At 40.0% G+C, this 427,173-nt stretch overlaps 3 protein-coding genes and 3 long non-coding RNA genes across 20 annotated transcripts; 3 read left to right on the top strand and 3 right to left on the bottom strand.

Annotated features, from left to right (window-relative positions):
* Window positions 1-64,182: 64,182 nt before the first annotated feature.
* Window positions 64,183-65,526, bottom strand: LOC109262605 (uncharacterized). The gene is made up of 2 exons (XR_002077831.2): window positions 65,225-65,526; window positions 64,183-65,129 (listed from the first exon to the last, which is right to left on the bottom strand). It is a non-coding gene; the product is annotated as an uncharacterized LOC109262605 (long non-coding RNA).
* A 2,547-nt stretch (window positions 65,527-68,073) lies between these two features.
* On the top strand, window positions 68,074-174,525 carry USP3 (ubiquitin specific peptidase 3). 7 transcript variants are annotated; one of them, XM_019441856.2, is made up of 18 exons: window positions 68,074-68,719; window positions 69,048-69,259; window positions 89,057-89,122; window positions 98,880-98,940; window positions 102,562-102,693; window positions 120,260-120,343; window positions 122,266-122,347; window positions 123,572-123,654; window positions 125,944-126,057; window positions 128,769-128,882; window positions 138,965-139,111; window positions 139,784-139,828; window positions 142,480-142,586; window positions 142,729-142,809; window positions 166,866-166,984; window positions 168,224-168,337; window positions 168,479-168,546; window positions 170,788-174,525. In XM_019441856.2, the coding sequence occupies exons 2-18, from the start codon at window positions 69,169-69,171 to the stop codon at window positions 170,951-170,953; spliced, it is 1,674 nt and encodes a 557-aa protein (XP_019297401.1). In that variant the 5' UTR covers window positions 68,074-68,719; window positions 69,048-69,168; the 3' UTR covers window positions 170,954-174,525. The 7 variants fall into 7 exon arrangements, with proteins under 7 accessions (XP_019297401.1, XP_019297400.1, XP_019297405.1 ...); XM_019441855.2 differs by having other exon boundaries at window positions 69,034-69,259; XM_019441860.2 differs by lacking the exons at window positions 68,074-68,719; window positions 89,057-89,122 and having other exon boundaries at window positions 68,949-69,259.
* On the bottom strand, window positions 130,559-152,034 carry LOC109262879 (uncharacterized). Its single transcript, XR_008417067.1, has 3 exons — window positions 151,421-152,034; window positions 146,678-146,842; window positions 130,559-131,844 (listed from the first exon to the last, which is right to left on the bottom strand). It is a non-coding gene; the product is annotated as an uncharacterized LOC109262879 (long non-coding RNA).
* Window positions 174,526-176,977: 2,452 nt separating the features above from the next.
* Window positions 176,978-181,869, top strand: FBXL22 (F-box and leucine rich repeat protein 22). The gene is made up of 2 exons (XM_019441863.2): window positions 176,978-177,678; window positions 180,764-181,869. The coding sequence occupies exons 1-2, from the start codon at window positions 177,344-177,346 to the stop codon at window positions 181,098-181,100; spliced, it is 672 nt and encodes a 223-aa protein (XP_019297408.1). The 5' UTR covers window positions 176,978-177,343; the 3' UTR covers window positions 181,101-181,869.
* Window positions 181,870-187,543: 5,674 nt separating this feature from the next.
* On the bottom strand, window positions 187,544-374,450 carry HERC1 (HECT and RLD domain containing E3 ubiquitin protein ligase family member 1). Of its 9 annotated transcripts, XM_053888985.1 has the most exons (78): window positions 374,282-374,448; window positions 329,699-330,654; window positions 325,178-325,273; window positions 318,063-318,257; window positions 316,955-317,266; window positions 314,696-314,792; window positions 313,957-314,100; window positions 312,607-312,734; window positions 310,015-310,159; window positions 309,741-309,912; window positions 308,425-308,559; window positions 307,888-308,053; window positions 303,025-303,150; window positions 301,711-301,932; window positions 297,782-297,934; window positions 297,524-297,656; window positions 295,536-295,727; window positions 292,564-292,785; window positions 290,318-290,491; window positions 287,016-287,130; window positions 286,807-286,927; window positions 284,743-284,914; window positions 282,135-282,447; window positions 281,547-281,667; window positions 275,044-275,095; window positions 268,060-268,328; window positions 266,101-266,316; window positions 265,340-265,460; window positions 264,873-265,110; window positions 264,529-264,722; window positions 261,168-261,323; window positions 258,966-259,072; window positions 258,324-258,434; window positions 255,335-255,511; window positions 251,051-251,290; window positions 250,599-250,682; window positions 248,319-248,839; window positions 245,768-246,543; window positions 243,504-243,702; window positions 241,102-241,262; window positions 235,152-235,268; window positions 234,718-234,949; window positions 233,693-233,817; window positions 232,522-232,742; window positions 231,311-231,579; window positions 230,508-230,560; window positions 229,615-229,815; window positions 228,823-228,997; window positions 226,317-226,587; window positions 225,971-226,184; window positions 224,953-225,158; window positions 223,686-223,813; window positions 221,954-222,081; window positions 220,529-220,729; window positions 219,203-219,333; window positions 218,199-218,398; window positions 217,705-217,810; window positions 215,384-215,530; window positions 213,318-213,419; window positions 212,084-212,257; window positions 210,289-210,582; window positions 208,961-209,026; window positions 208,677-208,802; window positions 207,760-207,898; window positions 206,523-206,704; window positions 205,664-205,819; window positions 204,826-204,948; window positions 203,709-203,811; window positions 201,982-202,151; window positions 200,480-200,618; window positions 198,358-198,527; window positions 196,966-197,135; window positions 196,520-196,685; window positions 195,650-195,726; window positions 194,602-194,854; window positions 193,947-194,099; window positions 190,823-191,128; window positions 187,544-188,188 (listed from the first exon to the last, which is right to left on the bottom strand). In XM_053888985.1, exons 2-78 carry the CDS (start codon window positions 330,626-330,628, stop codon window positions 188,003-188,005), a joined length of 14,586 nt encoding a protein of 4,861 aa, XP_053744960.1. In that variant the 5' UTR covers window positions 330,629-330,654; window positions 374,282-374,448; the 3' UTR covers window positions 187,544-188,002. The 9 variants fall into 9 exon arrangements, with proteins under 9 accessions (XP_053744960.1, XP_053744952.1, XP_053744959.1 ...); XM_053888977.1 differs by lacking the exons at window positions 187,544-188,188; window positions 190,823-191,128; window positions 193,947-194,099; ... (7 more) ...; window positions 203,709-203,811; window positions 204,826-204,948 and having other exon boundaries at window positions 205,586-205,819; window positions 224,953-225,209; window positions 282,135-282,474; window positions 374,282-374,450; XM_053888984.1 differs by lacking the exons at window positions 187,544-188,188; window positions 190,823-191,128; window positions 193,947-194,099; ... (7 more) ...; window positions 203,709-203,811; window positions 204,826-204,948 and having other exon boundaries at window positions 205,586-205,819; window positions 282,135-282,474; window positions 374,282-374,450.
* Window positions 374,451-381,211: 6,761 nt separating this feature from the next.
* Window positions 381,212-402,533, top strand: LOC128772765 (uncharacterized). The gene is made up of 2 exons (XR_008416920.1): window positions 381,212-381,393; window positions 402,338-402,533. It is a non-coding gene; the product is annotated as an uncharacterized LOC128772765 (long non-coding RNA).
* The last annotated feature ends 24,640 nt before the right edge of the window (window positions 402,534-427,173 follow it).

Below are 427,173 nucleotides of genomic sequence, written 5' to 3'. Positions count from 1 at the left end.
CTTGGGACATCCATGTTCCCAACAGCCAGGTGACTCAGGCACGGATGCCTGACAATGGCAGCAGGGAGGCATCATTCTGGGCTCTTCTGATGAGAGGTTGTAGGTGTAACCAGCTGTATGTGGTAGGGGAGGACCCAAGAGGCAGCTCTAGGGTGCCTTGTTTCTAAGAAGCCAAGAAAAAACAGGGTCTAATGGTGCTTTGAAATTAAATGCATGACATCCAGGTGGGCCAAATATAGAAACAAAATAATAGACGTGCTTTGGGAAATCACCATCCTTGCCACGTCTGAGGACACTGGCCCAGATTAAAAGGGAAGGAGGGAGGGAAGGGGCAAACCACGGAGGCCAAGCTGCGGCTTTGAGCCAAGTTTGCCCCTTGAAGAGAGGTGCCAGGGACACTGTTCCTGGCTACAGCTAACTGTGACCACTGGGCGAGCCATAAGTAACTCAAGAGGTGGCCCTAAGAGTCAGAGCTTGATAAATACACGTGGGATGAAAGAATGACTGCATGGACAGACTGACGGATGGATAGAGGAACAGAATGAGTAATCAGTGCCTTGCTATCAAAGTTTCCGTGGGCACAGGGTTCAGGTTACATTTACTGCTCTGTATTTCTGGAGCTGTTTTTCAGGTTGGAATATTGGATTCTGCCTTTAACCAAATTTTTCAATTTTCAGAGTGACTTGGCCACTCCACAAAGCTGCAGACATTGGAGTGGGGAACCCATCACTCAAAAGTCACATCTAAAACTTGGCTTGATTTTGTCTAGCCCTTGACAAGAATTTCTAAAAACATTGACCTATGACTTGACTCTAATGGGCTTTTGTTGTTTAGTTTTAAGAATACTTTTGGGGGCGCCTGGGTGGCTCAGTCAATTGATCGGCCTACTTCAGCTCAGGTCATGATCTCGTGGTTCATGAGCTCAAGCTCTGCATCGGGCTCTCTGCTGACAGCTCAGAGCCTGGAACCTGCTTCATATTCTGGGTCTCCCTCTCTCTCTGTCCCTCCCCAGCTCATGCTCTCTCTCTCTCTCTCTCTCTCTCAAAAATGAATCAACACTAAAAAAAAAAAAAAAAAAAACGAGTACTTTTGTCCATGTGGCAGAAAACAATAGAAAGAGCACTGGTGTTGGAGTCAGAAAACTGGCCTCTGTCCTCAGATGAGATGTGTCATCATGTGAATCTGAGTTTCCTTATTTGTAAATGGATAGGATTCTCTGCCCCTCACAGGATGTTGTAGGAATCAAACGCAAATGAGATGATGCCTCTGAACATTCTCCACACATGGAAACTGCTAGTTATAATAGTTATCAAGTGCGTTCTTGATGCGAGGCATTAGTTCTAAGTTCTAAGAACTTCACATGAATCAACTCATTTCATCTTTATCACAACACTGTGAGATACTGTGAGATACCTGTGGCACTGTTAGTACCCTCACTTCTAAATGAGGCAACCAAGATACCAGCCCAAGACCACTCAGCCAGGAACCGGAAGCCCTCAGATACAAGCCAAATAGTCTGGCTATTGCCGAGCCTACACTGCAGCGACCGCCCATGTGCTCCCAAGCGTCGCTGTCATACCACTAAATGCAACGTACTCAAGCCTGTCAGTGTTGGGGTGGACGGTGGAGTGCTATTGGCATTGACGTCAGACCAAAGGCTGATTTCAAAACTTGTACCAGGCCCACGATTATTGCTGATGTTTGTCTGAAGCCATTGGTAGAAATGTTTCTTCAGATTTGTGACCCATGACGCTGTCACAGAAGGGGAAACTAAGGCTGAGAGGTGAAGAGCCTTAGACCGTGGTCACCTAGCTAGGAAGTAAAGTAGCATGGGTGGGATTTGAACCAAGTCCCCAGAACCCACGTATTTGCCCTCACAGCAGGCCACCTCTTCTTGTCTGTGCATCCTGCTTAGATCCTGGGACGGGGCAGGCTGGACACTGGGACAACGTGAAGAACATATTTTTCTCTTGCCACTCGAGGTTCCACATGAAGAAAAAGCAATCATTTTTGTTTTGTTTTTATTTACTCCGAGAGAGAGATAGAGAGTAAGTGGGGGAAGGGCAGAGAGAGAGGAAGAGACAGAATTCCAAACACCAGTGCTGACAGCACAGAGCCTGATGTGGCACTCGAACTCACAAACCGCGAGATCACGACCTGAGCCGAAATCGAGAGTCAGACGTTCAACCGACTGAGCCCCCCAGGCACCCCAAAAGTAGTGGTTGAATGATATGGCTACGGCAAGGCAAACAGACCATTTTGGAGGACAGGTTACTGTCCTGGAAAGGAAGACACAGACAGGACTCAACAGTGGGGGCCGGGTCAAGGGGGCGTGCAGTGACCAGAGGGCATCAGAGGACACGGGAGGTGAACTTGGCCTATTCCTCAGGCCAGCCTGGTGTTGAGAAGAGGTTTGAAATGAGTGTGTTTACCTTGCCACGGCCCTTCCTGCAAGGCAGCGTGGCCCTGGTGAACATAGCAGTGTGGCTCCTCAGATGGGATCTGGTCTCCGGGCTCACCTCGGTATGTCTACAAGTCCCATACGCTGTGGCTCAGAGGGATGGAAACACGTTTGTCTTTGAATGGACAGGTCCACATCCCACCCATGCTATTTAAAATCAGAGTGGGCCAAAACAGCAAGCTGGGATCCCAAACACCAGTGGTTTTCATTCTGGCCCCCGAATCCAGGGGAATGATTTCCAAAACCTCTTTCAGTTGCCCAAACATGGCGTCCACCTTAAACCATCTAAAGATGTTCAGAATAGCCCCAGACGGGAGCCCAGAGCATTTTGGGCAACTTGGGAGCTCAACTGAGTCACAGCTTTGACTTCTTTTAGGTCAAGACTATTCATCTAAATAAGGCACAAGAGAAGCTGGTGTTTTAAGCTGTCAGGACAGATGAAAATAGCTCCCCAGCCTCCCTGGAGTCTGCTTTTCCACCTCAGCACCTGACACAGAAGTCACCAGGCCTGCGGCCAGAGATCTGTAATCCAAACTGTGGTGAAGGGGAATAACCGCCAAGGAGGCTCCTCTGTTAGCTTTGGATCACCAAGTGAGGACGGGCCTCTGGCCGCCGGACTCTGGCTTGGCCCACAGACCTCAAATGTCTGAGACGGGAACGATGACATGTGTGGGGCTCTGATCACCAGCCTCGGAGGGCACTCGCTGACCAAACGGGATGGCGTGCCATGAGCCGTGGGCGTGGGGGAGGCCTGGGTCTGGCTGGTGAACAACAGTAGCTGCCTTTTCTGGAGCACCTGCCTGGTAGAGATTTACATTAGAGACTCCTTGCTAAGGTCAGGTTGGACAGAGGAACCATCCTGAGCAGAGGAACAAATTGGAGACCGAGTGACTCTCCTGATTCAGCTCTGTGAGGACAGCACTAAGTCTGTCCCCTTCACTATCCTTCCCGACACTCAAACAGTGCCCAGCCCAGGGTAGAAATAGCAAATCGTTACTGAGTGGACTCGACCTCTCCTCATGGGGCTATTGGCATCAGAGTACTTTCTTGGAAATACCGGACATGTCAGCCCCCGTTCTGTGGAGAAACGTTAGTTCTTTAGTTTCTCTATCTGTAAAATGGGCGTAAGGCTCCCCTGCCTTTTTCCCATGGTTGCTGCAATGAATGCGGGAAATATTTGAAGTCTGAAAGCATCTTATAAGCATAAGGGGTTAGGACCGTTGCCGATGAGGGAATCTCTGCTCAGATCTGTTGTCCCCGACTTTGAAAGCAGTCAGAACCTGAAAGCATGTCAGAGATTTGAGATGCCCTTCCGATTGTGAAAGATGGTATACTAAAGGACTTTCTCACCTTCGGGTTTCCATTATAGCACTGCACTGTGGCCACCCCTGTGATGATAATGTTGGATTCACATCCACCAGAGGGACAACCAACCACCATCGTAAGTGGCTGTGAACTCAGCATTCACATCTGAGCGGTGAAGAGTAAAGAAGTGGGAATTCTTCACCTTTCTTAGGCACATTAAAATAGACCTGACCAACATAGTATCCTCTTTAAAAATCAGTTCTCTGGAGGGGCAGCTGGGTGGTTCAGTCAGCTGAGCGTCTGACTTCGGCTCAGATCATGATTTTGTGGTTTGTGAGTTTGAGCCTCGCATCAGGCGCTCTGCTGTCACTGCAGAGCCTACTTCGGATCCTCTGTCTCCCTCTCCCTCCCTCCCTCCCTCCCTCCCTCTCTCTCTCAAAAATAATAAATAAAAATTTAAAAAATAGATAAATAAATAAACTCTTTGGGTGTTTTGTATTAGAATGAAGATCCGGGCAACTCAGTGAATATAAACATTAGCTACTATTCAGTGAGTGCCTTCACCTGGGCCAGGTGTTTAACCAACACAATTTCCTTTTACTCCTTCCTTCGATGCTCTGAGGCCAGTATTATTCCCATTTTATAGATGAAGAAATCCGAGCCCAGAGACTTCAAGTAACTTTCCCAAGATCACCAGCAGACACCGGGGATTTCTCCAGCAGCAAAGAGGAAGAAGCAAAGAGAGTAACAGTTTTGGACCAACCAGTGGAGTGACAAATGACAGCAAGATCCTTCCGGTTTGTTACAGACCATTTTTTCCTTTTCCACTTCAAAGTGTGTAACAGGCTGGAGGCATCTATAAGCTGCCGTCCGGGACATCCGGCTGCACCTGAAGTAAATGAGATCAATGAAACGAACCGAGATGTGCCCACTGCCAGGGATAAACTGGAATGACCAAGTGGTTAAGGTTAGTTTGCAGCAATCACACGGGAGCTAAGCCCTCCAAACCACTGCTGTTCTTTTCAAAGGAAGCACCTTGGAGGACTCCACTTCCTGCACTGGGCGTCGCAACCTGGCACATCGGAATCACTGGGAAGCTTTAATACACTGATGCCAGGCCCGACCTGCCAAGATTCAATTGAGTTGGGCAGGCAGGGCCGAGGCATGGGGATTTTTCACATCTCACCGGCGGTTCTAACATGCAGAGGGTTGAGAATCACCGCCCTGGGCTGAGCCTTTTGGGAACTCTTCCTGTAGAAATGCCTTCAAAGTCTGTGGCACTTTCCTTTGAATCTTATCAATAGTAACCAATCTTCTTCCTTTAAAGATAGATTGGGGTTCTTGAAAAACAGGCGAAGTCATTCAGAGCTGAACCTGTGGGATAAGAATGAGATACTCTTCTTTGTCCCAAATAAGATGAGAAACCTCAGAAATGCACTGGATCCCATGTGTGGCTCCGCAGGGGGTTTCAAAGGCAATAATGCACTAAGCACCTGCCATACGCCAGGGGCGGGGCTGGGGCCAAAGCTGTCAAGATCAGAGCTGGTCCTCTGGGAGAGTGGGAACCAGGACCCAGGCCTTGGATTCCCTGTCACCAGGGCTTGCTCACACTGGCCTCCCTTTGAGGGACTTGCCAAATGCCCCATCCCTCTCCTGCCACATGGAGTTGTGGCATCTAAACGCTCCTGGTTTCTGGGGCAAAGATGCTCTGCAACCAACATCTCACCAAGCTACATTTGATCCTGAGCTGTGGCCTGAGGTTGAGAGTGGGTGACTTCCCATCCCTTCCTCTGTGCCCACCCATAGATGCCACAGGTCCTGCCCATCTTGCCTCATCCCTTGATGGAGTTTTCCCAGAAGTAGGTTCCAGAACGGGAGTCAAAGTGTTGGGAATAAAACTCTGGGACACAATGACAAGGGGAAAGGGAGGACCTGACTCAGCCTTTCTTAGTAATGCCGTGGTCTTTTTTTTTTTTTTTTTAAGAATTGTGCGTTTTGTTTGTTTGTTTTAATGTTTATTTATTTTTGAGAGAGAGAGAGCACAAGCAGGGGAGGGGCATAGAGGGGGGGGGGAATACAGAATCCAAAGCAGGCTCCAGGCTCCGAGTTGTCAGCATAGAGCACGACGCAGGGCTTGAACCCACAAACCATGAGATCATGACCTGAGCCGAAGTCAGATGCTTAACTGACTGAGCCACCCAGGTACCCCAGTAATGCCGTATTCTGGACAGTAATTTCACAGTGTAACCTCAGCAGCGTCTACACAGCTTGAGATCCCAGTTTCCCCAACTGTACATAAAGGAGATTTATTTATTTTTGTTGTTTGTTCTTTTTTATTTATTTATTTATTTATTTATTTATTTATTTATTTTTATTTTTTATTTTTTCAATATATGAAATTTATTGTCAAATTGGTTTCCATACAACACCCAGTGCTCATCCCAACATAAAGGAGATTTAAATCATTAATCTTTAAGATCCTTTCCAGCTCTAAAATGCTGTGAATCTAAAACTCTATGGGCCTGATTTTTGTTTTAAGTTTACTTATTTATTTTGAGAGAGACACACACACAGAAGCCCAATCAGGCTCCGGGCTGTCATCAAGAAACCTGGTGAGGGGCTCAAACTCACTAACTCTGAGATCATGACCCAAGCCAAGATCATGAGTCAGACACTCAACCTACTGAGCCACCCAGATGCCCCTATGGACCTGAATTTTTAAAATCAAGACTGGATTTTAAGACAAATTCATTACAACTCTGCTTTGCTACCCAGAGGGACTAGGAGAGGATGGGCACAAAAGCAGAGTGGACACCTTGGGCTTGAATTCCGGAGACAAGTCTTGATGGCTTGTGGTGTATTCTAGATGTGTCCATACAATGAGCTTTCCAAATAAGGTTGCGAACAGTCCCCTGGTGCCAGAGTGAGAGAAATGCCTTTCCTTGCTGCCTCTTAACACAATTATTGTCACGTCTGCATGGTGGTGGTCATAGAGGCAAGACAAAATCATTCTGGAAGGAGAGCAGGACTTCTGCAAGTACTGCTTGTTGGCTTGATTATTTTGTGGAGGGGCAAGCCTTGCTTATGAACTCTCGTGTTTCTGTAAACCAGAGGAGCTGGTGGAGCTGGATCATTTGGGCTTCGTGGACTCAAGTAGCTGAACATTGAAAGGGGAGTCTGCCAATCACCCTTGTAGGTTAAGGCCCGTTTATCCCTGGCCGCTTTCAGAATTCTCTCTTTATCCTTGTATTTTGCCAGTTTCACTATGATACGTCGTGCAGAAGATCGATTCAAGTTACGTCTGAAGGGAGTTCTCTCTGTGCCTCCTGGATTTCAATGTCTGTTTCCTTCTCCAAATTGAGGAAGTTCTCAGCTCTGATTTGTTCAAGCATAACCTTCAGCCCCTTTCTCTCTCTTCTTCTTCTTCTGGAACTCCTATGATACAGATATTGTTCTGTTTCATTGAGTCACTTAGTTCTCTAATTCTCCCCTCGTGATCCAGAATTTTTTTATCTCTCTTTTTCTCAGCTTCATCTTTTTCCATAATTTTATCTTCTAATTCACCTATTCTCCCCTCTGCCTCTTCAATTCTGGCTGTCACTGCCTCTAGTTTATTTTGCGCCTCATTTACAACATTTTTTAATTCCTCATGACTATTTTTTAGTTCTTTGATCTCTGCAGCAATAGATTCTCTGCTGTCTTCTGTGCTTTTTTCAAGTCCAGCAATTAATCTTATGACTATTATTCTAAATTCTTGTCTAGTTGTATTGTTTATAACTGTTTTGAGCAATTCTTTAGCTGTCATTTCTTCCTGGAATTTCTTTTGAGGTGAATTCTTCCATTTCATCATTTTGGTTAGTTTTCTGTCCCATATGTGTTTTAAAAGCTTGTTATGTGTCCTGCACCTGTGAGCACTACTATATTAAAGAGGGGTCATGCACTGTCCAGGGCCTGGCCCTTCAGGAGGTGTTTTTTGGAGAGTGTTACTTGCTCTCTGTTGTTGTGAGTTTGGTTACTTTCTCTCCCTACTCGTGGTGATGTTTTGAACCCTCCACTAGGTGTGCTTTGATTTGTTCCTTGAAGTAGTCCTGTGGCTCGTCAGGTTGTCCCGGTGGGTCCCTGGAAGCGCGACTGTCTCTTTTCCTCCCGGACTCTCAGAGTTCAAAGTCCTTTAGCTTCGACACTGCTTTGTTTGTGAGACTGGGAAACTTCGGATCCCCTTATTTCTCTGCCATGTTGGCTCCTCCCCCCTGCAGTCTGCCAATCAGACTTGGTTTCCAAGCTTGGTCTTGCCACTTACTAGCTGTGTGACTTTGGACAACTTTGTCACCTCTCTGAGCATTGGTTTTTATCACTGGAAAATATGTAGGGATATATCCAGCTTGCAGGGTATAGGTCCGATTAGACACAATAATGCACATGAAGCAACTGGCAATAGAAGGTCAATGCTCAGTAGCTGAAACCTCCCCGTAACCTCTGGGTGTTTACCACCTAAACAGTTTGAGAACCACCTGCACTATTTATTGCAAGATCTGCGCAGTAAGGGAAAGATCTCAAGGAAGCAAAGACCTCTGCTCGAGGGAGGAAGGTTGGACCTTAGCAGCCAGGACTCCTGGGTATTTCCCTTTCTCTTCTGTCACCCCTCTGACAGTGCAAGGGGACACCGCCCTCCATCTTTGGCAGTAGAGGCACTAAATTATAGCAGCTCGAAAGCCGTGCTAGCAAAACCATAATATAAACACAAAGCTTCATTGTAATTCCCAAGCCAAAATTATTCAAACCTGGGCCAGGGACCAGCCCGACATTGAAGGGTCTGGCTGGAGGGCACCCACGTGGTTTCCTGGAAACCTCTCCCCGACAGCACAACATATGGTCAAGATGACAAGCCTCTGTGTAACCCCAGGTTAAATGCATAATGTGCTTATTACACATTTAAGTATGTTGTTGATGTTTTGAACAGGCAGCTTCAACATTTCAGTATATACCTATCATTAAGGAGAGTTTTAAAAATAAGATCCTATGTACCTGGGGTGGGGGTGATGAGAGATAGAGGCATCAGCATGATGTCACTTAACTTCAACCTCAGGGAGCCTGGGTGGCTCAGTTGGTTAAGCGTCTAACTCTTGATACTGGCTCAGGTCAGGTTCTCACAGTAGTGAGATCGAACCTGGGTAGGGCTCTGTGCTGACAGCCCAGAGCCTGCCTGAAATTCTCTTTCTCCCCCTCTCTCTGCTCCTCCCCTGCTGACATTCCTTCTCTCTCTCTCAAAATAAATAAATAAACTTTAAAAAAAAAAAACAAAAAACCTTCGACCTAAATACACTCAGGAAAGAGGCAGTCTCTGAAAGGCTTGCCCATATAGAAGTGCCCTCCTCATCACCTTGCCCCCAGGCCTAAGGTGCCACCATTAGTCTGGGTCTTTGTCCCAAAGGGAGAGAGGAGAAAGGTCAACAGGAAGTTGGGTTTATTAACTCACTTAACATTGGAGTCACCTGGAGAGTTTACAGTAGTGATGTCACCCCAACCCTCAAGCCCCTCCTCCCCTCCCCTTCCCACTCCAGTCCTGGTCAGTCTAGAAAGCCTGGGGCTCAGCAGACACCCAGTAACAAACTACAGGTAGGTATTGTGTTCCCATTTTATAGATGAAGAAATTGAGGCCCAGAGAGTTTAAGTGATTTTTTCCCCAAGGGCACCCAAGTAATTAATGGCAGACTGGATTTCTCTAGCTTCAAAGAGATTCCCGGCTCATCAGGCTGCCTTGATAACCCAGAAGCATTAACTCCTTAAGCTATTAATACATCAGAAGATTTAATTTATAGTAATAATGACCTCTTACATTTTTATGGAGGTGTTATGGTTCACAAAGCACTTTCACGGTGGGGCGCCTGGGTGGCGCAGTCGGTTAAGCGTCCGACTTCAGCCAGGTCACGATCTCGCGGTCTGTGAGTTCGAGCCCCGCGTCAGGCTCTGGGCTGATGGCTCGGAGCCTGGAGCCTGTTTCCGATTCTGTGTCTCCCTCTCTCTCTGCCCCTCTCCCGTTCATGCTCTGTCTCTCTCTGTCCCAAAAATAAATAAAAAACGTTGAAAAAAATTAATTAAAAAAAACGGCATCCCTCTCCCCCCACTTCAACTATGTAGCTTCCTTACCGTGCTTTAAAAAAAAAAAAAAAAAAAAAAGCACTTTCACGGTAATTTGTTTTTTGATAGTAAGAATAAGAAAGATAAGAAAGTTTAAAGATAAGAAAACTGAGGCCCAGGAACATTAATACATAGTTACACAGGTAGAGGAACCACAATTTGAGTGCAAATCTTCATATTCCTATTTCCAAAGCCTGGAACACTTGGGAGAAGGGGGTGGGGGAGGTTCCTTTTTGGATCTAGGGAACTGGAAAGTTTCAGAGCAGGACAAGCTCTTGGGTTCACTAAAGGCAGGAACCTGAGGGACTTCAATACCCAGGAGGCAGCAAAAGAGGGCAGGAGGCCATAAAGAAGGCTCCATCCTTTCTGCAGTTGGGTTTCTGGCAGCCAGCCCAGCTCAGAGAAGCACGTGTTGCTAAGTGTAAGGCCACTAATGCCCAAGTGCCCTCCCAGGAAAGACAAGAAAGGAGAAGGCCTTTTGTCTGGTTCCCTGTGCAACTGCCCCTGCATAACGTGCTGAGTTCTGTTTTATTTTTCTAAATTCTATATCACATTCAGCACCCAAATATTGGTTTCCAAACACCATTGTCCAGTAAAAGCACCAGGGGCTCCTTAGAGAAATAGTTGATTCCAGGACTTGGGCAGGGAAGTAGAAGGTGAGTCTGGAACATCTTGCAGGACCAGAAAATGGGGGAGTTTTGAAATTTTTTAGTAGATGGGAAATACCCCAATTAATTTTAAAAGGTGATAGGGACATTAAATAAAAAAAAAACAGCGGGAAAAGGTTACCTACTGGACAAACCAGAGACAATTTGGGCATCAAAATAAATAATAACTGTAAAAGATTATAAGATGTTATCCATCCAAAGACTCTATTAGCCCATATTGATACTTATAAACACAGATATACAAATAGATAAATAATTAATTAAGAGATAGGAAACAGTAAGGTGAAAGAAAGCTCTTCCTGTCAAATAATAAATGTAGAAGAAATGATGAGTAAGAAAATCATCATTTTCTAACTATTATACTAATAAATGATTGTGTATTTAAAACAATTTTTTTAATATTTTGTTTTTAAGTAATCTCTACACCTGGGCTGGACCTCACCACCCTGAGATCAAGAGTCGCACGCTCAAAAAAAAAAAAAAAAAAAAAAAATCACATGCTCTAATGACCCTAGCCAGCCAGGCACCCCAATGATTTGTGTATTTTTTTATTATTGTGTACTTATTTATTATTTTTTAACGTTTATTTATTTTTGAGAGAGAGACAGAGAGACAGAGCATGAGTGGGTGAGGGGCAGAGAGAGGAGACATGGGATCTGAAGCAGGCTCCAGGCTCCAAGCCATCAGCACAGAGCCCAACACGGGACTCGAACTCACAGACCATGAGATCATGACCTGAGCTGAAGTTGGTCACTCAACCTACTGAGCCACCCAGGCACCCCTGGTTTGTGTATTTTTAATTACAAAGTGAAAAGAGTCCCTTTACAGTTGAAAGATCTAGAAACACAACCTTAACAAACTGATCAAAGTTAACATCACCATTAACGAGACAACCAACATCATGTGCCTCCTGGTATGATGCACTGAGGAGGACACACTGTTTCTGCCAAAAACTCGTAAGCTGGACCTAATCATGACAAAACAGCCAGACAAATCCAAATTAAGGGACATGCTACAAAACCTGTGCCCATGATCTTCCAAAATGTCAATATATAGAATATATATAATGCACTAAAATGTTAAAGCTAGCGGATCTCATTGAAGAGTAAGCAAGTGTTGTATTATTTGCCACTCTTCCATAGATTTAATTTTTTTTAAATAAGAACAGGAAGTACAGGTAGCTTTAGAAATAGCCACACAATATTCAAAGTGAGTTGTGAAGAACCAGGGAAAATACTTTTATTCTGAAACTCGGTTACTCTTTCTAACAGCAAAAAAATACTGAATCATTTACCTATGTCACTGCAAGGTGGGAAAATCCTGTATGCCGTATAAGCACAGCTCTGTGTCAGTAGTTTCTAGGTGAAGCTCTTCAAAACAAAGTTATTTTTTTAATTGAAAATGAAATTTTAAAAAATGTTTTTCTAGGGGCGCCTGGGTGGCTCAGTCGGTTAAGTGTCCACCTCTTGATTTCGGCTCAGGTCATGATCTCATGGTTCATGAGTTTGTGAGTTCGAGCCTTACATAGGGCTCTGTGCGGACAATGCAGAGCCTGCTTGGGATTCTCTCTCTCCCTCTCTCTCTGCCTCTCCCTCACTCACACTGTCTTCTCTCTCCGAATAAATAAATAAACTTTAAAAAAATAAAATAAAAAATGGTTTTCTATAGAATTTTATTTTTTTATAGACTTGGCAGTTTTGCTCAGACTTTATAGTTATTTAGCAGGGCTTATAATTCAGTAGAAATGAAAATATATACTATGTTGCTATATTAAAATAGCTACACAAAGAATGTATTTACTTTTAATTTAGTTATAAATAAATAATAGTTTTATATAAATTAAATAAATTTTATATAAATAAAATCCTATGGGAATTTTCATTCTGGGATATTGATGTATATCCTATGACTTTAGAAACATGTTAGAAGTAGAAACTTTATAAATATATAGTTCGTTGTAATAGTCTTTATCATAAGGAGACAGTACACAAAAAAATACCATGGTGTTACTCTCCTACTTGAAGATTCTTGGAGTGTCCCATTAAGTCAACAGAAGCCCATGCTCCTTATGTGGACCCCCATATCCTTCATAACTGGCTGCAACCCACTTGCTAAAATCATCTCTCTTCCCTGCCCAGGCACTCCCAGGCTCTTTCCTGAAAAGGCCCTATCCTTTCAAGACAGAGTCTTAGCAAACATTCTTCCCTGGCTGGAAGGCTCCTTCCTGCTCCCCAGCAGGTGTCTCCTTCAAATAGCAGCCCTACCTCAGCCCCATCCCTAACCCCTGCCCCTCTTTCTGCTCATAAATGTCCCCGGGGTAGCACTGCCTCACTATATTTGAACAACATATCATGACGGTGGGATCTTTCCTCTTTTCCAGAATTGCCTGTGAGAGCCCATAGCTGGAAACCTCACATTTTTAGAACAACTCCACCAGCTACCCCTGTACAAATTTTCTAACATGCAAAACATCATTTCTAGAGAACCAGCACCCCATTTCTCCCACCCGAGCCCCATGATTCCACCCTGGGTCCCTGCAAGATGCACTGGGGGAGGGGGATTGATGCTTAACTTTGAGGGGTGAGCACGTTTGTAAATTGAGATGACTTTTTTGCCATCTCCTGCCATTGTGAGAGGGTCCCCTGATTGGTCCCATGCATAAAGGCCAACAGTAGAAGTACCAAGATAATGACCCTGAGACAATCTTTTGTAGGGCCTCAGAGCTTGCTGGCCTGAGCAGAGCTGGGGGAGGTGAAGAGGAGGCTCACTAGGGTGAGTTAGCTAGAAGGGACCAGGGCCACTTCCTCTGCTGGGGAATATCATCGCAAAGACATGACCTCAGATTGATTTATAAGCCAGACCTGGGCACTGGGAGGCTCCTCACTCCTCCCCTGTCCTGGGAAAGTGAGTTCTGCTGGCTTTTCCTGCTCCCAGAGGCAGCACCAAGGACCTGGCCTTGAGACAGTGATGTGTTGAGAACATCTACTTTGTAGGCGTGACTAAACCCAATTAAATCCTCTTTGTAAACTTTTAAGGGTTTGGAGGGCAGCTGCAGGGACCTATTGGTCTTGCTGCAGCCAGACGAGCCTCATATGTAAGTTCCCTTTGCTTATTAAAATTGCCAGGACCAACCTGGAGTGGCTGCCTCTTTCTTCAGTCTCTCTGAACTCTCTGTGCACCGACCCTTCTCAGGTTACACCAGGGGAGTTCCTAAGAGGGTTTCAAACCAACATCCTCTAATCCCATTTCTGGAAAAGTACGGCTGGGGGGTCCAGAGCTGGAAAGTAAAGAGACAGGGAGAGCAAGCTGCAGCATGGTACCGCCAGTGGGGGATGCACATGAGGTGGGGGCGGAGTGAGGCAGCCGGAAGTTGGGAGCCTGATCATTTCTGCACCGACCGATGTCAAAGGGATTGCGTGAGCTTGAGTCCTGTCACACTGGGGCTGGATGGAGCTTCTACCCATCCACACGGAACCTCTTGACAATGAGGTAGCTCAGGGACCAAGGTCCCCTGGCCATCCCAAAGATCAGCAATTAGAGCAACCAGGGGGACCTCCTCCCCATCACAGTCAGTCAGTTGTGGGAGAAGACTGGTTTCCCTCTCAGGTTTCCAAGCCTGGAAGGGCAGGAACAGGGAGAGAAGAGGGGCTGGAAAAGGACATTCCCCCAGGGATACACTGCGGGAGCTGTGAAGCTGGGGAGGGGACCCAGAACCCTATGAAAGAGAAAATGGGAGTTTGCTGCAAGAAGTGCATATTTGTAGATGTTGGCACTGATTTTTTTTAATGTTTATTTATTTTTGAGAGAGACAGAGCACGAGCTGGGGAGGAGCAGCGAGAGAAGGAGACACAGAATCTGAAGCAGGCTCCGGGCTCTGACCTGTCAGCACAGAGCCCGACGTGGGGCTTGAACCCACAGACTGTGAGATCATGACCTGAGCCGAAGTCAGACGCTCAACCGACTGAGCCACCCAGGCACCCCTGCACTGAAAAATTTTAAAACAATTTAAAGGCCATGTATTAAGTGTATTCCCATTTTAAAGTACGCATTTGGGGGAGCCTCGGTGGCTCAGTCCGTTGAGTGTCAGACTCTTGATATCGGCTCAGGTCATGATCCAGGGTCTTGGGATCAAGCCCCAACTCAGACTCTGTGCTGAGTGTGGAGCCTGCTTAAGAGTTTCTCTCTCTCAAAATTTAAAAAAAAAAAATTTTTTTTCTCTCTCTCTACTCCTCTCCCACTCACATGTTCTCTCTCTCTCTCTCTCAAAAAATAATAAATAAATAAAGTATACACTTGAATGGCTTCCTTGTGTAAAAATGTGAAGCACATAACTGTAATACACAAACTCCTTACTTGTGAGGAGCCCAGGCGCTTTATCATTGGGTAGCGAAACCGCTGTATGCTAAACTTCAATTGTATTAAAGTGGTGGCATTTCTTTAGTTATTTCAAAGTTGTGTTTATTTTGTATGATGGGATTTTCTCCTGATGGCATGGCATAATACTTACTTTAGATTGTCCAAATTTCCCCTCTTTGTGTGTCTATATGTGTCCTATGTTATTTTAAGAGCATGTAAAATGCTAACAACTTTTCTGAAAGTTTCAAATGATATAAAAATAGGGGCGCCTGGGTGGCTCCGACTGACTTGGGCTCAGGTCATGATCTTACGGCTCACAAGTTCGAGCCCCACGTTGGGCTCTGTGCTGACAGCTCAGAGCCTGGAGCCTGCTTCCGATTCTGTGTCTCCCTCTCTCTCTGCCCCTCCCCTGCTTGTGAGGTCTCTCTCTCTCTCTCTGTCTCTCAAAAATAAACAACCATTAAAAAATTAAAAATAAACAAATAAACAAAATAAATAAAACATTACCCCAAAGAAGTTATTATAAAGGTTGTGATAACTACCACTGATGTTTATACATGGGTGATCACACATGGGTCCCTTTTATTAACGAAGTTGAAATGATTTAGACATCAGGTCACTTTTTAAGAAACGTAAATGCCAATGGAAAACAACATTTTCTTAATGGAAATAATAGCCCTTTCTACTTTTTTTAACAGCTTTATTGAAATATAATTCACTTACTGCACAATTCACCATTTAAAGTATATAACTTAAGGCTTTTGATATATCATTAAATTTTAAATCGAGGTAAAAAATATATAACATAAAATGTGCCATTGTAACCATTTTTAAGTGTATAATTCAGCGGCATTAATTATATTCACAATCCCTGATATCACACTATTTTTCTTACTAGGAAAAAAAAAAAGTTGATTTTTCACGTGAAGTGCTTTTAATTCTCTGCAGGGAGGATGAAATCTTTATGTTCTGATACCACTTGTGAAAGATGAAGAATAAATTGGAAGGGAGACCTGAAAGCAAATTTAAAGCCCTCACATCTGCTGACCAGGCCTGTGCCTTGTGACTTTAAAAAAAAAAAAAATGATTATTTGTAATTCCTACATACTACGAAAATACATGCTTTTAAAATGTTTCATCCTTGGGGCACCTGGGTGGCTCGGTCGGATAAGTGTCCGACTTGGGCTCAGGTCATGATCTCACGGTCTGTGAGTTTGAGCCCCGCGTCGGGCTCTGTGCTGACAGCTCAGAGCCTGGAGCCTGTTTCGGATTCTATGTCTCTCTCTCTCTGACCCTCCCCCGTTCATGCTCTGTCTCTCTCTGTCTCAAAAATAAATAAACGTTTAAAAAAATTTTTTTTAATAAAAAAAATAAAATAAAATGTTTCATCCTTCTGGGGAAAATGTGTTTTCAAAAGGAGAAAAATCCCTCTTTGGGCTACAAGAAAAGTCACCTGTGTGAGCAAGTGTATCCACATGGTAACCTGGGATGAGCACTGGGCGTTGTGTGTAAGCGATGAACCACGGGAATCTACCCCCAAAACCAAGAGCACACTGTATACACTGTATGTTAGCCTGTTTGACAAGAAATTAGATTTAAAAAAAAAAAAAGATAATCTGCTGATATAATAAAGTGGATTAATTGTTACTTCTCAGGGGAGAAAAGAACAATCCGTCACAGTGCACAGACATACACGTTCAGGAGTGAAATACAAATGTAGTTGCGTTTTTATAAAGGTCCTCAATATCTTACTCAACCCAAAGAGACAGCTGAACAGTGGGAATCTGAGTTAAGGTGGCAAACCCCAAGGAGGGAACGATGGTGAGCGAGGGGCACGAGGCATAGTGGAGGCAGCCTTGGACCTGAACTCAGGTACAGCTGGGACTGGGACCCTTTTCTGCGGTTTACCAGCTACTCGGCCCGGGCAAGTCATTTCCCTTCTGATGCCTCAATTTGTTCTCACCCATGAGAAGGAGCGTGTCGAGCGGAATGCTTTCAGGTGCAAAGAACAGAAAACCCAACTCAAAACAGCTGAGACAATCAAGAGTCTCGCAGGGAGAAGTGGGAGGGAGGAGGGTCAGGGTGGGCTCTCAGCTCCAGGCTGTTCTTCAGCCCCCAGGTTCCTTCCGTCTCCCTGCTCTGCTGGTGTCTGCTCAGGATAACTGCTCCTTCTCCAGGCCTCAAGCTCAGACGCAACACCATCCAGCAGCCAAGGAGCAGAATAGCAGCTCTTTGAAGAGCAAGGAGAATCATTCCTCGAAGCCCTTCACCAGACTTTCCTGCATCCCTCTAGAACTGTGCCAGGTGCCTAACTGGCGACTAGCAAAGGGAGTGCCCCCCACCCTGCCCTGTGCTGCTCCGTGATCTGGGAATCGGGGAGCAGCGCCCACCCCCTCTGAGGCCCAGGAAGAAGGAACAAAGCCGAGGCCCAATATTCACAAAAGGAGACAGATGGGGACCCCCGGAATAACTGGTAAGTGGGTAACCAACTCTGCTGCCTGCGGTTAAAAATAAGACCTATTCTAAAGTCTTGATATGAAGGGGCACCTGGGTGGCTCAGTCGGTTAAGTGTCAGACTCTTGATTTCAGCTCAGGTCATGATATCGTGGTTCGTGGGTTCAAGCCTTGTGTCGGGCTCTGCACTGACAGTGTGGGGTGTGGGGCCTGCTTGGGATTCACTCTTCCTTTCTCTTTGCCCCTCCCCTGCTCCTGCATTCTCTCTCTCTCAAAAATAAATAAACATTGAAAAAACCAGAGGCGCCTGAGAAGCTCAGTTGGTTAAGCGTCTGACTTCAGCTCAGGTCATGATCTCGAGGTTTGTGGGTTCGAGCCCCGTGTTGGGCTCTGTGCTGACAGCTCAGAGCCTGGAGCCTGCCTGGGATTCTGGGTTTCTCTCTTTCTCTGCCCCTTCCCTGCTCGTGCTGTCTCTCTCTCTCTGAAAAATAAATAAATATTAGAAAAAAGCCTTAATATGAAGATTAAATAAGATAAACATGTGTAATCTATTTGTAAATGTTAAAACACTGGGCATGTGTTAATTACTGAAATTACAAAGTGTTAAGCACAAAGGAGGGAGTAATTTTCGCCTCTCCATTTTCATATGCTAAATCAGATGAGTGGACAACCAAACTTTCCTTCCTTCCTTGTTTCCTTTTCTTTCTCCTTCGCTCCCTCACTTCCTTCCTTCCTTCCTTCCTTCCTATCTTCCTCAAACAGTCCTGGGAGCTATGCTGAGTGATAGAAACAGAGATAGGAATTAGTGTCGTCTTCCAGGTGCTCTCAGTCTGCCAGGGAGCCCTTAAAACTTATCTTACACTGTAAATGCCGTAAGGCGGGCAGAAAAAGCCCCAGCGAGCAAAGAGCCCAACTCTGCCTGAGCGGTGAAGGGCAGGTGGTGGCGTGGCCAAATAACACTACGCCTGATCTGATTTATTTCCAGTTTAAACTTGAACATAGCATGGACATACTGATGCTAAAATAATTGCTCCGTGATGATCTAAACTGGGCGCCCTGCGTGTTTGTGGTCATTGAATCTGACAATTCTGGGAGTCGGGGGATATTAGAAGAATTGAACTGAGTGAAATTAAGTTGCTGTGGCCAGTTCGGAAAGCTGCAGGAGTTGGGGGGTGGAGAGGAGGGATGGAATTGGGTTGTTGACCTGAGTTAAATAGAAAGGAATGGAATTTCACTTGTTGGGGTGGAATAAAACACAATGGAATCGGCTGAGTTGAGAGGCACGTAGTAGACCCACCTCTTGGCTCCTGCTCACCATTTATTGAGAGCTTGGCTTACATCTGACACGATGCTAAGCACTGAGCATGCGCTATCTCCTTGCACCCACTCAGAGCAAGGACCGAGGTGAGGCAAGTGAGGTGCCTAGGATGCAAACCTTACAGGGACCCCCATGCTCAGGGCCAGACAAGTATGCCCTCTTCCCAGCCCTGCATCCCTTCTACAAAACACAGCCCCATGTCACAGATAAGAAAGCTGAGGCTTGGGAAGGACTTAGCAGTGTGTTGAATTCATCAGCAGTGGAGTTGGGAGGCAAACCCAAAGGTCTATGCCCATAACACACTCATGGGCTGTCTGAGAGGGGCAAGTGGTAGAACCACGAAATGAACCAGTCTCCCTTCCAGCCTGCACTTCCTACACACAACTTAATTTGTGTGGAATGAAATTCATGTAACATGTTTAATCTAGGGTGAGCAAAGTCTCTCTACGTGGGACAGAATGGAGAGAAGTAACCTGTCTTTGGGGTTGGGGGATCCACAAATCCTTGCCACTCTGGCTACCCATTAGCATGCCTGGAAAACTTGAAGAAATGCGAGCCCCACCACAGATCTCCAGGGGTGGAGCCCCAGCATGGAAATTAAAACATTAAGGTTGAAAATCACACCTACCCCTAAGACTTGAGAATGCCCGGCTGATGAATTATCAGACATAAACTCCAACTCTGAAGAGAGATTGTTTCTGCCTTCCCACGGGGCCCCTCGCCAAAGGCCTGAGAGGTTTCAGGGGCCAAGTTGGATAGGCCATGGTAGGCTGTGTGAAAGGGAGTCTGGGGACACGCTGAAGGCTGGGGACCTTTGGCCTTCCTGTGTCCTATAAACAATGAGAGCAAGAAGATAGCAACGTGGGTGTTTTGATCCCAAACAGGCTTGTTTTAGTGTAGGCAAGACTGTGACATTTTTTAGTTCTGATAGGGGTCGGGGGGCAAAGAGAAGGGTAGGACTATTACTAGCTCTATTATCTTAGACCTCTGCCGATACTCTTTGCTAGAGGTTCTCTCTCTTGCCTCTTTATCCCTGAAGGTGCCTAGTTTGTCCACCCACCAGAGGGAAGATGTGGAGTTGCACAGAATCCTGTGTCATGTCCTCAGAAGGGGAGGGGAGGGGACTCAGGTGCTGGGAGGAGGGGCCTTCCATATGCCTGGCTCAGCCACTGACCGTCCAGGTGCCCTTCACAGGCCCCTTAACCTGCTTGAACTTCAGCTTTGTCATCTACAAAATAAGGACAATTGTTCCTCTTCTACCTACTTCCTAGACTTGGTCTAAGCAGATTGAAGGGGATGCTAGTTTAAAGCTGTGCTTGGGGGGCGCCTGGGTGGCGCAGTCGGTTAAGCGTCCGACTTCAGCCAGGTCACGATCTCGCGGTCTGTGAGTTCGAGCCCCGCGTCAGGCTCTGGGCTGATGGCTCGGAGCCTGGAGCCTGTTTCCGATTCTGTGTCTCCCTCTCTCTCTGCCCCTCCCCCGTTCATGCTCTGTCTCTCTCTGTCCCAAAAATAAAAAAAAAAAATAAAAAAGAATCAATTTTAAAGCTGTGCTTGGAAAGTGTGGACACTTCATGCAACTCTGAATATTTATCGTTCTAATTAGAACTTCGTATGTCGTCTCTGGGCTCTCGTGGAAGGCTCTAGATATTTCTGTGAATACCTGAAAGGACTTTCAAAAAATCTTGATAGTATTTCTGACGCTATCTCTGCAAGCTTCTTATAGAACCCATATTAATTTATTTTATCTCTATGGACCTTATACTGACACTCAAAGTTTGCTACATGCTCAAGGGTCCATCAGCTATTCTAACTTAACATTTCCAGGGACTTCATACCATACTTCGCAGGTGTTTGCAAGGATGAGAAACAATAGCACAACCTGGGAGATGTTTAGAAATGCAGACTCTCGGGTTCCACCCCAGACTTGTGACTCAGAAATTCAGAATCTACATTTTAAGATCCCCAAGCGATTCAGTGTACATTTTGGTGTGAGAAGCCTTGTTCTAGTCACCAACTACAGAGTTAGAGAAAAGCTATGGGAAAGAAATGATGCCTGTGCCTGTGATACTTGAGAAGCCCTCACTCAGAAAAGCTTCCAGACCCCTGTGCCAGGAGGTCGTCTTGCACCTGCTAAGGAGGGCAAACACCCCCAATATTGCACAGCTCCTGAGACAGGAGAAGAGGTGAGAAAGGGAAGCCAAAGGCAACCAAGTGATGAGTGTGAGGCTCTGTACGTGCAACTACCTGCTAGACAGACTTCATTGCCCCATTTCACAGATGAAGAAACAGAGGTTGATCAAGAGTGAGCAACTTGACGAAGGCCTTGCATCTGGCTAGTGGAGGAACTAGGATTCTAATTAGTATCTCATTAGCTACCTCATAAGGCAGAATGCATTCCACCACTCCACTTGGAGCAGAAGACCTGCATATAAACGCTGTGTTAGGCTCATGCATCTAGCTTCTAAATGTAGATCGTTGTATTACAAAACTCTCGTTGTGGTTTTCCTCCACTATCTCCTTCCAGAACATTTTTATCATTCGATAAAGAAATGCCATATCCGTTAGCAGTTACTACCATGCATCTTCCCCCAGCCTCTGGAAACCACGAATCTATGCTGTCTCTATGGATATGCCCATTCTGGAAATTGCATACAAATGGAACCATACAACATGTCTTTGGTGACTGGCTTCTTTCACTTAGCAAACGTTCTCAAGGTGCATCCATGCTTGAGCATGTATCAGCACTTCATTCCTTCTTAATTGCCATATAAGGTGCCATTGTATGGTTATAGGATGGTTTGCTTATCCATTCATCAGTTGGTGGGCATGGAGGTTTCCACTTTTTGGCTATCATGGATAATGCTGCTGTGAACATGGGTGTGTGATTTTAAGTGGACGTGTGCTTACAGTCTCTTGGGTATATATGTAGGAATGGCTTTTGCTCGGTCTTACAGTAACTCTGTGTTTACAAACATTTTTCAGAAACTGCCAAACTGTTTTCAGAGAATCTTTTCACTATTTTGGTACTATATTGGAATTAAACAAGATCAGCGTGCAGTTAAAGAGACTTGGGGAGCCACAAAACTGAATAGACAAGAAATAGAAACGATTCAGTGAACTTCAACCCACACTACATCTGAAAAGTGGGCAAAAAAAAAAAAATGAATTTGACCAGGACCTAGAAAAGCCAGTTGTCTACAGGCCTGTGACTCATTTGTTTTGTTTAAAAAATTTTTTTTAATTGTTTTTTAATGTTTATTTACTTTTGAGAGAGACAGATCTTGAGCAGGGGAGGGGCAGAGAGAGAGAGAGGAGGACACACAGAACCCAAAGCAGGCTCCAGGCTCCGAGCTGTCAGCACAGAGCCCAACAAGGGGCTTGAACCCAGAAACCACCATATCATGGCCTGAGCCAAAGTCAGACGCTTAACCAATCTAGGCATCCAAGTGCCCCTACAGGCCTGTGACTGTTAATGACAGCACAGGATGCTGGAGACCTGGGCCCAAGTCCCCACTTGCCACTAGCTGACTGTGTAATCTTGAGCAGGAGCCTTCCTCTTGCTGGCCTCATTTTTGTCATCTACACATTGAGAAGTTCTGTCTGAATGTGATCTCACTCCCTGTAGTTCTATGTCCATCTTCCGCCTTCCCACATCTCGGAGCTCCTACTCCCAGTGATCAGGTGCTTTCCTGATATAGATATTCACCCTGGAGTTCCAGAAGCCTCAGGAAATGGCTAAAATTACAGGTGCCCTGGAAGACCTTTCAAGAATGATGACAAGTCAGGAGGGTTTTCCAGTCATATGCACAGTGGCAAGCGAAGTCTAATACCACAGGCACAGATGGCACTCAGCCACTGTGAACTGAACGATGTGGGTGAACAGATCCTGCATGCTGTGGATATGAAGATAGGATCCATCTGCACTGAAAGAATAAAACAGAAACAGCAACCACCTGACCAAACTCCACGTGTTTAAGCTTTGCATTTGAAAAAGAATATTTATTACATGTTAGTCACTCTAAAAATTCTATGTACTCATTACAGAAAGTTAAAACACAAAAAATTATGAAAAGAAAAATCAAGCATCCCACTACTATCAAAAATAACCATAATTTACAGTTTAATGTTTATTCTTAATATCTTTATAGTTTTAATTATTGGTATTCTAGTTGATAGTTTCCTATTTTTTTCTTATTCCATGTCATCAATGAGTCATCAGGAACTTGATTTTCAATGATTACAGGCTATTCCATTGTATAGATAGACTATTGTTTTTTTAACCATTCATTCATTATTAGATGTTTATTGGTGGGGGGGGGGGTCCTAAGTTTTGTCTCTGAAAATAAACGATGTTCATCTTTGGGAATCCCAAGCACCTGGGCATTTAAAGCCCTTCACAATTTGTGGTGCCTTGGTGGCTCAGTTGGTTAAGCATCTGATTTCAGCTCAGGTTGTGGTCTCACGGTTCCTGAGTTCAAGTCCGTCATTGGGCTCTGTGCTGACAGCTCAGAGCCTGGAGCCTGCTTTGGATTCTGTGTCTCCCTCTCTCTGCCCCTCCCCTGCTCATGCTCTCTGTCTCTCAAAAACTGAATAAACGTTAAAAAAAAATTTTTTTGGTGGGGGGGGGCACCTGGGTGGCTCAGTCGGTTGAGCGTCCAACTTCTGTTCCACTCATGATCTCGCAGTCTGTGAGTTTGAGCCCCGCGTCCAGCTCTGTGCTGACAGCTTGGAGCCTGGAGCCTGCTTTGGATTCTGTGTCTCCGTCTCTCTCTGCCCCTCCCCCATTTGCTCTCTCTCCTTCAAAAATAAATAAAAACATTAAAAATTAAAAAAAATTTTTAAAGTTTGTTTCTCTCTCTCCCCCTCCCCTTCCTCCTCCCCCTCCCCCTCTCCCCCCACTGCCCCTTTCCCCTGATTGTGCTTTCTCTCTCTCTCTCTCTCTCTCTCTCTCTCAAATAAATAAAATGAAAAAAAATGTTAAAGCCCTTCACAACTTAACTCCAACGTGACTTTACAGCCTCAGCTGCCATTAGTCTCCAATGCAGGGCAGATGTTTAGCCAGCAGGCACTGATAGAGCCATCCTGGGTGTTCAAAGACGAATAACATCCTTCAGCAGGTGGTTAAATCGATCAGAAGTCATCTCTAACTGCTGTCCTGAGCTCCCACACGCACACACACACCTCGGGGCCCCGGCCCTAGGAACGTCTCCCAGACCCAACAACTGAGACTCACCTGGCCAGTAATCATCAGGACTGGTTAGCACGTGCACTTTACCAAGTGTTAACTCAGGACTTTGCCACCTTCTCTAGGGTGACCCTTTTGTTGGTGCTGCTTCCCCCTTCCTCTGCCTCTGGCTACATTTCACCAGTCCTTCAAGACCTAATTCAAGTCGCCTTCTCCATGAAACTTTATCCAACTACTCCAGATCAGTTCGATCTCTTGGTTCTGTGAACTCTTACAGTCTTTTGTTATCGTATAGTTACTGATATAGTCAGCAACTATACTGCGAATGCTATGCTTGACACGGTGTTTGCAATTGTACTGTTACTCACATTTTCATACATGCTCACTTTTCTCCCCAGCCAGATCCTGGGCTCCTCTGACACAGGCACGTGTCTTAAAGTCCTCTTGACTCTCTGCCACAGACAGTGCTATAATTTATTTATCAAGCTGTTGCCTCTTCCTAGACATACTGGAAAGTGATTTCCTCATATCCCTTGCGGTTCTGTTGGGACTGTTTGAATTCTAACCAAGAACATGTGTGCAGAAGTAATGTGCCTCTTCAAAGGTCTCATGCAAGCCTTCAACCCTCTTTTCTTCTTTCGCAGGATGGCAGAGACGGTGGCCTCACATGATGGAGGTGGCCTGGGTCCCTGAAGTACCACACGGAGCCTAGCTGCTCAGGAGATCACTGAGGCTGCCTGGGACAGTAAGTGAGCAAGTCTAAACCTTCAATGTGCTAAGCCACTTAGGTCGGGAGATTGTTAGTGCCCCCAGTCTGTTTTTATTGGGAATACAAGCTAAGAAAGGTGTTTGCATTTTCAAAGGGATATAAACAGAATGCAAGAGCTGTATGAGGCCTGCCAAGCCTGAACTATTTGCTCTCTAGCCTTCTACAGAAAATTCTTGCTGAGCCCTGGAATAACCGATGATGCTAACATAACTCTGCATAGCATTCAGTGGCCGTACAAAGTTCACTCCTCTGGTCCTTCCCCAATAGACTATCTGCACAGTGCATGAAGTCATGTGCTTGATGCGTGCTTCATTCATCTCTGCACCCTTATGGGTACTGTGCAAATAAATGTCGAATGAGTTAAGGAATATGGACATACCTACATCCATGTGGATGCGCCGTTCTAGGAAGCAGAGGTCACATAAATCTAAGAGTGAAAGATGTACCAGATCCAGTTTATATGCTCCCTATTATGTCTCCTTGGCCCTCAAACATTCCTTGTCCCAGGCCTTGACCCCTCTCCTTAATTCTTGGCCCAAGTGGTCCTGGCAGAGCTCATACTATTTGTGAGCTCATAAGGTCTAGCAGCTACCACCATCACCCCCTCTCCCAATGCCACTGGTTGCCTCCACCTCCTCTAAGGACAAGGGCCAGAGTACTAGGTGCTTCCCTCTTGCCCACCACAGCAAGAATCACAGCAGCTCAGACCCCCAGACCTGAGCTCACCTGACTCATAGAGGCCTTGGCTTCTCCAGAGGTTGCCCGAAGTCTCAGGGGGGTGGGCTTGTAGGGGCGTGCAGAAATGCAAGGACTAAGTACCCCGTAGGGCAAACTTTGATTAGCCAGAGACAGGAAATAGGAAGGTGCTGGAAAGTAAGGTGTTCTTCTCTCCTCCAAGGCTCCAGATGGTCTCTTCAGAGAAATCCCGCATGACCCCATAACCGGCCATGCCAGCTCAGTACCACCATCCAGTATTTGCTCTTCCTTCCTCCCTCTCTTCTCTTTCCCCCCTCACTCTTGTTGCCCTGGGTGAAGCCAGCCAATAAAGCATCAGTGCATAAGACCGGCTGCAGGCTCTGTTTTCTGGGGAACTCAAGCTAAGACAACAGGAAACAAATACTTATGGATTCCTATTAAGTGCCAAGCACAGTGAGCCTTCCCTGTGTTGTCTCATTTCATCTGTAATACTACGATTATTTTTTTATTTAAAAAAAATTTTTATTACATTTATTTATTTTTGAGAGACAGAGTGAGACAGAGCACGAGATGGGGAGGGGCAGAAAGAGAAGGAGACACAGAATCCGAAGCAGACTCCAGGCGCTGAGCAAGAGTTCAGCACAGAGCCCAACGCGGGGCTTGAACCCACGAATGGTGAGATTATGATCTGAGCCAAAGTCGGACACTTAACCGGCTAAGCCACCCAGGCACCCCTATAATACTGTGATTATTAACTGGGTCTTCCAGATAAGAAAACTGAGGTAAGAGGAAATAGGCAGCTATTAACTGGTGATAATGAAATGGAGTATTCAGACAGGCAAAGGGCACCATGCCTCACCCTCAGTATGTTACACTTTTTGTGATCTCCTAAGAGTTTTGGTCCTTTGAGGAGCCTTTAGTTCATTCAGTTACATGCCAAAGAGGTTTGGGGCAGAATTAAACCATAGATAGCAGCATCTGACCTAATAACAAACTGTTGTGAGGGGTCCTCCAAATGACCATACAGAATCAGGAGGAATTCCAGGAAAGGAGACAGAGCAAGAGGGAGGAGGATGGGTTTGAAAGACTGGCGAGGAAGCTTTCATGTGGTTCTTTCCAAACCAAGGAGAAGCCTGAGCCCCAGAGGCTCAGGCCCAGTGTGAAGCTGGGTGACGGCAGGAGTATGTTAGCTGATGCAGAGGTGCTACCCTTGCGGGCTGCTGGGATGTGAGAGCATGGGGGCAGGAGCTGGGCACAGCTGAGCAGGGCCGAGGGACGGGCTTCACCACCTCTGAGCCGAGCAGATTGTAGGGTAGGGAGCTCCATATCTGGTGTGGAGGCGCCTCCTAGGGGTTTTGGAGCAGCTGAAGGATGCAGGACACACGGCCTTTGAGAGCCAAGCCTGCAGCCCCCAATGAAGTCTTTCTCTTGGCACCTGTCAGAACTGAAAGCCCTCTGTGCTGAGAGGAGACATACTAGAATAGAAATAACCTCTGGCTTACATTTTATGGAAAGATGCAGGAGCTCAGAAGACAGAACAGTCCTAAGAAAGGCATTTGGAATTTTGTAACTCACAGCAGGAAATGTGGGAGATTATCTGTGTGATCTCAGGTGAAAAATAATTTCCTAAACAAGATGCCAAAAGTGAAGGAAATGATGAAGGGAAAGATGGACTGTGCATTAAAATAAGAACTTCTATTCATTGGGGGAAAAAAATCACAGAACGTGACAAGACAAGCCAGAGACTGGGAGAAGATCACTATCACACATACAACTGGCAAAGAATTCGTGTCCAGAATCTATAAAAGGCAGCTACACCTCAATAGGAAAAAACTTAATTTTTAAATGGGCAAAAGACATGAACAGGCATTTCAGACATGAAGACCAAAAGGCCACAAGTACATGAAAAGATGCTCAACGTCCTTATTAATAAAGAAATGCAAACTAAAACCAAAATGAGCAAATACTGGATGGTGCTATGGAGCTGGCTGTAGCTAGTCACAGGATCAGGTGGGATTTCTCCTCTGGTGAGTTAGTCTCGAGCCCTGGCTGACAGACAAGTGCCTTCCTACTTCCTATCTGTTGTTAATCAAGATTTGTCTTGTCCACAGTAACCAGAAATTTAGAAGCAATCAAGCATGAACAGGAATGCAGAACAGTGCAAATTCTCATATACTGTTGGTGTGTTAAGTTGTATAACCTGTTGGAAGAGTTTGGCCTTATCTTAAAAATTAAAGACCTACATGCTAAATGACCCAGCACTTCCACTTGTAGATACATACAAGCTGTTACCCATACGCTACAGGAGACCTAGAAAAGTATTGTTTATAATATTCTCAAACTGGAAACAACCCAATGTCCATTTGCTGTAGAACAGGTAAGTGAATGATAGCACATCCCCATCATGGAATACTATATACCAGTGAAAAATGAACGAGCTGCAGCTGTATCTATCACCACAGGGACATCACAGATGCAAGAAGTAAGTTACAGAAACATACTTATAGTACAATCCTCTTTATAAAAGTTCAGAGACATGGGGTGCCTGGGTGGTTCAGTCAGTTAAGCATCCAACTCTTGATTTCAGCTCAGGTCCTAATCCTGGTTTGTGAGTTCAAGCCTTGCATTGGGCTCTACACTGACACTGCAGAGTCTGCTTGGGATATATTCTCTCTCTCTCTCTCTCTCTCTCTCTCTCTCTCAAATTAACTTTAAAAGTTCAGATACAGGCGCCTGGGTAGCTTAGTCTTTTAAGCATCTGACTTCGGCTCAGGTCATGAATTCACGGTTCATAGGTTTGAGCCCCACATCGGGCTCTGTGCTAACTGCTCAGAGCCTGGAGCCTGCTTCAGAGTCTATGCCTCCCTTTCTCTCTGCCCCTCCCCTGCTTGTGTTCTGTCTCTGTCTCTCAAAGTTAAGTAAACATTAGGGGTGCCTGAGTGGCTCAGTCAGTTAAGCATCAGACTTCAGCTCAGGTCATGATCTCATGGTTCGTGGGTTGGAACCCTGTGTTGGGCTCTGTGCTGACAACTCAGAGCCTGGAGCGTGTTTAGGATTCTGTGTCTGCCTCTCTCTCTGCCCCTCCCCCATTCACACTCTGTCTCTCTCTCCCTCTCTCCCTTTATTTTATTCTCAAAAATAAAAATAAACGTTTAAAAAATTAAAACTTTGAAAAAAGAAGTTCAGAAACAAAAAAACTAATACAATGCTTAGGGATATCAAATATGTAATGAAGCTATTTTTCAAAAGGACAAGAAAGATCCACACAGAGTGAGGCTAGCAGAGTGAAGGGGCAGCATCTGGGAAGGACAAGTAAGGGCTTCACAGGAGATTTGGGGGATATTTTTTTCTTAAGGTCAGTATGTGTTTTGTTGTATGAATGAACTTTTCACTAAAAACTCTTTAAAGATCAAGAGCTGTTTTTTTTAAATTTTACGTCTGTATGTATGTATGTATGTATTTTACATCCAAGTTAGTTAGCATATAGTGCTATAATGATGTCAGGAGTAGATTCCAGTGACTCATCCCCTATGTATAACACCCAGTGCTCCTCTCAACAAGTGTCTCCCTTAATGCCCCTTACCCATTTAGCCCATTCCCCCCATCCATAACCCCTCCAGCAACCCTCAGTGTGTTCTCTGTCTTTAAGAGTCTCTTATGTTTTGTTCCCTTCCTTGTTTTTATATTAGTTTTGCTTCCCTTCCCTTATGTTCATCTGTTTTGTATCTTAAATCCCTCATGTGAGTGAAGTCATATGACATTTGTCTTTCTCTGGATAATTTCACTTAGCATAATACCCTCTATCCTCTAGTTCCATCCACATAGTTGCAAATGGCAAGATTTCATTATTTTTGATTGTCAATTAATATTCCATTGTTTGTATGTATGTATGTATGTATATGTATATATATGTATACATATATATGTGTGTGTATATACACACATATGTGTGTGTGTATACACACCCACCACATCTTCTTTATCCATTTATCTGTCAATGGACATGTGAGCTCTTTCCATACTTTGGCTGTTGTCTATAGTGCTGCTATAAACACTGGGGTGCATGTGTCCCTTTGAAACAGCACACCTGTATTCCTTGGATAAATACCTAGTAGTACAATTCCTGGATTGTAGGGTACTTCTATTTTTAACTTTTTAAGGAACCTCCACACTGATTTCCAGAGTGGCTGCATCAGCTTGCATTCCCACCAACAGTGCAAAAGAGATCCTCTCTCTCCGCATCCTCGCCAACATCTGTTGTTGCCTAAGTTGTTCATGTTAGCCATTCTGACAGGTGTGAGGAGGTATCTCATTCTGGTTTTGATTTGTATTTCCCTGATGATGGGTGATGTTCAAGGTGCTGGATTTTTTTTAAAGGTCAGTCAGATAAGGGGTGCCTGGGTGGCTCAGTCGGTTAGGCGTCCGACTTCAGCTCAGGTCACAATCTCGCGGTCCCTGAGTTTGAGCCCCGCGTCGGGCTCTGGGCTGATGGCTTGGAGCCTGGAGCCTGCTTCCAATTCTGTGTCTCCCTCTCTCTCTGCCCCTCCCCCATTCATGCTCTATCTCTCTCTGTCTCAAAAATAAATAAACGTTAAAAAAAAATAATAAAAAAAAAAAGTCAGTCAGATAAGTTTCAGAGGGTACTTTCTATGTAGCTGATCCATCTGGATGGGCTCAGGACAGAACATCAGGGCTGGGGGAAGGGAGGGCATTCACACTAACGGGGGGCTTACCCTACGCCAGGGTCTAGTAGGCATGCACACTCTCAATGGGCATCAAATGCTACCTTGCCAATAATGCAAACCACAAACAAACTGAGGGGCTGAAATTCTGAATGACAGCGAATTAGAACTTACTGCTGTACCCAGTAGTCCATGTGGAACATTTGCACAGTGTTTCACAATTTACAAAACCCTTTCATATGAGTTAACCCGGTTGGTTCCCATGATCTCTCTGAGAAGTAGCCAGAGAAGGTTATTTTTAGGCCTCTTGTAAAGGAGAAGTCAAGTCCAAGAGAGGTGATGTGACTTGATTGAGGCCACACAGCCAGCACTAGGTCTTAGAACCTCTGGTCAAGTGCTCTATGGTAATAGCTGCTGCCTCTCTGTTCTGAGTGTGGTAGAGAGAGATTCTACCACAAATCTGCCACCCACCCACCCCTGCCAAGCCTGCACCATGCCCCTCTTCCCTCCAGCCACATCCTTCCTGGGAATGGGTCAGCCTGCCCCCCCCCACCCCGCACCCTCTCACCCACTGGGACTACTTCTCTTCTCTGGTCTTGAGTTATATTTCCCTGTGTCCCAATCCTTAGGAGTCTTCTATTTCTTTTTCCCTAAGGAATTTCTTCAGATGCTTCTTTTCCTTACTGTCATTATAGCCCCTCTACATAGATTTCAATCTGCCTCTTACTATATACATCACCAGTTTATTGACACCTGTCCAGACTAGAATATCCCGGGGGTGGCACCCTGGCACACAAATCTTATAGATGGCTCTGTACAGTGCAGTCATTGTCAATGGAAAACATAGCAAGATGGTTTGGAAAAGCTCCCCGGAGACTCTGATTGGCCATTCCAGGTCCCCACCATACCCCCATTTGAGGATCAGTGAGTAACACATCTTAGCTGTGGGAGCTGATGGAGTTACCTGACCTCTCTGAGCCTCCATTTCCAAATCTGTTACTCTACAGGTGTTTTTAAGAAACTAAATGAGGCGGTGCCTAATGCATAGTATGTGTTAATCAAACATTGGTTCCTTCTTCATCCAATCATCCCAGAAAATAGTAGTGGGGTGGGTTATTAAACCCAAAGCCTTTCTGACAGAGTCAAAATCGCTCACCCTCACACAGGCCCAGTTTCTAACATTTCCAGTCTTCTTTCAGGAAAAGAACTTGTGCTTAAGCCAAGTATTTGAGCTCCTGCTTGGATCCCTGGGTGGTGGGGCACTTGGAGTTCCCAGAGAGGAAAGGCCCAGAGTTCTTGTTGGAGGCTAGGTAGGAAAAGGAAACCAACTCCCACAACACAGAAAGTGTTCCCAGAACCGTGTTCTGGAAGTCATCCAGGCAGGCAAGAGGTGGACAATTGAGGGCAGGGGCCTGGAAGGAGAGAATCACAGGTTCATTTAGATTCAAATCTAGGACAGATGAGAACCAGGAGCTAGAGGTTCTAGCTCTCTCTGTAAGCTTGGGCAAGTCACTTGACTGCTCTGGGCCAGGGCTCTGGGCCATAGCAGAAAGACCTTTCCAACAGAGACATTCAACGATGCTTTGTATCCTTCAGAGTCACTAGGAAACGAATTAACTCTCCAATCACATAATTTTCATTTGCGTTATTGTAACCTGGGCTGATGTCCAACTCTTTAACAAACAGTGGGCAATTATGTCCCTTCCATTAGTGAGTCAAGCCCAGCCAAGGGTGTCACAGAATCCCTTTCCTCACTTAGTAGTTCTGGGCAGCAGAACAGAGTTGCACTCTAGATTCTGAAACAGCTGAGCTTTCTCAGGAAGATTCCAGAAGGACTTATTAACCCAGTGAATAATGCAGTAAGTGCCATTCTGACTCCCTGGGCTGCAATACTGCAGTCTTCTGGTGCTTTTCTGTCTTCACAGGAAAGACTCAAATGCTTAACTGCAGTAAGAACAGCTGTTTCACAAAGGAGCAATTATACAGGCAAAAAAAGAACCTGTGCACTGATATCCAAAGAAATGCAGATTAAAGCAAATTTGGGACCCTCTTTTAAAATATTAATTCTCAAAAATGTGTTAAAGTCACAACATTCAACATACCCGATGTTGCAGCAAAATTGGCTCACTTATATAATATAAACTATGCCATTATAAATAGTAATAGCTCTTTGAGGAAACAATATGGCAACACATGGGATCCTAGAACCATATTCATGATTACTAAAAAGTAATGCAATAAAAAGTCCGCATGAAGAAGTCAACATCAGCAACTTCTCTTATAGAAAAAGAAAAGGGAAAAAATGTGTCTAAGCTTAAGGGAATTGCTACATGGATTTTGATAGGCCACACATTTACCTCCTACGTAGCTATAAGGATAATTATGCAGATTAGCAACATAGAGAGGAGTGTTCATTATGATTGAACTATAACAAACTTCAGGGTAACATGCATTTTGATTATAGTTTTTTAAAATGTGCATACACGTGTAAAACAGCTGGAAGGTGTTGAAATACAAGTCGCTGTAGCGTTCGGTTTTTCTGTTCAGATGACATCTTGTCTTCAGTTAAGGTATATCAGTTAAAAAAGAATTCATCTTATCACCAAACTTGCCCACTAGACAATGAGACCAGGAACTTGGCTTGTTTTGTTCAAACTTATTTACCAAAGCACTTGTCTGGTACGTATGAAGTGCTCTGTAAATATTTGTGGACGGACTGACCACTGCTGTCTCTAAACAGGGTCTAATAAATCCCCGACAAAGACCTCCTGTCTGTGCAAAGACGCCCTTGCCAGCACCTTCCCAGTCTCTAAAAACAAGAGCACTGTCACTTAGAAACAGCTTTTCAAAACTCAGTATCTTCTCTTTCTCAGAGTTTCACTGGCAGAAGGAGGACATCACCCTAAAGCCACCACCGGCCCCGGGGTCACCTCGGCTTCCTCCTGCATCTTCACCCGAAGGGCAGATCTTGACAGGGACACAAGGGGGAGCACTGGATCTGGATACTAATTCTTTACACCAGAAGGTGGCAGTCTATACACTTTGTTAGGGCACAGAAGCAACACCTTCCAGGACCTTTTTGATCATCAGATTAGTCAGTGGTGGACCATAGTGAGCATGTGACAAGGGTCACCAGGGCCTCCGGCCAAAGTCAGGAGCAGATGGAGGCAATCGATGCCTACTGTGCCTGGTACTAGGAGAGATGGCATCTCCTTCGTTTTACAGTTGGGGAAACCAAACTTCATAGAGGCCAAGAGACTGCCAAGTCCCCAGTCTCTAGTAGATGAGTATTGGCCAGACCTGAGCTCAGCTCTCCTTACTCCCATCCCTACCCTCCTCTACCACATCCTGTGACTCCCAGCTCCCCAGCAGCAGCAGCAGTCTGTGAAAAAGTGGGCAAGGATATTTCTAAACCATGATTTAAATGCTTTTTACACAACTTAGATCATACCCTTTGATCATACTCTTAATATTACAGTTAAAACTGGAGGCAGCCTGAATGCCGACCCTGGTAGGAGCTGGGGATACTGTACTATGGTCACTATACTGACACTGGGAAGATCAGAGCTGATGTCCAGCTTGTCACGTGGATACTGTCATACTGGTTGTTCCATTACTGAAATAAATATTCACATGCCAGTCGGTAAATAGTATGACCTGAGTGTCCCCCACCCCCACTTGCCAACCTCCCTGGCTCCTCCTGTAGGATCCTCCTGGAACTCCCCATCCAGCCACTAAATGGTGAATGCCTGGCCCAGGAGGATGCTCCAGGACCCTACCCTGTCAGTGGTCAATGCGTATCCTAGGAACAGTTCTTAAATATTTTCTAAACCTCCTCTGGCTAAGATTCCCTACAGTCATGTAAAGGGGACCTTGTTTTAGAAGGAGACCAGAGATACGGAGATTGATAAAGGCAGAGACGTCATATGACTTAGTAAAAAGAGGTAGATCTTGATGTAATGAATATAAGGAATAGCAATGAGGCAAATTTTTATTTAAATAAAGAAGAGTTTCTAAGAAGCCACAGAGTTTGTAAATATTTGGTAATTTCATGAATGGGAAAAGTGGCAAATATTGTCAGTTGCCTACTCAATAGCCTTTCCCCCTCATTCCTTCTTAAAAGAAAATTGCAATTTTGTTCATTTTCCTCCTACTCTTCTGACAACCAAGTGCTTTGGGGAAGGTTGAGCCTGGAGGTCTGGAAAAGGGGGGGGGAGGGTTGGTACAAATCTAAATTGCCCAAGGCCCACGTGGCAGCCCATTTCTCTTGCCAAGAGGTTAATTTAGACGTGGGCTGGTCATGCCATTCTGGCCAGTGAGGTAGAAGGGAAGGTAGCTGGGAGATTCTAGCAAGACTTTCTTTGCCCGTATAAAGGGTTCATGGCAGGCATGCCCCCTTTGTTTCCTTTGAGGATGTCTTGTTTAAAACTAAGGCAAATATCTTGTATCCCTAAAGGGAGAGCTAAGAGAACGGAGTCTTAGTCATGACGTCTTTGAGCTGCTAAATTAATCAACCCTGGAACTGCTCTACAGCTAACCTTCTTGTTATTGTTCAAGCCACTTTAGTTGGATTTGTTGGTATTTGCAGAGTCCCACTAGAACGTAAGCTATTTGTTCACTGCTATATCTCCATTATCTATAATACTGTCTGGTACACAGTAGACCCACCATCAATATTTGTTGAAAGGATAAATGATAGAAAGCACCCTCATTGATGTAGGAGGGTGTTAAGTTTTTTGATAGTCTTGGTGTTAGACTTTTCCATTTAATGAATGTCATTGACCGTCTATTGTGTCTAAGGCATTCGTGTTATAGAAAGTGGCAGACAGAACCAGATTTGAATCTGGCCCTGGTACTTACCACTCAAGTACCCTTAGGCAAATTGCTCATCTTCATTCAGCACACATGCAAAAGGAGCACAAACGACTAAATTATAGGGGGGTTATGAGGCTTAGATGAAAAACAGCCATAGAATCAGACACACGGGAGGGGCTCAGCTGGTGTTTGTTCCTCACTTCTCTGGATTTCCACATCCTCAGGTACCAGGACACCAGGATGAATCAGGCCAATTCCCTCCTTAACCTTGCAAAGGGCCTCACTGGCCAGGGGAAGAATCAGACACATCAACAAATCAAGTGATCAATGTTAACATGACCAGAAATGAGACAGTGACCTCATGGACATCTTGATAGTGACACCTCAGGGTGAACACAGGTGAACACAGCATAGCCCATGGGATACTCCAGCCAAATCTGTACACCATGAACCCATCACGAGGAAACAACCGGCCAACCTACAATGAGATGCTTTGTATAAAATAACTGGCCTAGACACTTCAAAAATGTCATGAAAGACCAAAAAAAAAAAAAAAAGGTAACTCTTCTAGATTAAAGAATACAAAAGAGACATAACTAAACACAATGTATGAATCATGATCTGGACTTTCCTTTGTGATAAAGGACTGCATTGGGGTACTTTGTGAAATCTGAGGAAAGTCTGTATGTTAGATAATAATATCAAAGTTAATTGCCTAATTTTGATAATTGTTCTATGATTAGCTAAGAGGATGAGAAAACATACACGTTGAAGGAATAGAGGGGTATAAAGTCTGCAAGCAACTCACCAACAGTTGGGAAAGAATAAAATTATACCTCCAGATAAATAGACGGATAGATCTAGAGAGATGAAGGCAAATGTGGCAAAACATTAACATTTAGGGAATCTGGGTGAACAATGTACATGAATTCTTTGTATACTATTCCTGCAATCTCCCTTTAAGTCTTAAATTATGTCAAATAACATTTTAAGAAAACATTTTTAAGCAATAGCAGAGCCACATCTGGAAGGAAACTAGGAATTCTGAGGTTGGGAAGGAGGAAAAGGGAACCCCGGGCCAAGTAAAGACTGAGGAAAGCATTCAAGAACCCACTGGATGCTGGTGGGCCCATTTCACAGAAAGCTACATTTGAGCAGGTTCTGGAAAGAGGAGTCAGGGCGCTCCAACCAGACAACAGGAGGAAGGGCCTTTTAGTAAGTGGCCAGGAAGTATGAAAGAATAGGGCACTGGCAGGCAGGAGTCACATGTGGGCAGGCACTGGCTGTGGGCAGGAAAGCCAGACTGTAGGTTGGGGTTGAACTCTAAAGGAATGAACGCCCTGCACAGGTGACAGGACTTTATCCTGTAAGCAGGGAGTGGGCAGGGAATAAGATATATGTCATACACGGTGAGGGGATGAACGTAGAAGAGCAGGACAGGAGCTACGGAGACCCAGGACTACTGCAGCATTTGGAGGCTAAAGACGTTGAGGGCTTGAATGTTGGTTTCCCCGGCTACCCAAAAGTAGAGTGTTATATGAAAACTTTTGTAAGCCACAATAGTATAAAGTGAAGCAGGAATCCCCGTTAATTTATGTGGAAAAAATTTTTGAGCATTCCCAGAGCCAAAAAAAATTGCCTCTCTTAGGCCTTTCTTAGGACACATCTTGCTAACAGAAGCACAACATAAACCAAGAAAAGGCTGGGATGCTCACAGACACTTTTCAGGGCTGTGAGGACTGGATGCTGCCACGCTGAGTGTAGTTCATGCGGAAGGAGCTTGGTGGCGCCACTGTTGCGGCTGGGGTGTGTGCTTGATAGTGGCTGACTGTAAAACAAACACTAAATGCTATTCTCAGTTTTCACATTTAAAAAAAAAATCTTTTTTAATGTTTATTTTTGAGAGACCGAGCATGAGCGGGGGAGGGGCAGAGACACACACACACACACACACACACACACACACACACACACAGAATCCGAAGCAGGCTCCAGATTCTGAGCTGTCAGCACAAAGCCCGATGCCAAGCTTGAACCCACCAACCACGAGATCATGACCTGAGCGGAAGTCAGCCGCCTAACTAACTGAACCACCCAGGGGCCCCAATTTTTGCATTGTTTTTTCAATCATAAAAGTGAAAATCCTCTTTAGATCTCTTTTGGCTAGTGAAAATAGATACTAATGTAGGGTTGTTTTGTTTTGTTTTGGTTTTTTTTTTTTTTTTACTTTTTTTTATGTTTATAGTTTTTTGAGAGAGAGACAGGCAGAGTGAGAGTGGGGGAGGGGCACAAAGCGAGAGGGAGACACAGAATCCAAAGCAGGTTCCAGGCTCTGAGCTGTCAGCACAGAGCCCTATGTGGGGCTCAAACTCACAAACCACGAGATCATGACCTGAGCTGAAGTTGGACGTTCAACTGAGCTACCCAGGCGCCCCTGTAGGCCTTTCTGAAAAGCAAAGTGATGTAACATGAACTTTTGATAATTAGGGGATACCTGTAATGTCTTTCAGCCAGAACTAGAATGGTAATATTTACATTTATGTCTCCAGGGGGAAAACTGGAATCCCATTTTGGTGCTCTAATTTGCAGAGGCCACGGGACAACTGCTTTGCTGGCAAGGGCGAGTTCCTCTCCAGGCTTAGAGGGTGGAGCAGACATGGACACGTACGTGGACAGCCAGGGATAGAGGGCCACTAGCCATCGCATCATAAAACGCCTTTGCAAAAAAAAAAAAAACAAAACAAAAACAAAAAAAGCCTTTGCTAAATGCAGAAAACCACCTACATTCCCTGTCCTAGTCAGCTCAGTCTCTGATAAACCCCACAGTGCCTGCCTGATTTGCCAAGATTTCAATGTGCTCCCCACGTGGGTACTATGGCCACTCCTGCCACATTTCCACCCAGGATCCTAAAGACCTGGCCACAGACTTGACTCCTTTTATTGCACAACAGTTGGGCATTTTCAAATCAAATAGAGTCAATCCATTCACTTAACACTCAGCAAATATTTGCCCAGTGCTACTGTTTGCTCAAGGGACTTAACTAAAAGGAAAAGGGAAAGCAGGCAGGGTGAGAAAATGACTAGGTTATATTAGGATAAGAGTGGTTTTTCCTGTCGGGTTTTCACTTGGTATACCCAAGTTAGATAGGGATTTGGAATTTGGATTTCAAACTTGAAAGGAATTGTCGTTGCTGGCTGAATGAGAAGTGGCATTCTGAGCAGCATGTTAAACGCTCATGGAACAAGATGATCCATATTCAACCTGAAGATTTTCCTTAGATGCATCTAGAATTCTTACTCGACCAGGGAGTTGTTCGTAGTCATGGTGGGTAGGATGATGATGATGAGCACCTTCTCTGTGCCAGGCACTCTGCTAAATGCTTTCTGCATATTCTCTCCACACCTAACCACCTAATCCTACAAACCAGGTATTGTACACTTGAGGAGGTCAGGATTCAGAGAGGCTGATGCGCTTGTCCAAGGCCACGTAGGGGCATGTAGGGGCAGAGCCAGGATCTGAATTGAGGTCTTCTTGTCTCCAAAAATTACGACCATTCACCCTCATGCCATGTCCCACCACTTCAGAATGGGAGGGGACTTTCAGGTAAATTAACAAAAGTGTGTGCTAAGTCAGGGGTCCTCAAACTTTCGCAGGCACCAGAGTCACTGGGAGGGCTTATTACAATCAGGTAGTTGGGGGGGAGGGGGGCGCCTGGGTGGCTCAGTCGGTTAAGTGTCTGACTTCGGCTCAGGTCCTGATCTCACCATTTGGTGTGTGAGTTCAAGCCCCCACACCAGGCTCCCTGCTCTCAGCACAAAGCCTGCCTTGGATGTTCTGTTCCTGTAGCTCTCTGCCCCTCCCCTGCTCTCATTCTGTGTCTCCCAAATAAATTAACATTATATATGTAGATATATAGTACAGATAGTTGGGGGCCACCCCTAGAGCTTCCGATTCAGTAGGTCTGGAGTGGGGCCTGACAAACCCAGGTGCTCCTGGTGCTGCTACTCAGAACCACCGCTCTAAGGGACAGACTCCATTAACTTTCCCACCTCCAGGTCAGTTTGGCCCCTCCAAAGTCTACCCACTTTACCTGCCTGAAGAGAAGAGAGGGGGCAAGTGCTGCCCCAGATCTTCCCCTCTGTTTTCATGGGAGCCCGTGTTAGAGACCGCAGGCTCCGTGCCGACAGAGCGGGGCCGCCCTCCCCCTGCACCCCGGTGTCAATCCCAGGCCCCCCTGGACTTCCGCTCACTTGCTGCTGCCTGGTGGACCGAATCCGCTTTCACCTACTCTGTCGAGTATGGTTTGAGAACTCTGCCTGCCTGCAATACCCTCTTTCTTCCCATCCGCGGGACTTTAGACTGGGAGTAAGAGATCTGATTCAGGGTGACATGGGCCATAGGTTATCTGCTACCTGAGATCCTTGTTCCTCTGGAAAGATAAACTTTCTGGCAGCTGGGTGACCTTCCCGACTTACAGGTTAATATGGGAATATGTGTTTCAAAGGCTCATGAACTTTTAGACTTGGAAGAGATCTTAGCCGAAGAGGAAAGGAAGGAAACTCATACTTAGAATATGCCACGTATCAGGCACAAGGCCAGAGGCTTAGTATGTGTCATCGTATTTACTCTTCAGAGCGACTCTATGCGTTAGGGTGTGTGTGTCTTTTGATCCCATGTACAGATGAGAAAACTCAGATTCTAAGAAGTTCAGCAGCCGGCCACTCTGACACAGCTAGTAAAGAACTCCTCCACGATCTGCCCCCAGGTCTGCCCCTGCTCTCTCCACTAATGCTGGCCCGTCATTTCACAACACTGATATCCTCTCCACTTTCAACATAAAGTTACTGAGCTTTGGGCCACCCACGAGGTCCAAAGCCTGCCTTAATAAGACAAAACCTGAGTCAGTCACGTAGTAGTCAGTGCTAGGGAAGCAATAACAGGTCCAGTTTGAGATGCAGCCGTGGTGGGCAGGAAAGAGGCCATGGTCAAGTGCTGGGGGAGCAAGTGGGAGGTCCTAGGATTCTAGAAGAGTGGGTTGCAAGAGCTGCTCGGGGCAGGCAAAGACAAACAGGGTCACACGGGTCTCAGAGGAAGATGTGACAGCCAGTCTGGGGCCTTAAGTTAGAACTAACTGCTGTGCTCCTCCAAAGAGTCAGGTGCCAGCCTTCCTGGCCAGGCTGCGGGCCTTTGTGAAGGCAGCTCCCATGCCCAGAGGCATGTCTGTCAAGTGCCTACCTTTGTGCCCCAGCATTGTGCAAAATGATGAGGCTACACGTTTAAAAAAAAAAAAAAAAGTCATCAAAGAGTACCTGTTTAGGAACAGGTACAAGCAACTAACTAAACCCAGGCAGATAAATTAATTTGAATATAGTGCCTTATAGTTTGGAAAGGCTGTTCACATACACACACGGTGTCCAGTGACCCTCACGAGGACCCTACCACAGGGGCGAAGAGGAAGGTTGCTGTGCTAGGCATTCTGTCCTTCCACACCTGATGTCTCACGGACACTTGGCACACCCTAGGAGACTCACAGCGGAGGGGTGGGTGAGCCTTCCTGGAAGTGTAGCAGTTGAGTTGGGCTTGGAAGGACAGGTTAGGAGTTCTATGTGCAGAAAAGAGGAAAAGGAGGTTCCTGCAGGTGGAGGGAACGCTGCCATTTGTTTCACTGTGACTTCGGGGTTGTAGGCACTGTAGCCTTAGCTGAGGGGAGGGAAGCTTGAGACAGCCTCTGGGCCTCTTCCCTTCCCAGTTGAAAGGCTGTAGCTTTTTTACATCTGCCCTCTTGTGACAGCTCCCTCTGGAAGAGCCAGTATGTCTCAAATGCTGGCAAATAGGCATCTCAGGGGCTGGGGACATGTGCTTTCAGCTGACAAGGGCTGGCTTGGGGATAAAAGTTAAGATTGATTATTTTCTCTCTCTGCCATCCATTTTTCCTCCATGACTGTTTTCCTAGAGTCCATCATGTAGTGATGGTGACAGACCAGGAACAAATGAGGGAGGAGCCATCAACCATGGGTGTCATCTGTCCTTGTTGAGTCACTGAAAGAAAATGTTAGCCCAGGGGTGCCTGGATGGCTCAGTTGGTGAAGCACCTGACTTCGGCTCAGATCATGATCTCACAGCTTGTGAGTTCGAGCCCCGTGTTGGGCTCTGTTCTGACAGGTCAGAGTCCGGAGCCTGCTTCAGATCTGTGTCTCCCTTTCTCTCCGCCCTTCCCCGCTCATGCTCGCATGCGCATGCTCTCTCTCTCTCTTTCTCAAAAATAAGTAAACATTAAAAAATCAGAAAAAAAAAATGTCAGCCTGGAATCAATGAAAAGTTGAGCATGAAGCCAGAAGGGGAGGAGATTTAAATGTGTCTCTGAACCAGGGCAAGTAAGAAAGCAAGTCTTGGACTGGAATTTAGCAGAATGGCTTCACCTTAGCATCTGGGGAACCAGGGGGCGGGAGGACCTGGGAAAGGACTCTCACAAGGAAGCACAGACATTAGTGAGATTGAGGGAGGAACGGGGAGAACCGTCAGGCAGCCTGAGTGGTCGCCCAGCCCAGCTAGCACCAAGAGGAAAGACCATTCCTCCACCCCAAACAGATGTGGCCACCCCTCTGGGGTGCTCTTTGGTGGGGCCAGACTGAATACTGCCCAAGGGAACCTTGTACAGCACTCACACTGAGACTGTCTCTTCAGTGGACCCTGGACTGAGCAGGTGGAGAACCTGGCCCTGCCAACCCCAGCAGCACCTGGATGAGGCCGTGGCCAGGAGCCAGATAGTATGACTCAGGCAAGGGGAGTCCCAGGAAAATCACTGTGAATCACTGTGAACTCCTACTGCCATCAACAGGCCCTCATTTGTTTCCTCTCAACACTACCCCCTTCCTCAGGACCAGGAGGAGGAAGGATATTGAAATCGTAAACTGCACAGTGACTGAGATTTTAATAACCAGTTGGAACTACAAGCCTGTAAAACCTTAGAGGGACCTAAATAAATTGCTTGCTCTAAGCCTATGGAGGGATCCAGGCCAAGAAGGGTTAATGCCATTATGGGAATAAAGCTAGTTTCATGTTTGCCCATGTAAAAGTGATGATAAAAACAAATCCACCAGACTCAATCCCCCCACAACAACCCTTGGGGATATTTTGTTTGTGTTTTTGTTTTGTTTTGTTTTATTTTGAGTGTTTATTTAGTTGTTTTTGACAGAAGTGAGCAAGTGGGGGAGGGACAGAGAGAGAGGGAGACACAGACTCCAAAGCAGGCTCCAGGCTCTGAGCTGTCAGCACAGAGCCCAGTGTGGGGCTTAAACTCATGAGCCATGAGATCATGACCTGAGCTGAAATCGGATGCTCAACTGGCTAAGCCACCCAGGTGCCTGTTTGTTTTCTGATTGAGGTGAAATTCACATAACATAAAATTAACTATTATAATGTATATGATTCAACTGGCATTAGTAGATTCACAATGTTGTGCGACCACCACCTTTAGCAAGTTCCAAAGCATTTTCATCACTCCTTGGGGTTGTTTTTATGCCCTTTTTATGGGTGAGATATTAAGGCTCAGGAAAGAAAAGTGACTGATTCAAGTTCATCAGTGGTAGAGGCCACACTTGAACCCAGATCCTCTCGTTCCCCTGAAAGGAGGGAATGTTTGTCTTCAGACTTCAGTAACAGCCTCTGAACCCACTTCCTGTCCTCTTGTTTGCCCTCCCTCCAGTTCTCTTAGACACAATTAGTAGATTGATCTCCTACAGCAAGGCTCCAACAGCGTCATTCCCCTCCTCAGCCTTCCAAAGAGTCTTCTTAGCATCGAAATAATGTCTGAGCTCCTCTACATCGAAATAATGTCTGAGCTCCTTTATGGTTTTAACCTGTATGTGATGGAATCACCCCGCACCTTGCAAATGCTCACTCATTGTTGGTGGGAACTCTGGGACTGGAGGCTGATCCCGGCCCTGCCCCTTCCTTTATCCTGTCCATCAGCTGCCAGCCAGCCTGCATTTGCCCTTTAGATTTCTTAGTTTTGGACACCAACGTTGGCTCTGAGAACAATAAGAAACCCTTATTAAGTTCTTTGAGTGTTCCCATCAGAGCCCCTTGCCTTGACTTGAGGGGAAGGACAGGAACCTCCTCTCCCTCCACTTTGGCTGGCTAAATTATTTTAAGGTCAAATAATGGATGCAAGGTAGATATTAAATATGTTGATGGCAGCATATATGTGTTAGTTGAAAAGATGTTCTTGGTGTATTGTAAGATGCCAAAGGGTAAAATCATATATATATAATTGTTCCAAAAAATATCAATCTATAGAAAGAGTGCATATATATGTCTTGAACTGATGCACATATTTGCATGAGAAAAAAGTGTGAAAAGATATACTCCAAAATATGAATGATGCTTCTCTCTGGGTGGTGTAATATGGAGTGATTTTAATTTTTTCCTTTTGCTTATTTTCACATTTAGTAAGATTTTTTCCTAGAAAAACATGGCTTGCGTAAGAAAAAGAATACCGAAGGGGAAAAGCGTTCCTGTAATACTTTGCTTGCCCACCTCAGTGTGGTTTATCTCACAGCTCATTCATATATGCGCCTGCTTTCCCTTTACCTTGGGGACATGGATCTCCTCTTATTCATTTTATCTTCTCCATGACAACCCCATGACCTGCTCAAGAATGAATTAGCTGGCTAATGAGTGGACTCAGGCTCTCCTCTCTCTAACCCCTCTGATCCTAGCCCCTCGGGCAGGCCACCAGGAGATAAAGCTCCTGACACTTCCCAGTCTTGAGTACCTGAAGTTTCCTGCCAGGCAGGGGTGCCCATGAGCAAAAGGGGCAAGGGGGCAGCCACAGGCATACACACTACCTCATCTGTGTCCTGTATTCACTAGACGAACATCAGAGGGAGAAACAGCAAGACTGTAGACCCAGCAAACTCTTGTGCATGTGGGTTTCTTATCCATATGCTTTCATTACTGTAAGGCAGATGTTCCATTGCCAGGGCAACCAGACCGGGGAGTATGCACAGAACAGCCTCCACCTTAACCTTAATTCTATTTTGTTAAACTCCCACTGGGTTTTGAGCTCACTTCACATTTGTGGTTGCAATAATGTAAACATTCTTCAGTTCTCCTGGTTGGGTGGTAGTTGCGGGGGGGGGGGCAGTCTTCATCTTGTCTTGTCTCTCTTTATAAGGTCTGCCTGACATGTATTATTTCTTCGACAAATGACCTACGAAACTCATTTTATTTTTACCAGCTCACTTTGATATCTTTCACTCCTCCCCTACTGTGTTGTGATCAGTATTGCTCACTCAAAATAGATGACTATATATATATATATATATTTTCAATATATTAAAAACTAACAAGAATATCAGAATTGGAAACTTCCAGTGGAGAGAATGCTAGAGAAAACAGCTTTTAACTATGTTTTCCCCCCTTGATTTGCATCCCCGCCCCCCCCCCCCCCCCCCGTTTGGTTTTCCTTCTCCAGCTCCATAGTAGCACAAACATGCATGTTTCTAAACTACATTGGAGAAGCAGCTCTCTGTGGCATGGCCTGATTAGGGTGAGCCATGATTCTGCCTCTCTTTGGTAAAATCAGAGGTCTCAGCATGACAGGCTGAGAACTAGACTCCTCAGTAATAATGAAACTCATGTGCCCTCCATTTCCCTCTCATTCCATCTCTTGTCCCAGTTAAATTATTTGTGAAGTAGACTCCATTCCTGGAATTGTGTCCCAAACAAAGTGGTTTTCTGGAGAGTTGAGCTTCAGTCATCGAAACACACTAGGCTTGCCCACCACCTGAAGTTTAATTGTTAAAAGGAGTTAAACCTAATTAAATAGAATCAAACCAGATTGAACTGATAGGCCAAAACCTAGCCTTGCCCGTAAGGGCCACTGGCCCTTTAAATGTAGCCCAGCTGAAACCACAGTGTCTAAGAGGAGGCACGCACACTCCTAGCACCCATTCTGGTAGTTTGGGAAGGTTCTCTTCTTACTTAGCTCATTGCTCTGTGGTTCAACTCTGGTTTCTCAGTTACTGCCTGTGGTAAACGACTGGCTTTGAATCAAGTCAAGAGCGTGAAGTCTCTGAGAGAATCCGGGTATGAGCTCAGCCGGGGTGTGAATGAGCATAAACGGGGTGGGGGAGGAAGAGAGGCCCCACCTACAGTCAGTGAGGGGAAAATGTAACTCAGAAACATAAGAGAATTATGAGGTGAAATGGTCCCGCCCTCTCTGGATAGGTCCCAGCCATGAAGGTATCCGAGAACAGCCAAGGCTAGAGAGGTACACACAGGCAACTTCAGGCTACAGCCTGATCCTGCACCCGGAACTTGAAGGGAAAGAAGAAAGGTCAACCAATGTGCTAGGTTAAGCAGTTAGTTTTCCATGACAAATCTGGGACGTAGATCTTATTCCCATTTTACAGAAGGGGAATCTAGCCCAGAAGGCTTAAGCTGTATAATGGGCAGGCCATCACCTTTAGAGACGAACTGGGTATCTAATATCACTGCTTCACCTCCCTGACCCTCAAACTCCTCATCTGTGAATGGGAGATATTAATGCCCGCCTCCCAGAGTTGTGAGGATTCCGTCCAATTAAGGACAATAATGCACAGAAAACAAGGCCCTGACACACAGGAGGTAGGTTTTCAGGGAACGTGGCTCCTCTTGCTCCTTGCCCAAAGTCAAGGTCACCCATCCCCCTGGGGGGTAAGTCGGGGACCTCACTTTAGGGCAGGATCTCCATGCCTCCTCTGGTCTCCCTGTGTGTGCTCAGGAATCGGCAGCTGAAAGGAGAGAAAGGGGGGTTCTCCAAGCACCCAGTCAGCTCTTCCTCACACTTGTCCCTCCTCCAGCCCACTTCATTGCCCAACCTGTTGCTGGACTTGCTTGCTTTCAAGTGACATCCCTTAATGTCCACAGAAGAGCCAGTTCTGCCATGTGGAGCTCATAGTAGCCCCAACTCAGACCTCGACCCACTGACCATTCTGGCCCCTTCAACCTCTGTATTAATACCTCCTATTTCCCCCCTTTCCCCCTCAGGGCCCACCATCTTTCTTTCACGTGGAGGCACAATGTTTGTGGCCTCCGCTGGGAAGCCTCCCATCACACTCTTAGCTGCAGATAACTCTGTCTTGCTCTGCTCACTTACTCTTGACCAAACAATTGTCACCTACTGCTCTCCGTCCCAGTAGTTAGCTTGAGACTCATCCGGGGAACTACAACTCCACTCCCCAGGAAGGAGGGCCCCTGTCTCTTTTTCCCTTCAGTGGTTTCTGTCCTGCCTCCTCCCCCAGGGAGGCCCTGCCACTTGAGGAGAGGTCAGCAGGGGAACTTCCAGTTTGCACTGACCAGCTGAATCAGGTGAGAAAGAGGAAACCATGTGCCATCCACTTTCTCTAATCCAGTTTTGCCAACCATTAAGACCCTTAGCCCTGGGTCAGTTTCTCAGCTGGTTGAAACCCACATGGAAAGAGGAGCAGGATTTCTGCTCAGACCTCAGCGGCAGACTGGGACCCCTGTGGGGTCAGAAACTCTTTCTTGTTTTCAGTAAATTTAAAAAAAAAAAAAAAAAACACCCTACTACATATAAAAGAAAAATACAGCGTATCTGTAAATTATAAAGCACAATAATAAACACTCCACTTAAAAACTAATCCAAACGGTCTCCTCCCATATATCCTGTCTCTTCTCAAAAGGTAACCACTGTCCTGTATTTTGAGCTTAAAATTGCCTTCTATTTTTTTGTTTTCAGTTTTAGCAAATATGTATGCACTTCTGAGCTCTATATACTTTACCTGTGCTGGGTTTTGAGGATGCGGTTCTCTATAAACAATCTCAAGCTGAATTTAAACTCCAGTGGTCATGAGATTTACCATTTAAGGATGGATATGTACCTACCCTGTCACTCAACAATTCCACTCCTCAGTATGTACCCTAATGCAGAGCTTCTTAAACTTTTTGGTTTTAGGATTCTTCTGTGCTCTTAACAATTATTAAAAGATCCCATCCCAAAGAATTTTTGTTTTTGTGGGGTTGTGTTTATTGATATTTACTATATGAGAAATTAAAACTGGGACGCCTGGGTGGCTCAGTTGGTTAAGCATTCAACGTGGGCTCAGGTCATGATCTCCTAGTTCGTGAATTTGAGCCCCATATCAGGCTCTGATCTCAGCATAGAGCCTGCTTCGGATCCTGTTTCCCTCCCTCAGCCCCTCCCTTGCTTGCATGCACACACTCTCTCTCTCTCTCAAAAATAAATAGATATTTAAAAAATTAAAACTGAAAATTAAATTAATTAATTTTATTTTTTTAATGTTTATTATTATTGAGAGAGAGACAGAGTGTGAGCAGGGGAGGGGCAGAGAGAGAGGGAGACACAGAATCTGAAGCAGGGCTCAAACTCACGAACTGCGAGATTATGACCTGAGCCCAGGTTGGACACTTAACCGACTGAGCCACCCAGGCACCCTTAAATTAATTTATTAATTTTAAAATAAACTCATTACATGTTAACACAACATATTTTATGAGAAAGAATTATATATACTTTAAAATTTGGGGAGATGAGTGGCATATTTTTACATTTTACCAATCTCTTTATTGTCTGGCTTAATAAAAGACAACCTCACACAGATACATGGTTGGAAAAGACAGGAGTATTTTAATTTTTTTTTTAATGTTTATTTATTTTTGAGACAGAGAGAGACAGAGCATGAACGGGGGAGGGTCAGAGAGAGAGAGGGAGACACAGAATCTGAAGCAGGCTCCAGGCTCTGAGCTGTCAGCACAGAGCCCGACACGGGGCTCGAACTCACGGACCACGAGATCATGACCTGAGCCGAAGTCAGACGCCTAACCGACTAGGCCACCCAGGCACCCCAACACAGGAGTATTTTAAATAGCCTTTTCTGATTACGATGCATATATCCTACAACCTCTGGAAAACTGCACTGCATATGCCTGACAGAAAAGAGGGAAAAATTATTGTGAAAATAGTTTTGACCTCATGGTCCCCCAAAAAGGACATAGGGACCCCTAGGGTCCTTGGATCACACTTTGAGAAATGTGGTCTCAGTGAAACTTAAACATGTGTGCTGGGAGGAATGTGCTAGATTGTCCATTGCAGTATTGTTTGTAATAGAAAACACTGGAAACATTCCAAGTATCACCCATCAGCAGGAGAATGAATAAATGAATTGTAGTTCATTCACACAATGGAATATTTTATAACAGTAAAAATAAAGCCTCTTTCCCCCATCTTTGTATATGGGAAGTCTATGTATTAGCAGAGTTCTTGCATTTTGATTGAGTAGCTCAATTGATAGGTAGACTAGAGTGTTAAATGAGGCCTTGCACAGAGTAGGTATTTAAGAAATGGACAAATGAAAGAACGTGCCCAAAGGCTGTGACTGAAGAAGCAAAGCCAGAGTCACCTAACTTCCTGCCGTGACTTTTGTCATGTTAAATTCTCAGGCTGAAGCCTTCCTATTTTCTGAAGCACTTGATTTCAGACAGATGATTAAAAGCTAACTTCCTGTTTTAAAATGATGTTTATGTCGCTGTAAAATACTTTGCAAACAGCGGGACTTGATAAACTGTGAGCTCACAGAGAATTCAGCACATTTATAAAAGATCTTCCCTCTGGAAGTTGGAGAGCCCAGAGCTAAAACAAGTACATTCTGTGTTTAAAACTGAGTCTTCTTGCTGGAATAAAAACATTTCAAAGCAAAATCTTCCCACACATCTGATCCCCAGTTAAAAGGGAAGAAGGAACAATTGAGCTTTATAGAGGCCAAACAGGCCACTGAAATAATCCTCATCAGCACAAACTCCTAAAGGTTGTAGGGAAGTAGACCCAAGATTCCTATGAATGGAATTGTTTCCCAAAGGGCTCCCTTCTCCACCATCCCCATCACTCCTGCTCCTCCCCACCCCCCCCCCCCCCATGGGCAGTGTATGGTACATTCTTTCAACTACAGGTGCAGGCGGTAGCATTACAGGGGCCACAGACTAAGGAAGTAGTAAAGGATACGTGTTACATCTGTCCTTCAAACGCACTTATATTAGCAGTTATGAATACGGTGACACTTCATGTATCCAGAGGCTCTTACCCAGCAAACTTACTGGTTTCCAACATAGATTCTCCACATATTAGTATTTTAATATTGTTTTGAGATATCAAATATCAAATTTTTTCCCAAAAGATTTTTCCATTCTGTACTGTCCCTATGTTGCCAATGCCACCTCCCCCACACCCCCTAACACACACACACACACACACACACACACACACACACTTCCCTAGCTTAACTCCCAAAGAGCAGGCAGCCAGATATACACCCACTAAGCAGGAGACTGGAGGCCCCAAGGGAAAAAGGCTTAAGAGATTGACAGTTGAAGGTCACCTAAATAAACAGTGGGCTCTCTGCCTAGTTGTCCTGCCTGAAGCCTTTTTATCAAACAACCTTATTCTCCCTCTTAGACACACACACACACACATACATTTTCCAGTCAGTTTTTCTGATGCTCCGCTCTTAAATAAGGATAAATAAGCAAAAATCATATAATTAAGGCAAAGTCTCTAATTTAAAAGCAGCTAAAACAAAACAATGAACTCAGAGAAAAGAGAGATATACAGAAAAGAGGAGGGAAAAAATTCTATATTTAATCTTCAGGAAGGGAAGAGAAAATAATGTATCCATGAAACAAAAAAGGAGCACTTGGAAAACAATAAAACACTCTTGGACTTAAAAATATGATAGCAGAGTGGGGTCTGGGTGGCTCAGTCAGTTAAGCTTCTGACTTGGTTTCGGCTCAGGTCATGATCTCCTGGTTCATAGGATGGAGCCCTGCGTCCCACTCTGTGCTGATAGTGCAGAGCCTGCTTGGGAGTCTCTCTCTGCTTTCTCTCTTCCCCTCTTCTCTCTCTTTTTCTCACTCTCTCTGTCTCTTGAAATAAACATTAAAAAAATTTTTTTTTAAATATGATAGCAGAAATGACAGCTCAGTAAAAGAGTCACAAGATAGAATTTAAAAAATCTCCCAGACCAGAAAGTAAACAAAAAAACCCTGCATAACTTTTTGTTGAAATCAGAAACTTAAGATGCATTTGCTTTATCAACCAAAAAGTATTCAAGAAGCCTTGGTTTAGGAAATCAACTTTTCTATATTTCCTGTTGCATCAACATCTGGCTTCTTAGACATGATTGGATCCCACCCTCTTTATCTTGTGTTTTGATGTCCAAGAGTTACTTACTTCAAATGTAGAGGTATTTGTATGGATGATTCCATAAAATCAAATGCTGATTTCTGGTTAACAAATAAAGTGTTACCGACTGAGAAATAGACAAACCAATAAAAAAAAAACTGTCCAGAAATAGACCCAAGTATATATATGAACATAACACTTAATAAAACTAGCATTTTAAAGGAGAAAGGAAGTACTATTCAAGTGTGTGGGTATTGAGACAATTGACTAAACACCATTTTCCATTTGGGAAAACTGTTTAAATTATATTGCTACTTCACTCCTTACTCCAAAATAAATTCCAGATGAATAAAAAACTCAGTGTAAACCATGAAGCCATAAAAGTATAAGAAGAAAGGGGCACCTGGCTGACTTAGTGGGTAAAGCATGCAACTCTTGATTTTGAGGCTGAGTTCAAGCCCCACATTGAGTGTAGAGATTACTTAAAAAATAAAATCATAAAAAAAAAGGAATATGTTTATAATCTTGAAATTAAGAAAGCATGCCATGAAATATAGAAGCTCTAAAGGCAAACGTTGATAAATTTGATTATATAAAGTTTTTAAATTTCTGAACAAGAATAAACAGAAACAAAGGCAAAAACAAACTAATAAAATCATTACATATATGATAATTGGCTAATTTCCTTATACAAAGAGTTCTTACAAATGAATAAGGAAAAAATCACCCAAGTGTATCAGTCAAGATCCAGTCAGGAAGACAGAAACCATGCTAGGTAATTCCAGCAGGGATAATTAATGCATCTGATTACACAGATGCTGGAGAGTTAAAAGACAACGGAGTAACACATTTAGAATGCATATCATACATAGAGAGCTAATAGTGTTAATTTAAAAAAGTGCCTGAGACCAAAAAGAAAAACCAACTCCACATCAGGCAAAATACATGAAAATTCACATAAAATAAAAATGGGTCTTTTAAAAAAAAATGTTTGGGGGCGCCTGGGTGGCGCAGTCGGTTAAGCGTCCGACTTCAGCCAGGTCACGATCTCGCGGTCTGTGAGTTCGAGCCCCGCGTCAGGCTCTGGGCTGATGGCTCGGAGCCTGGAGCCTGTTTCCGATTCTGTGTCTCCCTCTCTCTCTGCCCCTCCCCCGTTCATGCTCTGTCTCTCTCTGTCCCAAAAATAAATAAAAAACGTTGAAAAAAAATTAAAAAAAAAAAAATGTTTGTTTATTTATTTATTTATTTTGAGAGAGAGAGTGCACAAGCAGGAGGGGGCAGAGAGAGAATCCCAAGCAGTCTCCAAGCTGATGGCACAGAGCCGGATGTGGGGTTTGATGCCACGACTGTGAGATCATGACCCCAGCCAAAATCAAGTCGGACACTTCACTGACTGAGCCACCCAGACACTCCTAAAAATGAGTCTGAAATGCATGAAAAGATGCTCAATCTCATTCATAAGAAAATAAATAAAAATTATAAATGAGATAATATTTTTCATTTATCATTTTAGAAAGATCAAAAGCCATTTAAAAAAAAAAGTACAGACTTAGAACCATCCAAAACAATTTAAGCAGAAAAACAATGCTGCAGAATGGTATGACCATTTGCTGTTCAAAAAATGAGAAAAATAATATATATATAAGCATATACAGTAATATTAATATTATATAAATATATATCCACATTCACATACATACAATAATAATTTCTGGAAAGAGAAGAGTTCTAACAGTTGTTTTTGTCTTCAGGAATGGAACCTAAATAAACCTTGTGTATTTGTATTATGGTAAAATAAAGTCATCACTTTATTTTAAAGTGTACAATTCAGTGGCATTTAGTGCACTCACGATGTTGTGCAACCATCACCACTATCTAGTTCCAGAACCTTTTCATTGCCCAAAAAGAGACCCCATACCATTAGGAGTCACTTGCCATTCCAACGTTCCCCCAGACCCTGGCATCCACTAATTTGCAGAGAAGAAAATCTCTATGGATTTGCCCCTTCTGGATATTTCATATAAATGGAATGATATAATATATGGCCATTTGTATCTGGCTTCTTTCAGTTAGCATAATGTTTTCAAGGTCATCCAAGCAGTGGCATGCATCAGTACTTCATTTCCTTTTATGGCTGAATAATATTCCATTGTACAGATACACCATGTTGTGTTTATCTTTTGTCAGTTGACGACATTTGGGTTGTTTACACTTTTTGGCTATTGTAAATAGTGCTGCTCTAAACATTAGCATGCAAGTTTTTGTTTGAACACCTGTTTTCCATTTAGGTGAATATATACCCAGGAGTGGAATTGCTAGGTCATAGGATAATTACTGAAAACTCTGTAGTGACTTTGGAATGTTATCCCATGTGCATATATTACCGAACCAAAAATGGACTAGTGTAATAAAAATAACGAGAGACAGATATTTTGTTTTACAATCACTGTTGGGCAGCGCTGCAAAATCAGCATTGGATCAATAACTGGCCTTGTGAAAGAAAGAAACTAAAAGAAACTGAGGTGTAGGAAGTAAAATATCCAATTTTAAAACATGACTCATAGAACCAGTAGGTCTTCAGGCTACAAATGCTCCCCATCATTAAATGTTCCAGTAGCATTGCCCTGGTGAGCGTGGGAAGGGCTGTGAGAATGTTTTCTAAATCCATTTTTTAAAAAAAGTTAAAGCGGTAATTAAAGTTGACTTGGGCCGCGTGATTACGTTGGTTTGTCAGTTGCGTGTACTCTCAGCGGGAGCCCTGGCTCCCTCAACACCACGGATGTCCTCTAGGGGGCGATCCCAGGGGACACGCAAGAGCCCCTGAGTTGCTCTGCACAGGCGGCCAGGGAGAATTCGTCCAGCGGAGCTTTTACAAAGGCGAGAAGAAGAAACATTGTACAAAGAATCCAGTGTGGGAAGGACACTTCGAAAACATATTTCTCAAGTCCTTTATTTTTATAAAGGAGGATGAAACCCGGAGTGGTTGCTGATGGTCACACAGACTTTAAACATCAAATCTGGAAAATGCCGCCTTGCTGCAGTGCGAGGTGTGTGGAGAGTGACTTTTCAAGCCCCATCTAGCTGAGTTCGGATCCCTCTTTCTTCCCCCTTGCGTCCCCCTCGCGTCCCCCTCGGCCCCCTGCCACCCAGTTTTCACCACTTACTTAAATGTGTGACCTTGAGCCAGTTACTTAAGCTTCCTGAGCCCTTTTCATTATCTGTTTAATGAACGGAAGAAACGCTATCATGTACCTTCAGGACCTTCCTCACGTCTCGTGCATTGTTGGTTCTCAGTAAGTTTCTGTAGCCTGAATGAATAGGTCCTTCCTCTAGCCCTCTAAAAGGCAATGGTTGCGCTGCCGGAATAAGTCTTTACTGATGACATTTTAGGCAGTATCTTAAGGGCTTTCTCATACTGGGAAGGCAGACTGTGGGAGGGGAAGGAAAGGAGAGTTTGGGGTGGTAGCCCCACTCCAGTTGGAGTGAAAAGCTCCTCTGTGCAGCAGGAGCAGCCCCGGTGACCACCTTGCTCCCCTGCCAACATCTGGGCGCCTGCGTATCTATCAGCCAGAGGTCTTCAGAGCTCCCAGGTCCAGACATTCTTTGCCGGAAAAGCGGGGGCCCTCGTGAGGGAGAGTCCCATTCCTCTTGGCCCAGTTCCTGCCTCCTCTCCCCCGGTGCTCTGACAAATGGCCCTGTCTGGTTGTTTCAAGTAATACTGATCAAAGCATTTTATGAGAAGTGCTGTTTATGCCCAGCTACACAATGATTATGCATATCATCAAACACACCAGAGTAACATGGTGATAAAGCTTATTTTGGTTGCATTATGAAACTGAGGTCGTGTTTTCTCAGTCTTTATAATGTATATGGCACAAATTTGTTTAAAAAATTAGGTAGTAGGTTATTCTCACAATTCTTTCCTTGGGGGAGAAGCAAGGCAGGGATGGGGTTAAAATATGCTTTTTTCATTAAAAAATATTGCTACAATACACAAAATATGGAAAATAAAGAAAACTCCCATACTTACATCATTCAGTTGCTATTAATATGTTTCAGTGGGTTTTTAAAACACTTTTAAAATGAGCTTTTTAAAAATTTTTTCTTTAATTTTTTCAATGTTTATTTATTTTTGAGAGAGAGAGAGTGAGAGACAGAGCGCAAGCCGGGGAGGGGCAGTGACAGGGAGACACAGAATTCGAAGCAGGCTCTAGGCTCTGAGCTGTTAGCACAGAGCCCTACGCTGGGGCTCGAACTCAAGAACCATGAGGTCATGACCTGAGCCAAAGTTGGATGCCTAACTGACTGAGCCACTCAGGAACCCCTCAATGTACTTTTTACAACGTTGTAGTCATGGTAACATTTCTGATTTTAAAAATTTGGCCTCCTCCAGAAAAAAAAAGGGGGTGCCTGAGTGGCTCAGTCAGTTAAGCTGCCAACTCTTGATCTCGGCTCTGGTCATGATCTCATGGCTTGTGGGTTCAAGTCCTGCGTCTCTCTCAAAATAAATAAAAATTTGGCCTCCTCAGTGCCTAGCAGTGATATTCACTCATCAAACATTTCCCAAATGCCTACTCTGTGCCTGGCAGTGGGGCACAAAAATGAATTACACAGGGTCCTTGCTAGGATACTGTTCCATCTCCTCTCACAGTATCTTCAGCTTGTTTATGTATCTGCTAAATGGTCCTATTCATAGAGGGTGGGGACTCTGGGAAGGAGAGCACAGTGATGGATTAAAGGCAGGTAGGGGAATGTATGTGGTAATAGCAAGGAACAGCAAAGAGCCTGGTGTGGCCAGAGAAATAGGTGCTCCGGTCAGCACTTGCTAAGTGAAGGACTTATCCCAGCATGCAGTGCACACACTTAAGTTTAGTCCTTGGAGTTCAAAGTGGCTCTCAAATCACAACTCCTTCTGCCTCCTTTATTCCAGGTTTTAAAAAATGTTATCTGTGCAGATGTTATCCTCTTCAAAATAAAACCAGTTTTTTAAGAACTCATTCCTCCCACCGTCCTCTATCCTTGCTTTCCATTTCACTGAGAACCTGTCTATGACCTTGAGTTTTCCTCTTCTGGGTCACTTACATGGGTCTCTTCTTGGTCTCATTTCCCCAGTGCCTAGAATTGTACCTGGTTTAATTCAGTGTTCAATCAAAATCTCTTGAATGAGTGAATGAATGTCCCTTTGTGAGTTTCATCAATCCTTTTGACATCCGCCCCCCTTCCTTTAGCTTTTCCATCTGTCATACCCATGCCAGTTTTATTTACTTGTTTTTTAAAATTTTATTTATTTTTGAGAGAGACAGAGACAGACAGAATGTGAGCGGGGGAGGGGCAGAGAGAAAGGAGAGAGAAAATCCCAAGCAGACTCCCTGCTGTTAGCGCAGAGCCTGATGTGGGGCTGGAGCAGGTGAACCCGTGAGCTCATGACCTGAGCTGAAACCAAGAGTCAGACGCTTAACTGACTGAGCCACCCAGGCACCCCCAGTTTCATTTACTTGTGTGTGTGTGTGTGTGTGTGTTAACCCACATGAGTTACTGTCACTTTTTCATTTACTCTGTTCCTTTCCCTGGGAGAGGTGCCAGGTGCTACCTCCCAGGGGTGTCTCATTACACACCAGCCTCCTTTGGACTTTAAGAGGCTGGAGATCTTTTAGGGAAGGAGGGAGAGAATGCCTGCCTGCCTACCTACCACTCAAAAAAGCAAGCTGATCCAGCCAAAACTCTCATGCCTTGGACCTTCCCCAACTTCACCCCAAGATTCCATCTGAGGATGAATCTAGATACCATTTGCACGTCACCAATAGGAATGAGAAGCTGCAAGTCAAGCAAGAAGTAAATAAGGGTTCCAATTTGAGAATAGAACAAGCAAGATTCGTGCTTTCTAGTCAAATCCAGATTTCCAACCACGTGGTGACACCTTCATCATACCACACCAAAATGCCTTTATGAGGCTATTATAGAGAAACAGGATAAAAACCCTGAACTAGGGGTGAGGAGACCTGGGCTCTCCTTCTGATGATTTGATATCCTACACATTGTACACACTCTTGGACTCTTTTTTTTTTTTTTAATTTTTTAACATTTATTTATTTTTGAGACAGAGAGAGAGCATGAACAGGGGAGGGGCAGAGAGAGAGGGAGACACAGAATCGGAAGCAGGCTCCAGGCTCTGGGCCATCAGCCCAGAGCCTGACGCGGGGCTCGAACTCACCGACCGCAAGATCGTGACCTGAGCTGAAGTCGGACGCTCAACCGATTGAGCCACCCAGGCGCCCCAACACACTCTTGGACTCTTTAGGTCTCATTTCCTCATCTGTAAAAGGGTGGGTTGGATTAGATGATCTCCAAAAGTCATTCAGATGCCAAATCCCAGTCCAAGATTGTAACTCCAAGGGAAAGGCTGCCACATGACATTCAATTCCTCCAACAATGAGTGTTTTGCAAACTAGTGTCACCACCACCCCACCCCCCCCAATCCCACAACACTGCCCTGTCACAGGGACCTACATTTTATACAGGCTGGTGGAGGTGGTGTCTGGAAGGAAACAGATCACTTCATTCAAGGGAGCTCAGCCCTGGGAAAAGCTGATGGCCCTGCCCAAATTCTCAGAAGACTGAAATGCATCAGAACGCCCACTTAATGTGTACTGAGAACCACAGCTGCCAAGCAGAGAATATTGCTCTGTTCCCACTCTACCCTTTCCACCCTACACTATACCCTGTCCCCCCATCACCCTTTCCAGGATGCTGCTCTTAGAAACCAGGGTAAGATCAGAAGGCTGTTGGGCAAGGTGAATGTCTCCATGATAGCATAGGCTGTCTGGTACTCTAGAGTCTTGCCCTCCTGGGCCTCTGTTCCCCACACCCCAGTGCCAGGGACACACTGGCCAAGATCCTTTGAAAATGCTCTTTCTCCATGCTCCAAGCTGTCATTCCTATTCTCCAGTTACCCAGGCTCACATGAAGGTATGGAGATGGCTTTGGGAAGGGTCTCTTGTAGGTGCTCATGTATCATAAATGAGACTGGAGGGGCTGATTTCCTGGGCAGTGTATGACCTCTTGGGTTGGGAAGGGAGTGGCACACCTCCTCCAGGGCCTGGAGTCAGCTTCAGGCCACAGGCCTTTCTTTAGAATCATTTGGTCTTTGCCATCCCCTCTGTAACCAGACCTAGTTTGCAACCAACTTATCTTTATCTGCCAGTGCAAATATTCTAGTAGCCTTCTTCCCAGATATCCACTCCAGGGAGTCCTTGGCAAAAGTTAGGGCTTGAAAAATGTGCAGAGGATGAAGTTGGTGACTCATGTCAAAGCCAAGGCTCTATCCATCAAGTCGCTGTACTCAAGGGCTAAACATTTATTGAGAACCTACTATATGCAACCCCCCGGGGCCATGATAAATGTGCAGATGAATGAGGAAGGGGTAGTTCTTGCATCCCAGGAATGCAGTTTCTAATTGTGATCTGGGGTGAACGTAAAGGATTCTATTCCAAAGCAGACTGAAATAAGTGAGATCTCCAAAGTACAAGCAGTGTCCATGGGAACTGGATGGAGAGAGATCAATTCACACTGTGTGTATGAGAGAGGGAGGGGTGGAGGAGGGGAAAAGGGAGAAAGGAAGAAGAGAAGGGACGAGAGAAAGAGAAAAAATATGACTAAGATGGGTACTGGGAAGAATTTTTCTAGAAGATGGGCTTTGTGTTGGGTCTTAGATCTCCCACAGGCTGCAGTAACATGGGCAGAGGAGGCAGCTTGAGTGAGAAGCCAGGGCGAGAGTGCTCAGAATCTCAATAGCAATCAGGCCAGTGTGGGGGTGTAGAGAGAAGCCAGGCAGGTGAATCAGGACCTTGATGCCAGGGGAGGGTCTAGCTTGCTTCTGGGAGCAGTGGGGGAGCTGCTGGAAGCTTCTGACAGAGCACAGGCAGGAAGAGATGACCAAAGTTTGCAGTGAGAACTGGCCGTGGGAGGTAGAGATGAGGCCATTGTGGTTCCTCCCTTCTTTGGCCACCGCCTGCTGCTAGGCCGGGCACTCAGTGCGGGATAGAAAGAGGAGGATTGCTTCCAGCAGTGGGAGCTCCCTATCTTAGCACAGGCTGAGCATAAGGCCCCTAAAGGCCTGTGGGAGAGATTCAGAGGAGGAAATGGCCTGATTTGGGGGCGTGGGGTGGCTGTAGGAAACTCAGAAGGTCCCGAGGCAGGAGGAGATGGTGGACATGGGCAGGGGGAATGGAAAGGAAACACATTCTGGAACATGGTGAAGAAGTCTTTTCAACTCAGGCAAAGCAAAATAATAGCCTTCACCCCCTACAAAATCAGGCTCATTTCTGGCTTTGAAAATCTTGCTTTTTTTAAAAGTTTATTTATTTATTCTGAGAGAGAGAGAACAATCACAAGTGGGGGAGGGGCAGAGAGAGGAGAAGGAGAGAATCTCAAGCAGGATCCGCACTGTCAGCAAAGAACCTGACATGGGGCTGGAACCCTCGAACCTCGAGATTATGACCTGTGCTGAAGTCAGATGTTCAACAGACTGAGCCACCCAGGCGACCCTGAAAATCTTTTTTAAGGAAGTGCAGATGAATTTTTCTTCTAAGTGCAATAAAAACTCAGTGAAATTAAGAACACAATTGCCTGGGTGTTCAATCCACTGAGAGAGAATTATTATTTGATTGAATTATAAGAAAAAGAGGTAAATGACCACAGACAAGTTAATATCAGAATATTAGTCATAAAAACACCTACTATGGATACCGCAAGCAGATGACTCAGCCTGGGGCCCATTTGAAGGGTGTGGGAGAAGCAACCCCACCTAAAAGTTTGCTCCACCCTATTAATGTTTTTAGAGTCCTTAAGTTCTGAAGAACTTCTGGTGTCCTCCTCTATAATGTATAAAAGAGAAAAATTACACATATGCTACAATTTAACTTCATTCTCTGATTGCAAATTTTTTACTTCATTGGAACCGATTTTGTGTGTGTACGTGTGTGTGCATGCATGCACTTTTCTTTTTACCTGCTTTGCTGATTCCTTAACCAGGACCGCCCTTACTAGCCTGTCACCATATCCAACAGCCTACCATTATAAAGACATTTGGGGGGGCTCTTGAAAATGTTTATATTTTAAGGGTTCCCTATTGAAAAGGAGAAGATGGAACATTACAAGGCAGCAGAGTGGAGGTGGGAAGAGCCAGGCTGGGGAGGTAGCCTGCCTGGCTGTGAGACTCTGAACAATTTTCTCAGTCCCTCTGGGCCTCAGTTTCTTCATCTATAAGATAAGGATGGGGGTGCCTGGGTGGCTCAGTTGGTTAAGCGTCCGACTTCGGCTCAGCTCATGATCTCACGGTCTGTGAGTTCGAGCCCCATGTCAGGCTCTGTGCTGACAGCTCAGAGCCTGGAGCCTGCTTCAGAGTGTCTCCCTCTCTCTCTCTGCCCCTCCCCCGCTCATCCTCTGTCTTTCTCTGTCTCTCAAAATTGAATAAATGTTAAAAAAAATTTAAAAAAATATATAAGGAGGAACCAAAGAATAGTAGTATCCCTCAGGGTTGTTCTGAGGGTGAAATGAATCGATACACAGAGATTAGCTTCAGAAGGGTATCTGGTCCGTGGTGAGGCTCTAGAAGTGTTGATAGGTTATCTCATTTACCTTCACAACAGTCCAGTCAAGGATCATTGTCCTCGTTGTGGTTAGATGAGGCCCAGAGTGAGGCTCAGAGAGGGTAGATAACCTGCTTTAGGATACACAGCTTGGAAGTAGCAGGATTAGCTGACAGTCAAAGCCAAGGTGATTTGACTCCAAAGACCCAGCTCTCCCTCTTAATGTGGTGCATGGTTCTCTTAGTGGGGAATTGCCTTAGCCTTACGTTTTTTTTCTTTAAATGTAACTTACCTTTTTGATAACCAGTAGTACACAACTCAAAAGAAATAAAAGGGTGTACAGTGAAAAAGAAATTTCCCTTTCTCCCTCCTCTTCACTCAGCCTTCCTCTCCAGAGCCAACAGCTGTTACCAATTTCTTGTATGTCTTTCCAGAGTGAGCCTTAGACTGAGCCGCTCACTGCTTAACACACACTTATTTACCAGAGTAATGTAATTCCCTGAGTGCCTCATATGCACTGGGGACTTTTTTCTGGGCTACTGCTGCCTTCAGAGGGCTCACTGGCTTGAGTCTAGAAGTTATTTATGGAGGAACTTGCTGTACTGAGTGCTGCACCCAGTATTTTTCCCTCTCTGGCCATCTTTTTCCCCAGTACAACCAACATCCTGAGCACAGGAAAAGGCCGAAAGAAGTGCACAAAAAAACTCTTCTCTAACTTGGCTTTGCACAGACTCTGGCAAGCGAGGAGCACTCTGGTGTCAGAAGCCAACCAGAGGACTCTGGGGGGTGCTGGACAAATGTGACATCTCTCTGGGACCAGCTTCCTCCTCTGTGAAACTCCTGACCCTTCCAGCTCGTTAATCGTTTTGCCCGAAGGACTCTTGAGAAGGGTCATTTTCTGTGAAGCCTTGTTGCTTCTGGTCTCACTTCCAGCCCAAAAGGGCCAGCTACTCCACGGGTGACTGAGAATGGCCAAGAGGGCTGGAATGCCTTTTCCCTACTTTCCCACCATTGTTCTGTAGATGATAATAATGTCAAATACCTTTTTTCCTCATGCTTCTGCCAGTTTATAACTGGATCAGCCACAGCACTGCTTTCTATAATGTAATTATAAAATATGTTTATAGATGCACCTGGATGGCTCAGTCATTTAAGCGTCTGACTTGGGCTCAGATCATGATCTTGCCATTTGTGATTTCCAGCCCCGCGTCGGGCTCTGTGCTGACAGCTCGGAGCCTGGAACCTGCTTCGGATTCTGTGTGTGTGTCTCTTTCTGCCCCTCCCCTGCTCACACTCTGACTCTCTCTGTCTTTCAATAATAAAATAAACGTTAAAAATAAATTTAAAAATTAAAAAATATATATGCTTGTAACCTTTGAGGTATAATTACATAAATGCAGAAGTTATGGGTGTTGGTGACTTCAGAAAATGGTTCCAATCATGACATGTGAATCCCTGTTCTCTCTTTCCAAATAGTAAGTATATGGCTAAGGGAGAGTGAGCATTAAGTAGGGAAGTCACCATTTTGGAAGCAACTATTATTATTCCCATTTCATAGACAGAGGCTCAGAGAGGTCAGGATGCTGGCCTAAGGTCACACAGCAGGCCAGTGGCAGAAGCAGGATCCTAGTCTGATTGGCACCAAAGCTCCACTTCTTTCCAATGCACCAGGCACCTCACAAAAAGGCCTGGGACTATGTTCTGCATTTTGAGAAATTCATTTTCTGGTGAGCTGAATATTCCAGATAGCTGAATTGTCAGGTCAGGTTAAGGTTAGGAAAGGAAAGGGGAAGGTAGAGATGGAGGTTCTCCAAGCCTAGGATTCTTTCCCCATCAAAATTCCATGAGCCTCTCCTTTTCAGTGGGTTGTAAGCTCCTCCCATCATGACACAGTCAGGACACAGTCTCCCATCACGATTAGGGGTAAAGGGGAGTCACATCTGCATTCTAATCCCTGCCTCTTTGTTTCTAGGTAGGTATACACTGTGGTTTTAGTTTGCATTTTCCAGGTGGCTAATGCAATTCAACATCATATAGGTGTTTAATAATTGTTAGTGCCTTTCTTTACTCTGTCATATCTCTTATTCTTCTGTATCTTTGCACCCTTATCCCCTTTTCCAGGACCTGGCAAAGTGCAACCCCGAAAGATGCCAGAGTCTTGGGGCCCCAGATTTCTCTGTGTTGGCAGTTCTCTGCTTTGGGGAGTCAGTAGTCCTACGTTGTCTGTCTTCTGCCTACCTCCCAGCTCATCTTTCAGCTTTCCATCTCCTTCTACATGACTCTCCAGCCAGACTGGCAGGTTCAGATCCTCTCCAAGCCTCTGAGCATTTGCAGATACAATTCCCTCTGCCTTGGACACTATGTTCCCTTCCCACCACCATACTTTACCTGGCTAACTCTTAGGTATCAATCAAGTCCCACATCATATCTCACTTCCTCCAGGAAGCCCTGCATGATGCTTTCCCTCACCCCCACCCACCAGTTTGGGTTAGTTGCCCCTTATTTGTGGCTAAGCAACATCCTGTACTTCCCCTCCTAGCACTTATCACACTGTGTTGCAATTGCCTGCTTCTCTTGCCCCTTCCTCATCCCTTTGAGATGAGACTTTTTGTATCCCATGAGCCTTGAGCATCTGTGATATTTATTGAATGGTCTGGCCCAGATGCCTTTAAACGAACAAAAATCTAACCTTCTGGGCCAGCTATACTAGAATCAAGGATTTCGAGCCATCATCCTCCATTTCCCACACCAATCCTCCTGTTTGACAAGGTATTGAGAAAACGAACACTTCTTGAGGATCTACTGTATGCCAAGCACCAAGACAGGCCCTTTACATGTAAAGCCATTTTCACAATTAGAAGGCTGGAAGCTCCACGTCTAGATAGCACTTTGAAACTCAAAGGCTCTGATGTGCAGTCATGCAACGAACAAGGAGAAAGGAGTGATACCACAACACTTTCCATCTTGTTAGTGGCAAAGAGATGTTAGTAGAGGGGGACCCCCACATGGCACCAGGCTCTGAGTCCCTGAATCTTCAGTGCCTCGCATATGGCAGCAGCACAGACAAGATTTGTCAAACAAATGAATGAACGGTTGAAGAGAGAACGCAGAAAGAGCAGATTGGAAGCCTAGGAAACCCATCTTTCTTTCCAGATCTGACCTAAAATATTCCCCCCACTTCCTCCATGTGTTGATACACAAAACTGGACGCTGAAGTATTTTTGTCTTGGGCAGCTGTCCACAGTGCCGGCCAAGGCTGATCCTTGCGATTTCTGCTCAGTCTCTATTGACTAAAAATGGCTACACCTAGTCACAAGGGAAGCTGAGAGATTGCTGGTTGTGAACCCAGGAGGGAAAGAGACAGATTTGGGGTAAACAGCTAGCAGTCTCTGCCACAGGACAGAAGGATCATCCTGGCTCTGCCAGTGTCACTGGCTGGCCATGAGTTATCACAGGATCACTAGATGCTCACTCTGGAAAGGCCCTCGGGGATAATTTAATTCCACCCCCTAATTTTACAAATGGGACACTAAGGCCTAGTGAGAGAAGTATTTCCTTCACTGTCAGAGTTGTTTGGTGCTAGGGTCATGCTGTTTTGCTTAATCAGTCAGTGCTTTATCTGCAAAGGGGATCTTTTTAAATTTTAGTTTAGTTTTAGTTTAAGTTTATTTAGTTTGAGAGAGAGGGCACGAGCAGGGGAGGGGCAGGGAGAGAGGGAGAGAGAATCCCAAGCAGGCTCTGCACTGTTAGCTAGGAGCCTGATGTGTGGCTCGAACTTAGGAACTGCAAGATCATTACCTGAGCCAAAACCAAGAGTCAGACGTTTAACCTACTGAGCTACTCAGGTGCCCCATTATTATTATTATCATTATTATTGTTTATTTATTTATTTTGAGAGAGAGAGAGACAGAGAGCGTAAGCAGGGGAGGGACAGAGAGAGACACACAGAATCCGAAGCAGGCTCCAGGCTCTGAGCTGACAGCACAGAGCCTGATGAGGGATTTGAACCCACCAAATGGAAGATCATAACCTGAGCCAAAGTTGGACGCTCAACAGACTGAGCCACCCAGGCACTCCTATTATTTTTTTTAAGTAGTTTTTACTCCCAGCGAGGAACGTGGAGCCCAACGCAGGGATTGAACTTATGACCCTGAGATCAAGACATGAGCTGAGATCAAGAATTGGAAAGTTGGATGCTTAAATAACTGAACCACCCAAGCGCCCTTGAAAAGTGGGTCTTTAAACAAGAGAACCTTCTCATCTCCTTCCTGAAAGCACTGTGAAGTTTACATTTCAACGATAAAGAAAAAAGCATTAAAAGCAATACAAATTAAGATGTTGATGAAATAATGATTATTACAATGGGAGTAAATGATTCTTTAGTTACTTAGAAGGCTCTTATGTGTCCTGTGGTCCTTAAGAGTCTTCATTATTAGGAACATCAGCTACCCCCCCACACACACACACATAATACTGCAAAATCCTTTAGCTGACCATGTGTATGAGGGGTGAAACTACCACACTGGATAAAATACCAAGTACTAATTGTGTAAATTTGTGCAATTATTTCACCTTTGAGCTTTAGTTCTTTCACCAATAAAATGGAAATGATAATATCTACCTCTCAGGTTTGTTGTGGGGATTAAACAAGAAATGAAAACCACTTGATGTAATATTTGGCACCTAGTTGGGACCCAATAAATGTTAAGTTTCTGTTGTTATATAACTGCAATTCTTTCTGTGAACACCTAGGGGACCATTACATAATGATTGATATAATCACTCTCAAAAGGGGCACTTTCAACATTTAATCAACTAATACGATGTTTTCTTAATATCTGCAATCGCTGAACTAGGTACCTAATATCCATTGAGAAAAAGATAAGCAACTCTACCCAAGGGAGACTGAACCCTAAACAGAAAGTAACAGCACTATATGACAAGCTTAGGGGACAGAATGGGTGGGGGGGGGCAGGGGGGGCTAGGAATTCTGCTTACCTGAGTGTTGGAGGACTTTCTTGAGGAGATTATATGCTTCATGGGGAAGGAGCAGGAGCTGTCAGATAGAAGCGAAACAGGTAGGGGAGGACACAGACGTGTAAGGAAGCACATTTTCTAAAATGAGGGAGCTATTTCAGTACTGCTGGAACAGTAAAATAAATAAAAAGCTTTAGCAAAAGAGAAGGGACAGGTGATTGACAGCAGTGGGTTTCTGATTGATTTTATCTTGCCGGAGATGGGGAGCCACTGGAGAATTGGGGGCAGGGAGATAATGCGAATGGGGTAAATGGAAGAAGTGGGAAAATTACACCGCAGGTAACTATTCGTGACTACGAAAGAGAACGCTGGCTGGCTCAAGGCCACACCCACCTTCCTTCGGTTTTTCAAATAGTTACCCAGGATCTGCAGAGAACCAGGCTCAATTCCAGGAGTTGGAAATCAGGCAGTGAACAGGACTGGAAAGGTCTCTGTTCTCATGGAAGAGACTGATACTAGATAAACAAGTAAACAAGCAAGGAAGTATCAGATAAGAGCCTCTTGGAAAATCAAACCAGGTGATAAAAGAGTCCCGAGGGGCTGTTCCTACCTGCCCCCTCACTTCTGAATCTTCGCCAAGCCTTCTCTAGATCTAAGTTTGGTTTCCCAAGGAGGCTTTGCTCTTAGAAAAAAAAAATCTCTACGGTAAATAATTAACTCAGCTCTCTGTGCGCTTCCAATAAGCCTGCGTGGAGATAGCTAGTCTTCTCCAGGGCCTGGTCAGTTTGTAATCCTTGCTTCGGGACCACCCACTTCTGGTACAAATCTCAAGTGTAAGGCTAGGGGAAGGTCACAGCAACCTTGTGACCTTTCCTGATCATTGTTCCCATGGCAACGTATGACGTCCCCTCTCAGCAGGCCCCCTCCTTTATATATATATATGTGTGTGTGTGTGTGTGTGTGTATATATATATATATATATATATATATATATATATCCTTTATAAGAGAAACCGTTTGATAGCATGGTTGAAATTGTGTATTCCTGTCCTCTGAAAAGTGCAAACTTTTAAAATACTCCCGCTGCTCCTGGCAGGAGCTCCCCCCACGTCCCTGCCCCGCCCCAGTTCCCCTCTCTAGAGAGCTGGTCGGGGAATCCCCATCGCTGCCTTCCCTACTGCCCGAGCTGGAGGTTGGCTTGTCACCACCAGGGCTCTATGTATGTCAGGGCTCCCAGGAGCCAAAGGGATGTGGGCTAAGAACAAAAAAGCAAACATTGTTATAGGTAGCCGGGAGAGATCAGGAACTGAGAAAGTTGATTTCTCAGTGTGCATGGCCATGGTCTTCCCCCTTTTGACACATTTACTCACCGTGAAGGTTCCCCCCCCAAAAAAATGTGTGTATGTGTATGTGTGTATACACATGCATATGTATGTATGTACATGTATACATATGTATGTATATATGTGCATATATGTGTGTGTGTGTGTGTGTATATATATATATATATATATATATAAAATGAAAGCTGAGACACAGGAATGTTCTCTGTGTTTTAGGGAAATTTAGTGAAAGCCCCAGGAGGGCCTTTCTGATTTTGCCCAGCTTCTCTGGACTGTTTGACTGTTGGAAAGTCATAGTTTGCCCTTTGGGAACTTTAGCAGTCAGTGATGACTAAATTAGGGCCCCTACTCACAGGAGTTTTTAATTCTACTTGGGAGGAAGAAGACGCTAATAAAAACCTTCTTTTCCTTTTCTTTCTTCTTCTTCTTCTTCTTCTTCTTCTTCTTCTTCTTCTTCTTCTTCTTCTTCTTCTTCTTTTTTTTAGCAGTTTACACTTTAGGTGCTTGCACATTCCTAATGTCATTAAAATGATAAACTCAGAGCCCAAAGGAAATTTAGAGATCAACTGGGAGGGGCAGGGGAGTGGCAAATACCTGGCCTAATACCAGCCACTTCCTCAGCTCCTGCCCCTGGTAGACATTGCTAATTGATCACTCATTCATTCATTCATTCATTATTGAACACTTACTTATTGGACATCGTCCATGTTCCATATGTTAGGAATACAGAAGGAAATCAGACAGACTTGCTTGCTACTCTCATGGACCTCCAAGGGGGAGACAGACATTAAATAAATAATTACACACGTGAAGAGTGTTTCGAATAGGCAGAGTATGGGGGCAGACAAGGGCATCACATAGGCATCACCTGGAAATAACCTAGGGGTGGAGAGGGGTCAGGAAAGGCCTTTCTGAGGAAGTAATGTTTAAGCTGAGGTCTAGAGGATGAGGAAACTGAGTCTCTTGGAGGGTGAAAAAAGCAGTACATACTGGAATGAAGAGGACATGGGTCAGCGCCTGCTCCATGGCTAAATGAGAGGGTATGGATACTAAATGGGGGGTAGTTGTTTAGAGAGAAACAGAGGTTGCTCTAGCCAGGCATTGGAAGAAGGACTGGAGAGGACTGGAAGGTCAGATTGAGCAAAGGTCCGATTTATTGTTTATCCACCCCCTTCCTGGGGAATTATGTCCTCACAGGCTATTAAAAAAAAAAAGCTATAAATTATGGGCTATCTACTAAGTAGTAGCAATTCTTATGAAGTCTTCCATCTTCCTTGTGAGATAAGTATTATTTTTCCAGTTTTACAGATTAGAAAAAAAAGGGTTGGGAGGACTAGAGAGACATTTGCTTGCTAAAGTTGGCCATCAAGTAGACAACAGAGCTAGTATTTGAGCGGCTACACTTTCCACACTCCTCACTGCCATAAAATCCCCAGACCGGGGCATGCTCTAAAAGCAGTCAAATAAAACTTGGAAAGCAACAGAAGAACTTTAATTCCAAAATATTGCTGGGAGAAAAGGGTCGGCAGAGATGCTCCAGGTGACTGACTAAACATCATGAGGCAGAAGAATGCGAGGAAGAAACCGAGTCCTGGTGGAGGGTGTGGGGGGGGGGGGGGCGAGAAGGGGGGAGTGGGGCGTAGGAGGGGTAGGAATGGGAAGGCGTGACAAGTGACCGGGAGGGCGTCCTGGGCTGCTTCAGGACTGCGCTGCTGCGGGGAGTTGCCCAGCTCTAACCACTACCCGGCCCTGCCCGGTTAATCATTTCCTGACCTTCCTTCCCCCTTTCGCCCTGCCCGCAGGATTGCCACATCAGCCCCCACCCCCACCCCGCCCCCGCTCGCCTCCTGGCCCTGCAGCTCCTTCGCCGGGTTTTACAAGAAGCTCCAACTTTGAGGCAATATTTGTAATAGCCCCGGACGTCCTCAAATCAAGGCCATTCCCCAGAGAGATCGCAGGCTAGCTCGGGTGTAATGACTGCCCAAGCGGCCGGTTGAGGATTGCCCTGGCCCCTTTTTCTACAGAGCGGTCTGAGAGCTAGGGATCCAGTCCTCGCAAGGATTAACCAATTCCCCCAGGCCAAAAAGGGTATGGTAACGGCAGCTAGCAGAGCGGTGCGAGGTTTAAATGAGATATTGTGTGTCAAGTGCCTGGCTAGTAGGTGTCTAACGAAAAAAGTAGTAGGATCTAACCAATGTTAGATCCCTTCCCTTTTTATCACATAGTAATTGAGACCTCGCATGCAGCAAACCCAGGTTACATCTCGCTTAAACCCACACTGGGGGGTTAGGGATGAAAGTCCAACCACGTGTTCCAGGCAAAGCAGATGGTGAGTCACAGTGACAAGATCTGAAGCCAGGTTCGTGGGCGCCCCCGCGGTCCCAGCCACACAGCACCCAGGTGACTGGCTAAAGGCCACGTGTTCAGAACCTGGAACCAGGTCAATATCGAACCTGTCGCAGGGAGCATAACACTAAATCGGGACTGTTCTGGGATGTATGCAGCCCGCTGGGCCACCGAGAGCCAGTACCTAAACCTCTCTGCGCTTGTGTCTTCGTGTGTAAAATGGGAGCTCCAGTCCCCGTCTGCCCAGGTGGTTTTTATTTTCTTCACACTTTTCTGAGTGGCCAGATGTTCTACCACAGAGTAGTCAGACCACCACACAACACGCCGGATCAGTCTTCTCTGTGAGCACTCGCTCCTCCGCGGTAAACGCAGCGGACCTGCCCGGCGTGTGGGGGCTTGGCGTCCCACCCTTACCGGTAAGAAGGGGAAGCCACAGCCGCTCCGCGCTGCAAAGTTGGGAAGTCACTCGCGAACGCAGCGGGATTCTCAGCGCCACCAGCCCGCGCGCTTTGGAACCCCACCCGGAGCGAGAGGACGGGGGCGGGGCCGGGTCTGGGGGCGGGGCCTGACTAGGGGCGGGGCGGGGCCGGCCTGGGAAGACGGAAGCCCTGAGCCTATGGGTGGCGGTAGAACCCGGATCGCGGAATTCCACGTTCTTAGGAGCGGGGCTTCTGGAGACGGCGGGTGGGAAAACCCGGCGCCCGGAAGCCTTTGCTTTCTTTGACGCAAGGGCTCGGGACGCAGCCGCCGTCGGCCGAGCGCCCGGCGAGGAGCGACCCCAGACGGAGCCTTCGCAGCCGCGCCGCCCCCCGCCCCGTCTCCCAGTCTCCGAGCCTTAGTCTTCCTCGCCGCCCTCCTCGTGGCAATGGAGTGTCCACACCTCAGCTCAAGCGTCTGCATCACTCCGGACTCAGCCAAGTTCCCCAACGGCTCCCCGTCGTCTTGGTGTTGCAGCGGTGAGTGCGGCCCCGGGGCGGCCCTGCCGCGCACCCGAGGCCCCGGTCTCGCCCGGCCTGCCGTCTAGGGGCCGCGGGCGGCCGGCGCGCGGACCCAGGGTGGGGTGAGGGCGAGCCGGGCCCGGCGGCTGGGGAGGGGTACTCGGTGAGGCGGGCTCGGGCGGGCGCCGCGGGTGGAGCGGCGGCGGCTCCTTTGTTTCCCGCGGCCCGACGGCCCGGCCCGCTGAGGAGAGGCCCGAGAGGGGCGGGAGCCCGCGGGGGCCACGAGCGCGTGGGGGCAGCGGCGGGCGGGGGCCCGGGCCCGCGCGGCTCGCCCCCCGCCCCGCCCTGCCGGGGGGCTGTACTCACCCGTGTCGCCGGGTCCGGGGCTGTGGGGGCGGGTGTCCGGCCCCCACGCGGCGGCCGCACGTGTGGTGGGGCCCGGGTTGCGTCCCTCCTCAACCGCACGAGAAAAGCGCCGCTCGCCGGGCGCAGCTTTGTCTGGGCTGCGGGGCGCGCAGGGGCCCTTCGCCGCTTCCTCCGCCCGGCTTCCTTTCGCTTCCCGGCAGGCTCGGGCAAATCGATCCACGCCAGGTGGGAGCCCTCAGCCCCGAGAGGCGCTCGGAACTCGGGCGGCGGAGGTTGGAGTCTTTCATCAAACGTGAAGGGTGAAGTTTGAAGACAGGCTGCGGGCTAAAACGCTCCGGAGGCTGAGCCAGCAGCTGGTTTGGAAGGGCGGTTCGAGTTGCCTTTCATATCTTTTGGGTTGTCTGAAATTGCGTTAGGATTCCCGAATTCATGTGCTGTAGGACCGTTATTAGGTTTATGTACTGCTTCTGCGTTACTTAAGCATCTTAACTCCTTCTGTTGGGCTCTTTGGAAGCCCCAGTGCCCTCTTATTGTCTGCTCTAGCGACTTAGGATCGCACCAGCCACACTGCTTTGATTACTTCCTGGTAGGGCCCTGGTGCCGCCGCTAGAGTCTTTGTTTATTAGCTTTGAGATGATCAATGGTAGCTTGAGGTGTAGTGTAAAATTTGAATTGTGCATTTCAAAACCCTTAAGTTCATTTGAAGAAATATAGGAAAATGGCAATGGTACAGTTTGGATGTGTGACATTTGTCATTGTGGTTTGGAGCTGGGAAGGTAGTTGAGAGAACGCTTTAACACTTTTGACAGGTTACTTCTTAAATGGTGATTACGTCCTTGGAGAAAAACATAGGCAACGCCACAAAGAAAAAGGTACTCTAGGGTAAGGACTAGAAATAACTGCGGTTTCTTGGAGCTTTCAGAGGTTTGATGCTTTTTCGTGCCTTTGTAAAGTCAGATGATCTTTTTCTGCATGATGCCTTTAAAGATTAACTGGTTAAATTGGTTTTACAGTGCAGTATTGCAGTTTTTTTATGAAGGTGCAGAAACTTGTACAAATTAGCTTTCACCTACAAATTTCTCTTCCACAGTGAATGTTGAGTATGGAAAAATAAATACGGTGTAGCAAATCGTTTTACAAATTGGTTGGGGGTGCATTAGCTATAATTGTAGCTATAGCTGTCGTGCTATAACCTAACTTTTAATCCTCCCCCCCCCCACCTGCCCCAGAGATTTGAAAAACAAAGGACCAAAGTAAACACTAGGAAAAGCTTATCACTTGAGGAATGGGGCTCTTGCTCATCTGTAGTAAACTTCAGGGGTACAAAGTGGACAGCACACTTCTGGTTTTTTTCTAGGTAAAATCACATCAGATTTAAAGATGGCCTCGCTGGGCATATGCATCTAAAAAAGAGGGACGCCTGGGTGGCTCAGTTGTTGAAGTGTCTGACTCTTGGTTCCAGCTCAGGTCATGAACGGTTCATGGGATCAAGCCCTGTGTTGGCCTCTGTGCTGACAGCACGAAGCCTGCTTGGGATTCTCACTCTCACTCTCTCACTCTCACTCTCTCTCACTCTCTCACTCTCTCTGCTCCAGTCACCCATCCCTGCCCCACCCCCGGGCTTGTGGGCGTGCTCTCTATATCTCAAAATAAATAAACATTAAAAAAATTATAAAGGGGAAAGAGCTTATGCAAGTGGCAGATAGCCTGTTGTGAGTCGGTCTTGGCCTTTGTCAGTCAGGGAGTCCACTTGACTGTGGAAATAAGTGCAGAAAAATGAGTATCTCTTGAGGAACTGAAGTTAAAATGGAGCATAACTAACAGACTTGTGCTGATAACAAAAACAAAGTATTATGTGTAGCCTTAAAGATGGGGTGATTTCTCTCCCGGGAGGAGGATGGCGGTCTTTGCATCTTGAAACAAAATTTGTCTCTGACATTGCTTCACAAGGGTGGTTCTAGTCACATGCTTGGATTTCTAGAATCAGTAAAGCTAGATTCACAACTTTATGTTTTTTTTCCTTCTGTTCATGTTTTGTGAATTGAACCCGTTTCGTATGGGCCTCCCATTTTAACCTGTTGTCATCCATTTGTTGATATAATCTTCTGTTACTGTATTGAGCTTGATCTTGTTCTTGCCTGCCTGTTTCAGTGATTAAATGATTAGTAAATCTGTGAGTCCTTAACTAATTCATCATCTTGGAGTGTTATGTATTCTGGTATTTATTCTCTAACTCTTGAATTTATTTTCTTTCTTTCTTTTTTTTTTTTGGTAGGGGACCAAAAGGGTAGCCAGTGTGTTGAATAATGCTGTGACTGAGTATTGAGTCCGATTACATTCTTATTAAGGAGGGAAAAAAAAATCCCTGTTTTGGCACTGGGACAATAAAAGTAATGCCCTCGCCTTGTTTTCTTTGGGAGCTTGCAATTACACCACAGTGAAACAGCCTTAAGGCAGCCAAGCAAATTGCAAAAGGCCAACATCCTAGGCTCTGTTAGCTAGCAGTACATCCTTGGACAAGTAGTTCTTTTTCTTTTGAGCATCACTTTGATTATTTCATCTGTAAAAAAAAAAGGGGGGGGAGGTAATACTTCACATCTACTTCACAGGTTGCTGCTAGGATGAACAAGATAATTTTTCGTGAAAGTGTTGGGAAACTCCTGTACACTAGGCAAGTAATAGGTGGTATTACAGCCAGAACATCTTTATAAATAGGACTCTGCATACTTAAATATCTAAAGCCCCTTAAATAGGGCCTAGGACAGACTGGCTTTATGCTGAATTACCCTTTGCAAGGAGATATCTTACCCAACAAGATTAGGGTGTGTAAGAAGTAATTATATTTCAGCATTAACTTGAGCTTCTTATTTATGGAATAAGGCACTGTATGTTAGGTTATATAATTGTATACTACAGTGGTTCTCAAACTTTTTCTTCTTGGGACCCCTATATACTTAAAAACTACTGAAACCTCAGCTTTTGTATGGCTTGTATCTATTGACATTTGCTGTACTAGATATTAAAACAAAATTTAAATATATTTTAGTAAGTCATTTACAAATAACAGTAATAAACCCATTACCTGTTAATAGAAACAATAGTTTACATAAAATAACTGTACTTTTCAAAACAAAGATTTAATAAGGAGAGTGGCATTATTTTACATTTCTGCAGCTCTTATTATTGTCTAGCTTAATAGGAGACAGCTGCATTTTCGTATCTGCTTCTGCATTCAGTCTCTTGAGATACCACACATCATGTAGCCTCTGGAAAACTCACTGTATGCTTGTGAGAGAATGAGGGTAAACAATAAAAGTAACATCTTATTATTATTTATGAAAATGGTTTGACTTCACTATACCCCTGACAGGGTTTTGGAAACTCTCAGGGGTCCAGGACCACACTTTGAGAATGCACTAGTAATATAACTTTACTAACTGTGAAGGACAATTGCTCTAATAAAAAGCTTTAAAATATTAGATAAATCCTTAAGGCTAGCCACATTTATGTCTTTGTGGAGACTTACAGGGTTTTTCAAATATATTTGCTGGGAACGGATCCAGTTCTGTTGGGGTCCAGTTGTCCTGTCCTCTCAAAAAAGTTACAGTCTAATCTAGTTGGTGAGAGACAGGAAGCTAACAGGTTAGAAGATAAATCCATGTTGTGGTTTAAGGTAAATGTTGAAAATAGCAATTTCCTAATAAGGTAAAGGCTGATTTATGTCTAATCTTTGCTAAGGGCATTTCATTTTAAGTGAAAAAGTTTTAAATAAAAACTAGGACATTCTCTCAAGATCTTTGTTACGTGCACATACCAGATGTTATTTTCAGAAGCTGGAGGCTTGGGCATTTCTTACTTTTGTGGGTAAAATGACTGAACCAGTGGTAAAATACAGGAGAGAAAACACAAATTGTTTAAAAAGGTGCCCTAAACACAACTGTTTTAATAACTAAAGCCAAAGAATAAGCATTTGGGCCTCAGGCGTTTGGATTAAATAAAATAGCCAGTTAAATTGGAGATATTTTAATAGCGTAGTCATGAGAATTTTCCCTGATTAATTCTTCAAAGAGCTGAGAATACCTGTTTAAGTTTCCAGTACACAGTTGCCCTCACATTATTCTACCCAAGAAAACTAAGTGTAAATGAAGTAAGTGTTCTCCAGTTGGGGGTGGACATTAGAGATACCCCCACCTGTTTTGAAGGTCCGTTTAGTAAGAATAGGCACTAATTATTGAGTCCTTGACAGTGGTAATAAATTTGTGATTTTTAGTAAAGCTTGTGATAAATGTGAGAAATTACCTTGATCTGGTGATGGGTTATCTTGTGTCATATTTCTCTTACAACCTTCATCTAAAGAAGACTCTTGGATGCCCAGTAGACTAAATTTTCTAGATAGGATCAGTCATTTGTTCATCCTTGAGTCGAATGTATTTTCTGCTTTTGGTAACACTGTTTGAAGTACTTATTAGGTGCTTAGCATGTATATAAGACACTCAGTAAATATTTGCTTAATGAATGAAGGAATTTCTTCAACTTAAGATCATGGCTGGAATGGCCTTAAACTTTATGTTGAAAATAAATGCAGAGTGAACTTCTCCCCAGAATGCTTTCACCAGACCTCACTCCCAATATTTTAGTTTGTAAGGTATACTTTGTCTGAATTAGAGCAAATGGCCTTCTGCAATGTTGTTGGCACAATGAATTTGTATTCTTTTGGCATTCTGTGTTTATAGATGGGCATGTGTACATTTTAGTGTCAGTGTGGTTGGGGCAGTTAAAAATCAGTGGACAGGTGATGCTTTTCACATTAATTCTAGAGGCTAACATTTGAATTTTATATACTTCTCTGGAGAACTTAAACTTTGTTGGTAATATTTGTAAGCTTAAGTCAAATGTAATTGTCTTTCTAGTTTTTCTAGCAGGATTGCCCCTCACCCCCAGAACCTTAAACCAGCCTTAGCAAAGTCTCTAAATAATTGGTAGTAGATGTGAAATACCTAGAATCTAGAGTGTGCTTTGTGTATTTGCTTGGAGAGGCTGCAGTCTGGGCATTGAGCCTAACGTTTTGCTGTTGTGAAGTTTTGACACATTGATCAGAAGTTATTTTCTAAATAGTATTCTTAGTAGTATACAAAGAATATCCTTCATGTCCAAAGCAGAAGAAAGGATAGGGTTAAGAGGAGAATGTGAACTCTTTGTTTCGGTTTCCCGTTATTCATTTATTCTCAAAATAATTCCTTCTCATCATTATTTGCTTTTACAGCATTAGCCTTAGGCCTTTATAACATCCTACTTTTTAAATCATTTTAATATATGCAATTTCCTTCTTTACTGGAATTTAATAGATTCATTTTTGGATTGTTGAAACTAGATTTAGAAATACTTACGTTTGTAGTATTTGTAGCTCAGTAAGCAGGAGAGTAAGTAGTTTAGTTTGAGCTCAGTGAGTAATTTAAATTCCTGTTTTAAAAATTTAATTGAGTCTCTCTTCTATCAGGGAGTAATTTACATGTACATTTCCCCCAACTTTGTTTTTTTCTTTCTTTTAGAGTTTTTCTCTCTTTCTTGAGCTATTTTATATATTTTTTCTTTTTTTTAAATATTTTTGAGAGACAGGGACAGAGCGTGAGCAGGGGAGGCGCAGAGAGAGAGAGAGAGAGAGAGAGAGAGAGAGAGAGACCCATAATCTGAAGCAGGCTCCAGGCTCCAAGTTCTCAGCACAGAACCCCACATGGTGGCTTGACCCCACAAATGACGAGATTATGACCTGAGCTGAAGTCTGATGCTTAACTGACTGAGCCACCCAGGCACCCTTATTTTTCTCCTTCTTTAAAAAAAAAATATTATCCTTCGATTAACTGCAGTTTCCCACCTCCCTCCTTATGGGTTTGGTGTTCAGCCTAGGCATTGGAATAGAGTTGGGTAGGTAGTTTATCAGTGCTTGAAGTGGAAAATATATACGGTTTAATATATTTTAGTGTTTCATGTTTATTCATAGCTCCTTTAGACATGAGAGCAATTGCATTCTAGGTGTTTTAATAGAGCTTTCCTGGACAGATGGCTTAGAAGGAAGTACTTAGATTCTCAGCAGGGGCTAGTACTTTTTGGATGGTATATTTGTGATGAAGCTTACCTTGATTGGCAGTTTAGAATGGTGAGAATAGCATTGATATTAGTAACAGCTTGTTCATCTTACCTAGAATTATTTTGTGCCAAGACCTCTCAAGATGCTCTGTGATTCATAGTAAGTCTAAATTGAGAATGTAGGTAAGAGTAGGTGTCTTTTAGATTGAAAGAAAATTTACCTAAAACTTGTTCATTGCAGTTGTATCCTGGAATCTTTTGGGGTTTGAATGCTTTTTAATATAGAAACTTGTATGTAGAGATCATCTTTTAGCTGCTGTGAGTCTGCAGATGTTAGTATCTATAGTAATTCCAGATGTTTTCTCATCTATTAGTTTTACTGAGTAGGAGGAGAATGGAGAACAACATAAAGTAACTTCAAAGAAGATTGCTAGCGTTTAATCCTGACTAATTTAATTAACTGCCCATCCTTGTAGTTTTTCCTGTTTTATGGATTGTGAAACTGAGACAAAGATTAAGAGAGTTGCTTAAGATGCTTGGGGGTATTAGAGATAGCCCAAAGCTTAGATTCAAATACCATTCAAACCATACTTTCAGCTTGCCTTTTAAAAAGCAGGGTCTTTATTTTGTCATCCAGTAACTTAGTGCTTAATAATTTAAAGGATTTAAAGTGTTTGGAAACATACTGGAAATAATTCCTTTGAAGATTTTTGGCAGAAATATGTTTTAAATTCCACATTTTGAAAATAATTGATTTTAAAATTCTGTATTTGATTAGCCTTTCCTCTCCCTGCTTATTGATTAAAGTGCAGACAAGTTGGAACAAGATTGGTAATGTGGTTGGAAGAAACTGCTGTTTTTGAATGTCATAACTTCATTACAGTTCAGATCTAATTTTTTTTTGTTGTCTGAAATTCATATTACTTTAGTTCAGATATAACAAATCAGCCTTCTCAACATAGCAGTGGATAAAATGCAGTTAGCCTTTGGTTATTTTTAAAATGCACTTCTGTTCTTCCAGCACCTAGGTGGCTGGGTGAGCATCTGACTTCAGCTCAGATCATGATCTCACATTGTGTTCGTGAATTTGAGCCCCACATTGGGCTCATTGGCTCACTGCTGTCAGCTCAGAGCCCACTTCAAATCCTGGTCTCTCTTTCTTTGCCCCTCCTCTGCTTGTGCTGTCTCAAAAATAAAAATAAAACATTAAGAAAAAATAAATGTGCTTCTGCTCTTGAAGTTGTCCTTCTCATTTTTAATTTTTTTTTAATGTTTATTTTTAAGAGACAGAGAGAGCACAAGTGGGGAAGGAGCGGAGAGAGAGGGAGACAGAATCCACAGCAGGCTCCAGGCTCTGAGCTGTCAGTGCAGAGCCTGACATGGGGCTCGAACTCATGAACTGCAAGATCATGACCTGAGCTGAAGTCGGCGGTTAACCACCTGAGCCACCCAGGTGCTCCAAGTCCCTTCTCATTTTTAAATTTTGTTTCTGGTAGAGGAGATTCTTCTTGGAGGTGGTTTTCATATGGGGTAGGGGAGATAGGGAATTCTTAAGATATGAAATTTTGCTTTTGCTTTTGGTAGCTCAGAGGTTTTTTGAATTTTTGCTTTTAGGCCAGTGTACTTTGTAGATTCCACTTAGTTATAGTCTAAGATTTTCCAGTTGTATTTCTTATAAAGGTTAATTATAGTTTTTAGACCACAAAGATTAAAACAGATTTCCCTCTCTTAAGTATTGAAAAGTATGTATGTGTGTTATTTACAGATGTATAAAATGCAGATGAACTTAGGCCATTTCAGATTTTGAAAACTATTGTTGAAATTAAACTTAGACATTGAAGTTTATAGTTGCCTTAGTGTTTGTGTTAGCTAAATGCTTCATGATTAATAAATACAAGGTGGGAATTCAAAGTTTATTTTTACAATATGAACTAGCTTGTATCTTTGGAAAGATATAACCAGCTGGTTTTTATGTGAAGACTTTGTACTGTGCTTTAGGATTGAATAGTTCTATCAGTGGGCCGTTTTCCATCTTGAGTAGACATTCAGTCCTGATATTTTTTCTAGTTAGGTTTAAGACAGCCTTGTAAACATCTGTTTGCCTGTTTATCCTTGACCTACCCTGAAGACTCGTCATTTTATAGACTGTTCTTGTACTATCTCATCATCAGAAAGAGCAGGCTGGTGATTAACTGTCATATTCCTACAGGTTTAATTTAACTGCTTGTAAGATAGTACACTTATTGTATAATAATAGATTATTGTTCATTCCTTTGTTTTGAACATTTGTTGCACAATATTAGGATGGTAATGTTTTGATCAAAGTTTTTGAAGATCATACTGTAATTTCAAGGAAACAGTTTTTGCTCTAGAATGTTTTGGAAAAATTGGTAGATAACATGTTAGAGAAATGCTTTAATGTAATATTTCTTAAAAAAAGAACTTCTATTTAAAACTTAGAGTTAGTTGCTGGCGTGGCTGGGTGGCTCAGTCGGTTAAGTGTCTGACTGGCTCAGGTCATGATCTCACAGTTCATGGGTTTGAGCCCTGCATCAGGCTCTGTGCTAACAGCTCAGAGCCTGGAGCCTGCTTTGGATTCTGTGTTTCCTATTCTCTGCCCCTACCCCCCTCACAGTCTGTCTGTTTCTCTCTCAAAAATAAATAAACATCCATCAATCAATCTGTCAATCATTCTTAGAGTTCTTGGGTCCAGTACTTAGGTTATTGATTGATGATCTTTTAATTTTAATGCCACACTGTTAAACATCCTTTGATTTATTTGAGATTAAATCTAGCTTCCACTTAAATTATTTTGAATGTTAGGGGAGCCTGGGTGGCTCAGTTGGTTGAGCCTCCAACTTCTGCTCAGGTCATGATCTCATGGTTTGAGAGTTTGAGCCCCGTGTTGGGCTCTGTGCTGACAGCTCAGAGCCTGGAGCCTGCTTCAGACTCTGTGCCTCCCTCTCTCTCTTCCCCCTCCAGCTTGTGCTCTGTCTCAAAAATAATAAATAAATATTAAAAAATTTTAAAAAAAGTTATTTTGAATGTTAATTGTGAGATGCATTAACATTGGAGAAATTGCTCTGCCCCGACTAAGGACTCAAGTTTTACCTTATGGGTATGCAGTAGTTGCCAGACGTCAGCATTCATGACATGAGAGTTTAACTTGAGAGCTTTACTACATCAGTTACATTCAGTTAAGTGTTTTGTTTGTTTGTAGTCTTTTTAGAGCCTCATTTAAAAACATTTTTTAGGCTTTTGTGGGTTTTTCTTCTTTGAACAACTAATAGATATTTTGGGGAAATGTGGGTCAGATTTTAGATTTGTGTCTACTATTTTTTATAAAATTCCAACACTTGGTTTTTGTTAAACAATTAGAACAGCTGTTGGAGTTTGCAGGTGCCTATTTTCTGTAATATTTGGTATCTAGCCCCTTAGGCAGAATATAACCATGTGCCCATTTTATAGTTTTTCTTTCCATTTTTTCCATAAATAGTCACACTGATTTTTGGAGAATGAAGAGATTCCCAGCATACCAGTAAATACAGGTGTGGTGTTCCCCACCCCCACCTCTTTGTGCTTTACTGTTTTCCTTTATTATGTAACCACAGAAAACTAGGAAGAGAATTATACAATGCAGATATTAAACCTGTTCTCTCAGTAAAGTCTTTGACAATGGGAGGTTCTTGAACTTCTTACTTATTTTATTTATTTATAAATATAAATTATAAATATTCATATATGTACACACATATATATATGAGTCTGGTATTGCATATACTTGCTGTTTTGAAATAATAGTTGTGTGGTGTTTATATTTATGACCTGATTTTTTTCTTTTGAAGATCTCACTACCATTGGATTTGCTTACTCAGTTTATTGGCAAAAGCATGGAATAGATTAGATCTTGCTATGTGAAATAAATGGAAAAATTGGATGTCAGAATTATTCTTTTTTTTTTTTTTTTAATGTTTATTTATTTTTGAGAGAGAGAGACAGAGCACAAGCGGGGGAGGGCAGAGAGAGAGGGAGACATGGAATCTGAAGCACACTCCAGGCTCTGAGCTGTCAGCACAGAGCCTGACGCGGGGCTCGAACTCACAAACTGTGAGATCATGACCTGAGCCGAAGTCAGACACTTAACCGACTGAGCCACCCAGGTGCCCCATCAGAATTATTCTTAAGTGATGCATGGCTTTTGTTTTCATTCTGCATAATCTGCTTCATAGGGGAAGTTATTTTTGAAACGATATAAATATAAACTCTTGGTAATTTTTCTGTAGTTATTTGTGTCTGGTCTTCCAAAGGCAAAAGTGGCCCATTTTGACTCTAGATTTGGTAATCTGCTTTGGCTTTAGTAGTTTTAATCCTCCTCCCCACTACCCTTTCCCCTCATTTGGAGGTAGGGGCACAGTTCCAGCAGTTAGCTGAAGGCTGGTAGGGTAGATATAGCATACATAATAGCTTCATTAGGTTTTTCACCAAAATAGGTCTGAAGAAGTCAGAGTTTGTGATAGAATGACTAATAACAATTTTATTTAATGCATTACTGTTTGGGGCTTATATAGTTTCACATACATTGTTTCCATATGCTGTTTGCATTTGATGTTGAAAACTGATTACAGAAATTTCCAAATAGATTAAAATGCTTGAGCATTTAATCTCAGGTGAGGGGACCAGCCTTATGGATCAAAATTTGCCTCTATGTGGGAAGTCAGCAAGACCAGATGCCCTCTCTTTTCTAGCTCTGTAGGTAACTGGATCTGCTAACCTATAGATGACACGTTTTGGCCAGTTTTGAAATTATATTCTCTAATAAAGAACACATACAATTAGCTCTGCAAATTCCACCTGTAGTATATAGGGAATTCACTGTGTGCCTAACACACCTCATATGATAAGTTGCTATTGTAAATTTTATGTCATGTAAGAGATTTTTAAAAAATTTTAATTCCAGTATAGTTAACATACAGTTTTATATTAGTTTCAAGTGTACGGTATAGTGATTCAGCAATTCCATACATCACTAAGTGCCGTGTAATAATGAAAAAATGGTTTGGGCAGTTACATGAATTGATAGGACTTTATCAATTTACCTTTTAAAGATTAATTCATGTTTTCAAAAAGTAATACATGTACATAATTAAGTCATAGTAGCCAAAGGTTTAAAACACAGCAGCAATTTCCCTCCCCTCTGCCCTCAATTTTACTGCCATAGACAACCACTTTAAGGCCCATTTAGTTTTCTCTCTCATGCAGGTAAATACCTGTATACTTCTAAGTAATACATTGTTATTTCTTAATTTATTGCTTTTAGGCTTTATCTCTTGACATCTTGCTCTGGTAAATGGGGACACTAGTGTTTCTTCCACCCTCCTTTCTGCCCATTTTTGCATTTCTCAATATAGTTAGAGTACAAGTTTTGGTTAATATGGAGATTACTTTTTCTTTCTTGTCCAGAATTTTATTTTTCCTTGAGTTAATAATTGCCTTTCTTAAAAAATTTGCCTTCTACAAAATTTCTCCCAGATTTACTTCTAAATTTGTCAAATGTCTATGAATATTGTTTTTCAAGCACTTAAGCAGACAATCTCTTAGTATTATTATTATTTTTTTTTTCTGAAGACCTCTTTTCCAGGGCCTTCTTGCTCCTATTTGAACAGATTGTTCTCTAGGCCTACTGTGCACTTTTTATCCTATTTTATCCTATTATTCCCTTGCTGTTCTCTTGTCACTGAGATCTCCCATTTCCTGGATCCCATTTCTTTTTCTTTCTTGGTTTATTAGACTTTTGTTGGAGTACGTCATACAGCCCCCTCCTCATGGAAGGCAGATTTTTGACCCCATGCAAGCCTGACACTTTTATTCCACCTTCATACTCGACTGCTTGACTGACTATAGAATATTAGTTAGAAAAGATTTTTCTCTGAGAAATAGAAAAGTGTTGTTTCTTTGTTTTTAGGCTTCCAGTGTTGCTGTTGAGAAACCTGATGCCTTTCTGATTATTAAGACTTCACATAGTGTATATCCTTTTATTCTTTTTTCTGGATGCTTTTAGGATATTCTTTTTATCCTTAGTGTTCTGAAATCTCAAAGTGTGATATGTGTTGGTATGGGTAGTTTTTCTTTTATTGTGATGGGTACTGAAGGGGCCTTTCAGTTTCCATGTGTGATAGCATACTTATCTTCCCATACTCACATCTCTCAATTTGTTCTTTTTTCTTTCTGGAACTCCTGTTAATTGAATGTTGGTTGTCCTGGATAGAACTTGCAATTTTCTTATCTTTTTATTTCTTTGCCCTTTGGCTCCAGTTCCTGAAATATTTCCCTAATTTTTTCTTCTATCCTTTTTATTGAATTTTGATAATCATATTTTTAATTTTCAAGAGCTTTTTCTTGTTTTTCTGACCATTGCCTCTTCATATATCCTATTGCTTTTTTGCAGTATCTTCTATTACTCCAGAGTTTTAGAATTTGTTTTAAAGTTCTTCTGTGCTTCTGTGCTACAACATTATTTGTTTCCTCTGGATTCCTCTTGTTCGTTTGTTCTTCCTTCCTTCTTTTCTTCCTTTCTTCCTTCCTTCTTTTCTTTTCTTTTCTTTTCTTTTCTTTTCTTTTCTTTTCTTTTCTTTTCTTTTCTTTTCTTTTCTTTTCTTTTCTAAGTAATTTCTGTGCCTAACATGGGGCTTGAACTCATGACCCTGAGGTCCAGAGTTGCATGCTCTACCGCCTGAGCCAGCCAGGTGTTCCTTTCTTTTAAAAGGATTCAGACTAGGGGTTTTTTCAAGGATTTGTTTAATCTTTGTCTGTCTGTCTTCATACAAGAGTGAGGCACTAAAAAGCTTAATGAGTTGATGGGGCTTGTTTATATTTGGCTTTGCTATGAGGTAAGGGGAACTTTTTTCATTGAAGGTGACACTGAAGATGTCTGTATGAGAACTTTTTTTTTTAGCTCTATTCAGTTTTTCAGTTTTCCAGTTTTCCCAGGCTATACACCTGGCCACGAATGTTCTGACATCAGGGTGTAGGAAGTTTCATGATTCAGTTGTTCCTTACAGCCCTTAGATCCATTGTTCTCAATCCTGTCCTTCTCCTGCTGTCTGCTGTGCCTAGTGTCCCTGAGCCCAGGGCCACCTCCTGTCTGCATTCTTTTCTGCTGGCAGTTAGGTTGTAGCTTCCTTTGCACTACTAAGATTCTTAAAGCTCCTCTAACTTCTTCCTGACTTCCAAAAACATGTTGAAATCTTTTGTGTGCTTTGGTTGCCTCACATGTTCTCTTTATCCTTGTAAATTATTATCAATTTAATTCCTTTATTGTCATTTTAGTGGGATGTTAGGAACAGGAGATTAGAGAGAAGTTGGTCTGCCATGTTTAATTTGGTGTCTATTTTTAAATGAAATATTTTAAATCCGTTTTTAGGGCAAGATCTTTGTCCTATCAAAAATGGATCTTACTAATTATCATTCAGATAGTTAAATCACTGAGACTGAACTTTTGCCTTACTCTATTTGAGTAAAAATTCAAACTCAGATTTACCTTCTCTGATGGACAGAGCAAGATATTGTTTCTATTAGAGTCAGCAGAAAAACTAGGTATACCAGAGGGGTTTTTTGACTCTGCTTAGGAAACCAAATCACAAGCCAGACTTTGAATATGTAAAAGAAAGTTGTAAGGTCCTTTGGACTACTACATTTAATATGTTGGAATATTTTTACTGGATTAGTTCATCATCAATATAGTGGAGTTAATGCTGGGTTCATAAAACTCTTTGGCTCTGTGCATTGGTAATTTAGCCTTGTTCCTTGTGTTTTGGTATTTTAAAAAAAGTGTGTTCTTTTTAAATTAATTTTTTAAAAGTTTATTTATTTATTTATTTTGGAGCAGCGGAGAGAGAGGGGGGAGGACAGAGGATCTGAAGCCAGCGGACTCCTTGCTGACAGCAGAGAGCACAATGTGGGGGGCTCGAACCCACAAACCACGAGATCATGACCTGAGCTGAAGTCAGATGCTTAACTGACTGAACCATCTAGGTGCCCCAAAAAGTGTGTCCTGAATTGGAAGTAAAGAATAAAATTTTTTTTAATCTCCAAAAACTTGTATTTTGATATAATTCCACAGTTAAAGACACATTGCTAAGAATGGTACAGAGAACTCCCATGTACTTTTTTTTCCCCCAAGGTTTTATTTAAATTCCAGTTAGTTAATATACAGTGTAATACTGGTTTCAGGTTTAGAATTTAATGATTCCACACTTTTGAACAACACCCAGTGCTCATTACAACAAGCGCCCTCCTTAATCCCCATCACTTATTTAACCCATTCCCTCCCCTCTTTGGTAACCATCAGTTGTCTATGGTTAAGAGTGTTTGCCTAGACTCACCAATCATTAACATTTTACCCCATTTGTGTTATTTATGTATGCACCCTCTGTTTGTATATTTCCCCCCTGAGTAATTTGCAGATAAAATGCTTCTTTGTCAATAAATACTTTAGTTTGTGTTTTTTCTAAGAACAAGGAGTTTCTTTTCAGTAAGTGTAGGATATTGGTGAAAACAGGACATTAATACTGATAGAATATTAATGGTATGCACATTCCATATTCAGATTTCTCCAGTTGTCCCAGTAATGTCCCTTATGTATGTCCTTTACAGCACTTTTCCTTTGTGTTACACCTACCTAGCTACCTCAGATCTAATCCAGGATCATGCATTTCATTTTGTTGTCATAACTCTTTAGTTTTCTTTAATCTGGAACCGTTTGTTGGCTTTTATCTTTCAGATCATGGTATTTTTAAAGAATACAGGCCAATTATTTTATAAAATGTACTTCAATTTGAGTTTTTCTGATATTTTCTCATGATTAGATTCAGGTCATGCACTTTTTTCATAGGACTACTACAAAAGTAATGTGTCTTCTCAGGACATCCTATCAAGAGGTATATGATGTTGGTTTGTCTCATTTTTGGTAATGTTAAATTCCAGTATTAAGGTAATATTTACAACGTTATTCCACTGTAAAGTTACTATTTTTCCTTTTGCTATTAGTACCTTTTTTGGAGGTCCTTTAGAATTTGTGTGTATATACTGTTCCAAGCTTTCACCCAATAATTTAGCATCCATTGATGATTCTTGACTGAATCACTTATTAGTAGGATGGTTGCGAGATGTTGAATTTTTTTTTTATTATGTTGAATTTTTAATTTGTATTTCTTCTAAATATATTAGTATTCTGTAAAGAAGAGCTTTTCTTTCTCTCCCACCTATTTATTTATTCATTTATTGTATTAGCATGGACTCATAGATTTTTTTAATTTTATTCTGTGATACTGTTATAATTTGAGGCTCATATTAGCATATATTTGACTAGTGGGGGCAACTTAAGCTATAGTTTTGACATGTCCCTATTGTTCTTTGAGCTCTTTCTTACTTTCTGACACAGCAGGATACTCCAGTCTCGTCTTATACTCAGCTTTCCCCAGCCTTGGAGTCAGCCATTTTTCCAAGTATTCCTTATTCTGTTTAGTGGGAGTGATGTTTGTAAACTAGGACATCTCAGCAGATAAGAGCTAAGAAATATAAATAAATGCACGTCTATATGTGTGTGTGTGTGTGTGTGTGTGAGTTCATATTAATCCTTATAATTCCAATTCAACAACACAGGTCTGGTCTTGCCCAGTATTTCCCTTCAACAGCCTTTTCATATTTGCAATTCTCTTCTCTGACATTGAAAATCTGGTTCTTATTTTCCTCAGTATATGTACTTATTTGTTCTGTGTGCCATAATCAGAGAAAGTAGTTCCAGAACTGCTAACCCATACCATTATAAAGAAAACCCCCCCTTTTAACTAGAGTTCAATATTTGTTTATAGTTATGTTTGTCTGTATACTGACAATATATAAAGTATTATGCTCAAAAGCCACTTAGGTTACTTTCTGTCTTTTAATAAACTTATTTATTTGATTTACATTTGGGTTCATTTGCATTTGATTCCCATTTTGGATTTTTTTCACTTTCTGTTTAAAAGCTGATTTTTATTTTACTTTTTGAGTGTATAAAACATTAGCATGGTTCCAAAAGTTAAAGCTATACTGGTTGGGGGGGGGGGGCGTGCCTGGGTAGCTCAGTTGGGTAAGTGGTTGACTCTTGGTTTTGGCTCAGGTCATGATCTCGCGGTTCATGGGTTCAAGCCCCATGTAGGGCTCTGCACTGGCAGCACAGACTGCGCTGGACTTTGCTTCTTTTATTTAACAGTATACCCTGTATATCATTTTATGTTTGTAAGAATTTTGTTTAATGTTTGCTTATTTTTGATAGAGTGAGCGAGCACAAGCTGGGAAGGGCAGAGAGAGAGAAGGAGACACAGAATCTGAAGCAGGCTTCAGGCTCTGAGCTGTCAATACAGAGCCTGATATGGCGCTCAGACTCATGAGCTATGAGATCATGACCTGAGCTGAAGTCGGATGCTCAACAGACTGAGCCACCCAGGAGCCCCTCCGTATTTTTTTTTAACAGCTTCATAGTACTCCATCTTTGGATGGGTCACAGTGAATTCAACCATTCTCCTGTGTTTTGGCTCCTATATTTAGGTTGTTTCCAATGTTTTACAATTACAAATAATGTTTCAATTAATAACCTTGTACAGATATGCTTTTGTATCAAGCGTATTGGAAGTTTTAACTTTTTAGTTGTGTGAGCAATAATGTGTAAGTCATTTTATAATTATGCCTCAACCTATTTGCCTGCCTGCTCATGTCTTCCCATCTGCTTTGGCCTTACAAATGTATTTAAGGCTGTTGAAGGGAAATACTGTGTTGTAATTATTTTTCTGTTTGAGAAACCTTGAAATCAGAGAGCTCTAAGTGGCCTTGGAAACATTTTTAGTCAGTACATAATAGCTAATCATATGTGTTCTGGGCCCAGTTTCATTTTAAGCAGTTGACTGCTCCTTGTGCATGCTAATCAATGCTATTTTACCACCTGAGTATGCAGACTGAACTGTTTCTGGGACTTCTTTCTTTCTTTTAATTAGTGTTAGGTTCCTTCAAGTTGTACTGCTGACTGGCTGCTCCCTGGGGTTATAGAATTGCATTGGATGAGACAGAAGTGGATATTTGGGCATCTGTTTTCTCTGATGGTCTCAGAGCATTAGTCAATATTATAAACTGCAGATTTTCAAAGGAATGGCTTCTTGGATTCCCAGATAATGCTGCTGGCCCTCTCAGGTGGCTGAGGACTTCCAGTCTTTTGTTCCAATACGTGGGCATTGCAGCAGAAGGAAGACTTCTTCCTACATTAGTAGATAACCATGTAAAACATTGGCTAGTACAGTTTCCCATCACAGGGACCATGAATGAATTATACATGTGTTGAGGTAATGATTCCCTCAGCCTAAGGGTAGCTGTAGCCTCCCAATAGATCACTTTTGGTTAAGAGAAGCCTTTTGAGTTTATGTGCATGTGCCATACAGATGTTGATCATTTTCTGTGCATGTCCTGACATGGAAAAGGTTGGAAAAGTAGGTTAGAGCACAGTCTCAAAATTAGCGTCAAAGAGCCAAAGACTTGGCTTTTTTTTTTTTTTTTTTTAATGTTTGTTTAGTTTTGAGACAGAGAGCGAGGGAGAGAGAACTTGAGCTGGGGAAGGGCAAAGAGAGGGGGACAGAGGATCCGAAGTGGGCTCTGTGTTGACAGCAGAGAGCCTGATGCAGGGCTCAAACTCATGAACCGTGAGATCATGAACTGAACTGAAACCAAGAGTTGGATGCTTAACTGACTGAGCCACCCAGGCGCCCCAAGGACACTGCTTCTTAAAGAGAATCTGGTAATAAGGTGGATAAAGAGGAATTAAATTTCAGCCTACTGGTTCATAAAAATAGGCTGAACACCATATATTTAATTTGGTGTGATTTAAAATCATTCCTATTTTCTTCTTTGCTAAAAAGAAATTTGCTAAAAAAGAATTGGAAACTTAAAAAATATTTATGTTTACCCAAAGAAAATGAAAACACTAATTCAAAAAAGATATATATACCCCCGTGTTTATTGCAGTGTTATTTAGAGTAGCCAAAATAAGGAAGCAACTCAAGTGTGGACTGATAGATGAATGGATAAAAAAGATGTTTTATACACACACACACACAGGAATATTACTCAGCCATCAAAAATAATGAGATCTTGGCATTTGCAGCAACATGATGGACCTAGAAGGTATAATGCTAAGTGAAATAAGTCAGAAAGACAAGTACCATATGATTTCACTTCTATGTGGAATCTAAAAAGCAAAACAAACAAGCAAAGCAGAAACAGACCCCATAAACAGAGAACAGATTAGTGGTTGCCAGAGGGGAGGGGTGGAGAGACAGGGAAATGGGTGAAAGGGAGTGGGAGGTACAGGTTTCTAGTTACGGAATGTTTAAGTCATGGGGATGAAAGGTAAAGCATAGCGCATGTACAATGGTATTGTAATAGTGTTGTATGATGACAGATGGTAGCTATACTTGTGATATAGAGTTGTCGAATCACTGTTGTATACCTTAAACTAATGTAACATTGTGTGTCAACTATACTTCATTAAAAACAAATAAATTAAAAAAAATTTTTAATGACTTGGCTTAGTGCATTGTATTGGATATTGGAATACGCAAGGTATATTTTGCTTGATTAGATTGGCGAGCCATCATATAATCTCTGTTCTAAATACCTTTGAGTTGAGTGTATTTCAGTGTGGTTTTGACACTTAAGTTGTTTCTGTACTTAAATATTTTATCTGTGTCATTTTATTAAGTTATTTAAACCTCTTTGCACATCTCTCAAAATGTACATCTAAAATGTATTTGCTTTCTAAATACAGTATATTTCTTTTACATTGGATATATAAAATTTAATGATTCTGACATTAAGGTGGTTATCGTACTTCAATCAATTTTGAAATAAACTTCTTAAAATTGACTATTTTACCTCTTTCATTTGATGTTTTGAATATTATAATTTTAGGTCAGATATAGGAGGGGTTTCTGAGGGATTTTTGCTGACTTTAATGTGACTTATGTATTTGAATTTTTTTATGAAAAAGAATTGTCAGCTGCAATTCCTTTTAGTGAGTGTAAACTAAGGTAAAAAATTCTGAGAATTGGTACTCATGGTATATGTGGACATATGTTAACTGTATTATATATAATAGCAGCCACCAGAATTAACCCCTGGCAGCCATTTTATTCTTTTTAATACATTTTTGAGGGAAATAAACTGACAGTCACTGGTGCTGTCTCTTTGTTAGGTCCTTTGCTGTGCACTTTGTATCTTTTGTCTTAGGAAATCTTTACCGTAGCCATGTGAGGTTGAGGTGGTGTTTGTCTTTTATTCCAGATGAAGAAGCTAGCTCTGGAACCAGCCTCTTAAGGTCACAGAATAAAACAATGGTAAAGCTAGAAGGTAAACGTAAAACTGTTGGTTATGAAGCCCATGCTTGCTTCATTATGTCACATGACCTCTTAACATGTTTATTTTGAGTCTGTAGAGTAACAGCTACCTTCCTATAAGGGTTAACCTAATCATTTGGTGTATTTTTTGTGTTAAAGAAGGAAGATTTCTTTTGGCAGCGTTGAGTCAAGGGCAGATGATCAAGGCCTCTGCCTAGTTCAACCAAAATGATATAGAAAAGAGTTCTGGCCATTGTGCCCGTCCTTTTCCTGTTCCTTCTTCTAGGCTGGCCATCCAGCAATTTTCTCAGAAATCCAAGAGAAAAGTGTGAGTACTTCCTCAGAAATCTTGGCATTCTAGATAGGATGGGGGGACTCTTGATCCCAGCTAGAAAGGCCTGGGATCAGACATTGCTGAGTAAGATAGGGATCAAGTCAGGCTGGCTGAGGAGTATGTTAGAATTCTTAGAGCAAAGATAGAATTGGAAGCAGAGATAGAGTATTCATTCATAACTATACAGTTTTTCCAATCGAACCTTCTGTAAAATCTGAGGTTACCCAGAATGCTTATTAAAGAGCATATTCCTGGGGATGCCCGGCTGGCTCAGTTGGTTAAGCTTCCCATCTTGGCTTCAGCTCAGGTCATGATCTCATGGTTCGTGAGTTTGAGCTCCGCTTTGGTCCCAGCACAGAACCTGTTTGGGACCTTCTCTTTCCCTCTCTGTCTGCCCTCCCCTGCTTGCTTGCTCACTCTCTCTCTCAAAATAAATAGATAAACTTAAAAAAAAAAAATCCAGAGAGACCAAAAAAAAAAAAAAAAAAAAAGAAGAAGAAGGATAAGCTCGTGGGGCACCTGGGCGGCTCAATCAGCTAAGCCTCCAACTTCGGCTCGGGTCATGATCTCACAGTTCGTGGCTTCGAGCCCTGCGTTGGGTTCTGTGCTGGCAGCTGGAGCCTGTGCCCTGGTTCAGATTCTGTATCTGCCTCTCTCTCTGCCCCACCCCTGCTCATGCTCTGTCTCGCTCTCTCTCAAAAATAAGTAAACATTTAAAAAGAACAAAAAAAAAAAAAGAAAAAAAAGAAAGTTGGATCCTTAACTGACCAAGCTACCCAGGTGCCCCGAGGCTTTGTAGTTTTAAAGGAGCGAAAAGGAATTCTTGAAAGTGCCCATAACACTTCCATAAGAATCTTTATTCAGAATTTGGGGTTGCTATGGGAATAGTGTTTTTGACATTTGAAGTTTGTTTTTATAATATAGGGCAACATTAGAAGTGATTTTTGTGTTCAGATAAGAGTTAGGTTGTCATATGGTAGTGACAGCACATCTGGATTTGAGTTATTAAAATATTGAGAGGATATAGAAAGAGCCAGTCCCAGAGATGATGGCAGTTTAGTTGATGATAGACCACCATGTCTTTACTCTCTTACTACCTCTATTGCAGAGAGGATAGTCTAGCCCTTATATAATTTTGATTCGTATGGGTAGAACCTTTTGAAGGTTCCCATCCTCGCTTCTCTTAAACAATGTCAATCATTTCAGTGAGTTTGGTAGGTGTGAGTGATGGATGCTATATCACTGATAGCTCTCTTTCTAGATGTGGTTTTCTGGTTGTCTACTGCTGCATATCAAAGCTACATGTTAATAGCTTAAAGCAACCATTTTATGTTGCTTATGATTTTGTGTGAATCAGGAATTCAGGAGGAACTTGGCTTGTGTTGCATCTTATGGAGTACCTAGGGCTGGAGCCGTCTTCTTCCAAGATGGCTTCTTAATTCACATGTCTGGTGCTTCTGTGCTCCATAGTCTCTCTTCCTTTCCCAACCCCTGATCCCATGGTATCATATTCTCCAATGTCTCTCGATGTGGCATGGGTTTCTCATAGTATGTTGGTCTCAGGATGATCAGGCTCCTTAGATGGTGGCTGGCTTTTCCAAGAGTAAGCATTCCAAGTAATATCAAGAGTAAGCTGTCAGTTTCTTAAGGTCTGGACTTGTAAATGGATACAGAGTCTCTTCTCTTATATTCAGTTGATCAGGGCAGTTACAGAGCCTGCCAAATTCAAAGAATGAGGACATAGACCTACCTCTCGATGGAAGGAATGTGAAAGTATTTGTGGCTATCTTTAATCTATCACAGGGCCATTAAACAGGAGAGAAGGATTATGAGAAATACTGAACCGTGACTTTACCAGAAAACAATTTACTTATTTAATGATTCAGGAGAGATTAATGGATTGCTAGCCTTGAATAAGAATGGGAGTGAGCAGGAGAGAGCTGCCAGAAGGAGGAAGGTAGAAAAGGTTCTTATGGGGCAAAGTGGAAAGGCGACCAAGGTACGCTTTGCTTCATAATTGCTTTTCCTGCCTTGGCCCTGAACTCTTTGTTCTGTGATCTTGGCCTTGAGTCCCTCCCTGCCACTTCTTTCCCCTTTGGATTTGGTGCTCATGCTTGGTGGTCATCGTTGTCACCATCATCATCTTCTCCTCCTCCTCTGCACCCTCCTTACTCCCTCCTCCTCCCCTCCCTCTAGTATTTGGACCTCTGCCTAGTCTCCCAGACTCTGCATTGACTTACTTCTTTGGCCCTTGGCACCTCCCGTTGCTTTTTAAGAGAACTCTCCTATTTCTCTGTTCCTTGGGAACCCGATGCCCACTCCCAGAATGAACAGCATTGGGTGATGGGGTGTGACAGACAATGATTTTGGCTGTGTTCAAACTGCTCTGGCACCTTTGGCGTTTGATTAGTATAGCTGGATTTCTTCTTTTCTGGACTACATTGTGGCCCAGTTCCTGCTGTCTTTATGTGACTTTACCAACTCTTTTCCCCCAGTGATTTCAGAGGATTCGAGTTGAAGATAGAGACTTCAGAATTTGTAGCATAGAATAGGCTTGTGAACATATGGTTCAAATAATATTTATGGTATAAAGAAGATTATATGCCTTGCTCTTAAATATCTAAAAATACATTAGTTAGAGGGTAAGCTGGTTTAGTCCTAGAATATTGTTCTACTTATATTTACTGGAATAGTCATAGAATTTTTATGATAATACTGTTCTTCAGTTTCACAGGGAATAACACTTTTACTATTGACACTTTTGTGTAATGTGTATGTGTGTGTGTTTTGAATAACACCTGCAAAAATTTTGTTTTCACTGATTATATTTTTACAAACCCATAAGTTGTAGTCTTGGATTTTGATATAATTTACCACTCATGCTTAATAATTTAGAATTAAGTCTGTTTCATTAGGACAACTTCATATTATCAGCATCTTTAAATTTAAGCCATTTAAAAATTTTACTATACAAGTAGTAATGGTTTCTGAAAAAAATTCAAACACTGTAGTAGAAAATAGGCCCATGTGGCTCCAATCCTCCATCCCATTTGTTTTACATAACCACTAACAGTTATATACTATATATCTTTTCAGACTTTAAAAATTCCGTAAACAGGTATATAATATACACACAGAAACACATAGTATAAAATCTTTCTAAAAATATGACAACCTTCTGGACTTACTGCTTTATAGCCATCCGTGCCTTCAAACAGAGTTTGATTTCCAGTTCTGTCACTTACTAACTTAGCAAGTTACATAACTTGTCTATGCCTTAGTTTGCTTATCTGTACAAAGAATAATATATTCCTTATTGGATTTTAGAGGATTAGATTAAGTAATATTCATAAAGTGGTTGCCATGGTGCCTGATACATAGTATGTCCTAGATAAATATGAATTAGATAAAAGTGAACTTGCTTTTTTTTTTATTTTTATTTTTTAACATTTATTTATTTTTGAGACAGAGAGAGAGCATGAACAGGGGAGGGTCAGAGAAAGAGGGAGACACAGAATCTGAAACAGGCTCCAGGCTCTGAGCTGTCAGCACAGAGCCCGACGCGGGGCTCGAACCCACGGACCGTGAGATCATGACCTGAGCCGAAGTCGGATGCCTAACCGACTGAGCCACACAGGCGCCCCTGAACTTGCTTTTTAAAAAACCCGTATTGTGGATGTTTTCTTATGGCCTGGTAATATTTTTAGAGTGCTACACTTAAAAAATTTTGTGTGTGTTTGGGGGGAGTAGTGTTCTGAGTTTTACTGTCATAGCAGCGTGTTTGTCTATAACAGTTTTATACAGTGATTCCATACACTTACACTTCCTACCCCTCACTGTTGAAGTGAGTTGCTGTTACTGATGGGCGATGTGGTGGGAATGTGTTTGCCTCTCAAGTGGTGGGAGGCAGGAAAAAAAGCTGAAAACCATTGGTTTAGAATTTTATACTACATTAGCAATTAATCCTTGTGTTAGGCCTTCAGATTAGGTGGAGAGTAGAGTTGGGAGACTTCTGCCTATATGGGAAGATGACATTATTGTTTCATTTTTTTCCTTATATTCTTTGACTAATTTTATGATTAGAGAGGACATGCCTATCGCCTAGTCTTCATTTTACAATGAAGAAATAGACCCAGAATAGTAGTGATGGTCTCAAAATTTTTTTTTTTAAGTAGGCTCCATTCCCAGCACTGAGCCCAATGAGGGTCTTGAATTTATGACCCTGAGATCAAGAGTCAGACACATAACTGATTGAGCCACCCAGACACTCCTGATATTCTCAGTTCTGGTTCTAGTAATGGTAGAACCAGGACTGGAATCTTGGTCATTGGATCCTCACCTTTCTGAATTCTTAAGAAGGTAAAGAGCCTCACTTTGAGTTGAAGCAACTAGTGAGTAATGGATGCACTATAGGTGGCTTGCCTGTCAGTGCTGTATGCTTGAACTATTTTGTGGGTAGAAACAGTGACTAAGTTGTATCATAAGCATTGGTGCATGATGTTTTATTAAAAACATTTTTAGAATTTCATGAGAGTTGTTGATAGGCTTTGAATATCAAATGTCCTGTATATTATTAGGTTCTAGGTAGTGACTACTAAGGATATTGGATATCAGTGGTTATGTGGAAAGAACGTTGTATTCAATGTGGATGCCATCTTGTCTTGTGAACGAACTCCTTGTCTTCGGAACACAAGCTGAAAACATTTGTGTGTAAATGACCCTTTAAGCACAAAATGGGCCCCTAGTTTTCTGCCTTTCTTTATCTCTTGATAAAGGAGCACACTACCATTCCTTTTGCAAAAGTAGTTAAGAAATAAAATCATTTTGGTCATAGATCACTTGGATGCCTTCCCTCTGCCTGTGTGCCCTATTAGTTCTCACCTCCTGGTTTCCAGGAGAGTTAAAACTTTGGGGCTTTTAGGAAGAAGATCTGGCATGAGCATGTTTTAGAGGCTGGTGCTCCTTCACCCCTCTCAGCATATGTGTTACAGCTTCTACCTTCTGGAGACTGGCTCTAGCCAGGAGAAGATCAAGACTCTCTACCTCCAAAAAGGCCCTTTTGCCAAACTGTAGAGTTTGTGGCTGAGGTGAGAACAGGGCCAGAGGAAGGTTGTGATGCCATAGTTGAAGGAGGAGAGTAGAGGGAGCCTAGTTAGTACCAACCTCTGAGCTGAGATGCCCAAGCTTAGCTTACAGTTGGAAGAATCCAAATAAATTGGAGAGATTGGTGAAAGAAAGAGTAACTTTGAGGACATTTTATAATCTGAGTAAAGGCAAAACTCCATTTATGAGATCCAGTGACTCTGTCGGGGCCAAGTGTAACTGAGAAATACACCACCTGACTTCCTTGCCTTGATATCACCTTTAAGTATAATTAGGTGTAATAAAAAGAGCTCTAATAAGTTCTTAGATTTATCTTTTTAAACTTCTACAAGTTTCTATCCTTATAACTGTTTCTGTCAAGTTCTAGCATTTAAGATTTAAAAAAAATAAAACCTCTTCAGTTTAATATTTTTATTTTTCACTGAATAGATAGTATGAATATTCATAGCTTAAAAACATTTTTATTGACTCTGTGTGGTTGTGTTTTTAAAAAAAACATATATATATATGTATATATATGGTCTACCCTTGATCAACACAGGTTTGAACTATGTGGGTCTACTTATATGTGGATTTTTTCAGTAAATATAGTGTAGTACTGTAAATGTGCTTTCTCTTATGATTTTCTTAATATTTTCTTTAGCATACTCTTATATAGCATACAAAATATATGTTAATGGACTGTTTATGTTATCACTAACACTTACAGTCAACTTATAGGCTATTAGTAGTTAAGTTTTTGGGGAGTCAAAAGTTATATATGGATTTTTGACTGTGTAGGGTTGGGACACTAAACCCTCCCTGCGTTGTTCAAGGGTCAACTATATATTATTTCAGTTACATTATGGTTCATCTAGCATTTTATAGAAGAGCCTGGGAAACTTCTAATACTGTTTCCATGGACAATATGTTCATCCTACAGATAAACTTTTGAAACTCATCTGCCTATAAACTGAGACTACCTTTTATAAGATAGTGCCCCTTAAGGTGATAAAATAAATAATTTTAAAATTATTTGTAGTGTTCTTTTATTCATGCTACGTCTTGTTCTCAACAACAATTGAAAGTTGGTTTAATGTACCCCTACAGTGGGGTACATTAAAGGTTCCTTGTTTGGGAGTGCCTGGGTGACTCAGTCAGTTAAATGTCCGACTTCGGCTCACGCTATGATCTCATGGCTTGTGAGTTTGAACCCCCTGTTGAGCTCTGCTGACAGCTCAGAGCCTGGAGCCTGCTTTGGATTCTGTGTCTCCTCTCTCTGCTCCTCCCCTGCTCATGCTCTCTCTCTCTTTCTCTTTGTCTTTGTCTCTCTCAAAAAGAAAAGAATATAAAATTTTTTTTAAAAAAGGTTTTTAATTTGGATAAGGTATGTATAAACGGTGACTGTTCCCCAACACAGTGCAATAAGTGGCTTCAGAATGTCTCATCATACCCTATTCTCTATAGTTTTTTAGCTTTCAAATGTTTTTTTGCTGTTAAAGTATTAAGCCCTCAGAAAGCACTGTCATTTAAATAGCCAAGACCAACCTTCTTACTGTAAATATTCATGTTAGAAGAAGTCAGGTTTCTTAACTTAGGAAGTGAAGTCTTTTTTGAGTTTTATTCAAAGGCACAGTCACTTTTTGCAGTATTTCTGAAAGTCAATACTGTATTTTCTTTTATTCTCTTTCTTCATCCCTGTGTAACATACCTGTTTACCTACTTATTTATTTTATTGAGGTACAATTCACATAACAAAATGAACCATTTTAAAGTGAAAAATTCAGTGGCATTTAGTACATCTACAGCCATGACCTCTATCTAGTTCTGAGACATTTTCATCATCTCAAAATAAACTCTATACCCATTAAGTAGTTACTCCCATTTCTTTCTGCCCTAGCCTCAGGGTACTATTTTAAAATTTGATATTGAGAAATTAAAAAGCTAATAAAACTTTTTGAGTTAATTGAGATGCTATAACACAAGATGTAGAATATGTTGTTCTAAATTCAACAGCATGCAGAAATGCATTTAATATGCTGACAGTGGAGAAATTAGTTTATAAAGTTGTATGTGCTGTGTGTATAGTTCCAACTATAAGGAGGAAAAAGGAATACTTCATAGAAAACACACCAAAGTGATAGTGATATTACTCTAGATTTTTTTCTCATTTAAAAGAGGAAAAAAAGTTTCCATAATTAAAATGAAAACAAACTCTAGATAGTTAAAAACTTGGGCCTAAACTTACTGTTGTAATATAATTACTTGTTTCAGGTTAATACTAAACTTCAACAGCTCCCCCCACTCCCGATTGAGTTATATGTTTCTTAGTATTTAATAAGAGAAAAAGATTTGCTGGAGGAACAAAGTTATAGTATTCATGGTTTTTCAGTCCTCCAGTTATATCTCAAACCATGAATACCTGTTTTGAGTAAGCTGTGTTCTAATTTATTTTCCTTTAAAAAATAAATACTTTAGAACTTTCTTTTCAAACTATAAAAACATCATATTCCTGTTGATATAAATCAAATACCATGGGGGTGTACAAATGAAAAGCTAACACTCTCCCCTCAAATATAGTCTTCTCATGTACCTGCCTATAATAATTGCTGTTAGTAGTTTGGCTAGAATTCTTCATGGCCTTTTGGTCATGTGGCTTACATGCCACGTATAATAAAATTGGACCCAATCAAGTAAAAACCTCAAATGCCTTCAGGATGGCCCTGGCAGTTACTGTAAAGGTGTGAATGCATTAAGGAAAGGTAGGAACCTTGCCTGCTGGAAGGAAATTTTACCACACAAAGCTTTCATATTCAAGAAGGGTTAGAGCCCTGTGCTGGCCAGACAAGCAGAATCCCTTGGGCAGTGTATCACTGTGCTTTCCTATTCCTTGCCCACCTCTTCCCTCCCATACAAATATAGAATGAATGTATATCAGAGATTTATTTAACTCATTAATGAAGGAAATAGCAGTATGATAAAGCTGATTCTAAGAGCATTTGAGGAATTGAGTGCATGTAGATATTGAAGAAAGAACATTGAAATAAATTGCTAAGCTTGATGTAAAATTGGTTAATGTTCTATATAGTAGTAAAACCATTACTTTTGGAGTGTGCTGGACAGATACATCTCAAAAATCTACCTGTTTACCTCTAACTTCATAGAATTTGGGTCCTAATCAACAATAAACAGTAGTCAAACAGTAGTGCTATAATTAAATATCTTTGGGAGGACCTCTTAATGCTTCATTACATGTTGAAAGGGCCAGTGGTTCTTGATTAACCTCATTTCAAGTTTTGGTCAGTTTTTCTTACCAGCCAGAAAGGCCTGTTGTAATGTGTAAGGCAAGAATAGTACAGTAAGGACCAGGATTTGGAAGAGCTTAAACTAGGAAATTTGAACTTTCAGCAGATGTTTATTGAGTACACACTGTGTGCCAGGCAATGGATTTATTATACTCCTGAGTGTGGTTGTGCCATGGTGCCCCTCTCATACCCCTAGGAGGTGGACTTATGGTTCTCAAGGGGTTGTATTACGGGGTCACCTGAGAAGCTACTTTTCTCAAAATACACATGTTCTTTGTCCTCTTTCCCCACCCCAATGTAGATATCTTTGCCTGAGTAAAACATAGGAGTTTTGAATAGCTTTCCACGTGATTTTTGTGTCTCTTCTTTTTGAAAATCATTGTTATGTTTATTGGGCTTTTTTTAAAAAAATTGAATAGGTAAACAGTAGGCAAAATTATAAGCAGTATTTTAAAAGTTTTCATGCTTTTCTTGCCTGTCCCATCCTTATAATACTTAAACTAAAATAATGTCCTGATTTACCCTCAGCAAGAATTATATGCAGTTGTCCTATTTAGAATTGAATTTCATGCAACCAAGACATTCATCTGGGAAGAGCTGGGTTTAGTCTTCCTAATTGTATCTTTAGGCTTTGTCTCTAAGTAAACTGAAAGAATTGTCATTTATATTAGTATATAATCTGCCTGGCAAAGACATGTGATTAAAAAATTAGACTTAAAAAATGTTTTTAAGAGAAAATAGACTGTCATTAGCTTGTTGGAGACTGGTAAAAGTAAATGTATATGTTCTTAACTTGTGATTGAACTGTTTGAGTCAACAATTAAAGTGAGCAGCTGCTGTGGACATGCATTTCAGTTCTTTTCAGTGTAACTTTAATTAGGCAGCCATTCTGTGTACATGCACTCACAAAGCAAGGATTTAGGATTTCAGTACACCTAAGCAGCCATGGAATTTATAACTTAATCACAGGATATGATATTACAGATTAGGGGAGAAACTGGGAAATAACATGATACAATTGGTATATTGTGTATTTTTCTTTTTATTAGTGTGCCGGTCCAACAAAAGCCCCTGGGTCTGTTTGACTTGTTCAAGTGTCCACTGTGGAAGGTAGGTGACATACTTATTACCTCACTACCCTACTTGATTTTTTCAATTTGCCTTTAAGCTTTATGTCAAAGTTTTATTGATTTGGATTATCAACACCATTGCTTAATCATAGTCTGTAATTTCTCTGTATGGCTTCCCTCTCCTAATACAGTCTATTTGCTCAGTGATAAAACTGAGGAAAATCTAGGGGGAAAAACCTTTGTATTGATACTCAGAAGAATTAATTTGATGATCAGATAATCTAGTAATATTTGATTAAAAAGATGAAATGAGAGAACTTTGAAATCTTTAAATAAAAGTTTACCTTATGGTTGTTTCTTAAACCTTTTAATAGGGTAAATTCAAGCATACACAAAAGTAGAGAGATAATATAATTGAACCCCATTACTTTCATCACCCAATTTCAACAGCTGTCAATACGTTGCCTGTCTTATTTCTTCTATTCCCTATACCATGCCCGGCTTTACTAACTTTTGAATCAAATTCCAGTTATCACATCATTCTTCTGAAAATAAAATAACAAAATGTTTACAGATAAAGAGTTCCCTTTATTACAGATAAAGGATCCCCTTGAAAATGATCTCACTGTGGAGTTCATTATTAATTGGTGTCTAAGATGTACCAACTGTTTCATTGTTCCATTAATACATTTTTTGTTTTACAAAAAACTCCCACCCCCACCTCCCCAATTCTGGTTCAAGCCTAGCTTTTCCTCCCCATTCTTGGCTTCAAAATGATGTTACTTAAATACTTTGATAACTCTTTTCTTCAAACTCAAATAAATACCAACCTTTGTGTTCTTTTACCTTGGCAGTAGCACATTTATTCCTATTGCTCTTTTAACTTAGAAAATCCACTTTGAATTTACTTAGAATGGGAAATCATACTGTCACACAGGTGGAAATATACTTTGTATTTATTAGGACTATTTCCCCATTGTTATTTTTAAATCTTCATTGCATGAAGAAAGCATCTATGTTCAGTTCACTTTTGATTTTTTACATTTTGACTCGTGGAATTGAGTATTTTTTCCATGTACACTTAAAAGTACGTTTGGAAAATGTTAACTGCATATCTTAATTGTGGCTGTTGTGGTTTTGAAATCTCTAGGATTTGGGGAACCTGAAAATACTTTGTACAGATAACATTTTTTTTAAAAAAAGAAGAAAAGTACAAGCACTTAAATTCTGCACTTGAAGAGACAGATTCCTCTCCTAGATTTTGAGAGGTGAGAATTATAATGCACTAAAATTTATGTAGTTCTGTTCTCCAGTTGTCTCATAGTGCTCTACGACCTAAATCTTGAAGGTCATATGCCAGCAAAAAGACCTAGCAAACTCGCAAAAATTGGAGAGATTAATATTCTTAATAGCAAGCAACAAACAATTCTCTTAAGTAGGTTTTGGAAAAACAAAATGAAAAATTTCTAGACTCTGCAGGTAGTCTGTTTCTAATTGCAAGCAGTCTTAAATTTAGAAATTTTACATAGTTTCAGAGAAATATGATTAAATAGATTAAACAGATAATGACAGTAGCTTGTGTTTGGTTCTTCATTTTACATAGCTGATTGGTTAATTTTCTTTCATGTAATCCTGGGTATTGATTGCCAAGGGTTCTGATTTTCAGTAATTTTAGGCCAGTTGTCTGCAGAAAGTCTTAAATTGAATATTCCTTCAACTAGAAAACATAGTTTGTCAGTAGCATATTTGATTTATGTAATTTAGTTGGCCTTCACGACATCATCCTGTTTCTTTTTCAAATTTTTGTGATTGTTAGAAGTCTGTGATATATACATTGATGCTTTTCCTTCTTAGACCAAATTGTCCAGTTAAAATCTAATCTAAATGAGGGAAATACTTGTTTTTATGTTATTCATCTTATACGTAACTGTTAACTTCTGAGTGATATATTTGAATATTACCCAAAACATTGCTAATCTTAATGTCAGCAGTAATACACTTCCTACTTTTCAGTGATGTTTTACAGTAACCATTGAAACCTCTAGTACATTGAAAGACTATAGTGTGGTGGCTAAGTGAAGTATACGTACTATGTACAGATGACCAGTTTTCAAAGACTTAAAGTAATGCCTTATTATTATCATCATTCAGTACTGCTTTTTCTTTGATTTGGAAGGTGCTCATTATAAATAGTAGTTGTGTTTCTCATAGGACAGTATAAATTATATAAGCATAGGAAATTGAGGTAATTAGATGTTGAACCTATATGATGCCTTGGAATTTAAATATTGGGTGTTTCTTGACCTATGCAACGTATGTGCGTAATATGACCACTTTCTAAGCACAGAGGTTAAGTAACTCGTCTAAGTTCACGATGTCTAGCATGTGACAAGGTTACTTTTGAAGCCAGGAAGTCTAGTTTTTGAGCTTATACTCTTAATCTATATTTTATTTTAAAATTGCTTTATACCTTTGTGGACAAAGGACTCATATACACACAAGTTTTGGTTTTGTTTACTATGATGAAAAAAACAGGGGAAAAATACATCACAGTTTAAGGTGAGGTTGTAGTGCCTCTGATGCTTCCAGCTTTCCTAGGGTAGAGGCTGGACCTGAAGTTCATCCTCCCTATTTACCCCAACTGTCCTACTTTCCCCAAGGTGAGTGTTGCTCCTAGTATAATTGAGATGCCTCATGACAAAATGTTACTTTAATTCTCTGAGTATGTTTATTTTGGTACCATTTAAACAACATTTGTTTTGACTGAGTTTTCAATTAGGCCTTGCCTCCTATAAATCGACTACTGTCTAGGGACTGGGAAATTTTGTTTTATAAGGTCTTCACAGTACTGGTCAGTTACAACATAGTACAGTATTTAGGTGGAGGTTGAGAGGAATTTGGGTGTACACCATACGCATTATTTCAGTTTCATTCTGCCTTCTGTAATACATTGATTTATTAAATCTGAGTTGGAAAGTATTAGGAGATTTTTATGAATATAGTTGACCTTTGATTGTCCATGTAAAGAAATAAGTTTAGGTTTAAGATGATTTGTACTTTCTGTTGTTTCCAAACAAACGTGTTTCCATATGAGTGGAACTAATTATTTAGGCATTCGAATACAAGATCTGAAGCCATATTGATGAGAAAGAGACAGAAGATGATCTTGTTTCCATATCTGACTTTCACCTTTTATATTAAGCAGCAGTCCAGGCATAACCTATGGTCCTTTGGGAAGTGGTTGAGTGATTTAGTTTACAGAGTTCACCTTTGAGAACAACCTGAGTTGGGGGTTAGCAGTCTGAGAAAAGCTTAAAAAAAGAAAAAAGCTACAGCAAAAGCCTTAGCAGAGGGGTTGATAAGTGATAATGTCAATGGTATTGAAACTGATTTGCATAGATGATGCTTTTCCTTGCCTCACCCTAATCTGTGTATAATTAAAAGTTGACTGTCATGTTTGATTGTAAAAAAGCATATTTTAAGCACTCAGCTTAATAAATCACTATCCAATTGAATGCTTTTATAGGGCTGAGTACTCTTAAAAGGAGGAATTCTTTCTCATTCTAGTTTGATTATCATCTGATTTTATTGTCATCTGCTACTATTTTAACTTCCAAAGTAATATTTGGATTAAAATAAATTTTTATTTGGTTTTTATAAGGTATGTGAATGGCCATGCAAAAAAACATTATGAAGATGCACAAGTACCCTTAGCTAATCATAAGAAATCAGAAAAGCAAGATAAACCTCAGCACACAGTGTGTATGGATTGCAGTAGCTACAGTACATACTGGTAAGTATCAGTATTTTCTGGAAATGATATTCCTTAGTGTGCAAACGTTGTCTCATTTTCCTTGCTCTCACCTCTTCCCCGTCAATCTCTAAACCAGTGCTGCTGCCATTACCTCCTTTTTGTTCTGTTAGGACTCATAGGGGATTGGAGCCATTGGGAATGCCTGGCCTTATTCATTCAGTTTTTACTCTGCATTGTTCCCTTCAACTTCTGGGCCTCCTTCTCTTTCCCACTCCCTCTGTTCCTTGTTCATCTCAGTAAACTGCAGGGCAATGAAAAGCATTTGTTTGTGGTTCTTTATAATTCTTTTTCTTGTTTTGTTTTTTATTGAAGAATATTATGATACAAACTTCTGTTAAAAACAAACAAACCAAAAAAAAAAAAAAAAAAACCAAAAAAAAACCAAGCGTATGCTTTTACTGTCTGGGTAACATTTTGTTATGTAATCTTAAAAATGTAACTTCTTTTTAAAAAAACTGTTCTCACACTCTGTCTTCTTCCAGCACAGATCCATTCTCTTCTCCTCCTCTGTAGATAAATGTTAAGGATTTCATGTGTAGCCTTTCAGGCTGTTTTTTTTGTTTTGTTTTGTTTTGTTTTGTTTTGTTTTGTAAATATCACATCCTTTAAAATATTAGAGTCCCTGTTCTCTCTTTGTAATATAGTATACATATATATTTCATATAAATGGCAATGAAAGAAGTATCAATTTTTGTGACTACTTAAAACTAGGTTATTTAGTTTACAGTAACTTTTAACAATTCATATCCATTTGTTATACTCAGAAGGTCACTGTTTTTGCAGTTTTAACTTCAGTGTTAAGCAAATGTTTTTCGTTGACTAGTAAATTATGATGATGAATTCTTTACTTGTTTTAATCAGTTTACTCTCAATTCAAAAGGTTTTTGACATTGAAGGGGGGAAAAAAGCCATTTGAAGGATCCCTTTGGAGATTTTTTTTTTGGCCATACAGCCCTTGAATGTCACATGAAAGCAGTACTGGGCGCGGATGGGGATTTAAAGTCTAAATACCACTTTTGATTCACACTCTACTGAAGTTTTGTGCTAATCTTTTCTATATCATCCTTAGTTGGTTATTGTATTGTAGAAAAATGTCCATTAAAAGGAGGAAAGAATGGCTTCCCGTCTTTAAAATTTTTACAGGTTGAACATTATTAAATTGTGGCTATTGAATAAATACCTTAAGATTTAGTCATTTAGACTACTACTGTTTCGGTGGAAGATGTCCAGACCTGGAAGAGAGAGAAGCTGGAGGTAGATAAAAATAAAAAGTTTCAATAAAAATGAAAATCTTGCCGAGATTTTGACACATGGTCTAGTGCTCAGTTTATTGTTATTTGCTGTTGTAAAACACTGCTTCCTATGAAAGTTAAGCATTAGCCAGGCTTTAGCCAGGTGTTCTCATTAGTTTTTCCTCTTTTCCTTCAGGACACTTAGATACTAGAATGAGGTAGCTACCTAATTGACAGAACCATGTTTCTTTAAGACTATTTCTTTTAGTGAGTGGAAATTAAGATCATTCTTTAGGTATAATCTCACAATCATTGTTGTGAGTCAGATCACTCTATACATACCAGATATTGAAAACACACATTTTTCTTCATTTTCATTTAGCAGTGTGCATGAAATGTTAAATTGGGAAGTTTGGAAATACAATTCGATCTCTGTGTGCTATGTAAAAAGTTTGCAGTGGGTTTTCTTGCAGCTGGTAAGATTATGAGGAAACAGTAACTCTGAGGAAATTTAAAAAATTATCATAATGGAGTGGAATTAATATTCATAGGTCTATTTAAAAATATGTTGTATACTTCAGTGTCTTTATTTGTAAAAATACATTTGAGACTTTATGAATTTTGAAGGAATGCCTTTATTAACCAGAATTGCAATTTGATTTGTTTTATGTTGGTATAATATGCTAAAGTACGTGTGGTTTCATGGCTGAATTGGAATTAAATGGCAGATGTTTAAAAAAAAAATTTTTTTTAATGTTTTTTACTTTTGAGAGAGAGAGAGAGACACGAGTGTGAGTTGAGGAGGGGCAGAGAGAGAGAGGGAGACACAGAATCTGAAGCAGGCTCCAGGCTCTGTACTGTCAGCACAGAGCCCAACACAGGGCTTGAACTCACGAACCATGAGATCATGACCTGAGCTGAAGTCGGACACTTAACTGACTGAGCCACCCAGCTGCCCCTTAAATGGCAGATCTTGGGGAATATACACCATGGCAGAGCCTTCTTGGCCAATTGCCAGTCTTTTGTGTGAAGTTATACAGAGCTGCAAGTGTATGGACACTCAGAGCTTCTGCAACGTAGGACGGGAACTGCATCTGGTCACATTACTGTATCATTTGGGGGTTTAAAAACAAAATGCCAGGGACTCACCCTGTAGCAGGATTACACTGATGCCTTAAAAGAAATCTGTGATAGTTGCAAGCTGAGAAAGCTGTACTCTAAATTAAGTTTCCTCATACCTCAGTGTGATTAAGAAAGAAATGAAAAAGGATTTCTTCTTTCTGTATGAATGTGTGTGTGTTATTTTCTAGTACACTTCAGTAATTTCACTTCAGTTTATAAATTTTCCTTGCCCATAAGTTTCTTGTGGTTAGACTCAATGATTTGCTTCGTTGGTAAAATATTGGTGCATTAGTTTTAACTTTATTGTTCTTACCGTGGTCAAAATCTTTTTACTTTAGTTAATGTTAAAGCTCCTTTTCCATGTGCTCTGTACTCTAAAGAAGTTGAAACATGCTCTTGAGAAACATGCCATATCTTTATTTCCCCTTTCCAAGAGTCCCTGCCCTGTCTTATCTTTGCATATCCTTCAGTGAAGTTAACCACTGAACTCTCCCCAGTCCCTCCTCCCAGCTTCTATTGTAGCTAGATGTAATCGCTCCTAAACTCATAGTTCTTGGGATACTTGTAATTTCCTGCTGTGCATTAGGTTATTTGTAAATGTCCTTGGTGACTGCAGGAACCGTATGTCAGATCATCTCTTCCGCGCTACTCAGTGTCCGGTGCAGAGAGGGCAGTATATGTTTGGAGGTTTGTATTTTGTTACATATCTTCCAAAAATGGGGAAGGTTACATCACATCTATAATATCGTGTCCTTTGGTCATTTTGGAGGACTGAATAGCCATGGAAAATCTTTCTCCAAGAAGACCTAAATCATGGCAAGTGTGAGCTATTTTATTTACCTCCCAAGAAGGACACCTTGCTATAGCTCCCTTCACTTCTCACATAAACAGGACATCTGGAAGAAGTTCATATCATCCAAACAGAACAACATAAAATGGGTCACTGTTTCTAAAGAGGGAAAGCGACACCAAAAGGAGTAATTTTGATTTGACACAGACCTACTCATTTAGGAGATCAGTCAGCTAAACTGAGCTTTGAAGTCAAGTGAAGATTTCTATAAAAATGAAAATCTCCCCAAAAATGAAAATCACTCCCACAAGGGCTAGTGTTCACTTTTATTATTTAAGTAATTTATTTTTTCCTCACACCCCATCTTCTCTCTCCAGTCAGTAAAAATGGAATTGTATGTGGTATATGTTCTTTTATCACAAAGAAACTAAGATTAAAATTAGGAACTTTGATTTCTTATGTAGATATTTGGAGTTAATAGTTTTTAAATACTGAACAAATAGCTTTTGACATCTGACATAGTCTTGCCGATTCCGATCCTTATCAACAGTAACTGAATTTCTGAGGATACAAAAATATAAAAGGAATATTAAAACTAAATTACTAGAATTTTTCTTTTCTGGCAGGTAATGTTTTAAGGCACTCTTTCACACAAGGAAATAATTATGAAATGTTAAGCAATTCATTTGTTTAGAAAAAAGACTTGTATTTCAGATTTTAAACACCTGTAACAAATAGTTTTAACTAAAACTAGTAAAAATAAAGCTCTTATTTGTGGACTTAAATTGATACCGAATTGTTCTCAAAGAAAATTGTGATTGACTATTAAAAAGGGGAACATCTTTTGACTATCTTTATAAATAATTTTAGTACAAATTTTCAGTGATGTAAAGATTAGAGAATAGGAAGAGTTTTGTTTATTTAAAAACAGCATTTTGAAGTTTATTTATTTATTTTAATATGAAATACATTGTCAAATTGGTTTCTATACAACACCCAGTGCTCATCCTGACAGGTGCCCTCCTCAGTACCCCTCACTCACCCTCCCCTCCCTCCCACCCCCCATCAACCCTCAGATTGTTCTCAGGTTTTAAGAGCCTCTGATGGTTTGGCTCCCTCCCTCTCTAACCTTTTTTTTTTTTTCCCTTCCCCTCCCCCATGGTCTTCTGTTAAGTTTCTCAGGATCCACGTAGGAGTGAAAACATACGGTATCTGTCTTTCTCTTTATGGCTTATTTCAGTTAGCATAACACTCTCCAATTCCATCCATGTTGCTACAAAAGGCCGTATTTCATTCTTTCTCATTGCTGTGTAGTATTCCATTGTGTATATAATCATTTTGAAGTTTAAAAAGAACTTTTTTAATAGAGGTGTTCTGAAAACATAAAGGGCTCTTTCCTAATAAGCTAGTACTTGTTTGCTTTTAACAAAGGATATAGATTTTCTCTGCAGGTATTGTTCTAATTTTCCAAAATTGGCCTATTCGATGGCAATACATTAGAATTTAATAAAAGAATTTAAAAATAAGCTTGCTATGTAAATGAGTTCTTTTGAGTTTTAACTTTTCTTGGTTTGAAAAGATGAAGTCACTGGATTACAAGCTTTTTTTTTTTTTTTCTTTCCTGTATCCATATCTAGTACTTATAATAAAACCAGAGATCAAATTTGCCTCCAAATATAACAATACTATACAAGGGAATGAAAAGGAATTTAAAATTTATTGCTGGATCCCCTACTGCCCTTTTTGAGGGGTACTTTTTGCATAGAAGTTTTTGTTTTATTTTGAGGGGATTTTTTGGTATTAGTATTATACTCAACTTACCGTTTAAAGATCACTTTGTAGGGGCACTTGGGTGGCTCAGTCGATTAACCATCCAACTCTTGATTTCAGCTCAGTTCATGATCTCACACTTCATGAGTATGAGCTCCTTAGCAGGCTCTGCGTTGACAGTTGCCTGCTTGAGATTCTCTCTCCCTCTCTCTCTCTGCCCCCTCCGCTGCTCGTACATGCGCGCTCTCTTTCTCTAAAAATAAATAGCATTAAAAAAGATCACTTTGTAGCTGTAGGTTAAAAGATTGTTTCTTTACTGTCGCATAAAAAATCAGGTTCATTTGTATGATGGTTGCTTCTTGTTTCCGATTGGTGGAGAGTCGTTTGGCTTGGGAGTATTTTCTTAGTTCTTCAAGGATGCGATACGGATCTTTGTAACTTTAATAGCACTTAATAGGAATGGAAAAACAACCTTAGAGTTTTAAAGTTAAGAAAGAGAAATTTTTCTCTGTTTTGGGTGTGATATGTGTGCCATAAAATATGGTAGCATTTGAGCAATTAAAAGTGGCTAGTACAGGGGCACCTGGATGGCTCAGTACGTTAAGTGTCCAACTTCAGCTCAGGTCGCGATCTCATGGCTCATGAGTTTGAGCCCCGCATTGGGCTCTGTGCGGACAGCTCAGAGCCTGGAGCCTGCTTCAGATTCTGTGTCTCCCTCTCTCTCTGCCCCTCTCCTGCTCTGCCTCTCTGTCTCTGTGTCTCTGTCTCAAGAATAAACATTAAAAAATATATAAAAATTAAAAGTGACTAGTACAGGGCACCTGGGTGGCTCAGTGGGTTAAGTGTCCAACTTTTGATTTTGACTCAGGTCTTGATCTCACATTTTGTGAGATAGAGCCCCACATCAAGCTTTATGCTGACAGTACAGAGCCTGCTTAGGATTCTCTCGCTTTCCTTCTGCTCCTCCCCTGCTCTCACGCATGTGTGCATTCTCTCTCTCAAAAATAAATAAACTTGGGGCGCCTGGGTGGCTCAGTCGGTTAAGCGGCCGACTTCAGCTCAGGTCGTGATCTCGCGTTCCGTGAGTTTGAGCCCCGCGTCAGGCTCTGTGCTGACCGCTCAGAGCCTGGAGCCTGTTTCAGATTCTGTGTCTCCCTCTCTCTGACCCTTCCCCGTTCATGCTCTGTCTCTCTCTGTCTCAAAAATAAATAAACGTTAAAAAAAAAATTTTTTTTTTTAAATAAATAAACTTAAAAAAAAGTAGCCAGTGGGACTGAGGAATGTTTTGTTTTGTTTTATTTTAATTAATATAATTTTAAATCACCACATGTGGCTGGCAGCTATTATCTTGGACAGTTCAGCCTCAAACTATTACAATTTAACATTGATATATTTTAATGTTATAAATCTTTCAAAGCATTTAGACAAAAATCTGACAGAAACTCCAAAAAGAAAATAAGTCAGTTTCACAAATTAAAATAGTTGCAGATAATTAAAACTTAAAGCAAATATAACCCAGCAAGATGTACCAAAAAGAAAAATTATATAATTAATTTCATGTGAAGTCTGCAGACATATTTATTATTTGTATCAACGTATTTCATAAAGAACCCCCAGTTATTATATCATTACAAGCAAAAATACATTTATAAATAGCCATTTCTGAATTTAAAAATCCTAATAACATTGAAACAAAAGGAAATTATTAAAATGTCACAGTCTTCTAAAAACTAAAAAAAAGGAAGCATCATGTACTAAAGCCATTTCCATTAAATCAGAAACAAGACAGAAATACCTTTTATAATCATTTACATGCGGGGTGCCGGGGTAGCTCAGTCCTTTGAACATCCGAGTTCAGCTCAGGTCATGATCTCGCAGTTCTGTGAGTTCAAACCCCACTTGGACTCACCTGCTGTCACCTCAGAGCTCTGTCCTTGTCTCTCTCTGCCCCTCCCCCTCTCATTCTCATTCTCTCTCTCTCTCTCTCTCTCACTCTCTCTCTCTCTCTCTCTCTCTCTCTCACACACACACACACACACACACAAATTTTAAAAACCGTTAAAAAATGAAAAAAAAAAAAAAAGATCAGGGTACCTGAGTGCCTCAGTCGGTTTATCATCCAACTTCAGCTCAGGTCATGATCTTAAGATTCCTGAGTTCAAGCCCCATGTTGGACTCTGTGCTGATGGCTCAGAGCCTGGAGCCTGCTTCGGATTCTGTGTCTCCCTCTCTCTCTGCACTGTACCCCCCCTCCCCCACTGCCTGTGTGCGCGTGCTCTTTCTCTCTCTCTCAAAAATAAATAAATATTTAAAAATCACTTACATGATTGTCAGTATTATTTAGCATTGTTTTGGCAGTTCTAGCCTTTGAAGTAAGATAGTAAGTAAATGAGATAATTAGTATTAATATTGGAAAACGGGAAAAATTTGTTTTCAAATTACATAATAGAATGCCCAGAAAATTCACAGAAACTTTAGTAGAAAACAACTAGAATTAGTTAAGAAATTTTGAAATGGTGATATATCATATACAAATAATAATAGCTTCATTAGCAGTTATCAATCAAAAATGGAAATACCCAGGGACAGCTGGGTGACTCAGTTAGTTTTGGCTCAGGTCATGATCTCATGGTTCGTAGGTTCAAGCCCCGCAGCCAGCTCTGCACTGGCAGTGTGGAGCCTTCTTGTCTCTCCTTCTCTCTCTGTCCCTCCCCCATTTGTGCTGTCTCTGTCTCTCTCAAAATAAATAAACTTTAAAAAAAAAAAAAGGAAATAATCAAAGAAACAAAAAAAACCCCAGCATAATGGCAAAAACTATAAACTATATGTAGGAATAAACGTATTAAAGACACAAAGCAAAGACATAGATCCTTTGTGAATAAAATTCCGTGTTATAAGCAGTCCTTTCCTCCCCAAATTTTTACCTTCAAAATTTTTACTTGAGAGTCTAATTTGCATAATGATTTTCAAACATAATGTGAACAGGAGTGTCTGGGTGCCTCAGTTGTTTGAGTGTCTGACTTTGGCTCAGGTCATGATCTCACGTGAGTTTGAGCCCTGCATTGGGCTCTGTGCTGACAGCTGAGAGCCTGGAGCCTGCTTCAGATCTCAGATCCTCTGTCTCCACACCCCCACACCCCCTCCCCCCCCCTTCCCTTGCGCTCTCTCTCTCTCTCTCTCTTTCTCAAAAATAAATAAACATTAAAAAATAAAAACATAATGTGAACAGCATCCAGAAAAAATCACAAGAGCAGATGTGTTGCTCTTATTCAGTAAATATCCATTGAGAACCTACTCTGTGCTAGGAACCTAGTTTTTTTAGTGCCAGCAGTCACCAAAATAATGCCCTTGAGGGGATGAAAGAAAATATAGGACTTCTATTAAATGTTTTTATTGGGGTTCCTGGGTGGCTCAGTTGATCATCAGACTCTTGATTTTGGCTCAGGTCATGATCTCACAGTTTGTGGATTTGAGCCCTGAGTTGAGCTCCGTGTTGATGGGCTCTCTCCCTCTCTCTCTGCCGCTTCCTCATTCATTTGCATGTTCTCTCTTTCTCTCTCAAAAATAAATAAACTTTTTAAAAAAAGTTTATTAAAAAAAAAAGCTCTGGCCAGCATTTCATATACCTGCTGCTGGTAGTCTTTAGATTAAGTGGTCATGTGTCATGAACTGTACACATAATGTCTTGAATCAGAGCTTCGTGTGTGGAGTCCTCACCCTTGTTCACCTTTAGCATTTTGCAGTTTATTGCAGTCTGCTTAGTTACATGGATTTACTTAGTTTTTCCAAGTCAACCCTCATCACATGATACACTATTTAAATGATTTTTACCAAATGGGGCACCTGGCTGGCTCAGTTGGTAGAGCATGCAACTCTTGATCTCAGGATTGTGAGTTCGAGCCCCACATTGTGTGTGGAGGCTACTTACAATAAAAAAATAATACAAGAGATTTTTACCAAATGAGCCCTGCAAGATAATAATGCAAATACTAGTGAACAAGAAAAGGGAAAGCTAACAGACTTTCCCACTCTGAGCTCATCAAACACAAGAGAAGATAAAAATATTGGCTATCTAATAAAAACACAGACTAATCAGATCCGATAAGTTTGGACAGAAAGCTTAAGCTATAAGAAGTATGAATTTGTATCTATTATCATTAATGTCAAATCTCACCCTGTGTATATTATGCTTTGAGATATTAGTTTAATCATAGTGTGAAGATATCATGAATAACAGGACATTTTCAAATAGTTTATTTGACCTCCAGCTTATTTTAAGATGTTTCTTTTTTATATTATGCACATTAATTTAGATTTACTTACATATATGTGATTTCTTAATACAAACGTATAAATATATTGGGGGTAGTTTTGTGGTTTACTTTTTAACTTGATTAGGTGCCTGATGAAACTAATTTGGAGATTTCTTCTTAATAGATGAGGGTTTTGCCTTTTAGAATTAGAGGGGGCATGTAGTGCAGAAGTGAAAATAGGGAAGAAAGAAGTGTTTCTAAAGTTAGAATTGGGGCGCCTGGGTGGCTCAGTCGGTTAAGCGTCCGACTTCGGCTCAGGTCATGATCTCGTGGTTCGTGAGTTCAAGCCCCGCGTCGGGCTCTGTGCTGACAGCTCAGACCCTGGAGCCTGTTTCAGATTCTGTGTCTCCCTCTCTCTCTCTCTCTGACCCTCTCCCGTTCATGGCTCTGTCTCTCTCTGTCTCAAAAATAAATAAACGTTAAAATAAGAAAAGAATTTTTTTTTAAGTTAGAATTAAAAAAAAAAAAAAAGCCAGGGAAAGAAAGCACATACGGAGATGACCAAAAGTGAGGAATATTTTTGTCATTAAACAAGTGAATGGTCCTACATGGAAGATATTAAAGAAAGGTAAGGGAGTTGATATATATGGGATGAAAGCTTAAATCTAAATGCAAAGCATGTAATACTGAAGTGAAAGGGAAGATTGGGAGGGAAAGGTGAGAGAGAAGAGAATGAAGGTAAGGCTAACATTGTGGGACCATCAAATACTATAGCTTAATTTGGCTGTAGTTATCTGTAGATTTGAAAGTCACTGTATAAGGGGGTGGGTGGGGTGGGAAAGATCATACCAGAGGAAATAACCAAAGTAGAGAATAGAATGTTAGTTGAAATAGAGGAGAAAAAAGATCGATCTGGGGGAGATTTTATAAACAGAAAAGTAGAAAGGATTAGATATGATTAGATGTTAGAAATTAGAAATAAATGAAAATCTTAAAAGTATACACATAAGGAATCAATGTAATCAAGAAATTGGGCAGTTTTATTTTGCTCTTTATTAGAGTAAGCAGAATGTGAAATAAACCTCTGATTTTATCCATTTTTTACCTCCCTAATTATATAGTAGTATAAATAACATATTTTTTATGAAAATTTAGCTGCTACTTGTATATTCTTTCAGTGCAAGGTAGTAAAGTTAATTATTATCTTAACATCAGTGTACATGTAATTCCATACTATATGCTTAATTTCTTTATTAACTATTGGCTTAAAGTAATTTGAAACTATTTAGAGATCATTTTTGGCTGAGGGAATTTGGATTTGAGAAGAGTCTTTACGTAGCCAAGATGATAGTGTGGTTTGTCTCAAGGTGTTAGAAATAAAGATACCAATCCCCTTCCTGCCTTGTTTTTTTATATCCTATTTCTTTATCTAACATCACTAATATGTTGCCTGATATGATTTCTAAGTGTTATTTTTTATCTTTAATGCTCAAGTTACTTACATTTTCTTAAAAAGTTCCTTTTTCTAAATACAAAAGTGGACCTTTTCCTTATCTGACAAATAGTCTATTAGAAGTAGAACTCATAGCCATCTTTGTACTTTCTTGGAAGTTCTTCTCTAAGCCTGAAATAGTCATGTGATGCTTTGATGAATTAAAAAAAAAAAAAAAAAAAAGAAGTAGAGCTTATCTTTACTTGAAAAATCACCTAAAATCACTAAATAAGAACTTTCTTAATTGTAAATTTAATAACCTAAAAATTGGTCGTGTAATATTGGTGGTTCTTGACTTGTGTTGTTACATACTTGAAGTCCTATGTGTATGAGGAGATGCTGAACCCTGGCCCTCTTCGAGAGAAGTACTAATCAAGTTAGTTACCTGAACTCTGACCAGCTTCCTCCTTTCACAGTTTCTCAGTGACAGCAGTATAGAAAGAAGAAAAAGAAGAATACAACTCTTTATAGTATTATTTCAACTACATTTTGTGAGCCAGGTGTATGTTCACCTTATGACATTTAACCATATTTTATAACATTTATTTCAAAATGGGAAAAGCTTCCGAGTTTCAGAGGACCAATCTACAAGCTTTTGAAACCCATCCTACAAGTTAAGTACTTTTTTGTACTTCTTTTTCTGACATAATCTTCTTGAAGGGAAAACCAAGGAGAGTGGCTGGTTTTTTTTTGTTTTTGTTTTTGTTTTTTTTTAGGTGTTTGAGGTAAGTATAATTCTGACCGATTGGCTTCAACACAGTTGTAAACCAGAAGAGATGTTTAAATTTTATTTTTTTTAATATATTTTTTCATGTGTATTTATTTTTGAGAGAGAGAGAGAGCACACAGGCAGGGAAGGAGCAGGGGTGGGGGATGGCAGAGAGAGGATCCAAAGTGGGCTCTGCGCTGACACTGTAGAGCCTGATGCAGGGCTTGAACCCACAAACTTTGAGATCATGACCTGACTGCTTAACAGACTGAGCTGCCCAGGCGCCTCCAGAAGAGATGTTTAGAACTTGTTTACTTTTTTTTGTTTTAAGCTTATTTATTTGGGGGGAGAGGAGTAGAGAGAGGGAGAGAAGAATCCGAAGCAGGCTCCGCACTGTCAGTGCAGAGCCTAACACAGGGCTGGAACTCACAAACCATGAGATCATGACCTGAACCAAGATCAAGAGTTGGATGCTTAACTGACTGAGCCACCCAGGCACCCCAGAACTTGTTTACTTTAAATCCTTCTGTTTGCCTTGGGACTTTTTAATACCAATATTAGTGGGATAGTTTCCAGTTTGAAAGCAGTGTCTTCAGCTAGGACTAAGGCAACCAGACAACATTTAAATTCTCATTTATATCCTACTTTTGCTACTTGTTATCTTTTGACCTCTGGGTCAGGGAGGAAGAAGAAATCAAAAGGAGTTGGGGCAGGTAGAGAAGACTGTGCTGTGAGGCAGCTCTTGGTTACACAGAGGAAGGAAACTAACAATTATTGATCTCTGCCACATGCCAGGCACTCTTAGAAGTTTTGACCTATAGAAGTAGGTGCTTTCCTTTCAAAATGTCGTCGTCGTCATCATCATCATCATCATCATCATCAAATAATAGTGGTAAATTATTTCAGTTATCAAACCATGTGGTAAATTCAGAGAGTATAAAAATTATAATCTTAAAGATAAGTGTCCTTAGTGACTGTAAGAAAACCTAAAATTGGCTCTTGAGAAATAGGGGCAGTTGTGAAAACATTAAAAAAAGTTTCAAACCAGTGAAAACAACACCAGACAAAACAAAAATGATTTCTTATAGTTCAATAAAGTTAAATTTGTTACCCCTTTATGATATTGGGTAGTAATATGGAGTATTAGAGTGGGTAATGTCCTAGATACCCTTTAGATTAGCAGTGCTACCACCAGAAATAATACAAGTCATACATGTAATTTAAACTTTCCTAATAATCACATTAAAGTAGAAGAAATAGGTGAATTGATTTTAATTGTATATTTTATGTAACCCACTTGTTCAAATAATGTGTCAACATGTAATCACCATAAAATTAGAGATCGTTTGTATTCTTATTTTTACATGAAACCTTCCAAATCCAGTGTATATCTTACACTTACAGCACATCTCCATTCAGATGCTAAATTTTCATTAGAAATGCTTTGCTTGACTTCTATAAAAATTGCAGTTAAAAAAAGTAGATTCTAGGGGTGCCTGTGGCTCCGTTGGTTGAGTGTCCATCTTCAGCTCAGGTTATAATCTCACAGTTCATGAGTCCGAGCCTGCATCCGACTCTGTGCAGACAGCTCAGAACCTGGAGCCTGCTTCAGATTCTGTCTCCCTCTCTCTCTGCCCCTCCCCCACTTGTGCTCTGTCTCTTTCTCTCTCAAAAATAAACATTAAAAAATTTTTTTGAAAACCAATTTCATAAATTGGTGATGATGCATAGCATTTGCACATATATACTGAACAATTTTAATAACCACATCCATGATACAGTCTCCTTCAGAACACAAATATTTTCAATATGTATCATACAGTGGAATAAATACAAGGGAATTTTAGTAAATTTTTTATAGTAAAAAAAATTTTTTTAAGTTTACTGTTTTGAGAGAGACCGAGTGTGAGTGGGGTAGGGGCAGATAGAGAGGGGAGAGAGAATCCCAAGCAGGCTCTGCACCATCACTGCAGAACCTGATGCGAGGCTCAAACCCACGAACCATGAGATCATGACCTGAGCCAAGATCAAGAAAAGGATGCTTAACCAACTGAGCCACCCAGGTGCCCCATAAATTCAGATTTTTGATCTCACATAGCTGGCCCGTTGTCTGTCTTGATAGAAACTTTTTCCTATCTACAGTCGTTTGAGACAAAACATACCCACAGTATTAATTGGTCAGTATCTCTTGTGAAACTCATGTAAAGCTAAAAATAAAAGTACTTGCAATTTTTCAGATGTTGAATTGATTGACTTTAATTGTTAGAAAAGTCCTTTATTCACTGACGCTTGGTGGGTCAATTTAAGATCTTTTACATTTTGGGGGTGCCTGGGTGGCTCAATTGGTTAAGTGTCCAACTCTTGATTTTGGCTCAGGTCATGATCCCAGGATTGTGGAATTGAGCCCTACATCAGGTTCTGTGCCACGCGTGGAGGATGCTTAAGATTATTTCTCTCTTAGAAAAAAAAAAAAACTTTCACATTTTGTAAAATCTCTTTTTAATCTTTTCCTCGAATTTTAAATCCTAATTCCCTTAATGAAATGACAATTTTTTTTTTATCTCTTCTTCTAAAAATGGTTTTCTTTCTTGAGCAAGAATCTAGGCCATTTTATAGTTGGCCAAAATTATAAGCTCAGATCCTTTACTAATCATTGAGACATTTTTTTGTTGTATAATTCTATTTCATGAACTGCTTTAAGTTTTGTCTGTTGAGAGGCAACTTCTTATTAAATGAATATGCATTTGCTGAAGGTGACTCTTAATATTGTCTACTCCATTATCTTGAAACCTTTTTTAATATAACATTCATTTTGCTCTGCTGTAACAAATTGTAATTGCCATCCTTTGTAAAATTTGTGACATAACTTCTCTACTTGATACTGCCTCATTAGTGTGCCTTCATGTGAAAGTTAAAATTTTTTTCATAATTTTTAAGCTAGAAAAAAAATTTTATTATAGTTAAAATAAGTATTTCAACTTAACTATCAATTACTGTTTACATAACAGTAACTCTGCTGTCTGTATAAAATATTCACATAAACATTGCAGTGCTGCATTGTTGCATAGAAAAATAACGAACTCAACCATTCTGTTGACATAAACCAGATTGGTAATATGCTAATGCATAATACTAGAAATGACACATGCACCCATCATGTGATGTAATAATAAAAATGAAACATAGTTTTACCAAAACCATAAAATTGTGTTTAGTGGAAAAGTATTTTGTAAAAATACTTTAAATTTTTTTTTTCAACGTTTTTTATTTATTTTTGGGACAGAGAGAGACAGAGCATGAATGGGGGAGGGGCAGAGAGAGAGGGGGACACAGAATCGGAAACAGGCTCCAGGCTCCGAGCCATCAGCCCAGAGCCTGACGCGGGGCTCGAACCCACGGACTGCGAGATCGTGACCTGGCTGAAGTCGGATGCCCAACCGACTGCGCCACCCAGGTGCCCCTGTAAAAATACTTTAGATGTTAAGTGAAATTTTGTATCAGTTAGAATTTTTTAAAAATTAAAATTCAGTTATTCAGTTGCATCAGTCACATTAGCACAGCTGTAGAGTCTTGAGCAACTTATTTAATTTTTTTTAATGTTTATTTTTGAGAGAAAGAGAGACAGTACGAGCAGGGGGGAGGCAGAAAAGGGGAGACAAAATCTGAAGAAGGCTCCAGGTTCTGAGCCATCAGCATAGAACCCGACACGGGGCTCGAACTCACCAACTGGGAGATCATGACCTGAGCTGAAGTCGGATGCTTAACGGACTGAGCCACCCAGGCACCCGGCACCTTACTTACTTTAATGATGAAAGTTCAGAGAGATGAAGCAACTATATCCAGTTAAGCCAGATTTATTTAGAATGGAGCAAAAGCATAAGTAAATCTATATTTCAGTATATGAAAGTGTTACTTTAACAAATGTTATTTTATATTCTAGGCTAAAGCCATATTACACCAAAAAGAATTACTTTAATAAGAAAAAAAACCCAGTTATTTAGTTTAACTGGACATAGTTTGTTTAAACAGAACAACAACTTTTTTGTAGAGGTTAGAGTTTCCAGTTAGATATTATTAGATATTATGGCTTAGGGTAAATATATGAAAAGTGATCTAAATTTACTCTTAGACGTTGCTCCCCAGTTGAACACTAGCATTTAACATTGTTTTTGTTTTTAATACTGAGTATTTTATTTGTAATACATGCATAAATTTATGTAAACATAAAATGAAAATGTAAGGAAGAATGTAGCAGTGCAATTTGATTCTTCAGTCAATGCTTAAGCTTCATGGAGGAACCAAGTGATTTAAGCCCAGATTCACAGAGTAGACCTTAACCCTCTTAACCTTTATGCTGAGAAGAAGCAAGGAAGTAAACCTTTTCGCTAATTTAACTTTTTATGTTTTTATCATAAAACTGATAAAGAATTATTCTCCTGCCATTGCTGGTTCTTTGGTCATAGAAAAACACTCCAGGATGTAAAAGGTAGCTTTTGCTGTTTGTGTACATGTTAGGAAACTTGGAGAATACATTAGAGACTCATGATTGACAGCATAGGTAGTCAGTTAATGGGGGAAGGGGTGTTAAATAGTTACATATATATTATTATTTTAGAGTTTTCAAAAGCATCACTTGAAATTTTAACTTCTGTAAATAAGAGACACAAGCCATGCTTTTGTGTGTGTAATCTTTTTTTTTCATTACTCTCCCCCTTTTCTTCTCATTTTATTATAGACTGATTACAGACATGTAAGAAATATTTTTTGGATTCTGCTGAAATGACCTAATTTTTACTAGTTGCTATGCATTCAAAGTTTAATTTGCTCAGAATGGCAGCATTATTGTCATTATTCTTTGGTAGTTAAAATAGTGGTTTTATACAAAGCTGCTATTCAAAAGAACATATTGGTACTAGCTTGTAAGGTTTTTTGTTGTTGTTGTTAAAATTGGCTTTATTCCAGGAAAAAAATTAAATGCTAATGTACAAGGTAATGTCTATTACATATGAGTCCTTGTAATTGCTTACTGACTTGCTACAAACACACACAATGTCTGTTTTGTTTCTTAATTTTTAACAGTGTTGATTTTTTTTTTGAGAGAGAAAGTGCATGTGGGGGAGGGGCAGAAGAGAGGGAGGGAGAAAATCCCAAGCAGGTTCCATACTCAGTATGGAGCCGAACGTGGGGCTCGAACTCATGACTATGAGATCATGACCTGAGCTGAAATAGAGAGTTGGATGTTCAACTAGCTAAGCCACCCAGGTGCCCCTCACAGTATCAGTTTTAAAGAACACCTTAACATCTTTCTTCAAAGCAGTTATCAGTTTCCTAAAAGGTGTAGCTGCTGTTTATTTTTGTTTTCTAGCACCTCAGAATGAAGATTCTTCTCAACCATCTGAATTCAGTTTATTTTAGTTAAATTGTTTTAAATGTATATCTTTTAGTTTAGTTTTTTTGTTTTTAATTTATCCCTACCTTTTCCCTATTCTTCACTTAAATCTTTCCTCCCTGCAAATTCCCATTATTTTGAGTTGGGAAATATCACCTGAAAGCTTTAGGCTTGAGGCTATGTGAATCGACTTGGTGCTTTTTATTTTCTGTGTATTATGCACCACTAAAAAGAATGTAACACCTGTAGCAGCTTATTTTGTTTTTGAAGGAGAAATTGAAGAGCTTTTGAGTAAAAATGTGAAAAGAAGCTAGTGATCATTGCCTGCATGGCTTTTTTTTAAAAGGTTTTTAAAAACATTCCATTGTGGGGGCGCCTGGGTGGCGCAGTCGGTTAAGCGTCCGACTTCAGCCAGGTCACGATCTCGCGGTCCGTGAGTTCGAGCCCCGCGTCAGGCTCTGGGCTGATGGCTCGGAGCCTGGAGCCTGTTTCCGATTCTGTGTCTCCCTCTCTCTCTGCCCCTCCCCCGTTCATGCTCTGTCTCTCTCTGTCCCAAAAATAAATAAAAAACGTTGAAAAAAAAAAAAATTAAAAAAAAAAAAAAAACAAAAAAAAAAAAAAAAAAAAAACATTCCATTGTGGATTCCAAGTTCTCTTTAAACTTACCACTGACAGTAACTGCCTGCAGAGCCATGTGATCATCTTGGCAGCAGCCAGGCCTTTTAGTGATTTCATTGCTGTGGTTTCCTCAAGCTCTTTACACACATTGATTAATATTTTTCTTGCAGTTATCGCTGTGATGATTTTGTGGTTAATGACACCAAGCTGGGACTGGTACAGAAAGTCAGAGAACACTTACAGAACTTGGAAAAGTAAGTAATAGGCTTTGGGAAAGGAAGGGAGATAGAATGGGGTTGAGGGGTTGTTTAGAATTTTTGAGTGGGATTTGTCTTAATGAGTTCCATAACTTCCATCATGTTTTTAGTGTGATTGAAATGTTAGTGAAGTAAACTTTGGGTTTACTTTGGATATCTGAGACTGTGCCCATAGTTAATGGTCATAAATGAGCATTTATTTCATTTAATATTTATCATAAGTTATAGCCAAGAGTCCATGAGCCTTTTTTTAAGTTATTACCCATCAGTGTACGTATGTATGTCCACACACACATATATACATATATACATATATGCATATATACATATATACATATATACATATATACATACACACAATGGAGTATTACTCGGCAGTCAAAAAGAATGAAATCTTGCCATTTGCAACTACGTGGATGGAACTGGAGGGTATTATGCTAAGCAAAATTAGTCAGAGAAAGGCAAATATCATATGACTTCACTCATATGAGGACTTTAAGACACAGAACAGTTGAACATAAGGGAAGGGAAGCAAAAATAATATAAAAACAGGGAGGGGGACAAAACAGAAGAGACTCATAAATATGGAGAACAAACAGGGTTACTGGAGGGGTTGTGGGAGGGGGGATGGGCTAAATGGGTAAGGGGCATCAAGGACTCTACTCCTGAAATCATTGTTGCACTATATGCTAACTAATTTGGATGTAAATTTTAAAAAATAAAATTAAAAAAAAAAAGTTATTACCCATCAATTTATAAGCTACTCAATTTATTTGCAAGGGGAATTTTGGAGGTGTAAGGAAAGGACATAAAATGATAGAAAATCATTATAGAGTTACCTTTGATATTCGAAAATCCTTGTCAAATGTTTTATGAGGTCTTCTTAGAAGCACTAAAATTTATGCATTATTTTTAAGGGAAATTAGGTTTGTTATATTATTGTCCCTTTGCACCTGTATGATAGCACAAGATCTTATTTTCTTCTTTTCCTCTTTTTTTTTTATTTTTTTTAATGTTTATTTATTTTTGAGAGACAAAGAGAGGGACAGAGCACGAGCAGGTGAAGGACAGAGAGAGAGGGAGACACAGAATCCAAAGCAAGCTCCAGGCTCTGAGCTGTCAGCACAGAGCCTGATGCGGGGCTCGAACTCACGGACAGTGAGACCATGACCTGAGCCGAAGTCGGATGCTCAACCAGCTGAGCCACCCAGGCGCCCCTCTTCTTTTCCTCTTTTGTGAGGGGCTGTGTCACTTGAAATTACAGTAACTTGTGAAATGCTTTACCATCATAAAGAAATTACAGTACTTATGTGAATAGAATTTTTTAGCTCTAGCAAGATAGGTTGTTATTCAGATAAAATTCCCTGAATCCAAAATTGAAGCAATAAACAGAAATTAAACAGTGATGGCTTTGAAGCTGTACGAATAGAAATGGCTCTGGAATGGCTGCTGATGCTAGTGAAATTTGTACAAATCACCCCTAGTCATCAGGTACCATTTATTTTATTTTGACAGTTGATATTAAAAGCTGTTGTATGAACATACCAAAACTAGGTGTCCCTTAGGAAACTTAAATGTAAAGGCAATACAATATTTTTAAATCATATAATGAGAGAAAATAGCCTGAGGTCTTTGAGTAAAACACGGTATAGTTTTCATTAACTGAAGTCTTTATGCATGTCTTACTGACTAAATAGATTATAAAGCTGATAAGGGAAGAATTGATTTCTTTAAAATCTCAACTAGTTAAAATACTTGGAGTTTAAGTACTCCTTGGCCCCTCTCATTTCAAGGGCTTCCTCCCTTCTTGTAATCTGAAGAGAGCAACAGAAGCCCCATCTAGGATTAGAGGCGGAAGTACAGGCTGTGTAGTATGTGTGTGTCAGTGTCTTTTTTACTATCTGTTTTTGTTTTAACAGCTCCGCTTTCACGGCTGACAGGCACAGGAAAAGAAAACTTTTGGAAAATTCGTCACTAAACACCAAGTTATTAAAAGTAAATGTAAGTAATTAAAATTTATGCAAATGTAGGAATTGGTTTAGACCTAGTCACTGTTTTTGTTACATCTCTAACACTAATGTTGGTCCTTATGAACTTTCATAAATGTATGCCTTGGATTTGGAATATTTTACGAAATGTTTGCCACTTGTACTAATGATTCTTGATGTGACTGAATACCCCAGTGAGTCCATCTGTCAGTGCCTTCCTTCCATCAGGATTACTACTGTGTTCCTCTCCCTTAGCAAGTGTTCATTCTGGAAGCCTAGTCATGTATTTTATTACTCTTTTCCTGAAGATCCCAAAGTTCTTTGCTTCCTTCTGTTAAAGGTCCTAAGTGCAAATTCTATGGGTCTGAGGTTTTGGTAAGTTTTGTTTCTTAGGACTTCATTAATAAAAGTCTGTCATGAAAGAATATGCTTCCTCATTCTGGTAACCATCTGTTACCAGATGTATGAGCCATGAATACATTAAAAAAATTTAACGGTCGCTAAATACTTACAAATACATCAGTAATTTTGCCCTACACCTGCCTCTCTGCTGTCATGCTAGTTATGTTTAGACGTGCACTTAATTGAAGTGTTATGATTTTGTGCGATAAAGAGCTTCAAGTGTTCCCTGGCCATCTGAGTTATGGGCAGAGAGATTTTGTGTTGGATTGGTAGATTCACTTCTCAGGTGTAATATTTAGATGTCACGGTGCATTTGTAGAGTTAATCAGAAAACACAGCCTTGGTCTTTAAGGGAAATTCAGGTAGCGTTTTAAAGACTGATATCCTGTTGCTAGGAATACATGTATTGGTCTTTTATGCATGGCTTAAAGTTAAAAGTTTGGGGACAGATTTATTTGAGGTGTATATGTTTATATTTTTCAATTTGTAGTAGTTTTAATAAAATCTTGTAAAAGCATTCAGTCTTAAAACTTTATTTCATTTAAGGATCTTCCTGGTTTTTATATCATGTACTCCATGGTATTTATTAATGCTGATTTCCATATAAGCTTCCACGGGGTACTTCCATTGAGAACAATCCCAGGATCAAAAGTAGGCTTTTAAAAATATCTGGATACTTAGAGAGTAGAACGAGAGTTTGAAATATTCATTGGACAAAAAAGGACCAATTCCAAATTGGTTTGATGCTAGAGTTTCAAATATAGGCCTTTGCTTTGATGTCTGACACAGCCTTCTCTTGGTATTGCTGATGGCCTTTTCTTATCCCATTTTACAGGGAAGCACCACTGGCATTTGTGCCACAGGCCTTCGGAATTTGGGGAACACCTGTTTCATGAATGCCATCCTTCAGTCACTCAGGTAATGTTCAGATCAGAGTTAGTTTCTAGCAAAACGGTTAGGAGCAAAGGCTCAGGCTTCAGATTTTATCTCTGCCACTAACTCTAGTCATGTGGCATGTTATCTCATTTCCCTGTGCCTTAGTTTCCTCATCAGTAAAATTGAGGTTAATAGTTCTGCCTCATAGGATGGTTGGGAAGATTAAATAATATAATTTATATAAAGTGTTTAGAACAGTGTCTAGCAGTAAGTAACTGTTAGTTGTCATTATTTATATACTGTTGCTTCTTGAATGAACTAGAGCAGAGGTCAGAAAACTTTTTCAGTAAATGGCCAGATAGTAAATACTTCAGTCTTTGCATCCCACACACAGTGTCTCATATCTTCTTCTCTTCCCCCTCTCTTCTACCCCAACCCTTTATAAACATCTCTTTAAAAATGTAAAAGCTTGGTGGGGAGCCTGGATCGTTCAGTCTGTTAACCATCAGACTTCAGCTGAAGTCATGATCTCACATTTCATGAGTTTGAGCCCTGCATCAGGCTCTATGCTGACGGCTCAGAGCCTGGAGCCTGTTTCAGATTTGTGTCTCCCTCTCTCTCTGCTCCTCCCCGCCCTTCCTCCCTTCCTCCCTGGCTGCCTCCTTTTCCCTCTCTCCCTCCCTCCCCCTTCCTCCCTCCCTCCCTCCCTCCCTCCCTCTCTCTCTCTCTCTCTCTCTCTCTCTCTCTCAAAAATAAATAAACATTAAATAAAATTTTTTTAAATGTAAAAGGTCACTGGCCCAGGATCAGATTTGGCCTGTGGGCTGTAGTATGCAGACCCCAGGATTATAGGGAACCTTGTTCAGAGTTGAATCTGATTATAGTTGAGTCTTTTTTTTTTTTTTTTTTTTTTAAGAGAGAGTGCATGAGCAGGAGAGAGGGGCAGAGGGAAAGAGACAGAATCCTAAGCTCAATCCCATGACCCTGGGATCATGACCCGAACTGAAATCAAGAGTTGGAGGCTCAACCAGCTGAGCCACCTAGGGGAGTCTTATGTTATTTATTTATTTAATTAATTATTTAACTTTTTTTTTTTTTTTTTACATTTATTCATTTTTTGAGAGACAGTGTGAGCGGAGGAGGGGCAGAGAGAGAGAGAGACAGACAGACAGAATCGGTAGCAGGCTCCAGGCTCTGAGCTTGTTAGCACAGAGTTGGACGTGGGGCTTGAACTCACCAGCTGTGTGATCATGATCTGAGCTGAAGTTGGACGCTTAACCAACTGAGCCACCCAGATGCCCCTATTTATTTATTTATTTTTGAGAGAAAAGGAGACCAAGCACGAGCGGGGGAGGGGCAGAGAGAGAAGGAGACAGAATCTGAAACAGGCTCTGAGCTGTCAGCACAGAGCCCAACGCAGGGCTTGAACTCACGGACCGCAAGATCATGCCCTGAGCCAAAGTCAGATGCCTAACCGACTGAGCCATCCAGGTACCCTGCCCCCCCATTAGTTGAGTCTTAAATATGATCATAAGATCAGATGTTTAGAAGATCTTTAAAGTGTAAGATAAGTAGTAAAAATAAAATACCCAACAAGGTTGACCTCAGTTATATAGAAGAAATTATTTTGAAAGCCATATACTTGTAGATTTTAATGTGCCATCAAAGGCCAGAATAAATTATCTTCCTAAGGCCACCTTGCTAATAATAAGGAACAGAAATCATACTTGGTCCCACCTTAAAGATACTTTCTCTTGACTTCTCTAGTTTTTTTCAAACAAGAAACTCAAATCACTGCAGAATTCTCCTTATTACTCTGTACTGTATATCTAAACAATATGGTTGGTTTCATGGTTTGTTTTTATTTGAGGAAATTATTGAATACCTGGAAACAGGCCCCCCCCCCCCAAAAAAATGGTGACAACCTTTGGGGGAGGGGAATTGAGGATATAATGAAACATTTTTTAAAGTTTTATTTATATGAGTAATGTCTGCACCCAATGTGGGCTTGAACTCACAGCCCTGAGATTAAGAGTCACATGCTGTTCCAACTGAGCCAGCCAGGCACCCCAGAAGTGAGGAATTTTTTTTTAAAGAGATTTTGCTTTAAGCTCTTTGTTCATTTCTACAAAGTCATCTGTTAATACTGTTTTCTTAGAGTAAATGAAGAAACTTAATGAGGAAACTCAAAGCAATTTCTTGAGAAAGTGAAATCACAGTTTCAAAATTCACATGTGGGTTTTATACAACTTTCTTTACAGTCCTAGTAAATTCTTTTTTTTCTTTTCTTTTTTTTTTTTAAATAATTTTCTTCCCTTCCTTTTAAAATAGTAACATTGAGCAGTTTTGCTGTTATTTCAAAGAACTGCCCGCTGTGGAGTTAAGGAATGGGAAAACAGCAGGAAGGCGAACATACCACACCAGGAGCCAAGGGGATAACAATGTGTGAGTTCTAAGAATATGTCCTTTCTGGCTTTGAGCTACAAAACAAGTGACTCTTACCGGTGATTTCCATTTCATTATGTGAGTTAATAGGCACATACATTTTAAAACACTCTTCTAAAAATTGTGTTTAAGTATGTAGCTGGTAATCTTAATAATTGTTGGAATTCTTTTATTTCTGTTTACCTAATGGGAGGATAAATTTAGCTCTCTACTTATTAAGTCTTTGTGGATTTGAGCTCTCAAATTGATATCTATATATGAAACACAGTTCTAGGTTTAGACCAGCATGAATATCATTAGCCTTTGTGAGTTGATTTGTCTTATAATAGTAGATAAACCTCTTTTGGCTAATAAAATTAATTTGTAGTCCTCACATTAATTATGGGGCAATGCAATCAATTTTTAGTTGACACGGAGAAGGGAAAATTGACAAATGATTATTGAGAACCGATATGTATGCAAATTCAGTGCAGCTGTGCTCTATTTGGGGTTCAGATAATCTCTATTATCTATTATCAGTGGGCACATTTTTTCATATTTTAACATTACTGAAATAAGGCTATGATTTATAATTGGTATATATTTTAACGTAATATTCTTTCTGCCTGCCCATTCCTGCTCCCACACACCCCATCCCCACACATTCTGAAAAACCATTTTACGATCTGACATTATTCTGCTTAAGAGGCTCAGGGAAATTACGATAGAACATGTTAGAATAGTGTACAGTTTGCATAGAGCCAAAATACCAGGGAACTTTAGAGCCAGGCATTGGAGTAGGGAGTAGTCATACCACTATAAGTGATGTCTTTAAGAGTTTACTTTGCTAGCAGCATATAGAATGAACTGGAAAAATGCCTGCATTCAAGGAGACTTCACACTTTATAGTATTTGGGTTGGAGGGGATAGCAGTGAAATAAGGAGGAAAAAATACATTTTCAGAAAAATTAAGGACGTATGAGTAGTACTTGATGCATTAGTGTCATTTAGGGTTTAGTTATAAATTGCAGAAATTATCTCTGGCCATCTTAGGCAGAAAAAGAATTTATTCAAAGTCTGTTGGTAAGCTATTACTGGATGGGTGGAAAATCAGGTCTGGCATCTAGACATCCAGAACCATAGCCACGATCACCCCATGGAACTATCCCATAAGGATATTACTGTCCTCTAACACACTTCCCATTGTGACACCAGAGTTCCTGTTGCCAGCACTGCTGGAGTTGAGTGCTGGGTGAATGCTGCGGTTTCTGCTATTATTGCTGCCTCTGTACTCCAGGTGATGTTCTTTGTCACCAGAAGGAATTTGCCACTGCCCCAGCTTCTTCGCCTCACTAACTTCTGCTTCAAATAGGCAGGACCCAGGCCATGTACCTGAGTGCTGGCTGCAAGGTGGTTTGAGAAAGCAAGTATCTGGGCTTTCCAACTTCCATAGTGGGAAGCAGGCTCTGACTCTTACCCAGACTCTTAACGTGGGGAATTCCTCAAATACAGGAAGAAGGTTCAGGTACTAGGAAGCAAAAAATATGGTTTGTGAGCACACTACTGGATGACAAAGGTTGAGCTATTAGTGAGATACTCTGAGAAACCAGTCAGGTATCTGTGAGGATGGTAGGTGTATTGACAGACACAGGTATTGAAGTTGTTTGGTGATGTTTCAGTTTAACTGGTTATTGGAGGTGTTTCATTCTAGCTACCTGCATAGGAAAACAAAATTAATAGTGACTTAAACAACCGTTGTTTATTTTCTCGTGTAAAAGTTAGAGATTATCCCTCTAGGGCTGTTTGACACCATCATCGTGCTCCTTGTAGCTTTCTGTTCCACCAACCCTAGGGTAGGGCTGTCATCCACATAGTTCAGAGTGGTGCTGGATCGCCACCATTTTGTCCTTCCAGCTAGAAGGAAGAAGGAAGGGATTAATGACGACTACTCTTTCTCTTTAAGGAAATTTCTCAGAAGTTGAACACACTCAAAGTTTTTTATTCCAGGAGTTCTTACACCAAGCAAAAATTGGAAGTTCTGTTCCTATGAGAGAAGAGAATGGTTATTGGGCGGTAGTAGGGAGAGTATAGAGAGCAGCTTTAGTGTACATTGGGTTTGAAGTGACAAAGGACATTCAGAAGAAAATTCCCCTTGGAAACTGGAAAAACCTGACTGAAATGTGGTCATGAGAGAATCTGGCTTTTAGATTTGGATTTGGGAGTCATGGTGTAGAGCTGAGTGTTGAAGCTTCGTGATCAGATGAATTGTCTCAGACAGAAATGAGCCGATTCTCACACACTGAGGTCTGGGAAGTGCTCCTTGTAAGTGGTAAGAAGGAAAACTACAGGAAATGGAGAAAGAGATTCTGTTACTTAAAAACTTAAAAAGTTTTTTAAAAATGTACATTTTGAAGTAATTTGTAACTTCTCTATTGCTTTATTGTACAAGTATGCCATTACTCTGGCACACTCCATGTTCGCTGTGGGGTTCAAAAAACCTGGTTTTGTCTATAATTGCTGCTCTTTATGTGGGTTTTTGAGATGCTCTTACTTAACTGTCAGAATTAGGTTAGAAGAAACCAAACCCTTTTTATGTTTTCATTTTTTTTAATATATTTATTTTTTTTAATTTACATCCAAGTTAAGCATATATGTTTTCACTTTTATTATGAGTTGTAGCCAGTTGGACATTATGCATTGAAATAGTAGCCTCTCACTTTCTTCTTTTCCAGGTCTTTGGTCGAAGAGTTTAGAAAGACACTCTGTGCTTTATGGCAAGGTAGCCAGACTGCATTTAGCCCAGAGTCCTTATTTTACGTTGTTTGGAAGATCATGCCAAATTTTAGGTAAGTATTACTTAATGAAGCATATTTTAAAAATCAATATTAGTCTTCATACTATTCCTGGAACAATTTCCTATGAAGCGGTGGTATTCTAAATAATAAAGACTGGCTTTATTTTGTTTTGTTATTAAAATGAGAAGAACAAGAGTTGGATCATTTGACTAGACAAATGTGTATGTTTAAATAATATATAGACATTAAAAATGACTTTAACAAAGGGTAAAGGGTAAGGGCAGTGCCTGGGTGGCTAATTCCGTTAAGTGTCTGACTCTTGGTTTTGGCTCAAGTCATGATCTCACGGTTCACGAGATCAAGCCCTGGGTCGGGCTCTGCACTAACATGACATTGACACCTTGACACCACAGAGCCTGCTTGGGATTCTCTTTCTCCCTCTCTCTTTCTGCCCCTCCCCTGCTGGTGCACACATGTTCTCATGCACTCTTTTTCACACACACACACACACACACACACACACACACACACACACACAGGGAGTAGGATATTTTGTTCTGAAAACAAAGCCCTTATAAATAACTTAGGTGCTCTAGGAAAACATACTGGACAAAATTTCCTTGATTCTTTCAAAAAAAAAAATTTTTTTTTAATTTAAATTTTTGTTAACCAACATACAGTGAAGTATTGGCTTTGGAGTAGAAGTCAGTGATTCATCACTTACATACAGCACTCAGTATTCCTCACAGCAGGTGCCCTCCTTAGTACCCATCACCCATCTAGCCTGTCTCCCACCCTCCTCCATCAACCCATAGTTTGTTCGCTATCATTAAGAGTCTTTTGTGGTTTGTTTCCCTCTCTTCTCTTACTGCCTCCCTCCCATATGTTCATCTGCTTTGTTTCTTAAATTCTAAATATGAGTGAAATCATATGGTATTTGTCCTTCTCTGATTAATTTATTTCACTTAGCATAACACATTCTAGCTCCATCCACATCATTGCAAATGGTAAGATTTCATTCTTTTTGGTGGCTGAATCCATTGTATATATTGTATACATACAATACATTGTGTGTGTGTGTGTGTGTGTGTATATATATATATTATATATATATTATAATATATATATACCACATTTTTTAAGAAAATTTTTAAATGTTTATTTGTTTTTGAGAGAGAGAGAGAAAGAGAGAGCGAGAGTGCTCAAGTAGGGGAGGGGCAGAGAGAGGGAGACACAGAATCCGAAGCAGGCTCCAGGCTCCAAGCTGACAGCACAGAGCCTGATGCGGGGCTCAGATTTAGTAACCGTGAGATTATGACCTGAGCTGAAGCTGGGCCATTAACTAACTGAGCCACCCAGACGCCCCATAGCACATCTTCTTTATCCATTCATCAGTCAGTGGACATTTGGGCTCTCTCCATAATTTGACTATTATTGATAATGCTGTATAAACATTGGGGTGCACGTACCCCTTTGAATCTGTGTTTTTGTATCCTTTGAGTAAATACCTAATAATGCAATTACTGAATCACATGGAAGTTCTATTTTTAGTTTCTTTTTTTTAATGTTATTTATTTATTTATTTATTTATTTAATTGTATTTTTTATTTTTTTAAATTTACATCCAAATTAGTTAGCATATAGTGCAACAGTGATTTCAGGAGTAGATTCCTCAGTGCCCCTTACTCATTTAGCCCCTCCCCCTTCCCACAACCCCTCCAGTAATCCTCAGTGTGTTCTCCATATTTATGAGTCTCTTCTGTTTTGCCCTCCTCCCTGTTTTTATATTATTTTTGTTTCCCTTCTCTTATGTTCATCTGTTTTGTTTCTTAAAGTCCTCATATGAGTGAAGTCATATGATTTTTGTCTTTCTCTGACTAATTTCACTTAGCCTAATACCCTCCAGTTCCATCCACGAACTTGCAAATGGCAAGATTTCATTCTTTTTCATTGCCAAGTAATACTCCATTTTATATATATATATATATATATATATATATATATATACACACACACACACACACACACACACACACACACACACACACCACATCTTCTTTATCCATTCATCTATCGATGGACATTTAGGCTCTTTCCATACTTCGGCTATTGTTGATAGTGCTGCTATAAACATGGGGGTTCATGTGTCCCTTTGAAACAGCACATCTGTATCCTGTGGATAAATGCCTAGTAGTGCGATTGCTAGGTTGTAGGGTTCTGTTTTTAGTTTGTTGAGGAGCCTTCATACTGTTTTCTAGAGTGGCTGCACCAGTTTGCATTCCCACTAACAGTGCAAGACTGTTCCCCTTTCTCTGCATCCTTGCTAGTAGCTTTTGTTTCTTGTGTTAATTTTAGCCATTCTGACAGGTGTGAGGTGGTATCTTATTGTGGTTTTGATTTATATTTCCCTGATGATGAGTGATGTTGAGCATCTTTTCATGTGTCTGTTAGTCATGTGGATGTCTTCTTTGGAAAAGTGTTCGTTTCTTCTCTCCGTTTCTTAACTAAGTTATTTGTTTTTTGGGTGTTGAGTTTGATAAGTTCTTTATAGCTTTTAGATATTAGATACTTTCAAACTTTTATGAAGAATAATTACCATATACACCATCTTGTTATTTCAACTAAAAAAAAAATTCAAATGCAACTGCAGAAATATGTGTCTTACATTTCACTGTTTGGGCTGGGTTCTAAAGGTGTTAGAAGACTAGTCAAGGCTAGTCCATCGGGATTCAGTTTTCAGAAGGTAACTGGGCCACATCCTAATGTGCCTGTGGAGTCACTGTGTTTTCCTTGCTGTCTCTGGCCTCACTTGAGAAGGGAAATAGCCTTGCTGTCAGAGGAATCTGCCTCTTCTCCTTGGTTAGTCATCTCTGTAGGGATTCAGGCAGTAGCAGATTTGAGGCACTGCAGGTGTTTGACAACAGTCTTTGCTACCTTCTGCTGATTTCATCCTTCTGAAACGTGTCCGTGCTCTTGCTAGTCAGGATGTGGGCATCTAATGTATATTCCTCTCCTTTAAAAACAAACAAACAAAAAACACAACAGCCTGCTTTAGTAAAAGTTAGCTCTTTTTCTTGCTCTATTGCCTAATAGTAGTTTAGATATATTAGTAATATAAAGAAATGTTTAAAAGGTAATAAACAGAACTGTCATTTGTTACCTTAACTTGAAAAGTCTAGCCTTGAGGACCTGAGGTGATCGACTGTTGTTCCCCCTGGTCTTTGTTTTGAAGGAAATTTCTTTTATATATCATGCCATTTAAATCCGCTTCCAGAGGAGATAAATTTTGTAAGGATTTTAAAGTTTCTTTTGTTTTTTTTTAATTTTAAAAAATCTTTAATGTTTATTTTTTGAGAGAGCATAAGTGGGGGAGGGGGAGAGTGACGGGGGACAGAGGATCCGAAGCAGGCTCCACACTAATAGAAGTGAGACCAATATGGGTCTCACAAACTGCGAGATCATGACCTGAGCTGAAGTCGGATGCTCAACCAACTGAGCCACCCAGGTGCCCCAGGATTTTAAAGTTTCTTGACTCTAAGTAGGAAAGGTGGAAATGACGGTTTCATTTACCACTAACCAAGTTTGGACTTAATATTAACATTTCTAACACAGTCTCCTAGTTAGACTCTTGGTAGGGACTTAGTCTTTGTGTTTTGTAAACTATATATTTATAAATACATACATATTTTTATATGTTTTTATATAGCTTATATGTTTTATAAACTATATTAAAATAGTTTCTATTTATTGAATGCTATGTGCCCAGTACTTTACGTCTTTTATGTCTGACTTTAATTAAAAAACCCAACAGTAAAATTTGTCAAGGTAGGAAGGGTTAGCCCCATTTTAAAAAAGATAAAACTGAGACAGAGGAGGTAAACTTGTTCAGTCTTAAGCATCTAGTAAGTGTAGGACCAGAATTAGAACCCAGGTCTTTGTGGAGTTGGTAAATGATAGATGTGTGAGCAGTAATTTGTCTACATGCCTGAATAAAGCTCACCAACTAACTTTATACTATTCTGCTTGGTCCCCGTGGTGACTCAGGTCCTTTATTTTTCTTTCTTTTTTTTTTTTTTTTAAGTTTATTTTTTTATTTTGGGAGAGAAAGAGAGCATGAGTAGGGGAGGAGCCAAAATCAAGGGTTGGATGCTTAACCGACTGAGCCACCCAGGTGCCCCTCAGGTCCTTTATTCTTAATCAGTTTAGAAACAGTATGAAACTTGTATTCAATAGAATTGTACTTTTCTTCTAAGTCTGCCCACATCTCTGCCCTTTGTATAAAGTTTCTGTAGCCTGTGAGCATGATTTTATTTTTAGCTGCTTAATTTTGTACATCCTGTTCCCTTACCGATGAAAGGAAAGGACTCTTGGAAAAGGTAACCACGTTTCTGTTTATTTAAGGATGGACGGCACCCTAGATCTGAGAGGGGTGGCCCCATTCCCTAGAGAATAAATTGGATTATTTTCTAAAAAAAAAAAAAAAAAATTGAGAAATGGAGTGATTCCTACACATGAACTCTTAGATTTCCTTACTGACTGATGAGAGTAGAATGACTGTGTGTTGTTCGCAGGGCTTTCATTTAGTTCTGCAGTAATTGAGATTGTTCCCCATTGTCTTTTAATCAAAGAATAATTTTTTCTTGGTTAGATCTAGATCTTGAGATTATATCAAGGATAAAGCTTAAGTGTAATGTTACTGTACAACACCCAGGTGTGAGTCAGGGAGGTGTGGGGCTTTCTTCTTAAAGCTGTTACTCCTATTAGGTGTGCAGGGTAAAGTTCCTATAGTGTGCCTATGTAGAAGTGTAGGGAGTCTTGAACTATGTTTTTGTTATATTTATGATCCCCAAATAAATGTTTTAAAAATGTTAGTAAGTGGGGTGCCTGGGTGGCTCAGTCTGTTAAGTGTCTGACTTCGGCTCAGGTCATGATCTCATGGTTCCTGAGTTTGAGCCCTGCATCAGGTTCTCTGCTGTCAGCACAGAGTCTGTTTCAGATCCTCTGTCTTCCTCTTCCCCTGCCCCTCCGTCACTTGTGTGTGCTCACTCAAAAATAAATAATAAAACATTAAAAAAAAATGTTAGGAAGCCCATTTTCCTGATTAAAACCTATGACAGTGTCTCGGGAATTTGATCCCTTGGAATGAAATAAAAACATGCATCTGGAAGTAGGAACAGCTTTCATTCATTAAATAAATGCAGAAAAGAATACACTGTAAATGTAATCAGCACCTTTGGGTATAGAAACCACCTAAGCTATTCTTTCTTTTTCCCTACTCAGACCAAAAGCCAGCAGGTAAACAATTGCCAAAGTTTGACCTTCTCAACATGCGTATCTACTTACCACACTTCTTACTGCTACCTAGTATGTCCTGCTTTTCCTGTCCTTTTCCTTTTCATAAAAGTACCTTTACGTTTATGTTTTTTAAATAGATAAAATACAAATGGCTCCAAATTTCCAAAGATGAAAAAAGGAATATACAATGAAATTTTTTTCTTTTACTGTATTTACCAGCCATTCATTTTGTTTTCTGGAAGCAGTCATAGTTACTAGATTTTTTTGTATCCTTTTGGTGATACTCTGTGTATGTACAAGTGTGGGGGGTGTGTGTATAATTTTTAACAAATGGTAACAAAATTTTTTTCCTACTTTGAAGTGATTCATATTAGTATCAATAACTTTCTTTCTCTGTTCATTTTATGGCCACATAGTGTTCTACTTTATGGTCGTATCATAATTTATATACAGTCCCCTACCAGTGGTTATATAGACCATTTCTTTTGCTGTTGGAGACAGTGCTGCAGTGGATAGTCTCATACGTGTATGTGCAAGGTTCTAAGAGAGCAGTTGCTGGTTCAAGAGACAATTGCTGGGTCAAAAGATAATGGCTTTGGGGTGCTTGGCTGGCTCAGTTGGTAGAGCATGTGACTCTTGATCTGACTCTTGATCTCAGGCTTGTGAGTTTGAGCCCCACATTGGGCATAGAAATTACTTAAAAGAAAGATACTTGCTTTTAATTTTGATAGGCCTTTTTTTTTTTAACTCCTTGCTTTCCTTAACATGATGTTTGTTGTCTCATTGCCTCTGTATCTTTGTTATGTTTGTCCTATGGGATTTGCTTTATGATGCCCAGTTTCTTCTTTAAGGTCAAGTTTAATGCTACCTCTCCAGGAGAGCCTCTTGATAATTCAGATCAGGTCCTGGTATTTATTCCCTTGCTTCTTATATCATTTTTGTGCTGTCTCTGATTTCAGATAAACTTGACTTAATATGTATTGGCCTTGACTTCTCAAAATCGAGTTTTCTGTAGTTTTGTTTTTATCAGTTCTTGTTGTAATTAATGTTTAAAAATGGTGGGTGAATAAAGTACCGAAACATTATTTTTATATTTGCTAGCTAACTTGGCTTTGTAGAGAATATAAAAAATATCTTTGTGGATAACAAATAAGTCTTTGCATGTGAGATCTTAATTTAATGGTAATCTTATAGGTATGCTGTTAGCAATTTATAATTAAGTAGTACTATTTCTTCTGAGTAGGAGTTTTGCTTTTGTATGTTTTTGTGTGTTTTGTAAATAAAAACAATCATGTTTGTTATTTTCACTTTTTGGTATTTTTATCTCCGAGAAACTCAGCCATGGTTGATTCCACAAAATGGATAGGAATAGATAATTGTAATTGATTTTGGTATTTCAGATAATTTAGAAAAAATAGTAACAATTATTTTATGAATGTTAAAGTTATTTAAAAAATAAGAACACGACCTAAAATTAGAGTATGTCCTAGGTATTTTAGAAGAAGTTTTCTCTGGAATGATAAAATTTGATTCTGTATAGGCATATTCTGTTCCCTATTGGACTTTGCATTTTATGCATTACGTACTGGTACTGCCAAAACAGAGCATAGTCAGTAATGTACAGGTGTATGTCACGACTGTGTGTGTGTTGGCTTCATACAGGAAGTACTTGCATCTGTTTGTATTCTGTGGTATCTGTTTCATTACTTGGAATGTCTGCTTTTCACACTTAAGCCCAGGTACAAAGTAGCATTTTCTTTTACTATTCTTTATTGGAACACTTCTTTATTTGTACGATGTGAGTAAATATAGCTTGTCTTGGGGCACCTGGATGGCTCAGTCAGTTGAGCTCCTGACTCTTGATTTTGGTCTCAAGGTTCGTGGGTTCGAGCCCCACGTTGGGCTCCATGTTGACAGTGCGTTGCTTGCTTAGGATTCTCTCTCTCTCCCTCTCTCTCTGCCCCTTGCTTGCACTCTCTCTCAAAATAAACTTTTAAAAAAATTTTAAAAAACATAGCTTGTCTTATCGTGCCAAAAATTGTTGTGAAGAAACAGTTCCCCCTGTATTCTTATACGTGGTGCTTCAGCAGTGCCCCTCTTTCTCGTCTCCTTCACTCAGAAGGGATGCTTCATGATCTTTTGGGCTTTTTATATTTGCATTGTGGTCGCCAACCATTATTTCTCACAGCATCTTTATGACACAGATTTTCTGTAAGCATTAAGGAGGTAATCTTTATCTAAGGTTACAAACAAATGGAGGTAAGGAACAGTATTAAAACTGGAGCCACTGTTTTTTCCCCCTCCGTCTTTACTTTCTTAATTCTGGTCTGTCAGAGAGATACCAGTTGGCTTTTTTTTTTTTTTTTTTTAATGTTTATTTATTTTTGAGATAGAGAGAGACAGAGAATGAGCCGGGGAGGGGCACAGAGAGAGGGAGACACAGAATCTGAAGCAGGCTCCAGGCTCTGAGCTGTCAGCACAGTTGACAGCGGGGCTCGAACTCATGAACTTTGGGATCCTGACCTGAGCTGAAGTCAGACACTTAACTGACTGAGCCACCCAGTTTTTTTATAAATCTATTTCCTCACTAATTCACAAGTACTTGCTCGGGTGACGTCACTGAAATGATTTGTATCCAAAACAAACATTGCATCCAATGTGAGGAGTGTTTCCTTTAAACATGATTACCAACCAAGAGAGACCTAAGTTGAATGCAAAGGAAATTTTGAAGCTCCAGATTGTATAATTGGGAAATAATTGAAAAGCTAACTGAAGTTTGTTGGTTGTAACTTACTAAATAGTATTTTTTTAAGACTTTCAGATAAGTCAGTGAAAGTGTTTAAAAATGGAGTTGTAAATGTCTGTTTAGTCAATCAGAAAAATTTCCTAGTCTTAATTTTTTTTTTAATGTTTATTTTTGAGAGAGAGAGGGAGAGAGAGACATGGTGTGAGCCAGGGAGGGGCAGAGAGAGAGGGACACAGAATCCGAAGCAGGCTCCAGGCTCCAAGCTTCCAGCGCAGAGCCCGATGCGGGGCTCGAACTCACAAACTGCGAGATCATGACCTGAGCCAAAGTCGGACACTCAACCGACTGAGCCACCCAGGGGCCCCAAAATTTCCTAGTCTTAGAAGAAAAGAAGCAGAGCCAGTGGTTTTTTTTTTTGTTTTGTTTTGTTTTTTTTTTGTAAAGATCACAAATTGGAACAAAAATATAAGTTATACCTTTATAGAACAGCTGAGTGTTCCATGATCACATGAAGGTTAAAAAAAATGTTCCTGACGGTAAGGGAAGTGTTCGAAAATAATGTGCTTTTATATAAGAAAAGAGAATCGTGGTGTGTTGGGAAGCATTCATGAATGTACATTAGGAAGATTGTTTTTTAAAAAGGAATGGATATGTGTTTGATGAAAGTACAAATCAACATAACTACAAAGTACTGGTTTTCATGACCCATTTCAGAAAAATGATTAGAGATTAGTTTATTTCGGTGAGAGAATAAAACTGTTTTATATGTGATAGAATTTCACATATGATCTGAGATACTAATCTTAACTTTGAGTCATAAAAAAATTGGATGTTATGATGAAAAAGTTTAAAGCACCTCCATAGATATGTAAAAGAACTACCAACTTGGAATACTTTTGACTGAATTTTAACATTTTTGTTTATAGAAGTCTTAGAAGAAATCCTTGAACATATATTGATACTTAGTTGCTAAAGAGATCAGTTAAAGCTATAGTGGTCAAGTGACTTCTGACTTACGTTGCATTGGTTGGGTAGATGTTTTCAATAATTTATGATTTCCAGGAGAAATTTTAGGGAAAGGAGGAAAATATATATTGAGGGAAACTCTGCTTGAAAGAAATTTGTTTGTGGAACCACTGCCTAGAAGAGTGGTGGAAGTTTTGACTCAAGACCAAGCCAGAAAAACTCGTGATTTAAAAGATAAAAAGAACCTTCATGCTAGCAAACTGTAGTCAGAAATGTTTTCTACCCATAGTGTTTTAAAGTACTTTATACGTGTATCATTGCTTGATTATTTTATGTACGTTAACCTCTATAATCTTCAACTGTACCAGCTTCATTTTCTGTCTGCCTTCATTACTGTTCACTTGTCATGGTCTATATTAGTATCAGAATTCCATACAATTTCCTGTCTGAATATAGTACAAGAAGTAAGTTAAGAATATGTTGCTGCTTATATTCAAGTTTTAGGCTAGAGCATAATTGTATATGAGTCAATGCATTTTTTAAAGTATTTATTTAAAAAATGTCTTTTGAATCAGAGATTAGCAACCAAGTATAGACTCTTTAGAAAGTTAAAAAATTAGTATCTTTCAATCTAAAAAAATAGTTTTAAATTCCTTATCTCTTATAACAGTAGTTTAGACCTAGTTTTCTGGTGAGGGCAACATGTGACACTTTTAACATTTGAGCATCTTCTAGAGAGGCCATGTGTGATAGTGGGAAAGCTCGGAGTCCATCTAGGAGAAATGGGTTAGAGTTTGTCCCATCTCTGTAAGTCCTTTGTTATAGAACTTAGGCACATCATACACCCCTTTTCTTGCCCCCTCAGTTTTTATCTCTAAAGTGAGTTCAGTTGAGATCACTGCAAGCCCAGTTAGCTCTAATGTTCTGTGTTTTCACACTTGTTTTAGGAGAATTGTTCCTCATGGAGAAATTTTAGAAATTCTCCCTGAAGAGAAGTAAAACCTGGGGCAAGCGGGGGGACTGTGCTCTGAGGTGGGACTGCAGCCCTTCGCAGTGCTTTGCCTTCCTGAATGTTTGGCTGGACAGGTGGAGCCTCCCCAGTGACCGTTGTTTCTTTTTGCTTTAGGGGCTATCAGCAACAGGATGCCCATGAATTCATGCGATACCTTTTGGACCACCTGCACCTGGAACTCCAGGGCGGTTTCAATGGCGTTTCCCGCTCAGCAATTCTGCAGGAGAATTCTGCTCTGTCTGGAAGTAACAAATGTTGCATGTAAGATGTAGTTTTCTTCTTTTGTTTTTAGGAGGAGCGCAGACATTTCTGTTGGTGTTACTATTTATTAGCTTTGTAATGGAAGGTGGAGAGTTTTCCTGGATCTTTGGTGAAATTTTTGTGCACTTGAATTTAGTAACAAGTGGGTGAGCATGTGCCTCCTGCTTCCATACCAGAGGCATCCTGTACTTGCTTCTTGGTGTAGTACCGATTGTTTTTGGTATATTTTAAAATATGAAAAAGAACAGAAAATATTTTGTACAATTTAGCATTTAAAAATTCCTTGCCAAATGTATTGAATAATGTTTGGGACACTTAATTTTCTTTACTAAAATAATTATATTTATTCAGTAGAAACAAAGGCTTAAAATATTTTGAATGTAAATTTTCCTTACATTTGTTCTTGAATGAAATTGAGGCCTTTGTAAGTTCTCAGAATTTTTCTTGCCTCTCAGTAGGAATAAAACAAACCTTTTAGATTGTTTTCCCGGGTACTAAAACCCCAAAATATACATTGAGATTAGAAAGTTTATTTTGCTTGAGGTTGGGATGATTTGCTGTTATTTCAGGCTGATTTTGTTTAAGTGTAGTCTCCTTTTGTTCAAATTTTTTTGAATTGACCTGTGTCAGAAAGGGATTTACAAGACAAATTTTTTGTATTGACCTGTGCAGGAAAGGGATTTACAAGACAAACTCCCTAGAGACAGAAGGAAAAGAGTAAGTAATATATGGGGGTCACTATAGTATTGCCTTGCAGTTCACAAATCTGATTTAATTTGGAATTAGGGTCCTTATAATGACAGAGCAGCCTCATAGCTAATCTGGCTGTATCAGAGAAGGGCAACCATTTGAATTGCCATGCTTTTCAAAATGTTTGGCTCTCTGGGTCCTACTGGCTATGATTCCAGTTAGAATCCAGTACAGAAAGGGAGGGATCTGTGACCTGGTAGAACTCTTCTTGATGCTAGCACCAAGTTGACGGTAGTATTAAGTGAAAACTTCTGCTTTGTATTTTATGATGGAATTTCATACACTAAGAATATTGAACTGGGCCTTTATCAAGGATAGTCTGTGTGAGGTGAGAGGGTATATGTTTTATTTTATTTGATGCCCAAGGCACCCTCATGGGAGTCACAATGTGTAATAGTCCTAGGATGATCTTCTAGTAACTGATGAGTTTTCAGCATTAGCTCAATCTTTTCTTGATATTTTAAAGAGTAGTAATTGTAAGTTCCATTAGTGAGTTAGGAACAAAAAGAAGAAAATTATCATTTCAGGATCTAAGCATCCTATTTGCTAAAACTGCAAAAAAGGTCTCCTCTGCACTGTTTACTTGTGTAAACACATCCAGCCCTGCTGAAGGTGGGGATGGTAGAAATAAATGACAGACGTGTTCTTTTTAGTACACAGAAAATCATTACTGCCAATATAAAAGACCCTAGCGGCGTGAGGCTGTCCAAGGAACTAATATTTAAACACTCTTATAACACAGTTATAATAAATGGGAAAGCAGTGTTGAAATTATTTATGAATCTCGTTTTAAATCATTTAATGCCATACACATCACATAGTCAAGACTTGATTAGTATCCTTTTCTCAGTGGAAGAAATAAAGCAGTTTCCATTTTAACTAAGGGTGTCATTGTATGAGAACATCAGTATGAAAAGATCATAGTCCCTTTATTTCAGTAGTTTTTTTGGTGTGTCCTTTATTTATGACATAGATATTCCACCTGAAACCTGAAGTGGCTTTATGTCACATAGTTCCAATGTATCTTCCCTTTTTTAATTTACTAAATCTAGATATCTTATGAAAAACTTAAAAAAAGATGAAGCAACAGTGTATTTCTTTGCCAGTAAGGAACAGAAGCCTTTCTGTGGAAAAGGAAGCAAACGTTTAAAATAATATAATTGCTCAAGTAGGTTTTGTCTGTCTCATCATTGCAGTGGGTTTAATTTTGGAGCAAATCAGAAAGTACGGTTACGTATGTTAGAAGTATTACTGCTTGCAAGTGACAGAAACCACCTAAAATTGCTATAAGCAGAAAAGGAGCATTTACTGACTTAACTGCATACGTAAGTGCACAAAGGTTAATAATACACAAGTGTTTGTGGTAGGTACTATCAATGATAGCAAATAGTTGAAACCACCTGAAAAGCCATTACATTATATTGGTTAAATTAAGAAAAGGAGCATAGTGTTAAGAGCATCTGCTCACACCAGATCAGCTGTGTGACCCTGGGCCAAGTTGGACCTCAGCTTCCTGGTCTCTGAAGTGGGAATAATTGTATCTACTTCATAGAGTTGTTTTGCAGATGAATTGATTTAATACATGGAAAGTACTTTGAATGTAGTTCAGCATCGATTCAGTGCTCTCTAAGTGTTTGCTAATCCTGCTTTCATGGTGTACTTTCTTGGTGGTTCTTGAGTCTATTACGTGTTCGTACTGTGGCATGCCATACTGCTGTCAAAGAGAGTGAGGTACGTGTTCAAGACATATATTTTGAAAAAAAAAAAAAAAAGCAAAATGCAGGTATGAGCCTAATTATTATGCTAGTAGAAAAGCCTTGAAATAATTTGAAGGCTTTCTTTTTGGTAAGCACTTGTCTGAAAGCACTGAATGTGTAGACTCCATTTCATCTTCACACCAGGCCTCTGAGGTAGGTAGATGTTATTCCTGTGGGACATGTGATGAAGCTGAAGCACAAAAAGTTAAGTACTTTAGGGCTATTGGTTTTGGTTTTTTGTTTAATCATTCTCAACGTATACTCTTGATCTCAGCAAGGAAATTACAGTATTATTTTAAGTGAGCTTTTTAAAAGACTTGTTGACGGTAACATCTAGCCTTCAACTGTGAAGTCATACCTCCATCAGTAATTAGTATGTATTACATTTCTTTACCTTTTTTTCCTCAGCCTGACAGTTGACCATGTAAAAAATCTAAAACTATCCCTGAGTGAAGTTATTCAAAGTAATTGAGAGAGCTCCATATGAGAGACTTTGCAGAAATTTGAATATAAGGTTGTTTCCCTTTTTTCTGAGGGATATATTTGTGGGTAAAGGGGTCCTCTTGTCCTGAGTATAGGCATGTGCGTGATCTGTTAGTAATGACAAATGTCCAGGGTTAGTGGCTTTTGGAGAAATCAGTGGAATTGGAAGTGGTAGTGGGGGGGAGGGGGGGCAGTGGCTTAAACCTTTTATTTGGTAGATATCTCTATAGCGTTAAAGTTTTTGTATTTCATAATTTAAATAAAATATTTAATAAGATACCTGTTAAATAAATGACATACATATTTCCCCAAAGGGGAGCTTTGTACATATTTTCCATTTTTTACTGAGGTATTTTCCTCTGTGGTGATTTTCTTTAGAAATGGAGCATCTACGGTTGTCACAGCTATATTCGGAGGTATTCTCCAGAATGAAGTTAACTGCCTCATATGTGGGACAGAATCTAGAAAGTTTGATCCATTCCTAGGTAAGACATACTTGGCATGTGGAGATAAAATAATGTATTAAAATGACCGTAAAGAGATAAATGTACAAATATGCCAGTTTTTGAAATTCTTTTTTGAGTGTGGTATATGCCTTTAACAGCTGTTTTCCTATTTCCTTTTAAGACCTTTCATTAGATATTCCAAGTCAGTTCAGAAATAAGCGCTCTAAGAATCAAGAAAATGGACCAGTTTGTTCATTACGAGGTAAAGATACTTTAATGTTGTAGTTTCCACCTGAATAGACTCATAAACTCCATCTACATGTGCTATGATGTTAATTGCTTTAATGAACTTGTGTTATAACAAAAGTCAAACCTGAATGTCTTTTTCTATCAAACAAAAGAATGTGTGCCAGAGATACTAAATCAGACATAAGGTATTTCTCACCTTTTTCTTTAATACTGATTTAAAATTGAGAGTCTGTGACAGTTTCTGACCTAATGAAATAGAATTCATTTTGTGGATATACCACTAGTATCCATAGAAGGAAAGAACACTCAGCTAAATTTTTTTAAGTTAGGGTGTTATTCTTTTCTGTGACTAAGTTTTAGAAATCTATTGATGCTACATCTGTTGGTTAAGCCTGAGGCCTTGATTTTAAAAGCAGGACTATGAGATTTGGAACAGATTTTTTCTTTGATGAGTGTTAACTACTTCAGTCAAGGCGAAAGACTGATTTCTGACCAGTTACTAAAGTGACTGGTTGTTCTCACTGATCATAAAAAGAAACTAAGATAGGAGAAAGAGGGCCTAGTGTGTGTTCTTTGATTAAGTAACTCTACACTGAAGGCAAATAAGAATTTATACCTGAATTGTCTGTTCACTGAAAGTAATTCTTTTTTCTTTCAGCTGTTCTAGGGAGCATTGTCATAAGGATTTTTATATGTTTAGTATTTTATATATTATATATATCCATTTATATATATACACATACATACACACAAAGTCTTTTCCTACAGAAAATTCTAATTGGTCTATAACTACAATGTCCACTGTGGTGAAGTCATACCACATAGGTGGTTGGTAAAATTTAAAATTCATTTGCTTAGCTGATCAATAACCACATGTGACTAGTGGCTACTGTATTCGCACAGATGGAGAACATTTCCATTATTGCGGGAAGTTCTGGGCAGTACTGCTCTAGAATCAAATTATCCAAGTAGAAAAGAGTAAAACCACCACCACCATCACCTAGTAAAAATAACTGTTGGGGGAGGGGCAGGCTTGTCTGTGTCAGGTACATTGGGCAGCATCTAGTTTTGTTAAAAAAGGAGCAGCATAGGTGCTTGTAGCGCTGTTCCTCAGGTAGTATGTTGAAATCTCTCGGGGTGGCTGTCCAAGACACTCGACTCCTGTAAGACAGGAAAGAAACTGGGTATGAAAACATTTTCTAGATGCTTTCAGTGCCTCACCTTTGCAACAGTATTGATGGTCTCTTTTGAACAGAAGAAATTTAAGCAAATCCTATCTGCTCCTCTTCCCTGTAAAAGACATGGTTACAGGTTTCAAAAATACCACAATGTACTTGGTATCAAATGTCAGATTATTTTCTCTTTATGTTGATGGCATGTGAGCACAAGCTAACTTAATCATAAGACAAACATTTGATCATTTAGCGAGGAAAGCAGTGAGAAATTATTAGTTATTGTCGAAGTCTGGTTATCTAAACTGGACATGGCTTCATTTTATAACTCCTTCAATGAGAACAGTAATAATGCTGACATTAGTTAAGAAAAACCCACAAATGTTCTTTAGTACAGATATGTGAATATATATTTGAACAGTATTTCCTAATGTTTAACAAAACCCAGTAAGTCCAGATGATCTTGGAAGACCCAGAGACCCTGGTTTGTTCAGGCTTCTTACCTTCCTTCTGCACTGTGTGCCCCTATCCTGAATTGGTTGTGTACATGGTTATTATAGTCCCCTCTGGCATTTCACTTACTACCTATTCCAGAATGCTGTAATACTCAAAGACCTTACTCTCTGGAGACTGTCCAGCAGGGGAGAGTGTATGACATAGCTTAAGTGGTTGATTGGTAGTATAAACAAGTGGCAAATGGCATCTGCCTTGCTTCCCAAGTGGTATTTTTCTTGGCATAGACTCCCTGAAACCTGATTTGATTGGGATTTAGCTTCAGGGGGCCCAGACCATCCTGAGGGGTTTAGGGTTTGGCTGGAAACAGGTTTCCTGTATTCTCAGCTGGTTTTCCTTTGAATTTTCAGACTTGATTTTTATTTTATTAAAGAGCTTACTGTTGGCTTAAAAAACTAGACGGTAGAGTTGGGTATCTCCTCATTCTTTCTGTTTACCACTGTTATCAATTAAAGGTACTACTTTTCTTGGGACATCCAGAATGTGATGAATTTTAGTCGATATGCATTTCTTTATTAAACAGATGGAGATGTGATTACCTTTCACACGCTTTTACATGCTTTATGCAAGGATTCCTTGTGTGGTTTCTGGAATGTTAATTGATAAGATTAGTTTTCATAGAAAGGAAAAATATGGTGAGAAAGATCCCTGGAATTTGAAATTATGTAACTGAAAGCATGCATATCATGAGAAGCTAAAATAACCCCAGTTCTAAAATCTCACAAAGATGGCATCAAAAAGGAAGATATTATTATAGACCAAAGAATCCTACATAAAATATTAGCTAATAGAATTTAGTACTGTAGTACAATAACATAAAGAGATCAAGTAGGATTTTTTCCAGCAGTGCAGGACTGATATATTGGGAAGGAAGCATTTCTTCTGGCCATCAAAGTCCTAGGTGGACTAAAAACCAAGTTGACATGAGACAGATTAGCAGGAGAAAACCAAATTTAATATCTTATATATGGGGAATGCACACAGCCATGAAATTCTGAAGATAAGCAACATGAGGTAAGGAGAGGGGTAGGAGGGCAAGGAGTATTAGCAGGAAGGTGAGAGGAAATGTTTGGAAAATAAAGGTGGTCCTGTTACATAGGGAAGTTTCTTCAGTAAAGATGTATCTCTTGTTCATGGTACAGGCTCGCCTTTCCAATGTAAATTTAGGCAGTTGAGGGAAAGGTTAAGAGCTTTTCCTGAATTTTAACTTAACAGAATGTTCATGCCAAAGTGGCCTGTCTTTGGGGCTGCCTGCCCTGGGCCCCTGCAGTTTCCTCCTCTGAAACTTCCCTCAAGTTTCACACATTAAAATTAAGCCGGTTGATTGTTCTGTCTGGTTGAACCAGTCCTGGTCAGTAGATCAGTTCAGTTAAACTCATTTTGGGGGGCATGATGCAAGTGTGTTCTCAGAGTTAGGCCTTGAACCAATCAGGTATTAAATAAGAGGCATTTCTGTGGAAACACAAAGAGCAGTTAGTGATTAGATCAAATTTTAAGCTGGTGTCTGAGTTTTGAGGGTAGCCAGTTGAGAAGATTTCTAGATGTCAAGCTTAAAGCGTTTTCAGTGCAGTGGCAGTCTGACAGATTTTCTCTGGTTTGTAGTTTGAATGTCTCTGGTGATCTTTTTGAATGGCCCACAGAGCAAAAGGCATGAAGAGTGCCTGTATATGCTGATGTGTTTATTTCTCTGAGGTTTACATAAATTTATTCATATTTAATTTGGAGAGCTTCAGGGGAAAGGGCAGTTTTAGTTCTCAGATGAACTCAATGTAGAAGGTTGGGACAAAAATTAAAAATGTGGAGAGTTATAGCTAGGCATCGTAGGAAACTAGAAGAAATCAGCATCTAGTCTGGATTATAATGAACAGTATTAGAATCTAATAGGTATGTTACTGAAACCTGTTTAATCACCTTTCGTAGAGAGCCAAATTAATAACTCATTTGTTTGTAAAATCTAGTTTCAAAAAAACGTGGCCTGATCATTTATATAAGTGCAGCAGGAATAGCAATAAAACCTGCTTTGCCTGGAGCTTTTTCTAGGTTGAAGCTTTAACAGCCTCTTGAGACCACATCCCCAACAAAACATCATCACAACTTCTGCAATACCTATAGATTTGGGTGAATTCCTCTCTTCCCGAGGTCCCCAAAATATCCTGAGGTTCCTGTACTTGTCAGGAATTAACAACATTTACTCACCTGGTAAGGCTGCTGAGAATTCTGTAAGCAAGGTACTAAATTGATATCTCTGAGGGGCTTTATTGGCTCCTTAAAGCTGTCTGGTCATATCTGAATTTATGCATGTATTAAATGTGACATTCCAGTCAAAGCCTTGGTTATATAACCAGTGTTTCCAATTGTGTCCTGTTACAAGGAGAACAGAATTGAACTTGTGCAAATAGTTATAAGAATACTTACTGAGAGTTTCTGAATTCTGGAGGGTTCAGGTAGAGAAAAAGATGCAAGTTTCAATTTGTTCCAGTGGTAGTATTCTATCAAATTGCTCTAAGTCATTTAGCTTAAGAGAAAAAGTGTTGTTTTTTTTTTAATCTAGAAAAACAAAGCATTTTAGAAAGTCAGCAATGTGGTAAATAAAAAGTCATAAAATTTCAAATTACCCTTTTCAGTTCTTTCATTTCCATGTCATTAATTCTTGTTTTGGGTTGAATCCAGTTTTTCTCGTAGTTCAGAAATTCTTACCAGTTTCATGGTAAGAATTCAGTTTTATGATCTTAAGCTTATCAGAAACCTATACTTAGAGTTCTTTATGTGAGTCTCACTGAAGATAAGGCACATCTGCAGTACCATCAGAGTAAAACAGTGACTGCATCAGAGTTCATTACACTGTAGAGGACAAGGAAATTTGGTTATTTCTGTGACACACAACACATAATAACATACTAGGACATCAGAGTGCTAGGGGTTTTATGTAAGATATTTGACAACATTTCCCACATAATTTAACATACCTAATTAGTTTAATTTCTCACAAAAACTTTGAAGTATTCTAGGACCACTCTCAAACACCTTACATTGTGGTCAAAAGACTTCATATTAGAATCACAGATCATTATGAAACAATAATTATCTATTTAACCAAAGTGACAGTAAAAGATTTCAAAGGCAAATATAGAACCTTACATAGTTGTGAGCAAAATTTAGCTTTTTTAACACTGATTATTTAAGAAAACTGGAGTCTAGTTAAAGACTTGATAAATAAGCATTCAGTGATCATTTCCTCATTTCTAGGCAGATTACCTTTAAAGATTAAAAACAACAACATTTGTTTATAGTTTATGTTTAAGAAAACCTTGGTCTTTTAGCAAAGAGAAAAACTTAAGTTTATCCTAATCTTAGCCAGTACCGATCATATATAAAATTCCTTTCCCATAAACCTTCTGAAACCTCCTTTATATTCACTTCTTGTTTTAAGTTTTCCCCTCTTTAAAAAACCAGTCTCCCTTCACGACAAAATTTTCTTTTCCCTAAACAAAAAAATGTATTCCTATCCCTCATACTTTTTTCTACCAAAACCACATATCTTTCTTTCCTCCCATATGGAATCGTTTCTCTTATTGTTTCTAGTAGTCTTAATTACATTTATTAGTTTCTAGTGAAAACTAAGTGGTAAGCAACTATGAAGTTATACAGTATTCTTTAGAATGGCGAATTTGTGAATACATTTCATAATTTCTGAAAACACAGTTTTTCAGTAAAAAACTAGTTTCTCTATAAGAAGACAAAAATAAATTAACCTATGTTCAGTACTTACGGTTTTATTTTACTTTATTTGGAAATGACCTAGATATTCAATAAATTTCACTTAACCGATCATTTAACTTAGTTTCAGGGATTTGGGAAACTAAAAGTTTACCTACGAATCTTTTTATCTTATTTACATCTGTTTGCTTGTTCTTAACAATTCCCAGAAAACTTCATGAAGCGTTAGACAAAAATCAATATTTTTTTTTTCCTGATAAATTTTCAGAGGTGAACTTACTTGACTTTCAGTAAACACAGGTAGGATGACAGTCTTAACATTTCATGCTAACTCTAAAGACATGTTTTTTAGTTAAACCAACTTTAAATTAGCTTTTGTACTGAAAATTTCCCAGATCATGCGAATTTGGAAAACATTTGGGTTAGTTTCTGTCTTTCTGAGTTTTGGAATTCCCAGTACTTACAAGTGCTTGGCTTCAAACCAACTAAAAAGAACTCTTTTACAAATTAATTTTGGTGATACCTTCTGGAGATAGAGAAAATATCTTACATTTATAACATATACGAACATACACAGTCAAGAGACAAAATATTATAGCTTTTGTTTTTACTAATAATTTGTGGAGAGGACATTTAAGGCCCAGTTGCCCTTTATTTACAAACTTCCCTAAAGTTTGTATTTCAAAGGAATGGCTTTTAGGTCCTAGAGAAGATGCGGACAGAAAACTTAGATCACAAAGAATCCCAAGTTTTCTCCAAAATGGAAATCTGGAGCATATCTGCCTATTACCAGAGGTGCTGGAATCTGGGCACAAGACATTTTAGCAGTATGCATTTTAAAAAGGTCTTTTATTTTTTCTTCAGTCTCAGGTGACTGTGAACTGTGTTTAAAGACATGATGAAATTTATAATTTTAGGGGTGCCTGGGTAGTTGGCTAAGTGTCCAACTCTTGATTTTGGCTCAGGTCATGATCTCACAGTTTGTGAGATAGAGCCCTGCACTGGGCTCTGTGCTGACAGCGAGGAGCCTGCTTGGGTTTCTCTCTCCCCCTCTCCTGCTCACGTTCTCTCAAAGTAAATAAATAAACATTAAAAAAAATAATATAAAGAAAAAAATTTGTTTAGAGTTTCAGGGCAATTGAGATTTAAAACTTACTATTATTTTTTTTAAGTATAGGACAATTTTGTTCCAGTATCCTGATCTTTTATCATAAATAGCTACTAACATTTTGAGGGGAATAGGCGAGCTTTAGGGATTGGTAAAAATAGCTGGGATTTGACTTGATACTAGAGTTGCATTTCTGGTTTTGGAGAGGTTTGTAAGCCAACTGTTTCTAATTCCCAAAGGACTGGATTACAGTCAGAATATCAAGGGATTGGCTTGCCTTTTTAAATTAACCCCCCTCTCTCCCTTTTTTTTTTTTTATTTTTTTAACTAAAATGGGAATCAACAGATGTAGTAAAGTCCATATCAAGCAATTTAACAAAAGCCTTCTTGCAGCATACATAATTCAGTCTTGGCTTCTGTTAGCCCCTGAATGCTGGTCTTGCGCAGATCGTTTGTGTGAGGGTCTGGGAGAAAGTTTGGTCTTCTTTTCTTTGTGAAGGGGGTCTAGGTTACATCTGCAAAGTATATTGCAAAGGAATGTCTCAAGCTAGCAGAGGGTACTTACAGAGCCCTGGAAGGTAGGAGCAAAGCAAGCCTTATTGCCAGTCTCAAGTGCTTTTGTCAAATTTATTACCTGGCTTTCAGCCTCTACATTAGCAACATGTATTCTTTGAACCCAGAGATTTAGCTGCCTGTAATTCTTGGTAGGAAAAGGGAGGTTAAAACAAGTAGATGAGGCCAGATTTTAAGGGGATTTTACATTGGATGTGGACATTTATTTTTAAGTCTTAGGCCTGATTTCTGTTCAGCTTGTCAAGGGAGTCCCTAAGCCTCACTGTTCTCTAATAAGACCATTGAGATCTCTCTATACAGAGTGTCTTTCCTTTAAATATAACCAATTTAAAGACCATCTATGAGTAGGATCTATTAACAGTGACTCCAATTAACCTTTTAATGGCTGAACCAAAGAAGCAAGAAGCATCCAAAAAGGGCATAGATGATACACCCCCCATGATCTAAAAATCTGCTCCCAAAATTAGTCTAAGAAAGCAAAGACATTCATTTCACAGTGTGGTAAGGATGGTAAAAACAGGTTCTCTGGTCTCCCAGGAAAACACAAGATTCCTCCAGTCACAGCCTGCTAATCTGTGACACTGGGCAGGTGCTGATGGACTGGGACTTGCCAGCATGAACAGGCAATGGTGACTGAGATGGCAATCACTTTTTTTTTTTTTTTGAGAAAGAGAGAGAATCCCAGGAGGGGCAGAGAGAGAGAGAGAAGTTGGGCTCACCAGAAGCAGAGCAGGAGCTTACCCGAAGCACGACTCAAAGTCATGAACTGTGAGATCATAACCTGAGCCAAAGTCAGATGCTTAACGACTGAGCCACCCAGGTGCCCAAGATGACAAAGATTACAAGGGTGTGGGACCTCCCATAACAAACACCCCTGAGAGCTGCCTTGGCCAGAGGGAGAGTCCAAGCCCAGTCTATTCCACTGGCCATGAGGCTACCCTTTTAGGATATAGAATGAGATGAAAGAAAAAATATCTTCTATACATGTTAACAGCTTTGGCTAAACCTTGGGTTTCTTGGAGCCACATGAATACCTAGAAGGAATGTGCTGTAGGTTTGGGGACTGTGTGTTATATTGCAATGTACCTTGTTGCAAGGAAGTTTGTTTGAGGCTAGTGGGTAAACCTAGTGTCAATCTAACCTGTTCTGTGATCAACTTACCTATCACAAGAGTCTTCTTGAGACAGCACTCTAATAGCTTTTAAGTGCTTGATCTGTGCCCACCAGTTTTGGGGCTTTAGCTTCCAAGATGTCCCTTAGCAACAGTCTTTACCTTATGTGCATATTCAAAGTTCATATGACAAATGACTTAAAACACAAACAGAAAATCCCAACAACTTTTTTTGGGAGGAAATGGATCAGTAACCAAAAGGGGACTCTACCAAATTCAACCAGAGTTGCTTAGCCTAAGGAACTAGGTTCCACCAATATTTTCTACTACTAATTTAACTTAGCAAGAGAGAGGAGGACTCTCACCACTCTTGGTGTACTGGACTCTGCAGATAGAGATTTTGGGAGGTTGACAGGGTAAGAAATCTTACCTTCTGCCGGGTGTATGTCAGATGTCCCAAGGATCTCCGTTGCAGTGGTGTCTGGTGAGTTAAAGTATCCTACTGACTATGTCAGCTGTTGAAGAAGAATTTCCTCTGCCCTTCAAGGTCCTTCTCTCTGGGCAAAGAACCAAAGTGACTCAAGATAGATTAACTGGGTAAAATCAAATTTAGGTATGTACAGGGAATCCACACAGACTTGAAATCCTGAGGACCAACATGAGGCTTTCACAAGCTAAGGAGAGGGGTGGGGGTCTGAGGATCAAAGGGGAGAAGAGACGTTTGTAAAACAAAGATTGTCCTGTTATTTAGGCACATAAGTTTCTTAGTTAAAGAGGAATCTCTTCCTGGTGAGCTGGCAGTTGAGGGGGAGGTAAAGAGCTTTTCCCGAGCCTGCTGAACCTGCTGGGTTTTGTTTGCTTTAACTCAAAATAATGTTCATGTTAAAGTGGCCCATCTTAAAAAAAAAAAAAAAAAAAAAATTGGGGCACCTGGGTGGCTCAGTCGGTTGTGTCAGACTCTTGATTTTGGCTCAGGTCATGATCCCAGGGTCATGGGATCAAGCCCCATGTTGGACTCTGCACTGAGTGTGGAGCCTGCTTAAGATTCTCTCCCTCCCTCTCTCTCTTCCCCTCTGCCCTTCCCCTCCACTTGCACTCTCAAAAAAAAAAAAAAAAAAAAAAAAAAAATTCAAAGTGGCCTATCTTGGGGCAGCCTGCTCTGGCCAGCTGCCTTACGCCCCTGCAGATGAAATATTGGAAAATATAATTTAATGGGGGAAGATAAAAACACCCAAATAGGTTTTGATACAATTCCAAAGAAATCGCTGATTAAAGAAGGAAAAAAACCTTTTACTGACTCTTAGTAAGCTAGGAATAAAAATGTTAATTTGATGGAGATTATCAAAAGCTGTCAGTGATCTTCATAGTTAACAGTGAAGCAATAAGGATTTTCCATTACAGTGTGGAAGCAGCCAGGAGTCCTGCCACTGAGGTACAAGGCATTAGACAAGGAAAATAAAAATAAGGACGAGGAAAGACCAAATTGTCAACATTTGCAGATGAACTGGTTAGACGCTGCGAACATTTCAAGAAAATTAGTTGGAAATTATGAGAGAATGTTTAATAGCTATCCCTGAAGAGCAGCCCTGGGTAGGAGACTTGCTTTTCTAAAACTGTCAATTTTTTAAAAAACAGGTATTATTTTGATAAGTTCTAAGCATGGAGCTAAAAAGTTTAATAAGGCAGCCAAATAATAAATAGGCAAGGGGTCCCTGGGTGTTTCAGTTGGATTTCGGCTGAAATCATGTTCTCACGATTCAGATAATGGAGATTGAGCTCCGCCCATGCCAGGCACAGAGACTATTTGGGATTCTCTCTCTCCCATTCCCCCACTCAAGAATGAGTTTGTGCTCTCTCAAATATTTAAAAAGTAGGCAAAAAACCAATTGCTTTACTATACATAGCAGAAGATCCTATTCACAGTAGCAGTAAAATCTTTATTGAAAAATATTTAAGACCTAGATGAAGAACATTATAAAACTTTATACAAGAACAGATTAAAAGTCTTAATAAACAGAGCCATGTCCTATTCTTGGATGGGAAGACCCAATATGAAATGGTAGAGATGTCAGTTATCCCCCAAATTATTCCCTAAGTTTATTCTAATTTGCTCAAAAGTTCTCCTGTAAGCAGAAAAATTCTTAAGAGGTGCTTAAAAAGTTTTTTAAGTGAAGATGAGGAAACAGGTTAGAGATGAGGTAGAAAATGTCCTAGATGTACTAATTTAGCAGGTACTAGTGCAGAAATGCTTATATATGGGAATTTATATAGCAAAGAAAAAAATTTTTTTTTAATTTTTTAACATTTATTTATTTTTGAGACAGAGAGAGACAGAGCATGAACGGGGGAGGGTCAGAGAGAGGGAGACACAGATTCTGAAACAGGCTCCAGGCTCTGAGCTGAGCTGTCAGCACAGAGCCCGATGCAGGGCTCGAACCCACGGACCGCGAGATCACGACCTGAGCCGAAGTCGACCGCTCAACCGACTGAGCCACCCAGGTGCCCCGCAAAGAAAAAATTTCAAATCAGTGCAGAAAAGAATTTAGTCAATAGATAGTGTGAGTGAAAATTAAAACATTAATTTCATCCCTAATTCCTGTGTTTTCTCAAATTAATACAAGGTTTCAAGATTTAGTATGAGGGGCACCTGGGTGGCTCTGTTGGTTAAGTGTCCAACACATGATTTCAGTTCAGGTCATGATTTCATGGTTGAGTTTGAATCCATTCGGCTCTGTACTGACACCGCGAAGCATGCTTGGGCTTTCTTTCTCTCCCTCTCTCTGCCCCTCCCCTGGTCTCTCTCTCAAAATAAATAATAAAAAAACCTTAAAAATTTAATATGAAAAATAAAACCACAGAACTCTATAGGCAAGCTTTTTTTTGGATCTTGTTGTAAGGGAGAGCTTTCACCAAGGCCAGAACCCATAAAGGAAAATATTCATAAATTTAACTGCGTAATGGTGAAAGACACCATAAACAAAGTGGAAAAGGAGATGACCTGTGAGAAAGAGTACTTGAGTAAAGTATACGAATAGGAAGAGAATTGCAAACAGTTGATTTAACATATGAAAATGCATTGTCTCACATATTCAAGAAAGTGCACATAAAGCAGAATTGTTCAAAATGACAAAGATAGGTAATATTCATTGTTAGTAAAGGTTTTGGAGAGTGGACACTCTCACATATTGGGGTCAATGTAAATTGCTGGTTTGGGAGGACAGTGATCATTTTCAGTGAGCATTTCCTTAAAAAGTAATTTTACTTGTGAATGTGGACAATGAAACCTGTAAAAAGATGTCCTTGAAGCATTCTTTGTTATTGCAGCGATCAGAAACAGTTTTATGTGCCCTCTAGTTTAATAAATTGTGAATTTAATAAATAATGCTATGTAGTAATTAAGAAAGATGTAAAGTTGATCAGTAGCCAGGCCACAGAAAGATAGCTACAGAGTACTATGGAATACTATCTATGGAAGTATGTTTATAGAATGATTCCATTTGTATAAAACAAAAAACATTCAGATGTACATTAAAATTCTTGAGCAGCATATCCCTCTGTTCACAGTGATTTCTTAGGGACAGGCATTCCAGAAGAAAGTGAACTAGGACTTCCTTTTTCATGCTCTTTTATGTTGTTTGGATTTTTTTAACCTATTCTATCACCTTCATAATTATATATTTGCTTTGGGGGAGTAAAAAAAAATGTGGATTAATTTAAACATACTTCCCAATTACTGTTTTGCTAAATTAAATTTATATAGTGCATAAAGGGGATCTAATAACGTCAACAAATCAGTTTTATTCCCTGCTCTCCATAGGGATGTATTTAACAGTTTAAATAATGTGGAAGACTGACACTTGTGAAATATATGCCCTGAAACCTTTGAGAATCTTAGGAGTTTCAAAAACCACCATGGCATATATTTTTTTTTGCTCATGAAATGCAGTAATGTACAAATGAAAAAAGTTTAAGCAGCTTCCTCAGATGGGAGGTGTGAAGGTAAGTAGAGAACAAAGCTTTGCTGAGATGTGAATGCTGGGTAGCTAGTAGACTGTTCACTGGCCATGTGATTCACTTCCACATACAAGCTTTGAGAAGTGAAATTTGTATTCATGCTGCTGCAAAATAGTAAACTGTAGTCATTTCAGGGTCATTCAGACTTTCCAGATAATTAAAACGGCAGGCATCAAATCTGTGAATGTCAGGGGTAGGCTGTGCCTAAGCAGTCTTTTTCTGTGAGAAATAATGACTGTATGCATGTATGTTTCAATAATAAAAGTTGAAGGACATTAAGAAAAGTGTGTATATTCATTGTAGAATTTAGCAAAGATTCAAAAGAATACAAAGGGGAAAATAAGTGACCCTTATAATTCGGTCCAGCAGTACCATGGTTAAGAGAATTTTTATTTAAAGACTGATATAAAAGCTGTTTTATAAAAAGGCAGCAGTTGGAAATTTAGAATTATTGTGGATTGTTACTGTTTTAACCCATAGAAGCCATTACAAATAGGCATTAGTTTTAAGGAGAGCTAAAAAGAAGCTTTTAAAACCCATATGGAGAGGACTATGTGGGTAGGTCTTTACTAATCCAACGAGGGTTTATAATGTTCCTTCTTTATTAAAACTAGAGGCTGCCCACGGACACGACAGTCTTCTGACTTTCTGATGCAGCTGTGACAATAAAGCTGCCTCAATGTCTGAGGGGTATAGCAGCAGGTGTGGGCTGTTGAGCTTGTAGCAAGAAAGAGGTGTGAGAACACAAGATGGCTTTGAGAGACAGTTGGGGCTACCATTTTAAAAACCGAATGTTTGAAAAACCAGATTCAGCTTGTATGGCTTACTAATGAATTGTTTAACGAGCCTTTTCTGTCTTCTGTTGTATTTTGGTTTATCATATATCAGTTATGCATAAATCAGTTATGGGACCACCTACTTAGGTCACCCTTTAAGTTTAAGCCTTTCAAAAGCAATGGAGCAAAACCTGGTCTTCTGTGCCCCTGTAGCTGTGGCACAGAGGCTAATTGCAAGCAGCTAGGCTGAATGTGGACTTCACCCAACAACGAGCCCAACCAAGGTGGCCTGAGGCATATAAAGGGCATGGGACCAAACTGTGCAGCATACCCACAGCAGGCAAAGTAGGTCATTGCAGCTCCCGGTGCTGAAGGCATATGCGGCTTACCCACAATAGTAGGTCACATGTAACCCACACAAAGGGCACCCCTGGAGGACCTGGTTTTGGTGACCTGAGGGGGGTGTTCTCTCCTACACAAGGCCACCACTTTAAAGACCAGGAGATGTAGCTGACCTACCTAATACATAGAAGCAAAAACACAGAGTTATAAAACATGAGTAGAGAGAGGAATATGTCCCAAATGAAAGAGCAAGACAAAATCACAGCTAAATGAAATGGTAATAGGCAATATGCCTGATAAAGAATTGAAAGTAGTGGCATAAATATACTCACTGGACTTAAGAGTGGATGAACTCAGAACTTAAAAATATAAAAACCAGTCAGAGGTAAAGAATTCAATAACTGAAATAAAAAATACATTAGAGGCCATCAGCAGCAGATTAGAGGATTCAAAAGAATATAGTCATCTGGAAGAGAGGGTAATCAAAAGCAACCAATCTAAATGGGGAAGAAAAAAGAAAAAAAAATGAGAATAGGTTAAGGGACCTCAGTGACATCATCAAGCATAGTGACATTCACTTTATAGAGATCTCAGAGGGAGCAAAGAGAGAAGGAAGCAGAAAACTTACTCTAGGGCAGAAGGAAATGACAAGATGTATTCAAAGTACTGAAAGGAAAGAACCCTGCAAACCAAGAATACTCAATCCAGCAAGGTAGTCATTCAGAATAGGAGGAGAGATAAAGAGTTTCCCAGACAAAAGTTAAAGGAATTCATCACCATGAAACAAGACTTTTAAGAAATGTTTAAGGAATTTTTTAAGTGGAAAGAAGAAGCCATAACTAAAAGGAAATTACAAATGGAAAAAATTTCACAGGTAAAAACAAATATATAGTAAATGTAGTAGATTAATCACTTAATGGAGGTTAACACACAAAAGTAGCAAAATAGATTATATCTACAAAAATCAGTCTAGGGATCAATAAAAAAAAGATGCAAAATCTATCATGTACATAATATGGAGGGGGAGTAAAAATGTAGTCCTTTTAGAACTTAAGGGACCATCAACTTAATATAGACTGCTAAACACATAAGATGTTATATATGAACCCAAGTGTTACCATAAATAAAAAACCTACAGTAGATACAGATACACAAAAAATAAAGGAATCCAAGCATAACACTAAATAAAGCCATCAAACTACCAGGGAAGAGAGCAAGAGAACAAGAAAGGAACAGAAAAACTACAAAACAACCAGAAAACAGTTCAAAGAATGATGCTTACTTTAAATGTAAATGGACTAAATGCTCCAATCAAAAGATATAGGGTGATGAAATGGATTTTAAAAAATCCAACTGTATGCTTCCAAGAGACTCACTTCAGACCTAAAGAAACATACAGACTGAAACTGAAGGAATGCAAACACATATACCATGCAAACAGAAGCAAACAAAACACAACACACACACACACACCCGAGGTAGCCACAGTTATATCAGACAAAATAGACTTTAAAACAAAGACTGTAGCATGAGACAAAGAAGGGGACTACATAAAGGGATCGATCCTACATGATCCTACATGAAAATACAATTGTAAATATCTGTGTGCCCCAAATAGCATCTCAACACATAAAGCAAATATTAACAGACCTAAAGGGAGTAATTGACAATAGTAATATCAGGGGACTTTAATACCCTACTTACATCAATGAATGGATAGGTTATCTAGACAGCAAATTAATAAAGAAACAATGCTTTTGAATGATACATTGGACCAGATTGGCCTAAAAGGTATATTCAGAGCATTATACTCAAAAACCAGTAAAATACGCATTATTTTCAAGTGCACATGGAACATTCTCCAGGATAGATGATGGTAGGCCACAAAACAAGTATATTAAAGTCATATTAAGTATCTTTTCCAAACATAATGAAACTACAAATTCATTACAAAAAAAAATCTTGAAAAAACACAGAACAGATGGAGAAACAACATACAACTAAACAACCATTGGGTCAGTGAAGGAATCAAAGCAGAAATAAAAAAATACATAGACACAAGTGAAAATGACATTAAGGTCCAAAATCTTCAGGACATAGCAAAAGCAGCTTTAAGAGGGAAGGTAATAGTGATGAGGCATACCTCAAGAAACAAAATTCTCAACCTAACTTACACCTAAAGGAGCCCGAAAAGAATAAATGAAGCCCAAAACTAGAACGAAGGAAATAAAAAAAAAAAGTAGATCGCTCAAACTAAGAGCAGGTTCTTTGAAAAGGTAATTGATAAACCTTTAGCCAGACTTATCAAGAAGAAGAGAGGACTCCCAGTAAATAAAATCAGAAATGAAGGAGACACAACAAATACAAAGGATATAAGAGAATATTATGCAAAGTTATATGCAACAAATTGAAAAACCTAGAAGAAAGGGGTAAATTCCTGGAAACTTAGAATCTTTCAAAACTGAACCAGGAAGAAATAGAAAATTTGAACAGATCAGTTACTAGTAATATAATTGAATCAACAATTAAAAAGAAAAACTAACACAAGTCCATGACTAGATGACTTAACATATGAATTCTATCAAGCATTTAAAGAAGAGTTAATACCTGTTTTTCTCAAACTATCCCCAAAAATAGAATAGGGAGGAAAACTTCCAAATTCATTCTACAAGGCCAGCATTAACCTGATAACAAAACCAGACAAAGATACAAAAACAAAGATACAAAAAACAAAAACAAAACACCAACTATAGGCCAGTATCTCTGATGAACATAGAACCAAAAATAATAAAGTAGTAGCAAACCAAATTCAACAATACATTAAAAAAAAAAAAAAAACACTCACCATAATTAAGTAGGATTTATTCCAGGGATGCAAGGGTGGTTTACTACTCGCAAGTCAATCAGTGTGATAGATCACATTAACAAGAAAAAGGACAAAAACCATATGATTATCTCAAAAGATGCAGAAAACGCATTTAACAAAATACAACATCCATTCATGATAAAAACTTTCAACTAAGTAGGTTTAGAGGGAATATACCTCAACATAATAAAGGTCACATATACAAACCCACAGCTAACATAGTACTCAATAGTGAAAAAGTGAGTACCTTTTCTCTAATATCATGAACAGGACAAGGATATCCACTCACCATTTTTATTCAATATAGTACTTGAAGTCCTAACTGTAGCAGTTGGACAAGAAAAAGAAAAGGCATTCAAATTGGTAAGGAAGAAGTAAAATTGTCATTATTTGTAGATGACATGATAGCATATATAGAAAACCCTAAAGACTCCACCAAAAAACTCGTAATGAAGAAGCAGAAAGAAAATCCTGCAGCAAAAAGATACATACCTAGGAATAAATTTAACCAAGTGAAAAATATATACACTGAAAACTGTAAGACATTGATGAAAGAGATGAAACATGATACAAAGAAATGGAATGATATACCATGCTCATGGGTTGGAAGAGTATTGTTAAAATGTCCATACCACCCAAAGCAATCTACAGGTTGAATGTAAATCCTATCAAAATACCACTGGTATTTTTTATAGAAGTAGAACAATCCTAAAATTTGTATGAAAGTACAAAAGATTGCCAAAGCCATCATGATAAAGAATAAAACTGGAGGTATCACAATCCCACACTTCAAAATATACTACGAAGCTATACTAATCAAAATAGTGTGGAACTAGCACAAATAGACTTGGAGATAATGGAAGAGACTCAAGAGCCCAGAAATAAATTCACAACTATATAGTCAGGTAATCAGCAACAAAGGAGGCAAGAATATACACTGAGGAAAAGACAGTCTTTTCCATAAATAGTGTTGGGAAAATTGGACAGCTACTTGCAAAAAAGCGAAACTGGACCGCTTTCTTACACTATACACAAAAATAAACTCTAAATGGATTAAAGACCTAAATGTAAGACCTGAAACCATAAAACTCCTGAAAGAAAATACAGGCAGTTATCTCTTAGACATCACCCTTAGCAACATATTTATGGATAGGTCTCCTCAGGCAAGGGAAACTAAAGCAAAAATATAGTAATAGGACTACACCAAAATAAAAAGGTTCTGTACAGCAAAGGAACCAACAGAACAAGAAGGCAGCCTACTGAATGGGAGGAGATATTTGCAAATGATAAATCCCATAAGCGGTTAATAGCCAATACACATACACACACACACACACACACACACACACACACACACAACTTGACACCAAAAAAAATCCAAGTAAAAAATCAAGATGAATAGACATTTTTTTCAAAGAAGACATACAGATGGCTAGACATGAAAAGATGCTCAACGTCACTAATCAAGGAAATGCTAATCAAAACCACAATGCGGTATTACTTCATACCTGTCAGAATGGCTAGTAGCAAACAGAAAAGAAATATCAAATGTTGGCAAAGATGTGGAGAAAAGGGAATCCTAGTGCACTGTAGGCAGGAATGTAAATTGGTGCAACCTACTGGGGTAAACAGCATGGAAATTCCTCAAAAAAAAATTAAAAATAGAAATACCATATGATCCAGTAGTTCCACTGCTGGGTATTTATCCAAAGAAAATGAAAACACTAATTCCAAAAGATATATCCACCCCTGTGTTTACTGCAGCATTATTTACAGTAGCCAAGATGTAGAAGCAACCCAAGTATCCATCAGTAGATGAATGGATAAAGAACGTGGGATAGATATATATACATGATGTATATTAGTCATAAAAAAGAATGAGATCTTGCCATTTGGGACAACATAGATGGACTCAATAAGGAAACATTGGCCTTAAATGACACATTAGACCAGATGGACTTAACAGATATGTACAGAACATTTCATCCAAAAGCAAAAGGATGTACATTCTTCTCAAGTGCACATGGAACATTCTCCAAGATAGATCATCTGTTAGGCCACAAAAGAAGTCTTAATAAATTTAAGAGGATTAAAATCATATCAAACATCTTTTCTCACCATAGGAGTATGAAACTGGACATCAATTATGAGAAGAAAACTGGAAAATCCACAAATATTTGGAGATTAAATGACATGCTACTGAACAACCCAATAGGTCAAAGAAGAAATTAAAAGAGAAATTTAAAAAATGCCTTATGACAAATGAAGCTGGAAACAAAACATACTAAAACTTAAGGGCAAAAGCAGTTCTAGGAGGGAAGTTCATAGTGATAAATACCTACCTTGAGAAACAAGAAAAATCTCGAGTAAACAAAATAACTTTACACTTTAAGGAATGAGAAAAAGAACAAAGCCCCAAGTTAGTAGGAGGAAGGAAATAACAGAGATTGGAGTGGAAATAGATGAGACTTTAGACAACAGAAAAAAATCAATGAAATAGCTGGTTCTTTGAAAATATAAAATTGACCGACCTTTTGCCAGAGTCATGGAGACAAAGACAGGGCTCAAAATCTGAAAGGAAAGAGGAGACATTACAACTGATATCACAGAAATGCAAAGGATCCTAAGAGACTATTACGAACAGTTACACACACTGGACAACCTAGAAGAACTGGAAAAATTCCTAGAAACCCACAACCTACCAAGACTGAACTATGAAGAAACAGAAAATGTGAACAGACATTACTAGTAAGGAGATTGAATCAGTAATTGAGAAACTCCCAACAGACAGAAGCCAGGGACTATATACAACTTCAGTGATGAATTCTTTTGAACATTCAGAGAATTCATACCAATCCTTCTCCAACTTTTCCAAACAATAGAAAATGAAAGAACACTTTTTTTTAACGTTTATTTGTTTTTGAGACAGAGCAATAGAGCAAGCAGGAGAGGAGCAGAGAGAGGGAGACAGAATCCTAAGCAGTCTCCATGCCTTCAGCACAGAGCCCAATGTGGGGCTTGAACATTCGAACCATGAGATCATGACCTGAGCTGAAACCCAAAGTCAGATGCTTAAGTGATTGAGCTGCCCTGTCGCCCCAAGGAGAGAACACTTTCAAATTCATTTTACAAGGCCATGTTACAATGGCCTTGATACCAAAGACAAGGGCACCATAAGAAAAGCTGATGTTCCTGATTAACATAGGTGCAGAAATCTTCAACAAATCATTAAAAAAGTGAATTCAACAATACTGTTGACCCTGGAATAACATGGGTTTGAACTACACAGGTCCGCTTATATGCGAATTGTTTAAATTAGTACAGTATAGTACTATAAACGTATTTTGTCTTCCTTGTGATTATTTTTAAAGCTTATTTATTTTGAGAGACCCAGCATGTGCGTCCAAGTGGGGGAGGGGCAGAGAGAGGGAGAGAGAGAATTCCAAGCAGGCTCCTTCCTGTTAGCACAGAGCCCATCATGGGGCTTGATCCCACAAACCCTAAGATCATGACCTGAGCTGAAATCAAAAGTTGGACACTTAACAGGCCCAGGAGCCCCTTCCTTGTGATTTTTTATAATAACATTTTCCTTTTTCTTACTTTACTGTAAGAGTATAGTATATAATATATATAAAATACAAAATATGTGTCAATTGTGTTATTAGGATTCTGGTTAACAATAGCCTATCAGTAGTTAAGTTTTAAGGGAGTCAAAAGCCATATATGGATTTTTTTTTAATACATGGATTTTCAGCTGCACAGGGGATCAATGCCCTGAATCTCCGTGTTGTTCAAGGGTCAACTGTACACTAAAGGTTCATATACCATAATCAGGTAGGATTTGTTCCAGGGATGCCGGGAAGGTTTAACATCTGCAAGGCAGTCAGTGTTATACAACACATTACAAAATGAAGGATAACAATTCTATGGTTATCTCAGTAGATGCATAAAAAGCATTTGGCAAAATTCAACGTCCATTTATGATAAAAACTCTTAAAGTGGGTATAGAGGGTACTTTCCTCAACATAGTAAAGGCCATATAGGACAAGCCCACAGCCTAACATAATACTGAATGGTGAAAGCTGCAAGCCTTTCCCCAGAGCAATGAATAAAACAGGGATGTCCACTTTCACCACTTCTATTCAATATAGTATTGAAAATCCTCACCAGAGCAATTAGGCAAGGGAAAAAAAAGGCATCCTATTTCAAAGATGACACAGAATTATATATAGAAAAACCCTTAAGATTCCACCAAAAAGCATATTCAAGTTTTAGCATCAAAATCATCATAGCAAAAATCTATTGCACTTTATACACTAATAATGAACTGTCAGAAAGATAGAATAGTCCCTTTACAGTTGCATCAGAAAGAATACCTAAGAATAAATTTAACTGAGGTAAAAGACCTGTACAATGAAAACTGTAAGAATGAAGAAAGAAATTAAAGGACACAAATAAATGGAAAGATATACCATGCCCACGGATTGGGATAATTAATGTTGTTAAAGTGTTCATATTACCCTAAGCAATCCCCAGATTCACTGCAACCCCCATAAAAATTCCAATGGTATTTTTCACAGAAGTAGAACAAATAATCGTAAGATTTGTGTGGAACCACAAAAGACCCCAGATAGCCAAAGAAATCCTGAGAAAGAAGAAGAAGGCAGGAGGCATCACACTCCTTGATTTTTTTTTTTTTTTTTTTTTTTTTTTAGGTTTAGTTATTTGTTTTGAGAGACAGAGAGTGGGAGAGCAGGAGAATCCCAAGCAGGCTCCACAGTGCCATCATGGAGCCTGATGCGGGGCTCAAACTCACAAACTATGATATCATGACTTGAGCTGAAACCAAGAGTCATATGCTCAACCAACTGAGCCACCCAGGTGCCCCACACTCCTTGCTTTTAAACTAAATTACAAAACTATAGCAGATCAAAACAGTATGGTTTTGGCATAGAAACAGACATATTTATCAGTGGTACAGAATAGAGAATCCAGAAATAAGTCCATACATACATGGTCAGTTTACAACAAAGGAGCCAAGAATATACAAGGGAAAGGATGGTCTCTTCAATAAACGATGTTGGGAAAACTGGACAGTCACATGCAAAAGAGTGAAAGTGGACTACTTTTTTTAACTCAAAATGGTTTGAAGACTGGAGCCTAGGACCTGAAACCATGAAGATCCTAGAAGAAAACATAGGAGGTAAGTTCCTTGACATAGGTCTTGGCAGTGACTTTTTGAATCTGTCTCCATAAGCAAAGGCAACAAAAGGAAAAATAAGAAAGAGGGATTACTTCAGAGGTGCCCGGGTGGCTCAGATGGTAAAGCATTTGAGTCTCCGTCTTATCTTAGGTCTTCACCTCAGGGTCATGAGTTCAAGCCCTGCATTGGGCTCCACACTGGGCTTGAAGCCTACTTAGAAGAAGAGGAATAACTTCAAACCAAAAAGCTTCTGGACAGTAAAGGAAGTAAGATAAGAAGGCAACCTACTGAATGGGAAAAAATGTTTGCAAATAATATTTGCTAAGGGGTTACTATCCAGAATATATAAAGAACTGATATAATTCAATAGCAAAACAACAACAAAACAACAACCAGTTCCATTTAAAAAATGGGCAGAAGATCCTAATAGACATTTTTCCAAAGATAACATACAGATGGCCAACAGGTATATGAAAAGACGCTCTACGTCACTAATTATCAGAGAAATGCAGATGAAAACCACAATGAAGTATCACCTCACAACTGTCAGAATGGCTGTTATCAAAAATATAAGAAATAACGTGTCGGCAGAGATGTGGAGTACACTCTGGTCAACATGTGTATTGGTGTAGCCACTATGGAAAACACTATGGAGGTTCCTCAAAAAATTAAAGTAGAACTACCAGATGACGCAGCAATTCCACTTCTGGGTATTTTCCCAAAGAAAATGAATATACTAACTTGAAAAGATATAAATGATCCCCATGTTCATTGCAGCATTATTTACAATAATCAAGATATATAAGCAACTGTTACATGAATGGATAAAGACAACATATTTATACAATGGAATATTTCAGCCATAAAGAATGAAATCTTGCTTGCCATTTACAACAACATGGATGGAACTCAAGGGCATTGTGCTGAGTTAAACAAGTTAGAGAAAGACAAATACCTTATGATCTCACTTCTATGTGAAATCTAAAAAAAAAAAAACAAAAAACAAAAAACCAACAACAAAAAATCCAAGCTCATAGATAACAGAAAAGAAATTGGTAGTTACCAGAGGTGAGGGATGGGGGGTGGGCAAAATGGGTGAAGGGGAGCAAAAAGTAGAAACTTGCAGTTAGTAAGTCATTGGGATACAATTTGAGCATGTTGACTACAGTTAATAATACTGTATTGTATGTTTAAAAGTTGCTAAGAGAAATCAGAAGTTCTCACCACAGGAAAAAAAAATTAAACTATGTTACGTATGGTGATGGATATTAATTAGACTTACTGTGGTGATCATTTCACAGTACAAATATTGAATTATGTTGTGCAGCTGAAAATAATATGTGCCAGCTATACCTCAAAAAAATCCCACAAAGAATGCATGGTCCCCTTTTCCACACATTGGCCTGTGCACTCCCAGGCTCTTCCTTATACTGTCTCATGGAAGCCAGCATGGACTATGACCTGAAAACTCTTGAGTACAGAGACCAGTGTCCCTTTTCCTTATATAGCTAGGTTTGTGCTTGCTACCCAGCTTTTCAAACATTATATTGTTTAAAGATGCATATATGCATATATGTGATCTAGAGAGGGAAGCAAAAAGACAGTACAGAATTCAGGATAATGGCTATTTCTAGGGGGAAATACGGGGTTTGTGAGTGGGAAGATACAGGAAACTCCTAGCAGGGCTCCCACACATGGCTTTTTAGGTCGTTCACTGCAGAACTCTAGGGGAAGCCGTATATATACATAAAGTCTGGCTCCTCCAGTACTAGAGAGAATCCATTTTTTTACCTGAGGGCTGGGTACAGGCATTCATATTCTTCTCTAAAAAGAATATTATTTCTCTACAGAACAATACATACCTTTCTGATTACAATAGGAGTTGGCAAACTTTTCCTATAAAAGGCCAGAAAGTAAATATGTTAGGCATTATTGCACAGAAGTTCTGCATCCCAACTACTTAACTCTGCTGTTAAGTGTACAAGCAGCTACAGATGATATATAAATGAGTGGGTGTGTCTGTGTTCCAAGAAAACTTTATTTACAAAACCAACTAGCTGGATTTGGCGTGGGGCTGCAGTATGCCAAACCCCAGATTACACAGTTAAACCTTTAAAAGAAAAAAAAACAACTATCTGTGGTTTGTCTAGTGGATTCAGAGTAGAGCCTGGAACAAAGGATTCACTGGAGGTATAGTAGGAAGGTCAGTAATGTAGTTTCCTGCAATCCATGTTTTTAAGTAAGTTATGACTGAAAATGTTGGATCTGACTTTGTCCAACTATAATGTAAGACATTGAGAGAAAGTTGCTGCTCAAACTTGGATTTAAGGAAACCATTTTTATCAAAATGATCCAGACTAATTCTTCATTAAAAACATCAAACCCAATAACCGTATCACCTGTCGTTAACTGATCACTACCAGATGTCAGACATGATGGCCAGGAACTTCACACATTATTTTCCTCACAACAGTTCTTCAAAGTGGGTTTGTTTGGGGTTTTTTGGTATCCATTTTGCAACCAAGAAAGGCTGACTTTTCCAAGGTCACAAAGCTAATAAAGCTGAGATTTGAGCCATAGTTGTCCAGCTTCAAAGTTCAGTCTGTTTTCTACAGCACACTGTCTCTGTAGAAGGCTTTCTGTTTTAATGTCGCCAAAATCAATTTGGTTTTAGATTGTCTTCGCAGTTTTACTGACTTAGAAGAACTTGATGAGACAGAGTTATATATGTGCCACAAATGCAAAAAGAAACAAAAATCCACTAAAAAGTTTTGGATTCAGAAACTACCCAAGGTAAGCATGGAGTTTCAAATTATGCAATTTTGAGGGGAAAAATGTTTATGATTGATGAGAAGACAAATTATTTTTGTAACTTCAGCCTATGTGATCTATTCTATATTGGTCTCTAGAGTTTTCAGCAAGAGGTAAATAAACCCTTTGAGAATGTATAATTAATGTGTCCTGATCACAATTTCCAGTATGTGGAGAGGATGGTTTCCTATCACACCACTGCTAAGCAGCCAGCTGGGTGTCCTACAATTCAGTGCAACTCTGACACTGTCAAAGCCGGTGATAGTGATCAGATTCCACAGGTTCAGGGCTCAGTCCCCTAAGACTACCTCTGCTTCAGAAGCCCAGCAAATGCAGCTTGTTACTTTATGCTTCTGCCCAACAGGCTAGACATGTATGTGAGGAGATGTATAGGGCAGGGTCCTGAACAGAGGAGCTTCTGCCCTTGTGGAGTTTGGGCCTGGCACAGTAGCACTTTGAAGTGTTCTGGTTCCCCATCTGGAAGCTGTCCAAACTTCTCCTTTAGGGTTTTTATGGAGCCTTCATTACATAGGCATGGCTGATTAAGTCATTGGCTATTGGCAGTTGTTCAACTTTCAGCCCCTCCGCCCTACCTGAAGAGTTGGGTTGGGGAGACTGAAAGTTCCAATTCTGTAATCACATGGTTGGACCCCTGGCAACCACGCCCGATCCTTTGAGGCAGTCAAAAAGTTACCTTATTGGCATAACAAAGACACCTATATGGCCATCCCTTTGGAAATTCTAACAGCTTAGGAGCTGTGTGGAAATACATATATAATATATATACTATATAAGTCTAATTAAAAATATAACATTATATAAAGTATATATAATTATTTTAGAAAATACATAGTGTATATATATAACATATATATGTATATTATATATATATATGTGTGTGTATATTAGGTCTTAACCCCCTTTCCATACAGCTCCTAAACCCTTAGCATATATATTTTCTATATATTTTCTAGTTTATTTCCAGTCAGTTAACTACAGTGTTGTATTAATTTCAGGTGTTATATTTATTATAAATCACAATATCATAATAAGGTATGTGGAAGAAAGTACTATCAAGGTTCAAAAAAAAAAAAAAAAGAACTGATAGGCCACCTAAAATATTACTGAGAGGTATTAGTACCAAGTAGTTAATTTTACTGAAAGGGAAATTAGATGTTTTTGGTTTTTTTTTTACAGTCTTCGTCCTTATCTCTCATCCAGGTACTATGCTTACATCTGAAACGATTTCACTGGACTGCATATTTAAGAAACAAAGTTGATACCTATGTAGAATTTCCATTGAGAGGCCTAGACATGAAATGCTACTTACTAGAGGTATGGTAAATTAATTACCTTTGCTAGGAGGGTGCTAAGATGGCTTTTCAGTAAAATTAAGTCCTCACATTGATAGGAGCTAGGGTGTCATTGACCTCTGCTCCTAACTCAGTCCTGGATGTCTTCTCCCTTGTTCTATAGCCTGAGAACAGTGGCCCGGAGAGCTGCCTGTATGACCTTGCTGCTGTGGTGGTGCACCATGGTTCTGGGTAAGTGTGTCAGTGGCTTTTCTTATGGTTGGTTTTCGAAAAGCACAGCAAAGGGGCACCTTGGTGGCTCAGTCAGTTAAGCTTCCAACCTCAGCTCAGGTCATGATCTCACAGTTTGTGGGTTCGAGCCCTGCGTCAGGGTGTATGCTGACAGCTCAGAGCCTGGAGACTGCTTCTGATTCTGTGTCTCCCTTTCTTTCTGCCCCTTCCCCACTCACACTCTGTCTCTGTCTCTGTCTCAAAAATAAGTAAACGCTAAAAAAAATAAATAAAAAGCACAGCGAAGACCTGCAATTTTGCACCACTCTTGATCATTCTCTGTCAACTCCTTAAAAATGGTTTCAGATACATAACACAGGTGAGGTAGAACTTTCTTTCAGTCGTGGTGTGAAAGAATGTTCTGGAGAGGATGTTGTGAAGGAAGAAGAAAAGGCACATGAAAGCAAAATGGAGAAGGGTTCATTTGAGCTCAGCATTGAGAACCTATTTATCCACAAAATCCTCAGTAGGCTTTACTCCAAAGTTGTTTATTTCCTTTGCCATTTGACTTTTAAATTGGGAGAAAATGGGAAATTATTTAGAGTAACTTCATATCATCTGTTTAAAGATTTGTTTTTTTATTTTATTGAATAATCTTTTTCTGGTAATTTTGTTATTAGTTTATACTTTCTGATTCCTTGAGAATGGCTATTTTACTTTTAAACATGGACAAACCCCTATCCATGTTGAGAACCCTTTTCCCTCAGAACTTTGTAGACATTGCTCCCTTGACTTCATCATTCCAGGGCCAAGTCCACTACAGGTCTGATTCTCATCTCTTTATAGGCAACCTTTTTTTACTTACTGGAAGGTTGTAGGATCCTCTCTCTTCGGATTTAAGAAATTATAGTAGATGTATTCCTGGCTTAGTAGTTGATAGGGACACTCTTTGGTGTCCTCAGCTCATGGAAATATTGTTTGTTCCACCCCATTCTCTCCCTGTTACATGTGTGGCAACTCCTCCGTATCTGCAGAGATACGTTCCAAGACTCCCAAGTGGATGCTTACAGTCATAGTAACAAATCCTATATATACACTATATTTTTTCATGTACATACAAACATACCTATGATAGCTTAATTTATAAACAATTATAATATTAATTATAATTGTGACAGTGTTAGGCTTCTCTTGACCTTTGGACAATATATTAGAAAGCATCACCTCTTGGACCGCAGCTGACTGTGGTAAACTGAACCGTGGAAAGGGAAACTGAGGACAAGGGGTGACTATTATATAGTGAATTTTCTGGTTCTTTTCCACATTTTAACCGTTGTTTAATGATTTCCATCTCTGTTTCTGAAGACTGCCATGGCCTATTTTTCCAAATCACCAATTTGGATTTCATCTGTACCCAAATTGAAGATGACATTTTTAATACCATGGCAATCCCATTTTTCTGGTAACTCCTTTTCCTAACATACATTTTTGTTTTATGGTTGCGCTTTTTTAAACCATTGGTATTAATTAGAATTTTTAAAGCTCCTAGGTTTTCTGCATTAAATTTGTTAGTGGTTAATTGCTTGTTCTTCCCAGTACTTTTCTTTCATACTATGTCCCCACCACTGCCCCCCAAGGGTTTGATGATTTGGGGCTGTTTAGAATCCTAATAGATGATGAGATTGATCATTATCGATAAATGGTAAGGGTTTCTCTAGCATTTACGAAAAGTGTTCTACCTGAGGCTTTTCTCTCACCTGGGAGGGCTGACTATAGGGCTGACTGTATGGTTGAGTGGGTGGGTCATGCTGAAAGAGAAAAGCCCTTTCCTGGAGGCAGATTACTTTCTTAAGCTCAGGTTTTTTCCAAGGCTGTGATGGAAATCTGTTCCTCACTTTTCCATGTGTCCATAAGCCTTGAACCATGCTTGTTAGGTTGAGCTCCTTGGCCCCTTTGGTATTTCCATTAACCCAGTGCTATGTGAACACTGCTTTTAGGTGATGTAGAACATCCTCAGTTCCTGCTCATTCAATGGCCCTCTTCCCTGTATTTCCAATGCCTGCACATTCATTGTTACTTCCTTGAGTTTTGAGGAACATAAACACATGAGTTTAGTCCGCCATCTTAAACCACAAGTCCCTAGGGCTTATTCTTTATTACAGTATTTATAATTTATTGCATATCTAACAGATTATATGATTGCGCAGATTCTTCTGTTATTTCTGTAGTCCTTTTCTTTCATTTTTTTACGTTTCCTTATAGGGTCGGTTCTGGACATTACACAGCATATGCAACTCATGAAGGTCGCTGGTTCCATTTCAATGACAGTACTGTAACGCTGACTGATGAAGACACCGTTGTGAAGGCAAAGGCCTACATCCTTTTTTATGTGGAACGCCAGGCCAAAGCTGGATCAGATAAACTTTAATACCTCCTTTAAATCATTATTTGTCAACTATACCGGACAAACATTTCCAGTTTTCCGTAAATACTTGATCCGAGATTTAATTTCATTATGCACTTTTCAATTTCCTATTTTTGGTTTAGTTTTGTCAATGGTAGTGACATATTAAACATGGGCACCAACTAATTTTTTTTTTTAGTTCTACCAGAAAACCTCAGCAGATACTTTGATTTGCTGCTTTAGTTGTAATAATTGTTTTTATATGTAGTTTCAAGAACTTAGTTCTATTTGACTTTTTTTATATTAATGTTTTCAATTCTCACTTTGAGGCACATTTACATCAATGCTTTGTTACTGTCACATGCTGAAAGCAAGATATGTTCCTGATTGCGAAGAGCAGAACTGCCTGCTGCCTTTCACAGCTGTAATGGGAGATCAGGTGGACTCGAAATCCAGGATCACGTGCGCACATCATTTGTGGCCCACAAGATTTCAGTGACTGTCAGTAATCGTTCTTTTCGATTGTAAGAGGTAACTGGGAGAGCATCATTTAGTAGACCAGGTGATTGCCGCTCTTGGTATCTCTCAAGGCTGCTGCTTATCAGCACTGATTAAATAAATTTGTTGGATCACTTGTACCTGTACTGCAAATTCAAGAATTAGTCCTTTGAAGTTTTATTTTGTTTCGGGGTTATTTTTTGCTTGCATGTGTTTTCATGGAGAGAAGAGTACAGAAAAGTCCAGATAAGACCAGATACATTTAGTGTTTAAAAATGTCTGTGACTCAGCTACACGGTATAGATACTGTCAGGTGAGGAGACCACAGCTTGTTTGCCTTTAGAACCAGCATCTAGTTCCCCCACTGTCTGTGGTGCTGGATGGAAGGAACTACCTGTCCACTTTTGCCTTATTTCTTGCTTGGCCATCTCAAGTTGAGATGCTGACCTCCAGAGCTGATTTGACCATCACCTCCACTTCCCAGAAGGAAATTTGAGTCTTTGCTACTTTGGGTTTTAACAACTCCCACTGGCCTATCCTGATAGCAGAGCAAGCTGAAAATATTCTCACTGTGAACAGAGTTTCTATTCTTGAGTTTGGCAGTCTTGGTTTTAAAACTGTGTTCAAGAAACATAGGTACAGGCTCCATTAAGATTTAACTCAAATTGAAATTTGGAACCAGAATTCCATCTAAGAAAGGTAATTGTGATTTCTGCAAGTGTTCCAGGTTAGTTTGTTGATTTGGGGGTGGGGTGGGGGGCAGTGGCAGCACTGATGAAGGAATCAGAGAAAGGGACTCCCAGAGAGGGTTGCACCTTAGGACTAGGCACTGTTTTCAGGTTCATCTCTCATTCCAGCCTTTATTTTCTTCTCAAGTGTCTACAAGTTACAAGGGGCAGAATGTATTTCATATTAAGCCAACCTACCAGACTTTTTGGTAATCTTGTTTTTTTCTATTAAAAGAAAAAACTGTCAAGTTTTAAGTGCATGAATGTAAAATAAAGTCTAACAGCTGTCCTCAGGGTGGATATTTGAAGTTGCAAGAGAAGATGTGGCTCCATTTCAGTATTAGCTAGGTATATCTCCTGTTCTCTCAGAGCAAAAATCAGCTGCTCAACACTTTAACATGGCCAGGAGAAAACTGCAATTGTGTCTAAACTTGTACTATCCACTATGGTGGTCACCAGTTATATGTGGTTAAAGTTTAATTAAAATTAAATTTAGGGGCGCCTGGGTGGCTCAGAAAGTTAAATGTTCAACTTTGGCTCAGGTCATGATCTCTTGGTTCCTGAGTTCGAGCCCCACATTAGAGTCTGTGCTGACAGCTCAGAGCCTGGAGCCTGCTTTGGATTCTGTATCTCCTCTCTCTCTGCCCCTCCCATTCCCCCCCCCCTCAAAAATAAACATATTTTTTTTTTCAATTAAATTTCAAACTCAGTTCTTCGGTCACACAAACCACATTCCAAGTGCTCAGCAGCCACATGTGGCATAGGACTGCTGAGGTCTAGGGCAGTTCTCTTAGATAGCAGTGGTCTAAATTTTCACTCCAGAGAAAAAAGCTTTGCCTTTATGTTTAGGTCTGACACCTTAGAAGATAATTAAGAGGGCAACATATATTTTAAATAGTTTACACTTCTAAATTACATTAGGTTGAACCATAGGAAATTTGTGGTATTTGCCTTTTTGATCTACAAAAGTGAAAGTTTCACATAATTTGACCTAATATATTAATATATTAACACCACATGTAATTGAACTTGGAATGTGCATCTTCTTTGATTTTTGTTCAGTGTCTCCTATGAATTCAGGCTCTTTTACTGAGACGGTATATAGCTGTGACTTCTAACATTTGCACTTAGATTATTCCCTCTTAATGGGCAGCTGCTATGACTTCAACAATAAAGCCTTGGGCAGTGTTGATGTTGGTGGAGAAAAACTGTCTTTTCGTACCAAAAGGAACTTAGTGACAGCCAGACTGCTTTGCTGGGGGAAAGTGGTCCTTAGACAGGTAACATCATTGGCTTAAGAGATGGGCACATCTCCTCTTTGAATTTTTGGAGTATTTTTAGTGTTTGATTTTACTTAAGCAGAATGTTTGGTGTTATGAAGGAAGGCTGTTTGGAAAAGTGATTGGATCCATTTGAACTGTGCATTTGAACACCAGTGATGTAAATGTGCCTATTCGTATTTACAAAATTTAACTGTGTAGCCTTATCACACCTATTTTAAAAGCTGATCTTTGTGTGCTCTTCAGGGCTTTCCCCTTGTGCCATGTCATCTGTGTGTGTGTGTGGCTTCTCGCGCAGAGAGCTTATGCTGAGGCAGTGCCTCATGCTGTCACACCTCTCCTCTGGAACAAGAAAACTTCCTCAGAAGTCCTCCCACACAGGTGGGTGATAGAAACCGTTTGTGGCAACACAAATCTCTCTCCATGGTGGAGAAACCTTTGCTTATCCACTGTATTCTACTCAGTGTCTAGTGATGACAAATGTAATAGAATTAAACCAGTGAAGTGTACAGGCCCTGGTCAAGTGCTAAATGTGTATCTCACCTGGGGAACCTACTCAGCAGCTTGGTTCTGCAGTTGGGGACATCTTTATTTCTTAACAGCCAAACCTCTTTCATGGGTTTAGTGTACATAAGTCTATTTAGATACGCTTCTCCCACTTCGGCCCCCAGCATCCCCTCAACTCCCTCATGTACCCTGTGGCTCAAGTGGCCTCTTCACTCCGGCCCTGAAAAGGCTCGTGAGCAGTCGGTTTCTGCGGCCAGGGCACCGGTCCCAGGGGACTGGGGTGTAGCCCACAGGAACGGGCTGCGGTGCAGGAAGAGGCAGCCACGGGGTGGGTTGTGCTGGAGGCCAAGGTCTCCGCATCGCCTCGCGGGTCTGAGCATGATGGACTCCAGAGCGCCCTGCCCTCCGCCGGTGCTGGTTGTGTCTGATGTGACCGTTTGCCGCGAAAGCCTCGTTTGTGTGATGCGAGAGGATTAACTGTGCAAGTGACTAATTTCATTTATGTTGTAATCACATCCCTTTTCCGCTTCACCAACCTGAACTGTTTTATGGATGAACGTATCATTAAATTTCTGGTCTCTTTCCTCTTGGCTATTATTTCTGAGCTCCTTTCATGGGAGCCAAGGAAGTAATGGTGCACTTGCTCCAGCCATGGGCCTTGTCAGTCAGTCAGCAGTTTGCTTCTCAACCCTCCCTATCTGGGGCCGCCAGAGTACAGAGGCCGGGATGGAGTGACTTGCAGGGACAGGTAGTGGCGGGAAGGGACACCCTGGCACCCGCAGTCAGGTGCTGGAGGAGCAGCCCGTGTGCACCAGAGCCAAGTGAGATCACCCTGCCTCTCCTGGCACAGCTCGTCTTATCAAGTGCCGTCTGCTTGCCTCCTTCAGAGCTAGACGCCACCCTGAGGAACTGGCTTTTGGGCTCTGAGCAAAGGATGTTTCTTGGTCACCTTTTAAATAAAGTAAGACAGGCAAATAAAGTGCCACTGTTAAGAAATAAACATTCTGGTTTTCAGTAAGCTCCTATATATATATACACACACACACACACACACACACGACCCCTCTGCCCCCATGGTCCCTGGAGAATGAAAACACAAGAACCATCCCCCTCTCCCCTGTCCACATCCCTCCTTTTTCCCTCTTACTTATTGGCCTGCTCCTGTCAGTCTTCCACCTTTGGAGACAGAGGTGCCGGAAGCGCACATGGTTTTGCCTCCAGCTCCCATAGGCAGCTGTGCTGGTCAGAGGCTTACAGGCCAACTGGGAGCAGCAGTTGTCAACAGCACCCTGGCGGTCCAGACCCTCCCTGCAGGCGCGCCTGCCTCCTTGGGCCCACCCCCTGCTCCGGGATATTCCTCCCCTCCCCCAGGCTCTGAACGTTGGCCGTGCCAGCCTGGAACTGTTCCAGCAGGGCCCCAGGACTCTGTGGACGCCACAATAGACCACAAGGACTTGCCAGTGGCCAACCTTTTAAGAAGTTCAAAGAACCACCTATTTCTAAGAGGTCAGCCCTCTGAAAAGTACTGGTTTGGAAAGGAACTGGGAGGGAAAGTGGAGATCGTAAGGCTTTCTATTAAAACCCAGCCGAGCATACCTTTAGACTGGCTAAGTGCAACCAGAGCCAGAGGGGCCGTGGCTGTCAGCTGTACTTGTGAACCATTAAAATGGTTAGTCCGGAATATTAGCTGTGACTAGTGGCCCTTTCCTTGAGAAATGCTTCTTTTAGCTGTCTCTTGGTCTATGTTTTTAAGAAAAGTCACCCCTTCCACTTCGCCTTGGCAGTGCTGGGGTAACCAAGCACACGGGACCGCTAAGTCTGGTGTCTCAGAGGTTTCTTTAGCTGAATTATGGTTGTTTTGTTTGGGGTTTATTTCCCAGAGAGAGTGGTGGGCTCCGGGGGGGCAGAGAGAAGGGGACAGAGGATCCGAAGTGGGCTCTGTGCCAACAGCAGCGAGCCCAGTGCAGGGCTCGAACCCATAAACTGCGAGATCATGACCTGAGCCGAAGTCAGTCAGCCGACTGAGCCGCCCAGGCGCCCCTGCATCATGCTTATTTCAAAGGCAAAGCTGCACCAGGAATGACTAAGCCTTAGTCTGCATTCATCTGCATTATAGCCACACAACTGGACACCTAGTATCCCCTTATGTCCAATTCCAATCAAATGGGAGAATGAACAAAGCTAACTTACTTAGATGGTGTTCCCTGGAGCAGAGAAAAATATGGTCCATGCCTCATGAGGCAGCATGCGGCCTTTGGCCTCTTCCCCCAAACAAACTAACAGAGGGGCATATAATGCCGGTAATTCACAATAGCAGAATACATACGGTAGGATCCGGGATGGTAGAATCCGGGATGGGAGTGGGAGTGGAGTATTAGAAAATAGATCCACGTACTGAGAAACCTAAATTACGTCAGGAAAGGAGAACTTAAGGGATGATGCCTCCAGGCAGCCTGCCTAGGCTCAGGGGCCCGGTTATGAAGGCATTCACAAAGAGGATGGTGTGTGGCCGGCTTAAAGGGCAAGCTTAGGCTAAAATACTTCGAATTGTTTCAGGCAGTTTTGTGCTAAGAGCTACCTCATCCATCCTGACATTTTGGGAAATACAGACGAGATACAGCAGGGCTCTTAGCCGGAAAAATAGTAAGATGTAAAGCCAAGTAAACTGAAGCCTAAAAGGTTCCACAAATACACACAGAAGAACCTTGACAGCTAAGCTACTTGAGGGGAAGCTTTGCGAAACAACTCAAGGTAAAAACAGCCAGCTGGGAGGCCAAGGCAGTCCAGTCGCCTGGTGGAGGGTAGCAGGATTTGAAGGTGGTCCAGCCTGGCCTGCAAAACTCACAGGAAAGGGGGCATTACCCATGGCTTCACCTTCCCCCTCTGCACACAGAACTGTCACCCTTAGCTCTCTAGACAACAGGCTGCTTCCTACTAAGTGAAACAGAAGACTCCTATTGATACACTAGAAAATGAAAACATACAATTTATAATTAGGGTCTCTCCCAGTGAGCAGAGACTGCAGGCCTAGACAGGTGGTCTGGCCATCCACCCTCCAATGAAAGTGCCTTGGGAAGAGCCAAGAGAGCTCTCTGCTAAGCACCACTGTCAGCTAAAAGGGAAAGAAATCCCTTTTAAGGAAGCTATTTAACTTCAATAGCCTGCTTTTCTGCCAGGATTTTCAATTCCTCTGAACATAAGCCGAACCACAGACGGCTACACGTATGTCTGGATCTTGGCTTTCCCCCCCGCCCCGTTCTCAGAGCTTCAGCACCAGTTGTTAGCCAAAAATAAACACCATTCCTCAACCATATATGTCCACCAGCCCAGAGCGGGGGAGGAGGAGCAGGAGGTAGGGCAGGTCCCCGGGCTCCGGCCACACACTGTGGCTGCTGCACGCCATGCATCTCACCCAGCTCAACCGGGAGTGCCTGCTGCACCTCTTCTCCTTCCTGGACAAGGACAGCAGGAAGAACCTTGCCAGGACCTGCCCCCAGCTCCAGGACGTGTTTGAGGACCCCACACTCTGGCCCCTGCTGCACTTTCACTCCCTCGTAGAACTCAAGAAGGACAACTTCCTGCTGAGCCCAGCCCTCAGGAGCCTCTCCATCTGCTGGTACTCTAGTCGCGTGCAGGTGTGCAGTATTGAGGACTGGCTCAAGAGCGCCTTCCAGAGGACCATCTGCAGCCGGCATGAGAGTCTGGTCAATGATTTCCTCTTCCAGGTGTGCGACAGGTAGGCCACCTTCTGAGCAGAGCTGGCTTTGGTGGGGTGTGGATTCTAGAGCTCTAGGAGACTTCTGGGGGACAGGGAAGAACAAACCACAAGACCAAGATAGCTCCATTTTGGGGACAATCTAACTAGGCCCAAGGCAGACTGTCCCGGCCTGTCCACAGCACAGTCCCCAGAGGATGATGAGTACAGTCGTGGGGATTCTCCTCCTCTTAGCCTCACAGGTCCTGGAGCTGCTTCTGCCACAAGGAAGAAGCATTCGGGCAGCTGTCTGCCCTGGCAGCCATTAAGACCTCAGGGGCTCTGGCTGGGCCTATTTTCAAGGTCAGGCCCTGGGAAAGGTTCTTAAGACTCAGCTATTAGCTTCCGCCTCCACTCTTCCCCTAGCAAACAAACTCCAAGGTTTGTGACATGCAACTAAGGAAGGAGAGCAAGGGTGCTCTGGGTTAGTCCAACCAAGCCAGACTGCGGGGGGAGGAGGGGTGGTGGTATTGAAGAATGGTTTCCTCATTAGAAATTTACTAATCTCACTGTACCCCTAGGGAAGGGTGTTTTGGCCTATTTTTACAAATGAGCAAATCAAAGCTCTGAGAGATCATGTGATTTGCCCATAGCCTGGGATTACTGGATTTTAGGGAAAAAAAAAAAAAATGCAAGACATCCAGTTAAATTTGAATTTTAGACGAAATTAATTTGTTTAAATGTTTATTCATTTTTTGAGAGAGCAAGCTAGCGAGCATGAATGGGGGAGGGGCAGAGAGAGAAGGAGACACAGAATCCGAAGCAGGATCCAGGCTCTGAGCTGTGAGCACAGAGCCCGAGGTGGGGCTGGAACTCAGGAACCACGAGATCATGACCTGAGCCAGTCGGAAGCTCAGCTGACTGAGCCACCCAGGCTGCCCCTAATTTTCTGATGTAAGTATGTCCCAAATACATCCTGTACTCATCCTTCAAGCCTACCATGGGTAGAGGCTGAGCCACAGGCAACCCTCCGTGGTCTCACCCTCCTGCCTAAGGTAGCCCACACAAGCAGACTTCTGCTGCCAGCCTGTCTCTCAGCCTGTATTTACCAGTCCTGTCCTGACTTTGAGGAAGAGCACTCTTGGTTGGTAACACACTAGGCTCCGCCAGTTTGCTGCCACCCAGGTTTAAAAGCTGCTGTTTACTGGCAGCATGACAGGAATGAAGGCAAACAGTGTGGTGGCCCCGCCCTGCCTTTTTTTTAAGGCAGCAGGAAGAAAAGCCCGTCTTGGCTAGGCCCTGCCAGGATGAGGCCATCTCGATGGGTTTAACAAGGCCCAAAATCAGACTGGAGTGACATATACGGGAGGGTCACGCCTACTCTCAAGTTGTTCCATTCTTGCTGTAAGAGAGCTGGCAAGGTATGGATGAGGCCCCTCATGGCACCATGTGGGTGCAGCAAGGGGCCCCAGTGACACAAAAAGAACAAAGAGCTTGGTGGTCAGGGTTCCGTGCGGAGTCTCCCAGCTCTGCTCCTGTCCAACCATGGGAGCCCAGCCCAAACATTTACACTCTTTCAACCTACTTTCTTGGTCTTTAAAATGGGATAAGTCACCTTTCTCACAGGCTAAGAAGATGAAATGACACAATAGCACTGGCACACAGTGGATACTAATATCCACCAAATCTGGTTCTTTAGCAATTGGCTCTTGGCAGGGAGAGACGGGAGAACAGGGAAGGATGGCAGGGAAGGAGTCCACTTTCTCTGTTTTGTTCCTACAAGCAAGATTATTCTAAAGGTTCTTACAACAAGAGGGACCACTCACCATCTTTGTGGCTTAAACACCTAATCATCATAACCACCCTGAAGGTAATAATTTCTCCCACTTGACAGATAAGGAGGACTAGCACAGCTCAGGCATTTGTCCTTGGTCAGAGCGCAAATAAGTTACAGGCAAGTTACCTGAGCCCTCATTCACACAACAGGGTGTAGACAGAGGATTGGATATGAAGACTAAAGAAGCCATGTGAACTTGGGGAGGTGATATGGGCTCAGCGCCTGAAATGAGGCGGTGCCCAGTCTGCTACAGTCAGGGGGTTAAGGGAGAAGCTTATTGGGAAAGGGAAAGCCCCAGTCTAGACGCCAGCAACTTCTGGCTACAGGGAGCCAAGGCCCCTGCCCACAAGACCGGTCCTTCTTGACTGCAAAGCTGTCTGGTTCTGTGTGCTCCCAGAAAAAGTGAGTTACAATTGCCTACAAAAGGCCCTGTCTAAGGCTCTTTACACTCCCCATCTCAATCTTCACTACAACCCCACCGGTAGGCATTATTCCCTCCCTGCTGTGCCTGCCCCACTTCCCCCAAGAAACTAAAGCTCAGTGAGTGGTTTAGCAAATAAGCCAAATCTAACTTCTGCTCGAGATTCTTCTCAGCAGCAGGTGCTGGTTAGGTTGGGGCAGAGGAGCCTCCAAACTGTGTAGAAGTGGCCCTGACTATACCCACTTCACTCTGGTTCCTGACCTTTTCTAGGCTGGCATCCCAGTGGGCATGCAATAACTGTCTCAGTTAACTGAGCTGAAACCCGGGCTCTAGAACCCAGAGACAGGCATACTGGGAGAAATGTCCCGACCCCAGATTCACGGGTTGAACGTGCCCGTCTCTAAGCCACCCTACAGGAAACCCTTGTTCCCACCCGACCATCCTCCCAGGAGCATCAAGGCCTAAGTTTGAAGCCAGACTCGATTGGTCACCCAGCATCTCTTCTCTCACCCCAAAGCAAACGAGTCCGGAGAGAACCCAAGAACATCCAGAGTTGTCCACCTACAGCAGGACCAGGGGCGGCTCACGAGGCTGAAAGCCACACAGAGTAAAGTTTGGTGGAATGGAGAGGCAGAAAGTAGGGGAAATGGGACAGAAGCCTTGGTTTTGATCCTGGCCGCGGCATCGCAGGCCAAGTTCCTTAAACTTGCTGAGTCCCTTTCCCTGTTTCCGTGCCCACAATATGCAGAGAGTCCCAGGGTTGTTAGGGGACAACCTGGCCTGGGAGCTCCAGGACCGGGCGGGGCCCAGGGCAGACGCAAATCGCGACCCCGCGGGCCCCTCCCGGGGTCACTACGATCTCTCCGCAGGTGCCCCAACCTCGAGTCCGTCACGCTTTCAGGATGCGGCCATGTCACCGACGACTGCCTCGTGCGCCTACTGCGCTGCTGCCAGCACTTGCGTGCGCTGCGCCTGGAGAACTGCGCGCGCGTCACCAACCGCACGCTTGCTGCTGTGGCGACGCACGGGCGCGCGCTGCAGACCCTGCACGTGGACTTTTGCCGCAACGTGAGCGCGGCCGGCCTGCGCCGCCTGAGCGCCGCGTGCCCGCGCCTGGCGCTGCGAGCCGAGCACAGCGCGACGATGATCCCCGACCAGCTCCCCAGGGCGCCCGGCACTGCCCTTCGTAAGCTACTGCCGCGCTAGGCAGACGGCGCCGAGGCACGACACGCGCGCGGCCAAGGGCCGCCGGGCGGAAGGAGCAACCTGGTTTCCAACCACAGCCCCTCCACCTCCCAGAGCGTTGTCACACCTCTGAAGCTCAGTTTCCCTGTCTGCAAAATTGGGACACTAATGCCTACCTCACATTAATGACGGTTTTACGCACAGGAGTGCAAGATTAACCGGATGCTGGGAAAACACTCGGATAGTTCTCACTAAACACCAGCACATTTCCCGACGCCCTTCTGCCCCAGGTCCTCAACCACACACTGCCTGCAGCAGCGGGACAGGCCTGCACCACGCCTGGACTGCAATCCCCGGCGGGGGCCGAAATACCCGCACGGGGAGGCGTGGCCACCGGGAGCTCTCCGGCATCGCGCAAGCGCCCTGGGAACGGGGGTGGGGCGACCTCCGCAGCCGGCCTCTCGTCCCGCACTACGTCTGCGGCTCCGGCTTCCCAGGAGCGTGGCCTCCGTGCAGCGCGAGCGGGCGGGACAAGCGGGGGACCCGGGACTCACAGTCGGAGAGAGCCACCGAACCCGCCACCGCGGCCCTGTCGCCCGCACCTTTGCTCGGTGGCCGGGAGAGCCCGCTTGCCTTTCCCCAGCAGAGACCGCACACATAATTCTAGAAAATGCGCTGGTAGATGTGATTCTTTCATAAATAGCATATCCTTATTTTCTATGGTTATCTTATCACAAAGGCAGAAGAAATCGTTTGAAAAACCCTAAGTAAAGATTTGAAAACAAGAGCAGCAGCCCCGCTTAAGTCTCTTGATAATGAAACCAATTAGAAGCTGATACAAAGTTAGATTTTTACATGCTGGACTTGCTCAACATGGGCACACGCCTTGACTTAACAATTTCAGGGCTTTAGTCACTGATGTCTCACCTTTAGCCACAAAGTATAGGCTCTCGTCCAGGCAGCAGCCTCCGGGTCCCAGGTACACGGTGAAAACTTGGGTTAAGAGCGGAAGGCAGGGAGCCATGGGCCGGCAGGCAGGCGACGCTCACGCTCTGGCTCCGCCCACCACCAGCGGTTACCTAGGGCCTTTAGGCACTTGAGGCCAGGTGTTTCTTTTCTGGGAAAGAGGATCTCCATCCCTACTCACGGTTGCCCAATATTGGGGAACCAGCGAGGAAATTCCATTCTCACGGAGCTTACCTTCTAGTAGAAGGGACAGTAATTGGTATATAAAAAGACAATAAAGCTACGGTGGCGGAAGGTGGGGAGGAAGCACCAGGGAAGGGGATATCTGGCAACTGCTGGCGAAGGTTTGGGGAGAGGGAAGCTACTTAAAAGGGGTTGATCAATATAAGCCTGAGTGGCAGCATCTGAAACAAGAAGTGAGGGAGGGGGCCAAGCAGCATCTGGCAGGAAAATATTCCAGGTGGAGGGAATAGCCGGTGCAAGGCTCCAGACCAAGGGCAGAGCCCGTGAGTTAGGGGAGGCCTGGTGATTAGCGTGGCCGGAGCAGAGTGAGTGAGGAGGAAAGGTGAGCAGAAAAGGAGATCAGAGAAATAGGGATGTGGGCGGCCGTTGGGGCCTCAGAGGTTATTGTGAGCACGAAATGAGAGCTGGAGGTCCCCCACCCAACCTACCCGCAGGAGCCAGGGCCCCAAGCAGAGATGATATACATGTAGGTGACTCCCAGGAGCTGAAATTTCTCCAGGCAGAACCTGTGGGCAGGCAAGCAGCAACCCAGCCCATCCCAACCCCTCCAGGGACTGCCAAAAAGGCCTCAGCTTCCCCCAGGCCCCCTTGTCTCGCCAGCGCTTAGCCCAGAAACAGGTGGGTAATTGCACTGAGGCCACGCCTGGCATAGTTCCTTCACACCCTTGTGTAGGGAGAGCCCGCTGCCTCAGGCCGCCAGCTACTCTGGAATGGGAGGGCCCCACTCCTCCGGGTGGGTAATTTTCCAGTTTACCCACCATAGCTCCGGACTCTAGAAGGAGGCCTTGCTGGCCTTTCCCCCACTCCTGCAAACAATGTTTAAAGAAAGCTCAGGCTTCCATGGGGTTAAATGTTTGTTTAAAATAGCACCACTTAAGCCCTGGGCTTTGCTTTTATTATCTCTGATAAGCCTGAATTCTCAGCAGGTTCTGTTTGCCCTGAGTTGGGGGGTTTAGTCTGGGGAACAACAGAATCCTAGTTTCTGGCTCTCCTCTGACTGAGAGCAGTCAGCCTTCTCCAGACCTCACCTTTTTTTTTTTTTTTTTTTTAAAGTTTATTTATTTTGAGAGAGAGAGAGAGAGAGCTTGCATGAGCGAGGGAGGGGCGGGGGGGGGGGGGTGGAGGGGAGAGACAGAGAGACAATCCCAAGCAGGCTCTGAGATGTTGGCACAGAGTCCTACTCGGGCTCGATCTCATGAACTGTGAGACCATGACCTGAGCCGAAATCAAGAGTTGGACGCTTAACTGACTGAGCCAGGCGGGTGCCCCTGGCCCTCAGCTTTTTAATCTGTGGATTGGGATTGCTAGAGAATCTTGCTTGCAGGGCTCTTCTAAGGATTAAGACATTATGTGTGTAAAGCGGAAGTCACTGCAAGTTCAGCTGGAATAGGGTAACCCGAGGCCCCCTTTCCCTCTCCCTATGGAAGCTCTTTTACAAATGAGGGTTAAATCCCCTGGCTAAGCTTCTGGTGCCCAGTAATCCCCCACATACTGAGGCTGTAGTGACCACAGAACTGAAGCCGTGCTGACAGCTGCATCCAACACAGTTTCTCCAGCTTGAATCGGGCCCCGCCCCCTCCCCGGGGCGTGAGGGCCACCTGAGGTACAGCCAGAAGGCAGGCACTGATGAGATGGCTCTCCGATCTGCCTTCTAACAGGTGCTGTTCACATCAGTGGGCACTGAGCAAAAAGCCCTTGACAGAACAGTCAGTCCCCTGCTTGATCAGTAACAATGTTCCAGGTCTTCTCTCAGATCTGCATAGAACAAGGGACATCACATGCCTAATTAATCCACGGACTCAATCATCTGGGGTTGCGGGGAGTGTTGAGTGATCTGCAGCTCTGCCATCCATCACTTCTGACAAGTTATGACCTCTCTGAGCCTGTTTATCTCTACAATAGGACCAGTACCCTCTCTGTGACGCTCTGATGAGATCAGGTCTAAATGTGCAGTTGCCTGGAGGGCTGGGGTAGGGAGAGGCGTCCTCACATCCACATCTGTGGGGGCCTGGAAAAGCCAAGTGCCTGGCAGAACCCACAAGGCCTGGGCACCAGGAAGATGCAAGCAGGGTCTATATGGGGGTGATCCAGGAACACTGGATGGAGGACATCACTTGATTTGAGCCACGCTGGAAGACTGACCCCCGCTCCCACGGGGTCTGTGTTCCATCAGCAGGTACAGTTCAGCAAGGGTGCAGCCAGAAAGCCCAAGGCATCCCCACAGATGCCAGGGGAGACGGGAGCCTGTGTTCCAAAGCCACTTGAAAATGGCTCGGAGGTTACGAGTGTCCTCACGGCTTCCATTAGAGCAGACTACAAACTCTCCAGCTCCTGAACGCACTCTTCACTCAGTTTTGGCCAAGGCAGCCAATGGCTACACAGAGGAAAAGCTAGGGGGAGGGCACACAGCCTTGGCACGGGCACCCGGGCAGGAGAGTGCTCCCCGGTGGAAGGCTGATGCCAGTCACCACACGGTGCCAGCTGGTCTGCACGGGAACCTCAGTACTAGCAGAGACTGGAGCCGCACGCTCTTAGGTCAGGGGCTCCAGGATGCTCCTTGGCAGGTGGAGGCTCCTGGGGTGGGGGAGGTGCCATGAGGTTTGTGTTACAGGGACACACGGGCCCATTTCTGCACAGGTGGGATGACTGGCGGGAACTAAGCTCTCTGGGTTCTACCATCATCGGTGGGCGTGCTCACAGGAAGCCAGGGCTCCCAGCTCTAGCCTGTACACACTTGTGATCTGGCACTTTCCCTCTCCAGACCTCAGGTTATGGTCTGTAAAAGGAGAGGTCACCTGACCCCTTAGCTCTAGGATTCCTCCAGCTGTAGGATACAATGCCCAAGACTTGTTTTTTTCTGCTAAAAACCAAGTTCAACACATCTGACTGGCAGGGCTGGGCAAGGGCCACAGAGCTGGGAGGCCCAGAACAAAGCTGCACTTTGAAAGGCCTCTGGGGAAATCTTAAATTTTAAAACTTTTTTTTTTTTTTTTAATGTTGTTTATTCTTGAGAGGGAGACAGAGTGTGAGCAAGGGAGGGGCAGAGACAGCGAGAGACACAGAATCCGAAGCAGGCTCCAGGCTCCGAGCTGTCAGCGCAGAGCCCGGCACGGGGCTCGAACCCACAAACCGTGAGATCATGACCTGAGCCTAAGTCGGTTGCTTAAACGACTGAGCCACCCAGGCACCCCAAGGGGAAATCTTAAATTTTAAAAGCTGGGGGTCCAAATTCTCTGGAGACTATGTCAGGGTCAAAAAAACTGCAAGTATTTAACTGAATGAATCCAGCAAATAAAAAACTGCCCAAGCCTCTACAGAGGCTGAAAGTGAACTAGGGGATAAACACCTGTGCTGGGCCCACTTCAGCCCCTCAGACCAGGGACTTCAACCTTCCTCTCTCAGGGCTTCTAAAAATCAGCAAATTACAAAAGAAAAAAAAAAAGACAGGTTTCCAGCAAAGAAATGGCATCTGTTATAAAATCAAGGTGTCTATGCAGATTTTCCTTGCAGGGTCAGACCTCCTGAAAAGCCGTCCAGGAAGCCTGACAGGTGGCGCCTGGAACCATGAGCATCAGCCTGCTGAGGGCACCTTTGCCCTACAATCAAGAATCAAATGTGGCAGCAAAGGACAGAGCCTTTCAAAGGTTGAGGCATTATTTTTATTTAAAATAAACCCTGAGGGGCGCCTAGGTGGCTCAGTCGGTTAAGTGTCCAACTTCAGTTCAGGTCATGATCTCACAGTCTGTGAGTTCGAGCCCCACATCAGGCTCTGTGCTGACGGCTCAGAGCCTGGGGCCTGCTTCAGATTCTGTGTCTCCCTCTCTGCCCTTCCCCTGCTCATGCTCTATCTCTCTCTGTCTCAAAAATAACATTTAAAAAAAATTAAAATAAAATAAAATAAAATAAAATAAAATAAAATAAAATAAAATAAACCCCGAGACTGCAGATGTAGCCTTCAGCTGGGCACACTCCCAGCCCAGCTCAGAAAGAGGGAAGAGCCACTTGTTACCAGGAACCAGCCCAGGAGGCTCTGAGAGACCCATCTTCTGGCATTGCCCAGGACCTCAGGAGCACACAGAGGCCTCTCTCCTCTCACTTCCCTCCTGGCCCAGAGGCCTGGGCAGTGCGTTTCCACCCCAGGCTGAGTGCTTTAGGCCCAGAGCCCTTCACCACTTCTGTTCCTGCCGACTGAGCTCTGACATCAAGTATTAAAGGTTCGTCTTTGCCCAGAACCCCTGTGGCTTCCCAGAAGCTGTAGTTTCTCCCTCTGAGACCCAATTCCAATTGAAGGCTTCTCTTCGACAAAACTAACATGTGATCGTGACACGTATTATTAGGCACAGTCACTGGGAAATATCTATATAACACAAAACCGTATCTTTGTTCCAATTTCTCTTTGAAAACACTTATTTTCTACCTTCCTTGTGGAAAACAAGTGCCTGCAAAGCTCTCCATCTGACACCTCATTTGACTGAACTGTCCTCGGTCCATGAAGTACTGCAGCAACGAACTGGCTGTAGATGAAGACAAACCACCCAAAGGCCTTGCCCTCTTCCTGTTCCCACTCCCCGCAGCCAGAACCTTCATAGCTGCTCTCGAGATGGCCCCCTCTCCCAGAACCACCCGCTCATTCTGACATGCCCAGGAGTGTAACCCCTTCCCCAGCCCATGCACAACTTCCCACCATCCACCATTCAAGGATACGAAAGCCACTCACTGGTTCTCATATTATTCGCACATTCACCCGCTCATTCTCGTGGTCACTCATTCGTGCGTGCAGAGTGCCTACTAGCAATGGCGGTCCGTCTGCACGACCATAAACCGCCCGGCTCTCTAAGCCCCCACGTACTCCTCACAGGCAAGGTTAAATCGTGTTACTCTCATTAGCTTCCTCCTTGCTTAGGAGAGCCACTCCCCACTGGGGCTATTCCGGAAAGGCTCTTGTTAGCATGTTACACTCAAACCAGCATCAGAGGAGGAGGAAGGGGGTTGCTGAGAGGACAGGCCAACGGGCTGACCCAAGGGCCCCGGGTGATGGGTGAGGGGACGAAGTAAGGCAGCCAGGATGATAGAATAAATGAAAGTAGGGGCTGCCCACTCCCAGGGGCTGCTCTGTCATCTCCAAGCCAAGCTCACTCGGTGTGAAGGAGTGTTTCTGACGGGTCAAAACGCCGTCACAGTGAGACTAGCCCCAGAGCTTGTCCTTTCTCAGTCAGAGGCTCCACTGGAGGTAACAAAAGCAGCCCACGCTCTGGTTCCTGCATCGGCTTTATTTCTCTGCATAAGGAACCCTGCACAGGCAATTCAAATTAAAACAAAATAAATATATGAATATTCATGTAAAACTGTCCTTTCTAATGAACAATTATACACAATGTACAATTTCATGTTCACTGGGTGGGTTTACAAAAATGTACCATTCCCAACTAAAAATGCACCAAAATGGTTCCATGCAAACTTATCAAAAGTGACCAAAAATGTGGAGGGAAAAACCTGACTGAGAGCACTTTGTCTTTTTTTTTTTTTTTTTGTACAATCACAGAAAAATAAAAACATCTAATTTCTTTGTTACATTTAGAGTAACTAAATGTGGCCACTGTTTGTAATGTCGGTTTATGTTCCTAAAACATCTATGTAGTTACCATAAAAGTGTATCCACATGAAACTGGAAGTGAGCATCACTGAGAAAAGGGGCTGGTGGCCCCCCCGCGCGGTCAGTAGTCGGTGTCGGAGCCCTCGGCGTTGTCCACGTTCCGCGAGAGCATGTAGTTGTCCATGTCGATGGAGCGGCAGTTGTTGATGGCATAGCGCAGGCGCTCGGCCATGACCAGCTGGCTGGAGTAGGGGGGCAGCCGCAGCTGGAAGAAGCAGGTCTGTGAGGTAGGCAGACTGTCATAAGGCTGTGGAGAGAGAGACCCGGAGCCGTGACTGCAGCATCGGGGTGTCACGGGGTACCTGTGACTGCTGCCCCCCCAAAATCAGGAAAGCACTTCTCCCGGCCTTTAAGATGGGCTCCACAGACAGGACTGCAGGGCCGACTAGAGGGGAAGGACAGACTGTGCTGTGTTGGAAGGAAGGCGGGCTCTGGTGTCCCACGGCCACCAAAGTTTTTGGTGAAGAGGGTTCCTTCCTGTCCTCACTCCCCCAGTGGCCCCGTGTGGAAGGTGAGAGCAAGCCCTGACCGGCAGGATCATGTGAGAGAACACACTTCTCACGGTGCCTGCCACGGAGTGTCGGTGCAGCAGAGCTCGTTCCCTATTGCCTGAGGCACCTGAAGCGGCTGCAGGGATCCCCTGCCAGCCGATGAAATGGAAGGAACTGGGAGGGAGTCACCACCCTCCTCCACGCCCACCCCACCCCCGCCCATCCCTCCCAGTGTGCATTCTGTGTCCCTCGTCTGCGATGGCTGCCAGCACACAGCTCGCACGAGGAGGGAGCAGTGAATTAAATCCCAGTCCATCCATCTAACTGACAGTGACACAGACATTTAAGATGATCATTACGATGACCAGCAGCAAAGCCGAAAAGTGCCTGGGGCAGACTGCGCTAAATACAGCACACAGAACCACATATGCTGGAGGCTGACTGGGAGGCGCGCCACATACGTGAAAGGTGGAAAAGGCCGCTACTGGGGAGGCGACAAACGCTCTCTGGCCCTCCCTGCAAACACAACTGGCTGCCCAACTGTCTGTACTGATGGTAATGATTCTACTTTTTTATAACATTAAAAAAAAAGTTTTTAAAAAAGCATTTGGCCTCTCTTTCTCGCTCACCTCCTTGAAACTGGCTCTCCTCCTCCTCCCCGGAGCCCTACACCTGGTGAATACACCTCAAAGACGTGGGAGATGGAGGGCCTACAAGCCTAACTGGGCCTGAGTCAGTGAGGACACAGAAACCTCGATCGCAGAAAAACAACAACCAGCAAAGACACTGAAGGGGAATGTCAACAGGTGCGTCTGATCAGGAAGGTGGAGTGATGGTCTGAAAGTCACAAAGGAAGGACCTGTAGTGGTCGGTTTTCTGAGGCTGAAAAGTCTCAGGCAGGGGATTAGTGATGGATTAACTCCCAGGATGGCAGGGGTAGCTTGGGACGGACACACAAGGCAAGGGTTTTTTCCAGAGCTGAATAGAAGCAAACCATTTCTTCCACCCACCTCTCTCTGAAGCAACAAAACAGATTTACAACTTATAGTTTCTGGCAAGTCATGTAGAAAATTTATGGAAAGGTTCTTTTCATAGCCCTTCCTGTGCACGGCCTCTCCAGCAAGCCTAGCCTAGGCCGGCAGCTTCAGGAGGCAGTGGGGGAGGGACAGCTTTGGCTACAGCAACCTCCAGGAATAGTTGCTGGAAAAACACCAGAAAGGCAGACGCTGAAACTGGCAGGAAGGGTCCTTGTGTGAAGAGGCCCTACTTTCCTTACTGTTTCCAGAATAAACATGATGGGCCCTGCTCGGAAGACTGCCCAGCTCTTGAGGAGTTGGGAGGTAAAGAGATAGAGGAAACACATTCTAATTTAATGCTGGGTTCAAGGGATGTACCAGGTGTCCAGGAAGTAGATAAAGGGAGATCCAAGTCTGGCCTCAGGAAGGGTCAGGGGCAGCAGGAAAGCATCCAAGAGGGCTTCCTGGAGGAGATGACATTGGTGTCCGGACTAAAGGATAAGTAAGTGCTTGCCAGGCATAGATGGAAAGGGGTGTGAAGAACTTCCTAAAGCAGAGGGAAGAGCCTACACAAAGGCACATGAGTGTAGAAACAGCGTGGTCTGTCAGGAAAAAAGATAAGCAGTCTGTTACGGTCAGAAGGCACTATGTGTTAAGAGGTGATATCAGAAGGCAGGGACAGAGGCCATACTGTGGAGGTATTTAAGGCCACTAAGGCAGCTGGCATTTATCCTCGAGTCAGGGGGCTCCTGAATGGTCTGAAAGGAGGAGAGTGACAAGGTCAGATGGGTGTGAGAAAGATGACTCTGGCAGCAGCGTGCATTTAAGGCTCTGAGCCCTTTTATTTCTAAGCCATCTGTCAAAATGGCAGCTGGGCTGGGGCTGTGCCGCAGAGAAGCCACACCACCTGCTCCACGGCACGCACCACACAGCAGCCACAGGGCACGTATTGCTGTTCCCGTCTTCATGTTCCTTCTGCAGTACGTGCGCCAGTTACTGGTTAGTATTTTGTGAAAACAGACAAGACCACGTCTGAGCGCACAAGTCACACGATGAAAAGGCACAGGAAATAAGGGCAGAGGCAACACGATGGCCCCAGTGGCAAGCTTAGCTTTTACTCGGGAAGATACTGGAGGATTTAGCAAATGTTGCTGGCTGTAGTGTGATTTCTATATCCATTTAGGGCTGTTTTCAGTCAAGTTATGTTTCTTAACAAGTTTTTCTGCTGGATTTTTTTTTAAATCTGGAAATTCCAAACATTAAGCCTGAATTGGCAGGCCTACTTGAGGGTCACCAGTTCAGTTTTCCCAAAATGCAAGCAACAAGGAGGCGGCGGGGCGGACATTAGCCAGGAAGGCAGGCGTGCTTACTTACCCTATCAACCTTCATGATTTGAAATCTCTGAGAAATGTCAGCAGTGTTGGCTGGTAGTCGAGATCTTCCAGACACAAACCTCATGAAAAGCACCCGCTCCTCGTTCGAGAACTCCTCCAGCGTGTGCCAGAACCACTGCACCAGCTGGTGCTGCTCGTCCACCTCCCGGTACCGCACCACTTTCTTCAGAACTTCCACAGAGATCTCGGGCATCCCACACACCATCTGCTCCAGCTGCTTTGCCGTGAGGAGGGACAGCAGCGGCACAGGGACGATCCAGGACATCCCTTCTCGGACTGCAGCCACCTGCTCCCAGGACAAGTTGCTTGTTACACGTGTGCACGGAGACCGGGAAACTCCCGCTTGCTCATTCCCCAGACCCCCACTTTTCCCCAGAACTCAGGTGCACATGGCCCACCTGCCCCTGCCCCTTTGTTACAGCTTCTCCCTGCCTGTGGGACTTGTACACCCCTTCTGGTCCCAGATCAAGTCCATTTAGGAGCCTGCCTTCCGCCTCCACAAAACTCAGCCCGCTGGGCCCCCCAGTGCCATCCCCGCTCATACCCCTAATCACGTGTGGCCGCGCACTGTTACACTGGGCTCTGTGGGCTACTTGGTCTCCTCATTAGGGTAAGAAGCTCCTGGAGGATGTGTCTAGCTTCTACTGTTTTTGTCATTCATATTTTTCTTTTGAAAATAATTCTATCCTTTCGTAAAATTTATTTGTGCTCATTGTAAAAAAAAAAAAAAAAAAAAAAGAAACGTACAAAGAAGAAAGTAAAACTGGCAAGTCTTTCTGTGGGAAGGGGGTAGAAAGGACAGAAGATTTAATCAGGAGACTTGGGGTCTGAATCCAAGCTCCACCTCTTCAATTTTTTCATCTGAGAAGCAAGGCAAATGATTGCTGCTCACGTGACTATGACGAGAATTTTTAATGCAAGTCTGTGTGACCAGACAGTTACATTGCTTCTTTTCTCCTAGTGGGGTGCTCACAACAGGTCAGCTGGGAAATGTGGAGCGGGAGCTGCCAGGGGCTGCCCGAGTCTGTTTAAAAAAATCCCCCCCAAGGAGGGCGCCTGGGTGGCTCAGTCAGTTATTGTCTGGCTTCAGCTCTGATCATGATCTTGTAGTTCTTGAGTTCGTGAGCCCTGCGTCGGGCTCCGTGCTGGTGGTGTGGAGCCTGCTTGGGATTCTCTCTCCTCTCTCTGCCCCTTTCCCATTTGTACCCTCTCTCTCTCTCAAAATAAATAAACTTAAAAAGAAAAAAAAAAAACCCAAGGTTGCACAGCAATGCACACACCCTACGCACAGACTCATCACCATTCAAGACTTGTTCACAAATACTTCTTCACTCTTGGCCAATTCAGAAGCAACAATGATAAAAAGCAAAACAAAATCTGAGGACCTCAACAGGAGCCACACCTTGGGGAAGGCCCTGGGGTTGTGACTGGTATAAGGCTGTCCTGCCCAGGGCTAAGAAACAGGAGTGGCAGTGAGGGCAGTTTGCACTGTTATGAAAGGGAATACCCTAGCCAAAGTTTGTCCCAACACAAGCTGTCATGCCTGGCAGAATACAAACCAAAAGCTGTCTGGAAAAAAATGAGGCTGGGGTTTGGGGCTGGCTGCTTGGCAGGGAACAAACGGGGACAGCTGTGGGAAAAACACTGGGTTCTAAGAGACATGGAGGAAGTGAGAGCGGAAGAAGGCCTCATTTCTGAGAAAGGAACAAAGCCAGGGCAGAGAAGAGCTCAGCTGAGAGTGGAGGGTCAATCCGACCCTCAAAGGAAGGGCCAGGAGAAGAGCCTAGACCCCACTGTTAAACCTGGTTTGGGATCCTGGCTTTGCCTTGGGCACATCACTTCATTTCTCTGGACTCTGTGCTTTCATCTGTGAAAAGGCGACAGTAACCCTTATGTTACAGGGTAACTATAGGAAAAACTGCACCTGAGGGTGCCTGGTCCCAACCTGGCCTGCAGGGGTGACCAATACATTTTTAGTCAATTATGTACTCTAAGGACTAAAATTCTGAAGAACTGGAGACAAACCCTAGGCCCTGGCTGTTGTTAACAGCGTCACTCACAGGATTTGCTTTCACTAAGCTAAGGGATATAACAGTTTTCTGACCGGACTTGGCCCAAAGCCAGAGTCAAAGAAGGAAGCAGGAGTGAAGAGTGCAGAATATATATACACTTCAAATTACTACATAGCCTTAGAGTCTCAGTATAGCTCTCAAGAAGACCCTAACATATTCTGCAAATAAAGTATTACTAAAATGGCTATTAAGGACTGTGCACCCAAAAAAACCCATTTTTGGACAAAATATTCATTTCTCTGGTCACTCATCACATTCTCATTATTTATTAAATGCTTACTACATGTCAGCACAGAACAAGAATATTGAGGATACACCATATATATATGATGTGTGTGTGTGTATGGATATGTGTATGTATGTATGTGTGTATTTATACATGTATATATACATATACACACTTACACACACACATACATACATACGCACACACTTCACTCAAAGTCTGACAGGCTAATTAAAGAAACAAAATCTAAACTTTGTGGCCTAGTTCTTAGACCACAATATAGAAATACTGTGATATCTTGAGAAATTTCTAAGTAACAAAAAAGAATTCTACAGGCTATGGACCTGGAGGAAAGCTGGTCGGTAGAGATGAATTTTCAACTGGAGCTTGAAGGACTGCAGCAGGAGGGAGAAAGAGGGATTCGTGTGGGATTGCAAGACCAGTGTTTAGGGGTTCACTTGCATGGGCCCTGACTGACCCAGCTGAGTGGGGACACTGGGCTGGGGACAGTAAGAGATACAGACAAACAAGACAGGGGAAGAGTAAGATGTTGGGGTCTAAAAGCCTGGGTGAGAGCTTGGTCCTTCAATCCAACCAGTGACCAATTCAGAGCTGTCCTAAGGCCCTGACTAAGATGACAGGAAATTCATAGATAAGGCCTGTAAAGTCTCTGAAGAGCAGGTGAAATTCTGATACAAGTTAACGGACATGGTTAAGTTCATACATTAAAATTCAGTAGTAACCAGTTATCTTTTCTTTGAAGACAACTGCAAACACTCACAAGCACGTCCCAAATGTCATCTCACCTGTCGGTCCATCTCATGAAGTCGATATTCAATGGCCCTCTCCACATACTCCTTCCTGTTGGAAAATGTCAGTGGGATACTATTTCCACCAGGGATTATGGGAACCATTTTGCCATCAGCACTTTGGCCAACAAAAGAATCAAGAGGAATCATCTAAAAAGAGAAAAAAAATTTTTACAAAAAGAACCCGCTTTTTTTTTTTATGTAACAAATAAAAGTAGATTACACACAAATATAGCAAAAACAGTAATAACATCAAAAATATTTTAAGGATAAAAACAAGGAATCCAGGTAGCTAATCATGCCACTTGATCAGAAGGGAATGTGCTGACTTATGAGGCTGTAGTTAAAAATTCCTCTGTTCTCAAATGAGGCTTGATGAACTCTGGTCACCCCAGGCCTCCCTCTCTCCAACTGGGCCCCCCCGCTCGCCCATCCTGGAGGCAGAGAGTTGACTGAGGAGGAAGGAGCAGAAGCTGGGGTGCTGGTGTCAACTCCACCCATCGGCAGCTATGTCAGTTGCTGGGGCTGAGCTGCTCAGGCAGCAACGGGATATGGCGTGAGTTAATCAGACAGCAAGTGGAAGACTGTATCTGAGTTTTACACAGAAAAATTCTAGTCAAAACCAGCAGAAGGCAGACTGGCCAAGATTCACCTCATGGAAACTTTCCTCGGTAATCCCACTGTCTTCAATGTGAAGAATGCTGTTGAGGGTCTGCACGTAGAGCAGATCCACCTCCTCCAGGTCTTCTAGGGTGAGTGGGACACAGCACAGCTGCTTCCACACCAAAGGGGCCAAGTGGAGGTCCAGAGGCTTCTTTGTGCGAATGGCAACCCCCATCAAGATCCCTAAGAACTTAAACTGCATTAAGTGTTCGTCAAGGCAGGCAGAGGGGTTAAAAAGGAACCTGCAAAATTAAAGGAAATATTTCAAATAAACTGCCTTCATTTCTATTAGAAATAAGTTATCCGACAGCTACAGCATAATCCAGACCTGTGCTGTTCAATATGGTTGGTAGTCATCTGCCACATGTGGCTATTCAAATTAATTAAATAAAATGTAAAATGCAGTTCTTCAGTGACTCTAACCACATTTCGAGTGCCCGACAGCCACATGTGCCATGGGGCTAGTGTTCTGGATAGCCCAGGGACCATATTTTGAATTATTTTTAGAAGAACCATAAAATAGCAACTGAATGGTCTGTTAGCCCCTAAGCTACCTGCTCCAGGATGCTCTGTTTCCTAAAATCATTTATCATTTATGAGTCCATGCAGCAGGATTCAAAATTCAAAATTTGGCAATACAGATAATTGCTAAGACTAAGTGCTATGACTTAATAGCGTAGCTAATCTTTCTGATGAATTATGATGCAGCAAATTCCTTGAGTGGAGGCCATATGGGCCTTCAGAAACACAAAATAAGTCAGGTTTCATTATCAAGTCTGAGTTTCCTCTCCCCTCTGTATGATATTTGAATTGGTCCTATAACAAAGTCATGACGGAAGTGCCCCAGTTTCCTGACCTGTAAAATGGTAATAATAACAGTTCCTACTCCTTTGGGTTCTAATGAGGATTCAGTGGGATAACATATGTAAAGCACTGAGAACAGTGCCTGGCACACAGTCAGCACTCAATAAATGAACTATCATTATTATTATCATTATTACTGTAGATAGTCAACAAACACTTGCTGACTGCCTTACCTATCCCTATTGTAGCCCACTTCTGCAGTAGCATTGGGAGAGGGTATAAGAAGGTCAACAATACCAGTTTCAAGTTCCTGTAAAAGAAAAAACAGGTTTTTGAAAAATGACAATCAAATGCATCAAGAGAACAAACTAAAGATCATACTGAAAAGAGAATATTTTGAGGAATTTATAGTTATGTGACAACCAGGCAACTCTATAATTTTTGTGGCTTTAATTTAAAATGAAACTAGAAACCTTCCCCATGTAGAAAATATCCTGTAGTATGCGGAAGTAACAAAGTCAATCCAGGGCAGGAGTTGGGGTATCTGTGAGCAGGGTATAGGTCTATTCGAATATACCCAACAAAGGAGAGCCGGAAGTTATTTCAGTCATAGGACTGATTAGAAAAATCCTGCTACTAAGCAAAGCAGGAAGGGTCGAGTGGATCTGGAAGCAAAGTGGTCACTGCAGATCTCAAAATAAGAACCAGTCCAAACTCTTAGTATTTGTTTTTCTAATTCCGCTAGAACCTGGCAGTTCACTTCCTTCTAAAAGCACCAGAATTAATCGGAGCACATGGGTGGTCCTGGATTTGTCTATTACATAAATGTAAGTATGTGTCATCATTGTTTCCTCTGCCAGTATTAGAGCACCACAGACTGTGAGTCATCGGTAGATGGTTAAGCACTGACAGGTACCTTCACACATTATTTCACAAACCCTAGCTATAATTCACCTATACATCATTAACAGCGTGATTTTTATAAGGCTCACAAATGCATCCTTGCTACATTTACAAAAACATGTCAGAGCAGTCACTGGAAACAGTAAAAAACAGCCACCACTTGAGCACATGACTCAGCAAGGGACACTGCATGAATATACCTGGCACATCTCTGTGATCGTGTCATCAAACACTCCCCCAGCATCATCCGCCCCTTCACCAACCAGCTTAACCTTCCACGCTCGTGAGGGCAGACGGAGGTCTGATGCATTCAGCTTAACTACTTGTCTTGCTATCTGGACAAAGATGGGCTTACACTTCCGTCCTCTTTAAAAGAAAGGGAAAACAGAATGAAAAACAACTCTCACTAATTTTCCCAAACCACCACAAAGGTCCCTTGAAGGTATCTTCCCATCAGTGAATGAACAATCCAGCCTAACAACAGTCAAACAGTGTGCTAGGCCCACTATAACCACACTGGGCACTAAGGGAAGCACTGCCACTATCCTAGTTTACAAGTGAAGAAGCTGAAGGTCACAGAGATTAGTTAGTAGTAAGATTCATCTAAAAAAATGCTAGACAGTGAAACATACACACATATGCTAACCTGGTTGATATCCTCTTCACAGTAATTTGAGGTCCATAGTTTTTGCCTTGAACCATGGTTTTCCCTATGGAGCGCACCATTGGCAGGGTGTAGACCCTTGGAGCTAACAAAGGCCGAAGCTGTCCCTGTACAATGCCCCATGTTCCAGCATTATAATGAGATGTACTGTTCTGTAACAGAAAGTAAGCTACTCAGAAATGGAACACTCTAAGGCTCAAAAGAAATAACACCTCTCACTTTTAGAACATAATTCTTCATGAATTAAAAGCATAAACCTGGGGGCATCTGGGTGGCTCGGTCAGCTAAGCATCCGACTTCTGCTCAGGTCACGATCTCATGGTTTGTGAGTTCAAGCCCCAAATCAGGCTTACTGCTGTCAGCGCAGAGCCCACTTCGGATCCTCTGTCCCCACTCTCTCTGCCCCTCCCCGGCTTGAGCACACACACACACACACACGCACGCGCTCTCTCTCAAAAAAAACAAACATTAAAAAAAAGTATAAACCTGGATAGTAGTATTAACTTTTTACAAATACTTTTTTCTGATAAAATACATGATTATCATTTTTTAAAACTTGGAAAATACAGAAAAGGACACACACACACACGCACACAAATGAGTCATCCATAATCTACATTATCACTCTCATCTATTTCCTTCCAGTTTCCTTCTGTGTGTGCATTTTTTGCATTGTTGAGAACATACTGTTTATACAATTTTTTGTTTTTCTCACTTAACTTTTTATCATCAACATTTCTCCCATGAATTACAAACAGTTTTCTAACATTTTCTTTAGTGCTGCCCAGTATTCTGTTGCCTGGCTGATCACCTATTTCTAACAGTGATCTGTCAAATCTCTCATATGCCCCATGACTAGCTACCCAAAGATTTCTGACTAACAGTTTTACAAACTGTGACACATTTTGGCAGGCATGTCTATACATTACGCAAACAAACAATCATAACCAGCTTGCTTTCTTCCTAAATTACTGACTATCCTACACAGGCAGTCAAACCAGCCAAATTTACTTTATCTCCCCCACAGGACCCAGAATGCTCATTTGTAAGGAGATAAGGAAGTCTCCCCAGTGTCTCAGATTCATTACAGAACCACTTAGACTGTGGTGCTAACATCTGTGTGTGCTTAAGTTTTAAAAATCACATCACATATTGGACTTTACAGAAAATACATACTTAGCATTCATACTTCCTTGAGCTATGGACAAACCAAAGCATTGTGTCTAGCAACACAGTTATCAGTATCTGGACTATCGCTAAACCAGCAACAAAATGGAAACAGAACTATTGCCTTTTCTACATCTTTTGGGAGCTGAGAGTAAAAAGTATTTTCCTGGGACCTGGAGAGCAGTGCTTCCCAAGCCAATATGTTACCTGGTTGTTGGGGCTGAGGTTCAGTAGCCTCCAGGATGAGTACATGAGGTCAGAGAAATGGTAGAGCAGCCGGAGCCTGGCCCTCGCAGTGTGAATGCTCACCTCCCTCAACGCCCCATACTGGGGGGGGACCGCATCGGGCAGGCCCAGCTGCAGAGGTACCGACACACCTGCCCAGAGAGCAAATGGACACTTACAAAGGAAAATGCACTGCTTTCATTTTGAGTATTTGGAAAATTTTCAAACACACAGAGAAGGTGAGATAAGTGTACAATGAACACCCATTCCTACCACCTAAGTTCCCTAATTATTGTCTATATTTGCCATATCACATATTTATCAGTTCCTCTCTCCATCAATTCACCTTTATTTCTTGAGGCATGCGTGTTGGTTTTTAAAGCATCTTTTTTATTTATCATTATGGAAACTTTTAATTTAATTTAGTTTTCCATTTAACTATGGGGCCTAAACAGTTCCTTCACAAGAAAACAAAAACACCCCAAACTCTTCCTTTCATATTCAATAACTGCCATCTTCATAAAACACAAGATGTAAGCCAGGACTAGGTAGGCAATTCTGGAAAACGGAAATGGGCAACTCAGCAGTCACTTCCCACACTCACTAGGGATCTGAGAGAAAGTGACCATGACAGAAGGAAAGCTATGGGTGCATGGTTTATGAAGGCTTTGTACTGAGGAATAAGAGCTCTGCAGAAGCAAGGACTGTAAGGACCACATTCATGGTGAACCTCTTATTAAAAATGCATAAAAGAGTAAACATACAACACCCTACTTATTTGAGTTTTGTGTAAATAAAGATTTGTACAGCTCAGTTCCCAGCTTATTTTTATTCTAGTTAATTTTATGAATATTATTAGTAAAAGCTAACATTGAGTACTTCTATGTGCTGGGCACTATTCTAAGAGTTTCACACAAATTGTTTAATCCTATAGCCCTTTACAATAGGGGCTATTTTTATCCTCACTTTACAGACAAGGAAACTGGGTCTGAAGATCATTCATTCAGCTTGTAAGTGGAGAAGCTAGGATTCAACCCAGGCAATGTGGCTCCAGAGTCTGGACTTTTAACCACCACACTGCATAGCCTCTCTCCTGAAGTGCAAGTGAAATCTCTCTGGAAGATGAAGAGGACCCTGAATACGTGGAATTGTCAGTGTGTGCATGGCACTGCTCATTCTGGATTCTGTTAATCAGAAACCATCTCCTGCTTGTTTGGCCTCTACTTGGCAGTCCTCATTTGCTCTCTAAGGATACCTATCTAGAAGAAAAAATTCTCTATGGTGAGTCTTCCCCAGGGACCTATGGCTTAGAAGTAGAGGTCAGCAAATAGGGAAGAGGATACTGAGTTCCCAGGTACAAGGTTGCTTTAGGGAAATTCTAGTCTCTTAGAAACCAGAGAATGGTAGAAATAACAGGCTTAAGGGCCTGGAAGAGAAACAGCCCCAATATCAAAAAAATGCTTAAGAATGATAAATGCCCCACATTTGCAGGGAATGGAAGATGGACCCAATCTGGACAGTACTTGCTAGGATGTTAAGTACACAAATACACATTTTCTTAATATGTTTTTGTAGCTCTATAAGGATTTAATAATAAAGAAAAAGGTAGAAAACTGCCTATCGGTCCTACTACATGCTGGAGTAAAATGGCAACATTTTTTTTTTTTTTCTGTGTCAGTGCACAGACATCATGTTTCAAATGGTTAACTTGGGGGGTGGGGGTGTGAAGAATTTGACAGACGGTCTCAGACCTTTTAATCTTTATTCCTAACAGCAAGCCTTAGAAAGCTGTGATTCATCACTTCTTTCATATAAATATGAAAAAACACTTAGTTGCTGCTCTAAAATTGTACATTTTTGCCTAAGTGACAGGTTTTTTTCTTTGGCGGGGTGCAGAGAGGGAGTGCTTTGTGTGAGGTCTGCAGGAGAATCACCTGCTATCAAAGCATTTACAGTGCTGGCAGCACAAAGACTGCTTTGGCTGGGTGGGGAGGCCTGGCGGTTTCAGAATGATGCCTCGATGCAGTCTGAAAATGGCAAGCAGACAGAGCAGGTGGGCACTGCTGAAAGAGAAGCTGCAGGAGAAGGGTAGTTCATCCCTCACCGGGTGCTCTTGGCGGGACAGGTGGCGCTGTCCATGCAGCACTGTGGCAGCGGCCAGCTGAGATCTGCCGGACATTTTTCCCTTGCAGGACTGTTACCAGGGTTGGTTCTCGAACATGGTTGGTGTGGCCTAAGCCAAGCTGGAAATAAATTACAAAAATACAGAGCCAATTACAAAGAGGAAGAAAGGAAGTCAAGATGATGAGATCTGCCTTAGGTGGTAGCAGATACAAATAAATATCTGTACTAACCAACATCAAAAAAATGAAGTTAATTCTGATTTTCTCGATCAGAATAGTCCTCACAGCTCAGACTGTCTCCTAAAAACCAAGCTGCAACAAGGCTATTCCAAATCTAGCAGTGAGTCTTAATGACTGAACACATCCTTGGATTCCACTTCTAGAGAGGAAATTAATTCATGAAAAGTTTAAAAAAATAACAGAATGATCTACACAGCTTTTATTTAAAACACACTGATTTCCTTTTAAGATGGGATGCCTGGGTAACAATAAATAAACAGCTATAAAAACGTACACAGAAGCAGATTCTCATCTCCAGGTCTCTGTTCCTAGGGTGTGACTGGACACCCAGTGTTTCAGCAGCTAAGTACCTTGACATCATTAGAGAGAATCATGTCAAGACCCTGCCAGTGACCTAAGATGTCTTCAGCATCAACTCTCTTCTCATTAAGACACTGTGCATGCAAACCACAATGATGAGCAGCTTCCTCATCTGCTAACATAGTGATGAGGTGACCACAGAGTCACCCATGAACAATGGAGACCTTGAACTTGAGGGCCTCTGGCTCTACGGGCAGACAGACCCAGAGAGGATTTACAGAGGAAGGGAATGTGGCTCTGCACGCAGGGTTGAAAGCCACTGTAGCAGCAGGCATCCTAGACATCTCCCACCCAAATCTGTGTCTCCTCCATATATAAGGTAGGCTGAATACATCAACTTCTTGAATCTTTTCTCAAGCTCTTAGAGGCTCAGTTTATTCCTCTGTAGAACAAGAATGACAAGACTTCCTGCAGAAACACAAATATACTATGGATACCATACTATGTACAGTACTATGTCATATTATTAAACATAAAAGTATGGGTTCATTCTTTCCATTTTCCAGATTAACTGATGCTCCTAGGACCTAATCTCACCCATTACCATAGTAAAAATGATGATGATGCCAATAGCAAATACCCCTAAAGTGCTGCTTACTATGTGCCAGGTACTTAATGAGTGTAGATACACACACATACTCAGTTAATTCCCTTAACTGCTTTGCTATACCATCAGATTTTTTTTTAAAACCATGGTGTAATGCCTACTTGGCCACAATCAAGAGAGACACACACAACTGGACTCACAAATAATTCAGTCCGTGTCAAAGTGATATGTGTGAGGCATTGTGGTAGATCTTATGAGTTTCCTAGCTTATCCCTTTACCAAACGAGGAACACTGTCAGATTTCTAGAATATGAGGCAAGCAAGATAAATATTTACCTGCCCTTCTGAATTGCTGCCCCAGGCATACACATCTCCAGTTGATGCCAAAGCAAGAGTGTGCTCAGCTCCAACCGCCACATCTTCGATGACCACTCCAGCCAGCACAGGGATCTGCTGTGGTCGGTTATGATTGCGAGCACGCCCCTCTGGCAAGCCTATCAAGCGATCTGAAGAAATAGAGGAAATTTATGGATGGCACACAACAGTCCTTTATGTTTTCTAATGAGTTCTCTAACTTTTCTGGTGGAATGGCGATGACATATAGAACTCTTTAGAGCCAAAGCTGCTATTCTGGTAAGGTATACTGGATTCTGAGCGGATGAAGTTTGAAACTGTTTCTTTGCAAAATGTCACAGACTCCTTATTCATAAAATAAATAAATCTAAAATTAGCAGCTTATTTCAAACCAAGAGGCACCTCCAGTATCCTCCTATTTGAGAGGATTGGCAGGTAGTTAAGAAAGGCCCTACAGTTCTTGTACTCTAAGAAAAGACGTTGCTCAACTTGCCTTGTCCTCAAACTTCCAGCCAACTTCTCGCTTTCCCTCTGCTGCCAAACTTCTAGAAGGTGCAGGCCAGCCCCTGTTACCCCATGGCCTCTAGAACTGTTTGGTTTGGCCACCTCTTGCAGCCTACCTTCCACTCTCACCACTACACTGAGACTGTACTGTCAAAAGCCATGAGCAGCTCCTAACTGCCTCTTCTCAGCAGCCTCTTCTCAGGCTCCAGCCCCTGGAGCTCCACATAACCTTCTGATGACCTGGCCTCAGCCCCCTCCCACCCTGCAGAGACTTCTCACTACCCTGGCTCACTGGCAACCTCTCTTTCACCCCTTTCAAAGCCAACTCTCCCCAGTCCTCTTTCTGCACTCACCTGCCCTAGACTTCTATCCAAGTCTTTTTATTGTATACTCTCCGTGGGCTTCCTGAGCCTGTTAACATGGTTCTAAGTACTATTATTGTGCATTATGCAAACCTACATCTCCATATCCAATTTCTCTGTGGAGTTCCAGATCCAAATCCCCAATAACTTGCTAGACATCTCCATACATATACCTAGAGTATATGTCTCCAATTCAGTATGACCTTAACTAAGTTCTTACCTACTTCCAAACCAGCTTCCTGTCCTCAGTTAGTGGCATTAGAGTTCTTCCAAGACTAGAAACCTCATTCACGACTTACTCCTTCCTCTTCCTCTTCCTCACATTTGCCTTACACCTTCCTCAGTCACTACAACTTGCTAAGAAGTTCGATTTAAGAAGGTGAATATACTGCCAGGGAATCCCACAGTGGATGACTCGACTACAAACCACTCAAGATCTGAACCCTGAATGCCTGTGAATTCCTAAGACCTGAATCCCCAGTCCCTGAGAGGGCTGGGGAATCAGACAGGATCCAGAGGAGCTCTGTTGGTCAAGAAGTGTTTATGGCAGAACAGTGGAGGGAGAAGAAAGGAGGATGGGAAGGGCTTTGGCAGGAACTCTTCTAGCAGGATCAAAGGCTCTGGTATGACAGACTATCAATGGGGAGAAGAGTTTGTCCTTATGACAAATTTCATGAAAAAGGAGCAGAAATGTAGCTAGTGAGTGAAGGTCACAGTGGCCATTCATCACCCAGAACAAAACACAACTCAATTTAGAGCACTTTCTGTAAAACTGGAAGGCAAATGTTTCTGTAATACATGTGTACACAAGACAAGTAAAGTATTGCCTGGAAAATGCCTCACCTTGACCAAAGGTATACACATGACCATCTTTGGTTAATGCAACAGAAAACTGAGTTCCACAAGCAACCTTTTTTATTCCAATTCCACAAAGGACATCAACTTTCTGAAAAACATAAGCGTAAAGCACATACTTTAAAAAGAAAATAAGAACACTTTTGAATTTGCCTACTGGCCTGTATAAACAAGCATTGTCTACTAATAAAAATACTAATTGTCACCTACCTGTCTCCACCCAAATTCACACTCCTAAATCGAATCTGTGGGAGGGAGTGTTGGGGACAGGGGCATTTGACTAAAATCCCTAGGACCCCAGGTGAGTGAAAGCATTTCTCTAGGCAACAGAGACCAAAGAGAATCCTGTGGCCTTTTAAATAATACTGCAAGACCATGTCCACGGGCTGCTCCCAGTTAGGCTTTTTCTACTTTCAGAGGTGACAATAACTGCTTTATATGCACCCCAGAGATGGTTTCCTGGCTTTCCACATCCCTAGCGGAATATTCAGCAGTCTAGATATCAAGATGTTACAGACTATATATGATAGGGCATCTGGAGTTGAAGATACATATTAAATATTCGTAAATCATGCTGCTTGTTAAACGTGTTAGGAAAACCCACTAGAAGAATTGCACAGAAGGTCTTCTGCAGAGCCAAGAAACCTGTAACATATTAGCTTCTAATTTATTATTTTCTGCATTTCCTTTTTATTATTATTTATTTTTATTATTTATTATTATTATTATTATTTAAAAGGAGGCATATACCTCTATAATTCAGTGATAATAATAAGCTAAAATGGCAGCTGCAAGCATAAGGTTACAAAAGATTGTTCATGGTTCCCTCCATAAGACACCTTGGAGACATGTTTATAACTATTTCTTCTCTACATGGGAGATAGTCCTATATTGTTTGGCCTGTGTATGGAGACACAGGCTTCTCCATGCAGAATTTTTACATTCATTTTAGCAATTAATGGCTTATTTAAAACCAAGATCCAAAATGCTGGACATTTAAGAGTAAGTAATAGAAGTTTCCAAATTTCATTATGAATTTACTAAAATGTTAAAGGTAAATGATTTTCCAAGTAAAAAGAGGCACTGACACAAAGACAATACTGACCTGAGGGGAAGATTTTGCAGTGGAATTTCCTAAGCCTAGTTTTCCATAGTCCCCGTCTCCAAAAGCCCACACCATGGAGCCATCTGCTGATACTGCCAAAGTGTGGTTTAAACCACAAGCCACCTGGAGAAATAACAGGGTACTCAGTAAGATAAACGCATAGCACCTAAACCACATACCCGCTTCTGAGACTTCGGCTATATATATTTGTATTTTTATTAATTTCAGGACTTTCTGCATATGTTAACCAAAATGTGTAAGAAAAAATTCCTAATGTCCACAAAGAAAAAAATAACTTTTTCTTTCAAGGAAAAATCCTTTAAATACCTGTGGCTAACTCAGAATCAGAGAGCATAAAAGAGGAAAAAGTACATATGACTAAAAACATTTATACGTCTGAGGAATGATACAGGAAAAGATAAAAATATCTCCTTGTTCAGAGATAGTCTCAATGTATACAGGACCGGGACAATATTGCTTAAGAGCAGTAGCTACCCATGATGCTGCACTTCAGCCATCTACTTCAAAACTAGCAGACAGCAATGACAAAAATCTGTATTGTTTAAAGGTTTTATATCAAGTTGTACTACAGAGGGGTTTTTAAAACATTCATATCCTGAATTAAGGCTTCTATATGTTGGTCACATTGTTTGCCTTAAAATGTTAATTTTCACATTGGGAAAAAAAATCATGACAAATGATCAAGTACGCCAAACAAAATGTACATGAGGTTAAGTAGAACTGGCGATTCTAGTCTTCCTGAAAGAACAGAGTCTCAGTGCACACAGAGGAAATACGAATCTACGACCATGAAACATATTATGGATTTATTCCTTGCCTGTCCAATCTGATATCCCTCCAGTGCAGTCACTCTCTCTGGTAGTTTTTTGTTAGAGGTGTTTCCAAGACCCAGACGACCATAGTCACCATTCCCAAAAGTGAACAGTTTGCCGTCTGAAGTTACCACTGCTGAGTGCTTGAAGCCACAAGACATCTACAGACAGAACCAAGAAGAAAAAAAAAAAATTAAGAAGAGAGTATACTAAGAAATAAAGAACTCCGTCATTTTCGGGTAATAATATAGTAATAAACTTCACTGACAACTCTGGGTCTTCAAGACCAGTATGTCCGACCTGCCCAAGTGGCCCTCCTGCTCCTTCAAATCTTATCGCCTCATCATCCTCAGGAAGACCAAGCTGAAGAGACTACGTTGGAAGAACTGTTGCTATCCTATAGCTGTGTACAGATGACCTAGACCACGTGTAATAGTAAATGTGGAAATGCTTTGTGAACGCTAAAGTGCTAGGCAATTTTACATTAATCACTAACTGACTTTCCAGAATATGTGTACAACTCAGCCTTGGTAACAATAAGGATAAATGGAAAGCTTTTCATTCAAACTAATACTGTGTCCAGAACTATGCGGCAGAAGCTAAACCCCACTGTTTTTCTTCCAAGGACCTGGAGTACCCCAGCCTGGGCCAACCAGCTGGTTCAGGAGAAAGGACTCCATTCTAACACCAAAGCCCATTCAAACTTCTGACAAAGTCAAGAATGAACAACCAGAAACAGTGGATCTCTTGTAATGATTGTATAATGTATTTTTACCATTATCTCCTGTTACATGAATTTGAGAACCCTATTCAACAACTAGTATATTTTCATTCAAAGGCAAACTTATCCATGTCCTGCCTGACCTGCACCACTTCTTCTCCTTGTAAGGCCTCGATCTGCCTGGGGCGCCGCTGCCTGTCGCTGTTCCCGTGGCCGAGTTTGCCATAATCGCCATCTCCCCAGCTAAAGACCTCACCACTTTCAGTCAGGGCCATTGAGTGACCATCAGAACCACAAGATGTCACCAGCTGGGTCACCACAAATCCTGAACAGAGCAGAAAGAAACCCAACAAGAATCACTGGATGTTAAAATTCTTTAGTTGCAGCTGCTACAGAATACTCTTAGAATGGAAAAACACCAAAACTGCACTACAGTAATAAAAACAATGTCTTTAATTTTAAATCACATTTGTAGCCATAACTTAGTAAATTGAGAGCAGTCCCATAAAGTAATGATGACCAGGAAGGAAAGGAGGGTGACGGAAACAGTCATTAAGGACTATGTTCTAGCCACTCCTATAAATGCTTTACCTGGATTATCTCTTCTCTATTTTCACATAAAACCTACAAGGCAGATATTATCATCACCACTTTTACAAATGGGTAAACCAAGTCACAAAGAGGTCTAGTATAGCTTGTGCAAGGTCCTAGAGGCAGGACGTGGTAGTTCTGGCCAGGAGTCCCACCTTCCCGTCCCCACTGCTGTGCTCTTCACACTTAGATCTCAAGGAAGAAAACTTAGAACTGTTTCGGAATTGGTTCTCAACTCATTATTACTTGTATGCTTTTAATACAAAAACCCTCTTTGCTCTCTTGTAGGCTTTGGAGTCAGTAAAAGTTGACTTAAGGAACAAGCCAGGGGCTCCTGCAGTGGTTTCTCCAGGGATATACTTTTTCCAAGTCAGAGAACTCTGACAGTCTTTGACAGCACTCTGAGAACTCTATAAAAGTCTTTCGTACATTTGCACATATCCATAGAAACTGGTTTTTACTCTAAAGGAAACACATGCATGATTATTGCTATTAATAGTTGCCTAATTTCAGTTTTGTAATTTTACAAGAATTTGTTTACAACAATCTTTATGGGTTTTAAAATAGTTATTTATATCATTGAATTCTAGCACTGCCATGAAAAATAGCTTGCAAAATAACAGCTTAAAATATGGAAATCAGGCTGTACATCCTAAATGAGAATCTAAATAAGTGAAAATCCTATTATGACTTTATCCAGCAAAGGTTTGAGATGAGTTCCAACATAAGCAAACATTCCTATGGTTAGTCCATATTTTCTGACCAGCTTTTAATTGAGAATAATTTTACCTTGTAAGGCTGAAATAACTGTCAGCACATGAAGGTCATCTGAATTTCCTTGCCCCAATCTGCCATAACTTCCTTCCCCACAAGCCAACACTGTGCCATTGGCCTGGATGACAAAGGTACAATTCTGACCACATATGACCTAGTAAAGAAACACGGAACTATATTATCCTTCATTATACAGCCTTAACACTTAAAATGATTGTACATATACTTAGGAAGCCTTTATTAATTATTTTATCCTTTCACTAAAGGGGATGACTTGAAATAAGTATGGGGTTCCTACAAGCCCTTGATTGTTATAAAACTGCTTACTTAAAGAGATGTAGGAGGCTCATCGGACTATTTAAAATCATTTAGAACTATGTGATCTACAGGAATTTCAGCCAGCTGTGCGGTGTTAAAATAATAATGTTAACAAAACAGACAGCGGAAAGGATGATGGGGAAATATTAAAGACTGGCTAGAGATCATCAAGAAGCAGAAGCCTGAGGAGATATACACAAGAAAGAGTAACGCATCCTGGGACTCACTAAGGTAGAGAAGAATGGGTAAGAAAGCAGTGGCTTGAGAAAGGGTTTGGGAATATAGTACCACAATTATTAGAAGAGGGGAGGGGTGTTAAAGAAATCTAGCTAAAAATCCCTGTAAGCTAACGGCCCTCAAACAGAATCAATAATTAGGAGCATGTTAACTTCTGTAAATATGTACTAGGCAGGTCTAATGCTGATGCACTTGAAAGCAAGAAAAACTTAGAAAATGAACAAAAACCCTAGAAATCTTCTATTTGGAGGCTATACATGACTTTGTTCAGTTATTCCTCACCACAGATTACACAATGGTAAAATTTTTTTTAACGGCAAGGGAATCAGAATTGTTAGTTCCCAAGTTTCTTCTCCATTTCTTTACCCAGTAGTTACCTGTTGGGCCTGTGAGAATGAGGGAGCTGCTGCAGGTACCATAACATTTCTTCCAGCTTCGGCGAGCTGTCCATGCCTGCCAGCACCCCACAGGTAGACATCACATTTACCTCCCAAGTGCCAGTCCTGGAAAACCACAATCATCTCAAAATTAGATTCATTCATTCATTCATTCATTCATTCATTCAAATATGTGCCAGCCTCTAAGAGAGACATCAGGTGACAAACACACACTTAAAATCAGAAGATTTACTGAGAACCACCATTTAGTTATCTTTACTGACCTCAGGTCTGGATGTTGCCCAAGACATAATTTGTTCATCCATGCCATTAATCCATTTACTGTTATCCTGTAAGACACAATAAACACCAAGATGAATCTTGCTTAATCAAAATGTATCTTTGCTTAACTACGTCTTCTTTCCCTAAAAGAACTTAGTAATACTGTAAGAAATTAAGAGCAGTTTTACAATCACACCAAATTTGACTATGCATGTTAATATTCTCCTTTATCATAAACAATTTTGCTATCTACTATCACTATCACTAATACAATGGTGATTCGAAGTTAACCATTTATGTTTTCTGAGCACCAACAGGTACAAGAGTCACCACCCCCACGAACTAGCTGTACAGCAGTAGCAGGTCACTTCATCTTTCCAGGCTTCAATTTCCTCATCTACAAAATGACAAATTTGGGGCAAATGGGCTCAGGACTCTTCTTAAATTAAAATTATATTTTATATCTATAAATAAATGACCTATACTTCGATAATTTCCCTCAATTCGTATTTCTGTTTTATACTGTATATTTATGTATTCAAATGTTTGTATGTACAAATATATATACATTTTTTAACATTTATTTATTTTTGAGCGACAGAGAGAAACAGAGCATGAGCAGGGGAGGGGCAGAGAGAGAGAGGGAGACACAGAATCCGAAGCAGGCTCCAGGCTGTGAGCTATCAGCACAGAGCCTGATGCAGGGCTCAAACTCACAAACCACGAGTTCATGACCTGAGCCAAAGTCAGATGCTTAACTGACTTAACTGACCCAGGTGCCCCCTGTATGTACAAATCTTAATTAAGCAAATATATTGTTAGATCAAGTGCTGGCCTGCACTATCTACATAGGCATTTTATCTACATCACAGTTTCTATATCTAGACACTCTCAATTAGAATAAGAAATAACAACTGGAATGCTCTTCTATATTCTTACTTTATAGAGATTAAAACATGATTAGAGTGTCAAATAATTCAGAGTCTTTATGTGGAATAAATCTCACAAGATGACCCAGGAAAAGATGCTAAAATATGTATAAATGAGGTACTAAACGTGGCACCTATGGAGAAAAAGTGAGAAAATATGGGACTATGTCGTTGAAAGCCAACAAGTTTACAGGTGCTTCACAGTTCTCCTATAAACAATCTTTGTCACCATAGAGGGCTGCCATAAGACTGAAAATGACTATCTGAAAGCAAAACATTTTAAGTTTATCTAAGGGCATGCTTCTAGCTATCCAAGCTAGGAAATCCTGAAGGTCTGCTACTTGCTAAACATCCATGATACAATCTCAGCTGCATATAACAGCAGCTAATTTTAGGCTTACCATTAGGAATGTAAGCTCATCCTCTGGAACAGGCTCTAGATCAGGAACGGTAAAAGATTCTGGAAATTGTGCTCCGTTGGTCAGGGCTTCAGCAGCTTTTATGGTGGTTGAGAAACATTCTAACCAGGCCCACTCATTTGGATTCCAGGATGCTGGGTCAGGGAGGCAGTTCTGGTGGTGTGGTGGCACTGGAGGGTTACATAACAGCTGATCCAAATGCAGTCCCACAGCGAGGGAAGCCAGACATTGCATATAGGGGCTATGAACAAGCTGATCGCCACAAACCACATGAGGCTAAGAGGAAATACAAGAATGTTAAGTTGAAGAGTCTGTACCAAATATTATAAATTAACCTACCAGGCACCTGGATGGCTCAGCCCGTTCGTTAAGTGTCTGATTCTTGATTTTGGCTCAGGTGATGATCTCATGGTCGTGAGATTGAGCCCAGCATTAGGCTCCACACTGGCCGTGGAGCCTGTTTAAGATTTTTCTCTCTCCCTCTGCCCCTCCCCGGCTCACACATGTCCTCTTTCAAAAGAATTAACCTGCTGTATTCTGAAAATCTGTAATTGTATTTTTTAAGTTTACTATTCTTTTACACCTGAAACTAATATTACTCTGTATATTCAACTATACATAAAACTTTAAAAAATAAAAACAAAACAAGAAAAAGTTCAGTTCTTCAAGATTTTTACTCTGAAATAATTTTAGATATACAGAGAGTTACAAGAGATAGTACAAGAATCCTTGTAAATCCTTCACTTAACTTCCCCTAATGTTAACACATAAGCATGGTGCATTTATCAAAACTAAGAAATTAATATTGGCTACAATATTAACTAAACCACAGAACTTTATTTGGTTTTTCTACTAATGCCCTTTTCTGCTTCAGGATCTAATCCAGCAGATCACACTGCATTTAGCAGTATATTTTCACTATATAGTTTTTCATGAATAATAATGATAATGATAATAAAGGTAAAAAATCAAGTAACTAAACCAAGGCAACCTCCTCCCTTCTCACATTTCCTCCTTTACAAGAGAATCCTGGTAGCCATCAAAGGAGATCGCTCTTCTGTGGCCCTCCCTAACCGTGGCAGAGCAATTCTGTGAGACTCTGAGTAATTCAGAAAAGAGAACCTAGGCAAATGCATCAGTGAAGTTAACCGGGCACAGTAACAATTGACTGTATTAATACAGCTTGGCTGAAAAAGAAGGAAATAACACCAAACAGCTCTGCCTAGGGGCAGCACACAGTGACTACTGAGGTCTGGAGGACAGACTACACAGTATCACAGCCTGGGCTACAGCTCCAAATTCCATTATTCCTCATTCTAGTATTTTAAGGCCCCTACTCACTTCAGCCTTAGCTCTTCTACTTAACTTTCCACATGGATTCATCTGATACACAGAACGTTTACTCCAACATCCATATCCACCCCCATCTCTCAACTTCAGGATGGCAAAACCACACAAAAATAGATTTATGGGTCACAAAAGATGATACTCTGAGGGTACAGGTATTTTAAGAAGTTTTGGAGTGAATAAGTAATCTGAAAAGAAATTATACCAACACTATACAAATTTGAGGGTTATTTTAAAGTTCTACTCCCACTAAAAGTAAAAGCAGGCTGAGGATTACTCAACAACTGTTCTAGACATGACTTAACTTTATTTGATTCTACCAAACAGCCCCACTTATTTTCCTTAGACCTTATGCTCTTAATTGCTATGCAATTCAAATGCTGGAGCAGCAGTCATGTGCAGATCTGCAGCAGTGAGTGTAATCGGTTACCTTTTCATAGGCATACTGCTCCTGAAGCATCATGGGTAGCCGCTCCAGAAATGCTCTCATGCAGGGAGCCATATTTAATCCCAGAACACCCTGCTGTTTCAGTGCTGTCCTACAGGTTGCTAAAACATGATTGGCGGCAGCCCATTCTGCTGTACAATTCACGACCAAAACATCCTGTTGGAAAACAAATCATGCCACACAGTTATTTAAATAAAAGATAAAAGAGAGATCATTCTATTACCATTCATATCTGAAATCCTTCCAGTTATTCCATTAAACACATTTGCTTTTTGGACATTTTATGCTGTACCTTTAATGCTTATCGACTTCAAAACATCCTAAATTTTGCTAAGTAAAAACCAGTGAATAAGAACCATAAAATTTGTGAGCTACCTTGGCTTTGCTGATGCTCCTTAAAGAGACAACATTAATTCTTGGCTGTTTCATAGGACTTGCAGGAAAAGGTACCATGACCACAGGGGTACTATAGGAAGGAGTACTCTGTCTGCTGAGGGACACATCTACAGGACAAGCAGCTCGGCTCTAACTGTGGCTCTATGATTTATCTATAAAGGCCACTACTGCCTTGGCTCTGAGTCTGTATTTTACTGTTTATACAGGTTTAGAGCTCAATTTTAGTATCTTTTACCTACATAAAATATAAACCAAAGCAGCACATTGGCTCTATTCATTAAGGGTATGAAGAGCAAGACTGCAGGAGATAATGTCATCTCTGACTTACTTCACAGCAGGGGGCTAGTATGTATACACATATACATATTTGTGTGTGTGCGTGTGTGTATGCAGTAAGTATTTTTTTAACTAGAATATTAAATTGAAAGTCAAGATACATTTTGTATATTCGAGTTAAAGGTCTTTGGGGTGGTCCTGTGGTCCTACTTTTTAAAGAAAATTCTTTTGAGACAATTTACTGTTATCTCAAAAGTCATGGCAGAAAGTAAAAATCCACTTTATAACTTCCAATGGAACTTAAGTCGTTTGATGATTAGGCATTTAGCCAAAATCTAGGGTATGGTAAGAAGAGTACTAGATTATAAATCAGGAGGCCTGGGTTCTAGTTTTCCTTCTGTCACAAAATAGTTGTATTATCTTAGGCAAATAATAATCCCTCTGGATATGAGTTTTCTCCCCTGTAAAGTAGGCTACTTAGACTATGATTTCTAAGGTACCTTATAGACTTATCCCTTACGATTTTAGAGAATTGTAAAAGTACCTTCGATCTATTTGAGCAAGCAGCTACCCCAACATCTGGAATCCATACTGTGGTCTGAATAGCTCCAGAGCCTATCACTACAGTTTGCAAGACAGAGCCATCCTAAAATGAGAAGTAGTTATATCAGTACACATTACTTAACCTTAGTCATTATTTACATTTTTTTTCCATTTTATTTTATTTTTTAAATTTACATCCAAGTTAGCATGTAGTGCAACAATGATTTCAGGAGTTCAGGATTCCTTAATGGCCCTTACCCATTTAGCCCATCCCCCCTCCAACAACCCCTCTAGTAACCCTCTGTATGTTCTCCATATTTAAGAGTCTCTTATGTTTTCTCCCCCTCCCTGTTTTTATGTTATTTTTGCTTCTCTTCCATTGTGTTCATTTGTTCTGTGTCTTAAAGTCCTCATATGAGTGAAGTCATATGATATTTGTCTTTCTCTAATTTCACTTAGCGTAATACCCTCTAAGTTGTATCCACATAGTTGCAAATGGCAAGATTTCACTTTTTTTGATTGCCGAGTAATACTCCATTGTATATATATACACCACATCCTCTTTATCCATTCATCCATCGATGGACATTTGGGCTCTTTCCATACTTTGGCTATTGTTGATAGTGCTGCTATAAACACGGGGGTGCATGTGTCCCTTCGAAACAGCACACCTGTATCCCTTAGATAAATACCTAGTAGTGCAATTGCTGGGTTGTAGGGAAGTTCTATTTTTAATTTTTTGAGGAACCTCCATACTGTTTTCCAAAATGGCTGCACCAGTTTGCATTCCCACTAGCAATACAAAAGAGATCCTCTTTCTCCACATCCTTGCCAACATCTGTTATTGCCTGAGTTGTTAATGTTAGCCATTCTGACAGGTGTGAGGTGGTATCTCCTTGTGGTTTTGATTTGTATTTCCCTGATGATGACTGATGTGGAACATTTTTTCATATGTTGGTTGGCCATCTGGATGTCTTCTTTGAATTCTTTTTTTTTAACGTTTATTTATTATTGAGAGACAGAGAGACAGAGAGACACAGAGAATGAACAGGAGAGGGGCAGAGAGAGGGGGAGACACAGAATCTGAAATAGGCTCCAGGCTCTGAGCTGTTGGCACAGAGCCCAATGCAGGGCTCGAACTCACAAACTGTGAGATCATGATCTGAGCCAAAGTCGATCCCCCAACCGAGCTACCTAGGCGCCCCTGGATGTCTTCTTTGGAGAAGTGATTATTCATGACTTTTGCCTATTTATTCACTGGAATATTTGTTTCTTGGGTGTTGAGTTTGGTAAGTTCTTTAAAGATTTTGGATACCAACCCTTTATCTGATACGTCATATGCAAATATCTTCTCCCATTCCGTCGGTTGCCTTTTAGTTTTGCTGATTGTTTCCTTTGCTGTCCAGCAGCTTTTTATTTTGATGAGGTCCCAAAAAGTTCATTTTTGCTTTTGTTTCCCTTGCCTCTGGAGATGTGTTGAGTAAGAAGTTGCTGCAGCTGAGGTCAAAGACGTTTTTGCCTACTTTCTCCTTGAAGATTTTGATGGCTTCCCATCTTACATTTAGGTCTTTCATCCATTTTGAGTTTATTTTCGTGTATGGTATAAGAAAGTGGTCCAGTTTTCCCAGCACCACTTGCTGAAGAGACTGTCTTTATTCCATTGGATATTCTTTCCCGCTTTGTCAAAGATGAGTTGGCCATACATTTGTGGGTCCATTTCTGGGTTCTCTATTCTGTTCCAATGATCTGTCTGTTTTTGTGCCAGACATTTTAAATTTACACACTTCACATTCACAAAAACATTTTAGAGAAAAATCTATATACTCCAGTGAAATTTAGCAACGTCTAATTACATAGGTACTACCCAATTTTCTGGGGCCTTTTCTAGATGACTTTAAAAATATATCAATAAGAAAAATTAAAGAGTGGAGAATTCTGAAAGGAGTTTCTTCAGTACCCAAAGTATTAGTACACAAAATATTCCTAGGGATGGTTGGGTTAATTTTTACCATATCTAAGTTAATGCATAAACATTTCTTAAGATAAAAATAACATCTGTACTCTTACCCTTAAAGACCAAATGTTCATGAGCCCACCTAGTCCACCAGACACGAGGGCCAACCCATCAGAACTAAAGGCAACAGTCCGGACAGGGGTGATGTGTCCCCGCAGCTGATAAACACATTTGGCTCCGGCTGATTTCCTATATCCATCCTGCAATTCATTTTTATTTTTAGCATATATTGAAATTAAAACAACCTTATAGATTCAAGATTTATAATTCATTCCTGGAAATTTTATATTTCAGTAAAAAACTGGGCAAGAGGGAAGGACAACTCTCTCATAGGTTTAGCTTGAGAAAATAATAAAATAACAACGTGGTTCTCCTTGGCTCCTCTGAAACTGAGTTCATATTTTTTGACACCCTTCTAAGTGAATTTCCTATTCTCCAAACCGGCAGAAATTACAATTGTAAGTTCCAATTATCCCTCAGAGATAGAAAAATCCTAACTTCTGCTTTTTAATGAGTGTTCTAATTTTTAAATTTAGCTTTATGTAATTTTCATTTTTAGCTCCTAAAACTCATGAATTGCACATGTTGGGTCTATATAAACAGGCTCTTCTTTTTGATGGCCAATGGTTCTGTCTGTTACGTGGTGTCTAATTTCATGTTTGCATTGTTGCATCTTGCACGTTTTAATTTTTTTAAGTTAATTTATTTGGTGAGGGAGGGAGAGAGAAAGAGACAGAGAACACGAGAGGTGGAGGGGCACAGAAAGAGGATCCCAAGCACGCTCTGCACTGTCAGCATAGAGCCCAAAGCAGGGCTTGAACCCACAAACCATGAGATTATCACCTGAGCTGAAATCAAGAGTTGGAAGCTTAACCAAATGAATCACCCAGGTGCCCCTGCCTTGCACGTTTTAGAAGTGAGATAGGTCCAAAGGGCTACTCTCTAGTACAAACAGAAAATCAGATTTATCTTTAGTGCCTCGACTTCCACTTCTTTTTCATTAAGAAAAAAATTTTTTAATGTTTATTATTATTTTTGAGAGCAGGGGAAGGGCAGAGAGAGAGGGAGACACAGAATGAAGCAGGCTCCAGGCAGTGAGCTGTGAGCACCTGTCAGCACAGAGCCCAGTGTGGGGCTCGAACTTACCAACTGCAAGATCATGACCTGAGCTGAAGTCAGATGCTTAACTGAGCCACCCAGATGTCCCTCCCAATTCTACTTCTATATTTTCCTCTCATTAGTGAGCTATTTACCTCTCCCTCTTAACCTCTTTCTTCCTGTCCTTAAGCTCCCTCTTCCTTCTAGTTATGACAGTGTATATTACCAGATGTACTTATTTATCCAGATATAACATAAGGTATATTTCTTCCAGGGGTATTTGTATCATGAGCAAAAAGAAAGAGCAATAGAAGGTGCAAACCGTTAGCTCAGGGATGCCATATGACTGGCCACCAAGTATTTTAAAGAATTTTAAGTCAGGTGCCAATGTTTAATATTGGGAGATTTTACTTAAAACGCTGGGTTTCTGGCTTCTATCAGGAAAAAAAGAGACAATCTGGTAACAATAGCCTCATTTCTGGATGGCGGCAATCAGCTCTCTGGCAGCCGTGTCCTTTATAGAAAGCATGTGTGTTTCTAGGTTTTTTGTTTTTACCCTCTCCACACCAACTCCCAGCTTTTTGAGTTTATGTTGCTTGTTTAGATGGCCTTATAAGCATCTATCTGAATCTGTAAACTCTTTTTTTAAATCATTTTTTAAAAAATGTTTATTTATTTTTGAGAGAGAGAGAGAGAGAGAGAATGCGATCAGGGGAGGGGCAGAAAGAAAGGAAGACAGAGAATCCTAAGCAGGCTCTGTGCTGTCTGCACAGAGCCCAGTGCAGGGCTTGAACTCACAAACTGTGAAATCATGACCTAAGCCGAAATCAAGAGTGGGACACTTAACAAACTGAGCCACCCAGGCACCCCCTGTAACCTCCTTTGAAGTTAAAGGAATTGTTCTTCATAGGTGGAATGCGGTATCAGCAGCAGATACTTTGGACAGGGGTGTTCCTGTGGTGTTCCCATTTCACTGTACCAAAGATTTAGGGCTTCTCTATCTGTAGTACCAAATAATATCCATTACTATAAATGATCACCACTCAGTGTATCTTGAATGTCTCACTTTAACAAGCAATCATGCCGTCCTGACTTATAAAAAATAAGGCCAATTCAGAAAACACACAAAGTATGACAATTATTCATGTTTCCCTAATGGATCTTGCCCTTTAAGATACTGAGTAGTGAGTATCTCAGTAATCAAAGGAGGATTACTTTGATAACACAAACCATCTTTGGTTTCAGATAAGGTCTTCAAAAGCACCAGAACATTTACCTGGCAATTTGACTCCTGGTCCCACCATCCTTCTGAACTAGTCACACTGGTCTGTGTGGTATCTTGTGGAATACGCCAAACACATACCAAGCCACTCTGACAGCCACTTAAAATTAATCATGTAAAACCAAAACATGTCAATATGCAGAAGTAAATATACTTTCAAAGAGCAATCAATTAAAGACCTGATAAAACTATTACAGTATTATTTTAAAAATTATTTGCAATAGGTATATGCTATAATCTTTTACAAGAATTACAAGAAGAATCGATATTCTAGCAACATCACACCCAGATAAGGAGACTGCATTCCAACTTCCACATTTTGCCTTATTTCTCTAAGGTAATCTTATGGAATTAGACATTATAAGAATAGTAACAGGCAAACTGTTTAAGACCACTGAAAAGCCATATTTAACGCAAGTAACAGTCCATAATAATATAAAAATTAAGACACACACACACACACACACACACACAAATTTGTAACATACGTAGCCATCAGTAAATGCAATTTGGATCCTTTCCCTGGGAGGCTGCACCAAGCAATGCCATTTACAATAGATGGATGGCAGAGTGAATGTAGACAGCGCCAGCATCCTGAAATAGGCCCCCAGAGTTTCACATTTTCTTCTTTGGCACATGTCATAAGAATATGACCTGTTGGGTCCCACTTCATACTAACAAGAGTATCCTTAAAATGACAGGGAGAGAAAAAAAAATCATAGTAACCTTCCTTCACAGATATGTAAACTCAGTAATTTATGACCTATACTTCCATTACTCAATTATTTTGAAATCAATATTTTATGCAAATAAGATACTGTCATATCATTCCCAATCACAAGACAACTCACCCTTTAATATAATCTGCATTATATACACTTGCTACAGTCAAAGCTCAGTAAATGTTAGTTGAATGAATGAATTAGGAAATTCTGATTCAGAAGGAATATTTATCTTTCATTAGCATTTTTAAGAATTATTCACTTGTAATCATTAGAATAATGAAAAAGAAACTTAAAAAAAAGCATCCTTCATACCAAAATAGCAAACATTATGAGAATCTAAGACATATTGTACGTTTACATGGTTGACGTCGTGTTCTTCTGACATTTTTTTATTTTTACCCTCCTCACACTTTCAACCCCTGCCTTCGTGCACTTATGTTTTGCCTAGATGGCCCTGTAAGCATTAGAACCAGCAACTCTTTTTAAGGTAAAGGAATCATTCTTCATAGATGGAATTTCTAGCATGACAGGGGGTGTTCCAAGGGTGCTCCTATTTTACTGTTTTGGTTTTACTTCTTTCTTGGCTTTCTTGATGGCTTTCTTACACAGACCTTTCCATGTATATACATGGTCGAAAGATTTTGTGTAACAATAGAATAAGAAATCATAAGTGAACTATGTTAAGAAAGTTTAAAGAAAACTAGTATCAAGCAATACTATAGTAAAAAAAACAAGAAAAAGTAACCATCTGGGAAAGACGTTTTTACCTTATGTGCATCAATTAGAACAATGCCTCCTTTCTCAAGTGGTTCCTTCGTTCCCAGTAACAATTTTCCATCAAAAAATCCTACTGCAAATGGTCTGTCTTCACTGAACCAAGCAATGCAAGTTACAGACACTAACATGATTAAAAAAAAAATTTTTTTGAGAAAAAAATATGACACTCATATGTCATTGTCTAACTTAAAAGACATATTTTTGCAACAAACATATGCTACCACAACCACTCCAAGTAAATTTCCAAACATCTCTTTGATGCATTTATTAGATAAAAGGTAGGCTGAGAGCAGGGATTCTGTGTAACTTACTTTAAAAGTATTATAATAAGTGACAAGGACTACCTCATTTTTAACCTTTTATTCTTTTCAGATGATTACTGAAAAGTTAAATTCCTTGCTGATTCCAAGTCCATGTACCAGGTTCCTTCCTTTTGGACCAGAATCTACCATGAAACTGAGAAATGAAATAATCCATCATAGAAAGAAAATTATCTGTCCCTTCTTTTGCTTAATATTCCTTACTCTGTGTGTTTCCATATTTTACCAAACATGTTCTAACAATCTACATTCATATTTGCTTCTTCAAGTACACATTAACTCTGGAAAACTACAAGTATGAAGTAAGAAACAGTATTTATCTGTGGGAGTAGAATGGGGACATGTGGAATGAGTAGATGGGAAAAAGACTTTTCACTGCCTATCTTTTTAAACTTTAAGATTTTTGAACCCCATCAAGGTATTACCTATTTAAAAAAAAACCCTAAATTTAAAAAACACTTGTTCTATTCTGTGCCATGTAAGCTGGGACCGTGATCTGTGAAATACTCCACTCCCCCAAAACAATGAACAAAACCATGTAGTAAGATGTCTATGCATCCAAAGGGAACACAGAAAATAAATGAAAGGAGACTTCCTACTATCTCTTGTCATACCAGGAACATCCCTCCTCCTCCTTCCATTTCCTCAATTTCATTTGTTAACAATTTCATCTCTACCAATGATTATAATTCTTTTCTCTTGGACATTCCTAACTTTCAAGGGAAATTGGCAGCCCCACTTAAGTTTCAGACACTTACACAAAGGATGAATGACTAATACAATACTATTAGATCTCATTTTGGCAGAGGTATGTGGTAGATGTTGGGAGGGAATTATCTTTCAACGTAGTAACTAACTAAAACGAAATACCAACTGGAAAATTTAGAAAACAAAGCCAAAAGTAATATTAACTCTGCATTTTTAAAAGCAAGTGCCAAAAAAAATAAGTTTTTTGATTGGGGGAAATACTTTCTTAATGAGACGGAAGTCATTTACCATCTTTTCGATAGCAATGTTCCAATTCTCGACGGTGCATAGTGGATACATCAACAACTTCTATCAGTCCTAGAGAGCCATCCATCCGTCCCACCAACAATAATTCTGGAGACTCTCCTGACCAGGCTGTAGCTGGACCCTCTTCTGGCCAAGCCAGGGCAGATACCCAATGAGGCTGAATATCTACTAATCCTTTACCTCCTAAAGAGGGAGAAAATGTTAACTAGTTACTTAATCCTTAAAAACAATAATACAAAAATATTAATTCTAATATTCACTCAAGGCAGTCCTCAATTTCATAATAGTCTATTAATAAATACAATTATAAGGCAGGATCCTTCATTTATATACTATATATGATTATCAAATTCACAGGCTTTCCTATAACTACTAATGGGACAAAAAATGATAGCTTTACTTAAAGTTTATTTATTTTTGAAAGAGAGAATTGTGACAGAGTGTGAGTGGAGGAGGGGCAGAGAAACAGGGAGACACAGAATCCAAAGTAGGCTCCAGACTCTGAGCTGTCAGCACAGAGCCCAATATGAGGCTCAAACCACAAACTGTGTGATCATGACCTGAGATGAAGTCAGATGCTTAACCGACTGAGCCACTCAGATGCTTCAAAGTGACAGCTTTATTAAAGAAGGAGTAAAGGAGGGGCGCCTGGGTAGCTCAGTCGGTTGAGCATCGGACTTTGGCTTAGGTCATGATGTCATGGTTCATGAGCTCCACATCAGGCTCACTGCTGTCAGTGCGGAGCCTGCTTCTGATCCTCTGTTCCCTTCCCCTGCTCACGTTCTCTCTCTCAAAAATAAATACAAACTTTTAAAAAAATAAAAAGGAGTAAAGGAAAATATTCAGTGTAGAAATGTCAAACACTTACATCCTTTCCTAATAATTACTGAAAATCAAATTAATGTAAGAAGTTTCCCTAGAGTTAAGGCTAGCTTTTCCTTCAAATCTGTGAAACATAGAAAAGCCTTTCTTCAAATATGCAAAAACAAACGAAATTATGCAATAACCCTAAGATTATAATAATTTTTACTTTCCAGAGACATATCATTAAAAATTGAAATGAGTTTGTACCTGTGAATTAGACAAAATTAGTAGAAATATTTCAAGTGATTCAAAAGAATGCATCACTGAAAACTCATAGCTCAAAACCTATTCTGAACACTTATAGTTGTATGTGAAAAGAATTTTTAGCTTACAACTACCAGGTTAGTCAAAACTCTTAGAAAGAGAAGTCAGGAAATGATCATTTCCTCTTTAATTTAAACTATAATATGCACACATCTACACAGCTGAAGAACAGACTGTGAGTTTCAAGGTGAAAGGAAGCCACTGTTTGGACTCAGAAAGCTAAAAAAAAAGGCTTAAAAAGTACCTTCAGTAATTTGCTAGTATTGGCATGACTCTTACCATTAACTTGCCAAATATTCACCATCTTTTCCAAGGCCCCAGCTAGATATTTGCCACTGATACTCCAGGAAACAGGTGAGAAACTTGGATCACTGGGTGACCCCAGGCTCTCCTCAGCATCTCCTTCTCTAAAATATAAAAGACACATATGGGATTCTAATCCTCATCATCCAAAAATATATAAAACCTCAAATCTTAAAATAAAGGTTTCATATGGACTGAAGTAAATAATAATAGAGACTCTTCATTTCAGAAGCTTGGCTAGCAGTATTTGACAATCACATATTTGCTAGCATTTGTCATGGTGTGAAAAATGTAGAATTAAAGAAGAGTGATGCTTAGATTACCCAATTACCATAGTAGATAATTTCTCAACAAAGACATTCTGATTCTTTACGGGTTGTAAACCTGGTTATTATTCAGAGCACAATGATTCTTGTTTGCCTAATCTCTAGGGAAGCTCTCAGAAAGGAAATACCTATGCCAGCTATAAAACTATAAAGGCTGTTAACATTCTGTAAGAAATATCATTAATTCCTAAATAATCCTTAAAGAATGATGGAATATTAGCCTACTGTTTTACAGAATTTAACATTTATAATGCTAGCATAGTAGACCTTGATTTAATTCTAAGACACTGATTGTTAAAATTTTTATTTTCTTAATTACTATCCCGGAAATTTAAAAACACACACCAGAGATATAGTAAGACTATTCTAAAAGAAAAACTGTAGGGGGCCTGGGTGGCTCAGATGGTTGAGCATCCAACTCTTGATTTCAGCTCAGGTCATGATCCCATGGTTGTGGGATTGAACCCCGCACTGGGCTCCATGCTAAGTGTGGAGTCTGCTTAAGATCCTCTCTCTCAGAGCACCTGGTGGGCTCAAACAGTTATGCATCTGACTCTTGATTTCAGCTCAGGTCATGATCTCACAGTTTGTGGGAATGAGCCCCATGTTGGGCTCTGCGCTGATAGTGCAAAGCTTACTTGGGATTCTCTCTCATTCTCTCTCTCTCTCTCTCTGCCTCTCCCCTGCTCTCAAAATAAATAAACTTAATCAGGGCACCTGGATGGCTCAGTTGGTTGAGCATCTGACTTCGGCTCAGATCATGATCTCCCAGTTTGTGGGTTCAAGCCCCACATCAGGCTCTGTGCTGACAGCTCAGAGCCTGGAGTTTGTTTCGGATTCTGTGTCTTCCCCCCCGACCACCCCTCCCTCACCTGTTCTCTGTCTCCCTCTCTTTCTCAAATATAAACATTAAAAAAATTTTTTTTTAATTTTCCCTTTCTCTCCCTCTGCCCCCTCCCTGGCTCTTGCTCTCTAAAAAATAAAACAAATTAGGGGCGCCTGGGTGGCGCAGTCGGTTAAGCATCCGACTTCAGCCAGGTCACGATCTCACGGTCCGTGAGTTCGAGCCCCGCGTCAGGCTCTGGGCTGATGGCTCAGAGCCTGGAGCCTGTTTCCGATTCTGTGTCTCCCTCTCTCTCTGTCCCTCCCCCGTTCATGCTCTGTCTCTCTCTGTCCCAAAAATAAATAAACGTTGAAAAAAAAAAATAATTAAAAAAAATAAAAAATAAAAAAATAAAAAAAATTAAAATTAAGAAAAAAATAAAAGAAAAATTGTAATAACTTTTAATGACATTGTGATTACATTAACACAACCAAGATGAAGCATGTTTAGGATTCTCTTATTTTAAATGTTACACATGAGAGCTGATGTTAGCACTCACAATCTGTTGAACACACAGGTTTGTTGCAGTGAATATTGCTTCTTAGTAACATTCCATACCCGGATGGTACCATCATTGCCACTTGTAGCCAAAAGTCCTTTTTTATTACACCAAACACAAGTCATCACCTAGAAAGGTTGAAAAAGTCCAATGATTTTTAATTAAGTTTTTTATTTTAATTCTAGTATAGTTAATATACCGTGTTATATTAATTGCAGGTGCACAATGTAGTGATTCAACAATCCTATACATTACTCAGTGCTCATCATGATTAGTGTACTTTTAACCCCTTCACCTATTTCACTCACACTCCCACCCACCTCCCTTCTGGTAACCTTCTCTACAGAGTTCTGTTAGAGTTAAGAGTCCACTCTTTGGCTTGTCTCTTTTTTATTCCTTTATTCGTTTGTTTTGTTTCTTAAATTCCACATATGAGTGTAATCATGGTATTATCTTTCTCTGATTAATTTATTTTGTTTAGCATTATACTCTCCAGCTCCAGCCATGTTGTTGCAAATGGCAAGATTTCATTCTGACAAAGTCCAACATTTTTGAGCAAGTTTTGATTCAAATGATTTTGTCATTCTATATCTATCAAATTAAAAAATAATCTACCAGAAAATTGTAAAAGAAAAATATTCATGTTATAGCATAATATACATGGTTTCACTCTTTCCTAATTGGCTTGTAAACATACATCTATTTGTATGGCTTTAAAGTACTATGCCTAAACTCATTTGAGTTATTGCAGACCTATGAGAATCTTTACTAAACATGTTTATTTAATTCAATAAAGTATAAATATTTCAACATATGTTGTACAAAATAAACAACACAGACTAAGAAGTGACTTTTAAAGTGGTAATAACGGAAGTCAGTCTTCATTTCCTAAACTGCCCTTGTCAATGCTCAAGGGTCTGGTAAGTTAGATTAACACAGCGGTTAACAATTTCTTCTCCTCTTGCACATATAAGCCCTCATCTTTTGTGAGATAATTCCCTTGGTTTTCTTCTCATCCCCCATCTGATTTTTCTATTTGTACACTACTATGTCAACCCAACATACAGAGAAAAGAAAGCTGGTAACTACTAGACAAATATTGGTAATTGTGCATGTGTGTGCACGAGGCAGAGAGAGAGAGAGAGAGAGAGAGAGAGAGAGAGAGAGAGAGAGAGAGAGACACTTAAGATCTAAGCTCTCAGAGAAGGGCAGAAACTATTTCATCTTACATAAGGTGATTAACATACTTAGGGCTCAAAATACATACTCTGTTTTGATGAGCCTCCAACTTGATAAAGGAGCATTTCCTGAGATCTCCTCCCATATCAGCGAGTGTTTGGGGAGTAGTTTGGTTGTCGCGGTCATGTGCAGCAAGAGTGCGCACAAGCTGTTGAGCAGCCCATTGCCTATGCTGTGAGGACAGCCTGGAGGAGAGGCAGCAGGCTGCCAGGGCATTAGCCAGCTCCAGAGGGCCTACAGCAGAAGGATCATAGGAAGGATGGGCATACAATTGGGCAGTTAAACCTGCTTAAACAAAACAATGAAATGATGCCCAGGTAAGAGCTGGTGGTGGTAAACAAAAAAAATGGGTTAACCCATATCTTTTAAAAATTAGCACTTTTGCAAGCAATCAATTCACTAAGATATGCATACAAGGTATAAAGCATTTATCTCCTATCACATTCTCTAATAAATCTGATTCATTGCAAATATACATTTAGATACACCAAGACTCTTTGCTCTAAGTGCACACAGATTCAGAATGCATCAGAAATAATTTCAAAGCCAGGGCAGAGACAGCATGCCCTAAAAAGTAAGAGTTTGGCTTTTGCTGCTCAAAAGTGATCATAACAGCCAGTCAAGAGGCCGGGCTGATAGATCCCAAAGCCCATCTATCTTGGCCGAATGGTCCTGATGAAGAGAAGGGTAGAGACAATAGTGATTAAGGAGTCCCTTCAAACTGTTATCATCTTATGACAAAGAGAAAAATAACCGTATCTTTACATAAATTTTATTAAGGACACCTAACCAAGATTATTATCTATTGTGATTCAAACCATAATCTAATAGAATAATCAAACCAAGATTAATTTGGTACATTTTCTAATATCTGTTTCCATGCACCATGAGAAAGGATCCATGTAGTTTTTTATGATCTGAACTTAAGAAGTATACATGACGCTATGTAATTTATCACTTACAACAACTCTAAAACACGTTTTAAAAAGCACACATCATTGATTACAAGACTGTATATTTAAAATGGTAAATGGTATGAAACTTACCTTTCTTTTCAACTTCAGATTTATCATAGTTAGGTCTCAGTTTGGCCCCCTTGTCTGCTAGTAATGCCACAAGGGCCTGAGTTACAACAAAGTTTGGGGAGGTTACAAGCTTATTCTCTTCAGCAATTCCTCGGAGAAAGCTGGGTAGAAACTTTCGCTGAATTGGATCATCGACCGTGGTTAGATTTACACCTGTTGCAGCAGAAATCAAGTTCTGAAGAGGCAATTGGAACAAACAGGTTTAATTTTTACATATAACTTTGGAACAAAAAGATTTCACCTCAAAAGGCTCTTTAAGAATTGGTCAGAAATAACGCAACACGAAAAACACTGAAAACCAGCTTACCTGTGTACACAACTGCACCAGGAGTTTGGCAGCACTAGGAGTGTTTGATGCCAGACATCCCACTGCTGTGCTCAGATAGGCCAGGCAAGAGATGGGCTTACTGGCCTTGCTGTGCCCGCCTCGTGAGCGTTCTGAGGTGCTTGCCATGGCAGAAGGGCTGGTAGAAAGGCCAGCTCTCCCTGCTGCGGCCAAGCACATTAACCGAACCAGTGTTCGGATATCTGTAAGCCCCAGAGATTCCAGGCCAGCAGCCAGGCTACAGCTGGAACCACTGCCAAGAAAGAAAAAACACTTCAGATGGATAAAGAAAACAGATTTCTGAAGGGACCACTGGGAGCCCCACCTATCAGCCAAAGTACCAATAACTAAAATAAAAGTCAAGCTGCAATATTACTAGCCATATGTATCTTAAGATAAGTCAAAAAATATTAAGCTGGACACTGTTAAGATTTTAATTATTTTATTTTAATTTCATGAACTTGGAAGTATAACTAAGTATAATACACAAGAAAGTTCACAAACTGTGAGTTTTCACAAACAGGACCAACATAACCAACACCTCAGAAGCCTGCTTGGGTTCTTCTCAGTCACTAGACCCCTAAAAGTAACGAATACCACTGACTTTTTAAGTCATGTATCAGTTTTGCCTGTTTTGAACTTTATATAAATAAGATAAAGTCTGTAATCTTTTGTGTCTGGCTTCTTTTAAGACTCATCCACGTTGTTGCATTATAGCAGTAGATACTCTTTTTCACTGACATATTAATAAAATCTACCATAATTCATTTCTCCATACAGATGACAATTAGGTGGTTTCTAGCATGGGGCTATTATAAATAGCAGTGCCATGAAGTTCTTGCTTATGTCTTCTGGTGCACATATAGAAGCATTTCTGCCGAAAATATACCCAGGAGTAGCTTTCTAGGTGATAGAGTATGTTCATATTCACCTTTGGTTGGTACTATTGAACGGTTTTCCAAAGTAGCTGTACCAATTCACTTCCTTACTGGCAGTGTGTTCTGGGTGTTCCACATTTTCTAGGTGCTCACATTTTCCCACCAGTCTTTTCGATTTTAGCCTTTCTAATAGGTGTATTTATATCTCACTGGTTTTCCATTTTCATTTCTCTGAAGACTAATGAGGCTGAAGACCTTATTTTCCATGTTTACTGGCCATTTGGAGATCCTCTTGTATTATTTTGCATTTTGCCCACTTCTATGGGTTGTCTCTTCTTCTCATGGATTTGTAGAAATTCTTTACATGTTCTGTTGGTTATATGCATTGTTCATGTGTTCTCCCATTAAGTGGCTCATTTTTTTTACTTTCTGACTTTTTATTTTCTTAATGACTTTTGCTGAAGAGAAGTTCTTTTTTAATGTAGTTCAATTTATCAATCTTTTTCTTGATGATGAATGGTTTTTGTGACTCACTTAAGAAAACTGTACCTATCCCAAGACTGAGAATAAATTCTTCCTATCTTAGAGAAACATTATTGATTTATCTTTCACATTTAGATCTAAGAGCCACTTGGAAATATTTGTCTTATATAGTGTGAGGTTGGGGCCAAGACTCACTTTTTCCTGTTGAATAAACCATGTGACCTAAGCCCAAGTTAGTGAGGAGACATGCTTTCCTCATTGTTCTGCCATATAAACATTATCATAAATCAAACCATACACCAAGTGTTTATCTATATGTGTGGGTCAGTTTCTAAATTCTGTTCTCCACTATCCAATACCAGAGTCTCATCTATTTTTGAATTTTTATTTCAGGGTCCTTCTGTCTTCACTGATTTACTTTTATATACCTCTACTCAACAATTCTTTTTTTTTTTAAAGTTTATTTATTTATTTTTGAGAGATACAGAGATAGTGCAAGTGGGGGAGGGGCACAGAGAGGGAGACAGAGAATCCCAAGCAGGCTCTGCACTGTCAGCATGGAGCCCAACGTGGGGCTCGAACTCACACGAAACCGTGAGATCATGACCTGAGGCGAAACCAACAGTCAGACGCTTAAGTGACTGAGCCACCCAGGCGCCCCTGCTTAACCATTTCTTAAATGGATGTCTTTTAGGTATTCTTGGCTCTCTTCCTTTTTTAATATTACATTCTACAGTATGAACATGGCAGGAGTCTCCATGATGGAATCTGCAGGTTGAAATAGCTACACAGTTGGGTCAATTTTGCAGAAAATTCATTCAACCTTTTGATTTCATCCTGCATCAAATGGATTGAAAGCTTTAGTTTCTCATTTCAGATAATAAAATTTAAAATGTTTGCAGTTTACTCAGCTACTATAATACTCTTATTTTCTACCTAAAAAGAGCTAAGTATTTACCAACTGGATGAATGAATAACAATGATGACTATCTCCAACTTCTTTCATTTGACAGCCTAGATACTCAAGGCTCTAAAAATTCTATCTCATCCTCCCAAACAATACTAAACTCCTGTCTAATACATACTAGGAACTAACTTAGCATCACCTGACACAAGATAATTCTTACCTGACCGAGAGAAGAGACAGAGCTCTCATTACCATGGTTCTTGCCAGAAGAACCTGAGCAGCAGCAGTCACTCTCCTTAAAGCCACCACCCGGTCATGAGGGTTTGCTAAGGCAGCGGCCTGCTCACCTAGTGTTATTCTTCCAGAGGAACTCTTTTCTACAGAGCCATGGCAACCTGAAAAACATATCCAGAGCACTGAAAAATTTTCCCATTCTATCTATGTTCTGGGCTGCAAGGAAACACAGCAAACCAATGTGTTTTGTTCATTTGGACTTTGTTACACAGAAAATTCCTTGGGAGAAAGAGACAGTTCTAAGGCAATAACCTGTTATATATGTTCCTTAAATTTTTTTGGTTTTATTTTGTTCATATATCATATTATATATAACAGACACAGAAAAGATACAGTTTTTAAAATATGCTTTAAGTATACAGAAAGGGCTGAGTCACCAATACTAATTCTTTATTTTGTATTCCCGAGAGCAAAAGTTACCCATACCCTTTCATGCACATAAAAAAAAAAGACTGCAAAATTGGTTTCAGTCAGTTCCAGGATTTCCCTGTTTTCTTTAAAAAAAATCATACTCATATTTTATAAATTTTCTTTTTATTACTTCAGCATTTCATAAAAGCAAAAAACGAAAAATATTACCTTATACCTTGAAAATGTTCAAACAACTAGCTAAGGATACTTGACGGGGTGGAACAATGTTGTATTACTATTTATCCAGTCTAAGAAACAAATTAATACAGACTCTAAAAAATCAATACCAATTATCATTTCAGTTTACCTATTTGCATTAGAGTCTCTTCCATACTGTTGGTAGCTGTTACCATTGCTACTGATGCTCCCAAGGGATCACTGTCAGGGAACTGAACTGGTTCTGGTACAATGCGTCGGTCGTTTAAACCAAGTGGTCCAGCAAGTAATTCAAATTCTTCTTCACCTGTTAGCTTTTCATCTTCATCAACATCTAACATGTCCCAGTCTTCTGGAATTTAAATAAATAAATTTATGGTATGTGAATATAAACATGAAGTAACTCTGCTGGCAACGGTTACTGTGAGATATGTCTAAAATGCAGATGGACTGAAAGCCCAGTGCCCACAAAATATGCTATGGCACCATCTCCTGGTGACCCAACCAAACTGCACTCCCTGAAACATAGTGAGAGTCTAAGGGAAAGGGAGTCTGAGTCAAACCCACCTAAAGCAACAGCAAATGTTACAGCTGGTAATGAAGGTTTCAGCTAATAAAAGCTATTGTTACGGGGCCAACAAAGAGTTCTTAATGCTATCCACAATCATTAGAGAATCAGTTATTTGAAGTAAATGAATGCTCCGTATAAATTCACGCTGTCATCAGTTTTGTACTTTTTACTTTCCTCAATCAGGATGGAAATTCAAAATGTACTCCATACTTTCCCTACTTCGAAAAAAATATATGCCACACAGAAATTAACATTCTGTGGTAAAGCTAGTATTTGAACCCAGGTCCTTTCCCTTTGATTTTTAAAACTAGGGCTGTTGCTTTCAAACTACCTTTAACTTTTCAGAGAAAGTTTTAAGTTAATATGTACTTAAATACCAACACATACACATAAAGTAAATTTTAGTAACAGATGTTAAGCAGAAGGTATATACAAAAATACATGTAAAATAAAGAAGCTCTCAAAACAACTACCTTCATACACACTGTCCTGCTTGCCAATTAGATCTGGAGCTTGTCCCTTGTACCTGCACCAAACATGAAGAACATTGTATTTTTATACAAAACAGTTAGTACCCAAAAATGCAAATTAAGTCATTAGAACATTTTAAAAGGTCATTAATAAAGCAACACAAAATAAAGTGTTTCAGGTTATGGGCTAAGAAAAACTACTGGTATGTAGGTACACACATGCTTACAAAATCAATGATCATTTTACCAAGTTACTGGGGGGGTTTCTAGGTCACCTACAACACTCATCCAGACCACCTTAAAGATTTTAATAGTTGACAGTAAGGGCAAAAGCCCTGCTCACTACAGATTAATTGCTATTCAAGGATATAAAGAAGTAATATTTTCACGGAAGCTCAATTTAATCTAAACAGTCTATTTTTTTTTTTTAATCACCAAAAAGATCTTAAGATGTCAAACAAAAACAGAGTGAAAAACACAATGAAAAAATTGACCATAAGCCTCCTGAAGGTTAAGGCAAGGGTCCTGCCTTAAGGCAACTTGCCTGCCAACAAGTTGAAGGTTCATAGAGTCAAACTCCAGTCAAAAACCTGCTGCCATGGACTGCAGGATCCCAGCTCTGGCAAAACATGAATTCCTCAACCACCTTCATCCTTCCTGCCCCCAATTCAGCAGTCATCGGACTTAGGGAAAGGTTAAGTGTAACTCTTCACGTTAAAATAAGCTTTAATTCCCACGTCTTGATGAGAGATACTTTATACTCTTCATTCAGAGGGGGTCTGGATATCTAAGCAATTTCAAGGTACCTTTCAGAACTTGTTGTCTTGGATTTGGTCTTCAGGGCTAAGTACTTTTCCCTGCAGCTGCCGCAGAGCAGGTAGTATGGATTTCCACTCCCACATTCACCACCGAACCAGCCATCCACATAGGAGCCGTTGCTGCGATAGCCCTGGCGGTTTGCACTGCGCCCACAGCCTGGGTGATTTCTCTTCATGTGCTGGTTGAAGCTGACGACACTGCACTCACACAGTTCACACACCACCACTTCTTCCCTGTCTTCAGACTCACAAACATGCTGCACAAAATTTTATATCAAATCATTAGTCAATTTAACATAAAATTAAGAAGAGGTAGATATTTATACGTTAAATTAATAACTTTACGCATGTTGGAACATTTGCAGGATTTTCATTAATGTTACATAACAAATTTCTTTCAAATCAGAATTTAGATCACATGATCTCAAGGTGTTCCTTGCTCTTTCTCAATCTAATAAGTTATAATAAAATTAACTCACTCTCCTACTGAGAAGAGTTAATAAAAATGACAATTAGCGCTATCTCAAATGGCTTTTTAAAAATCCCTCTAATAAACCTACTTTACATCTGGTCATAACATGCATATCTATTATCTGAATTTCTAAGAAGTCATTAGGATTCATTTATCTTATTAACTTAATATAGTAGATGCTCTTTTCTATAGGATTCAGACCTGTGAAATTTTCACACTCCCCGCTACAAAAGCATAATGCTAAACAATGAAAACATACAAACCCACCATGTACCCTGCCCCTGGATGGAGGTAGTTACAAGACCTAGGTGGCACTGGTTCTTAGAATGAGGCACTACAGTGATTAAATGGAACCTATGAAGGAGAAGAGCATGCATTCAGATAGAAAGGTGAGCACAGCAGCCATGTTATACACCCAGAAGAGCTAAGAATTGATGCCAGTTTTGTAATCTATCTTTGACATTACAATCAAATATTAACAAAATATGGCTCTATTCATCTAGTCTGGGGAGGGAAACGATAAAATCATACAGAGAAAGCAAGAGACGCTTTTTCTTTTTAGTTTGTAGGTATCAAAGTAACCTTAAGCATTAGAGCCCCAAACTTTAGGATGAGATCTAAGACTTTTCAGAGTGTTACAACTCTAGGCAAGGCTGTTATTAGTAAGCTCTATGAACAGGAGGGCAGGAAAATAAGTCAGAGCAGCCCCCGCTGCAATCACACACACCCAGGTAGGCCAATCCAGTACCTCTGGGATCCACATTCCCAGAATATCATTGTCACTGGTCAGGTCTTGTCCAAACATAGCTTCCATTGCTTCATCATCAAGATCAATTTCCAATTCCTCATCTAAATTAAAGTCATACAACGCCCCTGGGTCTTGTTGCAAAGATATTCCTTCTCTCCGACTTTGATTCCTGTGGGCCTGCACAGAGCGGTATAACCCCGCTCAGAACAAAACAAAAAAGGCATTTTATTTACATGCATAAAGTAATTCTGAATATTTCACCAGTTCTTAACTGCCTGGATTCCAGACCATAAACATAAAATCTGACCTATCATGTGTGATTCTTCTTCTATAAAATGGGGTAATAGCACTCATACTTCACAGGGCTGTTAACAGGTTTAAGTAAGATAATCCATGTAAAATACTTCAAAATGTAATATGGAAAACACTCAGTAAATGTGAGCTGTTATTATTCTTTTAGGGTTACTTAAAAAAATCAGTCATTATATATTAAGTACACATCCTGTATTTTCTAGTTCAGTCTTAACTTCTCACTATTACTATAAATTACTGAAAAATTATGTTTTAATAGTTCAAAAATCAAACACCATTTTGACAAGTCACACATCCTAGTTTTTAGTTTAGAAAATATGTTCCCTATAAATTACACTTCACATGTCTAGAGCATAATCCCAGAAGTATTTACTAATGTAACAATGAAACTTACTTTTGCTTTTCTGGGGCCCTACCTAGTAGTTTTGTCCTAAGGTCCACAGAGTACATCAGAAAAGCCAGTGACCACTTTAGCACAGTGCTCTTTTTAGCTCCTTCTTAATATTAATGTGACATTTTAAACATTCATCTTCACTTCTTAAAGTATAAACAGCTTGAGGGCAGAGACAGCATTTATGAAATACCTCAGTATCTACAAGTAACCAGTATAGACTTCTGTACCCAGAGGGAGCTTAAAAATAAATTTATGAAAGTATGCTGTGATTTCAATGCAAAATTATGTAAACAGGAAGAAAAATGCAAATAGCTGCTCTGTTAATGTGGAGGAACTGAGTACTTAGTATCATTAGTTCATCTTCTTTAATGCTGCTTTCACACTGACTTTAAAATATAAACTATACGACTTTCACCAATAGAAGGATGTGAAACATATAATTACCTGCTCTTGCTAGCAATGTGCGAGCAGCTAAATCAAACTTGTGCCTTCTTGTTACTGCTGAGCGACCCCTAGCTGGTGGTCCACTTCCAGAAGCTGCATTCTCTGCATGGTCCAGATTATCAGCGCTACAAGTGCAAATTTAAAAGCAACACAGATTTTTAAGAACCATCATAAATGGAAAGCACAGGCACAAGCCTACTTATGGTCTTGCTTTTTCCTACAAATATTACCAAGAATAAAATATATTTATGATAAAACTGAAACATAGCTTGTCTTTGGTAAAGCTCCTAAATTATAAATATGTCATATTGCCCTAAGCAGTAATTTTACCCATTTTTTTTTTTTTTACTTTTATTTATTTTTTTAAGTAGGCTCTACACCTAACATAGAACCTGAACTCATGGTCCTGAGATCAAGAGTCACACACTCTACCAACTAAGCTAGTCAAGTGCCCTTACCTGATTTTGAATTATGCCAACAAGGGAATGATGCTTAATACATGTTCAGATCCAAAAGAGATCAATGGTCTTAACTAAATTCTAAATGATTCAACACTTAAAATTTGAAATGAAATGACAATCCCTGCCTACGAGAAACGTATTTCAAAGTTATGAAAATATCCACTGAGATTGTCAGAAACAAGTCTGCATATAAGACACAAGCCTTGGTAACCAAATCCATTAAATCAATTTCTAATATTAAAATTAACATTCTATATCATTTATAAAGGAGAGTTATTTTATCAGAATGTTTATTTCAGAATAAACTTGTTTTAATTGTTTCTTTTCAGTTTAATTTCATGTAAAAATTATTACCTATTTTCTACAAAAACATCCATTCAAGACTTGTCATATCATTTTTACGCTTCACAGAAACATAAACTTGTAAGCGAAACGTCCATCTTTTCATATACCTCTAGTTAACAGCTTTACAAACCATTAAAAGCATCTATGAAGGGAAATAAATGGGACACTTGGAAGCACCATTTATAACGCATAAAACAAGTACGGAAACTGGACTCTCACCTTTCACTAAAGCCTTCTTCCATTTCAGCAGCATCAGCTGATGGTATGTCTCCTGGTGACTGCAAATAACAGGGATCATTTGATTTCCCACCACTGCCTAGGACAGCTGCTCCGTGTCTTGAGTCAGCTGTGCTGCCTGGCTGGGGTTCCTCCTCATCCTCATGCCCAGGGTGCTCTATCATCCACATGGCAAGGACAGTGATGTTCTGGGCATCAGCCTCTCCTCGAGCACCTGAACAGGTGAAAAAAAAGTATGATACTGATTTTGGGCAACATAATTATTCATGGCATCAATTTAAGAGTGTCTGCTATGACACCATTATAACTAAATCTGCTATTAAAAAGTTTTATGGTCTCTTAAAACAATGTGTCACCCTCTATAATATCGGGCTTCTCCTATATGTATATACCGATATATTAAAAACTTATCCTACCTGTGGCTTCCATGGCTTTGGCAATCTGCCGGAGAGAGAACCCCATCTCCAGCAAGGGTACTGCAATTGCTGGAGGAGGAGGAGAAGTTGAAAGTCTGCTGCTTGGGTCTGACAAGGCTGAAACAAAAGAAAGAGAGTATAAAGTCCTAAATATCAGTACATACTATGAGTAAAAAGTGTCCTTATAGTAACTGTTAAGTCCCCAATTTCCTAATACTGTCTACATTTATTGAAATTTTATTCTATTCAGAATTCACTAAATGTGGAACTAAATTGGGATTTTGTTACAGCTTTTTAAGGTTTTTCATAAAGCTAACATAAAACAAAGCTGCTGAAAAAAATATTAAATGTTTTCTTACTTTGAAATAGTTTCTAACTTACAAAAAATTTCAGACTTAAGAGAAATTTGCAAGCATAGTACAAAAGAATTCTTTCACCCATGAACCACTGGAGAGTAAGTAGCAGACATGATGCTTCAACTCCCTTGAATACTCTAACAGTTAATTAACTCCTACAAATAAGGACACTGTCTTGCATAACACAGTCTCAAAGTCCGGAAATTAACAATGTTAATATCTATCTAATCCAGATCTCATTCTAGTTTCACCAGAACTCCTGACAATGTTCTTTACAGCAGGGTCCAATCCAGGATTATCACCCTTCCATTTAGTTTTCAGATCTCTTCAGTCTCCTTCAATCACTTTGATACTTTTAAGATTACAGGCCAGCTATATGATAGGAAGACCCTCAATTTGGGTTTGTCTGATGTTTCTTCACGTGCTTTTTGGCAGGAATACAAAACTGATTCTGCCTTCTTCTCATTACATTCTACTAGATGGTACATAATTTCAACTTGTCCCATTGCTGGTGATGCTAACTTTGATCACCTGAGTTAAGCTGGTATCTGCTAGTTTATCTCCTGATTAACTAAAAAAGGTACTCTTTTTTTTTTCCTCCCTTTGTAATAAATATTTGTTGGGAGGAATTATATGTAAATAGCCCATTCCTCATCAAGGTGAGACTCACTAACATCCATTAATGTTTATTGGCTGAATTATTTATTATTATGATGATGATGATGGTTGACAAATGAAGATTTTCTAATTCCATCATTGCTTTCAGATTTATCAGTCTCCTTTCTCCATCAGTAGAGATTTTCATTGTATTTGTGGGTTATTAGATGTTATTATAACAATGATTATTTATTTTGATGCCCCAAACATTCCAGATTTGGCTAGATGTCCCTTCAATCTAGTTTCTATATCCTTGAGGCATGTGCCCATAATTCTCTGAGCAGTTTATCACTTTCTGGCACAAGATATTCTAGGCTCATCTCATACTTAACCCTGAAATCAGCCATTTCTACCAGGAGATAGGGTTCTCTTTTAGTAGAGAATGGTATCTAGAAGACAGGATCTTGGCACTAGGTGTGTTTATTGCTACTAAGGCATCACCGTTCCTAGGTCCTTTCAGTGGACAGTGCTGATAGAAGCCCTGTGCCTCATTTAATGGTTTTTGAATTCAATTAAGAAGGAAAAAAGAAGGAAGCAGGGAGAATGACAACTTTCATTTTTGCTTAAAAAATGTCACTACTCCTACAGTGGTAATAGTCCTGACACTTTTGTTGGACTTCTGCTTCTAGCCATGATAGAATAACAGAGACTGGATTTACCCTCACCTTAACAACTAAAAGAACAGATGGAATATATCAAATGATGGTCTGTAGACACTGGATGGCAGGCAACGTAGGACAGTGACCTCTGAGAGAAGGAAATCAAATGAGGCGAGGTATACAATTGCCTCAGCATATTTGCTGGAGAGAATTTCCAAGCTGCAGTTCAGGGAGGGCAAATTCAAGCTAAACTCAGTGGCCTCTCTGAACTGAGGACAAAAAAGTAAAGAATTCAAGATGGCTAGCATTCACAGGGTAGAACACCAGAAAGGAGAAAGCTGTATGGAAAGAAGAGAGTTGCACAAAAAGCAAAATTCAGAAATGTACAGAAGGTCCTTCTTTTTCCCTCAAGTCTTCAGCTGATGCTAATGCAGCAACTACCCAGAACTAGGGAAGGAATTACCAAAAAGTAGCAGGCAGAACAATCCTCGAGGCTCATACAGGGTTGGGAAGAATTTGTGTTACCAGAAGGAAAGAACTACGATACACAAGGCACTGGATAGAATACTAAGAAAGGTATTAGTTCAGTGGTGGGGAAAAGTTCAGCCAAGCTAAAGGCTGTTCTGGTCCCTCCTAAGAAAGCTTAAGAGGAAGGCTTGAAAGAATCAAATTATTTCCAAGTAATTTAACTGTATCCTATAACAAAGTTAAAGTATATTTAAATAAATACAAACTATCAAGCACCCAAAAAGGTAAAATTCACAATGTCTAGTAACCAATATAAAATCACCAAACATCCCCCCCCCAAAAAAAAAACCCCGAGAAAATATAATTCAAAATAAGTAGAAAAATTAGTCAACAGAGGGGCGCCTGGGTGGCACAGTCGGTTAAGCGTCCGACTTCAGCCAGGTCACGATCTCGCGGTCCGTGAGTTCGAGCCCCGCGTCAGGCTCTGGGCTGATGGCTCGGAGCCTGGAGCCTGTTTCCGACTCTGTGTCTCCCTCTCTCTCTGCCCCTCCCCCGTTCATGCTCTGTCTCTCTCTGTCCCAAAAATAAATAAAAAACGTTGAAAAAAAAAAAAAAAGAAAAAAAGAAAAATTAGTCAACAGAAACAGACCTAGAAATTAGATACGTGCTAAGAAGAGAATGATATTTAAACAGGTATAAAGTTGATGTTCATTATTTGTGCATTCCATATTTGCAAATTCATCTACTCATTAAAGTTAATTTGTAACTCCCAAATCAATACTTGTGGTGCTTTCATAGTAATTTACATGCACACAGTGACAAAAACATTTCAATCTCCTGACACACTGGTTCCTAGCTGAGGTATAACAGGTGATGCTTACACTCTTGTTTGAGCTCCGAGACTGTAAACAAGTCTCCTTTTCATGGTCTATTTAGTGTTATGTGTTTTGCAGTTTTGTGCTTTTTGTTGGTGGCTTCACTATTTAAAATGGCCATGAAGCATAGTGCTGAAATGCTGCTAGTTTATTTTTTTTTTAAGTTTATTTATTTATTTTGAGAGAGAGACAGAGTGTGTGCGTACAAGCTGGGAAGAGGCAGAGAGAGGGGGAGAGAATCCACAAGCAGGCTCCACAGTGTCAGTGCAGAGCCCAATGCTGGGGGCTCAATCTCACGAACTGTGAGATTATGACCTGAGCCGAAATCAAGAGTCAGACGCTTAACCAACTGAGACACCAGGAGCCCCTGTCTAGTGTTTCTAAGTCCAAGAAGGCTACGATATGCCTTATGGAGAAAATGTATGTGTCACATAAATTTCATTCAGGCATGAGTTATTGTGCTCTTGGCCATGAGTTCAATGCTAATGAATCAATAATATATATTAAATATAATGTATTTAAATAGAAACATACATAAAACAAGGTTATATACTTGACAAAATGTGACCAGAAGTTCACAAAAACCTACCCTTATATCTCCCTTAGGAGTAATGGTTCAGTTTTCACTAATTCAGTGTTCACAGTGACTTTATAGAACATAACTATCCTAATAGTGAGAACTGACCGTTATTCCATGTATTTGATAAGGCAGAGAAAAGATTAATAAGCATGTTAAAGACATGGAAGACTGTCTTTACAATGTATGAATGGAAAAGTACTAGATGGGACTAAGAGCAAATCTGATTCTGCAGGAGAAAAGATTAATGACCAGAAGACACAACAATAAAAACTATACAAAATGGAAACAGACATTAGATAAACAATAAAAAATAAATAAAAAGATATTAAAAAAAAATCAAACCATTAGTGATCTCTGGGACAACTTCAAGTGGCCTTGTATACACATAACCATAGACACTGAAATGGAGTTATACAACAGAAATACATCTGAAAAATAATGAATTAAAAATGTCCAAATTTAAAGACAACTAAAAATCCACAGATCCAACAAGCTCAAAAATCCCAAGCACAAGAAAACTAAATCAGGGCAGATGATAATAAAATTGCTTAAACCTAGTGATAAAACAGAAAAATCTTAAAAGCAGCCAGAGAAAAAGGCATATTATATCAAGATTAGAATGACAGAAAACTTATCATGCAAGCCAGAAGACAGCAGAGGATCTTAAAGCACTGAAAGAAAAAAAATCGTGAATCTAGAATTCTATACCCAGAGAAAATATTTTTCAAAAATGAAGGTGAAATACACTCTTTTAGATATACAAGAGCCAAAAGAACTCATCACTAGCAGATCATTACAAGACACGTTAAAGGGAAAGCAGAAGGAAATTATACCATATGGAAATTGGGAACTACATAAAGAAATAAAGAATCTAAGACCTGATAAATATGTGTGTAAATATAAAATACATACTTTAGATTTCAAATTTCTTGCAAAGACAACTGGCTGTTTACAACAAAAATAATAACAATGTGTTATGGGCTTTATAACCTATGTATATATTAAACGTATGATAAAAGTACAAAGACTAAGAAAGGGGAAATAAAAGTATACCATTGTTAGAATTTTTAATATATATGAAGTGGTACTTGAAAGGAGCCTGTAATAATTAAAAATGTATACTATAGACCTGAAAATAATCTCTAAAAATACACATATAGCTGATAAGCCAACAAAGGAGGTAAAATGAAATAATATAAAATATGAATTTAACAAAAAGACAGAAACAGAAGGAAAAGAGAAGGAACAGACGACGTGAACAGAAAGATGGTAAATTTAAACACAACCCTACCAATTATCACATTAAATGTAAACAGTCTACACACACCAATTAAAAGATAGAGAATACCAGGTTGGATTAAAAAAGCAAGACCCAATGATAGGTTGCCTTTACAAAGCCCCTTTTAAATATAAAGACACAAAAAAGTAAAAGGCAAAAATGATGGGAGACAACATACCATCCTAACACTAATATATTTATATCAGATAAAGCAGATTTAAGGACAAAGAATATTACCAGGAGTAAAGAGAGTCACTTGGTAATGACAAAGAGGTCAATTCACTATGAAAACATAAGAATCTTAAATATTTATGTACCCAAAGAGAGTTTTAAAAGACATGAAACAAAAACTGATAAATGAAAGGAGAAATAAACAAATCCACAATTACAGGCAGAGATTTCAACACTACTCTATCAATAATTGATACAGTAAGTAGACCAAATACTGATATTTACTGATACTTCTTTATCAGTAGAAATAAAGAAGACTTGAAAAAACAATCAACTACCTTGACTGACCAAACATTTACAGAACACTCCACTCAACAATAGCATAATACACATTTTTTCCAAGTCACATGGAATATTTACCAAAACAGACCATATTCTGGGCCATAAAATAAGTCTCAATAAATTTAAAAGAATTCATATTATACAAGATACATTCTCTGATAACAATGAAATTAGAAATTAGTAAGAGAAAGACATCTGAAAAATTCCTAAAGATCTGGAAACAAAGTAACATACTTCTAAATGACCAAAATTGTCAAAGAAGATATCCATGGTAAATTAGTACTTTAAACTGAATGAAAATGGAAACACAGCATTTCACAATGTGGAGGTTACAGCAAAAGCAATGGTGAAGGGAAATTCATAACACTAAAAATGCCTATAACAGAAAATAAGAAGGGTCTAGTATGACTGATGTATAGCATACTCTTTCTCTCCCAACTAGCCATAAATGAACCTACAGCTTCAAAATAGAGAAGACAATTTAGTTTGATAGGGCAGATCACCCTTAATCAAAATCACTGTTTTACCTTCAATGAGAAAAAACAGAATGCCCATGTTATGAAGTCCCACACATCAGGAATACTAAGAGGTCTGGGTGTCATAGTGCATGACAGCACACGCACCTGTGCGGTTAGCTGGCCTTGCTGACTGGGAATCAGGAGAAGTTAAGCTTTGCCTTCTTCCTACTTCATCAGAAGGAGAGGTTGGTAATGATGATATTGGAGGAGTCTGTGCACGACGTGTGGGAAGTACAGTGGTAGTTGGGTAACTAGAGAACATTTGCCTTTAAGAAAACAATAATGGTTAGCATAAAAATCCAATTAGAAAATAATACATATATCACAGTCTTCTTATAGAAAAATATTCAACCTGGAAAACTTTAAGTTAGCTATGGTTTAATGAAGGAGGGGAGAAAGACTCCTAACAATTTTAATAATCATTATCACATAGAATACATTTACTATAAAAGTAATGTTACCATTTGTTTGGCAAAATGCCAGCAACATAGCAGGTGAGGGGAAGGCAGCAATTAATAAAATAGATTTTTAAAATATCCCTGCTTTCATGGAGCTTTCCTTCTACTGTAAGAAGATGACAGTGTTATTTTGATAGGTATACAGTAGTTAAAGAATAAGGGCTTTTAAAGATAGCTAAATTACAGTTACTTCAAATATAAATTTACTAGCTAGCCATGAAATTATTCACATGTATTCAAAGTAATAGACTATAGGTAAGTTATGGAAAGAAAAGAGAACTGCCCAGTCACTTAACACAACTGAAAAACAGCATATGAATGGTATGCCAGCCATGTAGAGGGGGAAAGGTACAAGAGAGGCAGCCCCCTCAGGCTGAGAAGGCACACACTGGCTTAAGAATAAAATCCAGGAAGGTCCTCATTGACTGTCTACTCTTCAGATTTGTCCAACAAAATAACCTTTTAAGCATCAAAAAATACTGTCTACCCAGTCAAATAACTGATACATGATATTCACACAGGCAGCAGTTGTTCCCTGATCTTTCTAGTGTTAAATGATGCTTAGTCAGGCAGAGACAACAGCAGCTCTAATATAGTCCCAGCCAACAACAGGCAAACAAAGACTGAGAAGAAAGGAGGAGTCACAAGGTCTATGAATGCCTGTGAGAGCAAGGGAATATTATTCTACCAGTGAATGCCATGTCTACACTGCACAGCTTGGAAGGCAACAAGGATTAAAAACCATATTAGAATATCCTATCATTCTTCTTTTCCTCCTTTCTTGAACAGAAGCACCCGTGGAACTGTTATCAAGTGAGAGAGTTAGGATGTGTGAGGACTGGGCAATGGTAGCTGCTAGGATTATTACTCTTCCTGCCCAAGACCAGAGCAGTAACTCAGTTGTGTGAGCTAAAGACTACTGCATTAAGGGTCCGGTCAGGTCCCTTATGACTCAGGTCATAATCTCTCAGTTCGTGAGTTCAAGGCCCGCATCAGGCTCTCTGCTTTCAGCGCAGAGCCCACCCTCGGATCAGATCGTCTGTGACAACCCTCTCTCTTGGCTCCCCTCTGGCTTATGCGCACATGCGCACTCTCTCTCAAAAACAAACATTTAAAAAAAAAAAAAAATCACTGGGGAACCTTAATTAGAATGTAAACTGTGCCCCACCAGACCTACTGAATGAGACAGGGGGATACTTTACAGTCCCAGAGCCTTAAAAAGCCTCCCAGGTGGCTCCTGTGGACACCAAAAATTGACAAGCATTACAGTAATAGCCCCTCTCCTACTCTCTAAGATGTCAGCCTACACAATGGGAATGATAATAACCTGTCAATTATGGGAAGGGGGGAAAGAAAGAAGAAAAAGGGAGACTACCCATTCTACTGCTCTTTATTTCACTTAGGGCCTACTTAAGGGAGCTCACAAAATAGTCCCTCCCTAATGATTTTCTCTTAGAAGTTTTCATTTTGTGTATATAACTGGTAAAGTGAAACAAAAAGAAAACTCAGACGTTATTTGGAATTTACAAACCTACTAAAATAGGGTTGGCTGAAGAAGTATCTATTGTAAGACAGGCTCTTTCATTTGAAAAGTAGACTTGTTTGATCTTACAGTAAGAATGAAAGTATAATTAAGAAATTATGCTTAAAAGGGAAATAACTAGAGAAAATTATTTTCATGGAAGTGACCTCCATCTTGAAGCTCTAATATTCAATACAAGCATTTACTTTTTGAGGAAAAAAATATCCAAAAGCCTAGCTGAAAGAAAAGAAAAGATCATTATAAGGAGATAGACTCCTACCCTATCTGACTGTCAGCAGCATGGGTGATAAATCCAGACCACCCCTCGACTGGCTATGAGACTTGTGCAAGTTATTTAACTTGAGGGGCATTCCCAACTTTAGCAAAATGGGTTTGACTTTATGATCTCTTAGGTTCCTCCTAGCTCTAGAATGCCTTTAGTTGGGCACATTCTTCACTGACAGAACAATCACGTGTTCAGAATCATAGGCATCAATACGGCAGATGTTAAAGGTCAACTTCCCTACCTGAGAAGACTAAGTGGCATCACTCCTGGGGATTCAGATGCAGGTACTGTTTCTGTGTCAGTGACTGGAGTGGTGGCAGTTGTGGTGTCTTCCAGCGAGCTGCTCATAAAGGAAGTTGTGCTCGAGGCTGATGGGCTAGTGGTAACTGGTGTTTGTGCCTGCTGGGCTTGGTCACTTTCTTCAGCTTGTTGATCAATCTCTATAAACCAAGGTAAATATTAAGAAAGTAGTAAGGATTTGTTTTTTTCACAAGTGACATATAAATGAAAAAGTTACAATATGAAAAGTTTCTAAATATATTTCCTAAGTGCCAATTTCTACGACATATTTTTTTAATGTTCTTGCATATATACACCCTGTATTCACTACTGTCGAGCCTTACTACAGACTCTACTAATAAATACACTTTTGTAATTAATTTTCTTTTTTAGAGAAGAAGGTTCTCTTAAAAACAAAAAAGAAGCCACCTGGGTGGCTCAGTCAGTCAAGAGACTGCCTCCTGATTTCTGTTCAAGTCATGATCTCACAATTCCTGAGACCAAGACATGCATTGGGCTCTGCGCTCATTGCTCGGAGCTTGCTTGGGATTTCCTCTCTCCCTCCCTCCCTCCCTCCCTCTCTCCCTCTCCCTCTCTCTCTCTCTCCACCCCCCCCCCCCCGCCCCCGGCTTGCACGTGCGTGCTCTCTCAAAATAAACTTAAGAAAAATAAAAATAAAAACAAAAATAGTCTCACTTTTGTTTATATGATTTGACTAGAGGTTCTCTAAAGGTTATCTATCTAATCATTAAAATTCTATTTCCTGGTTGCACCTGAGTGGCTCAGTTAAAGGATCTACTCTTGATTTCGGCTCAGGACAGGATCTCACAGTTCAGGGAATTGAGCCCTGCAATCAGGCTCCATGCTGCCAGCACAGAGCCTGCTTGGGATTCTCTCTCCCCGCCCCTCCCCGACTTTCTCTTTCTCTCTCTCTCTCTCTCTCTCTCTCTCTCTCTCTCTCCAAACAAACAAACAAACAAACTAACTAACTAACTAACTAACTAACTAACTAAAAAAACGGCTGTGTTTCCTGGGTGTCTGGGTGGCAAAGTCAGTTGAGCATCCGACTCTTGATTTCAGCTCAGGTCACAATCACAGAGTTGTGGGATCGAGCCCCACATCAGGCTCTGCACTGAGTATGGAGCCTGCCTGAGTTTCTCTCTCTCTCTATCCCTATGTGCTCTCTCTTGCTCTCAAGTAAAAAAACAATACATTTTTTAAAAAACTGTATTTTCTTAGCACTTTGATTTTGATGTGCCTATCTTTAAACTTTAAATAGGCAAAGATGAAGACATGTTAATACAAGTAATACATGTAAATATAATACAAATCTAGATAGAAACCCCATGCTCTAAAAAGGACAATGTCTCACAAAATAAACTACTCCCAAGAACTAAAAAATTAAAATGTCTAAGAGCTTACAAAGTATTTATAATTTTTTTTCTTATCTGGTGAGGGAGCTTACAAATAAAGAGAATATCAAGATAGCATTTACCACAAAGACAGCTACTTCTATTGGGGTTGCTAAATGGCCACATACCTACATAATCATGATCTTAATACTATTTATATGCAACATGTACTTCCCTCTGCCTATCTACCATTTAATCTATGAAAGGAAGAAAGGGAGTGAGGAAAAAGGGAAGGTAGGAGGAAGAGGAAGGGAAAAAAGAAAAAAGGAAAAGAAGTTCCATGAAGGCAAGGGACTCTGTTCACTGCTGACTTTCCAAGAATCAAGAAGAGTACCTGGCATATAACAGGGACTCAGTAAATATTTACTGAAATAACTTCATTTTTATCTCAGAATTCATATTCCAAAAGGTGAAGATAAAGATAAAATAAGGGCTTTTTTCCCCTTCCATACAGAATCTATAAAAGTAATACTTTAAATGTCTCTGGGGAGAGATCAGTATATATACTATATATGTTTTGAATCAGATCAATAAATTATCGAGTATCTTTTGTGGCATGAGTTAAGTTTTACAAAATGTAGTAATAATTATTAAGTTCTGTGCTTGTATACGTTTTAAATAGAAAATTATAGGTAAACAGATAATTATTAATATAAAAGAAACAAACAAAAAAACCTGTTTACCTTGCAAAGGAAAAACAACGTGAAAACTGCTGTGGCCAAAAAAATTTTTGATGAATAACTTATGGAATATATCACATCTGACATGAATAATTTCAACAACACATAAGGAAAAGAAAAAGCAGATAATATACCTTGCTTAATTTTGCCCCCAAACTGGTCTTCCAGGAGCCCATGGACCACTAATTTGTAGATCATGGCTTGAGCTCGTTCCAGATCAGCTAATCCCAACGCTCTCTTTATGGGTGACCGCATGACGGCTCGCTTCACCATGTGTCGCATCAGGAACTGCAAGGCTGCTCGCATCTCCACATCTTCATGAACAACTGGAGAGCTTGCACAGTCTGAGTTATGGCCATTTTCAGCCAGAACTTTTGGTATCAGCAACAGCTCAGCATATTTACTACAGCCAAGAAGAGCACTAAGTGATTTCATAGCACCGAGGTAGAGATAGGACAGTTGGACTGCTCTGATTTCTGATTGGGCTATGTCATGGTTTTTGGATATGTGTTCGTGATTTCTTCTTTTTCCTTCTGTTATCTGATGTTGGGATTCCACACTTGGCAGTGTTGGGTCTAAAGAAAATGAAGCTATTTCGTTTTCGGATTTGGAGGCTGTGGTACCCTGAGTTTTGATATCATCAGATGTTAAGCCTGTTCGCGTATCTAAAGCAGATTCATTCTCGGTTTTCTGCTCAACATCTCCTTTCTCCTCAGACTCATGTCGGTGTTTCTTTTCATGTCGCTTGGTGCTCTGTTTGCCCATGTCTTCATGAATACCAGTCAGATATGTGAGGTCCAGCAACACAGAAGCCGTCAGGCCTCGGAATCGCGCCACATCAAAAGGCAATGGTTCACAGGGCTCCAGATTATACAATGGAGTATCACTAGGCGACCAAAAAGTTGGGAAGCTTTAATAAAGATCAGAATGACACAGGAAGAAGCAAGTGAGGGATAGACGGGAGGAAGGTACAGAAAATAATGTAAACAAATAAGATGTATCATGTACACAGTACAAAACATAATTTACACAAACTAGAGAAATCATTACAAAGAGAAAAATAAATCTATTATGAGAAAATGGGGAGATGTGATGCTAAATGCAAAAGCAATGAGATGTGCATGTACTTTCAAATCAGAATATTGTTACTACAACGCAAGCCAGGAATTAGCAAAATTTCTATAAGAGAGCCGAATAGTAAATATAGCTTTCAACCCTGCCATCATAGTATGAAAGCAGTCACTGAATACCTAAATGAATGTGTATGGCTGTGTAACATTATTTACAAACATAAGAGGTGGGCCAGATGTAGTCTGTCTATCCCTGATATAAGCTATGTGGAAAGTTTGTATAATAAATTTTACTTATTATGTGGGTAATGACTATAACCTATTTCAGAGAAGACTTTATTTCCATTTAAAACATAACTTTGTAGTCTTCAATTAATGCCTCTAATTTGTAGTTTAAGCAAAAATAGGATCACACACTTCCTGATATTTGGCAAAAATTTACTGAAGTTTAAAAATGTTGTAAGTACACAAAAAATGTAACAGCTTTAGCAAGCATCTAAAGTTTGGTGGCATAAATTTGTTATATTAACCTAAATCTTAATTTTAGCTTGACCTTCTTAATCTTTATTTTCCCTTTGTCTTATTTCCTTATTTGTTTTGATTATTCTGGTATGTTACATTTGCATTTTAATAAGGAATCATAAATCCTTTCTGAAACAAGGCAAAGAATAAAAGAAAAGGTAAATACTTTCATGTAACACTCTAAAATTTTCATTGGTTTCTTAGCTTGGTGGAATGGGGTAAAGTAGGGTCCATTAACTCCTAAAATTGTATATAAAGGTTACACATGTGTTATTTTCAGCTGAGAGAATCTATAGCTATTGTTACATTCTAAAACAGCACTGCCTTGAAAGAAATCTTATGAACCGCTGTTTTAGATATTGTCCCATGTCATATTAACACTATTAAGCAATCACTTTAGGCAGTATAATGAACAGTTACATATTATAATTAATAAATCTACATTTTCAAAGAAGATACATGACGTATTTCCTTTGAAACGTACGAAGTTTCTTTTTCGCACAAATCCTGACTGCAAACATGTCTAAATGTGTTTAAGTATATCATTTGTGTTAAATAAACGTAATTTCCATATCTATCCAAAATATTGCACACTGAAGGGACAGAAGTATGTGCTTAAAAAACAAAAAAAGTAAGAGTACTTATATCACAGTTAATCCCAAACTTAATTTTAGTCACTCAAATGTTTCTGCCTACACTCAAAGCCCACCTACACAAAATGTAACTGACAAACCTGCTGGCTGGCTTTTTTCTATCCTGGTATGTAATGGAAATGATCAAAAAGCAAGTAGCCAAATGAAAAATAAAGACAGATCCCAGTTAAACCTGAATTAGTGAGCTTACCATTTCTTCACAAAACAAAACAAACAAAACAAAACAAAACACCATATATTTTATTAACTACTAGTATTCCAGGGAACATGGGTTTGAGATATATTCCTTTATGAAATCAAATTACTCATACCCAACTGTATAAAAAAAACTTATTTTAAAAACTGGCTCACCTAAAACACAGTTACTCACTGTCCATAGGCAATGGCCCATTTCACCATTAAATACTCGTTTGCTAAAAGTGTAACTCAACAGATCATACCTGATGGTAATTTCTGCTTCATCCCATTGGACCTTAGCAGACGTGCTGCCCTCTTTGACCACTCCCAGCAGCGTGGCATGGCGCCCAGTTTGCTTGTGAACACACCGACCTCCAACTCTAAGACCAGCATCAACTCCTCCTATCACTGCCAGCACAGGCCACACCTCTATGCAAAGGGTCCTCAGCTGCGGCTCTGAGAGGTCAGCAAGGCCATGTCTATTATGTTTACCTTTCTCTTCCTCTTTGCTTTCCTTCTCCTCTCTCATTTCATTTTCCTCTCGGCTTTGAACCGAGCGGCTTTTCTTTAGCTTCTGACCTGACTCTTTAATACATATCTTAATTTTATGCAGCCTTTCCATCATTTTTTTGTTAATGCAGTAAGTCCAACGGTCTGTTCGGTGAAGGATACGGATAAGCTGAATAGTGGCCTCCGCCAGCACTGCTGCTACTGGACTACAAATAGGGTCTCCTGGAAGTAAGTCTCGTGGCGTGCCACGCATTTGCATATCACAAATTTTCACCTATAAGAAAAAAAGAAGGCAGCAAATGTGTGATTAATAGTTCTTATAAACCATTAGTCACTATACATTCTAGTACATGTAATCCCATGTTGAACTAGTGTTTGGTCTCCTAATATACGCGTATTTATACCACTGGCTGCTGGTAAAGAGTGAGCAAATATTACAAATTTACTAAAGTTAGGAGCAGTATGGTCCTCTGAAACAAGGTGCCCCATTATTTAAACTTCCTCCTGCAGCCTGTATTAGAGCTGTTGCAGGCACCCAAAAGGTGGATATAGACTAAGGTGTATGGGACTGGCTCAATTTACTCCCTACCCCCCCCCACCGCCCCACCCCCCCGCCAACAACAACAAAAAAGCCTTGAGAATCTAGTCATTCTTATCCTCAAGACAAGTCCTCAGAGCATCTTACACTGTTCGATGGTTACAAAGATAAAATTGTTAAGTCTAGATAACTGGGATATTCCCAACCTACACACATTTCAAATAAGACACTGAGGTTAAATTAAAAGAAGAGCAAGATTTGGATCCAGATCTTAATTCTGCACAATCTTAGGAAATTATTTAATCACAATAAACCTCAGTTTTTTCATCTGAAAAAAATTGCACTAATAATAGTAACTGTCTCTTATGGTTAAAGATTGAGACTATGTACTTAAATTGCTTATTACTACAGTGCCAGATACATAGTAAATGTTCAAAAAGAGGTTAACTACCATTAATATTGTTTTCATCAGAGACTGTGAAACTTATCAGAAAAGGCTTCTGGACAGAATAAATTGATTGCGACACAGTGTACAAGTGAATTAATTCCTTCAAAGTTCATAGATGTTGGGGAGCAATAGGCCATCACTCTAACCAGGTGATAGCAGACTATTTTGGGCTGCAAGAATATCATCAAGGAAAGAACTGACTGCAGGTACTGGGCTGTCTCTGAACTTCATCCCCAGTTGTGCTGACTACCTACTCAGGAGGCAGCTCCCTTCACTTATAAAATGCTAGCTTAAAATTACATGACCTTGAAAATTTTAAAAACACATTTAAAAGCACAGAATAAAAGGTAACTTTCATAGGTAGGACTGATCAAGTTCAGCACTTCCACTATAGATATATGACAGTGTGAAAACTTTCTACTACAAAAGAACTAGAAATTCTGGAGACGAGAGCTAGGCCACACTTCATCCTCAAGTGAAAGGATGTGGTAGAAAAAAAAGCAACAGGGAGACCACAAAGGCGTTTGTCTCTTCTTGGCTTTTAGATGAAGAAAAAAAAAGTTTTTAGCGAGAGTATAGCCCTTTAATACTGTCCCCTCCTGAAGGTTTGGGGTTCAAATTAACACCATCTATAAGGTGTAAGAACCCCCTCAGCTGAATGAACCTCAGGTTCCATATCACAACTGGATCTGCCATTATTCAGCTAAGGGTATCTGATTACATTTAAGATTATTTCTAGATCTCTTTCTCAAATGAACAACTGCCAATGAACCAGATTACTCCTAAACTATCGCCTATGATTCCTATAATTGAAAGTTGACTCATTACATTCAAATTGCCAGAATATCAAATAGTGCCTTAATGAAGAGTAAAGGCAATTTCTAAAAGTAATCTAACTTTCTAGGAGAATAAATTACCTGAACAGGTAGTTTTAATGGTAGAAATAGTTTATTCCATTTATAAACTCTATCTGATCCTAACAAATATTAATTTAAAAGAAGACAAATATCCTTTACACTTAAGTATAAAAGTTTGAAGTTTCATTACCTTCTCCCCTGGGTTGCTACTATAGAACATTACACACGGGTATAACTCTGCCGCGTCCACATCTTCAAAAGCCAATTTGGGTTCCTATAGTGTGGCAGAGGAGACGAAAACACATTTTTAAAAAAAATATGGAATATCTAATTACATTAAGACTCAAAGCTCTTATGAGACAGAACACAATTTATAAGATCAAATCTCAACCCTGCTAACCAAGAAACTTCCACATATAACTAATGATCCTGATTTGTTCATCTGCTTCAAAAATCTTACTGGGAATTTACTATCTTTCTGTTGTTTGTGTGGTCCTGGTAAATACTAAAAGAACCAAAAGGTATTAGATAAAAAGCAAAGGGTGGATAACATATTAATTGAGTAATCAGCACTTAAATAACTCAGTTGAGTGTAAATAAAAAACAAGAAAACATGCAATGCTTGTCAATGAGTTTCAGTACCTCTCCATTTTTCCCAAAGGAAATGGTTCTGGCTTCCATGTCTAACACACAGGTAATGAAATCTCCTTGAGTAAAACTGGACAACGTCAGAGTCTGTTCTCCATTGTGATAGAGGTTACCACTGTAGGCCCGGTACAGCCACATATCGGAGGTAGTACGGTGGTTAAAGTCATGTACTGGCCAGCGAGAAACTCCAACACACGTGCCTTCATTACCTCTGTTTTCCTTCACAATGTAAAACTAAAATGAAAATGGTAATGTTCACTAATATCCAAAAAACTTGTTTATGTATAATTAACTGTATAAACCAATACTGGGGAATATGCTCACAAGTAACATTGATGCATTTATGGGAATACGATAAGTTCATTTTCAGCCCAAGTGAAAATAACATATAAATGAAACAATTTCATCATTTTATAAAATAAATGAAAATTCACTAGACTAGAACAATTCTAACTCATTAAAACATAGTTACAGTATTATTTGGAGAAAAGAGAGAGAGACAAGTGGGAAAAGATGGTGCTCTGGTGCCTGGCGGGCTACAGAGTTACAGGTGTTATGAAACAGCAGGTAAAGTGCTATCTGTTGAGAGAGATAAAAGTTACCTATGGAATTCAAAAGTAATAGATCCAACCATAGGAGAGTTAGTTCACTGACTCCAGTGACTGCTTTAGGCCTTGTTAGCTAAAGTGAGTCAAAAAGAGGATAAAGTGTAGTGTGCTCTCTTGTAGGCAGGAAGAGAAAGGGGCCCAAACATCCTTATAAAAAGGCTTTGGATGGGCCAAATAATAAAAATTAACTTGCAGTTGCCTCTCCTCTGGGCAGGAGGGGGAAGAGTTCAAATTTCCCTGAAGGAGAGTTCTGGGTAGATCAAAAATATTAGAAGTTTGTGTTGCTTTTTCCTCCAAGAGGGAAAAAAGATCAATCAGTTCCCAGAGCTGGAGCAAAGCTTTAAATAAACAAAAAAGAAAAAAGAAATGAAAATACAAACACCTCTCTAGATATTTTCTTTAGCCTAGATGATTCCACTGCTGTAGCAGTGGCCCTGACCCAATGAATTACCCTAAATTTACTGCTAGGGCTTTGAGTAAACCTGAAATCTGAGGGTAAAAGTAAATTTTTAAAAAAAGCATTTGCAAGTGTTCTGTGGCTACTGCATCTGGATGTATGATAAAAATTGATGTAAAATTAATAAATCCTAAGGGATCATCCTGATCAGTGAAAGCTGCAAAAGAAAAATTGTTAGGGAGATCCAACTTCCATGTTTTCTACCACTAGTGGGTAAATTTAAACTCTTTTGAGTATTGGAAACAAAAATAAGTTTCCATAACTGATGATTTTTGCCTCTGGAAAAAGAGAGACCAAATAAAAAGAGTGGTAATCTCCAGAGAGAGATACACAGATATACTTTCAGAGTTTTAAAAAGCAGTTTTACTTGCCATTGAGTTCTTGTAAAATCTGATATCTGACTCTTAGAGGCTAATGATTTTCCAACCTAAATTTTGACTGGCGAAATTTGGACTCTAAAGACTGACAAGGCAAAAAAACAAAAACAAAACAAACAAAACCACCTACAAAAGTATTACTTGTCACTTTGACTTAAGACACAGCAGTTTGGTCTTACAAGCATCTATGCTTCATTGCTGCCAAAAAAGTTGCTTAGCTTTTTAGAATCCTGAATTTATAGATCCTAATTACCTGGACCTGACTCTAATCTAAAACCTGAAATTATCTGCCTTGGGCTGTTTCAACCTAACATGAGCTATGCGCAACTTAAAAGCAGAAACTGGCCCAATGAACAAAACCTAAATTCTGGGACTGTTGTAGATTTAGGACTCCTCTGTGGGGCCAAAAACTATGAAAATATCATCGATTCTGCTGGACTGTCCAGGTCACTTGCAGATACCCCTGGGTAAGGGCTTTTTCTTTTATGGAGCCATCTAAATTTGAACTAATTGGCTCCATATTTCTGAAAAAAGAAAATGATTATACTCCTAACTTGCAATTCCTGCTCAAAATAGAAAGTTGGAGGAAGGCATACCCCAGGGAGTATAACCCTGCCATCCACTCTTAATTAACTGGACTGTCAACCTCTTCTTGGGGACATCCCACTGCTGTTGACTTATGTTCAGGTTTTTGGATTAGTTGCAGTTTGCAACAACAGACTGATAGCTTGACTACATGTCACATCTTTCTTCTGATACACTTATTTTAGTAAGGCCTTTTATTAAAAGAAGCTCTCGCAGAAAGAGATTTATCTTTCTAGGCTGCTAACTAGATAAATGATTAGGATAAAAGAGGAGGTTTTTAAACTTTCTATTTTGAAATAAAAAATTTTTTTAACTGGGCTTTTGTCCTGACCAATCTCCTAACTAACTCTTCTGGTTAAGTTGTATGAAAAACTTTTTGTGTGAAAATTCTTTTGTCCTTGCACCCAACCCTTCTGGACAAAAGGTCTAAATGAAGATAAAAAAAAATGATCGAAAAAATCTGAAGTTATAATTACTAAATGAGACATACTGATTTTAGAATAAGGGGGAAAAAAAACAAAAACCCAGACCCTTGGGAAGTGTGGAGGAGTGGGGAAGGCATTAATGATCTTTGTTTTTGAGAACTGCTTCTCTTTAGAGGAGAAAAAAATCCACATTGTCTTGAAGGCTACTGTGAGTACTTCATATTCAACCTGACTGCTGAGCCTCCCATTACAAATGACAGGCTGTAAGAAACAGGGGGTGGCTGGCCCCAGCACCTGCACATTTCCAGCACACCTCTAGATGTCATCATGCTCTTCAGGCAGATAAAGTGAAGTCAGAGAAAAACAAAACCATTTAAATGACTGCCTAATTTAGGCAGTATCTGAGTCCCACTGACTCTAGGTTATTCAAACTGCACTGGGAATAGAGAGTGGGGGGCCCTCTGGTGGAATGTCACATTGGGGCCCTGTTAACATGTTCTGCTTAACCTGATTAGGGGTATCCTAACAATTATAAACTCTTTGTTTCCAGGGATAGCATGTATGCCTTCTAGAATTGTATTCTTGTGTGTACACCCTATCATGACACTACCTGAGCCCTGGACTGGCCAGAGGTGTGCTGTGCTGAACTGATGCCTAAGTGAGTTAATATAAAAACTTAAAGACAAATCTACATGGCTTTCTATGATAGACATTTATGGTTAATGAGATTTGTTTTTAACTAGCTAAGTCTAAAACCACCAAGGAAGCATAACTGAAGTCAATAGTACAGGCTGGTCTCACCCTGTTGCCTGGCGTCCTACTGATAATAATATACTATATATATTATATATAGTATATACTATATACTATAAATAAATATATAAATATAAATATATATAAATAGAAAAATATAAAAAAATATATATAAATATATAAATATAAATATATATAAATAATATATATAGTATATACTATATACTATAAATAATATAGTATATACTATATATATAATATATATATGTGTATATATGTATATATATATATACACACACACACACACTATATAATTTTACTATAAAGAGACTATGGCCAAGAGCCAACGGGGTCAACCGTGACAAAAAGGAATTAATATAGCAGAGACTGCCATCCATAGAAAGGCCTGCTTGCAATGTTGGTCCTTGGCTGGCATCTGGAACTAGAATGATAACCAGTTCCCTTCAATGATAAAAACTTTACAAGAAGGGTAGCTCATTGTGCCTAGACTGTTTTGTACAACGTTATAGTTTAACATAAACACCTGCTTTCCTTCTGGGAATCTAAAATTTTAGTGTATGTCAGAGGGTGACCAGCACCCAATAAAAATCTTGGGCATGGAATCTCTAATGGGCTTTCCCAGGCAGAAACATCACATCATTATTGTATTTTCATGGCTGAGTATGATCTCTGTGATCCCTCATGAGAGGGATTATCATAATTTTTTAACTGTTCATTTAAAAAAAAAATTCAGGTAACTTTAGAAGACATTATAGAAGTTACAAAAATAATAGAGTTCCTGTATACCTTCATTCAGTTTCCATTTATGTTAACATCTTACATAATGATAAAACATTTACATATGATTCTTTTTTTTTTAAGTAGGCTCCATGCCCAACATAGGGCTTGAACTCACAACCCTGAGATCAGGAGTTGCATGCTCTACTGACTGAGCCAGCCAGGCGTCCCTACATATGATTTTTAAAAACTTTTTGATACATATTTTTGGCAAGAACATTTTTTGGTAAGGACTAAAACACAAAATGCTAAAAACTACTTGGAATTCTACATACCTTCCACTGATAGCATCCAGAAGTTACTCCAGTTGATGCCAATCCATATCCTTTTCCTCCACTGCCATGAGTTAAAATCTGTCCATTCTCCACTAGACAACACTGAGCTTTCTCTGGATCAAAGGATACTTCTTGTATAGGAAGATTCTCATCTTCTTCCTCTAACTCTCCCTGCTTCTACCAAAAAGGAAGCTCGATCAGTATTTTGGAATAATTCAGATCTCAGTTAATATATATTCTAAGACTCTTTGGTTTGATTTCACAAATATTTATTAAGTATCTACCATGTACCAGGTACAATGTAAGCAAGGAAACTCAATGATAAATACAGCGGGGTCCGTGCATAAAGCTTACGGTCCAATTAGGGGTCAAAGAAATAACTACCACCAGTACTGTGGAGAATAACAAGAGTAACATGCAAGTATTGCAGAAACAAAAAGGTTTAAGTGTCTAAACATGCTTGGGAAAGAGAAGGAAAGCATTCAAAAGAGGAGGACTTCTGAGGTGAGTCCTAAATGATGAGGCATTCAGCAGATGGTCAAAGAAGAGGAAGACATTTAGGCAGTATATACACCATGGTGCCAAGGCATGGAGGTACAAAAGAGTTCAGTGATCTATGATAATTGTAAGCAGTGTGGAATGTCTAGAGGATGAGACAGCAAAAAAGGAGGCTAGAAAGAGAAAAGAGAACATCATGGAATGCCTTGAACGCCATTTTAAGTTTGAACCTAACAGATAACAGGGAGTGCCTACACAAATTTATATAGAGAATCTCTAATCAGATGTGTGTTTTAGAAACATTGTTCTACCAGGTGTATATAGGATGAAGGCAGAGAGATCAATCAGAAGATTATCACAAGAGTTCAAGTAAAAAATACTGAGAACTTGAACTTATTAATTCATTCAATGAGTATTAAGTATCTACTACTATACCAGGTCCTATATATTCAGCAGTATATTAGATAGATAGAGATAAGATCTCTGCTCTCACAGAACTTATATTATATATGTTACATATTATATATTAATTATAAAAATATGATATATATTATATTTATTAACCAAAATATATTATATTATATATATATTAGAACTTACATTTTAGAAGGTAGAGATAGAAGATGAATAAAAAATATCAGGTAATAAGTGCTAGGTCAAAATTAAAGCAAATCATGTAACAGAGTATGTGACAACTAACTCTAGATTGAGGATAAGGAAAGGACTCTCTGAAGTGGTAATTGAGACCTGAATAGTAAGAAGAACTTGACATCTGAAAAACCTATGGGGGAAGTACTCTAGGTAGAAAGAATAGCCATGCAAAGCATAAACGAAGGAACAAACTTAGTGTGTTCAAGAAACAGGAAGAAGGCAAGTTGTTCTGAGTGTAGTGAGCCAAGGGGGGAGAACAAATAGTTCTAGATTTTATCCCAAGAATGATGAGAAACCAATGGAAGGTTTTAAGCACAGGACCAACATGCTATGACTTACAATTTAAAAGATCATTCTAAATCCCATGCAGAGAAAGGACTATAGGGAATTAAAAATGAAAACAAAAAGGCCATTTAGGAGACTACTGCATAGTCCAAGTCAGAGATGATAGTGGCTTGGAACAGGGTGATGGCAGAGAAATGAGGAGGTGGGCAAATTCAAGTTATATTTTACAAAGGAAACAATAGGACTTGGAGATTGTATGGAGGGAGAAAATGGGGGGCGGGAGGGTAGTGGTGACAGAAAGAGGATAACATCTAGGTTTTTTTAGTCAAGTCACTAACTAGGAAGATAGGAAAGCTGAGGAAGGAACAGGATCTGATAGAACTAAAAATGCTATGAAGTATGAGATGCCTACTAGACTATTATTCAAGTGGTAAGGCAAGTAGAAGATGGATATGGTAGCCCAGAATTCAGGGGAAATGTCAGAACTGGAATTAAAAATTTGGGAAGCAACAGCATATGTGTCTGAATAAGGTTTTGTTGGGTGCAGGAAAGGGAATGGGGATAATGGTGAGAAAAAGAAGGGGTCTTGGGAGGCCTGGGATAATCTAACACTTAAACAGAAGAGGGAAGAACCAATAAAAAAGAATGAGAAGAGGTCACTGTACTGAGATAGAAGGAAAACCAGAAAAAGTGTGGACTCAAAAAACCAAGAGAAAGATTAAGGTAGCTAAATGAATGGATTTAAGAGCTATATAGGAAGTAAAATCAATGGGGCCCAATGACTATGTGGATGGGGAGACATCAGGAAAATCCAGAATTCCCAAGAATTCAGGTTTGAAATGCTATGTGAATGATGGTGCCATCAATTAGAAAATGGGACAGGGAGAAAAGTATAAAGATTTGATGGGGAGACACCTGGGCTAGCATTTAAGTTTGGAAGGCACTGCATACAGGTGAAAATGGTCTTGGATATACTGAGGCTGTTGGAAAAGCTAAGACTGGAACTCTGAGGGACAGCAGTGTTTGGGATGGAGGCTAGGAGAACGTGGCACCAAAGAAGAGATGCTTCTAGAGGGAACCAAGGATTGGCAGAGGACTAGAGATGTAGAATAAGGTAGTTTTGAAAACAATAGAAGGCTAGAGTTTCCAGAGATGGAGTAAGATGTGGACAAAAAAGTGTATCCTATATTTAGCAATTGGCACTTACCTTTGTCATTTAATTTCGGTGTTCTGATGGAAGATCAACAATTGAGTTGAAGAGAAAATGAGAACTAAGGAGTGGCCCCAACATGTATAAAATTGCTTTTCTGAGAAGCTTAGCAATGAAAGAAAAGACGGGAACACGGGAGGCTTCTTGGTAAAAAGGAGTTTGGGAGGGTGGGAATTAGAGATGTTTATAAGCTGAGAAGAAAGAACCAGAGGAGAAAAAGAAAGCACAGAGAGAATATGGAGTAACTGGTAGAACCAAGTCCCTCAGAGAAGAAGGGATCCAGAGACAGGAGACAGGGTATTTACTTGTGTGGTCTAAAAATACCTTTTTGGAAGAATCGCTTACCTGTAACTTTATTTCTTGTTCTTTTTCCTTTATCTGAATAGCATGTTTGGCCTGAGCAATGGGTGTCTCCCACATACAGTCCGACAGAAGGGAAAAGAGGCGTTCAACAACCTATTTATTGAAGGAAAAAGAATGATGAAATTTGTAAAGGTGATTTTAAGTAATATTAGAAAAGATAAATCATGTAAGTAATACTAAGTCACATGTAAAATTTCATCATACCAAAGTCAACAACTACTTTCAGTGGTTGGCTGTAATTTAAATATCTTGTTTCTAGAAAGATCGCTAATCCACTAGAAAGTGGGTCCCACTACCCTCATGTTTCTTCGCTACATGGACCTCTGATGAAGACACACAACCTCACACACTTCTCTCTCTAAAGGCCCAAACCTAGGAAGAAATTCCACAGATCTTCCTTTCCTTCTGACCTTTTAAGTATTCACTATCTCCTTACTCCTCACACCCATAACTTAATTTCTCTTTCTCCTTGCTTGGAAATTAAATAATAAAGCAATTTCAGAAGGAGAAGTCTAGCTATCAAATAAATGATACATTTACAACTGAAGAGACTATAATTTAGATTTTGGAAAAATAATGTTACAGATGTGAAAAGTATCTTCTAACAGCTTTAAAAATAGAAACCTGAGCCATTTGATCATCTTCTACGCCAGATTCACAAGCTGGTAGCACAGCCTCAAGGACATGAAGTGCAAGGAGCCTTGTTCTTAGGTTACCAACGAGAGGAATACCTGGGGAGGGAAAAGACATTTTCTTATTATCAGTGTGACTTAAATTCAAAGTGTAAATGAGGGGCGCCTGGGTGACTTAGTTGGTTAAGTGTCTGACTTTGACTCAGGTCATGATCTCACGGTTCGTGAGTTCGAACCCCATGTAGGGCTCTGTACTCCAGCTTGGAGCCTGGAACCTGCTTCGGATTCTGTGTCTCCCTCATTCTCTGCCCCTCCCCTACTTGTGCTAGGTCTCTCTCTCTCTCTCTCTTTCTCTCTCTCTCTCTCTCATTCTTTCTCAAAAATAAACAAACATTTTTTAAAAAGTGTAAATGGGGCACCTAGGTGGCTCATTCGGTTAAGCGTCTGACTTTGGCTCAAGTTGTGACCTTTTTGAGTTGGAGCCCTGCATCAGGCTCTGTGCTGACAGCTCAGAGCCTGGAGCCTGCTTTGGATTCTGTCTCCCTTTCTCTCTGTCCTTCCCCCACTCTCACTTTCTCTCTCAAAAATAAACATTAAGAAATTTTTTTAAAAAGTGTAAATGAACTTCTTGAATAAACATATTTGAGGCTCCTAAGCATTTATGGGTGGAATGGACAACACTTCAACCTATTATCACAAGAATTCTGGACTTAGCCCAGACCCACTAATGTACATGAATATTCATGTTTACGTCTCAGTTTTTCTGTATATAAAAGGGAACAGCACTATAATAACTACCTGTGCCAGGTACTATGCTATGCATTTCACACACATTAACTCTATTGATCTTTATAAATCCTACATCACATCCCTGTTTTACTGATGAGGAAAGTGAGGCTGAGAGAAGTTAAGTAATGTGACCATAGCTCAGCAGAGGCAGAAGGAGAATTTTAAACAGGTCTGTTAACCTCTAAAGCTCAGGTTTTCATATCCTTTCATTGCTTCTCCATCCATGGCCTGACTGCCTCACAGAGACTGTTCGGATTAATGGGGAGTAAGCAGTTTGTACTTTTCTGAAGTAAGCAAAAGCAGAGTCAGAATAATGATGCTCTTTTTTATACCTACTACTACAACAAAACCAGTTAAAAATAAATGAACATCTGGTTTTTTCTTTATGCTCCAAGACTTTAATATTATATAAGCTTCACCTTATTAAATGAGAAAAAAGCCTGTTATAAATTATACGAGTTAAGAAAAACTAGCAAAGTATATTGAGAACGTATACATATAAAACAACACGTACCATGGAAAATTAAATTTGTTTTAGCCTATTTAAGAAAGACTAGGGATGATAAAAAAGTTCCAGAATGAAGAGTAGTAATGGTTGAGCAACACTGTGAATATAGTGAATGTCACTGAATTATACACTTAAATAATTAAAAGCTGTACATTTTACACCACTGCAAGTTTTATATATATTTTACCACAATTAAAAAAAAAACTGGAGGGTGGGGCACCTAGGTGGCTCAGTCATTTAAGTGTCCGACTTGGGCTCAGGTCATGATCTCATGGTTCATGAATTTGAGCTCCACATGCCTCTCTCTCTCTCTCTCTCTCAGTTCTCTGCCCCTCCTCCGCTTGTGCTCTCTCTCTCTCAAAATAAATGAATAAACTTAAAAAAAAAAAAAAAAAAAAAAAAAAGAGTAGGAAAGGACTGACAGTAATCTATGAAGGCTGACCAGACTTTTAGACTAAGAACCTGGAGTTAAGCTTATTACAAAGAGCTCACATAGACAGCATACAATCAGAAGTTACAATCAAGACAACAGAAATCATATTATGATTAGAGAGAATGGACAATCAGATCTGCATTTTGATAATCCAACAAGTGACATCAAAATCTGCGCCAATTATTAAACAGGATGTTCTCTGCTTATTTTTATTATGGTAATCCAAACAAATAGAGCCAAGTTCTCTTTAGATTAAATCCATAATCTAGCCTGGTGCTACTTTCTATTAATTCCTATCAATTTTTACTCCTGAAATTGGACTTTTCTTTTGACCAAGTAAGTACTCAGAAAACAAGAGTCTTGAAATCAAGGTCAAATATTCAATGTTGTTAAAGTGCGGTATTATCTGAATAAAATACACGTAATGTATAAAAACACTCTAAAATAAGGCAAAAGTCATATACCTGAAGAACACTTCTGAGATGCTATGTTTAGAAGCACCTCTGTCCATTTTGGGGAAGCCATTTTTGATTGAATTGCTTTTGAAGATACAACTCTGCGAAGAAAAACTAAAAAATCCCCCAGATGCAGTTCTGCTGCATGTTGTTTCCTAAGAGCAGCTAAAGAGTAAAGAGAAAAGTTTACATTACAACCAAAAATCAACAGGAAAAAGTCATACCAAGTAACTTGCATTTAGATTGTAGTTAGCCCAAACCTAATTCAAAATCTAAGTTGTCAGTTGGCTGCTGAATTTTTAAAACTTAAAGAACAGCATGGGGAAAGGTCAGAAAACAAAGCCGAACTTAAAAACATTTTTTACATCTGTGTACAATAATAGTGAGGTTGCTAGAACAAAGTATGTGTACTTGGTTTTGTGCATTTTTTTTTTTTACTGCTATTTTAAAATGCAACAGTTCTCTATCCAAGTCTAGAGTTCTATGAGGTAGAATCTGAGAGAAATGGTCTGTGAACCCCCTAAAGTTGTATGAAAATTGTGTGTACATTTGACTAGGAAAAGAGTTCACAACTTGATTCACATTTTCAAAACGTCTGTGACCTCCCCCAGCCCCATCAAATTAAGAATCACATCCCTAAAGAAGACTTTGTGTTTTCAGATTCTACAAAGAAACACATTTCTAAGGCTGTGTCTGGTTTGCCTGAGCACCAACTCCATGTATATCTCTTATATAAACTTGCTCTAAGCAATCTTCTCCGTTTTTCCACCAGTATCAGTACCGGCTTCTCTCCTGTCGCCCCTCTCATAGTTTCCCTCCACCCTGTGCATTTTTAGACCAGAGGACTGTCTGCTCTTCCTATAACACACCACGTTCTATCATCATCCATCACCCTTCTTACCCTCTCAGCCTGGCAAATCCTACTCAAAGCCAAGAGGAAGAAGTATGCCAGTGAGGCAGTTGCCCAGAATATCAATCTCTACAGGGCACTAAAACATACAAAATCATAATGATTTGGAGGCAAGTATTATACACAGCATTCCTTTCAGGGAGATCCTGGCATGTCAAATTAAGGAATACACAGACGAGTCACTTAGAAGGAGACCCCCGCACCAAGGGCACCACACTTAAATGGCCAGCAATCTACTTTCACAGACATCTTGTCATAACTAGGGGACATCTGTTCTGCTGAGATGGGTGTGCATGTCTATGACAGAATTAGAACGCTGGTGACAATGAGAGACAATTGTACTCCTCTGCTACAATTCCTCTACATGGTCCTCTACCTCTTCTTTACTTAAATGCTAATAAGCAAATATTTTTATAATATCAGTATGAAGAATATAAAGTTATTAGCCTGAGCTGGATACCCACATACTACTCCAACCCTGTTCCTACACATTCTTCAAAATCCAGTTCAAGAGCTACCTCTTCTATGAAGCCTTCTCTCTTGGTAGAGATCCTTGGGAAAATCTGTTATGAGGGCTCTATCCTACTCCCCATCCTCACTCCCAGCAAGTATCTCTGTAACATGATACTAAATTAGTTAATTAGTTAAATTAATTAAGTTTGGAGACCTTAAATAGAAAGATGGTTAATACAACTTGGAGATGGTATGTGTTTCAGTACCAATACCAGTTTGAAATCAAAGGTATACCTTACTTTCAGTTAAGTATTTTAGAGTGTCTGTGGGGTTATTAATAGCTGGCCACTGTTGATTTGCATCAGTCTCACTCCCAGCCATCCCCATGAATAGAGATGGTGCAACAGCCCTCTCTCTAGGACGACCTGAGAGGAGTGGATGTGAATCCCATCTGCTCTTACACCTGCTGAGATGCACTTACGGAAGAAGTGCTTCTTTCTTTACTAGATATGGAAGGGCCCAGTTTTCCTAGGGGCCTATAAGTTGAGAAGTAACTCTATTAGGTCTTCCCTGCTGTCCATATGTGCAGTACTCAGCACTGAGTGGTGAGAAACTATTACCTTAATCACCCTGTATCCCTCACTGCATCTCAGAAAAACAGGAGGAGGCATTAAAAGCTTGTTTATTTTACCATGCCTTGTGAGTCTGGCATGGTCTTTGTAGAAGTACCACACTCTTTATATAAACAGGAAGAAGGAATGTGACACAGGGGTAGCCCCTCAAACCAAAAGCTAGTCCTTAATTAGACTCCTATATCCTCCTAGATTCTGACTTAAGAGATTTAGCTATTTCTTCTGAGCTTCTTGTATTACAGTGTAATTATTTGTTGACATGTCTGCCTCTCTGGTTACCTTAGAAGGTCTCTAAGGGTACAGACCATGTTTTATCATTTTTGTATCCACAGGTATTTCCTCTATCCACCCACCTATCTACACAATATTATTTAAATATTACTTTATTTAATTTTAATATTATTTAGTACAGTATTCCAGTATTAATATTAACATCCACATTCATAGCTCTCACTATGTGCCAGACACTGCTCTAAGTGCTTTACATGCATTTAATTAGTCTTCAAACACTCTAAGGAGGTTGGTTCTATTATCCTTATTTACAGATGAGGGAATTGGGGGCACAGAAAGGTTAAGTAACTTGCTCTCTTCTCCATCCATTCATTCATCTGGCTGGCTAGCTAGCTAGCCAGCCAGCCAGCCAGCCATCTTGGTCCAGAGAGGATTTAAGGTCTCCCAGAGTTTATTACAGTAATAAGACATGGTAGTTTCATAAAAATCTCTTTAAGAAATGGCCAGTCTTAAACCTTTATTCCTTAATTATGTAGCAGATATAGGAAGTACTTCTACTGTTCAGGGTTTAAATTCTAACAAAAATACAATGTTCACTATGGTTTTATAGTTTTTTAAAGCTATGAGCAGATGGTCATAGTATAGCAACCAAATAACTGACAACTAAGTATAATAAGAATTTTTTTTTAGTGACCAGGAAACATAACAGCCTAGCAAGAAGTTCAGCTCCTTTAATTTTAACCTAGTTTCCACATATGAAAACCTGTGTTCCTGAGGGAACACTTAAGTCAAGACTATGGTTAAAGATGGGTTGTCAGGATCAAATGCTAAGAAAACAGAACCTGGGGGAATCAGTCACCTAGAACCTCTAGATTCTAGAACCAGGACAGCCAAGGAGAAGCTGAACTTAGGGAACAGTATGGTTGCTGTATCAGGGTTAACAGACTTTAGAGAAGAGGTTCAGTCAGGAGCTCATCGAAATCACACTTATTTGGAGAGCAAAAGAGTTTGTAAATGAGTAAATGAAAATTCTTTCTAAAAAAATTCTTTCACGCCTCACAACAGAAAGAAGTCTACATTCTAATATCCACATGAGGACTCAATAAATGCTTGTAAATAATGACAAAAAAAGGGTTTATGCTACCTCTGAAATCTCTCTTCTCAGTTTCTCCACTGGAGTCAACTTTTCTTTCTTCTTCTTCACCCTCTTCTCCTTCCCCTTCTCCAAAAGAGGCCATAAGTAGTACACCAGCTTGGGACAACAAATTCTTCAACTGACTACAGAGTAGATCCAACAAGGACTGAACTACTTTGGGGCTCAGTTTATCAGCGTAAGTCCTACATGAAGTAACAGGGAAAAAAAAGGGTAATAACATAGTAGGGTAAATGTACTTAAACACATAAAGGACACGAGGGGGAAGTGGAAATTACTCAAATGAGAAAAGACCAGGTCCCATACAGTTCCATCAAGACATCTATAATGCTCACCCTGTAGTGATAGCTAGAATTTGGAGCAATCTTGTACTAGCCACTTTTAAAGCTGTACTAAGCTGAGAAACACCCGTCTTTGGCAGTAACTGCAGAGGCTGTCCCAGCATGGTGTCTGTACCACATAACTGCGACAATACGTTTAGCAGACCAGTGGAAATTGCCAAAGAAACATCCACTGGTTGATAGTGAACGCTCAGAGCAAAAACTGTAACCAAAAGGAGACGTTGCTGGGCTTCTAGAAAAAAAAGAAAGAAAAACAATTGGGAATTTTCTTTGAAGTAAACAACACACTAAAACAAAGCATATTCAAAAATATAAATAGTAATGTGGAACACCACTACATTTTCAAATATGTATTCTTTTACATGTAAATTGACCTATTAATGTTAAAACAAGATATAGAACATTAAGTATCTAGCATAAAATGTAATCTGCATCTTATATTTGTGGGGGCAGTTACTCACCAATGTGATGCTTATTTGCCTGTAGAGCTCTCTCTAGGGTAGCAGACAACTGTTGATAAATCTTATGCACAGCCACCTGGATTTCAATCTGAATATTTCTTTTAGCTGCTCTGATCCCATCCTGAATAAAGATTTACTTTTTCTATTAGTAACAATGACACCTCCTACCCAAATAAAAGTAATAGCATTTTATCCTACTCTATGCTAGAGCCCTATGGCAGTTTTTAATTATTCAGTATGGTTCAATATATAAAAGCTTTATAATAAATTTATATTTAAATGCTTGACAATTCCTGATTCTATATATTCTTTCTCCTTTCCCACAAAGCAATTTTTCTTCTCTAAATATGGAAGACATAAAGATAACACTCAAAAAAATTTTTTTCAAGTCATCAGAGAAACTGGGTAAAATGATAAAAGTATAAATGTAAATTCTGGAAACCCATCCTCCCAAACACCAATCCCTATCCCAAATTAGATCTATCTCTATCCAATTTGGCTAAGGGTTATGACAACTGAGCCAGCAGAGGATCTAAAAAAACAACAGTACCATAGTTCACCTAATCTCCACTATACTACTATTACTCAGGAAACTAAACGACTTAGATAGCTTTAAGAGTCATTTAAAAGTCTTTATATTTTTAAATCTCAATGTTAAACACCAGAAACCTTAGCATTATTAAACTGATGTTTAAAAAAAAAATGGCCAGAATCTGAATATACTGCAAGGTGCATCCTCACACGCCAGATCTGTCACCTACCTGATAGTGATGCAATCGGCCACTCTCTCCTTTGGCTCCTGCATGTCCCACAGTGCCTAAACCAAAACACCCTGCTAGAAACTGCAGCCTCACAGACGTGAGCAGTGTGGATGACTGGAAGCCCAAGTTTGATCTGCTTCCTGTCAGAGAGATGCTTCCTTTTTCCTCCATCCCAGACAACAGAACGAGGATCTGGTGAAGTGCTTCTAAACGTAGCTTGAGAAAAGCAAAATAAATATATTTTAGAGTTCTTCACTGAACTGAGACACAAAGGAATTCCAACACAGATAATATACTTAGCACAGAAAATCCTGACGTTTCTTAGGGCTCTATTCTATTAAAGTAAACATTTATTTTATCATTAAAATCAAAATATTTCTAAAAACTCTACTAGCATACTTCAGTAATTAAGAGGCTACACAGGACAATGAGGAAAGCAGATCTGGATGTATGAGACCTAATTTCAAGGCCAGACTCTTCCATGTACTTTGTGGCCTTGGGAAACTCACTTAACTTTCTGAATCGCAGTTTCTTCATGTGTCAAATAAGGCTAATCCTATAGTACTTTTCTAACCTAGTCACATAGCTACTGTGATGCTCATGAGGAGATATATATATATAGAGAGAGAGGGTTCAAAACCATAAAGTGTTATGATTATTGCTTCCTTCACTTACAGGGAAGTTAAATAGAATGAATAGTGTTTAGTTCAAGAATTAGAAAAAGAATTTCTGGAAGGTTTCTCTGTGGGTCTCTTGAACATCTGGCTCTCTCTTCCCTAGGAGGGCAAAACCTACCACTGTAGTCCATCAGCCTATCCCTCTTTTTTTTTTTTTTTTCCAATAACTTTTTATTTTGAAATAACTGTACATTTAATAGTACAGATGGGTTGAAAACATGGTATAGATTATTCCTGTATGCCTTCCTCCTACTTTCCACTAATGTTACCATCTTAGGTGACTATAGTACATTTATCAAAACTAAGAAATGAACACTGGTACATCACTATAACTAAACTACAGACTTTATTTGGATTTTACCAGTTTTCCCAAAATGTTCCTTTTCTGTTCCAGGATCCAATCCCAGATACCATTTTGCATTCAGTTGTCATGTCTCCTTAGTCTCTTTTAGTCTGTCCCAGTTGCCATCTTTCCTTCGAAAGAGCTGTTCATGTATTTTACAGAATGTCCCACAATTTGGGCTTGCCTGATATTTTTTCATGACTGGACTAGAGTTATGGATTTAGGGGAAAATACTATAAAAGTCCTCTTCTCAACACATTATTTTCAGGGATGTATGATGTCACTATAACTTATTGTTGATAATGTTAATCTTGATCATTTGGCTAAGGTGATGTGTGTCAGGTTTCTGCAATGTAAAATTATTCATTTTTTTCCCTTTTCATACTCTGCTAGCTCCGAGACACTAAGTCCTGCTTACTTTAAAAGAACGGGAATTAACCTCCACATCCTAAAGGAAGAATATTAAAGAATTTGTGTACATGTTAAAACCAGAATAATAAATATTGTGAGGGAAATACTATGAGGCTACACAGGCATCTTAGGTCCCTTTAAAGTTCTGTTCACTAACTTCAGCATTCATCATTACTACTGTGGTGTCCTAATCTAGCCTTTTCTAAGTGGAGACAAATGGGTCAAAACCGGAGGCTCTAAGAAGCAGATGTATATGCTCACCAGCCAGTCTCATTTTAGTTTCTAGGAGACAAGGCAAGACTTAAGATTACAGTATCTTGCTCTAAGAGATGGCAATTAAAAATGCACTTTGTCCATTTCAAACAATATATTATGCCATTATATGATAGTGACATCAAAAAGTTCAGGTGCAGGAGAGGGAGAGGCAAAGAGTAGATGAAAAGGAAAAATTTTTTCTACTATTGTACAGTCAGTGATTACATTTAAGTTTCCACAGTGCCTCTTAAGGAGTAAGTATCAAAGACTTACTTCTGCCCTTAACTGCTGCTGTTCCATTGCAATGATAGAGGCCTGGGGACTCGTAGACATACTTTCTTCTGGCTCTTTAAAACCTGGAGCATTCCCCACATCTCCACTCACAAAGCTTACAACATTTTCGATCAAAGTGTGAACTCCCAAAGACTTGGTAAGATCAAAATCAGACTCAAAGGAGTAAGAGGAGTTGCATAACCAGTCTCTGCTATGTTTCAGGCGAGCCCAAGAGTCACTCAAGGATTCCAATTGACTGTGCATAGGACCTACATACAAACAGAACAAACATGTATCAATAACAACCAAGTAGAGCATACATTCTGAAACTAGGGGAGGGCTGAGTGCTGCTACCATACCAACTGGTGAGAAATGGACACTCAACGTTTGAATTACATGCATGCATTAAGTGAATCTGAGCAAAATGCTTTGGTAAAAACAAAAAACAAACAAAAACCAGAGCAATGTAAGAAAATAAAGGGAAAGCCCTGTTTGATGTATCAGTGTCTCTGAAAGCGCTTTAGCAACACACTGCCACAAGAAAAAGAAAGGCAGAAGCTGCTCTCAAAATGCTTAGCTTAAAATGCTCTGCGATATTAAACTAGACCATCATTTACGAACACAAAAGAACTAAGCACTTGGAACACTGCTCGTAAGACCTACAAGTACTAGAATTTCATCCAATTTAACATTATCATTGCAAAGAGTAAGTTAAGACTGAGCAAAGTGTCTACATATCTGCAATGAAACATTACCAAAAAATGGATATAGAAGGGCAAGTAAACTTATACAAAAAGGAGACACAAACATCACCCTTTGGGTTTCATTAATATAAGGAACACTTTCACTGTGTCATATGCATATTTACTGCATGTTGTGAAACTCCTATATAGAGGAAGCAAAGTTTCACAGACAAGAATATATGAGATTTGATGTAAAATGATATCTATTTAAAATTACCAAGTGATGTCACAATAGTTGCTAAATATAATATCATTAGTTTTGCCAGTGGACATTTTCTAGACTAAACAGACTAAAACATTAGACAACAAATACGTTAGTATGTTTGAACACAACAAGTCATATGCCAATATGAGCTTTAAATAAATATATAAATGTCCAATTCTTACAAGCTTTGTCTTTTTTAATTTAATTGATATCAGGTACATGAATTAGATTAACCATAATCCTTGGCTCATGATAATCTCTTATCACTGGTCCACACATGGCCTGCTTTTGTATTCATATTTATTTATAATAAATGTGAACACAAGAACTAGAAAACTGATAGTAACTTGTATCTACCTATCTGTTCCTCCTCTAATCCATCTCTCCATATCTCTTCCTACCTAAGGCTATATTATCCCCAAGCCTGGGTTTATCATTCCTTTGCTTTTATTAATGTTAAATATTGTTTTATCTTATATGTATTGCCAAGACAAATAATGTTTAGTTTTAGTGAGTTTTTACTTTATAAAGAAGTATCATTTTATGTAATCTTTGTGGGCATACTCTCTTCCATCAGTATATTGCCAATATTCATTCACATTATTACATGTAGCCATAATTCATTTGTGTGAGTACTGTATAATGTCCTATCACATGAATATATCAACTTTCTCTATTAGGAATGCATCTTAACGTAGTCAATAAAATATGCATTCCAAAAATTGTTTTGTTGTATAACTAGATGGAAAAGATATGGAAAGAGAACTATTTAAACACTAATGCCCACAGAGAAAAAAAAATTAATAAATAATGATTGCCTGACTTATTTCTGAATTACTACACTGGTGTCAATAAAACCCCAGGACTTCAAAATCAGATGTAGAAATTTAGCTAATATTATAAAGTAACCGAATTAATTTATATGCATTCTACTAGAATAATTTAGAATAGCAAAGAAGACATGGTTACTCTGCCTTCCATGTTTTAGCAAGAATTCTTAAGATTAAAAAATGCTGAATTTTCAGTTTTACTGAGCATGAAAAATAACCAATCTGAAAAATTCTCCAAACTGCATAGCTGATTATTTTTTTCACGTAAAACAGAAAAGAGTAAAACAACCCAAAGAATAACGCCAAGTATGCATAATGGATTAAATTAAAAATTATAAAGAATAAAGCAGAAGCTAATTAAAAAAAAAAAAGAAATAATCATTTTCCATTTCTGTAAGCACCCCAAATCCAGAATGTGGATTTAGCCTTAACTTACAAATAATAGTTTTTGGCTCTTTGCACTGAGCTTGTTTGTTCAATAATAAAATTTCAGAATAAAATGTTGTTTTCCAATACTTACAAATTACTTTTCAAAATGAAAATAAAATGTGCAATGAGCTAGTGTTAGAACCACAGATGTAAAAGAGACCTTGAAGATTATCCAGTCCTCAAATTCCAATTGAGGAAATGGAGGTCAAAAATTTGATCTATAAAATTAATAATGCTAATTTCTTAATTTTATGGGAGGGAGGTGATCTTACAAATTCCTGTTATTAATCAACTTCATGAGTCACCAATACACGGAAATGTCAAGTGCCTGCCTACACAAAGGTTCAACTATGAAGAATATACAAAGAGTGAATTGCTTTGATATAACCCAAAATGTTCTAGAAATGGGTGGCCAACCCATTAAAATCCTCTTGGCAAATTAAAGCAAGGGTCAAACTTTTTGTATAAAGAGTCAGACAGGAAATATTTCAGGTTTTTGTGGGTCTTAAAGGTCTGTGCTGCAACCACTCAACTCTGCTGTTGTAATAGGAAGGCTGTCACAGACAATATATAAACAAATGAGTGTGGCTGCATTTCAAGGAAGCCTTATTTACAAAAAGAGGTAGCAGGCCAGACTTGGTTCACCAGGCATACTTTGCTGACCCCAATGTAAAACATGCAACTTATTAGGTATATGACCCAAACAAAATTCTGTATGACTAAAACAAAGAACAGGAAAAGCAGCATATGAAAACATTAGGATAAATAAATAAAATAACTGTAAGCCAAATATTTAGGCTGACATCAAAAATACTTTAAAACAAAAACTTATATTATGGAAATGAGAGATGAAAGAATTCTTAAGTCTTTAAAAAAAAATTGTAACAACCTGATTAACTTTGGTTTGTTCAATATTGTTTCACTGGAATATAGGAAATACTGTGTCTGAAAAGTACAATAAAAGCTTCTACAGAGTAATTGTGACTAAGTCCAGTTCTTACTTAGTATTATTTCAGAGTCATCTACTATAAAAAGGAAATACAAAGTTCAACAAGACTTTTTTTGAGATGGTTTACTTGTCCTTACAATTTTGGTTCTTAAATGGAATTTTCAAAATGAACATGGCAGAGCTGCAATACATACTTTATAAACCATAAAATATGTAGGCAAGCTAAAAGGGGAAAAAAATTAAACATGCCATCATGTACTTGCTTGAAGCTCTTCTTTTTTCTGGGGCTCAACTGGCCAAAAAGGAGTAAATACACTACCACACAAAAATCAGAAGACAAAAGGAGAAATTTGATACAGGAGACAACATTTACATTTGCTCTTCTTTATATAATCTAATTTGAAATGCACAGATAAAAACAGCATTTCACCCATACATGTTATACCATGAAACACACATGCTGATAAATGTTTCCAGTATTATTTTTAGCTGTAAAACCCTAACACTTTATTTATAAGGCCTAAGGAGTAAAAAAAAATCAAGTCATATAGTATTTTAACTAATAAGATTCCTGATGTTGCTTCTTAAATTGCTGCTTTGGTATCCCTACCATTTTTCACTGCACCAGGTTCAGCTTAAGTATGAAAACTAAAGTTAAGTATCTGCAAAGTTAGGTATCGTCTTTCAGCGATGGATGAGCTCAGTTCTACACAACTACAGCAAATCTTTTAAGTATTTATCAAAGTACCAAAATACCAACACATTTAACAGGTTTTGTATAAAATGTTGATGAGCTGTTGTAAGAATTAAATGAGTTAATATGTTTTAAGCATCAGAACAATGACTGGCATATGTAAGTAGTTTACAGGTGTTTAATGAATACAAAATGTCCTATTATCTCTGAGGCACTAAGCAGAAATGTTTCACCTATCTCTTTTTAAAGTAATTTAAGACTTTTGGTTTTAGAATTTAGCTTTAATGCCTCTGAACAGGTGAGCAAACAGCTACATTTATGTGCTCTATTTGCTCTACCCATTCCTACCATATTTGCTTGCTTGGACCAATTGTGAAAGATTAACTTGAATGAAGGAAGAAGCAGCAATCATGGTTCAAAAGCATGAATCCTAGTATCCCCAACGCCAAACACTGAAATTATAGGCACTAGTATTCCCAAGGAGGAGCCTTTGGAAGGAAAAGAAGAACAGCTGAAACGAGTATACAAACATTAATTGTTATTGATACATCTATTTAATTTCAGTGAATGTGACATAGTAACTTATCTCTAATTTCTGTTACTAGGTTTTTAATAACTCAGGGCCACTGAGACTAGTAAGTACAAAAGCTATGCAAGGGAAAAAATTGTCATTTCCTCTTCAAAATACTGGAAAGGGGTAAACAAGAGCATAGGAGAATTGTCACTTGGCAGGGCATCTGTTTGTCCTTCACAGCTCAAGTTATAATCAGAACACCTAAATGGCCCCAAACGGTTCTGACTTGGTTCGTTTGCCCAAATGAAGATAGGCATCTAGTCCAAACTGGCAATAAATAAGGAAAAAATAGGATTGTTTATTCTACCATTTAAGAACAAAACAAAACAAAACAAACCACTGCGGTCCGAAGGTAGTCACTAAATACAAATAATTTTTAAAAATTCCTTTCAAAATATATTCCCCTTAATGTATTTTCAATGTTCTTTTATTTTAAAGAAGGAAATCTATAAGAAAACTACTAAGTGTACATTTTCATTGTTTAATCTGTAAGCTCTAGTATTCATTAGATTGAAAACTATTTTTGCTGCCTTCCTAAAAGAGTAATTCTACTTTCTAGTCACCTATTCCTAAGAACAAAGCCATCAGCAGATTTTTCTCTGGGAACATTAAAATGCAATGATTATTAGGATAAACTGGTACCATATTAAGTGATATCATGAAGATTTATATAACTAGTTTCCCTCCCTATTATAATTTCCTAAGTGAATAATTAAAAAAAAAAACAAAAAACTTTTCCCATGAGGTCCTGTATTTGCTTTTCTGTTTTCAACAAAGTAAAGTTAAATTCCAAAAAGTTAATAGGTTTCGGTACTGCCTTGAGCTTTTTGGAGAAGGTGGTTTATCCACAAACAATATTTGGATTAATGGCTTCATTCATTTGTATCTCCTTATACCTACAACTATAGAAACTCCACATCTACTCATAGGATAACAGTTTAAAAACTTGAGCAGAAACCAACTCTAGGATAGTAACTTTGAAGTGTTCTAGCTATTTTTCCTAAGTAATTTACAATGAAATTCTAAGTCATTTGTAATTCAGAGAAAAGATACCACTTTCTGTTTTATTCTAAACATTACTTTGCACATACTGACATGGCTAATATAGACTAAATCTCACAGGATAAAGGTTTACGAGAAAATAATTTTAGCTAATGGACTATCATGCATAAATATAATCAGTACAGCAGGAAGCTCTTACTAAAGACTGGATCCCTTATGCTACTCATTAAATTTGGAGCCATTGTCTCTCTAGCACCAAATGATACACATATAACAGAAATTTTACCAACAGTGCTCACCTGAGCTAACCAAAATTTTAATTTCTACGTCAAGTGGTTATGCAAAAAGGATTTTCTGGATAATTATGACACATGAACTCCCAATTTTCAAAGAATTAGAAAATAATAAAATACATATCGCACATTACACTAAACATCATTTAATTATTTTTATATCACAAATAACCTTATGATTTTTTTTAAAAAACCCAACAGCTATGTTATAGCTTCCAAAGACTTTTCAAATAAACAAAGTACCAGTTCTAGTCATTATTCTTAGTATTTCAGAAAAATCATTCTCTGTATTCTAATTAAAGGACAAAGTATCATATTTTATTTGACAGAATGCCAACATTTCTTCCTCTAAGTTATAAACACACAAATGAAAAAACTGTGCATGCATTTCTTCCCTTCATTCCTCAGTTTTCCCTCATCTCTCAGTTTGCTTCCTGTGGGGAACTGAACATTCTGCCAAGGAAGCTATCAAGAGAAGGGTTTGGTTTTGAAGTACAGAAGACTTACTATCACAGAAAATAATTTTTCCCACAGGCTCTTAAAAATTGCCACCAGCACCAATGTTGAACATTTCACATTTTCACAACCACAGTATAAATGGGTTTAATAAAAGTGCCAGTTAATAGAGAGCAATACTTGGGGAGTTTTTAGGTATCCTTGAATTTAGAGTCTCTGAAACAGCTGTCCTTTCCATACATTTTTATATATAACCAAGAGTTAACTGTATTATTTACTAAGAAAGAGCTTCTAACAAACAAGCTAAACTCTTGATAACACTCGTAAAATTGTTCCTCATGGGAAAATTTGTCTAGAAATCATAAGCTTATGTCTTACATGCTGTATCTTAAGAGGCAAATAGTAAAAAAAAAAAGTGGAAACTTTCTGAAAGTGTGCATGCAGAGACAGGAGGTAAGTGGAGAAGAGTTCTCATGTAATACCATTAAACTATGGCAACTGTACCAGTGAACTAAAACATAGCAAATAATGTACATAACCCCCCATAATGTAAAGCATTACTTTTGGAGTTCCACACTTTTTAAAAAGTCAAAACACATGACAAATGAGAAACAGACTGGTTATTAACTCCTAGACATTTCTGTTTTAAAAGAGTGTATGTTAAAGAAAATGATTTCCTTTTAACTCTTCCAATAAAATGTTTCTAAATTTGTTTTTGCAATAATGTTTCAAAGACAATCATATCTAAATACATCAGATATAAAAACAGCTACATCATTTAACCAGATTTTTAATTTCTTAACACTTACCTCTCTTTCTATGAGATGATGCCAAATCCAAATCAACATTTCGTCTTCCACTCTATTAAGTTAAAAATGAAAAATTTAGTTGTGAAAAGTGTTTTAAGATTAGATTTAATACAACATTAGAATAAAAATACATAAAATTATAACAATGTGCTACCTGTATACCAGTCCAGTCAGACTAAAAAGTCTAATAAAACGTCTCAAAAAAACCCACTGAAAACAGCTTTAAGAAAGCCCAGGTACATAACTCTGAGATACTAAAACACAAAGTCAAGGTGTATGCTAATTAACATTGTAGAGTAGCATAAGTTTTTCTTTGTTGTCACCTTTTCTTTTTTGGAATTATTGCCTTTTTTTTTTTAAGTTCATCTATGTATTTTGAGAGAGAGAGCAAGCACATGCACAAGTGGGGGAAGGGCAGGGAGAGAGGGAAAGAGAGAATCCCAAGCAGGCTGTACACAGTCGGCACAGGGCCCAATGCTGGGCTCTGAACTCACAAACTGTGAAATCATGACCTGAGCCAAAATCAAGAGTCGGACGTTCAACCAACTAAGCCACCCAGGTGCCCCAGGTATCTTTGTCTTTTATCTTCCAAATACACTATAATCTTATTAATACCTTCCATAGGTCTAAAGCCTCCTGTAGCAAAGTCTCATTTTCAAAAATTGCTTTCTCTATTCTTATTTTACATTCTTTTCAAAAGCCCCACTAGTCTTGGCTAGGCATTTTAGAGGAAGAGAATCTGATGAATCCACCCTAACAGAAAAGTAACATAGTCCTAAGACTACTGGCAGTATTTTAAAGGATTTTTAAATGTTTTTAAGGGGTGCCTGGGTTAAGTGTCCAATTCTTGACTTCAGCTCAGGTTATGATCTCAGTGTCATAGAATCAAGCCCCACATTGGTCTCTGCACTGGGCATGAAGCCTGCTTAAGATTCTCTCTCCCTCCCTCTGCCTCTCAAACGGGCATGTGCTCTCTCGCTCTCTCTCTCAAAAAAAAAAAAAAAGCCTATTAAATCTAGAAATCTCAAATTGCTGAAACTGCAGACAGCTCAATAAAATAGTGAAGGTTTTCAGGAAGAACAGAAGTATATTTCTGTTGGGGAGGGGTGCAGACAACTATCTGCTCTGCTCATATGTACAGCCAACCAAGTACAAACCATAGGTGACTGACTCATTTATGCAAAGACTTGACATTATGGTCTTACTAGGCATTTCATTTTTACTCTATCACATAATTTTTAAAAATGGTGGCAAAGAAGAAAGGTTGTAGAAGTGATAAAACAGATTCATTTAGGAACTGCCATTGTAGAAAATCATTACCTGGTTACACACAGACACATGTACCTACATTGTAGATAAACACATTTCGTCTTACACACACACACACACCAAAAATAAGTATGTTGTCAGGCCATTTGGTGCTAGACAAAATATGAAATGTTACAACCGCTCCTGAAGATATCAATGGATCATGCAAGAAAACATTTTTATCACACAGTACCTTGGTCATGAGGGGTCACAGAATAATTTTATCTCAGGCCTCAGAACTAGAATTATCTGTTTCCCTTGAACAACTGGTTTGTTATATCTTTTAGACACTGAATCTTGTAAATCATTATGCTGTTCCTCTTTGGTGGCCCACCTTTAGCCAAACATCACAGGATATGGTCTGAGGTGTACAAAATCTCACCCAGGGCTTTATCTTTCAGTTTCTTTCAGTCCTAATTCATTCACCTAATTCATCCTTTTATAAAGTATTTATTTTTATACACTAAATCAACTCCTTTGTGGAATAAGGAAGAGAGGGAATAGATTAAGAAAGTGTAGTATGGGGGCGCCTGGGTGGCGCAGTCGGTTGGGCGTCCGACTTCAGCCAGGTCACGATCTCGCGGTCCGTGGGTTCGAGCCCCGCGTCAGGCTCTGGGCTGATGGCTCAGAGCCTGGAGCCTGTTTCCGATTCTGTGTCTCCCTCTCTCTCTGCCCCTCCCCCGTTCATGCTCTGTCTCTCTCTGTCCCAAAAATAAATAAATGTTGAAAAAAAAATTTAAAAAAAAAAAAAAAAAAAGAAAGTGTAGTATGAAATGCTGGATAGGTATGACAACTGTCAATCACACAGTTGAACTTACGCTTAATTAACTGTTGAGGTTTACTAAGACAGAAGTAGATAATACATCATGTAACACTCTTTATAAAAAAAGGATAAAGCAAAGATTGAGCATTAAACTGATTAACTTCAGTTACGTTAAGAAAGCATTTCATTCATTCACAAATCAGAAATGAAGTACCACTAGATATTAAGGATATGAATGGAAATCCTAAATAACCTGACAGAAGGATAATGTATTTTAGCTGGAAAAACCCAAACTGCCCCCACTGTTTGCCCCTCTTCATCTATACCAGGCTGAAGGCTCAGCCCACATCTCCCTTGATCTGCAAAAGAATCTGATCTGGTTCTAGACTTTCCTATCTCTTACAAGACTCTCCCTTCATCTGCAAAAGAATCTGCTCTGGTTCCAGACTTTCCTATCTCTTACAAGACTATCTTTCTAAACATTCTGTAAAGAAAGATGATCAAGAGCAAATCTTTTTCAAAAATGTGTTTATTAATCTTTTATAAACTGTAGGAAACTCAATGTTAATCTTGGCAACTAAATCTAGGCTCAATCTACTTCCACTGATCTCTCTTTCCATTCTGTTCTGAAAATATATTTTTCAACACGTTTTAAATATTACCAAACTTGTTCTTTACAACAACCCAGTTGAAGCAAGTATAACAGGTAGTTTTCTTTTCTTTTTTTTTTTTTAAGTTTATTTATTTTGAGAAAGAGAGAGAGTATACACATACGCAAGCAGGGGAGGGGCAGAGAGAGGGAGAGAGAATCCCAAGAAGGCTCTGTGCTGTAAGCAGGAAGCCCAATGCAGGGGTTGAACTCAAAAACCGTGAGATCATGACCTGAGCCAAAATCAAGAGTCAGATGCTTAACTGACTGAGCCACCAAGGTGCCCTGCATGACAGGCAGTTTTATTCCCCATTTCAAAATAAAGAAGCTGGGGTTCAGAAAGGTAAAAATCTTGCCCCAGGTAAAAATCAATAGTAAATCTTAAGCCTACTATGACTAAGTGAGATTTCACTATTTGTTTTCTCAAAGTATGTTGCTTTAACTACATCTATCCTCATTTTTTATCTTTTCATTTCAGTGGAAATGAATTATCAATCTACAAAGCATACTGTAAAAGACATGAGGGGCATTACAATAAACCTGCCTTCTAAGAGGTCTGCTGGAAAGAAATACTAATAATACATAAATAAGTATGATGTGAGACAAGACATTAGTGGTTCATTAGAGATACTACCAAAATGTCACAGAAATAACATGAAGACTCCTGGGAGTAACGTGATCTTGGAAAGCTTTCTGGAAGAGATGACACTTTAGCCAGTTCTTAAGAAAAGATAAGACCCCCATCAATAAAATCCAGGAGAAAGACATTTAAGGCAAAGAGTGCTTGAGCAGAGGCTCAAGAGGTATGTTTGGGGTCTGGCAGGTGGACTATCATGCCAAAAATACAGATTACTGCAGGGGATAACTGGTTCCAAAGGCAGGCAGGAAACATCTTCCAGAATCTTGATTTCTTGGTAGGTAGTGCAGAATCACAAAGTTTTCTAAGTAGGAAGGGAGCGTGACCAGCTGGTATTATTTTTGTTGTGTTTTCTTTTTAATTTTTTTTAATGCTTATTAATTTTTTAGAAAAAGAGAGAGAGACAGAGCACAAGGAGGGAAGAGGCAGAGAAAGACGGAAACACACAAGCCAAAGTAGGCTCCAGGCTCTGAGCTGTCAAAAAAATAAAGAAGCATTAAAAAAAAAAAAAAAAAAAAAAAGGCTCTAACTTTGGGAACAGGATCTAAGGAAAGGAACTGAAAAAAGTAGGGAGATCAGTTTAAAACTACCAGTCCAGGCAAAGGTAACAAAGGCCTGAATTAAAGAGTAGAAACACTAAAAAATAAAAAAAGGGCACCTGGGTGGCTCAGTCAGTTGAGCGTCTGACTCAGCTCAGGTCATGATCTCACAGCTCGTTCAGTTCAAGCCTCACATAGACTCTGTACTGACAGCTCTGAGCCTGGAGCTTGCTTCAGATTCTGTCTCCATCTCTCTCTCTGCCCCTCCCCTGCCTGTGCACTCTCTCTCTCTCCAATATGAATAAACATTAAAAAAAAATGTTTTAAGAGTAGAAAGGACAGAATGGGCACAAATATTTTACCAAAACAGGTAACACAATAATTCATCCATTCCAAAAACTTAGTGATTGCCTCCTACTACATACCAGGCACTATACTGCAGGCACTTGCAATACAGCAGTAAACGAAACAGCAAAAACTCCTGTCCTCAAGGAGCTTATATCTTATCTTAAGAAAAGATAAGACCCCCATCAATAAAATCCAAGGCCAACAGAAAGTGATAAACAAAATTATGTTTGGTGCTGGGGGATGGGGGGGTGGGGGGGCGGGGAGACCTAGCAAGGCAAGGTAGACAGGGACTGAATATGTGGAAAGGAGGGCAAACTACAATTTTAGACAGAGGGGTCAGACTAGGCCTCACTGAAAAAGTAAAAACAGAAGGAAACACTGAAGTGAGGGAATTAGCCAGGCAGACAACAGTATTCTAGTGGGGGTGGGGGAGGGAAATAGGTAAAAGCCCTAAAAGGAGGTTGTGTGGTATGTTCATGGAAAAGGCAAGAGGCTAGTGTGATAGAAGGAGAGTCCTCAATTAAGGAGGCCAGTAAGAGATCAGAGTGACAGTGGAGCCAGCATATGTAGGGTCTTGTAGGCCCCTGTAAGGACTTATGCTTCTAAAAAGCAGTCACTGGAGGTTTTGAGTAGAGAAGTAACATGATCTATGTAATAAAAACTATCACAGGGTTAGGAGACTAGATAATGAGACTGATCAGACTGAGAGGAATCTCAGAGACTATAAGAGAGGAAACATGAACTGGGAGCACAGAGATACTAATGGTAATGACTAAAAGAAGGGAAGAACAAACAAAACACCATGGTACAATAAAATCTGCTTAGGGACACTGCTGAACTTTCCTTAGAGGAGGAATCTTCTTTGCTTAGAAGTTTCTCTGAAACAATACCTTTCTGTTTATGTAGTACTTTATACTTTTCAAAAGTATTTTCATATCCATCATCTCAATTTACACAATAGAGGAATTTCAGAGCTAAAAATGGAGCTTATAAACCACGCACTCAGTCCAAAAAACCAGCGTTTCTGTTTGGGCTGCCATGTGACATGACCAAAGTCTCACACATTGTCATAAACACAAGAGGCACTAATGTCCTCCTATCACAGCGGGACACTAAGGCCCAGATAAGTCAAGTAACACGTATAGATTATTCACATACAAGACAGAGGGAGAGCCAAAATGCAAATCCAGCTATGAACTCCAAGTCCAAAACTACTCAAAACTAGTAATCTCTTAGACAATTTGCACACCATAATTTACCTATCACACTACAGCATACTTTGTTCCCTGCTTCTTAGGTAAATCAGCATCTCATCTGTTTGATTTTGAGTGTAAATGCCTGCAGCCCAGGTCCTGAGGCTTTTTTGGTAGGTAACTGAGAATTACTGACAGATTTTAAGTAGAGGAAATATAAACAGACTTGTGAAATGTGGAAGATGGGCACAAAACAAGCAGTAGGTCAACAAGTTTGGAGGCTTCTGGACTAGTCCGAGCAAAAGAGAAGGAAAGTTTGAACAGAACAGTGGCAAAAGGGATGGAAAGGACATATCAGAAACATACCAAGGTTAAAATTTGCAAGACTTGACTAACTAGATGGTAGGGAGTGTGGGGGTTTGCAAAGACAAGAAAATAAGGAAAAGAAAAGGATGAATCCTGAGTAGTTAATAATACCACCTACTAAGATAGTGAATATAAGAAAAGAAAGTTTGAGAGAAAGATGAATTTATTTTTGGATAGGTTAAGATTGGGGTAACCTCACTTGTTCAGGAGGACTGTCCACCAGTGAGTCAGATATATGAATTTGAAGTTTAGGAAGAAGTCAGAGCTAAAGACAGAAATCTGAGGGGCATCTGGGGGGATCAGTTGGTTGACTGCCTGACTTCTGCTCAGGTCATAATCTCACGGTTTGTGGGTTTGAGCCCTATGTCAAGCTCTGCACTGACAGCTCAGACCCTTGAGCCTGCTTCAGATCCTGTCTCTCTCTCTCTCCACCTTGCCCCACCCCCATTTGTGTGCTCTCTCTCAAATGTAAAGAAATAAAATAAAACTTAAAAAAAAATAAAGATAGAAATCTGAGAATCACATTAACATATAGGTGGTAAATATCTATGCAATATAGTTATCCCATTTTTCTTAAAAGTTCTTTTTAAAAAGTTTTTATATGTCTAAAACAAACATATAGTACTTACTGTAACCAAACTCTTATATATCTATATGCTGAAAACAAAAATCCCTCTTTACTCAATCTAGGTATACCTACCAGCGCGTAACCCTCTTCATCTGATTCAGGCTGAGACAAATCAGATTCACTCCTCGATTTGATCAGTCTATAATTTGGACTTGCATGGACTAGCCGGCTCTCTGCAGTAAGACTTTCACTCCTGTCTCACATGCACAAAGAAAAGTTTTTCAATTTGGGATTGTTAGTAAACATAAAATTGAATGGAACTAGCAGCACAGACCTAATACATACACAGTGAGGAGTAATTATATCTGTCAAAGGGAAATCCTGACTCTTGTGTAAGCACAAAGCCCTTTACGATGACAGCAAACCAACTTACATGCCACTACATTACAGAGAGATGCAACAAACTTCGTATGTTTGTCAACTACTGTTGTTTATATGTATGAAAAATTGTGCCTCCTCATCTAATCAGAAATTTCTATTCCAGGCTGAATCAGTATCACTCTTTACATTACTTTAATACATTAATATATTACTTCACCCTAGTCAATTTGGATTTCCTCCTCCACATGTGTGTTCATTTCAGAAGACCACTATAACTTCGAGAACAAAGTGTTGCACTGCATAAAGTCACAAATGTTTCAAGTTTCTAGTCAGTCCCACCTGGTCATAAGTCCACCCCCTTCAGAGGCACTTGTTGAAGGCTGCTGCAACTGTCCTTCTTCCTTCCGCTTCTGAAGCTCCTCAATCACAGGACTTACTCCTAATATTAACAGGGCACACCGATGGATCACAGAGTTGCAGGCAGCGGTGTACACATCCTGGCCCTCAGGAAGGTCTGTGCTGACCCTTCGCTCTTGCTGAGACTGGGGAGGTGGATCATCAGCTCGAGCCCCAGACCCTGCCCCACTGTTCATTCTATCTCGATCTCGGCTACGAGCTACTTCACGGGCTGAGAGGAAACACTGAAAGATTTCTGTAACATGCAACACAAAAACAAGGTCTTAACACATGGGGAGAGAAGAGCAAAGAAAATAACAATAAAAATAGTCATAAAGTTTGGATCAAAAACTTACTGAAAGAGGGAAAAGTTATTTTTTAGACATTAAATACAGCATAGTAACTAAGTTAAGATTATATTAAATACATGTAAAACATTAAACTTTTCACAAAAATTAAAATAGGAAATAATTATGCCGTTATAGAATTCAGATTTGGTTTATTCTATTTCTACTCTTACTCATGACTTAGATAAATGCTTTCCAAGTGGCCCCAGACCAGGGCATCAACATTTTCTGGGAACTTGTTACAGATGCAAATTATCAGGCCAATCCCAGACCTTCTGAATCAGAAATTCTAGGCATGGGGCCAGCAATATGTGTTTTAACAAGCCATCCAGCTGATTTTGAGCTCTGCTGAAGTTTCAAAATGACTGAGTTAGATTAAAATAACTATTTCTGAAATGTTTATGACCTTCGTATGAAAAATGTCAGGTTACAAAAGAAACAAAATTTAAGTTGCATGAGTTAAGAATAGCCCCCCTTCCCTCTCTAAAGTCTATGTAATTCCTGACATCTATACTCCATTGTATCTCAAACACATTAAAAAAGTAAAACCACTAAAGGTCTTTGCTGAAACTGAATATGATAACAATATACAGCCAAGACTGCTTCAGAAAATCAAGTGGCATCACCAAGAATGTCCATCTAATACCAGCCCTTCCCAATTCACAAGTGTAAAAAAACAATGAGTTTAGTGAGATTCTGATGCAGTGGCAGATACTTCACAACAGGAAAATAATTTTTTGTTCAAATTTGGAGTGAAGACAGTATTCTTTATGGGGCACCCAAGCAGAAAATTTGGATAAATACTAGATTCATCTGTTCATACAGAAGTATAAACTTTAAAAATGGCTTTCATATGTGTATTTTATAGAATTATTACATAATATTTTCATTATGCTGTTTGAAGTCTCATTTCTGTAAAAACCAAAGCAACAAACTCAGTACAAAGCTTGAAATCAGTTAAAGTAATTAAGAGAAGGGTCACTGGAACTTTGGGCAGATCTCATTCGATTTCCAGCTGCTACTAATCTGGCCCTAGGCATAAATTTTGCCTCCTTAAATCTCAGTTTGCCCATCTTTAAGATAAATACCAGAATTCATCTCATTAGACTATTGTAAGGATTATCCATCTATGTGAGGCATATGACCCAGTGCCCAGCACATAACACAGGTGCTCAAAAACCGTAGCTGATTTAAAATTATTACTCCCCAGTGACTATTATGCTTTCTTTTACTATAATTGAAGGTTACAGTTCGTTACCATGTTTTCCCCTTTGGCCTTTGTTTTCCAGAATTTTTAAACTAAGTTTTAAGTTCAACTGCAAAAGTCCCTTCAGCCTAGGTTTTTAAAATATAATTATTCTCCCTCCCCATCTCCAATCCCTTTTCTCCTCGTTTTTTAAAGTAGTTTCTGGTTTTGAGCCACCTCCATATATCATTTTTACAACTATGCAAAACACAAATTGATAATAAAATGTCAAATTGATTAATACACAGAGATAATCCCAATACCAAATGCATAGCTAGCCATAATGTTTCAGTCTATAAAGTGAATATACATTTTAACTTGAAATAGCCAAATCACTCAAAAGATACTAACACATGTTTAAAAGCTTTGGTATTTCCTTTTAAACATCTAAATGATTACAATAGTTTTCTATTGTAGCCTTGAAATATACAAGTATGGAAAGTGTTATAATCACCCAGCCAACAGAATTCTCATGCATATTCTTGCTCTCTACTGACAATGGCAGTGTAGTCAGTGGGTGAAATTTATAATTTTAAAAGTGTGACATATAAAAAATAACTAGGCTCTCCTAGTAAGTGCTGGAAGAGGCTCTCTTCCTCACCACACAGAGGGGCCAGGCCAATGGACAAATTGGTACCCTCCAAAACAAACTCTGTATGACCTTATCCAATCACTCATGGGCATTATTGCATGCATAAGACTCAGTGGAACAGTTACTGGTTCTAAAAGCCTGCTTTCAGAGCTTTTCAGCCCCAAACATGCAATCCAATAGCTTCAAAATGGAAGCACAGTTTTTAAGAGCTGAAACATTAGCTAATGTAAATTCAGATCACCAGGAGAATATCAGATCCTTACAGAAAAACTACAGAGAAATGTTTGCCCTTCTCTTCTCCAGTCAGTTCCCCTACCATGAAGAATGCCACGATGTGGATCTGTTAATTAAGAAGGGTGTACTCACTGCCAGCTGTCATCACTTCATGTTCCCGTTCTTCTTCTTCATCCTCCGGCTCGGGATGCCCCTCTTCCCGGTCTCGCTCAGCCTGTTCTTCCATTTCAGCTTCTTCATCAATGGTCCGGGTAAACGAATGCTCCTGAGGATCAACATCTGCAGAGTCCTGGTTTTCCGAGATCTGAAAGAAACCATCAAAGCTACACTGAATATAGTTTTCAAAACTCTGAAAAACTTCATCAAAACTTTGACTTTTTGATCATGGAAAATATTGCTAAAACCAACAACACATGAATTTTACTACAAAAATCCAAAAGATACACTGAATAAATCTGAAAAGATCAGAAACAATGTATGTACACAAAATATGTACAGAGACACCTATATGCTCTTTCCCTCAGTATTTTGATTAGAATGTCATGCTATAAGTGAATTTGAATTTATACTGCTACTCAGCTATAAACTCTTACAGAACTGCAACTTAAAATGAGCTGAGTATAAAACCAAGCATAAAAGGTAATTTAAGAACAGAATTTATATACCATTCAGTCTCCTTCAAGCTGTGTATGCTATTACTACTCTGTATAAATGTTTAATAATTCTAATTTAAAATTGTATTTTCCAGACTTTTTTCAGAGAAGGACACCTATGCTCTACTCTTAGCAAATTTCAATTTATAAACAGTACTGTTTTTAATTTTTTTAAATTTCTTTACTTTCCCCTGAAGAAACCACAAATTAGAAATCTGATAAGAACAATGTTAATTTTATTTCCCAGTGGTTAAGCTAACTAGCAGTCATCTAGAGGACAGAGTCCTTACAACAAAAGTTAAGAGTGTCACAAATGCCATAACAGTGTGCAACATTTCTCCCACAGACTTTAGTATAAAGTGCAAGTGAAAAAATTTAATGATCTTCTCAGATGCATAATAAAAGTTTTTTTGTGATTGATAGCCAGTAAATAATTCAAGAATTTCACAGAGATGGGGATACTGAGCAGTCAGTCAGACTCATATAATACATTAAAAAGTCATTTATTGCCATAATATGTAAGTTTCAAATCTGAGCCTCAACAAAACAGCACATTAATACATTTCCTGGACTTTCCAGGTCACTAATAGATTCACAAATGTTAAATCAGTGCATGCCAAAATTCTATAGAATTCTATTATATATTATAATAGAAATTATACAGAATTCTATAATACAAATGCAGAGACAGAGTTTGGTTTTTAAAATCTAAGATCTCAGTAACAGGATGCAATTCATCTAATGTATAAAGTTTCAAAGTAAGCATTTCTGAAGCTGAAGTACTATCCAGGCTTATAATTTATAGGAGGATCATGTTATCAGGATTACCCAGCACTTTAAAAATCACCTATTTTTGCTGCAAGAATAACTTCTGGAGTAATCTTTAAGAAAAGGTTTCAATCTTTACCACCAGTGGTGGACAACTGTAATCATGATAAGGCTTTCTTCCTTATGTTCAGCTAACAGTGATTTTCCATTCAGTTGTTACCTTTTGGTGCTGCCTATGCCTTCTAGTAAAAGAAACACCCTTACTTCCTCTTCTACATGGAAGCTTTTTAAGTATTGTTAAGGCAGCTATCATGTGACTCTCTTCTGTTTTCATTTCCCTAGGCTAAATGTTTTTGACACTTTCAGTTTTTATATAAGATGACTTTCAGACCTTTCACCAATCCAAGGTAGCTTTTGTTAATGTCCCTCATAAACTACGGCACCCCAAATTAAAAGGATAATTCAAATGTGGTCTGATCAGCACAAAATAAAGGAATAATATTTCATATGATTTGGACACCTCAATTTATTCTTACTTATACAGCCTATGAATATACAAACTTTCTTAGCAGCCATATTACTTGATAAATGTGGTGTTAAATAAACCCCAAATTTTTTACTCATCCAATTTCTTCACTATAAAAAGAAGTATGTACTTGATATTTACTGAATATCTGCAATGATCAAGGCACATTTTTTCCCCTCACATAAACCAATAAGGAGCTATCTCTCATAGCTTGCAGAAAAACAGAAATTGACTGATTTCCAACTTTACCCATCTGTCTCGTGATGATGACCTGGTCTGAATAAGTTCAAGGTTCTTGCAAGCAAGTAAACGACTTCGAACTTTGTACACACAACGGTACACTTCTGACAAGCTTTTACCAGGCTGATATCTAAATAAAGAACCAAAATAGAAAAGTTACCTAATTTCTAACATCATGAGAGCAAATATTTGTCTGAGGATAGTTTTAAGTTACTTGCCGGCTTTCTCCACATGCTTGGCTAAGTAAATTTGTATGTTTCAGAAGGGCTGCAAGAACAAATCTAGACACAGTGTCCAAGAGTGACTCGTTGCTTAAAGTTGCACTGTCCCAATCTGAAAGCAAAAATGATTCATTAACATTTAAAAGGGCTCAGAAAACAGTTCAGAGATAATTTTAATAGCTTTAGTAATCCAACAGGAGAATGTTATCATTTCCTAAACGTTAATAAATGCACCTACTAGGTCCTATATACTGTTCTGTGTGCTAGGGATATAGCAGTCAACAAAACTAAGTCCCTGATCTCACAGAATTTATATTCTAGTTGGGGGGTGGGAGACACCAATAAATATAAACATTAATATGACAGGAAAGTGCTATGGAGAAAAATAAAGCAGGGCAAAGAGAACAGGGAGTACCATACTATTTCATACAGGCTAGTTTGCAAAGATCTCTGATAAGGTACAGGTGAGTAGAGATGTAGACAAAATCGGGAAAGGTACCACAGAGAAATAGTGTCCCCTCAGAAAAAAACCAGTGTAGAGGCCCTGAGGTGGGTTCAAGGAGGCCAGTGTGGCCAGAACAAAGTGTGCACACATAAGTTGTAGGAGACGTTAGAAAGTTGGCTGGAGACTAGATCACAAAGGGCCTGCAGGCCACTGCAAGTCCTTTAGATTTTACTATAAGGGAAACAGGAAGCACCATTAGAAGGCTTTGAGTGGAAATACAATATGATCTGATTTGTGTTTTAAAAGGCCAACTATAACTGCAGAGTGGTGAACCAGATATGGACTGCAACAGCAGTACTGCAGTAACTCAAGTGAGGAATGATGGTGACTCAGACCAGAGCAGTAGCAGTGGAGGTAGAAAGAAGTGGTCAGATTCCAAAAGCGTTTTGAAGGCAGAGTTGACAGGATTTGTTGATGGATCAGATGTGCGAATACAAGAAGTCAAAGTTGACTAGAAATGTACTTAGACTGTGGCTGATTTACTCAGACAGCCAGACTACAGAAAGAACGCTTTGGGGAAATAAGGAGCTGAAATCAGTAGTATGGTTTTGAATACTGTCTATTAAGCATCCTAGTAGAGATATTGTGTAAACTAGTCAAGTGTGAATATATGTGGTATTTGAAGCCATTAAGTAGATACTGTGAATACAAAAATGAAATGAAATGAAGTGGGTAAGAAACGAAACAACAATGGACACAGATGAGTACGTGCAATAGAAAACCAAAATCACAGCATCAGATGATGAGAACTAGGCAGATGCTTTCTTTAATTCCACGTTAGCATACTAATGCTGTACTTTAAAAATGTAGTACATGCAGTAGATTCCAAATAGGGGTGGGAGCTTTACTGTCCACTAGACTTTTAATTTGACAGATTTACCAAGCTACTTAAAAATAAAACCAAACAAAAAACACCCATGGAAAATATCATGCCCCAAGTCAACATTATTTGTTCTTAATCCCTTCTTAAAACTCCTATCTCAAGAGATAAAATTTTTTATCTTGGTTTTGTAGTCATTTCTGTAGGCTTCGGTAAAAACTAAGTTCAGACTTACCTATTTCACAGGTAAAAAAAAAAAAACAAAACCCTGACAATATAAACATGCATGATTTTAAAAAAATCTTATAGGCCAAAGCAAATCTTAAATGATAGACTCTATTACATAAAAAATTTTCCACATTAAGTTCTTGAGAAATCGTCTGTTCCAAGGGAATGCTTGCTATTCTGACAGCTGCTACGACTTAAAATCAAACAATGACCCATATCAAGGACTCTAATGCTCAACTTAAAATGCAAACTATAGACCCTCTGCTGTGTTTCCAATTTAGCAAGAGATTATCCTCCTATAACAATTTGTAAAGTAATGGGTTCTTTTCTTCATTAAAGTTATGGTCATTTCATATCAAACACTACAGAACGTTTCCACTATTCAGGTATAAAGTCTAAGCTACAGTGTACAAGCAGTTCCACAAAGGGAGCCATACAATGAGTTTTTATTCATCTTATGTTTATATCTTGTTTTTAAAAGTTCTAGCTGCAGGGGTGCCTGGGTGGCTCAGCTGGTTGAGCGTCTGACTTCAGCCCAGGTCATGATCTCGCAGTTTGTGAGTTCAAGCCTCCCATCAGGCTCTGTGCTGACAGCTCAGAGCCTGGAGCCTGCTTCCGATTCTGTGTCTCCCTCTCTCTCTCTGCCCCTCCCCTGCTCACGCTCTGTCTCTCTCTGTCTCTCAATAATAAACATTAAAAAAAAAAAAAAAAAAATTCTAACTGCAATTAACAAGTGATATGATAAAAAAAAAAAAACAAACCCTAACTGGACATTCCAAGCAAATGATGCAAATATGAGAGAATATCAGAAAATACAACTTAGAAAGTAAATTTTTTTCCTCCTCCATTACCATACTTTTCCACTTCTGCTTGGAGTCAACACAATACAGAATGAATAAGTAAAATGAATAAACTGGATGAAATTAAACTTTCAAAGGTATCATATCTAATGGTGTTTTAAAGATGTAAACAATATGCACCTCATTTCATGTTTATTACACAAAATGAAAGGCAATAAAAGGTAAAAAATGTATTTACTTTTACCATTTTTATCACAGAAGGAAGACAATTCAAAGAATAGGGGGAAACTAAAGATATGATAAGAAAAAACACCCAGAGAAAGACAACTTATGGACATGGGATTCTGAACAATCAAGGTCATTATTAAAAAGGAAAGCATGGGAACTAAAAAGAAATCAGGTATACCTTTTGAAAACTTGTATATAAGGTTAATTTTATTTATCAAATAATATTAGAAATTGAAGTAACACTACATACTTGCATGGCACTTTACTACTGTACTCAATAGTCCATCTTATTTCAAATCGGTATCTTCACTAGCACTCTGTAGTGGGCAAATGTTTTACAGAGAAGGAAAATGACCAGGCTTAGACTTCTACATATACCGCTTTTTAGTTCTTACCCTAGGGCTTACAAAGGGAAGAGATTCATTAACAGGCTCTTAAACTAGGTCTATTTACACTGCAGGGATCCTGCAGTAAAATGTTTGCCTCTGTATTTATCTTTTATATAAATCTCAATTTTCCCATAGTAGGTTTGCTAAAATGCATGCCTAGAATATTTTCCACAAAGAAGAAAAAGAAACTTATGTTTAATGTTATTTGTAAAATACTTTTTTCTATAAAAAATAAGGTGATTCCTGTGATTTTCTATTGATACGTATCACACAAATTTTAGTATCACAAGCTATCTCCATATTTACCAACTTCATCCCCTTCATCTTACCTTTACTAACAGCATAATCCTGCATGCTGATCCAAAGACTTCGAGCAGGCTCTTTTGAACAACCCAATGCCAAGTCTACATAGACAGCAATTTCAGGCCGCAGTTTATAATCAAAAGGCTTCTGTTCTTCATTTCCCGAAAGAGCTACTTCTAGCAGGCAACTCATACATTTATCTAAAAAGAATTATTCAAATTATCAATTTTAAACCTGAATAATTATGGTGCTACAAATAAAATCTCAGCACTTTTATTTAATCCATATGAAATCATACCTTTCAAACCATTTTAAGCAGATGCTACAAAGGTAAAGTCCTTCAACATTTCTCAATGGGAGGTAGTATCACCTTCTAATCACAGCCAGAAGGATGTGTGACCACAACATCCAGGGAGGAGTTGTGGCATTTTGGTAGGCAGGGGTCAGGGAGGCTAAATGTCCTACATGTGCAGGTCCTGTAGAACTCTTTTGTTCAAAATGGAAGGATATCCTCACTGAGAAATATGGGAACACAGGGAAAGGGACTAGACAATAACTTAATCTTTTTTTCTAGAATTAAGGGAAAATAATCAGTTAAGTACCATTCAAGAGAGGGCAAAGATACCATGAACAATTTCTCTACTGATATTTACATTTGCTCAAGTGGTTCCTAACCTTTTAATGGGACATTTTGGCATTCAGAATTCATTTCCCATTTAAAAAAATAGCTAAAATGATAGGTTTGGGACTAATACCAAAAGTCAATGTAACCCACAATAGAACTGAATTACCATATATTTACAATTTTACAAAGGACAGTAACCTTTTCCTAATACATGGAATTTTTTTTTTAAAGTGTATTTAGAGAGAAAGTGTAAATGGGGGAGGGGCAGAGAGAAAGAGAGAGAGAGAGAGAGAGAGAGAGAGAGAGAGAGAGAGAGAGAATATGAATGAATCCCAAGTAGGCTCCGCACTGTCAACATAGAGCTCAATGCAGGCCTTGAGTTCACAAACTGTGAGATCACGACCTGAGCCAAAGTCAAATGCTTAACTGAGGGAGCCACCCAGTCATCCCTGCAAGTATTTAAACATAAAATGTAACTAACTGACTAAAGTAAATGTAACAGAAATATGAGGAAGGTAGAGATAAAGATATTTTTGTCCTCAGGAGGACATTTGCAACTACCATAGAATTAAACACTAACAGCACTGGAAACATATTTACAATGTTAAACATCCCTTGAAAAACCATGATTTTACTTTTCTTGGTACAACTGTATCCTAAGTACCCGTCTAGCATCATCAGCCATGGCTAGAATCACTATCTGGTTCATAATTGACATGATGAATAGATACTCTATTTGGAAAAGGGAGAAAATCTTAAACTGCTCTTCTCAATTCCACTCCCCAACCCTCCAAAATCCAAAGCAGAATATGGGAATTTTGACTTGATTTCTATCTATTGTTTTCCCTCTCGGTTGAGATCCTCTTAGATGGAGATTTCTCTTAGACTTTCCTTCTTGGACACTGAGTCTCTTTCTCTCATCAGAGGAACAATGAATTTGAGGTCAGTAAGACCACATAAGCTGTCTAATCAACTCCTTTTATGGATCAAAGTTAGAGACCCAGAGAGACTAAAGGATCAATCCTAAATAAAACAACTAGATCATCTGTTCAGGAACTGGAGAGGTCATCATGTTCTGATAGTCTGAGAGCTACCCTACCAGCAAAGTAGACAAATGGGAGATGAGGCAGGAAATAGAAACCCCAAAAGGTCCATAAATGGGGAGGAAAAAATGAGGAATTACACAAGGTAGCATCAGCATCAAAGTAGACAGGTTGCAGTGGGGGGGAGGTGGAGAGAAGGGACTGCCATTCACATCTGAGAGGTGTTTGAAAACTGAGTCATGGAAACTTTACAGAGCTTTACATTCTGTGAAACAGTTTCATAACCTCCAACCCCCAGAACACAATAATCAAAGCATTTTCCCATTTTTATGAATTAAATGACTTTGCTCAAAATGAGTGATAAGTAATAACAGAGTGGAACCAGACCTACATTGTCCTAGTTTGGAGGCCCTTTTCACTATACAATGCTGCAGGACTTTACTTTTTCTGAAGGCTCTAAATTACAAATCTCAGATCCCCCACCCAGCTAATGTTTCATTTGTTTGCTATCAGTTCTTTATTCAGCAAACCCAGAATAAGAGAAAGCTCCAATGGAGGTACAAACACAAGCATGTATTTTAAACGTTATAGAGAAATACATTACCTAGCTGAGGGGTGTCCATTTCTACACCATCACTAAAAAGTGGTGTTTTCATCCAATATGCGGTGTCCTGTTCCTCTGGAGACACAGGGGAGCCCTGAAGCATACCACCAAGACACCGCCCAATAAGGAGAGCAATCGTTCTTTCCAGATCCACAAGCCACACCCAGGACTGAGCTGGCTGAGGTAACGGCATGCCGGCAGGATCAATCAGTTCTGGTCCTCCTGAAGACAAAATCATTAATAACTGTGTCTTATCTGGTATTCAAGAGTCTCAATCTTTCTCATTTCTATTGCACTGCAGTAAGATATTGAAGCAAATTAATTTTATATTGAAAATATAAATTATAACACTTTCTGTATTTATTCTCTTCACTAGACTAATTTAAATATATTCTAATAAGTTTGCCATCAAATAAAAACTTCCTTCGTAAAGTTACTAATTTTAAGATAAATATTAAAACAGTATAAGACAAAAATATCCCAAGGGATTGTTTTCCTACTTTTAATTATCCATATCAAATTTCACCATACAAGTGAGTACCTGAGGCAGCTCATCCCTCCAAAATTGATACAAGAGTTGTTTTAGTAAAATGACAATTAATAAATTTTTTTTTGAGAGAGAGAGAGAGAGAGAGTGTATGCACACAACCAGGGAAAGGGAAGAAGGAGAAGGAGGGAGAGACTCCTAAGTTTTAATGGCCCGAATTGAGAACTGTCTGGTACTGAAATCCACCCATGCTTTCTTACTATCATCTGTTTTTAAAAGCTCTTCACTTAAAAAAGAAAAACTGCACTTAGCCATTAAGAACAGATGTCAATGAAATCCTTAAAGAAAAACAAAAAAGATCAACAAATCCAAAAGCTTGTTATTTGAAAAGACTGATAAAATGGACAAACCTCTAACATAATTAATCCAGAAATAAAAGATGGCATAAATTTAAAAATTAGAAATAAAAAATAGGATGTAACCACAGACACAATAGAGATTTTTTAAAAACCATCAATGAGCGGGGTACATGGGTGGCTTGGTCAGTTAAGTGTCTGACTCTTGACTTTGGCTCAGGTCATGATCTCACAAGTTTGAGTTTGAGCCCTGCATCAGGCTCTGTGCTGACAGTACGGAGCCTGATTGGGATTCCGTTCCCCTCTCTCTGCCCCTCCCCCGCTTGCTCGCTCTCTCGCTCTCTCTCTCTCTCAAAATAAATTTAAAATACTTTAAAGAAACCATTAATTTCCACTACTGTAAATCTGTTATTTGGCATTATTTAGCAGATTATTTGTCAAAGCCACAATATATCTAAATGTGGGGAATAATAAAGAAACAAACAAACAAAGAAAGCAAGCAAGAAAGAAGCCATTAATGAGTATTATGAACAATTTTATGCCAATATATCTGAAACACAACAAAATTATATTTTCTAGAAAAATATCAACTCCCAATTTTAGAAGAAACAAAAAGCTAGATGACAACAATAACCACTAAGGAAAGAAAATTAATAGTCAAAGTCTATCCATATGCCAGAGCCAGGTAGTTTTATAGATAAAGTCTTCTAAAGCTTCAAAAAGAGAGAACCTCTATTTTATACTAATTATCTCAGAGAAAAGAGAAAAAAGGGAAGACTCCAAACAGATGCTATGAGATTAGTATAACTGTGGTAGTAAATGACACAAAGAATGGGAAATCATAGAAAAATATCAGTTATGAGAATACAGATGCAGAAATCTAAAATAAATGACACCTAACTCACCTAATACAAACAGATGAATCTTAACAAGTTCTGATATGCTTTAGGAAAACAAGAGTAAAACCTGGAATAGTTCCATATAAAGCCTAATCAACACTGTGCTACAGTTGTAACCTTGATACTCAACTTCACCTAACTCTAGTTGGTACAGAACCGTACAATGCTAAAGTAAGATAGGCCTTCAGTGTCATCTTGTCCAATCCCAATCCTTCCAGAAGAAACCAAGGTTTAAGAAATTATAAGCAACTTGCCCAAGATCATACAACCAAGTCACTAGTTTTATGCCTTAGTCCAGGATTCTTTCTAATAAAACATGTGGCCTCACTTAAACTTGAAAGGTTTTTAAGACTTCAATAATCAAACTCCTTTGATGACCTTATGATAGACTTCAATGGAAAAATGGCGTTAATGTTTTCTAGACATGGTACTTTAAGCTATATCCAACTGAATGAAATCATCAATATTTTATAAATTGGAGTGAATTCACGTGCCATGCCTAAAATCAGAATGCTGTATGTATGTATGTGTATATATACATAGGCATGCACACACGCACTATATGTGTATATATATATGTATATATATATATATATATACACGTGTAAATATATATATGTATATGTATATATATGTATGTATATATGTATATGTATGTATGTACGTATGTATATATACGTATATATATATTCTATCAGGTGCCTTAAAAAAAAACCCATGCACAATAAAGATAGATTCTCATTTTTTACATTCAGTTATCTATATATCCAACCAAAATATAAAATATTTTACTGTCAAATAGAGATTTAAAACTAAAGATTCTCTTCATTTAAGAAATAAAATTTTCTAATCAAATCAATCCATTGATTTTAAAATGTGTCATCACGCTGCTGACTGAACTATGAAAGAATGCTTTCTTATTATCCGATGTAAAATATGTCCTAATTTCAACCATGTCAAAATTTGAAAAAAACGTGTCTCAGAATCAATGAAATATACTACTGAAACCTGATGACTATATAAAGACCCTATTTATGCACTGTTACATATGAGCACCTTTCTTAAATTTTCCCATTTCAGCTGCCCTTTAGACTGCAAGTTCCTACACCATAACAACCTTACCCTTTGATTACATAAAACACCCAAGTGACAGATATGATTTACCTGATGCGTGCAAGAAGAAGAACTTTTCTCAAAAGCATTATTTATTGTTTTACTCTCCTTACTTACCATGAAGAGGCCACTGTAACTCTTGGTCTTCTAAAAGAGCGGCAGCTGGCAGGAGTCTGTTAAGGCAATCAAGAGGTGGCAACAAGTCGAGGAGGTAACTCAAGAGAGGCCGTGCCACCGACACAGGGAGCAACAGTAGGGAGTTAACAATCTGGCAGAGCATACTCCCTGCAGCTGAGACGTATATCACATCTATGAAAGGTAAGAAATTCAACATGGATCAATTGTTTCAAACAAACTTTAAAAAGAAAAAACCTAAGAAATACTATTTTAGCTTAAAACAGGGGCACACTAATTCAGTAATTCTTTGTCAAACATCTATGTGGCAGCTGATGTGGTATTAGTATTTGCTCACTTTCAGAAAGTACCACCAGCAGAAACTTTGTGGGAAAACACACATATCCTTGTGCCAACACATTCAAAAGATTAAAGCTGCTTCCCTTAAAATGCATTATGAATTTCTCATTCACAAGTTTATCCTCATTTTCAGATTTACTCAAGAAATATTCATTGACTACAACACACAAGGCACTGTTCTAGGTGAAAAAGAGACAGCCGTGAACAAAGAACTAAAAACTCCTACCCTCATGATACTTACATTCTATGTGTTTTATTTTTTATTTTATTTATGTTATGTTTTGAGAGAGAGAAAGAGAGAGGGCTTGTGCAAGAGTGGGGGAGGGGAAGAGAGAGCGAGACAGAATCTTAAGCAGTGCAGAACCTGATGTGGGGCTCGATCCCACAACCCTGGGATCATGACCTAAGCCAAAATTAAGAGTTGGAGACGCTCAACCGACTGAGCCACCCAGGTGCCCCTCTATGTTTTTTAAAACGAATTTACTTTTCTTAAAAAAATCAAGGTCACTTCAAAGCATCTGTCTTTTCATCTGTATTGGTTTTAAATTAATTTTATTTCAATATTTCATCGTATTTGGGGGCAGGGAGGATCATCAGAGATGAGCTCTGTTTGAACAAATTTTAAATACCTATGGAACAACAAAATGGAGGTGTCCAGAAAACAATGGTTTTAGTTTCTTTCTTTCTTTTGTCAGTTGGGGAAATTCAGAAATAAGGTGGTTGTGAAGAGACATACTGAATTTTAGTTGCCTTTGAGACAACCAAGAAGAGACACCCAGTAGATAACTACAAAAGGCTTTAATAGTGTGAAAAAGGAATTCTCAGCCAGATGCAGACACAGGAATCAACATATAGTCAAAGAAAATGGGACCAGATAAGATCAGTTAGGGAGAAAAGAGGGTTGAAGGCAAAATTCAGAGAGTCTTAAACATTAAAGGGCATGTCCAAGAGAGAGGAACTTATAGGAACCAAGTGGAAAAAAGCAAACAGAGTGACAGAGTAAAAAGATGATTGTGACTACAAAGAAACCAAGAAAAAAGAAAGCATTGCCAGGAGGAAAGTGGAACACTTGGCATATGCTGAAGAAAGGTAAAGAAACAGCAAATAAAAATTCACTTTATGCCATTTAAAATTAATCTTTTTGAGTATGTATAATCCAACGCCTTTAAATTAGGGCTCTTCCGGGGGTGCCTGGGTGGCTCAGTGGGTTAAGTGTCTGACGCTTGATTTTGGTTCAGGTCATGATCTCATAGTTTTGAGATCAATCCCCAAGTCAGCCACCACGCTGGGCATGGAGCCTGCTTAAGATTTTCTCTCTCTCTTTCCTTCTGCTTCTCCCCCACTTGCTCTTGCATGCTCTCATTCACATGCACTCTTTCTCAAAAAAATTAAAAAATTTAAAAACAATAAATTAGGGCTCTTTCATGCCAATTAACATCTTTTAAGATCAGTCATATCAATCACTATCACCATCACCCCCAAACCAAAATCAAAAGGATCTTCAATAGGAAGGAGATTCAAGATCATTCCTATTCCATTCAGAGGTTTCAGGCTCCCTTAAGGCTTTGGAAAGGCTAAGAATTCTTGCTTTACAATCACTGATTAAATGTCAAATCTAGTACCAAACACACCTCTTAATTTTTCTCCAACACTGCCATTCCAAGGACTTTCTTTGAGCAAATTTGCCGAACGTGAATAAATATCTGTGGCATGAGGCAACAAGAGCTGAAGGTGTTTATGAAGCAATGCCACGCTGCTTGAGTTCTAGGGGAGAAAAGTTCCTATATTACTACTGTAAAACATTCAAGGTACAGAAATATCATAGTTACCCAAATATCTGAGTTTCAAGGTCCCTGAGAGATCATCATAAAAGGCAAAGAATCACATACCTCACTAATGTTATTGATATGACAAAATGCCAGCAGTTGTTTTTGCAGTGAACACAGGAGTTCATGAAGATGAGCAGGCTGACTGTTTTCCGAAGATGATGTTCCAAGTAGAAATTTATCACTATTCTTTTCTAGCTCTCCAAATGCTTGATCCTAAGATGATACATAAAAGAAGATTAAATACGAAGTACTTAAAAATAAAAGTAATGTCCTACCATAAATGACTGACTTAAGAAGCCACTGTCTCCTTTCTCCCGTTATCAATCTTTAAATCTTTGCGCTATTGTTCTTAGCTATTAGATAGCAAGATTTGTCAAGCAATTTCAATTTGTTTTACTGTTTAAACAAAAGTAATGCACGTTTCACCACAGAAACTTTGAAAATTGAGAAAACCATGTAAGATCCACAGACAACATATTTCAACATTTTAATGCTGTTGCTTTCCATACCTCTTGTGTAAAAAGTTTTGTTTCCACATACCGTGAAACGACACAAATGAACACTTGAACACAATTATTCAAAATTAAATTAGGTTATGATTATAAAAGAAATAAATGATTTCAATTATACTTAAAAAATAGGCAGGAAAAAAAAGAAGTGGACTAAAGAGACATAACAACTAAATATAGTGTGATCCTGGATTGGGAGAAGGGGTTGCTATAAAGCACATTATTGCGACACTTATACAAATCTGAATATGGATTGTATATTAGATAATAGTTCTGTATCAATGTTAAATTTTATGAATTCAGTAATTGTTCTGCTGTTATGCAAAAGAATACCCTTCTTAAGAAATACATGCTTACGTGCTTAAGAAGAGCCAGGAGGGCATTTATAACTTACTCTCAAACTATTTAGAAAGATAGAGAGATAGATAGATAGATAGATAGATAGATAGATAGATAGATAGATAGATGAAGCTAATTTAGCTAAAGGGTAGAAAGGATTCTTTGATTCTTGAAAGTCTTATGTAAGTTTTAAATTAGTTTAAGCTAAAAATATTTTTTTTAAAATTGTTCCTGTAGAGGTGCGTGGGTGGCTCAGTCAGTTAAGCATCTAACTTTGGCTCATGGTCCATGGGTTCAAACCCCACATCAGGCTCTGCGCTGACAGCTCAGAGCCTAGAGCCTGCTTCGGATTCTATGTCTCCCTCTCTCTGCCCCTCCCCTGCTCACACTGTCTCCGTCTCTCTCTCAAAAATAAACATTAAAAAATAAATAAATAAATAGATAAATAAATAAATAACTGTTCTTGTAAAAAATTTAGAAAATACCAAAACTGTATTTTAAAAAATAAGTTATAATTACCATTTAGCCAACCCAAAGAAAACTCACTATTAATATTTTTTAGTGTATTTCTTTCCTGATTTTTGTGACCGTTTCATTTTTTTCACAATACTGCATATTCTATGTTTAGACTTCTCTTTTCCAGCAGATTCACAAATATTTTGTTTTCAGAAGCCATGGTTATATAAATTTTAAAAGTCATAATATTCCCTTGAGCATATATACCGTAATTTACCTACCCATTTTAGATATTTAAGTTGTTTCCAGGTTTTATTTTTTATAATCATGTGATGAACATCTTTATGCATGAAGTATGGTTGATGTTTACAATATCCAAGACAGAGTCGCAGAACATTTTAAGGCTCTTGCTATATAAGCACCATTATAAGCTGCCAAATAAGCACTGCTATAGACTGAATGTTTGTGTCCCCTCAAAATTCATACACTGAAACCCAATCCTCAATGTGGTGGTATTTGGAGACGGGGCCTTTGGGAAGGGATTAGTGCCCGTATGAAAAAGACCCCAGAGAGCTCCATTGTGTGAGGACACAGCAAGAAGATGGCTATCTATGAACCAAGAAGCTAGTCGCATCAAATTTGCCAGCACCTCTGTAACAGTGAGAAATAAATATGTTGTTTAAAAATCACCCAGTCTATGGATGACTACGGTATTCTGTTACAGCAGCCCAAAGAGACAAGCACCACCATTTTAAAATCTTGGGAACATGACAAATTTGGACAAATAATTTAGGACTGTAGCCCAAAATCACTTAATATTTTATTTCCATTTCCATATAACATACATATCAACCCCACCCCTAATGAAATTAGAAAGGCACTACTTAATTTATTTTCACTTGTTAATTTTATTTTTAATTATAGTAAAATACATACAACATCAAATTTATCATCTTAACCATTTTTGAATGTGCAGTTCAGTAGTGTCCAATGCGTTCACATCATTGTGGCATGTGCCACGTTTAATTATATAAATGCAAGATTGTATTTTCCTTTGTAAAAAGACCAAATAAGGGACACCTGGGTGGCTCAGTTGGTTAAGCATCCAACTCTTGATTTCAGCTCGGGTCATGATCTCACAGTTCTTTACTTTGAGAGAGAGAGAGAGAGAGAGAGAGAGACCGACCCAAGTAGGCTCCATGCACTGCCAAGGACTCTGTCTCTCTCTCTCCTCCTGTCTCTTCCCCTCTCTCTCTCTGCCCCTCCCCCACATGCTCTCTCTCATAAATAAATAAACATTAAAAAAAAGAACAAATAAAAGCATTAAGAAATCTCTAGTCAAAGAGGGTAGATTCTGGCCTAAAGTACATGTAACAGCTATACAGGAACTGCCCTAAGGATATAAAACTAATTACCTGGCAGCAGCTTCTACAGCTGAAGGCAAAACTATTAAATCACAGTAACTGGAGGGTGTTTTCTTCCAAAGGACAAGCACACCAAACTATATTTCTGGTGTTAAGAATCCCATGGGCTTCACACTTGACAGTGACAGCCAGTTGACTTAAGAGAAAGGCACTACTTTAATGCAGCATAAATATCCCTTACAACTTTGGAAAAAATGTTCTGTCAATAACAAATGGATATACCATGACACTGTTCCCATTCCACGTGCAGCCAAACATCAGATCAAATTTACATTCTTAAATCTGAAAGAAAATTATATAAGCTCAATTGTCACTCTGACTTAGCCACCTTTTAATGTGGACAGAATAGAACACTAAGACTTGCACAGAAGAATATACAGACCCGACACTTCAGGGGCATAGGAGACAATATGAAACAATATATGAACTATTCAAAGTTAAGTCATACAGTACACGTAACTCTGAGATCTAAGGATATGCAGTTATAATTACATGGTTAAATAGGGTTATTTGGTAAGGCTTCCTTGAAGAAATCACAGATTAGTAGAGGAAGCTGGAGACAGACATGTCTCCATGTCATGTCCATGAGCTCAGAGGAGCGGTGTGTAAGCCAAATGATGAAGTGCCTGAAGGGGTTTTAATTTAATACAATGAGGTTATTTAATACGACTAGGTTATTCCAGCAGTAAGATGCAGAGACCAGCAACAGTGACAATAACTACAACACTGGTATTAGCATTAGGTCATGATAGTGTGGGTCAGAACCAACAGAAATGGCGGGGGGCAGGGGGAGATGGATCTAAGAAATACTTAAGAATTAACTGCATCCTAACACAGGGAAAACTATAGCATCTACTGTCTTCTACTGACCAGCTATTCTTAGTAAGTACCAACCACATTGTAACTATAGGAGTATATATTATTCCCGTCCTATTTTTCTTTTGCAAAATGCTTTTGACTATTTTTATGTTTATTCTTGTACACTAATATCAGAAAAAATTGGTAAAATTCTAAAATAAATCTTTTTGGAATTCTCAATTACAAGTCATTTGGCTTCTACAGTATTTCAGAAGATCTGACACATGTTTTTCCCCTTTGGGGGAGTGAAGTCCAGAGTTTTATTCATTTCATACATATTTAAACGTCAAAATACCTTAACCTGAAGCCATCCCTATCGCCTCCAAAAAAACAACAAACAATAAACAACCAAAAAACCCCAAGCTTTATTCTTTTTTTACTACAAAGAAAAAGAGCAACTTACTGTATAAAATCCTAAATTTCTTAAGAGAGTTTTCATCAAAATTTCAGCCAGATGAGTGTCTGGATGGCAGCTCTGAGTGCCATAAGGTTGATCTGACAGGTTTCCATAGCCAGTACAAACAGAAGAGAGGTCAGCAGCATCAGAAGGTGAGCTATAGCCAAGTAAGGAAGCTACATGGGTATGATCTTGTAAACTTGTCAGAATGATATCCAGTTGCATTCTCTAAAGAAAAATATTTTCATCCATGAAATAGGTACAAATAGTTTAAAATGCATTTAAAAAGAAAAAAAATTCCATTTAATATCCTGATATTTTAGGAAGCATGTATTTGAAAGAAAAGCTATCCCGGTGCCCAGATGACTCAGTCAGTTAAGTGTCCGACTCTTGATTTCAGCTCAGGTCATGATCCACTGTTCGGGTTCTGTTCTGGCAGTATTGAGCATACTTGGGATCCCCTCTCTTTCTCCCTGCCCCTTCCCTACTCATACTCTCTTATTCAAAAATAAAATAAAACTTAAAAAAATTTTAAAAAAGAAAAGCTATCCCATTAATTTTAATAATGTAACTAATAATATTTTATTCCTTTTTACAATAATACATAATACCCAAACTCTAAGCAAAATGATATTCTCTGCATAATGATTTTAGTTAGCACTTTAAGAATAGGAAATGTTACCAGATAAATTATACTACACATTGTTCTACAGAATTATCAATGTAACTATTTATTCTAATATTTCAAATGAATCAACTGAAATCTAAACTAGTAAAAAATACTCACTGGAGTCATCGATGGATTATATTGCCAGTAAGAACCACTTTTTCCCTGAAATCTACAACTCTACAATTGATTGTTCTACTTGAGTTGAGCAAAATGTACTTATTTTAATGTATATAATATTAATAATGTAATATTAAAAATGGAAATAAGCATATTTATATCCTCAAATATATTTTCACAGTCATCTTTTAGTTTTTATATAAGAAATTTCACATAACATTCTGGGCATGGAACCAACAGTAGCACATGACCTTGATTTCAACTCAACACATTATAAAATGTCTCTGGCTTGACAATATAAGTAACAAATTTTGAAATTTTAATAACTAGCCCCAAATCATTTAATAAATTATCATTTGCTTCACCTTCATTAGAATTCTGGGAACTCTTCCAGCAGAAAACATTAAATATTAGGATTTACTAGACCCATCAAGAATTATTCCATGAACACATGGCAATTGATTAGCTTTATTTCCCTCTATTTTTGTGTGTGTGATATTACTGGTTTACTCAGATACAGTGTAAAGGCTCACCTGTCCTTTAGATAAGCTTTCCCATCTATCAGGTCCTTGGGGCAAAAGAGAATGAAGTAACTCCATACGTTCTCGTAATGGTGGTAATAGCATGGTTGCTCCCACTGACAGAGTTTCAATTACCACCTAGTATCAAAAAAGAAAAGTGTATTTATTGACCTAGTCCTTATCTTTTTAAAAGAAATACATGAAAAATAAAATGCACTGATTATTAGGATCACAAAAGTCTAAAGAAAGTAGATCACAGAAGTCTGAAAAAGTGACATGAAAAAAGAAAGCATGCAAGTCCTTTAGAGGTCTTTAAGTAAACTAGGATACATATTTTGAATTTGCCACTAAGAGCTAATCATCATCCAACAAATATTTAGTATTGACTTTTTAGTTCAGGTCCTGGTAAGGCTCTTTGCAAAGTGCTGTAGACACAAGTGAACAAGACAGACAAAAGCCTTGCTTTCATAAGCATACAGTTAATGGGAAAGAGATCCTGAGCAAGTTTTTACAAGTGTGAAAGGAGTCACATAGGGAAAGTACAAACTTGAATCACACACACATGTAATTAACATGGCCTATGGGCTCATGGAAGGTCTCCCTGAGGATTAGCCATTTAGGTTAAGAATTATTTTTTAATTTTTTCTTAATGTTTGTTTATTTTGAGAGAGAGAGAGAGAGAGAGAGAGAGAAGGAAAACACATGCACATGTGAGTGGGAGAGAGGCAGAGAGAGGGAGACAGAATCCAAAGTAGGCTCCAGGCTCTGAGCTGTCAGCACAGAGCCTGACTCAAGGCTCGAACCCGTGAGCTGTGAGATCATAACTTGAGCTAAAGTTGGACGCTTAATTGACTGAGCCACCCAGGCGCCCTGAGGTTAAGAATTTTAAAATGAGAAGAACTTAACCCAACAAATGTTCAGGTAGCTATAAGGACTAGCTACAGGGGCGCCTGGGTGGTTCAGTCGGTTAAGCGTCCAACTTCAGCTCAGGTCGTGATCTCGTGGTCCATGAGTTCGAGCCCCACGTCGGGCTCTGTGCTGACAGCTCAGAGCCTGGAGCCTGTTTCAGATTCTGTGTCTCCCTCTCTCTGACCCTCCCCCGTTCATGCTCTGTCTCTCTCTGTCTCAAAAATAAAGGTTAAAAAAAAATTCTTTTTTTTTAAAAAAAGAACAGCTACATTATCTTAGGCCTCATAATTTCTCAGGGCTATAGCTTCTTTATCAGTAAAATGAGGGTGTTGGACAAGAAAAAATAAACACTTGAAGATTAAGGGCTCTTATAAATTTAAAATACAAAAGAAGAAATTTAAAAAACCTGACTAGAAGAGTTAGAATATAAAATTAAATTCCTCATAAAGTAGAGGGGAAAAAATGGAAAACAGGAAAGAAAACCAAAGAAAAATTATGAGGACTTGTCCAGGATGTCTAGTAACCTAAATAATAAGGGGTTCCAGAGAGACAGAAAACAATGAAGAGGAAATCAATACACAATATACTTCAAGATAATTTCTTAAAACTGAAGGCGATGAGTTTCAAAATTAAAAAGGTCCACCCAAGTATAAACTGATCCACATCAACTGAAACATGAGAACACAAAGGACAAACAGAATTTGCTATAAAACCCATAGAGAAAACAGATTTCTATACAAAGGATAAAAATTTGAATGCATTTTTTTCTGAACAATAACACTGAAAACTAGAAGACAATGACTTCTACAAGAGAATGAATTCTTACAGGAAAATGATTTAGATCAGAATACTACACTCTCAACTATTCGTGAAAATATTCAACTCACAAACTACTTCATTTTGAGGACATTTTCAAAGAATATTTTTCCTGTCTACCCTCTCTCAGAAGCTACTGACGGATATAGAAACCCAGCAGACAACGCCCTAACCAACTGACCAAGGTCAAAATCTCCAGTAGTAAGATATATCAGTACCATGAACCCCATGATGCGATGTACTAAGGACACATCATCATTTCTGTGGCATTCTTGTCAAAAATGTATAACCTCAGTCCAATCATAAGAAAACATAAGAGATAGATATTCAATAAAATAACTGACCAATATTCAAAAATTGTCTAGGTCATGAAAGACAAGGAAAAAATGAGGAAAAAACAGTGCAGAAGACTAAGGAGAAACATCAACTCTAATATGGGATACTGAATGTGATTCCTGCAAAAGAATAAGGTCATTGGTGGGAAAATGATAAAATTTCTAATAAGCTGTTTAAGGTAATGAATAGTATTAAACCAATGTTATTTTCTTGGTTTTGATAATTGTATTGTGGTTATGTATGGTATTAGCATGAAGCTAAGTGAGAAAACCATATTTTATGCAACTTTTCCTGAAGTCAACAAATGGCTCAAAATAAAGCATTTAAAAAGAAACAAAAAAGAGCAGCAACAGTGATTATTGCTACAAATGGATTAAGTTACTAGCAGTTTCAGAGATAAGGAACAGAAACAGGCCCATACACATTCTGAGAGAATTCATCTCCTAAGGACTCTCCTAACAGAGTAGATATCAAGGACATTCAAGGAATAAATAAACAATTCTAAAGATAATTTTTTAACGTTCACTTTCCTTATTTTATTCCAGTGATTTTTGACCTTTTAAAAATACTACACTACCTCATTTCTGATAAATATTAAAAACTCAAAGTTCCCATTCACCACCAGGTTAGTATTTCTTCTACCTGCATGTCAGGGATATGTCTCTCAAGTTGAAAAATCGGTTATCTTTTTTGCTTTTTTTTTTTAAATTGACATCTAATTCACATGTCATAAAATTCACCTTTTTTCAGTATAAAATTCAGTGGTTTTTAGTATATTCACAGAGTTGTACAACCATCACCCCTCTTCTAATTTTAGGACATTTTCATCACCCCCAAAAGAAATTCTGTGTCTGTTAGCAGTCACTCCCCATCTCTCCCTCCCCCAAACCCCTAACAACCAACTGATTTACTTTCTTTCTCTACGGATTTGGCTACTCTGTACATTTCATATTTATGGAATCATGTAATATGTGGCCTTTTGTGACTGGCTTCTTTCACTTAGCACAATGTTCACAAAGTTCAGTCATGTTGTAGCATGTATCAGTACCTCTTTCTTTTTTATGGCTGAATAATATTATCCTCCATGGACATACCACATTTAGCTCATCCATTCATGAGTTGACAGACATTTGTTTATTCCCACTTTTTGGTTATTATGAGTAATATTGCTATGAACATTCCTGTAAAAGATTTGAGTGAAAATTCTTTTGGGTATAGACCTAGATGTGGAAATGCTACATTATATGGTAATTTAATGTTTATTTAAGGAACTATCTTCCGAAAGCAGCTGTCCCAATTTACATTTCCACCAGCAATTAAGAGAGTTTCAATTTCTCCACATCCTCACCAATACTTACTTGCTATTGTCAGTCTTTCTGATTGTAGCCACTGAGTGGGTTTGAAGCAGTATTTCATTGTGATTTTGATTTGCATTCCCCTAATCACTAACACTGGTGAGCATTTTTTTTTCATGTGCTTATTGGCTATATGCATATTTTCTCTGAAAGTGTGTCTACTCAAGATTCTTTGCTCATTTTTAAAGTTGGGTTACTAACAAAATTTTTTTTAAAAAGTTGTGTTATTCATCCTTTTTATTGTTGAGTTGTAAGGATCCTTTATATGTTCTGGAAACTAGAGTATTATCAGACATATGATTTACAAATATTTCCTCCCATTCTATGAGTTGTATGTCTGTTTTCTTGATAATATTCCTTTGAGGCATAAATGTTTTTCATTTTGATGAAGTCCAACTTCTCTCTTTTTTTTTTTTTTTTTTGGTTGCTTGTACTTTCAGTGTCATATCTAGGAAACTATTGGCTAATCCAAGGTCATAAAGATGATGGATGAGTTGATAAGCAAAATATGATATTTACGTACAAAAGATTATTAAGCCTTAGAAAGGAAGGAAATTCTGACACAGGCTACAACATGGATGAACTCTGAGGACATTACACTAAGTGAAATAAGCAGTCACAAAAAGACAAAGAGTAAATGATTCCACTTACATGATATATTTAGAGTGTCAAAAATCAAAGAGAAAGAAAGTAGAATGGTGGTTGCCAGAAGCTGGAGAGAGGGTGGAATGAAGATTTATTGTTTGGTGGGTGTAGAATTTCAATTTTATAAGATGAAAAGAATTACAAAAATGAATGATGATGATGGTTGTATATTACGAATGTATTTAACACCACTGAACTATATACTGAAAAATGGCTTATGAGCACTAGGGTGGCTAAGTAGGTTAAGCATCTGACTCTTGATTGGGCTCAGGTCATGTTTCTCAGGGTCATGGGATCAAGCTCCACATTGGACTCAGCTGAGCGGAGAACCTACTTAGGATTCAATCTCTCTCACTCTCCCTTTCTCCCCCTCCCCTACCTCCGCCCCTTTCCCCCACTCACATGCTCCTTCTCTCTCAAATAAAAAAATAAATGGTTAAGATAGTAAAGTTTAAGTTGTATGTATTCTACCATAATAAAAAAATAAAACTGGGTCCTTGCCCTCAGAAATTCATCCTCTGATAGAAAAGGAGCTGTATGTGAACAGACAATTCCAAAACATTGTGATGCAATGAAAACATATACAGGAGAAACCTAACCTGGCAGGAGAGCAGGGAATGAAAGGTTTCCCAAAGATAACATCTGACTTTTGTCTAAAGGATGAGTTAACCAAAAACATTTACTCCCACCAAGAAAATAGGAGTAAGGGAAAGAACATCCAGTTGAATTTTTCCAATATATGACTGAATTTATGAGCAACAAGTTCAGGGAAAGATGTGTCTGGAGAGACAGATTCCAAGTCCTATATGCTTACCTCTTGAATTTCATCTGGGACAGTTGAATCCATCAGTCTGAAGAGCAAATTTCGAAGTGGACCTGCCTGTCTCCCAAGAATGCTGGTAGCCACCCCTCCCGCAAGCGCAAGAGCAAGGTGATTTGAAAGCAGCTTCAGGCACAGCTTGAGGAAACTGTGGTGTTCCCTGAAACCAAACAAACTACTATGAACTTCTGATCTACAAAAGAACATGTTCTACCCAGTTTGGGTAACATTTTTTTTCTCTTTAAAAATTTTGTCAAATTATGAGCAATAGTGATTTTTAAAACATGATTCGTGCAATTATGGGTAATTTTTCTTTAAGGTTATTATCAGTAAGTACCTGAAGGTTAGCTCTTTTTTAGATTTTAAAGGAGTTTAATATAAATGAGGGCAGAATAGGACAAAAAGAACAGTAAGTCAAAACTCAAAATGAGTAATAGGTGTAGGCGTGCGCATGCGCATGGGCACACACACACACACACACACACACACACACACACACACACACCCCTTATATACACATATATAACATACCTTGATGAAGGGAAAGGGAGTGGGGGAATCTCACTGTTTATTTTATCACAGTATCTCTCAAGAAAAGAACGCAGGTGTGAGAAGGTACTCTCTTCAAGATCTACACAATAAGGTCGGTGCCACGCAACAACTTGTCTAGAAGAAGAAAATCATGTAACAGACTTGACAGGGGAATTTTCACACATGATCAAAAACAAAATTTAAACCATTACTAAAGCTGAAAGATTTCAATAAGATATACAGAAGATCTTCTTGATTATGAAAGTTAAAACCCTTCATTTTAGCAACCAAGGAAAACCAAGCACTTGCCATCCCTAGAGTTCTTCAAGAAGAAAACATATAACCACAAACTGCTTTGGAAGGTTGGATATTCACTCACTTAAAGGCAGAGGGCTGAGTTACATAACCTACTATAGGCTTCTAGTTCTAAGGGTCTATACAATGTATATTTCATATTAAGAAAAACAGCCTGACTCTATATAATGATAAACTGAAATCTATTAAAACAACAACACCTAATGACTCTTGTGAACATTGTCAGGATCTTGAGAACCAATTATCTACATATGAAGTGGAAAGTTGCAAATTTAATGTTAATAGAAAATTATTTATAATCAATTTATTATATCTTTAGCTTTTGTTTTGGAAGGTAAATATCTATAAATGTTTTTAATTGGTTAGAATGTCCTAATAAACCCATCTGAATCAAAGGTCTAGAATGAAAATATAATACATGTCAAGTTTAAATTAGCCCACATGCATAAGAAAATATGTATCTCAAACAACCCTAAAATTCCTTAAAATTCACACTAATACTGTCTAAAACTCACCTACCTGATTATCTAATAAGATACTGTTACCACTTCAGGAAAAAGCTAAATTCCTACAAAAGTAACTTCTTTTATTTAGAAGTACAGCCAATTTCTTTTCAAAAACCAACCACATAAAGGCCACTGAGGCTAATCAACTGTTGAATAAAGCCTAGTTCTAATTTAAATTATTTTAATGTAACTTCCTCTTAATACGCATTTAATTTTTAAAATCCTTATCTAGAGACAGAGAAGGAATTCAAAATGTTTAGAAGACACTTAAATTAAGAAAATATCTTAAATACAGGGTATAAACTTCTTGCTTACATATCTAACCTCAACATTCAAATCAAAAGAACTCTAGATGTCATTGCTTTGATAGTAAAAATACCAATACTAGAAATGTTCAGAAGGTCATTTTTATGAACAGAGTATAATTATTTTTGCTTTTATTGGTGTTTCTGTCGTTATTAGAACACAAGCATTTTTAAACGTGGGCATTCTTACCTATCCCTAGGAAGAGCAGTCCATGCCAGACTATGTGATGTTCCAGCAGAAATCTGCTGAATAGCTATGCCATCTAAGCCACTCACTTTCTTTGGTTTAGTAATAGGACCTGTGGAATTTCCTTGGCCACACTGCCCCATCGAATTATTGCCCCAGGCATAAACTTCATTATCTAAAAACAAAATGGAGAACACAAGAAAAGCCAAATTTAAATGTAATACATTTATAGAAGGTAATAGTTAATACTATTTCTTTTAAAAACAAGTAACATTACCGTGAGAAAGAGCCAAACAATGACTGTCTCCAATAGAAATATCAACTATTCTTGTGGCAGCCAGTTCTTCAATAAGCTTGGGTCTCAAAGCAGTAGCTTCTGAAGAACCACAACCCAGACAAGCTCCACAGCCCCAAGCATAGACCTGAAACAAACAGAACAGCACTACATGTTACATCCTGTGTTACTAGGTCAAAGACTTACACTGTTTAAAAATAAATATCATCTATTAAACAAGAGTGTGGTTTGATACTAAATAATAACTTTCTGTTGTTAAAAATAATATTTACTGACTTGTTAAGGATTTTCAGTTACTTGTTGTGCTGTTTTTAAGTGTTTACTATATACGCAGACAAGCAGCCAAACTGAAAAGAAAAATAACTGGTCACAGAAAAAATGGAAGGATCTTAGAAGAATCTTAGCTTAGAAGTACTGTTGCTATCTTAACTTCTTCATGTTTCTCACTCTGCAGGTCTCAACAAATATTTCTTGGTTGACTAGACCAAGGTATAAACATATAAAATGAATGATATAAATCACAAGACTGATGTTTATAATTTAGTTAAAAATCACCACACCTCATTGTTACAAGAATTTTAATGATCACTTACAAAGATGGCCATATGAAGCAGGAGTCCACACAGTTCTCTTTGAACATCTGCATTTTTTTTTTTTTTTTTTTTGGCTAATTACTACAACAACAACTGACTGATTTAAGAAGCTTGGGGGAAAGGTGAGGTGACAAGGAAGATAAAAGGGTGAATGACTGCCAGTTTGGCAACCCCAAATCAAAACAATTAGCAAACTAAATGACCTTCTTTTCCCTTCGGTGGGTTGTGGTAATGTCATAGAGACTTTAACCCTTACGCCACCAGGTTTGGGACTTTTTTTGTCTTGCAATTCTTTTAGTAAAGACTACTGAGAGATTAAACCTCTTAAACAAAAAATGAGCAGCAAATACTTGTACCAGTTGCTAGAAAACTACTTAAGACAAAGATAGAAAGAACAAAATTCCTGTACAATTAAAGGTATATCTTCGGAGGGGTTAAGAACTAAACACAAGTAAGATGAAAAAATATGTAGTCAAAGTCATTCTAAATCTCCTAAATCACTCAAGTACAATACAGTACTGTCAATAAGACACATATAGCTAGAGTTTGCTCTTGCCAAGTTACTTTGGCTGAACACCAGATAAAGAAACACTTGGCCTGTATTTAGGGACTCTGTTGTCTAAAAAATACATACTGTATTTTTCAACATAAGAATCACACTTAATACGATGGGAAGTCAGCAGTGAAGTGGCCTAAGAGGACTGAGGGAAAAGCAGATATCACCTTATGCTTAGCAACTGTAACAGTAAACAGAAGTATCCTTGCCATTTAAAAGTATTTCTCTCTTATTTTATTTTTTCCTAAGTATATATATTTGATTTCACATAACTTCGTGTATTCATGATACAACTATTCTATCTCACAACTAACTTACAAGTTCCTTTGGATTTCAAGGTAGTAAAATGTATTATCAACTAATAGCTGAATAGTACTTGATAATTTATACAAACTTTCAATAAACATAATTACCTTATCTGATCATTTGTAAGCAAAATGGAAATCATTAATCGTTTCATACAAAAGAACCACATGATGATCCAGGGAGGTCTGTGATTTGACTATGGCTATACATCAAACAAGTGAGCATCTGCTGTCTTCAATTCACAGATTCTTACCACAAAACCCGTAGTGACAAAGATGTGCAAGAGAAATTTCAGATTTTAAGGCAGCATCCAGCATTGTAACAAATGACTAATGTAATGAAATACAGGGTAATGAATAGTTCAATTTTTTAGGACACAGGCATTCTAGACCCTCAAAAAATAATTAAACTATATGCTAATTTCAACTTTGCTATTCATCTGTCTTGTGAATTAGTCACAAAACATTTTTATACCACTACCTGGCACATAATGGATTCTGACATGAGAGAAAATGAGTGGTCAGCTCACTTTTTCACTGTCACTGCTGATGGAATAAGAAGGAAATTATCATCAATCTATCACCATACCTGGACCCTCTCTAACACCAACAAAAACAGAAATCAAAATATGCATACAGAAGTTCAAAAGTTTATATAAAGGTATTCTAAAGCTCTGACCACCTTAAGCCTGACACACCCTTTCTTACAAATACCTATCCCCTCAGATTATTTTCCACTTGGAAATTTCTCCTTGCCCTCTCTATTTGATCACCTTCTTGCCTTCTTAGTTCCTATCACTGGTTCCAACAAGATCTATTTGCACTTTCTCCCATTAACCATAATTTTTAGGAAAACGTTTAAGGGGTGCTGAGTGCTAAAAAGGTTTTATACAAAGAACAGGAGGCTGAGGGCAGGTTTATCTGGATCATACAGGACAGGTGAGAAAATCTGATTCCTTTGCAAATATTCCACCTCTTCAAACAGGAGAAAATATTTCATTTCAGTAGACTGCCTTTAAAATATATTTTTTAACTTTAAAGTTTAATTATGATTATTACTTTTTAGTTACTTACTCCTCTGAAATAATTTAAGCTTTTTATGCTCATCCCTTAGTCCTACCTGCCCTGTTGATGTTAAAGCAAGTGAAGACTGGCTCCCAGCACAAACTTTGCGAATGAACATTCCTTGTAAAGCTTCAACAACTTTAGGCTTATACACTCTGTTAGTATCGCCATGGCCGAGTTTGCCTATTTAAAAAAAAAACACACACACATTCAAATTAAAAAATTTACTTGTTTTAAAGAACCTCTATTCTTTACCTAAGTATTTATTTTGGCAAATATTGCTCATCTTTCCATCATGTACCTGACAGATGTGCAAAACTCTTAAGTTTCTGACAGCAGAATATGTGAACAAATGAATGTTTTTGTTACAAGATAGAAACCAACAACCAACAGGCTTCTGAATCTTAATTTCAAGTAATTAAAACAACTTTGAGAGACATGGAAAACTGTTTTTCTTTCTCCACTATGATGGTCATATTTCTAACTTCAAATTTGCCGATGTAATAAATACATTCTACACAAGATTGTGTATGTATCTATTATTAATTTTTGAACAGATCCAATAATTACTGAAATATAAGACTTGGCAAATTACTAAAGAAGAAAAACAAATGGCCAACAACAAATTCAACCTAAGAATCAAGGAAATACTAATTAAATGATACCATTTTCACTACTGAAATTATTTTTTTAAATAATCTTAATGCCCCATGGTTGTTGTTGAAAGATATGGGGAAATAAGCAATCTCACACTGCTGGTAGTTGTGAAAAAGTAGACAAAGATTTAGTTATTGTTGTGTAGTTTTGATCCAGGAAAATATTTGGAAACCACCCAGATACTCAACAATAATAAACTGATTTTTTTTTTTAAGTTGTGTTACAATCACATAAAAGAATACATTGAGCTATTTTGGGGCACCTGGGTGGCTTAGTCGGTTAAGCATCTGACTTCAGCTCAGGTCATGATCTCACGGTTTGTGAATTCAAGCCCTGCATCAGACTCTCTGCTGACAGCTTCAGATTCTGTGTCCCTCTCTCTGCCCCTCCTCCGCTTACACCCTGTCTCTCTCTCAAAAATAAATAAACATTTTTAAAAAATACTGTTAGATAAAAACCAACAGGTTATAAAATAGCTAAGGTATATATGAGTCTGCTTTGGTTTTCAAAAAAGACATCCATATGGAAATATATGTACATATTTAAATATATATCATTTAGAGGTCCATCTATGAAAGTTTTAACAACAGCTATAGCAACATTTCTTGAAACAGTTCATTTAAATTTAAATTTCTGCTCACCTTAATATTGAGTTTTTCTACAATAGGCATGTACAACAGAAAAGTAAATTTTTTTGAAATCTCAAGAAAACAAGCCCAAAGTTATCAATAAATAAATTTTTACATACCATTGTCTCCTCCTCCAAAAGACCATACAGTTCTCCCATCTTTAGACAAAGCAATAGTATGTGAACTGCCACAAGAAACCTCTCCTACGTTGCTAATGTCTTTCACTAATGTTGGAATGTTACGGCTATTACTGTCACCATGACCTTGGATAAAACATATACAACAAAGAAATAATGTTGTTAACTCTTTTTCTTTAGGCCATTACTTCACAGGTAGAATAAACATTTTAAGTTAATGACAGAAATGAGGTATTTTCAAAGTAAAATTAAATAAGAAAGAATCATTTCTAGTATCTTCTCATCTCATCTTCTAGGCTGCTCTCACACTGAGAGACCCAGTCCCTTCAGTGAATAATTAGAATATGCTATATGTGCTCCTCTCCCAACACTTGTCTAACGTTATCTAGGATCATGCTCATGTCAACTAGTTTTCACTACTAACTAGATTACACACTTCAGGATCATGATGGTATCTTTCTTACCCCTGAAAGTGTCTTACCCCTTAATCCTTCAGTGTCTGCTCATTATAGGTACGCAGTAAATGCCTGGTGGATTTAATTACAGCTTAAATTTCAGCACTAGAATCCAGGTATTCACTATATAAAAACTATCTTCCTCTGAGCTAAAACTAACAAAATAAATAACAATTTTTTTGCCTATTAAATCTAGTCTCACTACTTCTTAGGAACCATCATTTCTATTTTTCTGTGAGAGTAACTGCAATTTAAAAAAATCTTACCTAATCTTCCAAAGTCTCCTTCACCCCATGTGTATAATTCACCATCCTCTGTGACAGCAGCACTATGTCTGTATCCAGCAGACACACAAACAACTACCTACACAGCACACAAAGCACGCCAAGATGAAGAACATGAATATGCTAAAATATATAGTTCATATTTGATCTTATGCACAGAGACTTCAGAGATACTGATATTCACAACTTATCCAGAAGTTGCCATGTACAGCTGTAGAGGCTGTGCTCAGGACAAAAGTACCTGGGGTCAAGAAAGTGGTGAAATATAGCCTCTGCTCTGTTTCCCAGCCCATGAAACGTGGCTTCCACTCAGAGAAGGTAACTTTCCTTAATTCATGCAAAGGCACTGTAAAGGCTAGCAGGAGCCCTGAATATATTAATCTAATCACTTGCAAGGATATGGTATCACACCAACCAAGTTTTTACTCAAAGAGTTGGCTGGGGCTGAATGCTCATGTACAATGAAAAAATTTTAAATATAATGTTAACATAAAACCTCCAATCCTGGCTAATCAAGAAAAATTCATTACATAATAGGGATAACTCAAAAACACAGTGACTATTACCAATGCAGAAAGATCTAAGCAGTATATAAGCTTACATTAATTAAACTCCTAACACTATCTCTTTACCCTCAATTAGCTATATAGTTGATGAGTAGAATCAGGGGAATAAGATTATAAGCAACATAATTGGGGGATCACTATCATACCTTTTAACACTAATCAAATAGTAATTTAACAGAAAAAATATACTAATTATTCTGCATCTTTTCAATATTCAAAAATTTGAACTCACTTTAGAAAATTTAAAGTTTAGATTCAATTAAAAATACTGAGCACCTAATATATTCTAGACAATATGCTAAAACTTTTGAAATTTTTATCTGTAAAAGTAATTTACTTTTTGGAACATTTTTCCTTTATGATGTCCATACTAAGTTATATTTAATTGGCAATGTTTCCACTGCAAAATGGGACATTAAAAGGAATAGAAGTAAAAAAATTTTTACAGCATTAGAATTAAGGAAGAAAGAAGGTGCTGGAAAGACCAGAAAAAAGCAACTTCAAGTAGTATCTGTCTGAAAATCTTAGAGCTCCACATTCAATATCTTATCAAGTATCCCATTATGTTGTCAAGTAGAACATTCCAAGGCTCATTGCTTTGGGGCTGATGTCTAAGTTAAAATACTGAAAGTTATAATAAAGTAAAATTCATTTGATAGCCAACCTTGTCAGACAATCTCCTATGAAGTAAAAGTGCCCACTTGTAATTCTGGTATAAAATAAAAATTGAAACTTTAAAAGGATTTTATATAAAAAAAACTTTTGTGGAAAGAATGCAATCTTAAAATGGAGGAATCCATATAATTGCATATAAGTTTAGGAAAATACCTTTAAGGAATACCTTGAAGGAAAATACCTTTAAGGAAAGGTAAAACAGAAATAAGAAGACGAGGTCTAGGGGTGCCTGGGCGGCTCAGTCAGTTAAACATCTGACCTCGGCTCAGGTCATGACCTCACAGTCTGTGCTGATAGCACAGATTCTTTGTCTCCCCTCTCTCTACCCCTCTCCCACTAGCTTGCTCCCACGCTATCTCAAAAGTAAGTAAACATTAAAAAAAAAAAAAAAAAAGAAGAAGAGGAGATCTAAGTTCAGTTTGTAATGGTGCTAATTATTCATGTGTGACCTTAGGCAAGTTAGTTAACCACTCTAAAAGCCTCATTTAGGTTTCTATTAAAACACCACCTCCTTTAACCTTACGACCTCATTATCTAATATCACACCCCACCCAAGTTAGTATCTACTACATTACTCATTTTTTTCCCTACTATTATTTGAAATTATTTTATGTGCTTACTTATTTTTTATCTCTATCCACAGATTAAAGCTCCATGAGAGCAAGGATCTTGTCTGTTTTGTTCACTGCTGTTATGTCAACTACCTAAAACACTGCCTGGCTCTTGGAAGGTACTAAACAAATATTTGCTGAATGGAGGATTCTCAGTTTCCTCATGTGAAATGAGAATAATAACTACCTTAACAAAGTTGTTGTGAGAATTAAAATTAAATACTGCATGTGAAAGTGTTTTGTAAACCATAAAGCAAACATACAAAAGATAAGCCAAAGGATTTGCGGGTAGAGTGCCACTTCGGAAAGAATACATCAAAATCTGAAAGATACCATCCTTATAGCACAGTGCATCTAATTATTTTTAAATACAAAAAGAAAGCACATACCTTTCCCTGCAGAGGGCCCTGAATAAGCTTGGGATATTTCTGTGTTGAACTATTTCCATGTCCCAGTTTCCCATAATCACCATCTCCCCAACTGAAGACTTCTCCTTCTGTTGTAAAAGCTAAAGTGTGACCATCAGATCCTTTAGAAGATGAAACCTTTTTAATGGACCTGTGAGGTTCAAATGTTAACTTCTTTAAAGTGGACTGATTATTAGAATCTCCAAGGCCCAGTCTTCCATAGCTGCCTTTACCACAAGCTCTGACAGAGCCATCCGTAGAAATAACAAAAGTGCAGTATTGCCCAGCTTCAATCTATAAGCAAACAAAGAGAATAATAAATTAAAATGTGAGAATCAAAGTATAATATTTGACGTTAGTTTTACCAAAGAAGTTCAAAGGAAGTCTTTAAAATCAGAACTTGACATGAATCTCCAGAGAGATTAAACAGAAAATTAAGAAAACTATTAATGGCCTTTTTATGTTGACTTTATTGTTGAGCTCAAATTAATGTATATGTTATCTTTTCAGGGTATCTACCCAGTCATGGTTCACTAAAACAACACAGTAAAATGTTTTAGCCTCATCTTATAAAGGCTGGGTAAAGGGCAAGAAATAAAATTATCCTATAAATCCCTTAGAGTCCATTATGGTGAAAGACCATACACAGTATTTTACACTCATTCAAAAAAAAAAAACACATAAATTTTAATGAAAATAATAATAAAATGGAAGGTTCTAGCTTAGCTTAAAGGTAGCTACAAATGAAAAAAAGTGATAATAAGAAAATAAAATGCTGATTTGGCAAAGGGAAAATTCCAGTTTTTATTTAGTCCTATTTATTATTTGCATTGAATATAATGGTAAGTCTGTTGTCATTCATAATTCTTTTTAAAAATCCAGCTCCCAATTTAATTTTTTGAAACTTAGAAACAAAGTTAGGGAAATGGACTAAAAGTTTTTTTCTAGTAAAATGAAAAAAGTGATGCAATACAGTGTAGAAATGATATAGATAAGAAACAAGAATCTTCATCCACTTAAAAAAAGCCCTGGACACTATTTAAAGAGAACCCTGTCATCTACCAATCTGTAAAGCATGCAGAGAACTCACAGTTTGAGCATCAGAGAAACTGGGAGCCAGTTTGGGCTGTAATATTTTCTCCTGTGTGCCTTCCACCAACTGATGGCTGCTATTGCTCCCCCAAACATAGACCTCACAGGTTTCTGAGACAATGGGAGTGTCACCAGTCTGAATGCTATCTGGGCTAGCACACGTTCTTGAGTAATCAGAAGCCATTCTGCAAACCTATTAAAATTAAAAACATGCAATAAATAGGCAAGATATTTTTAATGGAAACATTTTTATAACTGTCACCTAAAATTACTGTTTACTTTCTTCTAAAACTCTCAACTGCTCAAATAACTTAAGAACACATCCAATTTTAAATACAGATGGCTAGACTACTCACTCCTGGAAAAGATACTAATAAAGGTGGCAAAAGTGGAGGAAGAGACACACAATCAAGACTTTTTTAGCTAAAAATTATATTATTGTACACACATTACAGAAAATCAAAGCTTAAAAAACAAAGAAGTGGCTGGCTCAGTTGGTAGAGCATGCAACTCTTGATCTCAGGGTTGTGAGTTCAAACCCCATGTTGAACACAGAGCTTACTTAAGAAAGAAAGAAAGAAAGAAAGAAAGAAAGAAAGAAAGAAAGAAAGAAAGAAAGAAAGGAAGAAAGAAAGAAAAAGAAAGAAGGAAAGAAAGAAAGAAAACACAATTGATAATCTTATCACCTTAAAACAATGAATGCTATCTATTTTAGGTATGTTTTCCCAGATTTTTGCATATACGTGTTCTTTAACATTTTTATCACAGTGCATATATAAAAGTAATGATACAAAAGTCATGCAAAATTTTCCATGTCTACCTAATCTTCATGATTGAACTGATAATTTCCCACCTAACATAAAAACACAATTTACTTAACCCTTTCTTTAAAAAAATTTTTTTTAACGTTTATTTATTTTTGAGACAGAGAGAGACAGAGCATGAATGGGGAGGGTCAGAGAGAGAGGGAGACACAGAATCTGAAACAGGCTCCAGGCTCTGAGCAGTCAGCACAGAGTCCAACGCAGGGCTCAAACACACGGACCGTGAGATCATGACCTGAGCCGAATTCGAACGTGCAACCGATTGAGCCACCCAGGCGCCCCTTAACCCTTTCTTTTAAACAGGACATTTAGATTCTTTTTGTTATATAGAACATTTTAGGGAATGTAGTTTTTACTACATTTTTTTTATTACTTCTTAAATAGAGAACCTCAGAAATGGGGCTACTATATCCCAAACGGATAACAACCTTACAAATCTTGAAATATACTAGGTAACAAATTGCTTTCCAAAATGGTGCTACTCTATTATTTTATCACCAGCAATATATTCTATGTATAATAAAAATCATCGCTTATTTACAATCTGTGTTGAATACAATGGTAAAGTCTGCTGTCATTCATAATGCTTTTTAAAAATCTAGACTTCTTCACCTGCCGCCCCCCACAACCCACCAAAAGGATTGGACCCAGTGTGGCCATTTCAGTTGCCCTAACCACGGAATACATCTTTATGACAGTACCAGTCTCACTGAATCGATACCAATATATGTATGATTCTAATTTTTTGTTAAACTTAAGTGGGATAAAGAAGGATGCCTTATTTTAACTACACATTTCATTATTATCAATAGAACTAAAGTTTTTTTCATCTATTTGTTTACCACTAACTTCTGCCCATTTATTTGTTAGAGCTTAACGGACTTTTAATCGGCTTATATGAATTCTATACAATAAAAATACTAACTCTGGGGGCAGCTGGCTAGCTCAGTCTTTAGAGCATGCGACTCTGGATCTCGGGGTCATGAGTTAGAAACTCACATCGGGCAAAGAAATTACTTTTAAAAGGTATATTAATTCTGACTGTAGCTGTTGCCAATTGTTCTGTCTAGTAGTTTTTTGCTCTAACAAAATAAGAGAAGGAAAACCTTCAAAAGTCAATCTTCAGAAGCCCATTAAATGGAAGGGGATAGAATAATTTTAGTCAGAATCATTAAATAGTATCCAAAACAAGAGAATGATATGTGCGTTAAATAAACATTTTCCAATGAACAAAAGGACAGTTTTGAGGACATACAAAATATGGGTAAGTGAAGGCTGCCAGTCCCTAATAAAAATCTGAAATTTTGCTGGAGACAAATGGAGAATGGTGGGGTCAAGAGTGTTAGAATTTTTTTTTTAAGTTTATTTATTTAATTTTTTTTTGGGGGGGGGGGGGGAGAAAGCACAAGTGAGGAAGGGGCAGGGAGAGAGGGAGAGAGAAAATCCCAAGCAGGCTCTACACTGTCAGTGAATCTGTGAGATCATGACCTGAGCTGAAATCAAGAGTCAGATGCTTAACTGACTAAGCCACCCAGGCACCCCATGTGTTAGAATTTTTAATATAAAAATCTATTGCTATTAATAGGTTTTATAAAAAAGTCACAGCTCTCCTCCCCCCACAACCCCCAAAAAGAGCGAGATAGAAAAAAATTTACTTATAGGGCTTAGAAATGTGTGTTTAAAAACAACTGAGGGGTGGCTGGGTGGCTCAGTCATTTAAGTGTCCAGCTTTGGGTCAGGCCATGATCTCGCGGTCCGTGGGTTCGAGCCCCACATCAGGCTCTGTGCTCCCTCTCTCTCAGCCCCTCCCCCACTTATGCTGTCTCTCTCTCTCTCAAAAATAAACATTAAAAAAAAAAAAAAAAAAAAAAAAAAACAGAGACAGGGGCGGGATAGGAACCTAGGAAGATGACAGCAGCAGCAACACAGTTTTCTAAACTCCCTGAACAGAACAGCTACAAGGCCAAACTTCAAGTTCACACTTAACATTCACAATAAAACTAGGTGATAAGGGTACCTCCAGTAACTCCTTTCAAAAATATAAGCAGATGCAGACAAACCACCACCCAGCACAAAAACTACATGGTAATGACATTTGCGCAAGAGGAAGCGATAAAGTATCCGACAGACCTCAGAACAGGAAAAACCTCAAACAACCAATTAGGTACTCAATGGACAGAACAGTAAGCCAATCTAAGAACAGCAGTTGCAAGTAGGAAGGATTTTACCTGGTCTCACAGCAGGTAAATACAAAGAGTCCATGAGAAGTTTGAAAGAAGCTACAGTAATCTACTTCTTGTGAACTCTTCAAGTTGACAAGCAAGAATTCCCTGCCAGGACACAGTCACCACACTAAAGAGAAACTACTGGGAGAGGAATATAAATTGAGCAGGATAGGGACAATAAGGAGGAAAGACAGAGAATGTCAAAATAAAAGTGGTGGAGGGGACCATGCTGCGAAACCATCTTGTTTTGTTTTGTTTTTTTTACAAAAAAATAATAGGAGTCTTTGGTGTTTGAAAAGCTATCCTGAATCCCATCTCCATTTTAAAAGTTCAGAAAACCAAACTGTCCACAAAAATCAGCAACAAAAATATCCAGGTCAAATTCCACATGAAGTTATTACTAGAAAAAAAAAAGGGAAAAGAGGCAGAATAACATTCCTACAATAAAAGCATGCCAGAAGGGAACTTTTGACAAAACAGATCAAACTGTAACCTATTTCGAAACAAGCTAAAGGGATTAAGAAAATGAAACAAGACATGAAAGAAAAACAAAAATCTGAAATAGAAACACTCAAAAGTGAGATGACAGAACTCAAGAAAAAATCAGAAATAAAAGAAAAAAAAATTTCAGAAATGAAGACTAAACTAGAAGGAATCCAAGTGTAAATATATACAGTCGACAATACCTTAAGAGCAACAAACAATAAAAAAGGAAAAAATGTTTAGAAATAAGTAAATGAAAAAGATATAAAAAGTATTCAAGAAAAAGTGACAAATACTAAAGTTAGGCAAAGATCCAACATACAGATAATGGTGGTCCTTAAAGAAGAAAACCAAATTAAAAAAATTTTTTAAATACTAAAAACCAGAATTTAGGGAAATTTTTCTGAAATAAAAAAGATTTTAAACAACATACTGAAATTCTCATATCTCTGATAATATCAATCCAGAATGTATGACATCTACATGTATTCAAGTGAAATACTGATCTTTAAAGATCACCTAACTCATGGGAAAGAAAATCAGATTATCTTCAGACTTTGACAGCAAAGGTTCATGCCAGAAGAAAACAGATGAACATAACTGAGGTGCAGAAGAAAAGAAAATGTGAGCCAAAGATTTTATATTCTCAAAACTGACTTTGAAGTACAAAGTGGACAGCAATTATTAACACATAAGAAGACAATATTGTTCTAATGGACTTTACTGAGGAATGTACTAGAGAATGAGATTCAGATAACCCAAAAGAAGAAAAAGACATTAACAGAGAAGCTGACTGTGAGCATCAAATATATAGTTACTTATAAAACTAAAACTAAAACTAAATGAGGGTTAAAAGGAAGAGAAGATGATGCTCTATGTACATTTAATGTTAACTATAAAAAAAAAAACAGAACATATATAAAAATGTAATGTTTTCAGAGGATCTCTTTTGCATTGTTGGTGGGAATGCAAGCTGGTGCAGCCACTCTGGAAAACAGTATGGAGGTTCCTCAAAAAACTAAAAATAGAACTACCCTACGACCCAGCAATTGCACTACTAGGCATTTATCCAAGGGATACAGGTGTGCTGTTTTAAAGGGACACATGCACCCCCATGTTTATAGCAGCACTATCGACAATAGTCAAAGTATGGAAAGAGTCCAAATGTCCATCGATGCATGAATGGATAAAGAAGATGTGGTGTATATATACACACACACACACACACACACACACACACACACACACACACACACATGGAGTATTACTCAGCAATCAAAAAGAATGAAATCTTGCCATTTGCAACTACATGGATGGAACTAGAGAGTATTATGCTAAGCGAAATTAGTCAAAGAAAGACAAATATCATATGACTTCACTCATATGAGGACTTTAAGAGACAAAACAGATGAACATAAGGGAAGGGAAACAAAAATAATACAAAAACAGGGAGGGAGACAAAACATAAGAGACTCATAAATATGGAGACCAAACAGGATTACTGGAGGAGATGTGGGAGGGGGGATGGGCTAAATGGGTAAGGGGCACTAAGGAATCTACTCCTGAAATCACTGTTGCACTATATGCTAACTAATTTGGATGTAAATTTTAAAAAGAAAATTAAAATTAAAATTAAAAAAATGTAATGTTTTCAGTAGTCATATGGTGGTAGTATTTGTCTTATTTTAGGACGGCTGTTTGTGACTGTGTGCAATAAGTGATTAAAACAAGTAAGTAATTTTGGGGTATTCTAATTCTACCAACCCTATACCCTTGAGAATGAGTATTCTTAGTTTAGAAGAAAGGAGATATAAATGTAATATAGAAAAGATTAAGTAAAAATTCTTTGGCTCTGAATTTGAAAGTATCAGCATCAAATCATGAGGTATATTAGCTTTAAATACACACACTCTAGCTCTGTCCACTATAAAACCCTAGAAACAAAATACTCAGTAGTGATGAACATTTTTAACACTCTGATTGTGGTTCTGAAATACTATTTTCCACTAAAAGAAACTAGGGCTTTTTGAAGAAATAGCTATCTGATTCTAGATCTGGGGCAAGAAATGTACAAGATGAATCTAGAGTAATTTAATGTGTCAGACAGCAAGAAAGCTATCAAAGATTATTAGGTCTATGTCAAAAGAATTTAGGAACCACACTGAAGAGACTACTACCCCAAAAGACTATTGGCCCACTACTATGGGTTCATAATAGTATTTTTCAAAAGAAATCAACTGGTCAAGTTTGGAGGATAACAGACTAATTCAATAAACTGAACACTAGTAAATAAAAATCAGTGTCAAAATTTTAAAAAATTGGATAAACAGAATCAAGCATTTCTTCTGCCTTTCTTAAATGAACTGAAGCAGAGTAACCAAATAATTGATAAGGGAATCACCTTTATAAAAACATTCCAAAGAATAAATGGAAGAGGAATGATACAGTTAAAATATCACCGTTTTGCACTCAACCACCAATGAATTAATAAATGTAGCCATATAAATGTAGCATCAACAGTTGCTAATACCACAAAAAGAGAGACAATTAGAAGGAAGCTGATGGACGATCACAACGCCATATAGTCTTGCCAAAGGGATCAAACCTAAGATCAAACCTTGCCAAAAGGATCAATCCTCAGGTCAAGCCTCTGGATCCACCTGGCAATTTGCAGGAAATAAATAGAACATGGTGAACCACATTATGAGCAATCAATCAGCAAAAAGCCCAGGTTCCTGAGCAAAAACATTGAAGGAAAAGAAATAAATGGAGGGGACCCCATAGATTGATTTAAAAGACATTGTGTGTGTGTGTGTGTGTGTGTGTGTGTGTGTGTGTGTGTGTGTTTAGAGAGGGGGGGAGGGGGAGAGGGAGAGGGAGGAAGGAACAAAGGGAAGGAGAAGAAGAATCGTAAGCAACCTCCACACACAGAGCAGAGCCTGATCTCATGACACAGTGAGATCATGACCTAAGCCGAAATCAACAGTCAGACGTTTAACCAAATGAGCCACCCAGGCACCCCAAAGACATCTTTGTTTTTTTTTAAATAGGCAAGACAGTGTCTTTAATAGGCAAGACAGTGTCTACAGTGTCTAGAGATACACACCTGGGTGACACAACAACAAAGAAATGCCAAGGAAGTGATTACTCTGAAAGTCAGCTTAGTGGTTACATAGGAGAGGAGGACAGGGGTTATGACCAAAACATGAAAGGGCCATTCTGAGTGGCTGGTAGTTTTACTTCTTTACCTGGGTAAGATGAGAAGAAAATTTATTTTATAATAATTCATTAAGCCTGACATTTGTTTATATGTGTTTCTGTATCTATTTAATAATAAATGTTTTAAAGTTACCTGCACATGACACAAAGTTCAAAACGAATAAAAGGGTATATATAAATTGAAAAGTATGTCTCCTTCCCAGAGGCCAGACACCCTAGCTCTACTTTCTAGAGGCAACTACTGATGCTACTTTCTTTTGCATCCTTTCCAAAGATTGAATAATTATTTTTAAGGGATAAACACATGCTACAGCATTTTAAGACAAAGTAGTTTTAATGTAAATAATATGATTATTACATACCTCTTCAAAGAGACATAAAGCTGCCTCATAGAGTGAGCACAAGCCATCAGATGTTCTGGTTGGTTCCCTCCACTGACTTCGATCAGCAGATGAACCCTACAGTTTCAGGAGACATATGTGTTAAAATCACTTAAATATTCCACAAAAATATCTGAGGAATTGTTTATATGATTATGCATATTAAGATCAAATCCTAACACTAGGTCATGAAACCAACTTTTATATAGAAGTGTTATAAAAGAAAGAGCTATAGAGTGAAACACTAAATTAAGTGCCAATTCCTCAATGATTACCCTATTCAATAATCATAGGGCTTGACCCAGAAAATAGTCAAGGAGGCAGAATTTTACTAATCACATATTCTTTGAGTGGCCAATATCCAGTAAATGAGGCCCCAGGAAATATTCTACTCTCCTGGGGCTGCCTTGCCCACCTGTCTCCAAGGATACAGCAAGTAGAACATAGCGAGCTTGAGTGATGACCTTGACCAGAGCAGCAGAAAGTCTGTTCCTCCCTTCTTAGTTTCAGCAAAACTAAAGTCTCACAAATCAGTTCATCAGTCTCACAAATCAGTGCTGACTACACTAGCAACAAAGCATCTTTCTCCTATCACAGCTGAGGAATCGTAGACCTCTCTGGGACTCTACAGAAGGGCCCAATGGCTGTGACAAGAAATCATTCCATCATTAAAAAACGACAAACCAGAAAGTGAACTTGATCTCACTGCTCCCTCAAATTCTCAAATGCTTAAATCTTTAGACCACAAATGTCAAGTTCTTTCTCTGGTTTAACAATTCTTTAATCATGAAATTTTCATAAGTAGCTTTATTTCAAAGGATTCTGTAGTGTAAAAATATTTATATAATATTTATATTCTAGATGATAAACTGGCAGATATATGATAGGGAAGTATATCTTTTATTATGGAAGGGAGGCTGGCCCTATGAGATCCCATTTATCAATATCAATTTTATTAATTCAAACTATTTTAATCAACATGATTCCTAAGTAATTAAACAAATGAATATGTTGGCTATTTAAGTTATGGCTAGTTTATTAGGTACTAACCTGTTGTCACCAAATCAATTTTTATCTATTTAAGATGGTGCTTCTCAAATTTTAATATGGACATGAATTATCTGGAGATTGTGTTAAAGCACAGATTCCAATTCAGTAACTATAGATAGGGTCTAAGGTTCTGCATTTCTAACAAGCACCCGGGTTATGCCAATGCTGCTACCTGAGGCTTACTCTTTGAGTAGTAAAGCTAAAGAGAGCCAGCCACTTGTAGGTCTGGAATCATACCAGAAAGTGAGTGTTCAAAATTAACTAGCACCTAGATATACAAGGTGTTGCGATCTCAGCAAATACTTTGGGGCACAGATTCAATGAATTCCATCATTAGCTGTGCAGAACTTCTGAGGAAAACACAAGTGTAATCTATGGTTCCACTATTTAAAGGCCATCTCAAGTGATCATCAAATCAAAAGCAGATGAAGAAGTAGACTGCTGCACCTTCCTAGGAGCTAGTACCAGAGCCATCATAATCCTCTTTTTTATGCCTTTCTACAATATGGAGGAAAATGTTGAAAACCACATGAAGTTTTCAGTAACAGATCTGGGTTTAAATCCAGGCTCCATCACCTATTGGATGTGTTAATGAAGGATAAGTTTCCCTATCCTTAGACAAGAATAATGCAGATATTATTTAGGTTTGTTGGGAAGATTAAATAGAGTTATGTATAAAACATGCTTAGCACAGCTCCTAGTATGTAATAACAACCCAAAACTGGTAGCAGTAATTAATTTGCATCATGTACACTGAGAAAGAAAATACAAGAAATCTTTAATAAATTCTTTCTAAATTTGAAAATACCAAACCAACAAAACATCCTTCAAATACTGTCACTGATTTCTGTCCTTCCCAATACAGTCAATACAGTACTCTCCCCTCTCCCCAATCCACAGTTTCACTTTCTGCAGTTTCAGTTACCCAAGGTCAATAGCAGTCCAGAAGCAGATGCTCCTCTTTCTGACATAGTCAGAAGGTCAACAGTAGCTTAATGCTAGGTCACAATGCCTGCTCATTCCCCTCACTTTATCTCATCGGCATTGTATCATCTCACATCATCACAAGAAGGGTGTGTGCAGTACATTAAGATATTTTGAAAGAGAAACCAGATTCATGTAACTTTTATTACAGTATATTGTTATGATAGCACTATTATTGTTGTTAGTCTCTTACTGTGCCTAATTTATAAATTATATCATATGTATGTATGTACAGGAAAAACCACAGTACACATAAGGTTCGGTCAGCACTATCTGCAGCTTCAGGCTTTTACTGGGGGGGGGGGGGGGTCTTGGAACATAGCCCCCAGGGATAAGGGGGGGATAATGTAGTTAAGACTGAGACTACTCCAGCTCCAGTCAGTCAGTAAGGATTAAAGACATCTCTAAAACCCATTCTGTACAGAATTCTTAATGTAAATAAGAAAACAATACTATCCCTAAGTATTTTTTAAACAACTAAATTTTGGAAAATATAGCACATGAAATGTGTAACTTTATACACTGTTAACATATCACAGGAATTTCAATGGTATAAAGATAAGTGGAAATTAAAATAACATAAATTCATGATTTCACAGGTCTTCATTTAATTACCTACCTCTTAAGCACCTACTATCAAAAATAATGTTATACCTTTTTTTTTCCACATTTGTCTTTTTAAGATATTCTGACAAGAACATAATATCCAGGTACTGGATAGAGTACCTTTCCACATATTCTTGCTATCTGGTTTGACTCCACTTAAAATTGCTTCAATGACTCCCCACTGCCTATAGGACAAATTTTCATTGCATAGCATGAGATACAAGGCCCTGCCTACTTAGCAGCTTTATCTCATCCCATTCCACCCCATACAAGCAGGGGCTTGCTCTCCTACACCTTGGTCACTTTGTGAATTCTGGTCCTTTCATCTGAAAACTTCTCCAGCTACCTCCACTTACACATTTCACGTTTGCAGGCAAACTCTACTTTCCAACTAAGCTCAGGGATCCTTCCTCCACAAGGCATTTTCCGCCCCTTCCCTCCAGCTCTCCTCCTGTGTCTCATCACCTCCTCTCTGTGCAGACTTCTACTACAGCTCATTATCTTTAATTTGAAATGTTTGTGCATCTCTCTTTCCTTAAACTGTGAGTTGGCTGAGGGCATGGACGCTACAAAGCTCATTTATCTTTCTAACTCAGTGCCTGACAGCATCTGGCACACAGTGTTAAATAAACACGAAGTGGCATCAAAGGCCAATGGTGTTTTAACTGTTGTTTATTCTTCTAGAATCCAGAGATATACAATGACATTTTTTCCCTACTCTCTATTTAAATATAAGGTCATGAATATCTTGTGGACTCCCATTCAAACAATTACTACACATGTGTTATCACTGAAGGTTAAGAATCACACAACTAAATAAAATTTATGGATTGAACTTATTTTTGTTAGGCCTTACATCAGATAGTCAGTTAATGGTTATGTGTCTCTCTCTTTCACTTCTAACTTGGGTGGTGACTTTTGTCCCAGTTGTTCAGGGGTAGAGAAACTTAAGGCAGGGAGGATCAGGTCAAGTTGGGGTCCACTGTACAAGGAGTGGATATACCAATTTTCCAAATTCTCAGACAACACTGTAAAGTGTAAGAAACGTGAGTTCTGAAGACCAAGAGCATCAGACTCTATCACTTACTGTGCAGGAAGGAATAATAAACATAAAATTCAACTAAATAACCCTTCCTTCCCTCTAAAGCCAATCTGAAATTAAATTAAATTCAATCTAATATAGGCCTCTGGTGATGTTAGGAGAGCCAAACTAAATCAAATATACAAGATTCTTCCCAAGAACAGATCCAGATTTCTGTCAAAAGCAATCTAGTTTTCTGAGGTGCCCTCATTACAATAAGGAGCTATATCATAGGGTATAAACTTGGAAGTTATGGAGGGAGGCCCCTTCTGACTAGGTGTATTTGACATTTTATCCAGGAATGAAAGAGGTAAAGTGAAGAGAAAACTGGAAATCCAACAATAATGTAAACTTATTATGTTTTATATCTACTTTAAGGTAGGCCTTCACAGGAAAAAAAATGAATAAACTTAACATAAATACAATACACGGTCTGCAAAGACAGACTTGAGGTAAGAAATAAATAACGAAGTGTCTGCCCCATAAGTACTTAATCAGTATATGTTTCACTTCTACTTCTTTTTGCCAAACGTGTAAATTTAGGTAACTGTCACAGTTTCTTCTTCCTTAAAATAAGGATAAATTATATCTACCTCATGGATTATCATGATAATTGAATCACAGGATGCATCCAAAGCACCTTGTTGGTAGCAGGTACTCAACAAAGGCTAACTCTCTTCTTCCTTAATTGCTGGTATTGGGGAGCAGTAAATAAAAGAAGTCAAAAAAGGAATGAGATGGTTTATTACAGATTAAATTGAAGGCAGATTTATAGTACATACCAAAGAACGCCTCATCTGCATTAATATAGTCATAAAGCAGTCAAAGCTGATCATTCCTTCCTGGCTTGATAGTAGTTTGCTTTTCTCCATGGAATTTACAACCGCTGAAGCCCCCAAAGCCATTTCTATCCATTCAAGAAGGTACCGCAAAGAGCCTCGCTGAGCTGCTAAACCAAGCAGCAACTCAGAAGCTAATCTGCGACCTAAAGTGTCTGCCCCAGAATTGGGAATAGTTACTCCTTTAAGAAATGTTGTCACTTGTGATAAGCAGTCCAAACCCATTGGAGGAATCTTGCTTTCATTTGCTAAAGATAATGGTGGCAAAGAGCTGACAACTTCAATTGCAGTATGAATAACGTCGTTGCAAAGACTAAGACCAGGTCCTGACACAGGCATCATCCAACTTTGTCTTAGAAGTGCAAATAATAAACTTAGACCAGTTCGAACACCCATTTCTATAAGTGCATCAGTGCTTGACCGGGGACGTTCACTAACAGAATGGACATCTGCTGAACCAGAGCTGCTCTCCGGAGAATGCTGCTGCTGTTTCACTTTGCCTTTGTCATGGTATTTATTCGAAAGTGCATAAAAGACACGCTGGAGTACAAGCAGTCGTTTTCGAAGTGCCCCAGCAAATGGGGAATCTGAACATACCATCTTCGCTAGTGCTAGCTGGCTGCTAAGAAGGGCATCCAAATAGTGGTCCTGCTCATCACTTGAAAGAGACTCACGTTCAAAGTCTGGCAACTGTGGTCCTTTGAGGCACAAAACTTGTTGGGGCAAAGGTACTACTTCTTTATTGCTGACCAGTTTAGAATACAGAACAGCAACTCCCTCTCTTGTAGCAATAGATTCACTATCTTCTGTAATCCAGGAGCTGTTCAGGTGTTCAAGCCATTTCAGTTTCACTGGTGGAACCATAGTTGCCATGTTGGTTTACTCTTCAGCCATTAGTTCTATAAAGGGAGATGAAAAAGCAGTCAAAAACTTACACAATTGATTCATAAAACGTTTCTGAACTTCCATCTTACATTACAATTAGTGATTTCAAACTGGTGAGACAAAGTCTGAACTGGAATTAATAGCAATGTACCAATGTTAGTATTTTAGCTTTGATAAGTGTACTATAGTTATTTAAGATGCTAATATTAAGGGAAAATGGGTAAAGGGCATAGGAGAACCCTGCACAATCTTTGCAACTTTTGTGTAAACCTAAAATTACCCCAAAATCAAGTTTATTATTAAAAATTAGTGATTTGTGTGCCTCTTCTCTTCAAGTTCTGGCCCCACTGTCAGTATAACAGTGGGTTCTACATGCTCATGACCCCCAAATTCCTATCTCCAACCCAGAACTCTTCCCTGAACTCCAAATTCATATATACAATTCCTCACATCATCACTCCACATAGATATCTATAGGCATCTCAACATATTTAAAACTGAATTCCTAATCCACCACTACTGTCATGCCCACCCAAACCCATTCCTCCTATAAACTTCCTTATCTCATAAATGGCAACTCTATCCTTCTGCTCCTTTGGCCAAAAATCTTGGGAGTCACCACTGATTCCTCCCTCTCTTACACAACAAATCAGTCAGCACTACTTACAAGTACCTCCACGAATCCAAACAGTTCTCACCCACTTCCTTACTAAAACCTGCCCCAAGCTATCATCTCTTGGATCATTGAAGGAGCCTTCTTACCAGTCTCTCTCACTGTACAGAGGAACCACAGTGACTCCAAAAGGGTAAAAATGTTTTTTGTGTATCTTGTTTACTACCATATTCCAACACATAGTAAGTGCTCCGTAAGTATTTGTAGGGGAAAAAAGTACTTAAAAACTAAGTGCTATGAGATAAAATATTCACAAAACATATATCCCACAAAGGACGGGCATCCAAGATACATAAAGAACTCCTACAACTCAAAAATAAAAAGACAATTTAATTTTTAAAAAGGCCCAAAGACTGAACACAACTTCATAGAAGATTTATGAATGGCTGATAAGCATGAGAGAAGTGCTCAAAATCATTATTTATCAGAAAAATGCAAGTTAAAAACACATCCATAAGAGATACTATTACACATCCTTAAGCGTGGCTGAAATTCATTAAGACTAACAATACCAAACATTAGCATGGATGTAGAGTAACCAAAACTCTCACAAATCGTTTGCAGGAGTGTAAAATGGAACAACCACTTCAGACAACCACTGATAGTTTCTTATAAAACTAAAAATATCCCTACTCGATGACCCAATTTCTTTCCTAGGGATTTACCTAAAAGAAAACATATGTCCGTAAAACAGACTTAAATAAAAATATGGTTACCCCTAGAAGGTAAAAACATGAATAAACTGGGAAGGAGCATGAAGGAGCTTCCTGAGGTGAATATTGGATTACCCAAGCATATCCATTTATCAAAGCTCAGTAAACATACATTTAAGATTTTTACATTTCACTGAATGTGAATTTTATCTCAATAAACAATGAATTCTAGTTGATATGCATACTGAAGTATATTTAGGGGGCAAGTATACTGATGTAATTTATTTTGAAATGCATCAAAAATTGAGATGCACTGATGTATATCTTTATACATATCTATATATATATGATAGGTATGTGATAAAACAAAAATAGTAAATTAGTAATGGTAGAATCTCAGTGGAAAGTATATGTCTGTTCATTTCAAAATCTTTCAACTGTGGGGAGCACCTGGCTGGCTCAGTTGGTACAGCATGCGACTCTCAGGGTTGTAAATTCACATTCTACATTGGGTTTAGAGATTACTTTAAAAAATCTTTAGGGACACTGGCTGGCTCAGTCGGTGGAACACAGGACTCTCATTCTTAGGGTTGTGGGTTCTAATCCCACATTGCGTGTAGAGATTACTTATGTTTGCAATTTTCATCATAAATTACTGCAGGGGAGGTGGAGACTAAGTCTGCAAAAAGGAAGTCATTACAGTTGGTAGTAGAAGAACATCCTCAAATACTGAAGGGCAAGTTGGTAGAACATCCTCAAATACTGAAGGGCATTTCATTTTCACGATATAGGTAAATCTTCAAGAAAAAGCTCATGTTATAGAGATCCTAGGCCATCTAAAGGAGTTTCTTATTTCTCAGTATGCCCTGTTAAATTCTAAATATAAAATCTGATGACACTTCCCTTCTCAAGCTTATGATTACTATGCTTAATTATCTTCATTATATACTCAAAGTATGTACTTAGGAAGGGGGGAAAACATAAGCCTCCTCCCACTTCATTTGGTAATTATTTATTAAACATTGTGCAGAGGATATAAAAGCACCTTATTTACCTCCATCCCTGCAACCCATAGGTTATTTTGTTCTTTTTAATTTTGCTAGTTTGATAGCTATAAAGGGATATGTTGTTGCTCTAACTTCAATTTCCCTGATTACTAATAAATCTGAACAGCTTATGTTTATTGATCATTTCACTACACTCTTCTGGGAAATGTTTGTTCGTGTCCTTCTAGTCATGTATTTTTTATCAGGTTATCTTGTCAACTTGTAAAAGGTTTCTGTATTCTATCAATGTCCTCAAAATACAAATATTTCTTCTAAATCTTTTTACATACACATACATCTCTTTTATAGCTCTTGCTTTCCATCTTCAGTTAAAAGAGTACCCACACACACTCATACCCAGATTACACATGAATTCTGGATTATGTATTCACCTGGACTTTCTTGAGGTATTTTTGTTGTTTTTACACCGGTTTTTAATCCACATGGAATTTAAATAAACTCTACATTCATTTGGAACTGTAACAAGCTCTACATGTAAAAGTGGTTCCAAGTCTACTGTTTCCAGGTGTATGGCCAGTTATACCACCACAATTTAAGTAATCCAGGACTTCCAAGATGTCTGAGGCCAATGCAAGCTGAATGAATATTTCCCCAAATTTCTTTCCATAACAATAAGAAGGAAAAATTCTATTCTACACAAAACCACACACACAGCATAATTTGAAGATACAGAATTTGAAGAAGCAAACTGCAAAGTAACTGTGAATAAAACAGAAAAATCACCAATCTCAGTGTACACACTGTTACTTTTAGGTTTTGTGGAAGCAAAAGCAGACTAAGAAAAACTGTACAAAAGACAAAAAAGGAAGTACAGTGAAAGGGCCCACAGGTGATTTGGAATGACTGCCAAAGAAGTTATATCCACACTAAATCTGAAAACACTACAAATGTGTCCAGACAAATCACAGACTACAGGAACTGATTTAAAGAGTCAGACGGGATTTAAATGAGCAGGTACAATTTTGAAAAGACTGGTAATTTAAACGAGCATTCCTGGAAAAGCAGAGGGGAGGGGAAAAAAAGACAAACAGGAAGAGAGAATCATCTTTTTGGCAACTGGGTGAAGGGTAAAAGAAAAAAGGAGGAAATGTTTACGGTTCTGAGAGAGAGGACAACCATAAAATTGTCAACATAACAAAACTTCACTCAAACAAACCAACCAAAAAACCCCTCTAAAGTACTTGGACTTTGCTATATTAACCGAAGAGGGTGACATTAAATTAAGAATATTATAAAATACCCAATACCATAAAAATGAACAAGAGAAAAGTCCATACAAAGCTACTGTAGAAAATCAAGAAAGAAAATTTCACATATAACTGATAGAAATCTTTCAGACAACAAAAAAACAAAAAAAAAAATACAAGTTAATAATCTAAACAAAATTAAACACACTGAAACATACGAAGGTACAAAAAAAACCTGAATTGGAAATTTAAAAACAAAGCAAGAACGGACTAACAAAAAAAGGTTTTAAAAAAAGGAAAGGAAAGAGAACACAAGGGAAAGAAGGGAAAGAAAGGAAATCATAAAAGAGGGGCACCTGGGTGGCTCAACTGGTTGAGCATCTAACTCTTGATTTCATCTCAGGTCATGATCTCAAGTTTGTGAGTTCAAGCCCTGCATTAGGCTCTGCACTGACAGCCTGAAGCCTGCTAGGGATTCTCTCTTTCCCTCTCTCTCTGCCCCTCCCCGACTTGTGCTCTCTCAAAATAAACAAATAAATAAATAAAATGACATAAAAGAAAATAAAGAGTCAGAGAGAAATTAGCAGAAACAGAAGACAGGCAAAGGAGGACAGCTGTACTATTAACTACCTGAAGAAGTTTAAAAAAGAGAGTGTGTGCAAGCTGGTTTTAAAGCTACAAGCCAAGAAATCTCACCAGAAACAAAGAATTTCAATCAACACAGTAAGGGCTCACAATTACCTGGGAAAATTATCCCAGAACAATCAGTTTTAGGACATTAACCTAGTTAAACTATTAGATTTCAAAGATAAAGATAAATAATCCTCAAGACCTCCAGGCAAAAAGATTCAATAACTTTAAAAGGCAAAAGAATTAGGGGTGCCTGGCTGACTCAGGCGGTAGAGCATGTGACTCTTGATGTCAGGGTGAGCCCCATGTTGGATGTAGAGATTACTTAAAAAAGTAAATAAAGTAAAAGGCAGAAGAATTAGACTGACATCACATATGTTAAAACCAACCAAATACCACAGCAACAGCTTTTGTAAAGCAAAAACAAAAACAGGAGATGCAATGAAACAGAACCACACTAATGATGGGAGACTTTAATATACCGCTCTCAGTACAGATGGATCAAGTGGACAAAAATAAAGAAACAGAAGATCTAAACAACAAAATAATTCACTCTTTTCCCATTAATACAATCTATTTCTGGATTCTCTACTCTGGTCCACTTATTCATTCTTAGGCCAACAGCGACTTTATTACAGTGGCTTTGTAACTGTTCTGACGGATGGTAAGACAAGTCCCTAATCTTTAAAATATATTCAGTCACATGCTACCTCCCTCAACATATTACTAATGTTCTCATTTGAATTACACTGAATTTATATATTAATTTTCAGAAAATAGACATTTTGGGAGCACCTGAGTGGCTCAATCAGTTAAGCATCAACTCTTGATTTCAGCTCAGGTCACGACCTCAGTTTGTGAGTTCAAGCCCTGCATCATGTTCTGCACTGACAGCACGAAGCCTGCTTGGGATTCTCTCTGTCACTCCCCGCTCCCCTCCTTGCTCACGTTCTCTCTCTCAAAATAAACCAACATTAAAAATAAATTAATTAAAAAATTATAATGCTAGAATAACCAAATGTGGTTCTTACACATGAACAGACATATTACATTAGAAAATATCAAAAGAAAAGAACTGAGAGTCCAGGAGATCCAAGTATATACAAAAAATTAGTACATGATAAATGTTGGCATATGATAAAGGTTTTAATCCTAATGAATGCATATACACTACATCCCAATGTGTACAAGGCCCCATGTTTAAGGATTTTCAATATACTCTCATTATAATAGGGAAAAACCAAAACACTCATCAATAGGGAAGAGATAACTAAAATGTTGTATATTCAAATGATGCCAAAGTATAAACTTTATACTATAAAAAAGTTAACACATGCAATTCAACAAAAATAACATAATTTTCTAATTATCAAAACAAGACTTAGTGTTTAAGGAACACAAAAAACAACACTAGAGGAGCTGTACTGCATAAGTTAACAGTAAAGCATCAGGGGCACTGGCTGCTCAGCATGTAGAATGTGCGACTCTTAAACTCGGGGTTGTTAAATTCAAGCCCCATGTCAGGTGTAGAGATTACTTACAAAATAAAATGAATTAATTAAAAACGGGGGCACCTGGGTGGCTCAGTTGGTTAAGCGTCTGACTCTTGATATTGGCTCAGGTCATGATCTCATGGTTTGGTTCGTGAAATCGAGCCCTGCACTGGGCTTGTGCTGATAGCATGGAACCTGTTTGAGATTCTCTCTCTCCCTCTGTCTCTGCCCCTTCCCTGCTCACTCACACATGCTCTCGCTCTCTCCCAAAATAAGTAAGTAAACATTAAAAAAAAATTGGAAAGTAAAAGCATCAAAGTCAGCCAGGCTGGCTAAGTTTGAATCTAGTCTACATTACTTACTGGCTATTAACCAAGCCCAAGTTCTAGGTTTGAATCTAGGCTGTTATCATTTACTGGCTATTGACCAAGGCCAAGTTCCTTAATTTCTCCAAAGCTCCAAGTGCTTTCTGTAAATTATAGGATAATAAAGAGAACCCTCTATGGTTATCATGCATACAGAGTTCTTAGAATCACTGCCTGAAATATAGTATACAGTCAATAAATATAAACTGCTATTATAATCATTATTATTTTGTTCCTTATTGCTATCTCTACCAAATATTGGTTATAGATATATGTGGAGATGTATATAAAAGTTTTTTTTTTTAAAGATTAGAAGGACAGACCCCCCCCCCCAAACTCATGACAGCGATTGCCTAGGGGGGACAGCAGGTATTCAACAGGACATTAACTTTATTTATGTTTCCATTCTCTTATTTTTAAATTGATCACATAAACATGACAAAATTTTAACATTGTTAAATGATGGCAGAAAACAAAGAAGAGTCCTTTTTTATTCTTGTACTTCTCTTCAGTCTTAAATTTTTCTCAAAAAAAGGAAAAACAAAAAAGCTTGTATGATCATACTGTTTTCAATTATAATATAATCAAAATTTATCATCACTGTCCCATTACTGTCTTAATTTTTAATAGGCTTGTTTTCACAAAAAGCATTTTAACAAAAAAAAATCCTAAAAATTTCTTTTTTTTTTAAGGATTGATTTTATCTATCTTGTTCTAACAGTAACACAGGTTTGGAAAACAAAAATCAAATAACATAGGTTTAATAGTGTTTATCCTTTCTCATGCATACAGAAATCTGCAGTTATAGGACAAATACCGTAAAGCTGATATATTCATCAGCATGCTACCTCAGACACTGTGATAGTTTTACTTACAATTTTTCTGCATATGTATTACACATAAATAAGAGAAACATAACTTCTGGGTATATTCTGATGATGTATTCTGTAAAACAGAAAAATGAATCATCAGAGCAAGATTTGCCAAAGACAAGGGAATGATGCTTTATGAACAATTCTGATCAATGGAGAAAGGTTTAAACAACAAAACACTGCAGCAGACTAAACACTTTCAATAAAACTTTTGAAGTACTGGATAAATTCTACCTAGTTCTTTTTTTAATACATTATGTTGTAGGCAAATAAAAAGATAAAAAAACAATTCATCAAGGGTGTTCAAATTACAAATTCTGGTTCCTTCAGTGCTAAACCACTAATAATAAACTAATATCCACTGGGATGTCTCCATTTTTCAAGCTATTCAAGCCATTCACATCAGCTACAACCCAAAGATCCTCTCTAAACGTGAAAAATTAGAATACATTAAATTTCTCCTTCACTTACACAAAATATAAAATTAGTATTTCTTCAAATACTGTATAAAAGCTAGTTTCCAATCATCTGTACTTAGCTATAGAATCTCCAGTGTTGATGTCCTACAACTGTTCAAAAACAAAGCAAAACTGTTTATTTAATCAACTTTTTGATGTAGTTTTATTCCAAAAAACTGTCCAATTGGGGCAAGGTGCAGTAAGTGATAACTGATTTAATTTTTTCATTTTCCCTGAAACTCCAAAAAAGTATATAGTAGGTTCACAAAGTTTATATCTTTGTATTCAATCAACCAACATTTTCAAATCTTAGAAAGTCACAAGCCAGTTTATCAACCTCCTACCTTAGCTACAAACAAGACACGCATGATTCAATATATATTAGAATGGAATTAGGAAATTAAGATGCTACTACCCAAGAAATGACCTTTGGCAAAAATGCTTACTCCCCAGAGCGCATATGAAAAAATAAGAGAATCGAATGAAATAATCTCCAAAGTTCCTTCCAGTTTTAAAATACTATGGACCTTTATATTTAAAATAATCCCCTCAAAATAAAATAAAACCCAAATGTTTAATAACATTCAAATTTGGATCCTACTACATTCTACCCACTTCCGGAAAGAATACAAAAACACTGCACTAGGTTACAGTATACACCAAATTATTTAATTTTTTAAAAGTTTCATTTATTTAAGTAATCTCTACACCCCATATGGGGCTTGAACTCACAACCACAACATCAAGAGTCGCAGGCTCTTCCTACTGAGCCAGCCAGGTGTTCCCCAAATCATTTAATTTTTAAAAATTTAAAAATTTGTTCCATATTGCTCCTGTCTTATGGTTTTTTATGATAATTAAAATACCTGAAATCTAATAAATGCTTAAACTCTAAAGACTTGTTAATTTTAAATTTTAATCAAATTTTTTAAATTAAAAAAATTTACATTAGAAACTACTGGCTTTAGTCATATTTCAGTGCCCTTATCCACATGTTAATGTCAATTAGATCTTGAAAAGCAGGGTGGGGGGGAGGGACTTACATAATTTGATAAGATCACATAAAAGGTAAATGTCAGAATAAGGATTTAAACACAAGTCCCCAGAGTCTGAAGCTGAATGCAATTTCCACAGTCCCATAGTATCATTCCCTGGAAAAATTAATTCTAAATGCAGGCTAGCTTTAAGAATCAAGAGTGAGAGCTTGACAAAATACACATGTGCAGCTCCCCAACCATAACCTACCCCACCAAAGAATTTCTTTTGAAGAAGTGTGATACTGCAAACCCCCCATCTTCACCTTTGACATCAGTGCCTAAGGATGATAGCTGTGACATTGTGATTTACAATAAGAAATATATTTATACTTGGTTTTTGTCCCGATTTTGTCCCCAATCCTAGCAGAAAGCTCCTAAAACCCTTGGAATTTGCTGTGATGTCTTTTGTTACATTAATGAAGTGACTTGGGTGCCTGAGTGGCTCAGTCAGTTGAGCATCCCACTCTTGATTTCCGCTCAGGTCATAATCTCATGGTTCGTGGGTTTGAGCCCCTCACTGAGCTCTGTGTTGACTGTGCAGAGCCTGCTTGCTTGAGATTCTCTTTCTCTCTCTCTCTCTCTGCCCCTCCCTCGCTTATGCTCCCGCTCTCTCTCAAAATAAATAAACTGAAAAAAAGTTTTTAAAAATAGAGAAGTAACTTTTGGAAAGTACCTGAGGATAGGGGCTAGTTGCCAGTGGAGCCAACCATGAGACTAGAGGGTAGGAACTTTCAGTCCCACACTCTAACCTCTGGGGAGGGGAGAGTTAACTAAAGATCGACTTCAATCATCACTGGACAAATATTTAATCAATCATGTCTCTGTAATCAAACCTCTCAAAAAGGGGGAGGCACTTGGCTGGCTTGGTCAGTAAAGTGTACAACTCTTGATCCTGGGATTGTGAGTTTGAGCCCCATGCTGGGTATATAGGGATTACTTACAAATAAAACCTTAAAAAGCAGGGGCGGGGCGGGAGGAGGTATAGAGAGCTTCCAGGTTGGTGAACACATGGAGAGTCAGGGAGAGTGTCATGCTCCAAGAGGGCATGGAAGCTCTGCACTCTCCTTCCCCATACCTTGCCCCATGCATCTCTTCCATCTGGCTGTTCCTAAGTTATATCCTTTTATGAATAAACTGGTAATCTAGTAGGTAAAATGTTTCTGAGTTCAGTAAGTCACCCTAGCAAATTAATCAAACCCAAAGAGGGGTCGTTGGAACCTCCAAGCTATAGCCAATTGGCCAGAAATACAGGTGACAACATGTACTTGTGATTGGCATGAGGGGGGTGGTGGCAGCCTTGAAGGACTGAACCCTTAACCTATAGGACCTGACACCATCTCCAGGTAGATAGTGTCACAGTGAGTTGAATTGCAGGGCGACCAGCTGGTGTCCAAAAACTGCTTGGTTTTGTGGATAAAACCCACACATCAAAAGTGTAACTGGGATCAGAACTATACATCTAACTGAAAATTCTCTCTGTGCTGACCCATTACGGTAGCATACTTACTCCGCTCCCTGGTAACAGATTCTCCCTCACTCTGTTCATCCTCCATCTTTCTACAACTCTTATGCTCTTGTTTCAAGCCTCAAACAGCCATTGGTTTACCAGGTAAAGGCCAACTGCTTTACCTCCTTACAATTAGGAATTTAGGTACTTCCTCAGTTTATCTTCTTCTACCCTCTCCCATGCAAGACGTTTCAGAACTTGAAAACTAGGCTAATTCTCTCACAGGATACCTCTCACTTTGAACTGTAATTAGTCAGTTTTTTCACTCTAACCCTAATAGATAATACACTCCCTTGGATGGGGACTCCATCTTACTCAATTTTAATTCCCTAGTATGCAACCTAAAAAACTACAGTGTTTGTTAAATTAACAGATTAATTACAACTAATGTCTACATTTAAATAACATTAGCTACCCAAAGAGTAACTTTCAGACAAGTTAACTTTAAATCAGTCAGTTAATGATTGACTAAAGGCCAATTTAGGAGTTGTACAACTAAATTACAAACTGTAATTCAACAGAGACAACCTCTTTTACCTACCTTTTTCCTCAGTTCAGGGCTGATACATGACAAGTCTTCAAGAAATGGTTGCTATTATCATTATCATCCCCAATCATAGTTATAGTTACTATTCATATATTATCTATACCCAACCCCTAACCTCAAGTGTAAAAGTCTAAAACAACTCAAGTCTAGAAGTATTGAACTTTTAAAAATGTAGAAGAATTCAAGTGTGTCTGAATTATAAGTATAATATCGTTCCTTGCCCCAAGTATCCAAAGGAGGCAATGATCAGAAAGCCCCCGGAAGTTATTACATATCCTCGGGGAGCAGTGGAGGTCAGAGTTATGAGAAACTGGGGACTTTGAAAGCAAAGAAAATAGAATTTGAGCAAAGACAAGATGGAAGGTAATGAAACAGTAAAATACTACAAAATGACAGTATTTAATTAACAAAGATAGCTGCAAGCAAGACTAAAAATGCAGAGAAGCAAGATCAGAGAATTTCTGTGAGCAAATTTCAGGAGCTATTCCTAAGTCTGGCTCAAGATTCTGTGAAACCAAATGAAGGGAAAACAAACCAGAGGCTCATTTCAATTGACTCAGAAAACGCATTTCATGGGAAAAACAATCAAACTAAGAACAGAAGGAAACTACCTCAACATAATAAAAGCATTATATGAAAACCCATGGCAAACATCATACTCAATGATAAAAGCTTTAAAGCAAGGATGTCTACTTTCACCACTTCCATTCAACATAGTACAAATTCTAATGAGAGCAATTAGGCAAGAAAAATAAATAAAAGGAATCCAAACCAGAAGTAAAATGAGCTCTGTTCACAGATATCTTACATGTAGAAAACCCTACTAAGTCCACACACACACACACACACACACACACACACACACACACAGAAACTGTTAGAACTCATAAAGGAATTCAGCAAAGTAGCAGGACACAAAGCCAACACACACACACAAAATCAGTTGCATTTCTGTAAACTAATGATGAACAATCTAAAAACAAAATTATGAAAACAATTCCAATTATAATAGCATCAAAGAGAATACTGAGGAACTAACTTAACCAAGAAGGTGAAAAACTTATACAATGCAAACTATAAAACACTGCTGAAAAAAATAGATGTTGAGAAATATTCTCTCCACTAAAGTATATGTTTTATTTATTTATTTATTTATTAGTTTATTTATTTATTTTGAGAGAGACAGAAACAACATGGAGGGGACTTGGGAAGGCAGATGCAGAGAAAGAGAATGAGAATCTCAAGCTGGCTCCACAGCACTGTCAGCACAGAGCCTGACCTGAGGCTCAAACCCACAATACCAGGAGATCATGACCTGAGCTGATACCAACATTTGGAACCTTAACCGAATGAGCCATCCAGGTGCCCCTGTTTGTTTTTTTAAATAAAAAGTTAATCAATTTAAAAGGGGGAAAAAAAACATTAAAATTTTCTCAGAAGCTTTTCAATAGTTTTACTCTAAAAAACAAAATCTGTCCATAGTTGTTAAAAAAGCCAAGAAATGACCTCTCTCCCCTGCTCTCCCTTCTACAAGTTATCTTGGAAATATTTAATTCCTGGAAGGAGTCATGCTCCTCCCTTTCTACCGCAGGACACTTGCACATGAAGTTCTCCCTACTTACAGCCTGCCTTCTCCATCCCACACTCTTTCACCCAGTTACTGTCTAGTCATAAGATATCAGTTTAAATAGTACAGGGACATACTGGGTACTCCATAATTGCTAGTTGAATTAAATGTCACTTCCTCAGGGAAGCTACCCCTGACTACACCCATAAGAGATCAAGTCCTTCTTTTAAAATGCTCACATAGTACCTAGTACTTACCTTCTCAGAATTTTCAATTTGCAATTATGTACTATTTGTGTGAGTATGTGTTTAGTGTTCTCTCATACTAGTCTACAAAGTCATGAGGGCAAACATGCTTATATCTCCAGTGCTTAGCAAAGGTAAAGCACATAAAGGGACCTCAGTAAATATTTGCTGAACTGTGCTGAGCAATATGTGCCTATGTAATTCATTATTTACAATCTAATTTAAACGCAGATATTATTTTACTCTGAGCTGATATATAACAGAAGAACTTTAAAAGAACGGATTCCAGGGGCTCCTGGGTAGCCCACTCAGTTGAGCATCCTACTCTTAATTTCAGCTCAGATCATGATCCCAGGGTCATGGGATCAAGCCCCAAGTGGGGCTCTGCCCTAAGTGAGGAGTCTACTTAAGATTCTCTCTCCCTTTGCCCCCTCCCGTTTGTGCACTCTCTCTCAAATAAAAAAAAAAAAAATTTATAAACAAACAAACAAACAAACTGATTCCAAGGATGGAGGTACCACATGCACAGACCACATGAATTCTGTCTTCAGTCCATTTCTGTCTCCTCTTCTCACTGTACATAATTTTTGGAATAATTCCAGCTACTCCCAAGGCTTTCACGTGCCTCTCATATGCTAATGAAATCTAGTCCAAATTTTTCTCTCCTGAGCTCCAGACCTGAATATCCACTACTAACATAATATACCCTAAAATGTCCCAAACGAATCTTAAATTCAACATGTTGAAAACTGAACTTGTCATTCACCACCACCCCCTGCCACACTCACACTCACCAATAAATTTATGAAACTCTAAATTTATGAATTTAGAGATTCATAAAAGAAAAACATCAATGAGAATACTTATTAACGGCATTATCAAGGAAGTGCAGAAGGGACAGCCCATCTGCAAAGTTCTGCAACTGAAAATTAAGTGCACATTGTGATCCAGCTCTACCTACCCCTGCCCCAAGTAGTTCCCTTCTAGAGGGTTTTACTAGGCTGACTTATTTTGGCTCTCATTAAACCATACAAATTTTCAGTGTTTAGCTACACAGGATTAAACAGCTGATAAAAAGGAAAAAACTTCTTTTTTTGTTATTATCCCTATTTAGAAAGTGAGTACACTTAGAAAAGGAAGAGACTTGCTGAGTTCGCTGGCAAATTGTTTTGCTACATCAATAATGAGAACTAGTCAAATAAACCAGGAAGCAGACCTGCTTATGCAGCGAGTAAAGAACTATAGGCAAAATCAAATCAAACTAATGGGTTTTCGCTTGTATTCAAAAACCACCAATTCACAATCCTGATGAACCAGCTAAATGCTGGCAAAGAAAAAAACTGCTGTTGTCTTGTTTTATTTTGTTTAATTTACAGTAATGATTTATACCACTGAAAGACAATTGTTCTTTTTTCTATTCATGGTCCAATGCACAAATCCAAATTTAATTATGTACATAAATTACCAAATTCACCAGTGAAAAGTGGGGCTGGAAAAACTACCAAAGGACTGGAAAATAAACCAAATAGCACTACTACTATCTTTGTAAAACTGAAATAAATGAAACAAACTGAAGGATTTGAGCACACAGGTAGACTAAATAGTTCTTATAAGTGAATTTATCAAATAGTGAAGCTTTTTTTTTTTTAGTTTGTTTATTTATTTATTTATTTATCGAGAGAGAGAGCATGCATGCACACACAAGCGGGGAGGAGAAGGGAGAGAGAAAGAATCCCAAGCAGCCTCCTCACCGTCCGTGCAGAGCCCAACGAGGGCAAGATCCCACGGAACTGTTAGACCATGACCTGAGCCGAGATCAAGAGTCCGACACTTACCCAAATGAGCCACCCAGGCTCCCCAAATTGTGAAGCTTTCTAACGCTCTACTCTCTAGGTGAACAGAGCAGTAACAGTAGCTAACATTCACTGAGCACTTACTATGTGACAGGCACGGTGCTAAACCCTTTACATGTATTATCTTATTTAATCTCAGAACAACTCTATAAAATACTCTTGTTATTCCCATTTGCCAAGAAAGGAAATGGAGGCACAGAGAGGCTAAATACAGTTTGCCCAACGTCACAGTGCCAGTAAATGATAGAGTAAGGATGCAAACCAGAGCGGTCTGACACTCAACCACTAAACCACTAAATCATGCTGCTTCTTATCACTATCATGGTGGTTTCACATGTCCTATATCACTTTAAATTTAAAAAATTAAAAACCTCAGAAGGTTTCAATGAATCAACAGCTCATTCTCAGAGTCCTATTGCTATGATAATACCTGTTCTTCCTAGCACTCTTTCAAGATCATTAAATCATCCCAATCAGGTAACAATAACAACAAAATAATTTTCAGTCCTTATCAGAAATTTGCAGGATAGAAATGCAAAGGACTACCACACTGAGATATCATCTCACGCCAGTCAGCGTGGCTAAAATGAACAAATGAGACTATTAGATGCTGGAGAGGATGTGGAGAAACGGGAACCCTCTCTTACTGTTGGTGGGAATGCAAACTGAGGCAGCCACTCTGGAAAACAGTGTGGAGGTTCCTCAAAAAAATTAAAAATAGATCTATCCTATGACCCAGCAATAGCACTGCTAGGAATTTACCCAAGGGATAAGAGGTGCTGATGCAGAGGGGCACTTGTACCCCAATGTATATAGCAGCACTTTCAACAATAGCCAAATTATGGAAAGAGCCTAAATGTCCATCAACTAATGAATGAATAATGAAATTGTGGTTTATATACACAATGGAATACTACTTGGCAATGAGAAAGAATGAAATATGGCCTTTTGTAGCAACGTGGATGGAATTGGAGAGTGTTATGCTAACTGAAATAAGTCACACAGAGAAAGACAGATACCATATGTTTTCACTCTTATGTGGATCCTGAGAAACTTAACAGAAGACCATGGGGGAAGGGAAGGGAGAAAAAAAAAAAAAAAAAACAAGGTTAGAGAGGAAGGGAGCCAAACCAGAAGAGATTCTTAAAAACTGAGAATAAACTGAGGGTTGATGGGGGGTGGGAGGGAGGGGAAAGTGGGTGATGGGCACTGAGGAGAGCACCTGTTGGGATGAGCAATGGGTGTTGTATGGAAACCAATTTCACAATAAATTTCATATTTAAAAAAAAATGCAAAGGACTGAAAATAGCAAAACAATTTTGACAGAAAACAAAATTGAGGAATTTCCATTATGTGTCTTTAAGGCTTATTTTAATACAGTAATCCAGACATGTGTATTGGCATCAAGATAGATCAACAGAACAGAACTGCAAGTCCAGAAACAGACCCACACATACATGGCCAATTAATATTTAACTAAAGTGCCAAGGCAGTTTAATGGGAAAGAAAAATCTTCAACAAAGGGTGCTGGAACAACTGGATATACATACGGGAAAAAAATGAACTTCAACCCTAATTTCACACCATCTACGAAAATCAACTCAAACTGGTTCATAGACCTAAATGTAAGAGCTAAAACTATAAAAATTTCTAGAGGAAAACATAGGAAAAATTCTTAGCAACTCTGGGTTAGGCAAATATTTCTTAAATAGGACTCAAAAAATTGATACATTAGACTCCATCAAAATTAAAAAGTTTTTCTCTTCAAAAAGCACTGTTAAGAAAATCAAAAGGCATGCCCCAAACTGAGAGAAACTATTTGCAAAACATATACCTAACAAAGGACTTGTAGCAAGGATACATAAAATGAATGCTTGCAATTCAATAGTATGACAATTTTTAAGTAGACAAAATATTTGAACAGACATTTCACCAAAGATCTATAAACGGCCAAATAAGCATAAAGAAGATGCTCAACATTACCATTAGAGAAATGCAAATTATATGATGATTCTATTACAAACCCACTAAAATGGCTAAATTTATTCAAACAGATAATACCAACTATGGGTGAGGATGTGGAACAACTAAAAATCTCATAAACTGCTGGTGGTATGCAAAAGGGAAAAGTGTTTGGCAATTTATTATAAAACTAAACATATACTGTACTTACCATATATGCAGCAATTCTACTCCTTAAGGATTTGCCCAGAAAAATTAAAACACATGACTACATAAAAACCTACACCTAAAAGTCCAAAGCAGCTTAATTCAAGTGTTCATCAACTGACAGAAAATTAATAGTCTACCAATACAACAGCATACTACTCAAAAATAAAAAGTAATGTACTGATACAAGCAAGAACATGGATGAATCTCAAAACCACTATGCTAAATGAAAGAAGCCAGATACCAAAGACTACATAACTATGCCACCATATGTGTAAAATTCTAGAAGAAGTAAAAGTATAATGATAAAAAGCAGATCAGTGGTTGTCAGTGACTAAAGGAATAAGAGCAGATTGACTGCTACGAGGTACAGGGGATGATTGGAAATGGACTTTCTGGGGATGATGAAAATGGACTATATTGTGATTATGGCAGCAACAAAATGACATACATTTGTCAAAATGTATCAAACTATTCACTGAAAATGGTGAGTTTTATTGTATACTAATTAAGCCTCATTTTAAAGCAGACCTAAAACACACAAACAACAACAAAGAAAAAACCAGTAATTTACATGCCTCTTACCACCTTTTGTCCGCTTAATGCCCTAAAGTCCTCTTTTTCTTTGCAATATTCGTTTCCTTTCCTCTTTTTTTTTTTTTAACATCAACCATTTCTGTTCATTACTAAAGCTTAACTCATCTTCACTATACAGATACCTCCCAAATCCATGCCTCTGGCTAGCACCTCTGCAGAACTCCAGTCTTTTGTTTCCAAATGTCTGGTGCACATTAAAACGTCAATGCTTCCCACCCTCAATTCATCATATCCAAAATTAACTTCACCGCCTCTTCCCGCTTCCCCATCTCCTCATGCTCCCTTTCCCCTCCCCTATAAAACTTTACAGAACCAGCTCCTTCTGATACATCACTCAGATATCACAGTCAAAAACTGTAGTGTAATCTTTGACCCCACTCTGTCTTTTATGCTCTAGCCTAACTTTCCCTTCTCCCCACACCCCTCCCACTGCCACCTTTATAACCTGCCCTTTATAACTGCAATGAGCTCCTAAGGAATCCCTGCATTCCACTGCATCTACCTACTTCTGCTAGATTAAAGCTCAGTTCTAACCAATTAATCACTGCACATGAAGAGGTCAATGGCTCTACCATTTCCTATGAAATTGAATACAAACCATCTAGAGGGAGCCAAGTCTGCCTTCCAATTTCATCTTCCACAACTCCCCTATACACATCCTAATCTTGAAAAAGCCAAACACTCCCCACCTCTGTGCTTTTGTTCATGCTATTTCTTGTAACCGACTGTCCTCACCTATCTAACCTTTACCTGTCATGATCCAGTTCTCTTTCAAAGGCCAATCTCAAAGGTCACCTCCTCCATGAAGACTTTCATGTTTTATTCACTCTATTTAACAATACAGAACTCATCACTTCCTCTTCTAGACTCTTGTAACACTTTGCTTACACATATTATAACACTCGTCACACTCTGCCTGATGTATTATTATTTGTATATTTGTCTTCATTACCACTAACCCATTCACTCTAGAACCAACCAGACTTAAGCCTTTCAAAGCTGGTACTCTGTACTGCACCCTTTGTCCCTTTAAGCCAGTGGCATCCTACCTTTCTTGTTGCAGAGGCTCAGAACTCTCTGTAGTAGAAGAATTTATTGTGAGCTAATGAGTCTACAAAGAAATTTAAAAAGTATATAGCCCATGAGGGGCTACAGAGAGAAATCAAGTAAGAGATTGCATTCTGCCTTTTTTGTTGTAAGTGGAAACTCTGCCTGGAGAGAGATTTTTTTTTTAATGTTTATTTTTGAGAGAGAGAGAGAAGAGAGAGAGAGAGAGAGAGAGAGAGAGAGAGAGACGGACAGAGTGTGAGCAGGGGAGGAGCAGAGAGAGAGGAAGACACAGAATCCGAAGCAGGCTCCAAGCTCTGAGATGTCAGCACAGAGCCCAACGCAGGGCTTGAACCCACCAAACACAAGATCATAACCTGACCCAAAGTTGGAGGCTCAACTGACTGAGCGCTACCCAGGTGCCCCTGGAAAGAGATTTTTTTTAAGGAGGCCCTCAAAATCCACCAAACCAGATCTTCCTGCATAACATTCCTCTGCTTACACATATACCGTAATTTAAAATGGGTCCTGGACTAGGCATTCTCTGTTTGACCTCAGTCTCCCAAAACAAACTTAATCTCTATTCTTCCATGATCTGCTTTGTACCTTTTGAGGCTGACCTCTAGGATTATACTGTCCAAGCTCCCCTGGCTTCCAGGTGGGTTAAGCCAATGAGAGGCACTAGAAGGAAATCAGAAAATGAGAAGAAAAAGAAATGGCAGTCCTTATTTCCCTGGCTCTTTCCCCACCTCAGAACCCTTTCCTCTATGGCCACAGGTGCTATCCACTAGCTTGGCGTTCACTGTTTGAACTCTCATCAGGGCTTCAGTCTTCCTCCTCTTCTTGACCTCTGGCTTAAAAGTATCAACAACCTTCAGATATTATTGAGCCTTGAGAACTTCACAATCCCTTGTTGCTTTCCTTAAACTTACCCACCCAAACCTCTATAACTAGTCTATTTATTTCCTGCCAGGGCCCTGAGTGATATAGCTCCCTGGACTTAAAATTCCTCACTCTGCCTTTCAAGGTTTACAATCCACTGTTCCCTCCAACCTATCAAATCTTAACCATCGCATGCTCCTTAGCAGTCTCCTGTTCTAGTCAGGCAGGCATCCCTCCCAATCCTTACCATCTGGAATGTATTGACCCCTACCTCCATACCCTCAGTCATGCTGTTGCCTGATAGAATGCCCACCTGTCCTCTCTACTTAACAAATCCTGTACTTCTTCAGGTAATTCAGATCCTACCATCCCCTCCACCTCCCGCCGCCCCCACCCAACACACACACAATTAAACCTATTCTTTTCTTTAAGTTTATTTATTTTTAGAGAAAGAGAGAGTGCATAGGGAAGGGGCAGAGAGAAAGGGAGAGAATCTCAAGCAGGCTCTGCTCAGCACAGAGCCTGACTCGGGGCTTAGTCCTATGACAGAGAGATCACAACCTAAGCCGATATCAAGAGTCGTGTGCTAAACCGACTGAACCACCCAGGTGCCCCATAATTAAACCTGTTCTAACAACCTTAACCCAAGATTACCTTTTGCATGTTGGAATTTCCATGTCTCTTACATAGAAGAGCTTTGAAAACTAAAAACAAATGCTAGATATTGCACTGTATAGTCTCTAATTGTTAACCACATATCCTTCAAAGGGAAATAATTTGAGCTATTTTAAGTCCTTCTTTTATATTCCACCATGGAAATTAGAATAACATTAGAAATACAGTAACTCTTGTTGATGAAATGTAATAAACAAAAATACATTCACCATAACATTCTAGTATAAAAAGTTTGTGATACCAAGCCAGAAACAAATTAACTATGTTTTTAATGATTCTATTTTCAAACTATGGCTGCTATCAACCTCGGGGTTTTTAGAAGATCAACACACTATCTAATGAAAGAATCTTTGAGAACAAAAGAGTAAAGCAAGTTATGAATTTGTCAAGTTCAACAACCTGTTATGCAAACAGATACAATTAGTCCAGAAATACGAAGAGAAATGCACGTGCAGGATACCTTAATTTGTAGTTGGCCAGTGAACCAGACAATACCCTTCAATAATAATAGATTTTCAAGACACATGAAGAGACTAGTGGTCTTCATCATATACTGTTTGTAGAAAAAATCTCCTCCCCCGTCTTTGGACCATCAATTTGCTGGCATCTAAAGCCAAGTCACATCAATCATAATATCTTTTGGTAAATTTATCCTGACTGAACTCCCAGTGACATATCCAATTTACACTTCAAGAACTTATTCTTATGAGGTTCCCTAAAATAAAAAATAGAGACATGGCTAAAATGCAAGAAAAAGGTACTATGGCTAGTTCCTCACACAATCTCAGAATATATGAATGTGATTTTGAGGAGAAAAAAAATTTTGAAGATTATATGAAAGTTCTACTGGTATCAAAAGACATTGAAGGGGGTGGCCTTAATAGTACCAAATGCTAACTGGCTTCAAAGTAACTTTTTTTTTTTTTTAAGAGAGAGAGTGCACACCAGCAGGGGAGAGGGGCAGAGAAGAAAGAGAATCCCAACAGGCTCCAGGCTCAGTACAGAACCCGATGGAGGGCTCAATCCCAAGACCCTGGGACCATGACCTGAGTTGAAACCAAGACTCGGACACTCAACAGAGTGAGCCACCTAGGGGTCCCAAAGTAACTTATTTATCTCTTCATCCAAAAAAGAAAACAAACAGAGGATGTACTCCTAGCACATTCACTAATGAACTAAAGTCAGTCCTATATGCACACTTTTTTAAAAATCTCTGTAACTATGTTAATTTTAACAAAGGCATTCCAATTTATTACTACTAAGAACTTGAAAAGAATGTGCAGATTTATACACAGTGGGAAGGTCTACTACATACACAGCCCAGGGCTCCTGCAGAACTCAGAACCCAGAAGAGAATAAGTATATGTAAAGAACTACAATACAACATGCTAACCCTGAATAACAACGTTACCCAACAGGAGCTATGGAGAATACTAAGGGAATGAAGAGAAGGGCAGAATAGTGAGGACACAACAAACACCCCAGAAGTTGAAATATGAGGGCCTAAAATAAAAGATCAGTAAGGTATTTGGCTTGTGAGAAGATGAATTTTAAGCATATTGAGAAGGTATGCTTAATGAGACTAGGTTCAATCAACATTTTCACATTGCAGTTTTAATTTTAAAAAAGGCACTGCTTAAAATAAGAAGTATCCTATTCATTGCAGCCTTGTTTAAAATAGCAAAAGAAAAAAACGGTAAAAAATGAAAAGGGATACAATTTAAAGTCCACCAATAAGTAAGAATCTAGTTAAATGAATTATATACATACAATGGGATTCAAGGTAACCATAAAAATGAATGAGGAAGATCTACAATTACCTGGAATATATTAAATTGGAATGATAAACCATGACATACTAAGTTTAAAAATACATTAAGATGTAGACCAAGCAATTCCACTCCTAGGTATTTATCCAAAGAAACTGAAAGCAGGGACTCAAACAGATATTTGTATATCCAAGTTCACAGCAGCATTATTCACAACAGCCCAAAGGCAAAAACAATCTCAGTGTCCATCAACAGATGAATGGATAAACAAAATGTGTTACATATATGCAACGGAGTATTACCCAGCCATAAAAAAAATGAAATTCTGATATATGTTACCACATGAACGGACCTTGAAAGTATTATGTTTAGTGAAATAAGCTAGACATAGAAGGACAAATATGATTCCCCTTTTATGAGGCACCAAGAATAGGAAAATTCACAGAGAAAGTACCACAAAAGTTACAGAGGCTGTGGGGGAGAGAAAGAAGGAATTATTACTTAATGGGTACACAGTTTTTGTTGGGGATGATGAAAAAGTTTTCGATATAGACAGCAGTGATGGTTACGTAACATTGTAAACACATTTAAGGCCACTTAATTGTATACTTCACAAATGGTTTAAATGATAAATATGCTACATATACCACAATAAAAAAGATGTAGAACAGTCTGCAATGCCTGTCATTTTTGTAAAAAGAAATAAAAATGAGAAGATATATATGAATGCATGACTGGAGGGGTTTAGAATTTCTGACAAGATACATAAAGAAACTGGCAACAGTTAATTCTGGAAAAAACTGGAAAGTGTAAATAGAGAATGAATGGTAGACATGCATTCTCCTGTGATCTCCTCTGTACCACGTGAAGTTTCTTACTATGTGTATATATTAAGAATTTTTTTATTAAAAAAAATTATTATCCATGCAAGGATAATCTTCCCACGGATGTTAAATCCATTGGGAAACATTATGGGAGAAATGATTTTCACACAATATCAAAATACTACTGCCTAGATTGTTTACTAGTTGCATAAGGGAAAAAAATGTTCATTTATAAGTGATCTAGTAGTAGTCACCATCTTAAACAAGTGATCAAACTCAGCATCACTTATAATGGAAAAAGGGGGCATTAAGTGCCTCCTGAGGTGATGTAAGAAGTACACAGCACCTATGTAGTGTTCATGCAATTAATGTTTAACCTGAATATATAATAATAAAGAAACAATCAGCAAATTCAGATTGTAGGACATTATATAAGACAAATGGCCTAGATTCTTCAATAAAGTTAACACCGTTTTTAAAAAAGGCAGAGGACTGTTCTAAATTAAAAGAGACTAAAGAGAGGTAAAACTCAAAAGCAATAGGTCAATGTGACTGGATCCAAGATCAGGAAAAAAAAAAAAAAAAAGATATGAGGGAAACTAGAAAAATTTAAATACAGACACTGCGTATTAGATGATAATGAGCTCGTGTTATTTTCCTTAGGTGTGACAAAGGTATGCAGTTATGAAGAATGTCCTTCTATTTAGGAGACATATACTCAAAGCATGCAGGGGAAGTATCTCGGTGACTACAACTTACTTTCACTTAAAGCAAAGTGTGTAGAGTGTGTGTGTGTGTGTGTGTGTGTGTGTGTGTGTGTGTGTGTGTTTACAGAAAAGGAAAAAAGCAACTTCAGCAAAACAATACAATTTTTGAAACTCGGTGAAAAGTGGTATATGGATGTTTTCGTATAATATTCCTCAACTTTTCAACAGATTTAAGAAATTTTCAAAATAAAAGTTTGGGGAGGAGGAAAGGAACAGCTGAACAGGAACAGTGATATAAAGAGAAAAAGAGGGGCGCCTGGGTGGCTCAGTCAGTTGGGCGTCTGACTTTGGCTCAGGTCACGATCTCACGATTGGTGAGTTCAAGCCCCGCGTTGGGCTCTGTGCTGACAGCTCACAGCCTGGAGCCTGCTTCAGATTCTGTGTCTCCTTCTCTCTCTGCCCCTCTCCCACTTGTGCTCTGTCTCTGTCTCTCAAAAATAAATAAATGTAAAAAAAAAAAAAAAAAAAAAGAGAGAGAGAGAGAGAGAGAAAAAGACTATCTTTTACAATAAAAGTGTTCATAAGAGGGGTGCCTGGGTGGCTCAGTCAGTTGAGCATCTGACTCTTGATTTAGTCCATTCAGGTCATGATTACTGGGTCATGGGAGTGAGCCCCACATCAGGCTCCATGTTGAGCATGGAGCCTGCTTGAGATTTTCCCTCTCTCTCTCTTCCTCTGCCCCTCTCCCCTACTCACACGTGCTCTAAAAAAAAAAAAAAAAAAAAAACAAACCTGTTTAATATTTTTAGAAGTATACATAAGAGTTAAATAATAAGCATTAATATTCCATAATTAACCATGTCCCAGGTTCCTGATGGAGCATATGTGATAAACTCATTTATTCCCAGGAATATCTGTTCTAAGCAAATCTCATGTTTAGTTTCCTTGCTACATAATCATTTTCCTTTAAGTAATTACAGTGATATTATCTCTTTAAATACAAGAGTTCGATTTATAAGTCTTACTCAAAAAGGAGCAGACAGAAAGTTCCCATAAATATCAACACTAAGTTGCCTATTTTTCCTAGAAGGAAGATAAAAGCCAAGCAGCAAGATGGCAAGTTTACTTCAGCGTCTGCTTTATACAAACTGCATAGAAGGAAGCTAAAAGGCAGAGAATAGCTTGGGTTCAAGAAAAAAGAGAAGGCAGAGCTTTCCATCACTTAAATCTTCAACTCACATCTTCACTGTTTTAAAACAGTATGAATTCCTGTATCAGAAAACATCCAGGCAAATCTCTATTATAACATGATTGGATGCAAATTACAGCAGGGAAAATCCAAATAAAACTGATTTGGAAATGAGCTTAGCTATCCGAATATGTGTTCAGTCTTGAGAATTCACTTATAAATAAAACAATGAAGTCATACTATGAAGACCTGACTCAGAAGGGAATGGAAAGCTTTTCTTGTTCCCTCCTTGACTACCTCCCTCCTGCAAATCTCTCAGGTTAATGGAAAACTGAATTTGAAAATAAGTCCATCCCTGTGGAACTAATCAAGTTGTACACTTACTATATGTATATATCTATGAATTTATATTATAGTTTGATTAAAAGTTTTTAAAACATTTTTTAATGAAATGCCTAGGCTCAAGTCTACAAAAACATGTAAAGGACCTATATGCTGAAAATTTCAAGGGACAAATTAAGGAAACCAAAGGAGATCTAAATAAATGGAGAGACATGCCATCTTCCTAGATTTGAAGACTAAATATAAAAATATCAATTCTCCTCCAAAGTGATCTATAGATTTAATGTAATACTATAGACAAGTTTATTTTTTTAAGATTTTATTTTTTAATTTTTTTATGTAAACTCTACTCCCAACGTGGGGCTTGAACTCAGAACCCAGGATCAAGAGTCACATGCCCTACCAACGGAGTCACCCAGCCACCCTTAAACAAGCTTATTTTAAAATTTATACAGAAAGGAGAAGGCAAACCATAAGAGACTCTTAACTATAGAGAACAAACTGAGGGTTGATGAAGGGAGGTGGGTGGAGGGATGGGCTAAATGGGTGATGGGCTTTAAAGAGGGCACTTGTGATGAGCACTGGGTATCATATATGTAAGTGATAAATCACTAAATTCTACTACTGAAACCAATACTATATGTTAACTAGATTTTAATAAAATCTTGGAAGAAAAAAATTTACATAGAAAGCTAAAATTGTAAGCCTTACCATCAACTTAGTACCAACAAGAAAATACTGAAAGATATAAATAAAATATAACCCAATCCTCACAAAGAAAAAATTTTTTAAAATTAAGACCATCCCAAAAATCTGCTTGGGCAAACAGACTGATTAACAAGGGAAATTACTAGATGCAGTCAATAAGCAAGATTTGCTAAAGCCCTGACTTCAAGTACAAAAATCTATCCGCAACACAACAGGCTTCTTTCCTCTCCTCACCACTCCAAAAGTACTGATAATCAGGGGCACCTGGGTTGCTCAGTTGGTTAACCATCGGACTCTTGACTACGGCACAGGTCATGATCTCACGGTTCATGAGTTCAAGACCCACACCGGACTCTGCGCTGAGGGCACAGAGCCTGCTTGGGATTCAGTCTCTTCTTCTCTGTCCCTCCCATGTTTGCTCTCTATCTCTCTCAAAATAAATAAAAATATTTAAACTTAAAAGAAAAAAAAGAGCCATGCTTTACTCTTAATGTTTACCTAAACATTAAGGTCTGAGTTACTTACCTTTTGATCCAGTATATTGTGAAAACACATTTTTTCCCCCAAATTCTATAATAAAATGAAGCTTTGTCCTACGCATTGCCTCCCTAAATTAACATAATCCCAAACAGGTTTTTTTTTTACCTATTCACCCAGCCTTTACTAACAGGTCAGCTATTAAAGTATGTGTGGGGTGTGACTATACATCCCAGTTTGCCCAAGATATTACCATTTTATGCCAATAGTCCTGCATATACCCTTTTATGATGGTAGAGGCAAAAGACCAACTACCGATGGATATTCTCTTTTAAGAATACAGTATTTCAGGTTATAAAACAATATGTATAGAATTTTGAAAAAAGTTTCATATAAATGATCTAGAAAAAAAAATCTGGAGAACTACACATTAGAATTTAATAGTGGTTACTCTGCGGAGTTGAACAGTTTTTGCCTTTTGCTTTGTATTTCCCTATACTGTCTAAAAAAAGTATTTTTTACAATAGCATGTATTATCTTTCACACTTTGAAGGGAATTATTTCCATTTGTTAAAATGTAGCTTTCTTTCTGACCAAAATCCTCATCTCATTTCAAAAGCACACACTATTCATTAATATATTTTATTCATCAAGAACAGAGGCAATGTGAGATAGATACATAAAGAGACAGAGAGTAGAAAACTTTAGCTTTTAAGATGCAGAAAATCTAAATTCAAGAACCAGTCTTGCTGTGGAAAATATAGGACCTACCTACCTTTCAGAGTTGTTCAAAGCATCAAAGGAGAATCCATGTGAAAGTATTTTAATACAATACACTAATATAAGCTATGATTACTACTACAAGCACATGAACAAACTATGGAAACTCAGACTTCATGTATAAAATGAAGGCGCCTATTAAGTGAGCTCCAATTCCCTTCTGGTATTAACAGTGTCCTCTTAACTCAGCCTTCTACCTGCATCTAAGCTCTCTCTTCAGAAGGTATACCTTTTCTACAAGTAATAGTCCCCAGGTCTCCATGTTTTCTACCTTCACTAGGTCAGAGCCAGATCTCTACATTCTTCTCTTATGGCCCTGTCTGAAAGTGAAAGAAAATATGTCTGCTTCCTCCAAACAGACGTTAAAATCTCCTTTAATCTGATTTATATTTTATGATCTCCATCTGCTATACCCCGCAATGTGGAATAGTGGCTAATAAGCAGACGGACTTTGGAGCCAGGCTGCCAAGGTTCAGAACCTGGCTCTGCTATGTCACCAACTCTGCAATTTAACCATTAACAATTTACTTAATCTCTCTGTAAAACTGAGATAAAAACAGTACACCTACTGCATAAAGTTGTTAAACAATTATAAAAACAGTGCCTGACATACAGTAAATGTTATATGTGATTAAGTCCTTTTTAAAACTCCTTCTCTCTAAAAGTATAATGTTTATAGGTTAAGATAAAACAAGCAACAACCTTTCTTGTTTATTTTTCTCACTGAAAAATGTATTCTCATTTACCTATCAAAATTTCTCCACTAACTGTAGTGAAGTCATACACACTCATCATCAGATGTTCTTCTTTATTCTTTTTTCAAATCCTCTAAGCCAACATTTCCCAAAATCTGTTTCCTTTAGAAAATTTGTTTCACTAGTTCTTCAAGATGTTATGAGAGGGGGAAAAAAGGTTCAGTGATCAAATAAATTTGGAAAAGGCTGTTTTAATGTTAAACAGACTTCTTTTACATATTAAATGCACCATTACATTCCAAGAAACCATAAACTGCACAATGTTCACGAAGCATTAGGAAAATGCTGCTGCTCCAGTTCTTTACAACCTTTAATACAAAATATTCTATGTTAGGGGCACCTGGATGTTTCGGTCTGTTAAGTGTCCCACTCTTGATTTCAGCTGAGGTCATGATCTCACAGTTCCTCAGTTCGAACCCCGGAGTCCTGCATGGGGCTCTGCACTGACAGTGCCTATTTGGGATTCTCTCTCTCCTCTCTGCCCCTCCCCTGCTCATGCTCACTAGTACTTTCTCCCTCAAAAACAAATAAACATTTAAAAAAAAAAAAAAAGAAAGAAAGAAATGAGGTACTAAAAAAACAACAAAACCAAAATATTCTATGTTATGTAAACTCAACATTTTAAAAACCTGATTCAAACACAAGGCCTGTTCTCAAAATCATGCTGAGAAATCTGCTCAAGAAATCAGTAACTGCTGCCCTGCACAAATCACTTCTTAAATTTCTGAATATGAACACTGACCTCTAAAAAAGAACCACCACCAATAGCCAGCTAGCTAAACATGCTAGGTCACAGCTGTTATCTCATGATGGCATGTTAACCTATTTATTGGCCAAACATCCTTTAAACAAAGTCTAATTATTCAATATTTTTAAGTATTCTCTGAATATTCAAATAATAAGTACTTGTACTCTTCCCTTAAAGGAATTCCACCACAGAACCTTGTCAATCATCCCAGAACCAGTTCGGGCATAAATACAATGCCCTAAATATACAATCTACGGGGCGCCTGGGTGGCTCAGTCGGTTAAGCGTCTGACTTCAGCTCAGGTCACGATCTCACGGTCCGTGAGTTCGAGCCCCGCGTCGGGCTCTGGGCTGATGGCTCAGAGCCTGGAGCCTGCTTCTGATTCTGTGTCTCCCTCTCTCTCTGCCCCTCCCCTGTTCATGCTCTGTCTCTGTCTCAAAAATAAATAAAAAAAACGTTAAAAAAAAAAATTTTTTTTTAAATATACAATCTACATTGCTAAAGAGGTATCCAAAAGAACACCACTTAATAAATGAAGAACAGAATTGCACTATTTTGCAATTCTTGATGAATTAATAAATCTAAACAATGATTGTCAATAACTGCTAACATCCCAAGCCATAACAAGACCTTATGTACCTCCTATGTAAACAAACCACTCCCATGAAGTACTCTTACAACAACAAAATTCTGACAAATTATCAATTTATAGGAAATTTAGGAGACAGAATATGTTAAATGACATCACAGAAATGCATTCAGCAAAATGAGACCATGTGAAATTTCTGAGAGCAAACAACCTAGTTTCTTTCTAAGGAAGTAAAAAAAGAGATGGAGGGAGAGTCTAAAAGATTAAAATTGATTTAATAAACATGCCAATAAACTGTAAAGTATGGACTTTACTTTGACCCCATTTCAGGCAAAAAATTATATATGTATACATATGCAAAAAAATTATATATGTATACATATACACATATATACATACATACATGTAAGTAAAACAATCAGAAAAATATGAAACCTGATTATATACTTGGTGATATTAAGAACTTGCTATAAATTTATTTTGGTATGATAATGCTGTTTTGCCTACTGTATAAAAAGAGAGACTCTTTTAGAAATCTAAACTGAAATATGTGAAATTTACAAATTAAATATGCCTGGGATTTGGTTCAAAAGAGTCCAAGGATTTGGTGGTGTGGTAGTTGATAGAACTATAGAAAAAACAAGACTGCCCATAATTCTTCAAGCTCAATTATGAGTACATGGGAGCTCTTTACACTATTCTATTTTATATTAACATATGTTTAAAATATTTTGTAATAAAATTTTTTTAACGTTTATTTGAGAGAAAGACAGAGAACAGGGGAGGGGCAGAGAGAGAGAGAGAATCCGAAGCAGGCTCCACACTCAGCACAGAGCCAGACAGGGGGTTTGATCTCACAACCATGAGATCATGACCTGAGTCAAAATCAAGAGACCCAGCACTTAACTGACTGTGCCAAGCAGACACCCCTAAAAAGATTTTTTTTTAAATGTTGTCTGGGAATTGAATTACTTCCCTAGGACTACAAATAGTCTCTACATGAATTCCCACAATAGATTAATGCACAGTCAGGCATAAGAGAATGTAAATTTACCATGATCAAATTATATTTATAAAGTACTATCGGAAACAATTTGACATGAATTTCACTAACACCCAACATGCTAAACTCTCACATAATTACTGTTATTTGCAAGCCTACTACAATCTAACCAATTTATGGCTTTCTATGAAAAAACTACAGTGTTTCAGTATAATTTTTTAATTTTTATTTATTAAATAAAGCAACAATCACAGAAAAAACTTGCAGACAATACTGCAGAGTCATCACTATCTTTCTAGTCCTATGGGCCTATCCTACTTCTGGAATTCACCATTAGCAGACTCATTGCATAAGTGCTCCAGCGCACTGAGCTCCAAAAGAATTAGCTTTATCTTGTATATGAAAACCCTTTCCTGCCTTCCTACTCTGAAATAAAGAGCCAAACCAACAGATGGCAGACCAAGAGGGAGGGGGTGGTGATAAGGAGCCAGTTACAAGAGAGAACCAGGGAAAAAGAAAATAACACTGAGAACTGAAAGATGTAAGAATTTAAGAATACAAAATATTCAGCAATTCTGTAGATTTTTGCAAAGCAAAGTCACATTTTGTCAATCATCAACTACTTTAAAGTGAAGGGACTCTATGAATTTACATCTTACTTTACTCTCTTATGCAGTGTACCTTTAAGACTTTTGAGAAGTCCCTCTTAATATCTCAAACCAATTTAAATTAACCAAAGCAATTCAAACTATTTCCAAAATGAACAAGGGGAACAGGGGACTTACTAAGCTTTTATCAGTATTTCACTATGGCTTTACATTCACATCAGCCTTTTCGGAAGCTACCAATTTTTTTTTTTTACTTCAAAAAAGTAAAGCTATCCTCCTCTTCTATCCCAATCTCCAATATAATAATAATAATAATAATAATAATAATAATAATAATAATTTAAAAAAAGCATCAATATTAATGCAGCCTAACTGGTAGAAGGTTTTAATTAAAATATTAGTTTAAGAAACATTACAACAGTGTTGCTATTAGAAGTATAGTTTTAATCTAAATTATATTTCTTAAAAATGGCTAGGCTTTCAGTATAACATTGAGAACATGCCAATTACAGCAGGCCATCTTTGTCCATTCATCATGCCAAGTTACCTCCTGCTTCCAGATTAAGCAATTTATAATCACCTAATCAAGCCCATAATACCACATAATACAGAAGTCCACCACTCACGCTCTTGCAGTTTTACAAAGAAAGAGCAACTTCCTTTATGATCAGAACCTATTAAAAGAGGGTCCAGAGGCACCTGAGTGGCTCAGTCGGTTAAGCGTCCAACTTCAGCTCAGGTTCATGGGTTCAAGGCCCACATCAGGCTCTACACTGACAGCTCAGAGCCTGAAGCCTGCTTCAGATTCTGTGTCTCCCTCTCTGTCTGCCCCTCCCCTGCTAACACTCTGTCTCTCACTTTCAAAAATAAATAAACATTAAAAAAATTAAAAAAAAAAAAAAAAAAGAGGGTCTAGCAACTAGAGGTTATCCAAGGGCTCATTCCTCAAAGCTACCTCTCTCCTCTATGGAAGCTTGTCAAATACCAGAGTCTCTATCCTGTCTATCTCACAGAGGTGTTAAGAAGATCAACTGAGAATATGGTTACCAAAGTACTTTACAAACTAGAAGCCATATACACTATACAAATATGTATGTGTGTGCATATGTATGTAAATGCACACACACAAATGTAAGTCATTATTATTTCACTACTTGATTGTGCTCTAGACAGTTTGCAGGCTAAACTTGCTCCCTACTATCATTAGGTTTCAACATCTACCAAGAAGAATTTCATCTTTCTATATGAAAATTTAACCTTTCTGTAGTGATATCCAATCCATATACTAATTGCTGTTCTCTTCTCACATCTATTCCCCCATTTGGGAGAACAGAACTAGAAACATTCTTTAAGAATTCAAAGCAACATGTGGCACCAAAAATTTTGTCTCACTGTCACTATGAGTTCATAAACATGTATGTAGAATGGTCTTGCTCAAACATTAGTTGGATAGGATTTTAGATCAGCCAAAACCATCACACTGAGGCTGGCCATTTCCAAACTCTGCCCCCAAGAGTTTCTGCCAACAGCCCCCTTTGTTACAGAATTCTAATCCACACTCCCACCACTTAATAGCTGTGTGAGCCTGAACAAGTTACTTAACCTCTCTGTGCTTCAATTTCCTTATCTACAAAATAAACAAGTTGAATGTTGTATTCAATCAGATTTAACCATGGTTTAAACAATAGATAAAAGCACTTAAAATAATGCCTGGTGCACAGTAAATGCTCAGTAAGTGTTACCCAGCATTATTCCTTTAAATGTGCATCTGTCTACTCTACCACACCACCTTCAGTGAATTACACAAATCTCTCCATCATTCTCTTTTTATTTTTTTTAAAGTGTATTTATCTGTTTTGAGAGAAAGTGCGAGCAAGGAAGGGGCAGAGAGAGAGGGAGAGAGAATCCCAGGCAGGCTCTGCTGTCGACACAGGGCTCAAACCCACAAACTATGAGAGCATGGCCTGAGCCAAGGTCAAGAATCGAAGACTTAACCAACTGAGCCACAAAGGCACCCCATCATTCCTTCTTTTTAAAAGAATGAGCAATTTTGAGAAAACAGAATCTGGCCATATTACTGACAAAATTCATTATATGTAAATGAATACTTGGTTGTATAAGAAAGATCAATGATATCTTCTATAAAAGATACTTTTGCTTTTTTAAATATTAACACATAGATAATATAATCTTTCTAGTTCTAGAATAGATTATCCTATATTTCTAATACTATCAAGTTAGCAAAGCTACTTACTTGAATTGTATAACATAAAACTGCCCACTGCCCATGACCTGTATTAAGTTAAAAAAAAAAAAAAATGCTTGAACAATATGTACCCCCCAAAATGAAAATCAACAGACTTTAAATTAAGAGTTTAGAATGAGGACAAATAGCTTGCCAGAGCAAGAGGAAATATTACCATTTCATTAACATCACTACCATTATAATGAGAATAACCAAACACTGCAATAAGCAAAGAGCTGAATGGCAAGCTTATTTTTTTGCATATTACTTAGCATAACCTATGCACAATTATATGCTCTTGATAATGGTATAAATTCTAAATCTTTTACTGTTTATTTATTTTTGAGAGAGAGAAACAGAACATGAGCAGGGGAAGGGCAGAGAGAGAGGCAGACAGGGAATCCAAAGCCGGCTCCAGGCTCTGAGCTGCCAGCACAGAGCCCAACGCCAGGCTCAAACTCACAATCCGTGAGATCATGACCTGAGCCAGAGTTGGACAGTCAACCGACTGAGCCACCCAGGTGCCCCATAAATTCTAAATCTTAACGTTTCACATGTGATAACACAATGCAAAAAAAATTCACACTGTGTAACTGATTTAATAGTTCCCCTTCGTCATAAAACATTAAAGACGTACAATTATTGAATCCAATTTAGAGACAATTTTACTCCACACTCAAGTTCCTAGAGCTGTATTCCTGGCTTTCTATGTACCAGGGACTTTAGAGGCACCAGAATGAGTAAAATATATAGGTTTATGGCGTCATGAAGTTTACATTCTAGTGAGGAAGACAAATAAACAAGTAGACAAGTCACTAAATTTCAGGAAGCACAAGTGCTATAAAAAAAAACAAAAGAGAAAAGGAGAGTGGAGGAAAGATGATTACTATTTTCTACAGTGTGATGGCTAACAATTTCTCGAAAGAGGTAAAAACCTCTGAGAACTCCTTTTTAAACAAACACTTGAATGATGTGAGGGAGGAAACAAAGATCTGAGGAAAGAACACTCCAAACAGAGCAAGAACAAATAAATATTAAGCCCTGGAAATGTACCTGTCACAATCAAAGAATATAAAGAGTTCAGTATAGCACAGGTGGAATGAACAGAGAGACAGGCAGGGATGAACTATACCATGTGGTACCTTGTAAGTCAACACAAGGAATTGGGCTGTTACTTTAATTGTAAAAGGAAGTCATTGTAAAGTATTAAGTAGAGGAATGGCCTATCTGACCATTAAAAAGGTCATTCTAGCTACAAGTAGAAATAGACGGTCAGAAATCAAGTGAGAAAGCAGGGTTAAGAGACTACTGCGATTATTTAAGCAGGAGTTAATGGTGGTTTAGACCAAAGTAATAAGGCAGACATGATGACATGTGATCAGATTAGAAATATATTTAAAAAATAGAGTCAAGAGGTTTTGTTGATGGGCTTATTATAGGGTTTGAAGAAAAGAGAAAAATCACAGATGACACCTAGGCTTTTGGCCCAAGTGACTACTTGATTAGTTCTGCCATTTACTAAGAGCTGATTCAGAGAAAATGAAGAGGACAGAAATCATACCTTCTTTATTGTATAAATTTAATTTGAGATGCCTCTTAGTCAAATGAAATGGTGAAATGAGCAGATGAACTCTAACCTGGACCTCAGGGAAAGGGTCTGCACTACAAGACATAAATGTGGAAGTCAATCAGCACAGAGTTTTTAAAGCTATAGAAATGGATAAATGTAACTGGAAAGACTTCATTGTTTAATCCTCACATCACCCTTATGACGTAGCAATTACCACTACCCTCACTTTTATAGACCAGGAAACTGACACTAAGAGACTAAGACTTGTCCAACATCACTCAGCTAGCAAGTGGCAGAGTTCAAAAAAAAAAAGAAAAAAACAGATCTGGATTACAATGACCCTGACCTTTTTCAACTGAAGTTAGTCATCTGAACCAGAGAACCTGAACTGAATACTGGAGTAAATATTTTCTCAATTCTCCCAAGAATGGTAGATACCTAGTGGCATTCTAGATGCACCAGCGAGAAAGACTTAATTCTTTACATACAGTGCATGTCCAAATGTCCTAAAACATTAGTGTTTAGTTCTCTCCTGGAATCCCAGCTGAGGGAAAAAAACTCACCTATACTATTATTCAATTATTATCATTCTATTACTACTACCTCTACTGGCACCACTAGTACTTGGAATCCTTTAAGTTAAGAGAGAAAGAGATTGGTGAATAATGTTACCATACTATGACTTTTCATGGCCTTCTCCTTGTAACTAGTAAAATCAAGTGTCATTTGGGGTTTTTATAGGACCAAAGGTAATTTTACTAAAAGACTACGCAGACCTCTATTGGTTCCATTCACAATCAGCACTCAGCATCTCTTTTCCTGAGAACACCAGTTCATCTGAAAACTACTAGAATGTAAGCTCCTCCAGTGCAAGATTTTTTGTTTTTTTGTATGGACTTGTCAAATCACTATGCTGTACACCCAAAACTAATGTAACATTGTGTGCCAATTAGAGTTAAAATTTTTTTTAAAAAGAATCATCTTTTTTTTTTTTTTTTCATTAATGTGTCCCAAGCACTTGGAAAAGTGTTCTTTCTGGGAAAGAACCTAAATTTCCAGCTGGGCAGAACTTGTTACCTTATAAGATGGGGATGTTTCTCATGTTGTCTTAGTACCTTGGTCGCACTAACATCTGGTATTATCCTAATCTAGAACTGTAAACTCTCGATTGCATCCTCCTTAAGATTAACCTTCTTTCTCATGGAAATATAATAGCTTCCAGATATGGCCATTACCGGTCAAATAACTACCATACCATGATTTCACTATGTACTGTGTACAGTGTTCAAAATAACGAGCACACAGTGTGAACCAAAACTACTAAATCATACATACTATGGAAGAAAGAATATTCTTCTTACAATCTCAGCTATCTTTTGTTAAACTCCAGAAGTATTTCAGAGTACAGGTATTATGAATCAATGCAGCAACTCCATTAAATGCAGAAAGTTTCAATGAGCAAACCCAGCTAGACCAGAAATTGCATTCAAATTGATTTCACCTGCACAAAATAACATACATGTATCAGCACTATATTAGTGGACAATGTATTTCATTTTCAAACTATAAGAACCTACCAACCACAGGCATTAAGTGCCCCTACACAATAGGTTCAGGTCACCGAAATTACTACAGAGCATTTTTAAAAATCAGTCATCTCTTGGGGCGCCTGGGTGGCGCAGTCGGTTAAGCGTCCGACTTCAGCCAGGTCACGATCTCGCGGTCCGTGAGTTCGAGCCCCACGTCAGGCTCTGGGCTGATGGCTCGGAGCCTGGAGCCTGTTTCAGATTCTGTGTCTCCCTCTCTCTCTGCCCCTCCCCCGTTCATGCTCTGTCTCTCTCTGTCCCAAAAATAAATAAAAAACGTTGAAAAAAAAATTAAAAAAAAAAAATCAGTCATCTCTGGAAAAAAAATAGCACAACACATTCTCTGTTGGTAAGGTTATAAGGAAAATAGGCGTTCTCATACATTACTGGTGGGAATGCAAACAAGTACAACACTTCTGTAATATCTAACAAAACTACATACAGTCATCTACTCTTACCCAAAGGGGGAGACCCCCAGCGGATACCTGAAACAGCAGTTTAAGACCCCCCAGTGGATACTTGAAATCGCAGATAGTACCAAACCCTATATCTGGTATGTTTTTTCCTACACATACATACCCATGATAAAGTTTAATTTATAAATTAAGTAAAGTAAGAGATTAACAACAATAATAAAATAGGACAATTATAACAATACAGCTAATCCTTGAACAACACAGGGGCTGGGGGCACCGACACCCCATGCAGTTGAAAATCCGCATACAACTTTTGACTCTGAAAACTTAACTACTAATAGCCTATTGCTGACTGGAAGCCTTACCAATAACAATCAATTAACACATATTTTGGACATTATATGTATTATATACTGTATTCTTACAATAAAGTAAGCTAGAGAAAAGAAAATATTACTAAGTAAATCATAAGAGAAAATATATTTATAGTACTGTGTGCACCCAGGTAGTTCAAACCCAAATTGTTCAAAGGTCAACTGCATACTATAATAAAAGTTATGAGGGGTGCCTGGGTGGCTCAGTTGGTAGAGCATGCGACTCTTGATCTCAAGGTCATAAGTTCAAACCCCACTTTGGGTGTGGAACTTACTTTTTTTTTTTTTTTCAACGTTTTTTATTTATTTTTGGGACAGAGAGAGACAGAGCATGAACAGGGGAGGGGCAGAGAGAGAGGGAGACACAGAATCGGAAACAGGCTCCAGGTTCCGAGCCATCAGCCCAGAGCCCGACGCGGGGCTTGAAATCACGGACCGCAAGATCGTGACCTGGCTGAAGTCAGACGCTTAACCGACTGCGCCACCCAGGCGCCCCTGGAACTTACTTTTAAAAAAAAAAAAAAAGTTATGTGAATGTGGTCTCTCCCAAAATATTTTATTGTACCATACTCAATCTTATGATGATGTGAAATGATAAAATGCCTACATGTAGTGAGGTACATATGATGAAGTGAGGTAAATGACAGGCATTGTGATATAGTGCTAGGCTACTACTAACCTTCTTTCTGACTATACATCAGGAGAAGGATCATCTGCTTCTCAACCACTGGTGACCACCGGTAAGTGAAATCATGGAAAGATAAACTGTAGATATGGGGGAGGACTACCATATGTACTTAACTTTTGACCCAGCAATCCTACTCATAGAAATCTTCCTTGAAGATACACCTCTAACAGTACAAAACTGCATATGCACAGGTCAGTTAACTGCGATACTGTTTATAACTGCAAAATATAGGAAACAACTCAAATGTACATAAAATGGCTGAATAAATTAGATAAATCTACTGACCGGAGTGCTATACAGCTGTAAAAAAAGAATGAAGACTAGTTATTAAAAAGAATGAAGTAATTTGGGGCCCTTGGGTGGCTGAGTCAGTTAAGTGTCTGACCCTTGATTTCGGCTCAAGTCACGATCTCACGGTTTGTGGACTCAAGCCCCACATCGGGCTCTGCGCTAAAAGCGCGGAGCCTGCTTGGGATTCTATCTTCCTCTCTCTTTGCCCTTCCCCTGCTCCCTCCCTCTCTCTTAAAAATAAATAAATAGACATTAAAAAAAGAGACAGAATGAATTAATTTGGAGAGATTTCCAGGATATCCGGCGATTTCCAAGAAGTAAAAAAAATAAACTCCAAAAGAGTATCTATAACATGTTACTCTTCATATAAGAAAGAAGGGAAAAGAAAACAGTTGGGCAGTTAGTCAGAAAGTTAAACATAGAGTTATCATACAACCCAGTAATTCCACTTCTAGGTATATACCCAAAGGAACTGAAAATATATGTCCACACAAAAACTTGTACATGAATGCTCATTTGCAGTATTATTCACAATAGCCAAAAAATAGAAAACCAATGTCCATCACTGGATGCACAGATGTGATATATCCATATAATGGAGTATTATTCAGCCATAAAAAGGAATGGAGTACTAATACATGCTACATGGTAGAACCCTGAAAAAAATCATGCTAAGTAAAGGAAGCCAGGCACAAAAGTCCACATACTATATGATTCCATTTACATGAAACGTCCAGAATAGACAAATTTATACAAACAGAAACCAAATTAGTGTTAACTGGGGCTAAGGAAGATGGTAGGGGAAATGACTGCTAATGGATACAGGGTTTCTTTTTGGAGTGGTGAAAATATTCCTGAATTAGATAGTTGTAACGGCTGCACAACCTTTGAATACACAAAACACCACTAAATTGTACACTTTAAAAAGGTAAGTTCTGTGTTGGGTGAAATGTGTCTCAATTAAAACTATATGAGAAAGGGGCGCCTGGGTGGCTCAGTCGGTTGAGCATCTGACTTCAGCTCAGGTCATGATCTCGTCATTTGTGGGTTCAAGCCCCGCATCGGACTCTGTGCTGACAGCTCAGAGCCTGGAGCCTCCTTCAGATTCTGTGTCTCCTCCTCTCTCTGCCCTCCCATGCTCATGCTCTGCCTCTCAATAATAAATAAATGTTAAAAAAAAAATTTTTTTTTAAACTGTATGAGAAAGAAAGAAGAAAGGAATATAAAAAAAAAACAAAACACAGGCTGTTCATTTCTGTAAAAGAAGTAACAGAAGAATAAACAAAAAAACTGAAGAGACTGGTTACCTACAAGGCAAGGAAAACAGATGGGCAAAAGGAGGTGGAAGTGGAGGTGGAAATGGGGTAGTAGGAATAAGAAGTGATATTTCTCTGTATCTTTTTATGTAGTAATGTTTAGTAACTACAATGTTTCATATACCAAAATAAATAAATCAATAATCAAAATCAACCAGGATTGAGGGGTAATCCAAAATGGAATACAAAGAAAAGAATCTAACTGCATTACAGATGAAAAACAGAACCACCCTAAAGGGAGTGGGGAAGTAAAGAACTAACCTAAACAACTTTGGAAAAAAAAAATATTTTGACTAGATACTGTAAGGCTAAAGACAAGACAAAAAAAAAAAAAAAAAAAAAAAACACTGGACACAAACACTGAACTCTAATTAGCAAATAGGCATCTCAAAAGGGTACTGTTAGCAATCAGTAACTACTTGATATGCATTATAAAAGTCAGCAAGTGGGGCGCCTGGGTGGCTCAGTTGGTTAAGCATCCGACTTCGGCTCAGGTCATGATCTCACAGTCTGTGAGTTCGAGCCCCACGTCGGGCTCTGTGCTGACAGCTAGGAGCCTGGACCCTGCTTCAGATTCTGTGTCTCCCTCTCTCTCTGACCCTTCCCCGTTCATGCTCTGTCTCTCTCTGTCTCAAAAATAAATAAACGGTAAAAAAATAAATAAATAAAAGTCAGCAAGTAATTTGGATATGATTATCTCATTTTCTGTAGAAAACAAAAGCCAGATTTTTCACTATCAGAAAAAAGTTACAAATAAGAAACAATCAAAGATTGGGGGCCGAGGTGGGTCAGTCGATTAAGCGGCCAACTCCTGGTTTTGGCTCAGGTCATGACTTCACAGTTTGTGGGTTCAAGCCCAGCATCAGGCTCCACGCTGAAGGTGCGGGGCCCGATTGGGATTCTCTCTCTCCCCCTCTCTACCCCTCCCCTGCTTGCACTATCTGAGTCTCTCAAAAAAAAATAAACTTAAAAAAAAAAGAAAGAAACGAGTAAAGGTTAAAATGAACCTGTGGTGTTGGAGTAGAGTAGAAGCTATCAATACAAACTCATGGTTTTTAATATATATAGAAAGATAAATATAGAAATAAACAAGCATGCGCGTGTGTGCGCGCGTGACTCATTTGTACGTTAATGTATATACATGTATTTCCAAACCCTGCCCTCTGAGGGCCTAGGATTAGTGACACTCCCGTTAACTACACCTAGCATCCAGGTCTTAATTTAAATTCTATTCTCTGATCAAAGGAAACAGATTTCCTTAGACAAGTTCTTGATTCCAGGACTGATAAAAGGAAAGGTACAAGATGAGCAAGAAATAGCCTATGGTGCCAGAATATAAGGAAGTTCTTGAATAAGGATGAAGGCCAACATGAAAAGGCTCCTAATGGCCAAAACTGGGGAAATTTGAGTAACAAAAAAAATAGTATTGGGCTATAACATGTAGAATAAAACAAATAACCAATGACAGTATACTTATATAAATAAATAACCAAATAAATGAGGAAGAGATACCACTTCCTAATAGAAGAATTCTAATAGTATGTATTTTTAAAATGAAGAAAATACAAAATCACCATTAGGTAGGAACCACAATAACTGTTGAGGACAAGATCTACCAAGGCATGGTAAAAGCAGTGGCAGAAAGTTTGAGGAGAAACAGTTTATCTGCATAGTCCCCCTCCCCCCTCCCAAGACATGTACCAAAAGGATGAATAGTAACTTTATAAGGGAAACACAGCAGAGGCCACCTTAACAAAGTAATCAAGGTGAAAATATCACTAGCGATAAGATCTGTCAACATGTATCCTCTAAAATGATGCACCTAGGACACATCATTTCTGTGGTTTTCTTGTAAACATACATAATTTCAATCAAATCATAGAAAACATCAGACAAATCCAAAATGGGAAAAATTCTACAAATTAACTAACAGTACTCCTCAAAAGTGTCAAGATCATGAAAGACAAGGAAAAATTGAGGAACTGTCACAGACTGGAAGAGACAAGAAAGATATAACAACTAAATGCAATTAATTAAATCCTGCAACAGAAAAAAAGGCATTAGGGGGAAAACTAGTGAAATTCAAATAAAGTCTGTAGTTTAGTTAACAGTATTATACCAAAACTAATTTCCTGGCTTTGATCATTGTACTTTGGTTATATAAAGTGTCAACATCAGGAGATGATGTATGAAGAGTATTATATAGGAACTCTCTGTACTATCTTTGCGACATTTCTGTAAGTCTAACATTATTTCAAAATAAACGGTTAAAAATAAATAAAATCCATCAATTGATCATCTTATGCAAGTGTCATATTTCCTTGCTCAGGGATCTCATCTGTAATTTAATATTCTGATTAATTTAGAGGGCCCAGTAAGTGACAACAGAAAAAACTAAAACCATAAAAATGAGATCTGGTATCTAAAAATTAATTATCTACTTTATGTTCCCTTAGACCTTAGTGAAAAAAAAAAAAAATTGCTAGCTGTTGTGACTTCACTGGCTTTGCAAACTTATTTTTAAATGATGTGGCCAATTGGTTGTTTTCAACATCATGATAATCTGCAGTATGTGCCTGTAGCAACGCATTTGTCTATTAAGCCAAAGTTTTACTTACATTAAAAAAAGTCAATAGGTTATAGTAAGTTTTTTACTTATTATTACATAGTTGTCCAACTATAAAATTCAAAATGTTTCACAAGTCAATATGCTTTTATCTTAACACAAACTTCTCTCCACACCCCAAACCACAAAGTCTTCATTACTATTATTTTACTGAAAATCTAAATTTTAACAGTGCAACTGTTCAATATATCGAGTCATTCTTTTTAATTTAAATACTAAGGAGTATTTGGGGGAAAAAATGTCTTTTAGGAAAAAAAATGCTTGAAACATTAGAATTCTACTGCTATTTATTATTTACATCTTCTACTAACCAATCCAGACCAACCAACAACAAAGTCTTTGAAATTCCTTTAATCAAATAGGATTTGCAGACGATGTTTATATATATATATATATATATATATATATTTTTTTTTTTTTTTTAAATGTTTATTTATTTTTGAGAGACAGCACAGGCAAAGACAGAGGAGAGGAGACACAGAATCTGAAGCAGGCTCCAGGCTCTGAGCAATCAGTGCAGAGCCCCACACAAGGTTGGAACCCACAAACCGTGAGATCATGACCCAAGCCAAAGTCAGACGCTCAACCAACCAAGCCACCCAGGCGCCCCAGAAGATGTTTATATTAATAAACAGACTAAGTGACACATTTGCTTTCTCCTCCATGCGCCACCAGGACGCCTGCATAGGGAGTGGAATACATGACCAGCAAATGAATGGCTAAGTGTCACATGCAAAACAGCATGACTAGAAATTTAAGAAGCAAAGTGATAAGAGAACCTCAGGAAAAACAAAATTCATATAAGTTTAGAATTACAAAAGGCCTTAATAGGCCATTTAATCCATTCCAATAACAACTGCGGACAAATGACAATCTATCACGTTTTTTAAAACCACTAGATTTTCAACCTCCCTAGATATTTCATTCTGCTATATAATACTGTCATATAATTTGAAAGAAATATTACAAGACTATTATTTTCCCTACTTAATGCTTTCTTTTCTCAAATAATACATTTTAACTCACTTCCAAGATATGCCCATGTGTAGATGCATTATACGTGTGTGTACATGCATACAGACACCTAGGACACTCAATTTTGCTTGTATAAACTCACACCATAGAAACCTGCATAATCAAAGGCAGGTATCCATCCTATCCCAATCACAAAGGCACTATGACAAACAATGTCACATAATGATTTGGGTCTAAAAATAACCAATGAAAATCAATGTTATAAAACCTTGAGGAAAAGAGGTTTCTCCCCACCGTGAATAATCATAGTTTGCTTCCCCCAAACACTGCTCCTTTTCAGCACCCACCAAAGAAAGAACTGTAAAAACATGTATGTACTAGATCCAAGCAGTTAACACTTGTTTAACTTTCGATTTTTAAAACCATTTAACTAACAATCATTTTGGAAGAGGGTCCAATGAAAGAGACAGTGATGACAGAGTACAACCAGTGATAATGAACAAGTAACCAGTCTTAATCAAGTGGACCCAAGTGACTCAAATAAAACAAATCATTTTGAAACATATACAGAATGGGGAAGTCCCAATCAATGATGAGCCAAGTATTATTCGAAAAAATTAAGCGTCTGTTAGGAAATACACCAAAATGCTAACCATGAAATGCTATCTCTGGAAATGGAATTACAAAGACGAGTTAGTTAAGACTGGGTATTCCTATAACTCTGATTATCCATATTTTCTACAGTACTATAGACATTATTTTAAAATTAAGGCAAATTCTGTCCCTGCACACAGCTCTCTGGGCCGGAGAGCAGGTCTTTTACATAATCTCTTGGGAAAGGTGGTACCAGTTCCTGTCCTCGTGTCTCCCAAGAACCTGCCACTCATCACAGAAAAGGTTTCAACATGTTCCCTGGGACAACTCTTTTCCTCATCATCCTCATCTCACCCAGAGACTAAACAATGCATCTCGTCTCCTCTTTTGGTAGCACAGGCATTATAAATTGTTATTTTACAGAGGCAGGAGATTTGGAGAAAGGTGTACCAGATGAGCTGCCCCCACCCAAAGGCAGAGCAAAGGAGAAAGACACGTCGTCCCAATCTCCACCTCAAAAGGCGGCCGGTGACTGGGGGCACTGGGGTCGAGGCTTTCCCGAAACAGGGTCGGGCCGCTGCCCCACGACCCCAGCCCCGGCCGGGGAAAGGCCCTCGTCAGAGGATACAGGGGTGAAGGAGAAGGTCAGAGACGCGACCCCCGAGGGCCCAGGGACAGGTACAAAAAGCCGCTGGAGGGGCGGGTCCCTGTGCGAGCGGCTGGGTTTCTAAGACGGCTCTGTAGGCGCCCAGGCGGCGGGAGGCCTCTGAAGCCGGGGGCGCGCACAACGCCGGGAGGGTTCCCCCAGGCCTCCGCCTGCCGCCCACCCAGGACCCCGGCGGCCCCGCTCGGCCGCGGCCCGGGAACGGCCCCGGCCGGCCTTGCCGGGCCGGCGGGGCGCACGCACAGGCAGCCAGGAGGGCAGAAGAGGCGTTACCGTACGCGGCTTCGGAGCTGGCTGGCGTGGGGCGCGGCTCCGGCGACCCGAGCTCGGCTCGGCAGCGGCTGCGGCGGCCGCGTCCTTTATTTTTGCTGCAGCAGCGGCGACTTGTCAAAGGGAAAGACGTAAGAGGCGGCGGCAGCGACGCCGGCGGCGGCGGCGGCGGCGGCGGCGGCGGCGGCGGCGCAGCAGGCAAGTATCGCGGAATTTGGGCGGTACTCTCGCGCAGTCTTGACCGCTCGTCCCGCCCCCCCCCCCCCCCCCCCCCCCGCCAAGGCCCAGCGCGGGAGGCTAGAGGGGTTGGAGGAGGAGCATCACCGTGGGATTGCGGGAGGAGGGGAAAAGGGAAGGAGACTTAATGGCGGGGGCGGGGGTTTGGCTTATGTTCTGGGGACTTCGGCACCGCCCTGACCTCCCTTTTCAGCCTTCGCGGAGTCTAGACAACCCCGTCCACCCGCGGGGGCTGGACTCTGCTTATGAGGCACAATTGGAGACGTTTCACAAGGGCGGGTGAGGAGTTGGGGGCCATCCAGCAGTCCCCGTTTTCCCCGTGGTGGGCGGAGAAGACCTCACCGCCCAGAGTCCTGGGCGAAAGAAGCGACGCTTGGGGAAGCTGGCAGCAGGGGCGGGGCGACCACACCCCTTTATCTCGGAAGCGCGCCTGGTTCTCTGCGCTCTTTATCTCCCCTCACACATGGCCCTAAACCTCTGGCCGGTCAAGTTCAATCATATAAAAGTGTTTCACTTGGCATACTTCTATCTTATTTATGTCTTTGCGCTGCAGGACTGCTAGAACCCTGCAGATGCTGGGGCCTGCCACTCCTTAGTTTTCTTTTCTGCTGAGGAACACCGAGTTAAATTGTCCCTTGGGTGACTTACATCCTTGATCATGACCCAGACCTTCACAAAGAAGTCCCGTGAAGGGTGGGAACGCTAACAGGCTTTGGTCATCACCGTACACCCAGCACCTAACAGCAGTCCAGGTGCTCATTAAATTATTGAAAGAATATATTCCTGTCTCCTCCCTTCTGTTATCTTTTCTTACTACTAGACTTCCACATTTCTAGCCATCTTCCTGGTGTCCTTTGTTAAACATATTCTACTTAGTTACTGCTTAACTGAGTGAGGATCTGAAGCCTTTCTCTTCCCTCCAGAAGCTCACAATCTAATTGGGGACATAAGAGGAGTTCATAACATACAAGCCATGTATGTGTTACTCATGTAAAAAATTATGATACAGGCAGAAGACAGAGTGCTTGCCAGTGGTTAAATTGGATATATATGAGGCAGTGTGGCCCAAGTCCACTATCAGACGTAGGTGAGAATTCTGGAGTTCTACTTACCTGGTATATGACCTTGGGCAAGTTGTTTGACCTCCCTAAATCTCGGTTCCTTATCTATCAACCTATAATGTTGGTTCTTATTATCACAGGGTTCCTGTGAGGAGTAAATGTATGTAAAGCTCCTGGCACATATTAATTACTCTTTAAATGGTAAGCCTCATTATGTGTATAACTTTTAAGTTTCTCTATATAAAATATGCTGTGTATTTCTGGTAAACTAGATGTGAGGGAGTGGGTATACATGGAGTGATATTGCTAGTGCTTTATGATGGGGATATTGCATGTGAAACTGAGATAAGGCCAACAAGTCCCTTATCATTCTCATTTTAACTTGCTGATGATGTAGGCATCTGTGCCACTCAAGTATCCCAGGACATTTCATTTTTCCTGGATTGTAAAACTATTGCTTTTACTCATTCTTTTTCAAGAAAAAGCACCTGGGTGGCTCAGTTGGTTGGGTGTCCGACTTTGGCTCAGGTCATGATCTTGCGGTTTGTGAGTTTGAGCCCCGCATCGGGCTCTGTGCAGACAGCTCAGAGCCTGGAGCCTGCTTCAGATTCTGTGTCTCCTCCTCTCTGCCCCTCACCTGCTCATGCTCTGTCTCTGTCTCTCATGCTCTGTCTCTGTCTCTCAATAATAAATAAATGTTAAAAATTTAAAAAGAAAAGAAAAGGACTCTGCTTATTTTAAAGGCCATTTAAGAGAGTCCCTCCTTCCCTCTCCTTAGCTTCCACCCTCAGAGCTATGTGCAAAGGAGAATTGAACAATTAGACAATTGAGTTCAACTGCAGACAATTATCAAATATAGTTAATGTCAGCAAGTAAACCCTGGCTTTCCACCCTCACCTTGACCACTCCACTTCTTTTCTAAACACTCTTTAATATTTATATCAACATCTTCTGGAGTCTTATTGTATCATTCTCCCAACTCTACCAGTTCAATTTATCCAGATTTCCACTAGAGAAAAATGTTGGAGATGGGAGGGGCTGTTAGAGGGAACTCAAAGCCAAGGCCTCAGCATTGCTGGCCCTTGCCCTGAAAGTCCTCTGAGCAGTGCACTGCTCAGTGCCACACCAGTCGGCTACATTTTTCCCCACAAATACACATCATACCCATCTCATGCCACATATTCCACAATCCTACACCTCAACCAAGAGGTCCCAGGCAGAGGAACTGGAGAATCAACAGAAGAGTATATATTTTTTCATTTTTCAACTGCACATAGGAAATACGTGGCTCCTAAATAAAAAGTAGTGATGGACTGAGGACCCACAGGGGGTTTCACAGGAGCAGCCAAGATGGTCCCTGGCTATTCACAAGATAGAAATCAAATAGGAGTCAGCAGGAGATGAATGCAGTTTATTGAAGGCGTAGAGTACAGAAAGGGAAGGAGAGAGAGTCTCATCTTTGCTCAGAATCTGGGGTTTTTATTAAGGATTATGGTCCAGTGTACATGTCCTCTCAGGCATCCAGGAACCCACTGGAACAAAGACAAGGGCCTACGTCTTATTTCTTGGAGCTAGGGGTTCTTGACACCGAGATGTCTAGCGCTGGTGGTCTGGAATACACAGATGATGGCTTCCTCTGGTCTTTCTCACCTGGTCCTTCCTTAGATGTAATATATTCTAAAGAAATTAACTCCTCATCCCTTACAAGGAGAACATACACTATTTGCTTTATGAGGCATGTATGAAGTGGGGGTGCAGGTCCCAGCAAGAATAGAAGTACGAAACGGAACAAAAAGTAGATTTTTATGGAATCTTTCAACTTCCCTATAAGGAAGGCTAAGTCAGAAGTAAAAAAGACCCAAGAGAGGAGCAAAGCGTGGAGGCAGAAAGTTAAAAGCATTCAAGGAATAAGTCTGCTTTGCCTTTGCCACATGGCTCAGAAAACGAACAGCTCCAATGTTCAGAAAAGGACTCTAGAGCTGGAATCCATAGTCATTAGTTCTGGTGTCTCCTGAAATTGCAGCCTATTTTCCCTTACGTGACACAGCCTCTCTGAACTTCTCAGATCTGTAAAAATGGATGATAATGGGTTTTTTGCCTGCCTCAGAATATCATGGAAGTTAAATAACATAGGAAACTGCTTTCTAGGTCTAAAGTGCTGTATAAATGTGAGGCACTGTTATCATTCATTCTTTTAAGAGATCAGACACTTTTGCAAGGCACCAAATGTACTAAGTTGAGCAAGCTTTAATACCTGCCCTCAAGGAGTTTCTGGTCTAATAGAAGGTGATAGGGAAGAAAATAGATCATTATAATATTATGTGAGGAGAGTGCAAGGTGAGAAGAGTGTGGAGGGGAAGGACTTAGCAAGAGGAAGTGCAAAGAGCTGAAGCAATCTTGGAGAAGGAGGTTTAGAAGCACAGCACACACAATGAAGAATGATTTGTAAATCAACTCCAAAATAACTTTGACAAGTTGCTCTGTTGTGGCTTGTGAATTCTGCTTTGTTCTAATAAAACTCACATCTCTTAAACCATTAGAAAAGAGTCTTTGATGTGGAGTCATTATATACACCCATTAGCTTGGAAGAAAAATGGAATTAATGGAGGGAAAAATCAGTGGTATCTTAATTAGAAACATTTTGTTCTTACAGCTTGTGTTTAAATACCAGAAAAAGAGAATGAATTCTACCTCACATTCTTGGTCCCCAATTGTTCCCTCAGCCAGTCTTTCTGATCCAGGTAATATTGCAGATCAGAGGCCAAGAGGCTTTTCCAAAATGTGATAATAATACCTTATTCTTATTTATGTGCTTATTTATACTCCACTTCCTTACAAAAAAGACTTTCAGATGACTAATAGCACTTTATTCTTAGTCATGTTATCCTGCAAAGAAACTGTAAGAGAATGTATGTATCATTCAATCATTTCTCACATTTATCGGTGCCTCCCGTGTATAAGACATCACGCTAGAACTATAGGCTATACAAAGTAGGTCCATGCCCTCTACGGTTCTGAAAATGAAAGATGGAGATACACACAGTTCGTGGGTTCAAGCCCCATGTCAGGCTCTGTGCTGACAGCTCAGAGCCTGGAGCCTGCTTCAGATTCTGTGTGTCTCTCTCTCTGCCCTTCCCCTGCTCGCTCTCTCTCTCTCTCTCTCTCTCAAAAATAAACATTAAAAAATAAAACAAAAAGAAAGATGGAGATACATATCCATAAAAAGATAGCTAAATAACCAACAATGTGGATTCTATTCCTATATATTTTTCATTGGTTGAATGAGCAAAACTGTAAAGTCAGGTGCCCAACTTCTGAAACTTGTGTATCCCATTGCTCCTCCAAAGAGGCAGGATACAAAGGACAAGATGTTTATTGTAACTTGATATTTGTAGATGTGTGATAGGTATTTTAATAGGTCCCCTGGAATACATCATCCTTTAACCAGTGTGTAAGCATTATAATTTTCTCTGGGTACAGGTAAGATTTGAAATAGGCCAAACCCAAAAACCAGTTAAAGTTATTTAAAGACTTGCACACACACACACACACACACACACACACACACACACCAGCCATTACTAAAAAGCAGTGTGATGCAAGCTAAAAGAAAGTGCAGAGAAATAAATATTCTGAGAACTCAGAAAAGAGAATATAGATTGCAGAAGAGAGAAAACTTCATCCAGGTGGTAGAATCTGAGAGGGAAGCTGAGAGCTAAATATAAAAAGTTATGTATTTTGATAATAATGTATTCTCAAAACACCAACCTCCAAGCCTCAAAAGTTGCCTGGAATTTTTTTAACATATCTGCGTATGAGAACACCTTCATTACCTCTTTCCTCACTAACACTAACAAATACTTGATCTGGCAAAGAGATTTGAAAGGAAGCAGAGATACTAAAAACAGGTAGTCCTTTGGGAAATGGAGTCCCTTCTTGCTGAATACAAGCCTTCTAGGGTTCCCACTCGAAATCCACATTCTAGATGAAATATCACATATACCAGAGCAACCCACCATCTAAGCGGCACTAACCAATTCTCTCACTAGTTCCTTAAGCCTACAATGCAATAACCATTTTCAGATAAATTAAATTCTTTTCACAACAGTTTGTTAGTGTTATTTCATCAACACACAACTGCCTGGGGCAGACACAGATGAACGTTTTCTCACTCAGCAGCAGGCAATGGAATGTTGATGCCAGGGAAAGATAATGAAGCTACAGGAAAGCAGTGTGCCTACCACGAGAAGGGGAAGAAGAAAAGAACTAACATTTATACAGTGGTATCCATGCCAGACATTGTGGTAGCACAGTGGGAACAAGATGAACAAGGCAAATCTTTGTTCTGGAAAGAAAATAGTAGAGAGGGTGTATATATAAATAATTATAACACAAGTTAGAGAGTTCTGAGTATAATAAGATAACTTTTTTCCGCTTTTAAAGGACTGGGAGCTTAGAGGAGGGATAGTTTAATATTTGCAGTTGGATCAGAGATAGTGCATGAGGGATGAGGCCTTGAAGACTGAGTGGTTAGTTTAGACATGTGGGAATAGGAAACATTCTAGGCACAAAGAACAGCATAAGCAAAAGTGTGCTCAGGATCAGCAGGCAGTCCAGTTTAGTTGTGACTATATGATATTTATGTTATCCAGATTTGTTGGTTCCAAGTGACAGAAACCCAACCTGAACTTGCTTGGGCAAAAATAAAGGAGAAGAATTAGTTCAAGGAATCAAGAAAAATGGCTAAATAATCAAACTGAAAGTGGGAGATGGGGGGAGCAAGGAACTGAGGCTTCAGGAAATTTTGGAACCAGTAACTTCAGCATTACCAGATCTCTCTTGATCTCTCCTTGCTTCCCTTGCTGCATTGGCTTCAGTTTCGCTCAAGACTGGCTTTATTTTTAAATTTTTTTTAACATTTATTCATTTTTGAGAGACAGAGAGAGACAGAGCATGAGTGGGGAAGGGGCAGAGAGAGAGGGAGACACAGAATCTGAAACAGGCTCCAGGCTCTGAGCTGTCAGCACAGAGCCCAACGCGGGGCTTGAACTCACAGACTGTGAGATCATGACCTGAGCCGAAGTCAGACGCTCAACCGACTGAGCCACCCAGGCACCCCTAGACTGGCTTTTTTTCTTTAATTTAATTTAATTTAATTTATTTTTTAAAATAATCTCTACACCCAACATGGTGCTCAAACTCACAACCCCAAGATCAGGAGTCACATGCTCTTCCAACTAAATCAGCCAGGTTCCCAAGACTGGCTTTCTCTGTATATCTGGAAATACGGCATTCCCAAGTTTTGCATCTGGCTATTTCTACCATTAGAAAAGAACTAATACCCTTAATTCAAGTTTGAGAAATCCTGGGGGAAAAAAGTGCTGATCGTCCAGGCTTGGATCAGTGCTCATCCCTAGAACAATCCCAGGACCAAGAGAAAAGTTAGGGTACACCATAGATGTACACCATAGTACTCACTAATCATATGAGAAAAAGTGAGAGATGGATCTGGAAAGGCAGTTGAGAATTTTAAGGCTGTGCTCTGGAAGTTGGTAAGGACTGAACCTGGCATCTGTAAAACGAGTTTTTTAACCAAGGGGTTGTGGGAGAGTGGTGGGAATGTGTTGGCCCAAAATCACGGTTAACATTTTCTAGACTATGAGTTTAGATAGGGTTGAAACTTTTGTTATTATTCAAATTGATTAATGTTTTGTCATTTCAGTCAGGATGTTATGAAACATGGTGGATCTCTCACATTGACTTTAAGGACAGCAAGACCTGGGATCCTTCTTCAACCTTCTAGCTGGTTGACTTTAGGTGGGTATTGTAACTAATTGGACCCTCAATTTCCTCACTGAAAAGTAATAGTAATGATGACAGCTAACTTCTATTGAATCTAGATGTTCTAAGCACTTTTCCAACATGATTTCATTTAATCTTCAAAACAACCCTACAGGGCTCTATAAATCTGAGATAATAATCCCCACTCACCTGGTTGTTGTAAACATTAAAGAAACATTAAAGAAACATGTAAGATGCAGAGCCCAATTGCCTGGTTCATAGCCAACCTTCAATAAATCATTATTTTTAATTACTTGTTGCCAAAAAAAGGAAATTCCTCTCATTTCCTGATTGTCTCAGGCACCCGAAGGTGATACTTTGAGAAAACAAAAACAATGAATGGGAAGAACTCTATGACCCCTTGTCTCTGATATAGAGGGGATTAGTTAGGGTCTGACTTAGGGGCTAACATAGGCCAGGAAGAGAAATACTACAAAATAAATAGAAAGATTCTAGAATATTGAGAAATGTGATTGTGGAATGTCAACTGAATGAGATTGGGCTAGGTCAGTCTTTCTTTCTCTTTCTCTTTCTTCCCCCTCCCCAACCCCATCTGTAGAGCTGATCTAAAGAGCCATTTGAAATTTCTTGTCTTTTTGAGCTAAACACCATTAAATGAATAAGATTATTCAACCAAGAAGGGAAACTAACATTCACTGAGAAAAACCAATGCTCTTGGGCTGTGGGCTGAGCTCTTTATATACATTAATATCTTTTACTACCCCCCACCATCCAGCAAGGTGAATATTTTCTCTGTATTATACAGATAAGGAAACTGAGGCTGAGTTTAGAAGTAATTTGGTGCTTTCTAGTAAGTAGCAAGGCTGGGATTCAAACACAGATCTGTCTGACCTCAAAGCCTAGAATACAAAATAAGTCCACTTCCTTACCAGGAAGATATTCAAAGAGATATTCAAGGATATTCAAGGAAGATATTCCTTACCAGGGAGAGATATTCAAGGCATGGGTATCACCTAAACCCAAGAAAGATGGTGAAATAGTAGGCATTTCTCAACCACTCCTTTTCCCTACCCCCCCCCCCCTTACCTTAGACAATACCATCTGGCTGCCCAGGGCTGTAGATTCTTTCCAGAGACTGTCTTCTCATCAAAATGCATCCATCCTGGGTGGAGCATCCAACTCTTGATCTTGGGGAGGGAAGTTTAAACCCCATGTTGGGTGTGGGCCTTATTGAAAAAAATTAAAAAGTATCTGTCCTCTCCTACTCTTCACCATAGTGATATTGTGTCCTAAAGTGTGCTCACTCGTCTAGTTAACACATTTTAAATACATTTTTGCATTCTAAATGGGACCTCCTGGGAGTATTACAACAACATTAAGAAATAATTCATATGATGGAAATTTCAGAAGTTAAAACAGAAAACGAATCATACCAGAGACAAATAAGCCTCCAGGAGTTCCCCAGGTTGTACCACATAGCTCTTCACCCCACCCTGCCAACCCCGGCTATGAGTTTCCTGAAAGCTGAGCCTGGGACTGTCATGTTTAGTGCCTGGAAATAAATAAATATGCGATGAACGAATGAATGAATGATACCTGAAACACATGACTGCTCACTACTTCCCCGAGGCCTCAGATTATCCCACCAATGTGTCAACCGTTCCAGCTGATGGGATTTTTATTCCCTTTAAAAAAATTTTTTTTTAATGTTTATTTATTTTTGAGAGAGAGGCAGAGTATGAGTGGGAGAGGGGGAGAGAGAGACAGAGAGACAGAGAGAGAGAGAGAGAGAGAGAGCGATACACAGAATCGGAAGCAGGATCCAGGCTCTGAGCTGTCTGCACAGAACCGACGTGGGGCTCGAACCCACAAACCGTGAGATCATGACCTGAGCCGAAGTCAGACGCTTATGCAACTGAGCCACCCAGGCACCCCATTCCCTTTTTTAAAAAAATGTTTATATATTTATTTTGAGAGAGAGAGAGAATCGCAAACAGCCTCCACTTTCAGCGCAGAGCCCAACAAGGGGCTCAATCCCGTGACCATGAGATCATAACCTGAGCCACAATCAAGAGTAAGACGCTTAACCCACTGAGGCACCCAGGCACCTATTCTCTTTTGATAGAACATTCCTTCCCATCCTGTCCTTCAGTGAGCTCTCCCAACTTTCAAACAAGGTCAGAATGAACCATACCTTAGTGAATGACAATGGACCCCATTATTATGAAATATGGAATAAAGCTTTCAAGACTGTCAGGAGAATGAAGAACAGATTTGCCTGTGTGTGGCAGAGAATGTGAGTTACCACAGATAGTTAAAGCAATCACCAAAAATCCAACAAAACCAGCAGTTTCTTGAGGAACATTTACCAGCCTTTTGAGGATCTACAGATACGTGGATTAACTCCTTTGGTTACAAACCAAACCAGTATAAATAAAAAGGGACTTTCTTGGTTCATATAAATGAAAATTCCATGGATACATCAAGCTTCAGAAATGCCTGGATGCAGGTAATCAAACAAGATTATCATGGACTTTGTTTTTTTTTGTTTTGTTTTGTTTTGTTTTTTTAAAAGACTCTGCACTGACAGCTCAGAGCCCAGAACCTGCTTCAGATTCTGTCTCCCCCCTCTCTCTCTGCCCCTCCCCTGCTCACACTCTTTCTGTCTCTCAAAAATAAAATAAAAGCATAAAAAAATTTTTTTAAGCCCAAAATGGAGTCATTTGTCCACCCATTACAGCAAACGAAGATTTAATGACAGTCCCAGGAATGTGATCCTTTAAAGGCCGGTCTGAAATTTCCTGATCAGCACTAGTGAAGTGACCAGCATGATAAATAAACAAAACCTGCCATCCCCTCCCCCCACCAAATGTTCAGGCCTGAATCAATCATTTCTTTTACTAATACCTTCTTGTCCCACCCTACTGCCTATGAAAACCTTCCATTTGTACAATTCCATGGAGCATATCTCTACTTATTAGATGCGATGCCGCCCAAATCATAATATCTGAATAAAGCCAATTAGATCTTCAAATTTATTCAGTTGAAATTTGCTTTTTAACAACTTAATGTCTCACATTCTGTCTCTAGACCCTGTGTTACTCTGGGCAGGACTTCGTTCCCAAAGCAGCTTTCTGCATACAGGAGCGATGGCACCTAGCAGCTCCAGATTTAAGTCGTCCTTAGAACTCATTTTGGGGGGAGACAAAGCAAAGAGACTCTTTAAATTTTTTTTTAATGTTTATTTATTTTTGAGAGAGAAAGAGACAGAGCACAAGTTGGGGAGGGGCAGAGGGAGAGAATCCAAAGCAGGCTCCTAGCTCTGAGCTGTTAGCATAGAGCCTGATGTGGGGCTTGAACTCAGGAACCGTGAGATCAGGACCTGAGCCGAAGTCAGAACTTAACCCCCTGAGTCACCCAGGTGTCCTGAGATTCTTTAACTGTAGTGAACAAACTGAGGGTAGATGGAGAGAGGTGAGTGGAGGGATGGGCTAAATGGGTGATGGTCTTTAAGGAGGGCACTTGTTGGGATGAGCACTGGGCATTATATGTAAGTGATGAATCACTGTGTTCTGCTCCTGAAACCAATACTACACTGTATGTTAACTAACTTAAATTTAAATAAATAAATTTAAATAAGTAAATAAATAAATAAGAAATATTTTTTTAATTACAAAATAAAACATAAATACAACAAACAAAACCCAAAGCAAATGCATAGCTCAATTTAGGGTGAACATTCTTGTCAACACCACCAGATCAAGAAATAGAATCTTGCCACCCACCCCAAAAGCACCATCCAGGGGCCCCTTTCCAATCACAAACCTCTCCAGGGCAGATTTTTATAACGCTCACCCCATAGTACATACATCCCTAAACTGGAGTTTAGTCCTGCCCATCCTTCTCCAAAACAATACAACCCTAAATCTCTTTCAACTTGTATCTCCTCATCCCTCTATCCTTTTACTTTATCCAATCTGTCCAACAATCCTTTTGACTTGTGCAGTTTCCCACAGTCCAGATTTTGCTGGTTGCATACTCTTCGTGCATTTCAACATATTTCTCTGTGTCCTATATTTCCTGCGTATATGTAGATGCATCCAGAGACTGAATTAGACTCTGGTTGTGTCCTTTGGCAAGACCATAGAAGGCACACAATGCCTGGTCATCTCACTTTTTAAAAATGATGTTGACATCCACTGATGCATGAGGCCCATATCTTTTAATGCACTGAGGGTTGTGAAATGAACATATTCTGATTCAAGGATCAGCAAACTATGTTCTATGGGCTAAGTCTGCCCAAACTTCTGTTTTTATAAGTAAAGTTTTATGGTCAGGAAGTGACAGTCAGACGCAGAAAACCAGGATCCAATCTCTCTTGATGCACCAGGCTTCTGGTCCCCTCTAGGGTCCTGGAATCTCCCTGGGACTAGCCAGGTTAGGTTACAAGTTCCCCAAAGTCACCGAATCTACAGACTTTTATCCCTCTCTTATCTCAAGGATTCTCCCTTCACTGTCACTGCTTCTACCTCCCCCACCTAGAATCTCTCTCCCTTCCTCCAGGATGGTCTCCCATGGAAACTCAAGCTTTTGGAAACAAAACCTAGGACAGCAGGCTGTCTTAGGTAACATCTTCTCACGGCCCTATCGCTTGAAGTTCCTCTGAGGCAGGAAACTCAAAGCCTGTCTACCTTCTCAGAACGGGGAGGGAAAATCCCAAGAATAAATAAACAAATGACTGCTAGTCTTTCTAATTTTTCTACAACAGCAAAAGCAAAATATATCATTTCAATAAGTTTTCCTTACTGGTTATCATATGCCAAAGAAAGGGTTATTCTGGAGGGCTCTATCTATGTGAAGTCCCCCCCCCTTTTTTTTTGCAAGTAACAGAAAAATTATTCAAATTAGGTGAAGGAAAATGGGGGATCTATTAAAAGGACCCAAGCAAAGGAGTGGTGTGGCCTCATTCGTGAGGAATGAGAGCCAGGGCTGGGACAGTGGCTCTGAACCCCCTCACACCTCACCATACCCCCATCCTGCCTCCTGTTTTGCATTTACTCCATTCTCCTTTCTTGGCAAACTGCTTCTCCTTGTTTCTCTGTTCTCATGGCAGAAAGCAGCCACCCTGTGGCTCCCAATTCTCTTTCTTCTCAGTTCAAGAGACCAGCAAATATTCAATGATATCTCTCAGAGGCCAGAGTCTCCAGACAAACAAACTCTTCCACCTTTGGAGTTTGCAGACATCACTTCCAATCATCGCCTCTTGGCCAGATCTTATGGGCCACACCTAGCTGTAAGGGAGGCAGGGTTATGTGGTCTCTCACTGGATGGTCATAGGCTCTGTGGGATCTATTACTGAAAGGAGGAAGGGGAAATAGCCACTGGAGATAGTTAGCTGCCTCTGCCACAGTCCACATCAAATGCTTAGTTGTTTAAGACCAAGATGGGTATGGCACCTCCTAAGGCCAGAGGCACATGATAGATCTAGCTCATGCAGGGAGCCATAACCTGTGAAGAAAAAGGAAGTGACACCACCAGGAAACAGACCCGGTACTTTGTTTTTGTTGAATAGATTCACAAACCTGAGGGAAGCCTGGGTGGCTCCTTTGGTCGAGCATCCAACCCCTGATTTCAGCTCAAGTCATGATCCCAGAGTCGTGGGATCAAGCCCCATGTTGGGCTCCATGCTGAGCGTAGATATTCTCCCTCTCTCTCTCTCTCCCTTTGCTCCTCTCCCCTACTTGCAAGCACTCTCTCTCTAAATCAATCAATTAATTAATTAAAGATTCACAAACATGAGACTCTCAAATCAATTTTTTTAGCTTTATTGAAATATAATTGACATGTAATGTTGTATAAGTTTAAGGTGTACAATATGTTGATCTGATATATTTAAATATTATAATACTATTCAGCTATGAGAAACAAGAAAATGCTGCCATTTGCAATGATGTTAGATGCACTTGATGGCATTATGCTAAGTGAAATAAGTCAAACATAGAAAGACAAATACTGGGGGCGCTTGGTTGGCTCAGTCAGTAGAGCATGAGATTCTTTATCTCAAGGTTGTGAGTTCAAGCCCCATGTTGTGTGTAGAGCTTACTTAAAAAGAGAAAGAAAAAAAAAGAAAGGAAGGAAAGAAGGAAGGAAGGAAGACAAATATTGTATATCACTTAATATGTGGAATCTAAAAAAGCCTCTTAGAAACAAAGTGAAATGGTTACCAGGGGGTGGGGGGGGGGGGGAATATGGAGAAATGTTGGGCAAAGAGTACAAATTTACAGTTAGAAAATAGATAAGTTCTGGAAATATAATGGACAGTGTGGTGACTGTGGTTAATAATATTGTACTATATTCTTGAAAGTTGCTGAGAGAGTAGATCTTAAATGTTCTTGCCACAAAAGAAATGGTAATTATGTGATACAATGGAGGTATTCTCAAATCAGTTTTAATCCATGTGGCCAGATTACTTTCCCAAAAGACTGTCCTAATTGCCATCTCTATCGGCTGATTTTGAGGGTGCCTCTTCCCCCAGTCTCACAAGCACTGTATGTTATCAGTGTCTTCAAGTTTCACCAACCTAATGGATGAGAGATAGTTCTAATATGCATTTCCCTAACCACAAGTGAGTTTGCATTTTTTTCTTGGTTTTAGGCAGGGTAAGTAGACTTCCTGTTTGTTGCTTTGGTCATGGCCTCAGGGCACAGCAATCTGTGGTATCCTTTCAACCCACCCCAGTTTGCAAGACCTGGGAGAGGGCCCTGCTCTACCACTTACTCAAAGCAGCTGCACTATTTCCTGTACATTTGTGCAACCTTCCTGGAAACCAATTTGCCACCTGTAACCCAGTAAACCCTCTTTTGGGAATCTGTCTTCAGAAATAATCTAGCGGCATCTGAGTGGCTCAGTCAGCTGAGTGTCCGACTTTGGCTCAGGTCATGATCTCATGGTTTGTGAGTTTGAGCCCCATGTCTGGATTTGCCTGTTATGGCGGGGCCTGCTTCAGATTCACTGTCTCCTTCTCTCTCAGCTCCTCCCTCCCATGCGTGTGCACTCTTTTTCCTCTCTCTCTCTCTCTCTCTCTCTCAAAAATAAACATCAAAAAAAAAGAAATAATCTAAACTTCGGAGAAAACTATTGCACAAAAATGTTCATTGCAGTGTTATTTATAGCGGAAGAATTTTTATAACAATCCAAGTAGCCAACAATATTTAATGAGGGTTAGGCAAAATATGTAGGTTGCAAACCAAAATTCATTAAAATGATAGTTTTAAAGGGGGCACCTGGGTGTCTCAGTTGGTTAAGCATTCAACTTTGGCTCAGGTCATGATCTCGAGGTTCCTGATTTCGAGCCCCACGTCGGTCTCCGTGCTGATAGCTCAGAGCCTGAAGCCTGCTTCAGATTCTGTCTCTCTCTCTCTCTCTGCCCCTCCCCTGCTCACATTCTGTCTCTCTCTCTCTCTCTCTCTCTCAAAAATAAACATTTTTTTAAAAAACGTTTTTTAATTAAAAAAATTTAATGATAGTTCTAAAGACTTTGGAATGAAACAACAAATAACTCATGTTATAAAATATGGATAGAGGACAGCTCCTGTTTTTGCATGCCCAACACCTTCTGGAACTGCCTTTCCCCCTCGTTGTATGGCAATCACCTTGTTCCTTCCAATCCCTGCCTTCGGGAGTGGGCAAGTGACGCAGGCTCAGACAATCATGACACCCCTTTCCATTACCTACACTAGTTTGTCCAAGAGTTGGGCATAAGACCCATGGCAGGCCAATCAGAGTCTCAGCATGATATTTGGTATGTGGATACTTTATCTTCCTCTGGGGTCAAGAGCTGTAAGGACCACAGAAGCCTCCTCATGCTATTGACCATTCTTCCCCATCACACAAAGAGAGCCCCCAGAATTATTAAAGGTACACAGAAAATAGGAGAGCCAGTGCATGGAGAGACACAGGACCTTAACATCATTTTGGCACATGAATCTAGCTATCCCAAAAGCTATCCCAGTTATCGAACCAATGAATTTCCTTTTTTAACTTAGGCGACTTTGAGTTGGGTTTTGGTTACTTGAAAGTGAGTCTTGACTAACACGATGTATCTATGAAGAAAATGCATGGAAAAATTATGGTGTTAAGGTAAAGGAATTATAGGAGTTTTTCCTCTATATTTTCAATTTTGTTTGTGATCTTATATTATTTTTATAATTTCAAAAAAATGATTAAAGAAAAGCAGTCTACCCTCTCAGGGCCCACTGCAGTTGAAAATGATCATATTTCAGGGTCCACACATATGTAGGTTAGGAGATGAGAGAAGTTTTCTGGGAACTTATGACTCAAGGTCACACAGCTGAGGGACTGAGATGCAAACTCTGGTCTGCATGCTCCAAATCAATCCTCTTCCTTATTCAAAGGAATGTCATAAGTGTAAAGAAAATATATAATTACTCCACTGTATTTGATGACAAAATATAATAACTTACAGTTTAGGAAATTAATTTTATTATATATATTAGTCATTTTAATTTTATTGTATATATTGTATTCATTTCCTGTTACCACAAATATGGTGGCCTAAAACAAGAGACTCATTATCTCATAATTCTGGGGGTCAGAAGTCCAAAATAGGTCTCACTGGGTTAAAATTAAGGTGTTGGCAGGGCTCTGTTCCTTCTAGAGGTTCTCCCCCAGAACCCAGAGGGGGTGTTTATTGTACTTACCATGACAAGTTGTATCACTACAAAATTTAAAACCTGGAGGATGTACCAAAAAGCCACCCACAATTCTTCCATCATCTTAATATCATCACCAATAATATTTCTTTTTTTTTTTAATTTTTTAAATGTTTATTTATTATTGAGAGACAGAGAGAGACAGAGCATGAGCAGGGGAGGGGCAGAGAGAGAGGGAGACACAGAATCCGAAGCAGGCATAAGGCTCCGAGCCGTCAGCACAGAGCCCCATGCGGGGCTCGAATTCACAAACCGCGAGATCATGACCTGAGCCAAAGTCAGACGCTTAACCGACTAAGCCACTCAGGCACCCCATCACCAATAATATTTCTGTAACTCTTTCCCATCTACTTTTCCATTTAGTCCTCCATACAGTTTTGTGTGTGACTTTTTGTGTCTGACTTTTTCACTTGATGTATACCATAAACTTTTTCCTGTACAGTGGCATTGGTCTTTATGATACTCATTAGTAATGGCCGTATAACATTCCACTGAATGGATATGCTGTGGTTTATTTAACCAACTCTCTCCTGTTAGACCATTAGGTTGATATTCAGGATGTTTCCATCTCTTGACTCTTATATGCAAAGAGGCAATGAACAGACTCATGCATACAGCTCTTTTTAAGTTTGTGGATGATTTGTTTAGGATAGATCCTCAGAGATAGCTTTTCCAAGCCTAAGGAAACAAACACTTTGACACCAACAGCCAAATGACGTTCCCAAAGGTCATAGTGATTGCACTAGCACCAGTGACGAAGGAGATTGTTTGTCTCACTGAATCCCATCAATTGTTGTCACTCCGGGAGTATGAGTTCAAAGCTGTTGCCAAATGTCATTTGACTCATTCTCTATATCCAGGTTGTACCCTGGGGAAATATGCTCCTGCTCACCATGTTGGAGATAAACCTGAGGTGTCATGGTTTCTCAGGTGTATTCTCATCAGTCATGACTGAATTAGCCTGTCCACCAATTCAATCCTTTTGTCCAGAGACACATGAACTTAAAAACCAGTTTCCCAGCAACAATTTTTTTTTTTTTTATGGTTTAGTAGGAGAGACAGCACCAATCGCCACTACAACAGCTGTGAAACATATCTGGAACATGTCAACATCTCTTCTTGGTCTCTTAGAGCTGTGCCTAGCTGAACCCACCAGGGAGATCTACAGGCTGCCTGAGCTCCCGGACCTTGCCAAGCATGTGGTCTCAGGCTGCTGTGACAAAATGGAGACATAAAGCCAAGTTGGCATCTAGACGTGTGGCTGCCTCTGGTCCTGAGCTGAAGCTTTTTCCATAAATGATAATAACATGACAGTGATACTATCAACAACAGTCACCAGTATCGTATTTCCTCAGTAATTGCTAAAGTCCAGGCAGTATGCTGAGTACCATATATGGACAATCTCATTTCTCCTTACAAGAACTCTAGAAGGTATCTGCTATTACAACAATTATTAAGATAAGGAAATTGAGGCTTGGAGAAGTTATGGAACTTGTCCAAGACCAAACAGTTAAAAAGTGACAAGGCCAGAGTGTGAGGCTAGATTTTATCTGACTCCAGAGGAAGGTTCTTAACCACTACATTAGGTGGTAAAGCATGCTAAAAATATCTACAACATACTATCTTAGTCAGTTGCTCATCAAACCCAGTGTCTTCAGGAGAAGCCCCCTGGTGCCTCTGTGTACATTCAAAGAAAAGCAGGGAGAGCCCCACGATAGGGCCTTGGGAAAGAATTACAGAGATAATGAGGAGGCTTTCGTACCTTGCCCGTGCATTCTTTTTCTATCTGACCTGTTCTCTCCGCTGGAAAACACCAGGAGGAAATGAATGTGTACTTGGGTTCAGGATCCTGGTTTGTCTTCCAAAGCAGAGGACCAGGCCTTGAATTCAGGCTCTTTCATGTTTCTGCATTTCTCTGGTGTTCCCCTTGCTCCAGGCCTGGACAGAGGGTACTGGGCCAGACAGAAGCACACACGGAAGGCCTTGGCGGGTGATTCTGAGTCAAGGTCTCTGAGCCAGGAGGCCGCACCCCCAGAAACATCTAGCACACATCTGGGGCAGGCTGGTGCAGATGTTATGCTCCTCAGCCTCAAGAGCTCTCAGGCCAAAGTCAATGTCACACAGCTGTTTGAAGTTGTGACTTCCACCCTTTGACCCTTCCTAATCCCACCCTCCCTGCTGCTGCTCCCTGATCCCTTCCTTCCCGCTGCTGTCTCTAGTCATCCTTTTCGTGACACCTGCACTGCTCTTCAGCCAATGACTGCTCTTGTTGTTGCTGGCAGTGGTAGTTGTAGCAACGGCAGTAGCAATAATAGCCGTGGTAGTAGTAATAATAACAGTGTTGGTGGCGGAAATGGTAGTAAGAATAACTTCTGCTGTTGTGTATCCAGGACTTCCTATGTCCCAGGCACTATGCTGAGTACCTTACTTGCATTATTTTATTTCATCTTCTCAACCCCCCTGGGCAAAGTAGGTATTAGTACTTCCATTTCATGGATGAGGAAGTAGAGCTCTGAGATATCACGTAATGTAGCAGAGCTGGTGTTCAAATCCAGGTCTATCTGCCTCTAAGGCCCAGGCTCTTAAATGCCATGTTCACTCTCTTTTGATGAGAGAGGAGTTTTCCACCGACTACCAGGCTGTGACCAAGAGCAGGACTTGGTCACAAATACTCTGTGTTAGTTTTCTATTTAGATAAATTACCACAAATTGAATGGCCTAAAACAAGAATTTATCATCTTAAGAGTTTTGGAGGTCAGAAGCCTAACTTGTCTCATGGAGCTGACATTGAGGGTGTCCGCCGTGCTCCATTCTTCCTGAAAGCTTTGAGGAGAATCCTTTGCCTTTCCAGATTCCAGAGGCACCTGCACATAAGCGATGTAGGATTGTTTTCCTGTTTCAAGATCCTTAACTTAATCACACCTGCAAGGTCCCTTTTGCTGCATAAGGTAACCTATTCACAGGTTCAGGGATTAGAGCACCATTATTCTGTCTACCACACCCACTGAGGGCCAGTTTGCACAACCCAAAGCCAGGCAGGAAGAGAAAGGCCCATTGAGTGAGTGGCACACACCAGCCCTTCCCTCAGATGCTCCCTCACCAGGGTCATGGAATTTGAACTTGGCCTTGGTTTGCAGAAGGATGTGTTGAGAACAGGATCAGAATGAGAGGAGAGGGCTGGTCACCCACAGAATTCAGAGCTGGGCAGAGTTAGAGACAATGGAGAATGCATTCCCTTCAGTTTACCAGAGCAGGCTTCCCCTCCACAACATTTTGGACAGACCTTTCCTAGAATGCCTCCTGGAACAGGAACCTTACTCCTTTACAAGACACCCAGAAGTTAAAACTTCTTCCCTAACTTAAGCCTTCCTCCCCAGAAATGTGCCCCCCTTGGTCCTGGCTCTACTGAGACTGAACAAACCCTCTCTCCCTTGTGGAGGTGAGGCCTCTAAGAGCAGTAAAGAGTTTGAAGGGTGCTTCTGCTAAATTGAAGGCACCAGTTGTACCTGGGGTGTGTTCTGCCATCTTCCACTACCACAGTAACAGTGGATGCTCTGGGAGCCATCAGAGTCCCATGGGCCCACGGACAATACCAGTCTGGTGCCTGCCATGTAATAAAGGACTCTTAAAGGCAGTGCTCTAGATGGGTGTAGAATAACAACAATAGGTCAACCTTGCAAGAGAAGGGCAGAAGCAGGTTTGGAAGCCCAGCCAGGAGCCCCAGATTCCTCTCTTTAAAGCGACTGCCAGAAGTGAGAGACTAGAAGCAAGTGATAAAAATTATATATGGTAGTGCGGGGCAGCACCTCCCACAGCTTTAGTCCAAACTCAAAGTATAATTCAGGTCTGATTTTTCCCTTCTGCTCACTCATGGGCTCTGCTGCTGCCTCTGCCTCCCTCCCCGTGTCTCTCTCTCTCCTCTTCTACCTTTTGAAGTGCCTCTGTCCCTCTCCTGGGCCTGGGCCATTTGCCCTCCACACCGGTCCTTCTTTCTCCCTGCTCTGGTCTGTATTATAGGAGGCGACCCCTGCAGGCTGCATTTCCCAGCTTCTGGCATATTTGACCAATGGGAGGCACTGGGAGGGAGATACACTGGGGAAAGGCCAGACTATTTCTCCCCAACACACACCTCTGACTGCATCTCTGCTTTTGTTTTGTAGTTCCAGCTTCTGTTGGTGTCCCTGGATCCTGCGCCCTAGCAACCTCCTCCCAGGGACCTTCCATCCTAAGGGTAGAACTGGCTTCTTGCTGCTGCTAACCTCTGAGTTGCATTATGTTCCCCAGTGGTTTCTCGTCCTTCCATCCCTTTTGTAGCCAGTTCTCTTTATGAACATCTCTGTTTTATATACTCAAAGTTATTATTGTTTCCAGACTAGACATTACCAATATCTGTTCTGTAACCCTTTTAGCTGTTATGCTTCAAGCATCCCATGTGGGGAAATAGGTTCTACTTACATAAATGGTTTAGAAAAAAGCTTAGGGCGGAAAGGGGCCACCATGGAGCAAAAACCCCAAGGTTAGTTAGCGAGATATTGTAACGGGATCATGAGAAACTTGTTATATCACCTGCATGAAATTACTTTCCATCTGGCACCAATGTACCTTGAAGACAAACTCTACTTGCCCCCCCAGACTCTTTGCTTCTTACTCACACAAGTTAATGATTACTGTATGATTGTTTTCTCCACGTTCACACGTGTAAGATCTTGTTTTCTTCATGTTTCACCATGAGGGTAATATCTTGTGAGCTCAATGAATACGGAGGCAACACCCCTGTTTGGGCTCTTGTCTCCTTCTGGACATTAGCCTCTCTCATATTCAATTCTGTGTCAGCTCTCTTGTTGGACAAGAGAGCACTCCAGACTCATAGTCTGCGACAATCCCATACTGTTCTACAAGTCCTAAACACCTTCCCTTTAGTCTAAGTATTGATTTTCCCGTGTAACAATCTTGGTAACTGATTTAGAAAATTCCTTTTTGTTTCCTAAAGTCTCTGAAAATGAAGATAGAGGTCTGTGAGACCAACAAAGTTTCATTCATTCCAATAAATATTTACTTGGTTCCCAGCATTCATTCATTCATTCATTCATCAAATAGTTATTGAGAACCTACTATTTTCCAGGTACTGTTGTAGGACCTAGGGATACAGCAGTGAACAAGACAAAATCTTCGCTTTCCTGGAGTCTATATTCTAGTGAAGGGAGACAATGAACAAATAAGCATATCAGATGCTGATAAGAGCTACAGAGAAAATAAAAAGCTGAGAAAAGGGGTGGGGAGTGGCTAAGAGAACATTGCCTTTTTACACAGGTAAAAAGAGGATCCCTCTGGTGAGGTGACATTTGAGGAGAGACCTGACAGCACTGGCGGGTGGGCTGTGTGATTATCTGAGAGAGGAGAATCACAGGTACAGGGAAAAGCAAGTACAAAAGTAAATCCTGGGGCAGCTGACTTAATCAGAAGAGTATGTGACTCTTGATCTCAGGATCATGAGTTTGAGCCTATGTTGGGGGTAGAGATTACTTAAATAAAAACCTTTAAAACAGTGGCGCCTGGGTGGCTCAATTGTTAAAACATCCAACTTCGGCTCCAGTCATGATCTCATGGTTAGTGGGTTCGAGCCCCACATCAGGCTCTGTGCTGACCGCTTGGAGCTTGGAGCCTGCTTCAGATTCTGTGTCTCCCTCTCTCTCTGTTCCCCTCCCCTCCCATTCTGTCTCTCTCTCTCTCAAAAATAAAGACTAAAAAAAAAAAATTAAAAAAACTTTAAAACTAAAAAAATAAAAAAATCAAGATAGAGTAGCCTTGACATGTCCTAATAACAGCAGCAAAACAGGGATGACTGGAGTGGAGTGAATGTAAGAAAGGGTGATAGGAATGAAGGAAGAGGGAGAGGAGTGGGGAAGAAGAATACCGTAAAACAATAGAAGTCAAGGTAAGAATGTTGGCTTTTACTCTGAGATGGAGACCACTGGCAGGTTGTAAAGAAATGAGTGGTGTGCTCTAGCTTACTTTTTTTTTTTTGTTTATTTTATTTATTTTGACAGAGAGAGAGAGAGAGAGAGAGAGAATATCCCAAGCAGGCTCCATGCTGTCAGCACAAATCCTGATGCTGGGTTCGATCTCACAAACCATGAGATCATGACCTGAGCTGAAATCAAGAGTCAGACGCTTAACCAACTGAGCCACACAGGTACCCCTCTGGCTTACATTCTTGAAAGACTGCAGCATTGCAGATAGACTAGAGGAGGGCAGGGATTGAGGCAAGGAGACTATGTAGAAAACTGGGAGGCTAGGGAGAGTTGCTGATGGCTTGAACCAGAGTGGATGTGGTGGAGATGGTCATATGAGGTTAGATTCTGAATATATTTTACAGGTAGTGTCAACAGGATTTGCTGATACAGAATATGAAAGACAGGATCCCAGATGACTGTGTTTTTAGACATGGAAAACTGAGAGAATGCAGTTGCCATTTATTAAGATGGGGAAGACTGTGGGAGGAAGAAGTATGGGAGGGAAGGTCAGAAGTAAGTCTGTCTGTTTTGGGACATGTTGAGTTTGAGATGTCTGTCAGCCAACCATGTGGATGTGTCAAGCAGACAGTTGGATATGAATGAGTCTGGCATTGACGGAGAGGTCTAGGTTGGAGATGAAAAATGGAGAGTCAACAGAGAATAGATGGTGTGTAATGTCACTAGACTGGGTGGGATCCCTGGGGAGTAAGAGCTAATAAGATGAGGAGAGGTCTGAGGACTGAGGGCTGAGCACTCCTGTGTTTAGAGGTCAGGAAAATGTGGAAGAACCAGAAGAAGGGTCTGGGAAGGTGGTGTGAAATGTGTGTGTGTGTGTGTGTGTGTGTGTGTGTGTGTGTGTATACTTGAGAGAGAGAGACTGAATAACCCTGTGGGTGACTTCATTCTGTGTCCTGCCTGTCTGTAGGTTGGGTAACTCTGGGTTTGTGTGGCAAAGGGAAGCTGCATGGACTTTGAATCTGTAAGCAAAGTTCCAGACTTGCAGTGTGAGTTCAGTAAACTTCCCAAGAAGCGTTCATAAACTCAGTTCATTGATCTCTCCAAGAAGCCCCCATAACTTGAGTTTTATGTAGTCTCCCAAAGCGACCTATTGGCCCTGAGTCCAGTAGCCTTTCCTGGGCATCCTCACAGCCAGGGTCAGCACATTTTCCAAGAAGCCTCCTGCCTAAATCTGTGAGTCCCCAGACGGCCTTTACAGTCTAAATGTAGTACATTTCCCAAAAAGGTCCCACAACCTCAGTTGAGCCACTTCAATAGGATGTCCTCTGAGCCTGGATACTCAGAATTTCTCAAGTGTTCCTGCAGCCTGAGTCCAAAGCATTCCAGAAGTTCCTTACAGCCTGAATCCCTCTATGTCCTATGCCCAGCAACACCCCACTCCCTGGCCTGATTCCAGAGTTCACTGTACCCCCAATCTCCATTACTCCAGGCTCTAAGTTACCAAGACCCAAGCCCATTAAGGCAGCTGAAGCCAGAAATCCTTTTTTTCAATGGAGGTAGCTGGGTCTGTCTCCCTTCTGCTTACCCTGACAAAGGCCTCTGCCCCTTGATGGCAGGCTAGGGTCCCCACTAGATCTTCAGGGGTGGCTGCAGGCAGATCAGGATGTAGACGCATGATGGCAGGAAAGGGGGATCCGAGGCAAGGAGAGAGATGAATCACCCTGGCAGCTCTGCCTCTGTCCCTCTCTCTTCTTTCCCCCACTCTGCAGAATGACTGGGCACAACTTCCAAGTCATGCCCCCTGCATGGACTCGAGAGTGGGGAGGACAAACAGGGAAGAGGATGTGGAGCAGGAGCCCGACATGGCCCTAACCCAGGCCAGCACTTTTGCTGGGAGCTACCAGAGGTCTCTGATGCTAGAGAGATCTACAACACTACTCCCCTAGGAACAGAGTTTTGAGTTGAAGGCCAAAGACTCTCTGGCCTTAAATCTGCTACAGAGAGGACAGAAATACTTATTCAAAACCCCCTTAATGCCAGGTAATTTATCCTGATCACAGCAGGATAAAAGATTTGTTAGCAGGTAAGGGCAAGAACACATTTGGGTTTTTGTGAGAATTTGCTGGCTGGTGACCTGGGGAATGGTCTTGAGTGGGAAGATCAGAAGTAGAGAGCACAAGTAACAGCGAAGAGGTTGTTGTACTTGCCCAGGCAGGTGTTGAGGGAGGATTAGGTAGAGTAGCAGTAGAGCCCCTGGATGAAGCAGAGGTATATGGAAGGATGTATTAGGAGGCAGAATAGACAGGTCCTGGGGATAGTTTGTGTATGTAGGAAGAGGAAAAAAGTTTATTCAACAAATACTTATTAGGTACCTCCTATAGCCAACCACAGTCCCAGGTGCTTAAAGTATAGGGTTAAAAAAAAAAGTAAGGGAACAAGGTCTCTGTCCTGGTAGAGTTCACATTCAAGGGAATGACTCCAGGTTCTGCCCTTGGTGCCTGGGTGGATGATGGGGCTGTGACTTACTGAGTTTGGGACAAGGGGAGAGGAGCTGGTTTGGAGCTGGAGAGGATGCTGAGTTCCATGTTAGACATGGTTCATGTAAGGTCCTGGTGGGATGACCAGCGAGGACGGCCAGGGAGGGATTGAGGCTGGAGCTCAGATGAGAGGTCTGGCCTGGTGGGGCTTGTAGGTTTGTCTGGTGGGACTTGTAGGCTTGTCTGTGGTCACACAGAAGGCTGTCCAGGGCAAGCAGGAACAGTGAGCAGAGGACTGGGGACTGAGGCGACCTAGCATCTAAGGGCAGACTGAGGGAAGTAGAGGAGTGGTTAGAGCTGGGAGGATCATGAGAGCAGGAAGGATGCCATGGGAGCCATGGGAAAAGCCCTCATAGCTTCCAAGAGAGTCAGCCATTGCAGGCCACTCAGTGACACCAATGAGGTGAGGGTCACATCAGAGGAGCCATGGGACTGTATCTCGGCAGGTTGAGAAATAATAAGGAATGAGGAAGCAGAGACAGTTGTGGGTCCTTCTTTTGCAAAGCTTGGCCAGAAGGGTGGCCTATTCAAGTCCTCAGATGAGAACGAGTGACAGGCACAAAGGAGAGCACAAGTAATTGGTTCAAAGTTGAATGGGGAGGGTGGGCCAGGAGGCACAGGGAAGCAGAACATACTCCACAGTTGCCCCTGCCTAGCTCCTTTAGGCACCTACAAGCCCACCTCCTGGCCACTCTGGACTGCTTACCTCCAAGAAACCTTTCTGCCTCAGTAGAAGGCAACACGACACACTGGGAAGAGCTCAGCTTTCAGGGTTGGCAGGGCTTGCAACTCTACCTTGTCACTTCCTCACCGAGTAACTCTGGGTAAATTTGTTAACTTCACTCAGACCCAGTTTTCCCATCTATAAAATGGTGCCTTCACAGGTATGAAATGAAACAATGAAACACCTGAGAATGTAATGAATGCTGTTGAATTTCACACTTAAAAATGGTTAGAGAGTGCCTGGGTAGCTCAGTTGGTTACATATCCAACTCTTGATTTTTTTGTGGTTGTTCTCAAGCCTAATAGTTCTTTATTTTCTTTAACATGTTTGCTATGGGTTGATAATTTGCAATAGGTGTCATCATGGGAATAACCAAAATTAGATTAAATGTGACAAAAGACTGACCATGTGTTTCAGACCCTTGAGTGATGATACTAAGTCAAGAATGGGAGAAAAGCATAGCAAAAGGAGACTACTGAAATGCTACTTATACATTCATGCAGTAAAACCAGCAATGCATGTCCAACACTTGATTTTGGCTCAAGTCATGATCTCATGGCTCATGAGATTGAGCCCCTCTGCATTGGGCTCCATGCAGACATCAGTGCAGAGCCTCTTTGGGATTCTCTCTGTCCCTCTCCTGCTGGCATGCACGCATGCTCTCTCTCAAAACAAACTTTTAAAAAAATGTTATGTTATATATATATTACCTAGAATTAAAAAAAATTAATAATGTAATATACCAAAAAGCATTAATGTTTGCACTATAAATGGGTTTATTGTATGGTATGTGAATTACATCTCAATAATGATGTTAAAAACGGCTAATGGGCAGATTAGGTTAGTACCTGTGAAGTGCAATTTAGAAATTGTGCCAACTTACCGCCAAAGTTAATATTTACTTATTGGTATATACTGACCTTTATGCACAGAGTTTATCATTAGATTTTTGCTCTAAGTTTTATAATTAAAGGGGCTAAGACCTCAAGGAAGGAGGAACTTCAAAGAACACTTTGACGGGTCCCTCACAGATCCTGGGTTTTGTCCTGGTTTTAGAGGTTGTCAAACTCCATCTGCAAAGTTCACGTGAGGAAACCAACCTCTCAAGAATCCAGGCTTTGGCACCAAATTCCTGGGAGACTGATTAATAAACAGGAAAGCCAACTGATTCATTTACCAATGGGCTCACACCCAGGGTCCTGGGACAGGGCCTTCCCCTCTCAGGGTGCCTAGTAAGCAGAGTGGAAGAACTCAGGGTGCTCAGTGTTCGTCAGATACCTCTTTCTGACAATAACACCCAGGTTTCATTGGCCTAGTTCATTTTATTATGTAATGAAGGTCAGTAACAGAACAGATAGTAAATGAGAAGCATTTAAAAAAGTAATGAATTAGAAACATTTGGTATTTTTTCTGATTTGGCTCCCAATAATGCCTAAGTTATGTTTATTTCTGTGAAACATGTATATGCACAATTTATTATTTTATTATTCTTTTAAAGATTTTATTTTTTAAGTAATCATCCCCACATGGGGCTCGAACTCACAACCCTGAGATCCAGAGCTGCATGCTCCACCAACTGAACCTGCCAGGCATCCCTATATCTGCACAGTTTAGAGTCCAATTGTTCTACAAAGTGTATTAGGAAAAACAGCAGTCCCCCACTCCTGTTTTTGATTTTTCAGAGGAAGCCCTACTTTCAACTCTTAGTGGGTGCTATTTCTTTTTCATATCTACATCTTCCTGATATTGTAGAGATGAGAAAACAGCTGTGAAAGTTCTAGGCTGGGCCGCAATTTTGATGGTTGCTCTAACAGAAATGTAAATGCTACATTCTAACCTCTTTACCACAGCCAATTGGTTCCTATAGCTCTACAGAGAGCAAAGCACTTTCTTCTACATTATGCCATTTCTTTAAAAAAATTATCGTGTTTTAATTGTGGTAAAATATACATAATGTAAACTTAATCATTTTAGGCATTTTAGAAAGCACAGTTCGTTGGCATTAAGTACATTCATATTGTGCAACGATCCCTGCCATTTACCTTCAAATCTTATCACTTCATACTGAAACTCTGTACCTATTAAACAATAACTCCCCATTCCTCTCCCCACCCAGTTCCTGGTAACCACCATCCTACTTTTTTTCCTCTATGAATTTGACTATTGTAGGTACCTCATATAAATGGAATCATACAATACTTGTACCTTTGTGTCTGGCTTATTTCATTTAGCATAACGTTTTCAAGGTTCATCAAGGTTATAGCATGTATTAGAATTTGACATCTTTTTTAGGCTAAATAATATTCCATTGTATGTGTATACATTTTCTTATTCATTCAACCTTTGTTGGACATTTGGTTAATTTCAATCTTTGAGCTATTCTGAATAATAATGCTATGAATGTGGGTGTACAAACATCTGTTTGAGTCCCTGCTTTCAATTCTTTTAAGTATATACATAGAAGTGGAACTGCTAGATATATGGTAATTCTATGTTTAATTTTTTGAGGAAGCTACCTCTTTGTTTTGACAATAATTCTAATTTTTTTTAAAGTTTATTTATTTTGGAGACAGGGAGAGACAGAGCATGAACGGGGGAGGGTCAGAGAGAGGGAGACGCAGAATCTGAAACAGGCTCCAGGCTCTGAGCTGTCAGCACAGAGCCCGACGCGGGGCTCGAACTCACGGACCGCGAGATCATGACCTGAGCTGAAGTCGGATGCTTAACCGACTGAATCACCCAGGTGCCCCATGTTTTGACAATAATTCTATGACAGAGATAAGGCAGGTACGAAGACAACGGTTCCCATAAACAAGGCAGGACACTTGGTGACTTTCCCACAGTGTCAAAGCTTGTTGGAAGATGAAGCTGGGATTTGATCCTCTTGCTTTAAGTCCAGGCTTCCCTCTACCATGTTGTCTCCCATATCGTATTGCCTTTTTCAGCCTAAAGCACCCAACCAGTGGTCTCAAATAAATATTTCTTTTCTTCCAGAGAATGTAGAAGATTTTCATTTCTACGGGCCACCACCCTTTGTTTGCAATCATCATTAGCATTTGCCATTGGCACATCAACAGTCCATTACGATTCTCAAATTAGAGCTCACTTCACTTCCATTTAGACCAACTCCGTGGTGGGCTGTTGGACTCTCATCGGCACGTTGGAAAAAAGAGTATGTTTTTACAAAGAATCAGGTCTATGCTATGTTAACCCTTAAGTCCCAGGGGCCCTCTTTTGGCCCCAATTTTGAGTCCCCTCTACTCTGGACCAACTAACTCAACATAACTCATGGAATTTAAATAACAATGTTCAAGCAACTGCCACATGCCAGGAATTGCACTGAGGGCTTTGCACATGTTATCTCGTGTAATCTACTCATGTAATCTACTGGTAATATCCCAAGAGATGGGAAAGATGTCCCTTTTCCAGATAAAGAAATAAGACCAGAAGAGATCAGGCTCCTTGCCTGAGACAATACCAAGGATCTGATGGTGCCAACAGAGTGCTGCCATTTCCTCACAACACCTCCTGCCAAAGGATGTAGTTTCATACCCTATCCTGCCACTACATAAAAATCTTTTTTTTTTAGTTTATTTATTTATTTTGAGAGGGGGGAGGAGGCACAGAGAGAGAGAGAGAGAGAATCCCAACCAGGCACTGCACTGTCAGTTCAGAGTCCCATGCAGAGCTCAAACTTACAAACTGTGAGATCATGACCTGAGCCACAATAATGAGTCAAACACTCAACTAACTGAGCCACCCGGGTGCCCCACTATGTAAAACATCTTAATCTAACATCATGAGATTAATGGGAACAAAAGGTTTTTTGAATTGCTGACTTTTTCCCTACTTGCCTGCATCAAGTTCAGACTTGATTTCTAATTGGTAGAATTTTCTCCTTCTCCTTTCCTTAGATGCTCTTCTATAGGACCAGCTATCTTGTCTGAATCCTAGTTATTTGTGCCCCTCTTTAATTTCCCCTTCTCATCCAGAGTATTAGTCACATGCTACTGAGCCCCCATGGGTCCTGGCATGTAATGGGTGACCATGACCTTTAGGTCTCTGGGTAAGACCAACTGTTCCTCCACTTGGTTTGTGTTTCATCTACCCAACTATCATTGTCCTCAGTGTCCTCTGCTTCAAAACAGTAGGGGGCAGGGCATGAGGACTATGGGGTGAAGAGCAAAGAAGGTGAGAGGAGGCCAAAATGATACAATTAGAAGTTCAATGTCCTAAGTCAAAATCCTGTTTCAGTCATTTACTGTGTGGCCTTGGGAAAGTCACTTAACCTCTCTGGGCTGCATTTTCCTTACTTGTGAAAAGAGAGTAACTATCCCTGGCTCATAGGGTGGTTGTGATAATTAAGTAACAGGATGGGTGTGAGGGTAAGAAAGTAAGAGAAGTTGTCAGTACACAAGAGACACTAGATGATCACTTGATGGGTAAATAAATGGCTGAAAGACCTAGGAAAAGTATACAACATAGAATCTGTTTAAAGAAGTGCAGTTTTAAAATTTTTCATGCAATGTGTTTTATCTTTTGGGGCTTTAAAAGGAATTAAGAAATAAATGAGGTATGTCAATGAACAGTTATGACTCACAGTGGAAATGCCAAGCCTTTAAAACCTAACAGCCAATTACTGGATCCAGCATCAAAGACACACCAAAGGACTTTAAAAAAAAATTCCCATAGTTGCTGTGTGTGAGATAGTGCCCTTGATTGCTAATAAGATGCTGAACAATCACAGTGGAAAATTTTTCTTCTCCATAGCGTCAGGTGAGAATCCTATGTCTTATATCTGGATTAGGGCCAATCAGGACATCAGAGTCTAAATGATTTTGGTGATCTTGGCCCTAAATATTGTAGCCAAATCCCAAAGGCTACCGTCTTTTAGTTTCTTCATTAAGGCGCTAGAGTTGGCCCAGACCCCTCCCGCCTGCTCTCTCTGAGGACTTGGAGCTCCTTACCGCTGCTGATCTCTACTCTTTTCCTCTGGAAGTGAGCTTCCCACTCTCCCACACCCCACTCAGAAGCCCAGGCCTGACAGCTGGGCTCTCCAGCCTCCCAACCTGAGGTGCTGTCCAGATGCTGAGAGTTGGGAGCCTCCGCTTCCTTCTGAAATTCCAAGGGAGCTGTCCAGCCTGGGAGCTGGGCAGGGTCTCAGAGCTCAGGCAATACCTGCACAGCCCAGTACCCAGAGTGTCTGAGCCAAGGGAGCATAACTAGGAGGGCCCTTGGAGGCCACACTCACATGCAGAGGAGGAAACTGAGGCCCAGAGAGGGTGGGGGTTGGCTCAGGAACACCTAGTCCAGCAGTAGAGAGAAGCAGGTTTTCTGCCTCAGAGTCCAGCATTCCTTCCTGGACTGCTACACTGCTTCCCTGGACTGCTTTCCACTGCTACACTATGGGATCTCATCCCCCACTATACAATATTACACACTCACAGACCAGTTTCTGTTGGACACAAACCTACCATTAACAATGGTGCTTACTTATACAGTCCTTTACAAGGTGCTTTTCACTATTATCTCATTCCATTTTTACTACTACACTGTGATTAGCTATGGTAATACTGGCATCATCAGCCCCATTTTCCAGATATAGAAACCAAGGCACAGAGACATACCTAGGGGACTGGATATAGTAGGATGGGTGAGTCAGGGAGTCTGAGGAATCTGTCTCCTCAGAAGAGGAAACATCTGAGCTGGATTGGTGAAGAAAATGTTGTCTAGGAGGATGCAGGAAGGGGAAGGACACTTTAGGTAGATGGACAAGCAGGCACAAAGCTCTGGACTTATTGGGGGGCGGGGAGGAGAAGTGGAGGACACAGACAAAGACAGAGAAGAGCATGGCACGAGCATAAGGGTAAGGTCAAAGTTGTGGGAAAATAGAGGTAGAGGACTGTCTTACACAGCCGTCCCCAAAGGCTCCCTCTGAAGGAAGAAATGCAGTAGTCCAGGGGCAGCAGATGGTCTGTGCCCCAGCCCAAAGTACTTGGTGACAGAGCTGGCCTGAGAGTCTTCCCTGAGGGTGTCCCACAGAGGGCATGGCTCACTATGCTGTAAATTCCCCTAAGTAAGAATGACATTGATCCTGCTTGGGTCTTCCTCTTCCCCACCCCAGGGCCAAGTCATGGGCTGCAGCCCCATATTGTCTGTGATAGAGGCTCAAGGGCCTGGATGCCAAAGCACAAGGCCTCAGGCCTGGCCTTCTCATGTGGATGGCTGGGAGGGGAGAAGGAGGAAGGACGGTTGATGATGCACTGAGTGGAGAGGTCATGTTGCTGTGTTGAACTTTCCACCAGATGGGGTATAACAAGGGAATGAAGGGAATCTGTGTTCACTGAACATGTATTGGGCATTTGACTCCATTCACAACACTGCAAGTGTGTTGTTTTAGTTAATCCTCTAAATAACCTTCGCTTTGCAGTTGAGGAAACTGAGACTCAGAGAGGTGAGACGATTCTTATGACTGATTTCTAGAAAGTAGACTATATTATTGGCCATTAGAGTAATAAAATAGTAAAACGTCATTCTTCCTGCTTTCAGAAATATGGGAAGAGGTCACTGAGACCATCTAATAAATTCTCAATCTAGTAAATTCTCAACAGCCTTGTTGCTGTCTCAAGGCTCCAGGCAGAGGAAATAAACATGATTGTTTTAAAGACTTCTGGGTTAGAAGGTAGGAGGACACCTGAACTAGAAATCCACCATAGTTAGATGTGATTAAACCAACTTCTATGGGTTCTATGCCCTTTTCTGCTGAAAGTATCATAAACACCTTTCCCTGAGGCTGCCCATTCTGGTGTTAGCCAGATGACATCAGCCCTTGATCACCGGACAATTTATTATAGACTGGCAAGGAATCAGCTGTGGCCTAGGAGAAACAGGGATCATGGAGGATCTGGATGTTACAAGAATTCTGGAAAATCAGAAAGGAAAGGACACCAAGTTCAAATAATGGATGCCGAGAATTATATCCTAGGGTTCAAAACACATACAGCCCTGGCCAGCCATGCTACCTCAGTCCCTACTCCCCTTGTCTATCTAAGTCCTGTCCATCCTTTAAAACCCAGCTCAAGTTTCAACTCCTCCATGAAGCCTTCTATGGCCACCCCTTTCTATGAAGATCTCTAGGCCCATCTCTAGATTCTCAAAGGGCTTAGAGGCTGTTCTGTACAACATAGCACTTATTGTAGTAAGCCCTGCCTTTTATAGCCATAGTTGTATAACATTTTGGCTCCACAACTCAGTTGCAAGTTTTTAGAAATAGCTACAACTTGTGTGTTCTCCTCAATTCCAGGCATAAAGTACAGATTTTCCTTGACTTACAATAAGCTTGCATCCCAATAAACCCATTTTCATAAGTTGAAAATATTTTAAGTTGAAAGTGAGTTTAATACACTTAACCTACTGAACATGATAGCTTAGCCGCGCCTACGTTAAACGTGTTCAGAACACTCCCATTAGCCCACAGTTGGGCAAAGTCATCAGACACAAAGCTTATTTTATAACAAGGTATTAAATATGTCGTAGAACTTGTTGAATACTATGCTGAAAGTGAAAACCAGAATCTATCAGTTGTTTGCCCTCGTGACCACACGGCTGCCTGGGAGCTGCAGCGTGCTACCAATACCCAGCATCACGATAGAGAATTGTACACATATAGCTAGCGTGGGAAAAAGATCAATTTTGAAGTATAATTTTGAAGAATAATTTGAAGTATAGTTTTCTACTGAATGTGTATCACTTTTGTACCATCATAAAGCTGAAAAACTGAGTTGAACCATTGTAAGTTGTGGACCATCTGCAAACACTTACTGACTTGCATACACAGTAAACAATAAATAAATGTAGATTTGGTATCCAATGGATGTTTAATAAACATCTATTGGTTTGGTTTACAGAAGTTACTCAATAAATGCCTGCTCGTTTGGTATACAATAGGAGTTCAATAAATGATTGGCCTGACCTAATAATTTTCTTTCTCTCTCTCTCTCTGTCTGTCTCTAAGTAAGCTCTATACTCAATGGGGAGCTTGAACTCACCAACACTGAGATCGAGAGTCACGTGCTCTACAGACTGAGCCAGCCAGGCACCCTGGGTCCCATCTTTGATGAAAACTAGCTAAGCTGATGGGGGCACCAGCCAGCAGATGGGAAGCTGGGTTGGATTCCGAAATGCAGCTAGGACAGGAAAGCTCCCCAGAGCAGGCCAAAGTAGGGAGTGAACTGGTGGGAAAAGTCCAAGCCAAGTTCTTTTTTTTTTTTTTAATTAAAAAAATATTTATTTATTTGAGAGACAGAGACAGCATGAGAGGGGGAGGGACAGAGAGAGAGGGAGACACAGATCCGAAGCAGGATCCAGGCTCAAAGCTGTCAGCACAGAACCCTGACATGGGGCTCGAACTTATGAACTGTGAGATCATGACCTGAGCTGGAGTCAGATGCTTAACCAACTGAGCCACATAATGCCCTCAAGCCAAGTTCTTGAGTGCGACTCAGTGTCCAGTCTGGAGAGTCCAGATACAAATATCAGGTCCCAAGAGGTACTTCCAATAACTTTCAGCAACACTTGCTCAGGGAAGTCTTCCCTTGTGTCACCCACCCAAAGTAGCCCTGCCCTGCCCTATCAATCTCTAGAGCCCTACCCTATTTTATTTAATTCTTAGCATCCATACTACTTGGCATTATCAATATCACTAGCATTTCCCACCACACCCAGCACCCACCTCATCTCTCTGCTAGAATGTAAACCCTAGGGAGATTTTCTTATTTATTGGTACTTGCCTTATTTACCAATATAACCCTATTCATGGCTAGAAGAGTTCTAGCACATAGCAGGTTCTCAATAAATATATCTTGAGTGAATGGCTGAATCAACTGAGAGAAGCCAAAAGAGAGGAAATCATCAGCAAGTGGATTCAGATAGATTTGGATGGGAATTAGCATAGGTCTGGCCTTTGGCTATAAATGCCCATAAACCTGTGTTTTCCACATTCCTTTGTGGGACTGTGGATGCCATAAATGGCAGTGTCTGGTTGTCTTAAAGGGACAACCATATACGATAAAGGAAGAGAGGGTCAGCTTATCCCTTTAACATTTGTTCTATTCTTTAATGAGATTATACAGCAGCTCCACATCTTATTCTTGGAGAGTTGTATAGGATTCTCTCTAGTGGACAATATGAATGAAGCATATCATGCTCGTTTTTTATGCAAGTAATAACCAATGAATTTGGGTTATTATTCAGCATATACTTACTTCCCTCCCATTCCTACTGTGGTGACATTGATGTTGGGTTTAGCCAACATGTGACTGGCTTTAGCCAATGATATGTTATTGAAATGATGTTAGCAGAGGCTTTCCATGTACTTGTACACTTCGGTTTGTGTCCGGGGCTCTGGAAAGAGAAGCAAGTCCTAGATAGCTGCTATCCCTTTACTCAGAACCCCAAAATGAAGACACATGGAACAGACCTGAACCCAAACCAGCAGCAAGGAGCCAGGCCCAGCTGACCTGCAGCCTGAGACATAGCAGCCTTGCCAAGGCTGACCAACATTAGTCAAATTGCAGTTGACCAACAGACCATGAGAATGAGAATAAATCCTTGTGATATAAGCCACTGTTTTTTGGGCTAGTCTATTATGCAGCATTATTGTGGGAATAGCTGACAAATACATAATACATACTCACTGTAGAAAAAAATTAGAAAATATAGATAAGAAAGAAGGGAAAACTATCAGAATCTATGATTCCATTGTCTACAATAAACACTATTAACATGGTGGTATACGTTTTCAGCTATTTGTCTATATTTCTCATTAATGGGGACCTACTCTACACAACTTTTTGTAACCTGCTTTTTTCATACCAATATATCATGAGCATCTTTCCAAGGCCATAAACATTGCAGTATTGCCTCATTGTCTTTCCAACCCCCTGCAAGGCAGGCTCAGAAAGGCAACCTGATTTGCCCAAAGTCGCACCTCTGGGCATTATCGGAGCCCCATGTGGCTTTCAGTTCAGAGCTCTTTCTACCAGGCAGGTTCCCTCTTGGGGCCTCATTAACATTTTTGGCACCTGGCAAGGTCACTCCTTCCCCAATAAGAATAAAATGAAACTTTTATCTTATCTGGAAGGAGAGCATGAGTGTTTGGTTCCCCTGATTCACATGATCCCAAAGGCTGTGACTAAACCCTGCTGCCAGCTTCCCATTGCATGTGTCCTGGGAGATTGTTGTTTCCTCCCTGGGGTGGAAGGAGACAAGGGCAAGTGGTCGGGAAGTGTTTTTTGATGGAGCCTTTGGCAGACCAACAGGTTTCCAATTTCGTGTTGGGGAGAAACAAAGCTCTCGGGTGTTCCAGTCAGCAGGAATGGAGCAGAGGGCAGCTCCAATTCCTGTAGAAGAGCCAGCCTAGAAGCTGCTGGCACAAATCTGGGAAACCTAGGGAGACAGGCTGCATTCCAGACTCCGGACAACTTCAGCAAGAAAACTCCATGGAGGGTGGAAAAAGGACCACAGAATACCAAGACCAGAAGCTGCAGTTACTCACCTAAGCAAGGGGCCAGGACTCAGAGGATCTACCTCCTAGCTGTGTGGCCTCAGTTTCTTCATCTGTCAAATGGTCACAGAACCCTGTGCCCAGTGGCCTCTTCCTTCTACCACAACAAAGCAGGGCTGGCTGTGATGGTGGTATAGTAACAAGAGGGCTGTGGAATCACAGCTGGAAATTTGCTCCCAGAACCCTGAGAGGCAGAGGAGATAGAGCTCCTGAGGGTAGAAGAGAAAGAAAGAGCCTGGATTTGGGGACCTTCAGGTCGAGAAAGGTACAGCCTACAGAATCCTCAAAAGTTTGCAGAAAGTAGTCTCCAGTCACAGCTTCTCCTGTGATCAGGGTTTTCTCTGCAGAAAGCCTTTTTATTTGTATTTTCCTTCTTAAGCTGATTTTCTGACCCTAGCTGGTAAAAGGGAAGGGAAGGGAAGGGAAGGGAAGGGAAGGGAAGGGAAGGGAAGGGAAGGGAAGGGAAGGGAAGGGAGAATAAAACAACCTATTGGGTAGATTTGAGCCAATGCAGGTGAATGGGAGAGACACCAGATAGGGACATTCTGGACCCAGCCCCTGAGAAACCAGAAAAGTTGGTGCAACCCCAAGCAATGGTGGGGACCGCCCCAAGGCCCAGTGGCTCTGATGGCAATGACAGTAAGCCCTTGGGAGGCTTGTTTAGCTGAAGGGCTTCCTTCCTGCCTTCTCCTTTCATCAAGTAAGTCCAACCTCTTTATAGGGTGAGGAAGAGATGGGAGGTCCAGAGACCGGCCCTGCCGGGGAAAGATAACACCAGCTCTGGAGCCAGAGAGAATGGGATTGAAACTCCAGTTGTGTGTGTGACTTTGTGCAATTTACAGAGCCTCCCCAAGACTTGGTTTCCTCACCTGCAAAAGAGAGAAAACACATTGCTAAAAATGTAAAGTATCTCACATAGTGTCTGGCACCTCCTAGGTAACAAGTATCACCGAATGTGCCCAGAGAATTAGTGGCACAGTGAGGACAAGGTCCCAGGTCTCTGAACCCCATACCCTGGCCCTGCTTCTCTGATCTCACTGGTAGCAGGGAGCAGCTGGTGCTCTAACCCCTGGCAGTGAGGACAGCTGCAGGTGGAGCCCACTGGGGAACTGCCGGGCACACCCTCCCTCCCTAAGGATTCAGGTCACCAAGGCCACCTCTCTCTGAGACCTGAGGACAGAGGATTCATTCTTCCTCTGGGCCGGGAGGCAGCTCTCTGAAGGCAGGAGTGGGCTCCCTGGAGTCAGCACTCCCTCCAGGCCCCAGGAGATGCCAACAGGAGCCTGGTCTAGTGGCTGCTCCCCAGAACACATGCCCCAAGAACCCAGATTTGGATGGCTCTGCTCTGAGTTAGCATGGAAGAGGGGTCCTCCTCAGAGAGCTCCACGGCATACTTGAGGCCCACTGCCCAGCTGGGAAGCCTCCTTCTATCTCTTTCCTTCCTGCATATAATTCTTTCCTCTTTAAACACCAGTCACTGAAAGATGTGTATTTCCTTCCTTCATTTGCCCAGCCATGTGGGGATGGAGACCACCCCATCTTCAGCATAATCCCCCAGCCGCTGGCACAGAGCCAGATGCATGGTGTTCAGCAAATGGATGTTGAGTCAAGGGGAGAGAAACTGAGTTGGAATCGTTGGGGGTTTTCAAAGGTACTTCAGAATTCACAGGACCGAAACAAGACAGGAGAGGTTGGGAGGTTGGAAGACGTTTGAGCGATTCAATCTAAACTTGATTCACCTGCCAATACAGATTTCAGTACTTCGAAGAAAAAGCAACATAGATACCATTACACAAAGGAAAATGTGTTGTTCAACATGACTTTGTTCTCATTATAAATATAATGCATGTTCACTGAAAAATATGTTCATGTCTAAGAAGGAAATGAAGTTCAGTATAATATATAATGTGCATATGTACATAATGCCACTGTTAATATTTCGGCATGTAGACTTGGAGTCATTTGCTAAGTATAGGCTTTTTTCAAAATTGTACATTTATACACACTCCCAAATATGAAGTGAATTCTCTGTCAGTCATCCGAGGGAGGCTCTTAGTGATGTGCCTCCTGAGGCAAAAACAGGAGGGAGAGACATTTCTGCAATTAGGAATCCAGGCTCTTTTGAGATGCTAACCTCAGACCCTAAGAGGCTCAGTGGGTTTGTTAGCTAGGGGAGGAAAAGGGCAGGTGACATCCAAGCACAAGCAGGCAAGGGAGTGACAAGTGGGACAGGTGAATTCCTGAAGGGGAAAATGGAGTTCCTACTCATTCAACACCACGTACCACGCTGGAGATGGCTAGCAGGTCACACCTGGTGCAGGCACAACTGGTTGATCCCTGCACCCTTGACTGTCCACATAGCGCCCAGGGCAGACACTGCCACTTACTGAAGTTGCGTCGCCACTTGAGTTGCTAGACTGTCAATGCATCGCCTCTTCAGTCCTCACAGCAGCCTATTATTAAGGTAGTGTCCCCATTTTCTGATGAGGAATTCAAGGCTCAGAATGATGAAGTTAATTCCCCGTAAGCATTCAGTGGGAAGTGTCAGAGCCAGGATTCAAATCCACTCTGTCAGAATCCGTCGCCCGAATTCCCCCTCTCTCCTCAAGCCCAGAGACTTCAAGAGGGACATGGCAGCAAGCCCCTGGGAGCTGTGCTTTTGCAGGACTCCTGGCTGGGCCTGGGCCTGGGAATCAGAGGTACCTTTTTTTTTTTTTAATTCATATCCAAGTTAGTTAGCATATGGTGCTATAATGATTTCAGGAACAGATTCCAGTGATTCGTCCCCTATGTATAACACCCTGTGCTCATTCCAACAAGTGTCCTCCTGAACGCCCCTTACGCATTTGAATCAGAGGTGCCTTTAAGCCATGCTCCTTACAGTGAAGCTGGCAAGTCTCCCCATCTGCCATCCCCACCCCCACCCTCTGCCCTCCCCCTACCCTGAAGGATCAGGAACCCGTGTAGGGGCTAAGGACATGCTGCGAATGGGAAAGGCAGAACGAGCCCCACAGCTGCCACATCCTTGTCTTGACCTCTTGTCTGGCCTAGGGCCAACCAGGCAGAGAGGGTAGGGAGGTAGGCTCTTGGGAACTTTCCAGTGACACCGAGAGGGAAATGCCTTAGCTTTAGGGGAAATTCCCAAAAGAAATAGTTCAATTAAATCAACTTTGTGTGGCCCAGGACCACCCCCATGAACTGCTGCAAGGGGAACAAGAGAGGTCACACCTGGGCCTGTACCTTGGAGCCCCCTGGGAAAGAGGATACTTACCCTATTTCAGTCATTTTCATTCTCATATGAATTAGCTCTATGCATTTTCCCAGAAGCTAGACAGAGAGCTTAAGCCCTAAGGTCTTAGGGTAAGTAGGTCCCAATCTGGGAGATTCAGACAGAATGTAGGTTCAAACCAGGTTCTTCTACTGGCTAGCTGAGGGAACTAGGACTAATAACCTCTCTCTCTGAGCCTCAGTTTCTTCATCCCCAAAATGGGGGACTAGTAAGTCCGAGGTTGTCCAAACGATGGATAGAGACACCTGAGTGAAGATGTGCTTAGTCATTGTTTTTGCCTACCTGCCTGACTTCCTGTCTTCCTTGCAGGGCCTCAAGTGGGGAAGGCTGTTCCAGGACAAAGCCAGAGCCCAGCCCCAATGCACGGAGAGCCTCAGGCAGGGTTCTGAGTGACCTGGCTGATCCTGAGCTGGAGCTGATACCGGAGCCAGCTCCAAGTGGGTTATCTGGGACTGGCCTTGACTGTGCTGCTGCAGAGTGGCCTGTGGGTGGACACTCTCTGCGCACCTGGGTCTGATGCAAACATTGACATCGGCAGAATCATCTTGACCAAGTGGGGTGAGGGCAGGGCAGGGCGGGGCTGAAGGGACAGGCCTTGCATACCATCCAGGTACACCCAGGGATCTGGAATCCCAGGGGCTTGCCCAAATTTTATCCCCTGGATACATTACTCCCCTCTGGGGCTACTACATAGGCCCCTTTCGGGAGGGTCCCTGAGAGTGAGGAAAGGGCAATAATGGTCAGAGCCCCTAAGCCTCCAGAAGGCAGCCTAGCATGTGGGGAATTTCCTTCAAGGGCCAGGAAATCATAATAACCGCTGCTGAGCACAGGTTGTATGCCAGGCTCACCCAGCACTTGCCTGGCATTTTCCGTGGGTCCTCAGAAGCAGACAGACCTCCAGCTTCAGAGCCATCAGGACCAGGATAGTGGGAGATGGCTCCGGCCTGGAACTTCCCACTGCTCAGGGCTGCAACAGAGGTGGTGGGGACAGGAACGCAGGGAGAATAGGAGCTGTTGTCTGAGAGGGACAGGGGTTTAGCTTTGCTTCCCTTCATTTGTTATTAAAGAAAAGAAAATAATCTGACTTTAACCAATCCAGTATGCCAGCTGCAGGCCAGACTGCCCACGTGTGAAACCTAGAAAAAACCTTGAGTTCATCTGTCTAAACATGGAGAAACTGAGGCCCACAGACATGACAGGACTGGCTTGACTTGATGGACCAGGACTTTAATATAGGTGTCTCCGCTCCTTGTGTATCGTAATTTCCATCCAGGAAGGGAGGGTCTGTTATCCTAAAGGTGTCAGACTTCAGGTAACGAGGACCTGCACCCTCCTCTTCCTCACACTTCATGTACCACCTCTTGCCCACAACCCCATTCAGAATGAGTCACCCAAGCATTAACAGTAAATAAAGGTACTGTCTCTGGGTGGCCAATTTTCTCTTTCCAAAAGGACTCTGTGATGACAGAATCCAAACAAAAATCCTCACTTAAACGAAAATAAAGACTTACATCTGCTATGAAGCACCACAGAGTCTTGTTTGTAACTCATGGATGATTTCATGTGGTTTGGATAATGGTTTGCATACTTGGGTCTGTCTGGCCCACCAGACTGTAATCCCCTCGAGGGCCAGAAAGGAGTCTTGTTCTGCACTGAGTTTTCCTGGTGCCTGCTCGCAGCAGATGCTTAATAAATGTTTGTTGAATTAAAATGGAAAATGACTGGTGCCCAGGTGGCTCAAATGGTTTAACATCCGACTCTTGATTTCAACTCAGGTCAAAAATGTCAATAAAGAGGAGGAAGCTGTTACCATAGACATGAACGAGGCAGTTCAGCTAACTTTTACACTTGGGATACTTGAACTTCTTTCCAAAAGCCACTCCACTCTCTCCTACAGTAACATTCAGTATGTCTGCAGAGGTACCCTTTGTTGTAGAGTATAAAATTGCTGATAGGAGACATTTAAAGTACTATTTGGCTCCCAAGATCAAAGATGAAGAAGGATCTTAGACATTCTTAAAATCCAAGAAAATAAAATTAAGCTCTTTGAGAAATGCTTCTGAGATGCCAGCATGTACTTAAGTCTCTTCTGTCACCAAATTTGTTCCTCTCTGTACATATTAGATATTTTCTGTAAATAACCTATTTTCCTTCCATTCTGTATAATTTGTTTAAAGAATAAAAGTCCAAAGTAAAAAAAAAACAAAAACAAAAACAAAAAAAAAACAAAAAAAAAGGATCCAGGGGTCATGGGATTGAGCCCTGCATCATGCTTGGTGGTAAGCATGGATCCTGCTTGAAATTCTCTCTCTCTCCCTCTCCCCCACTCATGCTCTCTAAAATAAGAATTAAAAAATAAAATACAATGGGAATGAAGGGCTATTAAGCTGCTACTGGCTCACCGTGTGATAGGGTAGGGAAAAAATGGGCAGTAAGGTCTCCTGTGTGTCGCTCACAACTTGGTCCCACGAAATGCTGCAGGAATAAAGTAATTCAGGGTCAAATAAAATTGCTCAGTTCCCAACAGGAAGACCAAAGGAAAGTGATTTACACTTCCTGATTGCACTCATTTTCGGGAGGGTGTTAATGACGTGTTCAACACTGCTTGATGTGAGCTTAATGGATAGAGCTGGTCGGGAGAGCAATTTAGCAGTATCTAGTGAGTTGTAGATATTCATGCCCTTGAGCTACGGATTCCAGTTCTGAGTGTATATATCAGAGAAACTTTCACAGATGGGCACAGAGAGACATGAACCAGAATGTACAGTGTGGTGATGTTTGCAAAACTAAAAAAAGATTCACCAACAGGAGAAGGGCTGAATTGTGGTTAAGATCAGATGACGGAATACTATATAGCAATTAAGATCAATGAAGCGGGTGGGGAGCAGCTCAATCGGTTGAATGTCCGACCTTGGCTCAGATCATGAGCTCACACAGTTCGTGAGTTCGAGGATCCTCTGTCCACCCCATCCCCCCCGCCCCTCCTCAACTTGTGCACCCACTCTTCCAAAATCAAACATAAAAAAAAATGTTTATTAATTTTGAGTCACAGTGCAAGCGGGGGAGGGACAGGGAAAGAGGGAGACACAGAATCCGAAGCAGGCTCCAGGCTCTGAGCTGTCAAAGCCATCAGAGCAGGGCTCAAACCCATAAGCCATGAGATCAGGACCTGAGCCAAATTGGACGCTTAACTGATTGAGCCACCCAGGCACCACCAAAATAACAAACATTTAAAAAAATCAATGAACTAGAGCCACATGTATGAAATGGTAAATACATGTTTTTCATGCCACATAGAGACAAAGGGACACAGACAGGAATTTGAATAAATAGGCCCTGCTCCCGGTGGCGGGAGTGCTCTTCCTGGACAAGGCCTCCTATCTAAATTCTTAGGGGCAGATAAAAGGCAAAAAGTTCTTCCTGAGTCTTTTGGGCCTTGATTACCTTCGGCTCAAAGAACTCACATGCCAGAGTCGCACATTTTGAAATCCTTTAGTATAGCTCAATTAATTTTCAGAATACACTTGTGTAATCAATCCCAGCCAAGCCCCCAAAGTCCCCTCGTGTCGCTGCCAGTCACCACCAGCACCTCTCCGACCTCTGACCAGAGGTGACTCCTAATCTGACCTCACAGATGAGGGCTGACTGTTCTGTCCTTTGTGCAAATGGGATCTTATACTATGTTACCCCTCATTTTTAAGGAGTGACTCCCATCTCCACAGTCCCCTAGCACTGTTACTAAACCTCTGTTTGACACAGCCTGTCCTGTGGGCTTCCAGAAGGCAGAAGCAGAGCCATATTTTCTTCATGACCCTCACAGGATTCAAGTGGACCAAGGCGGCAAAGGGTCCTAAGATTGTCAATCTTCTGAGCCTCGACCCCATGCTGAGAAAAACAAGTCTTTATTCAGTGGTGAGGGGAGCTCACCCCACCCTGGCTGCTTGGTTTCCCAAAGGATGCATTCCCCTTTCTCTCTCTCTTTTTGACCCCTGCTCCACTTCCTTCCTTTGGAGGATTTCCTCCCCCTTAGGCCAGGCCTCAGTGACCTTCTGTCAGCACCTCCTCTGAGGGCCAAGCCCTGGGCGGGAAGCCTGGGAAAGCTGCCCCCAGCTGCTTTTCCGTGACACTCAGGCCAAGCCTGGGGCATTCTGCTTTGAGGTCAGTGTGAGCTCGGGAGGGGGGAGGATAGGATCTCCAGGCAGATGCAGGGCCAGGTCCTGTTCAGGGTCAGCTCTTGTCATCCAGAAAGCCACAGAGCCTGGGAAGGGTCCCTACTGGCCTTCCTCTGACCCACCCCCTGTCCACATGATGCCCCAGGAGATGCAGACCCTCCAGGGAGCCCCATGCACACACATACACGAATAGAACCCACGACTAATGCCAACAACAGAGACCTTCGAAGCCTGCTTAGAACTCTAGAATGTTGTATTTATAGATAACGCGTTTATTTTATCATGTTTTGTTTTTATATTTTAACTTTCAAAGCTTCTTTATCCAGTGCTTTCCTCTCTTCCTTCTCTCCTTCCTTCTGTCCATTCTCTTTCTTAAAGAGAATATTTGTTGACCATTTAGTCGAGTTATGTACCCATGCGGGGCAAACTAGGCCCCTGTTATAGTGCCATGTGGGGAGAGTGGGGATAGGGCTTGCATTTTCCCTAGCCCCACTCCTGCTGCAGCCTGGCCCTGGGGTCATCTGTCCAGCAGGCTGTGTGGCTGGATCTCATGGCTCCTATCATAGTTTACTGCCCTCCACTCTGTGCTAAGGTCAATTTTCCAGATTGTCCCCAGGGCCAGGGCCAGGACTGGGTAGAAAGGTGACTCCTAACAGGGCAGGCCTCTTGGATCAGCATCTATGGGATATGAGTCCCCACTTGGGTACCTATGAAAAGATCAGCCTCATCCGTAGCTGCCGTCAATGGCTGTCTTCCTTCAGGGTTGAGCGCTGGCCTTTCCTTAATAGGGTCTCTTAAACTGCACCTCTCTCAAAGTGGTGAGCTTATGGCATTCCTTTTCCTTGAAACTCAGGAAAGAAGAGCCCGAGGAAGAATTTGAATACAGTAAGTTCTGGAAAATGGGAAAAGGCTAGCAAGTGGGCCCTGGAGACAAAACAATGTCCCCCATGGCTCAGGGGCCTGGCCTGCTGGACGGGAATGGGGTCAGAGGAAGCTCTGGATGGAAGTTCCTTCTTGTAAGAGCCCAGGAACTCCCTGGAAGGGCCTCTCTGGCTGCAGAAATGCCCTTGCTGTACACACACCATGAACACACTTATACTCACCACGTCCCCATCATGGACACACCTCCACAGTTCACCCTCACAAATCCCATCCCACACTTTACTCCTACCCTCCTCCACCATCCCCACCACAAAGAAGTCTAGAGCTAGCAAGGACCTTAAAAATCCAGCCATTTTGTAGACATGAAGACTGAGGCGGAGGAAGGAAAGACCTCTCCAAGGTTGCCTAGAGGTTGTGGCCAAGCTTGAGCAGGAGCCCAGGTCTCTACATAGTTCAAGGAACTGTGTGTGGTAGAGCCACTACACCTCATTTCCTCTCCCCAGCTGTGTGACCTTGGGCAGGTCGATTAACCTCTCTGAGCTTACAGTCTTTATGAAATGATAACACCCACTTCAATGGGCTTTTTTGAGGAGTCATATGGTATGAGCACACTTTCCTTGCAAGCTGTAAAAATGGTGAGGGGTGGTACGAAGTCCAAATTCTGGCCTTTTCCATTCTTTTTCAAAGTTCTTCTGCAAGTTATATTGGGAATACATGCTGGACATTTTTTTTTTCCCTCTTAGGTTTTTAAGCTTTTTAATGCTCGGTTAGTATAAAGAAGTTTGTGATTTAAATGTAGTTAAATATATCCATCTTTGTGCTTTTGTGTGCTGCCTAATGCTGTGATGAAAATTTTATAAATGACAGACTCCCCAAAGCACAGAAAAGAGAACACAAATAGATCTTAAAAATACAAAAATATCCCACAAATTCTCTCATAATAAAATACGTGCTGAGGTATCAGTTTTTAAATTACCAAATTAGCAAAAATGCTAAAGTTGGTAACATATCACATTGAAGTTGATAGGATACAAGCACGCTCATACTTTTCTGGTAGATGTATAAATTGGTACAACCTTTATCAGGTGCAATTTTGCTGTACTTGTAAAAATTTTATCTTATTTTATTTTATTTTTTTATATACAAAATTAAATATTTTTATTTTTTATTTATTTATTTTTTTAAATATATGAAATTTATTGTCAAATTGGTTTCCATACAACACCCAGTGTTCATCCCAAAAGATGCCCTCTTCAATACCCATCACCTACCCTCCCCTCCCTCCCACCCCCTCATCAACCCGCAGTTTGTTCTCAGTTGTACTTGTAAAAATTTTAAATGCACATACCATTTGGTCTACCAATTCTACTTCTAGGAATTTACCCTCAGAATTACACATGAATGAAATGACATATGTTCAAGGTTATTCATTATAGCCTTATTTGTAATAGCAAAGGAAACAACCTAAATATCCATCGTTAGGTAACTGGTAAAAATATGCTTCATCCATTCAGAGGACTAGTATACAATTGTATCAAAGAAGAAGGAAGCTTTTTTTATGAACTGATATGGAAAAAAAATCCCTCTATTTATATTAAGTAAAAAAAGTGTGGAACAGTATACATAATATGCAACATTCTGACCCCAAGAGGAAAACAGACCTCCATACAATGGAAGCAGATTCCATAGGGAGCTGTGGTTGGGGACCCAGTGAGTGTTACCCTATCATGAGGGTGCTTGGAAAACGTACAGCCAGGTGTTTGGCATTATCATACAGCAAGAGGTTAAGGATCCAGCTCCCAAAGTGGTGATCATGAGAACCAAGACTCCCCACAACTAAGAGGCTGGCTGACATCTGGAAAGAACCAGACATAGCCACCAGAGGCATCATGTTACTTTGGCTTCCATTAAGTAAACGAGTGGCATCACTTGAAAGTTGAGTGGAAGAAGCATAATGACCAAAAGTTTCTGGACAGCCTGTGTAAGTGGGAATCAAGTATCGCCGAAAGAGAGACAAAGTAAGTAAGCATCACAAACCTGGTGACCCCGAAAGGTCCTAAAACCACAATTTGAGATTAGCCAATAAAAAATCAAGTGAATGTTTATAGTAAGGATCACGGCTGACATGGTCCTATTCCTGCCACATCAATAGCTGCTGCTTGTTAATATTTTTATTTGGGATAACCTATGTTTTGCTAGAGAGCATAACAATACATTATTTTGTTACTTTAATTAAATCTATTCATTTTGCTTCTTTTGTTAGATGTATACATTTCATATTTGTATGTGATCACATAAAATATGGCTTGGATCAGTCACTTTATTGCTTTAAGTGGCAACTGGCCTGATGTAATGAAGGACTGTAATGTATCTTTTCCTTCTTAACAAAACTTGTGATTAGATATATATTTAAAAAAATTTTTTAATGTTTATTTATTTTTGAGAGAAAGTGCGCATGAGTAGGGGAGGGGCAGAGAAAGAAGGAAACACAGAATGAAACAGGCTCCAGGCTCCAAGCTGTCAGCACAGAGCCCAATGGGGGGCTCAAACCCACAGACCTCAAGATCATGACCTGAACCAAAGTCGGATGCTTAGCCAACTGAGCCACGCAGGTTGATTTAGTTATATAAAGTTGATAAAGTATGATATGATATGATAAAGATGATTATATATTACATACATATATATAATCTATAGAAGGATTCACAAGTAGTAGTAAATACCTGCTAGGGAGTGAATGGAGATTTTTCTGTGTATCTCTTGTCATACTTGAAAATTTTTGAACCATGTGAATGATACTTCACCAATTCAGAAATTTAAAAATGCAACATAAAAATAATGGCAGATTCTCGGAACCCAATTCATAATATCAAACCAGACTCTCAGGGATGGGACCTGTAGTTTTTGGCTAACTGGGATTCTTTTAGAGGAATCTTGGCCTGTGGTGGAAGATCCCGAAGAACCTGCAGAGACTTGGATCCAGGAGTTAAGGCCCCGTGGTGTATGCTGCGCCACCTGGTGGTCTTAGACAAGATTCCAAGCATCCCTGTGAAAAATCTGAGGATGTTCAGCAGATGCAGATGAAGGAGAGGGTAACATGGCACTGTGCCCACAGGCTCGGTGGATGGCTCCAGTGGGCACACAGCCTCTAGGGTGGCATGTCTGGGTCTTGATTGGAATGAAGCACAGCTCCAGAAGTTCCACAACCCCCGCGTCCCAAGGAGCCACCCAGAGGCAACCTACAGGAGCACGCAGCACATGGGCTTTAAAGTTAGACCTTAGTTCAAGCTCTGGCACCACCGTCTACTAGCCTTGTTATCTCATATAGCTTAGTCTCCTATGTCCTCAGTTTTCTCATCACCAAATAGGTACAGGTAAACATCAGATAGTTTGTAGGCAAACCTAGAAAAATGCCTGCATATAGCAGGAATTTGATAAATGTTAAATTCTCTTTCCTTTAGTTACTTCTTGATGAATTTATTCCTCTGCCTGGGGTTCCTGGGTGGCTCAGTTGGTTAAGTGGCCGACTTCGGCTCAGGCCATGATCTCACGGTCTGTGGGTTCGAGCCCCGCATCGGGCTCTGTGCTGACAGCTCAGAGCCTGCTTCAGATTCTGTGCCTTGCTCTCTCTCTCTGCCCCTCCCCTGCTTGTGCTCTATCTCTCCCTGTCTCTCAAAAATAAATAAATGTTAAAAATTAAAAAAAAAATTATTCCTCTGCCCAAAAGAGGTTAGGTAGCATGGCTTCTGGGAGCTTGCTGTGGCTAGAGTGCCAGGAGGACTCAGCATTGCAAAGACTGAGGAAAAAGAAATCTGTATGCTTCTGGTATTGCTAAACACTCTCCCTTCTTTCTTCCACCTTCTGGCTTTAGCTACCAAAGGAATAAATTCTGGTCTGGCTGATGATGGGGAGGGGGGACCCAGGAGGTGGCTTCAAATCCCACAGGCAGGTCAGGTCCAGTTCTAGTCATTCCCCCAGGAGGCCTGGGTGCTCCATTACGCACTTCCTCTGGCCAGAGAGCAAGGCCCAATCCTGGCCCTCAGGGAGCATATAATCTGAGGAGAGAGAACCAAATAAAGCAAAAATCACAATGAATGCACAAGACGGTGAGGGCACCAGAGAAGCACTGATGAAATTACTGAGTTGGCCACTTGCTCTTCTGGGTTAAGACACTGTTTCTAGAGGCTCCTGATAAAATCCAACTAAAAAGTCCACTAGCCCCCCACTCCTTAATTCGGATTAGCATTTTAGCCTCCCTTCTAGGTCTTCTCAGAGATGGCAGAACGCAAAGGAGATGAGACACTAGACTGAAAAAAGGTTTATTTGAGGCTGTGGGCAAGAGTGTTCAGAGAATAGGGCAAAGCAGCCTGGGAGGGATGACCACCCGTTCCAAGCTGTCTGGCAGTGGGAAGACACCAGCCTGGCCAGAGGAAGGACCTCACAAGAGGAAATTAGGAAATACCCAGGTCACTTGTGTCACAATTCAGCCCCGGCTGTTTTCGGTACCACGGTGGCAAAGGACCTTCGAGAAGTCAGATGTCAGGAGAAAAGAATCCTGACCTTAGGCATCACCTGATTCACAGATGAGGAATCTAAGGACCGGTGAGGGGAGGTGCTCCCCCCAGTCCCAGCGGATGACCCTAACGTGCACTTTGAGGCTTCTCCCCGTGATGTGGTGGAAATCACTCGTGCTTTGGAGCCAGCTAGAGCTAGATTTGAACCTGAACTCTCCTGTTCGTTTGTTGCCTATGCTGTCTTTGGAAGGTCATTCATGTCTCTAAGCCTCAGTACCCCTCACCTTTAAAACAGAGACAATAGATAGCTCTTTCTTGGGATTGTTGTAAAGACTAAAGATGACACGTGCAAATCACCTGGCACATGGCAGGCACACAGGTGGGACCACTGTTGCCATCGCTTCTCCTACCCAGGCTGTCCCTGGCACAGACAGGTAGAAAGAGGGCTGGCTGCGGCAGCAAGACTGCTTTGCACTTGCTGGTGGTCCTGGTAGGAGCACAGAGTTCCAGCCTGGTGGGGGGAGGGGGGGGAGGGGCGGGGGATGAGGGGAGGAGAGCAGATGCGTGGAAAGCAGGACGTGTCTCCTGGCTGGGCAGTGAGACTTCCTAACTAACCCTGCCTTGCATGCAGGCCAGGGGGCCACACCCCAGCCCACAGTGTGGGGAAGCTGAGGAGGCAAGGAGGTGTGGCCTCTTAGGATTAAGAGGTGTGGGGGTGCCCAGTGGCTCAGTCGGTTTAAGCATCCAACACTTGATTTCAGCTCAGGTCATGATCTCATGGTTCTTGGATTCAAGCCCCACATCAGTCTCTGCACTGACAGCATGGAGCCTGCTTGGGATTCTCTGTCTCCCTCTGTCTGCCTGTGACCCCTTTTTCATGTTAAGGCACTTGCCAACCCCATGCTTTGTAGTTACCAAAGCAGTGGCCAGAGGCAGAAATACTACACGGAGACTCTATCCTCCCCTCCCTCCTGCTTCAGTTTCTCATTTATGTATTTATTCTTGTTCTTTTACTATATGATGTAACTAAGAAGCATCCTTGTTATGCAGCAACCATTCTCTGAGTGCAATGTGCTGGGCACCTATGATATTCAGCTTATGTGCATTAGTTCATTCTAACTTCCTCACCGCGGCCCTGCAATGAACATATTGTCATCCCAGTTTTAAAAGGGAAAACTGAGGCTCAGCTCCTTGCCGAAAGTCACCTGGCCACGAAGGTGTCACAACTGGGTGCCAGAGGCCTGGCCTGGCTTTGGAGGCTGCAGCCGGCCTGACTCTTGGGCAGGGGTGGGGCCGTGCTGGGAGTGGGAAGTCTCATTTGAACTCTAGAGAGTTTGCTCATGAGGAAACCCTGAAGGAGTAGAGGGCATCCCAGAGGGAGAACGTGGTGAACAGCACTGCCCAGCAGGAAAGGGGAAGAAAATGAGGGAGACATTAGATCTCTCCTGACATCTGTTCCGTTTCTCTTGGCAGTGACCTCAGATCCCCCCGTTAGTTTGGGAGGAAGCAGGTTCCATGGCTCTGGGTCTCAGGCCTAAACAAATTACCTAATCCACCCCCAGTCCCCAGCAAAATACATGGAGAGGTTCCTTGGGGTCTTCAGAAAGAACCCGCCCCACTTTGCTGAGAAAGCTTCCATCAGTAACTTTTCTATTGGTGTTTACACCTCAGGTGTCTGTTAAAAAAACTCAACCCGAAGGAAAGGTGGGAGGCCACGGGGCCCTGCAATAGCACCACACGGGCCCCTGGGCCCCAGCTAAAGTGGCCAAGACCCAGTTGAGACCCAAGCAGTATGGTAAACAGACACCACAGCCACTCTTCTGACTCCTGGCCTGGAAGAGTCAGGCAGGCGCCCAGGCCAGGGCACTGGGTATTTTCAGCCTCCAGCAGCATCAGCAGGGTCTGAGAGGCATCAGCCATATTGTATTTCATGTGACCTAGGCACTGGGCCAGCGACGCGGCCATGGGGAGCCAACCTTTCGTCCTTGCCTCAGGCCTGGGCCCCATCTCCCTTTCTGCTGGTGTCCAGAGCTAGACCAGTGAAGAGGCAGGTGAGAGAGGCTCCTGCCAGGTCCACTGGCACAAAACAGGTGGCAAGAGGGGCTGGCAACTCGAGAATGGGCTTGGGCACCTCAGCAACCCCGCTATCCACCCATGCCCTCCCTCCATAAACCTTCTGAGTAGTGTCTCTCTCTGGGTACTGCACAGAGTGTAGGGGGACCAACCATCCCGGTTTGCCCTGGACGCTCGTGGGTTTAGCACAGAAAGTCCTGTGTCCGTGACTGCCCTCGGTCCTGGGCAACCTGGGACAGTTGTTGGTGAGATCTCCTACCATCCCCCAGCTGGGACTCCTTTTTGAAGATGCAGAAATTGAGGCCCAGGAGAGGCACCTTCCTTGCCCAGGTTCATGCAGCCAGGTGAGGAGTCGACACCAGAACCCAGTCTAATGCTTCCTGGCCCCTCCCCAGGCCAGGCCTGCTTCCTGCCAATGTGGGTGATTCCAGGGGCCCTGGCTGTTCTTCCTCCTCCAGACCCCTCCCACCTCAGCCCTCTCTCAGCCCTCAGTTATTTTAGTTTTCAAAAGACTGCATCAGAATCACCTGAAGTCTTAATAAAGCAGGTCCCACCCCCAGAGTTTGTAATGCAGCAGGTCTGTGGTAGAGCCTGAGAATATGCATTTCTAATAGGGTCCCAGGTGATGTTAATGCTGCTGGTCAGGGACCACACTTTGAGAATACCTGATGTAAACCACAGTTCTGATAAAGTCTCACAAAACTTCTGGACCTCCTCAGGCCTGGGTTCAAGGCCTCTGTGATCCAGCCGCCATGGCCAGCACAGCTGCCCTCCACACCAGGCCCTCATCCTGCCAGGCTACTCTATGGCCCCAGCAGCTTCTCTGCCCTCTCCTGGCTCAAGCTGTGGCTTGGCCTGGCCCCCACAGCCCCTCCACAAACGCAAATACCCTTGAAGAAGCCTGTCTGCAGAGAAAGACAGATACAGTATGTTTTCATTCATATGTGGATCCTGAGAAACTTAACAGAAGACCATGGGGGAGGGAAAGGGGAAAAAAAAGTTACAGAGAGGGAGGGAGGCAAACCATAAGAGACTCTTAAATACTGAAAACAAACTGAGGGTAGGTGGGGGAGAGGGGAAAGTGGGTGATGGGCATTGAGGAGGGCACCTGTTGGGATGAACGCTGGGTGTTGTATAGAAACCAATTTGACAATAAATTATATTTAATATTAAAAAAAAGAGGCCTGTCTGTAATCTCACTTCCTCTGGAAGCCCCCAGGGGTCCCATCAGTCAGGACACAAGTCTCCCCCCTCAGCTCACAGCTTAGCCTCTATTTCATCCTGCTCTGCCTAACAGCTGTGCTTGTCACTTGAGGACACAGAATATTTTTTTTCAACTTTACCTCCATATATTTGTTAAATGCATGTGACCCCGGAAGACAGAACGAGGGCAATGGATGGATCTTCAGGGAGACCGATTTGTTCTCAACCAGAGAAAGAACTTGTAGCAAAGCGAACAGTTTGACATCAGCTCTGGAGGCTCCTTCCAGGAGAGCATGAGCTCCCTGTTACCTCTGGGCACCCTCAGTGAGGTTGGAGGAGCATCTACAAAGTCACTGACGTCCCTGCTTAGGCAGGTACTGACCACCCAACCTCCTTCCCAGGCCGCTCTCTCCCCAGGCAAACCTGACCCCCGCCAAGCCCACTGCCCTGCATTCCGGACCCCCAGGGCTCCACAGGCTGGCTGGACCTTACCGGAGGAGAGCGATGGTAGACAAACATGAGTTTTTGTCCGTGGTCTTCACTGTCTAAATACAACCCAGGACCGTGGTGAGGGTCCCCTGTACCAGGCCAGCGATCTCCCTCCTCTGATTATGGCCTCCTTAGAAGGACTAACCCGTCCTTGACCCACCCACACCCACTTCCCTCACCTTATCTACACCTGTGCCTCCAGGTTCACGGGCGAGGGGAAGCAGCTTATCTATAGGTAAGCTGAATATCTACAGGTTTGCCCCCACCTGGGCTCCTTGAGAACCATGCCTAGCACCATGCCAGGCACACATGAATGCTCAGAAGGTGTATGTTTACATCCCCTGCCCAGCTCAAACCCTTTCCCATCCATGATGCCCTACCAGGTACACACCCATGAGCAAATGTCCTCTTGCCCTTTCCCATCTGCTCTTGGGAAAGAGCCTAGGAAACCCATTCCAGTCAAGGGGCATGTGATTGGGGCTTTCTGCCCCTGCCATCCCTGGGGGGAAATTTTACTGTTTGAATAAGACAAGCTTGAAAGACTCACTTGATTGCATTTTGGCTAAGCATACCGTTGCGGGACTTTGTTTATTTGTTGGTTGGTTGGTTGGTTGGTTGGCTTGAAGAGGGAAAGGAAGAGTTTT

Source organism: Panthera pardus, unplaced genomic scaffold (assembly GCF_024362965.1).
Source record: "Panthera pardus isolate Hobbes unplaced genomic scaffold, ASM2436296v1 HiC_scaffold_24, whole genome shotgun sequence".
In the NCBI taxonomy this organism is placed as follows: domain Eukaryota; kingdom Metazoa; phylum Chordata; class Mammalia; order Carnivora; family Felidae; genus Panthera; species Panthera pardus.
Note: the sequence above shows the minus strand (reverse complement) of the source record. Positions and strands in the feature narration are given on the sequence as shown.

Excerpts from the sequence above, each read along its gene's own strand:
- USP3 (XM_019441856.2), top strand. The coding sequence starts at position 69,169 with ATGGAGTGTCCACACCTCAGCTCAAGCGTCTGCATCACTCCGGACTCA. Across the intron at positions 69,260-89,056 it reads GTCGTCTTGGTGTTGCAGCG|ATGAAGAAGCTAGCTCTGGA; the intron begins GTGAGTGCGGCC and ends CTTTTATTCCAG. Across the intron at positions 123,655-125,943 it reads GCCATCCTTCAGTCACTCAG|TAACATTGAGCAGTTTTGCT; the intron begins GTAATGTTCAGA and ends CTTTTAAAATAG.
- FBXL22 (XM_019441863.2), top strand. The coding sequence starts at position 177,344 with ATGCATCTCACCCAGCTCAACCGGGAGTGCCTGCTGCACCTCTTCTCC. Across the intron at positions 177,679-180,763 it reads CTCTTCCAGGTGTGCGACAG|GTGCCCCAACCTCGAGTCCG; the intron begins GTAGGCCACCTT and ends ATCTCTCCGCAG.
- HERC1 (XM_053888985.1), bottom strand. The coding sequence starts at position 330,628 with ATGGCAACTATGGTTCCACCAGTGAAACTGAAATGGCTTGAACACCTG. Across the intron at positions 265,461-266,100 it reads GCCGATTGCATCACTATCAG|GATGGGATCAGAGCAGCTAA; the intron begins GTAGGTGACAGA and ends ATCTTTATTCAG. Across the intron at positions 258,435-258,965 it reads AAGATGATCAAATGGCTCAG|GTTGTTGAACGCCTCTTTTC; the intron begins GTTTCTATTTTT and ends TTCAATAAATAG.